This window comes from Pavona decussata, unplaced genomic scaffold (genome assembly GCF_977016875.1).
Source record: "Pavona decussata unplaced genomic scaffold, jaPavDecu1.1 SCAFFOLD_254, whole genome shotgun sequence".
NCBI classification, from domain to species: Eukaryota; Metazoa; Cnidaria; class Anthozoa; order Scleractinia; family Agariciidae; genus Pavona; species Pavona decussata.
In genome coordinates this window covers 4977159-5549345 of record NW_028145657.1, presented here as the reverse complement: position 1 = coordinate 5549345, position 572187 = coordinate 4977159, and the positions used below count along the sequence as shown (strand labels likewise).

Below are 572187 nucleotides of genomic sequence, written 5' to 3'. Positions count from 1 at the left end.
AGATGCTTTAAATGTTTAAGAAAGGGACATTTATCCAAAGACTGTACTGATCGTAGTGTAACATGTAAGCATTGTAATTGTAAACATCATTCGGCGATTTGCATCGCCTCCCAAGGGAATTTAAGAACGACAGAAATCGGAACCCAAGTGGCCCAGGGTGGTGCAGAACTAGTGGGAAATAGTATGCACGTCGGGACTGGGAACAGTGTAGCCTTACAAACGGCTCAGGCTCAACTAGCGGGGAAGGGTCGCGCTAGAATTAGAGTGCTTTTTGATTCGGCTAGTCATAAGTCCTTTGTCACTTCCCGCGCGGTAGAATCGTTCGGATTGCGATCTGTTAGAAGGGAATGGTTGACTGTTAACACCTTTGGCCAAAGGGCTACTGGATCAAACCTGCGGGATGTAGTTGAAATAGATTTGACCCCAGTGGGTGGGGGGAAGGTTATGCGCATCGAAGCTTTTGTTGTTCCCGAAATTTCGCGCGTGCAGAACGAACATCTGGAAATTGCGCGTAAGGACTACCCGCATTTGGCGCAAATATGGCTGTCCGACGTTTGCAAGGGAAGCGAACAGTTAGAGATAGATGTATTGATAGGGGCAGACTATTTGTGGAGTTTTCAGACAGGCAAGATAGTCCGGGGGGAGGTAGACGAGCCAGTCGCAGTAGAGACAGAGTTAGGATGGGTTCTCTCCGGACCCTTGACATTTAAACAGCCAGCAGATAGACCGCAGGAAGTTAACGTAAATTTTGTTGGCAGAGACAGTGTATCATTAGAGAGTTTAGAAGGGAATGTCCAAAGGTTGTGGGACTTAGAAACCCTAGGAATTAAAGAGAGTGATGGAGTGTATGAAGAGTTTGTAGACAGTATTGCCTTCAACGGTAATAGGTATTCAGTTAAGCTCCCCTGGAAGGAAGGTCAGGATAGTTTGCCAAGCAATTACGAGTTGAGTTTGTCGCGCATGAAGAGTCAGATTAGGAAGCTTAGAAAGGAACCAGACATTTTGCAGGAGTACGACTCAGTTATAAAGGAACAGTTAGATTCGGGAGTGATAGAGAAAGTCGCACAGTTAGAAGAGACAGATAGGGGTCACTATATTCCCCATTTAGCAGTCATACGCAGAGAGGCGAGCACCACGAAACTGAGAGTTGTGTATGACGCGTCCGCAAAGGCAGGAAAGGGGGGGACATCTCTGAACGATTGCCTACACAAGGGACCCTCCCTCAACCCTTTATTGTTTGACATCCTGCTTAGATTCAGAGAGAAGAGAGTGGCGTTGATAGGGGACATAGAAAAGGCGTTTCTTAACATTGAGATAGACAGTGCAGACAGGGATTATCTTAGATTTTTGTGGTTAGAAAACGTGCGCGATCCTTGTAGTCGAATTGCAGTGTACCGCTTTTGCCGTGTTGTGTTCGGTTTAAATGCGTCTCCGTTTCTGTTAAACGCCACGCTGAGACACCACATTTCGAAGTTTAAGGATGAAGACCCAGAATTTGTGCGAAAGATGATCGAAGGTTTCTACGTTGACGACTTGGTAACGGGCGATAGCAACACGAGCGACACGTACACATTGTACGAGAAATCCAAACAGAGGATGGCCAGTGGGGGCTTCAAATTGAGAAAGTGGATGACGAATGACAAAGTGTTGAGAGAACGCATTGCGCAGATTGAGAGTAACGCAACGGAAAGCGCGATCGTGACCAGCGAAGAAGAGAGCTACGCAAAGTTCATCTTAGGTTCGGGGCAGGCTAGCAAGAGTTGTCCAAAGGTCTTGGGGCTTCCGTGGGATTGTGAGAAAGATGTTATTCAGTTTAGTTTTGAGAAGCTTGCAAGCAAAGCCCTGGACATGCACCCGACCAAGCGAAGTTTGTTAAGTCTGCTAGCAAGCATTTTTGACCCCCTGGGAATCGTTAGCCCCATCATTGTGTGCATGAAAATATTGTTTCAAGAATTGTGTTGTGAAAATTTCGACTGGGATAGTAAACTCGAGGGGAAAGTAAAGAAGAAATGGGACGAATGGATTGAAGACTTATCCAAAATAAGGGGTATTACGATCAGTAGGTGTATTTGGGACCATCCAAAACAAGAGGTGCTTAATTGTTACTTGCATGGGTTCGGCGATGCCAGTAACAAAGCTTACTGCGCTGTTGTGTACTTGGTATACAACACACCAGTAGGGGTTTTCGTGAGAATGTTGACCTCAAGGTCACGGGTAGCACCTCTGAAAGCGTTAACTATTCCCCGTCTAGAACTCATGTCCGCTAGAATTTTGGCGCAATTAATGAACACCGTGATGAAAGCATTAGAAACGGAAGTGAAGCTCAGCGGAACCAGATACTGGTTGGATAGCAAAACTGCTCTCTGCTGGATTCGAAACGGGGGGGAGTGGAAACAATTTGTCCGTCACAGGGTAAACGAAATTCTGAAGCTCACAAAGAAAGAAGACTGGAGATATTGCCCTGGTGAGCAGAACCCGGCAGATGTTGGTTCCAGAGGAGCGCTTGGATCGAAACTAAAAGATGACGAGCTGTGGTGGAACGGACCGCAATGGTTGTCAGAAGGAGAAGACAGGTGGCCACGCGTAGAGAGTGTCGTCAGCACACCAGAAAGTGAAGAAGAAGCTAAGAAGACTGCCAACGTGATGGTAGTAGACGTTCAGAACCAACCCAGTGTTGCAAATCTTGTTGACATCAATCGCCATGGAAGGCTAGAGAAGCTACTCAGAGTGACAGCATGGGTGTTCCGTTTTATCCGAAATTCGAGACCGAACCGAACCGAGACAGCTAGACGGAAGGGAAGACTGACACGAGAAGAATTAGTCGGGGCCGAAAGTGAATGGGTGAAAGCGGCGCAAGCTGACCTGAGAAGTAAGGGTAACTTTCAACAGCTAAAGACCGAGCTCGGCCTAGAAGAGAGTGCAGGAATTCTGAGATGTACCGGAAGACTCGTCAATTCAGATTTGGAGTTTGATGCGCGAAGACCAGTCATTCTCCCAAGGGATCACGCGTTAAGCATTATGCTCATAGAAGAGTGTCACAAGAAGGTGTTGCACAGTGGTGTGAGAGCAACGCTTGCGGAGTTGAGGTCGAGGTATTGGATCCCGAAGGGCAGACAGTGCGTGAAAAAGGTTTTGAGCAAATGCGTAATCTGCAAGAAACAAGAAGGGAAGGCTTACAGCGCGCCGCAGACCGCCGCATTGCCAGATTTTAGAGTAAGAGAAGCGCCAGCGTTTTCGAAAGTAGGCGTAGATTTTGCGGGTCCGCTCTATGTTAAGGCACAAGCTGGGGGAATGAGAAAGGCGTACATTGCATTGTTTTCCTGCTGCGTAACTAGAGCGATACATTTAGAATTAGTTGAAGACCTATCTTCCGAGGCCTTCAGACGAGCGTTAAGAAGATTTTCAGCGAGACGAGGCACGCCGACATTGATCGTATCAGACAACGCGAAAACCTTCCAAGCGACCGAAAAAGCGCTTAACAATCTTTTTAGCCACCCAGAGGTAGCTAGTGAGCTAGACAGACAGCGAATTGAGTGGAGGTTTAATTTAGAGAGATCGCCCTGGTGGGGAGGATTTTTCGAGAGAATGGTTGGAAGTGTGAAAGCTTGTCTCAGGAAGGTGTTAGGAAATGCACGACTTACATTTGACGAGCTGCGAACGGTGTTAGTGGAGGTAGAAGGAACGTTAAATTCCCGTCCGCTTACGTACGAGTACAATGAGGTAGAACATGAAGCTTTAACACCTTCACATTTAATCCTTGGTAGAAGGATTAAGTCTATGCCAGACGAGATAGCGGAAGAGCCAGAAGCGAACGAGAGTAGTTGTTCAGAGAGGTTTAGATATTTGACAGTGAAGTTAGCGCATTTTTGGAAGAGATGGAGAAACGAGTACCTGGTGAATCTAAGGGAGTTTCACCGCCTGAAGGTAGATCGCAAAGACAGGCAGATTCAGACAGGAGACGTAGTAACTGTGTTTGAGGAAGACAAAAAGAGAGGAGAGTGGAAAATTGCAGTGGTTGAGAGTCTTATCAAGGGCACAGATAACGTTGTTAGGGGAGCAAACGTAAGAGTCATTGTCAAGGGTAGACCGATGCGTATTTCCCGACCAGTTCAAAAGTTGTACCCCTTAGAAGTAAAATGTGCCATACAAGGGAACGGCCAAATTGGTCAAACTGGGAACCGTAAATTTGAACGGGATCATACTACACCTCTTAGACGTAACCCTAGCAGATCTGCTGCTTTAGATGCTAGGTGGAAATCGAAACATATGCTTTGACTCGTAGACGAGTCAAGGGGGGGAGAGTGTCGGGAAAGAAGCACTGATGTGCGTGACGTAGAATATTAACTTGGAAATTTGATGAACAATGTCACGAAATAGTAACGCGAGCAATACTTTAAAATTAGTGAGCAAAGCAGATTGCACAATTGTACTCCGGGAAAGTCCGAAGTTAATACACTGCATGACAATGATGTAACTGCACGCGTAGACCCGCGTAGTATTAAGCTAAATAAGGAAGAGAAACGCGTGTAATTGTGTAATTGAAATCAAATTTAGTAGCATTACAATAGTGTAGGCTTGGGATTATACTGTGCTCGTGATTGTAGTAAAAATACTTGTTGCGCAAATAGAACCTAGAAAATCTTAGTACAATTGTAATGTAAGATCAGATCGATTAAGAACGAATTGTGAACGGAACTGTGCATCGCGAATATTGTAGCTTGGATCAGAGATTGTCAGATAGTGAATGTTAAATAAATCTTCAGAAAAGGAAAGAATTACAGTCCTCTTCAGTTTGTGAACCGGCAAGTGCGGAGTTCATGAAAGATTCCGCGACATTCTTCAACTTTGAAATACTTTGTAGACTACGGGCAACAGCTGTGACTTCCTTTTCACTCATCTGTGTTTTGATCAGGTGCAGTTCAGTCAGATGAGGCACGTTGAACAGGTGTTTGGCAAGCTCAGTGATCCCCTGACCCAGCGGGTTGTTTGATAAATTCAGCACTTGTAACCTCCGGACAAATTTAAGAGACGCGGCAAGTAGCCGACACTCTTTATCTCCCATATGAACATCTGACAAGTGGAGTTTGGTAAGTTGTGGTAAATGGTAAAGGTTCTTAGCCAAATCACTGACAGTGGCGTACAAATTAATAAGTGATAAGACGAGTTCATGCAAATTATGGGCCTGTTGAAGTTGCTTGAAAATGTCAATCGCGGACTTGGCTGTTAAATGAATACGGCTAAGACGTAATTTAAAAAGATTGTTAGTAAAGGGGATGCGGGAGACTAAACTTTCCATCAGCTGAACATCGCACGAATCCCGGAGAGTAGAAATTTCTATGACTCGAGGCCCATTTACAAAAGGCAATGCGTTATTTACAACCGTAAGTTCCTCACTTGTTGCATGGTTAAGGTTTATCTCTCTGACAAATGACAGAGAATGGCTCTGTGTCCGGCCAGACGTGCTCTCAGTCTCATTGCTATTCTTTCGATCCTGCGCGCGATCAACAGGCTTCTGATGAGGAGACTCTGGTGCTGATGTGAGTGCAAGGGGTAGTTCAATACACCGCAGATGTTCAGCACGATAATCTTTGTGAATGCGAGTTAAGTAGAGGATCATTTGTCCGCCTTCTTTTTTGAGAAAAAAATCATTTTCTACCAGATCATTGCACTTTTCTACTTCAACCGTGGTATCACCATGACAAGTCACAAGGACAGTTTCCAAATCGCGCAGTAAGGACAACACACCGTCATCTACCGGCTGTCGCCCGTAGGGTGGTGTGTTGAAAAATAAATTACTTGGTTCCAGTAAATCAGAAAACTTCAATGCGTGTTCTCTGGCAACAAGGGGCAGCTGGTCTTCATCTATCACTAAAACACTGTTCACACAATGAACAAATCCCGAGAACATATCTTGTCTGCCTGAGGCCGGACAACACAGTAGACAATCTAAACTGATCGTGCGAAACTCTCTTTGATCTTCAGACAGGTCTTCAACAGACGGTGTTTCAGTGAAGCTGCACTCTATCAGACCTTCCCTCTCTCCTATTACCCGCAGGTGACTCAACACAGCACTGGTAGCTTCTGATGACAACCGGCACACAAATTTCAAAACTTCAGACATCTTGTTGACTTTTTCAAAGGTATCAAGGTAGGTCATCAGGTGACTAAGAACAGCAAGACGAGCAGCATCTGACGACAACTCCAAGGCAAATTTCAGAACTTCAACCATCTTTTCGACTTTTGCAAAGGAATCAATTTGCGACAAGCAGGTGAGTTCTCCTTTTTTCGCACTCGTCACTCCCTGCACGATAAACCAGGCAGACAGAAATTCCTGAATACTCTTGTGAAGAAAGAAAATGCCTTGTTCAGGACGACGTGAGCTTGAAAGATTGGAGATTTGAAAGAAACCGACAGACATAAATTTCTCAATGAGAGCGCGAATATCCTCAGGCAGTTTGCTGAGCTTGAAGTAAAGGCAGTCCTCCATAAGAGCATAAAATGCTATCTTTCCTAACTTTGAGAGGTCTTCTTTGTATTTATCTACACTTGAAAATGTCTGCTCGGGATTTTTGGCTGCCGCGTGATCAAACAGGGTGTCAAAAAAACTTTTGTACAGGTCCGCCCGAGAGGTTAAGAGTTCTGGATTTTCTTTGTCCTTCCAAGCTAGACACAGCATCAACAGGAGAAGTGGTATTTTCGCCATATCCCAGAGGTCGCGTTCAGTCAAGAATTCAGTAAACTTCCCTACGTCATCTTGATGATGCAGGAACTTGAGAGCAAATTTTTTAATTTGCTTTTTACTGTCAAACCCATTCATCTCAAACTGAGCATGACTTGGTGCTCTTAGCTCTTCCTCTTTTGTCGGCCGGCTTGTCACCAGAACAGTACAATCTGGCAGTCGAACTCCCTTCCAAATCTCATAAATAGGTGATGATTTTTCACCGCTGAACTCGTCATAGCCATCCAAAACAAGCAGGACTTTCTGCTGGTTCTCAAGAATGTATTCATACAATTTATTAAATACCGTCGGGTCATCAACAGACAACAGTTCAGCTTCTTGTAACATGGAGGTGATGTCTTCAGTATTGCAGATGTCTCTCAGCTTAATTAAAAGTAAAACATCGAATTTCTTTAGGATTTGTTTCTTTCCCCTTGACCAGTCTACAGCAAGTTTTTTTGCAAAGGTGGACTTTCCTATGCCAGGCCTTCCGTACACAAGAATTCGTTTAGGGATGAGATGATGTCCGCGCCTCTCAAATATCTCAGTGTAATCTTTGAGCTTCTCCTTTTCTGTTCCAGCAAGTTTTCTGTCATCTCTCAGAAATGATAACTCTATGTACACCTCGTCAATATCCATGGTGTCGTCTGGGTTCCAAGGAGTAATCATCACCTGACTCATGGTACTCTTGTAAAATGACTTCAACTGCTTGCGGCTGTTCTTCAAAAATGTATCTGGAAGATGGGTTTAAAGAATAATAATAAAAAAACCCTTAATGTTATGCCTTTTCATTACCGCAAGAACACGATGAAATTTTGGGGGGAGAACATGCAGTGTATGTTTTGCACACTGAACCAGAGACAACAATACAGTCCAACCTCTCGACACCTCGATGATAAGCACTACCCAAGCCAAATGGAGTTTATTTCTGCATCATGTAAAACACTAACCTTGGCATCAGGCAAAGGACAATATTCAGACAAATATAAGATAAACAAGAAAGAAACCGCCCGAGCAGTTTTATGCAAGGATCACATAGCCACAATCACGGTGATGCAACAGCGATAACTATCTTCTCCAAACAGTGGAACGTTCAACATTGGTGGCGAATAAGTGGCAAGTCAGCACCACTGGTCACATGTGCCCATATCATGCCGGTGGTTTCATGCATGGTGGTTTCACTGTGACGTAGACGTCCTTAGCTATCTGGACGCTAGTTTCAAAAGCAATTACGGGGGTCTTGAAACCACCCAGAGTTTCTCAGCTCAAGCAAAATAAGAAAACCAGTTTCAGTATTAGCAATAATTTGTAAATTACCGTTGGTTGATGGCTTGAAAAACCTTTTCATCTTCGACCATCGACTTTGCTCCCTGGAAGGCGAATCTGTTGACAATATAAAACACTATAGTCACTCTCCAGCCAGTTTAATTGTTTCCATGCAACTATTGTACTGCAACGGGCTTCCTATTTTAGTATCATTTATTGCAAAACCTAACATTTGAAACTCTTTATAAGATCACTGGAGATGCTTAATACAGTCTAACTGAGAACTGACTCGAATTACTTGTACATTAAATAGAGAGGATGGTCGATACCCGAAGACTAGCTAACTGAATGAAGCCTGACTGCTCTCCTTTTGACTGATCGTTGTTTTAAACTATGAATTATGTCCCTGAATTATGTCTTAGATAAGCTATTGGTGCTCAGACACCACAAACAGTTTTAAATCAGAACACAGTGATGGCAGTGCACATAATCCTGGTGTCATAGATTATTTGGCTGGTGAATTGACCACATGCCTGAGAAGCAAAAAGACGTCTTGGACAACTACATAACATCTCTCTACAAAAGTCACCATCAGACAAAATTTCCTGTCCCTTGTAGGGAGACGAGTGTTCACAGGAGGTATTAGAAAAGTAACTGACTAAGTGAACTGGCGAATGCGACAAGAATCATGCATGGCTTCAAGTAACCATGACCGTGGTTTTCTAACAAAGCACAAGTCAAAGACAAACAGAAGAATAAAACACGTGTCATATTGTTATTGAGCCATCTGTTTGTCTTTTTGTGCATTATCATGCAACACTTGTTACTGCTTAAAAAGGCCAAGGAAATTAACGTAAAATTTTTAGTACTGGGCAAGTTTGTCCAAGGTTGCCATTCAACTGGATAAAAGATTACCAACTTTTAAGTGTCCACCCAAGATAAATACTTTGCCAATTAATTATCCAAAAATAAAATTCCCTCATTTTTAAGTGACGCTGCAGAATAATTTAGACTCTTCACTGAATTGACACAAACATCCCTGTTTTTTCTCTGAGTGAAACTTTGCCTGTCGCAAATACATGTAGCATGTTAGTGTTCTATGCTACGTTCGCTCCACGCCAAACATTCTTCACCTGAAGTCAACTTTACTTAACTCCTGCAGGTGACACGGACACTAAAGGCATCATGGGAAGGCTAAAATTCTTTATATCCCCGTAATTGATAAAGTGAACATAAATATCACCTAGCTCCTATGAACCAAGAGCACATAACCTACTCTACTGTAACTTGTAGGAATTAACTATAACCTGCATGTTCTGAAGCTGTAGAAAAACTTTGGTGAGAGGCCTGGGCACGAGAACAGGATGACACTGGTGCTTCGTTACTTGATGCCAAAAGAACATCTAAACAAACAAAATAAAACAGCTTTGTTATGATGTGGAATAAAAAGTGTGTATACTGGTAGGTTTGGCTGAGGTTTTGCTTGTACATCTACCTCAGAGATTAGAATAAGATTTGCCCCCACAACTGCCTATGGGTTGAAATCAAAGATCCATTTTTGTCTACCAGTTTTCAACATTAACCTCCAAGTTTCTTTCATCACTTCAGAATTTTGTGTCAATTTTCAACAAATGATTTTATACATGTTAAGGTTATCATTAACCATGATAATAATTTAGAAGGTCTCTGTCAAATTCGATTTAATTTGTGTTGTTGATTTGCTTTGTTTTATTTGTTACATTTTACAGACTTTCTAGCTTCTCATAAGATCGTTAAGTACACAGAGAAAACGAAAAACATAATGGAGTTTGAATGATCACAAATGCTTCGTTCACTGCCCTTGTTACCATCACCATTGACGGAGTGGGACTACACTGTACTTTTGAACTAACAATAAAAAATTATAAAGGGTCTTGATAGTAGCAGGCAAGTCAAAAGTTTAAATAAAACTACAAAACCTTTAAGTTTACAAAACATGTTTCGACAAAGACTTCTGTCATTTTTCGTTGATTAATTTATGTACAAACCATTGGAAGTTGAATTTATAATGAGTAGACAAAAATGCTAATTATGATAAATGGTGACAACAAAATGAACATGACATCCTATATGCAGGACTGTCAACCTCACACGTCTTCAAATATGGAGAACATGACTTCCCTGCAAAAGCGCCTTACAACGCGTTGCATCAAGGCCAAATTCCCGGGTTCAGTGGGGGGGAGGGGGACGTACATTACACTGTACCAGAAACAACGCGTAACATTTCAGATTTTCTCGTCACACAGTGGAGTATATGACAAATACCGGTAGCAAATTTCGTCAATTATCAGGGAGATTACAGACATAAATCTGGAGAACAGAAGATATGGCTCAAAATCTGGGGATTAGAAACATAAATCTGGAGCACGGAAGATATGGTTCAAAATCTTGAGACTCCCACATTATCCGGGAGAGTTGACAGCCCTCTATATGTATAATGTGTCTCTTGAATTATCTTCTGTTTTCAAATTTTGGTCATGACAGTCCTTTTTGTAGTCCTTTAAACCCTAAGAGTGATCAGCATCACATTTCTCCTTGTGACATCAATATTTATCAGAATCAGAGTGGTCTTGAAAGAAAATTAAGGACACGATCACACAAGATAACAAACAGCCAAAAAACACAGCAAAAAGGACAGCACAACTGCAGCTAAGCAATAGCAAAAAGCAAAATAATGACCTTTGAACGATCAGTGCTACAAAAACAACTGCATGTGAGCATCACAGAGTGTCTCTGCTAGAACTCCAAGGCGGCCCCTGTGTCTATCGCACAACAGGAAGTCCTGCTAGCAGCATTACCATGCTCAAGATTAAAGACAGTGCCTCCAGAACTATATTTTTCACAGTTTATGACTATGCAGCAAAAGCATACTACTGGAATCCAAAAAGAAAATTGGGGATATCAGGGCATTTTTTTTTAGATAATTAAGCCAGAATTATTCAATAAAGCAGTTAAATACAAAGCAATGTATGACATTTTTTTTTTTTCAATTTAAAACTTAATTATCTCAGAAAATGTATGGTTATACCCTAATTTTTGTTTTTGGATACCAAGAGCACTCACTTAAAGTTCTACTTTCACAGCATAGTTTTAAACCGCACACAAATATCCCTGTATTTATAGGCACCACCCATGGGAAACTCAAGTATCTCGAGATGCGCAGAGCATATGTGCAGTAACAAAAGTAGGCACTGTCCACAACCTTGCCTAAATTTCATTTAGCTACATTTAAATGTTGGTATTAGATGTTAAAGGGTTAATCAGTATAATCAGTACCTTGATAGTGGGGCCACTGCTTGAAAACATTATGATCACTTAAAATGTTGGTGACAACAGAAGCAGCCATAGCACTGGCAAAAGAACTCCACTTCTCTGTCATAGACTCATTGTCATCTGCATAGATTGATATCCCTTTCACCACAAGCCATTCAATCTGAACATCAAATGCTGCTGTGAAAAGACCTGCAAATGAAAAAAATGATTCACTTTGAAAATGCCAAGAAACACCTCTAAGTGAATGAGAAGAAACAGGCATACGCTGCAATGTCCGACATTTTTTCTAAGATTATTCAAATTCAAATGTATTCCTATTTTAAGACAGATCGGAATGATAATACAAAACCTAGACCATTAAGAGAATAAGAATCACACTCGTATCTTTTTGCATACAAGCATCTGAGCTACTGAGAGATTGACTCATGGCAGCAAGGGCCATTTACTAGGTTCACATGTGACACATATAGAGCTGTAGACATACAGACTGTACTCTTGTGATGAGTGACGTTGAAAGCACCTCACATGGTGATAAATACAGAAAGAGAGTGAACATTGAGCTAGGCGATCAAAAGACCAAGAAATGTGTAATATTCAACATGTCACAAACCTGACACACAAAAAAATCTAATCCATTTAACAGAAATGTAATGTATGAAGCAAGCAGTAGCCAAATTTATCGGGATAGTCAAAAAGTAAACAACCTAGCTAACCACAAGTGCCTGAATGAAGCCCAGTATACGGTTACAGCATTAGACTGGCAAATGGAAGTTAAGGTCATGGGTTTGATTCCTGTTGGACTGAAGTCTCAAGATTTTTTCTTTGTCCCATCAATGCTAATGATGACTTAATGAACCTTAACATCTTTGTCAATTCTTGAAACATGTTCTCACCTTCACCTTCCATCTCTATGGCAGTTGCATCAGGGTGGGAATCTGCCAGTTGTTTGCGCCGCCATTCAGAACAGACTTGCTCTGGGCCACTTAAGAATTCACCATCACAATGCACTCTGACTTCTCGAGCTTGTGGGTCCTTCAGAGGTGGCACCCAACCATCAGCTGCATGCTTGATGACATCAAGAAAGCGTCTGCTCACATAGCTTCTCATGCCAGTTGATTGTTCTCTTAACTTTGCAGAAACAACAACATCTCCCAAGTTTGTTTGCTCAGGATTCAGACCACTGCATATTCCAACTGAAATGACAGCTTTGGGTCGTAACACTGTGGTGGCGTTCTTTACAGTAATCAAAGAACTGCCAGGTCCACTGGAACCTTCAGAGCATCGCATTAATGCTATGGTCACTTTCTCCTTTTGTCTCTCGTCCACATCCTCAAAGAAAACATACCCAAGGCCATCAAAATACCATTTGAAAGGATTGTGCAACTGTTTGTAACATGCTAGGAACTCACAATCCTTCACAGTCAGTAAAAGTACATCAACAGGTAAATGCGTATCATTTGGGTATTTTTTTGTTGCTTGAACATCTTTCATTGAGGGTAAATCAGCAATCAGCTGAGGTGGGGAGCCATTTTGATCTTTTAAACTGCAGGTATCAGGGCTCTCGCTGGCTTCTGACATGTCTGTAAACTGAGGTAATAAAAAGAACACAAACCAATATTATAACATATAATTACAACTGCAGAAGAAGTATCTTTAACAAACTTAAGTATGGCTTAAGTGAAAGTATTGAGTGTATGACTTAATGTTGGTAAATTAGACGCTTTCCTGTGAAAAAAGTTAATTAGTGTAGATCAAGAAATGGACATAAAAACCAGGAAAAGAAGACAATGCATAACTTGATGGCAAAAATAAAGAACAATAATAAAAATATTATTATTATATGTATGGCAATGTGGTAATTTCCTCACAGGCTGAGGGGAGAACCACAACAATGATGATAATAATGATGACAATGTTGATGATGATGATGATGATGATGATAGCTACATGTAGCTGCATAACAATGACTTCAGATAAAACAGTACATACATGGCAGATAAAATTATTTTAAAATAATTGATTATACACCTGGCCTGGTAGCACTGTCAATATTGATCCTTGACTTTAGCGATTGCATGATAATTTACTATTAATATATTTTGAAACTCTTTTTTAGTAGTTTACTAGCTTACCTTATTCTTATAAATTTTCGCAATTTCAAAAATATCGCGAACTTTAATACTATTTGTCCTTGAAAAAAATCTTTTCGGTCTTGTTAACAACTAGGTAGCACTCTTTCTCCTATTTACTACTTTCTTTAGTTTGTAATTCGGCTAAAATCTCTTTAGTATGATCATTAAAGTTTCCATTTGTATAATAAGGCTCCTTGTAGTTAGATTGAACCAGACCTTTGTATCTTTCCAGTATTTCCATAATTATTCTTTGTGACAAGTGCCCTGATCAGCTCAGGCCACTAGGGTTGAGGAAAATAAAACACTGACAAAATCGTGACATTATTTTATTAAGGTTTTACTCTCATTTGCTTGCAAAAATCACGGAAATTAATACTCCCAATATTCGGCTCCTGGATTTTCACGAAATTAAGTACGCGCAAATAAAGTATCTATGTATAGCTACAATATGTGTAAGACTGTAACACAAGCAATGAATTCAACCCCTCTTTAGGATTGAATTTCTCTTAGGACTAAAAGGGAGTTGGAGCCAAAACTCAAATAACAGAAATAGGAGCTAATGGGCTGCTGTGAACAAAGAGAAAGGAGAAAATGGCAATCATCTCAGCCCAGAATGGAGCAGAATTAGCCCAACTTGAACACAAAATTAAGGGGCAAGAAGTCACAGAAAGAAACGCCAAAAAGGATCAAGCCAACAAGGTCAGGCAGTGAAATGATACCTGCTCTGAAATGTTATTTAGTTCCAACTCCTAATATGAACACTCAGATGTAGAAATTAATTAAGGATAATTTTTCAAACCTAATGTACTGACTTAAACACTAGAATGACATCGGGATGTCAAAATGTCAGTTCATACAGTCAGTCACCTCTGCAATATGCCAAACAATAATTGTTAAGTTGTCATCTCATATGTAAATATACTCCTGTGAATCCAATTGCCATGTGTTGACTGCCAAAGGTCTTAGAGTTGAATATGCACCTTGAAACAGTGGTGGGAGCACCACAGCTACAGTCAAGACACCAGTTAAAAAAGTCAGTGAATCCAACATGCTTATTTATAGTTCTACCCTAAAGCCACCTCAGTCAGACCCATTTAGCCAAGGAAGTGAATTTATGTCTCAGCCTATATTTATTTATTTATTTATTTATTTATCTATTTCTTAATTAATTAATTTATTTATTAATTAATTAATTTATTTATTTATACATTGGAGGACAAAACACATGGAGAATCAACAATAGGACACAAGGTATACCTGCCAACTCTCACGCCCTAGACGTGAGTCTCACGCCTGCGGGTTGAAAACTTCGATCTCACGCCAGCTCGCGCTTGAGGGCGAATTTCTTCTCCTTGAAAAATGTGAGTTGTTTCAGTCTTGCTTGACACAATTTCCAAAAAATTGTTAACTCGGACCCATGTAAGGAACGAAAACCATGTAATGACAATACCTTTCTCGTGATCTCTGATTTTTGAAGGTGAAAAGCACTGGGAGCGAGCTCGCGTTTATACGTGTTCTAAGTCTGGGACTGGGAAATGCGAGATCTGTTTCCGTTTTTGGACGTCTTCAGACAACTTCCGACTTCTTCAGGAATCTTCGGAAATGATCGTGTCACCTTTAAAAAATCCCAGCACTCCAAGGATAACAATCTCATGCCTATATCTCAGAAAACGTTGGCAGGTATACACAAGGTCCTTTTCAAGGGTCGACCTCCAACAGTCAGTGGACGTAACAGAAAATTGAGTAGGTACAAGCATACAAAATACAACGATCTACAGAAGCGAACAGCGTATTATTTATGTATAAGGAGAAGACAAAAATACAAACAGAAGCGAGTTAATTTGACAATAAAATAAATTAAACACAGTGGTAGGTAAATAATGAGTGCATACGCAGCGAAGGGGAAAGGTCTAATAAGAACAGACAGAGCGGGTGCTAGGGCAGTGGTACAGAGGGCAGATTATGAGCCATGTACGGATGTAATTAACATCGTAAATTTATGTTCTGCAGTTTATCAAAGAGGAGCGCTTTCAGCTGGAACTTGAAGACAGACGCAGATTAATGGTAGTTTTCCTTGTTGTGTATTTAGTTCATGATACAATTTTACCTACCCACATGGTTGAACTTTAAGACACTACATTACTATAAAAGCTGTGGAACACGATTCCAGATCATTATCCTGGCCATATTTGTATGAACACAAACATGAAGTAGGGGTCTAGCAACAATTTAAATGTAGTTTACCCAGCCACTCTCCCTTTCCCTTTGGAGGAGGATTTTTATGTAAGTTATTAAACTGGGGATCACTCTTTGTGGTTCAATTAAGCTCATGGCATTACTCGTATCTTGTCATCTTAATTATACCTTTGCCTTTATCAGGTCCAATCTAGCCTGTATGACGCTGGAGACATAAGAAAGGCTCTGCCAATACACTTTTCCCACTCCATGATATTGGGGAGGTAAATCACAGAGGCTTATAGTTTGTTTGGTGTGTATAACCCAAAGTCACATTAAACTACCATTGGGATGTGTGCCCTGCCCTGATTCTGCCATCTCATTGTCTGTTTACTTTGTCTTAAAATTATAAAGGACTGTTATCCAGCTGAAGGCTATTCCAAATTATATTTAGGATGTGTGGAATATTGACATTAATTCCCTTTACCGATTACTCACATGGTAGTTTTCAATTGCAAAGTTGGCCAATGTTTTCATAGAATTTATATAATCACTTCTAATTAAAATTTAGCATTCACAGCTAATAAAAATCGACTTCTGTTTGTTTTGAGCAACATTAATCACTTGAGACACTTTTCAGGACCAGTAAGTTCTGGACCTTTGAGAAACAGATCCCACATATAAAAAAGGAACTAGAAAATTAAATATTTTGGTCTTAAACTGGGTTCAAAAAGTACACCCCTCCCCCTCCCCCTTCGGGATTTACGGTAAGATTATAGATCCGCGGCTCAGAAACTTATGTTTAATTAAATAATAGCTAGATTTCGCCTACTTTGCAACCACTAACAGTCTCCCCTGGCAACGGGAATGCAGACAAGAAGAAAAAGAATTGAAGAGCACTGGTCTATTAACGTTTGAAATCGAAAGTAGATCGGCCGATGGAAGTTGAGTACTCGTGCATCTGGGATTTGGAGTCGACGGCTGGTTGAAATTATTACTTGTTGTAATTTTTACTGGTAAAAGCTCCCAGCTTACAGATTACTTTTTTCCTTAAAGTACCGATTATAACTTTTATTCTTTCCCTAGCAAGTGCGTTTAAATGATGAATGCATTATTAGCTTTCAGATAACTTAGCTTTTTCCAGCTTATTCATACCTCGCTTTGCAGTTAGAACATCGTTGGTTTCGAATTCACTGCTCGGAGATTCTGTCTTGTACAGCTGTCGACATAAACAAAGAAAGATGAGAGGTTTCTCTTACAGAACAGAGCAGAAGCTTTCAAACTTACATCAATGCAGAATAAAGGAATTGAAGCTCACAAACCGAAAATGCTTTGACTTCCTGCTTCTTCGATTCTTCCTGCTAAAGAATGCTTACTACGTCAGTTGTCTGACAACCAAATATGGTAAAACATTTGGTGTCTCTCAGGCGACTCATTTTGACAGCTTTGATGAGTTTTCCTTGATCTGCAAATTTGCATTGAACAACGTTTATATTGGATATCTGCGGCACCAACGGTTTAAAGCTGACCTGCATGGAAAATCTCTTACCAAAGAAAAGAGCTTGCTCACGTGTTATATCAAGCACATTGGTCACGAACATAATGGGACTGAAGTCACACAAAAGAAGATCACGCAATATTGATAGACTCCCTCTCAGATGCTCTTTTAGTTCGTCACGTAGCCTGCGTAGCAAGCGTTTCCGTGCTGTTTCCGAGGAAGGACCGCGCAAAAAATGGCGCGAGTAAGCGGGGAGGGGGTGGGGAAGAAAGGAAGGAACACTACATCCAGCTCTTCCGGCATGTATAATTCTGGCTCTCATCAGATCGGAACAAACCTTTGATCGACACATGTCAAGTAGCCGAGCCAATCAGGCGCTGCGTTTGCTGGCGAACGCAGGTTTTCAAAATCTAGGGGTTTGTCTGCAAGCGTTTCCTTCCTTCCCCTCCCCCTCCCCCCTCTTTCATTTTTTGGCTCTCGTTTCATTTCTCGCGCGGCCGAAACCGAGAATCTAGTTTAAAAATTTTTAAAACAAGAAAAATTTAAACCACAGCATATAAAAAGTTAGGAGATTTTACGGGCTGAAGTATAGAAAAGGACAACCTATCATTTGGGTGTTTCCAAAGGCCTTTACTATAAGTTAATTCCAAGGGCAAAGAAAAGGGCTGAAGTGTTTGATCTAGTCTACTGAAGGATGTAAGATGGGTATCATGAGGAGCCATAATTAGGGATGAAGACCGTAACGAGATGCCATTTTGACTTGTGGGCTTGTCCCCATGTGTTGTATCCAAAAAAAAAAATTAATTTTAGCTTGCTTGCAGGATTACTTCGGGCGAATCGTTAACAACTGGCCATTTGACATACGAGAATGCGTATTGAACTGTCAACGCCTGTATTGCGCCAGCTGCAGCTACAGCCATCAGCGATCTAATGGAATTTTAAAAGTAAATACAAGGTACTCCAGAGGCCATTATATGCGCGGAAAGGTGACTTGGGGCCTGGGGAGAGACTTGAGGACAAAACGAGATTTTCAGACCTTCAGTGGTCGCATGCTAATTAATCCTTCACAAAAGAAAAAGCAAGGGACAGATAAATATCTGGCGATCAACAAAAACGACATGGTACAATGTAAAGCTATCTATGAGGAGACAAAACCAGGTGGTTTTACTGTTTGTTGTATGAAGTAGCTATTCATTCAAGCCTCTTCTGACGGCCGCCTCGCCATTTTTGTTTGCCTCGGCCGACGCTCTATACGTGTGATCTTATTTTAATCCCCCTATAACGGCTGCCTCGCCATAACAGCCATTTTTTGTTTGCCCCGGCCGACGCTCTAAACATGTGCTCTTATTTTAATCCCTCTATAACGGCCGCCTCTCAATAACGACAACATCGGCCACTAATACGGGTCCCCAGCCCCAAAATAACCTCTACGCAGGGGCGTTGCTACCACATACTCATATACACACGTAAGTACACTTCAAATCCTGCAAACTGAAAATGATTTAAAGAAATCAAATAAAAAGTTAATTTGGGCTTTTACAAGATTTTCTTTTACTGCAGATCCTTGAATTTAGCTAGAGAAAGCAAGAGATTTCCCGTTTTCAATCAGGACAGAATTCATGGCTAACTAAAACCGCATCAAATCGTTAAAATCTTGGAAAAAAAATATTGCGGAAAAGGCCGCAAATAGCATTTTTGAACATCTTGTTTTCCAGATTTTCTGGGTGGTGGTGGTGGGTCAAAGGGTGTGGGGGGGGGGGGGGTGGGGGGGCGTCTGGAGATTAACCCCCGCATTCTTTTGCGGTGCTTGCCTTTGGCGCTCAATTTTTACCTGTCTGTACGTGCACTAAAAAAAAAAATAAGAAAAATAAGAATTGTATGTAACCAAAATACACCAGTGACGTTAATGCTGTTTAGAGGAGCAAAGGTCACAAAAAACCTCATTTTTAATAGCAGACCCGAGCAGACCTCATATCCATTTTCATAACAAAATGGCTCAAACGCCATGCATTTGTGGTAGCACATAAATGATCATAAATTCGTATATATACACCCATTATAAGGGAATGCAGGCCAGTTCATCAATGACGTTTGCTCACCTGGGCTGAGTTGCTCGAAGCATGGTTAGCGCTAACCATTGGTTAAGAGGTATTAAAACCTATAGGTTGTTATGGTATTTAACCCGGGTTAGCGCTAACCATGCTTCGAGCAACTGGGCCCTGGGCTGAGTTGCTCGAAGCATGGTTAGCGCTAACCATTGGTTAAGAGGTATTAAAACCTATAGGTTGTTATGGTATATATTTAACCCGGGTTAGCGCTAACCATGCTTCGAGCAACTGGGCCCTGGGCTGAGTTGCTCGAAGCATGGTTAGCGCTAACCATTGGTTAAGAGGTATTAAAACCTATAGGTTGTTATGGTATTTAACCCGGGTTAGCGCTAACCATGCTTCGAGCAACTGGGCCCTGGTAGTTACGTTAGGTATGCGAATTACAGTGCGGCGTAGCACGATCTGCGTTTGTCTAAACTGTGTTGTTGTTGTTGTTGTTGTTGTTGTTGTTGGTGTTGTTGGAGGAAGGGGGGATATGGTTTAAGCATGGGTTGAGAAAAAGCCTTTGACTCGTCCTGCTAAAAGAGTCAAAGATAGATCTACAATCATCGCCAAAACTCTTGGGAACATTGCTAAGTTTTGCCTTGCCTCACGTTCCTCCCCTCCCCTGTATCAATGTTGAGTTTCAACTGTAAATCTTAACGCATTATTGTTCGTGGAGAATTCAACATTGAACAGAGGAGGGGGGGGAGGAGGGGGGACAACAAACAAATGCTTAAACAAACGTAACTAATAAAATTTGCTATACCGGGCTTGTTGTCTAACCTTCCCAACAGAAATTGGTGATGATTCTAGATTCAATCAAATGACAGGGAATTGCAGCCGGAATGTTAAGGGACATTAAAGTAATTCTATCACTCCTGAATTTCAAGAAATAGTAGTAACGTGCTCTCCATAATGGAAAGGCGTTAAGGGGTAGTGTCACTAAAAGTGTTCAACTCGATCTCTGAGTCGTCGCATTTCCTCCACTGCTATGTCACTGCGTTCCGCCGCGGAGAAAACGTGTGAATTCTAATAAGCAGAAAAAACATCAGACAGTGATGAAGGAAGGACACGTTCTCGATGCCCTCTTTTTGCCGAAAAGCTTACTGTTGATCTTGTGATGGCTGTTAGCTTACTGCTTTCAAGAAGACAAGTATTACACGTAAGATGAGTTTTTTTCTTATTAAAATAAGTCACAGAATTCACAGAATGCCTCCGGCAGAACTTAAGAAATGAAAAGGTGAAAACGCAAAACTACTAGCAGACAAATGACAAGTTTTCATGCATTTCTGCGGGAGTGGAAACAAATATTAAGCTCAGGATTAAGCTTACTAAAAAGACAGAAGAGATTTTTTTTAACGTATCTTGACTAAAACCCTGAAACCAATCCAAATGTTTGAACTCGGTGTCGGTCACAGTCAAATGCATCCTCCACTGTAATAAGCTTTGTTTAAGCTTATAGCTAAAAATCGAGCTGCGGTTTTACGAATGTGAGTAGGTGTAAAGCTGAAATAATTTTTAGCGTAATTCGAAACTCCATCCATGTAGCCGTTTGTTGTTTTGCGGCACCCTTTGCATGGCCACGGAACTTGATTCCAGGCAGCAAAAAGCTCTTTTTCCGGTTCAACACGAGCAAGAAAATAGTGAAAGCTGACAGAGCTCAATATGGAGGTTGCGAAAACTGCGTAACAACTTTGCAGCATCACAACTTTCCACAACTGTTTAGCCTTTCTCCAACAACAAACAACTAAACTTTAGACATTTTTCGGCTATAGTTCAACCATATCATTCTGGCATAAGTGACGGAAGGCAGCTGACAAAAACTGACACTGTCCGTAGAGTGTAAGCTTTTTTCATTCATTCAACTGTAGTAACGCACGCAGTGCCACCGTTTTGGCGCCTTTTTTGACTTTACTGAGAGAGTCATGTGATCAGAATGCTTTTATTCCAACTTTTCGCGTCTTCTTTCAATTGTTATTGTTTCGTTGTGAGAGTCTAGTCCTTAAATGTGGGCATCGATGAGATCTCTTCCCTGGCAAAATATTAAAAATTGGAAGCCATTTTGAATGGGTGGAAAATTTTCAAATTCTTCATGCGCGATCCTGACCATTTTCACACGTGCTCGTCGCGCGCGTATGGCGCAATTTTTTCTCTGTATTAAGTGAGAACCCTTTTCCTGGCAATTTTGATGGTAAGTTACAGATGTCCGACTACAGCAAACTGGAATTAATTATTAGCCAATCAATGATGTTACTACAGACACGTGACCTTATGAACTTGATCAAAAAAGGGTGTGTTTCAAGAAGGAGCGCATTTTTAGGAGGCGGCGTGGCCCAGTGGTAAGGGCGCCGGACTTAAAATCGGGAGGTCCTGGGTTCAAGTCCCGCCTCGCCCGCGCTTGTAAATAGCCAGCTGGTTTGCCTCCTGCCAGTTGGGATTTTTAACATGTTATGTGCAATTTGATTGTTATTTGTATTGTTATTTGTTTCCCAATATTTCTGAGTGGAATTTAAGGCGGGGATAAACCTGAAAACCGTTTCCACGCCGCTTAAAATCGGCTTAATGGAAATATCTCGTTCACGTTTCAAGCAATCCAAAAACTCTCTGCTTATCCCGTGAGTCTATGTTGTTGGGTGTTTTGTGAATTTTTAGGTGAATTTTGGGTATATTTGAAAGGAGATAGTTTTTCTAGAAGGATTGGTAAAATTAAGAGAAATAAGAAATATTTAAGATTTAGTGAAGTTTTAAAATTAGAATTTATAGTTAATAATTAATAGACGGATACCAAGTTAGTCCACTAGCAACCTGGGGTGCTCTTGCGTGGTTATCGACTGTCTGTTGGTGTTTTAAAAATCATTTTCTCTCTTTTATCTCTTCTTCAAACCTCTAAAAATCCCATTCAAATTCACGTTTACCCCCACCTTAAGTAGCTAAGTGCATTTCCACTATAAACAACAGTTATGATTTTATTTTTATTTATTTTCTCGTATGGCGGCTATAACTGATACCGCCAGGTGTAACCGAAAAACAATTTTGTTCCTTCTCTCAATCATAGGAGTCTTTACGGGACTGTAATTCTTTAACAAATATCTGCTGCTATTATACCGTACTCAGTTCAACCAATAATTGCAGACCTTTGGATAATCTAACTCCCCTCTTGCACTTGCACTTGTTAGAAATACTTATGATTTATAATATCAGTAATCACCTTCCCCATGTATGTTCTTACATTTCATGTCACGAAACAACCTTATGTAAAAAGCAACCGATCAAATCAGCGAGCTCCTATAAAATCACTTTTAGCTTTGTTCAGTGAAGACATTAGCTCTTTAACCGACGCCTTCACGAAAACAACTGACACGAGGAAACTTACAACTTACAACACCACGACTACCACGACAAGGACATTGCAAGACGAACCGGCTGCAATAATTGTTTGTTGATGAAACCTAACCCGCAGTGTTGGGTAACGAGCAAGACTAGTCTACTTTTCCTACAGCTCTCAGTGAGAATTGACGTCGCGACAATATTAAGTTGCCAGATGCTGAGTATTAAAGCAGGTTGGTCGTTTTAATTGTGCGGCATACATTCTGTGACTTTGCCTTGCAAAATGCTCGTCAGCGTTTTGTTGCAAGAAAAATTGGTCCGTGTAAGGGAGTCTAAGGTTGTAAGAATCGCGTCAGATGCAAACATTTTAAACGATATTTCTCCGTAAGAGTAAATATTTATTGAAAGCTACTCTGCAAAACTTTAACTGAAGAATTAGCTAAAGATGGCTAAATGTTTGAGAAAAAGAAAGCTATGACGTAATATTTTGCTTTTGTAACGTGACTAATCAACAAGTAAACAAAATAGTCATCAATATTGATTTATTTGTAAACAATACAATGAAACTATACACTTGTATTCATGATTTATATCAAAGCAAAACATGCATGATTTACGTACAATAAATAATATCGCCGCACTGTCGGCTTCACTTCTAGCCTGAGATATTTTCACTACAAATCCCAACTTTTCGTCATTATTGGGTATCCTAATTATATACATAAAGTCTATTTATATTTTGTACTTTTGCTTCGGGATGCGAACTCACGGCATCCAATTATTCTAATGTGGGCCAACAATTCTGGCTCAGAATTGAAGAGGAAAATTCCCGTCTTGGGTTTACAAAACTTCGAATTTAATCATTACACATCAAAGATGTACAAAACAACACCGGAAAAAAGTACGAAAATGCATCACGCACGTACTGACCTATTATTTTGCTCATCAAAATTACTGTTTTCTAACGTTTTCGTTAACTTGCTCTGAATTCTGATCGCTACTCTTCATTTTAAAATGTTTATCGAAATCCTGTAAACTCGCAAACTATACAATATTTCGTAAAAATCTTTTCTGGTTCTACCTTGTCGAGTGCTGTACCCTAAACACTTTCACACACTCTGCTTTCCACGGTTAATTTCTGGTACAAATTTTTCTCGCACTATTCTTGCGCTTGAGCCGCAAACTAGCAGCGATTTCAGTGAAATTTGGGCTCGATTCCACTACAATGTTTCCCGCGATTCGCTACAATTTCCCCAAAATCGCCGCCAAGTTCTATGACGTTTCCAACTTTGCGATATCTCGGTGACAAATCGCGTTCAAATCGCACTGAGATCGCCGCTAGTTTACACTTCAAATCTTCATTGCAGCAACACTGTACAAAAAAATTGCACACAAAATCGGTAACTTCTTTATCAATTTGAACATGTATTCTGGGCTGGCTATTGCCTGGATCAGCAAAAACTAAGGATGACATTTCTTCGAGTGATTTCCAATTTCTTTTGAAGTAGAATTTCGATAACTACAACCGTCAGGTGAAAATCGATGAAGGTCGATTCCACTGTCGAGTAATTTTACATGCCTTAACGCGCGTAAATGAATGTGTGTAAACAAATCGAGAGAAAAAACATATGGGCAGCTACGTCTGTGGAAAATGTTAAACCTGGTTCAACTTTTTTACCAGGCGTAACTCGTCCATACGTTTTGTCAAGTTTGAATTACGCACAATCCACGCCCGTTTGAATGCACGTAAAATTCGGCATGGCGCGGAGAATTCGAGTTCGGGAGGTTCGACTAAACGATATTTTGCAGCAACTACTGTACACCAAGCTGAGATGTAAAAAGTAACCTTACTGACAATCTGTTTAAGCACAAAAGACACGACGGCAACGACAACGACAACGCCGTAAAACAAAAGGTTTAATGAGCAAAAACAATCGCTCTGCACGTGCGTTTTAAATTTTGGCACTTTTCTTGGCCATTCTCTGCAAAACAACAACGTGAAATGAACAAATTCAAGGTTTTGTGGAGAACGTGAACACACGACGGTGAATTTTTTATTCTCTTTCTTAACTTGAACGCCACTCCTACCAATTTGGTTCCTGGATGGTTCGCCGTTTCTAAAGAAGTTGAACGAGATGAAATAATAGTGAAGTAGCACAAATGAAATTAACTTATATTTTCAGGTGGCGTTTTCGTTGGCGTTGCCGTCGTCGCTGATAAAGCTCTCGGTAAAATTCAGGCCACGTGATACAAACAAAGCTTTCAGCTACATGACTGACCACACCATTAAGTGGGTTCCCTGTTGAATAATACAGGAATAATACAGGAACACTATTTGATCAGTAAGAAAAACTACAAATCAGTTATCAGCCAATTAGCTGAAATTTTCTGGAAGGACTAAAGATGTGCAATAAAACGCAAACAGTATTTTCACTAAGGTTTTATTTTCAACTACGAACAGAAAAAGAAATGTTAGTCTGAACATAGTGATGTAAATCCGCGTGGAGTTTGGGTGAGAAGAAGAGTGTCTTTTCAGACCACAGGCAGCCCAAGCTCACTATCGGAGAACCGTTGAATTATAAGGATTTGTATGGGAATACAACGGATTTGTGTAAAATGGTAGAAAATAACAGTGTTTTGTCAATAAAGTCAACTTACCCTGTTTCTTCCTGTATTCTTTGTCATTTACCAGCTGTTCAAGCCGATTCGGAGCGATTTCGGCGAGTTAGCGTCATTCGGGTTTCCACTGTTAAGTGTAACGAAAGGCCAAACAGTATTTCAGCCATGTCCGAAACACGAAACGGAATAAATCCGTTGAAATCATCTCTGGTGTCCCAATTCCTTCATAGAATCAACGTAGAGATGAATATCTATCCTTCCAGCGCATTTCCGACTCGATTGAAGCCGTATCACGTTTGCTAGAAAGATTTTCTTCCAAGTCGGCTCGCTTCTGAAATTTCGAAAGACCCGCGGCCAGAACGCCTTGGACACATTGAACGTTCGAACAGCACGCTGGGTAACAAAAGCTCCCTGGCACGGGGGGAACAGCGGCCAGTTGTCCACAGACAAACAGATTTGTTCGCGGGGTCTCCTCGTGCCTTTTTGTGAAGACCGTCAAGGGACCATTGTTTCCATCGACAAATCAAAATTACTACCGGACGTGTTTCCCAAATTTAAAGAGCGCGATCTATTCAACCTAAATTTCCGGTACAGAATCAAATATATCGACAACCTGTTGTCCCTTTCCCGGAAATTTGGAAATTCCGGGAATTTTCTGTTCCATTGGTCATACCATTCGCCAGATGCTCAGCCCAAGTTTCTTACGGGATTTAAAAATAGGCACTCAAAGGAGTGCATGTGGTTTCAGCTACCATAATGAAAAGTTGTTGCCTTTGTTCGAGTGACCCTCAAAAGTCATTAAGAAAAGTAAGAAAATGAAAAGGAATCTCTTCAAAGATCAATAAATTATGTGTGACTGTTAGATTTACTGTAGGTTTTTTGTCTGCTTAACTCCGTTTTGTGCATTTATGAAAAAGTTGCAAAGCTGGGGTGTTACTTCGGTAGCTGTACGTTATATGTTAGTGGGGTTGCAAATTTGTAGGGAGATTATTTTCCAAATGAAAAAGGGGAATTTTTAGACTGCCATTATAGGCATCTCTCTAGCAATCACAAGTTTTGTGTATAACTATGCAGGTTTCAAACTATGATCTGTAGCAAAGTCAGCGACCAAAGGAATTCTAAACATGCGGTCCATTTTAAATCAGCCAATCGATGCTTCGGGCCCGTGCAACGATTGTAGAATATTGCAGTAAGAAAACAATGTTGTATAAAATTCAGAGGGGTAAATGAACAGCTCTAGTCAGTGCCAAAATTGTGCAGCCTAATTTGATCGTGTTGTCATATGGGCGAATTTGGTATGCGCTGGAGGATTTCGGTTTGTTTACACTTTAACACACAGGGGACAGTAATAGATATGGTTTGGCTCTCCCATGGTTTGCATGGTGAAGAAGTTCCGTTAGGATCAAGACACACAGATATACAGACAATAAGCTTTCTTAATTGAAAAATTTATTCAGACAGACCCGTGTTCACCCTTGAAAAGCAAATACGTTCAATTTTCGCCTCGAATGAAGGCTACGTGATCCAAGCGTACCGCGAGTCACTAAAGCACAATTTCTCGATTCTATTAAACTGAGTACGTTTTTCGAAAATTTCGCCAAAGCTATTTGAAATATGACAAATCGATCAATTTAACATAAAGCATGATAAAATTCAAATTCAAACCTGTAGTATTTTGTGGATTGTCAGGAGCACACAAAAATTTCCGAGAACGTCTACAGCTCATGTGATGATTTGCAGATCTTGTTTGCGATCGCACGTGTTTCGCCTTGACACGATCTCGAACAGGAATTTCTCCGCTATGAACTCACTGGTTTCCTCTTTTTAAGCAGCTGAGTGTTCCTTAGAAGTTGCTCTTTTGATTTACGGTATTGAAAGCCTGTGTTTTCCTTCCAAGAACCACAAACGGCCACCTTGAAAATCCACGCAATAGAGATGCGGAAGCCATTTTGAATTGAACACGAGGATCTTCCGTACGAATAAAGCCGACTGAGACTCGTAAACCTGTCGGGGTGAACCTTCGGCATTCCGAACCTTTACGGAAAATGGACTTACTTACTTACTTTCTTACTTACTTACACTACACGATGACAATGTAGGTTTCAGCTTCTACAAAGCTGAAACCACAAAAATTACACTCGCGTTTTCTGAATAAATTTGCGATAATTTCTACTCATTTAGTTTGTGTAATGTGGCCGAACTATCCAGGAGCTAACGTCGTAGGAGCGACTTTAAAGTTCAGAAAGGGAAAGGAAAATAATCATCAAGTGTTCACGTTCTCCATAAAACCTTGAATAGTGATTACACGTCGTTGTTTTCATGTTGTAGAGGACGACAGAGAAGTGTACCAAACTTTATAGCGCACGTGCAGAGCCAGTGTTTGCTAATTAAAACTATTGTTTTCTGACGTTCTTGTTGTGGTCGTCGTCGTCTCTGCAGGTCCCAACGATAACGAAAAAGACACCAGAAAATATATCTTTATTTCATTTATGCTGCCTCACAATTATTTCAACCCGTTCAACGTCTACAGAAACGGCGGACTACGCAGAAATAAAAATGCCGCTCCTTCGACGTTAGCTCCTCGATAGTTCGGCCACATTACACAAACTAAACGAGTAGGAAATATCGCAAATTTATTCAGAAAACGCGAGTGTAATTTTTAAATCCCGTAAGAAACTTGGACTGAGCATCTGGCGAATGGTATGACCAATGGAACAGAAAATTCCCGGAATTTCCAGATTTCCGAGAAAAGGGACAACAGGTTGTCGATATATTTGATTCTGTACCGGAAATTTAGGTTGAATAGATCGCGCTCTTTAAATTTGGGAAACACGTCTGGTAGTAATTTTGATTTGTCGATGGAAACAATGGTCCCTTGACAGTCTTCACAAAAAGGACACAAGGAGACCCCGCGAACAAATCTGTTTGTCTGTGGACAACTGGCCGCTGTTCCCCCCGTGCCAGGGAGCTTTCGTCACCCAGCGTGCTGTTCGAACGTTCAGTGTGTCCAAGGCGTTCTGGCCGCGGGTCTTTCGAAATTTCAGAAGCGAGCCGACTTGAAAGAAAATCTTTCTAGCAAACGCGATACGTCTTCAATCGAGTCGGAAATGCGCTGGAAGGATAGATATTCATCTCTACTTTGATTCTATGAAGGAATTGGGACACCAGAGATGATTTCAACGGATTTATTCCGTTTCACGCTTTGGGCATGGCATCCTCGGAAACCCAGGGGCAGTCAGTCGGGGGCGGGCGAAATAGCACGAAGAAAGTTTTTAAGAACGGGCGAAGGAGCCCCTGGGTACCGAGTCTCACCGGACCATTTCCAAACGGCTTCGTGAATCCCGGCTCCCGATTGGGCAGAAAAATACCTTTGTATTATTCTGCCCAATCGACGAGCGGCAACTCTCGAGTCACCTTCGTGTGTTCCTACACGCAGTTTGTTGTCTTGTCATACTTCTCCGGTGTCCGTGCGAGGAAAATTTTATTAAACCAGAGACGAAAGAACTAAAATAACGACTCGGGAAGTCGTTTCGGATGCTAGCAGTAGGATCGTCGCAATTTCTACCGAGAAAATTCTGTCATTGACCGATCGCAAGGTACGAATGCGTAAAGTGACCGATGTAAAGCGTGTCGAGCTGAAAGTTTTCCTCGTTTCGTGCACGAGCCAGGTACATGTAGTACATGGATACCGGGCGGTCAATAATTTTTGCGCGCATCCATTCGCACAGGTAACTGAGGTTTAAAATCCTTTTACTTAGCCGTGTTAATTCTATTAAGTAGTAAGGTAGTTATTAAAGAGGGCTGTCATTATTCCAACTAACCGAAAAATGAGAGAAGCGATTGTTGAAACTCTGAAGGTTTTTCCTGTCGTTGATGATCTAAAGCCTAACAGGAAGTTAATTCTTGAGCATGTCGTTCGTAGAAAGGATGTATTTGCAGCACTACCCATTAGATTCGGTCAAAGCCTGGCATTTCAGATCTTGCCAAGCGTTTAAAAGTTTTGTATAGCCCGGGTTTTGATACACTGTAGAAGTGTATGGTGGTAATTGTGCCGGTACAGCTTGGCTTTGTTCAAAGCTGCCTTTGTTGGGGAAAGTAAAGAAACAAGATAAATTATTATAGTGGTTACACACACGACTGTCTGTATATAAAAAAAAAGATGATAATCGAATATATAATAATAAATTAATATTGAGTTATTAAAGGAGTGTGATTCTAAAGACCATGCATATGAGTTTGAGTTAATACGTAGTGAAACACCATGGACATGATTAAGGCAGGGTGATAATACAGTGTGTACATGCTTTGTTGACTATCTGTGGCACTGTAATATCTTTTATCCAAAATGTCTATTCTTTCACTTTACCATATTTCAGTGGAGACTGGTAATTTATATCCTAGCATTTTCTGACCATCTGACAGAATTTAAACTACATGCAATATCTGCAAGCACAGAAAACCTACTCTACTTGGCAGGAGTAACACTTAAGTTTGTGTCATGTACTAAACACCTGACATATCATCGATGAGAGGACAACAGTACAATGTATGTGTCCTCTATACAGTTTTAATTAACAATAAGCTTTAGAAATTATACAGCTTTTAAAAGACAAATTTTTGAGGGGGATGTAATTCAGTCCTTCATGTCTTAAGCTATCTTTTTTGTTGTACGGTTCTCACAAAACACTCTTTAAGCTTTATAATGTTTACTAGTGGACAACAGTGTGAAGTTCATCACAGACCACAGCAACAACATTCTGCCTCTAATGCAGCTGTGAAAATATTTATCTGCATTAGTTAATTGTCCCCAACAAATAATTCTGGAATTCTTAATTAAAATTGAGATTTAACCTTTTCCCTAATGATGTTATTTTTTTTTTGTTTACCCTGGGAGTACTGTTGATGGACTCCATGCCAGTATACATCAGTGTTGAAAAAAGCTTCACATCCATGACATGATTTGTGCACTTTGAATTAATTTTTTTACAACCATCTTTTCTCTCTCCTTGTCTTTAGCTGATGCAAGGTTGCCAGGCCTCCCACTTTAAAGATAGTCAAATAGCATCTGCAAATTTATGTTTTATGTTATATATGCTTTAGCTCTAGGATTATATCATGTTGGAAATAGCAAAATTTAAAACACCATTCATTTTACAGTGTTTCCAAAAGTGGTACACACAGTGGAACAGTTGGTGTCAGCCTCCAGGATGACAAATGATTTCAAGAGCAAAGTTTTAAATTAAATATAACTGCTGTATTTATCACCAGTAGAAAATTCATTTTGCATTGGAAATCTTCATGTTCTGAGACATACAATTGTAGGAATCTTTCAAAGGAAGTACCTGCATCTACAAGAGCGATTGCATTCTCATCAGTTGAATGGTCACCACCCAGATGTATGAAGAATTTTTGATTGACTTCCCTACAGTGGGAACATACTCCTCCCTCCCCCCCTAGTGCACATGTTCCTCTTACAGTGTTGTGAATTTCATCCCAGGAATCTTGTTGTTATTTTCTTCCAGGAGACTGGAAATTATGTACGTACGATTTCATTAAAGGGTTTAGCTAACATTATAATAAATTTGTCAGATCTTTATTACCCTCTAATAATCTATTTTCATTTGTTCTGAAAACAGTAATAATCAATCCCAAAATTTTATGTAGGTTTTGATTGTTAATTTTCAGGTAAAATTAAGAAGTTGAGCGAATCTGGGTTCTCTAAAAAATAAAATTATTGAACAGTGAAACAGCAATATCCTACAGAAAACAATTCAAACACTCCTAAAAATGTACATAACACTGGCAGGCTGGAGAACTTGCTCCCTTTTGGGTTATGTTATCTAAAGCCTTTCAGATAGTATTTTCCAAATTAGCATGATACCGCTATGGTGACGTATCATTAAGAATAACTTTGATGCAATCATAGGTATGCTGTTACTACATACAGCAGGGGATACTTCTAAAAAGTAAAAACAACAACAACAAAGTAGAATGTTTACAAATCACTTGATAAAAGTGGTATGTAATTGGACTCCGTTATATTATCCTTCAATCATTTCTGCTCAACAGCAACAGGAAACCTAGGGGACGTACAGCAAAAGTGGAACCAATTGTAAATCAAACCACACTGCCAGTTGTCATTTTCATATAATATGATGTTGATGAACTCACAAGATTTTATAGCAGAGATCACTTGCAGAAACAGAAGAATATAATTAAAATAACTTAAGTTGAAACTTACAAACCAAGACTGCTGGCTCATTCCCTTGCGGTACTGGTGAGTATTGTGCAGTTTCAGAAAATACCCATACTTCCCCCATGGAAGGTTTCGTTTTGTACTGCCCTCCCCCAAGGAAATCCCATTTTAACTTAATAGTTTGCTTCTAAACTTTTGACTTTTGGCTTGTTTTAATTTGTAAAAGATTTTGTGTGGTAGCCAGGGCTTGGTTGTTCATTGCAAGGTTAGGTTAACCCAGGGTTAATGCTAAAGTGAAAGCAAATTAGGATCATTTTTTTTTTAGTATACAATAATACCCTTTTTTGGTTGCTATAAAATGGCATGTAAAAACTGGATTGATATATATTCAAGTTAGAGTTAAGCAGGGCTCAGGCCTATGGGCCCTGCTGTTTGATATTCAATTCCTGAAAATGAAGCAGTAAATGTTTGAAATTATGTGATAAGATCAATTTTAAATAAGCTCTTGCTGACACTGTCTTGATATAATAAATTGGAACATTTATCATGTTGGTTGCTTACCTTTTTATTTGGCTGGCACTGAGAGAGATAAAGTTGACAGCACTCTACTGACACAACAGAAACAAGTGGTGGATTTGGTGTGGATAAATTGGGTACAGTAATATTTTACACATGAACGCTTTAATAATTATTTCTTTGGTTGTACATGTACCTCTTGTTACCAACAGTTCTTTTTTCAGGGCAGTTGGATTCGAACATAAGCCCACAGTCCTCCTTCTTGACTTGTATGTAAGTTATTGTTTGGTCACCGGGGTGTTATGCTTTTCCAAATTCATTTGACAAGTTCCGAACTGACAGGTGATCAACTTGTTTAGACTGTCACCATGCCTTTTTAATTTGGTATTTACAGCTAACACAAACTGCACGAGGAAGGGTTCATTTTCACTCACATTTTCTGATTTTCATTGAATACAACCTTAAAATAATATATATTTTTTTTTTATTTAAAACCTCAGAAATTTACAAAGGTGTTCATTTAATATGAGTTCAAAGCTCACTTATACATGCATATTCCTCCATAAATCGCATCATTGCTACATGACGCCGTGTACTTATCTGGCACGTGCAGCAAAATAAAGCAACAAACGAGGAAAAGTTTCAGTTTAAAAACCCCATCCGTTTAAAATACTATTTACTCAGAAAAGTGAAACGTTTGCCAGGCCAAAAAAATGTAAGTTCAAACACGAGCGTAAATTCAAGCTTTACATCGGTCACTTTACGCATTCGTACCTTGCGATCGGTCAGTGACAGAATTTTCTCGGTACAAATTGGGATGATCCTGCTGCTAGCATCCGAAACGACTTCCCGAGTCGTTATTTTAGTTCTTCCGTCTCTGGTTTAATAAAATTTTCCTCGCACGGACACCAGAGAAGTATGACAAGAAAACAAACTGCGTGTAAGAATACACGAAGTTGACTCGAGAGTTGCTGATCGCCGATTGGGCAGAATAATACAAAGGTATTTTTCTGCCCAATCGGGAGCCGGGATTCACGAAGCCGTTTGGAAATGGTCCGGTGAGACTCGGTACCCAGGGGCTCCTTCGCCCGTTCTTAAAAACTTTCTTCGTGCTATTTCGCCCGCCCCCGACTGACTGCCCCTGGGTTTCCGAGGATGGGCATGGCTGAAATAGAGTTCGGCCTTTCGTTACACTTAACAGTGGAAACCCGAATGACGCTAACTCGCCGAAATCGCTCCGAATCGGCTTGAAAAGCTGGTAAATGACAAAGAATACAAGAAGAAACAGGGTAAGTTGACTTTACTGTCAAAACACTGTTATTTTCTACCATTTTACACAAATCCGTTGTATTCCCATACAAATCCTTATAATTCAACGGTTCTCTGATATTGAGCTTGGGCCGCCTGTGATGAGTTGAGCGAATGTTGGAGCAAATGTTGAGGCCATTTAAACAGGCCTTCAGTGTATATAGGGTCATCTTTCGCACACTTCAGATTAGTTACCATGGACTGTTTTGTTGGTCATCCGGTCCCACCACTCTCTTCTTTATATAAACCTTATTTCAGGTCCCCAAGGCGTTCATAATTAGACGGGGACACAAGTTATAAATCTATGCTCGATGGGCGGACATGATTGAACAAGACTTTTCACAATAGCGAGAAGCCACTTAATATAGGTTTGACTTTTGACAAGGGTGTGGTCAGTAGTGTAGCTCAAATAACCTGCACTTAATGCACCAAGTATCGGCCCGCACGCAACTGGGTGAATCTTCATGGCAATAATTTCGCAACGTTTTCTTCACTGAGCACGTTTTACAAGTCCGGACGACATTTTTAATTTCTTCCATACTTTGTTCAACCTTACTTAACTTCAAGAGCTCCGTCGTCCTGTTTTAGTACGCCACACCTTTTAGTCAAACGTCAGAACACAACAGAAACGCCATGTTTATTTACTTTTCCACGAAATTAATGACGTTTGAGCGCATTTTGATTAATGTTTGCACTTTGAATATTTGTGGGGTTTTTTTTAAAGCAGATGCGTTAACCAAAACAAAACTTAGAGTTCAATTTTGCCATGATTTTTGATAGAGAAAAACAACTTTAGTCCGCCCAGTGCCTACGGGGTCTCAGTTACATTTGTACTGTAGTTTTGTGGCTTTAGAGAGTTCAGTGAGCTTCTGGTCTCTTGGTTACCTGTCCAAACTGTGCGGCTGATTCTCCTTGAGTTATGTTTCATCCAGTCTCTTCAGTGTCTTCAGCGTATTCACCACTAATGCCATACAACCTTTCCCGCTCTTTCAATTCAGCCTCTGTCCTCAGTCGGTATTCCTTAGTATCCCAATCCTCGGTCTGACAGAGAAAAAAAAAGCAACAAATGAGAGATCAAGAAAAGTTACTTGCACAATTGTTAAGCTGGGTCTATCAGGCTACGCCAATAAGAACAAATTGGAAATCAATAAAGGTCACAAGCCGAAAGGCGACTGCATAAATGGGACGATTACTATTTGGTAAATCTTTTCCAAGCTGTAAGATAACGGCAATGGCGAAAATAATATGTGCGAGGATTGGGGAGAAGGTAAGCTCTCATAATTAAGACAAAACCAAGAACAATGTTTTGGCCATTCTGTACGTAGAGGGTGCACTGTTGTCATCCATCTGTTAATGTTCAAAGGTATGATTTAATTAGAGAGGTACTTCTACATTCACTTCTCTCATCACCACTTTCGCCTTCGGAAAAAAACCCCATTTTTGTCGGAGAAAAAATAGTACATTTCAAAAGCAATATCACAATGAGCGTGGGTGACGTTTCCATGTTTCACGTAACATCATTTTCAAGACTAAATGTATTTAACATTGGAAGGTGAATTTCGATTAAAGATTTTCAAACATTCCTGCAGGGCGTGAATTTAATACGAAATACCTAATCTTGCACGTAATGAGTTGCCTTGTACATTAATTTCCTGAATGAAAAGTATTTCGTAAATTGGACAGTAAAATGTGTTTCTACACTTGCAGGGTACGCAAACCTTTTTGACAGGTCAGGTTTAATAAGTCCATGTTGATATGTACCGCGCCCGAAATGACCCCCTACCCCCAAATTGACCTCGAAATAATCTCCAACTTTTTGTACTCTAACCCGAAATGCTCCCCAATTTATTTTTGTAATGATGTTTCAATAGGCTGTTGTGGAGTGACCAAAAACGAACAAAATTGGCAAAATGTTCACGTATCTATACATTTAAGGAACGTGTATTAACAATTTCACTCAGTCGTCTTTTTTTAATCATACAAAAGAAACCGCTGCTTTAATTGTTAATAACAATGTACCAAAGAAAGAGATGCTAAGACAAGGCCATTATCATTTTTAACGCTTACAAAAGATCGAAAAATGTTTCTTGACAACTTGAAATAAAACATAACAAGCACAACAAACGTCAATTGTAATGATAAACGTTGGGAAAAAAAAAACAACTTGATCCGGCAAAGAAGCAAACTGGTATCTTTTTAAGTTTGAATTTTTCAGCAAAGATACAAAATGATAACGAGTTTGTGAAACCAATAGCGCTCAAAATCGACAATATGAATGCGTCGTACATTTTATCAAACGGCGTTCAGTTATTAAAACCCAGTTACGGTTTTAAATAGATTTTCCATTCAACAAAATAAAACGCTTGCCACTACATTCGGCAGCTTCATGGCCAGCCTCCTACTTCATACATCGCTTAGCTTGCAAAATATTTCATGTAGTAACCTTCGAACGTTTTTAAAACTAAAAGAAGTCTTGGCTCTGCTGCCTTGAAATCCCGTCATACAATCATTTCATCTCCACAAAACATATCTGCTGATACTATCGAAGGCCTTTTTGAAATCTATAAAGTTGTATACAAGGAGGATTAAGTAAGTAAGTAAGAATAAACGTCACGGACACATGTTTCATCGATATAAACGCACAATAATACATTAAAGCAACAGGACGATGATTAACCTTGTTAACTGTACTACAGAAAGAAACTTTACGCTCACTCAAACAGTCTTGCACTCACCGGCATACGGAAACATTTTTTTTTCAGAAGGAATGAAGTTAATTTGCCCGAATGAAACTTGTTGGTAGCTTGTGCAGAGAGAAGGCGGTGTCGGGGCTGCGCATTAAGCGAGTGATCGTAACAACGTGACAAGAAATGTTTATCTTGTAAAACAGTGTTCAAATGTCTACCGGTCTTAAAACGCGGCGTTGCCAAAATTATCAAGGAGAAAATTGTTTCCAATTCCGCAGTGAAGCATGCCATTCCGTTCTGAAACTGAATTACTTGGGAATCATTTCGGCTCGGCCAGCGTGAAAAAATTGGGGATCATTTCAGTTCCGAGGGCTATACAGATAATGAGCATGTGCTTTACAATTGAGGATCGTCTGGTTATTTGTCCTGCAATGCGCTGGCAAAAGTGCTGCTTTGTGTAACCAACATTTTATTCAAGAACTTAAGCCACCACTCAAAGTAAAAAGTAAACTTTTATTTATATTTAGCTTTCAATGTTAATTGTCTTTAGTCTTCATAAAGATCTTACGAAAACATCGAAACGATGATTCCCGCTATTTTGATGCTTCAACAAGCAACTTGATATTTGAGAATAAAAGAGGCAAAGAAGTATCTATATCTTTAAATTTTCTTGAAAAATAAAAAGAATATATAAAACAACAGGACTGTGACTGCGGTAAACCTTACCTTACAGATTGAGCGAGCAATGTTTCACATGAATGTACACAGAGACGAGCCCGTACAATAATCTCTAAAAATGTACAGAAATTCTTTTGCATTGAATTTGTTTCTTTCATCACGTTTTATCTTCCACCTTTTACTATCCACAATCGAGTCTCTATTTTGACTTCCCAAGAGCCAACGCACCCCACGAACATTTTATTTCGAGAACGGCTGAGAAAATGGTTTACACTTCAAAGCGATTTTTCTTAATTGAAATAGAGATAAAACATTTAATGGCGTCCTTCTCCGTTCACATCAGTGCTATATCAGTCTTAGGGAGCAAGAGCGCTTCACTGTTGTATGCTGAAGGGCAAAAATGTTTCCATTCAGCTAATTCGCAAATGGATCGGTCATCAATATCTTCACAGCCCTGTTGGTTTTGTATCCTATTTCTAATCCAAAATAGGAAAGAGTAAACAACCTTGTAACCTATTGCGTAGCACAAATCGAAAGTCGCATACTCGGCTTTTCGCAGCGTTGTTTACATGATGAGCGAAACTGGAAACCAGTAAAGTGCACAAGTTACACAGTGGTTTCCATCATCAAGTCGATCTTAATCGGTTCCTTAGTGATTATAGATCAAAATATTTTAATCATTTACTATTAACTCTGTCCGTAAGAAATTATGCTGACACAACAGAGACCGACTGCCTAAATACTCAATCTTTGTTTAAAATAACGACAATTTGAATAATAAATATTTCAGCACACATACAGGTTACTGTAGATTTTGGTGGTTTTCTTAGTTTTAAATGTTTTCCTAGATTAAGTGAGTACATTCAAAAACAAAACACAATAAAAGGGCAAACCTGTTCACAATACCCCACACAAAACTTTACCAAAACAATCACAGCGAAAGAAACCAAATTTCATAAAATAGTGATATTTCGCGCTGATATGTCACTATTTAATGTGCCAAAAAGAGGCCTATTGGCTGCTGAAACAAAGGGTTCTTTCATTTTGATGGTCGACTTGTTTCAATAACAAGGAGAACGTTTGTAAACGGCAAACAACGCTATAAGATGCATTGGTGATTCTAATCTTCCAATGGACAATTCAGTGAACTGAGGTACAACTATTTATAGACAACTATAGCCAATTTTACGTCGTGATTGGCACGATACTCAAAAAAGGCGAAAAATAAACTTCACAAAACATACTTCCATGGAATTTTGCGAAATTAAGCACAGAGGAAAACTGCTAAAACGACCACAGATAGCCGGTAAACTTTTTGGAGTGCAATGAAACCTGCGTTAAACGGACACTAGCGAGGGTTCTGAGGGTGTGAATGATTTAAACGAATAAAGAAAAGGAACCATAAAAAACATTTCCGTCTTTCACGATTTAGCACGAATGAGACTCAATCCTACGTAGTAATATTTCAAAGGATGAGATAATAATTGAACTTTTCTTTGCTTATGCAGTGCAAATAGTTCACTTTACCTCATTAAATTAAAGTTACACGGCTTTCTTAAACGAAACTAATTGAAAAAATTCCGTTTAGTGTATCCTTCCCTCGCAATTTCCTGAGACAGTTTTCAAAACATTTTGTAAAGTAATACATAGGTTAAAATCTTTCTAAAAATTCAACTAAAGTTTCTCCTGTGCGGTATTAATTTCTTGAAACAAGCTAACGGGGAGTTTTCCAATATTAAGAGGTAAAATAAACAAAGAGTAAATACAAAATACAATGAAAGTAAAAAACGTACATGGTAATCTGTCCACAAGCTTATCTCCTTTCCCTGCACTGCTGCACACAGTTCACTGGCTTCTTTCTTTGTCATCTTAACATCCTTCAGCCCCAGGTCCCTCAGCTGAGTAATACTACTGAGATGCTGGGTCAGTTCACTTACTCCTCGGCCCAGTGGGTTGTGGGATAGCTCAAGCCGCTCCAGCTCCGGCAGATCCTTTAGTGGACGGGCAACAGCTGTGACTTCCCTTTCACCCATCTGTGTATGCTCCAGGTTCAGCTTAGTCAGATGAGGCACGCTGGGCAAGTGTGTGGCAAGCTCGCAGATTCCCTGACCCAGAGGGTTGTTTGATAAATTCAGCAATTGTAACTTCCGGACAAATTTAAGAGACTCGGCAAGTAGCCGACACTCTTTATCTCCCATATCAACATCTGACAAGTCGAGTTTGGTAAGTTGTGGTAAATGGTGAAGGTTCTTAGCCAAATCACCGACAGCACTGTGCAAAATATTACCTGATAAGTCGAGTTCATACAAATTATGGGCCTGGTGAAGTTGCTTGAAAATGTCAGAAGCGGCCTTGGTTGTTAAATAAATATAGCTAAGAAATAATTGAGAAAGATTGTTAGTGAAGGGGATGCGTGAGACCAAACTTACTATCAGCTGAACATCGCAGGATTCCTGGTCAATAGAAATGTTTATGACTCGAGGTCCATTTACAAAAGGCATTGCGTTAGTTATAACCACAACCTCCTCACTTGTTGGTTTCCGAAGGCTTATCTCTCTGACAAATGACAGAGAATGGTTCTGTGTCCAGCCAGACGTGCTCTCAGCCACTGCACGTGAAAACTCAGCTCTCAGGTTGTGCACGTGATCAACAGGCTTCTGAGGAGCAGACTCTGGTGCGGATGTGAGTGCACGGAGTAGTTCAATACACCTCACATGTTTATCACCGAAAGACGGTTTCTCAATGAGGGTTAAGTAGAGGACCATTTGTCCGCCTTCTTTTTTGAGAAAAAAATCCTTTAGTGTCAGATCATTGTACTTTTCTACTTCAGCCGTGGTATCACCAAAACAGGTCACAAGGACAGTTTCCAAATCGCGCAGTAAGGACAACACATTGTGATCTACCTTTTCCTCGTAGCGTGTGTTGAAACATAAATAACTTGGTCCCGGTAAATCGCAAAATTTCAATGCGTGTTCTCTGGCAACAAGGGGCAGCTGGTATGAATCTAACACTAAAACACTGTTCACACAATGAACAAATCCCGAGAAGATATCTTGTCTGTCTAAGGCCGAACAACACAGTAGACAATCTAAACTGATAATACGAAACTCTCTTTGATCTTCAGACAGGTCTTCAACAGACGGTGTTTCAGTGAAGCTGCACTCTATCAGACCTTCCTTCTCTCCTATTTTACGCAAGTGACTAAGGACAGCACTGGCAGCTTCTGATGACAACTCACACACAAATCTCAGAACTTCAACCATCTTCCTGACTTTTTCAAAGGAATCGACTTGCGACAAGCAGGTGAGTTCTCCTTCTGTCGCACTCGTCAATTCCTGAACGATGAACCAGGCAGAAAAAAATTCCTGAATAGTCTTATGCAGGAAGAAAACGCCTTGTTCAGGACGAGCTGAGCTTGAAAGCTTGGAAATTTGAAAGAAACCGACAGACATAAATTTCTCAATGATGGTGCAAATATCCTCAGGCAGTTTGCTGAGTTTGAAGTAATGGCAGTCGTCCAAAAGAGCATTAAGTGCTAGTTTTCCTAACTTTGAGAGGTCTTCTTTGTACTCATCTACACTTGCAAATGCCGTATCTGGATTTTTGGCTGCCAAGTGATCAAAGAGGGTCTGAAAAAAACTTCCGTACAGGCCCGCCCGAGATACAAAGCCGGGTCCTTGATGAGCTTTCTCCTTCCAGGTAAGACACAGCATCAACAGGAGCAGTGGTATTTTCGCCATATCCCACAGGTCGCTTACACTCAAGAAATCAGTAAACGCGTCTACGTCTTCTTCGTGATGCAGGAATTTGAGTGCAAATTTTTTAATTTGCTCTCTACTGTCAAACCCATTGATCTCGAACTGAGCATTACTTGGTGCTCTTAGCTCTTCTTCTTTTGTCGGCCGGGTTGTTACTAGAACCGTACAATCTCTCAGTTGGCTGCCTTTCCAAATTCCATAAACAGCTGATGATTTTTCACTGCTATACTCGTCATAGCCATCCAAAACAAGCAGGACTTTCTGTTGGTTCTGAAGAATGTATTCATACAATTTATCAAATACCGTCGGGTCATCAGCAGACAACAGTTCAGCTTCTTGTAACATGGAAGTGATGTCTTGAGTATTGCATATGTCTCTCAGCTTAATTAAAAGTAAAACATCGAATTTCTTTAGGATTTGTTTCTCGCCCCTTGACCAGTCTACAGCAAGTTTCTTTGCAAAGGTGGACTTTCCTATGCCAGGCCTTCCGTACACAAGAATTCGTTTAGGGATGAGATGATGTCCGCGCCCCTCAAATATCTCAGTGTAATCTTCGAGCTTCTCCTTTTCTGTTCCAGTAAGTTTTCTGTCATCTCTCAGAAATGATAACTCCACATACACCTCGTCAATGTCCATGGTGTCGTCTGGGTTCCAAGGAGTAATCATCACCTGAGTCATGGTACTGTTGTATAATGAGCACAGCTGATTTTGAGTCCACTCCAAAAATGCAGCTGTAGAATCTGTTGAGAAATGAAATACATCTCTATTTTAACTCTTACACACGGATAGGGTACATTTCTTTAGGGGTGGGGGGGGGGGGGAGGAGGGATGTGGACTGGGAATTGTTAATTTTGCACAAACGACGTCAACAGATCAGTTATTAAGTTCTGATTTAATTACAGTGGAACTTCTCCATACAAACAAAAACAATACTAACAAAAAAAAATTCCCTTAAAAATAAAAGGTTTATTTTTAATGTTCTCTAATTAATATACCGTAAAATTTAATTCCGAAAATAAGCCCCGGACGTTTATTTTTCAAAGGCCCTTTTTGAGGGGCTTATTTACGGAGGGAAATTTGCGTGACAAAATCGGCTGGGCTCATACTTTGAGGGAAACCTGCGTCTCAAAATCGATTCGCTTAGCTTATTGTTATACGCTTTTACCAAGGTATAACCAAGTAAAAGAACTTTTCCGGCGCTACTTTTCAAATATTATTTCTTCACACTTTTATACTCTCAACAACTTTCAATGACAAGATCAAGTTGGAGGGCAAAGAAAGGTTTGGTCTGTTTGGGTGCAGGGTGGTGGAATAGAGCTTCCTTGAAAGAACTTTGTCTATGGACCGAAGAAATTCAAGGCAAGAGTGAAGAGTGAATTAAGAAAACAGCAATAAACAGTGACACTTTTTGACTGCAATCATTTGGCAAACAGAATGTTTCTTTTAATTAAAATAATTCATGTGTTATGGTACCGTTTTTGCTTTGGTTTATTTTGTATTTTGAGGCAATTTCCAAAATACAAGCCCCCGGAGGCTTATATTCGGAGGCGCTATTGAACGGAGGATTTTTTGCGTTTCGAGTTTGGGGGGGGGGGGCTTATATTCGGAGGGGCTTATACATGGAGGGGTTTATTTTCGGAATTTCACAGAAAAAAACTATATCCACACCACATCATAAAACAAGACACCTGGAGCGTTTACGCGGGATGTTTTGGTCGATGAAAGCATTAACTTTGAATGGCTGATCACCACAATTTGTCCTCGAAGCGTAATATCTTGGCCGTGAACCCTAGAACTTCCAATGTTCAAACTGTCTTGTACTTCTTAGAAGTTATTCTTTCGATAAGGTGTGTCTTCTTCTCTGAAAATGGCATATTGGAGTCTTGAAAATTTACGCGCTGAAATTTGATGACTTTACATTGGAGGTTAGGATACCTGACCAAAAACGTAAAGGCTCTGTTAGCAGGTCTTCGGTTGTCTAGTGGTAAGGTTCCCGATTAGACTACATTCCACTACAGGGGATTTTTCCGTATTCGTGGCGAATCCGGCACATTTTAGTAGCGGATTCGTTTTGCCGTTTGCACGCAGATGGGTTTATCCGAAATAAAAACGTCCCGGTTTGGTCGCGTCTCCGGAGATTTTGAATCCGAAATCTAGAGTGAATATATGTCCGATTACTGTTTAATCCGCAATGTTTTGTAGTGCAAACAGTTTCGGGTTCTACTCTTCTTTAGGTAACTTCTTTTTCTAACTTAAAAAAATCCTCTAAGTGTTTCTTTTACTTCGTGTATGAAAATTCAGAAACAAAATGAACATGATAGAAAGATCTGGGACTAAGGTACACATGCATGATGTACCTTCAAACTTTGAACAAAGTTTACTTGGTGAATATTAAATTTACAGGTTTTACAAGAAATTGTTAAATTCTCTTATTAATTCATCTGTTTCTAAAACTAAAAAGCTTACAGAAGTTAAGAGAAGTACCTCCAAGTCTGATGCGCTTGGGATCCTGGTTACTAGAAAATGATGACTCTCTCTTTGATTTCTTGCTTGAACTACTGTCTGATGAATCTGAGATAAAAAAAGAAATCTATTAACATCAAAGCAGCCTGAGAGATCAACATAGCAACCATATGAAGTGAATTTTTCGTAATTTCTTCACATTTGCTTGACATTAAAACTCGACAATACCATGTGGCACTGGTGATCATAAACTTAAAAACAATTTTTATATGACCTTTATAGATTTTTATATGAAAATTTTTATATGACATTCAAATCCTAGCAGTATGCAGGATGTTTGTCCCATGACCCTAGATTAATCTGATCAGCCTCCAATTAATTGGCATTTTTACAATATTCCTTTTAGCGGTTTACAGTGTCTCCAATTAGATATGCAGTGCTTAATACACGTTTTAGCAGGTAAATTGAACAATTAACTAATATCTGTTAAATATGGCAGAAAGACCTGAGATGACAATACAGGCGGTTCGCTTTTGAGCTCAGATGAAATCATTTAATTAAGGTCATGAAGCAAACACAAGGGGACAAGGCTCCAGGCACTAAGTCCCTGACACAAATTTCTTGTAGTGTTTATATGTGCACTGGCATTCCTTCAACCAGATTTTTTTTTGATAAAAATGGATAGAATAAATGATGTGTCCCCTCATCCATGAAAACCATTAAGCGACACCATGCGTGACTATCCTTACCTTCATAATGAGGCCACGAAGAGAAAACAGTAGGATCACTTAAGATGTGTGAAACTACAGAAGCTGCCATTACACTAGCAAAAGGTCTCCAACTCTCTGCAGTTAACTCAGCACCGTCTGCGTAATCAGCTATTCCTTTAACAATAAGCCATTCAATCTGATCATCAAATGCTGCTGTAAAAAGGCCTGTAATGAAAAAGAGAGTACTTAAGGTATGACATCAAGGTTTTTTGAGACAATGATGGCAGTGGCAAACAGCGCAAAGCTGACTCACATCCTCATCATTATCATTTATTTATTTATTTATTTATACATCTAATGACTAAGAGCTAATGGACATAGTAATAATTAGTTAATTCTTCTAACAATTATCAAGTCAGCACTCTTCTAGTTATATTAACCTTCTTTTTGTGAGTGTAAAAGGAAGTGAGTGGGGTGTCACCTAGCTTGCACATTTCATATTCTCCAGGTTGTTTATAAGCTTGAATTTGCTGATGATCCCAAGAGCTATGGCCAAGACAATAATTGCTTTCACAGGTAGGTTCAAATAAACCTAGCGGGAAATGCCCAGAGGCAGGAGCCTGATGAAAGAACGGTCCTGCCAACAGTTTCACCCAGTTCAATTTTCCCTGACTACTGAAATATTTACAGTGTGACAGCCAATGTACGATACCAGTTGTCAAAGCCATCAAATAAACTAAGCATTATTGAATCCATCAAAAAGCTCAGAGAGAGTAGACTGTGCAATTTAAGGGCAACAAGATGCCCGGCTAATGGCATTACACGGAATGCTTAATGTAGCCCCAATTATTCCCCATTGTATGTTTCACATATATTTAAAAACCATCCTCCCTTGGCAATTGAAATAATTGTCTGAATGGTTTTATTCAGATATATTGCGTGATACTTATCGTTGTGTTACTAGAAATCATACCAGAAATAACTCTGCAATAACGTCATGACCCCGCTGAACTGGTCTGGCCTCCTCTAGCTCTAATCCTTCGCTTTGATTATTCGATCTGTTTTTGAAAGCGGAGTTTCTTCCGGTGAACTCTCCCAATTTCCACCGTTTCAACTGTCAAGTACTACCTAGAAGTTATTATTTCAATTTACCGCTTGAAAAAGGTTTGTTTTCTCTCTGAAAACGGCAGAGTCTTAAATTCATACATGTGGCTACCATTCAACAAAAACAACTTTTCGAAATGATGACTTGCTTTGACGTCACACAGGTAGAGATAAGTAGGTCCCCTCCCTCGTGATATATGCGCCGATAATAGATTTTGATTGGGCTGTTTCTGTTCAAGACAATCAGAACAATAAATCCCCTCTGGGAGAGGGTAGGACAGGGGAGGACATATTTTAATGCATAAATTAATGTGCACATTAGTGTATACAATGAAGAAAAAAAAGATACCCGACCGAAACCTAGACACGGCCTGCCCTGCGGGCATTCCGTGTAATTAACACACTGAACACCTGTATCCTGGAAAGTTTGGGGCAGTTAATGTGTACAAAGACACTTAAACACCAAACAAGTAATTAACAGTGCCTTTTGTCCTAGCAATGAATATCTGAGACAAAATGGTGACTCTAGCCCCAACTGTATTCCCAGTTGTGATAACAATTTTCATAGGAAGGCCACATGGGAGGTGCTTTTGATTCTAGTTGTTTATATTTAATTGGAAACTTGCCACAACAGACAGCTATACAGACATCAAAGTTATCAACATTCAAACTCAAGAAGCTGCATATCAGAGGTTTTATCAACACAATAATTCAGTTTGCGATACATTCATGGCTGTCTCAGGCACTTATAAGGAAGATACAACACATTAATTAGGATACCAACTCACCTTCCCCTCCCAATTCAACAGCTGCTGCCTGTGGGTAGGATGCCATTAGTTGCTCACGTCGCCACTCAGCTCTGACCTGCTCTGGGCCACTCAAAAATTCACCGTCACAATGTATATTGATTTTGTGACCTTCTGAGTTTTTTAAGGGTGCACGCCAACCTTCCGCTGAATGCTTTATGATGTTAAGAAAGCGTCTGCTCACATAACTTCTCATGCCTGTTGACTGACCACTTAACTTTGCAGAAACAACAACATCTCCCAAGTTGGATTCATCAGGCTTAAGACCGCTGCATATTCCTGCAGAAATAACAGCCTTAGGTCTTAACTTAGTGACAGCATCCTTGATAGAAATCAACGAACCACCAGGACCACAAGAACCTTTACAGCATCTCATCAATGCCAGTTTTACTTTCTCCTCTTGATTTCCTGTTTCACCCACATCCTCAAAATAGACAAACCCAAGACCATCAAACCAGCATCTGTAAGGATTTTTCAACTGCATATAACAAGCTAGGAACTCGCAGTCCTTCACTGTCAGCAACAGAACATCAACAGGCAGATGAGCATCTTTGGGAGGTTTTGTTGTTATATCAATGTCGCTGATTGATAGGAGAGGAACACTAAGCTGTGGTAGGCCACTATTGTTTGTGCTCTTTAAAAGGAAAACATGCAGAATGATTATTAATATAACACATTATCAAATACTGCAAATAATTTTTAACAAGTCAGAGTTTCTTGCAGCTTCTGAATTTTTATCAACTAACTGTATAGCGCGCAATGCAACAACATATTTGATTATAAATACCCTGTAATTAAGGACTCCGGCATTGTGTGGTGGAATTGAAGGATTACATGTAAATTGATTTTCACTGATGATGCGCAATTCTAACTAAGAGGACATCTTAAAGATTACAACATAATATTTTGACATAACATCATAAAACATTTGTGAAAGGAACAGATTAAATCATGTTGTTCTTGATTGACAATGTTTCTTACCAAGTTTTCTGCACTGCAGGGTAGTTCAAATGTGGTTGTTCCTGTGTTGAGATTTATATGGTATGCTCTTTTCTCGCTGTCTTGATTCCTTTCCCTACGTACGTCATTAAAATGAAAATCTCACAAAAAAGTTTCATTTCATTTACAAATGTTACTTAAGTTTACTAGTAACTAAAATAATTAAAAATGGGATAAAATCTATAGCAGTTAAGGTATTTTTATTAACACAAATATATTGGTTTAAATAAGCATTACCTTCATCAAGGCTGAGTAAACAACTTATTATTTGAAGCCTGACTGTATAAACACTAATTTCTGTTCTTAATTACTGTATGGCCATGAGGTTGAGCACTGGTTTTTAAGTTAAGTGTATAACTTATGGCATTGATCCTGTAAAGCAATGAAATATAGTTTGTGGAAGCAGTCTCAGACCTATTAGCTTCTGAATCTAATTTTAATCAACCAACATCACATCACTGTTTGTTACAATGATTTTACAGTACATTAATTACACTCACTTATGCATTGCATAAGGCAAAAAAAATAAAATGAAATTGTTTAATACCATGGCATTTTTTTTCCATTCGTTGAATGTTTATTGTTAGCTGGGCAACCTCTAGTGGCTGCTTATATATGAGAACCATTCTAGAAAGCGGACAGCTCCAGTTAGGGTCACCTTTTATTATGCATCAGAGGGTATCTGCTTGCGAGAGTTTCCACTGTACTACATGTTTCCCTTAATGAGAGAGAAAATTTCTAACTTGAAGTTTCAAATTGGACTTCAAATTCCAACTAGGACCAACAGTGTTCTAATTTCACCATAAAGTGATTTTGTTTGGGATAACCAAACTTGGAGATTACAAATGAGTAAACACTGAACAACTTACCCTGGAGGTAAACGCTGATCAGGTCTATCCCGTGAATGAAGGAACCATGAGAAGACCCCTCCCATCTGAATCAAGCCAACAGATATAACTATTCATTAGTAAATAATTATATTGGAGAATGAAGGGACCATGAACACACTCCTCCCTTCTGAAACTTGTAAACCAACAGATATAACTATTTATTAGTATAATTTTGTATATTGGAGAATGAAGGAACCATGAACACACCCATCCCATCTGAAATAAAAAAAAAGATAATAACAACTATTTATTAAGTAAATATATTGGAGAATGAAGGGACTATGAACATACCCCTCCCATTTAAGGTTACGGGATACCTTCGAGAGTCGTTTTTTTGCCAAAAAAAATTTTGAGGCCAAATTAAACATTACTAGTCTTGCTTCATTTTCAAAAAAAATATATATTAAAAATCTTGAGGCGTGCACGAATTATCAACAAGAAAGTTTTTTAAAATGAAATTCAGAGTGCTATAAGCCAATTAAAATTTGTCAGCGTCAGGGCTTCCTGTGATGTTTTAAACATCCGGAGTCGTTTATTTCATGTCGTCTCTCTTCCTTTTGTTTACGTTTGCAGCTTGTGATTTATTCCCACCAAGTTTTCGCTTGTGTTCGTTTTGCATATCGTGTATGGCGAAATATATGAAAGAAAAGAGTTTGTGGTTGAAAACTAAGAAGAAAACTGGTCCTAAGACCGAAAAAGAAGAAGAAAGTTTCCGATGAAGGATGGCGAAAAAACTCTTGCCGGAACCGCAGCGCATAAGCCCAGGTACAATAATCGATATATCGAGTTCTTTGAGGCCCTTTCCCTCCCCACATATTGCGCTCAATGCTGGCCTCCAGGCTGCGGGTGAAAATATCTCCATCAAACCTGCAAAGCAGAAAAACTCGGATATTGAACTGCAAGCTTGCACAGCAATTTATTTGCATGGATAATGGTATATATAAATAGTCCTTCAATTCAACGTACACCACGTCAAGGCCACTGCAGCTTTCCTTTTCTTAGAAGAATTTTCTTCTGCCCGGCATTTTGCAAGGAAATCTGAGAAATTCTGACTAGTAATAGAACTGCAGTTACACACTCAACTATTTTCCGGCGTGACACCAGTAATCTCAGGGGACTCAGCAGGAGGTCTCCTGTAATTTTATTGGCTTTCGATGTCGGCAGCATCCACAGTGTTGAAATATGGCGCAGCAAAGGCGTGAAATGTTTGTAAACCTTTAGAAGTGGAAAAAACCTACTTCGTTTTTACGCAAGTGTGCTTTCTTTGAAGTAATTTATACGGTACAAGGATTTGATGGATTGCCTTGAAATTTAGCCCGAAGATTCCCAAGACACCAAGCAAGCGTTGCGTAAAATTCATCTCCCGCAATGGCCTTCATCGTAAAACGTATCAGTGAGTTTTTGATCATCAAAATTGACAGTAAAATTGCGAAGCAACTAATAGGAATATCGAAAAAGCCTCACACAGTTATGAAGATTAATGCCTTGTGATTGATATGATGCAGTAGTTTTGATTCAGCGGTCGAATTCCATACCCGATAAATTCGCTGAAAGAGACATCAGTCGTTTTGGGCTATTGGGACGCACTCTCCTTATGGCTAGAAAAAATCAAAGCGAAATAATTTTTACCGGCTAGTACGTTTCAATAGCTTTGTACTGATATATAGTTTATGGTTGTTGCATGCAAGACAGATTCAATTTGATTACATTAGATCAGTAAATTATCCTCTTTGCACAAATTGTACCGCCTGTGGCTCAGACCAGTGATTAAATACCATTATGGTAGCATTATATTACTGGTTAAAATATTCAATAAAAATTTCATGTTGCCCATGTTAGGTAAGGATTAGCTGGAAATCCTCCACATATAAATAATTTTGTTCTGTAACACACAGGACCTGTAAGTGATCAAGATAGTGTTGTGAAGTTACTTGGATGTGTGTACTCGTCTGTCTAATCATTTCTCACACAAATTTTGAAAAGGTTATAAGCTTTAAATGTTTGGCCACGTAATTATTTCACCTCTTGGACATCACTATGTCTGTTCTCAACATGAAAATTACTGTGTTTGGAAGAAGTAAAATCAATAAAAGTTTGCATGAACTTATGGGATTTATATTTCACATACATTTTACGCATCACTAGACTATCGGTCAAAAGTCTTGATAAGGTGATCAGGGACTCCCCATGAAGCAGCTGTCGTAGCCACGCCAATCCAGAAACAGTGACCCAAGCCTGCAGCGTGGATGATAACTGCTGCCGAGTTAAAGGACGACCATCTGCATAGCAAAAGGGGGCCAGGGGCCCTGGAGATGGGCCACGCAGTGCCAAAAAATTACCAAGGGCCACAACTGGGCAAATAAATGTCACTATCCACACAAAAAGGGTCTGCATGTCTTCGAGCACCTGATGTGAACTGAAAACATGCAGGGTCCAACAAATAATCCGCCTGCACGTCTTTAACTGTCAGATTGATACTAGGATCAAACAAAGAATTAGTGGTGAACTCACCAGTACACAAGAAACCGAAGAAACTGAGGCAACACGCTGCCCAGAGCATGACATGGTCCCAGGAATTTAGGTCTTAAAGGATGGCTGGATGACCTTTAAGAGGTCAACAGGGAGAGAAATGGAGATGAACCTTACACACACTTTACGCCCCTCAGTAGCTGCAGACAGTTCACCAGGTGATCAGGTAAGCCATTGGTAAGCGTGATATCTTAATGATTTTACTGACCCAATATATGTAAATGTAAATGTCAATGTGAAGGGACCACACTGCACTGAGGTACACCTTCAGTTGATGGACAAGTGGTGGATGTCGGCCAAAAAGGACGCAAAATGCATGAATGACTGTTCATCAACTGGCAAAAGGGCGCCATCTGGACTCAGAGGGCCATCCTGATGACAGAAATCGAAGTACTGATGCTGGGCTGACAAGTATACCTGACATGTAGATGGGGCAAGGCCCTAAGTAAGGAAAGATTCACATCTTTCTGTCACGTGACTTGCAACGCCGTTAGTAGAGCTTGGGGATTTGTCAATGGAGCTTACTCAGCTCGTGGGGCCAGATGCCTGAATTGCTGAAATTGGAAACGGGAAAGAGCATCCGCAACTAGGTTAGCTTTACCTCAAACTGAAGTAGCAGTAAAAGAAAATGAATGGTACATTGCCAACAATGCCAAGTAACACAACAAAACCATCAAGTCCAGGTCTTTGCAAGTACCTGAAGACAGAACAGCCACCACTGACATATTGTCGCATATAAACTCGACCCGCCATGACACCCACCAAGATCTTCATAAATATGCGGCCAGAACAATGGGGCCTTGTATGCAATAGATAGGGGTTGCTGTAAAATTCACCATGCGCCAAAGAATGACTGGTTGTTAAAGATAGCTCTTTAGCCCAGAGAGCCTGCAGCATCTGATGACACTTGGAAATCCAGAAGAGGAGCCCACATAGGAATCAGGAAAAACTCAGATCCTCCTAGCTTTAGAACAGTTCCTGCCACCAATGCAAGTCCCGAAGAAATGTCCTACCCTGAGGGGCTATCTTACATGCATGGTGGAGGTGGTCAATAAGGGACTCCAGCTCCCGCCGCCTACAGAACCGCTTAACAGACCAAGTACCCAGCAGGGCAACAATCCTCTCTCTCTTCTCTGCCGGAAGCCGGGCCTGTAGTGTGGTGTAGTCAAGCTCAATACCAAGGATGGACAGGCAGGTAGAGGAACCCTCAAGCTTGTCTGGGTGAATGGGGAGGCCTGGCTATCCTAGAGCCCAGCTGGATAACTTGTTCTAACACACCAGGGAAGCTGGTGAGCCTAAGGTCAGAACATCATCCAAGTACTGGCAAAGGAAGTCAAAACCATGGTTGCGAGTCAGCATCCACTGAACCAGGTCTGCAATAGCACTGAAGATGTAGGGTGCTGAACACAGACTAAATGGGAGACCGATGTCCACATAGTAGTTTCCACGCCAAACTATTCCCAAGAGCAGACAATCCTGGAGAGGGACAGCAACATTGCAATAAGTGCTCACCACATCAAAATTGGCCATAAGAGTTCGTCAGCCCAGAGCCATAATGCCTTCTATAAAGGAGTCAACCGTGACATACTGAACTGAAAAGGGGGCTTCAGAATGACGTCATTAACGCTGTGGCCTTCTGGCAAAGATAGATCCAAGATGAGATGCCATTTATGTGGTTGGTTGCTTTTCGGGATGACTTCATGCAAGTCGGGGAAAGGAGGAAAAGTAAAGAGGCCAGTAAGTGAATCCTCTGTCCCAAGGTATATTACGTAAGTGTCTATGACCGATGGGTGGACAAGGGCAGATCGCACAATGACACCTTAAAACCAATGTAGGCTGCTGCGTTGGATCAGGATAGTCATGCAACTCTGACTGAAACTGGGATAACTACAACAGGGAGACTAAATATACAGGAACTAATGGAAAGAATAAATGAACTGGAAGAGAACTGCTGGGTGAACCAGTTAAATACGAAGAAAATCTGGATAAACAGGAACAAGACTATTTACACTATGTACACAAGAAGCCGCAGGACATGTGATCAACTCAGTACCGCCCCCCTCCTTGGCAGGGGAAGGGGAGCATAAGCGTCTGACCCCAGGAGGGTGAAATGGGCAGCAAACCCTTGGGTGGTCACCATCAGACAAATTGCAAAATAATTAATATGGTGGTAGCGACATTCCCCAAAAGGCTAGCAACATTGCCCTTTGTTCCAGGAGATGCAGTAATTATAAGGAGGATGAGAGATGTAGCCCCAGCTTGCTGACACGGTAACGGGTGAGAAATTTGAAGACTGTTGATAGGTGAGGGGCACTGGCGACCACAAGTAAAAGTTGTACAAATCCAATTTCATCTTGGCCCAGTAAGATGCACCAGTTGCCGCCGCATCCTTGCGAAAGGCAAGATCGTATTCCAGCCAAGCTCTACCGTGTGATTGCCAAGCAGTTTGGATGATGAGCAATTTATATTTGGTGAGATCTAACCAATGATGAGCATGGGTTGAACACATCACCAACTGAAAAATGGTTAAGGCCTTGGTCCTGGTCAATATGTCCTGTATTTCAACCACCTGACGCTTTTTGGAGACCAACAACTTGCCATTCGCAGATTGGCTGGGTCTGCTAAGTCCAGTAAAACTGACCACTTGTAATCTTTGAAACTAGTTTGGCCCAATTGGAGCTTGTCCTGGACCAACAAGGAATGCTTGTCCATCGAAGGTGGGATAAGCGACCTACCCAAAATTGGATACATGCTGGTGACACAAGTGGCCATCATCAGTGATGCAAAAGACAGCAATTGGGATGAGCCGAGTTAGAGCCGGTGGTAGCTGACAGGGACGGGTAAGTAGACACAAATGCCAGCAACATGAACATACCTGAAGATGCCGCCAACAGGCCTCCAATGAACATAGCAGGACTGGAACAAATGTTGGTCATAACTACTGGAGGAGCAGTAGCCACCAAAACTGCCATGGTAGCAGCAGACGAAGAAGGTGAAGGTGTGCATGTAGTGGGGACTATGCCTGCCGTCAAGCTATTGTAACACACACTAAATATGCCTCCCAAATCCCCCCAAAAAAGTGAGGCAGCGCTTGTGGAAAATAACACTATTAATAATATTTCAAGAAAAATCCTTGAAGAAAACAGAACAAAAGCCCTACAAAACGTGATACACCAAGAATGCCAAAAATGGGTAGTAAAAAGAGAACAAATTAAGGAATGCAAGTCAGTCACTGTTGCAGATGGATATTAATTAACAGCTATGTTACAAATGGAGGGTGAGTGCCAGGAGCTAGGTAGAACACCCCATAAGCCTGCCCTACCTGCAACCCAGCCACGAGCCCCACCTCTAGCAGCTGTCACACTGAAACAAGAACTTAAAGGGACACTGTCACGGTGATTTTGCTATATTTTCGTCAAAATGACTAAAATATTGGACAAATAGAACCTTTTTTTCTAACATGAAATTGCTGTTAGAGCACCGAGAAGGAAATATGAAGGTATTTATCCGGGGAAGAACAAACTATAAGTAGTCTTTGATGACTTCTCTACAATACACAGGAGGAACTTGAAAAAACTGGCCAATTTTTTCAAGCTGCAATCCATTTCCATCCTAGCCATCCCCAGCAAAAGATAATTAATACTAGTTTCTGTGCATTATTAGGGTTATTGTTAACAAACCTGAACCATTATTTTGACAATTTCATCGATTCAAATATGTTTTTTGGCTATAATTTTTCAAGGTGACACAAAAAAATCGGTGACACTGGCCCTTTAAGAGGAAAAATAATAAGTAACTAAGACATAAAACTAAGCCTGAACCCTTATCCAATCCCTAATATTTCTAACCACAATTCCAACCCCAAACCATAACAAACTAACACTACCGGGAGGGAAGGGAGAGAAAGAAAAGCCCTTCAAAACGCAATAAATGAAGAATGCCACCAGAAACACTCAGTGAAAAATTACGAGCACATGCAAAGGTGCTTGCCTAAACCGCATGAGAATACCGTTTGGCCATGCAAGCACCTGTGGTCCTGGACCAGGCCCTAACAGCAAGGCAACAACAACAAGCGTACAAATGCTAACTCGCCACCACTCAACTTACAGGCCAGCATACTATTTTGGTCTTCTACTTAAAAGGCATTTTACCAAAATGCCGCAAATTAACTTACGCGACTATAAAGCTTTAAGCTGTAAAAATGTCGAATTGATGCGAGCTAATTTGCATACAGTTTTGAAAGACATCTCGGGCCAAGGTTATTCAAAGAGTGGAAAAGTTGGCAGGTATGTACTCCAACCAATGGATTTTATCTGCTGGATAGCGAATTATCCGCTGGATAAAATAATCTGCTCTTTGAACAACGGGGGCCTGATGACAGTATCTGATGCATGTATATTTCAGATATTTTTGTATTTCGATTTTTATACATTGTACTTATGTACTAGAAATACGTGACTCACAAAACCTCGCAAAGCTAGGGCTGGGTGAAAAGCCCTCTTTACTCGTATTGTAGCATCAAATGAGGAGATTAAAAGGTTTCTGAACATAGCAACGATTTTGATGAGCATGGTCTTTTCGTAGTTCCACAGGCTAGTTGAAATCTATTTCTGACACGATGAAATGTACAACGGGCATGCAGCGCTGTTGTGTTCGATGAATTTATTTCCCACGAAAAAATTATTTTACTGCGGCCACAAAACGTGTAATTTCTTCAAAGCAAACTTTCACAAAAAAGATTTCTGGAAGAAAGAGAAAAGATTCTGCAGAGATATTTCTATCCAGTGAATATTGATGAACATTAAAATATGCAGTTGAAATGTGATCCTGTACTGAACGGAAAACTTTCTCGAAGTATGCAAATTTTGCTCCAACAAACTGCGTCTGTCTTTCAACCTTAGTCTGCCGTCATTCATACTTTGTTTTTCCCTGTTGCCAGGCAACATTACGTTGTGATGTCATCTGCCCCTGCAAAAAAATCTGCGGAGGATGCCAGATCTTCGTCTCAAAATCCATTGACCCATCAATGACAAGTCCCAAATCCGTATTAGGAAGCATTCTTTCTATATGTCAAATGCAACTATGCCACGGAACGCCATGCCACAAGGGAGCAAACTTGTTCCAAGTCTTTAACTAAGTTAAATGACATTTAACCCTATCACTATTACTATTACTATTACTATCCAGTTAAACCTTCACACAGCTCCTGTATGTGGACACCTCTTGCAATTGCATACCAACACCCACTTTAAAGTATCCTTGGAATGACCTTTTTTAAAAATTTATAAATATGCAAAATATTGCATACCACGCATACTTCTGGTTTTCACTGGTCAAGAAACTTGGGAGTAGAAGGGATATTAATTTTTTTTGTCCTCTATCGTTGTCATGGTCTTTAACAAAACTGAACAGCCCAATCAGAATCCATTTTTTGCCCGTCTAATTTATAGGTTTTACTAGGGCTGAGAAAGAAGGCTTTTGTCATACCTGTAAACTGGATCTTTCCATGTTGATTTCACACTTAAGGACTCAAATAACTTGTGCCGTTTTTAGAAAGAAAACAAACTAAGGTTCCTTTTTGAAGCAGTAAATCAGAATAATAACTTCTACATATGTATGAAGTAATCAACTGTTAAAAATAGTGGAAATTGGTGAGCTCACAGAGAACAAATTATGCTTTGATTAGAACGACAGATTACCAGGAGAGATTGTGGTTCTCAAAGCAAACCCGAAAGGTTATGAGCTTAAATCATTAGAGCTCTGGCTACCACAGGTATAAATTTCATTTTCTATCATATATACTACATGTAGGCAGCCCAAGTTCACTATGCGATAACATGAACATGAAATGGATATAAAGACTTCGTAAGTTTCTATTTTGGTGAGAAAAGAGCAGTGACATTGAAAGCCTCGAATGGTATTAGTGGAAAGAGATTGTGGTTCAGGTTAGCAGAGATTTCGGGCAAAATGGAAAGAGGCTCAAAGAGACGATTAAAAATATAGAGAAACCAGGAGAGATTAACGTCTGAGGGTAAGAAATAAACGTCTGAGGGTGTTTTGAGCTAGTTCGCATTTTGACCGTGTGAATTAAGTCACTTGGCTGTAAATATCATTGCGCCATGGGCCCTGGATAGTTTGACACCATAGTATAGATTCAATAGTAAATGTGAGTCAGGTCTGTATCTGTGTGGCTTGGTCATTCTGTTATCATAATGCAATTCTGGAAAAATTTCATTAGTAGCGTAACGCAATAATTATGTTGCTATCTTTCTGACTATAGAACTATTCAATTAGCTCAAAATATAAAATGTTAAAATATCAGCGAGGTTTACAATGTCAATAAATGAGGCTTGTTATTAAGACTTGCTGGATTTCTTGTATTAAGCTTAAGCTGAAAATATAATTATTCCCTTGACTGTGGGTAACCATTCAAAATAATGCTTGGATTGGCAATGAACAAAACATCCCACGTGAAAGCCTTCATGTACAGTTTTTCAAAGAGTTGTATTAAAAATACTCAAAGTTGTCTTCTATTACTCATTTTTTACTCAGCATCCTCCATCCTGTTCTCCCAAATACTATTTCACACGACTCTTTCTACAGGGTTCCACTAAAATTAAACCACAAAACCACAGGATCAAACAAACTGTCAATTATCTTGCAGAGATATAGCTGGGTTCATATGTGGCATAATTCAAAACAACCAAGCATGAGAAACCACATCATACACACCAACATCATTGTCGCCAATGCCTTAGGATTGATTATTACTCTGTTAGTATGTTTCGAAACTGTGAGCAAACAGTCCTTTGGTATATTTTCAACTTGTCAAGAATACTAGCAGTTCTAACTTGGAGGCATCATTCTTTAGCAAAACAAGATTAACTGAAATATTTAATTTGAATAACTTCACACACATTTCCTTTAATAACTGGTATAAAATTTTAAGTTTTCATACGGAGTGCTTAGAATTTGCTCACTCAAGAAAAATCTTAACCTTGAGAAGCTGCAGGGCTGTCAACCTCACACGCCTTCAAATATGGAGAATATCACTTCCCCGGCCAGCAATAACAAAGCGTCTGACAGAGGCTTCTCATCAAGGCCAAATTCACGGGTTCAGTGAGGAGGGGGAAGGGGAGACGTACATTAAACAGTGAAAGTGAAAGTGAGAAGTGATCATCGCAGTGAATTTTCCAATTTATGCAATTGGAAATTGGAAGCCTGAAAAAAATTCAGGCTTCAACGGGATTCGAACCCGTGACCTCCGCGTTACCGGTGCGATGCTCTACCATCTGAGCTATGAAGCCACACATTGGGAGCAAGGTCAATTGTAGGTTCCCATTTTCCCGTGAGAGGAGTGAAACGATGTAAAGTATATGAAATAATTCATATATGAACTGCGGATATAGATGAAAGTGAAAGTGAGAAGTGATCATCGCAGTGAATTTTCCAATTTATGCAATTGGAAATTGGAAGCCTGAAAAAATTCAGGCTTCAACGGGATTCGAACCCGTGACCTCCGCGTTACCGGTGCGATGCTCTACCATCTGAGCTATGAAGCCACACATTGGGAGCAAGGTCAATTGTAGGTTCCCATTTTCCCGTGAGAGGAGTGAAACGATGTAAAGTATATGAAATAATTCATATATGATTTCATATATGATTCCAATTTCCAATTGCATAAATTGGAAAATTCACTGCGATGATCACTTCTCACTTTCACTTTCATCTATATCCGCAGTTCATATATGAATTATTTCATATACTTTACAACATTAAACAGTATCAGAAACAACGCTAAACATTTCAAAAGATCAGAGACAAAGGAGGAGAAATCAGGTATCCCATGAGTCTCCGCGAAAAATTATCGACTAGAAGGTGTAAAGTATCGATGCGAAGGCGAGCGCGCAGTCCGAAATCGACTGAATTTCAAGTGGCTATTTTTCCTTATTCAGGATCTGAGAATGTAAGGTAAATCGTTTTGTGTATTGCTTTGGCAATTAAGTTCAAGCTTTCATTACAATTTCGCAGCTAATTTGCCTAAGAATAAAGAAAAACATACAATTGTTTGGAGTGGTACATGTATGCATGATCGACTCGCTTTGTTCGTTCGCGGCTCTCAAATGCTTGACCCAAATTTGACCCTAGCGAGTTCAATCCTGGGTACATTAGCGTGAAATCTTGCCTGTTGATGCTCGAATAGTATCTCCTTTGAATTTTATTCAAGGTCCCCTTAAGTCCCCATGTTTTGAAGGAATTTGTGTTCGTTGAAGTTTGCCTAAATTGGCGCCAAACATGTAAACAACTGCATAATGCTTTTATAGTAACTGCTTTTGAACGATCACTCGTTTTCCCGGTCGAAATGAACAGTACTTTAAGCACGATTCTGTTCGGTTCTATTCGTGTAAGGACATTAAGTGGTGACATAAATGCTTCCTTTTAAGTCGATATTCAAGCAAACAGTAAATGCATGGAAGAAGTCGAAGAAGAGTCGAGTGGCAAGCGGCCGTTCAATGTTTCTGATCGCACAAACAAGCAAAGAAGCCGCTCTCGTAAGTCTTTTGGAAAACTAACGTGTCCCATGACCATTAGAAACCGACAACAGGCTAAGTTTGACGAATTGACATAACTCTGACTGTCTAAATCTAAGCAATTCACGTAAAGCAATGGCGACGGAGAGGGCAGCTCCGCGCTCACTCCGAGAAGTCCCATCGCAAATGCCAGATCACGTATCAACATCGAGTTGATAATATAGTTGGAAGCGAGGCATTGTGGGATACCTGAATTTTCCTCCTTTGATCAGAGACATAAATCTGGAGACCATAAAATACAGCTCAAAATCTGGAGACCAGGAGATACAGTTCAAAATCTGGAGACTTCCGGATTATCCAGGAGACTTGACAGCCCTGAAGCTGCCTAATAGTACCTGTAACATGCATTAAAATGATGACTATACAAAGGTACAGTATAAAGTATTGATATTTATAAGCATGTTTCATTTTGAGGCTAGAAGTCTGTAACTCACATAGCACACATACAATGCTAATAACAATGTGATGTCCAAGGACCATGGCAAAGTTGATACAACATTATAAAGAACAAACTTGTAAATAAAAATTTTTGGATGCCCAGACCAATGTCAGTCTTCAGGGGTAAAATAATGTCAATCACATGTCTCTCGGCAAAGACCATGAAAGCATTTCAAGCATAAGGAATAACAGAAAATGATGTAAAAAATGCAATGGGATCTAATTTAAGCATATCAAAAATTAAAGAGTAAATGAACTAGTCAAATTCCATCACGTTTCTTGGGTTGAAGTGGGTGGGGGGGGGGGGGGGGGAAGAGATTTCAACTGAGGTAGGTGTTACACACTGGATAATTTGAAAATTCACCTTGTGAACTAAGACATGTACATGTATTTAGTTTTCAATGTCTCAAAGTGCGGGCTAGCTACAACCACTTAACCACCCCCCCTCCCCAGCCCCTCCATGGGTCGCTGAGTAAAGCCAATATCCAATGAAAAGACAATGCATTGGTGTTCAACATGTTTAGTCGATTAGACTTTGGCTCTGATAATTTGCTTGGTGTTTTCTCTTGGAGTGAATACATTGGAAGTTGTTGAATAAAGCCAGATTTTATCCTTTTTAACAACATGCAACATGTGGACCTGCCTCAACATCACAATTGAAGGGTTGGATGCATAACTGCCTTATTTTGAATGTTAGGCTGTTTTTTTTCCTGGACTCGTCTCAATTTTTGCACGTGGGCTGTTTTAGAGAACAAACATTCTCCTGTATTTTTTTCCGCCGGTTTGCTCTTCGTTTGCGAAAAATAAGGTATGCAAAAATCTCAGTTTTCCTAGAGGCATCTTTTGGAGATCTTTTGTTGAACGAGAAACAAAAGAAACCTTTTGTTTTGTTGAACAATGAAGTCAGCGAATTTGAACTGTGTTCATCACTGGCTTAATTAAATATTACTCAATTCAGTTGGATTCTGGTGAGGGAATGTCATGGGATTAATGGACCATTCTGGTCTTGAAAACGGGTAAGCACACTCATAAATTGGTAGGTTTAAAATTAAAAAGGGTATGCTGTTCCACATAGGTTGAACTAAAGAGCTTACATAAAAAAAACTTGTCTCCTCAAAAACAAATTTTTGAGTTAACGAAAAAAAATCATTTCATTTTAAAAATATATCGGGATTTCTATACGTGGTATAGCGAAGATATTGACGATGGAACTCATGGAAGCAGGGATAAAAACTCAGCGTGCCACAAATGTAGACCTACAGTAGGTAGACCTGTGGACTTGCGGGCTTGTAGACATGCAGACTTGGAGGTTTGAAGGCTTGCCGACCTGCATACTTCTGGATTTTCGCGACTTTGGAATTTAGGGACCAATCGTTTATTACGTCCTAGGGGGGTGTATGAAATCGAGTGTATGAAAATTTTACTCCCCCCATTCCAATGGAGCTGGTTGCTGATTCACTGGCCCGTGGCTTTACAATATAATCCTCTGTGGAGGCACATGTTGTTTGAGAAATTTTACGACTACTTGAGCAACGCGGATCTACAAAATTTTTTGCTATTCCAACTTTGAACTCGGATATTTCGATAACCAATCAAAATATCGAAAACGCCTGATTAATGTACATGTCTTGTGAATAACGCCGTCTCACTATTTCGTTCTTGACAGGCGTTCCATATCCGATAAATTCAATCCAACTGAAGTCTCGGTCGTTGGCGAGTTTACCCGATCCTGATATTTAAGAATACAAAAAAACCGCTAAAATTGTATCTTTGTCAGAAACTACCCTTTACTTTGGTGTCCATTGCTCTATAGTTTGAAAACGTTTTCTCAAAACTGGCACACGAACGAGTTTTGTTCCTGAAGGACAACTGTGAAAGGAGGAAGACTAGGCAGTATATTTAAAGCGTACGAAGAGGACATGTTGTGGAATGGCAGAGGTTGCAAGCACGATGTTATTAAATAATATCGTGCTTGCAACCTCCGCCATTCCACAACATGTCATGTCATCATTGTCATGTTGGGAAAGGCCAGTATGTTGAGTCTGCAAGTCTGCAAGTCTGCGAGTCTGCGGGTCTGCAGTTTGCATTTGTCGCACATCGAGAAAAACTTCCCTGCTTACGATCAAACGACGGTTTGCAATGTAAGCGTATAACATGTTTACTCAACCATTGTTGTTAGTAGTAGTTATTAGGGGAAAATGTGACAAAATTAGCTTCTATCACGTACCTCGCCGTCGCAGTCGTGTTCTGTGCGGTCCAAGATTACCCGTATTTCCCTGCTCTTCAGAAGTCATACACGTTAGTAGCCCAAACAAGGTGCACAAAAGGGAAGCCTACATCAACACACAACAGAAGCTTACAGTTTTGCCATGCCAAGGAATGCACGCTGACTAAAAGCCAAATATGGTTGTTCGCCTAGCTCTTGATGACCCCACAGGCAACCCAAGCGCGAAATAAGAGGAATAAATGACACGTACGCGAACGCGAACGTGACTCTTGCCTTCGAGGGGTGTTGTGTTACAAAGATTCGATTTACAAAGGTTTGTATGGGAAATTTACGGGTTTGATTTAAATACCTAAAATTTAATGTTCTGTGAATAAAACTGCCTTACCTTGTATCCGTGTTGTACTCTTTGTTGTTTCCCTGCGTTGAGGCCTTTTTGAAGCGTTTTCAGCGAGTTAGCGCCGGTGGTGGTGCCGGTGGCGCCGGTGGTGGTGACCACTAGTGGATTGAAGAGATTGCTGTCCTCTAAATCCCAACTGTTCGGCACTGATTCTCTTAGAATTGAACCTCCAAACAACCACCCAAAATGACAGAGGTCGCTAGCCCAATGTGGAGCCGTACCCACCCCTCGAAGAAAAACGTTTTTCTTCGGGGGGTGGGTACGTACGGCTACACATAAGCTGAGGTCGCTCACAAGCATCCCCTCACAGCGTGGCCGGGCACTTATTTATTTATTTATTTATTTATTTAATTTTTTTTGTTTCAGGCGAGCGGAGGCAAGTCACGCGCGACGGGAGGGGAGGGGATAGAGGGGGGTGCCAGAGCAATCAACCACACGAGAGCAAAATGAAATTGTAATAGATTGGCACCTACTAAGGTTTTTGCATCTGAATCTTTTTCACCTGTATTTTGACTGTATGTTCTTCAAAAAAAATGCAGTTGTTATTTCAACAGAAAAATATCAATTCCCAACACGAAAAACCTGTCTTGTCCAATCGTGGGGATAGGGGGGAGGATTTGTAGTCCTAGCTGTAAATTCTGTCGCATGGTTGACTATGTTTGATCACGTGTTCATTTAAGTTTACGCATAGTGGTTCTGCAGCCTGACAAATTTCTTTGTTATATGTTTTTGTTAACATTTTTGGCCTTGATAGTGCACAGTCGACAATAGATTTTGAAACGTGTTGGAGCCGAACTGAACAGTAGAAACGTTCCTGTTTAAGACATTCAGCTGTAGCGTGAACATTCAAACAAAGGATTGTTCATCGTCATGGCCCTTCCAACATCAATTGCAGCACCATTGTTTTCATGCATGGCAAAGTTTCATAACCAGTCTCTCAATTAACTCTGGTTTACTGTATCATTTTATTCTCCGTTGAAATATACAAAAGGAATGCATATTTGTGTACGAGTAGGTAAAATACATATATTGGACTTAACATTTGGCTGTCTTTAACGTTTCTCGGGATACTTGAATTCGTGACGTGTACACATATAGGATTTGTTATGATTTTCCGCCGTTCCATCTTTTAGGATTTGTGGTAATTTTCCGTCGTTCCATCTTTAAGGATTTGTGGTGATTTTAAGCCATTCCTCCATTCCGTGTTTTAAGGTCCTCCTTCTATGATTATTTGCAGGCATCGGGGAGGAGAACCATTGGCCGCCCTCAGCCGCGACACTAGGATGTGTGTAAGAGAGAAATGAAGGTTCTCGACATTGACGCTGAGTCTTGGGAGGGCCTTGCAGCTGACCACGCGAAGAGGAGAAGCACCCTGCAGCACCAACACTTAGAGACAGAGAAGGAGAAGCTGATGAACGTAGCAGAGGACAAGCATGTCCACAGGAACGATAGCCTCCTACGCAGACGTTCTTAGGGGTTCGTCACGCGTTCCTGCCCCACGAACGTGGGGCAGGAACGCGTGACGAACCCCTAAAGAACGTCTGCGTGGGAGGCTACAGGAACGAGCGCTGCAATTACAACGGTTCAGAGCTCGAGACTACCTACAAATGCGACTTTTATAAACAGAGCAAATATTTTATTACTTTGTACATGGTCTGTTTATTTTGCATCAGTTTGTAAAAGGTTAACAATACAAATCTTTTTTACTCCCTTTTTGAAAACACTTTTAGAAAACGTAAACTTCAATTCTCGCCTTCTGCGTAGCTCTATCTTTATTATGCAATCGAAATTTTCAACTTGCGATTTCTGGGGCCAAAACTTTGGAATGCAATCCTGAGTTGTTTCAATAATTTGTAGCTCTATCAATTGGCCCACATCACCATTCCAGCGGGTCTACCGATACACATAAAAAAACTTGTGAAAAAAAAAAGCAACAACAACAACATCACCGTCCCTAGAGTGTCCCGGGATGTCCCGATGTGTTTTGCGCTGTTATGGACGTCAAATCGCGAACCCGAGGGATCCCAGGGTGACCTTATGTGTCTAAAAGATTGATGTTCACCGTGGACAAATGCCCGTGTAAGCTCAAAAGGAGAGCAACTAACGATCTAATAATGACAATCTGCTTTTCCAGCTTGGAATCTAAGTAAAAAGAAAATCACACAGTAAATCTACCCATGATGATATAATTTAATTACCAGCATTGACACAGCAGGTCGAATTGGATACTGGAAGGTTTACAGAGTCCTTTCTTTTTACATGTTACAGATCTTTTTCACCGTGAAAACCATTACATCATATATATTCCTGTAAGTGTTACAAACCATCTTTTTAGACCACATGCTGTCTTGCTTTGCGAAATTCAACTTCGCAAAGCATTTCAAAATTATTGAACGCAATTTAATTCGGAGAAACAAGTTCCACAGCTTTCTTTTTCGATTCTTGGTTAATGGTCTCACGTTTTGATGCATTCTGTTTCATGTTTAGTGAAACTCAGGCAGTCTCCAACAATGAATCATAGATTACAAGGCTATTACGAAGTGTATTTATCCTACTCGGTCGAGGTATAATGGCCACCAAGCGAGCTAGATATCTGCTATTGATTGAGTCTCGCGGATGAATAAAATGAACTGAAACCTTTTGAAACCAGTACTGAAAAAAGAGTACGGGAAAACAACAGACGCGCTAGGTGGTATTTCTATTGTTTGTTTGTTGTTTACGTTATTTATGTCCTGTCTCTAGTCAGTTTCCTGAAACGAAATAATACGTTTCCCTAATATTAGAAGCTATATAAAAACGCTCCCTCTTAAAAGGACTTCTTCACCTTAAGAATAAGCTTTTCGTTGCGTAAATTAATGCGCCATTTTTGCTGTGTTTAGTGAACGTCCTGAGATCTCGGCAAACCAAGCAAGCTCGGCTCATGTCATCGGCCCCATAGAAACAAATTATCTTGTTTGAGGTGAACATGAAATCCAAGAAATCCAGATCAGTATGATTGATTTTCCCAAACGAAAACACCCGCGACAACCTTAGAGTTTGACGGTAACTGGCGTAGCTCAAGGCTTCTCTTTGTTTGACGGTTACTGGCGTAGCTCAAGGCTTCACTTTGTTTAACGGTAACTGACGTAGCTCAAGGCTTCTCTTTGTTTAACGGTAACTGGCGTAGCTCAAGGCTTCTCTTTGTTCGACGGTTACTGGCGTAGCCTAAGGCTTCTCTTTGTTTGACGGTAACTGGCGTAGCTCAAGGCTTCTCTTTGTTCGACGGTTACTGGCGTAGCTCAAGGCTTCTCTTTGTTTGACGGTAACTGGCGTAGCTCAAGGCTTCTCTTTGTTTGACGGTAACTGGCGTAGCTCAAGGCTTCTCTTTGTTCGACGGTTACTGGCGTAGCTCAAGGCTTCTCTTTGTTTGACGGTAACTGGCGTAGCTCAAGGCTTCTCTTTGTTTGACGGTAACTGGCGTAGCTCAAGGCTTCTCTTTGTTTAACGGTTACTGGCGTAGCTCAAGGCTTCTCTTTGTTTGACGGTAACTGGCGTAGCTCAAGGCTTCTCTTTGTTTGACGGTAACTGGCGTAGCTCAAGGCTTCTCTTTGATCTCTTCATTTTTGCATGCAGCTATTACTAATCCGGGCCATTATTGCTAAGCTCTTCGACATATGACGCTGGGAATGCTCCTTCCACAGATCCTGTCCTACCGACGATCCAACCATTGCCTTCATTTCTGACTTGAACGACAATCTACAACAACAAGAGAAAACCATCTAAAGTTTGCCATAAAACTCTATCATTTCTTCAGTATTGTTTTGTTTTGTAATTTGAACTGCTTGTTGTCCTTCCAACAGCCACCTTTACTAAGAGTCTTTTTTACGGTGACAAGCTCGCAACAGCTTCTCTTTCATTCGGATACAAGCTTGCTGTTTCTTGTGTTCTTTTCCAGCACAGCCCGGTTATGGCAAATAACGCAAAGAGGAACTCAAAGAGCACTAGAGTGTTTTTTAAAACAGCAGCGAATAATCAAAAGAGAGAAACAAACTGATCGCTCGCTGAAAAGAAAAGTTGTCAGTCAATTTGCACTGTTACATTCGCATGAATTGAGCCTGTTCTAACGCAACCATCTGCTGACCTGATTCGCTTGAATCGTCAGCTCATCTCCTTCCTGACCATTGAAATCGAAAAGGCAACGGAGAATAACGTCATCTGGCGAAATGACCTACAGCAGAGAAAAAGGAACAAATGTGAGTCAGTGCCTTTGGTGTCATTATGCAGGCGTACAGAACAGAAGAATACACTGCTATTTGCATTTTGTCACGTCCGATGTTAACGTCCGATGCCAAGTAGTTAGGTTCCAGCTTTTTTGGTTTCTGTGCCACTTTTTCTGAGGCCTTCACGGTCATCCGATGATGTAGCCACGTGACTCGAGGCGGACTGGCCGCAGTGAATCCACTGTACGGAAAAAAAAGGCAACTGGTACATACCCCTCCCCTCCCCTCCCCCCAAAAAATTCGCACGAACTGGGCCTGTTCTCACGCCACAAACTTCTGACATGATTCGGTTGAATCGTCAGCTTCTGAAGGGGTTGGGTGGGTTGGTGGGTCGGGGTAGGAGGGGGCACGTAAAAGCGCATTCAAATGAATATAATTACACCGGCCTCTACCCCTACCCCCTCCCTGCATCTGTGCAAAATGCACAGAATACACTATCCTTGTTTACTATTGTTGTGTTACATTTTCGCTGTTTACGATTAAACACAACAAAGATTACCTGCACATACGATGCTGGAAAGAATCCTGTCTGGCTTTTACTTGTGCCCTTAAAACAAATAATAGTGTTAGTTTATGTGACCTCAACGATATCAATGGAGGTTGCTGGCTAATCATGATGGAGTTAAAACCTGATAAAAACAAATCAGTTAAACTGACCAGTTAATTGAATCCACACAAAATCAAAACGAACCTCAAATAACGATTTCAAACCATAGAAAGCCCTGGTGTCAGGAGCTTGAGTTAATTGAGAGCGCAATTTCGTTGGCGCTAATACGTGACGTGACTGACAGGCGCCGACGACATTGTGTGCTAGTATAACTCAAGCGCCTGACGAGACACCATGCTATAAAGCACAGCCTTACTGGGGACTCTTTAGGTTCGATTACCAGCCCCGAGGGATCCGAGGGACCCCCTCTCACGAATGTTAACGAAGCTGTTCAAAGCAGAAGACAATTCGCGCCACTGGTTTCTAGTTTTAGATTAGTTTCAAAGCTCTTAAAGCCGTCACTGAAATCTTTTACTCTGCCACTTTGACTCTCGAGACTGCTTAAACAGGAAAATTGTACATATGAATCAGAAATATGGAAAAAGATAAATCTTAGAGAAGAAATAATCTGCTGCAAGATTTAACGGGGAGGACAATTTTTAGAGACGATCAGGAAAACTGATAAAAATACAAATTAGTCTTACCTCCCACCAGTTTTCATCTGCGCTGTTAATAACTTTTATTTTATCACCAGCACTGCAACATGGAAAAAAAATACTTTGTTGTACAAGAAAACGCCAGCCACCTTCTGAAGACATATTTGTGAAAGTTTATAGAGCGTGATCTGTTCGGATGGTTGAGGTGAATATTTTGGTCGGAGAAAGCGTTAGGTAATAGAATTTTATTCCCCGAAGGAATTTACTAACTGTTGTTGGTTTTAAGAAAATGTTGGCTGACCTTTTTTCGTATTTTAATCACATATTTGCCACTTCGAAAACGAAAGGAATTAGTCTTCCAGAGTAACGAAATTTTTAGTGGATATCATCCAAAGAAAACTGTAGATTTTTTATACAACTAAATCCGAATTTACAATTGAACCGTTTGGTGCCCTGAAGGAGAACGATATCAATGTATTACTTAAATTACAGCTAGACTTGGGATTGAATATACAAATTGTGACTGAATTTCGAGTATGTGCAGCTTTAATTTACTACTGAAGAATTTGATTGGATTGTCGATGATTATCAATTGTCGATTATTATTAAAAATGGTAACACATCAGTGCTTTCTATAACCTGTTATCGGGCCTAATTCTTAGCAGTTCTCTTGTTTTCTCTTGCATGGATACTCAGTCGTTTCAGGTTTCCATGGGAATGGAGCGAATGGTTAACAAAGCGAAACGAAAATACGGCCTGGTGGCATGTTCCAAAGTCAACAGTTTTCACTGATTGTAGCGAAAACTTGAACAACAAAACAAAACCAAGGCAAGCAAAAAAGAAATGGAAATCCATTAACTCACCATAATTTAAGGTCACCATCATTCTCTCCTTCGAAATCGTAAAGCGCTACACAGCATTTCTGAAATAAAAACACCATTTTGCCGCTTAGTAAGCCACATTGAATTGAGGACAAGTGGCGGAGAGAAAACTGAATGAAAATTGGATGAAAATGTTTTTCCAGTAGACAGGAATATAATACAGTGCTCTGAAAATTAAACTTCAGAGCCCAGTTGTTCAAAGCCCGATTAAGCTAATCCTGGTTTTACGTGAAATTTGATTCAAGTTTAATTACTAATCAATATATATTTTTCCAAAATATTTTTGCCCTTCAGTTTTGACTTAGACTTTTCTTTACCTTTAGCTAAACATCAGTTTTGACTTAGACTTTTCTTTACCTTTAGCTAAACATCAGTTTTGACTTAAACTTTTCTTTACCTTCAGCTAAAAATCGGCTTTTAAAAACATTTTTAACGAGCGAGATACAAACCTCGGTTAATTTTTAATTGGAGATTAGCGTAAATCGCCTTTCGAACAACCGGGCTCAGGAATCTGGGTCCCCTAATATGGACGAATAAAACAAACAACTACCTATGTTAAGCAATCACAGTGGCAAAGTCGATGAAAATTACCTCTTACTAACCGAGTCCCACACTGTAAGTTACGGACCGAGGTTTTTCCTGTTAATTTAGGCGCTTGGGCCATAAATCAACGAGAAAAAAACGAGGATCCGTAACTTACAGTGCGGACAGAGAAAACGAGGTTACTAATAAATATCATCTCTACGGGTTAATCGGGCGCTCGGAAAAGGAAACTAGCTGAATTCAAGGGAAATTTAGCGGGCCGTACAGTGAAATACGGCCCGCAAAATTGACCAATCACCGCGCGTACTAACTTAGAGATAAAATAACGTGCCTTACCGAAGACCAATTTAACTTACGTTCTTTAAATAACGTAGTTCATGATTACTTAATTTTGTTAATTTGTTTCATCTGGCGAACGTTTTTTAGTTCGTTGGGGTACTTCAGTGAAAGCGAAATGAAGTTCATCTTCATATGTTTACCTTCGTAAATGAAGCTAGTAAGTAAACAGTTCCAGGCTACGCGCCATTAGTTCGAACCTTCGACAATCTCTCCACCCGCCCCCCCTCTCCACCCTCCCCAGTGAGGGGCTTCGTTGAAGTTTTGAATTGATCGGTGCATTATTTCACAATGTACATTCTTGAATATACTGTTTGCGGTTTGTAGAAGTCATTCCTAAACTTTTAGAGCTAAGCAAAAGCATGGCATCTGTCTGTAAGAGCAAGTTGTCCACAAGTTGAGACGGATAGTTATACATCTCCAAAATTCTTACCATTCCTGAGGAAGGAATCATTTCCTCTGCAGTATCAGAAGCCAGAAAGAGAAAAAAACGTCTGTGAGTTCTGTGTCAAAGAAAAAAAAAATTACGACATACTCAAACGGTTCGTTTCGGTGAAATATCCCCTGTTTGGAAGGACTGACATAACCCGGCTCAAAAATTCGGATCAAAATTGTAAAGAACGATAAACTGGCGACTAGCATTTTCTTCAGCGAAAGCTCAAACTTTGGCAAGGCTGAAAACTAGTTCCCTTTGTATTCGGAGGTGAAAATACCTAATCAAAAGCGCAAAAAGGCCAGCTAGCATCTTCGGGAAGCCAACAACAGCTCGTACATTCGGCAATAAGATTCCGCACCCAAATTTTTTTTACAATTTAGGTTTTCAGATCAAACTGTGTTAGCTCACACAAATTTGCCTCCTAAAAGGCTGTTAAATGACTGGGGAATGAAGAAAACAACGTTTTAACAATTTTGTTTTAATGCTCTCGTTGGGTGTCAATGGAAGATTTCCTGAGATCCGCATGGCGCACGTTTTCACCACTGTACTGATAAAACTCAAGCTACAGAAAACTGATAGTAATACTAAAACGAGAAGTTTCAAGCGAGGCAAGGAAATATGGAAGACAGGAAAAAGTACGGAAGCTTACCTGAAAAAGATCAATTTTTACTTTCAAGGACAAAGTTAAAGTATGCCGGCGCTTTTATCAGAGGAAACGCGATTATAACAACAAGGACACTCATTTGAATATTTCATCATCTTTCATTCCTCTCCTTTTTGTTACCGTAAAAACCGTCGTCTGCTCTGTACGCAGGTAAGGATGCTGTTGGACCCAAAGCCCTTCTGTGAGGGGGTGGGGTGGGAGCATCGTCCACATCACTGTACACAGGGCCATCAGAGTCATCTTCCTGGTTACGCTGTATACGCAGCGACTGTCCCTTTGTATTTGACTGTAAAAGAGAAACCACCAACGGAGTCAAGTCACACAGCCCCACGCTTACATACATTAGAGGCCTTTAGATTCTTGTATGAGTACGAATAAGAGATTTGAACAATGATAGCTAAGCCCTTTTGTTATTCTAAAAAGAAGAGATTTACGTACGTTCCAAAGACTTGTTTTTTCCACTTTGCCGTTCTCACAAAATCCTGTCATGACGACGGCCATCTCTTTTTCCCGCCAAAATGACCCTGGTTCACTCGCGCGCGCTAATTTCGTAGTCGTACTTGTACTCGCACTAGAACTTAGGTCTCTATCAGCTGGGATTCTACTCCAGTTTCTATTAAAGGAGTGCCACTACAATAACTTATCCCTGGATTCTCTTCACAGGAAGGGAAGCTAATCTGTTATAAGGTTGTGATCCCAAGGGGGTACCCTTTCAAATTTTTAGTAACGGAGCGGTACGGTGGGAGATGGGGATGAGCAACTCGCCTCTTGCAAACCAAATCCATTTTGTAAATTCTTGAAGAAATTCATCAGGCTAGTTAAGAAGATAAACAGTCGATTTAAATGTTCTTATATCAAAGCCAGCCATCTTTATCAAAACTTTGATAAAGATGGCCGACAGTCATCGAAACTGTCAGCATCAATACTGGCTATGATATAAGAACATTTAAATCGACTCCTAATCCACTTCAGATACGAATTTCCTTACCAAACTTTTCACCAAAACATATAATATATTCGCTACCCATTTTAGATATTATCCCTAACAAGACGCTTATTTTCAGATTGATAACATTTTCAGAATAAAACAGCTCAAAATCCACACTCTATACGCAATAAATTAATAATAATATGAGCTACAATCAGTATAAAGACAGGAAAAAATCTCTTTGGAATTTAAGTCTTGGGTCCATTCTTGCACAATGATAGCTTTAAGCCAGACCAAAACCAATTGTGACTTGTCCCATGCATTTTCCAGTGCTTGGCACTGGTTACACGCATTTGTTCTGATTTCTGATTGCTTCATTGTTCAACTTCTGTGGCATTTCCGTATGATAGGTTATCTGATGAGCTACGAACAAAAAACTCATATTTCACAACACATTGAATAATAAATTGTTCCATCTCATTCTGGGTACTGTAGATAGTTTAATGCTCTCTTGCAACAACTTTGACTATAATGTGTTTGCTAGACTTTTGTTTTTTTTCTTTTCGTCCGCTTCATTTTTTTCTTGGTTTCGGTTTACTTTGTTTTTAGCACATGACCATCCATGCTCTTTTGTAAAAGAGCAATTTTTGAAGGAGCCATCGCAAAACCAATGTAAGTGATGATATGGCCTTGGCATCCAAACTTCTCTGAATTTACTCTAATTTGGCATGCATACAGGCTGGTTCTTGTGTCAGAAACATAATTGGTAAGCACTGGAAGGGAAAGTTCAGAACGTCCTTGGACATTTACTTAGAATTACATGAGGTCAATTTCCGGTTAGCCTAAATAGCACTCGGGGGGGGGGGGGGGGGGATAGGATATGTAGCCAAAAAATGGTGAGTTCTGGCAGCGAGTCATCGATTGTTTAGTGGTTAAGATCACGGCCTGGTGATGGCACATGACAATCCCGCTATTTTTATAGACATAGAAAAATGATTTATACTTTGTGTATGAAGATTTGAAGAGGGAAAGGGCACTGATCTATGACAACAAGTACTTTCCAACATAGTTCCATGTTAACTTTTTAATTTGCAAACGAGGGCTTGAATTTGACTTAAGCCTAAAACTTGACAGAAGCTGGCAACTGTTAACTGATGTTCGAAATGACTCCCTTAGCCAAAGTAGAGCCTACAGACTTGCAATAATGTTTACTTAGAACTTTGTTTGGCTTTAAATGGAGAAGAAAAGAAATCATTTCAAATATCACTTGACAGTTCGTTTAGTTTTCAGGCTAAAGTCATGGGCTTGTTGGGTGAATTCAAGCCCTCCAATCACAACGAAAACATGGAACTATGTAAATTCTGACACAAGGACCAGTTTGTATGCATGCCAATTAGGGTAAACTCGAGAAATTTGGATGCCAAGGCCAAATCACCACCTACGATGGTTTGCAAAGGTTCCTTCAATTGAAATTTCTTACTATAATCCAGTTTATAACTTAAGAAAATTCACTTGTGAGATCTTGATTGTAAAGCAGTATAGTTATTAACAAAGATGAAAAAAATACATGTGAACAAAAAACACATTTAATAATTGAATTATTTTATTTAAAGCTAACTACAGTCGAACCTCCCTTTGCAACCACCTCTCGTAAGCGACCACCTCTCATTAGCGACCACTTTTCCAAAATACAAAAAGTTTTCAAGTCAAATCACTATAGATGGAACCTCTCGTAGGCGACCACCTCTCGTAAGCGACCACCTCTCGTAAACGACCACTTTTAGAGATGATCGTTTAATATATTCAATTGTTTTGAACCTCCCGTAAGCGACCACTTGAAACACAATCTGCTGTATCTCTCAATTGAAAAGAGTCTCGTTGTAACATATTGGCCACATCATTACAGCGGACGCCGTAAATCGCACAGTCGGAGCTACCGGAAGTGTCTCCTGATATAGCTTAGCAATGAAACAATTGATAAAATACCGTGCACTATACTGTACACTGAAATAAACTTTACATTGAATTCCTTGTAGGAGAGTCCAGCGCATTGAGCTGTCGCGCAATGTGTAATAATTTAATACTTTATGTCAGTGCACGTTTTAAGCCTTAACTAAACTGACACACGCGGCCTCCGAGAGAATAAAGTGCATTGAATTGTCCTACAGCAGTTTATTGTTAGCTCCAAACTTATCGACGCACAAGTGTGGGATTGTTTTGCAACCTACACGCCTGCTGGTGTTTTTAATGTGTGTAACCACGTACATCACAGGTTTTATAAAAGAGTTGTTAACTTTTTGCTTATGTTCCGTTCCCTGAAAAATTTAGACAGTACCACCTGGAGTAATAAAAGAGTCAAGTTTCTTCACAAGAATTGCCTCAATCGCTGTATTAAGTAATTTGTGAGATACAAACAATAATCACCATAGACCCTTACATTTTTTGCCTTGAATAATCATGGACCAGTCCTAGTATACTTGTAGCTAAGAAAAGTTATTACTATGGGTTTCGATAAGCACTGGCAGAAGGGTCAGGTCTCTGCAATTACCATATGTAAATTACCTGAAATTTAGACCCCCTGGGGTCTGACCTCTGGTAACCGACCACCTCCCGTAAGCTACCACGTATCCTTGACATTATGGGTGGTCGCTTACGGGAGGTTCGACTGTATGCATAAAACTATGAATTCAAAGCACTTCTTTAAATTATTGAATTTAGATCCACCTTTCTTTTAACTGTTTTAGGGACTACACAGCTTCTTAATCCTTTTTAATCGATGGCCGGATTACTTTGTACATACTTTATAAATTCCATTAGATCGCTGATGGCTGTAGCTACAGCTGGTGCAATAACGTTGACAGTTCAATACGCATTCTCGTATGTCAAATGGCCAGTTGATTACGATTAGCCCAAAGTTAGCCTACGAGCAGGCTCTGTATTAAATCAGCCTCGAGCAGCGAGCGAACCAAACCGTGACAGGATTGCTCCCGCCCTAATCCTCTCGCGGTTCGCTTGGCTTGCCGCTCCTCGCTCACCAAATTCATGTCTCGTGAGAAACCTTTTCCTGGCAGTTTGGATGGTAACTTACAGGTGCCCGACTGCAGCAAACTGGAATTAATTATGAGCCAATCAATGATGTTACTACACTGCACGTGACCTTATGAACTTAATCAAAGAAGGCTGTGTTTCATAAAGGAGCGCATTTTCTTGCATGCCGGCTATAACTGATACCGTCAGGTGTAACCGAAAAACAATTTTTTCCATCTGTCAATCATAGAAGTCTTCATCAAATTATTATTTCTTTTTGGGGTCGCGACGGGCCAAGAGATAAGACTTCGGGCCACGAGTTATTGTTCTCGCTCTCGTTTTTTGTACTTGGCTGGTACGAGTTACGTTTTCTGTTGCGTTATTAAATTCCTTAAATTCTCGGCCGCGTTCTTTGTTTTCGGGCCGTGAGGAGTGTTTACAATATGCGAGCCAGACGAGCGAGGCATGAACAAAACATGCGAGGCATGAACAACCCCAACATAAACTGCTAACCGTTTAGCTAACCGGGGAGTTATTTAAGCTAACCTAAGTGCTATTTAGGCTAACTGGAGTGCTCTTTAGGCTAACCGGAGTGTTTTTTAGGCAAACCTGAGTGCCTCAAGCTTAGTCTTGTTTAACCGAAAATTTGGCCACTAAATCAGTCTATGACCTCGCGGTTCAAGATAGATAAAGATGTCTCACGTTGACTATAGAAAAACAATCAATGTAGAAATGGTTTCTGTCTTCAAATAAAAGGTGAATAACAAATGCTTTCCCCTGAATTTCGTTTAAAAATATAAACAGCGAAACATTGAAAAACGTACAAGGATGTTAACGTACGCGTGATGCGTAACGTTACTCTAGATCCCGGGGCGGGGGGGGGGGGGGGGGGGCGGTACTCAACATATGCTTGGGTAGGGAGGTGGGGCACGGGCGTTCAAACCCTGACCGGAACCTGTTCTCCGATTTCCCTATCCCGTTTAAGACAGAATTCAAAATTGTCAGGCCCTTTCTAAGACATTTAACCCCAAATCACACCCTGATTAAGACTAGAATGAAATAAGAATACACTAGTTTCTTACTGTATTTTAATGCATTGGCAATCACAATCTGTTTAAGCCATTAGGTCATGTAGGGATACCCTGTTTAAGACAGAAAGTGATGAAATAGAGTAGATACCCCTTTCAAGACAAAAAGGGAGTACCCCCCCCCCCCCCGGGTCTAGATCATACCGAAAATTACGATCCGTCATTGACCCGGCGTCACATACATATTAGGACCGTACAAATGGTTTCTGTCTCTAAACGAAATGTGAAAACGTAAGGATTAAAGCCCGGGGATTATAAAAAGCATTCGTATGACAAATGTCTTTTTCCCCTGTATTTCACTCTGACTGCAAGAAATGCAATTCTATCTGGTGGTTACTTATTGCCTCACTATATCTCTGTATCTATCTATTTGGTAGCCTGCGAGCAAGCTCTCTTGGGGGTGGGGGGCGGAAGGGGGAAAGAGGAGAAAGCTTGCTCGCAGGCTATCTATTTGGGGGAATTGGCGATGCTGGAGGTTATCACTGTTAAAAGATTGTAGGCTTTACGCACCACACAGTCAAATATGGCCCGAGTATAAGCTGGAAACAGCTTCTTGTTCTTTAACAAATATCTGCTCTTATTATACCATACTCAGTTTAAGCAATAATAACGGGATTTCGGATGATCTAACTCCCCCTCCCCCCCCCCTCCCTCCCAATCCCACTTTTGCACTTGTTAGAAACACTAATGATTTATAATATCGGTAATCACCTTCCCCACGTATGTTCTTACATTTCATGTTAGTGGGGGGGGGCCCCCCCACATGTTACGATACAACCTTATGTAAAAAGCAACCGATCAAATCAGCGAGCTGCTATAAACTCACTTTTAGTTTTGTTCGGAAGAAATTCGCTGTTTAACCGACGCCCTCACGAAAACAACTGACGCAAGGAAACTTACAACTTACAACACCACGACCACAACGACAAGGGCATTGCAAGACGAACCGGCTGCAATAGTTGTTAGTTGATGAAACCTAACCCGCAGTGTTGGAAAACGACCAAAACTAGTCTACTTTTCCTACAGCTCTCAGTGAGAATTAGCGTCGCGACAATATTAAGGTGCGAGATGCCGAGTATTAAAACAGGTTGGTCGTTTCATAAACATAGCAAAATAAGTTGAATTGTTCGGCATACATTCTGTGAAAATGCTCGTCAGCGTTTTGTTGCAGGAAAAAATTGGTCCGTACAAGGGAGACTTAGGTTGTGAGAATCGGGTCAGATGCAAACATTTCAATCGATATTTCTGTAAGAGTAAACATTCATTGAAAGGTACACTGCAAAACTTAAAACTGAGGAATAAGCTAAAGATGGCTGAATGTTTGAGAAGAAAACTATCACGAAATATTGTGCTTTTGGAACGTAACTAATTAACAAATAAACAAAATAGTCATCAATATTGATTTATTTGTAAACAGTAAAATGAAACTATACACTTGTATTTATGATTTGTATCACAGCAAAACATGCATGATTTATGTACAATAAATAATATCGCTGCACTATCGGCTTCACTTCTAGCCTGAGATATTTTCACTACAAATCCCAACTTTTCGTCATTATTGGGTATGCTAATTATATACATAAAGTCTATTCACATTTTGTACTGTTGCTTCGGGATACGAAATCACGGCATCCAATTATTCTAATGTGGGCCAACAATTCTGGCTCAGAATTGAAGAGGAAAATTCCCGTCTTGTGTTTACGAAACCTCGAAATTAATCATTACACATCAAAGATGTACAAAACAACACTGGAAAAAAGTACGAAAATGCAACACGGACGAACTGACCTATTATTTTGCTCATCAAACTACTGTTTTCTAACGGTTTCGTTGAATTGTTCTGAATTCTGATCGCTACTGTTTATCTTAAAATGTTTATCGAAATCCTATAAACTCGCAAACTATACAATATTTCGTATAAATGTTTTCTGGTTCTACCTTGTTGATCGAGTGCTGTACCCTAAACACTTTCACACACTTTGTTCTACACGGTTGCTTTTTGGTGCAAATTTTTCTCGCACTATTGTTGCGCTTGAGCCATAAACTAGCGGCGATTTCAGTAAAATTTGGGCTCGATTCAACTGCGATGTTTCCTGCGATTCACTGCAATTTTCCTAAAATCGCCACCAAGTTCTATGAGGTTTCCAACTCTGCGATATCTCGGTGACAAATCGCGTCCAAATCGCACTGAGATCGCCGCTAGTTTACACTTCAAATCTTCATCGCGAGCTCGAGCGCAACAAAAACACTGTCCAAAAAATTGCACACAAAATCACTAACTTCTTTATCAATTTGAACATGTGTTCTGAGCTGGCTATTGCCTGGATCAGCAAAAACTAAGGATGACACAACCGCGAAGTGAAAATTAATGAAGGTCGATTCCCACTGTCGCGTTATTTTACATGCCTTACCGCGCGTGAATGTACGTGTGTAAACAAATCGAGAGAAAAAAAACATATGGGCAGCTTACGTCTGTGGAAAAAATTAAACCTGGTTCAATTTTTTTTAACAGAAGTAACTCGTCCATACGTTTTGTCAAGCTTGAATTACGCACAATTCACGCCCGTTTGAATGCGCGTAAAATTCGGCAACTACTGTACATCAAGCTGAGATGTAAAAAGCAACCTTATTGAAAATCTGTTTAAGCATAAAAGAGGGAACTTAAGCCGGCGACACACTAAGCGAATTCGTTCGCCAATCGCGGCGAATTTGATCGCAGGCGATTTTTGCCGGCTCCGATTGATGCAGATACACCGTAAAACAAAATATTTAATGAGCAAAAATAATCGCAATAGTCATGTCAAAAACTTCGTAACATTTTCGTCACTGAGCACGTTTCACAAGTCCGGACGACATTTTTAATTTCTTCCAAATTTTTTCCAACCTTACTTAACTCCAAAAGTTCCTGGTTCAGAACACAACAGAAACACCAGTGTTTATTTACCTCGGGGTTTCAATTGGCTTTTCCACTAAATTAAGGACGTTGAAGCGCATTTTGCTTGATGTTTCATTTGTACTTTGAATATTTGCGTTTTTGATGGCAGATGCAAAACAAAAATTATAACTCAATTTTGCTATGATTTGATTGTTGATATCGAAAAACTTTAGTCCGCCCAGTGCCTACGGGGTCTCAGTTACATTTGTACTGTAGTTTTGTGGCTTAAGGGAGGTCAGTGAGCTTCTGGTCTCTTGGTTACCTGTCCAAACTGTGCGGCTGATTCTCCTTGAGTTATGTTTTATCCAGTTTCTTCAGTGTCTTCTTCGTATTCAGTGCTCCTGCCAGGAAACCTTCCCCGCTCTTTCAATTCATCCTCTGTGCGCAGTCGAGATCTCCGAGTATCCACATCCCAGCACTGACAGTAGAAAAAAAGCAACATATGAGAGATCAAGAAAAGTTACTTGCACGATTGTTAAGCTGTGTCTATCAGATAACACCACTGAATAAGAACACATTGGAAATCAATAAAGGTCATAACACGAAAGGCGACTGCATAAATGGGACGATTAATATTTGGTAAATCTTTTCCAAGCTTCAAGATAATGGCTATGGCGAAATATTGAAATTAAAGCGAAAGAGAAAATAATATTTGCGAGGATTGGGGAGAAGGTAAGCTTCACGTCTTGCGAAATTCAAATTACGTATATTAACTATTTCATTCAGTCGTTTTTTTTTTTTTTGGATCATACAAAAGAAACCGCTGCTTTAATTATTAATAACAATTTGTACCCCAGCTAATAACATGTACCAAAGAAGAGATGCTAAGACAAGGCCATTATCATTTTTAACACTTACAAAAGATCGAAAAAACGTTTTTTGATAACTTTAAATAAAATATTACAAGCACAACAACCGTCAATTGTAATGATAAACGTTGGAAAAAAAACATAACTTCATCCGGCAAAGAAACCAACTGGTATCTTTTTAAGCTTGAATTTTTCAGCAAAGATACAAAATGATAACGAGTTTGTGAAACCATTTGCGCTCAAATTCGACAATATCAATGCGTCGTACATTTTATCGAAGGGTGTTATTAAAACCCAGTTACAGTTTTTAATAGATTTTCGGATTCCATTCAACAAAATAAAACGTTTGCCACCACATTCAGCAGCTTCATGGCCAGCCTCCTACTTCATACATCGCTTAGCTTGCAAAATATTTCATGTAGTGAACTTCAAACGTTTTTAAAACTAAAAGAATTGTTTGCTCTGTTGCCTTGAAATCCTGTCACATAATCATTTCATTGGGTTTTCTTTGACCAACTTTACCCGCCATGTTTGAAAACAGTGGGTTGTCTGTTCTCTGAGTTATAATAACCGCTATAAACTGAAGGCTGATAAATGTTGTACTAATTGTGCAAAATAAGTTAAAGTTCCAAAAACGCTCCACCTTTTCGGTTCTATTTTCTTTTCATGTACAAGATGAAATAAGAAAGTAATAGGTGCGGCGGAATCGGTTTTTACGGAAACTTTTGCATGTCCCTTGGCGTCCGTATCAACCTGTTTCTCAGAATAAACGTCACGGATACATGTTTCATCAATATAAACACTCAAGAACACATCAAAACAACAGGACGATGATTAACCTTGTTAACTGTACTACACAAAGAAACCTTACGCTCATTCAAACAGTCTTGCACTCACCGGCATACAAGAAACATTTTTTCAGGAGGGATGAATTAAGTTAATTTGCCCGAATGAAACTTGTTGGTAGCTTGTACAGAGAGAAGGTGGTGTCGGGGCTGCGCATTAAGCGAGTGATCGTAAAGCAGGGTTTCAATGTAATGTGACAAAAAAAATGTATATCTTGTAAAACAGTGTTCAAATCTCTACCGGTCTTAAAACGCAGCGTTGCCAAAATTATCAAGGAGAAAATTGTTTCCAATTCCGCAGTGAAGCATGCCATTCCGTTCCGAAACTGAATTAGTTGGGAATCATTTCGGCTCCGGCTAGCGTGAAAAAATTGGGGATCATTTCAGTTCCGAGGGCTATACAGATAATCAGCATGTGCTTTACAATTGAGGATCGTGTGGTTATTTGTTCTGCAATGCGCTGGCAAAAGTGCTGCTTTGTGTAACCAACATTTTATTCAAGAGCTTAAGCTATCACTCGAAGTAAAAAGTAAACTTTTATTTATATTCAGCTTTCAATGTTAATTGCCTTTAGTCTTCACAAAGATCTTACGAAAACATCGAAACGATGATTCCAGCTATTTTGATGCTTCAACAAGCAACTTGATATTTGAAAAAAAAAAAGAGGCAAAAAAGTATCTATATCGTTAAATTTTCTCGCAAAATAAAAAAATAAAAATAAAACAACAGGACTGTGACTGCGGTAACCCTTACCTCACAGATTGAGCGAGCAATGCTTTACATGTATGTACACAGAGACGAGCTCGAACAATAATCTCTAAGAATGTCCAGGTATTCTTTTCCATTAACTTTTTTTTTCACCACGTTTTACCATCCACCTTTTACTATCCACAATCGAGTCTCTATTTTTACTTCCCAAGAGCGAACGCACCCCACGAACATTTCATTTCAAAAACGGTTGAGAAAATGGTTTACACTTAAAAGCGATGTTTCTTAATTGAAATAGAGATAAAAGATTTAATTGCATCCTTCTCCGTTCACATCAGTGCTGTATCAGTTTGAGGAGCAAGAGCGCTTCATTGTTGTATGCCGAAGGGCAAAAATGTTTCCATTCAGGTAATTCGCAATGAATCGGTCATCAATATCTTCACAGCACGGTTGGTTTTGTATCCTATTTCTAATCCAAAATAGGAAAGAGTAAACAACCTTGTAACCTATTGCGTAGCAGAAATCGAAAGTCGCATACTCGGCTTTTCGCAGCGTTGTTTACATTATGAGCTAAACTGGAAACCAGTAAAATGCACAAGTTACACAGTAGTTTCCATCGTCAAGTCGAGCTTAATCGGTTCCTTAGTGATTATAGATGAAAATATTTTAATCATTTACTATTAATTCCGTCCGTCAGAAATTATGCTGACACAACAGAGACTGACTGCCTAAATACTCAATCTTTGTTTAAAATAACGACAACTTGAATAATAAATATTTCAGCACGCATAAAGGTCACTGTACATTTTGGTGGTTTTCTTAGTTTTGAATGTTTTCACAGCTTTTAAACTGAGCGGCTACCTGTAAGAATCGAGAATTCGCCGTCAACGACCAATTTGGCGAATCGCTCATATTTGGTCCAAAAATACCCTTTGGTGAACTACTTTCAAAAATCATATTTAAAAGTTTCAGCGACTTTTTAACTTTGAGAGATTCGCAAAAATTTGAAAATGCGGTCAAAGTGCGGTTTTTCGGCCAACTGAAGGTTCAAAATAAGGTGCGCAGAAGAAGCACTGCCAAATGCTTAAAATAACTTCAGTTGAAGTCAAACTTTACACAAACTATGAACAACTATTCTTGTTTATTGTCCACTACTAAACATTTTCAATCTATCCATTTTGTGATTCTAGCGAAATTTTCCTTCCTCTTTTACTGATTACAGTGAACTTAGTAATCGGGCAGTAAGAATCTGTCCTCAGGAGAATTTAAAATGAGAATTTAAAATGAAAAATATATATAAAAAATAGCGAGCTGGAATTATCGCGATGAAGTTTAAAAGAACGCGAATATTCTCTTTATAGATAATGTTTTCGCTACCACCACCGTCGTCTTATCTTTAACTCCCTACTAACAAATACATATCGGTCATAAGGATTTTGGTTCTTATTTCCGATTCACAAGGAAGGGATGCCTTTGTTGCTGTGTATAAAAACCAAACGTTAGCAGAGGAAACTGTCAGGTAATAAACAAATTATTAAAGGTTGTGAAAAGGCACTTGCAGCGTCAGAATAGTCCTGTTTCGAATTCACGAGGACGGCTGGATAACAAGACAAAAGACACATTTATACAGGGTTAGCCTCAACCTAAAGCAAAATATTCACAAATTTTAGAAAGAAAGTGCTGAATCCTAAAATAAAACAATACACAGAATTGTTAAGAGTTCATCTTCCCACTGGTATTTGTGAGTATTTTACTTCAGATTGTGGATAACCCTAGCGGTCTGGGTGAATTCGAAACTGGATTAGTCAAGATTAATTGTTGCACATTATCTTTTTTTTTAATTATTATTTTTTTTTTTGACATATATAGTTTTTTTTTCTTTAGACTTCCAAAATTCTGGGGGGTGAGGTAAGGGACTCAATCCCCCCCCCCCCCCCCTGCTACATGGATCTAGGCATGGGTATTATATTTTTTCAGAGTTTCGGGAGGATGGCAAATTTCTAAAAGAAAAGCGAAACCTCTTTAGCCGCAATTTATGCCAAGAAAAAAAAAATCCTACTTAGATTTAAAAGATTTCTACGTAGTTGTCAGTTTTGGAGAAAAATTCTTACACAAAAAATTATCTTCCTTCCTTCCCCACTCAGAAATATAAATTCCAGTCTCGTCAACACTAGTCGTTTCGGATAGTATTTTGCTTGATTTAGTTTAGATGTTATGTTGAAGTAATTAAATGTCAGTACCTAACCCGATGGTTTGGTGTTGCGTGACATAGAAAGATTGCAATCTCGATTGCGGCTAACATGACCGCGTGACTATATTTGCTACGTTTGTCGCTCAATGTCGCAGAAAAAAATGAGTTGTTTGCATTAGCATCAAAGGCCACAATTATTTTTGCACTATTTTCATCTATGTACTCATTTTTTTTTTCGAGAAAACATAAACGCGGAACCTCACGCTTTGTCGTTTGCCGCAAACGCGATTCTAAGCTCGAGCAACTATTTTCAACCCGAAGATTAGGAAAGCAGGTGATACTGACTATGAAGAAAAATGATGTGGATTCAATTGGCATCTGATGCTTATAATAGTTGTATGGTTTCGGTGGTATGGAATCAAAAGTGGATTCATGGTTTTGGGTATGTGCTTATTTTTTGTGAGGACTTAAAAACGATAATCTTAATTTAAGCGATAAATCTGCTACCATTAATTGTTGCAGATCGGACAAGTTCACCTCTTGTTTCTTACTTGTTTAATGGAATTTGTGTTCGCAACTGCTATTACAATGTAACTCTGTCATTTTGATTATTTGAAAAAGCATTAACAAATCTTTTTACATTTTTTTACATCTCTCAACTGAGAAGCAACGAATCGCATGTTTACATTGGCACTCAACGTAAGAATACCTTGAATATTAAAATGGTTCATGGTTGCAAGCGATTTCATGTCGATCTTACAGTTTTTAAAATGTTTGTTCTTATACAGTATCCCATTATTCCGCTTACCTAAAGAATTCAGCAAGTTTTTTTAGAAAACCAAGCGGCTAAGGATTCATGACATCTCTTAGATATAGATTTGATCTGTCAAAAGTGCTTGCGGACAACTCTTACAGTACAAGTAAACAAAAGGCAAATGCCGTCGAAGTAAAAGAGCACAGATTTTCATTTCAAATTTAGATTCTCGAGAGGCCATAACACCTCTGTGGCCGTTGCCTTGCATGATAGTAGACATATCTTCAGGGTCAAAGTACAAATTAACAAGACTTAAGTTTATGTTTTGGATTTTGGCCTAATTCGAGTTAATTGGCTTCCATTTTGTCGATAATCTTGTGTTATTTGAGCCGAACACATTGCAAAAGTTCTCCGAGTCCGAGCTTGAAACATGGCATGGTGAATGTTTAGTAACTATATCTTACAGTGCCCAAGAAGCGAAAATTGTCTTTGTGTAGTTATAAAATTTGCACTTTGAAATATATGATTCCGAAGTTTTAGAGCGCTGGGGTAAAAATTGCGGATTTTACGAACGCTTAAAGTTGGGCTATTTTGCTCTCAAACATGGTCAGAGGACTGGGTCGAGTTTTATGCTGAATTCCAAGTTGTTGTCACCTGGCATTTTGGCTGCGCGATTCGAATACCATTTTTGAGGGCAAAATAGCCTAACTTTGAGCGCTCACAATATCGGCAATTTTTACCCCAGCAATCTCAAACTTTGAAATCGCATGTTTGAAAGGGTAAATTTTATAACTATCTAAAGACAATTTTCGCTTCATAGGCACTTTAAGGCTGTAAAGTAAAATTATCGAAAACTGAGGTACCAGGAACACTTTTGTGCCGTTAAATATCACCTATATTTTCGCCGCTATTTTTAGCGCTCTACAAAGGTGGTTTTAAAGTGCTCGCTAGAATCACAAAAGGGATAGATTTGAAAATGTTTAGTAGTGGACAATAAACAAGAATAGTTTTTCATAGTTTGTGTAAAGTTTGACTTCAACTGAAGTTATTTTAGGCATTTGGCAGTGCTTCGTCCGCGCACCTTATTTTGAGCCTTCAGTTGGCCGAAAAAACGCACTTTGACCGCATTTTCAATTTTTTGCGAATCTCTCAAAGTTAAAAAGTCGCTGGAACTTTTAAATATGATTTTTGAAAGTAGTTCACCAAAGGGTATTTTTGGACCGAATATGAGCGATTCGCCAAATTGGTCGTTGACGGCGAATTCTCGATCCTTACAGGCAGCCGCTCTTGAGCAAGTAAATTCAAAAACAAAACACAATAAAAGGGCAAACCTGTTCACAATACCTCACACAAAACTTTATCAAAACAATCACAGCGAAAGAAATCCAAATTTCATAAAATAGTGATATTTCGCGCTGATAAGTCACTATTTAATGTGCCAAAAAGAGGCCTATTGGCTGCTGAAACAAAGGGTTCTTTCATTTTGATGGTGGACTTGTTTCAATAACAAGGAGAACGTTTGTAAACGGCAAACATCGCTATAAGATGCACTGGTGATTCTAATCTTCCAATGGACAATTCAGTGAACTGAGGTACAACTATAGCCAATTTTACGTCGTGGTTGGCACGATACTCAAAAAAGGCGAAAATAAACTTCACAAAATATACTTCCATGGAATTTTGCGAAATTAAGCACAGAGGAAACTTGCTAAAACGACCACAGCTAGCCGGTAAACGTTTTGGAGTGCAATGAAACCTGCGTTAAACGGACACTAGCGAGGGTTCTGAGGGTTTCAGCTTAATGCAGGTTTTTACTGTATTACAAATACACTGAAAGGACTAAACACTTTTAAAAGATACGTAATAAAAGTTATTATGTGACCGTCGCATGAAAATTAGTTTGAGTGACGGTATCGGCGCCATTTCCGGTAGAAATTTTGACAAAACAATAACATGAATGATTTAAACGAATAAAGAAAAGGAACCATAAACAACATTTCCGTCTTACACGATTTAGCATGAATGAGACCCAATCCTACGTAGTAATATTTCAAAGGATGAGAGAATAATTGAACTTGTCTTTGCATATGTAGTGTATCACGTACCACAGATGCAAGGCTCAAATAGTTCACATTACCTCGTTATTTTAAGTTACACGGCTTTCTTAAACGAAACTAATTGAAAGAAAATTCCGTTTAGTGTATCCTTCCCTCGGAATTTCCAGAGACAGTTTTCAAAACATTTTGTAAAGTAATACATAAGTTAAAATCTTTCTAAAAATTCAACTAAAGTTTCTCCTGTGCGATATTAATTTCTTGAAACAAGCTAACGGGGAGTTTTCCAACATTAAAAGGTAAAATATACAAAGAGTAAATACAAAATACAGTGAAAGTAAAAAACTTACATGGTAATCTGTCCACAAGCTGATCTCCGTTCCCTGCACTGCTGCACACAGCTCACTGGCTTCTTTCTTTGTCATCTTAACACCCATCAGCTCCAGGCTCCTCAGCTGAGGAATACTACTGAGATGCTGGGTCAGTTCACTTACTCCTCGGCCCAGTGGATTGCGGGATAGGTAAAGCAACCACAGCTCCGGCAGATCCCTTAGTGCACGGGCAACAGCTGTGACTTCCTTTTCACCCATCTGTGTATCATTCAGGTCCAGCTCAGTCAAATGAGGCACACTGGGCAAGTGTGTGGCAAGCTCAGTGATCCCCTGACCCAGCGGGTTGGATGATAAATCAAGTTTTTGCAACTTTGAAATACTTTGTAAACTACGGGCAACAGCTGTGACTTCCTTTTCACCCATCTGTGTATCCTTCAGGTGCAGCGTAGTCAGATGAGGCACGCTGGGCAGGTGTGTGGCAAGCTCAGTGATCCCCTGACCCAGCAGGTTGCATGATAAATCAAGATTCTTCAACTTTGAAATACTTTCTAAACTACGGGCAACAGCTGTGACTTCCCTTTCACCCATCTGTGTTTCCTTCAGGTCCAGCTCAGTCAGATGAGGCACGTTGAACAGGTGTTTAGCAAGCTCAATGATTCCCTGACCCAGCAGGTTGGCTGATAAGTTCAGCACTTGTAACTTCCGGACAAATTTAAGAGACTCGGCAAGTAGCCGACACTCTTTATCTCCCATTTTAACCAAAGACAAGTTGAGTTGGGTAAGTTGTGGTAAATGGTGAAGGTTCTCAGCCAAATCACTGACAGCAATGTGCAAATTATTCCAATGCAAGTCGAGTTCATGAATATTATGAGCTTGGTGAAGTTGCTTGAAAATGTCAATCGCGGACTTGGCTGTTAAATTAAAACAGCTAAGTTTTAATCGATAAAGACTGTTAGTGAAGGGAATGCATGAGAACAAACTTTCTTTCAGCTGATCATCGCAGGATTCCAGGTTAGTAGAAATGTCTATGACTCGAGGTCCATTTACATAAGGCAATGCGTTAGTTACAACCGTAAGCTCCTCACTTGTTGGTCTGTTTAGTTTTATCTCCCTGACAAATGACAGAGAATGGTTCTGTGTCCGGCCAGACGTGCTCACAGTCTCATTGCTATTCTTCCGATTCTGCACGTGATCAACAGGCTTCTGAGGAGGAGACTCTGGTGCTGATGTGAGTGCACGGAGTAGTTCAATACACCGCAGATGGTAATGACTAGAAACTTTCCGAATGCGAGTTAAGTAGAGGATCATTTGCCCGCGTTCTTGTTTGAGAAAAAAATCGTTTACTTGCAGGTCATTGTACTTTTCTACTTCAGCCGTGGTTTCACCATAACAGGTCACAAGGACAGTTTCCAAATCGCGCAGTAAGGACAACAAACTGTCATCTACCTTTTTCTCGTAGCGTGTGTTGAAAAATAAATAACATGGTCCAGGTAAATCGGAAAATTTCAATGCGTGTTTTCTGGCAACAAGAGGCAGCTGGTATGAATCTAACACTAAAACACTGTTCACACAATGAACAAATCCCAAGAAAATATCTTGCCTGTCTAAGGCCGAACAACACAGTAAACAATCTAAACTGATCCTACGAAACTTTCTTTGATCTTCAGACAGGTCTTCAACAGACGGTGTTTCAGTGAAACTGCACTCTATCAGACCTTCCTTCTCTCCTATTATCCGCAGGTGACTCAAGACAGCACTGGTAGCTTCTGATGACAACTCACACACAAATTTCAGAACTTCAACCGTCGTCTTGACTTTTTCAAATGAATCAATTTGCGACAAGCAGGTGAGTTCTCCTTCTTTCGCACTCGTCAGTTCCTGAACGATGAACCAGGCAGAGAGAAATTCCTGAATACTCTTGTGAAGAAAGAAAATGCCTTGTTCAGGACGACGTGATCTTGAAAGATAGGAAATTTGAAAGAAACCGACAGACATAAATTTCTCAATGAGAGCGCGAATATCCTCAGGCAGTTTGCTGAGCTTGAAGTAAAGGCAGTTCTCCATAAGAGCATCAAATGCTAGCTTTCCTAACTTTGAGAGGTCTTCTTCGTATTCATCTACACTTGTAAATGTCTGCTCAGGATTTTTGGCTGCCACGTGATCAAACAGGGTGTCAAAAAAACTTTTGTACAGGTCCGCCCGAGAGGTTAAGAGTTCTGGATTTTCTTTGTCCATCCAAGCTAGACACAGCATCAACAGGAGAAGTGGTATTTTTGCCATATCCCACAGGTGGCGTTCAGTCAAGAATTCAGTAAACTTCCTTACATCATCTTGGTGATGCAGGAACTTGAGTGCAAATTTTTTAATTTGCTCTTTACTGTCAAACCCATTCATCTCGAACTGAGCATGACTTGGTGCTCTTAGCTCTTGCTCTTTTGTCGGCCGGCTTGTCACCAGAACAGTACAATCTGGCAGTCGAACTCCCTTCCAAATCTCATAAACAGGTGATGATTTTTCACTGCTGTACTCATCATAGCCATCCAAAACAAGCAGGACTTTCTGCTGGTTCTGAAGAATGTATTCATACAAATGATTAAATACCTTCGGGTCGTCAACAGACAACAGTTCAGCTTCCTGTAACATGGAGGTGATGTCTTGAGTATTGCATACATTTCGCAGCTTAATTAAAAGGGAAACATCGAATTTCTTTAGGATTTGTTTCTCGCCCCTTGACCAGTCTACAGCAAGTTTCTTTGCAAAGGTCGACTTTCCTATGCCAGGCCTTCCGTACACAAGAATTCGTTTAGGGATGAGATGATGTCCGCGCCTCTCAAATATCTCAGTGTAATCTTCGAGATTCTCCTTTTCTGTTCCAGTAAGTTTTCTGTCATCTCTCAGAAATGATAACTCCACATACACCTCGTCAATATCCATGGTGTCGTCTGGGTTCCAAGGAGTAATCATCACCTGACTAATGGTACTGTTGTATAATGAGCACAGTTGGTTTTGACTCCACTCCAAAAATGCAGCTGTAGAATCTGTTGGCGAAAAGAAGTACATCTCTACTTTAACTTTAACACACAGATAGGGTACATTTCTTTAGAGGGGGATGGGGAAGGAGGGGGGAAGGAGGGATGTGGACTGGGAATTGGCAATTTTGCACAAACGACTTCAACAGATAAGTTATTTAGTTCTGATTTAATTACAGTGGACATCCTCCATACAAACAAAAAAAATTCAAAATAACAAAAAAAATTCCCTTAAAAATAAAAGATTTATTTTTTAACGATATAGGGGAACGCAACTTGGTCTCTTATTAATATACCGGAAAATTTAATTCCGAAAATAAGCCCCAGGCTTATATTTTTCAAAGCCCTTTTTGAGGGGCTTATTTTTGGACGGGCTCATATACGGAGGGAAATTTGCGTTACAAAATCGCCTGGGCTAGCTTATTGTTATACGCTTTTACCAAGGTATAACCAAGCAAAAGAACTTTTCCCGGCGCTATTTTTCAAATATTATTTTTCACACTTTTATACTCTCAACAACTTTCAATGACAAGATGAAGTTGGAAGGCAAAGAAAGGTTTGGTCTAAGTCCAGTTTGGGTGCAGGGTGGTGGAATAGAACTTCCTTGAAAGAACTTTGTCTATGGACCGAAGAAATTCAAGGCAAGAGTGAAGAGTGAACTAAGCAAACAGCAATAAACTGCAGTGACACTTTTTGACTGCACTCATTTGGCAAACAGAATGTTTCTTTTAATTAAAATAATTTATGTGTTATGATACCGTTTTTGTTTTGTTTATCAGTTTGTATTTTGAGGCAATTTCCAAAATACAAGCCCCCGGAGACTCATATTCGGAGGGGCTATTGAACGGAGGATTTTTTGCATTTCGAGATTGGGGAGGGGGGGGGAGGCCTATATTCGGAGGGGCTTATACATGGAGGGGTTTATTTTCGGAATTTCACAGTTTAAAAAAGTTCTCTATATCCACACATCATAAAACAAGACACCTGGAACGTTTACGCGAGATTTTTTGGTCGAAGAAGGCATTTTTTAACTTTGCATGGCTGATCACCATAATTTGTCCTCGAAGCGTTATATCTTGGTCGTGAACCCTAGAACTTCCAATGTTCAAACTGTCTAGTACTTCTTACAAGTTATCCTTTCGATTAGGTGTGTTCTCTTTCTGAAAATGGCATATTGGAGTCTTGAAATTTACGCACTGAAATTTGATGACTTTATATTGGAGGTTAGGATACCTGACCAAAAACTTAAAGACTCTGTTAGCAGGTTTTCGGTTATCTATCGGTAAGGTTCCCGCTACGATTACGTTACAGTAAAGAGGATTTTTCCGTATTCGAGACGAATCCGGAAAATTTTGGTAGCGGATTCGTTTTGCCGTTTACACGCAGATGGATTTATCCGAAATAAAAACGTCCCGGTTTGGTCGCGTCTCCGGAGATTTTGAATCCGAAATCTAGAGTGAATACTTTGTGTCCGATTACTATTAAATCCGCAATGTTTTGTAGTGCAAACATTTTCGGGTTCTACTCTTCTTTAGATAACTTCTTTTCCTAACTTAAAAAAAATCCTATAAGTGTTTCTTATTAACTTCGTGTATGAAAATTCAGAAACAAACAAGCGTTTGCCAAAAAGGTAAAAGAATGTCAAAATGAACATGATAGAATGATCTGGGACTAAGATACACACAATTTACCTTCAAACTTTGAACAAAGTTTAATTGGTGAATATTAAATTTACAGGTTTTACAAGAAATTGTTAAATTCTCTAAATTAATCTAAAAAGCTTAAGGTAAGTTAAGAAAAGTACCTCCAAGTCTGATGCGCTTGGGATCCTGGTTACTAGAAAATGATGACTCTCTCTTTGATTTCTTGCTTGAACTACTGTCTGATGAATCTGAGATAAAAAAAAGAAATCTATTAACATCAAAGCAGCCTGAGAGATCAAGATAGCAACCATATGACATGAATTTTTCGTAATTTCTGCACATTTGCTTGACATTAAAACTCGACAATACCATGTGGCACTGGTGATCATAAACTTAAAAACAATTTTTATATGACCTTTATAGATTTTTATATGAAAATTTTTATATGACATTCAAATCCTAGCAGTATGCAGGATTTTTGTCCCATGAACCTAGATTAATCTGATCAGCCTCCAAACAATTGGCATTTTTACAATATTCCTTTTAGCGGTTTACAGTGTCTCCAATTAGTTATGCAGTGCTTAATACACGTCTTAACAGGTAAATTAAACAATTTACTAAAATCTGTATAATATGGCAGAGAGACCTGAGATGACAATACAGGCTGTGCGCTTTTGAGCTCAGATGAAAACAGTTAATTAAGGTCATGAAGCAAACACAAGGGGACAAAGTTCCAGGCACTAAGTCCCTGACACAAATTTCTTGTAGTGTTTATATGTGGACTGGTGTCCCTTTAACTAGATTTTTTTTTTGGACAAAAATGGATAGAACACATGATGGAACAAGTCCCGAGGAAGTGTCCCCTCAGCCATGAAAACCATTAAGGAACATCTTAAGTGACTTTCCTTACCTTCATAATGAGGCCACGAAGAGAAAACAGTAGGATCACTTAAGATGTGTGAAACTACAGAAGCTGCCATCACACTAGCAAAAGGTCTCCAACTCTCTGCATTTAACTCAGCACCGTCTGCATAATCAGCTATTCCTTTAACAATAAGCCATTCAATCTGATCATCAAATGCTGCTGTAAAAAGGCCTGCAATGTAAAGGAGAGTACTTAAGGTATGACATCAAGGTTTTTTGAGACAATGATGACAGTGGCAAACAGCGCAAAGCTGACTCACATCCTCATCATTATCATTTATTTATTTATTTATTTATACACGTTTTGTCTAAGAGCTAATAGCCATATATGGATAAAGTAATAATTAGTTAATTTTTCTAACCATTATCAAGTCAGCACTCTTCAAGCCCGGGGGGGGGGGGGGGGGGGGTTACTTCCTTATAAGAGGCTAATGGGGATGTGCCGCTGGATGGGGTCACATTTTCACGACTGGATTGACTAGAATGGGGTTGCATTTCCAATAGAGTTACTAGAATGGGGTAGCACATTTTCGGATTTTGGGGGTAAGAAAATTCTAGGAAGATTAGGAATGCTTGTACTGTATGTCAAAAGGGAAGTGTTCTTCATTCAATTTAAAAAATGTGTCAATTCATTTTAAGATGACCTATTTAAAGTAGATGCATAAATAGAAAGTGACTTAGTTGGGATCGCAAAAATTAGATTTTCCCAAAAGTGACTAAGATGGGGTCTATAACTGGCCACAAAATAGACTACTATGGGGCAAGGGCTATGAGAGGCCAGCGGCACATACACAGCAAAATTGAACCCAAGTACCCCCCTCCCCCCCCCCAGGTCTTCAAGTTACATTAACCTTCATTTTATGAGTGTAAAAGGCAGTGAGTGAGGTGCCACCTTGCACATATCATATTTTCGAGGTTGTTTATAAGCTTGAATTTGCTGATGATCCCAAGAGCTATGGCCAAGACAATAATTGCTTTCACAGGTAGGTTCAACTAAACCTAGCGGGAAATGCCCAGAGACAGGAGCCTGATGAAAGAACAGTCTGGCCAACAGTTTCACCCAGTTCAATTTTCCCTGACTACTGAAATATTTACAGTGTGACAGCCAATGCATGATACCTGACTGTCAAAGCCATCATAAATAATCTAAGCATGTTTAAATACATCAAAGTGAGGCAGCATGGTCGAGTGGTTAGGGTGCCGGACTTGAAATCCGGAGGTCCCGGGTACAAGTCCCGTTCTGACCACTATCTGGAGTTGTTTCTCGGTAGCCCCAAGTTCAACTCCTCAGCCTCGTAAAAAAGCAGATGGCCTAGCTGCCTCCTGCCAGCTCAGGGATTCTTGACCGTATTATGTTGTATTTGAAATATTTATTTCTTCCTGTTTGTTTCATTGCCCCTGAAAAGCCCCTTGCTGGGAGAGGATAATTAAGTAATTATTTAATTATTTATTTATTTATCAAAACAGCCAAGATACAGTAGACTGTGCAATTTAAGGACAACACACCGAACATCTGTATGCTGGAAAGTTTGGGGCACTTTACGTGTACAAAGAAACTTAAAAACCAAACAAGTAATTAACCATGCCTTTTTTCCTAGAAATGAATATTTGATAGAATGGCAACTCTGCATTCCCAGTAGTAATAAATTTTCATAAGAAGCCACATTGAAGGTGCTTTTGATTCTAGTTGTTTATACTTAACTGGAAACTTGCCACAACAGACAGCTATACAGACATCAAAGTTATCAACATTCAAACTCAAGAAGCTGCATATCAGAGGTTTTATCAACACAATAATTAACAATTATTCCATGAGCGTGCGTTGGATATGAGATGGTAAATAGCCAACGAGGCGCAAAGTGCCGAGTTGTCTATAACCAGTCTCATATCCAACAAGCGCGAATGGAATAATTGTTTTATTTAATTCTCCCCGTTTGGATATTGATGTTAAAGTTAAAGAATTTTATTTTAAGTAAAAATTTCTTTGAAATTAAAATGACCGGATGTTGAGGCAACTTCCAATCAAAGCGCGCGAAACTTAATGATCACATGACACGCGCAGCTCATTGCAAACGGAGTTGAATGAAAAATCAAAAGCGAAGTAGATCAGACACAGCCGGACATCTCAAATTCAAGAAACGTTCAAGTGTACGAGTAACAACCTTTCTGAGACAAGCATTCAAGTGCTTTTGAAGTTCCAGCTGATCAAGAAGCGTAATAGTTGTGCACATTTGAGCAAATGTTTTGCTGGTGTGGTGTCGAGCGAAGGAAGGGATCAAGGATGGCTTTTTTTATGCTGAACTGAATTCCTCACAGACATTTTAAAACACTTAAGGCAAGCCGAGTCCAAGTGTACGAGGTACAACCTCACTGAGACAAGCATTCAGTGCAAGTTTTTAAACTTCGAGCTTATCGAGAAGCGTAAGAGCTGTGCACATTTGTGCAAATGTTTTGCTAAGTGGTGCCGAGTAACGGAAACGAACATTATGGCCGCCGCTCGTACGAATTTCATGGATGAACTTTTGTAACTGGAGTCCTCGTAAATGCGTAGAAACAGAAAGACTGGCATTAAGCTCTTCTTAAGAAATTTCTTCAATCCGTTTTAACCTCTTACCGCCAGGATTTGCAAGCCATCCTGAAATTTCTGAAGGTAACCGGTTGTTATTGTTGTTGTTGTTATGTGATCTAAATCGTAGAATCATGCAACTTTTCTGATTTTAAGGGAACCTTCGGAGATACGTACCATTAAATAGTGTCATTCCAAACTTTGTGGCTTTTACTGTTGTCAATGTGTGGTATTTCTTATCTTTTCTTTTTTTATTCCTCCATTTTTCTGAAGAAACTTTCGCTTCCCGCCGAAAAAAGTTTTTAGCTTAGCGACACCTGGGGCAATCGTTTTCCATAAAAGGTCAAACTACGGTATATGAGCTGATAACCAAGATTTAGTGAACCAATCACAACGCTAGAAATGCAATATCCGAGGCTGAGAATTTAATAATTCAGTTTGTGATACATTCATGACTGTCTCAGGCACTTATAAGGAAGATATAACTCATTAATTAGGATACCAACTCACCTTCCCCTTCCAATTCAACAGCTGCTGCTTGAGGGTGGGATGCAGTTAGTTGCTCACGTCGCCACTCAGCTCTGACCTGCTCTGGGCCACTCAAAAACTCAGCGTCACTATGTACATTGATTTCGCGAGCTTCTGAGTTTCTTAAGGGTGCACGCCAACCTTCCGCTGAATGCTTTATGATGTTAAGAAAGCGTCTGCTCACATAACTTCTCATGCCTGTTGACTGACCACTTAACTTTGCAGAAACAACAACATCTCCCAAGTTGGATTCATCAGGCTTAAGACCACTGCATATTCCTGCAGAAATAACAGCCTTTGGTCTTAACTTAGTGACAGCATCCTTGATAGAAATCAATGAACCACCAGGACCGCAAGAACCTTTACAGCATCTCATCAATGCCACTTTTACTTTCTCCTCTTGATTTCCTGTTTCACCCACATCCTCAAAATAGACAAACCCAAGACCATCAAACCAGCATCTGTAAGGATTTTTCAACTGCATATAACAAGCTAGGAACTCGCAGTCCTTCACTGTCAGCAACAGAACATCAACAGGCAGATGAGCATCTTTGGGAGGTTTTGTTGTTGTATCAATGTCGCTGATTGATGGGAGAGGAACACTAAGCTGTGGTGGGCCACTATTGTTTGTGTTCTTTAAAAGGAAAACATGCAGAATGATTATTAATATAACACATTATCACATACTGCAAGTAATTTTTAACAAGTCAGAGTTTCTTGCAGCTTTTGAATTTTTATCAACTAACTGTATGGCATGCAGTGCAACGACATATTTGATTAATACACTTTAATTAACGGCTCCGGCATTGTGCAGTGGAATTGAAGGATTACATGTAAATTGATTTTCACTGATCATGCGCAATTCTTAGTTAGAGGACGTTTTACGGATTATAACATTATTTTGTGAAAGGAACAGATTAAATGATGTCGTTCTTGATTGGCAATGTTTCTTACCAAGTCTTCTGCACTGCAGGGTAGTTCAAATGTGGTTATCCCTGGGTTGAGATTTATATGGTATGTTCTTCCCTCGCTGTCTTGATTCCTTTCCCTACATTAAAATAATGAAAATCTCACAAAAAAGTTTCATTTCATTTACAAATGTTACTTAAGTTTACTATTAACTTAAATAATTAAACTCATCGTTAGTGGATGAGCTTGGGGGTTGGTGCCTGAAAGACCGGTGGTGCCACAGGTGAAGTGAGCTAAGCGAGGTGCGAAACCATGGCAACCCTGTGAGCGGCAACCACCCGGCACCGTCACACTGAAAGATCAGTGGAGATAAAACAGAAAGAATACAAATAAAAATACTTACCACACCCACCACAAACCATGCTTACCAAAGGGTGGGAGGGACTGGGAGCAACAAACTTAAACAGCACAAGCTCCGGCAAGCGAACAGATGCGAAATGAATTGGCACAAACATGTGAGCTGTAAGAACCCAGGGGCCCCTGCAAAGTAGGGTGGCCGCCCCGCATGTCCCAGCCATGCGGGCACCGTTGACCAGCACTTGCCTCGATTTTAACTTTGCCTAAATTACATTTCGCCACATTTAAACTCATCGTTAGTGGATGAGCTTGGGGGTTGGTGCCTGAAAGACCGGTGGTGCCACAGGTGAAGTGAGCTAAGCGAGGTGCGAAACCATGGCAACCCTGTGAGCGGCAACCACCCAGACCTCGCACTCCAAGTGCTTGGAGGGCGAAGGACCCGCAAACAGGGAGAGGGGGGACCTGAACCCACCAATTCTTCCAAGCACCTGACCCCCCAAGCCAGACAAGCGTAACAGGCAGAGACAATAAGCCATACATACCCCTCCAGGAAACGGAAACGTAACTGTTGACTACTGACAGAACCCGCCAGGAAAACCATGACAAGCACCAAACGGTAGAGGAAAGGGATTTTCAGAAAACGACAACCTGTCACCAATAGGCCATGTGCTGCAGGTCCAGTTGATGGCAGCACTGAGCCACGAACCCCCCAAAGCAGGGCTGCTGAGAGCAGAAACGGCAGCTACAAGGAACGAAGGGTAAACGCAAGCGGGCCCGTCGAACCCCCACCACACGCCCTTGCTGGCAGAAGGGGGGTGGGGGCGTGGGGCGTAAAGAACCTGACCCGATGGCCAGGGGAACAACACCGGTGAAGCTTAACTTGCGAGCTGCTTAGACAGCGTAGCTAACGACTCTGTTGGAGTTCTGATGTACAATTGATAGGCATTGCTTGACCAACGGCCCAGAGCCTGAATGAGATGATCCGGGACCCCATTTCGTGCTGCGACCGTGGCAGCGCCGATGCGGAAACTGTGGCTGGAAAAGTTGCCTTGGACTCCCGAGGATGACAATATGCGGCGAAGCCAGTCGGTCAAAAGGACCCGGGACAAGGGACGACCATCGCAAAGTAAAAATAGAGGGCCCTGTGCACCTCCCCGGATAGCTAGGTACGCCACCAATGCTCGGATGGCACACAAAGGATAGGAGCCTCGACCAATGTGTAGAAAGCACCCCTTGCGGAATGGGTCGGTCTTGGACGCTTTTATCCTAACCCTCAGGCAGGTGGGAGCAACCACCGAGTCAAATGCGATATCGGGCACCCCCAGATGGGTGTCGAGGGAAAAACTGGAAAGGTTCGGAACTGTGAACTCTGCAGAACGGAGAAAGCCAAAATAGGCCAAATTGCAAGCGGCCCAAAACATGCAGTGGTCTGGAATGCTCAGGTCCAACGACTTAAAGATGACCAGCGTGATGTGATCTGTGATCGGTAACCGAGAAGTGGAGGGGCCACCTTGGGATCGCTTGATTCCCCGCAAAACCCGTTGGAGTCGCAAACAGTTGAGGAGAGGATCTGCAAAGCCTTGTTCGATGTGCAAGGACCGCACTGCAGATAGGTAAACCTTAATGGTGGTGTGCTGTACTGACCTGGCCAGGAACGTGGCAAACAAGCACAGGGTCCACTCATCAGCTGGGCAGGGAGAGCCAGATGAGTGAATCTTGCCCAACTGATAGCAGAAGTCGTAAAACTTTCTCTGTCCTGAAGTGTAGGAGTTTCGGGTAGATGAAGCCAGGCCCTTAATCAGGAACTCACGGCACTGGTCTTCTAGGCTGGAAGGGTCAATTCGTCCAGTAGGCTTTGCGGGATTGGAACTGGAGACGGCGAGGCCTGTGGAGCTAACCGTCTGAACTCCTGCCAACGAAAGCAAGAAAGGGCGTCAGCAATGTGGTTATGAATGCCGGGAACGTGTTGCGAGGTAAAGGTAAAATTGAAACGGGCCGCTGATGAAAGCAGCTTACGCAAAAGCCGCATAAGTGCGGGGATCTTAGAGGTCCTGGACTGGAGGATGAAAACCACTGCCTCATTGTCGGACCGAAACAGAACGTGTTTCCTGAACCATTGGTGGCCCCAGACGCACGATGAGACAACCACAGGAAACAGCTTTTTGTACGCAATGGACTCTGGGACCTGGGATGGGCCCCAAGCGCCACTGAACCACTCATTCCCAAGGTAAGCCCCATAACCGAGGGATCCAGCAGCGTCTGAGGTGACTTCCACGTCCGTAGCGGCTGAAAGCCCGGGGAAAAGCCAAAAGCGGACTCCATGCCAAGCGGAAAGGAATTCGTGCCACCAAAGGAGATCTAGATGGAATTCCGTGTTTAGCCTAATTGGGTGATCGCGTTTGCGGAAGCAGCAAAGAAGGTCAATCATGCGCCTCAAGAAGGTGCGGCCTGGCCAAACAACTTTGGCGGCATGGTGTAGATGGCCTATGAGGGACTCTAACTGGCGCCTGGTACACCATCTGCGGGACCGCCAGGCATGGATCAGCTCTCTTAGGGCCTCCAGCTTCTCTGCTGGTAGCCTAGCAGCCTGCTGTTCTGAATCGAGCTCAATACCCAACACCACCATGCGAGTGGCGGGACCCACGCATTTGCCTGGGTGAAGCGGCAAGCCAAGCGATCCACAGACGGATAAGGCCGTATGTAAGTTAAAGGCGCACTGCTGTGCCCCTGGGGGGCCGGCGGTAATAAAGTCATCCAGGTAATGCATTAGATCTGAAACGCCATGTGAATTCAGTAGGATCCATTCCACCATGTCCGCTACTGCGCTAAAGATGTAGGGAGCCGAGCGAAGGCCGAAAGGCAGGGTTAAGTCCACGTAATATTGCCCTCGCCACTTCAGGCCTAGTAGGTAACGATCAGCTGGGTGGATAGCAATGTTGCGATAAGCGGCCTCAACGTCAAATTTCGCCATCATGGCTCCCGGGCCGTACTTAGCCACCATTTGAATTATTTGATCCACTTTAACGTAATGCATAGCAAATTCCTCTGGGTCAATGCCATCGTTAACACTACTGCCGCTCGGAGACGATAGGTCCACAATTAAGCGCCATTTCCCAGGTTGACCCTTCTTGGGGATAACTCCAAAACTGCTTACATGCAAATTAGGGAAGGGGGGATGGGAAAAGGGGCCCGCTACCCTATGAAAGGCAACCTCATTGGCCAAGTAGTCATCTATAATTTTTGGGTGCTGGAACGCTGAAAGTTTGTTCTTTCGGGCAGAGGACAGCTTCCGAAGGGGCTGGAACCCGAGTCTAAAGCCGTTCCGGAGGCCATTGAGGACGTAAGACACCTGCTGTGGCTGGGGGTGAGCTGTCAACTCCCGAGCAAACTCTGAGGCATTCAAAGGACTTATAACCGTGATAGGCGGGAAGCACAAAGGCACTAGAAGGAAAAAATGCACATGCTTAGGAGACGCAACCCCAACGAGAAAAATATATGTATATACAGATAAAATAGCCAAAAATAAAAAACTTTTATTGGCAATCACCCTATACAATGAGGTACAGATGCCCAACAAAGGCCCTAAAGGCCAAAAGCACAGTTGCGAATGTTGGCTCTATCGAAATACAAGTAGGAGACACATGTAACTAGCGAGATGGTGAAAAATCAAGCAATACGAAGCAAGTAACCTAAAATCGAAGTGAACTGCCATGGTGGCATACAAAAAGGCCCCTGCCACTGGAGAAACAACATTAATAAAGCAGAGTGGCGCGGAAAAAAAACTGGGGCAAGAAAAAAAAAATTGCAAAGCTACAACAGTACATTAGGCACGCCGGGCCTTGCTTGAAGCATGGCTAGGGGTGGGCGAGCTGCCGCGACGCTTGGCATCCCCTCGATCAGCTTTCTCGGCGCTATCATGGCACGTGATAGCCCGGTGAGAACCTGAGCACAGACTGCAGCGATGCGCGTAGCGACAGGGGTTGACTGGAGCCGTGCACCGCCCCCTGTTCCATGACTTGCACAGCGTACTTGAAAATGAGGAACCGGAGGGCTCAGAAGCCTCAGCTGGTTGGGCATATGACGATCCGCGGGACGAAGAGCCAGCTGCGTGGAAGTTAAACAGCTGCATGTTCATGCAAGACCAATCGGTCAACTTTGTCGCGGCCGCATGTTCACGGAATGCTCGGTCATAGTTCAGCCACACCTTACCGCTAAAATGGCGATGTGTGCGCAAAATGAGGAGCTGGTATTGAGTTAAATCTTTCCAACGGTGGGGAAAGTGGGAAGATAGTACGAGTGAAAAGATGGAAAACGCTTCCATCCAGCTAGCAATGTCCTCGATGCGACGGCGCTGCCGTTTTGGTTGCGAGGTCAAAACGAGTCGGCCATCAAACATAAGTTGCGGTTCGGGCTCTCGTTGTTGCAGGTTGGGGGCCAGGAGATCACTTAAATCCACGTATTTGCCGCCCACGATCTGAGCCACTAGCTTCGCTGGAACAGGAGAAAAACCTGGCCCGACCACGAACGACTGATCCAGGAGCGAAGCGGGTTGAGTGGCGAGCGCCGGAGCCTGTTGAATTACATTGCTTGGCGGAGTAAACGAAGGAGCAAGCGACATGACGGGCGCAGCGAACGTTTGCACAAACGAAGGGACAACAACACAAGAAGATGGCCTACCTTGTAACGGCTGTCCAAGAGGAATTGCACCGCCCGATGCCAAGAAACTCGCAGCCGAAGCATCTAAGGAATTTGAGGCAGGAACGCCCCCAGCACTCGCGGTCGGTACAGCACTCGGTACCGCTTGCACTTGTTCAGATGCAGGAGGTTTTTCGGCCGCCATGGCCGCTCGAACCGTTTGCGTAATCAGATCAGTGAAATCATCTCGGGCGATAAAGTGGGCGCCGCTGAAGCCGCCAAAGTCGTACTAGCAGGCGTGGAAGGCCGAGACGTCTCAACAGCAGGCGAACTTTCACCTTGAATACTCGACGAACCATCCGCCGTAGATGACGCGTCGCCAGCGAAAAGCCGAGCCTGTAAACTATTGTGGGTGTTTCCGGACATAACGAAGACGTAAAAAGAGAAAAACTGGACGAAAAACAGCAACAAACTTAAACAGCACAAGCTCCGGCAAGCGAACAGATGCGAAATGAATTGGCACAAACATGTGAGCTGTAAGAACCCAGGGGCCCCTGCAAAGTAGGGTGGCCGCCCCGCATGTCCCAGCCATGCGGGCACCGCTGACCAGTACTTGCCTCGATTTTAACTTTGCCTAAATTACATTTAGCCACATTTAAAAATGGGATAAAATCTATAGCAGTTAAGGTATTTTTATTAACACAACCATGTTGGTTGAAATAAGCATTAACTTCATCAAGGCTGAGTAAACAACTTATTATTTGAAGCCTGACTATATAAACACTGATTTTTGTTCACGGGGTTGAGCACTGGTTTTTAAGTTAAGTGTATAACTTATGGCATTGATCCTGTAAAGCAATGAAATATAGTCTGTGGAAGCAGTATCTGCGACCTATTAGCCTCTGAATCTTATTTTAATCAACCAACATCACATCACTGTTTGTCACAATGATTTTACAGTACATTAATTACACTCACTTATGCATTGCATAAGGCAACAAAAAAAAATTATTTAATACCATATGGCATTTTTTTTTCCATTCCTTGAATGTTTATTGTTAGCTGGGCAACCTCTAGTGGCTGCTTATATATGAGAACCATTCTAGTAAGCAGACAGCTCCTGTTAGGGACACCTTTTATTATGCATCCGAGGGTGTCCGCTTACAAGAGCTTCCACTGTACTACATGTTTCCCTCAATGAGAGAGAAAACTTCTAACTTGAAGTTTTAAATTGGACTTCAAATTCCAACTAGGACTAACAGTGTTTTAATTTCACCATAAAGTGAACTTGTTTGGGATAACCAAACTTGGAGATTACAAATAAGTAAACACTGAACAACTTACCCTGGAGGTAAATGCTGATCAGGTCTATCCCGTGAATGAAGGAACCATGAACACACTCCTCCCATCTGAATCAAAACCAACAGATATAACTATTTATTTACTAAAAGTCGAGAATGAAGGGACTATGAACACACCCCTCCCATCTGAATCAAACCAACAGATATATAACGATTAATTTACTAGATATATTGGAGAATGGAGGGACCATGAACATACCCCTCCCATCTGAAACACACCAACAGATAAACGTTGAATCTGTGAGCCCTAAAATTAAACATCACGCATACTACATGGGATTTTAGTCATATCCTGCACATATTTCTTGGGGGTGTTTTGCTGTTCACACCCTTACAGGAACGTGATTTGTTCAGTCTGATTCAATTTCATTACATTAGATCAGTAAATTACCTTCTTTGCACAAATTGTACCACCTGTGGTTCACACCAGTGATTAAATACCATTGTGGTAGCATTATATTACTGGTTAAAATATTCAAATAAATTGTAAAAATTTCATGTTGCCCTTTATTAGGTGGGGAAGGATCAGCTGGAAATCCACATATTAATAATTTTGTTCTGTAACACACAGGACTTCTTAGTAATTAAGATAATTTTGTGAAGTTACTTTGATCTGTGTACTCGTCTGTCTAATTCTTTCTCACACAAATTTTGAAAAGGTTATAAGCTTTAAATGTTTGGCCACATAATTTGACTCTTTGGACATCACTATTTCTGTTCTCAACATGAATATTATTGTGTTTGGAAGAAGTAAAATCAATAAAAGTTTGCAGGAACTTAGGGGATTTATATTTCATACATTTTACGCATCACTAGACTATCGGCCAAAAGTCTTGATAAGGTGATCAGTGACTCCCCATGAAGCAGCTGTTGTAGCCACGCCAATCCAGAAGCAGTGACCCAAGCCTGCACAGTGGATGATAACTGCTGCCGAGATAAAGGACAACCATCTGCATAGCAAAACAAAGGCCCTGGAGTAGGGCCACGCAGTGCCAAAAAATTACCAAGGGCCACAACTGGGCAAATAAATGTCACTATCCACACAAAAAGGGTCTGTCTTCGAGCACCTGATGTGAACTGAAAACATATAGGGTCCACCAAATAATCCGCCTGCACGTCGCTAACTGCCAGATGGATACTGGGATCAAACAAAGAATTAGTGGTGAACTCACCAGTACACAAGAAACCGAAGAAACTGAGGCAACACGCCGCCCAGAGCATGACATGGTCCCAGGAATATAGGTCTAAGGATGGCTGGATGACCTTTAAGAGGTCAATAGGGAGAGAAATGGAGATGAACCTTACACACACTTTATGCCCCTCAGTAGCTGCAGACAGTTCACCAGGTGATCAGTAATAAGCCATTGGTTAGTGTGATATCTTAATGATTTTACTGACCCAATAATTTATATGTAAATGTGAAGGGACCACACTGCACTGAGGTTCGCCTTGATGGACAAGTGGTGGCTGTCGGCCAAAAAGGATGCAAAATGCATGAGTGACTGTTCATCAGCTGGCAAAAGAGACTGGACTCAGACGGCCATCCTGATGACAGAAATCGAAGTACTGACGCTGGGCTGACAAGTATACCTGACATGTAGATGGGGCAAGGCCCTAAGTACGGAAAGATTTGCATCTTTCTGTCACGTGACTTGCAGCGCCGTCAGTAGAGCTTGGGGATTTGTCAATGGAGCTTACTCAGCTTGTGGGGCCAAATGCCTGAATCGCTGAAATTGGAAACGGGAAAGAGCATCCGCAACTAGGTTAGCTTTACCTCAAACTGAAGTAGTAGTAAAAGAAAATGAATGGTACACTGCCAACAACGCTAAGTACCACAACAAAACCATTAAGTCCAGGTCTCAGCAAGTACCTGAAGACAGAACAGCCACCACTGACATATTGTTGCATATAAACTCGACCTGCCGTGACGCCCACCAAGATCTTCATAAATATGCGGCCACAACAATGGGGCCTTGTATGCAATAGATAGGGGTTGCTGTAAAATTCACCATGTGCCAAAGAATGACTGGTTGTTAAAGATAGCTCTTTAGCTCAGAGAGCCTGCAGCATCTGGTGACACTTGGAAAACCAGAAGAGGAGCCCACATAGGCATCAGGAAAAACTCAGATCCTCCTAGCTTTAGAACAGTTCCTGCCACCAATGCAAGTCCCGAAGAAATGTCCTACCCTGAGGGGCTATCTTACATGCATGGTGGAGGTGGTCAATAAGGGACTCCAGCTCCCACCGCCTACAGAACTGCTTGACAGACCAAGTACCTAGCAGGGCAACAATCCTCTCTCTCTTCTCTGCCGGAAGCCAGGCCTGTAGTGTGGTGTAGTCAAGCTCAACACCAAGGATGGACAGGCAGGTAGAGGGGCCCCCCAGCTTGTCTGGGTGAATGGGGAGGCCCGGCTCTCTTGAAAACAGCTGGATAAGTTGTTGTAACAGACCAGGGAAGCTGATGAGCCTAAGGTCAGAAAATCATCCAAGTAATGGCAAAGGAAGTCAACGCCATGGTTGCGAGTCAGCATCCACTGAACCAGGTCTGCAATAGCACTGAAGATGTAGGGTGCTGAACACAGACTAAATGGGAGGGCCATGTCGACATAGTAGTTTCCACGCCAAACTATTCCCAAGAGCGGACAATCCTGGAGAGGGACAGCCACATTGCAATAAGTGCTCACCACATCGAAATTGGCCATAAGAGTTCCTCGGCCCCGAGCCATAATGCCTTCTATAAAGGAGTCAACCGTGACATACTGAACTGAAAAGGGGGGCTTCAGAATGCCGTCATTAACGCTGTGGTTGGTTGCTTTTCGGGATGACTTCATGCAAAAAGTCGGGGAAAGGAGGAGAAGTAAAGAGGCCAGTAAGTGAAACCTCTGTCCCAAGGTATATTACGTAAGTGTCTATGACCGATGGGTGGACAAGGGCAGATCGCAGCGATGACACCTTAAAACCAATGGGCGATTCCAGAAAATATCCATACCATACCACGGACGGCTTTTAGGATTTCCGAAGGGGAGGGGGGGTTCACGATTATGGAATTCTGAGGGCATGGGGAGGGGGGGGGGGTATTTATGATTGGATATCCGAAGGCACTGGTGAATTTCACAGGTGGGATTTCTGGAGTAGAAAGTGTAGAGTGAGTTCCTTGAAAACGCTATTGTAGTGGACTGTTGTAGTTCGTAAATAAAATTATCCACGAACACATGACCACGGAAGCAGAAGACAAGCATCGATAGATCATGATACATTTCATGTACACTACATGAGGCATAGGCTTAAGAACACTTTTCGTGCACACTACATGACGTATAAAAGAACGCGACAAGACTTGACGGTATATTTGACTGCTGAAAGATTTTAACTCTCTGAATTTGAGCTATTCTGCTTTGTAAACGTCAAAACAGGACAAGAAAACAAAGAGGAGTAAAACTGCCGTAAATGGTGTTTATTATTATAGCCAAATTCAAACTTAAAAAGAAGTTTTCACAGCCTGGCCAGTAAGTTTTTTTTGTTGCTGAAGAGTAAAGCTTGTCGCCTAGCACCGCTAGATCACAGCCCTGAGGAGGCATTAATTGATGTTCGTTTGTTCATATAGGCGTTGCTAAAGTCGAAAATGTACTTCCCAGAAAAACCGGAAATTCTGAACGGGAGGGGGGGTTCACGATTATGGAATTCTGAGGGCATGGGGGGGTAACGCATTTTGGAATTTCCGAAGGCAAGGGGGGGTTAAAACATGGAAGCCGTCCGTTGTTGGGTATGGATATTTTCTGGAATTGCCCAATGTAGGCTGCTGCGTTGGATCAGGATAGCCATGCAACTCTGCCTGAAACTGGGATAACTACAATAGGGAGACTAAATATACAGGAACTGATGGAAAGAATGAATGAACTGGAACAGAACTGCTGGGTGAACCAGTTGAATACGAGAAAATCTGGATGAACGGGAACAAGACTATTTACACTATGTACACAAGAAGCAGCAGGGCATGTAATCAACTCGGTACCCCCCCCCCCCCCCCACCTCCTTGGCAGGGGAAGGGGAGCATAAGCGACTGACTCCAGGAGGGTGAAATGGGCAGCAAACCCTGGGGTGGTCACCATCAGACAAATTGCAAATATGGTGGTAGCAGCATTGCCCTTTGTTCCAAGAGATGCAGTAAGGAGGGTGAGAGATGTAGCCCCAGCTTGCTGACATGGTAACTGGTGAGGAATTTGAAGACTGTGGATTGGTGAGGGGCACTGGCGACCACAAGTAAAAGTTATACAAATCCAAATTCATCTTGGACCAGTCAGATGTACCAGTTGCCGCCGCATCCTCGCGAAAGGCAAGATCGTATTCCAGCCAAGCTCTACTGTGTGACTGCCGAGCAATTTATATTTGATGAGGGCTAACAAATGATGAGCATGGGTTGCACACATCACCAACTGAAAAATGGTTAAGGCCTTGGTCCAGGTCAATATGTCCTGTATTTCAACCACCTGACGCTTCTTGGAGACCAACAACTTGCCGTCCGCAGATTGGCTGGGTCTGCTAAGTCCAGTAAAACTGACCACTTGTAATCTTTGAAACTAGTTTGGCCAAATTGGAGCTTGTCTTGGACCAACAAGGAATGCTTGTCCATCGAAGGTGGGATAAGTGACCTACCCAAACTTGAAGACATGCTTGTAACACAAGTGGCCATCATCAGTGATGCAAAAGACAGCAATTGGGACAAGCCGAGTTAGAGCCGGTGGTAGCTGACAGGGACGGGTATGTATACACAAATGCCAGCAACATGAACATACCTGAGGAAGCCACCAACGGGCCTCCAATGAACATAGCAGGTCTGGAACAAACATTGGTCATAACTACTGGAGGAGCAGTAGCTGCCAAAACTGCCATAGTAGCAGCAGACGAAGAAGGTGAAGGTGTGCATGTAGTGGGGACTATGCCTGCCATCACGCTATTGTAACACACACTAATACAATATGCCTAAAAAATCCCCCCACAAAAGTGAGGCAGCGCTTGTGGAGAATAACACTATTCAAGAAAAATCCTGAAGAAAACAGAAGAAAAGCCCTACAAAACGTGGTAAACCAAGAACGCCAAAAATGCGTACTTAAAAGAGAACAAATTAAGGAATGCAAGTCAGTCACTGTTGCAGATGGATATTAATTAACACCTATGTTGCAAATGGAGGGTGAGTGCCAGGAGCCAGGTAGAACACCCCATAAGCCTGCCCTACCTGCAACCCAGCAACGAGCCCCACCCCTGGCAGCTGTCACACTGAGACAAGAACTTAAAGGGACACTGTCACAGTGATTTTGCTATATTTTGGTCAAAATGACTCAAATATTGGACAAGTAGAACCTTTTTTTCTAACATGAAATTACTGTTAGACCACCGAGAAGAAAATATGAAGGTATTTATCCGGGGAAGAACAAACTATAAGTAGTCTTTGATGACTTCTCTAAAATACACAGGAGGAACTTGAAAAAACTGGCCAATTTTTTCAAGTTGCAATCCATTTCCATCCTAGCCATCTCCAGTAAAAGATAATTAATACTAGTTTCTGTGCATCATTAGGGTTATTGTTAACAAACCTGAACCACACAAAAATTAAATCGGTGACACTGCCCCTTTAAGAGGAAAAATAATAAGTAACTAAGACATAGAACTTAGCCTAACCCTTATCCAATCCCTAATATTTCTAACCACAATTCCAACCCCAAACCATAACAAACTAACACTACCGGGAGGGAGGGGAGAGAAAGAAAAGCCCTTCAAAATGCAATAAATGAAAAATGCCACCAGAAACACTCAGTGAAAAATTACAAGCACGTGCAAAGGTGCATGCCTAATCCGCATGAGAATACCGTTTGGCCATGCAAGCACCTGTGGTCCTGGACATGGCCCTAACAGTAAGGCAACAACAACAAGCGTACAAATGCTAACTCGCCACCAGCAACCCGGCCAAACTATATGCCAATAAGAACTAGTAGTAATCAAAGATTATACAGTGAGTTCGACACCTTAAATTGAACAAATTTGGCAAAATCGTGCTAAGTTGTACGATTGTACGGGCTGTTGCGTGACACTTTTTCAGGTAGCTCTTTGGTCCTTAAATATATCTGTACCTAATGTGTAACTACCACGGTGAAATATTTCAAATAACCGAAGCTGAATTTAAAATTTCAGCCGCTACGTTGTTGAACTTAAAAATAAAAGAAAGTATCTTCCGTCCGCCTGTTGCGTGACACTGTCGCACTTTAAAATAATGCACATCATTTTCGGTAAAACGCTTTCAATCTTTGAGAAAAACGTAACTTACAGGCCAGCATACTATTTTGGTCTTCTACTCAAAAGGCATTGTACCAAAATGCCGCAAATTAACTTACGCGACTATAACGCTGTAAAAATGTCGAACCGAAGTGAGCTAATTTGCATGCAGTTTTGAAAGACATCTAAGGGCCAAGGTTATTCAAAGAGCGGAAAACTCTATCCATTGGATAAAATGTACTCCAACCAATGGATTTTATCTGCTGGATAGCGAGTTATCCGCTGGATAAAATAATCTGCTCTTTGAACAACCGGGGCCTGATGACAGTATCTGATGCGTGTATCTTTCAGATATTTTTGTATTTCGATTTTATACTAATGTACTAGAAATACATGACTCACAAAACCTCACAAAGCTAGGGCTGGGTGAAAAGCCCTCTTTACTCGTATTGTAGCATCAAATGAGGAGATTAAAAGGTTTCTGAATATAGCAACGATTTTGATGAGCATGGTCTTTTCGTAGTTCCACAGGCTAGTTTGCGGTTGAAATCTATTTCTGACACGATGAAATGGACAATGGGCATGCAGCGCTGCTGTGTTCGATGAATTTATTTCCCACGAAAAAATTATTTTACTGCGGCCACAAAACGTGTAATTTCTTGAAAGCAAACTTTCACAAAAAAGATTTCTGGAAGAAAGAGAAAAGATTCTGCAGAGATATTTCCATCCAGTGAATATTGATGAACATTGCAGTTGAAATGTGATCCTGTACTGAACGTAAAACTTTCCCGATGTATGCAAATTTTGCTCCAACAAACTGCATCTGTCTTTCAACCTTTGTCTGCCATCATTTATACTTTGTTTTTCCCTATTGCCAGGCAACATTACGTTGTGATGTCATCTGCCCCTGCAAAAAAATCTGCGGGGGATGCCAGATCTTCGTCTCAAGATCCATTGACCCATCAACGACAAGTCCCAAATCCGTATTAGGAGGCATTCTTTCTATGTCAAATGCAACGATGCCACGGAACGCCATGCCACAAGGGAGCAAACTTGTTCCAAGTCTTTAACTAAGTTAAATGACATTTAACCCCATTACTAGTACTATTTCTATTACTATTACTATTACTATTACTATCCAGTTAAACCTTCACACAGCTCCTGTTTGTGGACACCTCTTGCAATTGGATACCAATTCCCACTTTAAAGTACCCTTGGAATGACCTTTTTTTAAAAAATAATAAATAATTATGCAAAATATTGCATACCACGCATACTTCTGGTTTTCACTGCTCAAGAAACTTGGGAGTAGAAGGGATATTAATTTTTTGTCCTCTATCGTTGTCATTGTCTTTAACAAAAACAGCCCAATCAGAATCCATTTTTTGCCCGTCTAATTTATAGGTTTTACTAGGGCTGAGAAAGAAGGCTTTTGTCATACCTGTAAACTGGATCTTTCCATGTTGATTTCACACTTAAGGACTCAAATAACTTATGCTGTTTTTGAAAGAAAACAAACTAAGGTTCCTTTTTGAAGCAGTAAATCAGAAGAATAACTTCTACATATGTATGAAGTAATCACCTGTTAAAAATAGTGGAAATTGCTGAGCTCACAGAGAACAAATTACGCTTTGAATAGAGGGACAGCATTACCAGGAGAGATTGTGGTTCTCAAAGCGAACCCGAAAGGTTATGAGCTTAAATCATTAGAGCCCCGGCTACCACAGGTATAAATTTCTTTTTCTATCATAAATACTACACGTAGGCAGCCCAAGTTCACTATGCGATAACATGAACATGAAATGGATATAAAGACTTCGTAAGTTTCTATTTTGGTGAGAAAAGAGCAGTGACATTGAAAGCCTCGAATGGTATTATTGGAAAGAGATTGTGGTTCAGGTTAGCAGAGATTTCGGGCGAAATGGAAAGAGGCTCAAAGAGACGATTAAAAATATAGAAAAACCAGGAGAGATTAACGTCTGAGGGTTAGAAATAAACGTCTGAGGGTGTTTTGAGCTAGTTCGCATTTTGACCGTGTGAAGTCGTTTGGCTGTAAATATCATTGCGCCATGGGCCCTGGATAGTTTGACACCATAGTATAGATTCAAATTATCTATATTAGAGTTCCTTTGCCATAATTTATACTGCCTTCTTTATTTCTCATTTTTTACTCAGCATCCTCCATCCTGTTCTCCCAAATACTATTTCACACGACTCTTTCTACAGGGTTCCACTAAAATTTAACCACAAAACCACAGGATTAAACAAACTGTCAATTATCTTGCAGATATATAGCTGGGTAATCATATGTGGCATAATTCAAAACAACCAAGCGTGAGAAACCACATCATATACACAAACATCATTGTCGCCAATGCCTTAGGATTGATTATTACTCTTTTAGTATGTTTAGAAACTGTGAGCAAACACCCTTTGGTATATTTTCAACTTGTCAAGAATAGTAGCTCTTTTAACTTGGAGGCACCATTCTTTAGCAAAACAAGATTAACTGAAATATTCAATTTGAATAACTTCACACACATTTCCTTTAATAACTGGTATAAAATTTTAAGTTTTCATACAGAGTACTTAGAATTTGCTCACTCAAGAAAATCATAACCTTGAGAAGCTGCAGGGCTGTCAACCTCACACGTCTTCAAATATGGAGAATATCACTTCCCTGGCCAGCAATAACAAAGCGCCTAACAGAGGCATCTCATCAAGGCCAAATTCACGGCTTCAGTAAAGAGGGGGAAGGGGAGACGTACATTGAACAGTATTAGAAACAACGCTAAACATTTCAAAATGGCAAACTTCGTCAATTAGCCGAGAGATCAGAGACATAAATCTGGAGACCAGAAAATACGGCTCAAAATCTGGAGACCAAGAGATCCGGTTCAAAATCTGGATACCGGGAGAAACAGCTGTACGGTTCAAAATCTGGAGACTCCTGGATTATCCGGGAGACTTGACAGCCCTGAAGCTGCCTAATAGTACCTGTAACATGCATTAAAATGATGACTATACAAAGGTACAGTATAAAGTATTGATATATATAAGCATGTTTCATTTTACCTTGCACAAAAGCTTTCAAATCTTATGTAGTCCAAAGGTCATCTTCTACCTTTATTCTTATCTTTCAGCAGAGGTGCAACTTGCAGCTGAACAAACTCCGTAAATTATTGAAACAGAAGTTGCTCTTGAAGGAGAGATAAGAAGCCTATTACAATTAATTAAAACCTTTTGCATGTATTAACAGCAAAGAAGATGCACAAGACCTAAATACAAGAAATCGAAAATGTCTTGGATCCCTTTGTTCAAAGAGAGAAGTGGGCATGACGCCAGCCAAATATGGTAACAAACGCATTTTTAACTGTCAGTCTGTTTTGAGGACTGCTTTGTTGACCTTCAGGTCTACAGCTGTACATGGAGGCTAGAAGTCTGTAACTCACATAGCACACATACCATGCTAATAACAATGTGATGTCCATGGACCATGGCAAAGTTGATACAACGTTATAAAGAACAAACTTGTAAATAAAAATTTTTGGATGCCCAGACCAATGTCAGTCTTCAGGGGTAAAATAATGTCAATCACATTTCTCTCGGCAAAGACCATGAAAGCATTTCAAGCATAAGGAATAACAGGAAATGACGTAAAAAATGCAATGGGATCTAATTTAAGCATATCAAAATAAAAGAGTATATGAACTAATCAAATTCCATCATGTTTCTTGGGTTGAAGAGGTTGGGGGGGGGGGGGGGGAGAGATTTCAACTGAGGTACATAGCTATATACATGTAGGTGTACCACACTGGATAATTTGAAAATTCACATTGTGAACTAAGACATGTATTCAGTTTTCAATGTCTCAAAGTGCGGGCTAGCTACAACCACTTAACCACCCCAGCCCCGCCATGGGTCGCTGAGTAAAGCCAATATCCAGTGTAAAGACAATGCATTGGTGTTCAACATGTTTAGACTTTGGCTCTGATAAATTGCTTAATGTTTTCTCTTGGAGTGAATACATTGGAAGTTGTTGAATAAAGCCAGATTTTATCGTTTTTAACAACATGCAACATGTTGACCTGCCTCAATATCACAATTGAAGGGTTGGATGCATAACTGCCTTATTTTGAATGTTAGGCTGTTTTTTTTCCTGGACTTGTCTAAATTTTTGCATGTGGGCTGTTTTAGTGAACAAACATTCTCCTGTATTTTTTTCGGCCGGTTTGCTCTTCGTTTGCGAAAAATAAGGTATGCAAAAATCTCAGTTTCCCTAGAGGCATCTTTTGGAGATCTTTTGTTGAACAAGGAACAAAAGAAACCTTTTGTTTTGTTGAACAATGAAGTCAGTGAATTTGAACTGTGTTCATCACTGGCTTAATTAAATATTACTCAATTCAGTTGGATTCTGATGAGGGAATGTCATGGGATTAATGGACCATTCTGGTCTTGAAAACGGGTAAGTACACTCATAAATTGGTAGGTTTAAAATTAAAAAGGGTATGCTGTTCCACATAGGTTGAACTAAAGAGCTTACATAAAAAAAACTTGTCTCCTCAAAAACAAATTTTTGAGGTAACGAAAAAAATTATTTCATTTTAAAATTATATCGGGATTTCTATACGTGGTATACGAGGGCAACGAAGATATTGACCATGGAAGCAGGGATAAAAACTCAGCGTGCAACAAATGCAGACCTACAGTAGATAGACCTGCGGACTTGCGGGCTTGTAGACATGCAGACTGAGAGGTTTGAAGGCTTGCCGACCTGCATACTTCTGGATTTTGGCGACTTTGGAATTTAGGGACCGATCGTTTATTACGTCCTAGGGGGGTGTATGAAATCGAGTGTATGAAAATTTTACTCTCCCCATTCCAATGGAGCTGGTTGCTCATTCACTGGCCCGTGGCTTTACGATATAATCCTCTGTGGAGGCATGTGTTGTTTGAGAAATTTTACGACTACTTGAGCAACACGGATCTACAAAATTTTTTGCTATTCCAACTTTGAACTCGGATATCTCGATAACCAATCAAAATATCGGAAACGCCTGATTAATGTACATGTCTTGTGAATAACGCTGTCTCACTATTTTGTTCTTGCCAGGCGTTCCATACCCGATAAATTCAATCCAACTGAAGTAAGTAAGTAAGTAAGTGAACCTTATTTAGACAGGGTGGCCCAATCAGCTACGGGGCTGTTATCCTGAGGGGCCCTGTATACACCTAAAATAATTATTATTATGGTATGAGAAAAAAAAATTACAATATATATGGCTCAAACACTTTTGGGTTAAAGATATCACAGGATAGAAAAATAAATAAAAACATTTGCACACTAAGAAAAAAATCTATGCAAAATCGTGTTTCATCATTAGTCGCTTAAAAGCCTCCAAGGACGCTGCCCGTTTGTATGTTTCAGGTAACGAATTAAATAAAATCGCTCCGGAGTATCTAAAAGTTCTCTTCCCGAGGCTAAGTTTGGGTCTTGAAGGATGAATGTCTTCACGCCGACGTGTATTGTAACTATGGAAACTGTGGTTTCTATTGAAATAATCAGGAAGATACTGGTGCACTTAATCATTCAGACATTTGAAGACTAAGATAGATTTGTTCCTTTTCCTGATAGTTTCTAAGTTAGACCATACTAGTGTCTTGAGAGTTTTGCTCGTGCTATCTCGTCTGACAATTATACGTGCAGCTCGATTTTGTAGGCGCTGTAATCTACTCTTGCACTCAACAGACAATTCACCCCAGGCCGTGTCGGTGTCGCACAGGACTGGTAACACGAGACACTTGTATACGCATTTCGCTGCCTTAAGCGTTAAACATGATCGGATGCGGCCGAGTAGACCCAAGCGCTTGTTAACCTTGGTAAACACTTTACTAACATGCTCTTTCCATGAGAGGCATTCGTCAAGGGTGACCCCTAGGCCCTAGGTAGCAAAAATTTCTCACCCTTTCGATGTCACTGCCATGAAGTTAAGCTGGGTCTTAAAAGAGGCATTTGCAAGTTTCCGTTTAGTACCAAGGGCATACATTTGGTCTTCGTGAGATTTAGAGCAAGCTTGCTGTTTTTCATCCACTGTTCAAATCTTTGGAGGTCTTCTTGGATTTCCGTCATGATGCAGTCTGACTCCGAGCAAGTGGTATATATGACGGTATCATCTGCATACATGCTGATATTGGATCGCAGTAAGCACTGTGGGAGGTCGTTGATATAAAGCACAAAGAGTAAGGGGCCTAATAGTGAACCCTGAGATACACCATAATCCAGGGGAAGGCTAGATGATAGTTCTTTCCCAAATTTTACTCTCTGTCAGCAGGTGCTGAGATAATCCAGGAACCAGTTATAGCTTGGGCCTCCAACTCCATAATGTTTTTATTTATGGAGAAGGCACTTGTGATCGACGAGGTCGAAAGCCTTTTTTAGGTCAATAAATACAGCCCCCGTCATTTCCTGTTTGTCCATGCATTCCAGAATGAAGTCTGTAAGATACGTAACAGCAGTTTGTGTAGAATGTTGTTTTCTGAAGCCTGACTGATGTTCTGATAGGACATTGTTTGTAGTTAGGAAGGAGACCAGTTGCACTTGAACTGTACGTTCCATTATCTTTGAGATAAGTGGAAGCACGGAGATCGGGCGGTAGTTGTTTACATCATCTTTTTCCCCGGACTTGAAAATGGGCTTCACTTTGGCCTCCTTCCATTCCTGAGGGATAATACCCGTCAAGATTGTTTGATTTATGAGATACGCAATCGGTTTGGCTATTTCGGTTGCTGTGTCCTTTTAGAACCCTAGCAGGGATTCCATCGAGACCGGTGGCTTTTGATGATTTTAGCTTGCACAGTTCTTGTTTGGCAAACGTTGGGCTTACATTCTTTCGAGTAAAATCTCGGTCTACTCTAGGCGTAAATACTCTAGGTATGGGGGTGTGAGAAAAATGCCTACATAAACTACCAGCAATGGTTGTAAAGAACTTATTAAAGTTTGTTGCTGAGAGCTAGGTTCTCAGTTTCATTTGTAGTTTTTGATTTCCTTGGCAGGATCTGGCTGAGTGTTTTCCACATTTCTTTCGAGTCCTCTTCATCAGAGAGGCGAGTGGAGTAATATTTGTTTTTCTCTTTGCGGAGTTTCAGATTAACTGCATTACATAATCTTTTATATCTGCTCCAGTGAACCTCGTTGTTTGTTTTGATGGCCTTTTTGTGGTGGTATTCTCTCTCCCGCATCAGGTTCTTTATTTCAGGTGTTAGCCACGGCAATGGCTTCCTGCGCACCCGGCACGGTGCATGTTTGTCAACTACAGTTAAAAACATATCTTTGAAAGAATTCCACTCCTCATCAGGGGCCCCTGAGGAATTGGCTAGTTCTAATGTGTCCCATGGGACGTAATGTAAATCAGTTTTGAACAAAGTTGGATCGTAGTTTTTGTAATTTCTGACATCAACAAACCGAGGCGGTGGAAGTTTGATTCTGTGTAGTTTCCTAAAACCAGCGATTGCGCAGTGGTCGGAGAAACCGATCGGGTCTTGAGGTTAAAAATAGATCAATTAAAGACCTTGAATTCTCTGTTATTCTCGTAGGCTCTGTGATAAGTTGTTTCAGATGAAATAAATTTGTTAATCGCTTAAACTTCATTGTCGCGGTGTTTGGAGCGATATAATTGAAGTTAAGGTCTCCCAGCAAAATAGTTTCAGTTTCATTGGTTGTAAGTTTGTCAAGCATTTTCCCCAGGCTGTCAGTAAAGATAGTAGCATCAGAGTCCAGTGGTTTATAGATAGCAACGACTAAAATTTTCTTTGTTTTCGGTGGTAATAGTTCAAACCAAATTACCTCCAAGTCTCTATCTGTTGATTCATTTGGATCTTTCAGTCGATTGTAATTCAGGTGTTCGGGGATGTAGACTGCGAGTCTCGGTCGTTGGCAAGTTTAGCCGATCCTGATATTTTAGAATACAAAACAATCGCTAAAATTGTATCTTTGTCAGAAACTACCCTTTACTTTGGTGTCCATTGCTCTATAGTTTGAAAACGTTTTCTCAAAACTGGCGCACGTACGAGTTTTGTTCCTGAAGGACAACTGTGAAAGGAGGAAGACTAGGGAGTATATTTAAAGTGTGGAATGGCGGAGGTTGCAAGCACGATGTTATTAAATAATACCGTGCTTGCAAAATCCGCCATTCCACAACATGCCATGTCATGTCATTTTAAAAAGTTTTTAAAATGAGTTGGGAAAGGCCAGTATGTTGAGTCTGCAAGTCTGCAAGTCTGCGAGTCTGCGGGTCTGCAGTTTGCATTTGTCACACACCGAAAAAAAACTTCCCTGCTTACGATCAAACGACGGTTTGCAATGTAAGCGTATAACATGCTTACTCAACCATTGTTGTTAGTCGTAGTTATTAGGGGAAAATTAGCTTCCATCACGTACCTCGCCGTCGCAGTCGTGTTCTGTGCGGTCCAAGATTACTCGTATTTCTCTGCTCTTCAGAAGTCAGACACGTTAGTAGCCCAAACAAGGTGCACAAAAGGGAAGCCTACATCAACACACAACAGAAGCTTACAGTTTTGCAATGCCAAGGAATGCACGCTGACTAAAAGCCAAATATGGTTGTTCGCCTAGCTCTTGATAACTCTTTGATCTTGCGGTTAATCGATTGTACCTATGATTGGTCAAGAGATGCACTGAAATGCAACCTAGCGGATCTTCAGGCCAGGCGAACGCAGTCGTTTTTAGGGGACTCGTATTACCTTACGAGTCCCCTAAAAACGACTGCGTGGGAGGCTAGTCAGGCTACAGGCGAAAGGAAAAGGGAAAATATTTTCTCGTACCCCCCACCCCCCCCCCCCTCTCATGCTTATAATTAGCTGACTCTAAAGCGTAGGAATGGTGGAACGGCGGAACGGTGGAACGGCGGAAAATCCTAAAAAACAGAACAGCTGAAAATCACCCCAAATTCTAAAAGACGGAATATATAACACAAACAACAGTGAACTGTTGTTGTTGTTGTTGTTGCAAGAGAGATTGCTGTCTTCTAAATCCCAACTGTTCGGCACTGATTCAGAGGTCGCATTTATAGCCCAATGTGGAGCCGTACCCACCCCTCGAAGAAAAACGTTTTTCTTCGGGGGGTGGGTACGTACGGCTACACATAAGCTGAGGTCGCTCACAAGCATCCCCTCACAGCGTGGCATGGCACTTATTTATTTATTTATTTATTTATTTATTTATTTATTTATTTAATTTTTTTTGTTTCAGGTGAGCGGAGGCAAGTCACGCGCGACGGGAGGGGAGGGGAGAGAGGGGGGTGCCAGAGCAATCAACCACCCGAGAGCAAAATGAAATTGTAATAGATTGGCACCTACTAAGGTTTTTGCATCTGAATCTTTTTCACCTGTATTTTGACTGTATGTTCTTCAAAAAAAATGCAGTTGTTATTTCAACAGAAAAATATCAATTCCCAACACGAAAAACCTGTCTTGTCTAATCGTGGGGAGGGGGGGGGGGGGAGGATTTGTAGTCCTAGCCGTAAATTCTGTCGCATGGTTGACAATGTTTGATCACGTGTTCATTTAAGTTTACGCATAGTGGCTCTGAAGCCTGACAAATTTCTTTGTTGTATGTTTTTGTTAACATTTTTGGCCTTGATAGTGCACAGTCGACAATAGATTTTGAAATGTGTCGGAGCCGAACTGACCAGTAGAAACGTTCCTGTAAGACATTCAGCTGTAGCGTGAACATTCAAACAAAGGATTGTTCACTGTCATGGCCCTTCCAACATAAATTGCAGCACCATTGTTTTCATGGCAAAGTTTCATAACCAGTCTCTCAATTAACTCTGGTTTACTGTATCACTGTTTTATTCTCCGTTGAAATATATAGAAGGAATGCATATTTCTGTACGAGTAAGGTAAAATACATATATTGGACTTAACATTTGGCTGTCTTTAACGTTTGTCGGGACAGTTAAATTCGTGACGTGTACACATATAGGATTTAGGGTGATTTTCCGCCGTTCCATCTCTTAGGATTTGTTATGATTTTTCGCCGTTCGATCTTTAAGGATTTGTGATGATTTTCCGCCATTCCTCCACTCCGGATTTTAGGACCCCCCTCTATGATTAATTTGCCGGCATCGGGGAGGAGAACCATTGGCCGCCCTCAGCTGCGACACAAGGATGTGTGTAAGAGAGAAATGAAGGTTCTCGACATTGACGCTGAGTCTTGGGTGGGCCTTGCAGCTGACCACACGAAGAGGAGAAGCACCCTGCAGCGCAAACACTTAGAGACAGAGAAGAAGCTGATGAACGTAGCAGAGGACAAGCATGTCCACAGGAACGAGCGCTGCAATTACAACGGTTTAGAGCTCGAGACTACCTACAGATGCGACATTTATAAACAGAGCGAATATTTCATTACTTTGTACATGGTCTGTATATTTTGCATCAGTTTGTAACAGGTTAACAATGCAAATGGTTTTTACTCCCTTTTTGAAAACACTTTTAGAAAACATAAACTTCAATTCCCGCCTTCTGTGTAGCTCTATCTTTATCATGCAATCGAAATTTTCAACTTGCGATTTCTGGGGCCAAAACTTTGGAATGCAATCAGTTGTTCCAATAATTTGTAGCTCTATCAATTGGCCCACCCCACCATTCCAGCAGGTCTACCGATACACATCAAAAAACTTGTGAAAAAAAAAAAAAACAACAACAACAACAACATCACCGTCCCTTGAGTGTCCCGGGATGTCCCGATGTGTTTTGCGCTGTTATGGACGTCAAACCGCGAACCCGAGGGATCCCAGGGTGACCTTATGTGTCTAAACCGTGGACAAACGCCCGTGTAAGCTCAAAAGGAGAGCAACTAACGATCTGATAATGACAATCTCCTTTTCCAGCTTGGAATCTAAGTAAAAAGAAAATCACACAGTAAATCTACCCATGATGATATAATTTAATTACCAGCTTTGACACAGCAGGTCGAATTGGATACTGGAAGGTTTACAGAGTCCTTTCTTTTTACATGTTACAGATCTTTTTCACCGTGAAAACCATTACATCATATATATTCCTGTAAGTGTTACAAACCATCTTTTTAGACCACATGCTGTCTTGCTTTGCGAAATTCAACTTCGCAAAGCATTTCAAAATTATTGAACGCAATTTAAATCGGAGAAACAAGTTCCACAGCTTTCTTTTTCGATTCTTGGTTAATGGACTCACGTTTTGATGCACTCTGTTTCATGTTTAGTGAAACTCAGGCAGTCTTCAACAATGAATCATAGATTACAAGGCTATAACGAAGTGTATTTATTCTACTCGGTCGAGGTATAATGGCCACCAAGCGAGCTAGATATCTGCTACTGATTGAGTCTCGCGGATGAATAAAATGAACTGAAACCTTTTGAAACCAGTAAAAAAGAGTACGGGAAAACAACAGACGCGCTAGGTGGTATTTCTATTGTTTGTTTGTTGTTTACGTTATTTATGCCCTGTCTCTAGTCAGTTTCCTGAAACGAAATAATATGTTTCCCTAATATTAGAAGCTATATAAAAACGCTCCCTCTTAAAAGGACTTTTTCACCTTAAAAATAAGCTTTTTGTTGCGTAAATTAATGCGCCATTTTTGCCGTGTTTAATGAACGTCCTGAGATCTCGGCAAACCAAGCAAGCTCGGCTCATGTCATCGGCCCCATAGAAACAAATTATCTTGTTTGGGGTGAACATGAAATCCAAGAAATCCAGATCAGTATGATTGATTTTCCCAAACGAAAACACCCGCGACAACCTTACAGTTTGACGGTAACTGGCGTAGCTCAAGGCTTCTCTTTGTTTGACGGTTACTGGCGTAGCTCAAGGCTTCTCTTTGTTTAACGGTAACTGACGTAGCTTAAGGCTTCTCTTTGTTTGACGGTAACTGGCGTAGCTCAAGGCTTCTCTTTGTTTGACGGTAACTGGCGTAGCTCAAGGCTTCTCTTTGATCTCTTCATTTTTATATGCATCTATTACTAATCCAGGCCATTATTGCTAAGCTCTTCGACATATGACGCTGGGAATGCTCCTTCCACAGATCCTGTCCTACCAACGATCCAACCATTGCCTTCATTTCTGACTTGAACAATAATCTACAACAACAAGAGAAAACCAGCTAAAGTTTGCCATATAACTCTATTATTTCTTCAGTATTGTTTTGTTTTGTAATTTGAACTGCTTGTTGTCCTTCTAACAGCCACCTTTACTAAGAGTCTTTTTACGGTGACAAGCTCGCAACAGCTTCTCTTTCATTCGGATACAAGCTTGCTGTTTCTTGTGTTTCTTTTTAGGACACCTCTTTTCCAGCACAGCCCGGTTATGGCAAATAACGCAAAGAGGAACTCAAAGAGCACTAGAGTGTTTTTTTTAAAACAGCGGCGAATAATCAAAAGAAAGAAACAAACTGATCACTCGCTGAAAAGAAAAGTTGTCAGTCAATTTGCACTGTAGCATTCGCATGAATTGAGCCTGTTCTTACGCAACCATCTGCTGACCTGATTCGCTTGAATCGTCAGCTCATCTCCTTCCTGACCATTGAAATCGAAAAGGCAACGGAGAATAACATCATCTGGCGAAATGACCTACAGCAGAGAAAAGGAACAAATGTCAGTCAGTGCCTTTGGTGTCATTATGCAGGCGTACAGAACAGAAAAATACACTGCTATTTGCAATTTGTCACGTCCGATATTAACGTCCGATACCAAGTAGTTAGGTTCCAGCTTTTTTGGCTTCTGTGCCACTTTTTCTTAGGCCTTCATGGTCATCCGATGAAGTAATCACGTGACCCAAGGCGGACTGACCGCAGTGAATTCACTGTACAGAAAAAGATGGCAACTGGTACATATCCCTCCCCTCTCCTCCCCCTAAAAAATTCGAACGAACTGGGCCTGTTCTCACGCCACAAACTGCTGACATGATTCGGTTGAATCGTCAGCTTCTGAGGGGGGTTGGAAGGGTTGGTGGGTTGGGGGAGGAAGGAGGGGGGCAAGAAAAAGTGCATTCAAATGAATACATTTCAACCGGCCTCTACAACTTTACCCCCTCCCTGCATCTGTGCAAAATGCACAGAATACACTATCCTTGTTTACTATTGTTGTGTTACATTTTGACATTTTAGCATAAAATAAAGGTTAATGTTGGCAAGCAACAACTATTGAGCCCGCATTATTACTGCAGTCCTCCCTTAACATGTGACTTCCATATACGGCAGCCTGCTTTGCATCTTATTCTGTGCCAGTCTTTTCAATCGCCACTTTCTTGGAAGGCTGCAAGTTGAGCGGCAGCAAAGTTTTTCTCATGGATTTTTCGGGCGTGACAAACGAGGTCCTTCGCCTGTTACTCGCTCAAAACCAACTACCCATCGCCGGAACACGCGAACAAATGATCGAGCATCTTGGCACCATCAGCGTGGATACGCCACCATCGCGTACGCGAAGCGCTGATTCTGCCGATCCAGCAGCCAAAAGGCCTCGCGCGAGCAACGATCCTCCTCCTGCCGCTCCTAATCTTCCCGATCAGGTTGAGCAGCCCAACCAGGACGGCGATTTGACGAATGAACGGAACGATCGACGAGATCCGCCGCAGGCTGGTCCAAGTGAAGGACGTGACATCCGAGAAACCTCGTGCGAAGCACAAGATGGCGTCCACGAAAGGGGCGTTCCGCCTTCCCCTGTTCAAAATCCAGCCGCGCTAGCAGACCTCATCGCCACCATAGTCGATGAGAAACTTAAAAATTTTGCTCCAGCTAATCCATCACCCGTACCACAACAGCCTTTGCAGTCCGCTCCTCAACCTCCAGCTCGACATCAGCTATCTGACCCTGTTTTCGTCGCAAGCCTTCTTACGCAATCTGGTTCCTCGAACTACAGCCCATCTTGTCCCACATGCAGTCATCCATCGCTGCCCACGTTCCCCAGAAGACCCAGCAAGCAATCTTACGCGGTGAGTTTGTTGAATTCGATTCTTTGCTGCCAGAAAACTCCTGCCTAAACGAAAGCGAACTCCCCGGGGTTTCTATTTCGTTCGAAGGGAAACAAGTTAACATCCCCACCCCTGCCCGCAAGAAGAAAACCCACATTGACTCCATTGATAGGTGGCTCTCGGCCTTTGCTGTTTTTTGTACAGTCTTGCTGACTTCCTTCCCTCACAGGGCTGTCGAGATGTTTGCATACCAGGAGATTTTCCGATCGGCCTACCGTAAGTTCGCGGGTTTTGCGTGGCTTTCCTACGATATAGACTTTCGTAGGAAAGCTGCCTCCAATCATTCCCTTAATTGGGGGGAAAGGGATATCCAGTTGTATCTCTTGAAATTTACAGGGCAGGCAAAATCCTCTTGCACCATATGTGGTAGTGGGGATCATTTTTCTCATGGGTGTTCCCTCTCTGCCCTTAGGCCCAATTCTACCCAACGAGGAACATGCAACAATTACAACAGAGGTGCCAAATGCAGCCGGGAGCCCTGCCCCTTCAGCCACCGCTGTAGGCTCTGCAACGGAGAACACCCTGCCTATCGACACGATGACACCCCTTCAAAAACTAGAGGCCAGGGTGATAAAAAACACTCAAACCGCTAAAGGTGTCATATCATATAAGCCCCAAACTCCTGTAAACGTTTCCCTGCTACACAAACTTCTTAAGACCCACCCTGATCAAACCTTTGTAACTAGACTTTGTGATGGGTTAAGCCATGGTTTTCACTAAGGTTACAAAGGTGAACGTTTCCCCAGAGCTGCCAAGAATCTCCCATCTGCCATCCAACAACCCCAAGTTATTGAAAAAAACCTGCTCGAAGAGGTCCAGCTTGGTCGCCTGGCTGGCCCCTTTGAATCCACCCCTTTTCAAAATTTTCAAATTCATCCCCTTGGCCTGGTTCCCAAAAAGGGCAGCCAAAAGTGGCGCACTATTTTCCCTTTATCCTACCCCAAGGGGTCCCCGGATAGCTTAAATGCTAATATACCCATTGAAGATTACACCCTTCAGTATATTCGTATTGACGATGCCATTGCTCTGGTCCTAAAACATGGTCCTGGGTGCTTTATGACGAAAACTGACATACAGTCAGCTTTCAGAATTATCCCCGTTCACCCCGAGGATTGGGAACTCCTGGGGATGTCCTGGAAGGGTCGTTATTACTTCGACAAAGCGCTCCCCTTTGGCCTAAGGAGCGCCCCCTACCTTTTTAATCAACTCTCCGATGCCCTGGAATGGTTGGTGACAAACCACCTGAGCATCCCCTCCATCATTCACATCCTCGACGATTTTTGCATTGTTCAACCTGCCCCCTCATCCCTTTGTGCCACAGCCCTCTGCCGGGTTCTTACCCTCTTCGAGGAATTAAACATTCCCCTTGCCCCAAAGAAAACCTTTCGCCCTACCCAGGTCCTTGAATTCATGGGAATAACACTTGATTCCGTAAACATGCAAGCCCGTCTCCCGGAGGATAAGTTATGCAATGCCCGGTCCTTGCTATCCAACTGGTCTTCCAAACGGGTCTGTCGTCTTCAGGACCTGCAGTCCCTCATTGGGACTCTGCAGTTTGCCTGCCGGGTTATTTCACCGGGTCGCCCCTTCATGCAACGCATCATTCACCTTACCCGGGGTTGTGTTCGTCCCAAGCAGATTATTTTTCTCACCCAGGAGTTCAGAAAGGACATCCTCATGTGGCAATTTTTTCTTGATCACTGGAATGGGGTTAGCCTTTTTCTCCCCCCTTACACTGAATCATCCCCCCAAATCCATTTGTACACCGATGCAGCGGGTGCAGTCGGATACGGGGCCTTCTTCAACAATCAGTGGTTTCAGGGAAAATGGCTTCCCTCCCACCAGCTCAACCCCACTACAGGAATAAGTATTACCTGGCAGGAGCTTTATCCAATTTACCTTGCCTGCATGATTTGGGGGCCCTCTTGGGCTAACAGGAGAATTTGTTTTTATTGTGACAACCAGGCAGTCGTCGCAGTTTTGTCTGATAAAAGCTCCAAAATTCCCCGTATCATGAACCTTGTCCGTTTGATTACCCTTCAAACTTTGAAGTTTAATTTTACCTTTACTGCAAAGCATGTCCCTGGGGTAGACAATGGCATAGCTGATAGTTTATCTCGTTTTCAGATGTCTCGGTTCCGCCTACTCGCACCAGATGCATCGCCCGTTCCTTGTCCAATCCCTCCTTTCCTGACAACAGTCTAACTATACAGGCTGCTCACTATATTTTTCAGTCCATCGCCAGCTCTACTCGTCGAACCTATTCCTCTGGGGAGCGCCACTTTATTAGATTTTGCCTGTTTCATAAACTCATTTCACCCCAGACCCCCTTTCTCCCTACCCACGAATCAACCTTGATCCAATTTGTCACTCACTTATCCAACACCGTTTCGTATGGCACCATCAAAGTTTACCTGGCAGCAGTTAAGAATCTCCATATTGAGTTTGGCTGTCCCCTGGACTTCTCATCCATGCCCTTTTTACACAAGACCCTAAGAGGGATCAAATCATCCCTTGGTATTGCTAAACGGGCCCGGTTCCCTATCACTCTTTCGATCCTCCTCCAAATTTATGCCAAACTAAAACCTTTTCAGTCGTTGGACACGGATTCTTCAATGTTGTGGGCTGCTTTTACACTTGCATTTTTTGGTTTTTTGCGCAGTAGCGAATTTACTTGCAACGGCAAGTTTGATATCCAATCTCATCTGACAAAATCAGATGTCCGTTTTTACCCCAACATTGTCCAGCCTGTGTCCTTCGAGATTGTCATTAAGAAGTCCAAAACGGACCCTTTCCGTGAGACAGCCAAGCTCACTATTGCCAAATCAAACTCGACCGTATGTGCAGTCACCGCGTTAAGAGACTATCTTCTTCAAACTACTTCCAGTGGAGCTACCCAGCCTCTCTTTCAATTTTCGGATGGACGTCATCTTACTCGGTCTTCCCTCACAAATAACTTACGGGCTCTCCTCAAGATTTGCGGATTTGATAGTACCTGCTACGCGTCCCACAGTTTCCGCATTGGAGCAGCTACTACTGCGGGGGCTGCTGGCCTTCCAGACTGGCTCATTAAAGTTCTTGGCCGTTGGAAATCGGATGCGTATCAGTCTTACATAAGGACACCAAAAGAATCCATTCTTCAAGTCCCTCAAAATTTGGCCTCATGTCTATCTTGCTAATGCCCGACAAACATTTGGATGTCTTATTGCCATGATTATCGACGACACTTCCTGGGTATTGGGAACACTATGATGTCGCTTTGTACTGTTTATTGAGAACACTATCTATGATGTCGCTTTGTACTGTTTATTGAGAACACTAGGATGTCTCATGGTAACAATTTGGGAACACTATGATGTCCCTTTGTACTGTTTATTGTAAACACTATGATGTCTCATGGTAACAAATTGGCAACACTATGTCCTACTATAACATTTATTATGTAATGCTATCCAAGTTTTTAGATTGTTCAGTTAAGGGACCCTGGTCAACCTCCTTTGATGCCATCGACAATATCGATATTCATGGTGAAGCGAAATCTAAATTATCTACTGTAAGTTGTTCCTGAAAGTATGTTTCATCCCTTTTGCAGTTCCACAGTGATTTCGTTCATTTCACCATGCTCCGAATAAAATATAATAGCCAAACTCTCGCATATAACCAAAAACAAAGGTGTGGCTGACTAGGGCCCCTTTAAGGTTTTAAGTTAAGCGCATGCGATTATACCTGCTTGTCCACTCCTTAATCCCTTTTCTCCACCAATGGTCTTTGGTTCATTGCATTTCCCCGTGGAGCAGATAAGAGCTGTTTCCAGCCCTCGCGACCAGTTGGAGAAAAGGTCTTGGGGAATGGGCTTTGCACAGGGTACTTCTCGTATTACTCGGCGTTTTGGGCGGGGAATTGCTGCCTGCGGCACCCCTTCAGCCCTGTGCTGAAGCCCCGTCAGGGAGGGGGGGCTATAGGATTTGCTGGACTTGGTTAACTTGGCCCAAGGACATTATGCCGGCCATGCGTTTTCACGTGTGAACTATGCCCCCCCTTGCAGGACAGGCATGAGGCACCCCCTCGGTATGGCGCCATGTACCGAGGCCCCTCATTCGGTCATCATCCGGTCGGTGGGTTTTATCCGAGCCTTGCTGGTATATTCCCTGCCCAACTTTGCCCACAAAAGAATATTGTGTTTTCTTTGTGTCTGCGCGCCATAACATTAATTGACATTTTAGCATAAAATAAAGGTTAATGTTGGCAAGCAACAACTATTGAGCCCGCATTATTACTGCGGTCCTCCCTTAACATGTGACTTCCATATACAGCAGCCTGCTTTGCATCTTATTCTGTCCCAGTCTTTTCAATCGCCACTTTCTTGGAAGGCTGCAAGTTGAGCAGCAGCAAAGTTTTTCCCCTCCCACCCTCCCTTTTTCTCTTGTTGCTTGCCTCCCCTTATCCTGTCTATTTTGTTCACTGCATTTTGCTCTATCCTTTGTCAGTTATTCAGAGATGTTTAATAAAATTATTAAGGGCGGGGAATGGAATTGCTGCCTGCGGCACCCCTTCAGCCCTGTGCTGAAGCCCCGTCAGGGAGGGAAGGGCTATAGGATTTGCTGGACTTGGTTAACTTGGCCCAAGGACATTATGCCGGCCATGCGTTTTCACGTGTGAACTATGCCCCCCCCTTGCAGGACAGGCATGAGGCACCCCCTCGGTATGGCGCCATGTACCGAGGCCCCTCATTCGGTCATCATCCGGTCGGTGGGTTTTATCCGAGCCTTGCTGGTATATTCCCTGCCCAACCTTGCCCACAAAAGAATATTGTGTTTTCTTTGTGTCTGCGCGCCATAACATTAATTCGTTGTTTACGACTGAACACAACAAAGATTACCTGCACATACGATGCTGGAAAGAATCCTGTCTGGCTTTTACTTGTGCCCTTAATAACAACAAATAATAGTGTTAGTTTATGTGACCTCAACGATATCAATGGAGGTTGCTGGTTAATCATGATGGAGTTAAAACATGCTAAAAACAAACCAGTTAAACTGATCAATTAATTGAATCCACACAAAAACAAAACGAACCTCAAATAACGATTTCAAACCATAGAAAGCCCTGGTGTCAGGAGCTTGAGTTAATATTTCGTTGGCGCTGACATGGGGCGTGCCTAAGAGGCGTCGACGACATTGTGTGCTACTATAACTCAAGCGCCTGTCGAGACACCATGTTACAAAGCACAGCCTTACTGGGGACTCTTTAGGTTCGATTACTAGCCCCGAGGGACCCGAGGGAGGGGCGGAAATCGAGCCAAGAAATTCTTCACTCCTGATATTTGCAGGAGGGGAGGGGTAGGGGGATCCTTTTCATTATCCCACACTGAATTCTATCACCTTTTGCCTCTTGTTTCTCTCCTTTTCCAGTGTTTTCCTCCGTTTTTATCTATTTTCTCTGTCTCTATCTTCTTCCCTACATTTGTTTTTCAATTTCATTTACGTTTTTCTGCCCTTGATCAGTTCTTCTCTTTATTTGTCATATTCCGGAATCTCTGTGCATTCATCAAGTACCACCCCTCCCCCCTAGAATGTTAACGAAGCTGTTCAAAGCAGAAGACAATTCGTGCCACTTGTTTGTAGTTTGAGTTTAGTTTCAAAGCTCTTAAAGCCGTCAAATCATTTTCTCTGCCACTTTGACTGTCGAGACTGCTTTAACAGGAAAAGTCAATTGCACATATGAAGCAGAAATACGGAAAACGATAAATCTTAGAGAAGAAATAATCTGCTGCAGGATTTAACGGGGAGGACAATTTTTAGAGGCGATCAGGAAAAATAAAAATACAAATTAGTCTTACCTCCCACCAGTTGTCATCTGCGCTGTTAATAACTTTTATTTTATCACCAGCACTGCAAGATGAAAAAAAAAATACTTTGTTGTACAAGAAAACGCCAGCAACCTTTTAAAGACATATTTGAGTAAGTTTATAGAGTGTAATCTGTTCGTTCACGATAATTTTTAGTGGATATTATCCAAAGAAAACCGTAGATTTTTTTATACAACTAAATCCGAATTTACAAGTGAACCGTTTGGTGCCCTGAAGGAGAACGATATCAATGTATTACTTAAATTACAACTAGACTTGGGGTTGAATATACAAATTGTGACTGAACTTAAGCTGGGTCTTCCGAGTATGTGCAGATTTGATTTACTACTGAAGAATTTGATTGGATTTCGATTTCGATTATTATTAAAAATAGTAACACATCAGTGCTTTGTATAACCTGTTATCGGGCCTAATTCTTAGCAGTTCTCTTGTTTTCTCTTGCATGGATCCTCAGTCGTTTCAGGTTTCCACGGGAATGGAGCGAATGGTTAACAAAGCGAAACGAAAATACGGCCTGGTGGCATGTTACAAAGTCAACAGTTTTCACTGATTGTGGCGAAAACTAGAATAACAAAACAAAACAAAAAACGAAAAAGAAATGGAAATCCATGAGCTCACCATAATTTAAGGTCTCCATCATTCTCTCCTTCGAAATCGTAAAGCGCTACACAGCACTTCTGAAATAAAAACACCATTCTGCCGATTAGTAATCCACACTGAGGAGGACAAGCGGAGCTGAAAAAACTCAATGAACATTGAATGAAATTATTCCAGTAGACAGGAATAAAATACAGTGCTCTGAAAATTTTAATTTAAAAACTTCAGGAATCTGGGCCCCCTAATATGCGCAGTTTAAGAAACCTTAAGCAATCACAGTGGCAAAGTCGATGAAAATTACCTCTTACTAACCGAGTTCCACACTGTAAGTTACGGACCGAGGTTTTTCCTGTTGATTTAGGTGCTTGGGCCATAAATCAACGAGAAAAAAACGAGGATCCGTAACTTACAGCACGGACCGAGAAAACGAGGTTAGTATAATAAATAGCATTTCTAAGGTTAATCGAGCGCTCGGGAAAGAAAACTAGTTGAAGTCAAGGGAAATTTAGCGGGCCGTGTAGTGAAATAATAATAATAATAATAATAATAATAATAATAATAATAATAATAATAATAATAATAATAATAATAATAATAATAATAATAATAATAATAATAATAATAATAATAATAATAATAATAATAATAACACTTATATAGCGCTTATCCGCATGCGTTCTAAGCGCATATATTGACCAATCACCGCGCGTACTAACTTAGAGATTAAATAACGTACCTTAAGAAGACCAATTTAATTTGCGTTCTTTAAATTACGTCGTTCATGATTACTTGAGTTTGTTAACTTGTTTCATCTGACCGACTAGTTTTAGTTCGTCGGGATACTTCAGCGAAAGTGAAACGAAGTTCATCCTCATATGTTTAATTTACCTTCGTAAATCAAGCCGGTAAGTAAACGGTCCCAGGCTATGCGCCGATTAGTTCGAACCTTCGGCAATCTCTCCAGCCCCCCCCCCCCTCCCCCAACCCTCCCCAGTGAGGAGGTTTGTTGAAGTTTTGAATTGATCGGTGCATTATTTCACAATGTACATTCTTGAATATATTGTTTTGCGGTTTTTAGAAGTCATGCCTAAACTTTTAGAGCTAAGCAAAAAGCATGGCATCTATCCGTAAGAGCAAATTGTCCACAAGTTGAGACGGATAGTTATACATCATCAAAATTCTTACCATTCCTGAGGAAGGAATCATTTCCTCTGCAGTATCTGAAGCCAGAAAGAGAAACAAACTTCTGTGAGTTCTGTGTCAATGAGACAAATTTTACCACATACTCAAACGATTCGTTTCGGTGAAATATCCCCTGTTTGAAAAGACTGACATAACCCGGCTCAAAAATTCGGATTAAATTGTGAAGAATGAAAAACTGGCGACTAGCGTTTTCTTCAGCGATAGGTAAAACTTTGGCAAGGCTGAAAACTAGTTCCCTTTGTGTTCGGAGGGCCAACTAAGTCGCTAAAAGCGCAAAAAAGGCCAGCTAGCATCTTCGTGAAGCCAACAACATTTCGTAAATTCGGAAATAAGATTCCACAACCCAAATGTTTTGACAATTTAGGTTTTCAGATCAAATTGTGTTAGCTTCACACAAATTTTCCTCCTAAAAGGCTGTTAAATGACTGGGGAATGAAGACTATTTTGTTTTAATGCTCTCGTTGGGTGTCAATGGAAGATTTCCTTTCCTTTCCACTGTACTGATAAAACTTAAGGATTACATTATAAACCGAACTCCTCCAGCTACAGAAAACTGATAGTAATACTAAAACGAGAACTTTCAAGCGAGGAAAGGAAATATGAAAGATAGGAAAAAGTACGGAAGCTTACGTCAAAAAGCTTGATTTTTAGTTTCAAGGACAAAGTTAAAGTATGCCGGTGCTTATATCAGAGGAAACGCGATTATAACAACAAGGACACTCATTTGAATATTTCATCATCTTTCCTCTCCGTTTTCTTACCGTAAAAACCGTCGTCTGTCCTGTACGCAGGTAAAGATGCTGTTGGACCCAAAGCTCTTCTGTGAGGGGGTGGGGTGGGAGCATCGTCCACATCACTGTACACAGGGCCATCAGAATCATCTTCCTGGTTTCGTTGTATGCGAAGTGACTGTCCCTTTGTATTTGACTGTAAAAAGGAACCACACAACGGAGTCAAGTCACACTCAGCCCCACGCTTACATACATAAGGGGCCTTTGGATTCTTGTATGAGTACGAATAAGAGATTTGAACAATGATAACTGAGCCCTTTTGTTATTCCAAAAAGAAAAGATTTACCTACGTTCCGAGGACTTGATTTCGCCACTATGCCGTTCTCACAAAATCCTGTCAGTAGTAACATGACGACAGCCATCTCATTTTCCCGCCAAAATGACCCTGGTTCACTCGCGCGCACTAATTTCATAGTCGTACTTGTACTCGTACTAGAACTTAGGTCTCTATCAGCTGGGATTCTACTCCAGTTTCTATTAAAGGAGTGCCACTACAATAACTTATCCCTGGATTCTCTTCACAGGAAGGGAAGCTATTCTGTTATAAGGTTGTGGTCCCAGGGGGGTGCCCTTTCAAAGTTTTAGTAGCGGAGCGGTACGCTGGGAGAGGGGGATGAGCATCCCGCCTCTTGCAAACCTAATCCTTTTCGGATACGAATTTCCTGACCAAATTTTTTACCAAAACAAATAATGTATTCGCTGCCCATTTTAGATCTGATCCCTAACAAGACGCTCATTTTCAGATTGATCACATTTTCAAAATAAAACAGCTCAAAACCCACACGCGATGCGCAACATATTAATAATAATATAAGCTACAGTCAGTATAAAGAAAGAAAAAATCTCCTGGAATTTAGGTTTTGGGTCCATTCTTGCACAATGATAGCTTTAAGCCAGACCAAAACCAATTGTGACTTGTCCCATGCATTTTACAGCGCTTGGCACTGGTTATACGCATTTGCTGTGAATTCTGATTCAATTCAATTGTTTTCAATTTTTTTTTTACATCACAGCACTCACTCTATCTCCTGGGCAGTAAGGTACATTGTCCCGGCACTTGTGATGTACGCTCATTTTACAAGCCTTACAGCGAGCACCCTGTCGAATTAAACCTGTTATCAAGGAAAGGAAAAAAAAACAGACCAGGTTACAAAAAGGCAACGAATAGCACCACTCTTCCGGGCATTTTATACACACTTTTGCTTTACAAGGTATACCAACCGCACCAATTGCATCAGATGTGTTCCAAAAAAATATCAATGCCCACCCCTTAGAACTTAGAGGAAGTTCAATGAATGTTCTGAGGTTGGGAAGACAAAGAAAAAGACAAAAAAAGACAAATTGTTGTAATGGAAATATTAACATTTGAAGAGAGGTGGGTGTGAGGGCTCCAAATTAAAAAAAAGAAACTTCCACGTGGTACGGAAATTTCCTTGAATAACACAACAAATCCAAAATCACCCACTGGTGAAATGAAACTTGCCACTGATTGATGTTCTAAGCACATCTTGAGCCCGATCCATCTGATTCTCAGTTTCGCATCTTGTAAAGGCATGTGACAAAATTGGCTACAATATCAAGCAGAAATCTTAGTACCTTTTATAAGACCTTTGCAGTAGTAACAGAATTTAGGCTTCTTGAAAGTGTGTTCTTCAAACTGATGCTGTCCAGCTTTCCTTATTTTCTTCCCTTTAGTGCTGTGGACACTCTGTCTTTTGTCTACTGGACCTGTCACACTCTCATCATCGCTAATTGTTTCATCTTGAAGATCGTCCTCAGTAACTTGAAGCCTGTTAAGAACATCTCCTGTGAAAAGTTTAGTCTACAAAGAAAAAATATAGAGCGTAGTTATAATATACCCTGCGTAGCAAACGCATGAAAAATATAGGGCATTCAAGCCATGCGCGCGAGAGAGAGACACGCGAGGGTAAAAGGAGCCACTTCCACCCTCATGTGTTCCCTCCCTCGCGCTCCATCCTTTTTTTCGGGTCCTTTACATTTTTCACGTGCCTACCACGTAGGCTAAAAATAATAATATGATAACTTTCAGCTCAATACAGTACATTACAAATAACAGCCTAACCAGGCAGTAATACCCCAGTAGTTACAGTGCACTGCAACAAACTACTTCGAGAGATTTTATTTTACAAACTGGAGAACAGAAAATTCCATCAGGTTCTGAAATAACCGATTAGACAACTCATTAAGTTAAGAACAACTGTGTGACCTTTTTAAACCAGTCTCACCTGCTCTTTAGCAACACAGCAATACCATTCCTTCATTCTCAGTTCATTCCTTTGCTTTAATAAATCTTCTTCAACTTCTGTGGCATTTCCGTATGATGGGTTATCTGAGTAGCTACGAACAAAAAACTCATATTTCACAACACATGGAATAATAGATTGTTCCATCTGATTCTGATTACTGTATATACTTTAATGCTCTCTTGCAAAAACTTTAACTCTAATGTGTTTGCTAGACGCTTTTTTTTGTAGTCCTTTGCTTCATTTTTTTTTCTTCGTTTCTGTTTACTTTGTTTTTAACACACGACCATCAAGTTAAAACATGCTCTCTTGTAAAAAAGCATGTTCTGAAGGAGCCATCGCAAAACCAACGTAAGTCAAGATGTGGCCTTGGCATCCAAATTTCTATGAATTTACTCTAATCTAGACTCACCTTTCTTGTAACTGTTTTAAGGACTTCACAGCTTCTTGATCCTTTTTAATCGATGTGTCAAAGTTTCGTAACTGTAGTAACACAAAAATATTAAATGAATTACTGACCTGGTAATAATCTCGTATTGAGGGATTTTATGCAAAGCCATTGCACGTGACTCTTTCACCTTGCAACTGAAATTGTTACAAATTAGAAAATATGGGTGGTTTGCATTGCCACCATGTTGGTGTACTAAACAAAATAAAATTTGTTCACATAGTTTGCACAAAAATGGAAGTTAACTCCGAGAGGAGAAAAATCTTATTGTTCCTGTACACCAACATGGCCGCCATGCCGTTACATTTAAACTGTCAATAGCTCTATCTCTTTTTTATCAAAAGGCTTCAACACTAACAATTGGTTTATCACTTCTTGCTAAAAGCTGTTCAAACCAAACTAAGTAAAGCATAAATAAATAAATGAAAATAAAATAAATCAACTTTGTTTAACGAGGGTGACACTTAACAGTTAGACGACTGACAAACCTGTGGCCCTCGGATTCCAGATCGAATTGAATTTGGAAATGTTGGTTTTTGTGGAGGGAGGAAAACCGGAGAACCTGGAGAAAAAACCCTCAGAGCAAGGACGAGAACCAACAACAAACTCAACCCACATATGACATCGAGTCCAGGAATCGAACCCGTGCCACATTGGTGGGAGACAAGTGCTCTCACCACTGTGCCATCCTTGCTCCTCCGTAAAAATAATAAAAAAAAATTTGATGTAAACAAAAGACAGGGACACCCAATGAGAACATTTAAGCAGATTATGCTCAAAATGTTGTCTCTTGTGTTTCCACATCCTTTGTGGCCTTTTAAAGATGTATCTGTGTAAGCTAAAACAATTTGATCTTTTCCAATGCTTTAGCTGAAAATTAAAGTTGCAGAAAGTGTTAGGAAAGAGAATCTCATATTTACAATTTAGGACTGTTGCTTGCTTCACGGAAATGCTAGCTGACCTTTTCTCACATAATTTTTTATTATTTTGTTATGACATATTTGCCCATCGGAAAACAAAAGGAATTAGGTTTCCAGTATAAGGTTACAGTGTGTTTCTCAGACAATTTAGGCCAATAAACATATTCATAAAATGAACCATTGTGTCCCCCTGAAAAGTTAAAAGTCAAGCATCAGTTGCAGTGTTACAACTACTATTACTATTTCTATGTTGCTAATAGAGCGGTTTTCAGTTGAGTGTCGAAAGTAATTTCACATTTGCTTTGGTTTTGCATTGCTACGCTCTGTGATTGGTTAACAAAACTTGTGCCACTTTCTCAACGAATGGGAATCCAAACCAAAACCAATTGTGTTTTCGCTGCACACGTTTTCCCGCGCTTGGCGCCAGTTACATGTATTTGCTTTGAATTCTGATTGGCTCGTTGTGTTGTTTACATCTGTTGTGATTGGCCAGAGTAATTTCTTTGGTTTTGGACTTACGACACTCAATTGGAAAATGCTCTAACATCACAGTCAACAATAACGGGTATGTCATTGAATAATGTAATCACCTTTTTCTGAAGAGCAATGTACTTTCTCTTGAGAACAGGTTCTGTCACATCCACCAAATAGAGTTTGTTGTCGACTACATTCTAGAACAGGATTTGAAATAATTTTCATCCAATTTTTGGTTATTGTTTTATTCTGTGAATCACACTAGTCAAAATAAATGCACCAGTCAAGCTAACAAATAAAAAAATAATGGCCAATCCGACTTTTAACCATCTAACATTCATTGTTTTATTACTTTAAAATAACTTGAGGGGAAAAGTTTCCTCACCTAATTAATTATGGAAACCTAAAATTTACAGATTAAAGAACACCTAATAATTAAATAGTATTAATTATAAATAATAATTACAAATTCCTATCTATGACAACAACAATGAGCTTTATTAATCCCAGACAGGTAGCAAAAGCGTGTGCTGGCAGACCTGTGCAGTTTACTGGCAAAGATAATTAACAAGACAATACAATTTTTTTATCCTTAACGACCAACAAATTAATAATAAAAATAACAAATTGAATATGTAAGAAATACTTAATATTGTGTTAATTATAGAGATGCATTTTAACAAACGTTATTGAAGTGAAAAAGAATGTTGTGTCTTAGTGAGTTCCTTCCACAAGGAGGTGCCCCTATTTGCAATCAAGTTTTTCATGGTTGAAGAGTTAAATGGAGGTATGCTCAACTGTTGGCTATGACTAGTGTCGAAATAGTGGCTGACACGTCTCCAGGTTAGGGTGCTGTTACATATTTACGTTTCTTGTTTATACATCATGCACTGTTAATTTTTCTTGTAACAAGTTTATTTAGAACATTCTCTTTGCGATAGATTTCTTACTTCATAATTAGGCAAAGTCCGTTTAAATAGTTTGAATTTCTTGATTCTTGCTACTCACTAATGACTGACTAGTCTCCTCTGGTCTGTTAAAGCTCTTCACTGGTGACGTAAATGTCCCAGGGCTGTTAGCCTGTACAAAGGTTGAAATATCAGCCTTGCTGTTCATTAACTGGAACATACATTCTATGCTGTCCAATCTCTGCACACTTTCAACTATCTACAAAGTAAAGCACATTTACAAAAGTTACACATTTGATTTGTTTGCAGAAAGTTACGTTACATGTAGTTGCTGTATAGGAAAGTCAGAGTTCCTACCCATTTTTGTGCACAAAAATTTTTCCATGCTTTTTAATAACCCTCATTTTCTTCTCCAGACTCGACATTGAGTCAAACTACACTACTCTCTCAGGATAGAGTAGAGACAGTTCTCATGATTCTGCGATTGAACATTTTGGCTAAGATAAAATTTAACTCAAATTAACTCAGACATATTTTCTGAAAAAAAACAACAACAAAAAAACAGCCTTTAAAATTGGTTGCCATGGTAACATTAAGGTGAATCAACACTAACCAACCACATCAAATTTTTCTCATATGAATTTCTAAAAAAGTTCTGGGCCAATGGCCAGTTGTTCAAAGCCGGATTAAGCTAATCCTGGATTAACATGAACTTTGATTCGAGTTTAATTACTAATCAGTAAAGATTCTTCCAAAAGATTTTTGGCTCTCAGTTTTGACTTAGAGTTTTCTTTACCTTTAGCTTGAAAGTAGGGTTTAAAGCCACTTTAAAAGAGCAAGATGAAAAACCTTGATTACCTTTTAATCAAGGTTTAGCATAAATTTGCTTTGGAACAACCCAGCCCTGGAGTTTCAGGGCATTCATTCAAATATTACAACAGTTACTCAGGTTCAAAGTCACCATGGGCAGAATCCCACACCTACCACACCCCCCCCCCCTCCCCCCTTGTGCCTGCTACAAGTTATTGATTACATTGTCTTTTTCAATCCTGGAGCATTCTTTGAAGGCAACTTGCAGTGATTCTGAAACATCCTCTTGAACAAGCTGAAGGTCCTGTGAAACCAGACAGGATTATGTTTAGTTTTAGTGCCAGCTTGTCAGTACAGTTAGTCCAGTGAAATGTCAATAACGTTTTCATTAACAACCTAAAGAAGGTATGCCTCTGACATTACTGGAAAGAATAAAATGTTCAAGTTTTTAATACCCCTTAATATTAGTTTGTAAATAGTTTGGGAATAATACATATTCTAAGGAGTTGATACTGTTAATAATTTTATTAGCAAATTGAAAGGAATAGTCATGTAAGGGGCTGTAGACGAGTGGTCAACTAATGCTTCAAAGCTGCTACACAAATAATCAATAATAATTATTAGTAGTATGATCATCATCATCATCATTAATTACTATTATTAATAATTATATCATTCAAGTCAAGCACTAATTAAAAGTAATATCTGACAAACTTTGTAAATATCCACTGGGAGAGCATTTTAGAACCATGAAACTTAATTACGCTGTCTAAGAATGTTTAATTAACACACTACAATTCAAGATTAATTTGATGCCTAAGGGAAAGATGAAGACGGGTAAGAATACTCTTTAGAATTTTATGTAAGCTCAAACTAGCTTGGTGATACGTGATGAATTGATCATGACTGACTGGCTGACTAATAATTTTGACAAGCCATCTGACCAACTGACTGGCCTAACTGGCTGGGTGACTGGCTTCCTGGCACACTGCTGAATAACTAGCTTTCAGGATGACTGGCTGACTGACTAACTGACTGATTGACTGGTCATGGTATACTGACAAACTGACTGACCGTTTGCATGATGCCAACTGATTGACAGAACGACACTGTTAACACTTGACTTTGTGTATGCTGTCCGGAAGGCGAGTTGGTAATACGTATAATTATACGGGTGATAGCTGTTTCATGTAGATCTGGGGTAGATGCATCTCAAATACATTGTATTAGGATTATTAGGATTGGTGGTTATAAATCAGCTGGGTCTGATATTTCTTGATTGCCAATACTGGATAATAAATCTTGTTTAGTCTTTTTCTTTTATTCTACTTTATGATTCTCAAAGAATGATTTCTATGAGCCCTTTGGATTCTCCTACTTAAAGCTTCCTTGCCACTTTCACTGAAATCATTTTTTCCCTTCCACACAATATTTTTTTCGTAATGTGTGTGGTGAAAAAAGGCATCACATGACTTTAACTTACATCCAGCATTTCAGGAAGTGTTGTAGAGTAGAAAACAGTGTTCATGTTGTTCACAGTATTCAGCTGCAGTATGTAGGCATTGTGAGTATTATGGCAAAGTGTTTGGACGTGTTCTTGCTAAAAGATAGACATCAAAATAAAGTTAGAAACAATTTGACAAGGGTCACTGACCTTATAAAATAAGCAATGCACAAGTTTAATGGTGAGGCAAATTTTAAAAGAGACTTTGCTCATCCCACTTCTGAACAATAACACTGAGAGGACAACTAAACTTGAATTTGCTCATTTGCGAGAACTATTTATTAAAACATGTCCTCATCACTCTTTACACCCCAGCTGACTAATGGAGGAAAAGCTGTTAAATATTAGTATCTATGACTGCTGAGTTGGAAATAATGTGATGAAATATGTTTAGCCTGGTGAATAAATGAGAATGATGTATTAATCAGTAATTGTCACAGGCGTACTCGGAAAAAAATCTGAGTCCTCCTATCAGGAGTCGAACCTAAGACCTTTGAATTACTAGTTTGGATCCGCATCCAAATGAGCATCTGCCATCTAGTAATAGGAAGGTCTTACAATGTAGGTTCGACTCCTGATAGGAGCACTCAGATTTTTTTCCGAGTATGCCTGTATGATTTACTGATTAATACATCATTCTCAACTGCTAAGTTGTTCTTACATGCTACAAGCTTGCACAGCACAATATTTGTCCAAATATTTACAAGCTTTATTTCCCCCATTCGATCATGTTATGTTATTATGCTTAATTAATTATTTAAGAGAGACAGAGGTGGTGGGGAGGGCGGGGGGCCTGGCTGGCTGGATTTACAGCTGAAAGGGCCGTAGCCACTAGCCTGGTCACACTAGTAACCATGCATATTTGTTGTAATGTACAACAGGATTCTATGTATTCAAACAAGAAAAAAATCATGTCAATCAGAATTAAGTGTCCCTTCATGTAAATGCAGTATGAGATCACAAGTCATACGTATACAAGGTTAGGATGAAACCCCCACCAGTGCAAGTTTTCACTTGTAAACACCCCATTAGAAAGCAACACACCAGGGACAAACTAACAATAAAATAAAGGCATCATCAACAGTCACTCTTGATCCCGTTTCATCCCCACTGAATTATAAGATTATCGCGTCTTGTATTCTCTTGTAGTCTTCTGTATTTCAACAACAACGACAACAAAAAACCTATGCTCATGTAATGTTCATTATTTTTATTTGTAAATATTTATTTAAAAACAAAAAAGCCAATAAGTTGTTGTTACATGTATAATAAATTATTTGAGATTCAGTAGGCTAACAGTTTCATTTGGAATTGGTGAGAGCTTCCATTCACGTTAGAACCAAAAAAATCAAAAGTAATGAACATTACCCCGGGTTGTGTCACAAACAGTCCACCATATATATAGTATGCAGAACTGGATGCAATATTAGCTAGAAGCACCTCAGTGTACTGTGTGTATAAGGCTTTTTATTATTGTTACATGTTAGTAACATATAGTTGGACTATTTTATAATAAACTAAATAAATATTTATTTATTTAATTCTTGGTTTTCACATGACCTCATAAAAAACTGAAATTCATAACTAAACACAATTTTGGGTTTTTATCTTCATCACACATAAGAAAATCTAAATTTCCATCGGCTTGCTTGTTTTCAGCAGGATAGCATTCTTTGTTTTGAAAATAGTCTAAGAGCAGTTTGAATTTTCGATTTTTGCGCAGTGCGTGACAGAAGGATTGCTGCTCTAAACATGTCACGTGCATGAAAACATCGATTTGCCTCGTGTTTTTTTTAGGTCTGATCAGCTAACATGTAATAGAAGCGTTAATGTCAATGTGTGAAAGTTCAGCAGAGAGAAGAAAGGCTTTGAAATAGCCAAGGTAAACTCCAGATGTTTTTGCTGGTTTCCGGCCGCCATGTTGGTGCCCATCAGACGGGGCACCAACATGGCGTCCCATACTAAACTCTGTAATTTTCCGTGGTACATTTTCTCGAATAACTCGATTAGGAGATATCGCACAGCCCTGTGGCTTTCACACGTTGTTTATGCATCACTCTTCTACAACATATCAATTTCTTGACTTTATCTATTGAATGGTTGAGGATTTTATTTTTTCACTTGCGTGACGATGTGTGAGGTGAAAACCACCTATTTTTAATTAATAACATTCCTTTTATTTTATTTTTATTAAATAATATTCCTTGATTGTCATCTCACACTGGGGATTATCAACAAAAAGTGGATTGAAATAAACAAACGCTTACTTTACCTTGGCAGGTTCTGCTCCCGTGTTTTGTAATTTTGCCAGTCTAGTGCAGGCTTCTGAATATTCTTTGTGGCACTGAATTTAAGGTTCAAGCACTCAGTATATACTCACAAATTGATGAAATCAAAGATAAATGTTAAACATTATAATATAGTCAGGAGGTTGACAATAAGAGATTTCAACAAAAATGAAATATTATTGGCTGCTGGCATTACTTTTTTCCAGAAAATATTCACGAGGCGAAAAAATGTATACCTCACAATTTTCACACCTAAGATGTGTCTCATAGGTCAAGTTAGAATATTATTGCCAACTTGACGTGCCAGTCCAGCTGTGTTTTATGAAAGCAAAGTTTTAATTTCGTCAAGTTTTAAAGAACAAAAAACTTCCAACACCTTAGTGTTGGCTGAAATGGTACAAAACCCAACAAAAAAATCCTTGTCATGAATTGTTTGGTTACAAATTATGAATACCTACAAAATCTCTCAGATTAAGAAGTGTACTCCTTCACAAAACCTAATAAATACATCTACAATGTAACTTAAAAGTTTATGAAATAAGTGTTCAATTTATTTATTTGATAAAAACAAAAAAATCTGGCTTTAAAATGGACTAAGTACTGGGGGACATCTTTGACTAATAAACGATAGAATATGCATGGATAATTGCATTTACTGTACCTTTTGTAACACTTCATCTGCCTTGTCAATCTGAATTTCACTGCTCTCTCGGAATGAGAATATCTGCAAAGCAAACGTGAACCAGTCAGGTATCCATGGAGTGATTATTTTCAATCAGATTCAAAACAGATAACTTACAGTGACTCTCTGACCATCATCCCAGTGAGCCAGGTTGCATAACGTACAACACATTACAGCCTATACTGAATTTCAGATCACTTCTTGTTGTACACTTAGCTCAGATTCACTGGAGGTTTTGCTGAATTCCTTCAGGAAACATTGCTCCAATATTTAATCTGCTGCTTTGTGCTTCATTTTGTGATAAAACTAAAAATCTTTGCCATAATCCTACCTTTTCATTGCAAATGAAACACAAAGCAGCAGAAAACACATTGCAGCAACGTTCCCCCAAGGAATTCAAGGCCATATGCAAAAATTCTGGTAAATTAATAAATTAATATTATCATGACCTAAGTTTTTCTAACCTTTTTTGTGAGTGCTTTCTTCTTTACAGCTTCCTCAAAAACAGCATTGTTAACCTGCCTCATAAGACTGGATGATATCTTAAGCATATCCTTAATCAGAAAAAACAATAAAATCAACTTTATTAAAGCAAAGGTCATAAGCGCTCGAGGTCATGTGCTGAACCTGTGCATTAGGTGCAAGGAAATCTGCCACAATTATATTATTCTGTTTTTCACCATAACTGATACGAAACAGGCGCTTGAGCTTTCAACGCAACCACTTACAAAAACTGCATGGGGCAAACACGGTGCTTTGGATGATTACAACTTACAAAAACTGATTACTTTTTAGTTTGTGGTTTGTTCTAAGCAAGATCACCCAATTCTTAAGTGTCGCTTAGTTAATCTGAAAGTTATCATAACCATTTTAGGTTTTTTCAGTGAGTTAACGAAGTCAGACACAGACATAAACATAATGCAAACAGCACGATTCCAGGCAGAATTTATTGAGAAAACACAACAAAGAACTTACCACCAGATATTTGCAGCAGTAAATAGAAATATGATTTCAAACCCGAAGAAGAAAATTAAATCTCATTCTGTTAGCTGCTACTTGTTGGACTACTTCTGATTAACAGTGAAAATATTCCAGTGGCTTTATGCAAATAAAATGTTGAGTGTTTGTTTGTTGGCATGTTTGTTTTTCACTGATATACATCAGAGTGAATGCAAAAAATTGTGTTCAGCCACCAGAACTATGGACATCCATCAAATTCAATAAATAAAATTTTTAACTCAGTTTGGCTACAGCGACTACTCAAAGGTCTTTAAAATCAATGGCCTGACAGAAATACCTTTCTTTCTCCTAGCAATATTTCTTTAAGACTTAAATAAATAAATTATTTTCCTGCACATCAAAGAAGAATCTTTATAGTTATTAAGTTTTGTTACTGAAATTATATGATAACTTGCAATATTTTATTTCTCTTACCTGGGCCTGTTTTTCATATTCCCCAAGAAGAGTTTCCCAGCAGCTAAAAGCACTGCTCAACGCATTTCTGGAAAAAAAGTTGCGCACTGTAACTTACAGAACAGTTGCATATTAACTAACAACTGATTGCTACGTGGCACTTTGTTTGATAGCAATACAATTTTAATAAATTAACTACAGTCGAACCTCCCTTTGCGACCACCTCTCGTAAGCGACCACCTCTCATTAGCGACCACTTTTCCAAAATACCAAAAGTTTTCGATTCAAATCACTATAGATGGACCCTCTCATAGGCGACCACCTCTCGTAAGCGACCACTTTTAGAGATGATTGTTTATAATTTTCAATTGTTTTTAACCTCCGGTAGGCGACCACTTGACACACAATCTGCTGTATCTCTCACTGGTGGAAATCGAAAAATGTGTCGCTGTAACATATTGGCTACATCATTACAGCAGACGCCATAAATCTCACAGTCGGAGCTACCAGAAGTGTTTCCCAATATAGCTTAGCATTGAAACAATTGATAAAATACATGTGCACTATACTTCACACTGAAATAAACTTTAATCAGATCGATTCTCTTGTAGGAAAAAACTCTCTCATCTTTTATCGTTCTTATCTTTTTGCTTATGTTCCGTTCCCTGAAAAATTTAGACAGCGCCACCTAGAGTAAAAAAGAGTCATTAAGTTTCTTTCACAATAATTGTCTCAATCGCTGTATTAAGTAATTTGCGAGATACAAACAATAATCACCAAAGACCCTCAGACTTTTTGCCTAGAATAATTTTGGACCAGTCTTAATATACTTGTAGCTAAGAAAAGTTATTACTTTGGGTTTCGATAGGCACTGGCAAAAGGCTTAGGTCTCTGCAATTACCATATGTAAATTACCCGAAATTTAGACCCCCTGTGGTCTGACCTCTGGTAAGCGACCACATATCCTTGACATTATGGGTGGTCGCTTACGGGAGGTTCGACTGTACCACAATTTTAAAAATTAAAAGTGTTTTCAGTAGGTTATTGATCATGAATTTAAGTTCAAATGTTTTGGGTATAACACCTTTAAAAGTGGCAAATAGTGGTAAATTAACAGCCAATTGAGGCCACATGGGCATTTACATTTGTAAATGAACAATCCCCCTCATGAGCCAAGCACACTTTTTGCCGATTATAATGATTCCACCAGAGGCCTCACTCATGAACACTCTTATGAAGAGTCCTAGGTATTGCTTTAACATTACACTTAACAGTTATTCCACAAGTATATGAGATGATAAATACCCGTAGCCAACGGAGCACAAAATTCCGAGAGGGATATAATCATCCCAAATCCAAAAAGCAAGAGTGGAATAATTAATTTTTGTTACTAAAAACAATCACAAAAAACTGCTGGATCTTGATATCATACCAAAAGACAAATGGTTGCTATTTCTTAGGCATGGTATACAGTGTACAAGATTTGGCCGCCAAGCCAATAAAACGCTGGAATAGTGTTAATAATCCAATGGTGCAGTTTACATACATGTATGTCGACTGACTTAATTAGAATGTAAAGTACTAAGCTACACAGCAAGAGGGGCCGGATGAATCTTGCCCAGGCATAATACTAAACGAGTCACAGGGAATCAAACAGCTGGTCCGCAATTAAATCTGACAAAATTGTCCTGGGCATCTGCAACACATCAAGTTACAGAGCTCGCATAAATTCAAAAGAAGACAGGGAACCCTTACAAGCATGTCTAAGAGTTTTCATAAAACACATCTGCACATGTAAAGGAGTTAATCCAAAATAAACCCCTGGCCAGTGTTTGACATGCACATTCACCTCACTGTTAACTTTACATTTCGCACCAAACTAGTTGGGAGAATTTGTATAAACATCCAGGAATTTTAACTTTGGTGATCATATTCTTTATTCTCATGGCTGGTACACAGTATGTGTGATGGAGTAGTGACATTGTAAGGAGAAATTGGATGTGGAACAACATGGGGGCTAATGGTGTAAAAAATTGAGAACTGTGTCACTTGTTTCATTAAAACAGGTTTCATGTCAAATTAAAGTAGAGTAAATTATTTACATTTACATTTACTAGTTATTTGGTCCGACGGTAAAATCATTAGTCAAAGACATCACACCAACCGTAAAATAAATATAATTAGTAAATGAGTAAAATACAGATATATCAATATGATAAAATAATGATATAAAAGTCAAATAGAGAAAACTATATATTGTTATCATTCGACGCTTGATGGAAGTAAATATTGTCACCTATTTCAAAGCCTGTTTCACAAAGCCATCAAAATGACTTTTGTTTTGTTTTACTTCATTTCATTCACAAGGCAACAAATTTGGGTACAAATACATACATTGATCTTCTTGTTATCGAAATGGTACTGAGCTAAATGCAAGTCCCCCATTTAAGGATGGTGCCTACTAATACCGATTGGAAGTATTTTTGTGCAGTTTATGACTACGCGGGAAAAGCAGTTCTTGGCAAGGGCTATGGAAATCCAAAAAGAAAATTGGGGGTAATCGTGCATTTTTAAGAGATAATTAAGCAACAATAAGCAGAAAAAAGCAGTAAAATACAAAGCAATGTATGGCCTTTTTCCAAATTGAAGCTTTATAAATTAGCTCTGAAAAATGCATGGTTATCCCCAATTTTCTGTCTGGATACCAAAAGCACTTTGCTAAGTTCTGCTATCCCCAAATACATTTAACCCATGTAAAAATATTCCTAAAAATATCAGTAGCCACCACCCATAGGAAACCCGAGTATCATGAGATGCGAAGAACATGTGCACAGTAACAATAGTAGGCACCGTCCTTAAAAGACGTACAGCCAGGTGTGGGTCTACCATCTCAGACTCATGTTACAGACAGCTGACACTGAGTTGTAATCTGTACTCCTACTTTTAATAATATATTATTATGTTGAACGCACCTATCTTTCTTCATCTCAGAGTTTTTCTTTCTAAATGACTCCACAACAGACAGTAACTGGTTTCCCAACTGTTCCTTAAGAGTTGCAACTTTGTGGGCAAATTCACCAACTACAAAATGACAGAGGTACAAATAAAAATAAATAAAAATTTATTTATTATTTTTGACTACCTCACATAGTCACATAGTGCTTTTTTCCACTCACCCATTCAATCTTTTTTTACTAATTTATCACTCCACTGAATCGGTACTGGTACTTATCTATTAGATAAAAGTACTGGCTCCTTGATCAACTGGAGTATTTTATCACTGCTGAAATTGCTGAGAAATGACAAAAGCTTGTTGGAGGCATGAAGCATAGTAAATTATCGGATGAAATTTTCGCTTAATTTATTTTCTCTTTGGTTTTCAAAATGCTGGATTATTTTAAAGCCATTTGTACACCTTGTTCAACTTTTCTAAAACAGACATCTGTGCAGACCAGGCTGCAAAATTAATTCAAGGTGCTGGTAGTTGTATGTCTTGAGAACCTGTTGTTGTTGTTGTTGTTTTTTTTTTTTTTTTGTTTTCCTTAATTTTTCCAACTCTCTTACAATGAATTTCCTGAACATGTTCCCTTGATGTTGAACAGATTCCATACAACCTTCTAGTTACTTCCAAAATTTAACCGACAGAGGAAAAAATGTCGGCCAACCCCATCGAAACTTGATGTGCACTCAGCTGTAAATTGGGTGTAAATTGGAAACCCAATTGCAAGACACATTGAGATTCACATCAAGATTTTTAATTTGAACTCAACAAAATTCTAGCCTATGACTTAAACTTTCCTTAACTTCCAACCAAAGACGCAGCTAGCAGTGGCTGATATTAGCTGGGATGTTTGGTTACCACACTAACACAATACAAGTGATAGCTTGCATACACTGATATTTCAGCATAAGTTTCACTGTTCGTGAATGTTTTGCCATCAAGAGAGTGCACAATATACAATTCTTTAGCATTTAATCAGTGTAATTTACAGCCTGCTTTCCGCAACGAATGAAGACCTAAGGTGGTATAACGGTTAAGTTTCAATCTCCGGTTTATATTTAGATTTTACAGTTACAAATTTACATGAAACGTTTGAAGTATAATATCGTTTATTTTTTATTCCTCGGTGGCTTTAGTCGTGCTCGGCTCAGAAAATGTTAAAAGCAAAAAGGTGCAGAATTCTTGTCACAAAGACAAGTAAACAAAAAGTAGGCGCTAAAAAGACATGAAAATGACAAATAAACAGCGACGAGAGATGACAAGACACTTAATCAATTCAACAGCAGATATCTAGTATCTCACTGGCATTTCTGCACAAGCTTTAAGCTTACCTGTTTTAAGAAGTTTAATGGCGCTGTGCGTATTAGATTTGAGCACTTCGTTTAGATTTGGATGAGGCAAGTCCCTCAAACATCCCTCCCGAGCTGTGGACATTTTTTTCCACTTGCAAGCGGGCAGAATTTTCTCAAACGTGCATTAAACACTTCCTTACAACATTTCAGTGGCTTCCGAGTTCCGAGAGGAGATTCCTTCGATCGCTTGTTCATTTCCGCTCATGTTGGATCTATATTTGGAGATCATGACCAAATTTGGTGAGAAACGGGCTCGAAAACAGTCACGGGAAGAAAGTGTATATGGCAATCTTACATGAAGTACTGACCCGCCTGACTTCCTTCTTTACCGTGTGTGGTCAACTTTTCAATGACAGATTTTTCTTTCAAAACAAAACAACAACAACAAAACACAAGGGAACACAGAAAGGCACAATTTGACAGATTTTTACTATCATCAGCTTTACGGATGATCCATTGATCCACAAGATTTTGGAAAAGCAGTTTGAAAGCGAAAGACACCGAAAGACATCATGCATGATTTACGAAGTGTTCAGATACAGCTAAGCGAGAGAGGTTTTAAAACGGACACAAAAAGCCCTTTTCTTCTGGAATCGAAAACCGTAAAACTCTATGATTATCACGATACACCGTATTTTCTTCGAGGAAACCCGTATGTTACTTCTGGATACAGAGCATTCTTATCTTTTAGGCTTTGTGTAAAAAGGTAAGAGCCTTTGAAATCCCTTAGAATCTATGTAGCAAGCTGAAGCTTGATGGACAAGCGTGGGGTCTACATACAGAAATGTTAGTTGACTTCATTGCTATGTTCACTAGTTGAAGTTGACTTCCATATCTGAACAAAGAAAGAAAAGTCATGGCCATAGAGCTTTACAAGCTATCAGATGCAAGGCATGCGTACGTGTACTTGAATCAATGACTCTTAATCCTTCTAGAAAACAAGCTTACACTCTTGTGTGCCATGCTGTCACCACTGAATAACGTTATCTGTTAAAAACCCTTCTAGAGAAATTACTTAAAAGAGCTAAATATGCAGGTGCATATTTAAAGAAAGAGAAATAGACATGAACACTCCCTGCATGGTTGATGTTGTAGCTACATGTACATGCCAATACTAACAGCACAATGAATAATGTCCAAGAGTGTAGCATGGTCGAGTGGTTAGGGCACCTGACTTGAAATCCAAAGGTCCCGGGTTTTAGTCCTGTTCTGACCACTATCTGGCGTTGTTTCTCGGTAGCACCGGGTTCAACTCCTTGGCCTTGGTTCGGGGGGTTTCTGAGAAGGAAACCAATCAATTTCTGCCATTACTCCTGCAAGGCAGCGAACTTCCTGCTTCCCGAAAATAATTATGAAGGTAACAATACAAACTCGGTGTTAGAATGATAACACAATAATTATTAAATAATTATTATTATTGAACTCGGTTATCGCAAAATATTGTAATTTGTCAGTGTCTGGCAGATCAATTAGGCTTCAGCGAATAATTGATCTGCTCGCCACTGATAAATCACAATATTTTGCTCAACCTCATCCAATACAGGAAATTGTTAATTATTTTACCATTTAACATTAGACAGTGAAGGTCCCTTTTTTACATACTAACAGTACAAAGTTTTACATACTACTATCAAAAGTTCTTTCAACTGATCATGTCAAGGATAATTTTTTTAAACTACACTTTTTGTGATTGGTTTGCAAAATGTGTGCCACTTTCTCAACCAGTGAGAACAAGAACCAATCATCACCTGTTCAAGCATATTGAACCTGTGCATTATCGCAGTGACATGTATTTGCAGCTTACAATTCTGATTGGTTCCTGAGGCTCTGTTCGTCTGTTGTGATTGATCAGGGTGGTTTTAAAATGGAAGTTAACCCCCAGAGGAGAAAAATCTCATTGTTACTGTTCACCAACGTGGCCACCAATGACGTCACATGCAAACCATCAATTATTAGCTGGATTTCTTTTTAAGCAAAACGCTTCATAACTAATAATAATTGGTTCATCACTTCTTGCTAAAAGCTGTGCAAACCAAATTAAGTAAAGCATAAAATAATATTATTTGTCAGTATTAAAAACTTAGTAAGAAAAAATTAACCTTTATTTTTATTGTTTTAGTTTGTTTGTGCTATCCAATGAATCCATCAACATCTGGTCTCATTTAGTTGGATTCTTCTACTTCTTCTATCTCCTCCTCCTTAACAACTTCGTCAGAATTCCAGAAAACGGTGGGACATTCTCTGATCACGTTGTGCTGACCTCATTACTGATAGGCTACATGGTGAGAATGAAGACTCTACCTATAAAATATATTTCCAATTGAAATTGTTTTCTTTTTAAATTCACTTTTAATTTTGGTATAGTGACAACTTTGAAAAAAGTGTGCTAAGTATGAATATTTAATTCCTAAGAGATGTGTAGAAAAAGTTTTTTATGGTCGAATGTAACAGGGCTGTCATTTATCTTAAAGTTTGCATCTCTTTAAGCTGTCATCATGGGGAAAGTAGGCAGTCAGTTGGCTTTTAGATGTGTCATCCTATTATGGTGTATTGTTGATGGAATATGTTGTAGAGGCAACAAGGATGGGATACCAACCCATGCATGCAAAGCACATTTGGACAGGAAGTCTCTTACGATGTGTTAACGATGGAATACATGTATGTTACAACTGATAAAGATAGAAACAAGAGGAAGAAGTAGATGAAATTTCAGTACCAACAGACATTACTTCAGTATAAAATAAATTATATTTGCATGTATATAGTAGTTATAATAGATTTGAGAAATTAAGCATTTGCAATAATTTATTGTGAAGATGTTTAAACATGGATTTTCATCTTCACTAAATACCTCATCTGATGCTCTTGTCTTTCAGATTTCCATGTTCTTTTCAGCCTGTTATCACTTATTTTGTTGTCACTCTGAAAAAGTTTTTCACCTGTGGTTGTCGCTGGATCTGGCTGGTATATCACTTGGTCTTTGTGCCTGCTACATTCCCGCTGTATATTATGCATTTTACTGCCATGAGGTATGTTTAATGACTACACTGTACTGTGGGTACTGTATCATTCAGAGTTCTTGTTAAGATTTGTAAAAGGAGATAAAATAAATTTACAATAGGACACCATCTTAATGTCTCCCATGGCAGATGGCAGATTCCAAACGTTTGGAACTGAGGAAAAATTAGGATTTGAATGGAGTCATCGGGGCATAACAGAGCTAATATCTCGACCCCAAATCGCAATAAGATGCTGATTTTTGGCAAGTAGGCACTTTTCATCATGCTCTTTCCAATCGTATGAAAAAATCCCATGTCATAAATTTAGTTTTTATGACATCATCACTTTAGGACTCTATAGCATTAAATTATGATTCTGTGGGACTCTTAGCAAGTGCTGTATGTGGTGAACCAAGAAATCTTCAAATGGAGAGGCACCTCATCCCACACAAGATCATAAAAGCATGGTTGAATTGGCACTGGTAACTTAAAAAAATAATTACACTCTGTTCATGTTTTTTCCTTTAAAAACTAACAATGAAATTGTTATAATGGCATTGTTGTTTTCAGACTTGGCAAGGCCTGTACCTGGGTGGCGTGGCTCTCATAACTTTTATTTCACTAGCATTTCAATTTCACCCTTCATTCCTGACATCTCGTTGGGCTTCAAGGAGACTACTGTTGTTCTGTAGTTTGGTAGCGTATGGTGTTGGTCCGTCACTTCACTGGTTCCTGCTTCTTGGGGGTTGGACTGACTACAGTGTGAAGGTATGTGCCAGCTTATCATGAGCTGACCTCAAGAGCATCCAGGTTATTTTGACAAATGTGCTATCTGGAATATCCAAATTAAGTACATCCACATTTTTATTGCATAAAAATTATAAAGTTACTTGTTTGTCCCAAATAAATTACACATCCTATGGTTTTAAGTGTGTTTTTAAAATGTGCTAGGGTCATTAACTTTGGCAACTGCATCACGTAAAAGCTTATCTTATAGTCAGAACTGACTAAAATAAGGCCCTGTTCAAACTTTAAACTATACATGTGTGACAGAGCCTAATTTGCAAATTAGCGAAAACAAAATATTAAAGCCTTTCCTTGTTTACATTAGGTTCAGTACATGTAAAGTTCAACATTTGAACCAAGCCAAACTGATTTGTTGTATCTTAGCTTGAAGTTTGTTTCCTTTTTTTTCTATTTTCAGCTATTTATTCCAAAGGTGGTTGTGATGTATTTGCTTGGAATACTTGCATTAGGATTTTATGCGCTAAAAATACCTGAAAGATACTTTCCAGGTAACTTTCAGCAACAAACTTCAACTTTCCAATATTCAATAATAATATTTCTTTGGTATTGTGGCAACTCAAGGAATTCTTTATTTATCTGCTTGTTTTTGCTCAAGTAACTACAGTAGGTGTTTGCCTATCTTATATCCTTCCTCAATGGTGTTACCTTGAGCATAGTTTGCCAGTAATCTGCTGATCAATTCAAAACTTCAACACCCAGCAACCCCCCCTCCCACCCCAATGTTCCATGCAGATATAGTCCCAAAGTGTGATGTCACAAATATTTGAATTTTTGAACATTCGGAAAGAGCATGATGAAAGGTATTATGCCTCGATGACTCCACACAAATCCTTCTAATTTTTGTCTCAGTTCTTAACGTTCGGAACTGCGACAAAATGAGAAGGATTTGTATGGAGTCATCGGGGCATAACAGAGCTAATAAGATGCTGATTTTTGGCAAGTAGGCATCTTTCATCATGCTCGTTCCGAATATACTAGCAATTCCCATAATTTCATAAATTTAGTTTTTGTGATGTCATCACTTTAGGACTCTATTCCTCAGGAGTCCAGAAAATTAGAGACATTTGCTTTTGGGCATGGCTAGCGAGGAAAGGGTTACTGGCTAGTTAGTAGCTTGATAAAACAAACACCATCAGAAATGTTTCACCTATACATTTTTAGTGTTGCACGGAAATGAAACAACTGAGAGACAGTCAAAAGAAAGCATAATCACAAAAATGTAATAGAACCTTTATACATCCTATATTCATTATTTTAAATCTCTTGGCAGGTAAACTGAACTATGTGGGTTCCAGTCATCAGTGGTGGCATTTGTTTATTGTACTAGCGTACTACTGGTGGTACAGATCCAATGTCATCTACATGAAGTATAGACTCAAGTACAAGTGCTCACCCTACAGTGAACTGGATTCTTCTGAAATTCCCTCTGACTATTTATAGTGTCTGCTAAAGTAAATTAAAGCAACCTTGAAAAAAACACTTCCTAAGTTTTACGTGGCATCCCTTTCATAACTGTTATATTTTTGTTGGTTCTGAGGTTGTTGAAGTAACTGACATGTTCACCCATTTATACCTCAGCCCTACATTAAGCCACAGTTGGTTTTGAATTCAATCCCCTGCAATGTTGGCTTTGTTTCTTAATGGATCACTCTCTGAATTTTGATGTTTTGTTGTTGTTGTTTTTTTTTTACATAATTATTAAATAATTATTAATGCAGTACCTAGTGATGCACTCTATGTAATTTGTAAATCATTCGGTGAATCCAGTGAATTGACAAAGAAAGCATGAAATTCCTCATTGTGTGGAGTCAGAAGTCGTTCATAGAATTTGCTGAGCAAATGATTTTCTGAAGTCTTCTTTATTAGTTCAAGAGCTGCTACTTGCAACTTACTGCTGTTAGATCTTTTGCATTTTAATACTGGAGTTTAAACTACTCAGTTGCATTCAAATCACTATTAACCTGCTTATTGTCACAACACGAAACTGTATATTTTCACTCTACCAGAAGGTATACCATACTTTCACAAGTGCCCCAGGCACTGTAATAATTTTCAACTTTGATATATATATAATATAATTATATATTTTTTTCAACATCAATAAACTGGCTTGAATTTTGGACAGTGTTTATCCTTGTTTGGCAGAAAATTAAAATGGATTAAATATTTCTAACTTCTCCTTGATGGTCAGGCGTCGGTGGCTAACCCAAATTCAATGAAACCACAGCAGTATTGATTAAAAAAGCGCACTAGTTCAAGAAATTAATGGCACAAATTTAAGAATTAAACAGTACCCAGTTGTTTTGGAAACCTAGAATACTTGAAACTGTGCACTTAGATGTCATCTATTGTGGTAGATATTGAACGAAGACTAGCCAACCGGTGTTTTCCACTGAAATTCTTTCCAAGTCTTTTAAACAGTGGGGCAGGCATGTAATCATCAAAAGGGGAATTGACATTTTCTTTACAGGATTCTTGTTGCTGTAGAATTTCAGAACTCTCCACAGTGTGGACATCACTGGCACCCTCACACTGTGTCGTCTTTAGAGAACTGTTATCCGAATGTAGCACAGGGAACTTGCAGGGTTCTTTGCGGCGTGTTTTCCTACCTGGCTCCTTGCTGATGTTGCCGTCATCTTTGCATGAGAGGATTTTCAATTTTGTAGAGGAAACATTTGACAGACGGTTTTTAATCACATTTCTTCCACCATTTTCTTCAAGCTCTGAGGTTATGGAACAAGTGACGCCAGTGTCACAAGGCAAACTTTGGTTTACATCTATCATTAATTTCTCAGAGTAATTAGCCTTTGATTTACCCAAACATTTTGCTGTCTGTCTGGCAGTGTTAACTGTTGTTATCTTGGAGTGATTCATAATGAAAGATGTTTTTCCGTGATCATGCCCACCTTTTGCCTCTTCATCATCATTATCACTGGACCAAAGGTCACTAGATCCAAAGATTGCACTCATATCAACATCATTTAGTGAGGCTTTTGTATTTGGTGTTTTCAAACTCTGTTTCAAAACAGGCGCTTCTCCAAAACCATTACTTTCATTGTCATCATCGTCACTTGAATCTATAACAACAATTAGTTTCATTTCACGTGTCTGTGCTCCACATGATGTCAGTCGCTTATTGTTGTTAATGTTAAACCCCTTGTCATAACCTTCATAATCATCATCATCATCGTCACAACAGCCTAACATGACTTGATTAACTTTGGCGGTTTTCTCAGCATCCTCTTCATGAAATTCACATTGTTGGTTGTGATTCACAGTGGCTGCCGTAATATCCATCTTTAAAGGCATGAAATCAAAAGCAATGTCACTCCAGTTATCATCATCATTATCATTACCACAATCATGCTTATCACCATCATCATCATCATCATCGTTGCCGTTATCACTATCAATGCCTGGTAGTGCTGGACCAGCAGCTAAGAAATTGCCATAGGCATCATTCATTCTTGTACTTGGACTAAAACTGTCCTCCGAATTTGACTGGTGATCAATGGAGGATGGAAGTATTGAGTCAATGATGTCCTGGAGAGATTCATCCTCGCAGTTTTTGCCTGCTAGAGATTTTTCATTCTGTACTACAGGTAGATGGCAATGTTCAGAAGGCTGACACACACTTAAATCTTTCATCTGCTGTGACAGTACGTCCATTTCAGTTTCACTGCCATCAGACTTTGATTCCTTGTAAGCTTTTTTCTTCTCTGCAATAAATTACAATCAGACTGGTCAGATATCAAGGAATGAGTAAATTACTAATCAATATTTTGGGCCACATTCATTCAGCCAATGCGACATTATTTAGCCACATAATGAACAGAAATTTAAATAGTTCAAGTGCTAGCCTCTTCATTTTGTGCAGAGATTTAGTCATGTCATACACCTTTTCCCCTCAAAGATGTTTTGTTTAAGTCTGCTTTGCTGTTGGGTTCTGAAGCCAAAGGACACCTGCATATGTACTAGGAGGTTACTCCAGATGTCAGAAGACAACTGCTAGACTAGCAAAGTGATCATACATTCAGAACTGACAAATAGAATTGTACCAAATTTATGTTATTGTTAGTTTTAGATGACAGTTATCTAATAATGAGTGGCATGTCTTCTTAACAAAAAAACTAATAAATACCAAAATACATATTATCAAAAATATGGCAATATTTTTGTCCAGCTTTTGAGTCAGCCAAAGAATACATCACTACCACTGGTTTTTGTCACAGCCTTGCATTATTCACATTTTTGGAAGTCACAGCTATACAGCAAGTGAGGACTTTTAAAATCAATTATTGGACAGTGCAATCTTATCCAAGCTGATAAGAGTACCGTAGTTTAACCGCTATTAATAGTTATTGGACTTTCATTATTTTGCTGACAGAAATAATTTTTAATCCCTAGATGTAACTGTAATACAACATTCACATTGAAGAGCTGATAACATTGGGTTTGATCATTAGCTTTAGGCTTAAGCTGATCATATCACTTTGAAGTGGTCACTCATGATTGAAGCTACATATCAGCCACAGTTAAACTCATTCTCAGCATCGATATCTCCTGACCCTACTCTCCCTCCCTCACTCCAGGGGGGGGGGGGGTGGTGACAGCCACTGGGATTATTTTTGCATGAGGTTTGGTGTCAGTAACTGGTTAACATGCCATACTTCCTTCCTTTTCTGGAAGTACACATTCAACTAAGTTCCACTATGGTACATGAACACTGTAGTGTTAACAGAGTCTTCACACTCAGAGTAAATAATGACTGCACACGATCCTTTTGCTGGTCTTCATATTCACTTCTCGGTTTATGTTTTGGACTACCGTGTAGCATGAAAATTTTGCGGGTTCTTATATTTGCGAATTTTGCGGTTGGCCTCGATCCGCAAAAATTAGTTCCCGCCGAAAAAAACACCCGCAAAATAAAACGCCGCAAAAATTAACTCCCTTCAGTCAAATTTAAAACTCCGCTTTTAATAGACTTATGCCACTGTAGCGATATACATTGAACTTAAACAAGAACATTAACTTGATTTTTCCTTGGAAAACGCAACTAGAGCTGTCAAGAGTAAAGCAATTAAGTACATTAGATTGTCATGAATGGATCATCTGAATGAACGGACAGACTTGAATCGTGCAGCAGACCAACCGTGTTCTAGTGGCACATCCGTGGCGGCCTGCACAGAAGTGTAGAAGTTCACTAACTAAACAAGAATGTTATTATTATCGACTGAGTCTGTATCATTGCGTTACAATAGGGCACAGTTAGCAGGCCGCTCCCAGTTAGGTCTCAAAGTTGTATACTGGCTGAAAGCCCCTCTGAATGCCTAGAAAGGTTTCAGCTACGGTAATTCAAAAATTTATACTGCTTTCTTATAAAATTTTATACGGTAATACCGGTCGTGGTAAACCATATTAACGAAACAGTGTTTGGCTGTGCATGGTAGGGGTAGGCTTTTTGTTTTGTTGTTGTTCATTCCCTTTACGCAGTAAGGTATCACAGTGATATGTCTCCAATATGTAACTAGAACTGTGACTCAATTGACCGTCCAATAAAAGTTGAAAATATTCAGGTTTCTTCCACTTAAATAATTATTCTGCTGTTTGAGCCAGAGCATCGCAAAAATTAGTTCCCAGTAGAAATTTCAGTCTTCTCGAACCGCAAAAATTTGTTCCCGTAAAACCACAAAAAATCGCCAATCCGCAAAATAAAACTCCCGCAAAATTTTCGTGCTACACGGTATGCATTAATAAATCAAGCCAATTTCTCTTCATAGGCGTCATTTTCTTGATTGCCATTACCAGGTGACATGATAATGATTCCAATAATTTTAATTCATTACAAACACCAGAGAAAAAACACAGATACTGCCAGCTCAAAACAACCAACAATTGCGATGAGATTTAAGTACCCTTGATGACTATTACGTGGGTGGTGAACAAAAATTGATACAAATCTTAAAAAAAATCAACAGTAAATAAAATCTTTAAAAAGGAAGCTTTAAAAGATACATAGTTTGAAACTATTTTTTAAAGCTTCACAAGCTAGGCTTACTTGGCTTTTTAGACAGTTTTGCTTCCTCTGCATTGTTGAACTCTTCCACAAGATCAGGATAAACCTGATTGAAGATCTAGCAAGAACGTGAAGCAACATAATGTCAAACTGAAGATATTTGGTTAAAATGAATTCCCTTTTAGAAATATGTGACTCTTTTGGAATTAACCACTTCCAACAGCTTTTTATTACATGGTTGATTGTGAGGTTTGAGACAGGTCATAAAAATATTTGAGTATATTCTAATTTAAACTGGGTTAGATGCCAGTTGGTTAAAATTACTGCTATTCCCCTCTGGATTGCAAGTTAATTCGTCACAGAATTCAGTTGCGCCTTAACATGCTGACGTCCAATCTCACCCCACAGAAGAATAATAAACGGCCATGAGACTATGTGAAATGTGTTGTATATATAAATGCATTACCATTATTACCATTAATCCGAGGAACCAGGAGAATTACTACACCGTCCAGTAACCCCCCCCCCCCCTTAATGGATGGGATACTTTAAAGCCCATTATTAGATACCCAGCATGAAGTAATAAGGAGTAGAGATTCAGAACCAATATCAACTTAGTTTACAAAACCAAACATTCATTGCCACTCACCAACCAAAAACCACACTATTTTTAAACTTTGTCTAGTAATAATCATGGATTAGTATTAGTAAAGTGCATTTGATCTCATGGCATCCAGACCAAAGCAAGTCAATCCACAGGACTTTACTTAGCCAGTGGGATTCAAACCTCTCACATGAAATCAAGGCAAGTGGTCAGCCAGTCCAAGATGGCGCCCAAACCCTGAAATCGCACAGCATCCAGACACAGACGTCAAACGCATTTATTATTATTAATAATAATCTTTTATTTTGTTACTTAAAATGGCAAGAGATGATCACTTCTGCTTACCTCTCTGGTTTCAACAGTCACAAAACTGGCAGGACATGTTTCACCTAATTCAACATTTTGCCATTCAACTTCATAACATTCCACCTTCTGCTGGATGCGAGCTTTCACTATTCTATTAATTTAAGTAAAAATTTCATAATTATTTTGAATATTATTCATTTAGTGTACATGTATTTAACATTGCAGGTTCTATTCAAAACTTTTAAATAAAATTGGGGAAATCTTGGAGGCTCAGCTGCTAAGTAAACTAGTGAGCTGCTAAGAAAACATTAAGTTCTTTCTAATCACATTCTAGAAAAAAAACCCGCATCAATCTTGGCTTTATTCCATTTTGAAGCAAGTACAGTGGAATAGACGGCTGACCCCAAAATGTACATGGTCAGTAATACAATCAATCTTATTGAAGATATTGTTTCCATAGTACCTTACCCTGAAGAAATGGCTATTTTGGTTCAGATGAAATCTCACATGATCATGAATGCCAACTTTTAAGCTTGGAAGTGGTACAATGATATGAAACATGTAAATGGAGCAGACAATTGCATTCAGGACTTCCAAACCAGGAAAACTAGAATACCTCTTGACAGAATTCCATTCCCCCAGAAATTTTCAACAGACCGGGATCCTCCAGAATTATAGGCATTTTTCATAATTTTACAATCCAACCAGAATCTAGTTGCCTGTAATTGGTGGACATATTGAATAATTTATTTAAACGTTAACCAATTTAGAAATCTAACCTTTTAGGCTGAACAAGTGTTGTTGTACGATGTTGTAGCGATGATGTCATTTGCCAGTAAGTGATCAGTAGCAGAACCTTTAATGATAGATACGACTCATTAGCTGAGCATTATTAAAGCAAATGTACACAACAAAATAATGTGCTAGCAGTATCCCAGCTGCATTTTCATAAAACCATTAATTAAAAAAAATTACATGTAATTGATTTAGTTCATACCCAACTGGTTTACAACCAGAAAATAAGATTAGCTTGAAAGCAGGCTTAGTTTGAGGCAAGCTAATAGTTGTAGTTCACAGGCTAGGATGAGATATAGAGATACGTGAATAAAGTTAGGGACAGTATATATTATGTTACAACCAGCCTGTCGATCCACTCACATTGATTTTATACCCCATATACCCAACACACTGATCACATATCTGTTAACACCTATAAGTAAGTACTATTGCATACAATTTGATTTGATCATCTTTGACTGCACATGAACATTTTCTTGAAAGAATAATAAGCCATTCATTTGATATTTTTTGACCAAGAAATCCAAATGGGACCAGACTTGCCCTGTTTTTGCTTGCAGTATAAGTATTTCATAATTTATCAAAATTTGGATCCATATAATAATTAACAAATCATTATATTATTATTATCCTAAATTTTCTGACTTGTAGTGTGGATTTTCACCATACCACAAATTGAGCCCAGCCTGCAAATTATTATTTCATGGCATAATAACTTATTATACTTTTATTGTGATTCAAACCTTGTCTCTAGTATAGTCTTCTGGCCAATCCAAATTCTTCAAACAAAAATCCTTTGAATGAGTGAATCAGAAAAGAGTCACTCACAACTTTTAATATTTAAAAATGTTAATAAACAATCATTTAATATTGGATATGACTTTTTCCATGATATGGGGAATATCAAGGCCAATATTAATAAATTATATTATTACTGCAGATGACACCTAGTTATTGAGTGAAACTTAAGGCAAGCCCAAAAATTGTTCTTAGTAATTCATTCAAATTTATTAATACTAGATACATTAATCAAGAGCTTTTGATTAATTTCTGGTGTCTCATGTTTTTACTCAGCAGTGCCAGCTCACTCACTTTGTTTCTGTGTGTTATCTAGATTTTCTTTCAATTTAAATGTGGCTAAATGTAATTTAGGCAAAGTTAAAATCGAGGCAAGTGCTGGTCAGCGGTGCCCGCATGGCTGGGACATGCGGGGCGGCCACCCTACTTTGCAGGGGCCCCTGGGTTCTTACAGCTCACATGTTTGTGCCAATTCATTTCGCATCTGTTCACTTGCCGGAGCTTGTGCTGTTTAAGTTTGTTGCTTGTGACAACACTTTCAAACATTATTTCCATGTGTAAATTTTTGGCCTTACAGCAAGAATCCAGCATGGTTCAAACCAGTTTTTCCAAAGAGAGAGCCGTGTTAATGTTTTGACAGACTGTACCATTTTAATTACCTTACAAATCCCATGGCATAATATTATTATATTATTGCGTGCCTTCATAAATTTCACAGGTGTCACACTGCCATGATGCACAGAGACCTATTGTCTATACTAGCTTATGAAGTAAGAATGGTATGACACACTACATCTCACGTAATCTTTATACCTGCAGTCCCTGTAGATCTGGGTTCACAATCTTTAGAGACACTTGCTGAGGGACTACATTGCGAGCCAAAAACTCTTGAATCACCTGTGAATCATAAAAAAGCAGTAAAAATAAACTGTCTGATAACCATGAGCCTTGATCAATGATGATGTCTATGACCAGGCTGTCAATTTTTGACAGAAGCAGCTTGCTCAACGGATGTTTTCCTATTTATATATTATTACTGTATACAATTAAATTTACTAAAGACATCAAATGCTTTGTTGTTGTTTTTTTTGTCTAAGAAGCTGGGACACACACTCACAACAGTCTCCAGACCTCAATGAATATGATAATTCAAGGGATAAAGCAACCATTTTGTGTTGAATTTCCGGTTGATTTTTCCTTTTGCTCAAAAGGGTCTGAATGTTTGTGTGTGGTCTTTTAAAAATCCAGCGCACATCTGTCTGTACTTTTTAGTAACTTATGCTCAGTTTTTGAGAAAAACAAGGCCAAATTATTGAACCAGCGATCGAGAGGGGATGAACAGGCCCTATTGAGCATAAAAAGAAAAAACACTGACAGACCAATGTTCTTTTATTAATAAATTAAAGACCACATGAGAAATTCAGGCACTGACTTGAGCAAAACAAAAAATCAACCTAGAATTCAACACAAGATTTATGTGGACATGAGCAAGTGCAGGTGCTGTTATTGGTCCATAATACTGGTAGGTAACAGCTCATGTCCTATAGAGAAGGCTCTCTTTTTTGACGCCTTATTATCCATGCCTCCCCATGAGTCAATTTCCCTTTACTGTCTTACGCTTGTCCGACAGTATGTAGCACCGCAATATGATACACATTCCATTCATTCATACCTCTTATTAAAATAATATTGGAAATAAATGCTTGAATTTATTAAGTTATGCATACTGTATAAAACTCAGACTTACAATTTAAATAAGACTTACAAATTAAAAATTAACCTGAATATTAAATTACTATAATTATTAATAATTTATTGATACTTGAGGGCTCTACACATTTTACATGTTGCCCCTGATCATTCATTTTGTGATTATAATTATGCTAATTATCACATCGTTAGGCATTATTAAATTATTTTTTTAAGGAGAGTCTGACCTTATGATGTGGAAAGTTCTTGTCTTTTAGTGCTTTGCTGTAAGTTAAAAAAAAATTAAAATTAGGTGAATAAAAAATGCTAGTGAACAGAATTCTACCAGAAGAATGCGTAAATTGTCAAATTTTTGAAATGGGGTCAATCAGTGGAACAAAATCTTGAGTTGAAGGGATCAGGTTTGAAATATGGATGAATGGAGTGTCACTCTATGTTTCTCTCTTATCCAAAAAATTGAACAATTTGCTGCAAGAAAGGTGAACATGCAAGACACATTTTGCAAAATTGTTGTTGCTGCTGTTGTTGTTGTTGTTGTTGTTGTTTGTTTGTTTTTTTTTATTTTTTTGTTTTTCATCTAATCAAACAATTTTGGGGGATGTGGACTGGTTCTATAATCAAGATGGTGAATGTTATTCTGGGATTTTTTGCTGATTGTGACTACATGAAAAAGGAGAAAAATCTGAAAAAAAATCACCCAAAATCCAACATGATTTAGGGCCTGAATTACATGCCTTCAGTTTAAAAGACCATCAGGTATTATTTATAGGACAAGAAAAGACCAAATGTTATCATCTTTTACTGACTTTTCTTATGGAATGGGTTCTCTCAAATTGGTAGATGAGTAATATTTTACCATTTGATGGACTTCTCCACACTTGAAAGGTCTTCTTCTTGGCATGTCACCTTTGTCCATTCATAAAACCTTGATTTTACACAAAATTACAAGAGACAACTTTCAATACAAAAAGTAAAATAGACCTTTTTACACAAAGTTGGCTAACTATTTTATTAGCCATACTAACTTCATTTTAAGATAAAATTTTTCAGAATTTTTCACATGCTAAGGAGGCAAGTACTGGTCGCATAAATCATGAACATAAAAGGATAATTTATTGGCCATCATTTACATGATTGTATAAAAAAGGTCCACGATAAGCAAATAAGTTAATACAGTCAACTCCTGCCTTGTGGACGCGTTGCTACTACGGACACCCTGATAATAGGGACAGCAGCTAAATTCCCAGCAAAAATAGAGTACAGACGTTTGACTGAAAAAATCTTTCGCTATTAACGACTCTTGCTATTAAGGACACTAACTCGCGGTCCTGAGGGTGTCTGCAATAAAGGGAGTTGACTGTAAATGGTTCAAGAAGAATGCACCAAACGAATAATTAATATTGAAAGTTCCTGTTAGTGATTCAAACAATTATCAAACCAATACATAATAATAATTATTATTGTAATGTTCATGAATCACCTGTCAATTAAGTTGTCATGATTGACATTTCTGATAAGTTTCATGGCATTTTCTTTTCCCACTCCTAACACTCCTTGAGGAAGGTAATCACAGCCAAGGAGAATTGCAAGTGCCACTAGCTTTTGCCTGTTCAGATCTGCAAAATATTGCAAGATTGGAACATCAATATGAAACAATAAAAAGAAGCAGAGAATACGTGAACAGAAACAACCTTTCATCACATGTGTAAGCATGACTGTCCAGGTTGATGAAGGTCATTTAACACTAAATTCAGGGTGTTCTTTTCTTGAGCAGACTGGCACCTGATTCAGTTGTGTTGTTGTCACATGTTTTCAAATTACAGCCTGTATACAGCAATTTCAATTAATGTTGTTGGTTCAAAGCTTAAAGCTATAAGACATTTCTTTCATCCAAATGGCTCGCCATTGTGTATCTTCACTGAACGGACAAGGTATAGCTGATTTTGATGAACTTATACATACAAAAAATCCACAGAATCTTGAGGTCTTGTCTTATAGCTTTGATCCGACAACGTTAATTGAAATAGCTTTATATACAAATCTAACTGAATCTTGGCAAAGATAATAATTAAAATATATGATTATGCAACTTAAACATAATTAAATTAAACATACTTAGCTGAGACTCTATCTCCTCCATTTTGTAGCATTCTACTGATGCATCCTATTAAAAGGCATGAATCAGAAAGTAAAATTATGCTCAAAATATGCTCTGTCAACAAGTAGACCTTTAGTAGCTCAAACAGCAAAATGAGCATTGTGTTGAGATCAAAAAACCTTAAGTTAACACAGTGTAATAATGGATGGTGAATACTGCTCAAATTTAGTCCTTTTTGAGGATTCCACAGGACAAGAAAAGAGCTGCCTTTAAGCTTTGGAAAAGTTGCTGCTCCGTAAGAAAGGTAGCCGACTACAAAGCATGCAATGAGCATCTCACAATGTTGTTGAGTCTTAATCATCTCTATAAATCCAACTATCTTCACTGTTGTTGTATACAATTCATTTGTTGGCTATTAAAGTATACTTTGCTTTTCTTGCCTCGAAGTAATCAGTTATGGAACAAGAACTACTAACACCATTATCCTTGTTTATGACCTGACACACAAAACAAACCCACCTTTCCACTGATGCACAAATCTTTGTACACAGTCCTTGCTCCATATAAAAACGCATCACCATCATTTGTTATACAGCCATCCACAATCTAAAATTGATTTGTAATTTAGTACGACTAACCCAATATTTCTGAATGAAGCAAAAAATATTGTTTCTTGTTTCCATGGATGTTTCCAGTGACGTTCATGAAGCTCCAATCAGAAAATTGGAAAGAACTTATACATGTGTTCTTGAAAGGAGCTGAATTCAGATGTAAATAACCTTACCTGATGGAGATCAAGCCAGGCACAGAGTGCTTCTGCTTCTCCTGCACTCTCAACATATGGGATCCCCAACAACTTTAAGAGATTGCAGCACTGAAAAGAGCAAAGCTTGTAGTCACAAGGAGAAAGAATAAGCCATTTGTAATGTATCTGAAGGGTGTGTTGGTTTCATAGCCAGCCCTCTGAAGGGAGTATCCTCGGAGACCCCAGGGAGAGTCAGTTAAGGGGCAGGGGAAAATAATGCATCCTTGGAGACCCAGGGGCAGATAGTTGAGTCAGGGGGACTCAGTCAAAACGAAAGCTCATTCATGCTTGTTAACTTACCCATTTTGACTTCTTCGTGACTCAACTATTTGCCCCTGGGTCACCGAGGATGGGGAAAATGGCACGACAAAAGGGCAAAGGAGCCTTTTTGCCTATTCTTGAAAACATTCTTCACATGATTTCCCTCATCCCCTGGCTGACTGCCCACCCCTGGATCTCTGAGGATTGGAGGAAAGCAGCTACCACCTCTGTCTTCCAAAAGCCTCTAAGCTGAAGGGATGGACAATTTTGGAAAAAAATTTAACACCCCCTCCCCCCCCCCCCCTGTTTGGCCACAAGGATGCTAAGAAGTAAGCATCCCTGACTTTAGTGAATGACTGAATCTGCTAGCCCAAGTTCGTACTTGTAAACGTCTCACATTTTATTGACGTTTGAAACGTAAGCTTTAATTGAATTTTTTTTTGCTATAGCCCCAAGTCATATTAAACTCGTCGCGTCAAAAAAAAAAAAAATTAATAAAAAATGATCAATTAAAAAACAGATCGGATGTAAACTCAAACGTACCTCTCTGACCCAGACAGCAAAGTGTGATCTTCCAACCCTTGCTCCCGAACCATTTTTGTGGGAATTCTTCGATCTCCACTTTTGCCCGCCATTTCTGATTTGAATTCGCTTCGTTATTGCCTCCCATTTTAGCTCAGGTGGTTCACCATCCACAACAAATACCAGCTTGACTCCTAACCGAGTCAAATAAAGCAATCGAAAGAACAGATTTCTAAGATGTGGTTTGCTTACATTCTGTTTCAGCCCCTTCGCACACCGCGCCTCGCAAATCCAACAACTCAAATCAACACAAAGTGTCTTATTGCGTAGAGTAGAGAGGTTTTCCTTCTTTCTCACTGGTTCCAGTATATTCCAAAGTTGGTTTACGCCCATCTGGAACGCTTTCAGGCTGAGTACTACGTGAACTGCAGCATACACATCTTCTAACTTCACACTTCACACGTTCAAAGTTCGAAGCTCCGCGCCATTTGGTATAATCCATTAGAGTCCAGACTTCCCCAAACGCAAGAGCGAGGGGGGAGGCTGGAAAGACCCCGAACTAACTTAGACCGAGTTTCTGTTTCAGGCCGTTCTTCGATATCTTTTTCATGTTGATACAAATTGAACGATGACAACAATCGATGGCATGAATCTATTGGTAATTTTCACTGTTAATAAAAGAGAGGAGGCATTTATTCACGTCACGTTGAATAGGATAGACAGATCTAATAATAATAGACAGAATAATGATAATAATAATAATAATAATAATAATAATAATAATAATAATAATAATAATAATAATAATAATAATAATAATAATAGACAGATCTAGTTAAAAAACACGATATAAGTATTGAAATTAACTATTGTACAATGAAAAATTTTAAAATGTATAAAATGTTTAAATAAGAATTAACTATTGCACAAATAGGACCCCCGGCCAAACTTCAAGTCTCTTTTCCTTATCTGATCCAACGTTTACATGTTATTTGGTCGGTAAAATCATCAGACATCACACCAACCGTAAAAATAAATAAAATTAGCAAATGAATAAAATACAGATATATCAATATATAAAATAATGATATAAAAGTCAAATAAAGAAAACTATATATTTAACTATATACTAATATACTTAAGAAAAGCTAATAACCTATGTTTAAAAATTTCCAAAGAGGTTGACGAAACAATGGCCTAGCCTCTGGGAGGCAGTTCCAGTCTGCTATAGTTTTAGGGAAAAACGAAAATTTAAAAACGTCTTTATTTGTATCATTGGCACGCAAAATTTAAATTGATGGCTTCCCCTCGTGCGACTCTCGGAGTGTTGAATAAAATATTCTCGGCTATCTATATCAATAAGACCATGAGTTAGTTTATACATGAGTGTTAACCTAGACAGCCTTCTCTTCGTTTCCAGCGTGGCCCACCCCAGGTCTTTAATCATGTCCGTAACACTAGCATATCTATTATAAAATTCTGTGAGCAGAACCGTGCTGCTTTACGTTGAACCCTTTCCAGAGCACTGCAGCATCCTGAGACTATTCATACCACGTTTCTTCAGTTCTTTGTGAACTTGGACCACAAAAATGGTCCTAAATATGCCCGAGAATATTTCCCATTATTTGTAGTGTTCAAGCATGGCATGATAAAATCAGGGCTCCTTAGATTATATTGTTTTTGATTTCCCCTCCTCCTTGAAAATTGAACTAAAACGCCGGTCTTGTAGATACTTCGGTATTAGGTTGTTGTTAGCTTTAAACATGAGCCGGAATCGCTATATCTTGTAACCTTTTATTACAAAGAGTCGTCAGATTGGCCTGCCGAGGAAGATTCTCACATGGTTCCATCTGTTGTTGAATACTGTACGCAGAGCTCTCTCCTGTAGCTTCTCCCGTTTGCGCCCAGTGTCAGAAGTTCGACAAAAATGCCAGACCGTACCGCAATATGTTGAGTGGGGTAAAATACTAAGCGGTCTTCAGGAAAAGTTGCAATTTGGCAGAGGCAGGTATAAGATCAGTCCTTAGTCTCGTGAGGACTGACTTGTCCTTTAACATAAATCACTTAAGATTACTAAAGTTCATGTGATGCGAATATTTTGAACTGCGGATGAAAGATTAAATCAGAAAGATCCTCGCAGATATTACGCAATGTAAGCAATTGCGAAAAGAAAGCCTGAAAAAATAGTAATTTTTTTTCAGGCTTTCTTTTCGCAACTGCGTACATTTTTGACAAATGGTTAAGTTTAGATCTTCGCTTGAACGAAAGCGAATGCTGCTTAATTCGCAACTGACCCGATGAAAAGACTGACATATAACCAGCGCACTGATTCGAGACCACCGCGTTTCATCATCCCTGAATCGACATAAGTAGTTTTGGTTACCCTGTTTTTGTTGTTTAATGTTGAGTGAGTTCATACACACGTTGCCGAAGACTTTGCAAAGCGTTAACGTTGCAAGTGCACAAAGTAGAAGCAAACGACAGAATTGCATTGTTCGTGTGCCACTATTATATTAACAGCACTGACATCTTTTTTATTTCTTTTCAGCGAAGTGTCTGTGGGTGTCATCAACCAAAATTAAACCGAGCTGCGGGAGTAAATGTATTTACGACGTTTGCTGTCTCTGATCAGAAACTACATGGCGTGGAGTTGCTTCGACTTTGAACGATCTTCACCTCTGTAATATCGGGAGAACGTCATGATGGTTTTCTTTAAACAATAAAACATGCTAGAAATGTGCAGGCCATTGGCGGGGCGGCCTCAAGTCAGTCTTCATTTGGAATCGCAAAGAGCGAGGTGCACATTCGCAGGTTCAGCTTACTCAAAGTTTGAAAAAAGTTGGCTTGTTTTTGTGTACTCAAGTGGGCAACTTCTCCTTGATGATTTTAATGTGATGTTTTTTGTTTGTGTGAAGAGTTAATTTTCCTTAGTAATATACAAAAACAATGTAAACATCACAAAACCCAGAACTGACGAAGACAACGCCAAAAAATTGAAAGGTAAAACATGCTGATGTGGACCACGCTGAAAAGAAAGAAATGTATTACAATGAAGATGTCGGGGAAGAATGGCAACCTCGTACCTCAGGCTACACGGAGAAATGAGTGCAAACAACTTCTATCAAGAAAAAGTTGAAATAGCGCTGGCAAAAAAGGTCTCTAAGCTAAGCAAGCTCGCTCATTTGTGTATTAAAGGGGAAGACAACGAGTTTCTACTGTTGCACAAAATTTTATGTGCCAGCAGATGACAATTTAGCTGGCTTTACGTACAGAAATGAGACGTGTATGAAAGGCTTACGTAAACGTAAACGTTGAGTGTTGTTCGCTTTGTACAGCTGCGTGAGCCTCAAACCCTAAACCTGGCCTAACCCTAACCTTTACCCTAAACGAGAGCCTGATCAGGGGCACCCGTGCAACGGATCGTTTCGGTAAATTATCTGTTCGGAAGGCCCTTAATCCCCTACAATTTTCTAAAAATGATTTTCGCCTCGAACCTTCGTAATATGGGAAATTTAAGGCCTGGTGTTTTCGAATTGATAAAAATGTCGTTTCGGGTACCGAAAAAAGGTCAACTAAGATTTTCGGAAAGGAAATAAGACCTAAGTTTTTTGGGAAATGGACAAAAATGCCCTGGTAATTTCGAAAAGACTCAAGTTCCCCTAGAATTACCGAACAGATAAAAATATTATAGCGCAGCTTTAAATGAATCTACACCTAAATAGCGTTTCGAAGGATCTGAGAGAAAACTCCCATTGGGTGCCCCTGCCTGATGGCGACTGAAAAGGAACTGTGAATCCATCTTACATTCCCTGTCTACCTCCCATTGAGTGAGTTGCCTTGCGGCACTGAAACAGTTCACCGAATAATGGGCATAAGAATCAGAGAAGACTAGCTTCTCTGATACCAAATATCAGTAACTGAGGCACGGGTTCCTCTCATTAACACTGCTTAGCTGGAAAGCCTCAGTAGTCACGATTGATGCATTTTTCCCTATATTACGCATTACCTTAGTTAATTTCTCACCTTCATGAACTCTTTGAATGATTTTTTGCTTTCATTTCTATATTTTATTATTTATTCTTATTTTATACAGATCTCCATTTGAACCAGCTATGCTGAACTGGAATTTCTGTATAAGTAATGTATATAAATAAATAAATGAATAAGGAGCTAGCTTTCCGGGGCATTGTAAATACAAAGCAGTGGGCTGTGACTTAATTCGACTTAATACAACTGAAAAAATTGATCTGTGGACGAGACGGTGGTGGTGCAATGAGGATCGCGACCTCTGAGCCCAGCGCAACACGTGTAATAATCGTAATAAGTCGAGAAAACATGTCACACATAGCGGTAGGTTAGGTAGATTGCCTCTATTTATACACGATGTATATGAAAGCTGAAAGCTTGTGGGGTCGTGTACAGTACATTACTACTAAATTAAATACCATGTTAATGTCGTATCTTGGGATTTGCTGTAAATAACCAGGGGTACCATTTGATAATGGTGAATGGTTTGTAGGGCGCATGCATAACTCCTTGTGCTATCAAATGTCAGGGACTGTTATCAGTCTTTAAAAATCCCTGTAAAAGCCTGAAAAGCGCATTTGTGATTTTTAATGTTATCTATGACAAACACTACTGATCCCGATCCCACGGGTGGTGATCCCAGATCCCCGGGATGTTATCCCTGACCCCACCCCTATGGGGGCCTTTGATCCCTGATCCCATATACTTCGTTACGTACGACCAGAGAGTTTGAAGCGAAAGGCCTTTTAGTGGGCGGATTTGAACTGCACCTTGGTGGGGTGGGCAATTTGAACCTAGTTGTAAAGTGTTAAGTGCCATTAATACATGAGTTTCCGAGTTACTTAAAACCTCATTATGAAAGTGAGGCTAAGTGCAAAGTTTTTAATATGAAAATTAGTTTTCATTCATATCCAAACAATACTTACTCTCATAATGAGCTTAGCCTCGCTTTCATAATGAGGTTCAAAGTAACTCGGAAATGGCCTATTTTATGGAGTTCGAAACTTCAACATCCCCCCACCCTCCAAGGCACCAAAGGAGTCCTTTTCAATGACTGGGCAGAGGGCCCTGGAACAGACACCAAGTCCGAACCTGAGTTTATTTGCAATGACACCAGGTGATGTGTCATTGACGCATTTGAATTCTGATTAAAATGGTTTCTTACAATAATGCTATTCATTTAACGATGACTAGTTCTCAAATTCACTGGACAGAAAGGACCAAAGACAAATGATTGACAATACAAATTTACTTATCAAAGTTCCAAAAAATAATTGCCAGACAAGGTATTAATGCTTAGGCCTACAAAATCAAACTTACATGACTTAATGATAATTTTTTTGTAGGTAGATAATAGCACTAAGAAAGCAGTATTTTCACTTCTTCCAACACACACAACAAACAAAGGAATCAGCTACTAATTCTGGCAAATGTTTAACTTGTGTAAATATCAGTCAACTTAACATTGAATATTGAATAACAATATTATTGTAAGATCTCTCTTCATTAAATAAACACTAATGAAATACCAGGTGAGCTTTCACACAAAAACATGATATCTTCACATGTAAAAATGTCACCATTGCTATGGTTACATAAAAAATCCCACCTTTTATATAACAAGCAGATCATTACATGGCCACTTGAAGATACACAATTTATCTCCTCAAGTGTTTCAACACTCAAAGAGTTATTTTGTATTTCCGCACAGTCATGTAATGCCCTCTAAGTATCCTTCTTTGACAAGGGGAAAATTATTGAAGGTTCATTATCATTATATTTTGCACATTGCAGTGTACTTTGAGGTTACCTTTTTATGCTGCCAACCAGAAAAATTAAACATTTTCATCTTTAGTTGTTTAACTTCCCTCAATGTTTTTTTCATTAGTATATCTAGCTATTTATTTATTTATTTAATTATCTATCTTTTGGCTTCTTTTCCTCTATTAAGTGAATGTGTAATGTTGTAAACACTGTAAATATTATTAGTAAAGTGTGATATTGTAAGATATTGTAAGTATTGCAAAAACCGTAAGCATTGTAACTTTTAAGTACCATAAGTAGTGCATAGTACTGTAAATATTGTATTGTGTGTCTTAGGCTAATAATAATAATAATAATAATAATAATAATAATAATAATAATAATAATAATAATAATAATAATAATAATAATAATAATAAAGCATTTGATTTGACACCATTGTCTTAACCCTGTTAGAGCCAAAAGGAAAACATTCATCTTCTTCCCACTATTTGTCATATGATTCTTATGGTTCTTTGTGGGAGAATTTTGTGACACAATATCATGACATTTTAACTTTGCTGATCACTTATTTTATCCTGATGACCTGAATGCTTCATCAGTAGTGATTTTCACACTCTAGAAACCTGTGGAAGACTGGTACGAGTAAAGGACTGCATAATTGTTTGGGTAGATGGATGGACATTGCGCCAACATATAAGTGCATTTTTTTTTGGGGGGGGGGGGGTGGGGGGAAGGGGGTAGTAAAGCTCTTGTTAAATAGTTTTCACCTAAAAGAGTATTTTCTATACAACTGACTGCCAAGAAATGCACTTATTGATCAGTGTCTTTTTTGCATCTGTCCACCCAAATGATCTCAAAATCCCTCACTCATAGCAGTCCCCCTTTGTTTTCTGGTACAGCTCACTAGAGAAGAGCTGAAACGGTTTTTATTGTGCTAGCCAAAATCTTTCCCTTTTTCTCATGTTAACTAGCCTGTGAATGCAGATGAATTTCTGGCTGTCACGTCTCTCTACCAAATGCTAGCTCTGTGGCATTATTTTGTCCATCACATGGACCACTCGAGTTTCATTCTATCGTGCAATTCTAAATGGCCAACGAGAAAACAAGAGCTGCTACACCACGGAAATGGCTTTGCGGTTAGGGTATGCAGACGTTATTTTTCGGCAGAGAGAAACAACAGCCGGAAAAACATTTTCACTCGCAGGCTATACAGCTATTTCAATTAACATTGTCGGGTCAAAGCTTAAAGCTTAAAGACATCTTCAAGAGGCTGCCACCTTATCCATTTGATATCCTTACATTTCTTTCATCCAAATGGCTCGCCATCATATAACTTTACTGGACAGACGAGGCATAGCTGATTTTGATGAACTTTTTCACAAAAAAATCCACAGAATCTTGAGATCTTGTCTCGTAGCTTTAAACTTTGATCCGCCAACGTTAATTGAAATAGCTGCATGTTAACTAGCCCAACTAGAGAATCTGAGCCCCAACTGATTCTGGATAACTGAAGGACTGAATATTTAACACACTGTTTGCTGGCATTTAACCAGAAAGTGTACTGGACACCCAAGAGGTCTCCCATAATGTTCAAAGATTTGGTGAAATTTTACTGTATTTTCTCAAAAAAGGGTGGCCAAAGGATGCCTGAACACTCTTGAAATTCGTTAGTGTTGTGGCATAAAATAAAATAAAAAACTTTGTTTATGGAGGATTTTCCTCACAGCCATAAAACGGTAACAAAACAATAAAAAAATTCACCATTGAAAAATTAATTCTACTTTATGTGCCAAAAGCTTCAATAAAATTATTGTTTTATTATTGTTTTAAGGCTAATTTAGACAGTACGCTTTTGCTTACGACTGTAACATGAGACTTCTGTAGCAAGCAATGGTTGCATAATGTAAAAAACATGTACTCTCACTATTTGCCATAGGATTTCTAATAAAAAAAACTTTCAAAATCCTACGGCATATTGCATATCATGCACTACAAGTTGTAACTTAAATCAAAATATACATGAAACAAATTATTTGTGTCAAAGGGTTTGTCAACAGCATATCGTACACAAGGTTGCATTAGTGTGTCATCACTCATTAGTGTTGTGCCATAAAAATAAAAAAAACTGGTTATAGAGGACTTTCCTTGTAGCCATATAACAGTATCAAAACAATAAAACATTTCACCACTGGAAAATTACTTCTACTTCATATATCAATGGCTTCAATCAGCGTGTAAACCAAGCTGTTATCTCAGTGGCGTGATCTAAAACAGGAATGTACATATTTTCGTAACTGCAAATTTGTGTTTGCTGCAAAACTTTCCAGCCCAGTTTGATTTTTTTCCTGTGTTATAGATTATGATAGCAATAAGAGACATAAGAAAAAATTAATAAAAAAATTACCTGATTTGAATTTTAGCCAAAAGATAATTTTACCCACAAGATACACAAGGCACGGCAGAAGTGACACGCATACTGATAAGCATTGTTCTTGTCCAATCAGAAAAAATTCTAGACTTTGAACTTTTTTCTCAAGACCCAATGGAGGGAAGAGACAGCAAGAAATACGTCTGTGTTCACTGCCTAGGTCTGTGCCTTGTCTCTAAGATAACAAGAGAGATCTAATAATAAGGTACTCTTCTGCCTAAATAATAGCTCTTAAAATGAATCTAAATACCACAGAAATACATGAGCCTCTCATTTACAGCGCCTTTCAATAACATTCAGACTCTGAACGTCAAAACCCAACCCACAATTTGCTGACTTTTCTACTGTCAATCATAATTATTACGGTGACAACCAGCTGACTGCTAATGCTGAAACTGACAAAGTGGATCAAAATACACCAATCATAGCGTACAAGCGTGAACTTATGACCCCGCTGAGCCAAACATCTTTGTTTCCTAAGAGATTCACTGCACTGATTGGCAGCAGTTAAAAACAAAATCATTGGTTGCAATCTTGAACCTCAGACTCTGCATGTAATTGAGAGGCCCAGTAATTACCCCAAAAGGAATTAACTTCCCAGGTTTAAAAAAAAAGGAGCTGCAATTTTTCGGTGCGATTTCTGGTACAATATAAAACATAAAACAATATTTTCCTATGTTTCAAACTTTTTGTTTTTTAAAATGAAGTCCCTACACTTAATGTAATGGAGGCTGATTCAGTTTGCTATGAATCAGAATTTTTGTTTCTTTACTTTTTGTGCAAATTTCATTAGCTGACTTGTTTTCTTTATCAATTTGCAAATAACATTTAACAGCTGTGAATAGGCCATTACTGAGTTGCCTCGAACCTCATTATGAAAGCAATGCTAATTGCAAATTCAACTGATTTTCACATAAACAGAAAAGCTTTGCACTTAGCCTCACTTTCACAATGAGGTTCACAGCAACTCAGAAGTGGCATATTACAAAGCTCTCTTAGAATATTGTTTGATAAAACCTTTGACATAAAACCTTGCTCTAATCTCTTCAGCCTCTGAGATCTGACCTGAACGCTGGAGAGCTAACAGTGGCAATCCACCGAGCAACAGAAGTGCCAATCCTTGGAGTACAGTGCTGGCAGCTTTAAATTCAATCAGCGACATGACAAATAAGAATATCACCACAAGGTAGCTACCAAGAGCAATCACCTTCAACAGCTTTGCCAAGATTATGCGTTTGAAAGGCATCAGTTGATGGGAGGAGGCAAGAAATATATCCAATGGAATACTAGGGACACCATAATCATCCACAGTCACAAGAAAGTTAACTGACTTGGATCTAGGAAGGGAAGGCATTGATGGTGATCTCCGATCGGCAGAAACAGGACCACTGAATGTTTCTCGAATGCTAGCTTCTGTTTTGGTGCTGTTGTCATAGTTTTCACACTCCTCAAAAACGATGGACTTCATTCTTGTAAATTGTGCATAATACTTGTTTATTCCCCTCAAGGTGTACATAAGCACCCATGCACCAAGAACAATGTAAGGGAGATAAACGTCAATGTAAAATAGCAGTCCCATGATTGTGAAGCCAGTGACACTTCCCAGGAACATTATGTTGAATGTCAAGGTGACTCCTAGGACGAAATATGACCCCTCTACGCAAATGCAAAAGACGATAAACAGGATATACAAAATGGGAAACGACGTGATCTTGACAAATGAAGGAATGTTTTGGCAGCACTGTGATTCAATTTCAATTCGGAACAACATTTTCCAAATGCGGAAGGCCACATAGGTTACAGGAAAAACATACAAAACAAAAGCTGTTGTGATAAGAACTGCCCACAAAGGAAAGATTAACAGTAACAGCACTCCTTTGCATATCTTTGAGCACAGTTGAGATTTGTTCTTATCGTCATCTGATGAATCATTGTGAAAGCCAGAACCAGCCTCATCGTCAAATGCATCCATGCCGCACAGCTTCTGCAATGGATATGTAACAACTAAGAACACAAACTTCCAAAACTTCAGGATGAGAAGGCAGTTCAGATGAAAAACCATGTTTTCATATATGAGTTGGAATCCTCGTTGGTCTGAAGAGCAAACTATCTCTTCTGGTTTCCTAAATCCCAGGAATGTACGCTCATCTTTTCTCCCTGAAAGCCGTCTTGCAAAGTCAGATAGACTTCTTGGAATTGCAATTGCAATACAGATCAGCACAATGCAAAAGCAATATGCCACACTCAATGCAAACTGCCCATTTCTCTCAATCAAAGTGACAAATGCATCTCCAACGCCAAGCAATTTTCCTGTGGATATTCCAACTTCTGCTTTTTTCAAATAAGCGTAAATGAAGCCTTGAAGGAGCGGAAGGCAGGATAATAGGATGACAAAAACACAACGGCACAATCTTGAGACAAAAACGGACTCAGTCTGTGTTCTCAGGACATCCAGCATTCCACCATCTAAGGCAAACAGAACCTGGCGTGCACTTATTGAGATCAAGTCGAGTGATGACACCTCTGCCTCTGAGTTCTGAGATTCATTTCTAGCAAACACCGCCCTTGCTCTCACTCTGGGCCCTCGTTTGAACTCTCTGGGAAGGTACTTAAACAAAAGAGGTGCAAAAAGTCCAAAGCCAATTGACGCAGCCCAGAGAAACCTCAACGCAATATTAACCCATTGGTTTGTCCTAATAATATCGTCACAGCTGAACACAGAATTGTTCCTTAGTTCACAACACCGGTAACCCCCATCCCTTAAAGAATCTCCCTCTTTAACCTTCACCGCTCTAACGCAGACATTTCCAAGGGCTCCAGTCAATTCCTCCACAATAGTTTTTGCTATCAAACTGTATAAACATGTCTCGGATACGTTTGCATAGCAGCTCAGGGGTGTCGCAGTTATGTTAAGCTTCACACTGTAAGCATCTCTTTGCAAAGTTCTCAGCGAAAGGATGTCAAAATCGTAAGGTAGCGTTGCCAAAAATCTACCTCGTTTGTTGCGCAGCCAAGCCCACTTCTGTTTAACTTGAAGTTGATAGGACGAAATATTTTTCCTTCCCTCGTCTTCGTGGTATCTTACTGGGTCTGTTGTCTCTCCAACAGTGACCAACATAAAGATAGCAAGAGCATTCTTGTTAAATATTTGATTTCTAAACGTGACGGCCTCATTTGCGTTGATGGCAAGCGTGCAGTTTAACGTTGTGCATCTTTGTCCAGTTTCAAAATTCCGAGACGAACCTGCGGGCAACGGCTTGTTTTTCGCTTCGTTTACGAAACGACCGGTAACTGAGGAAACGAGGACAATGCCCAGAAAGAAAGAAGCTGCTAAGAAAAAGCTTACGGACGCCCAACCCTCAGCCATCACTTCACTTTCTTGAAGGTCAATACTTCGTGTAAGCCTACGTATAAAATTTCGCTCCTGGGTGTCCTGGGGCCCGTTTCTCGAAAGTCCCGGTAACTTACCGGACCCGATAAGTTTATTTTTAAATGTTTTTTCGCCGGTTAAACAATGACTAAAGGCATAGTACTTGGCCAATGTTTTCCCAGAATTATAAGATATTAAAATTTAGTATTCAAAGCTAACAAAACTTGACTTCTTTTAAGAAACATTTATCACCAAAATCACCGTTATTGGGCCCGGTAAGTTACCGGGACTTTCGAGAAATGGGCCCCTGGGGTAGAGCTTTACCCCGATAATGGGGTAATGTTGATAATGTTGTGGCCTCAAATGTAATAAATGTCCCTAGAAGTATTAAATTAAAGGTCCTAATTGTGATAACTTTTGGCACACAGGGACGATTTACTACAGCATACATACAGTAATAGTGAAACAAAATGGAAGGGCGTTCTTCCCCTAGCGTGAGGTCCATTCATTCAAAAATTGCGACGTCAGTTAGATTTATCAACCGCTCTGAGAGCCATGTTAAAGTCCTTTGGTTAAATTATCAGGGAGAACAAGTTCTTTATTCAACACTTGAACCTTCAAGCGGTTATTATGACGTGAATACTTTTGTGACCCATCCTTGGATTGCAGTTGAAGAGGAAACGAGTCATCGGATGCTTTTGAACTCTAGACACATGTACTTTCCTACACCCCCTGAAATTGGACATTCGGAAGCAGACGCTGAGAATCACATTAGTTCTTCTGTTATGACCCAAGTCATCATTACACCAAACGGTATGTGTTGGGATCACGCTTCTTTCACCCTCCAACCCCCCCCCCCCCGCCCTCCACGCAGACGTCCTTAGGGGTTCGTCACGCGCGTGGGGGAAGAAACGCGTGACGAACCCCTGAGGACGTCTGCGTGGGAGGCTACCCCCCCCCCCCCCCCCCGAACAATCCTAAAGTAAAATACCAGGGCCCAGTTGCTCGAAGCGTGGTTAGCGCTAACCCAGGTTAAATACCATGACAACCTATAGGTTTTAATAACTCTTAACCAATGGTTAGCGCTAACCATGCTTCGAGCAACTCAGCCCAGGATTGTTTTTGAAGCCGTTCAAAAAAACTCCCAGTACATGATTTATCAGGTCTAAAACCACTCGGCTGTGCCTCATCCTGGTTTTAAATCCGACAAAACACTGCTGCCTGTTTTTTAAACATTGCATAACAAACAAACAACATATTAATAGATTCATGTTGCCAGAAATATTAACCAAAAGAATAGCATCAGTTTAAATAGAATGGAGACACAAGGTGTTGTCTTTCTGTGAAAAGCACTGCATACACCCGTTATGCTCAGTAATAAAATAAACTTCAATAGAGATAATGCCCTTTTATAATTGAACCAACCCATGGCCCATGTCAAACCCCCAGTCTGCAGAATATGGTAGAACTTGACGAGATCTCGTGCATGGAGGCTTTTTCTGAAAGAAATAATAAGGGGTGAGACTGAGCGGATACCAGATTTTTCAAATTAATCTGATACAAGTAGTCCAATATTTAACAATATTTAATTTTTTTTTCTATAATGATATTTGGTACTAATATTGTGATGTCATCATTCAAAACTTTTCTGAAATGATATCAACTACACTCCAAAAGACTTTTAATGGATCGTAAATATTAAACTGAAAAAACACAGTCATAGCAAATTGTTTCATTTATTAGTGTTATGGAGTATTAATTTTGGCATGGATGTCAGGGCTGTCATTACTCTCCCGGATAGTCTGGGAGTCTCCAGATTTTGAACCTTATCTCCCGGTCACCAGATTTATGTCTGTAATCTCCAGATTTTGAGCCGTATCTTCTGGTCTCCAGATTTATGTCTGTAATCTCCCGGATAACAAACGAAGTTTGCTATTTGTCGTAGAGTCGACTTTCTAACAAAAAAATGTGAAATGTCTAGTGTTGTTTTTGGTACACAGCCCTGGGATGTCAGCCCACCCTTTATAAGGGGATTTTTTGAAAACTAGCACATGAACCTGCCATGCTCTGGAGATTGACTAAATCCCAATTTAATACACTGTTACTGTTTCACTGTCAAATAATAAATAGTTGCTTGGCATATTTAAACACACATTTGATAATAAACACGGCAGTTATTCTTAAGGGAGCCAATTACTTGAGAAATGTTTGAAGGATGAGGTTCATGTTAAAAAAAAAATAAAATAGTACATCAAATATTTGAGGGCAGCTATTAAGGAAAAAAATGTTAATAGGTGCAGTACTTTTGTGAGGTAAAAGGTTATTAAATGTTACAAACTATTTAACTCAGGGAGTTCATACATTTTGCATTTTACACTGAACTTCCACTTACTGGTAATTGCATGAAATGGAACAGCGGCATTGTAGCTTACTGAATTGACTATTTTGAATTGATTTTCTCTTGCAGTGCCTTGCACCCTTGAAGAGTGCTGCAAAACATTGTTAAAGAAGACTGTTTTGCCGCAGAATATTAATCAACTTCCCCTACCACAAACAATCATCAAGGACATTTCACAATGTGCCTAACGATTCTGTAAATATTTATTCTGCATGAAGGCATGTCATTATTTTGGGAATTTCTTGAAGAGAAAAAAGCTTTGAGATGAGTCATTTGTGTAAAAAGTGTTTTAAACTGGTGTGCATTCATATGCAGAAAAGCCTGTATGGTTTTAAAGAAACATGGTACTGTTATTCAATATTATTACGACCCTTTGTATCTCTTCAAACAGGGATAGTTTGATGTATAAATGTAAACCTTTTTTTCTTTTTTTGGATTTTCAAATGTGTTGTCTTCACTACTCCTTTAAATATATTAATACATTTTGTTGCCTACCATCACTGTTGGGGTGGCCCATTATTTAACATATTTTGACATTTTTTTTATTTAAACTCTCCACTCTTACTGTTACATAAGTGCAAAATACAAAAGTTGGAGGTATTAAAAAACATAGACCAACACGCAGCTCAAAAATACAATTCAATTAGGGGAGAGGAGAGTAGGGGCACCCCTAGTAAAACTAATACTGTGCCCCTTTAAAGGAAGTAAATTGATAAGAAAAGTCACTGAGAGAGATAGCAGAAGGAAAACAAAAAACAAAGAGAAACGAAAATAATTGGAATAAAGTATCATTAATAATGAGCAAGGAATGTATCATCAAAATTGAGCAAGGTAATATTTATAGAGTCCTTTTCTAAACATTCGTTTAGTAGCTTTGTCCATTAGGAGAGGCAATGGACATGAAAATTGCTTCCGTGAATTATCGTGGTAATTTGTTTGCTTTCCTATTTACCTGCAATAAGAACGGAAACAGCCAGGAGATCCTTCTATTACTATGGAAGTACGATTTTTAATAATCAATGCAAATGTACATAAATTTAGGCTCTGTATATTTTGTCTTTTTTTGTATATCTCCTTTTATTGTGTATTCTATGTTAGGTAATGACCTCAGGGCTCCTATTCATAGCAGAGATGCTTTGTAAGCTCCCTGAAGCGACTATCCTGAGGTCTTACCTATTTATCAATCAATCAATCGATCAAAGAAAGGAAGGGGACTTCTCAGAGTCTAATTTATTTCACAAGAGAAATATTATTTCAGTCACACAAAAAGACAAATTGATGGAACTTGCACAAAACCACAAAGGCCTTTATTTCAGTACTCTACTTAATTATTGATTTTCCTAAACCATAATTGCATTTTAATAAATATCTTCTTGGTTAACTACACTGTACAATGTTATAACTGTGTGTCATTGTAAGTTACGAAATTAATAATATTTTGTGTCTGCTAAACACTGGTACAAATAAAAGATAAGATAAACCCATTAACTTAAAATATTGAATACTGAAAAATATACAAATTTTAGGGGCACCAAATGGTTTATGCAAGTAGACATCTGTTCAGAAGGCTTTTATTGCCAGATTTAGTCGTTGAGAAAATCTCAAGTTTTCTTTAGCAAAATGACACCTTGAAATTTCATTACTGGACAACTAATTCCTTTTGTTTTCAGAGGGACAAATATTTTGTTCAAAATTGCTAAAGGTCAGCTAGCATTTTTGTGAAGCTTCCAGCAGCCAATAAATTCAGGGAATAAATTTCAGTTCCTTTAAACATTCTCCAACTTCTTCAGCTAAAGGATCCAAACTGTATTAGCTTATAGTATACACAAATTTGCCTTTTAAGGACAGAGCCTACGTTTGTTACTGTGCATCTCAAGATACTTGGGTTTCCTATGGTAGCCTGTGTACTTAACAGCTGCCCCCTCCCCTTAAGAAAAGCCGGGTTTTCCTGAGGGGAGGGGGCAGCTGTACACAGGCTCCCTATGGGTGTGCCTACTAATATAGGGATATTTTTGTACAGTTTAAAACTATGCAGAGAAAGCTGACCTTAGCAAGTGTTCTTGGTATCCATAAAGAAAATTGGGGCCAACCATGCATTTTTCAGAAATAATTAATCTTCAATTGGGAAAAAAATGCCATACATATGCTTTTTTGGGGCACTTTTTAGAATTATTGTTGCTTATAATTATCTCTAACTAATGAGTGGTTAAGCCAATTTTCTTTTTGGATTCCAATAGCCTATGCTTAGATCTGCTTTTCCTGCATAGCCATAACCTGCGCAAAAATAACTGTTTTAATTAGTAAGCACCACTCTAAAAGGTCACGAAATGTTTCGGGAACACAGAAGGCAACATTTTAAGTTTTTATGCTTGAACATTCTCGTTGGGTGCCCCTGAAATATGCATTTAAATTTCTTAGCTTTTCAGTCAGAATAAATTGAGAAAATAAGCATTAAAAGAATCAAAGCAAATTGCTATGCAATGGCTTTTTGGCACAATATTTCAATCAATCACCCAGTGAGACTAAACCCTTTAAAACAGCTGTATTCAATGGGGCACTAGTTGGAAGAATTTCTTCAAACATGATATTGAGTCTTTCTGATCATTTCAATCTAATGCCCTGACTGTAAACTTGAAAAATTTATGTACAACTGCAGCGTGTTGTGAGGAGAAATGAGACACTTTTCAGGATTAAGAATTAAAACCTTGGAACCCCAGGTTACCCATAAAAACTGATAAGAACCTAGAAAGCTAAATTAAACCTCTCCAGAAAATGTGTCTTGTATGTCTAATGATATCCACAAATTACTCATAAGCTGTTTAAGCCTGTTAGCCTTCATATGTGACAAAGATGATTCAACTTTATTTCAGTTAAGACACCGATCAAATACCATCTAAAAATTGAGGTTAAGAAAAAAAGAATACAATAATACTATATAGCTAAACTGGTCTGCACTGAAAACTGGCGCCTTCTTTATTTTTACATCAATCCTATCCGATAACATAGTATACATCTAGCCTAAGACCACCTGTTAACACTTTACGAACATACATATTCTCTACACCGTGTTCCATATATCTTTAAATTATTGCATTCAGCAGATTTCTGTCACAACATAATCTCTTTGGTGAATGATGCCTTTACTCTCACCACCGTCCTCTACGACCCAGGAGGAGATGGTCAGGGTAAGGCAAAGTGGAAATTGCAAGTGGAAAAAACAGCAAAGAAAAGTCAAGCAGAAAAATAAACCTGCTTACCGGCCCCTTGACCTGCTATGGTTTGGTGAAATAAGAAGCTGGTCACAATCCGCAGTACGGAAAAAGGTGGCAGCTGTACTTTTTACAAAAATACCTTGTGAACTATCACAGCCAGTAGGCACATAGAGAGCCATATGTTTGTGAAATTTGGCACTGTACTAACAACACTGTGTATGCTAGATTTGAAGTTTTAAGAACTTCTCTTTATGTTTTTATGAGTGTTTTTAGGGTTTTCTATGCTAAGAATCATGGGTGAAGATACCAGTTGCCATCTTTTTCAGCAGGGTCGATTGGGTCTTGAAGCTAGTTTGTTTAATAATTTTGGCCACTTTTTTTGTGAACCAAACAAATACTCAGCCATTTTCATATTTGAAAACCCCCTTGACATGACTACCTCAACACGGGTAACAACCATTTTTATGAAGGCAAAAAATATATCCCACTAAATACAACTACTTGAAATGTGTGATGGTTTAACTGACAAAAGAAGTCAAACTTGACAAACAAAAACTATCCACAGATCTATCTTCCTTAATTAAACAGTATTTGGAAACTGGTTAAAAGCTTCCTCAGTCTTTACTTTATAATCTATGCTGTCATTCTCTTCTGTGTTTCTGCGCACCTACACTGGGCTCGATTTCCGCCGCTCATTTTCCCGAAAACAGCAGCTAATAATCGAGCCTACACCTACTGACACCTCCTCTTGCTTTGTACATACACTCAACATTTTTATCTTCTAACACAAGCACCCCTTTATATAAATACCACCAAATTTTATGGCCTGTCTGATAGCATTTTAGCTGCCATCTTCTCCGTCGTTAAAAATTCTTTAATTTGCTTCCTTCATAAACTACCACAGTGACTGCTGTGTTTTATTCAAGCATAGGATTGCCCGTCAATTAAATTAAATCTTGTACTACAGTAGATCACAGTACAGCTCCACCAGTAATACCAGTAAACCTTGCCACCCACGGTTTGTCTACTAAAGATAAGGTTATTTATTGCTCCTTCCCTCCAGCAAGGTCGCGTCTTCAATCACATTACCATTGAAGGAATTCCAGTCAAAGCTGAAATAAAAAAGATAACATTTTCAAATTAAAAAACTTCTATAGACAGTCAAGTGTCTACCATCTGAATACTGAATGAAAGTTGCAAGGATATGAAAAAAATCTTCCTGGTACATTTCTAGACCCAAGTTTTTTCCTAAATTTAACCTTAGGGAATTTCCAGCTTATTGGGTGTCTTGCACTTTCATATCCTTGCCATTGCTGTGTTTGTGCTGTGAAATTAATACCAATGAAATTTGTATTCGTGGAAACATGATCTTTAAGAATATTAACTCAGACGTTGTATGCACAGACCAAAAGGGTGATTTGCCATGTCACATTTCTTTGGCTCGTGTGTCAACCATCCTGTGTATTACTAGAATCAGTAATACTGAAAGCATCAGGTACGGTTAAAGAGAGAAAAGTAGAACAAATTTGCAGCTACATAATAATTATTAATAAGGCATCTACCATATCAATACCATATCAGTTTTTCACAAGCATGAGATGGATAAAAAACATTGAGTTTCTTACTGAACCCACAAGTACACAGCAGACAGATGCGCCGACCACCAAGCCGTGTGTTATTTCAATGGTACTGCCTGCTGATATTTTAACAACCCAACAATTTGATTAAAAGCATCTCATAACAGGTAGTTACACTTTCCCAATCAGTTGACGACGATGTCATTTTTAAAGATTTCTTGCCCAATCTGGTAAATTGATTTGCTGAGTTTTTACGAGTGCTGAGGAAATCTTAGAATTCAGTAATTAAACAAATTTACTGAGGCAGACAAAAACCCTTTCAAATATCAACTGTTCTGCTTATCACGTACTGTCGTTCATACACCTTTTGGCTCTGGCCAGATGAGCAATCACTTGATCAGCACCTGTGTTCTTTAACTGAGCAACAGATGGTATCATGCCTCGCCAAGTTGTGGTCAGTACTTCTCTCGAGTGACGAGACAATGTCTGATCAGCATATTCTGAAATTGTACCAGTAATAAAATTATTACCTGTTAATAGGTAACAGTATTATAAAGTAAAGATAGACCACAAGTTTAATCAGGGCCTCATTTTTCAAGCCATCGGTAATAAGGTAATATAATTTAATGGTTATGCAGTTGCTTTGTTTGCTTATTTATAAAATATTCATTATTATGTACCAATGAAATACTAGGTGAGCTTTCGCACGAAAACATGATATCTTCACACGTGAAAAGACTACCACTGCTATGGTTACATATGAATCACGCCTTTTGCAATGATTTGGTATTTCATTGGGTGTTAATATAATAAAAAGAACATTACATGGCCACTTGGAGATACAAAATTTCTCCTCTCGTGTGTGAAAAATATTCCATGAGTGAGCAGAAATTTTGTATCTCCGCATGGTCATGAAAAATCCTCTATATCACAATAACTCTTTGATGTACACATCCTGACAAGCTTCTAGATGTAAATCTAACCATGTACAAATATTTGCTTTACCCTTAAATTAAGCATGGAAGAAGTTGAAAAAATAATACAAAAATTTTGTTTACAAAATCAACGGAAATATTTTATCTACTGTACATGTAAGTTTCAAGCAAAGGTTATTTAATAACCTTTGCTTGGTGTACAGAAAATTAAAGATTTTCCAGCAACACAAAAAAATGCAAGCCACTTATACTTGTATTATTAAATAATTTAATAATAACAAGGCATGTCTGGAATAGAAGCAACAAAATAAGCCATTTCTGAGTTGCGTTAAGCCTCACGATGAAAGTGACTTGGCTAAGTGCAAAGTTTGAATTATGAAAATTAGTTTTAATTCATATGCAAACAAAACCAATTATTTTTGTATGAAAAGCTTTGCAATTAGCCTCGCTTTCATAATGAGGTTCACAGCAACTCGGAAATGGCCTATTCAGTCTTATTTCCAGAGTATTCATGCACTGGCTACTGATTATTCCAAAGCATGAGCTCACTATGAGCATAACTACTCCCACGTCAGTGGATGGATTAAAGCCAATTTAGCAAGTTTAGTATCATAGTATTCCACAGGGTTGACCCCTAATAATTTACTGGACAGTTCACTACCTGGCAGATCAAATGTGTGCAACATTTTCCCAATAGTCCTATAGTTTATGAATAGAGTAGAAGCATTTGTCAAGTTTAAGAATGAGATTGTGTGGAAGACTTGCCAAAAGCATTGGTTGGAGTACATTTGCTCTGCTGGATAGCGGCTTATCCACTGGATAAAGTTATCCGCTCTTTGAACAACTGGGGCCAGATGTACATATATACACAGACAAGGCATTAAAGTAGCTGACCTTCATAAACACTGTGATAAGCAAAGTGCAGATATACCAAGAACAGCAAATGTACTGCTGCCACCACACAACCAGCGATCAGACCCTGACGGCGATTAAACGTACGACTCATAAAAACAGTGACCTGATGAAAGGAATTTGAGAAATCTTTTAGTACGTAAGATAATCAGGATCATATACAGTCGAACCTGTATATAACGGCCACCCTCGGGACTTGAGGAACTGGCCGCTTAATACAGGTGGCGGCTTAATACAGGATCACTAAAAATACTTACTGGGCGTGGTCTAATGTCAATTTTGATGGCGTATCATATAAAAATATTTCATGCAAGGAAACAATAGGACAATCAACACTCTTTTAAGAGATCAATAATTTAAACAAAGTCGTTAACTGTCGACACTGCCAGCGACAATTCCTGTTATCCATGGTACTGCGCAAACGCCCGTACAGTCGAACCTTGATTATCCGGACTTGTCCGGACCGCGGTAAATAGTCCGGATAATCGAGAGTCCGGATAATCGAAAATATGAATATTAATGAGATAGAAATGTAAACAAAAGGTTACAGCAAAGAAAACATGACTTTAAATATGAAATCGGTTTCCCAGTAGATCTTTGTTGAATAAACTAGGTGTACAGGGCTTTATCCAACTGCTCATCATCGGCCAGCTTCAGGGACTTTCGTTTTAATCCTTCGCTTGTCTCGATGCTGTCAGTAAATTTTAGGATTTTGTCTAAATTTGTTCCTTTTTCTCCTTTATCCAAACGTGAAATAATTATCTGCTTATCTTTAATTGATAGAATGGCTCACTTTCGCTTCGTAGACATGTTTTTGATTTGAGTTTTCGATTGATCGCTCGTGTGTTTACATAACCCACGCAGAAGGAACTAATCAAGCATGAAATTCCCTTGGTCACAAAACAATTGAGCCAATCAGATATCAGCAGAACGCATCAGAATATTTCTTTGTCTCGTCGCGCTTGCGAATTTTGAAAAGCGCACAGGATAATACGCTGTTTCAACAGTCTTTTGAAAGGATTATTGCCCTTTTTGCGACTTTGAGTGCAAAACATCTCAACTAATTAATATTCATGGAAAAATTGGGACCAGAGAAAGAAGTCCGGATAATCGAATAGTCCAGATAATCGAGGTCCGGATAATCGAGGTTCGACTGTAGTTGTTCTGCATGTTTTATAGCATCTGACAGTGATCTTTGAAGGCGATTCATTCTCCATCCCATGGCTGAGGAACAAGCTAATTAAAGAGGAATTTCTAGCTAAAGAGTGAAGCATATTCAAAACAAACTTTTTTTACCGTTTGTGATATGGTACTATACTCCAGCACATTGCGGCAGGGACATCTAAAAAGTGTTAACGATACTAAACGGCCGAGTATCAGCTTACAGTAGCTTTGTACATGTCACACAATAAAATACTGCATAAAATAACATATGGCTTAGTTCCCACTGAAGGCTGGCCGCTTAATACAGGTAAAAATAACAAAAAAAAAAAAACAAACATAGGACTGCTATAGGGTGGCCGTGACCGCTTAATAGAGGTGGCCGCCTAATACAGGTAACAAATACAGCGTTTGTATGAACGAAAAAATCGGGACTTTGAAAACTGGCCCTTTAATAGAGGGTGGCCGCTTAATACAGGGCCGTTATATACAGGTTCCACTGTAATAACATCTAAAAGTAATGTTTACATCTCCATTTACACTGTACTTTTCTGTGACATTAATCCAACACTAAGATTCCTAGGCGTGATTACCACTGTACCCTTGCACAGTCTGGGATTCTCCATTTAAGAAAGTGGATACTTGTTTCGCTATTAAATTACCGTGAGTAATTCATCCAAACAGCTACCCTGCTCACAGTATTTTGTTGGCCAGTGCCCTATTGTGTTAAGAATGAGTTTAAAAAGACCATTTTTCCTTCAATTGACTGCGTTTCCTATTGATTCCATTCCTTACCACATTTTGATGACATCTGAGTATTCTCATGTGAGCATGCAAATCTAAAATTATACTAAGTAAATATTACACTTCCCTTTGTGTATTTTCTGTGACTTTTTTTCGACAATGTTCCTTGATTGAGTACAGTCCCTAGTCTATATGAACAGTTTCCACTCAAAATGAAAACATTTCTACAGTTGCACAATGCCTGAAAGCAGTTTTATCTCTGATGCAATAATTGACAGCTAATAGCACCGGTAATGTAATAACATAAACAGCAAAAGGTAAACTTTGCACACAGCATCAGAAAACCAATGACACTTCTTGCATGAATGCTGGTCTGTCCTAGAGTGTAAATACGTACAAAGAAGATCTGGAATGTCAGATGAATCTCTTAAGACTACCTAAAAACTAATATGTTGGGCTTCACGCCACTGAAATCAAAATAGGCCTTCTCCATAATATTTAAATGGCCCACAATTATCCCATTGACAGTACAATTTAAATGAATGATAATTAATTAGTAACCGGTCGCATTGCTCACCAATTTAGCAGCTGACAGTCCTCCAAACAACAACCACAGAGCATAAAAGAATGAGTGAGAATGGTGATATCCAATGGTCGTTAGAAAAAGACACACAACATTTCCAAATAAAGCATAACCCTGAAGTAAGAGGAAAATAAAAAGTTGGGAGATTTTGATAAACAGTATTTTACATAACTTAAGACTTTATTTATTACTAACTTCATCATGTGAATGTTCTATATCACATTGCTTATAAAATAATATTTCTTTGTCTTGTGTTGCCTTTCATTATTTTGTCAGTTCTTATGGCTCAGTTCATAGAATATGGATTTAAAGGACTGGTTATGTGCTGATCCATAATATTAGTTATTACAAAATGCCACATACTGTTTTCAGAATGTGGCACTTAAAAAAATTTACAGAACCACCAAAAATGGTGTATTTCCATTCTTTTATAAACTGATAACTAAGAGCACTGTTTAAAAAGGCCAACCAAACCTATATGTAAGCCTTTAAATAGCATTTTAACCTTTTAAGCCCTAACAGTAATCAACATCAAATTTCTCCTTGGGTGTTCACACACTCAGGTACTTACTGACAAAGAGAGGATCTGTAGAAAGGTAAGATGAGTGCTACACATGAAAGCAATAGAATAGAAGAATGCTGAGCCACCGATCCAGTATCCAAAACAAACACCAAACGCTGTTCCCATCAGCGTCCCCTCTTGCTGAAAACAATGAAACATTACAAATTCAATGCAGCATGAACAAGAAGGACTCATTCACCAAGGTTCTAAATTGCAAGACTTATTTCCAGTCTAATGGCAATAGGGAGGTTCAAAGGACCTTGTCATGCTCAAATTTGAGTGATTGGTGTCTCGTGGGAGAGGGGGGTGTGGTTGAGAGATTTTTGGCAACTGTATCCAACTTAAATAATCTTTTTTTGAAAAGTATATAAAAGAAAAAAACATACAGACAAGGAGAGACACCATACAGCTGCATAATCTACTGTATACTATTTTGTTCACAGGCCTTTAGACCACAAAGCCCTCTTCATTGATCAGTTACAAACTACAGTGGCAGCGATTACACAAAGTTACATAATTATCTACCAATCTACACAGATTTGCAAATTGTCTACAATCTGCACAGGTCTCTGGGGTGAATGTATACAGAGCATGAATTTTACAGCAGTATTCGGCCACGTGGAGTACACAGGGATTTACTTTATGGAGACAGATTTCTACTGTTCAAATAACTGAGTATATTGTGGCATATATTGTGGAGTTGGTTCATTACTTACCACTGTGTGACCAGATGTTTTCATACTGAAGAGGAGAATGGCGATCAGTGTGAAGACTAGCATCATCGGACCATACAATTCACCGACAACAGTCTGCGTAGACAAAGAGGTAAACACTCACTCAATGCTGTCAGGCCAACTAACAAATGAATTAATTTCACAGAATAGATACTAATGTTTCAACTGGTGAATTATTATTTTATAACCTGGATTGATCAACAGCAATCTCATTGCCACAAATTACACACAATTATTTACTTGCAATAACTGTTACCTGTGGTGATGCTGTTGATGGAAATTTTGGGATCAATGAATGGAGTAACCTGCAAAAAAACACCAAGTTTACACAGCTACAAACAACCGGCATTACCAATTTAATGCAGTTATGTCCAGTGAAATACCACCTGTGGTTGGATGGCAACATTCCTGACAAAATTAGACCACCACAATTTTACTGGTAAATGGAAATCTTTAAGTATGTGCAACTTCTCATGCAATGAAGCAACCCAGTTACTTAGCTAGAATTGTCTTTTCAACACCACTGAACAGATATGATCTTGGCTGTCTCTGTGCCCCATTTCAATCATGTAGTACCACTTCTGAAGTAGCTCTTGCAGCATGAATGAGTAGGAATTACTGGTACACATTGCAGGTTTTGGATTGCTTCTCGATAGTTATTTAAACAGTGAGTGCAAAAAATTAATCCATGAGTTTGGTGATCCTCTGCTTTGCAAATTACAACCTGGCTACAACAACATTTTGAATCAAAATCCACGAGTCCAAAATTACATCGATATTGTATAGGAACCATTGGTTTGTCTATTTAGTAGGGAAAACATAATATTACCCTTGAGCAATTTTAAGGAGTAATTTCATAAATTAATACCAGTATACTTCCTGTTTACATTAACAAAATACTATTTTACACTGACTGTATACATCACCTCAAAGTGTGCTGTTTAATTACCTGTTGCGAACTTCAATAGGTTCCACATCAAAGTATGGCCTGAGTATATCGATGTTAGCATACAGATCAAATGCTCTTTTAGCTGACTGTTTCCCTGCTTGCCATACCTACAAGTTGTAAAGAAAAGATTTAAGCAACATGCATGCCTCTATGATTGCGTCAGTCTTCTATAACTAGATTTATTTTATAATCATCAAACACATAGAGACAAGAACTCAAACATCCTCCATATGTTTGTTTTGTTCCTCAGTAGTTGGTGTTTTTTGTGTGTATATTTTAAGTACGAGACTTCCAGCCTATATTTACCAAGTCTGAATAAGTGCAACAGGCAAATTATATTTTAAAAAATGCTAACATCAACCTTTAAGGTTCTTAGGAATAGGTAAATGCTTTTTCAAAGGACAGACAGGGCTTACTTTCTCTGACTAATTTATTAGGGACACTTTTAATTTAAAAATTGCATTTATATGTATAAACATTGCAAGTATAATTTCACAAAAAGAATAATATCATCTACTTACATAACCTCCGACTTCTTGTGCCATTCTTTCTCTGATTCTTTCCATGAACTCTGTCTCAGAAACTCCCTGTCTACTTGGACTGCCATCAGGACTGATTTATGAAAAAATATATAGCAACACATAAATGTACATGTACCAACAAGAACAACAAGAAATACATGTTAAGCCCCTTGTTCAAAGGACCTTGTATTGAGAGAGTTTTCCAACATTTTCTGGGGGTACATGTGTACACAAACATGTACTTGAAAAATACATTTTGAACATCTTTAGTACATGTTAAGTTAGCAAAGTATTTACATAATGCGTATTAGACTTAGATATTAACATTTTATACTTCTGTTCTTTTTTAGACCTGATGAATTTTTACCGTGTATAAGTAAAAGATCACTTACTTACTTACGTACTTAGGTCATTGGGAATAACCGGTATAATATTTTTTTTAAACTTTCTGCTAAAAATTAGCGAACAAATCTTTACTATAAAGATTATCTCAAAACCTCTCTGGGTATTTCACCTGAATATAAATTTGAAACTCAGCACTGTATACTGAAGATCTACTTCAATGCAGTGGTAGCTCGCGGTGATTGCTTAATTGAGAGAATATGGCTATAATAAAAGGTAGCTAACCTTTCCACGTTTCCAGGTTCTGACTGAAGATCATCAGTGTTAGCTATATCAATGACTGCAGAGGAGTTATCCTATAAAATTATGATAATAACAAAGACAATGCTATTCATTTTCTAATAACTGACAAGTCACTAAAAAATTAGTTGTTTTGCACAAAGCATTTTCTATATTTTATCAATCAACAAACACTCAAGGTTCAATTTCTCTCCGTTATCACATAATTTATGCTCCTGATCAATTGAATGCAGTTTACCTATAACATGTTTATATATTATTTTACCATCACTTTGCATGGCTATTTAAGCTCAGTTGTTTTTTCCTTTTTTTTTTCAGAGTCACCTTTTGTCTATCTTAGATATCAATAATTTATTTTTTATCACAATTATTAAAGGTATCACAATTACACATGTATAGTAGCATGTATTCTGTGATCTTCAAATCTCTGCTCTTCTAATCACCACCATTTTTCCCTCACCATGGAGACCACAACCGTCGCACCTTGCATCCCTGCCTTGTTAGTTAAATAACCAACACAGTAGCTGATTTAGACGGCACAACTTTTGCTTACCACTGTCACATGCAATTTCTAGAGCCCCGCTTCTCGTGTCATGCAAAAAAATCACACACAACTCTCGTCACTCAACATTTGTCTACACAGGGTTCTTATTAGAAGGCGGGACCCGGGCACCAGTACCAGGATACACACGAGTCAGTACCTGCCTACTTTCAAACTGAACATAAAGGAATTCACTTCAAGTGCAATTTTCTGCCCAGACACTCTCCTATAGGTGCCCCCTACTTCAAAACTTAATGAAACCCCTGACGTACTATTGTCGTAGGATATAAAAAACATGTTTCAACTCACTACAACATTTTTCGGCTCATGAAAATCTGTCGTGATGATGTCGTAGGTCTGATTTAACCAACAGGATTTGTATTGAAATGGTGGTGTAAGCTAGTTGCATGCGATAGTCGAAAGCAAAAATCGTACCATCTAAATCTGCCATTACAAGTATCATTAAATCAGACACTATTCCTACATATACCTTTATAAGGGGCACCATAATGAACTTAGGTAGTCACTGACCAGCGACAGGGTACACAGTAATTTCAAAGGTGCCAAACTTAGTAATTAAATGATTTTTTTAACACTCTTAAATTTGTTTACAGACAACAATTCAATAAACAGTATGACAAGGAAAAGGAATAAAAAGAAACAAAAATTTAAATACAGTAAAAATATACATATATACATAATATTTATAGCAACTTTGACGGTTCATTCATTTGAGTGGCAAATTTTAGAATAATATAATAAAAAATTAATACAGTATTCAGCTTCTCATATTTTCTTGTAATTAAATTATAATTATTATTCCTGACAAGCCTAATTAAACGAAAACAGAACTGAACAAGGAACTATACCGCTCAAGCCACCGTCAGATTAAGCTAAGTAAGCTAATTCTCAAAGGTAAACTACAAGTAGCTTTACTTAACAAAATATATAAGCTTAAGTTTACACGTACGTAAGCTTATTTAATTACATGTTTATTTTGTGACGTTTTTTATTTTCATCATAATTTTCGTAATCATACAAACTATTTCGCAACCATACTTCTCGTAAATTACAGTATAAGGCTTTATTGAGACGATCAACTTACTTGTACGAGATACCAACTCGATGAGCGGCTTTCACTGGAAGCAGAACTGCTTTTATCTTCGTCTCCTAGCGTCGCCATATTGGATTTAAAAGCATGCAAAAGTAGCGAAGGATTATGGGTTGATTAGTGAATTGCAAAGGATTGTCGGAAAAGCTGCTTCGGGATCCAATATGGCGGCACTTCCGCAGAAGAAGTATTATCGCCAGAGGGCCCATTCTAATCCAATGGCTGATCACACGCTTGAATAGTAAGTAAAATGTTGGAAAATCGTTTATTTTTCTTTTAGGGCCGAGTTAAAAATGTCCATGAAGTTTTTGTCTTCGTAATTTCATACCGGGATTTTTATTTTTCCAGTCCTGTATCTCCGGATGCCATGGATTGGAGGACGTTATTTCCTGCTTTCTTTCCAGAAAAAACGGACACAGAAGAAAATTTAGAAACAAAACGCTTGAAAGTAGAGTTTGCTGACATTGGTTGTGGATATGGTGGCCTGTTAGGTAAAAGAGCTTTATGATCATGAGCTTATTGCTGTTACCGGTATATGTAATTTATTATGCATTGACTTTATCAATGCTTATTTGAAAAAATGATTTTTTTTTTTGTGTTGTTTTATTTTGTAGTTGATTTATCTCCCATGTATCCAGACACTCTAATGGTTGGAATGGAAATAAGGTTAAAGGTGTGAAACAACATATAGAGAACAAATAACATTAAACATGTTTTGCAGAAAATAGCATTGTAGTGGAACCTCACCTTATGGCTTCCTTAATTAGACCACCTCGTTATTAAAACCATCTTTTTTGCCACATTGGTGGGTGCAACCCAGAAATGTCTCTGACCTTTTTTTTCTAAAGGGCAATTTACATGGTATGACTTTGTCGCATGCGACACACATTGTTTTGTGTAAATCAAACCCACAACTCACTTACGACTGTCGTGCACGTCACAAAAAATGTCGTAGGATTTTACAACAATCGCAGGTATAGTCAATGTTGAATGACGCAAGTTTTGTGCGATTTTTTGCATGACGCGAGCAAGGTGCATGCGACAATCGTAAGCAAAAGCTGTACCGTCTAAATCGGGCTTAACTGGCTGTCCACAGGATGACTGAAAACCTTACAGTCCAAAACATTGCTGTGGATTTTTTCTGGAACAACACAGTAGTGATCCCAGCTATGCGCAACTTAAGAAAAAAAAACCATTGTCGTTAATTTTTTTGTTCTGACTTAAAGTAAATAAAAAAATAAATGACTTTATTCAAGTGTTGAGGTATATAGCACTGTAGCGTTAATTGCGGACACTACAAATCCGTAAAACAAATATACAAACTGTGCACAACATATGTTAAAAGTTCTGACTGGTGGGAGGCAAATCAGTTGGCTATTTACAAAGCGTGGCCTTGGATTTGAAAACCAGGCTACCGTGAAACAAATCCAAGTGGTCAGAGCAGGACTTGAACCCGGGGCCTCCGGATTACGCGTTCGGCGCTCTTACAACTAGGCCGTGCCACCTCCTTTTTTTTGTATTATTTTTTTGTCAATAACATAGCTAATAGTGTCTTTTTTCCTTAGGTCAGTGATTATGTGAGTGATAGGGTGGTGGCATTAAGAGAGGCTCACCCAGGCCAGTATCAAAACATCCATGTGATCAGGACAAATGCCATGAAGTATCTACCAAACTACTTTCACAAGGGACAAGTAGGTTATTGTAATAACATTGAAGGGCTCAGGGCTTAATTGATCTATAGTGCTTTTTAGATCACTTTTTGTTGTTTTAGCTCGGATTCATAAGATTTTGTACATGATCTGGCCTTCAATTCCTACAGGAAATGTTACTCCGACCAATGTTTTACCTGTGTCTTTGCATTTCATTTGCAATAGAAACCTATGATTATGGACAAGAATTCTGTTTAGCAGCAAATGATGGACAAAGCAGCAGATAAAACCTTGGGGCAATGTTTCCTGGAGAAATTGAAGGCCACATGCAAAGCATCTGGCAAATCTGAGCAAAAACAACAAAACACAATCTGAAAAGTACTATAGGTAGGTAATGCCCTGAGGCCCTTCAATTGTACTAGTAATTTATTGGTTTATGAAAAAATTTGCAGTTGTAAAAATGACACTTTCAGGGTTTTTAAGCTAACAGCAGCCATGAAGGACAACAACAAGAATAGGATACTTCAGATTGACTAGTTACTCCCCCTGTGTCCAAGCTAGTCTTTTTAAAACTTGATGACTGAGCCCTATTTTAAAGTCTCAATAGTTGAAAACCAGAACTTAAGAAAGCTGTTTGGGCAATAAGCTGATAGAAAGTGAAAGATTTAGAGATCTCACACCAGTCATTTGTTTTGGTTTCATATTTTTTAAACTACTTTCATTGTTTGAGACTGGCTTCATTTTTGGGATACTGGTTTGTATTTTTTTCCAAATGCTCTACTTATAAATATAGCAGCATGTACATGTATAGAGTTCTCATTTTAGTAGTTAGGATTAAGCAAATGGTTAGGTGTCGTGTAATGTCAGGATCACTGCATGTCTTTAGCACTGATTTTAGTCTTCTTATCATTAAATTGAAAGTTATTAAATAAGCTAATCAACCATAAATTTGTTTGTGCAGCTCAAAAAGATGTTTTTCTTGTTTCCTGATCCCCATTTTAAACAAAAGAAGCATAAGTGGAGAATAATAAGGTAAAAAATTATTTATCGGTGGCTAGGTTATGCTAACACAGAATTTTTTCTTCTTGTTGTTGTTGTTGTTTGTTTTTTGTTTTTACAAGATAACTTTCCTGCGGCAAAGAGGTAAAAAGGGGGATGTTTTGAGTGGCAGAATTTCATTTGAACATATTTGTGAAGGGCAAGTACTCAAGTGCTGTGCTAAGTGGATAAAAAGCACCGCTAGCATTTAAAGTAGGGGTCAATTTACCTTATCAACCCAAGCCAGGTGATAAAACCCAAATTAATCTTTGTTTTCACTCCCTCACCGATGCAGCACAACTGTTTCCTTACAAAGTAACCTCCTTTATTGAAATACAGTGTGTGTTAACACAGTTGTAGACTTTCCCTGTCCAAAAAACCCTTCCAATTGAATTCTGTTGGGCAAGGATTCACTACTGGCAATCCCAATATTGCTTTCCTTTTTTTTTCCCTTGGAAGTCTATATCTTAGATGCAAATTAGCAAATTATATAGATAATCAGACTGACTCTTTTATTTTATTTTATTTTATTTTTTTTAATTTTTGCCTTTTTTGTGCCATAATTTTTATGAACTACTCTAGTGCATTATTCTAGATAAATTTTAATTCATTTTTTTTCCTTGTATGTTTTGGGTCTTATTTTCATTAAATGAATAAAGGCATTAATATGTTTGAGAATATTCTTGGCACACTTCATTTTGACAGCTTTTTAATTTAATTTATAATTATTATAAATTAAATAAATTATATAACTTGTCCCTTGTTTTTCCTTTCCTTTGCAGCCCCACCTTGCTGGCTGAATATGCTTATGTTTTAGCAGTTGGGGTGGGTATCAGTGTTTTTTCATTTTTTCCAACCTTCTTGTTCTTTTATTCTGTCAGTCACACCTCAAGCTTACTTACTGAGTTTTTGTGTAGTAAGCACAAGTGTTAGTTTTGTGCGAAACCAAGGATGTAATATCCAGGCAGTCCAGAGTCCATTTTCCTCTCCACTTCCATTGTCACAAACCATGATTATTTTCATGTCAGCTTTTTATTTTTAATGCTAATTATACATCAAGATCACGAACTAGGTAAATACAGTCAACTCCCTTTATTGCGGACACTCTTGGAGCCGCAAGTTAGTGTCTTAAATAGCAAGAGTCCGTAATAGCGGAAATTTATTTCAGTCAAATGTCTGTAATTTATTTTTGCTGGGGATCTAGTTCCTGTCCATATTTATTATTATCGGCCAGACGGGGTGACTGTAATAGCAAGGTGTCTGCAAGGTGAGAGTTGACTGTAGTAGTAATTACACTGATAAACATGAGGTGGAAAAACGTTGTAAGGAAAAAGGAATAAGCTATGAACAATAAGACCCAAGAACCAGGGAGCATTTGACATGTGAGCTTATAATATGTATTCTCTTTTAAGAAAATAAAAGTGTGTGCGATTTTTAGGACTTAAAATGTACATATTTCTCGCGGACAAAGAAAAAAAAGAACATGAAACATGTGCATGCATAATTAGATCAACCATAATTCCATCAGGTCACAATGTTTACGATTTGCACTTGGCATAGGGGCAATGTTTCTTTCTTTTCAATCCAGAGTGTGCAAATAGGCCATTTCTGAGTTGCTGTAAACCTCATTAAGAAAGTGAGGCTTGGTGCATTGCTTTGTTTTTATTATGAAATGTAGTTTTCATTCATACACAAACAAAACTAGTTTTCACATGAAATGCTTTGCACTTAGCCTCACTTGTGTAATGAGGTTCAAGGCAACTCAGAGTTGGCCTATTGCATGGTTAATAATAATTATTATAATTTGTAATGTGGCTGTAACATTTGGGTGCCCTGTGGGAGTGTAAATTGAAGTGATTTTGTGTTAGTTGCATTGAGACTGTTTATGGTTATGATTTGTAATCAGATTCCTTGTCTTGTGTTTTTTTATATTCAAAGGGTCTTGTGTACACGATAACTGATGTACCTGACCTGTGCGACTGGATGAAAAAGCATTTCACAGAGCATCCATTATTTGAAGCAGTTGGTGAAGAAGAATTGGTATGAAAAGATTTTTACAGTAAATTATCACCACCATTTTAAAATTTGGGGCCCGTGTGTAATTGAATAGTCCATTTTTCAGTTGCGTGCTTATTGACGTGGGTTCACAAACCCTTCTAAGTCAAGATGTTTCTTAAATATTGTGTCGTAACAAAAGCCTATTGCTTGAATGATAACACACTATTGTTCAGAAACAATGCCTATGATGTATCTTAACTTATGGGGGTATTGTGAATCGATTCCTTGTAAATGTAGAGGAAGTCAGGTCTGGAACAGCCTTCCAACGGCTGTTGAAACTGTCAAATCAATATATATTTTTGAGAAAAAAATCAAAAAATATCTTCTCTGTGAGTGACTTTCTAAAAAATGTTAAGTACTGTAAGAAAAAAAAAATAGAAACCTACATATAGGACATAGCCATGTAAATTCAGAGTAGTTAATCAACAAATGTATGTACCAGGGTCTCTCCTTGTAAGCCCAGTAGGGTTTGCTGAGAGCTCCTGCTCCTAAGCTATAAGAAAATAATACTGCTGTAAGAAAACAGTGAATGGGGCAAATAAACATTGATTGATCGATTGATTGATTGATTGATTGATTGATTGATTGATTGATTGATTGATTGATTGATTGATTGATTGATTGATTGATTGATTGATTGATTGATGGATGGATGGATTGATTGATTGGTCCCTGTCCTTTTTTGTGGAAGTGAGGCTGTACAATGCACAACAAGTTGCAAGGAAAATGTTGCCCCTATCACTTGACGTTGATAACTGTCTTAATTTATTTAACCGCATTCTCAACAGGCGCAAGATCCTGTGGTGGATAAACTTTATGGAAGCACAGAAGAGGGACAGAAAGTGACAAGGAACAAGGGGATTAAACTTGTGGCTGTCTTTCGTCGAATTCAGGATCCGCATGAGATGTAAACAGAAGTGGCACACCCTAAGTCAATTCATTGATTGAGGATGAGGCAGTATCCCCATCCAAAGAAACTGGATGCCTTTTTTTTGTGGTGTGATTCATCTCGTGAAGCACTGTGGTTATGAAAAGGGACACCTACAAGTTATCCAACGGGGTGAATGTTATCATCCAGAACTGAAAGAATGAAGGATTTGATTGGTCATTTCTGTATTGTTGAAAGCCACTGGAAGGCCTTTATCTTTGATAGCTGCTTCCATTATCTTGTGAAAATCGTGATACAGTTGCTGCCGAATTAATACTAAGATCCATCTCAAGTGCTTATGTCTGTACTTGACTTGATCCTTACAGAAACCATGGATTAATTATCATTAACACAGAAATGTTCTTGTAGGTAGTTATTTATTTATTAAAAATAAGAAAAAGCTTTATGTAGCCTAGTGTATAATTTACTCATTATTAATCCTAATTAATTTTGTTAAACATGATATGAATGATTGATTGTCACAGGTCATACCCCCTACACCCCACAATAAAAACGCCCAATTTTTGGCGTGTGTCTACTTTGTTTCCACAGTCTTCTCGGCTTTCAAATCCGACAGGCACTGGGATGAATGATTGTTTCTCCTTGCAAAGACCATAAAACCTTGAATTTTCCACCATTCTATTTATTGTATTGAAATGTCTTTCTAGCCGAATAACCCTCTTCCTTTCTCCTTCCCCCTTGGTACTGAAGGTTTCATTTTGTACCCCCAGTCTCCCCGGGTGGTTTGCTGAGAGAGCTTACAAACTCGGGGTAGTCGATGTATCCGTCATTATTGTGGTCTTGGTCTTCTAAAATAGTGTCCACGAAACTCGCTAATTCGGTCTCAAGGAATGGACTGGTGTGCTGTTCACCTGAGAATAAATGAGATATTAAAGTCGAGGAGTTATCTTTTTTAGCACAAACACCATCACACACCCAGTCCATTTTTTCTGATTTTTTACTGCACCCATTAGACTCACGTTTTTAGTTCCAAACTTGCAATCTTGTTGAAAGATGACAAAATTTAAGTAATGGCTTCACGAAGCCAACAAAGTGGAAGCGAAATTATGGCAGTTGGTGCAAAAGGGATCGCTAATTTCCGATCCAACCAAATAGTCTAATATGCAACCGGTCTTCAAAATGACCAAGATCTTTATACAATGCCATATTTTTGAACCGCATTGGTCTTATGGTCTCCCTCGCAGCCGTTCTGTCTTGTCACGCAACGCTCCTCCCCAGCCGTTTGTGGGGAGGAGCGTTGCGCGACAAGACAGAACGGCTGCGCGCGAAGGAGACTATATTGGTCTGAAATAGGGTATAGATTTTAATTATTTTTGTCTGACATTCTGAAAACGGGTATCGATTTTACAAAAACGGGTGGATTCTACAAACGAGGCCTGGATATAGATATGAATTTTAGAGGCCGGTTCAGTCCAAAACAAAGCTACCTAAAATTACATATTTTGGTCTGAAATAGGGTCAGGGTTTACCCTGCTAGCGGAGGTTTCTTTCAGGGAGTAAACAAGCCGCCTACGCGAAATACGCCAACGAGTTCGTACATGCTAAAAGACTTGCCAGAAAGAAACTAGTCGGTTTGTTTACTTCCAGACAGAAACCTCTGCTGGTAGTCAGGGTTCGGCACAGTGACACAAACTCCCCCCCCCCCCCCCCTCCCCGAATCTGAAAACGGCAAATGATACCAGCAGTTACTCCACGCAGAATTGATGACTTTACCTTCCTCCCGCGAATGTTCATGATGTGACAGACCTTGGAATATCTCAAGTCCGTCGAGCTTGCTGTTATTGTCGTAATCGTGCATCAAGAAAAACTGAGCTTCACTGCTGGTTTCCTACAAAAAAAAACCAATCTACGTGTTTGTTTTATAGAGTGGTTAAATTTGTAAACGTCAAATTTGTACTGTATTTTTTCCGGTGTGCTTGAAGAGCAGTAGCCATAATCAGGGTTGAGTCATGATAAGAGAAAGGAAAAGCTTGCCGTTAAGTATCCGATACTAGTCCGAACAGACTGTTAGCTTATTGTATGATGCGTAAGAAAATTAGCACCCTACACTGATCCTATACTTGTAAACCAAGGGCGCAAGCGCGGGAAAAAGCGCGAGCCAAAAACGCTCGCGCATGCTCTGATGTCTCGCCTTGACGGAGTTGACCCGGCTAGGCGAGCCATTAGGCCCGTTTACACGTTAAAAGAGAAGGAACGGCTCGGTTAGAAACAAGTACCGGTTCCAGACGAAATCTCCCGTTTACACGTACAAATTCTGTAATGTACCTAACAGAAAAAGGCATGGTACTTGAGAACCCCTTGGAACGGGTACTAGACCGTTTACACGTTGTTTTCCCGATAGAGCCCGCAATAATTAAACAAAACTGCTTCGATTAGTTGTTCATATGACAACTTTTCTCCATATAAACGGGGCCTAAAATTGAGTAGTTTTGCGTTGGCAACGAAGTCCAGAATTATTTTGACCTTTCCTCACCTGCAATCATTTGGCGATTACCGTAAACCGAAAACTAATCTCGTACCCTGATCTCAGTTGGTTCGGGAATGTCTCCGCCTGACCATGGGAGATCTGGGTACGAGATTAACCGAAAACGTGATTCTAGATCTCAGTTAAGTTATTTGTACTTACGTTAAGAAATTTAATTGCTGTTTCTTCGTCCATACCCAGTTGTTCCATGAGATGTTCTATTAGGTGGCTATTAAAATATAAAACAAAATCGTGCTGATCGTATCAACTAGTCTTTGAAAACATACAGGCAATAAACTTTATTTGCCGTGAAAATATGTACAGATATTTGTCTGAAGACACATTATCTCTTCCGTGGTAAGGAACAGTTTTCGACAACAAAACTCTACGGAAGAGCTGTGAGCTTCGAGGCCGAGCAGCAATGTTTGTTGTTGTTGTTGTTTTGTTTGTTTGTTTGTTTGTTTGTTTTAAAGCAATGCTAGAATTCTGCAGAAAAAGCAGCCATTGTGAAGATTCGTAATATGCTATAAACTGTTGCTTTGACGATATCGCATTGATTGCTGCGAATCTGAAGTTTATGTGTTTTGTACAGCCGCACCCACCCCCACCCCCTCCGCATCATTTAGACCATGTGGGCTTCTTATTCACGGCAAATTAAAATGGCATAATTTATGCGACAAGGGCGCCTTGGAAACGACTTGTCACTCGCCTCTCGGAAAAAATATTTAACTAAATAACATTCAATGTTTAGTGGCTGAATTTTAAACGGTTACGATTAATGGAACCGGCTTTCCGAAGAAAATCGCTTTTTGTCTTTGGAGTATCTCACGAAAGAGAATATGTAATGTCAAATTATTGAATAAAACAAGCTAAAACGATTTGTAAATCACACATTTTGAAAAGATCTATTTCACGAACTGAGAAACTCACGTCATTGTCGCTGATTTAAGTGAATATCAAAAACCAAGAGAGGATGAAAAAACGAAATTGAAGCGAGAATCTGTTTACATATCGCTCTGTTTAAAGAAGCGTAATGTTATATTGTTGTAATATCAAAGCGTAGCGAGTTCAACCAGCGGTCTGGTAACTTGAATATTTCTGGTATTAAACCACCAGGATTATATGAATTAAAAGGTACAAGGCTGTCAATATATACGGTATTTTTCTGTAACACTGACTCGACAATGTATACTTGGTATTTCATCCAAAGTAAGGTAAAGATTTCAGATACTTACTGGGAGTCTCTGGTTTGATTTTTTAGAACTTGTTGAGCTCTTTTCCGGTCCTGTGAACACTCGCTAAATCTTACCATAGATAAAAGAATGAGTCCACTGATGAACATGGAAGCTGTACACGAAGAATATGTTAACCGAGGAGGAAACATTGTTCTAGTTTGAAAGTTTTCAAAGCAGCTCTGTTCAAATGAGATGATCGCTGGATATTTCTAACAAGTTTCGTGTCATCAATATGATGAATCATATCTTAAAGAGTGAATTATATTTATCTGAGTATTTAAATTTTGAGGCTTGGCGGAAACTATTCGATGAAATGCAGTTTATTCAGGCTGACAGGTGCGATTCAAAATTAACCAATCAGCAACCGCCCGGTCACCATGTATATTCCTTTGATCGATTGATGCTAGATAGATGGCTTTATGACTGGTATTAAAATGTCTTGCAGTCGTAAAGCTGAACTAAACATTTCAGAAAACTTGAAATGATATTAATACTAAATAGACCTAAACGGAGTAAAAACAAAGCTTCAAAGCGTAGTGCAATATTATTTAGCAGAAAATTTCTATCACACAATGCTAGACTTGCCGGACTACTGAAAATCGATCCGATTGAAATTGCTGGCTTTCTTATTCAGAAATTCAAGTGACTATTGAAAGTAGGCCTACGTCAGATTATATGTATTAGCAACTTAGCATTTGCATGGCAAGGAGTTTTTAAATTTAGTAGACCTTTTTTAAAAACCCATTGAGACCGTCATAAGGCTGTAATATAAAGGTTTGTATCAGAAATCTATAATCCAATGCACATTGTAACTTTCTCTATTCCAAACCTTTTTATTTTACAAAGCAAAGATCTTCTTAGCTTTCAATTTTCATCCAACGTGTTGATCCTGTCGACGAATGGTCACGTGGGGAATGGCGGAAACTTTTCAGGGGCGGGGGGGGAGTACGGAGGAACGCTGCCACGGTAAATCTTTGACAGGACTGTTGTTCCTAACTGAGACATAGAAAGATCCTGGCACCATGTCAACTACCTTCGCTCGGAAGGTCCTAGTACTAGGGCAAAAAAAGAAACATGGCGGCGGCCGGGCGTTCAGCTGCCGTGGCCGACAATTTTCTTCTTCTCCACTTGGTAACCACCTCGACCGAAAATTTCTGCAAGTATTAAAACCAAACGAAAAGTTGTTTTGCCTTCTAGGATCTTCCTAGGGGATCCTAGTGCTGGGATCTTCCTCCATCCATGTAAACAGAACTCACCTTTCGCGGCCTTGATTGTAACTTGCTCACACACATTTTCCCACGCCCGCTTTGTGATATTCTTTTCGAGTTCTGGTTGGTTAATTGCGTTTTTGAGCTATCATTTCAAACCACGATAACTATGGGTGGACCTTGGTTTATTTCCTAAATTCTACTTATCTCACACTTGGCAGTCTTTAATAACTTAATGAGTCCCGCTCTTGAGTGAAGCGATCGCTCAAGGTTACCGTATACCTTTAGAGGTGGCTCGTGTCCAAGCGATGTAGCGCGTCCAGTTCAAACTGTAGGTACCTAAACCCCTATATCAAATTAAAGCTTATAGAGCGGGCTATTATTAACTTTGAAATAAATTGAATTGTCAAATTTCTAGCGCTGTTTTCTCGAATCATTTTTTTCACTTGAAGGGGACACTTTCAAGAGCTAAAACTCAAAGGGAATTTGTTCGTTTGCCTTCAAATTTGGACAGTAGCAAGTTTAACATATAAACAACAAAAATGTGTCTGCGAATTTTTTCTTTCGAAATATTTTTTCTCCGAGAGCGATTTTTGTACGATCACTCCACATTTTTTTAATCCTATTCCGAAAGTGTTCTGTAACTTCACTACAACTGAATATGGCAAAACGCAGACACGTTTTTTTAGCGCTTCGGGTGTGGAAACTGAGGAGGAAATTAAATTAGCGAAAAACAAAATTCGCCTTGACTTGTAGCTTTCAAAAGGTGATTTGGACGCTAGCATTTAGAGGTCGTGAAAAATTCGACAACTCGTTTTATTTCAAAATTCTTGGTATAGTTTGCTAGCTAGCTCTCTAAGCTTTAATTTGATATAGGGGTTTAGCTATCTACAGTTTAAACCGGACGCGCTACATCGCTTGGACGCGGGACACCTCTAAAGGCATACGGTAACCTTAAGAAGACGAAGAATCGATTTGTTTTACTTCGCCTAACTGAATAGCAAACTCTACAGATACAACCGGGAAAATTAAAAAAAACTCTGGAAACTGAGAAAAGCATTCAGTTTTTATTCTGTAACTTTAAGTTACTTTTCTACTCATCCCTGACTTATTACCCTAGAAACTATCCACTAATCTGCAACTGCAAACAAGCAATACATACCGTTATTACATGCACTATCCGCCTCGACTCTAGCTTTGCTACATGGCTGAGGTAAAGTATACCTATGCAATGGTCAAGTTAATAAGCGGCATCTAACGGTTCATTTCGGTGGATACCTGTTCGGAAGACCAAAATTTTGCAACACTTGAAAAAATAAGTCCTTTAATTTTGTTTTGGCGGAGTAAATACGTCTTTAAAAAATGCAAAAGAGGGTCGGTCAGCTGGCATTCTGGGCCGGTTCAGGTTTGAAAGCCGCTTAACGCTAATCCACGATTAAAAGTTAACCGAGGTTTTCATCTCGCTCATTAAACATTTTCAAGGCTCATTTCAATCTTATGGTAAAGAAAAGTCTAAGGCAAAACTGAGGGACAAAAACCTTTTGGACGAATCCTTAAGAATTAGTAAATATACTTGAATCAAAGTTCACATTAACCCAGGATTAGCATAATCGGGCTTTGAACAACTGGGCCCTGCTGGTCAACCCAACAACAGCTCGTAAATAGGTGGAATAAGAATTTTAATTAAGTCACAGGCGGCCCAAGCTCATGTTACGAAATAAACGTGACTGGTAACGATTAGTACCGGGCGTATTGTGTTACATTTGAATTTATATAGGTTTGTATGGGAAACCAACGGCTTTGTTTAAAACCGTAGAAATTTGAACGATTTCTCAATAAAATTGACTTACCTTAACTCCTTGTTGTATTCTTTGTTGCTTGTCTGTTTTTAAAGTCGATTGGAAACGATTTCGGGGAGTTATCGTTTCTGTTGACATCCACTCCTAAGAGAACCTTCTCTTAGGAGTGGATGTTCCCGTTAGGTGCCCCTGAGTTAAGTTATCAATCAATTAATCAATCAATCAATCAAATCAGAGGCGGGAACACTGACCACATCACTTTCTACCAACAAAGAGCCTAAATGTGAAACAGTAACTTATCAAAAGTCCTACATCATCAGATGCATACCCGTCTGGAATGTTGTCAATGTTGTTGCTGATGAACTGAACCTGCACACGAACGCCCTGAACGACTTTAAACAGGAAATGGTAGAGTATTACAAAACCGTTTTAAGTAATCACGACTGTAAAAATCCTCGCACTTTTAAGTCTGTCTGTCCTAAATGTAATAAGTGTCGTAGTCTTGCTCAGCCTGTCTCGTGTTGCTTTTAATTTTCTGATTATGTATTTTAACTATTTTGATATTTATTAATTTTCTGGGCCCGCAGTAACTGGCTCACGCTGTTGCGGAATCCCTACCACTTTTTCTTTGTTACTTTGTTTGATTACCTGAATGTATTAACATTACGTTGGCGAAGCTTATAAAATAAAAAATGAAATAACTAAAATTCAACTGTGGGCTCGATGGACTAAAAACGACTAAAAACATAGCAATAAAAAAAGGTTTATATAAAAAAAAGAGGTTTATATCGGGGAGACGGCAAGACCCTTTGGGGTCAGATTTAGAGAATATGTCAACAGTTCAAGATTGTCAACGACTGCAGTGGGTGACCACCTAGGCAACACGAGGCACGCGCTCGATCTTTCTTCCTCGTCAATTGTTGTAAAGGAGAACGACACCTTCAAAAGAAGAATTAGAGAGGCTATTGAAATTCATTGCCAGGCTCTGACATTGAATCGCGACGTTGGATATGAGCTCCCGGCGATCTACCGGGACATTTTGTCACGTGATATTTTATCAACTTAATCATGTGAGAAAACGTCCAACACCACTTGACAAAGATTCCAAGAGGGAATCGAGAGTTTTTATTTCAACATAAATTTTCGATCCTGAAAACGAAACCTTTTTGTTTGATATAATATGGCAGGATCAAGGAACAATTTTTTCTCTAACAATAAAAAAAGGTTTTAATCTGAAACTAGGATGTAATGTTAAGAAAGCTAGAAAGTTCTTTGTTCAGTGGTGGAGAACTAATCGTTTTACTTTATTTATTTATTTATTTATTTATTTATTTATTTATTTATTTATTTATTTAATTTTTTATAGTTTTACGCCGAAGTGCGTTTTCAAGAATTCATAAAATTTCGAACTAAATACGATTGTAATGTGCTCTAAGAGCTTTTAATTTTTGTCTTTTTAGATCAATCTTGTATTGCTAACATTTTATTAATAAATTCTCTTGTAGCTAACGAAAACATTTCATCGGAGAGGGGGGCCACTAATCTCGTACCCAGATCTTTCGACATTCCCGAACCGAGTGAGATCTGGGTACGAGAACTGAGGGCCACTCCCCCCTTTTTTATTCTAAGTTTTTCTCGCTCCCCAGCCTTATGACTGAGAGATATTTATTTAATAAAACTATCTATTTATCTAATCGACTGGAAGGGAGTAATACAAATCGCCCTGGACCGAGATCCGAGGAAGGAAGCGGTCTTCTGTTCCCCAGGGAACAAGCCATAATGATGATGATGATACAAGAGATTTACCTGATGTTATCAGTTAGAAAAAGCACGTGCTCGATTGGTGACTAAAACTTCGAGCGCTCGTTGGTGTTGGAAAAAGCGCTTTAATTTCGTCATACAGCGTCTCTTGTAAAATTTTATGGAAACATAATGAAATGTTTGTGGAGGTGGCGTGGTTCAGTGGTTACTGAGTTAGTTGGATGTCTGATCGGAATGTTGGTGGTTCGAAGTCTACTCTTTGCCACCTTGTCCCTCTTCACCCAGGTGTATGGGTGAATGGGTCATGCTACCATACTGCTGTGGGTAATCCGGCCCGCGCTAGACTAGCATCCAATCCACGGAAGAGGAGTAATACTACCGCTTACACTAAAAATTAAAAAGGACTAGAAAATATGAAAAAGAGCGTTCCACAAGTTTGGCGCTCCGCATGCAAGAGAATGATCATGAAGAAAACCTAAAGCTGGGATGAGTTAGCACGTATCTACCATCAGAAGTTTAGTCCATAATACATCCATAAAATAATCAATAATCATCCAATAAATCATCCAATAAATACGTCCATCATTAATACATGGACAAGTGCCATTTCTCCCATTTGATACTATCACCATAAAAAAACCCCTAAAAGCAATAACAATATTTTCGTATTAGAGGATACGATTTTCGAATGCAGTTGATCTGGGCATTGTAAGCATCCAGGCGACTGATGTCTCCTACAAGAGAAGGGCTACCTTTTTCCATTCGAACGGACGCCTCAAAAAACCCTTCATTGGGAGAGGTGACTAGCTGTAACTGGTACAAAGTGTCTCTGACTAAAGTATTTTCCGATTTCGCTCCATATTCAAGTCCACAGGAGTCGCAAACCTCGTCACGTTTACTCTTCTTAAAAAACTGCATTGTTTCACTCGGCATATCACGGTACGCACTTTTGACCTCCTTCAAAACCAGCTTGTGGCACAGTTTTGTAACCTTAGGGTTCTGCGAAAGCAAGTTATTTATATGGTTCACTATATATTCCGCTAACTGTTCAACCACGGGCTCATCGACTGGAATTTCCTCCAAGTTTAGACACGGGCACCAGTGATCCTCAACGCCTGCATCAGCGCAAGTGCGATTTCCTTCATCAATCCGGTTGAACAAGCTTTGACCAGTTATGATGCCGCTTGGATACTTGGGATATGTGATGATATGGCGTATGGTAGCATACACATCAAACGGCGTTGTTAGCACGCGAGAATTGTGAACGAGGTTCTTGTAAAGGTCTGGGTACCGTTCGGAAAACCATTTAGGCGTTGTGATTGACAGAAATGGAAGCCGCTCCTCAAGCTTCCCTTGGATTGTTTTCCTGGCTTCGGAAAAGCGTGGTCCGTGGTCACTAAAAACGATTAGAAACGTACTGTTAAGGAAAGATTCTTTTTTCATGCGCTGTAGGAAGAATTTGAAATCATCATCTGCGTAGCCGATAGTATTTGAATCGTCGTGGGATATGGCATCATGAGAAACAAAAGTAAATTTGGGTGTGGTCTTGTACGCGCGAAAATAACTCAGTATATACTCTAACGAAACGTTATGAGAAGCTCGACTGTTAATGCAGTAGTCGTGCAGCACATCCCCCGCTGCCATCCAAAATGGTCGAGAATAATGATCCGTGGGTGGATCGCTAAATCCCGTTAAACGATAATTGAACACGGCGTGCTGGGGTGAATCCTCGGAAAACATGGTCGCGTAACCCGTCTGTTTGTAGTCCCGAAATATCCAACGCCAATTGTCCACAGGGCTGGCTGCGGACCCCATGTCTCTTCTCGCCTCAGGTTGTTTATCCTCTGCTATTCCCGTCAGTATTGCGGCCAGTTGAGCTGTGGTGCCATCTCCTACAATGGTCTCACCTGAAAACATATGAAACCAGAAACCGGCTTACGTCACAATATTTCACACAGACAAACATGCACAGGACTAGCAATCCGTGGTCTTTTTTGTTTATAGTGCATTCATTACATTCGCTCTGACGAAGGGCTAACGCTCGAAAAGTCAGCACTCGAATCTCTTTTCGGTGGCTAAATTACCTGATCAACTCTGTTGATGAAACCAAATACCTTTTTCTACTCCCCCACGGGCGCAGCACCCGCACAGGTCCTTGAGAAACCAACCTCCTTATCATAGCAAGCGAAAAAGCCAGATAAGTCAGTATTCGCACTGCAGTTATTTTTTGTATTTACTTATCACTTTATACTGAGACAATATACGTGGTTCTACTTGAAATTAACTGCGAGCGATCTATAATGTTAATAATGATAATTGTAATGATGATAACGGCGATGACGTTGACGATGACAACAACAATTGCGATGGCAGCTGTAAATAAAAGCAACGTGGTTGCAAGACTGGCGTTACACTAAAGCGGCGATCTTGATCAGGGAAATGTTTTCACTTAATTAGTCTCCATGGCTAGAGCTGCAAGAAGACTATTAGAAGACTAGCTGTACTAATTGAAATAAAATTACTCTCGTCTTGCATTTAGTTTGGTTTATTTGTATCATGTTAAATGACGTCTGTCATTCGGAAGCAAAAAGCACCATGAAATGCGGTTTGTTTGGTCGTTGCTTGGTCCTTTGCGTTCGAACTTCTTGTAATGGCATAAGTAATGAGTAGAGATAATTTTTTAGCACTGTATATTATGTTACATGTTACATGATGTATTTGAACCTTGAATCTATTGGTGTGTGAACACTAGTGATAAAGACAGCCTCACCTTGCATTAAGATTGACTTGAGATCATTTGTCAAATATTCCAAGCTGTTCGGCATTTTTCTTTTAAAGTTCGCCGCCGATACTGAGTCAAACATAATCAGTGCGACATTCAACGGAATCCCACCAGGTTTCAGTTGTCTCTCGAGAACTTCCTTTTTTGGAAACACGTGCATGTGTACGTCACTCTTTGTCTTTTTCCCTGACGTCACCACGTCGACTTGAATGAAGTCGTGTTCCACCTTAACATTACCCACAAATTTACCTGCAAATGACAGGATACGTTATTTCCTAGATTCTTGTATTATCTCGTGCTTTTTGAGTAAGATTTTATCAAAATATTTGATCGTTAAACAGTCTTGCTGTACATGAAAATGTATTGTAACGATTAGCTTATTACTAGTTCTGACCGTGTGAGTCGATACCCGTCTCTTGGTCCGATATAAAATGTGGTTCAGATCGATACTGTTTTTTTTTATTTCGATATGATGGTCTTCAAACCAGGAACCAGGTTGAGTAAGAGACCATGTCCGCATGCGTAAGATTATATTATCACCACTCGCACCAGTCTTGCTCCTAGTATCAGCCAGCCTTGTGCCTAGTCCATCTTCGCGCGCTATCGAATGTGAAGACACCTCGAAGACACGCTCTAAGCTTATCGGAAAGACCCACTATTAAATTTGATTTCAAGCCTCTAATATCAACCTTGGCTCGCTGATGATGACTACGAGGCCTGGTAACGAGGCTGAGAGTAAGTTTCTCCACCGGGTCAGTGAACAAAAGAAGTGGGAGATCTAAGATCGTGATTTGTTTTAAACTGGAAGGATGCGCTCCCGGGCAATCTCCTAGAGTTGCCCACAAGACGAGCTTGAGCATCTTTTCTCGGGAAGTATATATGGGTTCAAGATGCATGGTGATGAGTGTGCGCGCGCATGGACTTCCAAGGCTCCTGATAACCTTTATTTAAACATTAAGATTTAAAGCATAGCAAAGCTTGAGGGGTTATGTGTAGACTAACTAAAAATAGAATATAAGGTAAATTCTAATAAAATTTATAAAACCTGACTCGTTCTTACAGATGTCTGATGAAACGAACTACTCAACGTTTGTAGATCTCTCACCTCGTCCCAGCGTCTTGCCACCAATCTCCTACCTAGAGTCTTCTTGGTCGCCTGGAAGGACTCCGGGGTACTGGAGGGGGGGGGGGGCGGTGGGAGGCTAAGGCCCCTACTACCGACCAATACCGGCTACTTTTATTCGATTTCGATACAGAGGATCTAACCATACTGAAAATGAAGGTGTGCATGTGGATGCTGGATTCTCCGTTATCAGTTAGCCCCTTGCAGACCCTCGCAAATATATTAACAGCACTAACCAGAAAATAAAATACCAACCTTTAGGGCGAGTACTAAAATAGTTCCTGATTCTTGCGAGTACACCTAAAATATTACAAAAAAAAAACTTGTTAAATCATTGTTCTCGCAGTATCACTGAAGCCTTGAAACTCTGCTTTAGTTAATGTTTTGTCCTTTCTCAAAGATGAATTAGTCTTGGAGACCAAACACAAATAAAGACAGTTCTGAGTTTACAAAAGCCGCGAAATAGAAATTTCACAATTAGACTGAAATTCCTTTGTTTACTTTTGACTATTTATGGTGATGATGTTATATTTTGTTTCACACGTTTTGTAAAACCGCTCTGCTAGAGGGGTTTTCAATTAATTCTCGTTTTACTTTACTGCGGTCTTTGATTGGTTGAAAAAACTCGCGCCACCTTCTTAACCAATCAGAACGAAGCCAATCCAAACTCCATCGTGACTTGCTCTCACGTGTTTTCCCGCGCTTTGCGGCGTTTACGTTGATTACATGTATTCCCCCCGAGTTCTGATTGGTTCATTGTGCTGTTTATGTCAGTTGTGATTGGCCATATAATAGCAATTACTTTGGTTTTGATCTTAGAGCGGTTTTCAATCGAGTGTCGTAAAACCAAAACCAAGGTTATTACTCTGGCCAATCACAACAGGCGCAAACAGCACAATGAACCAATCAGAATTCAAAGCAAATACGTGTAACCGGCACCAAGCGCGGGAAAACGCTTGCGAGCGAGGCACGATTGGTTTTGGTTTTACATCTCATTGGTTGAGAGAGTGACGCGAGTTTTGTGAACCAATCACAGAGTGTAGTCATGCAAAACCAAAGCAAATCAATTACTTTTGACGCTCAATTGAAAACTGCTCTAAAACACTCATACCGCTTTTAACTAATCCGATACATTGCAAAATGGTGCGGTTTTCGATTGAGTTTCGTAAGGCAAAGTAACAACTCTGACCAATTACAGCAGACTTAAACAGTGCAATGAACCAATCAGAATTCGAAGCAAAGACATATAACTGGTGGCAAGCACGCCGATTGATTGATTATTATTTTTTCATTTTTTTAATTCCCCCCCCCCCCCCCCCCTTTTTTTTGTAGTTGTTACGAGGAAATTCGGGTCAAGCTGTTGCCGGAGGCAGACACGTGGTTGTAAGCTCCACCAGCGGGAGAGGCAAATTAGAAAATTAAAATTAAAATTAGAAAAAAACAATTCCGAATTAAACAGTCTAACTGAGGCCGCGGCTTAACACAATCAGTGGGCCTCCAAATCTGTGTATAAGTGGTTTATTTTAAGTAGACAAATAGCCGGCTTTCTAGTCTGGAATGCAAACCTTCCTGTAACCATCAGCAGCAGACAGAGTTTCGATATGACTGTTGGCAAAACTGAAAATGGCTTAGAACGTGGTTTTCTTAAACACCGTCTAAACTGTCTTTTAATAACTGACCCATTGAGCTTTCTTGCCTGCAGACAACGAATGAAAGTGTTGCCAATTTCGAAAACGTTTGGAGAGCTGGAACGCTGCTCAAAATACCGTAGTATTCCTCCAAAACCCAAGAAAAAAGGGAAGATATAAACTTCCGCTACACAGTGTGAAGAGGTTGCGTGACAAGACTACAAAAATGTGTATTCTAGTTCAAACATTTACTCATGCTTATCCTGGCGTGCAAATGTTTCATAAATTCAATCTTGTGGAGAAGCAAAATATATTTTTTTTCCTGTACAGATTTGTTTGCCAATGTTTCCTCAAAAGCGTAAATTTTTCAATTGGGATCTCAGTCTCATCAAGGGCAGTGCTGTTTGACCACTTTCCTATCCTGAATTCACATCACATTTATTTAGAGTCCATTTACCTTTATTTAAGAGAAGCTTATGCAGCTAATATCTCCGAGCATTTACCCACCCAACCATGAGAGTTGAGAATTATTTCGTTTTTATTAGGTATTATCTTGCAGATTTTCTTTCAAATCCAGCAATCAATTAGGTTGTCCTTTTAGATACAAGTTTGACCGTAATAAGTGCTAATAATACAGATTCGACGAAATTCATCGTAGCATCACTATCCTTTAGATGTCGTAATCCTAAGGAACCACACGACACTTTTTAAATTTAAATTAAAAACATGTTTCGACAGAAACTTCTGTCATTTAAAAAGCGTCGTGTGGTTCCTTAGGATAACGACATATCTGCTACTATCCAGACCTTTAGATGTCCTAGTTTAGCAGAATATTGGCAACAAGCGCACATTTACATTTACATGTTATTTGGTCGGTAAAATCAATTTAGATATCACACCAACCGTACTGCCTCGCGGAAGCAAACTAACCCGAACCTGAAGTGGCTTTTTCTAACCGCGCGTTTATGAAAAAGGAAACAAAATCAATATGGAACCAAACCAAATTGACGTTCCTTCGTGTCTGAAGGTAAATTGAAAAGTCGACTAACGTTACGCCAAACTTTGGTAGATCTGAACTGACCTACACAGTCAACCATTACGTAAATCCGTTTCACACATAACTGATTACGAGACCGACAATTTATGTGATTATATTGTGGTTCAATTTTTATTTTCCTTTCTTTTGTATTTGGTAATGTATGATATTGGGTATAAAACGAAGAAATTTAAATATAAATTGAACCAAGGATAAAATTGGACCTATACATGGTACAGGCAACTGACTGAATACTCCCTTTATTGCGGACAACCTCGGGACCACTAGTTAATGTCCTTACTTGCGAGAATCCGTAAGAGCGGGAATTTATTTAAGTCAAATGTCTGTAATTTATTTCTGCCGGGGTTTTAACTGCTGTCCGTATTTATGTCGGTGTCCGTAATGTATAAAGCGAGGCGTCCACAAGGCGAGAGTTGACCCATCGAGTGCTACATAAAAATAAAAACCCAAGTACTTAATTATCATTGCATGCATCATTGATTGGCAACTACACATCAGATAACAACAGCAGAGGCGAAACGGATCGAAATATACTTAAAAGTCACGAATAAATTAAACCGTCCACACATTGGATAACCAATACCGAAACCCTTGTGTGTCCTGATTATCAACAAACACGGACATTTATATATTGACAATTGCCAAAAGTTAGTCAACAGGCCTTTTATAGCATGTATAGAAACCTTTGTACAACGACGTTTACCTACGGTACACGCCAAGTTCAGTGACAGTCGAGTGAACAGGTTTCCGTTTTCAAATACTTGAGTGCCAAAATGGCCACCAATTTCTCAATAAAACTGTACCGCCAGATATTTCCAATTTTCATGGTAACGAGAACATGACTTCAGCGACTTTTTCAAGAACACACCAAAAGGTGTAAACCACCAAACACAAGCGCTGAACGAAACAACAAATTCATTGTACCTGGTGACAGTCACCCGATCACGGACATGTTGTACTATGACTAGAGACGATTAAAATTAAACTTCCCACTTTTATCTTCGCGCAAGTCAGACGACATACCTTTTGATTGCTCTTCATCGGCAGTCCTTTCGACCAAGTTTGAAATAGGGACTGGATCTGAACGCGTCACCCTAAAATCATCACCAGATGGTCTGCCAATCTTCCTGTAATGAGCAGAGACAATATCTTCGCCTTCCACCCGAAGCACGTTGTTTTCAAAGTTCGAAAAGCTCTCTCCCTCACACTGAAGCTTGCCAAGATTTTTTACAAACTTGATTATGCTGTCGTGAAACGGATTTAAGTTCGGAAGCCTACACGCGACGGAGATGTTGCCGACCTGTTTGACGTACTTAACGCGAAGCGATTTTTTAAATGTAGTTGTCTGAACTGTTCGCGATTTTTGAAACAACATCGATGCCACTAAAATGATTCCAACTGCACACAGAATGGCCCATACAACGCGTAAACGGTGGAATCGAAATTTGAAAGGAAGGTTGAGGCACATCATTTTTTCTATGGCGGCCACTCGTAACAGGAAGAGAATCCCTAATTATGTGTTTCGTTTGTTCAGCGGTCGCCTGTCCACCCCCCTTGCCAAAAAAAAAAAAACACACCTGCAAAGTTCATAGCGTGACCGGCAAATATATTGAATTAAAAAAACAATACATTCATAAAAAGATTCTTGGCAGGAAAAATTTCGAGCGGAAAAAAAGTTGCCCACACTCCAAGCTAGTCAATATAAAATGAATGCCATTAAAATCTGAAAGATCACAGCTCAGCGACAAACCGATATGCCGGAATTCTTGTGGACCTATATCAACAAATTATTTCAAATGCATGAAAATGTACTGAATGAATGTAGACGGCAGACTAATCCTAACGGCGGAGGTGGCAAACTTGATCAAAAGTAAATTAATAGAAAGGCTAGAATAACTGAAACATACCCGACATTTCGGTTTGTAATACAAACCTTCCTCGTTTGTATTGCAAACCGAAATATCGGGTATATTTCAGTTACTGTTCTAGCCTTTTTGCTTATTCAATCAAGTTCGCTACCTCCGCCGTTATATAGGATCAGTCTACCGTCTATATTTCGCAATATAAAATGGTCCGTCGCTAACACCCAACTGAAATAAAAGAATCCATACACATACACTAAAAAAACCCTTCTTTGTCAAATGACAGGTAAAATCCTCTTTATTGTTGTCACGTTGCCAGGCACTCTTTAGTTATTAATTTGCATTTTTTTTTTATTAGCAATTCAAACTAGGTCTAACTGTCTGGAGCTTCAGACAGTTGGTTAGCACCTTCGCACTTTGAGTACATATTCTGATAATAGCCTTCGCGTGCCAATAGACTACGAGCATTCCCTTATTTTTCTTAGTAAAATAGTAAAGCGAGTGAACCTCGCGAGCAAGCGCGCGTGCGCGCGCGAAAATTGCTTCTCTTCGCGCGTCGAGAATGCAGAAAACCATCATGCGTAGCGAGTGTAATAAAATGTTCTTAACCGACTCTCAACCTGGGAAATGTTCTTAAAAGGAAAGTATCATTGGGATTTTGACCTCTTTTGTTAAAAATGGTGAAATAAGACCTTCACTTAGCTACAAAATAATTCTAGAACAACGAAAGGAGAGAAATCAACTCAATTGTTGACAGGAACAACTCGTACTCTGCTTTAGCGCATTTTGGAAACAAAAATACGAAAACTTGAAAAACATTAGCCTAACATTTTTCAAGTTTCAATCCATTCCGACCTACTCTGTCTCTGGCCAGGGGCACTGATCGACAATTTTATTGCACTGGGGTGATAATTTATAACAACACTAGACAATTATTTTTTGTTTCTGTTGTCAGACAAACATTTTCGGGTTTTGAAATGACATCAAATTTTCGTAATACTTCCCCTTTAAATGTTCTTAAATTTTAGTTAATCTCAGCCTCAACGTTCTCATAAAAAAGGTTCTTATAAAAAAGGAGTGTAGTACCACTAGTCTTCTTCTCGGCAAGAGTTACAAGAGTTTATAATCCATCAAATATTTTCGCTCGCGCGCGATTGGTCTAAACGCCTCACGTGACCGAACATACCCCAGCTAGAACTCGGGAGTATCCGATGATATTCCCCAAGTGATATTCCCCAATTTCAAAAACTTTAAGGTGCGTCTTGTTTACAATTAAAATTAATGTCAAGATGGGGGAACGGTTTGCTTTTGTGACAGAAGGAGAGATAAACCTGCTGGTCGATAAAGCAGTATCAGAAAACAACATACGCTCTAAACGTTTTTGACGGTAAACTGTATCCTGATGTTCAAATACTCAAGCTCGTTGCTACATGTCGCGAAAAATATTTGAAGGATAATAACCACAATAGCCTCCATTTGGCTTTAAAAATATGCACAGATATTTGTCCTTGGACATTATCTGCTCCTCGAAGCTCACAGTTTTCCTCGAGCTTCGCTCTCGGAAAACTGTTCGCTTCTCGGAACAGATAATGTCCGCGGAAAAATATCTGAGCATATTTTCGCGCCAAATGGAGGCTATTGTTTATATATTTACATTTGCTCGAGAAATACCTTAATGACAGTTACCTAAATGCCCAATTGACAGTTTTCTCTGCTCTTATCTACTTCAACACGAGAAATCTTTTACCTCCAGCCTGAAAAGGGTACCCCTTTGAGCGGAGGCTGCACCTATTCTCCATTATAGAGGGTATCCCGTCACCCCGTGGCAAGTTTCTTCCAGCGGGTACGGTGTTTTTGCAAAATTCCATGTCTCAATCCATCTCATATTCATCCTTTTCTTGAGTCCGCAAAACGTGGTATTGTCTAGTGCTTATACTCTAATCAGTAAAAATCATCAATTAACTGTGTTTGCAAGGGCCACCGCGACAAAATAAAAGTACCGAATCCTGTAGCGAAGGATCTAATCAGCGAAAAAATTGTAAAACAAATAATCTAATAAAAGAGCAAGGCTGATTTCACGGTCAGGGAAGTATATTTAACCAATATTTCGAAAGGCACGGCCTTTCTTTTTCAGGGTATGTTTGAGACTGACCCTGTGGCAAGAGACGTTACAATTTATAACAGTTACAACAGACAACTGAAAAAACATAGGCTAAAGTTACATAAAGAAAAACGTTATTGACCAATTGTATTTTCAATTTCAAATTGTAACGTTTTTGTTTACGTTTTTTCCCCTTAATTTCGCGTTTTTCACGATTAAAGACCCGCGCGAATAAAAATCCTCGCGATTTAGAAAATTCAAATCACAGAAAAAAAAATGATTTACATGTAATAACAACAACACATACAGGATATGTATCGACAAATACACAAATCATTAACTGGTTTTACTGGTAAGTTCCATTTTGTATCTTCTGTTGAGAAATAACGTTAATTTGCAAAGACTTCGAAAATTAATGCCCTTTTTTCAGATTTGCCTATTGAAATCGCGAAAATAAAACCCCGCGAAATACTGTCTCGTCAAAATCGCGAAATTGGTAGTCAGTCAAGCCGCCGTTACAGGTTGAAACTTTTAACTGAAACTTGTGTGCAACGGCGAACGAGTTTTACGAAGTGGTGTTGCAGGGTGAAACTCTTGTTTTTTCACCACTTCGACCGTTGCGAGCCGTTGCAGAAGTAGAAACTAAAAGCGGTTCTACTTTTCGTGAAACTTGTCTCGCAACGGAAGTTCGAAAAAGTTTTACGAAACCGACCATGTTGCACGGTGCAACGCCTGCTGAAATTTGTTTCGCAAGCGCCGTTGCACATAAGTTTCAGCTAAAGTCGGCGGCTTCAGACTCATGCAATTGGACTCTGTTCTCACAAAACTTTGTACGATCGGATGTCACCGTCTGTCACATCTTCTAAAGAAAAGAGAATAAAAGTTACATGACTTGCTCTTTGTGCTCAGGCTTAATTGGACTCTGTACCCACAAGACATCATACGATCGCAAGCCACCATCGCGTCACATGTTCTTAAGTAAAGAGTATAAAAGCAATGCGCAGCCTTGTCTTGTTTCTTTCTTCGTCTTTTCTAGAAACAGTGTGTTGGTCGTTGAGTGCCTTATGAACAATTTGGGAAATAAAAGGCGGTAATTCGTCTTAAATCGTTCAAAGCACCTAAAAGCAGTACAGAAACAAAAGCAAGCGACCGTGTATGATGTGCTCCGCGTTCGCGACTGAAGCAGTTCGTCTTTCTCGCAGCGATTATGCTATTATGCAATTCATTCTGCGGTTGACAAGGCTGGTGACAAATGCAGAAGGAGATTTTACAATTAAACTAGAAGCCTAAAGTGTTGTCGAGGCCGTTTTCTGCATCCTAGCAGATTTGTTTCGAATTCTGTGATATTTTGAAATATATTAAAAGATTGATATCAACATGATCTGCCCAAACTGAAAAAGCCGGTAATTCTCATTTCTTTGCTGGAGCAGACAAGAGTTGGCAACGGCTTTACAGAATTTAGATGTTTTACCTACTTCAAAATAAATCGAAATTTTACTTACCCACACCACACAGCAAAACTTTTTAGTAGACCTTTGTTGAGTAGTCGTTTATACCGCGCTTGTCTTTGGTCAAGCAAAAAAATCAAAACAATGGCGTGATTATTCGGCCGGGCGGATCGGATCAGAACACTCGTAGTATTTTGAAACGTGTGATGCATCAGTCAATTCCAGCTGTGCCCATGCCCCCCGGGCAATAGAAGGGCATTTTTCCACAATGTCCATCCCGGGGTCGGGCATTAGCCTTGCACCCAATTACCCCAGGGCATTTGACCATCTCACTTTTTTTCACCCTACAGCATTGTCGCTTCCTTAATGACAAATTCATTGGCAAATACTGTAAGTTTCTTATTGAATACCTTTAGATAGGACATAAAATGGGACGGTAGAGCTGTAGAATGACCTATTTTTGCACTAACTACGGGAAACAAGACCCAGCTAGGACTTAATTTGGCTTGAATTAGCTTAGATTTTTCTGAAAGTAAGACGAGAAACGAAGAAAATAAAACATTTTTGACATGTTTGAGCTACCACCCCGGGGCATTTGAACAACTATTTTGTCCCGGCGGTGGGGCATTTGCCAGTTTATATTCAAAAAATCCTAGTTCCCGGGGGTCGGCCCGTGGGGGGGGGGGGGGATGGGCACTGTTGCGAGGCTAACACGGCCAAAAGTACGAAAGCCAAAATGCTGCAAAAAGACAGCCATACATTTTTTAGGGCTGTGAGTTCAAGAAATCTAAAATATGCCTAATATTATCTTCTCAGTTTTTCCGGCACAGGGAGCAAAATTACTGTATATGCCGCAAATTTTGCAGAGGCTTTCCCGATCAATCTTCAATCGCCAAAATCTAACCCAAAACATAAACTGAAAATTTTAGCTGGCATGTGGTTGCCCCGGGGTGGTTGCATCCAATCAAAGCTGTAAGCTTTTCTTCGGTTCGAATATTAACCGCAGATGCCAAAGTGTTTAAGGTTAGAAAAACAGATGGGGGCGATAACAGCTTCCGTGATAACACCTTTACCATGTTGGAAGAGTAAATCGTATGTGGGAGAAAAGAGTTTTCATTAATTTCATTTTGAATATTTAAAGAGTCCTTCCGCAGATCGTATTGCATCTCGTGGCTTAAAACACAACTTTGAAGGAGTTAAGGTGGGGCTCTACCTGAATTTGAGTGAAATTTGAAGAGGTTTTAAGAATGGATGGAAGAAAAAAAATGATTTTTGGAACACTAACAGACAGTCGATAACCACGCAAGAGCACCCCAGGTTGCTAGTGGACTAACTTAGTATCCGTCTATTAATTATTAACTACAAATTCTAATTTTAAAACTTCATCAAATCTTCAACATTTCTCAGTATTTCTTTTAATTTTACCAATCCTTCAAGAAAAATTATTTCCTTCCAAATATACCTAAAAATCACCCGAAAATTTATAAAACACCCTAAATCATTGATTTGTGTTATGAATGGAGGGTTTTTGTATTGCTTGAAATGCAAACAAGGTATTTCCATATGACCGATTTTAAGCGGCGTGAAAACGGCTTTCAGGTGAACCCCCACCTTAAGGCGAACATTTTCAAGAAAATCCTTGATGTAATCGACATCAACCCAAAAGATTTCAAGACATCCACGCGTTCAAGACTTCTGTCAGAGTTGTGAACGAAAAAAGTGATGTTATGACGCTATAGGACGAAAACAAGCTTCGCACCAAAACGAGGCCGTGCCTCGTGCACGTCTAAGAAAATGTGTCCCACATGGGAGGGAAAGACGCTGTCGCGTCCTATATATAATGTTTTCAGCATCATCAGGTTTTCGGAGCTCCCTCGGCGGGTGGACCGGTGAGGGTGAGACTTTGCAGAGACTCTGCGCCCAGATGGATGTATCTGCGACTGTAAATTCGATTTAAATGTTAAGAAAGCTATGTTCTTGTCCCCCTTTAAACCAACCAGTTAGAACCGACAATTTTCGCTTGAAATATAGGCGTAAAGTAATCTCGTACCCTGATCTCAGTCGATTCGGGAATGTGCATGCATGGCGGAGAACGGAGAACTTAGTTGCATCGAAGGGAGATACGCCTACAAAGCCAGTTAAAGGAAGAAAAAGCCAAGAGGAAAACGCTAACGACTTTTGTAGGTTGGGTGGTGTCAATCTGGAGATAAAATTTGGTAATTTTCAGAAAAGTACCAAATACACTTCCACGGATAAATTTATTTAAACCTTTAGGTCGCGAGGCAAATCGTGATGGCCTACAGTGGACCCTCACAACCCGTCTGGAAGATCTGGACTTCGCCGATGACATTGCCCTCCTCTCCCATAACCATCAGGGCATGCAAGCCAAGGTAACGCGGCTTGCAAAGATCTCAGCGAAGACGGGCCTTAGGATCAGCAAATCCAAGACAAAGGTGATGAGGGTTAAGACCAGGAACGTAGATAACATCAAGCTGGATGGGGAAGCAATCGATGAAGTGGAGGACTTCACATACCTTGGTAGCAGCATCAGCAAGGATGGTGGGTCTGATCGGGACATAGTGGCAAGGATTGGGAAGGCAAGAACTGCTTTTGCAATACTGAGGCCTGTATGGAGATCAAAGGAAGGGATATCCAGAAAGACCAAGTTAAGGATATTCAACACCAACGTGAAGTCTGTCCTGCTGTATGGTTCAGAGACATGGCGGGCAACCAAAGAAACCTCCAGAAAACTGCAGTCCTTTGTCAGCAGATGCCTGAGGTCCATCATGGGCATCCACTGTCCAGAGGTCATAAGGAACGAAGAACCCAGATAAGTAGGCGCAAGTGGGGTTGGATCGGGCACACGCTCAGAAAACCTACAAGCAATATAACCGACCAGGCATGCACTGAGATGGAACCCACAGGGTAAGAGAAGTCGAGGTCGCCCCAGGAACAGCTGGAGGAGAACAGTAGACGATGAGGTGGGCAAGGCAGGCTATACTTGGAGGGAGCTTAAAAAGCTAGCCCAAAACAGATCGAGATGGCGGGCTGCAGTTTCCATGGACCTATGCTCCACTGGGAGTAGCAGGGAATAAGTCAAGTTTAGGTCGCGCGAACCGTGAAGCTATTAGCATCTATTAGCAGAACTTTGCTCAGAAATTGGCCTGAACATTGTGGAGTCTAGTGTTTTATCGAGTCGAGTTTGTCAGTCTCGTAGTAGGAAAATATTCAACGCAGTTGAACTTGTCTGGTTCATTCGCTCGCGCCTAGAAAGAAATGTGGAGGTTGTAAAATGCATTTGTTGCAAAATTCGCCGTTGTCTTAACTCCGGTTTCACACTTCTCTGCAGAGTTGAATGAAGAAAACTTGTGTGGTAAACAGACCACTCACTTCTTTCTGCTCACGTTAAAATGATCTAACGCTACAACAATACTGTCTTCGATGGAAGCTGCCATTATTTTTACTAATAGTTTGCCATAAGCAAAGCAAAGTGTCCCTTGGGAAATATATGAGGGATCGTCTAACATTTGATTGACGTGTGTACTTCTCTCGACCAATCCGTTTTTCCCGCACACTGGTGCGACCCGTGGTTTTCGTGCAGGCGGTATTTCAAAGTCCCCCTCCCCATTCTCCTCGCGGCTCCATCGCCAAAACTAAAAGGGAACTTAAGCACCAGACGTTTTCTACGGGGCGACGGCGACCGGAAGTCAAATTTACTTCCGATCCACGTTTCCCGCCGACATGGTCAGCCGTCGCGACTCGGCGCCGACTTTGTTTTGCTTATTTTGACGTCGCGTGTAAAACGTGAGTTTCGCCTTCATGATTTTCGTTCCTTTATATCATTTTGCCCTCAATGTTTTGTACTTATCGATGCTTAAAATATTATTCTATCGTGTTGGCGCTTGTACGAGTAATTGTCAAGTATTTACAGTCATTTTTTGAACTTTTAAGCCTCTAGCGTGAAGATGGCTATCTAAAAACCACCTGTAATGGAACTGACAGATGACCACGACATTCTCCTGTTGCGTTAAATGGTTTCAGTTCAAGAAGGGCAGTCCAGACCGTGGCAAAATCTGGGAGTCAATCCAGGAAAGATTGAACAAGCTCGATAATCGACTCTGAACTCTGCCAAACATTCGGCTTCGTTGATGTCTTCAAGATCAAATCTTGCATACGAACTGTGCGGAAAATCTGGGTTCTTGGAACGGCAGCTCTCCCACAAGACCAAGAATTCTTCATCAGAAATTATTTTACCATCATATGCTAGCCGAACAACATCTCTATTGTTTCACGAAAAGACATTTTTCACAGAGGTCTTCTCAAGCTTTCCATGCAGTTTTCGAAAGGGTTGCCGTCGCAAAAACACCTCTTTGCATAAGTTTGGATTTTGGCGGGAACGACGGCGCCTTCTTACCCAGGCTGGCTCGTTTGTAGACGTCGCCGTCGCCCCAAAAACGTCCGGTGCTTAAGTTCCCTTTTATTTCACGCGCGCCACAGGGTCCAGAGTAGCCTGCGAAAGCAAACGCATTTCCGGCTGTCGCTTCACTTCGCCGGCGTAAAGCGACAGCCGGAAATACGTCTGCGTTTCCAGGCTAGGTCCAGAGGAGTTCAATTCGAGTCATATGAAACACGCTAATCCGTTCGTTTTACACTGCGTTACGATTGCGTTGCACAAAATATTTACCGCCAGCCAAATTACTGTGGGCTTGGAAGTTTGCTTAGCTCGAACGAACAACACTCAAGAGTACGAGTTGTTCCTGTCAAGAATTGAGTTGATTTCTCTCCTCTCGTTGCTCTAGAATTATTTTGTAGCTAAGTGAAGGTCAAGAAGTTCACTCGCTTTACTATTTTACTCAGAAAAATAAGGGAATGCCCGTAGTCTATTGGCACGCGAAGGCTATTATCACTGAGAATGTAATCAAAGTGCGAAGGTGCTAACCAACTGCCTCAGAGGAAAGCTCCAGATAGTTAGACCTAGTTTGAATTACTAATGAAAAAAAAAATGCAAATTAATAACTAAAGAGTACCTGGCAACGTGACAACAAAGAGAATTTTACCTGTCATTTGACAAAGAAGGGTTTTTTTAGTGTATGTGTATGGATTCTTTTATTTCAGTTAGGACCATTTTATATTGCAAAATATAGACGGTGGACTGATCCTATATAACGGCGGAGGTAGCGGACTTGATTGAATAAACAAAAAGGCTAGAACAGTAACTGAAATATACCCGATATTTCGGTTTGCAATACAAACGAGGAAGGTTTGTATTGCAAACCGAAATGTCGGGTATGTTTCAGTCATTCTAGCCTTTCTATTAATTTAATTTTGATCTAGTTTGCCACCTCCGCAGTTAGGATTAATCTGCCGTCTACATTCATTCAGTACATTTTCATGCATTTGAAATAATTTGTTGATCCAGGTCCACAAGAACCCGGGGGCCCCCCGGGCACAAGAATTCCGGCACATCGGTTTGTCGCTGAGCTGTGATCTTTCATTTTATATTGACTAGCTTGGAGTGTGGGCAACTTCTTTTTCCGCTCGAAATTTTTCCTGCCGGGAATCTTTTTATGAATGTGTTGTTTTTTGAGTCAATATATAGTTTAATTCTTTGCTGGTCACGCTATGAACTTTGCAGGTGTGTTTTTTTTTTTTGGCACGGGGGGTGGACAGGCGACCGCTGAGCAAACGAAACACATACTGCCGATTCCCTAGGGATTCTCTTCCTGTTACGGGTTAGTGGCCGCCATAGAAAAATGACATACTTCAACATTCCGTTCAAATTCCGATTCCACCGTTTACGCGTTGTATGGACCATCCTGTGTGCAGTTGGAATCACTTACTGTGTCAATCAATAAAAGAGGATTTCGTCGTGTCATGACTTTTTCTCCACTTCTCTCTCCATTTTCCTAATCCCATTTTCTTTATTTCTCTACCCCAGCCTCCAAACGCTTTTCTTTTTTTTTCGGTCTACCTACCATACCGTGCCTTGAACTGAAGCCTTACTGTTAGCGTTGGATTCCCTGTCCATCTGCTTTAACACTAGACTACGAGGAATTTGTTGGAAATTACCCCTCAATAATTATATTTTGTTTTTTGTAAGCCATTAAAAATCTACATAATAATACAAAGGCAATTTTTTCCTGTGCGTTGCACTTGCCTTGCAATTCCCTCGGAAAAATTCGTCATTTTCGCCCCTTGATTGGCCGGTCTCGGTTTGGGTCTTTGTGCTAGTCATAGCCCCATGCAACCATGTTATAGTGAGTTGTAGAGCGTTAACGAGTCTTCGCCGACGTCACTTTTTTTAGTTATTGCTTGTGCTCCAAATTGTCGTCTTATTATTTTTGTGTCCTTTGCTGTTTCGTCCATCGCTTCCCCTACGTCAATGCCATGCTACTGCGTCTGTTATTTGACTGACCTTCACCCATCGTTCCAAGCCTTTAATCACCTTTTAAAGTCGCCTAATATCCTTGCGGATTACGAATGGTGAACAGAATAGTACAAGGAACACAATCTAAACGCGTCGTCCGTGAAATGTCCGCCAGTTGGGTGCAAGAATTCTCTAAAGACGAGCAATATTGGCATATATTGTAAGATGCCAACCTTTACGAAGTTCACCAGGACTGACAAAGCATTGCAGCGCCCTACGCGCCCTTCGAGATTCGCCAGAAGAAGACGAAATATACCGTAACACATGAAGCCCGCATGTCTATGCAAGCGAGAACCTCTGGCTTTATTTTAGGAACGACAGCAGCAAAAAAAAGGACGTAAAACAAAAAGAAAGGTAAAGAAATACTTTATTTTTGATAGTTTACGGCAGTCGAAATTAAAAAAACCACTGGTTAATCTGCCGTTCTTTTTACGGCCCATGCGAAAACATGTCACTCAATCCTGAACACTTTTAAAACGTAGACATTTTGAAATGCGTAAAAATTGTTAAGATTGTCAAATTTTGTTTAGATTTTCCGTATTTTTTCCCTAAAATTTGAAGATTTTGGCAAAGTCTACATAGACTTAGAAAGAAAATACAAAAACTAAGAGGAACAAAGCGAAGTAATCCCAACGGCGCACTATTGCTTCCTTTGAACAAAGACTGTATGCATAATAAATGTATGGGGCTGTGCGGAAATCTTGCCTTGGCATCGATGTTGTTTCAAAAATCGCGAACAGTTCAGACAACTACATTAAAAAAATCGCTTCGTGTTAAGTACGTCAAACAGGTCGGCTAACCCTTTGTTTCCAAGGTCGAGATGGTCCCGCCTTAAAGGACAAGTTGGTCAAGTTTATTCAAAATAAACTGGGAACGGAAGCAGCTGATACGCCTGTCTCGGATGCTCCAACAACCGAGCAAGAAATTCCGCCTTCGCAAGAAGCCAATGGCATCTGCAGTAATCGACTAGCTTCGACCGCCGACGCGGGACTTGAGAACAGTATTCAAGAGCGATCGAACTCTGATATCAATGCCGATATTGAGGGCTTAAAACTGGATTTACTAATCCTTCAGAAAAAGGTTGAAGCAAATACAAGCCTTCTGTCGACGAAATGCCAATTACAAGAAACCGCTTTCAGCGCCGAGCTCCTCGATTACAAAGAGAGGTATGAGAAGGTGCTATCGGCATTATCTAAAAAAGGATTTGTAACTTGATTGATCTTTATTTATTTTTTATTATTACATATTCTCGTTGAATTGCAAGCTAATTAAATCTAGAAGCATTGCTTCTATTTACAGTCCTTGAAATTGAGGTGTTGGAGGAAAAGTGTTTTTCCTATGAGAGCCAACTTTTGTCCTTGCAACAAGAAAATGATTCACTTAAGCTGGCAATGAAGATCATTATGCAAGAAAGAAGCGAGGGCGAATGCCACCAACAAAAGATATGTGATTGTTGGTCCCAAGTGGGCACACTTGGGAAAAGTTGGCCGCCTGCAACATAGAAACTCAGAACAGATTTGAGCCCTTAGAAGTGAGGTACAATTACAAGTGCAAAATGAGGACAACTATACTGTAAATAACGAAGATAGACGCCAACAACAGCAACAGCAACAATCACATGTTGATTCATCTGAAGCGAACCGGGCATTTGACTCAATTCCAACCAGTCATAACCGCTATCAGGCCTTACATGTTTCTTCTCCTTCGAGTCAAGTATCCTCTGAGAGGCCACTGCATCAGTCTGGAGCTCACGCAAATACCTCTAGAGTTAGTGTAAATAACTCCAAAAGCGGTGAAGTCGGAAAGACAAGACCCATAGTACTAATTGGTGATTCAGTGATAAAACACATTGATCCAAAAAAGCTTTCGCAAAGACATGTACATAAATTCTCATATCCCGGGAAAACCACTGCTGAAATAGCTGAAGCTGTTGACAACATCGCCGTTGCATCCGATCCTTCTCACGTCATAATCCATACTGGCACCAACAATCTTCCATCGGAGTCTGTCGATTTATGTGTCGCCGATATCAAGAGCCTTGTATTTAAGGTGAAGAGCAAGTTTCCTAACTCAAGCATTGGTCTCTCGGGTATAGTCTACAGAGAAGATATCAACGTCGATGCTAAACGCATCGAAGTTAACGAGAGGGTCAAGCTCATAGCAGAAAATCATAACATTACTTATATTGATAATTCAGTTAGTGACGCCTCAGCATTAAATTGTAGTAGACTTCATTTGAATGCCAAAGGTTCGTCATTGCTGGCCGTGCAATTTATTTATTTTTTAAGATCTGGTTCTGGCAAGTATAATCCATCTCTTAAGGGTTTTCGGTCCTCAGCTATCCAACAACTGGTAAAGCTTCTGATGGAACTGGGAAACCTTCCCTCTCCAGCTCGCAACAGGAGACGCCCACGCTAGCTTCTCAACCGAGTGACGTATCATCAGGTATTCCTTATCAAAACATTGATTCAGTTGAAGGTACTAATCTCTCTGATTTTCTTCCTTCTGGACGTGGCTTTAAAATTGCCGCTTTAAACATTAATAGTCTTACAAAGCATATTGATGAACTAAGAATTCTCCTTGCCGATCGCTCCATTGATATTCTCTCAATTAATGAAACTAAACTTGACGACTCTATCAAAAGTTGTGAGGTCCAAATACCAGGCTATGAATTTATTCGTCGTGATAGAAACAGACAAGGAGGAGGAGTAGGTTTTTATATAATAACCTCGATTAATTTTGGAGTTCGCTCTGACTTGAATGTACCCAATCTTGAAAATTTATGTAGAGAGATTCGGAAACCAAACTCCAGGCCATTTCTGATAGCCACTTGGTACAGACCTCCTTGTTCCTCAATTGATTCATTTTTATATTACGAACCATTTCTTGAGAAATTAGATTCCCTCGGCGTAGAATATTATCTGCTAGGTGATTTAAACTGTAACCTGGCCTCTGCACAATATGATTCAAATACTCGACGCTTATGTGACATTTCTGATTTATTTGGGCTTCAACAGCTTATAACTGAACCTACTCGCATAACTGAATCATCTTCAACATTAAATGATTTAATTTATACAAACTATACTGACGGGGTAGTCTGTTCCGGAGTCTCTCATATTGGTATCAGCGATCATAGCCTTATTTACGTTTATAGGAAATTATCTCTCGCTTTTCCTTCAAAAGGGCATTCAACCATTTCTTAGAGAAATTTCCAAAATTTTAATCGAGAGAGTTTTCGTAACGATATCGCTCAACAAGACAGCTGGTCCTGTAATGTTTCTGAAGATCCAAATGTTTTGTGGACTGACTGGAAAACGAAAATTTTGGATATTGTTTATATTCATGCGCCACTCCGAACTAGACGTACTAGAACAAATAAAGCACCCTGGATCAATTCAGAATTAAAGAAAGGCATGCGTGATCGTGTGATGCTGCCAAAAGAAAAGCAGTTACATCGAATGATCCACACGATTGGGAAAAGTACAAAAATTACAAAATATAATAAACAATGACATCAAAACTTCTAAAGCATCTTATTATTCTAATGCATTTATTCAATCTAAGGGTAATCCTCGAAAAACGTGGCAAACCTTTAATGAGCTTACATTCCGTCGTGTGAATAATACAACGGTGAAAGAATTGAAATTGAATGTATACTGTAACATCAGGTCAGCGGTTATGTTTAGCGCATGCCTACTGAATAAAGTGTGTTAATGTCCATCCGCCATCTTGAGTGAACATTGTGTCTTCTCGGAGAACACTTCATGGTGTCAGAAGTGGGATGGAGCACCTGAAACCGCCTGAAGCTCTGATATTGTCTGCAGCGACGAATAAAGCCGAAGCATGGTGGCGTTGGAAAATGTCATGGGACCTGTACAAAGTTGCGGGAGGACTTGATAAAAAGGATGAGAAGATTCAAGTCGCTACGTTGCTCCACGTGCTTGGCAAGGAATGTGTGGAAATTTTTTCAAATTTTGTGTGGGATTCCGAGGACGATCGGGATAAAATTGCGGCCGTCATGGGAAAGTTCAAAGGTCATTGTGCACCATTGACCTCGAGGCACTTCAATCGTTATTTGTTTATCGAACGGAAACAGCAAGACGGAGAGACAGTCGATGAATTTTGTAGCGTATTGAAAACGCTAGCTAAGAACAGCGACCTCGGCGATAAAGAAGAATCTTGGATTACATCCATATTAGTCCTGGGGCTTAAGGATCCGCATTCCAAAGAAAGATTGATGGAGAGAGAACAGAGTTTAGAGAAAACATTACAAGCAGCTCGCATCGCCGAAACAAGCAAGCAGCACATGAAGAACATAAAAGAAGAGGGTAGCAAAGTTGAGAAAGTGGATGTAGTAGACGGCAAAGGACAGAAGCCTCAATGGGGGATGCCCTGTAGGAGTTGTGGTATTCGACATGCCCGAGATTCGTGTCCTGCTGCTGGGCGACGCTGCCACGAGTGCCAGAAAATGAACCATTTTTCAAGGATGTGTCGTACCCCAGATGGACAAAAGAAACAGGTAAACGCTCTTGATGATTGTGACTATGACTCTGATGTTATGTTTATTGGTGCAGTCAATGCAGGAGATAAAGACTGGGTTGAAACTGTCAATTTTGGTACTGTTCAAGTAGTCTTTAAACTAGATACTGGGGCCCAGTGCAATGTCTTGCCCAAAGCCGTATATGACAAAATTACAACAAACCCTTTGCAACCTTCGTCGGCAAGATTAGAAAGTTACTCCAAAACTTGTATTAGACCTGTTGGAAAGTGTGAGTTGCCTTGTTGGGTGCGTGGGGAAAGGTATCAAGTATGTTTTCAAGTGGTTGATGGAAATTACATACCCCTTCTGGGTAGATCATCCTTTGAGAATATGGGCCTAATCCAGCGCGTGAATACTATTGAAAGTGCCAGTATTCTTGATGAGTTCCCTGAAGTGTTCCAAGGACTTGGGTGCCTCCCAGGGAAATATCACATTAGTGTTGACCCTTCTATTCCCCCTGTGGTCCACCCACCCAGACGAGTTCCTCATTCCAAGCGAGATCCACTGAAGAAAGAGTTAGATCGGATGGAGAATGTTGGCATTATAGAGAAAGTTCCCTTGAATGAACCTGCTGATTGGGTAAGCAGCCTTGTTTGTGTTGATAAACCAGATGGGTCTATTCGTGTATGCTTAGATCCTAAAGATCTTAATGTTGCCATTAAAAGAGAACACTACCCTCTGCCAGTGGTAGATGACATCACAGCTAGTTGTTCAGGAGCCACACTATTTTCTACTTTGGATGCAGAAAAAGCATTCTACCAGATCCAGTTAGACGAGGAGAGCAGCAAGCTCCTGACATTTAATACCCCCTTCGGGAGGTATAGATACCTGAGGATGCCGATAGGGATTAAGTCTACCCCAGAAGTTTACCAACAAAGAATGGAGCAAGTCTTTGAAGGACTGCCGGGTGTGAAAGTCATCATGGATGACATAATCATACTTGGTCGAACTGGGCCGGAACATGATACACAGTTGAGTAGTCTCCTTGCAGCTCTAGCCATGGAGAGGAAAACGCCTCGTTATACTAATTTAGTGAAAACATTTCCTTGATCAAGATCTTGCCAGTCTTGCAACCACGTTGGTGTTATTTACAACTGCCATCGCAATTGTTGTTGTCATCGTCAACGTCATCGCCGTTATCATCATTACAATTATTATTATTAACACTATAGATCGCTCGCAGTTAATTTTAAGAAGAAACAAGTGTCTTGCCTCAGTATAAAGTGATAAGTAAAAACAAAAAATAACTGCATTGCGAATTCTGACTTATCTGGCTTTTTTGCTTGCTATGATAAGGAGGTTGGTTTCTCAAGGACCTGTTCGGGTGCTGCGTCCGTGGGGGAGTAGCAAAGGGCATTTGGTTTCATCAACAGAGGTGATCAGGTAATTTCGCCACCGTAAAGAGATTCGAGTGCTGACTTTTCGAGCGTTAGCCCTTCGTCAGAGCGAATGTAATGAATGCACTACAAACAAAAATGAACACGGATTGCCAGTCCTGTGCATGTTTGTCTGTGTGAAATATTGTGACGTAAGCCGGTTTCTGGTTTCATATGTTTTCAGGTGAGACCATTGTAGGAGATGGCACCACAGCTCAACTGGCCGCAATTCTGACGGGAATAGCAGAGCAAAAACAACCTGAGGCGAAAAGAGACATGGGGTCCGCAGCCAGCCCTGTGGACAATTGGCGTTGGATATTTCGGGACTACAAACAGAAGGGTTACGCGACCATGTTTTCCGAGGATTCACCCCAGTACGCCTCGTTCAATTATCGTTTAACGGGATTTAGCGATCCACCCACGGATCATTATTCTCGACCATTTTGGATGGCAGCGGGGGATGTATTGCACAGCCACTGCATTAACAGTCGAGCTTCTCATAACGTTTCGTTTGAGTATATACTGAGTTATTTTCGCGCGTACAAGACCACACCCAAATTTACTTTTGTTTGTCATTGTGCCATATCCCACGACGATTCAAATACTATCGGCTACGCAGATAATGATTTCAAATTCTTCCTACAGCGCATGAAAAAAGAATCGTTCCTTAACAGTACGTTTCTAATCGTTTTTGGTGACCACGGAACACGCTTTTCCGAAGCCAGGAAAACAATTCAAGGGAAGCTTGAGGAGCGGCTTCCATTTCTGTCAATCACAACGCCCAAATGGTTTTCCGAACAGTACCCAGACCTTTACAAGAACCTCGTTCACAATTCTCGCGTGCTAACAACGCCGTTTGATGTGTATGCTACCATACGCCATATAATCACATATCCCGAGTATCCAAGCGGCATTATAAATGGTCAAAGCTTGTTTAACCGAATTGATGAAGGAAATCGCACTTGCGCTAATGCAGGAGTTGAAGATCACTGGTGCCCGTGTCTAAACTTGGAGAAAGTTCCAGTCGATGAGCCCGTGGTTCAACAGTTAGCAGAATTTATAGTGAACCATATAAATAACTTGCTTTCGCAGATCCCTAAGGTTACAGAACTGTGCCACAAGCTGGTTTTGAAGGAGGTCAAAAGTGCGTTCCGTGATATGCCAAGTGAAACAATGCAAATTTTTAAAGAGAGCAAACGAGACGAGGTTTGCGACTCCTGTGGACTTGTGTATGGAGCGAAATCGGAAAATACTTTAGTCAGAGACACTTTGTACCAGTTACAGCTAGTCACCTCTCCCAATGAGGGGTTTTTTGAGGCGTCTGTTCGAATGGAAAAAGGTAGCCCTTCTCTTGTAGGAGACATCAGTCGCCTGGATGCTTACAATGCCCAGATCAACTGCATTCGAAAATCGTATCCTCTAATACAAAAATATTGTTATTGCTCATAGGATTTTTTTTTTATGGTGATAGTATTAAGTGGGAGAATTGGCACTTGTCCATGTATTATGGACTAAAATTCTGACGGTAGATACGTGCTTACTCATCCCAACTTTAGGTTTTCTTTATTATAATTCTCTTGCATGTGGAGCACAAAACTTGTGGAACGCTCTTCTTTATAATTTTTAGTCCTTTTTAATTTTTAGTGTAAGCAGTAGTATTACTCCTCTTCCGTGGATTGGATGCTAGTCTAGCGCGGGTCGGATTACCCACAGCAGTATGGTAGCATGACCCATTCACCCATACACCTGGGTGAAGAGGGACAAGGTGGAAAAGGGTACACTTCGAACCACCGACATTCAGATCAGACATCCAACGAACTCAGTAACCACCGAACCACGCCACGTCCACAAACATTTCATTATGTTTCCATAAAATTTTGCAGGAGACGCTGTATGACCAAATTAAAGCGCTTTTTCCAACACCAACGAACGCTCGAAGCATTAGTCACTAATCTAGCACGTGGTTTTTCTAACTGATAACATCAGGTAAATCGACTGTATCATCATCATCATTATCATCATCATCGTCACCATCGTCATCATAGCTTCTTCCCTGGGGAACAGAAGACCGCTTCCTTCCTCAAATCTCGGTCCAGGGCACATTTTACAAGTCGAACCAGTTGGAATAATCGTAGGGTAGTCCTGAAGTAATTCAAATAATGTATTATTTTTATTTTCAAGTAATATTTTCGATGGCATTCTCTTGGTAGCTGCTTTTAAAAGTTCCCTTGTAAAGTTGTGCTTCCCGTGCCTTTGACATTTCGTATTATTAAAAGCTGGTTCATTGGATAACACAATTCTGAAGTGTTGATTGGCTATTGCATCAGGGCGACCGCTGAATATTTAACAATTATCCCACAAGAATCTTCACTCCATAATGTGTTTTTGCAAACAGTTTTTTAAATGGTACCAGGATACTTTGCAAAACAAAAAAAATAGGTTTCTTCGTGGGACTGCTCGATATTCACTTTACAACTTAAAGCTACCGCAGTTGTAAGATTTTCGGTGAATGAAGATCTTTTCGATTAAATGTAAACCACCTTAATTTTAATCGATCTCTTAAAGGGCGTATACATTTGATTTATGCGTGGCAGGGATCAAGAAAATAGAGAATTTACAATTTAGAATTAAGGGAATATTAAAACGACCCCCTTAGAAAACAAGCATCACAGTATCTCAGTTGTTCTAAAAAAGAATAGACAGGTTGGCGTGATTACGAGACAGATTTTTATCACTGTTAGAACTAGTTGATAATTTGGGTAATGCTTCCGTTGCACTACACGTGTTTTTTTTTTTTTTTTTTAATTCTGGGCGCGATCAATATTTAGTTTCTGTTTTTAATAATTATGAAAATGTGCGTTGTCATTAAGTGAACTAGTGAACTTTGGAATTAAAGTAACTCAAGTAGTGCTATAATCAGCTAAGGAGGATGCACGGTGTTAAAGTAAAGTTTTCCGTGTTCAGTTCTAATTGTGGGGGTAAGGGTGCGTTGGACGAACAATCTTTTTCCTCAGAGGGGAGGAGTAGGTAGTGAGGTTACGGCGTGATGTGAGAACCTCGATACTTAATTATTCTCGGTTTTCACGTGACGTCACCAAATTCTAGAATTCAAAACTGGGAGGCCTACAAAATTTTTACCTTCATTCAAGGAAAGATTACTTAAAAATATGTCTGTTCACAATTTCTTAGCTCGATGTCGTGCTTCCTTTTGAAAATAGAACAGTTTCAATTTCCGAGTTTCCGTCGTGCGTGACATCACGAGGACGGCTGTGACAGAGCTTTTCCGTATCTTAAAAATGACTCTTCGGGTGATTTTCAGCATTCTAAACAATTTAAGTTTGAGGAGAAATATTAATCTAAACATTGGAAAATTCACAAGGGCAAACAAACCTCTTTTCTGGCAAAAATGAACTCCAGATGTTTTTTCGTATTTCCGGCCGCCATGTTTGTGCCCCTCAGAGGGACACAAACATGGCGTCTCCATACTAAGCTCTATAAATTTATGTGGAACATTTTGTCAAATAACTCGAGTACGGAATGCCGCACAGACCTGACACTTGGACAGATGCCTTATTTATTTATCTTCTATACCATGTCAATTTCTTGACTTCATTCATGGAATGGTTTCGCTTTTTTTTTTCAATGGCGTGACAGTGAAAACCGAGAATAACACCTTTTTTTTCTCTTACCCTATAACAACGAAGAGGCTTTATATTTTGGGATCATTCCGCTTAGCTTTTGGTAAACACAAAATTAACTCCATGTGTCTGGTAAACTATCTTACACTCGTCTGAAAGTTGCATTGGAGAAATTTGTTCGAATTATTAATTCAGTGTTGGACTAATTAAAGCTCTGTTCGTTTCTAAATATACATGCCATTTGTAGGCTGCAATTTTAGCAATATACTATTAAAGGTTGCTACAAAATTTGTGAGTTTCTGGTAACAATAACATTTTGCTGTTGCGACGATAAATAAATAAAGAAAAGCTATGAAGCAAACGTGAAACTCTGGCGAAGTTGAATACTGCTGTCATGTCAAAATAAACATTGCTGCGACCAGCTTGCGTCTTATGGCATTGGCCGGGAAAAAGGTGAAAAATCTGTGAAATCTGAATTGGGATTTGAGCTTGATAGGCTTACAATATTTGCATGCATGTGCTTGTAGAGAGCGGTCAAACAAAATGGCAAATTTACGTCGACTTGCGTTTACATATGGCAAGGGGCTTAAAAGAATATATGTCATATGTTAGGGTAAGGATTGCGGGCAATTTCATTTTGGGTTCTCAAACTTATTAATAATTCATCAACAGAAAACAAAGAAGATCACTACTGTGACCGTGGTTTAGATATGTGTTCCTAATTACCATAATTTAGCCTTGAATTTCTCCAAGAATTATTGATCATTTGAGAAGTAATATATCAAACACTCGAAAGTGTGTTTCATCAGATATCCAAACATCTCGAAGTCGTTTAAAAAACTTGGCTGCGCCTCGTTTTTTCAACCTACTTGTCAGTGTTTGGATATCTGATAAAACACACCTTCTCGTCTTTGATATATTACTTAAACCACTGCTGGTACATCTAACACCAGCGTGCTGAAAGTGATGGCTTCGACACATATTGTTTATCTTTGCCTTAAGTTCTGGACAAGCTGAATACTCGTTCTTTCAAAAGTAGAAGGGCTCTTTGAAGACATGGTTTTGATCGATATTCTATCATCGTCATGTATGGTGACTGTGACGTTGGCATAAATCTACCGTAAAAAATCATTGTTACTGAATCCATTGAAACGTGTCTTGAAAATTAAAGTGAGAGTGGTTCTGTCTTCAAAACTTTTTCTTTAAGAATTGTATCTAAGTTCCACTCAAATTTTGGGTTATTTTCTGAATCCTTTGTGTCTTCAGACTCGAGGCCATATTTCATAAACCTTTTCGACAATTTTCATCTTTCAAAGGATAAAAAAAATGTTCAGCGGTGTCTTTCGTTTAGGGAGAAAAGCACAAGATTGATATAATTGTAGTTATTCATTGCTGTATTATGACTTTCAGCTGCAAGTTCATTTTTGTTTCTTGCGCCGGATTTTAGCACGATTTAGAAAAGCGGCGAAATTTAGACATGTTTGTTTTTCAGTCCTCTAATCGTTTATCATTCGTGCGTCACAATTGTGTTTTAATACAATGAGGGGCTTTATTTCAACCATTGTAATGACGTTTTCTGCCTTCGCATTCGTTTTAGAAACAAAACTTTTGTGCTATTTTGATTTTCCTATTTTTCCTCGCAACGTTTGCCAGTGTTCTTAAAAATAAATCACATGCCTACTAACAATAGCACCTCGTCTTACAAAATAACCTCTCATTGGTCGATTTCAGGTCCTGATATCTGCCTTATACAAAGCGTTGATGAACAAGTGCCAGCTTCACTCGAGATAAACATAGTGGGATATTTGTGACTCCCTGTCGAGTTCTCATTACAAATTAAGGAAAACTTCGAGCCCTCAATATGTAGTTTATTGTTCTCTACAGTAAGATTCTGCAAACTAAAGGGCAATAAATTTATTTTTTGAATTACGGGAAATACGCAATACTGACGTGATTAGCGGGCGAAATTGCAAAACTTTCGTTTTCAATTTAAATATTCGTTTGAGCTTGGATTAACTTTCAATTGAAAGAAGTGATTTTCTGGAAAAGAAACTGCGTTTTAACAAAAAGTGTCAGTTCTAGTTCAAATTTAAGGGAGCAATTACTTTGTAAATGAATTCTTTAATTTCTTCATCTTCACTTTAATTAATTTCTAAATTAAATAAAAATATCGCATGCTGAGCAATAAATACGAACTTCAAGAGAGATTCTCGTAACAGCACGAAAGTTCACGAGGAACGTTTTTGCTAGGAAGATTTATGACCTAATTAAATTAAAGTGCTGCGTTAATTTGAGGAAAATGCACGTTTTCAAAATACCTTACTTTTCAACGGAGTTGTTTTCTTTGGGTCGAAATTTTTTTGTTGAAATTTGCTTTTTCATTAAGCCTTTGAAAGAAGAAAAAATAAGTCATCACTAGAGGAAAAACGCCCTGATATCAATTATCTTAATTAAGTTAGCGTTAGGTCTGAGATATTGTTGTTTACACGAAAGCGGTTGTACGCGAATTGATCATGACCACGCATACACTAATTACAAATTAACTTGGAAATGTTTCCTTAGAAAACATCACATGGAAATTTTTTGGCGATGAAACAGCACTTTTTGAAGGTATTTTTCTCGATGTGAACACACATTGAAACTCAAGGCCAATGAAACAAAAGTTGAGTCATGATGAGTTATGAAGCAAACAAAAGTTGAGTCATGATCTAAAATTGCAACTAACGCCTTTCGAATGTAAAATCACTGTTACCTCTTCCGCTCCAGACTGCCTTGAAGGCAATGTGACTAATTACCGGCTGTATAATCAACAACCCTATCAGATCGATTGAAATGTTGATTGTGTCTGGCACTAATTATGTTTTGCAGCTTTTCGCAGTCCACTGTCTTCCTTCCTAGAGGCTAACATAAAAGAAACAATATGGTGGGACGGAAAACCCGGGCGTTTATTGAAAGGCCGTGGCGTTTTCCGGTGTCGATTACATGACTCCCAGTGTAATTTACATCAGAACAAAAAACAATTGGCGAGCTTGGACTTAATCATCACGTAATAAACGATATGATCGCTGGAAGGCAATAATTATCGTATTTCCCATCTGAGGGTTATTTAAGAGGCTGCGCTGTAGTCAGTTTTGAGATTTCTTGGGTTCGACTGCAAGTGAGTTAGTAACTGTCACCGTCTGGGAAAGGTAAGATGTATTGTCGCTTGTATGAAAAACGTCTTAAGAAAAACAATTTACTTTTTTTGTTATTATTATCTTCGTCAGTTCTAGTTGAGCTGCAATTTACATGTATACATATAACATATCACGTTCGTGAGTTTTCCCATGCTTGATCTCCAAGTTCCATGCTCAAAGCATGACAGTATAAATGTGGTTCGGCCTTTTTGTTTAGCTGTGAATGTTGTCCCAAAGTTTGGTATTTGATGAAAACGTTTGTCTGAACTGTACTTTTCCGTGATTTTCTAGGATTTAATAGGCTGTGGATAAAATCCTTAAGTATAATGTTACAGTTAAGTTGTATTTATTTATTTTTTTGCTGTACTGTTCATTACACCAAACAAGGTGGTTCTTCAGTACTTTTAAGTTTGTAAGTGAAATTTTCCTGTGAAAATTTGCTGTTGTTGCTTTTTTTTTACGTTTAGATTACCATTTGGTCTAAACATTTCCAAAATTTACTTCGGAGCTCTAGAAAATTAGAATGCAAAGGGTGCAAAGGGCCATAAAATGAAATAATCCTCAAAAAAAGGTGAGCCGAAAAAATAATTTTCAAATGTGGATTAAAAACTATATTAGTATATTCGCCTATTTAGAACGGAATAGAACGTTTCAGTTGTTCAGTAATATGCCTTGTCGCCGATCCATAGTGTTATCAGTAATCTCAGTTAGGTCAGCTTAGTTTTGCTAATTGTTGAAGTTAACTGTGCATGTTTTCAATATTTCACGCTGAATTAAAAAAAAAAAAAACGAGTTAATAAGTAGCCGAACAGCTAGTAATGGTTTCTAGTATATTTGCAGTCTTACAAAGTTTGAGAAAAGTTTTGGAAAGAAACCGAAGTCTTAATTTCCATATATGTTTCTTTGTTTATAGCCTACATCTAAATAAAAAAGATGCTCTTCGAATTGACTTTTTTTCTTTATTTTTGAATCTTGTACGCCTTAAAAAAATTGATCTCTTCTCTATAAAATAGGTTTATAGTTTATCCTAAAGAACACGATACTACTTTGAAACTACTGAAAGCCGTACGCAACAATTCACATTTCTGAACAAAAGGGTACTATCCAGAAATTGCGTTTTTGCATGCTGAACACTAGAATTATATATTTTGGAATCATCCCAGTTGTCAAAACATTTATTTGGAAACACCGGAAAAAGAAAAAAAAATCAAGAACTGAGATAAGTTCATATGGAACTTAGAAAGTTTTACCTTAATGCCCGGTGAGGTGGACAACTCATTTGGGTTCAATTCGGCCTGATTCACTTTTAAAAGGTTAATTGAAACACTTGAAATCTCTTTTTATCCATTTTGGTGCGATCCGATTTGATCTAAGGAGATATGTTCAATTAAGATGTCAAATGGCTTGCAAATATTTACACTGGTGGACATGAACCAAAACATAACTATTGCAAAGTTAATATCATTCCCTCGGTCACTTTGCGAATTAGATTCTATTCCATTAACTCAGTAATGGGCCAGTAAATACGTCTTTTTCCATTTCCTTATTTTATCTATCAGATGCAGAGGTAACTGCGATAACTCTTTCTAAAAGCTACTAGTATCTCAGGAAAAACTTTTATATTTGCTTTTGTCCAAACCCAGCACTTTGCAAATATGGGCCCGTGTTAAAGACCAAAATCATATTGATAGCAGTGATATAACTATTGCTTTCTCAAAAAGACAATCCATCGGGATAATATATTGACTTTGAGAAGTAAGACACCTTAGTATAAAATTTAAAATACTCCCTAGAACACAAATAAGTCTGAATTTGCTATGTCAGGTTATCGGATTTTTTTTCTATGATATTTAAGGTATGATTCTAGCTTTATCAGACTAAATCGTATTTTCGCGGTAGTGATGTTAGCTTTTGCTGCCAATTAAGATTTTAAAAATAATTGCTTTGTTTGTTTAGTACTACATGGAAATGATTTTTTCCCAGTTAGTGTGGGATGATGTTAAATTAGTTAGTCGTTAGCTCAACTTCAATTAGTTCTTTTTTTTTCTAGGTCACCTGCCGAATTTTACTGATAGCTGTGCTAGACTTGCCACAATAAAAAAAACCCCTGAAATTGCAAAAAATTTGATCTAGTTACCTTTTAGTGTATAAGAATAGTTCATTATTTACCTTATTTTAGGTTTTAATAGCTCAAACAAAATTCAAAGACAAAGCAACGGACTTTGCTAACACTTGAGAATTGCAGCCTCAGGAGCAAAAACGCACAAAGTTAATTAAACTTTGTTGAATGAATGGGTAATGTACACCTTAATTTTGATGTTTGAAACCTGACTTAAAATCTGAATCAAACACTGAACGATATTGGGAATCATAAATTACAGAAAATTTAAAACCGTACAACATCCAATTTGTAGTCTGTTTTACAACATCATCTCCCATTGCCAATTCAGTGTGAAACTTACTCATAATTCTCCTCTGGCGATTTTTAGCGACTTATTCAGTATATCGACAATACATAAACGAATCTGATTTGAATAAAACCTGTTTTGGGCGATTTTGCAAAAAGGCAAAAATTGAACGCATAAGTCAAAAAATTGATCCCAATTCCTGACTTCAGTGAATAATTGTTTGTTAGCTTAAGTGGAAAGCTGTTGTTGTATTTTTCTATAAGTGTTCCACACGAGGCGCTCGCGATTTTTTGTTCAAGGTAGTCTGCGGCGGGAATGGTTGATGCAAAACATAGGATGATAACACGTTATTCTATTGCAGCGACAGTCGCCCCACTGAGTTAACTCCATTCCCAAAATCTAGCAGTGTTCTCTAACGTCTTAATTATATTTTGGCAACCGACCATCCGGAAAATTTAAATTTTCTCTCGTGAAACTAGATAAAATAGTATTGCGGTATCTAGGATGTAAGCAGGATCAAAACTCATTTTTAGCAGTAGGCCTTGATATGCCTAAGCAGTGTTTTAGGTTTTAACATTGTGCAATACCAAGAACAATACCTCAAAGTACACGAAAAAAAATGTTAATGATTTCTCATCACATATTGGATAAATTGAACTTATGAAAAGTCTTTGTTTGCCCAGGGGAACTTTAAATACACTAACAGATAATATTTTAGTATAAACCCTCGGTATTCCGTGTGAAATTTCAAACTGTCGTATACAAAAACATTCCACCCGTTTAGGTGTTTGCTGTTTGAAGAGATTCTCAGTGTACGTTTTCAATTTAAACATTTCAAAGAAACTTCACACTCAACTAATTTTAAAGTGACAAATTTAGTAATTACCAGACTTCTTGTCCGTTCAATTATCTTAATTAACCCTTATCTATTGTGAAAGGTTCAGTTAAAGTTGAGACGAAGCTTAACTTGTGTACTTTCAGGACATTCTACATGATGCGTGGCTTTGTAGTGATCTTCATCGTCGGAAGTTTAGCAGTTTTAGCAACCTGCGGTAAGTTTGACGTCTGCTTGTAACAAAAAAAAAAACGAATTTCCTTTCGTCCAAATAATACGAAACTAGGAGTCACCTCACTGATACTCCTAACATCTGTTCATTGAAATGAAATATTTAAATTGGACTTTTCTTTTGACTCTGTTTTTTTTTTTTTTTTTTTTTTTTTTTTGCAAGGTCGATGTAATTCCGTATAAGGTTTGAAGCAACCTTAAATATTAATGAAAGTTTTTAAGCAGCTCTTCTCTGTGGTACTGTTTGCTGTACTCTAAAAGATGGCTCTAACTAAAACTGTGAATAAAAAATTAGCCTTCGTCCACAATCGTGAACTTAAAAAGTATTTGTTGTGGATATCAGACTAGCGCGAGGTCCGCATTGGAAAAATATTGGTCAAGTGTTTCTTTTTTTTGTTTTTTTTTTTTTTTTGCAACTCTATGGACCGAGCCTTCGGCTCGGTGCATAAACTTGCAAAAACAAAAGGACGAGACCAAAAGTTTTTGCATTGTTGCTTTCAAGTCTGCGTGAAAATTGTTTATGTTCTTAGTCTGGATGATAAAATTCGTCGTTCTCGTAATAACACCCCGACATGATGTAAGCTCAATTTTAAAACATTTTGCTTTTTGTTTTCTTTTTTTCTTTTTCAAAATTGAAACACTTTGCTTCTTTCAAAGCCCGTTGCAACGCGAGCGGTCCATCTTGGCGGCTTCTTGGCGGTCCATATAGGTAAGTTCGGACCGTTCAGGGAGCCAATCAGATCGCTCCTTTTCAGCGCAGACCAGTTCAGCTATATAATAGATCAAGCTTCTCTCACAAGTTTGAAAGGTTTCAGTATTTTGTACTGAAACTTTGTCCGACCCTCGGCGTTTTAAACAGTGCTATATTCTTTGGTCTGTATTCTCAGGAATGAAAATTGTCAACATTCACTTTCTTGTTAAAATTGTTACTTATGTGCTAAACTCGTTTTGAGACAACGTTATTCCGGCTTTATAAAAAGTACTAGTGTTTACTATAGGAGAAATAAATTCCGTCAGAAATGCGGATTGCCGGAACTATGGAGAAAAACTAGCCTTTTCTTTGGTGTGATGTCACTTAAAATTTTATGTAAAGTAGGAAAATTAAAATGCCTTTTGTTTCGACGGTATAAAAAAAATGACTTTACGAGAAAAATTTAAACCAAGAAGCCGACAACAGTTTGTAAATTAGGAGGATGTAGTTTTTCTGAATTTTTTTTTTTTTTGGCGGGCTTAAAAGTTTAGCTTATGAATTCGAAGAGATCAAACTTTATTTAGCAACAGAATATTCCTTTTCAAGAAAAAATCTATCTTGGAAAAGAGGAAACAATATTTAAAGTATTTTTTTTCAAATATTCTCATTGCGTGTCGTGCTGAAGACAAAAGATATTTTTTCCCAACGCCCTCATTATCAAGGCTTAATGGCTTCTCAAAATCGAGTTTAGTTTTCAATTGTTACTCATCAGTGACTTTTTAGAAAGGCGTAGGTTTTATTCACACGTGTGACACAAAAACAATGACAAAAGGACACCTGTGGATTACTATTTCACAAACGCAAATGCCTGACGCAAGTAATGAGAAATTTCCATTTCCTTGCGCGTACGTGCCTATGTATTTCACACTTGTGAACCGCGCAAGACCAACCAAGGGAAATACGAACGCCACGTGAAAAAATACCACAGCTCTTACTATGTCCTTCCATTGTGCAGTTAAACTAAGATGGCATCCTCCATGATTATATATAAAGTGAGGAATTGCGGTGCAACAAACTGTTCGTGTGCGTTTTCGGAAAGCCAACAACAGCTGGGAAATTTGGAGAATGAATGCGTTTTCTAAAATTTCCAGCTAAATCGGGAGAATGCAAACAGATTACACTGTATTAAGTCAGTTTACAAATATTTGCCGTCATTTTAATTTTTTGCTCAAATGTTTTTTCTCGTTTGGCTCTGCCGCCTGGGAATTAGATAAAATTCAAGAGGAATGGTGTAATCTACGGTAAACTGAGCTCAAGCTTCAAAGACAAGTAAATAAACTATTATAAACTACCAGTAATGTCCCGTCAAAATCAAACTTTACACCCATGCAAAGTAATTGACGTTTCTTCCTATACCGGCGGATGAAAAGTGATAAAAAGATTAAACTTATTTTCACTGTATATTGACTGTTTGCAGAATCTGTGAAACGGGATCCTCAACGCCATAAGTGGAGACCAGGAAAAAGGGGTTAGATATTTAATTAACCGAATTCTTCCACTAGTCTAGTGCGCGTTGGATATGAGATGATCGAGGGTATGGATGGATGAGGGTATACAAACGTCAGTTGTCAGTTAAAAATCTGGCCAAATGTCAGTTGTCCGTTTTTATTTTGTGCCATATGTCAGTTATCATTTAATTGGCTGTTAATAATTAACTGCAAAGCTTAGTTATAAATTTGGGATCATGTTATTGATGTTAGGGTCAAATTTTAATGATTAACTTGAGGTATTAGTAGAATTTATCAATTAACGTCATATAACACTCTAGTGTGCAGTTGTTAATCACGTGCCAGAGGATTATGAAGGAAAACACATAATTTATTAGCCGAAAAAGGTCGAGAAAGGTTCACCAAGCCTTTTATCAATTGTCAGTAAAACCGTGTACAAATGTCAGTTGTCAGCAAAAATTTTGGCCATTTGTCGGTTTTCAGTTAACCCCATCCAGACCCTCATGATAGAGAACCAACGAGATGCGTAGCGACGGGTTGGCTGTTTTATTCTGAAGAAATACCGAAATGTTGCAAGATCTTACTGATTTTATTTTTGCAAGAGCGACCAAAAGACAAGGTAAAGGGGCAATTTCAGCTGGGACACATGCACAGTGGAGTCCGGTTGAGACTAAATTTGTATACGTGGCGTCGCGGGATTTTTGCTTTTCCGCAATTACAAAAGCTTTCAAAAATATCGCAACAAACAGCTATTGTAATTACTAAAGAACATTTGTAAATAAAAAAAGTCAGCTAACTTTCAGAAGATGAACGCGATGCAAACAGATTAAAAACGGCTTCCTGAACTCTCCGACGGTATTTGAAAAAGTTGGGCCAACGATTTCGTATTTGGGGTGGATTCTCATCTTGCCATGCATGATTGGGTTTTTTTGTTCAAGGATTGTAACTACCGTCAGCCATTGCTTTGTTTTCTATATTATTTTATACTGTATTATTGTTAGATATTTAAAGGGTTTTGAAATAATTTACTCCGCAGATGACATAACTTCGTTACAAAATGATCATGAACCGCAAGGTGCGTATTGTTTTATGATGTAATAAAAATTCAGATCTCCTGTAATTAAAGTGAATATATACATCTTTCTATTTGCAAACTGACATAGACACCATGATAAAAATATCATGTTCTAAAAATATTACAACGAACCTACGATTTATTTATACAGACAATTTACAATTTAGTGACATAACGAGAATTTTGCGTGAGGTGGAGGCGCGATTACCCCTCCCCTACATATACGTCACCGCAAAATTGTGGTAAATATTTTTTAACAAGAAAATAAACTATCTGTTTGTGTTTCATATTTCCATTTTTATATGTTTCGTTTCGCTTTACGTTTCCACTGCTTATTGATAGATTTTGTCGTTTAAAATTCCAACAATTTTGTGTTTCACGATAGCTTCTGAGAAAATTCAAAATGACATTCACTGTGACACTTATTTAGTATCTCAACGTATTCTTATGTCTCTTATAGCTAATTCAGATGAGGGATTAAGCAACTGGTAAGTTTTTGTTGGTTGGTCTTTCTCTCATAAAGTTTAGGCTCTTCACCTTCGTCAATTGTCTGCTAGGTCACGTGACCACATTCTATAGAAACGGGCGTAGTGTCGTCGAAGCGCGAATCTTTCATTACAGGTCTTCAAAAACAATCAAAAGAGACAAAAAGCTAATGAAGTTAATGAATGCCCGTATTCATTTCTTTTAGGAATGCACTTGAAACTGTTTCAACAGGTGAGTCACTACCGCTTTTTCAAAGGTTCATAAAATCGAAATCTTTTGTGACAAGATGACACCCTTATATAGAAAATTCAAACGATTAAGGTATTAAAGTAACGTTTAAAACACGAGCAGGGGTGTTTTATCGGGATTTACAACCACGAGGCGCAGCCGAGTGGTTTTATACCCAATAAAACACGTGCTGGGAGTTTTTGAACAGCCTCAAAATCATTCCTGGAAAAGCGTGTGTCAAGAGTGTGTCAATGATGCTTTTGTGAACATTGGAAATTAGCATACGAGAAAAACATCAAACACCGCGTACTAATAAGGAGGAGGTTTAATCTGGTGTTAAAACCACTGCACGTGATGTGATGTATTTTTGATCGTTTGATAGGTCAATGGGCTTATGAATTATGAATGAGTTTTTGAACAGCATTTTGTATCAGTTGATATTTTTTCTTAGCTTAATATCAGCCGAGGGGGTGTATAGTTATTTCACCCATAGACTGTTGATTACTAAAACGGAGATAAGTAAGTGACGTAACTTCGTCACGAAACACTGACCGCTGAAACTTAAAGAAAGTTCCCGTTTCTTGCAGTCGATAAAAATCCAGGGAACATTTTTGACTCTTTACCAAGACCTGGAAGAAAAAGGTACGAACTTGTTTTCTTAAAGTCATTGACATTTCAACCTGCAAAACAGCCGAGCGCATGAGCTAAGCTTAGCGCATGCGTGGACACCCGGACAAATGCTTCGTGATGAAAGCTATCACCGTGAGATTGCAGGGAAATCGGTAGTAACATACAGACCTAAACTACAACTAAAATCTGCAATACCACTGTGACAAACCGAGGAGTGGTGTGTCACTTGTAACGATCCTTTTATGGTGCTCACATTTTTCCGTTCAGCCCTCGAGGAAAGTTGGTGCCGAAAACCGAAATCTCGCGAAAATTTGTCATATCTCGGTTTTTCTAGTCCGTTTTGTTCAATTATTTTTCGCCACCTTCTGCGTTAGGAGTAGTCTACCTTACATATTTTTCATTTAACATTAAACTGCAAATAAAATCGCTTGGTTAAACGGTCCTTTAACCTGTTTATTTACCTTGTTAAAACCAATGATGAATTTACATTCTATAAATCAGTTCTTAAACTGAAAAGAATAATTGATGAAGAATCATTATATCTAATCATTAAAGTTTCAAAAGAGAAGCAAGGTATTTAGTAAATCTTTGAAATAAATTTCCATTCAGTATCCTGAAGTCGGTTGAGTTGTAAACTGATCACGCAGTTTTATTTCCTAATTTATGACAGGACCTTCTCAGATGGCAATGGCCAGTTGATCAGACCTGGCAAGAAAAGGTCAGATTAGCTGAAGCAATTTGCTTTCTTTTTACCCACTGACTTTGTTTTAATAGTTGTTGTCACGTTTGACGTTTATAAACTTTCCTTAGATATGAATTACGGGCGTGATGAAAGAGCGGCACTAGACAAAACCGGCGTGATGAACTGATTGTAATCTCCTTATTCTTTTTCAATTTATTATGCGTCATCTCTGCCCCCTTTATACACTTGTGTATTGCTACATTTTCCATTTATGTTACATTGTAATTCCATATCTTATAGTTAAGTAAAATCTCAAACCTGAAGAATTTTAAAGGCTGGCATGGCCAGCCGAAAAATTGTTTTGAAGTATCAGCTTTGCAGTAGTCCTTGGACTTCTCGTATTTTATCATTATGAGATTGCAGCGAAATTGTTGGTAACTTACAAACCTAAAATTAAACCATATAAAATCGATTTTTTAAATGAGCCTGTAACCTATTTATTCACCTTGTTTCCACCAATGATAAATTTACATTCTAAGGATTCCTTAACTGATAAGAATAATTGATGAAGTAACCTATCATTAAAGTTTTTTTTCGTTCTAAAACGGACACGAGGTATGCAGTAAATCCGTGACTGAATAAATTTCCATTCAGTACCCTTGAGTCGGTTGAGTCGCAAACTGATCACGCAGTTTTATTTTTTAATTTATGATAGGACCTTCTCAGATGGCAATGGTCAGTTTGTCAGACCTGGCAAGAAAAGGTCAGATTTTAGAAGCAATTTTGCTTTCTTTTTACCCACTGACTTTGTTTTAATAGTCGTTGTCACCGCGTTTGTCGTTTAAAACTTTCCTTAGATATGAATTACGCGCGTGATGAAAGAGCGACACCAAGACAAAACCAGCGTGATGAATTGTAATCTCCTTGTTCTTTTTCAATTTATTATACGTCATCTCTGCTCCCTTTATACAATTGTGTATTGCTACATTTTCCATTTATGCAATATTGTAATTCCATATCTTATAATTAAGTAAAATCTCAAACATGAAGAATTTTAAAGGCTGACATGGCCAGCCGAAATATTGTTTTGAAGTATCAGCTTTGCCGCAGTAGTCCTTAGACTTCTCGTAATTTATCACTGTGAAATTGTTGGTAACTTACAAACCTAAAATTAAACCATATAAAATCGCATTTTTAAATGAGCCTGTAACCTATTTATTCACCTTATTGTTTCCACCAATGATAAATTTACATTCTAAGGATTCCTTAAATGATAAGAATAATTGATGAACTAACCTATCATTTAAGTTTTTTTCGTTCTAAAACAGACACGAGGTATTTAGTTAATCCGGAAAATAAATTTCCATTCAGTATCCTGAAGTCGGTTGAGTCGCAAACTGATCACGCAGTTTTATTTTTTAATTTATGATAGGACCTTCTCAGATGGCAATGGTCAGTTTGTCAGACCTGGCAAGAAAAGGTCAGATTTTAGAAGCAATTTTGCTTTCTTTTTACCCACTGAGTTTGTTTTAATCGTCGTTGTCACGTTTGTCGTTTAAAACTTTCCTTACTGGATATAAACCAAGGGAGTGATGAAAGAGTGCCGCTGCTTGCCTCGCTTAGAAAGTGACAACAATCGGGTTGCCTCGTAATTTGTCAATCTCGTCGAGTTAGAAAAGGAAAAAAAAGTATTATGATCTGAAATAGGGTAGGAATTTGGAGAACTCAGGGTCGTTGTATTCCTCACACCCCACCCCCACCCCCCCTACCCCTTAAAAAAGTAACAATTGCAAGGAGAAGCCACTTTGTTCTCGAATTAAGAGCGACTCTCTCTAAGATCCTCATATTTCATTTTCACGAAAATTAAATTTTGCTCATAACACTTCCATCAACTTTCTTGGCAAGTAGGTAACAAATATGAACTATGATTGGAGAAATTTTAACTTTCTTAAAAAATCTTCTGATTCGAATATTTTGCACCCCCGTGCTGTGCTCGAAACTTAGTGACGAGATCGTGAATTTTGCAAGACTTGCAGCTGTTAGTTCTGGAGAATACGGATCATTCAAACTGCGTATAAAATCACTTTTTTAAACGTTTCTGTAACCTATTTATTCACTTTGTTTGCACCAATGATAAACTTACATTCTAAGGATTCTTTAACTGACAAGAATAAAAGATGAAGAACCTATCATTAAAGTTTTATCGTTCCGTAAAACGACACGAGGTATTTATTACATCGATGAAAATTAGTTTTAGATTCAATATCCAGAAGTCGGATGAGTTACAAACTGATTACGCAGTTTTATTTTCTAAATTATGACAGGACCTTCTCAGATGAGTCCAGTTTCATGAATCCTCCACATGGCAGTGAATTTGTCAGACCTGGCAAGAAAAGGTCAGATTAGCTGAAGCAGTTTTGTTTCCTTTTTGCCCACTGACTTTGCGTTAATCGTTGTTTTCACGTTTAACGTTTAAACTTTCCTTAGATATAAATTAAGGGTGTGATGAAGGAGCGACGCCACTTGCCTCGCTTAGAAAGTGAAAATCGGGTTGCTTCGCGTTTTTCTTCGTGTTTTCTCATCGAGATAGGAAAGGAAAATAGCACATTATGATTTAAAAATAGGGTAGGGATTTCAAGGACTGTTCGTTGTATTCCTCACACCCTCATCTAAAAAAAGAAACAATTGAAAGGAGAAGTCTTCTGTTCTTTAATTAAGAGCGACTCTCTCTAAGATACTCCTATTCAATTTTCAAGTGAAAATAGATTTCGCTGATAACACTTCCATCAACTTCTCTTGACAATTAGGTAATAAATTTGAAATCAGATTAAAGAAATGTAACTTAATTTTCTGATTCGAACTTTTCTCACGCCTTGCTGTGCTCGAAAAGCAGTGGCGAGATCGTGAGTTTTGCAAAAATTACAGCTGTTAGTTCTGAAAAATGCGAATCATTAAACCTTATAAGCTAGATGTAAACGATGACCCCTCACGTTAATAATATGATAAATTGCAACCACAAGCTTGAATAACTGTAATAAATCCAACGGCTAAAGTTTAGCTACTTCGGGCATTTATCGCAACATGCGATCTAGCTCGAGTTCGGTGGAATAAATTGCAAAAGTGACTCGTACTCACAGGCTCTTCTACATATCAGTGGAAAGTTCTATCCATCATCTGTGAAAATCTGTTGTTAAAACATGTGTGATACCATTTTAATTTGGACAAGAGCTTGTTCAGTTTCGTCTATTTTTAAATTTCGCAAAGATTAAATTATTGATTGTTTTCATTCTGAGAATTAACCAAATCATTTCATCTCTTTTGTAGGAGGTCGGTTGACGCTTAAAAATTAGAGGCTCAAAAAATCAAGGTAGGATTGTTCAAATTACAGCTACACAAAGTGTGTTCCCTTCTAGTTAACGTGCATGTTACTTTCAAAAGTATGTCTGAGAATTCAAGGAAACCAAAAAGGAAGAACAAACATGACCTTAATCTGGCTTTTTGGAGGCGTTCTTTAATTTGGCACTCGATGAATAATACATGAAAATAATTAATTAACCCAATCGTAGAAAACGAAAAAGTGAAATTTCAACGGAAGTTGTCAATACCGGAGTTCCCTTTGAAATAGGAGACTCCCAAGGGCAGGCTCTCCCGGGAGAACAAGATTTCCTTCGATTTTGTGAGAAAAAGTTAAAGGTTAATTGCCTATATACGCATTTCTAACCTAATTTATTCTATCAAGTCCATTAAGGCATTCTTTGTTACCAAAACGATCTTTTGGCGGTAAAAGTAATGACGTCAGAACTGGTACAAGAACCACTTGACTCTTGAAGGGGCCAAATAAATCTCTGACTGTTTTAATTTCTAACGAAATTATTTTGTTTTTAATTCAGGTTAACTACAGACGGATAGGGAATAAAGCTGTAAACGAAATAATTATTGCTTAAATAACACACAACTAAAGAGTGAAAGCCGTTGTTTTACTGCGCGGGTTGTTTAGGTGATAACGGAGAAGGTGGATTTATTGGAACGTTTCTGTGCACCAGCGTTAAGAGGGCGATGATGGTTGTTAAATGTCTTCACGAAGTGTGTAAATAAAGTAAAACTTTACGCTGTAATGGAGTTTCATTCGTCACTGAGATCCTCAATGAACTGAACTCTAAGGGTCTGTTTACCTTGAAAAAGGGTGATTCTCGTAGGCAGATAAAACTAGCGTCATGTCTTCTACTTTTTGTTTACACGAGGAGGATTACATTTGACCATCTTACTACGATGATCCTACCAGGTGGATCATTACATGTGATGTTGTAACAGGAGGGTCTAGCAGGGGGTCACCTTTTTGTCACTAGCCCAGGAAAAATGGAGCACTAACTTGGCTAGGTCATTTTAGTTGGGAGCGAAGACTTGATATGCAAAAGGTGATCATTAACGTGATTACTTCACAATTATCCTGCGAAATCGCGTGGAATATCGCCTGATACTTAGCCGAGGAGACCATAGGCAGAGATGGATAGCTGTCAGGGGATACTCCGCAAGTTTGAGCTGGATAATTTTTTTTATTATTCACCACATTGATAATAAAGTACAGTTTATTGTCAGTTTTTTTTCCCAAACACACGAAATTACGTATATCGCAGGAGATCTGTTATTTATGGACGACGAATATTCAGTGCTCCATGACCATATTTTGGCAGTGTCACAAAGTGTTGAATCATAAACTCGTATGTTCGCTTTGTGACGTTTGCGCCCACATTCACCCAGCCTCTTTCCCAGTTGTCCTTGGCACACAGTTGAACGTGACGTCACCGGGTTGACTGATCTGGAGTTAATCGCAATCAAATGCAAATAACTAAGAATAGTCGGTTGAAGAGTATCAAAGCTGATGAGTCTGTGAGTTTACTGACTCATTTTAATACAATTTGCCTAAAACGTTTTTAAAGAGAAGTAAGTGGAGACTGGTCGACGGTGTGTGTCTTTGTTACTGTTTTGATGTTTTTTATCCAATAAACCGATTCACTGGCCTAGTGGTTCCTCATACTTATACGATTTGAGTTCTAAAGGTAAAAACCTTAACTTTAACGATTTTTTCCTATTTGTTACATTTGAGCGCGACTAAATCTGCAAGATGCGCCATCGAGTTCAGTCTCAAGCACCGCACAGGGGGTTCGGCTCCCTCGATAAGCGCGACTAGGCTTAGGAAAGAGGCTGGCAATTACCTGAATTCAATCTCGTCGCAAGGATCTTTGCGCTGTTCAAAATGACGGTACGAAGATGTCTGTGGAATTGAGGCCGGGCACCCATCTGCCTGACTCAGTTTGACCAGCAGCTGATCAACAGGACTGCCCATAACGGTTCCACTTTTGCTTGCATTTCTTTACCTTAGAACTGCCTGTACCCAGAGTCCTCAGGCTCTTTTGTCGGCGGTTGGTTTCCTAGCGACTAACTACTGGCCATAGAACCTGAGGATTCTGGGTATGAGTCCCTTCAGGCGACTAACCGCTGGGCAAAGAGCTTGAGGAAGATCAGAATATCATTGAATGCAAGAATGTCGCAAAGGCTACCTATGATGTCAAATTGGGCACATACCGCTGAGAATGCTAAAACCTCTGGAAACAAGGGAAGTTTGATGCAGAAGTATTTCTGTGGAAATTTTGTTTCCTGGATGTTAATCCCGCCGTTTGTATACACACGAAACGGTTGTTGCGGAAAACGTTTTCTCTCTCAAGGCCGTAATCAAGAAAATATTCCTGATTCTTGTCTGATCGTTTTGTATTTTTGCAGCAAATTTTTCCGCCGTTTAATCAATTGAGTTTATACATATCGCATAAACGAATCGACCTTAATACGGAACGTACGGAAGACAAGGGAAGTTTGCTTTCTGAAAGGGAATGAAATAACGTCAGTGAACAGTAAGAAGGCCTTTGAGAAATCCAACTGACAATAAACTCAACCCCGGCGCTTGGCGCCGGTTACCGATGATGTATTTGCTTGGAGTTCTGATTGGCTCGTTCTGTTGTTTACATCTGTTTTGATTGGCCAAAGTAATTACGTTGGTTTTGGTTTTACGACACTCAATTGGAAACCGCTCTAAAAAATACATCAGTGTTAAGTGTGGTGTGTAGTACACGTATTTCTTTTAACGAACTCCCACACGCCATTAAATTTAAGCTGATTGTGATAGTCATCTTTGAGGCGAAATCTAGAAATCCAGGACCAATGAAAATATTTAATCAAGAGAAATCATGCAAATTTTAATTACTGGATAAGGAAAATGCTGGTTAAATATTCAGAAGAATTTGGTGAAAGAAATATATCTTAGAATTAATTCATAACAACAGGGTTATAAATGTCAAAGGCGGATATGTTTATCACAGAAATTGCAAATTAGCTTTATTACCCTTTAGCACCGAGCTTGATCGAAACTATTCTTCTCAAGTAAAACCACATTTAATTTTATCAACTAATAATCAAGAAAAAGTGTTAAAATTTTTAGCATTGTCAAACCTACGCAAACAGCAGCACTCAGTTCCCAAAGCGTTCGGAACAGTCTTGGATCTAAAAACTATTAACAGCGGACCACTATAAATAGCTGAAATATGTTTTACATTTATCTATTCAAATACCTTTTTATTTTGTTGTAAGCTTTACGGATGATATAAGTTGCTTACACTTATCTCAATACAGTTAGCCGTGGATATGCCAGGTCAGTTTTCGGCCTGATGGGGAAGTAGCCGATTTACTGAAGTGGGAAAAATGTGTTTAGTTCGTGTAAACGATTTTACGCTACGTTTATGAGAACATTAAAATATCCCTTGACATATAAATCCCAGAGATTTAGATTGTGGGGTCGATCGGTTTGTTCCATCCTGATGAAGTTTGTGCTTTATATATCCCAAGCAAGCGAGTAATACCGAAGGTTAAAACGACGCAAAACAGTATATATATTTTCATTCGTTTAAGTTCAATTTGCATGGTCGCGTTAATTTTACCTGCACACGGACGCAAATTTAACTGCCTTTATGTAAATAACATAAGAAAAGAGAGCTTGCGTAAACGTATAATGTTGAGCCAGACGTTTTCAATGTTCAATCGTAACACAAGCGGTCGGCACATCGTCTCTTATCTTATTACGTACATCAATTAAATAGCCAGTTAAATTTACGACAGTATACACGTACACTGGATTTTCTGAGCAAAAAGAAAGCGAGCAACAAAGAATTACTTTTTTCAGCAGTAAAAAAGCGGGAAAGTTTTGAAATTTGTCCTAAGTAAAACGCTTAACACGTGTGACCGACTTTTCCCGTTTTCAATGAAAACCATGCAAAAATGACTGAGAGCCAGCTGAGAGCAAAGTGTATTGAAGAAGTCTATTTTACCTGTAGAAAAGGGCTTGTTTTGACCCGAGATCTAATATAGTTTACACTACTATTGTTCAGATTTATGCTCTCGCCTCAAACAATGCTTTGAAACGTTCAGTTCTTCCACAATGGCCTAGCTGACAATTCGCGTGTATCATTGAAAACTTTTATGTGAAGGAAACGAATCGAACCATTTAACCTGTAAATGAAAAGTGACTGAGAGGCGATAATTTCAAACTTTCGAACAGTGAGACGTTTTACAACTGAAAATCCTTTGCAGTTAGCAGGTGCTGAAAGATACAAATTCGAAACTTTTCGCCGAACTGATAAGGCCAACGTTTCATCAATAAAGTGGCAAATTTAAGAGGCGATTACTCGACTGATCAAAACAGTGGCACAAAATAATACTCAATGATACCCAAAATGTTTGTAAAGAACTGGAAGTATGACTTAAGTTTTTTCCGTGCCGTTGTGGGTTCCGACACGTAACTTGACAAACAATTCTCGCAAAATATCACAGTAAAATCTAACAGCCAATTTATGGAAAACGTAAAGTAGGATTTGAAGCTAGGTCAGAGAAGTTTGTCATTGTTTTTTACTACTCTGGCACAATTATGATGTTCCGTCTGTTTAAGTGCTGCCTGCCAAATTTGTGCTAAAAGTGCATGGCAAAAACATGTGACAATTTAGATCTTACTTTGCTCACGAATAACTTTTTTTTCTTATCTTATTTTCCCAAGCAACAGGCGTCCTAGTTTTAAGAACATCTTCATTTTAATGAAAGGCGTTTAGCTGTTGTTGTATTCCTTCATTATGATTTCATGTGCTTTTGTTGACACGCTTTTTGATACCTGCTTTGACGCCATTATCTTATCTGGAATAATTGGTATTTCCTTCAATTTAATGCTTTATAAATTATACATTATTACAGTAATGGTTTCCTTCGTTAACACTAATTCTACAACGACAAAGCCAATTTTCAGGTCATAAATATTAGCAATCGAGTCCGGTAGAAGTTGTAATATTGAGAATCCAAAATGTACTGATATTTTCCCTGTTTCTATTTTGCTCGACGCAGGAAAGAAATTTTGAAAATACTTTCCTTTCCCCATTGCAACATATAATTTTCTAAAAATACCGTTTCTTCGAGTTCGTCTTTAAGATTTAAATTGCCATAATTCTTAAACAAGAGGTGGAGTACTCAAATGGCTCTCTTTTCATTGGTTTTTAAAAGGCAGGAAAATTGGCGTATAAAATTGACTGAAATATTTTTTAGTACAATTTTCATGATATAATTTTAATGATAATTTTCAAAAATATGTGGTGGTAATAACAAACAGCAAGTCTATCAAATGTTGCATTTTGTCTTAACAACCCACACTACTGGTATCAGTTGATCGTATCAAGAGATGACGGAATCAGCCTTTGGGAAGTGTTGTTTCCCAGATCTTCAACGTTAGGCGAAAATTATAATGAAAACCATAGGCGATAATAATGACCAGTCTTCCCAAGAGAAAGTGTAACTTTCTGAACTTTAAAGTTGAAAAGTTTTTCAATAAGCCACAAAATCAGTGTATTCTACTCATTTCTTTAGTTTTTCTCGGCGAATAACGTTAGAAATAATTTTCTGAATTTTCTGTGTTATTGACAGTGCATAAGCGAGAAATTACCTTGCGTTAATTGGGCATTTTATGAGTTGACAAGCTACAACGAAGGAAACAAAGCGAAGATTACAAACTTCATCTTGTTAAAGGAAGTACAGCACGCTGCGATAGATTGAGATTACGTTTTAATTTTATCACCATCTTTAGTTTTCTCATGTGAAAACGGAAATCAGGAAAAAGGCAAGCTCGAGGCGGGTGTTGATCTCACGTCACGTGGTTGACTCGTGCACTGCAGCGCGTGCATAAAAGCGCGGGAAATAGCGTCTATTTCACTTCATTAACTGACTTCCAGACGAATCGGTTACACCACGGGAAAAGCTTAAAGGTTAGAAACATAGCTGATTTGAATCTGTTAAATTACCTTTAAGGTAGCAGGTCAGCTGCAACTTAAGTTGTAAAAATATACAAGATTCTTCTGTAAGCAAAGCCAAATTGTGTTTTTGTGCGCGGGATTAAATCATATCAAACAGAAAAGTTTCTTTATTCATTTTCGATAGATAGACTATTTGACACCTTTCCATAAAATTTCAGTTTAACGTAGAGAGAATTTTAGCTAAAACGCAAACAAAGAAAATAAAATATTTTTGAGATAACCTGACGAAAAACATTTTGGCTATGCTTACATTTTACACCATCATTTGAAAATCGAAGTCTTATCCTCATGCAGAAGTGTGTTTTAACTTGTGGTTTTTCAGTTGAACATTTAAAAACGTTAAAAAATATTCAAGTAATGGTTTCCAGTTTTCCTTTTCATCTGTTCGTTTATTATACGTCTTCTGAGTTAATTAAACTAAATTATCTTCAGTTAAAAGAAATGGGAATATTTCTTACCTTTTGTTTCTGTAATTTGAAATCACTCGGGTAAAACAAACTCAATTTAGGGAGTTTCCATTCACTGAGTTTCAGTCCATCTTTTTGAGCGCATTTGAATACAGCTGTGTTAAAAATCAATGAGTTACCTATTTGCTTCTAAAAAAGCCGTGTTCTCAAATATATCAAAAAATTTTCGAATAAATCTAGTGTCCTAGTATTTGATGAAGTATGAAGATCTATGAAGTATAAAAATCATGAAAAACGAAAACAGGATTACTCTGTGTTGGCGACTCCGGCTTTACTTTAGTTTTCTTAACGTATCAAAGCTCGAGCGCGCCTGTCACTACCACACATGCGTAGATCCCACGAGGGAGAGCGTCCGATCTTTTTGCCATCACGCGCTCAGTTCTGTATTTTTTCTTATTGTGAAGTGCTGAGCCTCGCTAAATCAATTTTTCTTGTGTATACAAGTGCTGTGCTGTTGGTTTTGACTTGTTTTGTGTTGTGTGTGTGTGTGTGCTGTTTTATCGCTGTGTTGTGTTGTGTTGTTCTGTTGTTGTACTGTGTTACGATCGATGTGTTGTTTCGCATTTTGCGGTTTAATGTTTTGTGCTGCCGTTTTGCTGTAAACATGTCTTGTCGTGCCCCATGTTTTTTTAGTGTTGTTGGGTTGTACTGTTTTCAATAAAATTATTTTTTCGACAGGTTGTTCCCCTAGCATTCTCTCGTTTGAAGGTATAGAATTGACGACGATCATGTAAAATTAGCCGGTTAAATGTTCGCGACTTCCAGTGATTTGCGTACAAAAACTAAAAAAAGTGTATATGGTCCATGGTCCCTCCATACCGCTGAAAAAGTTAACTTCAATCAGTTTTAAATGAGAAAATCACAGACGTGTCTCTTTATAATTGTTTAAAAGGTAGAAAATAAAAGGGCATTATATTCACATTTTTTAGAATTGCGGATTAATTTTCGCAAACGCTTAACGGTGTCTAAAAATAGAGAAAATATACACTTGCGATAAAAAAGCAACCGAAATATGTTAACGTTTCTTAGAAATTCTTGTTTAAGAAATTATCTTCTTTGTTTTGAAGGCTTAAAGAAGGTTTTAGATTCATTCACAATGGTTTCCAAAACAGTATGTTTCTCACTGGCCATTCTAGCTGTTATTTTAATGACGGCGACCGCGAAACCAACAAGCGACGATGAAATAGGTAGGTAACTAAATAATAAAACAATCTCAGTACAAAGAAAAGTTTCATCGTAGAAAAAATTTTTGAGATGCGTGTGGTTGTTAAAATGAATTATTCGTCCACTGGTTCCGTGTGTACTGCTCAAGGGGTTTACAAATTCACTGTTGTGTGCTCCCGTTCTCCGTAAACTTCGAATATGGCCATTTGATGTTGTTGTTTTACGAAAGACGGCAACAAAATGTACAAAATTCATAACGCACGTTCAGAGTGATTTTTTTATTTCGTTAAATCTTGTTTTGTGGCGTTTACGTTGACATCGCCGCCTTAGATGGAGGGAGATTTAGCAACGACGACAGCGAAGACAGTTAAAACGTCACTAGTAAAACGAATTCGCGTTTTCTCAAACGTCGTCGCGATAATTCCAACTCCCTTTAAATGTCAAATATAGGTGAAAGAGAAAGAAAAATTCGTTGTCGTGTATTCACGTCCTTCCATAAAACGTGCCATCAGGAAATTTCACGTCCTAGTCGTGCAGTGACGGCAAATAAACGTACCAAAAAGTGTAATGCACGTGCAGGGTTATTGTTTTGGTAATTAAGCCTACGTAAGCCTATTGTGTTTTTGACGTTCTCGTTGCCCTAGCCGTTGTCGTTGCTAAAGCTTCCTCTTGACTGAAGAGGAGAAAGAGGAGGAAATCGAAAGAAGCAGTTTTGTTCCCGCATTTTCCGTCTTGGCACACACACGGAGTCGTCATTACAATCTTGCTACAATACGGACAAATATGAAATCCACAAAATTTACAGAAGTCCTGAAAAACGTAAGCTTTTCGTTTATTTTTTTCCAGAGTACAGCGCCCATTACCCAGATGATACTATAGCAGCTGATAGTAAGTGACGACCGTTTTCTATTTGCTTTACCATTTTGCTCTCTCAGTGACTAAAGGACCCAACACACCCACGAGACATTCAGTAAAAACCGTTGAGTTATGAATTCTAAAGCTAGAAATCCTAAATCTTGAATTTGATCGCCAGCGAAAATCGCAAGCGATTTTCCACCGACACCGATTGATGCGGACACACTTGGCGATTTTTTTCGCCGATCGCGGCGATGTGGCAGTTTTGAATGTCATGTGATAAAATCGCCCAACCTGATGGGTTGGCTTTACTGACGATTCGCAGCAATAAACGTAGAAAATCGCGGGAACGAGCACGCTTGGCGGATGCCGGCGAATTTAATCGCCGATATCTGACATGCCAGATATCGGCGATTTTATACCCGAAATCGGCGAAAATCGCAATCGCTGCACCGGGCACACCTGGCGGTTTTCGCCGATCGCGGCTATCGGCTTATAAAATCGCCAGGTACATGTGTCGCTAGCTTTATGAACTGTTGATACAACCAAACATTTGTTTCTACTCCTCAAGTGTGGCAGCACCACGGTTTCGTTAGAATCTTACTCTCTATAGATGTATGATTCAAATGAAATTTACCAGCATTGACTGCGGGGTAGTTGCTGTTGCTGTTGTTGGTTGTTAAAATGTTGTTTAGCTTTGTCATACAACGTTGGAAAAAATTGGACTTAAATATGTTAGAGCGGTTTTCAAGTGAGTGTCGTAAAACCAAAACCAAAGTAATGACAAACAGATGTAAACAACGCAACAAGCCAATCAGAATTCGAAGCAAATACATGTGACTGGAGCCAAGGGCGGGAAAACGCGTGCGGCGAAAACACGATTGGTTTTGGTTTGGATTCCCATTGGTTCAGAAAGTAGCGCGAGTTTTGTTAACCTATCACAGAGCGTAGTAATGCAAAACCATAGCAAACGCGAAATTACTTTCGACACTCATTTGAAAACCGCTCTAATAGACCTAATACTATACTAATTCTGAAGTTATTCATGTTTCTTAACAGATCCAAAAATTCCACCAAAGCTAAGAATGAACCGACATGGCAAGCGAGGGTGAGTCAGGAAATAATCTTATTATTTACACTTCTCAGATTCATTAACAACTCATGAACAAAGTCAAAGAACTCGCTACCGCGGGCGAAGGAGGTTTGGGAATGTAATCTTTTAAAATTTGGTGAACCGTTTTACTTTCAATTTTACCAAGAATTATTATTGTTTTGAGAAGTAATATTTCAAATACGAGAAACACTATTCTAAGAATGTTTCACCCGATTTCCAAACACCTCGAAGTTAGTCTAAAAAAAAAAATGCGCCTTGTTTTCTTCCCCGTGTTTGGAAAACGGATGAAACACTATGGCTATTTTCAAGGAATGTGGCAAAAACGATGCACATTAAAGAAAATGCCGGAAAGTGGCGATCGTAGAGGGATTTGATTTAAACTCACGCTCCATAAGAAGAGCCGCTAAAACAGGTGCCCGAAACCAATAAAAATAGAAAAGTACCAAACCCCAAAAGTTTCCAGTAGTATATTTCGAACAAACGCCCGGCTCTAAAACGTTTATTCTCAGCTTTCAAATTCTCTATCTCACGGTAATCGCCCAATTAGAAGGTTAAAAATAATTTAATTCAGAACTGAATCATTTCCGATTGTCTGACTTCCTCCAGCGCGGTTATAGCCTCTATTCTTTCGCGGCTGATCTAAAAGAGAGTTTTCGCGCAGGTTAGCGCGATTATCGAAATTCAACAACGACAACAACTACAATAATCTTTGCTTCCTTAAATGGGTTGTATCATGGGGCGTTTGGTATTTCTTTTGTTAAAAATGATGAACTAAGACCTTCAATCAGCTGCCAAATAATTCTAGAATGACGAGAAAAAAGAGTTAACTCAATTCTTGAAAGGAACAACTGTGATCTGTTCTAGTGCATTTTGGAAACAAAAATCCGAGAATTTGAAAAAACATTAGCCTAACGTTTAAACAAATTTCAATCCATACCAGCCTACTCTGTCTCTGGTCAGAGGCACTAATCGACAGTTTTATTGCACTGGGGTGATAATTCATAACAAACTTGACAATTACTTAGTTGTTTCTACTGACAGACAAACATTTTTCGGTTTTGAAATGACAGCAAATTTGCGTGATACTCCCCCTTTGATTTTTACCTATTTACAATTGGACTGGCTCGCAGATAGCTAGTGCTAGTCTTGGCGGCCGGGCCTGTCAATATGTTCATTCAGTGACGCGGAAGGCGGGATAAAATTGTCTTGCCAACCCTTGCATGTATGTCTCTTTATCTTCAATAGAGACGTGCAAGCATGGCAAAGCATGCAGTTATCAAGAAGGGATGGAACCATGAAAGTACTACATGCAGTATATTTCGTTAACTCATATGAACAAATGTAAACCAATACTTGTGTCCTTTTAGATTTGTGAATGGACAAGACAACTATGAAGAACCAGGTATGAACAATAAAGTGGAACCAGATGAGTATGCTTGTGCATGGCTCAGATCTTTTACTCAAACAAAAAAGGAGCTCTTAAAATGATTGGTTTGTTGTGCACCTATAACTGTTAACCCTTTTCCGCCGAGTTTTTAAGCCACTGGAGGGTAAGGCTGGGAATAAGCGGAGCATTCAAACATAGCTGAAATATTAATTTGGGCAAATGTGTCACTTTGTTTAAAGAGTCCATTAAAATGGTCAAAAGGCCCCATTGCGAGCAAGTGATTTCTGTAAATCCACCCGCTCCTCTCCCCCCATCGGCGAAACATTGATAAGTGCATGGGATATTTCAACAAGAAAGGCAAGAAGACAAAATGGGAAGTAAGCGTAAAACATCAGTAATCCTTGGGCGAATGTTTCTTTCTTTTTCTCCCTACGTTAAAGTCGTTTGTCTCTAGCTTGTTTCAATCTTTCATTTCATTTTCGGCCTCTCATGTCAAGTACGAAGTCCACTAGTTACCCAGAACGTTTAAGAAAGTTATGGCCTACATCTGGGTGGAGTCATAGCTTCCCGAAGCATGAACCGGGATTCCAAAGATCAGGGAAACTTGAAACAGCTCAATATTTCCAGTAGGATGGCAATTCAAGGATACAACGAAATAGCTAGCTGTATGGAGTACGCTTGCACGAGCGAGGATGATCCTCTCTTGGCTTGCAATATACAGGAAAGCAGGCATCGCTTTATTGTTGTATCTCATTAAATTTATTAGTTTTATCGTGTTTCTTGGAACCGAATTGGCCCCTGATATTTCATGTCTTTGAATGGTTTCAGAGTACGTCATGTATGACACGAGAGGCAAGCTCCTGGAGGATCGTAAGTTACTCTGATATAAAAATAAAAATATAAGTATTTTGTAATCTAGTTTAAACTTGGAACACTACAAACGGCTGAGAGATTTATCATGAATCTGAACTTAAACTAACTGATTTGCCCAAGGTTAAGTCTTTGCGTAAAGGAATCACGTGTAAGAAATTTAACAACTGTAGCGGTAAAACAGCAAAAGGTTCATAAAATGGTTGCAATACCACTCTTTTCTTGCTTAAGGAGTGGGGATGGTACAGTGGTATCAACAGAACAGTGGTTTACAGGTGTTGAGAGCGCTTGATATATCACTGGCCAAGAATATTGGGCATTAGTAACTAGAAGCCCTGTCTTTTCCACGCGGCTCTACTAGTAAACCTGGGTCCCCTGTTTGTTTCTCTCCTGTGGGTTCAGGCCGTTTATGCCTCAAAATTGTTATTTTCATTTTAGTAAAAATGATGCGCTGTCAGTTGAAATTTTAACACGAAGAAAAGCAAACACGACTTACAGTTGCTATTTGTTCTTTTTCCTAATTAGTCACTTCTAATATAGTGCACCTTTTCACAAACACATAAAATCCCCTCCCGCCCAAATGCACTATCAATATATTGTTTTTTCTTATTTAGATCCTCAACGACTGCGTATGAATCGTCACGGGAAATAAGCAAAAGAGTGAGAAGTAAGTTGACAAACCATTTTCAGAGATCCACTCCAATTTTGACAAAATTTTAGGGGGGTGGAGAGGTGGAGGACGAGGGGGGGGGGGAGGGCAGTTGAAAACAGCGAAAAGCGGTTTGGCACACGAAATAGAAAAACTCTCAAAGAAAACCTCCGATTTGAAGTAAATGTTGAGAGGAAATAATCGTCTAATATTGCAGACATAGAGAACTTTAAATAGGCCTGGATCATTGTTTCACTCTGCGCTTGTTTGGACAGAATGTAATTGCTGTTGACGAGGCAAAATTCTCGCAGTACGATTGATTTCATTGCCATATATATCTACAGATCAACTGTGGAACCTCCCTTCATTTAATTCTTTTTTAAGTAAAAAAGTGTTGCAAGTGGCGGAGAAACCCCTCAATCAAAACCACCCGCATAAATAACATAAAATCTTGGTGAGAATCAACTTACAGTGTTGCTACGTTTATTTTCTTGAAGGATTTCCGGTTTGACTGAGGCTATTGAAGATCTAGTCCAACACATACGGAAAATGGACACTTCAAGTATATATATATAAAAAGATTTATTGCAATATTACAAAGAAATTTGATACAAAAGAAATGTAGATAATAATCACTTTAGGTTTCAGAAATTAAAGTTTCGGTTATATGCTCTAGAATAAAGTCATTTAATTACCTGTAAGAGTCAGCTCTCGTATTTATTCTTATTAAAAAACTATCGATCACACCCTACATCAGAGAAGGTAACTCGTCCACTCCATTATATGCGCGTATTAAGAGTTTAGGAGAAAACTGAACTTTCCGCAATTTCAATTGTCTTCAGATTTTATCATCTCTGAAATGTTACTATTTTACATTCAATGATTTTATTCTGGTTGAATGTCTAGACACCTAAATTTCATTCGAATAGAAACCAAGTCAATCAAACAAAGTTGAAGGAAAGAAGAAATTCGGAAACCTCTAAATCTATTAAAAGCAGTTTAGTTGCTTTTGCTGTTTGAAGGAAATTGCCCTTTTTTTGCTCATAAGTGACAAGAGAGGTGATCCTCTCTGTCCTATTGCTGTTCGTTGCCTACCCACACAATTGTGCGAGCACCTTTAATTCCCTTCACTTTTCCACTCATTTCCCGACGCTCTGCGTCCACAATGACAACCGTGTCCTCGCCTGTCGCAGGCGTTGCTAGGTAACGAGCGTCAGGGCCGCAGCCAATCACGATAGGACGCTGAGTGTGGACCCAGTCTTCCTCTAGCGGTTTGCCGACAGTCGAGATAAACTTCAGTGTCTTAATACCTCCTTGATCCACATGAAGAACAATGATTGCCGAGCGGTCTTTAGACGTCACGTATACGTCATAGCCTGCGTCACGTGGGTAAAAAGTGAGTTGGCTAAGTAGCAGGTTTGACTCGATATCTTGGAACGAGAAAATCTGGCCTGTCGGGTCGATGTACTGGGTTAAAATAGCGTAATAATTCAATGTTATGACGAAACGACCGTCGGGGGACGCAAATGAAGAACCAAAGTTAAGTTCACTCATTGCTTCAATTTGGTTTCTCTTTAAATCTACCACCAACTGCCCTCTAGTATCACGATCTTCGTTTGTATAGCACTGTACAAACGCGAGGCTGTAAGCTTGAGACAGAGCTAAGCCAAACGTTCCATAACACTGGTGCTCACTGAAGTTATAAAATTTGGAGTACTGCTTTGTAGCCAGGTCTACCTCGTGGAGGCCAGGCTGCATAATATGAGTGACGTAACCATACTTCGGTTGGAGTTCGCAATTCTCCGCTGCGAAGAAGCCGTGCACGGGCCGTGGATTGTCATCCTTCATTTGCGCTTTGATTGAAGTGTGCGGGATCATTTTACTGGCTTCGTTTATGACGGACAGCGTTCCATTGTCGTCTTCATCCTCAGTAAGAATTTCGAGGGAACTATCTTCCCAACACAGGACCCACACGGCATCCAAGGACCTTTGAAATAAGTGGAGAGTAATATTATGACTACAATAAGGCTTGATTTGAAACAACTGCGGACTTATAATGTTTGGCTTTTATGACGCTATCACTAGTCCAAGGGACTACTCGCTATAGTTTAGCCAGATTCCGACAGTGTTCGATCACATTAAGTTACTCTTTCCCCAGATCCTGCGGAGATCTACTTTCCCCCATAGTCATAGATTGCGCAAAAATACTTCTTTATTAGGAGGCGCCATCCTAAATAAATCATACGCGGATTTATGCCTTTGCCTCTGTTTACGTTAGCGCTTTTTTTCTTGTAATAAAAGACCACGCGAAAGATTACTCGGCCCAGTTTCTAAATAAGCGTTACGTTGACAACATGCCATATATTATGTCGTAAACTGTTTCTTTAAACATAAGCTTTCTTCAAATGTCTCACTCACACTTTCGATGAAGAACTGTTTAAGAGATTAGAATTTCTCACCTGAAATATTTCAGCTGGTAGGGGTAATCATCCGTTGCTACTTCTTGGACAAACGTTTGTGCCGCAATATCCAACACTAATACTCTTTGACCCAAGAAGTCTGCCACGTATATGTATTTGAAATTGACACTGACAGCCCCACCCCAGTTACAAGCTCTCTGTCGACCGCTTGTGCAAATGGCCGATGCGGTACCATTTATGACATCATTAGCTTGGATATGATTAACAGTAGATGAAGTTTCAGGATTGATGACGTACAAACCATCGTTTCCAAACACGTAAAACATGTTACCTCCTCGAACAGCTATAAAAAAGAGACAAATAAGGTTTGCTACGCAAATAGTTTGCTATGAATTTAACAGCGTACAGCGTTTTTGTCTATTGTACAATACAATACAATACAATACAACACAATACAATGCATTCTCTTTAAACACGATAAAAGTTAAAGATGTTGCTTGTGGGAGTAGTTAGATATTTGGGTGTATCAGCCCACTTTTCAAAAAATGATAAAAAATCCCATACAAATCCTTATAAATCCAATATTTTTTCTAAACCCCATAAACCACACATTATCTCACCCCAATAACTACATAAAATACTATTTCAACAATGAACTCAAAAAACATAAATCCTCGGTTTTCAAAACTCCTGCAACGGAGACGCTAAATTTTTATCCTCGGTTTTTCAAAACTCCTGCAACGGAGACGCTAAATTTTTATCCTCGGTTTTTCAAAACTCCTGCAACGGAGACGCTAAATTTTTATCCTCGGTTTTTCAAAACTCCTGCAACGGAGACGCTAAATTTAGGTTTTTCATAAATGACACCAAACTCACAAACAATCATCGATTAAATCCAACCAACTCATCAATCGCTGATTTGAATGATGAAGAAAAAAACCGGTCATAACCGGTTTCGAAAAATTATGTAATCTAATTTATATGAACAACCAATTTGATCACAATGATAAAACATATTTTATTCATCCAACATTTGAAAATTACGGAGCCTCAGTTGATGGTTATATAATCAATCGAAAAAGATTAGAACCTAGAAAAGGATATTTGTCTGAGAATGGCTATTATATAATTTCTCCGGGACGTAACAATACATGCCCCGCTCATCGATTCGTCTATGAGGCCGTAAATCAGACACATATTTCTCCTGGATTGCAAATAAATCACATTGATTCCAATCGCCAGAACAATTCAATTGTAAATTTGCAATTGGTTACAGCCTCTGAAAATATGAAACACATGCACAAAGCCAGAAAAGAATTTTTGAACAGCTCATACTCTGAAGAAGAATTGCAAACAGTCAATAGATTAATGGAATTTCCACCAATGGAAGACAATGATTGCGAGTTTACACGCACAGAAAATAAAATAATCGATAAGATGTATTACAGAATGTGTAACGATTTGGATGACATTAATTTTCCACTTTACAATGATTAATCATCAATGAATACAAGGGTTGTTTGGCTATGTTTTTAACTCGATGATGGTTGATGTATTTTTGGAGGGTAATTTGGACATGAATTTGAAAACCAAAATGGCTTAAAGACAAAACGAGTACCGAAGGGTGTCCGAAATGAGTGGAACAAAAAAATTAGACAACGCAAACATGAATTTTTCAGCTGGTGAAAATTCATCAACACAAATTCCAGCAACAAAGACTTTTATTCATAATGAAAAAACATATCATATTCATCCAATTTACACAAACTATTGTACCTCAGAAGATGGATACATCATTAATCGCAAGAGATTGAATCCAAGAAAGGGAAGATTACGATTTGATGGTTATTTGGAAACAACTGTTTACAATCAAAATGGTAAAAAAATATACCAAGCCCACCGGTTCATCTGGGAAGCTGTTAACCAAAAAATAATTTCAGAAGATTATCAAATACACCATATCAATAATGATAAACAAGACAATTCGATTGAAAATTTGGCGCTTGTGACTAGACAACAAAACATGATATACAAAGGAAATGAATGCAAAGGAATGAAATACAAATCAACACAAAATGTTGAAATAAAATGTGATGTATTTTATTATCATCCAGTTTATACGAACTATGGAGCCAACAAATTTGGTCAAATATTTAATAAAAAAACCAAAAGATGTTCAATTGGATGTATACATACTTCTGGTTATATGGCAACCAGATTATCACAAATTGGATTACCTTGTAAACAATATTTTATTCATCGACTTGTCTTTGAATGCATCAAAGGTGAAATTCCTGATGGAATGCAAATAAACCATATCGACTCAAATAGACAAAATAATTTAATAGAAAATCTTGAATTAATGACTCGTTCAGAAAATGCTAAACACGCTCATGAAGCCAAGAAATACAAAACAAAGATTGAAATCACATCTGATAAGCCCATTGAATCAATCAAAATGGAAATTAAATTGGAGAAATCAGACGACGAGTTTACAGAAGATGAGAAACAAAAAATTGATAAAAAATACAATGCAATAATCAATAAAATCAAAAATGGTAACTTTCCATTTAAAAAACAACTTCAAGAACATTTACCAAACATTGAATTTTGGTAAATATTGTGTAAACATTTCCTGAGTATGCTCAAATGAGTGTATTCAGGGCATGTCCCACAATAAAGTAACACGAAAATGGATCCGTCCAGGTGGTCCACAAACTGCTAATCCTGGAATGACTGGTCAATTGGGTGGCCAGACATTAAGCAAAACCCCAAACGCACCTTTTGAAAACAATATGACATATATATATAATATGGATAAAAATAATCTATCCAAATTAACGAAAAATCAATTAATTGAATTATTAATCGCTAAACAAAAACCGGTTCCAATGCCGAGAACCAAAAAAGTGAAACCAATACCCTATCCACGAAAATCTGTCAAACAAATGGTAAAAGAGTACGAGAATACAATCATCAAGCCGCCAATGCAATTTAGAGATGGACCTCAACCTATGCCGAGAAACAACATAATTCCACCTCCAATTCAATTTGCTGATAAACCCAAAGCAGCACCAAGAATGAAGAAAATGGCTCCAGTTCCAACACAAAGAACTCAAATCACAGAAGTTGCAAGAGCATTCAAGGGATATAACAAATCTTATGAAGTTGGAATTAAAAATGAAACAGATCCTTTGATTCAAATGAGTTCAACCAGATTAGCGATAGCTCATTTTATGAAACAATTATTAACTCAAATGAAAGGAATTAAATTTATTGAAACTTTGACAATTTATTTTGAACAACAAAAAGGAAACCAAACTGTCTCCAGAATTGGATATTTTAATAGTAAACCAAAAACAATAACTAATGCCAATGATTTTCAAGAATCTTTGGATGTTAATGTTGAACAAATTATGAATGATATTCACAAATGGATTAGTGAAGGTTCAGCTTGGATAATTAAATCAATCAATGGACATTACATTAATATTATCAAATATGAGCCTCTTACTGGAAGTTCTTACATCAAACTTCCAACTGAATTACAAAATAGTAAACATGGATTAATCAATCTACAGAATATAGACAATGAATGCTTTCGTTGGTGTCACGTTAGACATTTGAATCCACGAGAAAATAATCCACAACGAATCAAAAAAACTGACAAAGCATTTGTCAAAAAATTGGATTATCAAGGAATTGAATTCCCTGTTTCAGTCAAACATTATAACAAAGTTGAAACACAAAACAATATTAACATCAACGTATTCGGTTATGAAAACAAACAAACTTATCCAATTTATGTATCCAAAGAAAAGTTTGAGAATGTGATGAATCTATTGCTAATCTCAGAAGATGAAAATAAACATTACTGTCTTATCAAAGATTTTAATCGATTTATGCACCACAAAACCAAATCACATCAAAGAAAACATTTTTGTATGCATTGTTTGCAATGTTTTTCATCAGAACGAGTTTTAACAAAGCACAAGGAAGTATGTATTGAAATCAATGGTGTACAATCAATCAAAATGCCCGAAGTTGGTTCCAAAATAGAATTCAAAAATTTTAATAAACAAATGCAAGCGCCATTCGTGATATACGCAGATTTTGAAGCAATCACTGAACCAATTCATGGTTGTAATCAATCTAACCAACAATCTTTTACTGAAGCTTATCAAAAACACACTGATTGTGGTTATGGATACAAAGTTGTTTGCTGCTATGATGACAAATATTCCAAACCAATAAAATATTATCGTGGAGAAAAAGCTGTTTACAAATTTATGCAAGCAATGCTTGATGAAGTCAAATATTGCAGACAAACTATTAAATACAAATTCAATAAACCATTAGTTATGTCTCCAGAAGATGAATCCAATTTTCGGAAAGCAACATCTTGCCACATTTGTTGCAAACAATTCACAAAAAATGATAGACGTGTCAGAGACCATTGCCATATTACTGGAAAATTCCGTGGCTCAGCCCATAATCAATGTAACAGGGATTTTACAATAACTAACAAAATCCCTGTAATATTTCATAATTTGAAAGGATATGATAGTCATTTTATAATGCAAGAAATTGGTAAAATTATTGAGACCAATACTTATGTGGATAGAAAAGGTGAAACCAGACAACACAAAATTAATGTAATCCCAAATAACATGGAGAAATACATGGCCTTCATGTTGGGTTATAATTTAGTATTTATCGACAGTCTTCAGTTTATGAATCAATCATTGGCAAATCTTGTAAAGAATCTACCAGAAGATGCCTTCAAATATACCAGTGAAGTTTTCAAAGGTCGTAAATTACAATTAATGAAACAAAAAGGAGTTTATCCGTATGATTATATGAGTAATTTTGATAAATTCAATGATACTCAATTACCAACCAAAGATGAATTTTACAGTCAAATGAATAATACACATATTACTGATGAAGAATACAGTCATGCACAAAATGTTTGGAATACATTTCAATTGAAAACCATGGGCGAATACCATGATTTATATCTCAAATCTGATGTATTATTGCTGGCTGATGTTTTTGAAAATTTCAGGAAAACATGTTTGGAATACTATAGATTGGATCCTTGTCATTATTTCACATCTCCAGGATTGAGTTGGGATGCAATGTTGAAAATGACTGAAGTCAAACTTGAATTAATCACGGATATTGATATGTATCAATTTGTTGAAAAGGGCATGCGTGGAGGAATCAGTTACATAGCCAATAGATACGGCAAAGCTAACAACAAATACATGCAAAATTGGAATCCAAATGAACCCAGTAAACATATCATGTATTTGGATGCAAACAATCTATATGGATGGGCTATGTCACAACATCTTCCAACTGGGAATTTCAAATGGTTGAATAAACAGCAAATAAAAAACATTAATTGGAAAACGATTCCCAAAGATAATAAGACTGGATATTTATTGGAAGTTGATTTGGAATATCCTCATGAATTACATGACCTGCATAATGATTATCCATGTGGCGCTGAACAAATCAAAGTGGCACCAAATATGCTGTCAGATTATTGCCAAAGAATTGCAGAAAAATTTGGAATAACAAGTGGACAAGTCAAAAAACTGATTCCAACATTGGCAAACAAATCAAAATATGTATTACATTATCGTAATCTGCAATTGTATCGTGAATTGGGTTTGAAATTGAAGAAAATCTATCGTGTTCTATCATTTGACCAATCACCTTGGTTGAAAACATACATTGATTTCAATACACATCAAAGAACTAATGCAAAGAACGCTTTTGAGAAAGATTTCTTCAAACTGATGAACAATAGTGTCTTTGGGAAAACAATGGAGAATATCAGAAAACGGGAAGACATTAAACTGGTGACTAATGAGAAACAATTATTGAAAATGACTTCCAAACCAACATTCATCAATAGCAAAATCTTTAATGAAAACTTGGTTGCAGTCCATAAAATAAAGGAATCGTTGACACTCAACAGACCAGCCTATGTTGGTATGTGTATCCTTGATTTGAGCAAAACATTGATGTACGATTTCCATTACAATTTCATTAAAAAGAAGTATGGTTCAAAAGCTAAGTTACTGTTTACGGATACAGACAGTTTGACATATGAAATTGAAGCCGAAGATGTGTATCAAGATTTTTGGAATAAAAAAGAAATGTTTGATAACTCGGATTATCCATCAAATCATCAATTTTATGACTCCACAAACAAGAAAGTTATTGGAAAATTCAAAGATGAAGCCGCTGGTGTACCCATTACTGAATTTGTGGGATTGAGATCCAAAATGTATTCATATATCAAAGATAACAACAATGGTGGAAAAACAGCCAAAGGAATCAAAAAGAATGTCATCAAAAATGATATTCAACATTTTGATTACAAAGATGTGTTGTTCAATGAGAAACAATTATTTCACCAAATGAAAACAATCAGAAGTAACCATCATGAACTTGGTAGTTACACCATCAACAAGACATCGTTGTCATGTTTTGATGATAAACGATACTTGTATCCTGATGGAATACACTCATTGGCCTATGGTCATTATGCTATCCAATGATAGTATCAACTTGTGATCAAAACATTGCGACAAAAACTTGTGACAAAACTTGGTTTTTATTTGTTTTTTGATAAATATTTGATTTGAACACTTTGTCTCATCTTTTGTGATGAGATATTTAATTTTAATGTTTTTGGAGAAAATTTGGTTTCAATATCTTTACAATTATTTGGTTTGTTTTTTGTCAAATATTTGATTTCGAGACTTTGTATCATCTTTTGTGGTTTCAATATTTTGGAAAACATTTTTGTGTAATTATATTATATACTATATTTATACAAAAATGAAATCCATTTTGAAAAAACCAAAAGATGTTTCCAAGCAGGTGGAATCATCTCTGTGCCAATTCCTGCATTGCAAAGATGAATGTGAATTTTGTGGATATCATGATGAATCCAAAGTTGAGAAACAACCATCAATGCCTGATTGTTGTGGATCACAGAATTTGAAAAACATGGAATGTCAATTAACGTGTGTTGCTTGTGGACAGGTTGTTGGTGAAGATTACAAAACAGAATATATCAATTTTCATGCCAATTTGTTCAAAATATACAAGAAAACAGTGTATAATAGAAAATACCATTTGTCGCATACATTAGATCGAATTATTTTGAAAAACAAAATTGAAATCAGTTGTTCAACCAATTTCAAAATTCATAAAATATTCGTTGAAATAAACAAAATACTGCCACAAATCAATGGTAAAAGAAAGAGAATAATCAGTTTGAAATATCTTTTGCATAGAATATTGCAATTTATGAAAATTGATTCTTTCCAAATTGAGTTGACAAAATCCAAAAAAACAATGAAATTATACAATGTTTATTGGGATAAAATTATGGACATTATTGGCCCCCAAATCATGCACATTATTAATCAAACATAAGTGAATATCTGATATTTTTTATCATATTTGTCACCCCATTTATCGACAATCGGCGAATTATCCAAAATGAAATCATCATTTTGAGTAAGCTTGTTTGTCAAATCATCTCTATCAAAATGTCCATTTCTCATTATTTCTTTTATTTCATTTAATAAATGTCCGTAAGTTTGAAAAGCATATTGGCATTGATAAAGTTTGATTTCAACTTTTTTATGCTTCATATAAGCTTGAATTATGACAGACACCGATGATATTGCCAATAATGAAGCTCCACTGGTTGCAACCGATGATGCAATACCACCAGTTGCAAATACAATGGATGAAATATTACCAGCGAATTCCCATTTCTTGAATCTTTTGTATGCACTTTTGTACATCCACATCTTTTTGTGATATGACATGTAATAAGCTTTCAATTCATCTATTTCTTCTGTTGATAATCGATTTGAAATATGATTGAAATCAATTATTAATTTCTTCTTTTGCATATATTATATGGTTATCTTATTTTTGATGCAATAATAGAGACCAGTTATTTGACCCAAAAACATGCATTTTTTCATCCAAGGATATGTTTTTTTCTCATTAATGGTGTACATGTATCCTTTGTCACGATGATATCTGTTGTAAAATTGGCCATAAGCATCATGTAATATTCCATGTGATCTGATATATGGTTGCCAACCAAATAATCGATGGAGAATAGCTGTTAACCATCCATCTCCAGGCCCAATTAATCCGATTCCATCATGAATTAACTCTTTGTAAACTTCATCAGGTAAACCTGTGTTGTAATGTTTTTCATACAAATATGTGAATATTACGATACTTTTTATCATGCATTCCTGTCTGGGTAATATTGGAAGACTCAATTTACGGTGAAAATCTATCATCGATGTTCGAATGTGTTCTTGCAATTCTGACAATTCTTTCATTATACAATTTGATTACAATATTTTTATAAAATAAAGTAACGGAGTCCACGACCTAGTGGACATTATTGTCAGGTAATTGTATCCTAATATATTCAACAAAATACTTCATTGTCCAATCAGATGGATGATTGTTGAAGTAGCAATAATAGTTTTCAAATGACACATCAAAGAAGAATTCCAATTGATCAAATGATGATGACACCAAATCGGATTTGGAATGATGATATCTGTCATTTCTCCTGATATATGTGTTTGTCACAATAATCTCTTGCAATGTATTGATTCCTTTAATGTCATCTTTACTCAATAATTTTATCCATTTGTAATTTGTTTTTGGTATTGTACCACTTTTTCTTCCTATTCTCATTGCAACTTGATTGTTGAGAAACGTTACAGCTTCCTGAGCTTGTTGAGCTTTAAACTGAGCCAGAGCTTGTTGTATTTGTGTTTCAATATATGGTTTGATGATGTCTTCATTGTTGTTAATTAATTGTTGGAGTGAAATTGCATGATTTGAATTAACTCCATCTTTTATCACCAAATGTCTGTTTTCTGTATCCAAATGACCATCATCATTCAGATGTATTGGTTCTCTATATTTGAATCCATCTGGTAAGTTGTCATAAGTTACTGTGTATTCTATTTTATCTCCATTTTCATCAAGAATATGGTTTCCATTTTCATCTTCAACGTATGGCATATCTATTATATATATAATGTTGATAATTCAAATTGATATTTACCTTGAAAATTACTCACTACACGTCGTCCATCATTTTTATCAATAATGACAGCCATTTCTATACTATGTAATTTTGCATTAGTTGTCATACTATTAATTCCTGATTTGATTGACATTGAAAAAGTATGATGTGCACCCCCTTGTCGCGTCACAATGGATACTGCAGCATTTGTTACTGTTGAAGTTGTTGAAATAACAATTCTTTTTAATCTTATTTGTTTATAAACAATCATATTTGTCCCCACAAAATTTTTAAAAAAACCAAATTTTATTTCACCTTCAATTGTATAATGACATTCAGAATTAACCAACACACGTCTATTAATTGCATCTTGATCAAGTAATGCATCACCAACATTTATGATACGATTATTGTTTACATTAACTATTTTATTAAAATTTGTATGATATCTTTCAAAATAATCAGAGTATAATATTTTCAATTCAAAAGTTCCATTAACAGCAGTTCCTGCTCCAATTTTATCCAATATTGACATAGAATCAATACTGACAAATTTTCTTGATTTAGGCAAAGCGAATGTATTGCTTCCACTTATTATGTTTTCAATTCTGTGGTATGTGTCAGTGTTGGTTGTTTCACCTTGTTTTTTCCCATTTATCAAAATTTGTGCATTTGCAACTTGTTGATTGCTTTGGAAAACAACGGAGTATAGATTGAAAAAGTTATTTCCATCAGCAGTGATTTGAAAATTATTTGTTGGATTTGTTCTTTGGAAAACACCACTGGCAATAGTTCCAGTGTATTTCGTTTTGAATAAGTTGGTAAAATAACCCAAATTCATTGCTTCAGAATCAAATATCGGATTTAATAAACCAGAAATAATCTTATTATTCATATCCATATTGACTTTCATCTCCATATCTCCATTTTTATATTCAAACATGACATTGTCCAAGCCATCATACACTCCTGGATAAACGCTATCTGACCAATCTTTGACACCGTAAACAACCAGATGACATTGTACTGGAGTCGCTGTAGCTGTTCCATGCATCGTCAAATAGATGTAATTTGGAGTTTGTTTGCTGTTGTTATTGAATTGAACCAATAGCTTGCTATAAGCAGTGAAATCACGCTGTACAGCTTTGTGGATGTATGCTTCAGAAGCAGTACATGATAATTGAATATTAGTCATTTCTGGTGGGTAGAATTCAAACACAATTGTGTATGTTCCAATAGCAAGAGTATAAATATTGAAACCTATCCTTGATCTGTAATCATTACTTCCACTGTCTTTAATCAATGTGATATCATAAGCTTTTTTATTCTGATGTGGGGATTGATTGAAAGCAGCTATTCCATACACTGTGATATTATATTCTGAACTGCTTTCATCGGTATCTGTAAGATATTTGAATTCATTTGTTTTATGGCTGCTGACAAGATGACTTTGCTCCAATTTGTCATCAAAATATTTTTTGGTAGTAGCATCATTATCATCAGTTGGTTGAGCCATATCTTTGATTTGTTTATTATTCATATCAAGGTTTCCAGTCATTGCAACACTTCCATCTTTTTTCAAATATACACTCAAATCACTTCCAACAGATGGTATTTTACTGATTTCATTATCCACATATGCTTTAGTGGAAGCATCATTGGGATCGGAAGGATTTCCAAGAACGATTATTTTATGACCTCTCATATCTAATTCACCACCAAGAGCATTGGGTGTTAACCTGTTGAGAAAGTTATGATCAACGTAGTGTTTATTAACAGCATCGTTATCATCAGTTGGTTGAGCCATATCTTTGATTTTATGATTGTCCATATCGAGGTCACTATTGGAGACTTTTTGTAAATATTTAGTATCACAGAAACCTAAATTAACAACATCATATGTATTTTGTATATTGGCTCCAAGATTAGTAATTTGTTGATTACCCATATCCAGATTTCCAGTCATTTCAACAGTGCCATCTTTTTTCAAATATGTAGACAAATCAGGTGATGGTATTTTTTTAATCTCATCATCGACATATTTTTTATTCGCCGCTTGATCGTTATTATCGGGTTTTAAAACACTAATATCAAAAAATGTTTTCCGTCCAGTAATATGTTGTTCTGTTGATGTAACCATTATTTCACTTTTAGCTCGTCCTCCATGGCCATCAAAGTTTTTCAAATCTGGTATATTAAGATGAATGTTTTCATAAGACTGATGCTCAGTCAATAATCGAACATCATTGGAGCTGCCAGCACCGTCTGGCGTGTCTTGTAGATAAATACTATTGGTATGAACACTTCCACTGTTGCTGTAAATTACTGCTTTATTAGCTCGCACATCACCAGGAGCATTATCCAACAATTGTATTTGGCTCTTTGTGACAACATCATTGGGATCAGCTCCTTGTTTAACATTAACAAGTTTTTTGTTTTGTATATCATAATTTCCATTTGGGGTTAATTTAAACCCTATTCCTTGAGGCCCAGCGGCTCCTTGAAGAGGAACCGTTGTGAAAGAAGACGATGAACTATGTTCGTTGAATATTCCCATTTATATCATTTGGTTATATTGTTCCATAAAAATTCCTGTTAATTCTCTTCATGGGCTTATCAACATATAGAAATGAAAATGGCTCTTTGGTTGCTTTAATGTATTTATCCTTTTCGACACCCAACTCACGGGATATCAGACCTCTTTCATTGCTGCTAGGAAAGTCATAGACACAGAAATGAGAGCAATTGAGTCGAATATCTTTTGGTGTTTTGTAGAACGATTGGCTCAGATAAATAACAGAGCAGTTTTTGTGTCTGCCACGAATGAAATAATCAATCAATGGTTTCTGGTTTTTTTCACAAATAAAGTCATCAAATATTACTATCTTCTGGGCATCTTCATCCTTCAATTTCTCTACTGGAATTATATCATCATTGCTACAAACAAGGACATTATACCCGACACTATTTGATATATCAGTCAATGTTTGTAGCATATCCTTGTATTTTTGTTGCTCCAAATTTTTGGCATACAAATGTATTCTATCATAATACAAAAGTGGTTTCATCAGCATATGGTACAATAAATTTGTCTTTCCAGATCCTGAATTACCACATATTAACATCCGAAACGTGTCACTTGGCATGTAACCATACAATCTTTTGAAATTAGTGTTTTTATCATGTCTGTCATAGTTTGGGATTTCCATGTATATCAATACATTATATAAGTTAAAAAAAGTTAATATAAGTTAATAATATAATGGATCTACAAAGATTAAAACAACTATCTGAAGCCAAGATTAAGGCTGGAACAATAACTAAACAAGTTAGAGATACATTGAAGGAGTACAAGCATGATAAACAAGATTTACAACAAGGTTTATCAGAAACGTTCAAACCAATTATTAAAGCTCAAGAGGAAACAAAACAAACAATTGATGAAAAACAAGACAAACTGATTGAACAATTGGAGAAAAACCAAAAAGCGTTGACTTCAGGTTTGGAAGACATTGCTATGTTAACTTATCAACCAGAAACAAAACCACCAGAAGCAAAGCTACCAATTGGCTATAAACCATTAATGATGTCACCTGATGTTGAATCAAATTTGGATGCTGGTTTTGATATTGATGAAATCCAAAAATTGATGCAATACGATCTTGCACCTCCGAGTTCTGTTCTCCAAGCTTCTATGCAAGGAGATATTGACATCAAGGATTACGATGCTAATATTAGCAAAATGTTGAACATTACGAAATCGCGCCCATTGAAACACGTCGCTCGTAAAATGCAAATGAGCTTCCTTTTGGACGTCAATCACAGCAGTCTTTTGTGTATGGTATTGTTAAAGTGACAATTCGCGGAACGCGTCTATTCATTGAAACACAATAGAAAAATAACGCAACACAAAAGAACGAAAGGCGAAGTTTATCAGCAGAAGTTGCGTGACTAAACTAAACTAAATAAAAAATTGCCCTGCGCTATCAAGGAAGCGATGATTTTTAGGTTATTCGATGACAAACGACAGTTCCCAATAAGAATGGGCATTATGTATGCTATCATTGCGATAAAAAGGGAGGAAAACAGATAAACACTGTCTCCAGTGAATTGAAAGTAATTTGCATAATCGAGCGGCACGGCGGAATCAAGCAAATGTAATTTTTAATCAACGAAGCGTGTTTTTACGGCACTATACTGCGATTCCAAGCAAAAATTTTGATTTAAAGGATACCAAATCAACCACAGTCGATGTTAGAACTTTATACGTTCCTTTCAAAGGGCGCTGCTACCGTTTCCTTACGTAAACTCCTTCTTCTTGTGCAAACAAATAAACGAACACTCTTGAGGATTCATGCTGCGAGACAAAAAATACCGCTACCAGCGGCACGCTTTGTAATGCTCGCAAAGCATCATGGTACCCCACTTTTATCGGGCGACGTGTTTCAATGGGCGCGATTTCGTAATGAAAACTTGGAACAAAGAAGGGTCCTTTATCCAAGGGCCAAGGAAAGACCAAGAATAAAGACAAAATTGATAAAATAGATGAAGATATAAAATTATTGCAAAAATACAGAGGGCGCATTAAAATAATCCCAGAAGGAATGAAAACCATCAAAAAAGGTTCTGGTTATACTCAACCAAAGAGAAATGCATACAAAATATCATCTTCTGGGAAATATGGTGGACTGATGATTGATATTCCAAAATTAATGGGACAACTCAGACTTGTGGCAACAAAAGATAAACGCAAAGTTATGGACAAAAAGGTTGATTTCGATACAATCGATTTATTGACCAAGAGATTTAATTCAAAGAAGAAATACAGTGATATTGCCAAAATGGTATTTGATGAATTGAACCAACTCAGTGAGATTCCAATCCATAAATCCAGCAAAAAATTCAAGAAATTGGGCTCTGGTGTTGTTTATTTCAATGATGCTAATGATTTGATTGACAGAATGGAATTGCTTGGTGGATCCATTTTGGCTGGCAATAATGGAGTCAAAGAGGAATTTTCACAAATAGCCCATAAATTGAATCAACTTGGCTTGATAAACAACAAACAACTCATTGATTTATTGCAACAATATATAATTCGCTAGGTCGCATAATCAGTTACATAATTAATTATATAACTGAAGTATATATGCAAGAAAGGGCGATACATATTTCATCTGTTAACCGACAAAAAATAGGTCGAAGTCGGCCTGAAGACTTTATTATCAAATTTGATCCCCCATTGAAGCTTGACACAACAATGAGACATGAGCTAGCTGTTGATCGAGTTTCAATGACATATTCATGGCATAATGTCAATGCAGGATACAACAATAATACAATAAAATACAGCCCAGATAATGGTACAAAATGGAAGACAATCACATTTGTTGATGGAATGTATTCATATGATGACCTTGATGATTATATCACTCAATCAATAACTCAAAATGGAGATAAACCATCTTCCAGCAAGGGCATCAATCTATATTTTGTGCTTTCATCATATAGAGTTGTCATTGAGCTGGACAACCAATGGAATCTTGATATTAGAAACTCTAATTTTGGGGCGGTTATTGGATTTGAACCAAAGTTAATTAGCCAAACTGAACACGGGACAAAATTGCCAAATATTACCAATGATATTGACGTTTTGGACATTAATTGTGATATAATAACTGATAGCCTCAGTGATGGACGATTCACAAATACACTGATAATGATACCCACTGACAATTTAACAAGGAGTTATCCATTTACTTTTGAGCCAAAAAGAGCATTATTCAGTCCAGTTTCCAAGTCAATTATTTCAGAAATGGGGATAACAGTGACTGACGCTTTGGGTCGGCCAATTGACTTGAATGGCATTGACTGGTTCATGAGCTAGTTTAATATAATATATCAATATATGGTACGACAAAGTGAATTTAAGCCACGTTTTGACCCAGAATTGGGTCGTTATGCGATGAAACATATCCATGGTGAAGGAATTATGGATGTTTTCAGATCAGTTGGATCAAAACTTTTCGGAAAAACAGCAAAAGAATTAGCTAAGAAAGGAGCCAAAACTGCAGCTGAAAAAGCAGTCACCAAAACTGGTGAGTTTGCTGGTAATAAAGCAGGTGATAAAATAATTCAATTATTGAGTAAAAAACAACCTTCCAAAACAAAATCAGTGACAATGAGCCAACCAAAAATGGAGCAGCCACTGACTGATTTTCAAATAGCTGAGAGAGTTAATAGGATGATATCTGGTGGAAAACTCAAAAGAAGGAGGAAATGAAAATAATGTAACATATCTGTATAAATGAAATCATTCAGAAATCCAAAATACATTGAGAGATACGAAGATGTCTTCTTCCAATTGGAGACACCATTGAATACTGGTAATCCAGGAAATAATAGGTCACAAAAGAAAGATGGTTATCGTTTTGTTGTTGACAACACAGGAGAAGTGACCCCATTTGATTGGTATAATGCAAGAATATCAGTTGGTTTTAAAGTCCAAACAATGCAGAATGCAAATATAGCAGCTGAAGACCATAATGGTATTGTTAATGGTTCACACAGTCTTATACATGATTTCGATGTAAGATTGAATGGTAAAATGGTATATGATTGTAATGATGCAAATCATTGTGTTAATATCAAGAATCTATTGGAATATAGTCCAGGATATGCTCAATCGACAGCAACAAATGAGTTTTTCTATCTGGATACAAACCGACACGCTGAAGAACGATCGGCTGAAGATAACTACAATAAAGGATTTGCTGTAAGAAAAGCACTTTTGGGTCTATCAGTGGTTGTCAATACAGAAATACCATTGAATCGATACTCATTCTTTGAAGCATTGATGGATGAGTTATTGCCATCAACAAGATTGGAATTAAATTTGCAGATTGAATCTGATACTATTCTAATATGGCAAGCTGGGGCTGATTGTCGTGTAATTATTACCAGAATGGAGCTTATTGTGCCACGAATCACTTTCAATTCAGAAGGACAATCACTGTATATGAGTCAGTTTTTGAAGCCACATAAATGGGTTTATTTGCGAGAAAATATTGAGAGAAGTAATTCTTCAACACAAAGAAGTGGTAATTTTCAGATAACAAGTGGGATTTCAAAACCAAGGCATGTATTTGTTTTCATTATCAATGATGCAAATCTTGCTGCACAAACAGTAAATCCATTTTTGTACAATACATTTAGTGTATCAACAGATCCCAGAACATTGCTAAATTGTCATTTATCTGTGGCTAATGGCAATGAATATCCTGATGTACATTACACTCCAGAGGCTGATTTGACTCGAGTTTACAGAGATATTCTCAAATATGTGCATGCAAACAATGAGTACAGTCAAGGAACTTTATTGAATGTCAACAATTTCAAAACACTATTCCCATTCTTGTATTTCGATTTAACAAAACAAAAAATGGATATCAAAGATGGTACCACAAAGCTGACATTCCACTATGAATTATCTGGCACAACTGCAACTGCATATTCAGTTTATGCATTGACATTATATGAACAAGAAGCTGAACTCATCCAGAAGGATGGCAAACTATTGTTTCGATAAATGGAATAAATTTTTAATGTAACGTTAGTTATATAAAAGATATGACAACTTATCATTCACATGGAGTAACACTATCAATTGGGCAAAAAGATAAACTAGCAAAAGCATTAAAAAACAATTCAGCAATAACAATAAGATTATCCAGTTCTGAATTAACTGGTCCGGATCAGCTGATGTTAACCAAAACACAAATAAATAGGCTGAAAAAGGCAATGCAAAACAAAACTGGAGCAGATATTAAAATAAGCAAAACACAGATACGAAAAGCTGTACAACAAGGAGGCAGTCTTTGGTCATCATTATTCAAAATTGGCACAACATTACTACCAATGGCAGCAAAAGCAGTTGGACCATTAGCTACTGGAGCACTTTCTGGGCTTGCAAATGTTGGAGTCAATAAAATATTTGGTAGAGGACAAGCTGGTGGTTTCCTCATTCCTCAAAATAAAATTGATCAATTAATAAAATACAAAGATTGGCTCACTGAAGCACAAAAGAAGCAAATTGTCAATGCAATACATACTGGTGGACAGATTGTAATTAAACCAACTAAGACACAATCAGGAGGTTTTTTGGGTACTTTACTGGCTTCAATTGGCATTCCAATGGTTTTGAATGCATTAATGGGTAAAGGCTTGCAGGTGGATAGAAGTAGATCCAGAAGATCGGTCCCAGTTTTTGTTCCAAACACAACCAAAAAAGATGGTGGTTTGGTCCTACCAGTTAATTATCGACCGCCTCCATTTTTCGGTACATGGGATCAGTATGGTAAAGGGAAAAAAAAAACCAAAAAAGGAAAAGGTCTGTTGTTAGGCAAGAACAGTCCATTCAAGGGGATTCCATTAATCGGAGACATTCTGTGAAATTCATAAATAAACCACTCAGTAACTTTGAACTCATTGACTGGGTCAAAAAACTCAAAATAAAACACTTCAGAGGCATTTACAGCAGAGATAATCTACCACAAAAGATGAAAAAAGATGAAGTTGGTATCATTAACCTGGATTCACAGATTGGACCAGGTACACATTGGGTTGCGTATCGAAACGGAGACAAATATGTAGAATATTTTGATAGTTTTGGGTTAATTATGCCAAAAGAAATTATGCAATTCATGTCAACAAGTGGCAAACGATTAATGTGTTCAGGTGATGAAATCCAGGAAAGAGATTCAGTATTGTGTGGCTATTGGTGTTTGTATTATTTATTTGAGAGACAAAAGGGTACAAGTATATTGAAAACAATCCACAATGCACATTTTGACATGAACAATCAAAGTGTCAATCATAATTTTATAATCCAATATTTTAAAAAATTATCTAATTAGTTTGTATAATGGTTGATATAAGATATTGTGAAGAGTGTGATGAATACACAGAATTTTCAGGAAAATTATGTTTATGGTGTACATTGGTAACAGATTCTGAGTCTGACTCTGATGATAATTAATCTAATATAGTGATATAAAATGGTCAAATCATATTGTGTTAAACAAAAGAAAGAAACTGAATGTGTTCAGCCTTCAGGTTACAAGCAAGCCAAAAATGGTCGGCTCATGTTCTTCTGTACATGTGCTGAATGTGGGATAACTAAAACCAAATTTGTTAAAAAACAGGGAAACTAAATAGCCCCTCTGAAGGGGGGGGCATAATGGATACTTTAGCATCAACTGGTGCTGATATGTTAATTCAACATGGATTACCATGGTTGGGAAAGAAAGCGGTTGAAATGGGTCGATATTATGGGTCTGAAGCACTTAGAAACCCTAAATTGCAAAAAAAAGCTATTGATTATGCTATCTCTAAAGCAACTCCTTTTGTTCAAAAGACTGGATCAGAGATGTTTGATAAATTATCAACCAAAGTAAGGCCAAAAAAAAGGTACAAAACTGACCGAAAAGAACTTGATGGTGGTAATTTAGATACAATTTTAGAACAATTTGGCACACCAGGTAAGGTTGCATCGAAGTCGATGGATGTTGTTGGAACATTAATTCCATCAACAAAGGAAGTCTTTGATAGATACAAATCTGGTGACATTGCCAAAAGTGCATTTAGCACAGATACTGGTATATTGTCGAGTCAATTTTGGTCTGGCAAGGCTGGAAAAAAGACATTAGAAAAATACAAAAATTATCCATGTGAAAGCATGATAAAAATTGGGAGCAAATTTCACAACACACCGAAATGCTCAAGTTATGATGCAATTGGTTGGCACCCACCAAATTGGGATGAATATGAAAGAGGCATGAAGGGTCGTCCCAAAAGTGGTGGATCAATTGATATACACAAAATGATAGGTAAATTACCACGTCCAAAATCTGGATGGGTATTACCTGGACACAAATACACTGGTCCATACAATGATTTGGAAAATCAAGTCAAATATAACCCCAAAACTGGACAAATATTGGAAATATATGATAAACCAACAGGCAAAACAGATGCAATAGCCATGCAACATGATGTTGATTATTCAGTCTGCAAAGATGATAAAAAATGTAAATTAAAAGCTGACAAAAAGATGGTAAAGTCATTGGATGCTGTTCCATATTCCGAACGACAATGGGGACATTGGTTGGCAAGAAATGCAATAAATACAAAATCAAAATTGGGACTTGGGGTTCCAAAAAACGTCAAAAGCCGTCGGGTAAAGAGGAAAACTGGCAAGAAGAATTAGCTAATGAGCTGCATAAACCCATAAGACGTAACTTTACTCGGCGGCGTGTTATTGTAAATAATATTGATGAAATATGGGCTGCTGATCTTGTTGAAATGCAACAATTCAGTAAATGGAATAAAGGTAATAGGTATCTTCTCACGACTATAGACGTTTTCAGCAAATACGGCTGGATTGTTCCATTAAAAGATAAAAAAGGTGAAACTATAACTAAAGCATTTCAAAGCATATTCAAAGAGGGTCGAAAACCAAAGTATCTGTGGACTGATAAAGGCTCAGAGTTCTACAACAAACATTTCAAAGACTTGCTCAATAAACATAACATTACACTGTATTCGACTGAAAATGAAGAGAAGTCATCAGTTGTTGAGCGATGGAACCGAACGATTAAAAATAAAATGTGGAAACGATTCACTGCTCAAGGCAATACAATGTATCTGGATATTTTGCCTAAAATATTGAAGCAGTATAATAACACTAAACACAGTTCAATAAAAATGACACCGACAGAAGCATCTAAGAAAAAGAATGTAGGAACTGTTTACTTCAATCTATTTGGCAATTTGAAGCAATTATCATCTTTGCCAAAATTTAAAGTTGGTGAAAAGGTTAGAATATCAAAGTATAAAAGAAAGTTGTTTGATCGAGGTTATACAGAAAACTGGTCAGAAGAGGTCTTCATTATCGATAAAATACAATACACGAATCCGATCACATATAAACTGAAAGATCTCAATAATGAAGAAATTACAGGGAGTTTTTATGAACCAGAATTATTGAAAGCTAATCAGGAGATATTCAGAATCGATAAAGTTATCAGGAGAGATTACAAGAAGAAACAAGCTTTGGTAAAGTGGAAAGGATACAGTGATGAATTCAATTCTTGGATCCCAATCAAGGATTTGGTCGATGTGTAAAATCATTTCACGGTTTCACGAGTATTCGATAGCGAGTCGATTCAATAAAAAAATCTATTGTTGTGTGCAAGATAAATGATATTCTTACCTCAAAAAGCGTCTACAAACATCAGAACGATGAAAGTGGAGAAATAAATGTTCAAAAATCCCAAAACAGGAGCCATAAACATGACTTCGCAAAATGGCAACAAAATGGCCGACACGTGTGTTAACAAACTAGTGTCCAGTCCGCTTTGGGTTGTGTGCATGAAAGCGCATGCGTGTTAATCCAAATCAAGCAATATTACGCAATATACAGAAAAATAGCACCACAAGTGTAAAAATTTCAGAACTGAGTGTAATATATAAGTAATCGGGCCATTGTTATATTAGTTCACAAACTCTGGTGAAGCTTTAGGGTGGTGTCAGCTGGCCCCTGACTGAAACCTGTTTAACGGCTTGTGCAGATGGTGAATTACTCAGTAGTGTGGGATGTCTTCCAGTAGACGGTACCTCCAGGGTGAGCCCGCTCAGGCCCTACTGGTTTACAGCGGGGTGCTCAAAGTTCGTCCCAGGACTCAACCTCGGTCCCAGAGGTAAACTGGGAAAGGGACAGCCGCCTTGTCAGCGGCGGGAAAAAGACCTGGCTGGGGCCAGGCAAGTAAACAGCCAACCGAGCACCCCACGTTCAGGGTTTTGTCCATTTTCGTGACAAGTCACACAACGTCACGCGTGACAGTAACGGCATCCAGTCACACAACAACCATAATGATTATTTTTTTATCCAAATTGGTGTTCAAAAATATTGTATTCATCATTCAAATCAGCGATTGATGAGTTGGTTGGATTTAATCGATGATTGTTTGTGAGTTTGGTGTCATTTATGAAAAACCTAAATTTAGCGTCTCCGTTGCAGGAGTTTTGAAAAACCGAGGATAAAAATTTAGCGTCTCCGTTGCAGGAGTTTTGAAAAACCGAGGATAAAAATTTAGCGTCTCCGTTGCAGGAGTTTTGAGAAACCGAGGATAAAAATTTAGCGTCTCCGTTGCAGGAGTTTTGAAAACCGAGGATTTATGTTTTTTGAGTTCATTGTTGAAATAGTATTTTATGTAGTTATTGGGGTGAGATAATGTGTGGTTTATGGGGTTTAGAAAAAATATTGGATTTATAAGGATTTGTATGGGATTTTTTATCATTTTTTGAAAAGTGGGCTGATACACCCAAATATCTAACTACTTGTGGGGTCGTGTCATAAAATTAAAAAAGACAAAAACGCTAATTTACATTCGCTAATTCAGTTCAGACTAATCGCTTGTGATCGTCTGGGTTGAAGTATTCCCAAACCAGCCTCGTTCCCAGGGTGAGAAGAGAGAGGTCCCTGGGAACGAAGTTGTTCCTGAAAAGGATCATTGTCCGCAGACTGACGTTTCAATAAGCGGCAAAGTAGTTGCTATGTCGTCAGTTCATGATTTTTTTTTGGTCATTAATCTGAGCTCACTTCTTACTGAATTATGCTATAGTAAACTTGGCAGTAAAGACTCAGGACAATGATTGGGTTTTTGTGAGTATATATCCGCCTATTTGTAGTCTGTTTATACATATATTTCACAAATGAGAGGGGAGGGGGGGGGGGGGCTGGTTGAGCAGCCTACCTTGGCCCTCGACCATCAGCAATGGCGAAGGAAATTAAACCACAGCCAAAGGTTATCTACAATTTGAATCTCTATTGTTAACCAAGCTGTAAATGAATTTCTTGTTTGTCTGTTCTGCCTTCGGCATGGTAAGTCGTTTAACATGATACAGATCACATGATCTTAAAGTTATTACCTGTTACTGATGCGTCGGTGACCGGTTCTTTGACCTTTATCGCAACTTGCTTCCGATCCACTCCCAAGTCATTTAAGGCCTCGCATGTGTACACTCCATTGTCCTCCCACCCCACAACCTTTATGGAAAGTTCCCCGTCAGGAGTCGTTGAAATGTGGTCATTAGGGCTTACTTTCATTTGATCCTTAAACCACGTGATCACAGGAACTGGATAACCACGCACTCGGCATCGGAGAGTGAGATTGGCACCAGATAGCGGCTGTTCCTTATTTTGCAAAATGGTAACTTCCGGTTTGCTAGCTGTAAGAGCAGTTGTTAAGAAAACAAATTATTTCAAAAAAAATGATCATGATTCTCAACCTCGTTCCCAGGGCTTGAAGGGAAAAGCCCTGGGAACGAGGTTGCATGATTCTTGCTTGTTGGGGTGGGGGTGGGGTGGGGGCTGGGGGAGGGGGGAATGAAAAGAAATAATTTGCTTAATCTATGATACTGGACACTCAAACAACACCAGTCACCCATTCACATTCGTTTCTTTGTTCGAGGTCGCCCTCGGTAATTACTCGTTACTTAACAGTAGGCAAAAGAAAGTAGATAAACGTTATCACAGTGGAACGCTTCAATTGACTTCAACTTTTCTCTGTCGTTTGTTAACGTGCAACAAACCTCATCTTACAACTTTATCTTACCAAAGCTTCGCACAAATTCGTCTTTGGAGAGAAACCCATTTTTATCTTTATCTTCCGCTTTTAACCATTGTCTTGGATGGCAGATTTCTGCGAGTTCTTTGATGTTTGGATACATGACGTAGTCAGTAACCAGATTTTTCAATTCACGACTGCTGACACTGTGATCACCGTCCCTGTTATACCGGAAATACAACTCGTCAATCAGGATTTTTGACGTCACGTCCGTGTGTTGCTCCGTTTGGAAGGTTGTCAATATCAGCTGCCTCATTTTGGATAACTTAGCTTCATGGCAATCTGCTGATAAAATTAACAAATAAAATTTACCTAAGTTAACTTGAAGATGGTTCAAACAAATAACAAATTCTCCCCAGAATATGGTAAGATTTGAAAGGCGGGAAAAGAGTTTTTGCCATTTATTGCACTGCAAAGAAGCCAATTGCCCTTCTTTAAACATGAGTTGACAATGCAGCAAAACGATAATCGTTTTAAGAAGATTAAAAAAGCATACTTTACTTTAACAGCTTTAAGTCGAACGTTTTATTGAAAGGCTTTGAGTAGGGTCCTCTTACCCTATTTTGTGTTTTTGTTTATGGTACGTTTACGCGCATGTGAATTTTGAGAGATGTCCAATCACTTCCCAATTGCCTGAATTAGCTTAAAACCAGCATGCGTTTCTGGGAGGTGAAAAATGGCATCTGAGAAGTTCTTAGATGGAGCGTTCAAACACTAAACTGGCATACCTTGTTTGCTTTCTTGTTTCTTCAAACAGGTGAGATCCAAATCAAGTCTAATCTTTTTGCCAGTTACACAGGCAGTCCTATGTAGTTCACAGTGATTGTTGTACAACTGTCCGTCTGTGCCACACACTGGTTTATGTCTCTTCTTACACCGGGACACACAGACACACTGTGCACTGCCGTCTGACTGAACTTGACATTCACGTCCAGGGGCACAAAACAGCCAACATTCTGCAAAACGGAAATATTTAGTGGAAAAATTACAGTCAAACTTCCATTAAACAGTCACCCTCGGGAAATAGCCTACTGACCGCTTAATAGAGGTTGACCGTTCAAAAGAGGTTTTCCAAACCGTAGTACACTACTGAATGTAACATGGTAAAAATGGAACTAGGCTAAGCATGTTTAAGCTGTTTAATGTTTGTAATTCTACCTTATGATGTTATGTAATGTGCAGTCAAGTTTCAAAGTGTACTTGCATTTCAGTTTGCTTCGAATTCTTTTATAGCAAATCGTAACTGAGGAGAACTTGAGACGCTTTATCCCCGGTTTGATTCTTTTATTTTGAAATCATCACCCGCGTTTAAATCAACCAACCAGTTCATTAATTAATTTTGTTACTAACTAAAATAGATAGGCGAGACTCAGATTGTAAGATCGAAATTAATGAATGATACCCCCTCCACTTTGAAGTCATTGATACGGAGAGTTATAAAACGTAATGATATTGCAGAAATTCTTAGATACTCACAACCCTATAAATCAAACAATCATTCAGTCAGTCAATCAATCAATCAATCAATCAATCAATCAATCAATCAATCAGTCAGTCAGTCAGTCAGTCAGTCAGTCAATCAATCAATTAATCAATCAATCAATCAATCAATCAATCACGAATTAAATTCGCTCTGACGAAGGGCTCGAAACGTCACCTTATTGATAAAACCAAACATTCGTTTCCACTCCCCCACCGACGCTGCACCACAATTTATCAATCAATCAATCAATCAATCAATCAATCAATGTCATCTGCAGAACAACATACGTTTGCTGAGGTTGCAAGAAAACTGTGCAAGAAATTACGCATTTCTCTTGACAGACAGTCCCTAAGGCATTATTTTGGTAACAATAGCTACTTCAATTTGATGGAAACGGATAATTAAGCATCCATAACTCATTAATAATGTTTTTACTTACCTTTCTTCTTTGTTAAATTGATTTTTCTCCCTTTCTTACCACCGTGGACCTATTTTAGGTAAAGAGAAAGAAAACTAAACAAAAACGTTTCTATCAAGAATGCAAACACTGATAGTCAATTTTCCGTTAAAACTAAGAGAAACCTTAAAAAGAATTCATAGAATTACATAAATTCTAATGACATGATCCAGGCCCCTGCCTCACAATTAGTTAACCAGTTTTCGCCTGTTTTGCATGGTTTCGTAGCATATGAAAATCCGATGCATTCTTCGATGCTTTTGCTTTTGACACAAAACGTTGTTTCCGAGAGTCTTCTCGTCTTTTCATTCCAAAAACAACCGCCATTTTGTATGTGACAGCTCGTTTCAAGAACTGCGAAACAAACTGAGAGCGAAAACAAAAGACTTCCCTCCCCCCAGTTCCAGTGCGTTTTTCTTTCGAGTTAGAGCTCTTAATATTTCGCTGTTCCCACGATCCAGGGAATCAAAAAGTCTAGGATGTAAAATCTCGTTCCCATTGGCTTTCCTTTTCCCCACCCCTGGAGCGAGAGAGAGGACGGGAAGAGGTGAGCCTGGGAACGAGTTTGCGACGAGGCACTAAGGAAGAATGCTTCATCGGTCTTCAAGTTGTCTCCCGTTTGAACAAGATTTTCCCGATTTTTTTTGTGGGCGAGAGCAGATTGGGCTCTGGAGAAAATTAAACGTGGGGTGTCATAAGAAATAGCTATTTTGCTTTGTCCTTTCCTGTAGCAACCCACGTGCCTCAGTTTACTCTAGTATTCAATCACCTCTCACCCGAACGGGCTAACAAAAAGATAGCGACTAGATACAAGTCTGGTTTTTAGTTGGATATTTCCGAATCTGAAGAAATTGTCATCGTATTCCTTTGGAATCCAGAAAAGGAACAATGTTCACTTCATTTTTCTACTGATAACAGAATGGACGAAATGAACGGAAGACCGATTTATCATAATAGGCAGTATTGATGTTTTTCTTTTCTCCAGAATCGCGTTATATTCTGTGAATATTCTTACAGTGCTTCTGAAGCGGAAAAAAAAAGCAAGAATAAACACAAAAGAAGTCATTACGTGCTCAATATTGGGTCAATTTGTTGTATAAAATTTGGACACCAAATAGATCTTGGATGGATCTGTACACTGAAAGAATAAAATAATCCCCTCCTATCTGAGACATGATTAACCACCCCTCCATTATTTTTTGCAGAGTTTTCCTCTTAACTTTTAAGACTAAGTCGAAATTTGACAAGAAACCATGTACTGAGATCTGCAATGAAGCTATAGTTTAGGGGTATGCCCAATATCATATATATAAGAAATTCTCATTTAGTTCAAGTCGAAACCGGTGTCTAATTTTAAACTAAAAAGTGTTGTGCTTTTTATTAGAATAATTTCTTGCCTCCGGCTACCAAGCCCTTTTGGTGATATCATTAAGAACACTCTCCAATCTAATATGCTATTTGTTATGTCTTTGTTGGAATAATTTATGCGATACCCCAGACAAAACCTTTCAATTGGTATATAACATTTGGTATAGGAGTTCACAGCTGGCCTTTCACAGAAATTTGGGCGACATGGATGAAAAACTCAGCCTTGTCTGTGGGAGTGAAAGGATTGAAAGATGGGAGTCAAGGGAAACATTTTGATTTAGTTTGTCTTAAATCCGGCGGACTGTGCGCCTGACAAGGGAGCAACTGAGATTGATGTTGGAGATGTCTGTTAATACAGGAACTCCGGAGTAAATACAGACTCCGAAAGAGCGGGCCAAACTGAACCGATATTTTTTTTTTTTTTGCGCGTAACATTTTGTCTTAAAATGCAAAATACCATGTGACAAAACTCTGGAACGAAAAGTAATTTTGAGAGATGAAAATAAATAATTGCGGTGTCAGCCTGCGGTCATGCAATTAAGTGCACAATAAAAGACTTTTGTCTATAATTTGGAAAGAACCTCAAGAAAGGAATTGTAGCGTTACCACAATTTCGAACATAACTGCTTGTGAAAATTAAGTCTTAAAAAGAGTTACTGTCGGTTAAGGACTCCATATTCATATATTTTTCATTTCACTTTTATATCTGATGTTGGCTGTGCAAAGACAAAACACCCTACATCATCACAAACATAACCTATATATATGATTCCGATTTCTTTACATGTGAAAGTTTACTCCTGTCATATAAGAGTATCTGTAGTAAGAATTGAACGGCTTTTAAATAATCTTAAATTTTCTTAGCATTTCAAAACTTTTCCAGAATGTCTTTTTGAAAGTTAATGGTTCTATAAATAATTTATAACAACAAAAAAGTAATAAATTACTCATGCAAATTCTCGCAACTTACTTATGACAAACCCTTATGTTTTCTAGCAACATTCAAACGAAAATCTCCTCATTGCCAAACGATATTTCCTTGTCTTTTGTTTATATTTGGTTTCCAGCGAAAAAATTGTCGTTTTTTGGTTTCAACTGTTTTTTTCGTTCCAACAAAGCAGGTAACAATTGAGAAATCAAACAAACAAATTCTTTAACCCCTGTTGTGAATTTGATTCACGACCGTTGCCGATTATTGCAAACAATTTACTCTGAAAATCATAAACAATTAATGCGTATTTTACACAGTAAACGTTAGACATACAAGATGCTGTCCTTTAGCAAGCAACTTGTCAGTGCTTTTAACATAAAAAATCTGCATTCTTCTGATTTTAGATGCACTAGGATCGAAAGTTTGTTTAAACTTCCGAGTACTGAGTTTATTGAGAAATTGACACCTTGACTTGCATAACAATGGCAGTTCAGCGCTGGCCACAAATCGACAGCAGCTCAGCTGTTTTCAACTTTTCCTTGTAGCGGCAGAAAGAAACTATCGATAGGTTTAAAACGGGAGCGAAACCAACCTTGTAAACCGAACAGACCCTGAATTCAAATTTCGAGGTAATAAAAATCAGAATATGCGGCGGATGTATTGCGCGCGCGTCAGGCGGAGTACTTTTAGGAAATTTCCTCTAGGAATTAAGATCACGTACTGTTAAAAAAACTTACCACTGAACTCAGAAGAAACGATGCAATGATCATCAGAGCTACTGCAGTGCACTTCATCGTGAATGGAGTTTATAACTTGAGCAGCCTGGGCGTAAAACTCCCGACGAATTTCGCGAACTGCACGCGACGCTTGTTTCTTAAAAACGCCGGAATGTAACCTTAAATGGACGAAGCGGACTTCAGATGGCGTGGATGGCACACGGATAACAATATACTTGATTGCACTAGTTGAATATTTGTTTCATTTGCCAGTAGAGACAAAATATCGCTCGAGTTTGAACAACAGATTTCAGATTCGAAAAAGCTAAGTCAAGCACAATGACTACAAGTTGCGAATTGTTGAATTTCCACTGAGGCTGTTTTGCATAATGCTTTGTTAATTAAACGGGAGGTGGTTCGACATCCATCAATGCCGTGAAAACACTGAAGACAAAACAAATATAATTAACTTCCCTTATCAGACTTTTCATCCAATAAGGAAAGAGGCATAATTTTAATGTCGCACTGCTTATGAACTCAGTGAAGTGGTGCTCTTGTTAAAGGTTTTTACTAATAAACCGTGACCGAAATTTTGTTTGAAAAGAGATTTATCGACTGAGGACTTCAGTTTTTCCCTCGTCACTCGTACTGTGAAACCATAAATAATTCGGACAAACTTTCGGACGTTTTATTTATTTATTTATTTATTTATTTATTTATTTATTTATTTATTTATTTATTTATTTATTAGTTATTCATTCATTCGTTCGTTCGTTCGTTCGTTCGTTCATTCATTCATTACAATTCATGGCATCATGAATCGGTTAACAAAAAGGAATTAATATCTAAAATAGTCTGAGACAGATCACCGATGACCTAACCTAAAAATGTAGGGACAATAAATGACACTAAAACTATCCATAAAGTTAGTACGCTTATACAATTGAAAGTTGACTAGTGTTGCAATAAAAGTTCACCACACTAGGCCATCAAAATCCTAGCGTTATAAGTGCCGAACGAGCCTTCAAAGGGAGAGAATTCCACTGATGTCAACAATTCTATTAAAGAAACTAAATTTAAATACATTTGTCCGAGCAAAGTCCTTTTGAGGAAAAACTCGTCCGTATGCCTCGGAGTATAACGATCATACTTCGAATAGAAACTGGTGTATTTTCTTACATAAAAATCAATATAACCATTCAAAGCTTTATACAGTGTATATACATATATATAAAAAAAATCACATCAAATAGAAATTCTAGGGAGAAAAGATTGAACTACTTTAGGCGGTCTTCCTAAAAAGTTTTGTCTAACCAAATATTGGGCAATAAAATTACTCTTTTCAGCTGTCCGATTAGCCTTGCATTTGGTAGTTTTTTGTAAAAAGCATCCCGAGTTTCAAAGTAAATTTGGTGGCCCTGTGTTGATCTTATTCCAGCCTTGGAATGTAACGTTCTTGGAAAGAAGATAAATAAAGGTTGTAAATCGAAATTGGGGTGAATCCTCTCGCTTAAACTGGTAAAAGATGCTCTGGAGTCATGAATCGCTACTTTAGAGCATTCGAGAGACGCGCGAGACGTGTCGCGTGTGTTGGTTTGATTGCCAGGCTTACATGAAGTACTAACCGCATTCCTTGTGTCGAAGGAACTATGCAGGAAAATATTTTTATTTCGTTATTCGCCATTTCTTTGGTCTTCTTCCTGAGCAGTGCTCGGACGGACGATAAAGAGGACCCATTTCGAATGAGGAAGCTCAACAGGATTTGGCAAAAAGCCCAAAACAAGATGTCGGAGCGAAAATTGAACGACTTTCGTCGTTTACTTGAGCTGCAAGACCGCGCGGAAATCAGATGGAAGGAATTGAAAGCTTCCGGCGGAGATGAAGACGGCGAAATGGAGGCGAAACTAAGAAGAAAGTTTACCCGTTTGCTTGAGCAGTTTGGCTTGGATAAACATGGCACTGGGGAGAACAACGAAATTAAAGACAACACCGCCGGACGAGGAATTTATGCTGATAAACACTTGGATGAACTGTGGGAATCAGTCCGGAAACAAGGTACGTGTTTGGGCAAGATTTCCGCACAGCCACAAACATTAATCCGACTCAACTATTTATGCATGCTCGTTCGTTTTGTGAGGGTTAGTATGACAGTGATGTTATGTATACAGTATGGGGCCATGCGGAAATCTTTGGTAACCCCTACCTCCCCCAGGGGTGGTGATGATAGTTTGGGGGTGGGGTAGGGGTTACTCTATAAAGGTTTACAAGTGCAGGCTCTGCCAGAGAATTGAAACCTTTCCTGTTGCATTCCAAAAGTCCCCATTTTTCTTACAAAAAGCAATAAATTGTACGATAAAATCTGCAATTCCACAGTGACAAACCAATGAGTGGTGTCAGATCACTTGTAGACATGCATCAGCAAATCATTTCAAAATTATACAAAATACTGACAGCAGTATTTAGGATCAGTCTGCCATCAGTGTTTTGTACAATAAATTGTATCCCGTTTGTATAGCTCAAAGATAAGCTAAGGCAGGAATTTCAAGAATGTACCTAACACACAGTCAATTTTATTGGACCCTTTAAGGACGGTGCCTACTTTTGTTATTGTGCATACATTCTGTGCATGTTGAGATACTCAGATTTCTCCGGAGTGGTGCCTACTAATGCAGGGATATTTTTGTGCGGTTTAAAACTATACGGAGAAAGCAGAACTTAGCAAGTGCTCTTGGTATCCAAAAAAGAAAATTTGGGGTAACAATGCATTTTTCAGAGATAATAGAGGTTCAATTTGGAAAAAAATGCCATACACTGCTTTCTATTTTACTGTTTTTTGAATAATAATTGTTGCTTAATTAACTCTGAAAAATGTGTGGTTACCCCCAATTTTCTTTTTAGATTTCAATAGCCCATACTAAGATCTACTTTCCCTGCATAGTCATAAACCACACAAAAATACTTCAGTATTATACTTTACTATTAGTAGGCACCATCCTTAAAATACTTAATTACTACCCATTGTGCCTAGTGCCACATAGGGCAGCACCCTTTAAAGTAAGAACATTTTCAGTTTTGCTACCCTTCCCAATACTACAAAGGTGCGACAACGTACTCTTAGTTAGCACCTTGACGTATTTCACCCTGGGCTGAAAACCAAAATTTGGATATAATCAGTATGTTAATCAATAATGATATTTGACAAATTGTTATTGATTGGTGTAATTAAAGGGCTCGGGGCATAAGTGACCTATGTGCATTTCAGATATTCACAGGATTTTTTGCGTGTGGCCTTGAATTCCTTCAGGAAACATTGTTCCAATGTTCTATCCTTTGCTTTTTTATCTGAAAATTAGGGGATAAGACATTGGAGCAATGTTGATCCTGAAGGAATTCAAGTCCACATGCAAAACCTTCGGCAAATCTGAATTAAAACAACAAAAAGCTGTCTGAAGTGCACATAGCTCGGTTATGCTCTGAGTCCTTCAATTCAAGTACTTACAAATCTTATTGATTTATGGCTTTTTGTTGTTTTGATTGACAAGCAGATAATGGTTACCTACCAAATTATACGTTATTTGAAAGAGTTTGATGCCACCCAGATGGCCCTTGTCTGTGTATAGTGATCACCGAAAGACTGATTTACGGTTTGGTTTTCATAAATTTTCGATGTTATATAACATTATGTAGGGCTATCACAAGAATTAAATAGTTATGGTCATTTACAGAATATCAATGTATTGTAGGTGTAAATATGTGATTGAGATCCTTAAAAACATGAAATGAAGGGTTAAGTTCCACAAGAAATGGTCTCGACAGTCTCAACAATAAAAATATATTTTCTGCCATTCAATGTTTGGTTGCTGAATCTTTTGTTCATGAGGCAAACATTTTCAAGCAGGATCACACAAGGCAACCGATTACTAGTTGAGAAGTTGTACAGTACAGACAGGAAATGAATCTAAAATTTAATGTTTGGATCTTTCCTCATTTTCTTTGGATTGCTATCATTTTTGGGATATGGCCTAAGATAGTTCATTTGAGAAAAACTTGGGCCCATTATTTTCCTTGACTTAAGTCATACATGTACCTTTCATAAACACCAAAATTCAATTCAAATTGGACTGAAGCCCTGCATGTATATGCTGCTAGCATTTAGATTGTCAGATCTCTTTTGCTTCCATAGTGAAAAAGTTTTTCATTCAGTGTCATTGGTTTTCTCTAAGCAGGCACAAAATCTTTTAGGTCATACCTTTGATAAACACCAAAATTGAATTAAAATTGGACTTAAGCCCTATAGCTGCTAGCCCTTAGTGATCTCTGTTGCCTCCATGCTAAAAATGTTTTCCATTCAGCATTATTGCTTTCCTTCAAGGAGGCATGCCATGAACTTTGAGAAGTCTGTCCCTGGTAATTTGAAAAGTCTAAGGAATCCAGAAAAGTATATTTTTATAATGTAAATCTTCTTCCAGAATATAATGACATCAAAGTTACTCTCATCTACAGGAAAATTCAGTCCTGAGGAGATGAATGATCTTGAAACTGAATTTAACCACCACAAAGAGAAGCTCAAAGAGTACAAACATCTTGTAGATGTTTTAAAGGACCAGGATGGCATCTCAGAAAACTCAGTTTTCTCACATAAAAAGATCAAGGATCAGGAACTTGAGAAATTACATGAAAAACTTCAGAAAACTCATGAAACTTTGACTAAAAGCTTTTCTAGACTGAAAGAGAGAGTGACAGAAGAAAAGGAAGACAAATTATTCCAAGATCCTCGTGTCAATGAACTGTGGGAGCGAGCTAAAGATGGCAAGTTTAGTGAAGAGGAACTAGAATCTATTAAGGTATGAGTTTGAACTCATGATTCTTAATTCCCCTGATCCAGAGAGTGGGAAAAAAGAGTTAAAAATTTTGTAATGCTACTCAATAATTATAGTGAAATCCTATTGTTACAGCCATTCTTAGGGCCAGAAGAAATGTCGTCATTGACAAGGTCAGTATTATTAAATGAGTTCATCTTTTAAAAACTATATGATTCAGCACCAAGAAAACTGTCGATACGATAGGCTCAATTTCTGTCGCTCCTTCGGGACCAGGACTTCTTCTCCGAAAGAGAGGAGAGGCTGTTCTGGGAGGAGAGCAGGCTCATTTCCTGAACAGCAACTGCTAATTGGGACTATTGATAATAACAAGGTGAGGTGTGTGCATTAAGTAGATGTTTGTAATCAGATTCTATTTGAAATCATACAATAACAAAGATTCTGCATGGGTTTCAATTGGGGTTTGCCCATTTACAGTATCTCTTAAAGGAGAGTCACATAAAAAAAAAATTAATGATGGCAATTTAGTAGACAAGTAAGTGTGACTGGTGCGTGTTCACGTGAGCAACACTCAAAGTCAAAATGCCAAAGTTTTGCCAATGTTTTTTCTCGCTCATGGAAAAAAAAGTGGAACTGACTTTGGCTTTGTCAAACAATGTTAGAATTTTCTTTGTAAGGCATAAAGAATGTTTGTCAAAGTTTGTTATAGGAGAAATCTAAGAATCAACAGTAATTGGTCATGATTGACTGAGAAACAACTTAATGGCTATTCAGTTATTGTTTTGGATCAGACATGTACAAATGGAATAAAGTTTAGTTTTTAGATACTTAGATATCTTATATTGCTGTGGCGATATTATGAAATTTTGAGGCGTATTTGTTCAGACGACACTTGAGTCAACAACTTGCTACAACTGAATGGCATCTAAATTTGCATCTCACACCCACAAAGGTGTGAAATGAAAGAGGGCTTGCCCTTAATCACGCGCTCTCAATAATCACACAACGAGAGGTTTGGGCAACAAGTTTATTGAGTCAGATTTGACTGCTGTACACTGAGTAGCGAATGGCATCGTAGCTGAATCAATAGACTCCTGTGGGAGGGAGGGTTGGGTTGACATGCTTGCCCTATGAAACAAGCTTATGACTGACCGATCAACGAAGCTCACGTTCTGATAAGCTTAGTGACGTCAAATGATACGCACCTAATTATAACAAAAATCACTAAACATAATTTAATATGCTCTTACAACAGAACTTCTTGTTTAAGTCCCATCGTTGGGTGTCTGACAAGTTTGCTTGTTAAATTTGATATAATTATAGCACTTTTATACTGAAGCAAGCTTGATTGCCTTAACTCCTTTTAGAATGAGCTTCATCACTTTGATCATAAAATAATGAAACACAAGCATTTTGTGGAGGAAGTCCAGGATTCTGAGCGTCTTCTCAAGGATGGTCACCATCATCTAAAGGACAAACATGAATCACTGGTGAAGAAAGTCAGGGAACATGGGAAATGGGTGAGAAGTTAAAGTTTTCTTGTTTAAGGATGGTGCCTACTAATACCAAAGTATTTTTGCGTGGTTTTATGACTTTGCTAGAAAAGCAGATCTTAGCAAGGGCTATTGGAATCCAAAAAGAAAATTGGGGGTAACCACACATTTTTTAGAGTTAATTAAGCAACAATAATTCTACTGAAGCACTAAAATACAAAACAACGTTTGGAATTTTTTCCCAAATTGAAGCTTAATTATCTTTGAAAAATGCATGGTTACCCCTAATTTTCTTTTTGGATTCCAATAGCCCCTGCCAAGATCTGCTTTCCTTGCATAGTTATAAACCGCACAAAAGTATCTCTGTTTTAGCAGGCACAACTTTCTTGGACCATTGCAAGATGTGCAGAACATGTGCACAGTAGAAAAAGTAGGCACCATCCTTAAAATCAATCAATCAATCAATCAATCAATCAATCAATCAATCAATCAATCAATCAGTTTTCTCTACAGTGATGCTGTTCTCCAGAATCTCCCAATAAAACCGCGAGCATCAGTAAATGATTGCTTTATCAACAATTATAGGCATGGCATTCATGAAAAACAAGTTTAAGTGTAATGTAATATAAGTGGCTTGGATTTTAGCTTATGGTATGTTAACTCCATTTTCTTGTGATCTTTATTATAATTAATTATTATTATTACTATTATTATTATTATTATTATTATTATTATTATTATTATTATTATTATTATTGAATTGTTACCATGGATAACTAAAGATTTCTCACTTAATCAACCAATCAATACTGTAAAATTCTGAAAAATATACTAGGTCTCCCAGTAAAAGCACATCCCTAGTCCCAGGCTCTTCAAATCTTAGGTGCTAGGCCTTCCAGTAACAAGTCTGCAAATGGTCCATTTAGAAGAAGTGACAACTTATAGGTGAAATTATGGTATTTTTAATTTATTTATTTAAGTTCGCTAGCCATACAATACAATAATATTTTAATATTTTATGGTAAAATCATTGTGCCCAGCTCAATTGTTCCTAGCCACACTCAACAATGATACAGTGGAATCTCTCCTTATGGACACCTCTCTATAACGGACAGTTCACTTGGTCCCTAAGAGACCGAAATCCATATAAAGCCTACCTCTGTAAAACAGACACCTCTATAATACGGACACTTATTCCTGTCCCCTTGGTGTCCGTAATAAAGAGGTTTGACTGTATTCAATTCAATAAGCAGACAAGTAACCGGGCAGGAGGGTGAGGTGTAAGCATTGACTTGTTATCACATTCACTTTCAATTGCGTTCAAGAGAACCTTTTGCTTGGCACTGTCTCTTTGGTTATTGGTGTAGTGTATTTTGACCTTTACTTGTCTAATTCTGTTTTCTCTTGTTTAACAGGTGAAGAAAATGCATTCAACTTTGATGGACAAAGTGACAAGGGAGGAGTTGTAGCTGCAGTGTTTAAGTGATGCAAGACCCCCTCCAACCAAGTCCTAATTTTGCATATCAGGGGTGGGGGAAGGGGTGGGGAGAGTTAGGTCTTCTTAGTTGTTGAGACTGGGGATAAGGGTGTTAGGTTTTTAATATACATTTCTAAGGTTTTGAGACGACCTTTAAAATTATGAAGTTTTGTACACAATGCAACTTGGCACACAGATTGCATAGTTCAATTGTTTTGTCAGTGAAAAGGTGGACTTGCTCCAGTGTTGCTAATGATCTTACATGTTGTGGATTTATTGAACTCCCAAAGGTTACAAGTTGGTTACAATGTGTTTAGAGCTCTCAGTGCAAAATGTGCAGTTCCAGAAAATATCCATAGTGATACTCCATTTACGGAAGGTTTTTGTTTTGCACCCCACTCTCACCTGGAATTCCAGTTTAGCTTCATACTTAGTTAGCTTCTAAAATTTTAGGTTTTAAGACCCCCCTCCCCCTAGGAATTTCCAGTGACCTTCCATGGGGTGGGTATGGATTTTTTCTGGAACTGCCCAATGTTGAGTCATTACTTAATGACAGGTAAAGACTTTTGCTGGATGTGTGGGACAGATAGTAGGGATCTTTGTGAACAGAATTCCTAATGAGTGCCAAAAAAAAAAAAAACATGAAGGATCCAGCCTGGTCCAGAATTTTGTAAAAATGGTGTTATAAATGTGCGGTCATGTTGAAAAGGTTCCATTCAAGTTTTTGGTGGACATGCATGGGCTGGCCCTAATTTTGTGTGTGAAATCCCAAAGTTTCCTAATACTGTTTGTATATTTTTCTTTCAATTCAACTAAAGGAGGAATTAAATTAAATTAAGCTACTGTTAGGTGTTAAAGTATTTTTACTATCAGTGAACTGGTTGGATTCACAAGGTATTTACAATTAGATTAGATCATAGCAAAAGATGAGACACTGGCTGTTAAAATTAGGTAGCTGTATTGGAAAGTAATTTTTTTTGTTATCTGAGCTAACCGGCATTTTGTAGGCTTCTAGCCATGCTACATGTAGTACACAAAATGTATAACTTTTAAATGTTAATGTCAAGTGCTGGGTAAAAAATGTTAGTACTTTGCTCTGTAGCTTTCAGTGTTGTATTTATAAGGAATTGAAAACCAGCAGCTCTAAGCTGGCAGGAATATTTATTTTTTCCTTTGACTGGGTGGCAAAGGGACTTCCTGTGTAGCATATTGTTCAAGGTGCTTTAGTTCAATGTAAGGAAGAAAGAGATGATTCGCAAAGTAAAAATATCTGATGTTTTGAAGGACCTGGGCTGCAAATAGCGTTCCCTCTTTTTCCAACTTGGTGTTTTTCACTTGCATTGATTGTAAATTATAGTTGTTCCTTGGAAGAAAATTTTCTCAAGGCAAGCTTACGTTGTAGACTTGTTGAATGTAGTTTAGTTGGAGTGTTCAGTGTTTCAAAATAATTATTTGACAATGATTACTCTGTAAGCTCCTGAAAATTAATACGTACTTTTAAAGTATGGACTCACTTTTTTATACAAGAAGGTTAGTTATTGTAAAAGGATATCATACGTGATGCAGAAATTCTTACAATGAAATTTAAAGCTTTGCACATTCCAGAAACGTTTTGCGTTTGTCTTGTTATACCAGGGTCTGGAAGGGTATTCTTGGGATCCGGGATTTGGCCCAAAAACGGTGCGGGATTCGAGAAAACGCAAAATATTTTGACGGGATTCGGGATTTGACTTCTACCCGGGAAGCGCGATTCACCAAAATTTAGGTACGGGATGCGGGATGTTTTTGCCTGTCTGTCTTTTTCGTGAAAACCGAGAAGCTAATAGTGGCCCATATATCAATTAACTTTTTACAAAAGTTACTTTCCGCATGTTTCCGGTAATAGACTGGTGTTACGTCTGTCAACGGACTCATTGATTAACGATTTTCACAGTATTTTACAATAAAACATTTCACAATTGGCTAATCGTTAACTCAGTGCACGTACCTCAAACTCGCATGGTTCAACCATCATTGAAAGCAATGGCAGCGAACAGCGCGAACCCCGTTAAGACAGTTCGAGTTTTGGTGTCCTTTTATCTCACAACAGAGTCTGAACAAACTTCTGGCCAGCCGATTTATAAAGATAAATTTAAAGTGCCAATCTCAACAGAGAACCATACTGAGAATTAAACATTTTCAAGCGCCACCTTCATGATTTTACTGGCCTCGTGGATATTGCGCTGAGCAAAGGCTTGGGGAGAAGCCTCGACATTTCAATAGCGCGAGTGCATAAAGCTGTCGGTGGCGATATTGAGACGTTTCCAGTGTACAAGAGTCAGTGACAGGCCTGCAGGACTTCCTAGTGTGTGTTTTAGCCTTTTTTATAATTTGGCTGGGCACGAGTGTATCTTTGATCGATCGCCCTCTTTTGTAAGATATTGGGCGGGTCTTTGTAGATTTCTTTGAGCAGTGGTTGTTGCTCGTTCAAGAAGATTTGTTTTAAGTTTGGCACTGCTGGGTGGTATTGTGTAACGAAAGGCAAAATTCGTTTGTTCTCCTTTGGTTTTTGAAGGAGTGCCAGTTTCCTGTTTTCAAATTGCACTTCTGAGTGTCTCAGAGCCTCGCCTTTAATGAAGCCAATTTTGACCCCTGGTAGATGTCACGAAGAGAAGTGCGTATATTGAAATGTTTCAATAGGGATGAAGTGCGTACGCACATCAAGAACTGAATAGCTTCTGAATCTTTCACCTTTACAAATGTTTGTATCTAGAAATGTCGTTTCTGTTTCTGAAATTTCAGCCGTAAATTTAATTGTCGGGTGGTGTTTGTTTGCTTGCTCAGTGAACTACAGTATCTCCTCTCTGTTTAGAGTCCAGATCGAGGGAAAATATGTCGTCTACATATCGTTTCCAAATGAGCGGTTTTAAATATACTTTTAAAATCTCCGTTCCAACCTTAGCCATGAAGATATTGGCAAAGGCGACTGCCATTTTTGTGCCCATGGCTGTACCATGGGTTTGTAGGTATTGACAGAACTGGAATGAATTATCTTGGAGAATTAAACTTAGCGCTCTTTCAAGTAGCCGTATAGGGATAGGATAGGAGGTTCGTTGTCGTAGAATTTTTCGTATGCTCTGCATACGGTGAGTAAAGGCTCGTTACGTCCATTGAAACAAGTATAGCGTATTTGACCTTCTTTTATTTTATCTTGCGTGTTGATGACTTTAGTTGTAGTTCCTTTGTCTGTCTTTTTTAAATTTATTGTAGTGTCAAGCCTCAAGGCATTGATTGCCTCGCGTTCGGCGGGTGGCAGATTGTTTTTAGGATTTGCTATTTCTATTTCTTTTTTGCGGTAACCTTAAAACAGGCTTAAATTCAAAATATCAATCGAAAGGGCCAATCTACATGTGATCTTAAATTTATTAGCTTTTGCGGCAATGTTTTTTTAATGTATTTTTGGGGAAAGAAAAAACGGGATTCGGGATAGCGGTGGAAAAAAGTGCGGGATTCGGGATTCTCGTGAAAAAGGAGCGGGACTGCAGGACCAGGCCCCCCCCCCCCCCCCCCCCTTCCCCCTCCCTTCCAAACCCTGTTATATGGCATTTTAGTACATTTTTTTTAGGTTGGAGTCTCGGGGTCGGGGGGGGGGGGGGGGGTGGGCTACTTCTGATATATAAGCTTTATGGGGTATGTGAATTGATGTGAAGGGTATGGTTTTTAAGCAATTTAGTGTGGGATAGGGTATAGAAATCAGAGAGTTTTGTTCTAGAATAGGGCATGATTTTCCAGGAAACTGATCAAATGCTTGAAGGAGGGGGGTGAATAGGGGTATGTAAATCCGCCGATCCGCTAAAATTAATGGCTGAATCCGTCGATCCGCTCAAAAAATCAACTAAATCCGAATCCACAAATTGTTTGCCGCGTTGGATGATACGCGAGATACAAAGCGACTTCAGTTGTTGGAATTGCCTTGCGTGATATTGTGTTTTAGCGTTGAGGATGACTACCCCTTGATCCTCTCTTGCTATCAACGAAATAGTTATGTAACCAACCTCTGTATCGAAACAAAATCTTGCAGATACGAGAAAAAAGAGCAAACTTGAACTTCCTAACAACCAAAATCCAAAATCCGAGCCCCAAAACTGGATAAAACCGCGATCCGCTGTGATCATTGAATCCGCAGATCCGTTAAAATTTTGCTCTGAATCCAGAATCCGGGCTAAAATATTTACCAAATCCGCCGATCCGTATATAGACCTATTCACCCCCCTCTTGAAGAGTTTTGTTTTGACTAGGTTTCCCGGGAATTGACATTTAAAAGTGTTTTAGTTGTTGTTGTACACGTAGATTTTGTTTTGGCTGGACTGTGATAGTGACCGAGTTTCTGGAAAATAGCGAGTCTGGGATAGGGGAGGGAGTTTTGGTCTTTAGGGCCTCTTCATATGAACCTGTAAGCGGGACGAATTTTGTCTTCTGTTCATACGGAAAATTTAATCCTAGTTACCGAGATGAAAAATGTCCAAATGGCCCCCAAAATACCCGTGGAACCGTGTTCCGACTCGTTAGCGACCTTGCAAGCCATGCGCAATTGAAAATGTTTCGTCCCAGACAGTCCCAGTATCCGGGCTGGAGTGTTGATATGGGAAAATTTCCAGCTCGGTTACCGAGATCTCGGTAAGCGGGCCAGCCCGCCTTGTTATATGAACACATCGAAATTTTGGTAGAGAAAAGAGTGGCAAGGCGAGATCTCGGAAACCCCGGTCGACCGGGCTCATATGAAGAGGCCCTTAAAGGCAGCTGCACGTGATCTGCTTTAGGGTAAGGGTTTTAGAGTCCCAGCGGTTTTGGACGACAAGAAAACTGTCCTCGATAACAAAAGGCACCTCCATCTTTCACCAAATATTAGTTTATTTTTGTAATCATACAATCGGTATAATCATAAACTGTTTCCTCTAAAAATATGCTATACATTTGGTATCCTAAATAAATAAAATTTATCCTTAATAAGTAATTACCCCTCCCCGTTTTTGATGCTATGTACAGAATAAAATACCAGTAAAAAAGTTGATACATTTTCACTAAACTTTAGGTGTGTTGCCGCCTTCCTTGTTATGCTGCTTTGTTGAACAGATAAAGTATGTTTGTTATATGTTGTTTATTTTAAACCGCAGCTAAAGCGGACAAATTTTGCTAGATACCAGTAGATAAAACTCGGACGCCACCACTCTTGCATGGAAGGCGCGACAAGCCCGCACTTTGTCGCAAAAGTTCAACTTCTTAAAATTCCTCGCAACTTCCTCTAGTATATATATTTTTTTAACGGTCGCGTCGTCTGTGCAAACTGCCCTACGTACGATTTTTTGCCTCGTGTTGGATACGACACTTGTTCGAAAAAGAGCGTCGACCGTGTTGTATAAAATTGTTCCTGTCGCAACAGACGTACACATTCACCAGACCGAGATGGCTTACATGAGAGAACTGTTCATGGAATATGCGAGCGAGGAATGACCGCTTCACACAATGACTGATACTACACATCATGAACAAATCAAAGCGTAGAGCATGCATCTGGTAAAAAGCGCACGAAAACGCATACAGGCAAGTATGGAGAAATTTGCGTGAACTTTCTTACGAGTAAAACAACATTGAAATGGAAAACACAAATAAAGCGCGAATTACTTCCGCTCTCCGTTTAAAATTGCGCTATTATAGCAAAGTATTGCTAAATAGCTTTCATTTGAAAAAGCATAACAAGAGCTTCATTATTAATTGTCATAACAGGTAACTTCATATCTCATAACATCCCTTGTCTTTCTTGTAGAAAATAGAACTATGTATCCCACAAAACTATACTATATTTCATTTCCTTTGTTGAAAATTCAAGATTACTGAATTCTCAGTAAAAAATATTCTTATTTCATTTGATCTGTCGTAAATCGTGCGTATATTCCCTGAAAAAATGTGCCAGTACGTACAAACGTATGGCTTTTTGCGACTTAGAGAAGCAAGGAATTACTTGTATCTCTAACATAAATACAGCAAAATACTTAATTAAATGCTTGTAAACCAATCTTGAAGTAAGTTTAAAACCAAGTAAAAGAAAAACTTTACAGTCGCTATTAGATTACGTAAGATAGACCCATCAGTCCCTCGTTTTTCTTAGGGAAGTAAAGCAAGCGAACCGCGCGCACGCGAAAACTGCCCATGATCCCGCGAGGAGACGCGACGCGAAGGGAAACAAGAAACTCGCGAGGTTCCCTCGCTTTGCTTTATATCCCTAAAAAATTAGGGACTGCTCGCAGTCTAATATAATTGCACAAGGAATGTATTTTTAAATGATCTGCTTTTTAAATTATCAAGGCTACTGATCCAAACCCGGCAATCACGGCAATCACGCAGCCATGTTGGCCTGGGAATAGCCCGAGTTTTTTTTTTTTTTTTTTTTTTTTGTCTACTTGGCTTTCTTGATGTTAAAAACAAAAATCCCACTCAGTACAAAGTAAACGGAGGTGACGAGAAACAGGATGATGTAGCCGAGGCCAATGTCACACCTCACTTTTTCAAAAATATCCAGAATTATCCCTCCTGTGGGCGTGGCTATAGCTTGGGGCAGGACAAGAGCCTGGAAAACAAAGTGACAATTATTAAGGATAGTGTCTACTTATACCGAAGCATTTTTGTGCGGTTTATGACTATGCGGTAAAAGCAGATCTTAGCAAGGGCTACTGAAATCTAAAAAGAAAGTTGGGGGAATATTTCATACAACAATTGTGAAGTATGAAGTTTTTAACTTCGTTTTTTAACGCTGTATTTTAATATTAGACCTGAACTAGTATTTTCACCTTACCATGAGGTAATGTTTTGCTTAAACTGATGATACCGTCAATCACCAATGATGGTCCATATCGGTGCGACACTACTCGACATGGACGTGACCACTCAAAGAAAAGCTACCGTACAGTACTTTCCTGTGGAGTTGTTAATTAAGATGTACAAGGAGGTCTTGTCTTTTGAGTTTGTAAATGAGAGGGCTAAAAGATAGTCATTGCACAAGACGACCTCACGCAAATCCCATTTAATTACGCAATCCACCGGGAAAACAGTGTAAGAATTTAGATGCTTAAAAACTGAATGAGTAACCTGGTGCCAGACGGCCAAATCCTTGGCTTTTTCCCTGTCATCTGGTAGCACGTCCATTACAAGAGCAAAATCCACAGCACAATAAGCTCCAAACCCCACCCCTGAGAAAACAAAGCATACCATTAACCCCCAAATCATAACTTTGATTTTTCCACTAAGTAGCAGCGGGAAGTCTGTACATTTTATGAAGGAATTCATGGTTTCAAAAGTATTTTGGTCAGGAATGTATTGGCATCTTGTTATTTTTCGTTCACACAAAACTATTAATCAGCAGTATAGGCAGGTTAAACTACGGTGAAAATATGTCTAATGACCTATCTATTAACATGACCACCTTGATGCTACAGCCAAACGTTTTTAGTCAGAGGAAAAGGTGATACAGTAATTTTGTTACTTCTGTTTATCCGACAACTTTGGAGTTGACAATAGCCATTTCCAGTTCCCAACGAACCTATTTATGAAAGCGAGGCTTCGTGCATAGTTTCTGTTATGAAAATTAGTTTTCATATGCAAGCAAAACTAATGGACATAATACAATCCTAAACGTCTCGGACTCTCACTTCAGAAAAAAAAAAACGTTAAAACACAACATTTATCAAAACTAACAAAAGACGTTTCGGCCGAAACCAGTTTTCACAAGAAAAGCTTTACACTTCGCGACGTTTTCGTGACGAGACTCAAAGCAACTTGGAAATGGCCTATTAGTGGAGTTTTCTCGTTTTATTTCTATGCAATCATTTTAAAAAATTCTGATAAAATTTACCAGTGTTACCTTGCATGCTGTAGCGCTGCAATTGGTTTGATTTATTGATATTTTTCTAAGGTTTGAGATTGACTTATTGGGGCTTTTCAGAAGTTTGATAAACTAAGAGCTGGCAAGGATTAATTTGACATCCAGCAAGTGTACTTACCAAAAGTCAAGGCCACAGGCATCGCAGCGTAAAAAGCATATTTTCCCTGCAAGCCAGCCAAGATGACTGCACAGATGCTCATTAATATTGCTTGGAAACAAAGAAAAACACTGTTAATTCCATCCAGTTACAAACATAAATATTACATTAATTAATTTGTTTCATGTAGTGTCGTAAAACCAAAACCAAAGTAATTACTCTGGCCAATCGCAACAGATGTAAACAACGCAACGAGCCAATCAGAATTCGAAGTCAATACATGTAACTGGCGCCAAGCGCGGGAAAACGCGTGCGGCCAAACCACGATTGGTTTTGGTTTGGATTCCCATTGGTTGAGAAAGTGGCGCGAGATTTGTTAACCAATCACAGAGCGCAGTAATGCAAAACCAAAGAAAGCGCGAAATTACTTTCGACACTCAATTGAAAACCGCTCTATTAGTGGTCAGAATTAAAATTAATTGAAGAGCTTGTGGCATAGCCAATACATAGTGCATTTTAGATTTTGCTTTTCGTTGCGATCTGAACTGCACTGTAGGTCGGTTGTGCCCAGAGCCCTTCAATTGGTAGAAGAAAAAGAAAATAACATAGTCACCTGATCCTATAACAAGAGGCTTTCTTCTTCCTAGCCTATCAGAAAGAAATCCTCCTATAACAGAACTAACAAAAAATGGATGGATTATTGGGTGATTTCATAATGATGGCATACTCTTGGAGTATGGCAGGCTGTTGAACAAACCAAGTTGCTTATCTGGGCCAGCAATGACATGTGACTGCAATTTCTACAGCTTCAAACCATCAACATCTGACAAATAACGGTGGCAGGGTGGATGTGGAAAATATTTCGTGGAAAATACACAGGACACCGATGTTTGATCTGGCTTTACCTTAGCTGACCATTGTGTAGCCTGCGAGAGCAGACGCCTTTCCCGCCTCGTGTTTTACCCACTGCAAAACAGCTCTTAAGAAAAGTTGGAAAAAGCGTCTGCTCCTGCAAGCTCACCAATCTGTGAAGTATTGCAAAGAAGCTGTTAACAGGGTCAACTCCTGGTGAAGACTGGTAATAAGATGCTTTAAGGAACACTGTCACGGAGATTTTGCTATACGTTTTGCAAAACTGCTCATATATTTGACAAAAGCATTTCTCTATTAACGGATTTCCACAAGAAAGAACAAATTATAATAAGTTTTATAGTCAGTTTCTCTATAATACACAGGAAAAACTTGAAAAAGTTGGCCAATCTTTTCAAGTTGCAAACCATTTTCATCCTAGCCATCCGCAGCCAAACATAATAAATACTAGTTTCCATGCACTAGCAGGGCTATTGTTAACAAACTGAACCATCACAGTCACTACATCCTCCCATCCACAAACACATGATTCAGCACTATCTTGTTATGGATTGTTGCTAATACAGAATACTCACAATAATGCAGCAGAAAACAACATTGGAAGTAGAAGCATTGCCACACTTCTCTCAGGTGACCAGCAGTTAGGCAAAGTCACCATATCTCCCAGCCAAAACTCCAAAAATCTGTTCAACAAAACAACAGCAAAAAATGTTAGCTAAACATAGGATTAAGATATGGCACTAAGTGTGAAGTGGCAGGCAGTAATGCTACAAACTCGACTGTATAACTGCAATTTCTTGTCAGCTACCATGGTCCAGAATTTATTATTCAACATTCAAATCCCTACGACATGTTGTCAAAAAAGACGAGCTCTCCTATAAAGACCCTGTAGGTTGTCACTTGTAAAAGGATATAGTAAATAATAATATATCAGCAACGCTCAGTACATCTGAATGACATAGAGCTTGTACTTCAACAAGGCAGCTGGCAGTGACAATAACAAGGCACTCCACTAAGGCCCATGTCATGCTACCTGGCTAGTGTACTGAAAACATCATCAGCACTGATCCTAAGTTGTCATTTTATTATTAGTGTGGACACAAGGGTTTTAATAAAGCACTCTGGCCATTCTTACCCAGTCACTGTGGCAACACCTTGCTGCATGAGAAACCTGGTGAGGAACACCCATCTGAAATCTCTCTCTGTTAAACGACAACAAATTAGTTTAACACAACAAGGGTCTTTGAGCGTACAGAACAGTGTAGTTCAGATGAAATGATACATTTAGTTCATTTGAGACTACATTTCAATAGACCTGCACTGACAATTGTATTTTACTCAATTTTGAAAAGAATACTAATCATTGCTGTTATTTTTTTAAATTAATTACATCCATTTTGAAATCCCTGGTGATCCTTGGAATCTGATAGGTCCAAAATGGTGCAATTTATTCCCAAATTGCACCATTTTTTGCTCTAAATGGCATCCTTTCTTTAGCCCATCAAAATGGAAATGAAGTAACACAAATAGAATATTAATATTGACAATGATACTCTGTAATTTCAAAATGGATGTAATTAAATGGTAATTGAACTTTGTGTCGTGCAATTTTGGTCTGAAATCATACTAGTCTTGTGATTTCAAATCAAACTTGCGCTGCGCGCTCGTTTCATTTTGAAATCACGCGTATGATTTCAGACCAAATTGCACTCCACTCAGTTCAATTACCAATATTTATTGTTACTTACTTACTTATTTAATTAATTTTTCCTTGCAGACAGCTTTGGTATAATATTTGCAATATATGCTAATATATGATTGTGCACTCACCTTTCAGTGGCTCCCAGTAAGCTTGAAATACAACCCTCAAAGCTACGTACCAAAAAACAAAACAGTGTTATGGATCTGTCTTTACCTTACTATTCATCAAATAAGTGTAACAATGGAAATTGAAGCAATGCACACAAAATTTCCTCCTCGTTTACTTGTTTATAATTTGTACCAATAGCAGGCTCATTCCAATACATTATGGATTTTCCTGAATAAATATCCCAAGTCTGAGACAAACTGAGTTAAATTTTCTTTTGGGAGGCATTGTTCAAAATTTAAAATCACAAGTCTGAAAAAACATCCATCTCTATTCATCCTTGGGCATCAACTTTTTTTTGCAACAGAGATAAAATAAAAGACTATTAATATTACTATCATCATTATCATCATCATCATCATCATTTGAGTTCATAGGCAAAATGTCACTGTAGTGTAATTTGCATGTGATATTTACCTGTTGCTGAATGAACTGTTTAAACAAATATGTGTTTTCCAGATCCGATTTTAAAGATATAAAACAGCGATTCCTATCATGCATTTGCTATCAAACTAACATCAAAGCTAATACAGAACTCACATATAGGCTTGTGGGTCACTTTAACAGGGGGCTCAGGACAGGAGAACACTGTAAGGACCACACAGATGAAGTACAGGACAGCCACCAATGAATATGTGCCAACTACTCCAATTTTCTACACAAATGAGAAATAGAAAGATACAGGTCCCAATCAATGTTAAAATACTTAGTCAAACAGTTGAATTTCTCTTGACAACGAGCTCTCTCAAGTGGCTTGGCAGATGAGAAGGAATCCAGTGACAATGCTCTGTATTAAAGTGGCAATCTTGATGCATTTATTTCCGGTTCAAAAAATCATTAATAATTCATAAGCCCGTTGACCTATCAAATGGTCGATAAAACATCACGTGCAGTGGTTTTAAAACCCGATAAAACCTCCTCCTTAGTAGTATGCGGTGTTTAATGTTTTTCTTGTATGCTTATTTCCAATGTTCACAAAAGCATCATTGTTATGAATTCTCTGGACACATGCTTCTCCAGGAATGTTTTTGAAGCCAATCAAAAAACTCGCAGGACATGCTTTATTGGGTCTAAGCCGATAAAACACTGCTGCTCGTGTTTTAAACATTACGACAGGCTGAACACTCTTAACTTTACAGTGCATAATTTCCATAAATTATCAGTGTGCAATGTTGAATTTACAGTTTGCATGTTCAACGGATAATTTTACAAACAATAATTTATTGATTTTATTTTGAGTTGACAGTTTAGTTTGTTATCCATTTTATGGTCAATTTATCATTGTTGGTTGACAGCATAACTGTTTATGATATCACCTTATTTATACTCACCGGAAAGAAAAATCCTATGAGAGCTCCGGTGACATTTCCAACTAACGTCATGGCACCCATTACACCAGAGCTGAAGCCTATTATTAATCAGGTTATAATTTTACATTTTATGAATTTTCAAACCTTTCATATTTTAACTTTTATTATTATAATATTATAATATATTATAATAAGATCAAATTTTGATCTTATTTCTTGGTGAATTAAGTTGTAGACTTTAGTTTTCCTTTTGTGCAGGAGACAGGCAATCAGATTTTCAATGTTTCTAAACAACACAATCACCTGCAACTACGATTTCAACCACAAAAGGACATGCGAGGTATTTATAAAATAACGAATTTGAGGTGATTTCTCTTTCAATTAATATCAATAATTCGTCCACACAAACTTGAAAAAGGAAACCATTGCAATTAATAGAGCAATTTAGAATTACATTTACAGCAAACGAAAAATGGCAGAAATGAACATGCAATCATGTTTATCCTTCATTTTGCTGTTCACTGTTTACAGTTTCTCAGTAAAATTTAGTAGTTTTGTATTTGTATCAAAGGCCAGAATTATTTGTAACTGCACTTTTTCTCATCTATGCATTTGTTTTTTGAAGGGAACATAATGTGAATCTCACACTTGCCATTTGCCATGGACGTGATTCAAAACCTCCCTAATATCCTTAAAATGAAACAACAATAGCACAATAAAATAATGTTTAACTGTGGATTTAAGAGACAAGGAAAGTTTTTAATCATTTGACTACGTATAATGTTTAGACTGTAGATTGTATTTCACTCAATAAGGATTCCATGAAGGCATTGAAAATAATAACCTTATTGCTAATGTTTGTTCTTATATGATTTAAGGTGGCACAGGCACTGGTTTACGACATTCTCTGGCACTTGCATTTTAATAGATCAGTCCTTCCACACTTTATCAATTGAAACAACAATTATTTTTTTATATAATCATATGGCACATGTATCAAAGAAATGCTTAATCATTGGTTATTATCAATTGTCAAGATAACAGGTTACCATAGCAACAACATAACCTGTTAAAAAGATTCTTAATTTTAGCTTTAAGTGGACTCCCATTTTTTTAATATTACTTATAAAACTCAGTGTTTTTCAGCATTTTCAGATACAACATTTTGCAAAGTTTCAAAAAATTGTAGGATGGCGTTCAGGGCCACCTTAAATGTTCAAAAATTGAAGGTGGCTCTTAACCTCCAAAAAAGTTGTATTCTGTTTTATTTGCTATTGTTATAATTCGTTAAATAAATACTACCAAAAGATTTTCACTGTTGATGATTTATTTACGGTGCATTAGGTCATAAGAGCAAAGTAATGTTGAGGAGAACAGGAATCACTTGTTGTCAAAATTGCACCAAGCATGATGAACCCTGCTAAAGGAGTCCACGGAACTCTGAGAAGTCAAAGTAATGAAAAACTTTGTAAACTGAAATGAACAGAGTTGTGCAAAGACTTACCTCTTTGAAAAGGTGGTGTCAAATCAGCTATTAAGCCATTGTACGGCACACTCATGATAGAATAACATGCCATAACACACAGATAAAATGCTATGTAAAGACCTGCAGAACAGTAAGTTATTAACTTAAAATAAATATTGTGCAGTTCCAGAAAATACCCATACTCCCCCCACAGAAGGTTTTTTTGTTTTGAAACCCCCCTTCCCCCAGGAAATTCCAGTTTGGCTTCATACTCTGCTTCTAAAATTTTGCCTTCTAGGATCCCCCTCCCCTCCCCCTCCTCCTAGGAATTTCCAATGACCTTCCATGGGGGAGATATGTCCAGAAATGCACACTAATGAGATTCATGAACTGTATGATAGGCATCACAAGGTGTTCCCTAACCTTAATTCTGTCTGGTGTCCCTCAACAGACAATGGTAATTCATTTTGAAGGTTACTTCAAAAATAATTATTAAAAATGATAACAAATTCCCTGTAGATTACAAACAAAAAATACATAGCACCTGGGAAAGTTAAGAAGACTTTTGAGAAAATTATGGGTCCCAGATTATTGATGTTTTCCAATGGTAGTTTTTGATTCTATGAACAATGATTATTATTCCCAGCAAAATTGTCTTATACAGATCTGCCCAGCCTCCTATCTATATGAAATGGTTGACCACCCCTACAGTGTTTCAATTACTTTTTAAAAACAAATGTGTCACGTAAGACATATATCCCATTAAGACCAAGAGCTGCAAAATAAGGTGTAGTTTAGGAGGTATCCCTAATTACGTTACACAATAATTATTTGAAAGTTTTTGAAATATTTTGTTTCTTGTAAAACTGCCCATGATGATAGATGCTAATTTCTGAATAAACACTAGTTTATAGCATTCAAATGGTAGATATTATACACAGGCATATACAGGTTTTATCTACTAATTTGAAAAAAAAAAACTGTTTGTAAGCAAAAAACAATGCTGGCCAACAGTCCTTGGAAAAGCTTTCAAACAATGGTCAATCCAAATACACAGTCAGCGAAGGAAGAAGAAATTATCCAATTATCCAATCAAACTAGGCCAGACGGAGTAAAGAATCTTTGCTTCTATATGTAATCTTTCATCCGCAGTGCATACACATGTTTTGTGGAGTAAATGTTTCTTTAACAAAAACATGGCAACTGGCAAGGTTCTACTTTTGTCATTTTAAGGTTCTTCATTTTGTTACCACTGAGAATACCAACCTATATTCCCCCGTGAATCTTCCTTCTGCATAAGAATACTAAGCAAGAAGCTTTCATCAGATGCACTCGTCAAGTTGTCTTGCGACTGCTCCAACAATGACAGGTTGAAATATGGCAGGCATCGCCGCAACTTTAGATCCATGGAGCACTAAATGAAGAAGTGCAAATCAGAAGAACAAAATTAATGCACATTTAACTTGGAAATTTAATTAAAGCACACTGTAAGAATCCTTGAGGATGTTTGAATTTTGACCAGAAAAAATAATGTTAAATATGGGGAGTGATAGAATAGAAATTTGAAAGGAAATATTTCAGAAATTCTAAACAAAGTTTCACCACTGAAATGTGACACGTCAACCCATTCAATTTGAGGTTAGTTTTCTGATCAAATGAACAGGGCCCTAAGGAAACAGAATTAGACAATTTGTAGGCTCATTATGTCCCATTGCAAACGAATGCGTGAGGAAAAACTAGAGACATTTTGCACAGATGCTGTCATGGGTAACTCAACTTCCTCCAGTAGATTAATTCTTTTAACAAAATATTGCACTTACTGTTACATTTGAAATGTCACTGCAAGAAATAAAAAGAAAATATCCCAGGTTAACAAATGTAAAAAATTTTAAAGAAGCATTGACTATTGTATAACTAAATTATGCATTTAATGCAATAATTTATTACTGCTAATCAAAATGTCGACAAATTTTCAAGTGAGAAAACCCCTCCCTTAATCACCAACTTCAACATGTTAGTTCAAGTCTCTCATTGTAATCTGCTTGCTTTTTTCTATTATCTGTATATTATATATGTATTCATTAGCATTTACTAGTTAATTATACTCCAATTTGCATCTTCCGTAACATTTGCACTTAACAAGGCAGAAGTTTCTGCCAAAACACGTCTGTTAAGTATTGAAATTTATTTGACCAGTCCTTTGTCTTTTTTAAGTACTACTATGATCAAATTTTTACCTCTTGAATTTTAAGGTTTATCACATAGAATTCTAGGAAAGATTAAAAACGCTGTTTACCATTTCTAAATATCTGCATTAAAAAGAAAAAAATTGACTAAAGGCCTATTAAAAATTATGCAACATTTTACCTTTCAATATCTGGAGCACTGAATGCCATACCAAACAGAGCTATACTGCAAGGGAGAAACAACATTTGTATGATATAACATGATATGGTTTGTGACCACATATAAAATTAACAACAAATGCAACCATGCAACATTGCAACTAAAAACAACTAAAATGAATATTAATGAAAGACCAGCCCACCACTGATGCTCAAAGAGTAATATTGACATTCCACAATTATGTTTCACTCCCAGGATTGAAACCTCTGCTCACCACTGTCACTAAACAATGGTTCAAGGATACAAACCTCTGCTCACCACCTTCAGTAAACAAAGGTCTTCATACAAGGTATAACAACTAATTTATTGCATAAAACCTTCAGCTTGGCATGACTTCCCATGGTGCATGAGAAAATGCTTGAAAAGTTTATTTCTCTAATAAGGAAGCTAATCTCCCCTTACAACTTTAAGATTAAAATTCTCCTCACAAAGCTATATCAACATAATATGTATGAGTGCCATGATATTGTAATGAGAACTAAGATTCTGATCAGTCAGACTCCACATACCAAAGTAACACAGTACCACCAAGCATAAGAGGTCTTCGTTTGCCATACTGGGAAACAAGGCGATCACTGAAATTTAACAAAGAACAACAGAGGACTGATACATATTTAATGCTCATGCTATATAAGGAAAACTCCTTTTAATAAAAATACAAATTATGAGAGCTCATTTAAGGTGATTCCGCTGAAAAAGAAGGAGTATTTAAAATTGTCTAAGACTTGGTCCAGTTCATGACTATGTTATGAGCATCACAAAAATGCAATAAAAAATGGGGGTCACCATGCTCGTTTTTGTGCAACCTGGATGGCTATTATAGTAAATAGATGACCCACGAGGTTTATATTAGGAACGCTAGTAATCAGAAAAGGGAACTCCCCTTTCTAGAAAAATTAATTTCTTGCATTAAAATATTGAAGCAGTTCAACAAAATTTACTTTTATTAATCTTACACAAAAAACTATTTTAATTGAACTGGAATAAAGATTATGAAAGAAATTAAAGATTTTGCTGCGTGTGCACGTAAGCAGCACTACCTAAATACGTGCTTTTTAAAGCATTAAAATAAAAATATCTCAAAGTAGAGTATTAAACTTTTCTTTAAATCGCGATATATAGTGGTCAACCGTATGACATTTAAATTGATGCATTAAAAAATGGGGGTCACCGTGCTCGTTTAGAAGAAAAAGACCATTTATTTTCCTGCAGAGCTTAGCCTCAAGGAAATCCCGTAATGTTGTGCGTGCGCGCGCTCGTGCGCGCGCTAAATGACGCGAAAAATTATGCGCAGCAAGGATGCGCAATGCAATTCGATGGAATCACCTTAAAGGTAAACATTGCTGCTCAAATTTTCTTTAATATGTTCTTCTTAATAAAAAGATAATTATATTAAAATAAGGCCCCAAATTCATCATAATGTATAATCAGTCTTCTTATATCCATGGCATTTTCAAAATCTTAGCATGCTTTGAAGACAACAGCACTTATGTAAGGAGTTTATTTCTGTAGGGAGGCCATAAAACCTCAATCAGAACTTTTCACTTTTTGAATCCCACCAAATGAGAAGGGTTTTTCAAAGAAAGGCTAATAAATTAAGAAAGAAAAAAACTAAATAAAGTCAATCTTCTGCATTTTGTTCAAGGAAGTTTAGCTTTTGATTTAGCACTGGAAGTGAGAGGGTTTAGCTGTTCATTAATATGTACATGCATACAAATTATTATTTTTTAACTGACCTTTTCATTCCAACAAGCGGACTTAAGAAAAATGTCACAACTGCGGAGAAATAATAAAAATGACTTTAAGGTCATGTGTAAGATTCAAATGTGCTTTTAATTCCAATTCCATTCCTTCATGGAAGGCAATTCATCACTGATTGCATTGTTGCTACATGCAATAAGAGTCCATTTGAACCTAGCTCTCTCCTGTTTCCTATCATCTCATTGTTTTTCACCCACCTTCTAAAGTTACTGTTGATTTCTTGAACCTAACCCCAACTCAACCCCACCCTACCCCTTTAGGGTTATTTTTGCCTCTGTATAAATACAAAAGTGTGAAATCACACAACTGTGAAATCACGGCAAATGAGAACCTGCTCTTGTCACATTATCTCATCTCGATCAACTTCATACAAGTCACTGCCATTTTAGTAAAAAAACAGGCTTTTATAGGTGCTTAACAATAAATTATTATTAACAAAACCAGCCCAACCTTTTTTCAGGGAACACCTCCATTAAGGAGCACTTCCCTTTGTCCCCACAGTGGACAGTGGACATCCTCTTAATGGAGGTTCCACTGTATCATAGACCACAGTCCTTAACAAAGCAAAGAAGATTTAGCTGTTGACTCACCTGCACCAGCAGCCACCATACCACCCAACACTTGGCCTTTCTTTTCAGAACCAACAAGTGCATACACTTGAGATGGCACCACTGGAAACAAAAACAACAACAACAACAAGAAATTAATTATTATTAGACCAGGCTTTTGACATAATCTAGTAACAAATCACTTTTGATGCATTTATTGGCCAAATTCGGGAATAAAACATGATCAAGTCAACGTTGCTCACAAGCAACAGCTGGCCAGCATGGCTAGAGCTTAACTGAGTCTCTGTGGCATGATGTAGCGACTAAACAAAAAGAACTGCGACCTCCCCCTAGATAGGATGCTAAACCATCACATGGTTACCCCCATCAGTATGTTGTTGGTACCCATTTATACACCAGGGTGAAGAGAGACAATGCAGAGCAAAGTTTTTTGTCTAAGGAAACAATATAATGGCTAAGACCTAAAGCCACCAACATTCAGATCTAATGTTTACACTGCCACACCTCCTCCAGATGGATTAATGAATTGATCTTCACAATCAACTAGCTTTGTAAAATAGTCTCGCTCTAGCAACAAGCTGCCTTCTGGGCAATCACACAACTGATGCTTAACTCTAGTTCCCCAAAGACCATTGAAGTAGCTAGGAGTATTACTACTCTCCCAGGATGTGATTATAATCCTGCTGCAGGGTTACCAGCCCTAGAACACTGTTTTAATTCCCCAATGGTTAATAATTGAACACAACCATGCAGGGACCAAGTTTTAAGCACTGAACTTCAGATTAAAAGTGAAAATCTTACCACACAAACACCATGTCCCTGCTAGTGACGGTGTCAAGTTGCAGGTCATTGCTTTTATTATTCCTGCACTCATTTTAAAGGATTTTGTTTTTCATGGGTTATATATCTTGTCAGAGCTTAGTATTAAACAACATGTTGATACTAATCCTGGTCCATATTGTTTTTCAAAACAGGGATCGTCATTTCACTGTGGTTACAGCTGTATTTCTCACCTTCAACAGACAGAATAAGGTACATCACATTCATGCCAAACCAGGAGATGTTGAGGAAGAACACTGTAGACTTTGAAAGTGGGACTTGACAAGATGTATCCAGTCTAAAAACAGAGTAAAACATTCTTAAAATTAATTGCATATTACATTCATGAGAGAAATGAGCACTGCTTGACACGAGGCTTCTCCGTAAGTCCATCGATTCTTCCAGAGAATATCCCAACCCCCTCATTGACGCTGTTTTGACCAGTTGGAATCACCCACCCCACCCCTCTTGATTTTCCATTTAGTAATACACACATGTACATAGGCTTTATGTGTTCCTTTGAAATTATTGACCACTCACTGATGAAATGTCTGAATTTTCTACAACATTCTCAGTGGCTGATGGAAACTGCTACTTCTTTGGAACTTTCCTATGCTTGTTGCCCTTTAGTTTCAAACTTTACATACCCCCAGTTACCTTCACTGCAGTGGCTGGCTACTCATAACAGTGCTGGTAGTATTTTGTCATGTCTTTCATCCAGTGAGAGAGCACAGAAATTGATTGGGGTGTTATCCAGTTTTACTCAAAATAATGTATCACATCTGGTGTTTACTATTTCAGTAGATTTGTTAGCTTTGTTATAATTTTAAATCCTGGTGAGTTTAATGTTCACTTTTAGAGTCAAGAATATATCACTTTACATTTCCTGCTGTGTTGCATTTTAATGTGGCTAAATAAATAGTTAAGGTAAAGTTAACCTCAAACCAAAGCGCTAGCGGTCAGCCGTTTTTCACCTTGGTGTACATGACCTGTGGGGGCACCCTGACCTGCGGGGGCACCCTGACCTGTGGGGTGATAGAAGGGGATGAACAGCATTTCTCACCATTTGCATTTGCTTTGCTTGAACTGATCTTGGCAGATCATTCAATGCAAATCTTTATGAATTCTGAATCCGTCTCCTCCCTCCCTCTTGGTATGAGGGTGTAGGTGAGAACATTTCAGTACGAAAGTACGATTTTCACTGAATTCCTTTCAGTGCACATGACGGTGCCCATTGGCTGGCTTCTGCAAGGGTGGTTCCTGCTTGCAGGGTTGTCAGGGATACCTTCGTGAACCACGTCAGGCCCCTAAATAACACCTCAGGTACCAGTTTCCAAGCTCATCTATTGATGATGGGTTTAATACAAAAAAATCATGAAAACAACTCAGGCCTACAACTCACTGTTTGTCATTATGGTCATGTTCTTCAGCTCTTCCTTGGTCATCAATTTCCCTGGGATCTGCCCCTGACCCTGCAGAAAGAAAGAATAAAGCTTTAACTGAGTATGTACCCAAAATGAATCAGGATAAATGTTTAACAGCGTTCAGAATTAAAGGAAAACAAACAAAATGCAACAGCATAAGAAACCAGCCAACAGTACTAACTTAAACCTTTGATCATGAGCTCCCCCCCCCCCCCCCCCGCCAATCCCTTTGGATCCTATGTCAATGGTGTGGGTAGTTTGTCCCTGGGGGGTGGGGAAACTCCTGTATTCCTGTACATGAGTACTCATCAGATATTTTGAGACAAACCCCTATTAGATAGTTACCAGAATTTAATTTTGTCAGAGTGGCTGGGGGTTATTTTATATCTCTCTTGACGTGCCACTTTTAACAAGCAGTTATTGTGTTTCTGGTCATATTTCTTTCAGGATTCCTCTGTACTTCTCTTCTCCCTTGTCTTTGCAACCATACAGAGCTGACTCCATTATACTACATTGTTTCAGCACAGCAGCTTTTAGAACGCATAGACATACTTTTTGCATACAGCTAAGTGCTTTTTGGATCCATTTATAGTTGTCGTTCTGACCCATTCCCTCCCCTCCCCCATCTTTTACTGCTAACTCAGTGTGAAGTGCCTGAAGGATTTTATACTTAAGAATTGGTTGATGCTTAGCATGCGTATATCGAGTTATGCATGTACGCGGGAAGTTTGGCGAGCACAAGAGAAACATAAGAGTTGCTTGAGGCATAGCCGAGAGCAACTCTAGCTTCTTGAGTGCTCTCCAAACTTCCCAAGTGCATCCATAACTCGATATATGCACAGCTAAAAGCATGAACCATTATTCTTTTATAACATAGTGAAAATAAAGTAATTAAGCCCTGGAAAACAGGTTTTGTTCCTGATTAATTACAAACGTCTCTCAACGTGCCGTACAAAAACACAAAGGTGAAAGTGGTTTCTCATATCTGTTAATCTTTAAGTTTCATTAAACTACGACAAGCTCTTATAAATGTACATTCTTTTTAGTGTTGTCTCTCTGTAAAGAGTTTCTTATAACATAGAGTGCAGATGCTTTCCCATCTAACTTGCACACATCATCTGATGGAAGTATGTTGAGAAATGCACCATGATGATGCCAGTAGGAATTAGGTAGGAAAGCATGCGTGCAATATTATAAAAGCGGCTTGGGTTGCATGGATTGCTGCTATGGAAGTGGGTGACTGTCTAAGGGCCGACTGGTCACAGTGGAGACCCTGTCATATCCCAGATACCCACCCTCCATACAGCGTGATGCAGTCGTTAACTTTGTAAAACAAATCAAACACAACCATTGTGTACATAAAATTATATATGCACAACTGTTACACTTTACCTCTTCCACAAAATGGTGAGCATGAATAGAGTTTGATTTGCAAAGTGTACACATAATTTATGTATGGGGCTGTGCAGAAATCTTCACATGTCATCCTTGTAATTTTGAAGTTAACAAATCTTTTGCTCAATTAGCTCCTTGAACCAGGTCAGCTTGTGCAAACAGCCACTCTTGATAAAAGAGAGGGAGTCTGATTCTACCGTCCAAACCACGATGACACAAACATTAATCTTTCATCGATTAGAATCGATTGCAAGCATCGAGTTGCTGAGAATGACAACTACTGCCGTTTAAGCAATATGCAATACGGTAGCAAGAACGCAGTGTATGTGTTTTCGACAGTATGATCAGGAAATTATCTACCGTAGGCGTAGTTGAATAAGCTAACTTCAGACTTTCAGAAGCGCAAAACCCATTCGCGCCATTGCCTGAGGCTGGTTAAACAAACTATAGGTAAATTATTTCTTAAGAGTTCTTCATTCGTTCAAGTAAATCACCTTTTTCTTGGGCTGTTTCCTCCATCTCTAGGTCATTCCCCGAGCTGAGAAGGGACAGAACTCAAAAGTCATGACAACAATACTATTGATCAAACAATTCGATTCGGCCTATTCATAAACAACTCAAAATTGGACAATCGACGGAAGTATACAAATCGCAACTGAATAGCAGCCTACCTTGATGCCATTCTGGTTAAATATCGCTATGAATGCATCCTATCACTTATATTAGAAGAATACAAAGAATAAGCAATTATTCAGGGCATTTTCCACGCCTAAAAGGACACTTTCCTACTCTCCTTGCCACATCAGATCATCGCCATGTTGACAAACTGACATCACGACGTCATCCCCAGTCCTTTAACGCCATTGTAGGCACGCAGTTCGTGCATGAGGAGAGAAATGACAGGCTAAAGTTTCCCGCCCTAGGAAGAAACTAAGCAATCTTAAGACAGTCAGCTGTCCGGCCACTTACACGGCAAAGAGGCGGCTTTTATCCCGGGTAAGCCACTGTAATTAGACAAAACACCATGGGTTTGTCCACATATTCCTGCCAAAATTATTGTTAAACGAAACCAGAAAGTCTCCTTGCAGATATTCAAAATTTCGTTGCAAGTAATCTAGAAGAGAGCGTGACTCTTTTCTTTTTTAATTTTCAAATGCATTTGCACTGCACTATTCATAGCACCTCAGACAAGAGGAATGTGACAAAACTTATACATTGTTAACTAAGGGATTCTTTATTTTTGTTCACGGCAATTTGAATTGGAGGTTGGATCGGTCGTGGCAGGGGACTGGGAATCTTCAGACCTCTCGCAGCTATCTCCCCTTTTCTTTCTAATTCATCGTACAAGCCAGGAAATATAAAAACGGTTTTCCAGTGAGTGGCACTACTCCGTGATTAAGTTAATCCGAAAAATACATCTTGAAACAAACAGGAAGTAGCTTTTGCCTCAATCCGTTCAACTGAGAAAGACGAAACGGATTCACAACTGACCCGAAGTATGTTTGCATTCACTGCGAAATATATATGCGATATGAAGTCATTTTCTGTTCCTCGTATTGGTAGTTCGTGATGTTTTATAGCTCAAAAAAAAAAAAAAAAGAAAGCATTGTGCAAATGGAAGCCACGAAGGAAGCAGTTAGTGGTGCAATCAAACTGATCCAGCGATCAATGTACATTTGATTAACCAACTGTCTACAGAGCTGATGGTCTCAGTTGCTTGGACCGTGGCCCTGAGAGCCAATAGAGCTGCGTCCAACAAGATTGGAGATTCTAATGAGCTGCATGTTATTTGCTTGAACCAAACCATTGCTTTTTTCCTGCGTTCCTGTTCTAGTTGTTCTTCGTTTCCCTCAACTGAGCACGCGTCTATAAACCTACTGATAAGCCTTATGTTGAGATTACTAGACGGCAGAGAATCCCACTCTTGTGACTTTTTTATTACCGCCGTTCTCGGTAAATAAGTTCATCAACAGGATGATCATACAATTTTCTACCGGTGCTTCTCAGAGGATCCAATCCACAATACTCTACAATGAAGTCGGTGTTCAAAGCCCGATTAAGCTAATCCTGCATTAATGTGAAGTTTGATTCGAGTTTAAATAATTATCAATAAACGTTTTTTCAAGACTTTTGCCCTTTAGTTTTGACTTAAACTTATCTTTACCTCTATATTAAGAATACGCATGGACAAACATTTTTAACGAGCAAGATGAAAACCTCCGCTTTCGCCCAGGGGCCCGTTTCTACTTTCCGGGCCCGATGAGTATCTTTGGTGATAAATGTTTCTTAACAGAAGTCAATTTTGTTAGCTTTGAATACTCAATTTTAAAATCTTACAATTCTATGAAAACATTGGCCAAGAACCATGTCTGTAATCACTGTGTGATCTGCGAAAAAACATTTAAAAATATACTTATCGGGCCTGGTAAGTTACCGGGACTTTTGAGAAACGGGCCCTTGGTTACCCATGACACCGATTAATTTCCGCGCGTTCTCATTGGACAAAACACGTCACGTGGTACAAAATCGGACGGCGGTTATCAAACGATAATAGTCGCCCCATTTTTTTTCGACGAGAAAAACAAAGAAAGAACGTCACAGGTTTAGGTCTTAGTTGTCGTAATCGAATCATAGTTTAATAAAAACTAATTAACTTGCATTTATTTTGTCCACAACCGCGTCTACAATCACACCGTGGCCACCAATGGCTGTAAGTGTTTTGTCTTTTCCACAGTAAGCGCGCGCGCGTTTAAAAAACTAATGGCAAGGATAAGAACCAAATAAACCCCTCTTCGAATTGCTGGTGCTTCGAATAGTAATGCGCTCGGCCAAAGATTGTTCTCAAAATTTGACAGTTTCCCTCGAGGTTTTGCTTGTCGGCCAACTGTTCATTTGTTGAACAATCTTTCAGCCTTAGGTATTACCCTCCCTCAATACCTTTGAATTCGTAGAAGAAATCATAGTTTCTCGAACCATCCTGACATGCGCAGAACGTACGCGCTGTAAAAAAGGAGGCAACCGCCCTCTAGTGACGAGTGCGAGGTAAAAACAGACATCACAATCATATAAGTAATGGGCCTTTTGCACTGACTGGTCTCATGGTACAAAATCCACCATACTGGATGGCAAAAGAATGTAGTAGATTCGAACACAAAGGAATTCCAACCTGTCAAGCTTGACTTTCCTTTGTTCCTTTGCTCTTTGTTCCCAGTGGAGGATGCCACGCTTTTTTGCCATCCAGTATGGCGGATTTCTACCATGTGACCAGTTAGTGCAAAAAGCCCATCCAGTGGTCCTGCACGGGAACAATAGTTTTGACCAATTTCCTCATCTTGTAGCTGTCACAGTATTGCTCGGGCGAAAAATGTCGCGGGAGGACTGAGGGCTAAATTTCGGTTACCGTCTGGAGACGAACACAGAACACAGACAACAAGTTGTGCAATGTTTTTAAGTTTTCATACAAAAATGAAAATATAGCTTCGACAGTCTTTTATACTTCAGACTGATCGACAAGATTCCATGCTTACTTGGAATTCAGTAAAATTTACAATGATTTTAAAAATCGGTATTTCTCATGTACTATCTCATTCGACTCGCCACTCACGGCACTCGCAATCAATGGGTGACAATTTACTTTTTAAAAAATCTATTCCTAACGTTTGTAGAAAGCTCTGAAATTTAATGCCCTAGCGTCTTAATCGTCATTGAAATATTCAACTGCAATCGAGAATTACTCTGCTTCTGTAGTCATGGAACATGGAATGTCAAGCGACTAGTTTCTAGTCAAACTGGGCCCAGTTGCTCGAAGCTTGGTTAAATACCATAACAACCTATAGGTTTTAATACCTCTTAACCAATGGTTAGCACTAACCATGCTTCGAGCAACTCAGCCCTGACTGTTTCAAAGAGAATGCATTCATTCAAATTCTTTTGATGACCTCTTGACATCTCTTTGTTGGTTGCCCCAATGTTCGGCCAATCAAAAGCGTCCTCGTCAAAAAGTGCGCGCGTACCAAAACCTCGCACGTGCGGTCGCGCCCGTGCCAACAGCTTGCCCGTGCGGTTGTTTGTACATCACTGGCTGCAAAGTTTGGAAACCAACACAAAGTAAGTCAACAGTATTAATCAAAAGCAGCAACAGTTCGACGTCGCTTCAAACCCAAGAGTCGGTTTGTGGACCTTCAGTTCCTTGCAATTGATACTTTTTCTTTTTGCTTTTATCTACTTGAGCGTATTGTGGTTCTTCTTGTGGCGGTTTACCGTCGTACGCCGGTGGTAAAACTTGAATACCGCCGCTACGCTCGAGATCAGGACGACGATCAATCTCCCGATAACCTCCCATATCTTCCATTTCCACCTCTTCCCGTTCATCTCTCGGCGCCCATCGTCGTCGAGCGTCATCGTCGGCTTCGTACCCATCTACGGCAAACCTCTGGGGAGGAACGCTCGGTTCAGGTTCGTATCGTCGAGGTGCGGGAATCGAAGTTTCGTCGGATTGTATCGGTCGAGGCTCTCGGTTGGAAGCCGGAGGAGGTTGTTGTCTCCCACGTGGTATCGTTATATCTTCGTAAGGGCGCGGCGTTGGAGGCACATGGCCAAACTCGTCGCCCATTTCTTTGGTAAATTCCCATCCTTCTTTCTTGAGCGAGGTTCGAAGAGGCGCTAAATTCCACATTGTTATTAAAACCTGTCAAAACACAAACAAAAAAGCACTGTTAGATGGGAGCATTCCCGTAAAAAAAAAAACAACAACAAGAACAAGGTGAATACAAGTTAAATATTGGTGTAATTGCTCACTAATGTATTGTGTAAAATTCCTAATATTTCACGTGGGCTTGCATTCATTAAAAGGGATTTTTGGAAGGCTTGTTTGCGGGGGAAGAGCCGGCGGGTTGAGACTGAATTTTAACGTTCAAAATTAGTTGGGTTCGACACTATAATCACTCCATAGGCTTAGATTCGCAAGGGATTATAATCCAAAGGATATAATCGTCTGAGATTTAGTGGATCATATTTGGGAGGAGAAAGGGAGATGCCTCTCCAATTTTGCGGCACTCACAATTTGCCCTCTAAACCACGCGCTGTTGAGTCCCTTCGTTTCGTAAAATGATTAACGGAAATAAATAAAAATAGAACATTTTCCGTTCTTGAGCTTTCAGCTAGTTTTCCAAGTGCTTTCCGCCAATCAAAAAGCCAACAACCCGTAGGAAAACAAAAACAAAAAAGATGTTCTCTATATCGACACTGGACCATCTAAATAACGGTTAATTGCGCGAAACAATTATTCGCAAACAAAAATTCGCCGCGATCGGCGTATAAAATCGCCAGGTGTGTCTCTGGCTTAAGCTAGCAGCAAAGTATGTTGCCAGCCTTGTGGTTGGTATTTTTCAGAGTCATTACCTGATTAGCTGTCTTAACAATCTTGGGAGAGTACCTATCTCTGGACTTTGCTATCGGAATAATCTTTTTAACTCCACCAACATTACGGACGTGTCTAGGAGAGAAGTTAAAAGAAAAAACGTTTTAACCTAGCGTTTACGTCGCTGCTGACTGACAATTCTAACGGAAAATCAAGAACTACAACGTTTTACATAAGATGGCGCACATGGTGTCAGCTTGAAACACATAAAACTTGCACTACGCGCAATTAGCTAAAAACCATTTACTGATAAGTAATAGAACGAAAGTTAAACCGAATAAGTGCATTTAGACTAATATTTAGGCAATAAATGCAAGGAAACGGTGGTTTGTTTCAGTAATATTTCGATATAATTCTATATCATCGTCAGACTAGGTGACAATGCGGTAGCTAAAGTTTAAATACTAAAAGGGTGGTAAATTAGCATCAAAAGGCACGTGAGAATGAAATAAGTACAAAACAAAAAGAGAAAAACTGTCATGAAAATAAGCAGAGTTCTCTGCTGGCCTTCGAGCCATTGTTCTCATGACAGTTCAGGAAAACCCGCATCAGGCGAGAAAAGCGACCCGAATGGCCATGTTTCCACATATATATTTTTGTTTTCAAAACTTTCACTTGCGTAACCGTTTCACTTTAAACGGGGAACATTCTTTACTATTTCGAGCCATTAATCTACTGCCTGTGAAAGCTTTAACAACCTTAAACTAGCCTGTATCAATCTAAAATACTCTTATTTAATCACCACTAACTTGAACGGCCTGCACTAACGTATGATCAACCTAACCTAACAATTTGTAACGACCTTAACACAAACGCGCAGGGCTTACGTTGCATTCTCAACTCTGCTGTACCCCACCCAATGAATGGTGCACAATCACCCACTCTTCTCAAACCTGTTTTAACTTGCCTAACCTGTTCTAATCGATGCAGATCTCACCTTGCATTTTCAATACTCTTATTCACCACATGATGAATGGTGCACAATCACTCAATCACTCCCGGTTTTCAAAACTGTTTTTACTTGTACCTAACCTGTTTTAACTTGTACTTAACCTGTTTTAACTTGCGCTAACCTGTTCTAACCTGTTCTAATCAATACACGTCTCACCTTGCATTTTCAATACTCTTATTCACCACCTGATAAATGGCGCACAATCACTCAATCATCCGCAGTTTTCAAAACTGTTTTAACTTGTACTAAACCTGTTTTAACTTGCGCTCACCTGTTCTAACCTGTTCTCATTGATGCACGTCTCACCTTCCATTTTGCAATACTCTTATTCGGCGCCTAACCTGTTTTAACTTGTACTAAACCTGTTTTAACTTGCGCTAACCTGTTCTAATTGATGCACGTCTCACCTTGCATTCTCAATGCTCTTATTCACCACCTGATGAATGGCGCACAGTATGGCGCCAACAGTGTTCTCCTCTACTCTGGCATTCGGGGTCAGAGGATCGGGAAGACGATGAACAAGATCCTTCATGGCGTATTTACCTGCATAAAAACAAACAAAATAGCACCTCCTCAAACGCGTCAGCCTATGCTACAAGCAAGCAAGCAAGCATCCTTTTCTATTCAGGGGTTCGTCTCTCAAAACGCCCAAAAAGTGTTCCTTCTCCCACGGAGAAGGGTAAAGCGACTTCCCTAAAAACGACTGCATGGGAGGCTAGTGAATAAGCATCATAAAAATCATTGATAATCGAGGGTTACAAACCTATAAGATCCTTGTTCCTAGGATCAATGGCAAGATTCCTAAGCGCTGTGGCCACAGCTCTAACCACAGGATCATAGTTCATTCGTAAAAGTTCCACTAAGATGGGAAGGCCTTTCTCTTTCCGCACTGCGGAACGGACCACCATAGACCACTAAAACAGGAATAAAAAAACATCATTATTGCATCTACTTGTAAGAATCTTGTCACCCGTTTATCGTGAGTCATGTCTGGTTCTACAATCGTGGACAAACCTCGTGAAGAAAACTGCGAATTTTGCGGATATATTTCAATCTACCTTAAAGAAAACACCGCCTGGAAAGTACCAAAAGTACCAAACCTTCACTCCCGCCTCCCCCTAACTCAATGTTGCTTTCAAAGCCGGACGATGACCCAGCCTTTTTTTCAGCGGCAGAACAACACTGATGACGGGGAGAGGAGGCTGTGTTGTTGACGTATCATTGTAGCGCTTGAATTTGGAGATTGACTGAGCGTTTTTTAACCCTTTCGTCCACGATTGTAGCAAAGAAGAGGCGCGAAGAAGGAGGCCAAGAGAATCCATTTTCACGTGACCTTAATTTATTGGATAGGTAAAAACGATACGAGAACTCTAGCCTTAACAAAAACAAATGGATAACGGTATTATTTTCTTAAGAAACTGCGGTGCTGTGTCGGTGGGGAGTGGAAACGAATGTTTGATTGTTTTGGCCTCTGTGAAGAGATTCGAGTGCTGACAATTCGAGTGTTAGCCTTTCGTCAGAGTGAATCAAGGAAATGGGGGTTGTATATGTTTATATAGTGAGAAGTGGAGCTACGCTATTGGTGGGAGCATGGTTACGTGGAAATTTAGTCCAATGAAAAGCGTTCGTTGATTCCGTGGGGGTTAAGAGTACCGATTTGGAAGATGAATTTTTGTTCTACATTGCGGTTTTCTGCGTTACCGTGATGTAGAGAAATTGCACAGACTACAACGTATTTGTAGGATTGGTTCGCCGAAAAACACTTTGTAACATTTGCGACCAATTAAACAAAGGAGACGTTAGAAAACGGATGAAAGTTTCTGAGAGATGAGAATAGCCCATACTTACCCGCCAGCCGCAGGCTGTCAGATTGTGTAGAGCACCCGCTGACCCTTCTAACGTCTCCGGATTGGAAGCTTCCGCCATTATTGACAAGTACGACTTGACTATATCCGGTTGCCATAGTAACTCTACACCCTCTACTGGTTCCTTCCTTATTTGGGGCTGGTCCGTTTCTCGGACAATTCCTTTCTTTTTCTTCTTCGATCCCGTCCCGCAACCCGCCATGCAACCAGGATCGGGTTTCTCGGGTTCTTTACGGGTTAATTCGGTTGTAGGAGCGTCCACGTATCTTTCTCTGTCAACTTCGTTTTCAAGGCGATATGATAAATTGCGAAGGATACAAATGGAGTTTTCTACAGACTGGAAAGAGCATGTAACATTAGTCTTCGTTGATTAATTTTTGCAGCCTTGGGAGTATTTTCCCCACGACAATCTGAGATTGCTTTCCCCTCAAGAAAACACTGAACAAAATCTGAGTATTCGTAAATGAAAAGTACTGTTTGACAAAACTTGCCCTTTAAAAAGTCATTTGGAGAAACGGTTTTGGACGATAATCGGGACAAAACTGTATAGCTGTATAGTGACACCACCACCACTTGTTCTCCAACCAGAACGAATGTATTTTCCACTGGTATTTCGAGCTCTTCGTTTTTTGTTCTTGTTCACACCCTGATTCTATCCTTGATTAATTATAGTTTGCTGCGCCCCTTATTGCTGATCGAGCCTATTTAGACTATCGCTTCGTCATTCTCGTCCTCATTGTCTTTAAAATATACCTTATTATCGATATCATTCTTGCCAATGGGCGCTTTTATGATCCAAACAAAAGAGTCCACAAGTCCCTCGCAGTCCCTCATGACTCGTCTCGCCTCGGGTCCCGCAGAGGACACGTTTCTAAGGACACCGCTGGCATTGCGGAACACGGTCGACCATTTGATTGATGGGATAGGCGCGTTGCTCTGGGCAGCGGTTTTCGTCCAACCGGAGTACGGTATAATGATAATAGTAATTAGAACTATTAAGCAGATTTCGATGATACGGAGTTTTAAATCCTGTGAAATAAAAATCAAGGACAAAGTTGCTTATTAGAGAGCCGTGCACTGTCTAAAATTCAGAAGTCTAAACTGGGGAGGTGATCAATGTAGGGAAGTATAGCTTTTGACTCACACTCATTCCTCCTCCGTCCTAACTGGTACACGACGTCTTCACAGGAAAACACGATCGTCGACAAATAAAGCGGCTGATAACACACATTCATTAAATGTCTAGTAAGGTGGTTTTCCTCTTTTCTAAACACAAGGGCCCGAGGGCCTGTAGTTCGAATCCACTACCATAGCGAGCTTCCAAAGAGTTCTAACCCTTATCAATTTTTTTTGCCACTGTCCTTCTTCTTTCGCCCTGGCTTTGCTACTTCAAGGATATCTCGATCTAATTTTGCCAGTTCTTTAATTTGAGATAAAACGCGACTTGAAAGTACTTACTTCACAAGAGGAAAGGTTCCATAAAACTCCAAGCACCACTTCTTTGACCTGAGATAAATAATAAGTCAAGCAATTAGCAAAACAGGCATTTTGACTAATGAAACGTTTTATACCAGTAGTACACCATCAAAGATAACCTTTGATTTCGATAATAAACTTATACTTATTTTTATACATATTTTTTTAGATATCAGCAGGGTTCACTCTAGAGTACGGCTTTGCGGGATTTCCGCAATTCAAAAATAAACGCCGCATAAGATTTACGTTGGCGCGGCAAATGAGGCGCACAAAAGTGTGTCCAAGGATAAGTCCTTATTTCCGAAATGAAGCATTGGAAAACATCACCGACGATACGATTGATATTACCGCCGCTCTATACTCTGAAATTTATACCCTCTTACTGTCTCAATTGCCTTTCTCTTCTTCGTTTGTTTCTGAGTTCGTATTCTGCACTTTCTTCAGTTGCTTCCGAATAGATTGCACAAAGAAGTTCAAATATCTTTTTTGTCTCCCTTCTTGAAAAGGTCCCCCTAAAATTACAGAACGGTGCACACTCTACCCTCATTGGCCAATTTCTAGAATAAACCCTGTATCAGGTGACATATGTATCCTCACCTCATCCTTTCTAGTTCTTTTTAACAGTCTAATCAAAGCTTCAATACCATAACACTCGGCAATTGCAAGCTGAAAAAGAGAAAGTAGTAAGTTAGTCAGTAGTTAGTGCATGATGTAATACTTTTTATTTAAATTGTCATTTATCACTATATTCCTTTTTGCTCATATTATTTACTTTAGGGGACCTACTCGATTAGTTTTTTTTTAGCTATTTGGGTGTCCCAAAATTCACACAACTAACATGTATTCAATTTTTTTCTTGTTTTCTTTCTTGAAAACAGCCTGTTGATGGGCTCCATTTTTCAAACATTTATACTACTTCTACGTGTCCCAAGCTAGGGCCCATACAGGGGAGAGGGGTTTTTGATCCACAAAAAATATCCATGTTGATACTGGGGTTGACTGGGTTTGTTGCACAAAACTACTTGCCTTGTTCTCGTCCCTTGATTTGCTGAATGATAAATTCCTCAAGCAAGCCGCAGCTGATCGATGAACTTCTTCTAATTCATGATCGAGCAGTCGAACTAAAATGGCAATCCCACCAAGCTCACTGTATAAAACAACAACAATCAGAGATATAAATAATAAGTGAAAGACCTGTAATAACAATTACACGACTGGCATGTGAACCGCCGACTAAGAAGCTTAATTACAGCTACACTAGTGAAACAGAACAACGAGATTAACGAGTGCTCTCAACACAAACTGACACTCTCTTGGCTTTGCAGCCACATCGAGCTAATTTTGCACAGCCCTTTTGATTGAAAATAAATAAAGAAATAACGAGCAAACGAAAATTAAACTACTATGTTGTTTTCATGTTTTGTGTGGTGATAAGCAGAACTCTGGACATAAGATAAAAACATTTCATGTTTCAACTTCTGCCAAAGCACTGTTTCCGAAACATTATTTGTTGCAGGCACAATGTTATTTCTATCGAAATTCGCACAACCTACTCAAACAATATAGATACGAGTTATGATTCTTGGTGCTCACGCGCCGTTGCCATGGAAACAAAATAGGTACTCCTACGGTGTACAATAGGCCATTTCCGATACAGCTGTTTCGACAAAGGTTGTCCACAAAAAGCGTAAAAGCGTACGCGATAATGTCGAAAGGTAGTCTGGGAAGTACCCAATAAATTTCAATAAAAGCTCAGAATCGATATTGCCCGCTATCTCAAGTCTTCGCTGTACGGTCGAGGCATTATGGATTCTGTGTTTTTATTAAATTGAGATTTATTGGGTGTTTCTCAGACTATCTTTCGGCATTGTCGCGTATGCTTTTACGCTTTTTTTGGACAACCTTTGTCGAAACAGCTGTATATTAACATTCTAGTTTGGCTACGCGGCTTAGTGGAATAAAACAAAAGAAATTAATTATTCATCTCTGAACCTCAATGTAATTTCTGTTGTTTTATTTCCCCTAGCCTTAGCCAAGCTAGAATTTTAATAAATCAGAAATCGTCTATTCGGTTGCACTGCTCTCGAGAAAATAGAATTGTATAGTTTGTAGAGTGTATTAAAAAAAAAAAGAACTCAGCGCACGATTCTGCAGGATCGAACGCAGCAATCTCAGAAGCTGTAACACATGAACAGGTGCTATATATTCCTTCATTTTTTCTCTCTCCTGCTACGAGTGTTTTTTAGTCCAGCGATCATCTGCAGCCCAGAGAAACAGTTATGCACACCACTACCTTCTTAACGGGTGCATGGATGAGTATTGCTAACGCATAACTTACCGCACTTTTATTTTCACTTGTTCATCACTGTAAGAGAGATGCTGCAGATAATTGGCCGCATTCACAATAAGCGTCACGTCATCAGTTTGTAAGTATTCTATCAAATCCTGCAGGTCAGGCTCGTGCGCATAGGTCTTCCTCTCTGCAAATAACGAATCATCATAACATTATTTAGCGTTATGTGTGCAAGCTAACGCTAGTGTCGTTTGACGTTGTCACGCAATCTAAACTCGCAGCAAATGTTAATGATTTTACTGGGAAAGAAAAACTCCAAATACGTGTTTTCCGGTCACTTCTTTTTCATTTATGTTAGTTCCATTTTTTTCCAAGGGAGTTTGAACAAAACAAAAGTAAAAATGTGAAATATGACACTTTCAGTTTGTTAAAACCATGGAACTAAAAGATGAATCTGATTCCCGACCGGTGTAGATTCCATGACCTCACGCGTACAAAATGGACGCCCTACAAGCTAAGCCATAATGAAACTTAAGCTGGCAAGCCAGGCCATTGACAAGGCTGGCATGTGACAGATGTGTAGAGAATACTGCTACAAGAAGAGAACATGGAATGGATAAAATTAACGACAGTCAAAAGTAATATTACAAGATATGTGAATTTCACTCGATTCCCAAATGTTTCATTTCGTTATTAACGTGGATGATGTTTTGGTGTCCTGGTGTCCTTTTGGTGTCCTAATGTTTTTAATTAAGATATAAAACACGGCACCTGCAAACAGATCCCTCTCTGTTTTTCCGTCATCCTCATAATCAGCCAGCCAGCGGTTACAAGGGAAGATCCAGCATTCATCATGGATAATTATCACTACTTCTTCAAGGTACCAACCCGTCCCCAGACCACGGCCATCATGGCCGATACGAATTTTCTCCAGCTGAATTGGGAAGAGAGAATGAAACAATAAGATGGAACAACGGTTTATTGCGGTGAGTATGTATGGTTTCACATTCACTTCACCTAATGTTTTTATTTATCTTGATGTCTATGGTAAAACAAACCATTACAGAACTTAAAATTGCTTATGAGTTTTGAAGTAATATATCAAACACGAGGAAGAGTGTTTCATCAGATATCCAAACACTGAGAAGTAGGTTGAAGAAACGAGGCGTAGCCGACTTCGAGGTGTTTGGATATCTGATGAAACACACTTTCGAGTGTTTGATATGGCTTCTCAAATGATCAATAATTCTTGGAGAAATTCAAGGCTAAAGTTGGCAAAATTTTATGGTAATTAGGATCACATATCCAAACCACGGTCACGGTAGTGATTTTCTTTGTTTTCACTTGATAAATTATTGATGAGTTTGAGAAGTGAGGAGAAAGTCTGAACTGAGACTAACGATCCAATCAAGATGTAACAGACATTGCGTGACCCAGAATTTTACCAACAGTATAACCAATCTGTGAAACATTTCATTTATTGCAAAACAATTTCAAAAGAAAACGAGGAAAAAGCTTTTTCCGAGCGAGGACCTTCGCCTTGGATGATACACCTCATGCCTACTAAGCCTCAACAGTTTATGATGACGAACACCGCTGGAGAGACACAATAACGCGTGTATTTATGAACTAACATACATTTGTTCAATCTAAAGTTGAATTGCAAAGCATTGCAACAGTAACTCAATAAAACATTACAGCTTATCACTGATATTTGATCAAATATGCTCAGGATACAACTCAACTTGACACTGAACAAGTTTATGTGCAAAGACAAATGGGCAAATGGTAGTCATTATATTGTCCATACATACACTCAGCACTAGAGTTACCCCGGGTGCCAACACCTTTTCTTCCTACCCCACACGCTTAAGGAAAAAAAACCCTCTGGTACCAGGCTTATTGGTACTAAGCCCGCTGCTCGTAACATTGCGTATCTTACAATAGCAAGAAAATTCAAGGTACGGGAGAAAAACACTCAAATTCTGACTCACATTTCCGACATCCACGGTTTGTAAGTTAATCTTGGTGTTTGCTCCGCGCAAAAACTTGTCTTTGGTGTCGCAAATTTGTTTTAACTCGATGACTCCAGTGTCACCTTTATCGCCAAACACTTGTAAGTAAATGTTGGAGTCTGTGGCAGCATTCTTGACAGTCCCAGTCTTAATCCTCACACTATAATCAGCCACTGAAAGGAGAGTACTGAACATGAACACGCTGCGTACCTTACTTTTATGATTTGACAAAACACCTAGGCCAAGTTGCTCAAAGGCTGATTAAATTAAGCTAACCCTGCGTTAATGTGAACTCAAGTTTTTTTTCCAGTTTAACTACTAATCAATTAAGATTCTTCAAAAAGATTTTTGTCCTTCAGTTTTAACTTAGCCTTTTCCTTACCGTTGGTTTAAAAATTGTAGCCTTGAAAAACATTTTTAACAATCGGGATAAAATCCTCGGTTAAATTTTAATCGTGGATTAGCGTTAATCGACATTTGAACAACCCGACCTAGGGCTTTAATTTTATTTTGAGAGCTCAAGAGGGGGTGCGTATTCAAAAAGACATTTTTTCCGGTCATGGCAGCTAAACGCTTTCAAACAAGAACTGAAGAAGAAATTCAACACCTTCTTCGGGACAAAAAGCCTGAAATTTACTGACAAGCTAAGCGACCCACAATGCCGTGAAAACGTTTCAAAGAGACTTCTTCAAAGAGCAAACTTTGGACAAAAGCTTTCAAGATTTTTAAAAACAAAAGTCTTAAGGTGACACCCGTATATAATTTGTTCTTTTTTTGAGTTGAGAGGTATAACAAAACACTTAATGACTGGCCCCACGGGAAACAGTGAGTTTTGTTTCCCCTCGCCCCTCAAGGTTGAGGCTCTCGGGGAAACAAAACTCACTGTTTCCCGTGGGGCCCAGTCATTAAGAGCTCAGTGCCTACTAGGGGCATACGTTTTAGTTCTATTTTGACATTCACATAGTGACGAAGTGACTAATGGCTCACGTGCACGCGTTCTTTGTCTATTGAAAAAAACTCGTAGTAGAATGGCGACAGCCAATCTCGTTCCCAAAGGCTGCGTTCCTTTTGGTCAGCACCAAGGAAGGCGTGGGGACGAGAATGGGCGACGGCTATCTCGTTTTCCCGCCAAATGACCCTGGTTCACTCACGCGCGCTGTTTGTCTACTGACAAAACTCGTAGTCGGACGTGTACTCGTGTAGAATCTAAAAGGTCTTTATTGTTGCAGCTCATACATTGCCGCCATTTGCAGCCATGAACTCACCCGGTTGTTTAGGATAAAGTTCTTTGTCAGCGGACGCCATGCCCTGTTCCTCTGCCACCCAGGCGTGGCACGGGAAGATAAGGTGCTCCCCCCGGACAGCACTGTTCAGTATCACCTCCTCCACATACCAGTCACATGCAGCACCATGCCCATCATGGCCGACACGCAGCTTCTCTATCTGCAAGAAAGTTCACAATTAAAATGCTCTGAAGTCAGAGAAATGCTGCAAAAAGAGAACTGAGAATACTGTGATAACCTCTATTCAATCATAAAGGCCGGTATTATTAGTTTCTGATTTCAATCCAGGACATTTTTGGGAAGCACTGTGAACAGGGGTGTGATTGGACATGAAAAGACATTAAAAAACGTTACCAAATTACGTCATTAAACAACTCGCAAGAGTGAAAAACACGACTAAAACGTCAGATAAAAATAAGATGCGCTGTTCCCAAATTACTCACATTTTCCTATTCAGATCATAGTTTCAAGTTGCCACTTTGGTGGGGGAGGGGAGGGAAAGCAAAATACTACACTTGCTGAAGAATGTTGATTTCATAACTACCACTTCCCCACTCAACAAAGATTTTCCTGTCAGGGCTGAGGACCTTAGTAGGGTGAGGTAAGGAAGAAATGGTTCCAAAGCTGTTTCTAAACAGTCAGGCTACTTCAGATAATTTGCAAAAACTACCCTTCTCTCCGGTTGGACCGAATCAACAACCTCTAGATTTAATCTGTTTGATTTACTTGTTCTCCGATTCATTGTTTCTTCTTCAAAAACAGTTACTTGCAAAATCAACCGAGAGGTTTGTCCAAACATACCTTGCCGACATCACCAGCCTCTAAAGTGAAATAATCCGTCTGACCGCGCTCAAACAGGTTTTCCATGATCCCTGATTTCTTAAGTTGCACCTGCCCTGTGTCACCCTTGTCACCGTACACTTGAACCCAAACATTAGCATCCGTTCCCGAGTTCTTCTCGTCTCCTGTCTTGATGGCCAAGTGGTAGAGACCTGCAATTAAAACAGAAGATACAACACAGGCTATCTTATGGACGATACAGGAAGCAATGTGGCGAGCCTGGAGTGTCCAAAGCTTGATAGGGAATAGGCCATTTTCACGATGGCAACACTTAGTACATCGACCAGAATCCTTCACAGTTTGTTGTTTTCTCTTGCAGATTAGGGATACTGTTATCTAAACCTCACTGGGATTGCAAAATTGAGATATTTAAGAAAGGAAAAACGAAGAGGATTTTGGCAGTTGTAGTAAAATAATGCCATCGCGAAAATCGCCTATAGCGGAGGTAACCGGTCCTTTCGCCTACCAGCTGTTTCGCCAACAGCCAGTTCGCTAATGTCTTAGGTCAGTTAGCTAACTCTAAAGAAAGTACCTTTCTCGTTCTTTAAACACTAACCATGACTAGTGAGACGCCGAATTACTAAAACAAAAACCTTCCTCGTTCTTATAACTATCATAGCGACTAGTGAATCACATAACTCATTAGCAAACTGACTTACGACGTTGGCGAATTGTCCGTTAGCGAAACATTTCGTAGGCAAAACGACCGCAATTCAGAGCGGAAGGCATTCATCGCCAGCTGATTAAGACTGACCTGGCTTCCTCACTGATTAATGAAAATAAGAACAAATACAAAGAAATGCTGACAAGTGAAATAGACTGCCAGCAGTCTTTTTTTTCTTTCGATCGAGAAGTAAGTCGAGGAACGTGAGCCGTGAGAAGCGCGTCAATTTGTTAAGCTATTATTTCAGCTCGCGCGTAGGATCCGGTGAAACCAAGTATTACAAATTCAGTCAGTGAGATCAAACACTTGCCACTCAGCATCGGGCATAAGACGTAACATTTTCATAACCAAGCAACTTAATTTGTGTGAGTAAGGTCTGAAAACGGCATTCTAAACACAAAGGTTTCTTTGTTTTTGGTTCTTTGAGTTTAGACATTGTTTGACAGCTGTCAAGCCCTGTAAACAGTGTGAGCAGAACTTAAAACCAGAGAATGCAACCACAGCCAGCCAATGAAAAGACCAGAAAGGTGATCCAGTTACTGACCAAACAAGGTTTACTTATGGCGAGACCGTTAACTACATTAAACTTGATATAACCACGGTCAGAATTCTCAAGGTTAGCCTGCCCAGCAAGTGTTTCCGTTTGCGCGTTTTACGTTGTTTCACCGCGCGGAAATTGGGACCCCATTTCGCGCGCATCTGTAATACGGAAGTTGGCCTGCGTAGCAGTCGTTTCCGTTTCCTTCAAGCGAAGCGGGGCAAGCGCGCGAGGGCATTGGGCAAAACTTTTTGCCCAATGCCCTCGCGCGCTTGCCCAGCTTGGCTTGAAGCAAACGGAAACGACTGCTACGCAGGCTATACGGAAGTAGGCTTTTTAGTGCAGAAAACTTCACAGAAATGCTTGCTTTGCAGGCTATCTCAAGGTTCTGGTTGGTTTTCGTACAAAATCAATGTTACTTACATGGTTTTGAGACAAAGTCTCTGACAATTTTGCCATCACCTTTCCCTGAAGCCAACCAACAGTGTGAGGGAAATACGGTGTGGTCCCCACGTGATGGCACATCAACACTGACCTCCTCCAAGTACCACCCTGTGGTGGGCTGCCGGCTGTCATGACTGACACTTACCTTTTCAATCTAAAACAAAGGAGAAATGTGAGTGACCCAACTACAGATCCACAGAACTCAAACAGTTTTAAATTGTTGAAATCGTACTTTTCCAATATCGATTGTTTCAACAGTGAACTTGTAGGTTCTTCCTTTCTCAAAGCGTATCTTGGAATTTCCAGCTTGTCGTAGCTGTATTTGCTCTGTCATGCCCTTGTCGCCAATGAGCTGAATGAACACATTTCCTTCTGTTCCTTCACCAAGCACATCTCCCATTTTAAGGCACAGCTGATACGCAACAACTGCAAGAAAAAATACAGATCGTTAGAAGTTATCTAGATAAACCGAACAATGAACAACAAATCCACAAACAACGAGGGCTGTATAAGCTCACAAAGTTTTCAGTTTTGTTTTGTAAGAGTAAAAGAATACATTAAAAATTCAACAAAACAACAGACAAACAAATGTAATTTTGACAAAGGGAGAGAAACTAGCTTGCATCCTTCCTCGATTTTTTTTCAATATAATCAGGAGTAAAACAAATTATCACCAGTTACACATCTCTTTTCTTTCACATGTACGTTATGACTTTTTATAATTGATATAAAGTATTACATTTACAACGGTTGTCATAGTTCCTATATTCAGATGTTATTTTTTTTTTTTTCGTATTCCAGTACAACAGCCCTTGGAAAAGCACTCTGCAAACATGGCGACCTTTTCAGCTTTTTTACAACACTACAGCAAAACAACTAAAAGAGAACACAAAACATTGCACAAGTTAGGGAAACCGGCATTTAGAAGACATCAGTGCTCTGAGAAGAGACAGATCACCCCACCAGTGTTCCATACAAGAGATGCGTCTCAGATCAAAAACCCAAGAAAGCTGGCTTCCTGACCCAACAAAATGAATGGACTGGTAAACTGAAGAAGATTTGGAGAGAACCAAATGGTTGACCCTTCAAAATTCTTCCTTGACTCCCTGACTTTGACAGTTACCTGGAACACTGCCCCACCCTGATTTTGTCTACAACCGAACCTGGACACTGTTGCTTTTATAGCAATTCTATTAGCCTGCATAGCAAGCTTTTCCGTGGGCTTTTGCGGGTTTTTCGCGCAGTAAAAAACTGAAAAAGACACAAAACCCTAATAGAAACGCTTGCTACACAGGATATAATTCTATAAACTCACTTTTTCTGCTGTCCATGGCCTCTGGAGCAGGTGCAGATATCTCCGTCCTCTTCTCCTCAAAATGATATTCATCAGGCGGTGGAAGCATTTCCTCATGGTACTGATACTCATTTGCAGGAGGTGGTGTAGAGTAGTCCTGTCTGCGTACTTCTTCAACCGTCAGTTCTTCCTGTGTGATGCGCTGTTTGGGTTCTGCTGGCCTCATGGGTGGGGCTCCCTGCACAGGCGGGGGAGTCTCTTTCATCACCATCCTTTCTTCAATGATTTTTCTCTGGGGAGGTGTGGGGGCTGGCTCTTTTCTTTGGGTAGAGTATCTGAAATTAAAAAACACAGAACATAAATTTCCAAAATAATGCCTGAAAAGGTATGCAATTTTCACAGTGAGACAGTTCTGTGCCAAGTGTGGAAACCCTGCAAGTAAGCAATTGCTGCATAGAAGCATTTTGTACGCTGTAAAACAAAAACCCTTGGATTAGGCAGGCTACTAACCTATATTCTTCCTCAATGACAGTTCTTTTGGCAGGGGGTGTGGTGTAACGCATCTCCTCAATGACTGTTTTCTGAGGCGGTGGCACTGTAGTGTATCTTAGTTCTTCAGTAATGACCTTCTTTGTGGGGGTACCATATCGTTCATCAGGTTTCTTAGCAACAGGAGGTGGGACTTTCTGACTCTCTGTTCTGGTTGTTTGCTCTGTGGTTGTCGTAATCGTAGTCCTGCTTGGAGAAGTTGCACCAGAACTGACAGGGGAACCTGATATCACAGAATATTAATAAAAAACTCAACATGGAATAAAAAATAGCAACATTTGAGCAAGTCATAGGATTTGTTCACAGGCAGAGAAAATCATCAAGTTTTGGGAAGTTAACAGCTGGTAGGTTTAGCTGAGTGACATTTCTTGGCAAGCTTCAAAGACCAAGAGAAAATTTGTGACTGGCTGCCTGGAGACCACAGCCTTTTAAGTGCTATGTTCTTTTTAATTCTCCTCTTTCAAGAAAGCTTGACTGCCTGACTGGATTGATTGATTGATTGATTGATTGATTGATTGATTGATTGATTGATTGATTGATTGATTGATTGATTGATTGATTGATTGATCCATCAATCGATCGATCTTAATCAGCTAATTTCCTCTATCTTAAATAAGCTTACAACTTACAGAGACAAGGAAAAAGAAACAAATTGAATTGAACAACATTTTATCTTCTGACACTTATGGCCAAGCAAACATTGAATACCTGGCACTAGATCTCTCTCTATTTTGCCATCATCTTCATTTTTGGCAAGCCATCGATGGCAAGGGAAGATGAAATGTTCATTATGGGCAGGCACATCAACAGCGACTTCTTCGAGATACCATCCAGGAGCTGATCCATTGTTGTCATGTCCAATGCGCAACTTTTGAACCTGTTAGAACAGCGAACAAGTGTTCATTTTCCAACCAGCTTAACTCTTTAATCCCTAAGAGTGCCAATTGGCACAGAATACTATAACTCTGTCAAGATTTGACAGATTTCTATGCATTTTTGACACCAAGATGGTCTTGTGAAGATCTACTCATCTCTCATAGGATGAGAACGTAACCCCTTCCCATATGTGATACGGTTGACCACCCCCATAACTTTTCAACTTTTTCCCCCTAGCAGTTGTGGGTCTTAAGACAGCTCTCACATTAATGAACATGTGGAGAAATGCAAAATAACCTATATAGTTTAGCGGTATACCTAATATACACGAGGATTGGGACATTTTTGAACTTTTAAAGTTTTACGTTTTAAGCCCATTTACCTCAAAGCCATTAGTTTTCTCATTTATAATTATATCAGTTATTAAATACACTCACAAGTCATACATGGACATTGAGTTTGTAGTCCTGGATCTGGACAAAATGTCATTTTGCCTCAAGGGTTTTAAAAAGGGCTAAGAGTGTGTAGAAGGTCCTTGTTACCAGGGTCTCTCTAGTTGCCAGCAGGAACTGGTTTTGTTAATAAAAAGAGGGAACCTTATACATATGTCAATAAGAGAGAGTAAATCTTCACTTGTCTTGTAAGGTCTGACTTGTAATGGTCATATTAAAAAATTAAGTTGATCACATAACAAGAACCATAGTTTCTTTTCTTGTTTTGTTTCACTCTGACATAAGCAACTGCTGCCTCTTCAGATACATAACAACAAAACATGTCAGCATAAAAAGACCTTAGATCTGTGAACAAATAAATTAAGAACTAACATACCGTTCCAACATCCACAGTTTCCACGATAAACTTATCAACTCTCCCCTTCTCAAATCTCTTTTCTGCTTTACCACCTTGGCGTAGCTGGATTTTCTCGGTTTCTCCTTCATCACCAAGCAACTGGAAATACACGTTAGCGTCTGTACCAGCTGTCAGCATATCTCCAGTTTTCACTGCTAAATGATATGAGGTATCTGTCGAGAAATAAAGTCCCTATCAGTAAAAGGTAATGTTACATCTGCTGGAGTTAAGCAATGCTACAACTTCAATGCAAAGTTTGCACACTTCTGGACCACTGTGTACTCTACACACATCCTTGGCATGAAAATACTCCAAAATAAATGTTGATAGTTAGAGAAAACATTTATTTTCACAACAAAATGAAGGTTATAGATCTCTCCTAAAAAATGTCAGTTTAACACTCACTTGGTCGTGGTGGTCTTGGTTGACCTGGCAGTATGTCTCGCTCCATTTTCTTGTCACCTTTGCCCTCAGCCAGCCAGCAGTAGCAAGGAAAGATAGCACGCTCTCCTTCAGCTGGAGCTACCTCTACCTCTTCCACAAATATGCCCTTCCCATCTCCTTTGCTGTCATGGCCAATCCGCAGTCTGTCAATCTTAAAGTGAAATATTTGCAGAAAATTAAATAGACATCCTGACTGACTGACTGATTGACTGACTGCCTGACCAAATGACTGCCTGACTGACTGGCTGGCTGATAGACCAACTGACCACATGACAGACCGACCGACTGACTGACTGACTGACAGACAGTCTGACTGACCAAAACTAACTGACTGACTGAATCCTGATTGACTGACTGGCTGACTGCCTGCAGCTGCCTGATATACTGGCTGTCTGACCGACCGACTGACTGACTGACTGACTGACTGACTGACTGACTGACTGGCTGGCTGATAGACCAACTGACCACATGACAGACCGACTGACTGACTGACTGACTGACTGACTGACAGACAGACAGTCTGACTGACTGACTGAATCCTGATTGACTGACTGGCTGACTGCCTGCAGCTGCCTGATATACTGGCTGTCTGACCGACCGACCGACTGACTGACTGACTACCTGCCTGCCTGCCTGACTGAATGAATGACTGACTGACTGACTGACTGACTGACTGACTGACTAACAAAACAAGTGACTGAATGGACTGATCAACTTAATGACTCACCCGTCCGATATTCACAGTCTCAACAGTAAACTTGTACGTTCTGCCTTTCTCAAACTTGTTAAGTGAGGAACCAACAGGTCGCAGCATTATTTTGCTTGTTTCCCCTTTTTCTCCAAACAGCTGAACGTAAAGATTGGTATCTGGACTAAGAACATCGCCAAGTTTGACTGACATTGTGTAGGAGGTGTCTGAAATAAGAATTTAAGCAAAAAAAATGATAAAAATAGTCTTCATGCTGCCTGAGCCTCCAAAAGGGTTCAAGACACAAGGTTCCCACACTGAATGACAAGTGAGACCATACTTTCATGCTAGGTTATGACATCCAGTTTTTGTCTTCTTCCCAATCAGACAAAAGCTTTCCCACCCACCGACACCCAGCTAGTCTGTGAGATTATGGTGCTTTTAAGTAACAAAATTTTCTGTTTCATTTCAGTTGCAATTAAATGTACATGTACTTGTTCTTGTTGTCAGAACATGTGTTGTGCGTGTCCTTTATTTGCTGTACCATAGTTGTGTGGCTGAGAAATAACATTCAGCATGTACAAATATATGTTCAATTGAAGTAAACATAATTTGGGACAAACTTTGACCAAAACGCATCACATGGAACATAAATGATCTCTTCATACTTCAAACAATTCAACCAAATTTATCTCTATTTTTTAAATTTCCTTTTTATTTTCTTTGGCCACAAAAAAACTATGACAGCATTTTAAATGTCAGTAATTGCACCAACCCAAATAAAGGCATTACAGTGTTTTACTACTTATTTAAAGGGAAAGTATCATGGGATTTTTGACCTCTTTTGTTAAAAATGGTGAAATAAGACCTTCACTTTGCTACAAAATAATTCTATAGAACAACGAAAGGAGAGCAATCAACTAAATTCTTGACAGGAACAACTCATACTCTGTTCTAGCACATTTTGGAAACAAAAAAACGAAAACTTGAAAAACATTAGCTTTACATTTTTCAAGATTCAATCCATTCCTACCTACTCTGTCTCTGGCCAGAGGCACTAATGGGGTGATAATTTATAACAAAACTTGACAATTATTTTTTTTGTTTCTGTTTCTGTTGTTGACAAACATTTTTGGGTTTTGAGATGACATCAAATTTCCGTGATACTTCCCCTTTAACAAAGAAGCAAACAAGAAACCATTTTGTTGACTTACTTGGTAAAGGGGTTATTGCGAACATCTCCCTCTCAATTTTACCATCGTCAACATCCTGCGCCAGCCAACAGCGACACGGAAACTTGACTCTATCCTGACGAGCAGGAACCTCCACTTCAACTTCCTCCACAAAGAAACCGGATCCATAACCTGTATGGTCATGACTTAACTTGATTCTATCAACCTGCAAACCATGCCAAAACAAGAAATCTTAAGTTGCATCAAATTATTTTGAACAGTTAACAGCCGTTTGGCAAGCTTCAGCTTCAGAAAATCTCTTTTGAATAATATAATCACAGTGACTATAACTTTAAATTTAGTCTTTTTATGACTACCTATAACTATACTAATAGGAAGAAACTCGCAGTACCTACTGACATTACAAACTTCCAAAATTGAAATTTATTGCCTTTGACGCAGAAAGAACGCACTTGTAATACAGATTGGAGTCAAGATTGAAAGGAACAATCAACAAATTAATGGATCTTAGGACACATATCTGGCATCCTCCACAGATTTTGCATGGGCAGATGACATCATCACCAACATGGCAAAAGAGAGAGAGCCTTGGGAACTTCCCAATCCACACCTATGCTACAGAACCGTGAGAAAAATGATCAAGTTTGAGCAACCTTGGAAACATTATTTATTTGTTACTTTTACAATTTTCACTACCTTGCCAATATCAACAGTGTCCACTGTAAACTTGTACGTCCGCCCTTTCTCAAACTTATTCCTAGTGTCTCCAGCTTGCCTAAGCTGAATCTTTGCCGTATTTCCACGTTCACCAAACAGCTGAATGTAAACATTACCATCAGTGCCTGAGCCTTTGACGTCGCCAACTTTTATACTGAGGTTGTACGTGGCTGGAAAAAAATGAGAAATGCATTAACTTGAATTAATTTCTGGTCCCTTTAAAGGGTTTGTTTCTCAACTATTCAGCAATTGATCACTCCTACCAGTGCTTGGTCCTCAAATATTGTCTGACCACATTAATTTCCAAAATACCTGTTCATTCTAAAATTTGTTCAGACAGGTGTTTATGCTGAAAAAGGTTAGGATTTAAGTCACACTATGAGCCTAAGTGGCCCACAGGGCTGGAGATTAGCCCAGTTTCTGTAGCAGGAAGCTACTAGGAGTAATAATAATAATAATAATAGTAATAAATAATAATAACAATCTTTATACAGGGAGCCCACATCACGAAAGTGATATTCAGTGGGGCCCTGTAGATTGAGAAATGATTTAAAACTTACAATTATTTTAAAAATTACAATTATTTAAAAGTAGAAAATACAAAGTCGGCGGTAAGAAATAAAAATAAGAAATAAGAATTAAAAACTAGCTAAAAACGCGCTCTTTGATACGTTGCTTAAAAATTAAAAACGATTTTATGTCTTTGTAAGACTGTTCTAAAAGGTTCCATTCCTTAATACCCTGGTAAAGGAGTGTCTTCTTTCCGTAGTTAGTTCGTACTCGTGGAAGACGGAAATCATTCTTTCTCCGGGTATTATAGGAATGGATGTCGCTGTTCTTAAGAATATTAAAATTATAATCTACAAGTCCATGAATATACTTTAAAGTGATCATATATCTATGTACAAGGCGACGTTGGGACAAGGTTGGCCAGCCAAGTGACTTGAGTGCATCGGTGGATGAGACATAGCCAGGCAAATCAAGGATAACTTTTGCTGCCTTATTTTGCAGAATCTGCAAATCGCCCATAAGTGTAGTGTTATCCTTGTCACCCCAGATAACATCAGCATAGTAGAAAAGGGGACTAATCAAAGTGTTATACAGTGTAATCCGTGCATCTACTGGTAACAGAGGCTTGACACGTCTCAATGGGCCAATCCTTTGATTCACTTTGGTAATTAATGAATCGATTTGCTCATTCCAAGTCATGTTCTTGTGAATTTTCACGCCAAGGTACTTGATTGAATCTGAATTCTCGAGGCAAACATTATGCATAACAAGCTTGACATCATGGCAACTTTGCAATTTGCGATTGCTGCCAAACAGTACGAACTTAGATTTAGACGTGTTTAAAGTTAGGTAATTGTTATCAAACCAATGTCCTAACTTGCCAAGGTCGGCATTTAGATGCGATTCAATTTCGTGGCAGCTCTTCCCACTATAGTATAACACAGTGTCGTCTGCATACATGACAACTTTGCAGTACTCCAAGCAGTGTGGGAGGTCGTTTACGTAGATAAGAAATAGAAGTGGACCAAGGATGCTCCCTTGCGGTTAACGCCAACGCGAACTTTGTGAGAAGGGGAGTATTGCTACTCCCACCTGGATGAGATGCTAGTCCATCACAGGATTACCCCCAGCAATGTGTCGCCAGTACCCATTTATACACTTGGGTCAAGAGAGACAATGTGGAGCAAACGTAGAATTTATGTTCAAAAACCTTGTTTACTGGCCACATTTGGTATAAAAAGCATTTAATTTAAATACAAAGTCACAGTACTATCCCATCATTAATATATCTGCAGACCACTCTGTGTTGGATTTACCCACAATGCATTGCAGTAACCATTAATATGTCATGTATGCCAATGGATAATGTCCAACCCAAATATAGGGCTATAAAAATGCATACCACAAAGAAAGTAAAAAAAAATAATTTCCAAAAAAGCAATCCTGTCCATGCTATATAGAACCCCTCTGTAGCCTCTACATTAGTAGCTGACTCAACATTTATATTTACCCAGCAGAAATAATAAACAGTTCCACAGGAAGGTCCCTAACCTAATCTTGATTAAAATTAAACCATAATTCTTCTTACATTACGTGTTTGTCCCTGAAACTAAAAAATCTTAACTCCATTTTGCACCTGTTATTTGCAAGTTTTACTTTTAATCAATTGAATTAGCAGCTTCAAATTTCCATACATAAAATCTGACACAGTCATCATAGCAATGTATTATAAGTTCAACAGTTTTTCCAAAAATGTCAAGCTACACGTGTACACAAGAAAATAGGGCATAAAATATATGGACTTTCTGAAGAATCTAAAGAGAAAATGACTTTACTACCATGCCATGTTTATTATGAAATTGCCACACAGTGAAGTTCAATACATGGTAAAAGAAGTACTTATTATAAATAACAAGTACAGCACTTAAGTTCTCATAGCTTTAGAATAAATTCTAAGTGTATATTACACTGGAAGAAACATAAATTTCAAGTAAGACTTTAATGCTAAAAAACAAAACTCAACAAAGCTGCATTGTATGTATGTCATACATCAAATATTTCATGCATCTGTAAAATCTACTGAATGAATCCAAACTCTTAAGAGAGTTTCGATGAAAAATAACAAACCAACACAGTGAAATACCTTTGGGTTTTTCATCTGGCAATACCAAAGGAAAAAACCTCATAAACAACGACTGCGTATTCCACATATCCATGTCCCTTCAAATTTGAATCCCAACGCGATTTCCTACTGTCGTTAATAATTTACAAAAGTCACAGATGAGATAAAAAAAATAAACACCTTTGATTAAGAAACACACCTGGATTAACAAGGAATTGCTAATCAAGGCAATGAATATCAGAGACACATTTTAACCCAACCACTAGCATTTCTTTTTAGTTATTATTTTATCTTCCTTTCTCTATCACCAAGCAGACAGAGATTTTCAAAATGTTTAAGGTCTTAATATTATTGTCTTTAGTCCAATGACATTCAAACCACACTTTGACAGAAATGGGTGTGTAAAACTACATGTATGTGCTCAAAAAAATCTTTAACAATGTTTTTGTTTAACAAAACACAGCTCTTCATTGTAGAGTAAATATTGTTTGTACATTAAAAAAGAAAACAAAAAAATAATTGTATTCATTGTGCCAATAGTCTGAAATTTGTTAAAGTGTAGCTGGATAATTGAATTGTATTTTAATTTTGAACACAATCATTTTGACTACATGTACATACTGAAAGCACTTTACCAAGATCGTGAACGCAAGCTTTTGTTTTAAAATAAACATCAAAATTCCACACAATTGGTACCAATAACTTTTGTATATCAAATGGCTTAATGCAAAGGATTGAATCATTGATCTGCTCATCGCTTGAGCCTGTTTGAAAAGGTTATTGAAAGAGAAGCAAATAATATTTAATAACGTTACACTGCTGGAGACAAATTCACCCAAGGTTGGATTTCTCTTCTGAAGTAAAAAAAAAATGAATCATGTACTTAGATTGTAAATTAAAGTGTTTTACAGTTCAAGTTGGAGTATGGAATAAAAAAACAAAAGCGATTGCAACTAGTGGACTCTCTTGTGGTAGTGTTTTTTTGTGTTGTTCAAGGAACATGTAAATCAACCATATATGCAAAGTGAAGAGTATACAGCTGTACTAGATAAGATTCTAAAGTGTGACCAATTAAATTAAAGCACTTGCATGTAGCAGCTGTCAGTTGAACTCTCTTGTGGTGCTATTTATTAAGCTGCAGAAGGTGACTACAAGGTGTCATCCTGAAGCTTTTGGTTGTGTGGTAAGTCCTTTAACTTACATTTGTTTTTAGAGAACTAACAGTTTAACTGTAACTGATTTTTTAAATGTTATCAAATTATAACTTACTGCTTAATCGTCCAGAACTGCTTGATGATCGTGGGATTGTTGTTGAAGACGATGGTGTTCCACCACCAGGTGTTGACAATGAAGTGCGAGGTAGCGATTGAGTTTTGTTACGATATGGATTAGCGCTGACAGAACTAGACTGAGAAGAATGCCTTGAACCTAAAAAGAAGACATGATTAATACGAATTTTTACAGTGAGGGGGAGAAATGAATTGGAAGCATGTTAAATTAATTGATTGCATGGCCTCATAATACAAATGGATACTTGTAACTGCCCAATTCAGTGGATTTTTGTGAAGAAGGAGGTTTTCTGACTGATAATTGGCATATCAATAAAGAAGTAAGGTTAGAGATATATATCTTGTCAACAAATTTAATTATTTTGGAACAAAAGTAACTATCCAGAAGCCAACTGAGTATTACTAATAATCTGATAATAAAAATGCTTTTAACTAAGGATAAGAGAAACATGTTATACACTTATTTAATCTTTTGTTACAAGAGTGTTTGAAATATCATCATTAATGTCTTGAGTGTTTTGCTTTAAACCAAATCTAAGAAATACAGTTAGGGTAGTAAACAGAAAAAACACACAGAACCTAAAGATTTGGCACTAGTCACAAGCCGGACATTTTATTGAGGTTTAAGAGGTTTTCCAGCACTCAGCAAATTCATATAATTTGACTTCTCGCTGTTGTACAGAGTTGTGACCTGACATTCACTCAGAGGTTTTTTTTAAATCGCATCTTTTAGTTTGTGGTCTAAACTGTCCATGAACAAGCTCAACAATTTGCAGCCTAAAGTTCTTTTTATGGGCAACAAAACACCGGTCCTTTACATGTAGCTCTATTTTCTAGTATAAGACCTGTCATACACTGAAATAGTAATCGGGTAGTAATAGCCTGCCGTCAATGCATTTCGTTTAAAAAATAACAAAAGTGAAACTTCTATTAATAGTTCTTGAGTTTGAGAAGGATCTAAGTTAAAAACTTTTCATTTTTGCTGAATCCATCAAGATCTAACTATGATTCCATTCATGAACTCTGCTTTTTATTTAATTCTGTGTTTAAAAATGAATGCCATGGCAATGGTGAATTACGTTATTGTCGGGTAACTGCACACTTAGAGGGCGCCAGAACAGTGAACACCACAATGAAGAGTGGGATAAAATGAAGAGCATTACAACAATGTACCTGTTGGTGTCTGGTAGCCATCTGATGTGTGTCCAGACAGGTTGTTAGCAGTGGGTGTCCGACGACCCTCTGAACCAGGACCACTCTGGCTTCCAGGACTGTAGGGTCTTCGGTAATCCTCAACAGAAGACTGCGATCCAGGTCCACGGCGCCCAGGTGACCGGTATTCATCGCCTGGCACATACTGCTTTGTTAAAGCTCTTGGTGTATTTCCATTGACGGCTCTGTTATCTAGTGTGTATCGTTCAACCGTTGTTTGAGTGCTGCCAGGATCATATGTATCTTGAATCACTTTGCCATCGACTGTTCTTAATGTGCGAACTTCTGTTCTCGTCACAACTTTCTTGACTGTTTGCCCAGGGGTAAGCTCTGCATAAAAAAAACAATCAATTGAAATGTTTTTAAGCACCAATGAAAGTCTCAAGTTTCAAGTTCAAGTTTATTCAAAAACTCAAAAATTTAGCAAAAAAGAGAGACTGGCCTGCAGGTGGTGAGAGCTAATCTAGGTATTTTTACTAACAGTTATTACAATCATGAAAGACAGGACAAATAGAATTTAGGGGAGGTAGAGAAATCACTAGTAACACACACACAAAAAAAGTCGAAAAATTAATGAAAAACAAAACTTAACGTGTTGCAACTAATTGACGAGACCTATTTTCCGTACTGTGATAGGCATTTCAATATAGTCATTTTCATTTACCAAAATAAAGATACTCTGCTTTTTTATGCTATGCTTGGGACAAAGATTCTCATCAATAATTAACACTGTAAACTTCTACTGATGTCACGTCTTAGAATTTGATGATAAGTCAAAATGGCAACATCTCTCAGTTAAAGCAGGAGAGTGCTGTTCTGCAGATATCAAGTTGAATTTGAGTACAGAATGCCAAATGGATTAAGCTCCCTCTGATTCCAGTGAACTACAGGGAAAATATGGGGGAGAGGTTGATGTTAAATGTTGTCTAAAATTTGAATTTTGACTGCTTGTTTTTTACAATCTAGTAGATTAGGTAAGATGCAATAGTGTGCCCAGAGCTGTCAGTTTACAAGGGCTGTAGCCCTTAACACCTGTTACAGCCGAATACCCTTGAAAAATTTCTTGGGCCAATCTTGACAGTTGTAGGGTCATTTAACTCACAAAGAAGCAAGATTGTTATGGATGTGAAGCTTTAAGAAACATGTGGCTTAAAACGTAAGACTATCTTACCCACCACTGTTTCCTTTTACTATGTACTACGTATTTATCCATGTTATCCTTTTTGAATTTCGTACCTAACATATTGTATTTATACGTCAAGTTTTTATTATATATGTATCTAGTAGTCAGAGTAGATTTTAACTATTGTAATTAAATCTCTATTGGTTGGTAATTTTTATATACAGGGCCTCTCTGAAAACCACCATGCAGTGAGAGAGCACCCTGTAAAACACTGTTATAAATATTAAATAAATAAATAAATAAATAAATAAATAAATAAATAAATAAATAAACAGCCCTATACCCACCTGCTTCCATAAGATCCTTTTCCCAGTCCTGACTCATTAGTGCATTTGAGCGTGGTACTGTTATGGCACTCTTACCGTCAATTAAACTCCTGTTGCAAAGAGGGTCTTGCTCATCCCTGAAACCAATCCCAACAAACAATGAGGTTTATTACTTATAAGTACCTCCTATTACAAAGAGACATGCATTTTAGCGCACTTTATGACTATGCAGTAAAACCAGATCTTAGCCAGGGCTATTGGAATCCAAAAAGAAAATTGGGCATAACCATACATGTTTTCAAAGATAATTATTTATAAGCAACTTAAAAATTATTCCAAAAAATGTTAAAATACGAATTTGGCATTTGGCATTTTCCCTCAAATTTAAGCTTAATAATTTTATGTCTGAAAAATGCAAGGTTACCTCTTGTGTCATTTCTGGATTCCAATAACCTTTACCAAGATCTGCTTTCCCCACACAGTTATAAACCACGCAAAAATATTTATATTTACATGTAATGTTGTATGTTACTCTTCTGATAATGTCTCATATAAATCTGTCAAATTATACTGCTTATCAGTGTGCTGTCTACCAGTTGCATATCATTTCGTTGTGACTCAAGTGTAAGACTCAATGAAGCAGCTATTTTGGAATACATTGAGCTTACCTTATGGAATCTTTATTGACAAAATATTCACTTCATTCTTAGTTTTGTTTGCTGAATTCCTATAATATTTATTTCATAATTTTTCTAAGCTGTTTGACATTCCAAAGGTAACCTTGGCCTCCTTTTAGAATAATTAACTCACGCCATGAAGAAAATTGTCCAAGGAAAGGGCAAATAGAGCATTTCCTGCTGAGCTGAGCACAACAAAATCTTATCATGGTCATCGGAAAATGGTGAAAACAGACGTTGAACAATACGAAGAAAAGCAAACAATATAGTGACTTATCATTATTTTAAAACCTCACGTCTTTGTCCTTCCTCCTGAGAGTTTATTCACAATAATTGTGTGAACATACAGAATGGTGTTTTTAGTCTGAAACCGATTCAGGGATATTCAAAGGACAGCAGCAGATGAGAAGCCAGAGAAAACACAATACAGTGAAGTACACCCTGCAGCTTATACAGTACATCACATTGACATAAGTAGCATATGACTACCTGAGACAATTTTCGCACCTGTTTCAACTTTGAGCTGCGCTAGACTGTCTGCCATTTGTGTTTTTGATGTCAGTATTAATAATTCTTAACCTTTTCACCCCGAGACGGTTAAATATTATATCAATTCATATACTCCATTTTAACTTTTAACTCTTCATATAAAATTCTTATTAAGTGCTAGTTGCTTTGAATTTATAGTATAATTACAGAGTTTATAAAACCTGATATTTCATTTTTTATACATCATTCTAGGAGTAAGAGTTAATATCATGAAATCCTACTGATTTCTTGTACTACCAAAAGTTGCCTTTCATAATTTATATCTACAGTCTAGAGAGGAATGAATTTTTATACTGTCAATGTTTACAGCAGCAAAAAAGAATATGTTCCTAAAAAAAAAACCCTACCAGTTCAATAGCTTTCAAACTTAAAGTATTTGTTTTTATTGAGAACAAATACCATTAAATCATTAAGTACCTTGAGTCAGACAAGCCTCGCTCTTGAAGTACTTTCCTGAAAACAAAAATACAAAGGGTCAGAATAGTCCTAAAAAAGAACAAAATTATAATATATGCCTCACAAGATAAACCATGACAACACTGGCCCGTGTGAACATGTAAAATATGAATTTAACTTCTGACAATGGACAAAATGGCACAAATATGTATTTGACACAAAATCATTGCCTTATGAATAAGATAACTGTGTCAACTCTCCTTATGGCAGTGTGGCAAATGAAACATGTCTTCAGTATAGGATGCAAATATCCACATGTTTTTTAAACTTTACATACATTAAATTTATAGGTATTTTCACTAACCATCAAAGATCTGTGCAGTGAGAGTAAATGTAACAACAGAGAAAATAAAACAAAACTAGCAATTAAAGTTTCTGAAAGGAAACATAACATATTATTGATGTGCAGTTCATATTGCAGTTAATTTCTTCAACATTCATGATTACACAAAAATACATGTAGTTTCAATTGATCATATGTCAACTAGATGACATTGTATAACCCACAAGTATACAATGTCAGATGCTTGAGTTACATGTCAAATCTGATATCGCAAAACATTTATCATCATAATTTATTATTAATAATAACTTTAATCAAAAGCTGTTGGGAGATTTTGATCCTGCAGATTGAAATTACTGCAAATGAATTTTTCCTTTTGTTTTTATCCCCAAAAATACAATCATGGCAAAATTGATGTTAAACCATAGCCACTCATCAAATATAAATGTTTCCATGGACAATTCATGTTTTCACAAGAATGTACAGTAATAACATACAAAATGTGCAGAATTTTAACTGTTAGTTTATACCTTCCCAGAACAATAATTGAAGGCCTTGGTTCAAGGGGAGAATTTTGATTTTTGGAATAGAAATCATTGACAATAAATTGCTCTAAATCAACTCTATCCAGTCTGTATGCCAAAAAGCCTTGAGCTGCTGAAGCAAAAGAAATTTTCAAGGCCAAAATGCACATAGTATACCCCTCTTGAACCAAGAGCTTGAATAATAAATAAATATTCTGGCCACTTAAGGCAACTTTAATCAAATAATCAATTCCATCATAAATTTTGAAAGGGAATTTTACATGAACAACCTGGAGATTATTCTAACTTACCACCTAACAAAGAAAAAAAAAAGAATATGGTATATAGCTCAATATTTTTTTATAACAACTCTGACAATATTAGTTATACTAAAACAGTCAACGACAAAATGTGATATTTTATCCTTTTTACAAATCAACAGTTGAATGTCCATTATCTGCTCAATATGTCAATTTTCTGACATACGAGCAGATAATGGATTCTGATTGGGACATTTTTGTTGAAGACAATAAGAATAATAGAAGACAAAAATATCCCCTCTAGGAGAGAACAGAATTTAATCCAGGTTCAATTAATTTATTTATTGGAATTTGTGACTATGAGGAAGGAAAAAAAAGGAAGGTGACTAAAATTTTGACACGGTCTGCCCTGAGGGCATCGGACGTAATCATTCATGGATCATTCTTGAACACACAGGTTGCCACCATGTGTCCTTGATATCATATTCTAATCCTCTGCATGCATTGTCTTAACACACATACATATTATGTGTTACTCTGGATGAAAACCTTCTCACTAGGAAAAGCTTTTCATTGTTAACTTTTTTGTTTCAGTTTAAAGCACAAAATACAACAACGAAATCGCTGTCTGTAGCATTCAAAAATGAATTCTAACAGACGAATAGTACAAAATACGAACAAATTATAAAAGGAAAATAAAATTTCTGTTAATCCAAACCCAAAGTTGAAGTTACATTTGAGTGTAATGCTACATGGGGTTCATTTTATTCATTTGAAATTTACCAGAAATTTCTTTTTATTAATATAATTTGTGAAACGCATGTGAGTATGTTTGGGTTTTTCAACTGAATTATTGCATAAACATTTAACCACAGCTTAAGACTTCAACAAATTTAGTGGATGTTTAGATAGCATGAGAAAAGATAAAATCATTTGTGCACCATGCAAAATTATACCATACGATTTATTGAAATAAATGTATACTGAAGATAACATTTACAACAAAATTCAATATATTTTTACACAGTTTAATAAAACATGAAAGCAAGCTTCAATGACAGCATCAGTAGCTTCAAAGGTTTGCCAAAGAAATGTCCTATATGCTCCATAACTCAGAAGGTAGGGGCTTGAGCTGTTAAATCCTTGTTGAATGACAACTAAACTGTTCATACCACTTTCTCCCATGATAGTTAAGATAGGAAGATTTCACAGGTCAAAAACTCAAAAGAACAGATAAAGTTACCCTTTATAATGAGCCAAACAATGAGCCTGAGCCAATTACATTAAATTATTATGTGCTTCTCGGAAATATCCCACAGCCACCCCAAGGAATGTCATTTTAAATTCTGAAGGGGGAGGGGGACGGGGGGATGATTGGTCTCAAAAGCCAAAAATTTCGCAGAAAGTAAGGAGATGGATAGTTCCCCAAAGAACACATTTTCATTAATTCTATGCCTTTTGAAATGATTGGGAACATTTGGGTTGTCTATCTGTTCATGTTTACTTAATACATGCATACATTTCTGAATACTGGGATTTTAGTCTTGGCATGTTAACACGGGATCACAACACTGGGATTTGATCAATACTGTGCCCCATTTTTCATTGCTATTACATGTAGCTATTTATAATGCTGTTTTGAGAAAGGTACAAATTATATAAGTACTAAGTCCCTGTAAGTAAGTGATACAAATTTTCTCCAAACCTCTTGGGAATATTCTTCAAGGTTGTCCATAAATCATTTTGAAACATATTTACATAACTTGGAGGGAACTACATGCATGTTCATTATGCCAATATTTAAGAAAAAAATTATACTCAGTTGCAAAGAAAAGATTATAAAAAACAACACTTGTTAACTTCATCATAATATGATGATGTACAAGAATTTTGCCAGTGCACATTACTGTTTACAGACTCTTGTTTGTGTTAGTATCCAAATCCAATGTATCCCACCAAAATGGTGAGTTCCATGGAATACAGTAACAAATGTCTGTTATCCATAGAGAAATAAACAAAGATATTGACATTTTAAAATTGCAAAGGTTTGCCCTGACAAACCATTGCCTTTCAAAGTTAGTTGGTCTTCACTTGATAATTAGTGGCAGTGCAACGGTTAAGATGTGCTTTTCAGTGCACTTAAGGTAATTCCAACTCACAGGCAGGAATCGACAAGCGCTGATCCACTCAGCTGGCTCTCGTTGTCTGAGAAATCTTGTTCATCACCAATACTTCCTGGTCCGTTATTCCCGCGCCATACAAAGGAATCATCAGTAGAGCTGTTGACAAAAAATACATGTCACCATTACGAAGCTAAGGCCAAAAGTTTGCATATAATTTACCTAAAGATAAGGAAAGGTTAATGTTTAGACACGCAAGATGTGGTTTATTTGTTGGGAAAAGATCAAAATAAGAATTTACAAATTAATGCAGTAGTTATCCATGATATGGGAAATTGGTGTTTTCAATGCTTCTTGTTAACTTTGATTTGGTCAAAATCTCTGAAAAAATACATGTTGTACAATTGCAAATTTGTTTCAAATGAAGCAACAGATTTACTGCTGTAGAGAGGAAGGTTAATTAATGCTTGGTGATAATTGATGTCATAAATTCATGGCCACTGATGACCTTGATAAGCTCATCAAGAATACACAGTTTGTCAGAACCCTGATATGGTGCACAAATCCTTTTAAAAATATGTTATTTGAATCATATACATTTTGAACATTAATGTTTGGTGTCTAGCCTGGGAAGATGAAGTCCTTTTTCCTCCCATATTCATGCATGTCCTAGTTTTTTTCATGAATTAGGTAAAAATGCAAAACTAAGGCAATACTTTGCTACCATTTAAACCCTAAGAGGCCTTGCTTTTCTTGAAATCATGAAAAGACTACACTGTCAACCATAGGTCCATCAAATTCCAAAAATGACTCAGAACACAAAAATTATGAAAAAAAATTAAGAAACTCTTATATTTTGAATGAACTGAGGATAGAACGTGAAAACAGATCGGGTAGTTTTCATCAGTTACATGGGATTGTGCACCTTTACTACAGGTTCCATAAGGACTGGAAAACAACTGTCCAGATGCATGCATACAGCAGAGCAAAAGAGCCATCAGTAATAGCAAGGTGTTCAGAGCTGTTAGCAAGTTTTGAGCCATAATCGGTCATGAGCTTCATACTCAAAATTGTTGCTTTTTGGGTAAGATGCAGCTTCAACTGTCAATTTCACCCAGAACATCTGGTTACCGGTATTTACATTTAGGTGAGTAGTCACGCCATGGGTATTCAGCCGTAACAGGTGTAATACGTTATGACCCCCTCCCCCCCCCACCCTTAACGACAGGTGTCCATACGAAGGGGGAGAGGAAACGGGTATGGACAGTCAAGCCATGGACAGAAACCAGACTCTAAATAAACCCCTTGTCATGTTTTCATGCCATAATGGTATGGTACAGACACCAAAACAAGAATTTCTCATAACTTGGTGATCAGTAACAAGAATCCCACAGAGGGAACATTTTAAAATCATTCTGCTTGCATCTGTTTCCTGTAACCTCTGTCAGGTCAACTGATCACAGCAGGCAATTTGATCCCTGTTGACTATTGTAGTGTTGTGTGTATGTCAGCTAGCAAAACCCGCAAAAAAAATCACTTGCAATTGTTCTTTCATCATATAAACCCCTGTACTGAAAAAAGGAGGTTCGTTTATTCCATTTATAAAGTTCAATTTACCACTGATAGCATTTATTAAATTCAACTTAAAACAGTTAACGCTGTAGACACAATGATCGCTGGAAAAGAACTTGTGATCGTATGGAAAGTCATGATCAGTTTGGCCATTGACCTGTCAACAATTTGACACCTAATCAAATTACATGTATTTAACATTTTGGGAACATTCCAGAAGTAGCAACCGCAAACAAATGCTATTCACAAGAGCCTGATCAATTCAAGTTACGTAAATTTTTCAAGAACTGGACTCAAGGTACATGCAAATAGCCATCCTAGAACAATGCACGCATGTAAACAGACGTTTTAATGAAGAATGCACTGCAAAAAAACCAGCAACTACAGATGTATTTAAATACGTCTTTCGAGGTTTTACCCCCGGATAAAATATAAATACAAATTCATTGATGAGATTTCCATAAATTGTAATGCACAAATTATTTCAAAAAGAACGCCACTGAATGTGGCACGTGAGAAAAGTGCCGTTCAGGAAATTAAGATATGAAAACATTCGGAATCGAAACGTTTGTCAGTGTACTCAAAATACGCTCAACACTCTTTCTAATCCAACTCGATACATTTTAAGCTACATCAGATAAGGACTGTAATTTTATAGATACGCCAAGCTTTACAAAATGGAACCATTAAGGATTATTTTCATAACAAATAATTCTTTAAAAAAGCCCGGAGCAATGGTTTACATTTACCACGGCAATCAAATAAAGCTTACTTCTTCTTTTGATTCCATAAGATTTTACATTTAAATACATATATTAGGCACTTGTAGCACAAGTCGTAATTCACTGGAAGCATGAAATCGAAGAAACACTTAACATTAAAACAAACGGTGTGAAAATTACACATCGGTCGTAAACTCGAATTTTGAAGCCCAAGACCTTAAAGAGAATTTCAAGCTGAAATTCATTCTACATAAAATACAAATTATACAATCCTACCTTCCCATCGAACTGACACTCGCCGTTTCTGAGCCATATTTACACTACAATTCAAAATAAAATGACGTTAAATAATTTAGTGATTGATGCGTTTGTCAGAGATAGTTAAGCTAACCTTCCCTCATGAACTGCGTAGCTTATGGATCAACCGCTGCTACATGGATCAGTGGTAATCAAAACACACATAAAATGCTTTCTTTCGGCTTACCTTTTCCAGCTGTTGGGCAACATTTCTTCTCTCTTGTTCCAGTTCTCGAGAAAGCATTTCAAAATGAGCTTCCTGTTAAATAAGACCAAAAAAACTTAGCATGTTTACAAGCTTTATCTTTAATATTTGTAATCGCTTACATGAACGCTCTGGTAGTAGAAAGGAAATAGAACTCGCAAGCCACTTTCAAGGAGTAAAGCAGCTAACAGCAACCAGTCTTGACCTCAAAATTTAATGCAATGGATACGACACATGCAGAAATAACTACTATGGTAAATGGTGATTCTAATAACATCAACATTATGTAGAAATGATAAACTAATTTCTCACCTGTTGTCTGACAGAACGAAGAAGGTTTGCGGCGGAATCGTCGTTATACAAGTCCCGTCCGCGGTACGCCATTGTGAAACGAGTTTACTCTAAAATCAGACGCGGGTACGAGCAAAATAAAGCCCGCTTTTCGAGGACGGTGTTTTAAGGCAGGTGATTTTCAAAAGTGCAATTGAAATATCGGATTAAAGTACCGAAAAACTCGAAAGGTTAGGTCCGCCGTTCGAGATATTCGACGCGATGCAAACACTCGTCTGTCCGACCCTCCCACGGGTTTACGGGTTCTCGAACTTGTCAGTCAAGCTGAAGTTGCCATGACACTGTTTCCCGCGTCGTCCACATACCGGAAGAAGACGGCTTTTGCAACAAAAGAAAAGAATTTCTCACTTCTCGTCTTCCGAAATAATCAGCTAGATTTAGTTTAAAAATGTTGCTTGAACGCACGAGACTGTGTTCAGTTTCCCCACAAATTTTTATAATGAGAATGCTTGAATGATACGTCAACTTTTGGACGGTTTGGCCGTTTGAACGCCGGCTTCACGCTTCCGCCCATGCAGTGAAAACCCCACTGTCCATTTTTGAGGGATAAATGTTTCTGATCAAAAATACGGCAGTCAAGGATGGAATTCCTAAGCAGGAATAACGCAAGCAACGGTGTTAAAATGGTCTTGTTGTACCTTTGGAGATAAAATTGAATACTCAACATAGTCTCGCTAATTGAAGCAATTTACTCGACCGTACAATAACAAAATTTACTCTTGCGTGAATTGGGCAAAACGTAGAAAACAAGATTTAACCATTTATGAAAAGAAATAATCATTTGTAATTTGTGTTTACCAAAAAAAATTAATGCTGACCAATCAAAAAAAACGAGAGACTTGACAAAATTATAAAGCAATGCGTAAGGCAACAAAAGAAATTAAAATAGTTTTGTTTTATCTCGAAGCCCTAATTGACGAAAAAATTCTTAAGGACAAATGTTTTGTTTGGGTGCGGCCAGTAACGCAATTAAACGCTTTGGCGCTTTCTTCCCTGACACGTTGATATTAATGTTTTTTATCTGTTTTGTTCGCTCAAACAACTACAGATTCCGTTATTAAAATCGTCAATTTTGCCAACCAACCACTGACTTGTAACAACTAAAAAACTCCCCCGCAGAAGGGCTCTTTGACTCGCAAAAAATTCCTCGATTGGATTTCACTCAGATTGTTGTAATTGCTGTTTTACTAGGCTGTGAGTAATATAAACGGAAAGCAGCTTTAGAATGATATCTCAGCATATTTTAGATCAGAATAGACTATGATTTACAGATTTAGTACAATCGATGTGGGCCGATACTGGCTTGCGGTATTGTTAGGCATTCAAAACATCAAGGACGAAGAATATTTACATATGTAATGTTCTTGTCTTAAATATCAATATCACAAGTAGTACACTATATGTATTTCGACTGAAGGATTAACCGAGAAACCCCCCTGAACGTGAAAACCAGCTAAATCCAACAAAAGTAAACAAAAAAACAAGGCGTTTATTATACCTTGGTCATTCGACGGGAAAACCGAAAATTTGTAACCTTTACGGCAAAATTATATATTTTGCGAGCGACATAATGAAAATCAATCGATGAAGGCAAAATTGAACGGCTTCTATTGACGAAAGCTGTCGGTCTATTAAAGGAAGAATTGACATTGTGTGTGTTGGCGTGCTCTTAGCTCAATAATAGTTTCCACTTGTCGGCCGTGATGGAAAAGCACAACATCTTCACTAGTACAGTTCTAAAAGAAATATTTCGTATAATAAATCGTTCAAACACAAACTCAATGGCAAGGTTCCAGTTGTTTAACTTTGGGATACTTGAAATATTTGCATTTGAAGTCCATCGATTAAAAGAAATGGAACACAACTTGTTTACAATAAAACAGGAATTGTAGATTTCAAAACAACTGCAGGCTTTCAAACCTTCCGAATGTTACGATTTCTGTTCACAATTATCAACATATTCTATCAACGTAGCTTAGCGAGGCGTTATTAAAGAATTTATCGACATTGAAGGTGTGCAAAGGACATGAAATTGCCATGACAGCTTACCTTGGAAATCTTTAAGCTGGCTTGAATATGAAATCCCGAGATTGTGATCACATTCGCTCCGAGTTTCGTCGCTTGTCACACCATCACGCAATGGCCCCAACAAATGTGTCACTTTCGCGCGAAAAATTCCCGCGAGAATACCAAATCCCAGAGACGTCGAGAAAATTATCAGATTGATGCAACATTAAAACGAACCGAGGATTAAGGGTTTCCGCTAACCACACAAAGCGGCCAGACGTGGTATATTATCAAAACGAGGGCAAATGACAACAACTCGAAATATGCAAATACAGGAAAATTAGATGCAGAGGCGTCATAATAAAGTTTTAACTAACAGTTGGCACGCTGGCCAATGAGTGGTCGTGTTTCAGAGAACGTTGGTATATTGTCTTGCTTTCTTATATTTGACAAGCCATATCGGCGATAGTACAGCCTATCGAAAGAGCGTCACGTAAAGGAATGTATTTCAGCTGACTGATACTGAGACCAATGAAATAATACAGTTAAGATACAATCATGATGATGAAGGCATAGCGAGGATCCTTCCGTTACGAACGTTTTGGCGTAGACAATGTTCGTGGATCGCTTAGCACTCAGGCATTTTATGTTTGTGTGCTCAACACTTGTACATAAAATATTATATTTTTTATAGACCATGCATGTTCTGGCAAAATGAAAATGGCTTTTAGGTTTGTTGCTCTTTCGTGAGACATTGTTGATATGTTTTCAACGAGCCGGAAGGAATTGGTGACGTCACATCGGTTTTTCAGTTCTTTGGGGCGGGGCTTAAAAAATCTGATAAAATATTGCCAAATTCAACAATTGCTACAACGTTAGTATAGGACAGAAGTCCCACAGGGCCGGTTTCTGCACAGGGAGAAAACACTTGACTTTTCGCTTAGAGAGGAAAACCCAGGAAGCGATAGCTCGCCAAAATGGCCTTAATCCAGTACAGGAGCCCATTAAGCAACAATGCAACCTTTTATTCGTTTTTGTCCTTGTTCTGGGGGAAAATACTCACTAAAATGTTCGATGAACTCTCAACATTGAAAGAGAATGGAATCATTCTGATGCAGTGAAATTTTTGTTTCAGCTATTAGAAAAGTATCAAAGTCGACCAGGCACCCACTCACGTGTCAAATTGTCTTGAAGACTTGTCATAAGCCAAAATATACAATGCGTTTTTAACCGTTTAGTATTTAAATACGAAAGAGCTTTGTAATGTAATATAGATACTTAGAGGAACGCTGTACTATATGTAATTGTTTTACCTACTTGTAACAGAAGATATGTATTAGTTCAGTATCTTTTGAAGAATAAAAGACCCATTATTATTATTATTGTTATTTATAATGAATGTGACGTCGAATAGGTGAGTTGCTCTGTGTGTGGTATCTTAGCTAGATTGATATTGTAAAACTAAATTGATTAGTTCCGTCTAGGTTTGCAAGTTTAGAGCAGGTCAGAAAAGTATTTTACTCAAGCCAGTCGCTGAAGAAGCTCACAGTTCTAGAATAATTACCCGCTCTATTTTTCCATTTATGTTTGCACTGATATTTTCAAATTGTATTGTTTCATTCAAGGGCCGAAAACTGTGCAAAAATGTTTATTATTTACGCCACCGCGCGATCGGCTGAAAATGGCGAGTTTGCCGGATCCTATTAAAATCTTCCCGCACTTGCGAAAATCTAAATATTTCGTACTCAATAATTGTATACTCCCTTTAAGCCATTACACTGAATCTTGGACAATTTAAATGGAAAATTAAGACCACCCCTCCCCTCCATTTCAAAGATGGAAAAATGGCGCGTTTTGCTTTGCGCGCGAATTCATCACTGATTTTGGGGGGTGGGGGGTTTAATTTCTTATTTTATTCCGTCCAAGATTGTAGTTCCCTAAGATAATTTAGGATTTCCGGTTTCCATGATTACATGCTAATCCAAAAATGCACTGCAGAAAATAAAATCAGTCTTAACCTGGCCTGCTGTGAAGAATTTCTGTCCGAGCAGAACAGTTTCATGTTTTTTTTTTTTTTTGTTTTCGTAGTTTTAACTTGAAGGTAAAGCCATATAATAAATCCTTTATTGACCAAGCTTGTGTGGTCAAGATAGCTGGATATCAGCCTCGTTCTTTTTTTGCGTTTTTATGGACTTCGAATTCGTCTCGGTCCATAAAGAGTCAAAAAAAGAACTTGGCCAATATCCAGCCATCTTGACCTCACGCTTGGTCAATAATGCATATATATCCTTGCCAAGACAGTTCACAAGTTTCAAGGTCATTGTGTAACAGTTCTAGTAAAAAGAGACCAGACATTTAATAGCCTAAATGCCGGAAAATTCCGAAAGTAACGGCCGCCGTTTCCTTGGGATTTAGCAAGCCAAAGGGGCCGCTACGTTCGGATAGCCGCTTTCGGATGGTTAAAAAACGTTTATTTGTAACTTATTAAAGAGTCCTTCCGTTTGTTATACCTGCCATTCACAAACTTCCTTTGCAAACTGTCGCCGAATTATCGTGTGATTATTTTGTTCGCATCAATTGTTCATTGTTAACGAATTCCAACAAAAAACAGAAATTAGGCTGGCTGCTGGGAATGTATACTAATACAGGAATATTTTTGCGCAGTTTAAAACTTTACGGAGAAGGCAGAACTTAGCAAATGCTTTTGGTATCTAAAAAGAAAATTGGGGGTAACCATGCATTTTTTAGAGATAATTAAGCTTCAATTTAGGAAAAAATCCCATACATTGCTTTATATTTTGGCGCTTATTTTGGATATTATTGCTCTATTATCTCTGACAAATGCGTGGTTACCCCCAATTTTCTTTTGGGGTTCCAATAGGCCTTGCTAAGGTCTGCTTTTCCCGCATAGTCATAAACCGCACAAAAATACTTCGGTAAATATCTTGTTTGCATTTCTAGCAATACAAAAACCCTCCATTCATGACACAAATCAATGATTTGGGGTGTTTTATGAATTTTTGGGTGATTTTTAGGTATATTTGGAAGGAAATAATTTTTCTTGAAGGATTGGTAAAATTAAAAGAAATAAGAAATGTTAAGATTTAGTGAAGTTTTAAAATTAGAATTTGTAGTTAATAATTAATAGACGGATACCAAGTTAGTCCACTGACTAGCAACCTGGGGTGCTCTTGCATGGGTATCAACTGTCTGTTACTGTTCCAAAAATCATTTCCTTTCTTCCATCCCTTCTTAAAACCTCTTCAAATTTCACTCAAATTCAGGTAGAGCCCCACCTTAAGTAAACAAAGAATGACAGTGAGCTTTATTGGGATATTAGAAAATGTAGGAAATGTTTGTAGAGCCTAGGATAATGTTTGTAGAACCTATCAGAGCACGATAAGTAGTTTTTGTTACCCTGTTTTTGTTGTTTAAAGTTGAGTGAGTTTGTATACGCACTGGGGAAGATTTTGCGAAGCGTCAACGTTGCAAGGGCACAAAGTAGAAGCAAATGACATTGTGCGCCGGAAGCAATGAATGAACACCAACACGGCTTTAGAATTACCGATGATACGTGCGCCACTTTTAACGGCAGCACTTATATCTTTTCACTTATATCTTGTTATTTGAATTGTTTTCAGCGAAGTGTCATCAACCAAAACTAAACCTAGCGGCGGGAGTACATGTATTTGCGACGTTTGCCGACTCTGTTCAGAAACTGTACATGGATGGCGTGGAGTTGCTGCGATCTTCACTTCAGTAATATAGAGAACATCAGGATGGTTTTCTAAATAATAAAACAAGCTGGAAATGTGCAGCCCATGGGCTGCCTCAGGTCTCTTCATTTGTAAATCTCTACAGGAATCACCAAGAGCGTTGTGCACATTCGCAGGTTCAGCTTCCTTTTAAAAAAGTTGGTTTATTTTTGTGTACTCAAGTTCTCGTTGATGATTTTAATGTGACGTTTTTATGTTTGTGTGAAGAGTTAAAAGTTTTCCTCGTTATTCATCACACAAAAACAAGATAAACATAACAAAACCCAGAATGGACACAACACAAAAATAGAAAGGTAAAACATGCAGATGTGCACCACGCCGGAAAAGAGAGAAGATATCGGGGAGAATGGCAACCCCGTACTGGAACGGAGAAATAAGTGCAAACAACTTCAGTTCTATCAAGAAATAGCTGAAATAGCGCTGGGAAAAATGTCTTTAAGCAAGCTCGCTCATTTGTGTATTATAGGCGAAGGCAACGAGTTTTTCCTGTTGCAGACGATAATTTAGCTGGTTTCAGTACAGAAATAAAAGAGGAAGAGATGTGTGAAAAGCTTGCGTAAACGTAAAACGTTGAGCGCTGTTCGATTTTTTACGTGTGTGTGAGCCCTAAAACCTAACCCTAACCACTTACTTAATTTTTGTTTTCCATTATGTTCTCGTGCTCGTCTTGTCCCGCCCTCGACTAGCTTTGTAGCTATTTGCGGGACAAGCAACTTATATCATCAGAATTTGTAAATAAATTGTTGTTGTTGTTGTTGTTGTACTTACCCTGACCCTAACCCTGACTTTAAACCCTAAATCCTAACCCAATATGGGTCCACGGTGACTTACATTGGCCAATATGGGTCCAAGGGGACCTATATTTTGTCAACATTGGTCCATTATAACCTACATTGGCAAAAACAAAACAAAACAAAAATCCGAAAAGCGCGCCAAAATGTTAACAGGCCGGCAAAAAGTTCTCGGGACTCTTTGTTTCCTCCTCCTTTCCTTCAAACGACCCTAAACCCTCCCAAAACGTCACACTAATGTAGTCCGAAAATGCTTCTAGGCTACAAATCTTCAATTTAGTCAAACGTGAGCTCGAGAAAAGCGGAAATATGACCAAAAAAGCCACTTTCAAGCCACTCTTCAAATGCGTCAATTTCTGGGGATGTTGAACCTTCGAATTGACTAGCGTAGGTAGCCGAAAAACTACTTAGTTACCTGTACAAAGCGACGGATAGCCAAAAATTGCCGTACATGGCTGTGGAAGACTGTACATTTTTGTACGAGGTTGTCAATAAAAGGAAGCAGCTTTTGTCATTTTTTCTTCTGGATTTCTAAATCCTTATTTGTTCCGCTATGAAACTTTATTTGATAATTGGAACGTTAAAGTGGGTTTTATATTTAAGGAGCAACTTTGATAAATCATATGTTTACCTATAATTATATGATTAATTAAATAATAGTTTTCTTTACTTATAAGTGCAAATGTTATGTCAAGTGTATTCAGATGATTGACACCAAAACTATACTCTTTTAACCACTCTATCGCCGATCGAAAACCAGAAATTCTTGATATATCACAATAAATGAATAAGTGCTCGAGAGACTCTTCTATAATACTAGCTGTTGTTGGTTTTACGAAGAGATGCTAGCTGGCCTTTTCGCATTTTTAAGGACATACCGTTATTTGCCCTTCGAGTGTTATGAAATTTTGAGCTGATAATTTTCTTTCGAAGAAAACCGGCCTTAGATTTTCTTCCCGACTAAATCCGAATTTCTGAGGCGATCAAGGCCATACGAACATATTTCACTGCAATAAACCATTCAGGGATGGCCCTCAAATCTGAACTGCGTCTTTCTTTCCAAAGTGTATGACGTGGGAGAGGCTGTTGGAATGCACTGAATGAAGATGATTTTTTTCTTAGAAGAAGAAATGGAGCGAGACATGTCTTCTGTAAAGCATGAATTTTATTCAACTGAAAAATATTCTGACAGGTTTCAATTGAAAAACAAAATGATATCTCAGAAATAAAAACAGAGGATTCGTCTCTTATTATTATGTTATTACAAAACATGAATAAACAACGAAAACAGTGAAATATTGGAAACTATATTTGTGAAAAAAGGCCAAAAAAAAAATCGAAAATTCAGGTAGTTATTATGTAATGAATTGCATCATGTCGGAGAAGATTGCCCTTCGAGGACAAATAAAATTAATTAATGAAAACATTCAAGCAAAAGTCATGATGTAACCTTTCCCACAATATCTGTTTCCATGGAAACTCTATCCAAAGAGTGCCGGATCGAAAGCCGTCCAGAGGAGCGTTTGTGCAGCGAAGGAGTTGGGCTCGAGGACGGCCTCTTGGGAGACTGGGACCTAACAGAGGCATCCCCTCCGCCAACGGTGACTTCATCAAGCCATGCGCCGGAGATTTTAGGTTTGAGGTCAGCGGCTTTGTTGCTGGATAAACTGACTATACTGGAATCGGACTGTGTAGCACGGACAACCAGAGAGTCTCGGGAAGAAGTGGTTTTGAGTCGGGAACGCTTTGGAGATAGAAGTTTGTTGGGAGGAGAGGGGTTCATTCCGTACACACAGGAGATGCTCTGAGTGGATGGAGTACTCCTACAAAACCTCTCCATGGAAGAAGCTGTTCTTGGAACTTCTGTTGAAGTCAGAAATTAAAACATTTTAATCTGGTGCAATGGTGGATTCAATATTGTGTAGGTCAGGTAGAGCCGCGGCAAACCTGATTGGTTAACAGCACAATAAAAAGCCTTTTCTTATTAAAATTGCTAAACCAACGTGTGACACGTGGCGTCGAGTAATGTTTCTATTTTAAAATCCTTCGATTTAACGACAAAATTTCATCGTGGGAAACATATCTAAGTTACCGGTCTGGATTCAGACTCAAGACACAGTATGAATGCATTGTTTATGTATATAAAAGGAAGTTATAGGGAAGGATGGGTTACCACAGAAAATGATCCGTAAGACTGGCAACTGCTGACATAACCCATTTCATTTGCTTCCTCGGTAAAAACAAAGGAAATAGGAGAGATCTGTGCGCATGCGCAGGCTACTTGTTACAAAGCAGCAAATGGAAATGAATTAAGCAGCAAAAAGTATCTATTTGACCATTTTTGCTAGTTTTGCGATATGTCCAGGATTGAAAGCTGTGGTAAAACAAAAATTTGCCAACAAATTTCGGTAGCAATTCTAGCAAAAATTCGTTACAAGAATCTTTAGAAAAGTAGCAATAATACCAAAACTGACAAAAACAGCACAGAAAACCAAACCAACAGCCTGTAATGCTACTCACCATAACCAGCTTGGACATCTGATCCACTAAACCTTCTTCCTGAACTGTGACGAGGTTTCCTGTCATCCGAAGATGAAACAGTTTGAAGCATGAAATCCACAGTCTCTACCACAGTCTTAGACACCTTGTTGGCCGGAAGCCTTCTTTCTCGACCGAACCTTCTTGGTGCATCGAAGTTCGTTTCGCTGCCCTGTTTCACTTTTTGGCGTGAGCTCCGACTTAGCGAAGGGGAAGACTCGACTGCACTCGGCTCGTCAGCTGTGTTCAACATTTTCTGCACAATGTCATTGACGACGTCGTGGACGGATCGTGAAATGCTGACCTTTCTGTAAGCTGGGTAGCTTTCGACTTTGTCAACATATCTGTCTTTCTTCACGGGCTGTTGCTTGGTGTCAAGTACTTCTTTAATTTGGTGAGTTGATGCATCAGACATCTTCCTGACTAATTCCTTCTTTTCTCCTCTTTTCTCTGACGAAACACTCCCAACAACAAATGGAAGGTTCTGCGCCTCGCTCCTGTCCTCACCTTCTGGTTTCGTTCTTGGAGCAACAAATTCATCTCCATAACTTGCCTTTGACACTGTAATCTCTTGAGAAGTTCCGGAGGATACTTGTTCAGTTGTCTTTCCTCCTGCTTTTAAATCTGCAGAGGAAAGAGATTTTGACAGGGACGTTTCCAAATTCTCGCCTTCTTTCACATTCTTACTTGTGTCCGACTGGAAGGGAATGATGTTTTGAAGACTCTGTGGACCAGTGCACTTTCTCAATGCTAAGACGTCAGCGCTAGACGCTGGCCGTGATTCCGCTTCGGCTCCCTCTGGAGTCAAACGTTTGTCCTGGATGATTCTTTCCAGACTCGGGTTCACCAAATTCATGTTTTTCTCAACTTCTTTTAGCTCGTTGGAGGTCCCACCAGTTTCGCTTTTTTCCACACCGGAGTGATCTAGCTCTGCGCCAACCCCTTGTGTTTGAGAAGTGCTTGATCCTAGAGGTGCGCCTTGCGTCAAAGCAAAACTCTTCTCAGCAACTTTCTCAACCTGAGATGACGTTTTGGTGTGGTCAACTCTTTTCTCGAGTTTTGAAGTAGAAGACGCCAAACTGCTTTCCACTGTTTCCTCAGCACGGCTTGATTCTTTTTGAGTTTTCACACTCAGTTCTGTTGTCTTCATTGCACTTTCTTTTGATCCTAAGGTGTTTGCCGACTGGATTGGCACCGTTTTATCCTCGATTTTTAATGATTTGTGCAGGATTACAGCTGCGTCCTCAGATGATAGAGTCTTTTCCATTGCTACACTAAGCGGAGATGTCTTACTGCCATTTAACGCACTCTTTTTCAATGACACCTTTTCTGCCGAATGAGAAGAAGACGCCGGGGTCTTTTCTGCTGAGGCACGAGGAGATACGGATGCCTTTTCTTTGGAAGAATGAGAAGAAACTGCTATCTTCTCTATTGACACTCGAGGAGATTGCCGTACTTTTCCCTTAGAAGCACTTTGACACAATGCAGCGTTGTCAGTTGAAGAATGTTGAGATTGCGTGAGTTTTGCCTTGGAAATACCAGTCTCACTAGATACAAGTGGAGGCTGCGTGGCGTTTTCTTTGTGGACACTTGGAGACAATGCTACATTCTCAGTAGAAGCACGTGAAGATTTCGTTATGTTTCTCTTAGATACGTTTGCAGATTGCGTGACTTTTCCCTTTGAAACACTTGGTGACAATGCTGCCTTTTCGGTAGATCCGCGAGGACACTGTGTGACGTTTCCTTTGGAGACATGTGGAGACAATGCTGCATTCTCAGTAGAGGCACGAGGGGACTGAGAGACCTTTCCCTTAGAAACACTTGGAGACAATGCTACGTTCTGGGTAGATGTACGTTGAGACGGCGCCAGCTTTCCTTTGGAGGCACGCAAAGACAATGCTGCCCTCTCGGTAGAGTCTCCTAAGGACTGTGTGACTTTTTCTATCGACATCTTGGTGGAGAGGACCACTTTTTCTCTCGATACACGTGGTGAAGGTGTCACCTTTACTTTTGAAGCACGCGAGGACACGTTTACCCTCTCAGTTGATACACGTGAAGTCAACGCTATCTTATTCAACGAGCTTTGAGATGAGGTTGCCGTTTTATCCTCGGATGTAGCCAACGTGGTTACCGCTTTCTCCGTAGAGGGACGTCCAAATAGAATAGAGCTTGCTGGAGATGGTTTTGAAGGCAACGACGTTCTTGTTAATGAGCTTTCTGGGGAAAGAATTTTCTTCGCGGCTAAGGCATTCTGCGAAAGACGTACGTCTTTAACAGCATTTTTTGGAGAAGCCACGGATATGCTTTTTGAAGATCTTACACGAGGTTGCTCTCGTGCACGTAAAGATGTATGCGATGACGCTGTTACTTTGCCAACGGGACCATGAAGCCTTTTTTCTGTAGAAGATTTAGATTGCAACTTTACAGACTCCTTTGACGTCCTCGGGGTTAGTTTAGGAGATGTTTTCTTCCACGGTAACGAAGAAGTCCGCCTTGGATGCTCAGCTAATTGTTTCAGAGAACTTGCACTCAACGATCCCTTGGTGTTTTTGGATTTAGAGCAAGAGATTTCTGGGAGGCGAGACGAAGACGGCACTGAACGATTCTGTGGTTCTTTACCTTGACAATGTTCTTCAACAACTGCGCGTCCGATAAAAGATCCCTTGGGTGACAAGGAAGGCAAGCTTGTTACTGAGGAAGTTGTTTTCTTTTGGTTCCACAAGCTTTCGTAGCTCTCCACTCGGGCGGCGATCAATGAACATTCCGATGGGTTTAAATGCGGAAGGACAACATATGACCCACAAGGAGAAATACCACAGCTCGCTGTCCCTTCGCGTTTCTTTATAATATCGTAAAGGGATCTTTTTTCGGTAAGAGAGCTCGGATCTTCAACTTTAATCTTAGAATCGGACGCCGATCGCCCTGGGCTAGAATGTGAGGCGTGATCAGGGCTGGTACCCGGTCCAGGATCAGAAGAGCGTCGCGGAATAAAGACATTGGTTACTGATAATTCACCATCCGATGGAATGACCAGTTCTTTCTCGACCTCTTGAATTTCTTGAGAAACAACCGACCCGGCACGGCTTTTTCTGAAGCGAGGTGTAGGAGGCCTGTTGACAGCACTCAGGAAGTCAGTTTCGCAAGGAACATAACTGGCCTTGCGAGAATGGGAAATTGATCCTTCATTGAAGTGCACGGAGCTGCTTCTTCGGCGAGTGAATTTGGCATTGCCTGGTCTGGCGTCACCTGTGGGATGGAATGCAATGTTTGCCCTTCGCGCTTTTACAACGTCCATGGCGTTTTCCAGCAAATCATTGACTATTCTTGAAGCTTTCAACGCAAGAATTTCTCGCTTATAAAGATCTTCCTCATTTGGACTGTATTCCCCATCAGCTATGCGGGCCTGGTCGTGTGTTATGACTTCATATTGTTCAGGGTCATCACTTATGTCGTCGCTGAATCCTGTAGTTCGAAGACGCCTCAAGGCTCCGTTAACAAGACTTTCAACGAACGTTGCAACTTTCCAGAACAGCGTCCCATGGTCAGAACTACGCTCATTCTTGCTTGGTTGGTGTGATTGCACCAAGCGTGCAACAGAGTCCTCGGCCGACACTATCGCCTGTGACGCGAGCTCTGTGGCAGCTTTGCAAACCTCTAAGTCAAGATCGACTGTGCTGCTCCTCTTTTGCACTTCGTCTAGCATTGTTTCAGCAGAGATCAGTGCATGAGACGCTAAATAGCCCGTAGCTTCTTCGAGCTCCGAACCACCAATGAAGCCACGATCAAAGAGCTCCCCTAAAGATACTCGAGCGGAAATTGTGGATACTTTGGCTGCTGCGTGCAAAAGGCGAGAGTCGCTTCCAACAATGTTCTGCAGTGACATTTCGTCCTCGTAAAGTTTCGAGATAGACTTAGCTGCCGCTTCAATGGCATTACACGCGAGATCTCGAGAAGCAATTCCGAGTCCGTCCTCTTCGAGTTGTTGCAAAAGGTTTCTGGAAGAATTCACAAGGCTTTTGGATATTTCCAAAGCGGTGCCCTTGATATTAGCCTCCATTTCGTTCACAATGCTATGCAATCGCTCTAGTGAAAAGCTTACCGATTTTACAGCATGCAAGGAAAGGTTTTGCGCTGCTACTTTAAACTCTTTCTCGAGTACCTCAAGACTCAAACTATCTTCCAAGGAGCCTGTAGAAGAAGAAATGGTGGAAGTTTCTTGAGAAGGTGTCAGCTGTTCCTCAGGTTCAATCTCAATCCCATAAAGTCTCTCTAAGGAGGCCTTTGCAGAAGCTAGTACATTGTTTATAAGTTCTCGTGTTGTTGATGCTAAATTCCATTCGCTCTTCATGGCAACGCTCTCAAGGGATTGTGTAGCTTGATCAATTGCAACCTGTGCGATATGTTTTGCAGCCCCCTCCAATATTTTTTGGGCGTCTTGGTTGGTTTCTGCCACAACATTTTTGGTGTAAAGCCAATCCATCGATGTCTTTGCAGAATCTATTGCACTGCTGGCTAATCCTCTGGCTGCTACTGTCAGATCAACCTCAGGCCTTTCCAAATCTTTTTCGAAGGATCCAGCAGCTGAAATAATGGCAGCGGCGGCTATTTGCTTGACATTTTTCTCACTTTTCTCTTCAGAATCGATCTTCATGCCGAGGAGGTTTTCCAGAGAAGCAATCGCTTCTTTAGTGGCGTCACTTGCAAGCGATTGCGCTGTCCTATTTATAAGTTTTTCTTTTCCAGTGGATGTTTCAAGTATCCGAGCAGATGAGAAAACGATGGCTTCGGCAACATCTTTGGCAGATTTCACCAGACACTTGGAGGTATCAATGGGAGAATGTGCTTCCTCGTCTTCTATCTCAACTACCACACCATGCAACTTCTCAAGAGAGGCTTTTGCTGCTGCAACAGCATTAAGCGCCAAAGATCGCGCTGCTATTCTGTAGCCATTATCTTTTGTAATCACCCTTTCCAATGACCGCGTGGCTGAAATAATAGCTGCAGCTGCAACATCTTTAGCGCATTTATCCAGACTTTCCGAAGTTTCCTGATTTTCCATTTCCTTACTCTCGATGACCTCAAACTTCACGCCATACAACCTTTCTAGCGAAGCTTTCGCTGCTTGCACAGCTTCAATAGCTAGACATCTCGCTGCAACTACCTCTCGATCGTCCTTCCTACGGCGAAGTGAAGATACAATAGCGACAGTAACAACATCCTTCGCGCACTTAGAGAGGTTTTCGGAGATATCTTTTGCAGCTAAAGCCATGTCGTCCTTCTCTTTATTACCGACGAGTATGCCGTATGAAAGCGCTTTTTGAGAAGCAGAGTTAATGGCGTTGGCTACAATTTCTCTAGCAGTGTCATGGAGTGATGCCCTGCGCTGCATCTTTTCCTTGGCTTGAGTAACAACGTTGGTAACTATCTCTTTTGCGGCTCGCCGAGTTTGATCATCGCATGAGTCTTCAACCGTGGAAACTGCATTATCAATCAAGCGTTCGATGTACTTTCTCACTTGAGTTGTTGTTCCTTCATCACCTCTACCTGACAAAATTCTCTGAGCAGCGTTCAAGATGCCTTGGACGTAACTGGGAACTTCTCTGGAGATTTTAAGTCTCTCCTCTAAATCCAAAACGTCCTGTGCGTTTGAAATTATACCGAAAACGACGTAATGGACTCTCTCGCGCAAGGCGAACTCTGCCTCCAGCCTTAACAAAAGCTTTTCAAAATGATCTGCTTCTTCAACTTGTCTGGAAGTTTCCTCCTCTGCAAGCTAACATTTGCAAAAAGAAAATTACGATCAATTAACACGAAGTCAAACAAGAAGGAAGTGAAAAGCACATAAGGAAGAAAGAGAGTAATACAATTGAAAGCCTATTGGTGGTCACTTAACACCGAGAGGATCTAAATGTTGATTCAGGAGCTCATGGTAATTTCAGAGACGTAATCCATCTAGAAATGTTTTCATAGCTCCAAATGCAGTATGATAGCAGTTTGGAATTTGAAAAAAATACTTCATAGCTCCAAATGCAGTATGATAGCAGTTTGGAATTTGAAAAAAATACTTAAAATTTCCAACATTATACAACCACAAACATTTCTTGATGACTGCCGGCCGAGGAGATACTGTTTGCCTCATGGATTACCTAATAAGGCCCGTGGACTGATATGCACAAATTAACTATTATTCTGTCTTCTAGCCAGCTAAGAGTCTCTTTCTTTTTCTCCTTTCAAAATACCGTAGCTCAGTGCATAGTTTCGCATCGTTCAATTTGCGCCCTTGTCGAGGTCCAGTCATATTGCAGAGGTAAAGGTTCAAACCAGCAGCTTTATACTTCCGAGGGATAGTAGCTTGCGGGAGGTGGTCGCAAAGCGAAGATTAACTTTATTTGTCTTGGAGGGTGAGAAGTCAACAATACAGATTACATTTATACCGATAAAATAAATCTTACCGCCTCCAGCTGTGCACTTAGTCTCGCTTCTTTCCTGGGCTTCCTTCCCGCAAAAACAACGCCGCTAAAAACAAACAAAACCGGGGAAGTACGACTCAGAAAACCGAGCAGTGCAGTTTTTCCTAGTAGATTAAACTCTTCAATACACGTTTTGCTTTGGTTTGCGATCAACGATGTAACTATTTGTGTGAAAAAAATTGTTCATTTTTTTTTTTGGAAGATCCTTTCTCCAATCAGAATCGCTGACGCCACTACTTAGCTCTGCGCTGAGGTTGCATGTCTGAGGTACTCGTACTCTGGCTGTTTACTGCTCTTTTTCCAGTCTTGGAGTAACAGAATACGACAGACACCACTTTTCAAAAGAACACATTACTTTGAGAAATGATTTTCTGATATTTTTTAACCCTGACTAGCCTACTACGTGTCTGCGCCCAAGCTAACCTATTGCACCTAAAGGCAAAAGGGAACTATTTGTGCGTGCCTGGGAAAAAAAATGATAACTGCTTTGTTTCTACGACAGTTGCTAAGAATTGCTTAAACTTGTACCTGTAAACCACATTGTCTTCGATTCCAAATTCTCTTTTCAAGGAAGACTGTAAATCCCAGACGCTTGACAAACGAGACCTTCGTCTGTCTGTAGGGCCAGGGTCACTTGATTTGTATTGCAACGAAGCTCTGCCCACCTAAGACAAAGAATACACATATCCAAAGTCAAATAAGTGAAAGAGTATATCTACAAGCGATCTGGTAAGGATTAAGCTTTGTTAGCATCGCACCATCGCAAGCGGTTGAGGAAGGTGGGCATCACACGCCCTTCTGTGATTTTAGGGCCAGGAAACAGAAAGACACTGAATGTGAATGAAGCAACAACAGTTTTGTCACTTTCAGGGCCCACGATATTGTGGATAGCGTTGATTGCCCCCTGACTTTCAGTCCCCAAACAGCCTCATTCCCAGGCCTAATCGCGAGGGCGTCCTGTGATCGTCTTCCCGATCATCTTAACGGGTGACGTCATGTTGCACCTCGCGTCATGGACGACTGAAGGCGAGGCTGCCCCAAAAGGACTACTGTCTCCCAAGAGAGATTCTTGTCAGCTTACCTGTTGTAAGTGCCTCTCACGCATGCGCGCATGCTTCAGTTTCCAAATCTCCAAGTCCTTTAGTTTCTTCTCTTTTATTTTTTCCAGGAAATGTTCAGCCTCTTGATGCTGTTTCTCCAGGTTATTTCGTCTTCTTTGCAGGCACCTGTCATGGTACACTAGAAACAGGAATGAAAATCGGTCGAAATCCTAATAATTTCGGTCCAAAAGGTTCAGACGTCAAAGAAGGGGTTTGGTTTATGAAGTTTTGGAAGATCATACTGTTGACTTGAAGCCTCGAGTCATTTTGTATTCCATCGTGCTGTGGCAACAACAAAGACAACAAAATTCGCTCTGCAATGTCTCTCTCCACCCGGGGTCCGCTGGTCGAACACGCTGATGCCATAAATCCTGAATTAAACTTTTATCAATAAGGTTGCTGAAGCAAATCCAACCACAAGGAACGAAAAGTACTTCAGAACGATTGGCGTAATCGACGTTCATCTTAAAAGACTGCAAAACGGTCGTTTCTTTTCTTGACTAACCCATTTTACAGATGTGCGCTTGGCGACCTGGCCTTGGAGTGGAAGCGAGGCTGTAGCTGACTACATTTTGATACAGACCTCGCTGATTTTTTTGTAAAGATCATGTTGTTCTTATGCTGGTTGGTTTGGATTTACATATGAACAGGACTGAGGCTTGCATCAAGGCAATACCAACTCCATCTTCGCTCCACCAAAAGGGCCAGTTCACTTTGGAGGCAACTGAAGAATGGGCTATTTACGGAGGGCCACGCGAATCACAGAAAGTGGAACATCGCGCAAGCCTGGATTCTCGCGAAGCGTGTGAGTCGAGTGTATCTCCTAAGTCTCACTTTTAACTTCATTGCTCGCTACAGACTTTTGGTTAGAAGACCGCGCAATGTCGTTGCTCTATCATTCTATTATTTACACTGGAAATCAGTCGGAATTTTCTTTTTGCCTTGAACTGCTCAGTGATTATGCATTTGTAAGGAAATGAGAAGATAAAAGAGCGAGCCCATCCGGGGAAGATGGAGGTGAATTGATGAGGGGGTGGGGACGGGGTCCGGGGACAGTAGAGCGAAACATGAAGTGACAAACACAGAGACGGAAAGATGACAATGAGGCTGTCATAATCACAGGAAAATTGTGCTATCTATTACCTTGGCTCTTGCGTCGCTGTTGCTCCACAACAGAGGTTCTTCGCGCCACATTTCTGATGTGCTCCTCTCTTTCCGCTTCCTCTTGCTTGCGTTTTTCCTCTTGGCGAGTCAGCGATAAAGAGCAGCGGCGCTTCCAGCTCTCTCTCAGCTAACAACGAAGTTGGTAAATAAACATTTTCTCTTTACGCAACCAACTAAAGTCTACCTTTCATTCTTAGATGACCAGGGATTACTCGCTCTTGTGAGAGGAGGGAGTGAGAAACAGCGACTTCGGAGTTTGGAAATATATTAGGTGAAAAAAAGAACCATGAATACTTTCTAGCGATTTTGTCCAAGGCACAAAGGACTGAAGAAATCGAAAGAATTAGGACTGCACATTTCCATCCAAGCCATCCGCTACTAGTGAGGTAATTTTGGACAAAACTGGACTATTTTTGAGGGCTTTCCTTTGCTTTCAATATACCGTAAGTCAAGTAACATAGCCTCTTTAAGTTCCTTGAACATTTTTTGTTTGACACATGATGATTTTATGACCCGATGAATCCTGGGTTCAGGCCAACTCCTCAACAATTTAATACTTTCTTTTGCTGTTTTCACGTTTCGTTGTTTGTCGTGCTGGGAGTCATTTCATTGTAAGTAACGGGTAACTTTAGCGTAAGATCACCGGCAAGAAATCCCAAATGGCTGAATACGAGGCGGTAATTGACGCTCTACTGCAAGGGTAGGGGTGCGAGTACACTCCCCACTCCACTGAGAAACTGCGAGGACACTACTACCTATGAGGGATTGTGGGAGTGTGGGATCGTTTGGGGAAAAGACGAAAACCATCACAGTGCATTCTTTGTCAATAGGGAGCTTTAGCAACGACGACGGCGACGGCAACGAGAACGTCAGAAAAAGTACTAGGCTTAATAAGAAAAACAACAACTCTGTATGTGCATTACATTTTATGGTACATTTCTTTGCCATCACTGCACGACTACGACGTGAAATTTCCTGATGGGACGTTTTATGGAGGACGTAAACACATGACGACGCATTTTTCTTTCTCTTTTTAAACTTGGGTGTGGTCTCCAAGAATTTAACTCCAGGAAATTTCACCTACATTTGACATTTAAAGCAAGATGGAATAATCGCGACCACGTTTAAAAAGACGCGAATTCATTTTAATAGTGACGTTTTCGCTGCCGTAGCCGTCGTCTTTGCTTAAGCTCCCTATTTTCTCTAGAAAGCAGAATCGAGGGATACAAGGAGAGAGAACGCGAAAAGACTGAAACAGTGGGAAAACAGAAGCCGGGAAGAGGGAAGTCCCTGGCACAGGACACGGAACGAGAGAACAAGCTAAGAGTAAAAAAAAATGATGTACCTTCTTTTCTTTTTCCTCGAGTAGTGATTGTCTTCTCTTCTGTAACTGGGCCTCCCGATGTTTGTCCTGTGAACCTCGTTTGACAAGGAGACGGATTTTAATTTTCTTTACCTGCAAAAAAATCAGCATACAGTAGTTAGTGGTATGGATGTTTTTTACGAGGCTCTTTTAAAAAAAATAAATTTTCTTCCTTCCTATTAGACAACGTTGACGGTAAAGAACTGCGCCATATTTATCAGTGCATTTAGCAGCCTTCAATCGAGCGTTACGGTTTTCCAAGAAAATTAGAGACCATTTCAGTTTTAGTTGGCACAAATAAAGTAACTCAATTACTTGATGTAACTTAAGTGTAAGCCAGGCTTCTGTCTTCTTCTTTATCTTTTAAGAAAGAGAAGTTATCCAAAAAAAAACGTTCTGGGGAGATAGCGTTAAAATGCCCATGGATATGAAACCAACCAGTCCCTTATAGAAAAATGGGGCGGGTTAGGAATTCGAAGGAATTATAACATTTTTAATTAAGAAAATGGCTACCTTCTCCAATGGTTTTATAACTTCCACGTGAATGAAACTTCATCGTCAGCATTAGTCAGTGGTAACGCTAACCTAAAACGTTTTTTTTTTTTAACTTACATCTAATGGGAATTGTTTCCGCATTTGACCGTGCAAAGACCTTACCTTAAAACTTTAAAAAAAATGAGAAAACAAGATGTCCTTCGCCCAGGTAAAAGCATCAGCTACACGCGTATACTTCAAACTGGTTCACCCTACATTACAGATCTATTACAAACCGTTTCGTCCTCTTCAATTTTTTGCGCCTGTTTCTTCGCAAGATCCTTCTCCCTTTTGCTCTCGTTCATGTCCTTTTGCCTTTTCATATTCTGTTGATGTTTCTCCCGTCTTTTTCTGTCAGTCTCTTCTAGTTTGATATATTTTCGTCGATCTGCTTCCCTCCGCTTCTTCCCACGTTCTATCAATTCCCTTGCTTTCTGCTCTCTTTCGCGCACGATACTGTAAAGCTCCTCGTCTCGTAACAGTTGTTCACGGGCCAGCCTTTCCTTCCATTGTTGTTTCTCGATCTGGCGTTGTCTCCGCCCCTCCTGGTGTATGCGATCAAGCTTTAGTTTCCTTATCCATTGCCGAAACATGTTGAATTCGAGAAGCGTACATTTGACAAAGCCAGAAGGTGTGATAAAACCTTTAAATAACAACATTGGCGGGCTAACGTCAGTATACAGGTTCTGGCATGAAAACGCTTCGGTCTTGTTCTGTTGGCATCTTCCATTTTCAGTTGATTTGTTTTCTCTCTTGCTATCCCAGAGAAAACCTGTTTCTTTTCGCTTTAACATTGATGGCGCTTATAAGTGCGGTGCCGGCCAACAAGGCCATGAGCAAATTAAACTGCTGCGAAAACATCAACTACATTTCACTGCATTTCAAAACGTTTCTCCGATAGCGCACACAATGCATATGCATTTAACAACGAGGGGAAATTTGTTCCTGCGTGAAAACACGCCATTCATCCAAACGACCAACAAGTTTTCACCCATTCATAACCAGCAAATTGTCTGAAAGAAAGGTAAGTCACGACTTCTGAGCGGTTTTCAAGTGAGTGTCGAAAGTAAAGTAATAAAGACATTTTCGCCTTTATTTTAGTTGTTCTGTGATTTCGGGCTCGGGACAGTGCAGTGGTGGGAGTACTCGCCTCTCACCAATGTGGCCCGGGTTCAATTCCCTGACTCGACGTCATATGTGAGTTGACTTTGTTGGTTGTTGTTCCGAACAACAGGTTGGCTAAGCATTCAACAATGAGGCTCGTCCTTACTCCGAGCACTCCGGTTTTTTTCCCCTCTCCTCAAAAACCAACATTTCCAAATTTCAATTCGATCTGGTTAGTGCTCTGCGCTAAATAAAGTTTACCAAAAGCTAAAGTTAGCTTTCAAAACCATTTTTGACGAGCGAGTTGCAAACCTCGGTTAATTTTTAATTGCGGATTAGCGTTAATCTGCTTTCGAAGGAACAACCGCGCCTAGCTAATTTTGCTCATTGCGTGATTTAGCCAATCTGTTGTAACTGGTCAACGCAATAAAATACTTTGGTGTTGGTTTTAAGACGCTCGAATGCAAACCGCTCTTCAATTTTGGTATAAATGGCCCTGTTTCCTTTATACGCGGACATTTTGAAGAACAGCCGAATGCTCTAAATGACTTTTAATAAATCGTCCCAGTAACCCACCTTTTTCAACAAGTCTTCTTCTCATGGCCGAATTCTGAAAGTATTCCTTCAAGTGGGGGTCATGTAGCACGTTGTACCGCGGTGGAGCGCTGTAAGGATCCGTCAGATCAAAATCAGCATCCGGAGGCATCTCCCGCAACTGGAATAAAAACGAAAATTTTTTGAATTAAATTAATACAGTGAGAAGTTCTTCGGCTTATTTTACCCTTGAAAATAAATCTCCGACGCCTAAAAATCTTTTAAAAAAAAACCGTTCGCAATATAAGTCATGCGCTATTAGATTATTACGAGTAAGATATAACTTGTTTCGAAACTTATGGGGGCATTTTTAAGCAGGTCTGTTCATAAAACAGCATTTGACGTTTATTTAAGATTTCTGGTAAAAAAAATTATGTTGAGATATTTTCAGCCGAACGTAAGCTTAAATTTACTGAACTGCGGGAAATCGAGTTTCATGTCATCTACAAACTTGGCAACCCGTGAAGAAATTACAGAAAAAAATATTTAAAATAACGTCAGGCCGGACTGAATGACTTCCTAACGCTGATATAGTGCTAAAATTTGATAGTTTGGGCACACAGAGTTGAAATTTAGATTTAAGAAATTAATTGAACATTTTTCGTAAATTTCACATTTTAAAATTGTATTTTCCAATTCAACGTGGATGGCTATTTCGCGCCAAAATGGCTTTTCTTACTAACCTTTTGCGAGAGTGGTGTTGTGCAGAAAGTAATCGATCGTTGTGAACCAGGAATGAGTGGGAACTTGCTGCTTAAACTCATCAAATCTTCCTTCATGATACATTCTGGTTTAAATTCCAACACGTTTGAACTGTCTTCCCTTGCAAGGGAAAACATGAATTCCATTGCGTCCATCTTGAAAGCAGCGCCAAAACGGTTTTCTTCACCTCGCTACATTTTCCTTTTACAATATTAGAATCATTGGGAATGAAGTTTATCCTTGAAACTATTTTCCAAACTAAGATTTGCGAGTAACGTCATAATGAAGAATTAGTGACGAATTGAAAGATTTGCGCGCGGATAGCCGACTGAAGACAAAACAGTTTTCATTTTATTCTAGAATGCACGGCGTCGGCGAAATTCAACGAAAGAAAGAGAAAAATACGGCTTTAATCTTGCTACGTTACACAAAAAATCCCGGATTGATCAAATTGCTGCTGTCATTTAAAACCAAGAACCGAGAAATTATTTTAGGCAGAATATCATATATTGCGTTGTCGCGCTTGAAATTCACATTTACAGAATTCATATTACAGATAAACAGCTTAGACGGGAAATTTGTCTGGTCTCAAGGAGAAAGTATCGCAAAAATATGCCAAAAGCGGAGAATTTTAGTGAGGTAAAAGCCGCATCATTCGAGAATTTTAGTAGCATTTTTCTAGGAAAATTTGTTTTTTTCCAAAACAAAAACCCGCGCCAAGCAGCCACGCGTGCCCCAATAACCGAGTGAAGACTGGGGAGAGGTAACAGAATTACAAGACGAATTGACAGTAATGGTAGGAAAGGCTCTTTTTAAATTAATACCAGAGTTAAGACCCTGATGAAAACGTTTAAACACATGAAATAAATATGAGTATAATGATGATACCGGAAATTATTTTGGACTATTATTAGGTAGACCTGGCTTCACAATGTAATCCGAATTTCTGAGTTGGGTTATGTCCCCGGGCGGGGGGGTACTCCCTTATATGGGCTATATAGGTATGTGCGGCGCCAAAGGGTATGGTTTTTCGGCTGTTTTGGTCATAAATAGGGTATCGCTTTTAGCCATTTTGCCGCCATTTGGGTAATAAATAGGGTATAGATTTTTGCACTCTAGTCCTGGGTTAGATTTTTTTTAGCAGAAGCTACCTCAGGTCATAAATAGGGTAGGGAAAATCGTAGATTTTGGTCATAAATAGGGTAAGGGTTTTGGGAAGAGGGCCGCACAACCCTACCCAATTTTTTTTGTAATACCGCCCCCCCCCCCCCCCCCCGGGTTATGTCTTAACGAACGGATATTTCACCGAATCGTTGGGCTGGACGAAAAACTAGGGCTCCTGCACACAAATCCGTTTCGATCGTTTTTATTTGAAAACAGAGACATTTTTACCCCGTTGGGCCTTCCGTTGACACGTCTACGGACCAAAACACTCCTAAAACAGAGATTTTAAAAAAGCACCGCACTATCCCCAAAGTAGAGATTGATCAATGATTTATCGTTTGCGTGTGGATGGAAGAAACTAATGGAAAACAATGACACACCATCGTCGACGGAAATCAATAAAAACTATCGTTAGCTACGGTTTTTAATCGTTTTCGTGGACAGCAAAACAAATGAAAACAGATGCGCGTGGACAAAAAAATCGTTTTTTTAAATCTTCATTTTCGAATAAACGCGATCGAAAAAGCAAAATAGGTTTCTCGTCATTTTAAAATAAAAATTGTTATCTACTCGTCCTTGCGTGACATTGTATGTGTCACAAGCTGCTATGCTACAAGATCGTAAATAGTATTTTCACTGCATTACGAAGTGAAAGGTCAAGAGGTAATGTTTGTACTATATACACAACGCTCATTGGAAGCGCCATTCAGAAACTGATGACACAGCCGTTAGGTAAGTAAATACTCCACACGCTGAACTGAAGGAAGAGTATTATGACACGAAAGAGTCACGCAACGACAAAAATCAGTCGTTTGGTCACGCAGTCTTGGAGCCAGTGTTATCTTTGGAAAGTGAAGATAGCATGGGCATCTTTCTCTCCATCCGTCTGCAACAGAAAAAAAAAAAGGCACGCAATGCGTGCAGAGGGTTTTTGTACATACAAATCTTCAGAGTTTTCGCGTAACATGTGCAGCTGGTACCTTCCCTGATCTTACAATCACATTGGATCAGAGTTTCGTTCAGGAACATGACATTTTATCGTTCTTGTCTCAGTCAGGTAGAAGCAGGACTCCAGTGGCTTTTATAATTCAAACTATCTCAAGGTCAACTGTTATATATGGGTTGCCGCCTTAAGCACTTAAACAAGTGAATACTTTTTTGCAATTGAAGCTTACAGCGCGGTTTTCAATTAAGTGCCGTTAAACTAAAACCAGAGGAATCCTTCTAACCTATCACAAGAACATGAAGGACACAGAATGAAAATGGTGTATTATTCAGTGAGTGACACAGGCAACCTCGGAAAAAGGAAATCCGAGTGCCCCTATCAGGAGTCGAACCTAAGACCTTCTGATTACTAGTTCAGGTGCTCTACCACTGAGCTACAGGAAACTCGTGGGAGCTAAGGCCATTAAACTAGGACACACAGAGCCAATCAGAAATCAAGGCAAATATAAGTAAATAAAGTCAAGTGGAGAAATGAGTCTGTGAATTAAGAAACAGTGCTGATAGTTTTTCTGCTCCAATGTAAACAAACCTTGCAGTCTGCACTCTGAGCCATAGAAATTATCTTTTTCAGATATTCTTGCATTTGTTCAGGTCTGAGATCCAACATGAACCTGAAAAAAACAAAGTATAGTACACAAAATTACACAACAGTCGTGCCGGATTTGGTTCAAAAACAGAATTCTATAACTTGACTCGCGTATTTTTCGACCATTAGCTTAATGAAAAGCGAGTAACCTGGCATAAGTTTTAGGAATAAGAATAAGCGGAATAGCTGTTAGATTTCTCTTTTTTAAGTAATTTGGGAAGACATTTCTACAAACGTTCACTGACGCAAGATCATTTAAGAGCCGTCTTATACTCCAGTAATTCCTGAAACCTCATATGAGGGATTTCTTGTCATCGTTATATGTATTCCTATTCCGGAATAGGGTCAATCGAACGCACCCATTAAATCAGAAAAATTGGTAAAGGGCAGAGACCTAAAAATTCAAACAGTCAACAACGACGGGAGAATCTCTGAAACAGTGTTTATATTTTGTCAGAACCTTGCAGTAGTGATAAACGTTCCGACTGTTGAAATCCAGCCAGAATGGGCGAGGCTGAGGCCTTTTGCTATGAGAAAGTGCTTGTTCGTATGCAGACCTAACTCGCACGAAACTACAGTGTCTAGTTATTTTAATCATAGAACACAATTCGTCTGTATAACAGGCGTTTATTTAGCCAAGCTTGAAACGCGAGACATCAAGATTGAAGCGCGAGAGGAAGTGAGGAGCGCCAGGCGAGAGGAAAATATTATTTCTTTCCCTCTCGCCTGGCGTTCGTGTCTCCCGCTTCGTGATCGGGCGCGATGTCTCGCGTTTCACGTTCGTGTCTCCCGCGATGTCTCGTGGTTCGTGCTCGGCTAAAGATATACCAGTTAAGGAGGCTGAATATAATCTTACTTCGTTGTTTCAGCAATCACGATGGCTTCATCAGCAAAGATCTCCTTCACCTCAGGAGTCAATAAATGAACCATACTGAAAAACGCAAGCAGAGAGCATAATAAAACAGTTCATTAAATTAATCATATCGAAAAAGTATGAGTTCGCTTTTGGCAATTTCGATTCAATAAAATACAGAACTAATTATTGAGAAGTGGTCTCTGAAATGCACACGCGCCATTTTGAATTAAGAGATTTTGCAGTTATCACTTTATGATTCCGTTTTTTTAGCCTTATAAGCATCCCTCAAAAAAAAAACATTCCGCCATGCCCCATCACTATGACAACACACGTGATCACATACCTGTTTGAAAAGTAAATTACATCAAAGAGTTTGTTGTATTTGCTTTTCTTGGAAAGATCAGGAACACAATTTATAGGAAGAAAATGAACTTTGATGCCCTCACACTTCATATAACCTGCAAAATAAAACAAGTTCATGTCTTACTGACCAGGCCTTCTGCAGAAAGTGCTTTGGACGCGGTTACTCTATAATGATTTCCACCGGCGCAGCGTACCCGTCCACCAACCCCCCCGCCCCCCCTCCCCAGTCGTTTTTGTCTGGTATAAAATCCCATCATTCTCTCTGACAGAAGGGAGGATCTCGACCTGTTGCATAGTCGCGATAAAAAGAGTTGAAAGAGAGGAATGCGCAAGTGAAAGAATTTAAGAGTGGATTAAAGTGAAAAAAATTTTGCCTTTCAGATTACATCGTAAAAACATACAGTTGAACCTCTCCACAACGGCCACCTTGGGGACAGAAGAAAGTGGCCGTTGTGGAGAGGTGGCCGTTATGGGGAGGTAGGGGTGTAATATGACACATTTTTATTTTCGGGAAGTACAACATGTTTATTGTGCCAAGTTCGTGCTTACTGTGGCCTATAATAATACGAATCCAATCTTAAATAATGTAATAGATAAAATACACAATAAAACGTAAATAATGTTTTGAAACAAAATGTTAACAAGACGAAACGAGCGAGGTTCGCAACATTCGCTATATTATTGTAGACAATTTATGCTTACTGCAGCATATAAATGGAACACAGTCAAAATACGTATATCATTAAAACGGATACAGAAACGTAATGTTCCGAAGACAAATGTCGATTACTGCATCAGTTTATAAAAAAAAAAGTTTTTACAAAAAAGTACTACATACTGGCCGTTATCGAGAGGTTATTTTGGCAGTTGGCGGCGCACTTTAGTGGCCGTTGCCGTTGTAGAGAGGTGGCCGTTGTAGAGAGGTTTAAACAAGAGCTAATGTATGGAGTGTCCGCCGGGAGAAAAAAATGTGGCCGTTATAGAGAGGTGGCCGTTGTGGAGAGGTGGCCGTTAGTGGAGGTTCGACTGTAGTTGCTCTGTTGCTGTGTTTGTTTGTTTGTTTTGGTTGGTTGGTCGTTTTTAACGATCTTGTTTCTCATTTTGTCTTTACCTGTGCATCCTTATGGATACAATTAATTTAGGTTCTCTATTTCCGCTACATTTTGAATACAAAAAATTTAAAAAACAAAACAATAACAGTTGCAAAAACCCACAAAAACAACAAACAGCTTTCAATGGGCTTTTTCAAAAAAGTGAGTTTACTGTGCAGTGAAAGTCTCAATTCGTTTGTGTTACCTTGCGTTTGTGGCCCAGAATCTTTAGCTATATTTTCCTTTTTCTTCTTTTCTTTTTCCTCTGTCTCTTTCTCGTCTTCTTCCTTGACTTCTCGCAAAGTCGCCTTCTCTTTCTTAGCTGCTTTTTTCTCGTCAATCTTTGGCAGGACGTATTTTTCTCCCGTCATTAATTCATGCATGAGCGCAGTGACATTGTATTCCGACACATGGGTTGATGTCTAAAAATATGAAAGAAAAAACTCTTGAAAGAACGAAACTAGAGAACCTTGACTTGAGAGAAGAAAACACGTAATTACAATCAACATCTGCTCAATTACAACAGATACAAATTATTAACACAATATTTGCAAAGATTTAGAGTTATGCTTACGGCAAACGGCAGAAATCATGTGACCACGTCACCATGTTTATCCTTCATTTGCCGCTCGCTTTTTTCGGTTTCTCAGCAAAATTGAGTAGCTTTGTGTTAGCATGAAATACCAGAATTGTTTTGCTCTATTCTCGTCTTTGTATTCATATTTTCAAGAAAACATAAACGCGAATCTTACTTTTGCCGTTTGCCGTAAACATAATTCTACACACTCTAATAAAACAATCCCTGGTTGAAAAACAAAATGTAACTAAAGGGTTCTCTGCAAAAGGGGCGTGGCCAAAAAGTCAGACTGAAAACGCTCCAAACCAGGTTTAGTATGCATTGCATTGCAGAATGTGGATCCATATTTGCCTTTGCCTAAAGGCTGAATTGCAAAGGATTTGATCACATGAAACTCCACACATTACAGCAACGGCAGAGGAAAAATTCCCTGTAAATTAGCCTTGGTACAAACAATTTATTTATAATATCTTCTAAGGCTTAGTGCAAATGATCAAATGATGATTATTCTCCCAAGTGTTGGTGAATAGTGGCTCTTTACGAAATATCCATCACCAACCACCTCCATCTTGAGAAGTACTACACCTGTGCTCAGTCGTAGACTGCTAGCAATCCCTTTCTGGTTAGTCGAGAGGGTGCGCTCACAGCATGGCGAGACTGGAGCTATTTCGGCTATTTCGCGCGACCTCTCAACAATCCAGAAAGGGACTGCTTGCAGTCTAGTGCTCACGTTGTGAGGCCAAAACAACTCAGAATTGGCCTATAAAGAAGGACTTCCTTTTGAAAAACGGTAAAGCAACCAGAGCCACTCTAAAAATAGTAAAATATTCTACAAACTCACTCTGACATGTTGCCCATTTGACATTTTAAAAAGTGATTCTTCTTCACTTTCTGTGCCAAATGCTAGGTATGGACTGTTGATAATGTCACCCCAGTAACCGCGCCTTGCAAACCGCTCGCCATCCTAAAAAAATAAAATGTGCAGTTCCAGAAAAATTCCATACCCACCCAATGGAAGGTCCTTGGGAATTCCTAGGGGGAGGGGGGTCTTAAAACTCAAAATATTAGAAGCAAACGTGAAGCTAAACTGAAATTTCCTACGGGGGGGGGGGGGGGGGTGGGCATGCATAACAAAACAAAAAAAAAAATCCGTGTAAGGAGCATGAATATTTTCTGGAACTGCACAATACAGCACCAACATTCAGAAGAACTCATTTAACTGTTCATATTACCATTAGCTGGGAATGATAGCACGATAATTTACCAAAACTGAAAAAAAGTAAGTTGATTTCTTTTAAAATCCACAGAGGAGACATGAAGCATTGGAAGTACGAACTTGCGAAGTGCAAGTCCAGGAAAGCCTAGGAATTTAATAATGTTAGTCAAAAACAACCTGGCAGTATGCCTGCACCGTTCTTAGCTCTATCTTCACTGGACCCTGATAACCTAGAGCTTCATTGTTTTTTGCATCTAAGCGGACTGTTTTGTTGTTCATTGAGCTGTTGCAAACAGTGCTGGTCTCTTCCATCCTGAACTACAGTGTATGGACAGTCTTATTTTTCTCAGACATGGTAAAGTGAGCCCTGGAAATTGCCTCTAGCGAGAAGACGATTTAATATGTGTTTCGCTCACTACTTTACTATTGTTGAGAAAAATAAGAGACCCAAAATCTACTAAATCCTTTTTAGTGAAAACCCACTTCACGGGATGCCTTGTGTTTTACGGGGAAATGAGATATTATAAAGCAATGATTTTGTGTGATCAAGTGATCTCAGTCTGTTACCCTTTTGATGATGAGACCCGAGGCCAGAGTTCTGTTAGCTACTTCGTATGTGGAGTCACTGCGCAGTTCAAAGGCCACGCCTTGCTCCCGCCAGCTTTTGTACTCTTGACTATTGATAATTGATGCCTGCAAAAAAAAAAAAAAGAGGTTCCCAATAAGTCCCAGATGAACAAACAATTTTTTCTTATTGTTTACATAGTTTTCAAATTCTTTAATAGTTTGTAACTTTCAAATTAAATTAGAAACTTTGGCTCTAGGTATTTAGTTCTCTGTCAATGAGTTAATAAAACTTAAGATATTGCACAATTTTTAGTGAAAATACAAAAAAATTGAGTTGCTATGTACTTTTTTTGTTTGTTTTGTTGTTGTTGTTTTGTTTTTTTTTAATTGTACATAATACTGAAGTTCTCAGATGAGGATCAATAAATAAATTGCAGTTTCTGATCGGAGGTGTTGAATTTTACACAACAAGTGAGCCTTGGGAGGTGTCAATAATGTATTGTTTTCTCAGCACTATTTTAAACTCATTCAAATGGGAATGCCTTTAGTTATGAGATGCAATTAATCTGGTGATGAGAATCATTGACTTCACTGTGGTTTTGCTGCTTACCTAGTCAAATGCCTGCCCAAACAGATTACATGTATCTATTATGCATGTTTTAATAAGGATTTGCCACTCTTCTACCTGAATTTATTTTACTACAGTTCATAGAATTGCATTTCCAATAATATACTCAATAACAGGTGTCAGAGTTATACAGAAAATACAGTCAAGGGCCCACAGTAATCTGGAGCAGGCTGTTGTAGCATGGCTACGCCACATGAAGTAAAAATTTAAACTAAACAAAAGACAGAACATTTAACCTTTTTTGAAAGTTTCATATTGTAGTCCCAGTCAAATATATTTTGCCGTGAGTCGTAACGAACAGCAAAGTACTGCCTCAACCTCTCCTCCCTGAGAAAAATCAATAAGTTTATGCTTTAGAATAATGCTTATAAAATCATTTTACAGCAGAGAACATTGTATGATTCTTATACAAAAGCTATGTTATTACAACAGAATTCAGAATAATTTCATTGTCTATGGTGGCGCCTCTGTCAGTAATTACTGTTTTCCTTACCAATGCTGGCAGATGTCAAACATTTTAGGGTCTGTATTCCTCCAAAATTTAAAGATGCTTTCCAGTTGGTCTCTTTCCTTAAACTGCAGAGATAATGTACATGTAGGTCAACACTTCATGTCGATACTTAAATGTAGCCCGGGGGCAGTGCTGTATTCTTTACAAGAGGACACATCTTGCCGTTCCTGATTATTTTATAGATTAAATTAATCTTGATAGCTCAGGATAAACATGGAATACCAGATTTCCAAACTACAATATTTTATTTGTCCTCATTATAATAGGGCAACAGAAGGTGGGAGAACTTTTTTAGTTCAAGCGGTACGAACATGGAACAGTTTGCCAGCTTTTTTTAAAGAAACAAGCATCACTTAAATCTTTTAAACGTGCCATTAGGGGTAATATTTTTTTAAAGAACAATTAGATTTTTTGGATTTTTACATGTACGTTTTAATTAATATTATTTCTAGAATATTGTAGTTTTTAACTTTGTATTTTCTTATAGTTTTAGATAGAAGGCCACAGGTTTGTTAGTGTTTCCATAATATTTAGTGTTACCCTCTTGAAATAGAGAGCTCACTATGTAATATTGCTAATGTCAGATGTCTATCCAAAACAACGTCACTAATTTAATATACAGTGTGAATACTTTAAAAAAACCCAACTTTACAGACCTTTAGATGCTACTGAGTGTACAAGTTTTCCAGTAGAGAAAGAGCACACAAGTTTGAACCAGTGTCATTTTGGTGGGAAAATGAGGTAGCCATTGTCATTTTACTAATGCATTTTTGTGAGAACAGAGTAATGGCAATTAAAGAAACCAAGGACTGAAGGGCAAAAAGATGGATACAAATTGGTAATGAATGAAACAGAATTCTTTTAATTAATTACTTTACAACACTGCTAAATTAGAGCGATGACATCATTTACCTTTAGCTGTGAAAGGTTAAACACAGGCAAGCAAGCTTCAAGATAATCTGAATCTGTTATCATTCTGAGACAAGCAACAAAAAAAAAAAAAACAAGTAGTTTGATATGAGAGCCTTAATTTTTAGCAGGAACCTTGATTCGTTTTGGTGCAATGATTACTCATTTATGTCAACAACAGGTAAGATGGTAAACTTACTAACATTTTATTAGAATAATAAAATATTGTTTAAAAACGGTTTACATATTTCAGTTTTGGATACAAGTTGTAAGTAAACTTAAAAATACTACCTGATAAACTCATTTGCTTTCTGTTGTAAATATTCACTGGCTTGTGGCCTCACAAGGCTGTTACCAAACAATTCAAGAAACATTTCTGTCTTTTCTAAAACAACAAAAATAACAAAAAGGATTTTTTTATGACTTTTTACCCTCAGTTTGACCTACAGAAATATTAAATAACAAACCCTTGTGTACACCTGCCAAATTTTCTTGAGTCAAATACAGGAGATCTTTGTCTTTAGATAATTTCTTGGATTTTCAAATATGTTGCAATGGTTCCAGAATATTACCGAGCTATCTGAAGTTGTTCCAATGGTTTGTCTGAATGTAACTTCAAAGATTCCCTTCAGGAATACAAAGATGTATTCTGACATGGTAATGAAGGAATCAAACATTACAGGTACATGTAGCTTCATTCAAATGACTAGAGTTCTGTTCAAAATAGAATCAAATATAAAAGATGTTTTGCTAAGAAAATTACAGTGCAGCTTTGACAGTATGGCACAAGAAACTGGGCTGTATGTATGACATCAAATGAATGTCTTTAATACGCATGCATGAAACTCACACATAATCAAATGCATGAACATTGGCAGGTATAATAAATAAATTTATTTGATTATTCCATATTACTGGACACATTCATTAAGAAGACACCTTCACAAAGTTTAACAAAATCATTTCCAAACTCACCTTGCAGTCCCAGCCTGTCTTTGGGCTCAAGCGCAATGGAAAGAAAAAGAAGGTCTCTTCCATAGATCTCAAGATTATTCTCAACAACATAGATCTAAAAGGAATCAATAACAAACTGCATTTCATAAAATATAGTCAATCCAAGAACGTAACCGGCGACATTACCGTCAATAATGGACAAAGAATGTAAAGTATTAAATATGTTCAATTTTGTAGGTGTTGTTTAGCTAAAAAATAAAAATAAAGTAACTCTGTCAATTTCTGTGGGAACACATTTAGCTGTCCATTGTCTCATGTATTTGTGACCACCTAAACCAAATAGATCCCTGGAGTAATTTTCAAACATAAATATTTGATTTTTCAAACACTATTTAAACCACTGAATATATCTTGCAGAAAATGTTATAATTATTCCTTTAAGCAATGACTGATAATATTTCGATATTAATAACAAAAGACATGTTTATTTATAACAGACAACTTACATTTAAATCCCTCTTTGTATGCCTGCAAGCATGTGCAATAGTCTTCAAAATGTGTCTGCAGTCTCCAGCCCCAATAATAAGTAAGTTACACTTTCCTGACACAACAATGGAAATATAGAAGACAACTTGAAAGAAAATTACAATTTGAAAGCTACAAATAGAATCAAAGCTGTAATAGCTTAAGGAGAGCAGACTGCAGAAGAAGAAAAGCTGTCATTGTGTGGTCACGGTTTGTAACAGTTACAATAAACTTCTTTTATATGGTCTCATATTAATTTCCATACCTTGATCTGTGGCAACATCTTCAGAGACCTTCAAATCTTCCACTTTTGAGATAAGTGCTACAAATTGTGAAAACAGACAGTCAACTAAAACAAAAGACCCACACAGTCTACAAACACAATACGGATATAGCTTATTTAGACTGGAGTTAGAGTACTGACCTATCTGCTGTTTTTGACAGACTTTACCAGGCATTGCCTGGCTTGTTTAATTGACAGAGCAGAGCAACAAATTATAGACAGTTAATTAACATAGTCATGTCCTTTAGTTTGAAGCCCTGCACACCAATAATTGGTCATAAATGGGATGATGATGATGATGATGATGATGATGATGATGATGATGATGATGATGATGATGATGATGATGATAGCGATGATGATGATGATGATGATATATCTTCTTGACAAATTCTTAAACTTCTGGGTTATGTTTCGGAAAACTCAAAAGAGTTTCTGGGCCTGTAAAATTTTCTTTTAAATCTATGTTCAACTGATGGATGGTAGTTTTTTTTGTGAAAACAAACCCTGCCTCTATACCTTGTAAAATTTTCAAAAATGTGCGAGGAAAATAGCTTTTGGGTCTGATATCTTTTTGGAAGTTTTGAGAAACACATGCCTGGGCCTTTCTCTTGTTTGCTAGACTCATTGGGACTTATACCTTGACCAGCTTACCAAATAACATCAAGTACACACAAATTAATTAACTATGGCTTCTAACTGAACAACAAGTCATTTCCCTGGAAACCAGCTAATTGAGCTAAACTGTAGCTGGTTCACTAACTTACACTGGTAATTATCTCGCAGATCAAGAGCTGGACTAAATCCCCACCACGTTATGGCTCCAAATCCGTCTACCATGACGGCATCAAACGGCGAGAAATATTGAAACTATTTTCAGAGAAATCGAGCCCTGCAGTCCGCCATTTTATTTTCCCGCTCAAAGGACTGGATCCGAAAATACTGGAAGGCATGCGTATTGGCACCTGGAACCAAACGAGAGAGGTTTTCAAGATGGCGGCAGTAATGAGAGTGAATTCGGGAAATGCACGTTTCTTGGCCGTGGTAAGGATTTGTTATCTGCAACAGTTCTTTCGTCTTGCCTTTTGAACTTTTCTTTTCTTATTGCAGGATATCACACAACCCTTTAACTGGCTTTTATTCTTTGGGACATGGTTTAGAGGACTCAAATATTTAAATGTGGCAAAATTTACAAATTTGATAACTTGCAGTGATTTATCTCATTTTTTTTTAATTCACAGCGAGTACCGTCTGTAATATGCAGGTTTATGTCCAATGCCTCCACAGTTGGTGGTAGTGATGCAAAGACACCCCAACCTCCGAGTTCATCACTAGGTAAAACCGGTATAAATGCAATTGTAAAGCCCCTTCCAAAAGTAAGACTACCCTTAAATTAACATGTTAACATCATGAGTGTCAGATGCAGACATGCTTGTAATAGTGAGCTGTCGCAAATAGTTTGATTACATTGCTGCCATGTTGGTGCCATTACCCTGGTGAAAATCTTTGGAGGATCTTCAAAGATCTTCAAAGATCCTCCAAGATCTGCAAAGATCTGCAAAGGTCTTCTAAAGATCCTTGAAGACAAGGATCTTTTAAAGATCCTCACAGATCCTAGAGGAGTTCTTGAGGATCCTATAAAGATCTCTTGAAGATGCTGATGAGGATCCTTTCAAAGATCTTCTAAAAGATCCTGCAGGATCCTCAGAGATTTCATTAGGATCCTACAGGATCTTGAAAAAGATCCTTTAAAGGATCCTTTCAAAGATCTTTGTCAGGATCCTTAAGGATCCGCAAGGATATGATGAGGATCTTACAAGGGTCTTGTAAGAACTGTCCAAGGATCCTCCAAAGATCTTTATTAGGATCCTTAAGGATCCTCAATGGTCTTACAAGGTTCTTAAAAAGATCTTAGAAGGATCCTATAAAAGATCTTTGTCAGGATCCTTAAGGATCCTCAAGGATATGATGAAGATCTTACAAGGTTCTTGGTAAGAACTGTTCAAGGATCTTCCAAAGATCTTTGTCAGGATCCTTAAGGATCCTCAAGGGTCTTACAAGGTTCTTAAAAAGATCTTAGAAGGATCCTATAAAAGATCTTTGTCAGGATCCTTAAGGACCCTCAAGGATATGATGAGGATCTTACAAGGTTCTTGGTAAGAACTGTTCAAGGATCTTCCAAAGATCTTTGTCAGGATCCTTAAGGATCCTCAAGGGTCTTACAAGGTTCTTAAAAAGATCTTAGAAGGATCCTATAAAAGATCTTTGTCAGGATCCTTAAGGATCCTCAAGGGTCTTACAAGGTTCTTAAAAAGATCTTAGAAGGATCCTATAAAAGATCTTTGTCAGGATCCTTAAGGATCCTCAAGGATATGATGAGGATCTTACAAGGTTCTTGGTAAGAACTGTTCAAGGATCTTCCAAAGACCTTTGTCAGGATCCTTTAGGATCCTCAAGGGACTTATGAGGTTCTTAAAAAGATCTTTAGGTTATCCTATAAAAGATCTTTGTCAGGATCCTTAAGGATCCTCAAAGATCTGATGAGGATCTTACAAGGTTCTTGTTAAGAACTGTTCAAGGATCTTTCAAAGATCTTTTTCAGGATCCTCAAGGGTCTTAAGAGGTTCTTTAAAAGATCTTTAGAGGATCCTATAAAAGATTTTTGTCAGGATCCTTAAGGATCCTCAAGGATCTGATGAGGATCTTACAATGATCTTCAAAGGATCCTATCAGGGGTCCTTGAAAAATCTTTGTCAGGATCCTTAGGAATCTTCGAAGGTTTGATGAGGATCTTACAAGGATCTTAAAGGGATCCTATTTTATCTCTTTCAAAGAACTTTCCCAAAATCCTTAACAGTCATCATGGATCTGATGAGAATCTTAGAAGGATTTAAAGAAGATCCTTTCAAGGAGACAAAGAGGATCTTAGAAAGATTTTTGAGGATCCTTTCAATGATTTTTGTCAGGATCCTTAAGGCTATAATTATTATAATGATCTTACAAGGATCTTTAGACAAACTTGTAATGAGAATCTTATCAGTTTGTTAGAGAGAACTTTGCAAATCATGGTCTTGTGATTAACCAAAATATAGAATAATAAACAATTCATTAAAAAATAATTGGGGTTGCTTTGGAACCAAACAGGCTAATTGTACCAATTTTGCAGTCGTGGATGAAATCACCTTTCAATCATGCATAAACCATACACCGTCACAGGGCAATGCAGTTATAAACCTCACCTCAAAGGCAACAGAAGTAAATATTTTTTTCTTGCAATTAAGAAAGTGATCAGCCACATAAAATCTCAACAAAACAAGATTTCCTGGGTCTACAAATATTTTCACAAAATGTGAAGACAAGCAATGACTGAAAATCTCTTTCTTCGACTTTGACAACACAAGAAGCTAAAGGACGAAACTTTACAACATTAGATTGTGATCAGTCGATTCAATATTAATTTTTGGAGCTGCAATGGGCCAATATTGTGGAATTTTCAGGTAACAACTGATGTTAGCCATATCCATGCATGAGTTATATTTTATTCCTATTTCACCTGATAGGGAAAAAAATAGAGAATCTATTTTATTTGTGTTTTATTTTTAATTTTAAGCCTATTTTAAAGCAAGATAGAACAAGGTGTTCTATTTTATTACTATTTTCTCATAACAAACTGAAAAATAGCCAGTAAAACAGCCTGTAATCCTATATCACTATTGCTCAATAACATAGTAACACACTGTTTTATTTATATTTTTTCTACAAATAGGATAGGCAATGGCCAGTTAGATTGTCTGTATCACATGTTGTATGTACAAATTTTGTATACACCAAGGGAAACTTCATCTTCCTAATCTAAGGTGAAGTTACTATTTTGTATTCATCATTGTTGATGTATACACCGTCAATGTTGAGCCATATAAAAAAGACAAATGCATGATGTATACTTATTGCATGTACACTTTTTTGCTCAATCTAACAATTACGTATACCAGGTACTTCTTTGCAATAAACTTATAAACTTTAAGCTTATGTATGCAATAATAACAAATGGTTTAGAAGAAAGAGCAAGGATGTACTTATTTTCTATACCACAAGATTGAGCTGTATTTTTGTTATTTTAATTGGGCAAATAAACACATAAAACCAAGATGAGCACCTGATATTAGTATTTGTAACTGGCCTGCTTTCCAGGAAAAGCTTTAATTAAAAAAAATGAAGCTTATATTAAACTTGACTTACATGTAGTACATGTCACTGAAACGCATTTGTGAAAACAATATTACATTCAGACCTTCTTCGATGGATCTCGACTCCATTTGATGCCAAAAAGAACAACAATGCTTTCAATCATAATTCCTACAACTTTCATGCACAGTGCTAGCTTTTAAAATGAGCAAGAAAACGTGGGGTCACAGCAACACTGGCAGCCATCTTGGATTTCATTCAGACTGGGTAGACTGGGCACGAACAAGGCCATTTTGGTCAGCAGATATGCCACTGCAGGCTCGCGGAAAAGACCGTTTCATTTTCGATTTAGGCGGAATATTCAAGAAAACAGGAGACATTTCCCGTGGATTTTTACCTCTGTGAAGCTTCAAAATGTTGGGTTCAAGCAAAAAAAATGTGGATAACTACTTTTAGCAAGAGGTAAGCTTTGAAATCAATAATTTTGATGAAAAAGACTGCATGAAAATGTGTGATTTTATAGATCGTCGATATATGGGAATTTCGAATGCATGTGCTTCTTGAATCTTATTTGAGCTTAACTGCAAATTCGAGATTGTTAAGGTAAACATTCCCTATTTATTTTTGTTATACATGTAAAGCCTTTGCAAACGTTTTAACAGAGTAATTTGTAGCCAGGTTGTTATCATGTCTTGGTATAAGCTGAAGACATAGTGATTCGATCTTGGTTTGATTGACGTTGCATGAAGATCTGGAGTTCATGATCAACTTCATGGAGTGTATAAGCTTATATTTTCTGTAGCACCATGAATTAAAGGTCGGATACCCTTGTTTTGCTCAGAAATCAACAAGATTGTTACAGATGAGAAGCTCACTGAAACATGTGTCTAAAAGCGTATGCTTGGCACTGCCCAGATCACTGTCACAGTGATCACTGAGTGACCACTGGTCACTCAGAAGAACTGACTTAAATGCACTTTTTTCTGTTGTACTGCAGATTTTCAGCTCAATAATGTTGTCAAGACTGATACTTAATCGTGCAGCTTCAGAGTCAAGTCAGCAAATCCTGCTCAATAAGCTAAGTCACTTATGACCGTTGGACTCTATTTTAACTGATTTGATTTTGTTGCAAATCGTGACTTCTGCTACTCCTACTGAGAAACAATAATTATTACCAAATAAACTTTTGTAACTTGCATAATGGAGTATTGGTCATTACTTGATATCATATACATGTACATGAAGTTGAAAACAGCAAGGGTACAATCTTTTCTTTTTTTTTTTTTACGAAATATCCAATCATTTTTCTTTTTTTATTTAGCACTCCCCCTGAACCTTTACATAATTCAAGACAAAGCCATTTTCTGAATGTTTCTTTCCTGAGAAGTTTACTGTGAAATTGTTTTTCGCTGTTACTTGTTTGTAGCTGTGGCTGTGGAATACGGTCTGTGAATGACAAATTTAGATTGTGTGTAATGCATGTAATTAACCATCCAGATATAGTTAGGTGCAGGAATATATGAAGTATTGACCATGAAATCATTTGCAGTGGCAAATGCTACAACTAATTAAAACACATGAACTATGATAATTCTAGGCTTAGAACAAGGATTTAAACCATCACCTATTTTCAACCTACATGTATTTTATAGCTATTTTATTTCTGGATCTACAGTGTATAAACCAGCAGAGTGCTATTTTAACCCTATTTTAACCTGCATGACATACATTTAATGCCCTATTTTAAACCTGTTTTAAAGGTATTGTTGTACCATTTTCCCTTTTTTCCCCATTAAATTATCCCTGTTTTATGTTTATTTTAAGCCTATTTAAGCCAGGCTAAATAGGTTCTTATATATTTAGGTATTAAAATGCCCAATTTCAGCCTGTAGGTTCTTAAATCACTAGGTTCTTATACGTGGGTTTTTACCGTATTTTCAATTTTGTCAAAATTCATATTCATTAGAGTGAATGATTTCTTTTAATTTTCAATGTAACATAAATGCATAACTGTTACAAATTTATTGAAGGGTATTATTTTGATAGCTGACATTGTACTAGGCACTGTAGGCAACATTTTCTTTTAACTTGTCATCCAACCATGTAAAAGTGTTGTTGTGGATGTTACCACCCTGTTGCAAGTTGTGATAACATTGTACATTGAAGCAGACATTAGTTCAACTTTGTACAGCACGTTTCTGCAGCTTGCAACACCGGTTGCAATACATGTAGGTATAACAATGTCTTTCAACTTTCAAGTCATAACAATGTTGTGCTACAGCTTGAAAGAAAAATAATTAATGCTGTCTGTATTTCTCATCCTTTATTCGTAGTAATTTTTTTCATGTCTTTCTGCATGTAAGTGGCCTCATTTTCATGACAACAAAGGGCTCACACAAAAGGAAGAAATAAGAAGAAAAAGAACAAGTTTGCTTTATGAGACATTTTTACCCTTTTTTCAGATTTTTACATTTTGCATTAACTGTTGCGTTTCATGGTAAGGGATTGATGATTTTAAACCATGAGATTTTTACAAGTGTAAAACATCAAAGATCTATTTGTAAAAAGATGAGAAGAATCTGAGAAATAAAATACATTTGGCATAAAATTTACTGCTTGTTAAATAGGATACTTAATTTGTGTATGAAAATTAAGAGTATTGTGAGAGATGCACAAAAGGATCTTTCTACCATTTTTTCGGAAAATCCCTGAGTAGTTACGATCCTTGAGAATTTGTGCAGAAACCTTGAGAAGATCCTTCACGTCCCTTCCTTGCAAAAATCCTCAAACATCCTTCAGGATCTTTGCAAATTTTTTACTATCCTTGCAAGAACCTGAAGGATCTTTAATAGCAGAACCCTATAACGATCCATCAGGTCCCAGCAAGGCTCCTACAAGGACCATGAAGAATCCTGCAAAGCCCCTGTCGAGATCCATAAGGTCCCTGCAAAGAACCTTCAAGATCCTTCAGGATCTTTTTAGGTTTTTTCATGATCCTAAGAGAACCTGAACCTGAAGGATCTTAGCAGGACCCTGTAAGGATCCATCAGGTCCCTTTAAGGATCCTACAGTACAAGGACCATAAAGAATCCTGCTAATGCCCTGTTAAGATCCTTCAGTTCCCAGAAAGATCCTTCAGGTCCTTGCAAAGATCCATTAAGATCCTTAAGGATCTTTAAAGATCTACTTAAGGATCTTTTGTGGATCTTTTTGAGGATCTTTAAGGATCTTGATTTGATATCCTCAAAGATCTTGTAGGATCTTGTAAGAACCTTGAAGTCCCTGCAAAGATCCCTCAGGTCCCTGCAAAGATCCGTTAAGATCCTTCAGGATCTTTGCAGATTTTTATAAAGATCCTTACAAGAACCTTAAGGATCTTGGCAGGGTCCTGTGAGGATCCTTAAGGTTCCTCCTACAGGATCCTGCAAGATCTTGCAGGATCTTGTAAGAACCTTGAAGTCCCTGCAAAGATCCTTCAGGTCCCTGCAAAGATCCGTTAAGATCCTTCAGGATCTTTGTAGATTTTTATAAAGATCCTTACAAGAACCTTATGGATCTTGGCAGGGTCCTGTGAGGATCCTTAAGGTTCCTCCTACAGGATCCTGCAAGATCTTGCAGGATCTTGTAAGAACCTTGAAGTCCCTGCAAAGATCCTTCAGGTCCCTGCAAAGATCCTTGAGGATCCTGCAGGATCTTTGCAGATTAAGCAAGATCCTTGCTGGATCTTGCAGGATCTAAACAGGATCCTGAAGGATCTTTGCAGGGCCCTGTGAGGATCCTAAAGGTTCCTGCTAAGTTCCTACCGGATCCTGTTAAGATCCAGCGAGGATCTTGCATAATCTGCAAAGATCTTGCAGGATCCTCAAGGATCTTTGCAGGGACCTGAAGGATCTTTGCAGGGACTTCAAGGTTCTTACAAGATCCTGCAAGATCTTTGAGGACATGAATCAAGATCCTTAAAGATCCTCAAAAAGATCCACAAAAGATCCTCATGTGGATCTTTAAAGATCCTCAAGGATCTTAAAAAGATTTTCACCAGGGAAAACAAAAGAAAATTTGCTCACATAGTTTGCATAAAAAAGGAAGGTAACTACCAGAAGAGAAAAATCTTATTGTTTCTAACCACCAACATGACCACCATGACGTAACGTGTAATCAACTTATAGAAGCCCAAGAAGCAAAGCTTTGAGGTCTTCAAATTCCCAAGAGGCATCAGACCAATAGAAAAGTAATAAGCCATTTCTGCTTATTTAGCATTTTGTTCAAAAATTAAACATGCAATAAAGTTTCTTCCATGATATCCAGTCTATGTGCCAAATATTGCTTAACTGGAGCGACTTCAATTTTAAGGCAAAAAATGCATCTATGATAGACCCTATATATGCAAAAATGGCTGACATTTTGTATTCAAATTTGTCATTCTAACCTTGTTCTTGAGTTCAAAGTGCATGCCTTTTCATTTTGTAAATTTGTAATACCTTTACGGAAGAGGTGAAGAGTTGGAAGTGAAAATGATTTGTAAAAACAGTCACATGATGATACCACATTTCCCTGTCTGCAGTGTGGCTGAAATCTTAGATTACAAACAGTCTGTTTCTTCTGGGTGTTTGAAAACGAAGACCTCTAAAACGAAGACCCTAAGACCCCAACAACTCGAAAACGAAGACCCCCAACATTTCCATGTAGAAGTACAAAAAAAATTAAATAGTGAAATTTAATTCCTTTCTGTGGTCCTACCATGGTCATCCGCCATCTTGAGCTGAGTAACCGCGTTCCCATGGAATACTGACCGGAAGTGCGTTTCCCGCTCCACTGGACCGGAAGCACGTTAGGGTCTTAGGGTCTTAGGGTCTTCGTTTTAGAGGTCTTCGTTATTGAGACACCCGTTTATTCTCCTAAGTTCTGTAGCATGCAATGGATATAGTGAGCGGCAAAGCTATTTTAATTTGCGTAATTTTACTGTTACTTTGCATGATCTGAGGAAAGAAGTACGACTGCTTGCAGTCTAAAATCTCATCTGTGTTTTCCACAACACTGTTGAAAGTTCCTTCATCCAGGTTCATTTTTTTTTATTTTTACAGCAAACAAGCAGGATGCAGCAGATAACAGCACTTACAAGGTTCAAGAATACTATTCATACAACGAGTATTCATTCTATGATTTGGAAAATGTGATTGATTCTTCAGGACGAAGACAAATTCAGCCCGATCCAAAAGTGAAATACCACCATACAGATCCTTGGTCAACACAGGAAAAGAGTGCTACATAGACCGGTGAAGACAGCCATTGTGATAATGTATATGTTGTAGTTCAATTTAATCCTTGGCATAAATTTATTTTCCATTGTTTCAAACTTATTATCACACATTGCCATACCCAAAACAACAGATAAAATTTAAACCAAGGATAAATTTGAACCACAAGTTATACATAAAGACATCCAGCTGATTTATAGAGCCAGGCATCCTTTAAAATGGTACTGTTGGTGCTGAATTATGAAAGAGTTGATTATTTGGAAGATAAACTAATGTTTAGGCTTTCATTTATTCTAAACAGTCTTTTCATTGGCATGGGAACCAGTTGAATGTATTTTCCGACACAGAACTTCTCAGTGGAAGCGACAAATTTATTGATGAATAATGTGGCTATTTTTCAAGCCGTTTATTTTTTTCTTGTTTCCACCGTTTTGTAACTGGCAATAAATGGATAAATTTAATTGCTTAAAATTGAGCATGTTGCCTTTTATCATGATTGCATTTTTTTTTTAGTTGAATCATGATAAAGCGATTAGTTGTAAATATTCACAGGAATGTTTTAAAGAAATTGTGGCTGTTTATACCTGTCTTGCAAATTAGTAATAAATTGAGAATAAAAAAGTCTTGTGATGTTTAGCAAGTTGAAGCGGTGATTTCGCAGTCAAACTAAGTCACCTTGTCGTTGTTTCATCAGCAACTGACCGACTCTTTGTGGAAAACTGCCTTCAGTTTGCTGCTTGTTGTCACGAACATGGAAATTCCAAAAAGAAAACAGAACGTTTATCTTCAGCACATAGTTTGGTCTTCTTTAATAAAGATCACACTTCTATACAACTTTACTTGTTCATAAAGGAGAGATTGCGGTACATAAAGAGAATGCGAAAAAAATATATTGAGGGCATAAAAGGAGGGAAGAGTAGGCGCACACTTCCGCATTCAGTTTAAGGTGTTTTTAGTGGGGGATAGGAGAGAGCTTTCCTTCGCTTCTTGCATTCTGAAGCCTTACCTTGATAACCAAGAACAGCGGATGGACAAGACATGTCTTGTGATATTCAGTCCGATTGGCCTACTTCAGCATTACCTTATTTTATTTACCTCTTAGGTCACACACTCAATACTGAGTATTTGCACCGCATTGAAAACTAACAATAACAAAAATACATACAGTAGCCTTAAAATTTCCCACGATTCAGTCCAAGAGCGCGTCTATGAGTCCAGCAGGAACTCCCCTTGAAGGGTATTTTCATTGTATCCTTCACATTCACATTGCCTCGACTACCATCATAATCACCCACGGTTTCCCACAGTCTGGACTTAAAATAAAGGACGATCAAACTCAGAGGTCGTGGGTTCAATTTTTTTCTTTGCGGCGTGCGGTCTCCAATTTGCTTACCACTGCTAACCTTAACGCTCAATGGAAAATTCATGCTTTCACTAATAGACCCTTCTCCAAAATGGCGGCCAAAAATTCAAAGAAGTTAAATGGAAAATTTACAGACGTTTGTATGACTGGGGTATGACGTATGCCCCCAGTCATACAAACGTCTGTAAATTTGTCAAATTTCATCTTACATTTCCTAAGCTGATATAACACCTAATATGCTGAAACTTTGCAAGGTTACTAAAGTAATGATGCTCTTTCCAGTGCTAGTGTCAGTTTTTCCTTCAGTTCAATTTTAACTCATTTAAATCTGTTGCCGCCATTCTGGAGAAGGGTCTATTCTCTGATCCATCGTTCAGATCATTTGTCAGCGGTGCAACATTCATTGTACACTGTGCAATGCACCGATTGTTAACGAAAATCAGGTGGAAAAAAGTACCGGTAAGTAAAAAAGATTTATTCAGTTGAGTATTACCATCAGTAATATAACAATTATAATGAACCTTTTTAACAACAGTAAGATTTCAATTTCTAATTACAAGTAATTAACGTTTTCCGAAGGCTTGGCGATAAAAATTTGAAACTTCAAATTCAAGTTCTAAAATCTTGCAAAATGGCCCAGAACAATTATCGAAGATATAAATCAAGTTTGATTTGAAACTGACGCTATCCGAAGCTTCCAAAGAACTTCCATAAATTTAAGCGGCCGGAAGCCTCTTTATTTGCTTGCCATATCCATTAGGATCTGGGCAGCCGCGTGCAGCCCAAAGTACGGCAACTCAGGTCTCCAAAGGGTTGGTGCGAGCGTCACTATAGGCGCCGAGAGGTACTGGCTACCAAGAGTGGTAGTATGGCTAAATAACAAAAGAGAGTAAATAACAGTTAATAGACGGTTATGCGGACAACTGTTGGCCAAGGCCCTGAGAGACTTGGGCGCGTTTCACCTTAAACTGTGGTAACAAACAGGCTGCGAATCTTTAAGTAACCGACCTATCAGGCACGTGCACCTCGTCTTAGTTAGACGTCTTGCGTGATGGCACCCCCTTGCAGGACTAAAAAATTTTTAAATAAAGGTTGAATAAAGATATGATTCTCAGCTGAGTGACGAAAGTCATTCGCATTTACTACTCTCTGATATATAAATTATGCTCACGCGCACTTTTTTGTTTTCTTCTGCCTACTTTTGTTACTGCGCAGACGTTCTGCGCATCTCGAGACTCTCGGGTTTCCTATGGGTAGTGCCTACGAACACAGGGATATTTTTGCGCGGTTTAAAACTATGCAAAGAAAGCAGAACTTAGCACTGAGTGCTTTTGGTATCCAGAAAGAAAATTGGGGTTTACCATGCATTTTTCAGAGATAATAAAGCGCCATACATTGCTTTGTATTTTACTGTTTTTAGAATAATTGTTGTTTCAGTGAAAAATGCGTGGTTACCCCCAATTTTCTTTTTGGATTTCAATAGCCCTTGTTAAGATCTGTTTTCCCCGCATAGTAATAAACCGCGCAAAAATATTTCCTTATTAGTAGGCACCGTACGCGTGTTCGACGCCTTATTCAAATGCTGTGATAACTGCATCAGTACCTTCTCATTACATCTTCCGTGCGGTCACATTTTTTTTAAAGTGCCTAGGGAAGCCGGTTCATGTAGCTTTAAAAATTACAAATTGGGCCAATTTGGCCAATTTGGCCCAATTTAACAAAGAAAATGAATGAACGTGGAAGTGCTACAGAATTTTTTTTTAATTTATTTTTTTTTATCATGCTGATTGTCTTCTCGCGCTACCGTGCGTCAACATAAAATAAATCGGCCGAGAAAATGTAACGTGTAAACTGAACCATGCGATTGAATTTACTGGTCAGGCCGATGATTTGATGCGTGTAAATTAACCTAACTATGCATACCTTGTTGGCCACTCGGCCAAAAATGTCCTTGTAGTGTTGTCCGGCAATGGTTCAGGCCACAATCTCGGTAGAGTTGAACCTGTGAGAACCATTCACCACAATGTCAAATCTAGACATCCAAAACAACTTGCTATTTAACAATTACATAGACGGCGAGCTCGAGGTTTCTATCGGCTGATAGTCGGCGAGGGGCGAAGCCCCGAGCCAACTATCAAAGGCGATAGAAACCGAGAGCGAGCCGTCTAATTGTTTTAGCATACCTCAGTGATCGATCTATGAAGCAAAAAATCTTTTTATTTCATAAATTTTAATATATTTTTGCAATGATGCATGCTAAATTGCGCGCGTTCTGACAAACTGCCGTCTATTGATCGATAGACGGCACCTATGTAGCCAATCAGATTGTGCGTTACGCGATAGTCGGTCACTGAGGTATGCTAACAGATGTTATTTCACCCGGATGATCATAATTGACGTACTTATGACATGACTCCCGGGTTCAAACCATTTTCCGAAAAACGTTTCAAGTGAATTTAAAACAGTCAAGAAATCCCTTTGGTAAATTTCCTTTACTTAAGTTAATTTAATTGCTACAATCTTAAAACATTGTTTCAAAGTGCCTGGCCGTGGCGAAAAGAGCCAAACCTACCCAAAGATGTCGCCGGTGCAAGGAGTTGGGGAAGCGAAGCCGATGGGCATGCGCAAAGGCCAGAGCAGGGAGCGAAAGCTGATGCTGACGTCATGACAGGAGGACTGATCACTTGCCACGGCTGAGGACTAATAAAAAGCAAGACCTCTCTTGTAAAAGTAAAAAGTAATTCAGTTACAAAATGCTGTCATTCGAGTCTAAGGTTATTTATTATATCTCATATTATGGTTGAAAGTGGGTTATTTTTTTATCTACAGGGGCGCGAGGATTTGAGACCGGCACTGTTAAATTTAAGGTAACAACAACATTCTCAGCAGCTCCTAAAACTGGTGTTTGTTCGATATCACCTGACAATGATCATGCACCGAAAGAAGACAATAAACAGTAAAAGGGAAAGAAGGAACGACGAAAGTATGAAGTCTGTGAGGAGCGAGAATACGAATGGGAGATTTAATAAATTCAATAATGACTGTGTTACTATAGAGCGGTTTCCAATTGAGTGGCGTAAAACCAAAACCAAAGTATTTACTCTGGCCAATCGCAACAGATGTAAACAACACAACGAGCCAATCAGAATTCGAAGCAAATACATGTAACTGACGCCAAGCAGCGAAAACACGATTGGTTTTGGTTTTGCTTCTCATTGGTTGAGAAAGTGGCGCGAGTTTTGTTAACCAATCACATAGCTTAGTAATGCAAAACCAAAGCAAACGCGAAATTACTTTCGACAGTCAATTGAAAACCGCTCTAAAACTAAGTGGGGCAACTAATTGAGAATGCTAGTGAGGAGATAAACAAGAAAGTAACTCTTGCAGGATTTGCCTCCCCACTCAGCACTAATGATGGAGTACAACCATTACCTTGACCATTTACAAAGCTGCTGCTTGCATTTGTTGCTTTCCTTTTTGGTCTTTGAGCGTTTGCCGTTCATTCTTCGTCTGGTGTTTGCAAACCATGTATTGACCTGTATAAATTTGGTCAAAAGATAAACAAATAACATACAGGGCCCATAAAGATTTTAAGAATTGTAAAATAATATTAGATCTGGCCCAAGTTGTTCAAAGAGCGGATAACTTTATCCAGCGGATAAAAGGTATTGGTTGGTGTACATTTTATCCGCTGTGTAATGATTTATCCACTGGATAGAGTTATCCCCTGTTTGAACAACCGAGGCCAGAAGGTCACGCTAACTTACTTTTAAAAGTAACGTAAAAATCCGCGCTTCCTATTAAACAGCCTCCCTCGCTCATAAATCCCCGTTTGAAGATCTCCTATCTATTTACCCCCCTCACCCCCCCCCGTCATGTAAGAAAACATGAAACAAATGCTTCAAAATTCAGGTGTAGCAATGACCAAAGCATCATCAGTCAGTTTGTCGATAAGAAAAAGCTTGGTGTTCAATGTACAAGAGTATTAGAGCGGTGTCTAATTGAGTGTCGTAAAACCAAAACCAAAGTAATTATTCTGGCCAATCGCAACAGATGTGAACAACATAACGAGCCAATCAGAATTCGAAGCAAACACATGTAACTGGCGCCAAGCGCGTGAAAACGCCTGCGGCGAAAAAAAGATTGGTTTGGATTCCCATTGGTTGAGAAAGTGGCACGAGTTTTGTTAACCAATCACAGAGCATAGTAATGAAAACCAAAGCAAAGGCGAACAACATTGTTACAAACTCTCCATTTCTGCTAAGTCAGTGTACAATTTATAATTAATACAAAATAGAAATACAAATAAATGATACACTCAGGAATTCAGCGAATGTAATCTAAATAGTGACCATCCTCAAACGTAAAATAGCTGTATTTCGCCGCAAAAAAATGTGAATAACGAAGCAATAATTCTTTACTGATCACTGTAGTTAAGTCGTCAGTAACTTTTTTGATTAACTTTAGTTGTCTGATTGTTAAATCTTACCTGCATGACTGTTAGTCCAGTTTGTCTAGCGAGGGATTCTTTATTTTCCTTGGTAGGATAAGGACTTGAGTTGCTTTCCAGCCAGCTGCGTAGCACCTGAGTCGCTTCTTTAGGCAGTGTGGCCTTTGGTCGCCCGTTTGGACAAATGCTTTTTGGCGGAACGTTCCTGAAGAACATGGTACAGAGATTTTACATACTGAGATAAGTGGCACCCAACGAGAATCTGTTCCTAAGACCAATTATTAAGTATTTTTTCTGAACAATAGACTATTGTTGGGAAACAATGGTCTATTGTTAAAGAACAATACTTAGGAAACATCGTAACTTTATAGGAGTGCTTCGTCTATCTGCTAGGCTTACGATTAACGACATTTTTGTCCCTTCGAAAACAAAAGTAATTAATTTTCCCATGTTACCCAAGAAGAAAGGTAAGCCCAAAGCTGTCCTGGAGACGAAGCACTCTAGAGAAATTACGAAGGAATAACCTGTATTGGACGTGAAGTCCAGAGAATGACAAAGAATAGAGTTAGGTGGAGAGCTACGGTTAACGCCCTATGCACCCCTAAGGTGTAAAATTGGTTCGAGCAAGCGTGACATTACACCAAAGAAAACGCTAATTTTTCTCGACTTTTCAAACGACATTTCTGAGGCGATTTAGGTCAAGTTTCGAATTGATGTTTACCGAAATTAGCCGTTGGGTGCCCGTGTGATATGCAAACGCAGGTGACACGAAGACAGCTTTTGTAATTGCCGTGCGTAATCCTGTGTAGATCCCTGAATAAGTACCTTCGGCTGCAATGAAAATCTTTGTTTGATTATAAATAAAATTACAATGTTTTTACAAAAAGAAAATTTCTCATCAAAACTAGTACGCGTGAAAAGTTTCCGAACACGTCTTTCAATATGTGAGTATTGTAATTAATGTTTGTAGGTATTGTGTAATTAATGTTTGGACCTTATTCTTTCGAAGAAGGCACACTTGAAACTTCAGGTATAAAACTGACGAATTTCGAGGCATTACACAGAAGTAAACGAGGTATATTATATGATTGTTGAGCAATCGATTAAGGTCCTCAAAACATTAATAGGGCACCTCTCGCTCAACCACGGAGCTAAATTCCCCCAAACCCCCCGTTTCTTTGGACATAAAAGAACTGAATTGATTGTTTGACATTTTTGAACGTCCAAAAGTTTTCAAATTAATTAAAAAAAGCAAAAAGTGTTTCTGTCGTTGCCTTTGCCAGCTCTTACCAGATTTGAGGCTCGGTTGAAGAGCGTTGGAGTTGAAGGACTTGAAGAAAAGTGACTTCCCCGCTCGATTTTGTGACGACAATTGTGAATTTTTCTCTCAGTCAAACGATACGCTCAAAATCCTTTCCGATACATTCTTTCAGAAATGACATCATCCGAATCCTCTAGGAATGCTTAATTTTAGGGGGGCAGGCACACTGAACGACGAACTGAACCTCAGGAAAATTACCGACATATTTTCTTTCAAGCGAAATTTGTTGAATGCTGGAGTGCCAGACTATATAAAAGAAGCTAGCAATAAGTATTGCATTTTATTCCGCTAAATAGAGTTACAAATTTAGTTGTGCAGATTTGCCGAAACGTGCATGACAGGCAACGCACGAGATTGCTCTTCCGCGCCATATACATGTATTAAAATACCTGAATACAACTGCGAATTGCGTAATGATGACTCCGCCAGTTCGCTACGAAGCCTTCAAAGTTGAATCGCCACGACCTTCTTACCGGCAAATTAATGGCTTTAATGTTAAATTTAGCCAACTGTCAACATTTCGAAACGCTGAAACGCTTCGAGTGTGTGTTGACTGCAGCCCAAACGAAATAGTTTCCCTTCTGTCGATATAGTCAGCCAAAAAGAAATGTCTGGTATGTTTAATTTCAATCTGCTTGTACGTTACCGAAAAGAAAACGACGATGGAAGAAGTCGAAAGTCAAGTAGGTAGCTGGAAATATAAACAACACGGATGGATTCTTTTCAGGGCCAATCATAAGCAGCTTTGTACGCATTTGGCGCCACGCTGTCTGCAGTTCAGACGATTTTGATCAATTTCTTAATTCAAAACTAGCAAGGAGAAACGGGTGAAATTGAACTTAATTTCCGCCATTTTGAGAATTTTAATTCAACGGGACTGAAACAACCAAGAACCGCTGTAGCGTGTAAAAGCTGGATACTCATTGAACGTTGGCCCATTGAGACATATCTCACAACACAGAGGTTATTGCAACATATCAACACACGTTTGTAAATGTTTTAACGAGTTTACTCTTGGAAATTACTGTTTTAAAGATCATTTCAGTAACTCACCTTTCCCTTATGCGAAACCGTGCCAAGGGAGTAAGCCGCTTTCCAGTTTTACACTCCACCTTGTAATAATGCCCTGCATCCCAGAGTTTCATTACATTTTTCTTTGTCAAATCAGAAAATTCGTTCTCCTATAGCAAAACAATGAATTGTAAGTACCATGATCAGATGATAGAGTTACATACAAAAATGTTGGTAACAATCGTATAAAAAACGTTTTTCTCGCTCGTTATAAAATATATTCTACCACTTGGCATTTCTTGCTTACTTCAATAAGCCTGAACATAGTGTCCACGTCCTTTATTCTCCATGCCTCGTCAATCTGTTGTAAAATAAATTGCTCGTCCTCTATGATTTTGTTAGGGAACATCTCAAAACATATATTTAACTCATAGTTTGAAGAAGGATTCTCTTGTCGTTTTTTGCTTCTGGTTGCTGCGGAAGGTGAAGCAATTCCTTGCGCTGAGGCAGCCAAAGGCATCTTCATAGAGTTCCTGTGTCTACTGCGTTTTCCTGTCCTGGAGCTTAAAATATGTGCCATTTTTTTCTGCAACATTAGAAAACGCAACAGAAATTAAGTGTCCTTCTGAGTATACACAAACTAGGAAGGTAAATCGTTGTGACATTTTATGGTCACTTTTGAAAGAAACACACCATTTCAATTTCCCGAGGTTGTTGGTAAATTTCACGCTTGATAATTCAAACAATTAACAACCTTAGCAATTCAAACACGCAACAAGCAAAAAAAAAAAATTCAAATTGAATTGCAAAACTTTAGAAACCAAGCCGCAAAGAACCTCGAGGCGTGGTATAAATATTCAAACCTACTGTGAAAGATACACGTGCACTTGCAACTTGAGGCGCGTCAATCAAACGTCAAAAATTGCATTTGATGACATGAAAACGGTTTTGCTTTAGTAATTTTTATCATTGTCCTTTTTTTTTCTGCTTCTTGATCTTCTTGGTCCTCTCTTTCTCTTTTCTCTTTATTTAGTTTTTTTTTGTTGGAATTTCGCGTGCACAGCCACTGTATACCAGGCAGTATTTTCAGTATTTTGGGAGAGGTAACACGTTTAAATCAATTTTTTTTGGACAGATTTCAGTAAGTCGAGGCAAAATTAAAAGGTAAGGAACCATGCAGAGTACAAAATTAGGTACAGCGCATGATGAGAAGGCGGAAGCCATTTGATTTTGGTCTAGGGTATCGGATGTCACTGTATGATACATCTTCTTGCTGATTTGAAAAAACATACACCCAATTTGCGTACAACAGGGGAGAGTGCACAGTGAACAAGGAACAGCTGTGTCAATTTTTCCCCATACAGTAGATGGTGCACGCCCCGCTAATTAGGGTTACCCATGCATGGTAAACGCCCGAATTCGTGTGCGTGCGAGAGGTAAAAAGTAATTAATGTTGATTGCAAATAAAAAATTCTGATTTTTTGTTACAAATAAATTACAACCTTAGACCTTCCGATTACAACTAGTAATCGGAAGGTCTTAGGTAAGTGCACTCGGATTTCCTTTTTCTGAGTTTGCCTGTGTCACTTTGAATAATACATCGTTCTCATTCATTCACGAGGCTTTAAATATACCACCACATTTATTCCATTGCACATATGCCACACATTGACTTTCAAATCCTAGCAGTATGCAGGACGTTTGTCGCATGAATCTAGTTTAATGGCCTTAGCTCCAACAAGTCTCCTGTAGCTCAGTGGTAGAGAATCCGAACTAGTATTCGGAAGGTCTTAGGTTCGACTCCTGATAGAAACACTCGGATTTTCTTTTCCCAAAGTTGCCTGCGTCACTTTGAATAATACATCATTCTCAAAAAATTACATGAAGGTCATGTTTAAAATTGTACGGTCTTGTGGAACTGTTCATATGAATTTTTCATTAAAATTTTATCTGAATTTCTGAGGTCTCTAAAAGCAATTTACACGTGCCGATTAAATCAATCCGAATCGCATGGGCCAGTTTACGCGTTCAATTTTGTCGGCCGATTTCTTTTTTCTGTTTGTACAGCGCGGTATTAACCCTACTAGCAGAGCCTTTCTTTTGCTTGCTCGGTAAAGAAAAAGATAAAAGGAGGGTCTGCTCGCAGGGTGCGCGGTATTAAAATCAGCTAGTTCAAACTGTCCAGACAAAAATGAGTCAAGTAAGGTAAGAACTAATAAATGAGAGACAATCACAGTTATATACGCAACTTAAGCAGCTGTGAAAAGAAAGACTGAAAGAAAAATGCAGGCTTCAATTTCCAATATTTATTAGTTCAGGTCTTACTGAGGACCCTTCTGTCAACCATTTGTGGTGATTTAGCCTTCCTCATTGAAGATTTATTATATGTCATATTTGTATGGTTTCAATTTTATATTGCCATATATCAAGGGAACTTCAGAGCCCGGATCAGACGGATTTTAAGCAACTATGACATCAAAGTTGCCTTCAAACTCTTCCAGACTATCGGGAGTTTAATTCATAAACCAGAAGACCCTGTTCCAAAAGACCAGACTCGTGGCGCGATTTATTTAATTACCTGCCAAGATTGCGACGAAAGCTGCATTGGCGAGATGAAACGCAAATGTGCCTCTTGACTAAAAGAACAACAGAAATCAGTTGAACATAGTCTGCATTAGCTGAACATTCACGTTTAGGACACTCCATCTCTTGGGAATCTTTCAAGATCCTTCGCACAAGTGCAAATATTGGCGTAACAGACGCCTTCAAGAGACATGGGAAATTAAAGGCGCTGTTACACTAGGCAATTTTTCTTGCAACTTGTCTCGAAATTTGGTTGCGCCGCTGCGACACAAGTTGCACGAATCGTTGCCTAGTATTCCAGTGTAACATACCCTTTGTAAAATTCTTATCATTTTCCCCTGATGTAGGCTGAAGTTTCAGGTCGAAACGTTGGGTTTTTTAAACATTTGATTTTTTATACATGTACATACACATACACATACACATACACATACACATACACCAGAGGAACGTTTTAACTATCATAATGTCATATTTGTTAGCTAAAAGTCATAATCGTCCAATTCTGATAAGGTTTATAGGCAGTAAAAATTAACGATAATAATTTATAAAGTTGCTCAGAAGTTGCTCATGTGCTGAAAGTTAGTTGATAAATTTACTTTTTTCCTCTTTTTCATTTCCTTTCACTTTTTTTTTTTTCAGGTCTTTCTTTCATTTTGTTAAGGCTGGGCACCTCAGCCGCTTAGTAGCCACGCTTCTTCCGGGTAATGGCGGGCAATGTGCTTTGAGATGACAGTATATGAGGAGGGAAAGGAGGTATAAATCTTACAGATCAATATGTTTGGCCAGCAAAACCAACAGCAAACAACAGCAGGCGTATTTGGCGCAGCACCCCAACTTGGTCAGAGTACAGGAGGCTTTTCGTTTGGTGCGGGATCGGGCACTGGAGCTGCCAGTTCGGCGCCCACAAGTGGATTTAGTTTTTCTGCACCCACACAACAACCATGTAAGGTTAACATCGAAGAGGAGTTTTTACTGAAAATATCTCCACCTGTTACAGACTTTGTTGTTACAGACTGCTTTATGGGTAGCTTAACTCGGTCCTGAAGCGAAAACCCGATACAATGAAGTGCCAAGGGTCGGAAGGACTTGGTTTTTAACTCGTTTATATGACGAATTTGTGTGGGAAACGATAGCCTGCGAAAACAGACGTTTGTCCTCGCTCATCGCTGCTGTCCCCCAGCGGAGATGAGCGAGGAGAAAAGTCTGTTTTCGCAGCCTAGGGAAACGACTAAAATCTTCGTATTAATTGGGTTTAGCTAAAAGTTAAGCGATGCTTTAAAATGGAACAGTGTTAATACGTTGGACGACCCAGTGAAAAGTTGATTGAACTTATTAGAAACCTAGAGAATAGAACGGAGTAGATCCTCTGACAGCATATACAGGGTGGTTCCGAATCACAAGTCTATTTTTCCGCAAATCACAATTCGTGTGTTTATTTTATGGCATTTCATGAAACACATTATGCAATTCAGTAGAACCACCTTTAACTGCGTTTAAGCTTACATCTTGTTCCTTTTTTCAGCATCTACAAGGTTTTCATTTGGTACAACCACTTCAGCAGCCACAGCAACACCAGGCACTACAGGAGGCTTTTCTCTTGGTGCGACGCCAGCCACTCAAACTGGAGGATTCAGCTTTGGTGCTGCTTCTAGTGGGGGTTTTAATTTTAGTACGCCAGCAGCAACGGTGACATCTACGACTACTCCGCAAACTGGGGGATTTGCATTTGGTTCTGGTGGTACTTCAACTGGTATTGCATTTGGGACTCCTTCCACCCAACAAGCCAGTAGTGGGTTAAAATTAGGAACTACTGGTATGTAATAAATTAATGTCGTTTGATAACCAGGTTTTATTCTTATGAATGACTGTGGCTATTTCCATTTTTATCAACTATTTACAACAATTGATTGCTAGAAATGTTTTATTGTGAATAGCTATATTGAAAGTGTAGGTTTTTGATTTGATTAAGGACGGTGCCTACTTTTGTTACTGCGCATACGTTATGCGCATCTCGAGATACTCGGGTTTCCTATGGGTGGTGCCTACTAGTACAGGGATATTTTTGTGCGGTTTAAAACTATATGGAGAAAGTAGAACTTAGCAAATGCTTTTGGTATCTCAAAAGAAAATTGGGGGTAACCATGCATTTTTCAGAGATAATTAAGCTTCAATTTAGGAAAAAATTCCATACATTGCTTTATATTTTGGCGCTTTTTAGAGATATTATTGCTTAGTTATCTCTGACAAATGCATGGTTACCCCCAATTTTCTTTTTGGATTCCAATAGCCCTTGCTAAGATCTGCTTTTCCCGCATAGTCATAAACCGCACAAAAATACTTCGGTATTAGGAGGCACCGTCCTTGATTTGTATTTTTGCTTTTCAGGGGACCACAAGTTTGTATGTAATTTTAGTTACTATTATGTGTTACCCTCTTAAAGTTAAGTCTTACCTTACCTTACCTTGTCAATTCTCGACAAAAAGCATCAAAGCCATGGCCATCAAACCAGCCTTGAGAGTGAAGAAATTCATTAATTAGAGGAGACTCTCTGTGTATCACATCAGTCTCAGAGGAGTATTTGCAGGGGACCTCAATTGAATTTCTCACTGGTACATTTTATTCTTCATTCCTTTCTTTTGGTCATCACAGAGAGTGTAAATTTTAACCTGAAAGACAAACAACTTAATAAAGACCTAGATGTGCACAAATGCGATGTATGTACATGTAGTAGTCTTGAGAGCTCCTTCTCTTTTGTTGCTTTTTTTTTATGTTTGCATACATTTTATGGTATTGTGCAGTTCCAGAAAAAAAATCCATACCCACCCCATGGAAGGTCATCAGAAATTCCTAGGGGGAGGGGGGTCTTAAAAGTCAAAAATTTAGAAGCAAAGAATGAAACTAAACTGAATTTCCTAGGGGGAGCGGGGGTGCAAAACAAAAGACCTTCCGTGGGGGGAGTATGGATATTTTCTGGAACTGTACAATTTCATCACTACTAGATTAGTCTTACTCCACCTGAATTTCATGTAGCTGTAATGTTATTATTATTGCTGTTGTTGCAGGAGGATCAGGGTTTGCACTTGGCAGCTCGGCACCTTCAGCTGCACCTGCCACAGGAGGCCTCACACTTGGTGCTACCAGCACTGCTGCTGGGACTTCTCCGTTCACATTCGGCAAAACCTCAGCTGCAACTGGCCCAACAAGTACAGGCTTTACTTTAGGCGGGGCAACTGCACAACCTGCAGGGCTTTTAGGCTTGGCACAAACTCCAAAGTCTGCAACCGGTGGTCTAACAGCATCTGTACCATCACAGGGCTTTGCATTTGGAGTAAATAAAACAACAGCTCCTGCCACAGTCACACCAACCCCAGGGTTACCCTTTGGAGGTGGCACTATTCCTGCTTCAACAGCTCCAACTGGACTTACCCTCGGTGGCAGCAATGGCGCAGCTGCCACCAGCTCTGGATTTACCCTGGGGGCTCCCCAAGCAACAACTGCAGCCGGGAGATTGATTCTTGGAGGGGGTATCCAGTCAGCTGGCACCACTACTGCTGCTAGCACTGCTGGTGCGGGGCTTTCTGTTGGTTTTGTAGCACCACCAAGGAGCACAGCTACTCCATTGTTAAGCTCATTGTCAGGATTACCAAACACTACAGTGGCTCCTGTTGCTAGCGCTGCATCCACACAGTTTACTCTTGGATCAAAATTACCAGCGACAAGCACCACAGCCACAACAGCGGGAGCTGGGTTTTCTTTGCCTGGAACAGGGGGCCTTAAATTTGGCCCAACATCAGCAGCATCACTGACTACGGCTGCAACAACAACAACAACAGCAGCAGCAACAACATCAGCAGGTTAGTTGTGGATAACAGAGCTCTCATTATGGGTTGTTTCCAATCAGCAGCAGTTGATTTCCCTTGAAAGATCTCTGATGTTGCTAGATGTATTTTCAGTCAGTGACACAGGCATACTTGGAAAAAGAAAAATCCAAGTCCTCCCAACAGGAGTTGAACTTGTGATCTTCTGATACCAGTTTGGGTGCTCTACCACTGAGTTATAGGAGACTCATGGGAGCTGGGCTATTAAACAAGGTTCATTTTTTTCATTTACCCTTGTACAGTGTATCTGAAGTCTGAAACAATTTCATGAACTGGATTTGAACTCATGTCCTCTGTGAAGCCAGTTCAGTGCTCTATCAACTGAGCTATCAAGCCAACTGGGAGCTGGTGGTTATTTTGTGAATCCACTTTATACCCATAGAGGTGAAGAGATTAAAGTGAAATGTATGAACCCTTAAATGCTTATTGAGATGTGACAAACTGGAAACATCAGTTGTATTTCTCAAAACATGAGTATACAGTTATAGGAAAAGTGACAGAAAATGTTTACACACTTCTTCATTATAGATTATTGTACAGCTTGCTGACTGTTTTTTTTTTCTCGTTATTTCCTTTCTTCAGTTGCTGCAGGAATTGGAACGGTAGCAAGCACAACAAGGTGAAGGGTTGAAATTTTTTATTATCATCTTTTAAACCTTTTCAGTTTGTTTCTGTACATGAAATCCTAAAGTACATGTATAGTGTGATCTTTCAAATGAAGCTACTGAGTTGTTCTCTGTTATTTATTATGCTATTCAAGAAGATTAAGTTTGTTTTCCTTTTTGTTTACATGTTAAGTTTATGTATATGTATTGCATTCTGCTAAAGTTATAAATAGTAAATTATTACAATAGGGAGCGTAATGAATATCATAAATTACCACGATTTCTTTTCTGTTGAAAACTTGCTTATTGCCAGGTTGTCAAATAAAATTCTAAGAGTGAATGTTGGCAGAAACATAAGCATGCTACAAAATATTATTCAATCAACTGTGCTTTGCATTATTTAATGCATTAAATAATCCCAGAGGCTGTTACTAGATGAAAATCGTGACTCAGTGAGATTTATTTTGAAAATGTATAACTTTCCATCAGCACAACCAGTTCCTCGACTTCATCTGCAGCTTCAAGCAGTGTGCCACAGTTAACCTACAAACAACTTGAAGAGCTCATCAACAAGGTACAACTTTATTTCTGTGTGTAGTTTCAAAGGTAACTATCCAGTCCTGGCAAGAGTTTCTCAAAGCTCCCCCCAAACTATTTTCTGTATACAATATACGGAAATAGATTTTTAATTCTTCACAGAAGTTCAGGTTTCAGGAGTTTTCATCGTTTATTGCAACAATACTGTTTCATATGGTCCGAAGCTATCAGACCACACTCATCAGGCAATTTGTATCGAATTTTTAATAGATTTTTAACAATTTGACAGTGGTGGAAATTGAGCTAGATGAAGAGTTCTTTCTACCACCCCTAAAAAGAAAATTGCGCCACTGGGGCTTTGTAACCTTGGGGATCTGAGGTGGAGAAATTCCACATTTTGTAACTTAAATCAAAGCAGTTTCAGGAGGTCTCCACTCTTTTGCCTGAAAAAAAAATGTTTCTATTTCAGTGGGCTGTAGAGCTAGCAGACTATGAAAAAACCTTCCTTGATCAAGCGACACAAGTAAATGCATGGGACAGACTTCTGATGGAGAATGGAGAAAAGGTGGGCGTGGTAGGGTGCAGATGACCCTGTTTTGACTTCTCTTATAAGTATTGCACCTGTCAATATCAAGCTGCCAGGGGGAGGGGGTCGGGAAAGCTAACCAAAGGCAGAGGATGTGGCAGCAATTGTTTGCCTGTAATGGAGATTTTGAACGTTACTTTTTGGTGGACTTTCTAGTAATAAATTTTTAAAGACATTCAGGAAGGTGCCTACTCTTGTTACTGCAAATGCATTCTGCATATCTCAAGATACTGGGGTTTCCTATGGGTGGTGCCTACTAATACAAAGATATTTTGCGCGGTTTAAAACTATGCAGAGAAAGAAGAACTTAGCAAGTGCTCTTGGTATTTGAAAAGAAAATTGGCAGTGACCATGCACTTTTCATATATAATAAAGCTTCAATTTGATAAAAAATGACATACATTGCTTTAGCAATTTTTAGAATTGTCATTTCTTAATTATCTCTTAAAGAATGCATGGTTACCCCCAATTTCCTTTTTGGATTCCAATAGCCCTTGCAAAGAACTGCTTTTCCTGTATAGTAATAAACTGTGCAAAAATACCTCTGTAATAGTAGGCACCATTTTTAAGTGATGAATATTTTTACCATCCACAAATGTCCTGCCTCTCCCTTCTCCCCAGCAGCTTAACATTGTTAGTCCTGGTTTTGGGGTCCAAAATTAATGTAGAGGTCATAAGATCTTTGATCAGGGGTCCATTGGTTCGGACTTCATTGTGCTGTTCCCTTAGACTAGCACAAGCTTGACTCCACATTGTCCTCCTCTGTCCAGGTGTAAAAATGGATATGAATGACCTGTTAGAGAAAACAAAAGCAAAACGCTTTGAATCATAATTTGCATCAAATTTTGTTGGTCTTGCCATCCTGGGCCGGGTTATTCGAAAACCGATTAATGCTAATCTATGATTAAAAGTTAATCAAAGTTTTCATCTCGCTTGTTTAAAATGGTTTTAAAGCTTTATTGCAAGCTAAAGGTAAAGAAAAGTCTAAGTCAAAACTGAGGGGCAAAAACGTTTGGAAGAATCTTTACCAATTGGTCATTAAACTTGAATCAAAGTTCACGTTAATCCAGGATTAGCTTAATCATGCTTTGAACAACTGGGCCCTGATGTTTTGTGCAAAACTGTTTCAGGGTCTCTGTTTCTAAGAATTTCTAAGAACATCTTGGGCTTGCCAAAAAAAATTTTCTTTCCGTGTTACAAAGTCTAAAACTTTCCATTTGTCAGTCTTTACATTATCTTTCTATTTAGTCTAGAGATTTCCTCTCTGTTTAGTTAGTATCAATTCATTTAACTTGTTCGCTGGGGTGATATTCAGGTCTGGGCACTGGGTAAATTGACCGTCTGAACATGTCTCAGGGCTGCTGCTTAAGGAAAATTTGAAGGAGCCCAGAAGGCCAAAAACTGTGAAGTTAGGAGCCCAACATGTAAAATATTCTATTGTGCTACAGTAAAAACTCACACTACTAGGCAACAGCTTTACAACTTTGCCTGGCTGCTTTTAAAATCTTTACCAACTTTTTCAATAATAGAAGTTATATCCAAGTGAATTACTATCCTGTCCAGATGCACTAACCAGTTGCCTAGCTGTTCAATATCTATATGAAATCCCTGTGTTGTGTTTAATTGTATAAAAATTTATTTGTTCAGATTACTGAGTTGAATGTTAATGTTGAAAATGTGAAGGCTGAACAGAAAAGGTAAATATTTTATTGTTGTTTCAAATCTTTTTAATGTCAGGAAAGGGAATATCTAACCCTATCTAGACTGGGAGGGGGGGGGGGTGCATTCTACCTGCTGTGAGTTTGAACATAACTGCTTTAGTACATGTACAGTGTATTAGAGCAAATGCCATGAAACTTCATGACTTTTTCAGAAATTCTTCTCAAAATAAGTTGATGTGGTTGGTTAGTTTTCATTGACTTTGATGCTATGATGGTAACCAATTTTTTAGCAGGTTGTTTTTCAGAAAATGGAAAATCCCATTTTTAAATGAAGAACAATAATTTTTCTTTTCTTTTCTTATGTAACTAACTTTTATTGTTCCAGCTCATATTAGTGTTGTTTTAGTGATTACCTTACTGTAAATTTTGGTGCTTTCCTGCAATTTTGGGGAAATCCAGAAATAAAAGATGGCTTTTTTTTCAATCATGATGTAACTACCTAGTAGTTTTGATGTCATCACTTCTATGTGCAGAGCTCAAAGGAAACATCTTTGGATGTACATGTACAGTACACTTGGAGTATAAATAAAGTTTTTATTTATACTCCAAGTGTCATTATCTTAGCTTTAATGGTCATGGAGTTTTGGAGGACCTTTGTTTCAGAACTGTGTTTCCCTTGGCCACTTAATTGCTTTTAATATGGTTGGTAACAAAACACTGGCCTTACAGCTCAAACAACTGCTCCACAAGAGGAGAAACTGGACTTAAAGTGACCAACCAAATTGGCATACCCAGGGTCCGAAATTGCGCTTTCCTGGTCGCCAATGCGACTAAAAATTTTGCACTGGCGGCCAGAATTTCACAACTGGTCGCCAAGGGTGATTAACTATTTCATGCCACGATCATTATACAAACAATAACTTTGATTTTCAGCCAAATCGATTAAAATAAAATTCAAAGCTGCCTGCCAATTGGTGACTTACTTTTTACCTTTCCGCTGATTTTGAAGTATAAAACCGATTTTTCTGTTAATTAAATCTACCACAACGTTTCACAGCTACGATCAGCGTGTTTGTATTTAATCTTATTCGTTAGCAGAAAAATCGCCATTGCGGCCCCAAATGTGTTCTCTTCGTTCTGATTCTTAAAAGAAAAGTTGGCAACCAAAAAGTTTGGTTTGTGTTTTACTGCAAAGGAAAAATGTTATTGACACTTTTTGGCAATCACATTTTTCTATATGGCGACTGAAAAAAAATATTCAGTTGCCAGTTGGTGCCTGCCTAAAAAAGTTAATTTCAGATCCTGATACCAACATTTGGAGTTCATGAGTAAAGTACAAAAAAATATTGAAAAAGGTGGAAAGCAAGACATCTGAGATGAAGGACATTTCAACTATCAAGTGTAACAGTTGCGCCAATGAATCTCCAAGACTAAAACTAGCTATGCTAAACTGGAAGCTCATGAGTAAATATTGATTTAAATGAAAATATTATTACCAAACAGTAGTTCTACCTCTTACTGGAGAAATTCATTGAAGCTTCATTTTTCTTTTTTCTTTTTTTAGACTTGACCAAGAGTTGGATTTCATAATGGCACAACAACAAGAATTAGAAGAAATGTTGAAGCCCTTGGAAGATGCTGTAAGGACGGGAACCTCAGGCAGCAGACAGCTCCAGCAAGCTGACAAGGAGAGAGATGTAACGTAAGTGTTTATTGGCTGAGTCTGTATTGAATGTGAGCCCTGGATACTTTTGGCTATACACAGATAATTTAACACATACTACGCAATATCTTGTGTAACACGTTCAAGTGTTTTCCCACTAGTGACTTGATTTGTCTGTGTACATGTTGTAGTTAATTTTTTTAGCTAATTTCATTTGTTTATTAAACTAGGTAACATTTTTTTAACTAGTTAATTTTTTTAATCAACAGTCTATAAAAGGGATTCAATTTATGGGGTGTGGTTAAAAAAACAACAACAACATAAGAATAGCAAATAATATTATTCAAAAAAATGTCTCGCTCCCCTCCCCAGTTTCTCCTGGCACCACCCTCCTTTTTTCACTTTTTGCACCCCCCTGACCACATTTCCTCTTCCACACCTCCCCTATCATGCTACCATTATCCTAACCCCTATACATCACCTAACTCTATATTTATTTCCTTTTTTAATTAAAGTTTATACCGAGGTTTGAACCAGCAATGAGGCAGTGGGTTCTTATACAAGCCGCCATGACAAGTTCCTGTTTATCACAAATTGCTCTGGGCTCAGACCTTTGTACAAAACCTGCCTGTTGTCACCTTTTACAGCTCGCCAAAGTTGATCCCTAATCTTGATTCTTTTTCTCATTTAACAGGTATAAGTTGGCCAAAGACATTGATGGCCAGCTGAAACAGATGGTTCAAGATTTGAAGTCGATCATTGATCACCTAAACACTGCTAACACACAAAAACAGGACAGCGATGATCCGGTATGAACTTGAAAATCTTGCTTAGCTGTTCTAGTTATGCTGGATGATTGAGAGGGCTGTAAATTTGCATGTCATAATAATTTTTTTATGTGATTGCATTTCTTTAAAAAATTTAATATTAGTAATTTACATGTACATGGTATTTGAATTAATGACATTGCATGATATGTTAAAACAGGGTGTTAAGAAAGGCTATAGAGCATTCAGTCTTTCAGCGCATCTGCCCCCACATGTTCAAAGAGTGGATAACTCCATCTAAAGGATAAATTGTTATCCAGTGGATAAAGTGTACTCCAACCATTCCATTTAATCTGCTGGATAAAGGTATCTGCTCTTTGAACAACTGTTGCCAGCTGTTTAGATTTTCTTGCTATTGCTTGCAAAGACAGTTAAGGATGCTCCAGCCGTCCTTGTTGGTTAAGTTACGACCCGCAACAATTTTGTAGCAGATTGATCACTTTTTAATGTTTAGGCCTATTCTTGCATTCTCCATTTACATTCAGGATTGAAAGCTGTTGCAAAAATTTGCAGTTTTGATTAACAATATATATATGTATTTTTCTATTTATTTGCCATTAGAGGCAAAATCCTTGTGACTTTTGCTTAATTTTTGATTACAAAAGTGACAAAAATAGCACTTAAATTAAAATATAACAAAGGTAATGAGGAGTTTGCCCTCAGCGGCACATAAATAGATACTGTTAACCAAAATCGCAAATGCAGGGTTGTCATTAGAAGGCGGGACCCGGGTACCAGTACTAGGATACACAAGAGTCAGTACCTGCCTACTTTCAAACTGAACATAAAGAAACTCACTTCAAGTGTAATTTTCTTCCCAGCTACTCTCCTATAGGCGCCCCCCTACTTCAAAACTTAGTGAAACCCCTGAAATGTAGCAAATTTTTTAAACATCTTTCAATCCTGGACACAAGTGGAGATCCCACAATGGAAATATAGGGCCACATAATTAAGGAAGAAATTGTGTGCATAGTTGTTGTCTAGTGATAGGATAATAATACAGCCTTTTGTAATATGACCTTTTGTCTTCAGGTCGAGAAAAGTTACCGGTAACAATACTTTTTGTTTTTTCTGTGGTGTTTTTCTTGTAGATTACACAGATTGCTAAGATATTGAATGCTCACATGAACTCTTTACAATGGATTGATCAAAATTCTGGTAAGTTGGTAGTGTGGATTAAAAGTGTTCAAAACAAAAATGATTAATTTTTTTGACGGAGGAAAAAAAGGTCATTTTCGTTTGAACTGATGCTGACTACTTCAGTGTAAATGCTGCGAAATGTTGTTGTCTGTAGTCAGTGTTGGACAGAATTTAGTCAGTTATCAGACATTGGCTCATCATATTAATTTTCCAAAATATCTGTCAAATTCTAAGACTTCTTTCAGACAAGTCATCCATGCAGAAGGTCGACTCAGAATTTTTTTAAAAAAGACTTTTTCTTAGCAAGCACATGTTAACTAGAAATCTTCTAACAGTCTTACAAGCAGAATAAATTGCTACTCCATGGGAAAAGGCAACAGAGGAGCTTTGAATTGACTGGGATCGTTATTTGCTTTTTTAAGTGATGGTTTGTGAAAACAAAGTACATCCTGCTTCCCGTCATGGTATTTTTATTTACCCCAGGGCCAGGTTAAGCCGATTAAGCTAGTCCTGGGTTAACATGAATTTTCATTTGAGTAATTTAATTATTACGGTAACTAATAAAGATTATTTCAAACTATTTTCATCACTTAGTTTTCTCTTACTACTTTTCGTTACCATTAGCTTAAAATTAGCTTTTAAAAACATTAATTTTTTGATAAGCGTGATGAAAATGACGGTTAATTTTTTTATCAGGGATCAGCGTTAATCGGGTTTTGAACAATCGGGCCATACTATCCCTCAGTTATATTTTCTTGTATCTTTCTGCCTGTAACTCTTGTATCCTCTTGTAACGTATCTTGCCACAGGGTCAATCTCAAACATACCCTGAAGAAGAAAGGCCGTGCCTTTCGAAATATTGGAAAATATACTTCCCTGACCGTGAAATCAGCCTTGCTCTTTTTTTTAGATTATTTGCTCTTGTATCCTACCCTGTTCATTCTAGTCAGTTTGAAGTTTGATTCTTTTTGTGTAATTTTGAAGACCACTTTAGGAAGTTCACTGGGAACAAGTAGTTGAGTGCAATTTGTTTTCCTGTCAGGAATCCTTCAGAGAAAGGTTGACGAGATTGCGCGACTCAGTGAGACAAGGAGGAAGGAACAAGAACGAAACTTCCGACTGGTGAGTTCAGGAGTTCGTGTTCGGAAAAAGAGTAGGGGACGTACTCCTCGGTGTGGTGGCCTTTATCTATCTCTGATTTCATCTGTCTTTCACATTCTTTTGTGGGTTGGGTGGGTGGATGAGATCAAAAATGTGGACCGATAGCGGCTGCCAGAAGAATTGCAAACCGCCATAAGACTGTGATATGTGAGGTATATAAATGATCATGACACATTACATGTACCATTACCGTGAGTGGTTTTTCTTCATATCACAAGAGAGATCAATGATTACCGTTCCTTGTTGATGTGGCATGTAGATCCTGTTTCTTTCATTTTTTTTTAATGTTTTTGTTTTAATTTTTTATTTTTGCAGGCCTTTGACTGAGCAACTCATCATCAACCATGACAAACAACACATTTATGAGCCTTGCCTTGTACAGTATAGCCTGCAACATTAAATATGTTATGCCAGCGAGTTTTTCATGAACTGGCCTGCTTTGTAATGTTCTTTTAAAGAATTAAACTTTTGTTAAGTTGCTAAAAGTTTGACGCTTTAACTTTTTACACGAGCCGTAGATAAAAGGGCGATTGAATATTCAGTGGTATCCATCCAAAGTTACTCGGCGTAAAATCAGAAGTAGACGAGGTTGATTTTGATTCGATACGTTTTACACAAAGTTGAGTTCACTCGATAAGCCGGCGGCGAGGCCTGGGAACGAGGCTGGATAACCTTAACCCCTCCCCACCCCTTATGAAAAAGAACAAGCCAGGCCAAGTGATGGAATATCTTAGGACGGTGCCTACTAATACAGAAGTATCTTTGCGCAGAATGGAATTTTATTCCTTATTAAAGCTTGATCATCTCTGAAAAATGCGTGGTTACCCCCAATTATTTTCGTTTTTGAATTTTAATAGCCCCGGCTAAGATGTTTTTCCCGCATAATCATAAACCGCGTAAATAAATTGGGTATACTAGACACAAGTAGAGTGTTTAGCGACGAGCGATGGAGTCGACTCCATCAAAACAGACTTTGAAAAAGTTTGTAAACAGGGCTATTTTGCGGATACCTCGCTATTACGGACACTCCGATCGTGCGGACACTCCAGGAAGGAAACAGAAAATCTCATGAGACAAAGGAAGCAATTTCTTAGACCTCGATGGGAATCGAACCCACGACTTCCACATTAGATCAACTGTTGCTACGGGGTCAGACGGGAACAAGTACAGCACCAAGGCCTAAGAATTTTTACTTTGCCCCGTGAGGTTTCCCCGCATTTCCTTCTAGGGTTAACGTAGCCTGAGTCTCAGGCTAGGGCTAACGCTCAGCTGCAGATTCATGGGTTCACTGCAGGGTTAATTAATCAGTGTGTCTCACTCTCTTCAGTATTCACGCCTATTAATGTTTGGTTTTATCAAAACAGTTCATACAGTGAGTTGAAAACGTACTTTTGTTACTGCGCACACGTTCTGCGCATCTCGAGATACTTGCTATGGGTGGTGCCTACTAATACAGGAATATTTTTGCGCGGCTTAAAACAATGCGGAGAAAGCAGAACTTTAATAGCATGTCCTCTTGGTATCCAAAACGAAAGTTTGGGGTAACCATGCATTTTTCAGAGATAATAAAGCTTCAATTAGCGAAAAAAAAAAAAAGCCATACATTGCTTTATATTTTACTGTTTTTGTAGAACAATTGTTGCTTAATTACGTCTAAAAAATGCGTGGTTAACCCCAATTTTCTTCTTCGATTTCAATAGCCCCTACTAAGATCTGCTTTTCCACGCATAGTCATAAAGCAAACAAAAATACTTCTTTATTAGTAGGCACCGTACGTCCTTAACACAGACTCACTTCGTTTTGCAGACCCTGAAATTGCTGTTTATTTTGGTTTCACCAGCCTTCAACCACCAATTGAAAATAAAAAGGTAAAATTTTTGGATGCAAAAAACAGTATTCGATACGCTATTGACTGAGCCCGCTTCGCCCGCGTCCCGAAACTGGCCCGCGAGGAGATTGAAAACGACCATTCATTCCCGTGGAAAACTGGGTCGGAGTTAATGTTGTTGTTAGCGGAAAAATTGTGGTCATCATGGACGAAGATTCTAGCCCACCTAAGAGAGGGATTTTGAGAAACAAATCAGAAGAAAAGCACCAGTAAGAATCAATAACAATTAACTATTTTTCTTGTAGTATTTTACGAAAGGTAGTGTTTCCTTTCAATCAAGGAGAACTAAAAGCACGCTTAAAAAGCCAATACCTGATTTTGTGCACGCGCACAGTTTATTATAATTCTTGATCTCAAACAATCTCTGCTTGTTCCTCGTATATCAGCAGCGTTGTTCTTTTACCCTAATCTTTTATTTTTTCTGAGTTATAGTTGCAATAATGCGACAAAAGCTCCATGTATTTTTTGCAGTGTTCAAGATCGACTTTAACACATTTGAGATTGAAGACATGTTTATTAGCCGGTTTTTAGCAGATCATGAATCGTCATCTTCTCAGACAACTTTACAACACCTTACAATAACAATTTAAATTCAGGCAGCACATTTTTAGACTAAAGTTTTACATCCATAAGATAGTTAAGCATTCGTACTTCTTCCGCAGTTGACCTAATGTAGATAAGCTTATTTACGGGAACAGATACTAAATGATAATGATAAATAGTGTTCCTAGTCTATTCGTTTAGGTGTAAAAAAAATTAAATCTGAGGTTTAGTTTTAATGTTACGGTCCCGGTCTGGATTATTCTGATGGTTCAAGAAGGTGGCGCAGAGAAAATGATTTTTACATTTCCAGGAATGCAGTTTACAAGTTCAAAAAACGTTTTTCAGTCCCTTGAAAAACTATGAATTTTATTTGCATATTTATAATCATTTTCAGTTTTCTCTTTTGTTCTGTGCTATTTGAATTTCTGATTCTCAAAGTGGTCATTGATCTATGTCAGTTCATTTTGAATTAAATTTCAAAGTACACTGTATAAAGATAATTTGGCCAGAGCTTTGAAATTTAAAGGCTAAATGTATTCACTCTGAAATTATGTTAAAATTTGGGGTCTGTGCATAAAATATCAGCCACAGGCTAGGTTTAATGAACAAGATAAGCCAGCATTACCTCCTATGGGGGAAATATAATACCATGAAAATATGGAAGCCACAAATTAATCTGTTAGTGTTTGATCTATTTCTGTCAGATTGAAAATTTATTTGACAGGGAAAGATAAATTTGCTCCTGATTTCTCTGCAGGAATTATTTTAAATTCCATTTCAAAGCTTGATGAATTTTTTATATTGCTCATTCTTCCTTCAGTCTGGGAACCTTTGGGAGACAAATTTACATCTTGATTATATATTGTATTCGCTGAAAATCACAAGAAATTATTTTCTTTTCGTTGGCAACATATCTGCCTTTCAGTAGTTCTTGTCAATGTCTTTTTTTTCTGTTCTGTAATTTTGCATTATTTTTAGGATCTTTGATTCTTAGTTGCCAGACTTCTTTTCTTTATCTTTTTTTGCATTTTTGTCATATTTTAGGTTATTATTGACAGTTATTCTTATTATTACAAGGCAAAATTTTTTGGAATAACTGAAAGGTCATGAAAGGGTACCCCCTGCATTCTCTTTCTTCACCCAAGAGCATAAATCATGGGTACCAGCGATGTACTGCTGAGGGTAACCCTGTGATGGACTAGCATCCCAATTAGAATAAAAAAGTAATTATTCTTCCAGTCATTTCATATTGGGTGTCCTGTGATAGACTAGCATCCCATCCTGGGCCCAGTTGCTCGAAGCATGGTTAGCGCTAACCCGGGTTAAATACCATGACAACCTATAGGTTTTAATACCTCTTAGCCAATGGTTAACGCTTACCATGCTTTGAGCAACTCAGCCCAGGGGAGGAGAAGGGTTAAGCTCTCTGCCATCTCATGGGTCATTTGTGGTTTGTATGCAAGTTTGCATACTTCCTTAGTCGTGAAATAGTGAAGTGCAACAACTTTGGTAAGTAGCATTTTATAAAGTATTTCTCAGGGACTAAAGTTCTTCAATACATTGAATTCCAGTTCAGGTATCCATTGGGATGAAATGAACATCTTGATGACACACCACCCCCCAGACAAAGATTATGGACACATGAAGATCAATGAGCCACCAACACCTTACAACAAATGGAAAGATCCTGATGGTGAAGAAGGGGAAGGGACAGTGGAGCCATTCTCAGATGATGAGGCTGATCCTGGAAAGTTAGATGAAGACAATCTGCATGATAGGTAACATTTGCCTTGGGAATAAATTTGTAATGCGCTAAGCTTTTTTTAGTACTCTCGGTGAGAGCGAAAAGAAAAGATATGAATGAAAGCTTTCATCACTTTGCAAAAATTTGTCCCCATTGCAGACATTGTGTGAAATAATTAACAATAATTATTATTCCACTCATGCTTGTTGGATATAAGATGATATAGTTTGCTATCTATCATCTCATATCGAACAAGCATGAGTGGAATAATTGGTTTATTAAAAACAATTGAGAAATGTTGCTAGATCTTACTGATTTTGCTTTGCAAAAACAACCAGAAGACAATTTAATAGTCGCTATTTCTTGGGCATGGTATAATGGCTCATATACCATGGCCACTTAGCCTATCAAATCCCTGGAATTGCATTATACAATGATCCAGTTTTTAATAATATATTATAGCATGCTATTACTCACACCATGAATTAGGGAGAAGTAAAAAAAAGGAAAAACAATCAAGTCTTAAACTATTTTATGGCGATAATCAAACCTAGAATTAAAGAGGCTCCAAAAAGACGCTCCTGGGAAGAACCTGAAAGTAATGATGACGAAGATGACGAGTTAACAGAATCGCAGCAAGGTAGGCTTTCCTTCAGCTGCTCTGAGTAACCTCTTTAGTTACACGCAGCAGAATGTACTGTATTAAATGCTTATGTTAAGACTGTGTCCAGTCCATTGAGTAACACGGTTCAAGTTTATTGCTGCTTTTGCTTATATTTGAAGAACTTATGGTGCATTTTAGGTTGCTTTTTGTTGTTTTTAGCTCAGATTAAACAGTTTTTTTTATTCTGACTCTCAATTCCTTCAGGGAACATCTCCCCAATTAGTGTTGTATCTGTTGCTTTATGCTTTCAAGAGATATTTCTGTTTTTATCACAAAACCAATTTGTGGCTAATTTTTCTACCCACTAGCGTGTGTGACAAACCTTTCTTGAGAACCATTTTTGGTTGTGTTTGGGTTTTAGAAGTGGAGAAAGAGTTCAAAGAAAAGAGAAAGAAGCATTATAATGAATACTCCAAAGTCAAACTTGCGCGCAAACTAATAGAGCAGGAGTTAAAAGATTTGGAAGATGATAATGACACCACAGATGGCAAAATAGAAGAACCAAGCTCCTCAGAGGCTGCTTCTGCTGACACTCAGGTAATATAAGAGTACAGCGTAACAACCTTTAGTTACTGAACCAAAACAAAGTATGTTGCACAAGGTGGTTCTAACCTCAGAGTGTTAGGAAGAAATCCTAAAGTGTGACCATTCAGAACAAAGCTACTGAGCAGTACTTCCCTTTGGTGATGTTTATTATGCTGAACGAGGTGGTTCTAACTTTGAGTCTGTGGACAAAATCCTAAGGTGTGACCATTCAAATGAAATCTACCGAGCAGATAATTCCAAACTTTCCTGTGGTGCAGTTTATTATGTTGTACAAGGTGGTTCTAACCTCAGAGTGTTCGGATGAAATCCTAAAGTGTGGCCATTCAAATGAAAGCTGCTGAGCAGTACTTTCAGTGATGCCTTGCGAGGTGATTCTAAATATTTAGTCTGTGAATAAAATCATTCAAAATGCTAAAAGCTGTGAAGCAGTACTTTTCATGTACTTCTGTTTGTGATGCAGTATGTGGTGGTTCTGACCAATGTTTTTTGTCTGTGGGTAAAATGAAACAATCCCAAGTCTGATAGCTTAAAATAAATAATAATTATTATAACAATTATTGTTTGTGAGTTTCCCTCTTTTTCAAGGTGGTGGTGGGGTTGGTTATTTCAAAGGTCTTTTTTTCTAAGAAGCCAGAAACATTGTCTTCCAGGACGATTTTTTACTCACTATGTAGAATGCCTAGTTCTGAGATATCTTGGAAAATTTGTTTTGAATTCTTTTTTCTTTTGCTTCCAGATGGATGAGACGTAAGGAAGAAAAGGTCAAAAAGTTGTTTGTCTGTTTGTTTTTTTGTCAGTGGACAATGTGATCTTTTTGTACATTGGTCAGAAAATGTTATCTGATTGGATGATGCAAATGTATGTAAAGACAGATTAACATAAGCAAATTATATATTGAAAAAATATATCTAAGATAGCTAGTGGTACATTGCCCAGAATACTAATAATTATAATAATAATATTGATAATCAACCATGATTAAGCCTGCAAGAAACCACAGTGACTGTAATACCTATGCACGTTAAAGACTCTGAGTGACTCAACTTCCTTGTACATTGAACCCATCCAATCTAGATATCTTCAAAACCAAAAGCAAAGTTGGAAAATCATGCCTACCCAGACTTTGAAAAACAGGGCAAGAATTTCTGTGGGTCTTATAAATGTTTGGTGATCTGCAAATGATGCTATACAAATAGTGTTTCGTTTTCAGGGGTTCCACTACTGAATACATGCTAGTTAGTTAGAAAAACTTCAAAGTGATGACCCTAAAACAGTGTTCCAGATAAGTTTCAAAGTCAGAGAGTCAATGAAGAATTTTGAGGGGTCAATAGCTCTAGTTCTCTCTAAATCTTCTTAAGTGTACCATTCATTTTGTCGGGCCAGGAAGCCAGGTTTCTCAGGTTTTTGACCTGAGACCCCTCTCTTACCTGGAACACTGCTAGAAAAACTACCAATTGAGTTTTCATCTTCAAAGTTTACTGAAAAGGATACTTTGTCTTGTAACTTTTGTGTTAACATAAAGCTTTTAATATTTTCTGTGGAATCAGCTGAGTCCTTACTAGCATAATAAAAATTGAACTTATTTTTCCATGAGTTTTGTATTTCATTTTGACTGTTTTTCTTTTTTTTACTGTCATGACAAATTTAACTGAGTGTTTAAAATGCTGTAGCCACATTAATACAGGTAATATTTATTTTGGAGACATTTCAAACTACTAAAAATAAACACAGCAAAACACTGAAAATCACCAATCCTGAGAATTAAAAACATGCAAAGAATAATTGTTGTCATCCTATGAGGTGACTCAATATTTAAGAACAACCAAAAAATCGTGTTTACTATTTCATGCAAGTTCTACTCTTAAAAAGAAATTTTTGATTTATACATTTTATGTTTTTAATTGTGATAGTTAGTTGTAGGTACAATAAACCTCACATAGAACACATTGTCTTTGCACACAGTGTGTTTGTAATATTAATAGTGCTTTTGGGCTCTATACTATAGAGTGCCTATTCCAGGTTCAACTTTTGTTGTTTGAAAACAAATGAATGAATTAAAGTTCTTTTGTTTGCTCTAAGTTGTCATTCATAATTGTTTAATTTGTGGGGAATGAAGGTCAAAGGCTGACTCATCACCAGTCGTCTCTCATGGTCGAGAGGAGGTGCGTTGCCATCCTAGTCTCCTCTCGACCGTACCATATCATAAAAGATGACTGGGGACGAGTCAGGGTCTAAGGGCGCTTATTGGCATGATCCTTTGCTCATTTCGTTGTTACCACATGGCTTATGATCACTCTTGTTCTTTCTTAACTCCTTTAAAAATAAATTTTATTAAATTTAACACCAGTTCAAGGTTTTCACTAGATTTGATACAACTCTTTTAAGGCCAGGTTGTCTGATTTTTTTTTAATATTGCGAGTACAAATGCACACTTATGCCATGCCATGCATACCATGTCTTGTTTGACTGTCTGCTTTACTTGAGTCAGTAATGTTGTTAATAATACTGGTAATATTTTTATTTATAATTATTATAAACTTGTTCTTTGGGCAAAATGAGAGTCACAAATAACACAGAGACACTGACAACGAAAAATTGTGATAGCAAGTGAACAAGGTAGTTTTTTTTATTAGAAAAAGAATTATTAAAATTAAACATGTCCTTCTCTCTCCATTAGCTAGTTGCACATTCCATACAAACCTTTGGTTATAAACATTTCATTCGGTTCTTATTAAAATTACTTTATTCAGCTTGGCTAGGGCCCTCCCCTTGAAGAAGTTCTACTTACATATGGTAAATAAAAATGATAAATAAATATAACTCCTAAGGCTAATTTCCATAATTATAGTGACATCAACTGTGCCCTGCCATTTCCTAAAAAGCATTATTTTGTGTACGACCATTTGGATACATGAACAAGTGGAGAATTTGAGGACTTATCTGGGTCGACAAATTCTCTCAGACTCTCTGTGCAGAAGTGTGTGTGGGTGGGAGGGGTTGAGATTCTTGCACACACATTTAAGACAACTGTGAGAATATTATTTAAAAATAAATAAAGATGTAAATTGCAATAACTTGCAGATGCATATATCCTGGCTGTGTTGATTGCCCAAGAACATTTTCGTATTTTAAGAACTTAAATTTAGTGTCCCCAATAAGCAGTTATGCTAGAATCTCTTAACACTTTATAAAGTTGCTATCAATACCCTGTCTTTATCGGTTATGACTCGGTAACACAAGAACATGCAAGTTGATTCTTTTGCACCAAACTGTGCCATGGAAACAAAATTCTTCTGAAAAATCAAGATGCATTGTTTGCTTTTCAGAAACAATTCTGTTTCCATGGCAAAAAAATGTATTATTCTGCAGTGTGTTTCCTTGTTTGCTTGGCATTCTGATGTAACCAACAGTGTTTATTGCATTGATTCTATCAATTATTATTTTACTGCTTAAAAATGAATAACTATATCACTCCTTTCTTTTTCCCAACTTCAACAAAAGCTTCAACGCAGCGTTCAATCTCCTCTGTGCTGTGGGCAGCTGAGATCTGCACACGTATCCTAGCCTTGCCTACAGAGAGAAAAATGTCAAAATATTAAGTTAAAACAAGCTTATAATATTTTATATACTTGACCAAATAATATAAACTGGGAGGCAATTTCAGGTATCCATGCATTAGTTTCACTTTTCATATTATTTCACATTTAACGCAAAACATACCTTTCGGAACAACAGGGAAGGTGAAACCTATCACATATATTCCACGATCTGCAGGAAACATGAAAATATGCAAATTAATACTGTCAAGTATTTCGCAGAATTGATAATTATTTAACAATTTGCAACCATGCACCTTTCAAATCCTTGATGTGAAAACCAGCGTTTGTTGCATTCTTTAGTTTTTTGTGATGATCAGTTCTGTCAGTTTATTTTCTGGTAACTGACAGTTGTAAAGCAAATGCCTTAAGAAAGACACAAATTGAAGCTAATTCTATTTTGGGGGACTGAAAGCTTCAACTGCACTTTTCCTATGTTTCAAACCTAAAAAATTTATATCCCATGTTCCAATCTTCACACTTTGTGCAAACAAAAGCAATATTTACAGGAAATCTGGTGATCTCTTGCAAGGCAGTAGTCTTTGTGGAAGGTCTAATAGGGAGAAAAAAAAGTGCATAATAATTGCAACTTTACTCTCTATTTGGCCAGCTGTGAGAGGATTGAGGCGGGGACCCCTACCCCAATTGTCTCGTGGCTGACCAAAGAGAGAACTTAATCGGAACTCACTTCCCTTGCTGCTCCTGACTGACCAACTAGAAGGCTTTCTCGCAGCTCTCTTCCCTTACTGCTTGTTTTGTGGGAGTCTGCAATGTTAATCACACTTACCTAACATTTCATCAGCAAACTCTACAGCAAGACGTGCATCTCCTAACATGACTGGTGCTATAGGATGGTCATCCCCCTGCAGAGATTCAGATATAGCAGAAACTCGTCACCAAAGGGATAACTCAGTGAGCAGTGCCTTGGTTGGTTTTCCATTCCTCATTTGTGCATTCCTTGGCCTGTGAACAAGCTCTCTTTTCAAAGAGATCTTGCTCAAAGCTAAGTATTCCCAGTCCCAAAATTCAGATCACTTGAGCTCAGAGTAGTTTGGTACAGCGACACCTGGGCAATAATGCTGATGAATGCATTTTAGTTCCTTGCAAATCTGGGGGGACTCGGTGGATGTTTGGAAAAGTAATACAGCTGAGAGGGATAAGAGAGACATGTGGATAATGCAACTTCAAATTTAATGGTTTCCTTTTTGACAAGCTCAGAGTAGTGTTGCACGACCATTTAGTAATTTCACACAAAACTGTGCGTGCAGTGCTGCAGATATCATTAACTCACAATTATGTTAAATCCTGCAGCTGTCATGCGTGTCCTGAATAAACTGGTGTTTTCAGTCACTTTCTTAATCAAATCGGAACCATTCATCAACAGATCAAAGACCTGATGGAATAAAACAGCGTCATTCATTAGCAACGACACAAACATTTTTATTTAATAAAAGACCATACTCTGCAGGCACTTTCATTTTTAACCATACGCTGACAATCGTCTAGAGCATCTAAGTACACTGTATATTGTAGACAAAATTTAATGTACTACACAATACACTTAATTACCCGATACTGCAGTGTAAGTATATATAATTGAATTTTTATTGGAATTTCAAAGTAATCTATTGTTATAAATTCAATTTTTATTATTCATTTTCATTTTTTATTTTTCATCTAGATGCATTAAAGAATATATACCCCAAGGTTTTTTTTAAATACTTTTTTTTCAGTTGACCATCAAAGCAAATGCAAGGTTTTATAAAGAACAATTGACGCAAAAAAAGGGAAAGGGGGTTAAAAGAGAACTACTTATTTACCCTTCACAATGGATAATGAAGATTAATAATGGAAGAAGCTAAATATATTTGAGATAATTGTCTTAATTAAGAAAGCGCATTGTAAGTGAAAAATTTATTCTTATAAAAGTCAAGTTAATGGGAGAAATTTATTACAGGCATTAAATGCAGTTAAGTTCTGCAAAACTGATGGTCACTGGAGCAAGGCTATAAAATAATGAGGTTGGTACAAATGGCGCAGCGGGAGATTAGAGATTTTAAAACATTGAAAATAACTAAGTAAACCTTATTTTAAACCATGACAGGGCATGATTGTACTGGCATAAAAATGCAAAAACTAAATTGGGTTACATTAATTTGATGATCTAATTATCACATAATCAGTCTAGCTCACCTTACTGGCTCCAGCCACCACAGGAGGAGGCAGCGTATTGGAGAACAGATAGGGGCGTGACTTCTGACGAAGGATTTGGATCACCTGCTTGGGTCCAGTGGTGTAACCACCTACAAAGCAAAACAGTCATCAAAATGTCACACTGACCTTAAAAATGGATTGAAGACTTGTTTTGTTAAGGTTAATTACTGACTAGGAAGAAGTTGGTTTTCATAATCATGGTTATTATGTCATTGTGGGGTTCTCATTAAGTGCTGATTGCTCATTATTGAGCTGCCTACTTTCAGTGAAAATGTGTTTAATAAGCCTGTATAAACACTCATTACTAAGCTGTACAGTGTATTAAGTTCTAGATCAGATCCTAACTGCCTACTCTTAAAAAGGCTTGGTGATCGAGAACCCTGTTATAATTATGTTCAAACAGTTGAAAGTGTCCAGGCTCAGAGGTAAATTATTTTTTTATTAGTAGCTGAGAAAGTACACTAGCTAGTGGTACATGCTAAATTAATTTCAAAATGTCAAAATGTGACTGGTCTAGCAATATTTATTGTTACCTGCTGCACCTCCCAAGGCCTTTCCAAGAGTAGAGTTGATGATATCAACACGGCCCTTGCAGTTCAAATATTCTTCTGTTCCCCTACATTTGAAAATTAAGAAACAACATTGATCACTACACAATCCTTGTATGAAACCAGCTTTGACACGAAAATTATAATAGCAGTGGAGAATAGCGCATGCTCATATAATAGTCGAGAACACGCTTATAGATACTGACAAGCAAGTGTCCTTTATCTTAAGACAAAAATAACTTTTTTATTTTGTATTTTGTACCCGAAACAAGATATCATTTAATTTTTTTATGGCCATACTCAAAATTCAAGTATCAAATTAAGTGAACTAGAATTAGAATTTTTGGCTCTTAAGGAGGATTTTTAAGCTGCATTAAGCTTAGAAATTTTAATCTTGGACAACGTAATTTTAATTATTATACCAGGTCCCATCATGACAACAATCTTTGTGAAAAGTTAAATAATAAATGAATAAATATTAAATGAATAAATAAATAAATAAAAACATTGCTGATTAGGACTGATCTTCTTAGTACATGTAGCTGATATTAAAGCAGATGACAGGAGCACATTGCTGGCCAATGTTAAAGCTTGTAGTGATTCAAATTTTTTCTGACCTGCCAAATCAATACTCTTCGTAGTTGGTGGGTTACTTGTCAATTGTACTGCTAATAATTAAAGTGAGGTTTTAAAATGATCACCCAAGTGAAGTCAGCTGTTACGCCAATTGCTGAGTGGTTTGCCTTATTTTAAGTCCTTCAGGGTTTATTAATAATTCCAATGGATTTGCCAAAAAGTCAATACAGCATACCATGATAGTTAACGATCGATTATGCAGAACAGTTCACATTAACACAGTGTTCATTATTGTCCTAAACTTGACAAAAAATAAACAGCAGTAACAACAACCATCATTTTTAATAAATCAAAAAGTTGAAACTTAAGAAAGTTTAGGACTGGACAGGTATACCTTCCTGTTGCACCTAAAAATCCTGTGGCGTGACACTCGTCAATAAATGTCAGTGCACCATACTCTTCTGCTAAGTCACACATTTCACTGAAAAAGAATCATCAACAGATGAAATTTTGTGAGTTATATCATTTATTAATTAGCTATGATATACATGAAGAAGTTGTTTGGTACTTTGTTTTGCATGATTCTGGCAAAGTAGACTGGCATAAGACAGTATTATTTAACAGACATATAATGAATACATATAAATAATAAATGATATAAATTGTTTTTTATTTGCAATATATATGGTGATTGACATCATTCTGGGATTTAAGCTTCATTTCATACTTTTGTTTTAAATATTTGGATTTTGATACTCCTTCCCTCTTGGAATTTCTAATGATCCTCCTTGGGGTTGGTTTGGAAATTTTCAGAAGCCACACAATAGACTAGTAATACACAGACATAGATCCATGTAAGGTAAAGAAGGTAAAATTATATGAAATAAAATTAAAATGCCACATTTATACATTACAAAGCCAATCCCGCAGAGTGAATGAGGATGATAGTTTCAAGGCATTTCAGGGTCACAAATTCTCAGCGACTATAAGCCCGGCTCACATTGAAGTGGTTCCATTATTACTTTCAATCTATTCCAATTTAATTTTGGACAATTACACCTGTAATATGGCAACAAATATTCTTTGCCCTTACTTCAGAGGTGCAACTTTTCCATCCATGCTAAAAACACCATCTGTGACAATTAACTTCAGACGTGCTCCATCTGCTGCTTTCAGCTTCTCTTCAAGATCTGAAAACAAAACAAAACTGATGGCAGAGAAACTTTGTTTGCGACCTACAAATTGCACCACTGCATTCATACATCATCTCTGCCCCTTCCCCCCCCCCCCCCCCCCATTTCCTGGTCAGTGTTACAATTGGCCAGCTGCTGAACAAAAGACTGGGTAATCATCTGACCATTCATAGTAACATTGAGTGAGGGGGAGTGGGAAGGGAAGTAAAGGTTTGCAGTTCTCTGAACTAGTCTTCTCTAAGATTACAACTCTGGTAATTCTCATGTTATTCATTATCATGAATGGCAAAGGAAAAATGAAAAAACCTTATAATGACCCTTCTATACACACTGTATGTTCCAACAAAAAAATTGTTTGCATGTATACAGGACAGAATTGTAGGATATTAAAACATTCATGCACTTCTAGTAGAGCAGAAAAACGTGCGACCTGCACATCCTACGTGTATTTTGACATTTTGACGGTGTTGGGGATGTTGGCATGACTTGATAAAAGTGGTTGCTCATTACTGCCAACAGTTAAAACCCTTCAATTTTTTTCTCCCCATTCAATACCTGCCATATCCTTATTCTTGTACTTGAACTTCTTGGCTTTGCAGAGCCGTATGCCATCAATAATTGAAGCATGATTCAGTTCATCACTTATCACAGCATCGTCTGGACTTAAAAGAGTCTCGAACAAACCAGCATTTGCATCAAAACAACAAGCGTACAGAATTGCATCCTCACGCTCATGAAATTTTGATATCTTCTCTTCAAGTTCCTTGTGAATGTCCTGTTGTGAAAATAAATTTTTATAACTAATAAATTAATAACTGGTTGACATGATATAAAGCACAGTTCCTGGTACATTGGCTTCATCATGAATGTCAGCATCAGATTGAAGATGACATTGTTGATGCTTAACCTTAGTAACAAAATGTCCTCTTGCTGTGTCACTAAAACTTTGCTGCACACTTGCTTTTTCCACTCTGGCATATAATGGTATAACAGTGGAGAATACAGGGGGTCTGAACTTCCAGGTTACAATGTCCTGTTGCTGACTCTTTCTAGGCATCCTCCATTTCTTTTTACCATTGCAAACGGCTATGCAATGTTGCCAAGAAGATGTATAATTATATATTTCTCCTGCCTCTCAACATTTTTCAAACACCACTGCCTCTGGTCTCTCACTCTTCTGACCTGGTCCCGACCTCTTCTCTTTCTGGGTCCCTCCCTCCTCTCTCTTAGGTCCCACCCTTCCCTCTTCTGAGTCCTTCCTGCTTTTCTCCTTGTACTTCCTACTTGCCCCCTGGGTCCTACCCCCTTCTCTGTTAGGTCCCTTCCCCCTTCCTCCTGAGTCCAATGCCCTTTCTCTCAGAAACTGGGTCCCTCCTGCTTCTCTCTCGGGTCCCACCCTCTTCTCTCCTGAGCCCTGCCTCTCCTCTCCTGGGTCCTTCCTCCTCTATTATGTAACTGCATTGCATTATTGCTGAATGGACCATCCAGCCCAAATAAAGTTTACCTTACCTTACTCTTTTCTAGTCTGGGCCCACCCTCTTCTCTGCTCTCTTGGGCCTGGCCATGTTTTCTTCTGGCATCCTACCCTCTTCTTTTGGGGCCCCCTCCCTGTTCTCTCTTGGGTCTCATCCTCTTGGCTCCTGGGTCCCAGCCTCTTCTCTCCTGGCTCCTACCTTCCTCTCTACATGGTCCTACCCTCTTCATTAATGGGCCCCAACCTGTTCTCTCCTGGGACCCACCATCATCTCTCCTGGGTCCCAGCCTCTTCTATCCTGGCTCCTGCCTTCCTCTCTACATGGTTCCACCCTTTTCATTTATGGGCCCCAACCGGTCTCTCCTCTACATGATCCCAGCCTCTTCTCTCCAGGAACTTGCCTTTTTGTTCTACAAGATCCCACCTGCTTCTCCCCTGATCTGTCCTCTTCTCTCATGGCTTTTTTCTCCTGGGTCCCGCCCTTTTCTCCCCTAGGTCCCACTTTCCTTTCTCCTTTCTTGGACCCAACCCTCTTCTCCCCTGGGTTCTGTCCTCTTCTCTCCTTTGTCTTACCCTCTTCACTCCTGGGTCGTTCCTTCTTCTGTACATGGTCCCTAGGTCCTCCCCTCTCTTTTCTTGGACCCTACCCTCTTCTCCCCTCTGTCCCACCCTCTTCTCCCCTGGGTCCTTCCTTCTTCTGCACATGGTCCTTAGGTCCTGCCCTCTCCTTTCTTGGACCCCACCCTCTTCTCTCCTGCCTCTTCTCTGCTCTGTCCTATCCTTTTCTCTCCTGGGTCCTTCCTCTTTCTGTACATGGTCCCTAGCTCCTGCCCTCTACTTTTGTGACCCTAGCCTCCTCTCTCCTCCGCCCCACCCTCTTCTCTCCTGGGTCCTTCCTTCTTCTGTACATGATCCCTAGGTCCTGCTCTCTCCTTTCCTGGACCCCACCCTCCTCTCTCCTCTGCCCCACCCTCTTCTCTCCTGGGTCCTTCCTTCTCCTGTACATGGTCCCTAGGTCCTACCCTCTCCTTTCTTGGACCCTACTCTCTTCTCTCCTCTGTCCCACCCTCTTCTCTCCTGGGTTCTGTCCTCTTCTCTCCTGCCTCTTCTCTCCTCTGTCCTACCATCTTCTCTCCTGGGTCCTTCCTTCTTCTCTACATGGTCCCTGAGTCCTACCCTCTCCTTTCTTGGACCCTACCCTCTTTTCTCCTCTGTCCCACCCTCTTCTCTCCTGGGTCCTTCCTAATTCTCTACATGGTTCCTAGGTCCTGCCCTCTCCTTTCCTGAACCCCACCCTCCTATCTCCTCTGCCCCACCCTCTTCTCTCCTGGGTCCTTTCTTCTTCTGTACATGGTCCCTAGGTCCTGCCCTCTCCTTTCCTGGACCCCACCCTCTTCTCTCCTCTGTCCCACCCTCTTCTCGCCTGCCTCTTCTCTCCTCTGTCCTACCCTCTTCTCTCCTGGGTCCTTCCTTCTTCTGTACATGGTCCCTGGGTCCTACCCTCTCCTTTCTTGGACCCTACCCTCTTCTCTCCTATGTCCCACCCTCTTCTCTCCTGCCTCTTATCTCTCTGTCCCACCCTCTTCTCTCCTGGGTCCTTCCTTCTTCTGTACATGGTCCCTAGGTCCTACCCTCTCCTTTCTTGGACCCTACTCTCTTCTCTCCTCTGTCCCACCCTCTTCTCTCCTGGGTCCTTCCTTTTTCTCTACATGGTCCCTAGGTCCTACCCTCTCCTTTCTTGGGCCCTACCTTCTTCTCTACTGAGTCCTTCCTTTTTCTTTATATGGTCCCTGGGTCCTGCCCTCTCCTTTCTTGGACCCTACCCTCTTCTCTCCTGGGTCCTTCCTCTTTCTGTAAATGGTCCCTAGGTCCTGCCCTCTCCTTTTGTGACCCTACCCTGCTCTCCTCTGCCTCATCCTCTTCTCTCCTGGGTCCTTCCTTCTTCTGGGTATGGTCCCTAGGTCCTACCCTCTCTTTTCCTGGACTCCATCCTCTTCTCTCCTCTGTCCCATCCTCTTCTCTCCTGGGTCCTCCCCTCTTTTCTACAAGATCCCACCTACTTTTCTCCTGGGTTCTGTGCTCTTTTCTTTTGCCTTTTTGTCTCCTGGGTCCCACCCTTTTCTCCCCTAGGTCCCACCCCCTTCTCCCCTGGGTTCTGTCCTCTTCTCTCCTCTGTCCTACTCTCTCATCTCCTCTCTTGGGTCCTTCCTTCTTCTCTACATGGTCCCTGGATCCTGCCCTCTCCTTTCTTGGACCCTACACTCTTCTCTCCCGGGTCCCTTCCTCTTCTCTTGTGGAATCTGCTCTGTACTCTCTGGGGCCTCACTTTCGTATTCTGAAGCACTTGGCATGCATCTACCCCAAGCTGAACTAACTTCAACAATCATGCTTTCCTGTACACAACAGACTGATTCTTCAATCTCAAACGAGCAAGACAAACTCTACATTATACAAACTGTTGGTAAATGGTATCCAAATCAGTAAGGTCTTGAAGTACTGTTTGGCAAGAGTAGAACAGGGATGTTTTGGGGTGCAATATGCTATGGTTTTACTACACACTTAGACAAGTGATAAAACTCGGGATGCATACATTTATATCTACTTGGGTTATGAATGTAATGAGGTACATGTACTTACTTTATTAATAAAATCTTCATTTTACCTGTGTTCCACAAATAAACCTCACTGAGCTGAGCCCATTGCCATAATTGTCCAAGGCATCTTTTGCTGCTTGAATAACTTCTGGATGGGACTGGAGAAAATTCAAAGGAGGAAGTCAGTTTATAACCACTTAGCTAGTAGGTTTATTTGTACCAGGCAAATGTAAGTTGACTGTCAACTCAAAAGAGACTATATTAAAAGACCAGTAAGCTAGCAGGCCCCTCTAGCAGTGAAATACAAGGTAATTATTCTTTTGATAGCACAACAATGTAATCAAACAATGAAACTTGTGAAATCACAGGGCAATTCAAGAATATGCAAACTTACACTGAGATGCCTAGAAACCAGTTGCAATCATTATTTTGATTACATGAGAATATATTTTTCAAACAATAACAATGGGAGCCACCATGCCACCAATAATTTCTTCATGCATCCTGGTCTCAAAACAAACCTGCAATATTCTGAATTTACACCACATGATGCAAGAAATCATGTGCTGCAAATAAATGCTTGTGCAACACACTACGAAATGTGATTTACAACTGAGGATGACAGAAGACCTGTCGAAACGTGTCTTTAAAAATAAAAGCTATTGTTGTTTTTCTTAAACTTTTAACATGCCTGCTTCAATCTCAGGCTGTTAGCAGTTATACTTTTTTCCTCAGATCACGCATGCAAAGTGAGGGTACAATTATGCAAATGAGGAAAGTAGATCCATCGCACACTCCAGAAATTAGGAGAAGAAGAAGACTGCTCGCAGTCCACTACTATCCAGAGCTCATGACAAAGGATTCACCTTGAACTGTTTAACTACATTACAGATGACTTTCACTTGTCTTTTGGTATCTAAATTTCTTACTTCAAGTTAATTGAATGCTTAACTTGTTAAAAGTTAAAATTTCATTGAACTCACAGACAGTCCCAGGTAGTTGTTTGCACAAAAGTTGAGCAGTTTATCACTTCTTCCTTGCACTCCAATCTCCGAGGCTTGTTTGGTATTTATAACTCTTTCATCTTTCCATGTTCCAGCTTGTTTAATGTCGCTAATTTGAGCATCTAACATGTCGCAAAGAACAGCTTGTGCCCCACTTGCATTGCGAACAGGAATTTGTAGTCCAGAGCAGTTAGTTATACGTAGTGTCTTTAGAACTAACAGAACAAATATTACAATGAAATTAAGGGAAAATTAAAGAAAATAAAAGAATGCTGTTTTGTCATAACCACCGGACTGACTGAAATGAAAACCTTTTTTCCTTAATTAGATATAACAGGGTTCCTATAGGGTTTTACTAAAAGAAGGCCTGTGGCCTGGCATCACTAAGGCCCAAGGCCCACTAGTGACTTCTCAACCAGCTACCAATAGTATTGGTAGGGGTAAGGGTAAGGGGCAAGGTAAGGGTAAAGGGGGTTGGGGTAAGGGTAAGGGTTTTGGGAAGCGAGCCGAACACCCCTATCCATTTTTTTTGGGAGTACCCCCCCCCCCCCCTGGGCCCAAAACCACAGCCCATGGCCCATTATTCAGTTTGTAGCCTGTGGTCCAAATATTGTCCTGCCCTTGCTCTGATGTGGTCATCTTGCATGACAACCAGTGAAGTGGTGAGATGAGCGAGCGAATCATGAGGCGACAATGGAGTCAGATGAGCAGTTGACAATGCCTTACATGAGCCAATCATCAACTGCTATGTATAGTTTATGCAAAACATAGACACCGCCCCGTACACACCCCCGGCCCACCAGTGGAAAAATGAAATGTCCCCGCTATCAATTACACACACAAATGAAGATTACAAAAGTAGAAAAATAGTTCCAAAAGACTTCGATTTCACTGGGAAATGATAACTTAGTAATTCTTAAAGTACAGATATGAATTTCTACGAGAGAATTTCGAAAACAATTCAATAAGAATTCAGGATCAATGACTGTACCCTGTCTGCCCTTTGTGTTCACACACACGATCAGATGGGATTATGAAACTTAATCAATCTGCCAATGATTTCATACCTGACGGGCAAAAAGCGCGTAGCGACGTTTTCAATGCAGCCATTTTGCATCAACGAAGAACAAATTTAATTAAGCGTTTCCCACTCGCTTACCAGACGGTTTAGCAATGAATTGAATACCGTAGGGATTTTTAGCCTCGCTTCCACTCTCTTCGGAAATTTCACGAGTTGGCTTGTCAGCGGTGTACTTCACAAATTGTAAAAGGGGAAAATTCGCCGAAAAAGTGACACGTCTTTCAAAAATACATCAAGAAATTTTACACTGTTCAACACCATTTTGCCGTTTTTGTCGCTATGAGACGATCCCATGGTAAAATAACAATTCTTCGATACTTTCGATACTTAAAACGGTATTTTTTATCGAGCGTTTTATGACCTTTTATGGCAATTTGTTGATGTTTGTCTTCGAATTTTTTGTCAGCTTCTGATTTCCAAGGCAATATGGCTCAGCGAACAGATCACCAAATGTTGGAAGAAGAAAACGATAGAATGGTCGATCATCTATCCAGCAAAGTTCAGGCACTGAAATCGGTACTGTGTTTAATATTCTTCTCATGTAGCAGTATCTCACTATGTACCTTACATCACTCAATTCCAGAAGTACCTATCCCCTCTTGAACAAGAAGGGGTGCTTGGTACCATTTACATGGAAAACCCGAAAATTCCAGTTGGAAAATCAAATGGTACGCATCATTCCATTTGGAGTACTTCTGAAATTATGGGCTTGTGGTCAAAGTGATGCATTTGTATTACTCCTTTTCGAGTAATACAAATGTATTTAACTCCACAGCTGATGTTCATACATTTTGTATGTTATCCACCTTCTGTTGAGACAAGCTAAATCATTTCGTATTTATGCAAAAATTTTCCATCCAGGTGGTTTGCATAAATGGTAAGCACCCAAGGTCTCCCTTTCTCTCCTGGGCATTAGTGGGGCATTTTCCACATCGATCATGCTAAGTGTCGGGTGTTAGTTTGACAGCCTTGTTATTTTTACCTCATACCACTCTCACTTCCTTTCAATGATCAGTTCATGGTAGACAACAAATGTGCGATTAGCTACATGTATCTATGTCTGAGGAGGACAAAATTAACATGGAAGATGCGCAGAACAAACGGTCAGACTGCAAATATGATAACGAGAAGACAAATGAGTGGTGCTCGTCTATTCACCATTAATTAGGAACCCTCTGACCACAAAAACCTAATGAAAACCCTTATTTTGATGCTTGTAGACTAGACTAAATAAATCAAGCTTGTTGTTTGATAAAGTTAATAAGTGCAACTATCATATCTTGCATAAACCAAAACTTGGTTCTGCGATGATTTCTATTCTTGGACTCGCCTTTTTGCCTTATTTATAATTTCAAAACTGTCGGCTGGATCTGGATTTTCAACAATCATATTTAATCATGATAATGTAACACTGTCAAACTCTTGATTGATGGCATGTATTTCATATGTGACCTTGTGTGCCAGGGTGCATTCCGTGGCTGTCCCACGCGTGTCCCAAGCAGCCGCCGAAGTGTTTATGCCAGAAAAATGTTATGCCAACCCCCTGTACACTCTAATACTCTACCAAGAGTATGTACTGAGCGAGTTGGAAACCCATGCTGAAGATCGTTGACATTAGTACATAAAATGCAGCCTGGCTTGTGTGTTTGTATGTCATTCAGTTCACTCCCTTCATGTATATTTTGTAATCTTCCCATCCCCCCCCCCCTCTCCTTGAAAGTTGTTTTTGCCCCAAATGGGAAATATATGTAGCTTCCCAACATAGCTCAGAACGAAATTCTCATAATCTTTATTCTGTTACATTAAATAAATTAAATTTTTGTTCTCTGGATTAGATAAAATTGTCAATTTAGTTTCATTATTTTATTGAATGATTTGCTCAGAATATTAGATACCCAAGGAAAAAATTTCGTAATTTCTTGTGATGAGTTTCAAATCCTCTTTTCTATAACTATTTTGTTTTTGTTCTTATAGCTTACAATAGACATTGGGCAAGAAGTGAAATATCAGAATAAAATGCTCAATGAAATGGTAGGTTTTAGTATATTACAATAACAGCAATGTCTCTCTCAGATTCACTGTATTTTTTTGCATGTGTTCTTCAGGAAATATTACCCCCCTATATTTTATCCACTGCTTTAGGGTTGGTTTTGTGAAAAAAAAAATGGAAATGTTGTTCATAATCCTAGGTTTTTATTGCAAACAAAGTATAGAGCAGCAGTGGAAACATGGAGGCAATTGTTTCCTGAAGGAATTGAAGGCCACAAACTGTCAAAGTCATGCCAAAACATCCAGTGAATATGAGCGAAAAAAACAAATTGTGATCTAAAAAACACTATAGTTCAGTTATGCCACAAGCCCTTCAACAAATAATTATTTATCCAAGGCCTTTCTGAACTAAAATACTGGACAGGTATTCAGTGAGTGATGGTTTATTGATGAGCCACAGTTACTTACCTTTATCTCCTTGTGCATTGATAGCTATTGTTGCTGTTCCATTTGACCCAGCATAAGACTTTTGTGAATAAGTAATAACTGGCTCTTTTGTCTATCAACTAAAATGACCAGGGCAAGTTAGAATTTCAAAAACAATTAGGATCATAAGACAGAGGCTATGGGAGCTGTCAGTAGTTCCTTTTTTGGGACAGTCTTGCTGTATGGCTAAACTCCCTCAGGTTAGAGGTATAACAGTAAACGTTGCAATAAGCTAAGTCACAAGTAGGATTAGGGACTGTCCTATTTCCTCCTTAGAACTCAGTCAGTCACAAGTCAGGATATTGTGGTGGGCCCATAAACACTGTGGTTGGGGTGGTGCTGTTCAGAATCTGAAATCTGTCCTTTGCTGTTTGTGTTCCTGTTTTTTGTCCTTTGTGGGCTGGACTGTATGGAGCTCCCCAACCTGGACAAGCAGAGCAGATTCTGTCCTCCTATCCTCTTCCACGAATGCAAGAGCATTAAAGCTATGACAATGAAACCCAGAGGACAGGATATATTGTATGTCCAAAACTGAACTTTGAGGTCTGCAATCTGACAGAATTGTGATGTCATATGATGTGAGAATTACGTTTTCACTTCAGAACAGCGACCATGTTGGATTCACCATTTTACATTTCTCCATTTCCCCAAACCCCAGGAAACCACAAAAATTAACTGGAAATGATCAAACCATGAAAGAAAGGCTAAAATGATAATATAAGTGTTAATATGATTGCAGTAAAAGTGGAAAAAAAAACTTCATCAGAATTTTTTTTCCATGGAAATAATTGAGTCAAGTGAACAAAGATATGTCATACCAAATTGTTGCCAGGAAAAGTCATGCTGTTTGGTAACTTTTACTTTTTTTACATTCAATATTAGCACAGGCACTTTCTGCCCCTGCCCTCCCCACCCTCAGCCTGAATAGGGTTAATTCTCTTTGGTAATCATCATTTGAAACATGGGGCTGATGACATGAGGCCGATTTATCGCGCCGTGAAGTCGAACTTGGAAAAATACCTGTCGAACAAAGGAAGGTCACCACTTTTGCCATCGGTTGCGCTGCTTTTGTCCTGGATAATAATCATTTTTCCGCGGTGGCGACTGAAAATTCGTGTCCACTTCACGATTTTTTCTTGATTTTTACCCTCTGCATCCTCGGAGACCCAGGGGCAGTTAGTCGGGTAGAAGGGATCTTCGTGGAAAAACTTTTCTGGCCAATCAAAAGCGGGGAATTCAAATGCTTCTGGAACTGGTTCGGTAAGAGTAATTGCCCGGGGGCTCTCCCGTTCCTATAATAAACTTTCGCCCACGAAAATCCCTTCTACCCGACTAACTGCCCCTGGGTCTCCGAGGGTGTACCCTCTGTAGAAATTATTCATATGGACATCCCCTAACCCCTCGGAAATTTCCGTCTATTAACCCCCCTCCCCCTCGGAACTTCCATTGACCTTCCGTGCGAGGTGGGGGGGGGGGGGGGATGGATATTTTCTGGAGCTACACATTCCTCGTGTATGTTTTACCGGCCGCTATAGACCTTTTTCATAAATGGCGGCCGATAAATAATTCTTTTGTTTTCATGAAAATTAGCCTTACTAGCCTCGTTAGCATGTGCAAAATTCAATAGAATTTTTACTCTAAAATGAGGTCATTAGGGTTAATTAACATAATTTTATATTGAAAAGAATAATAAATTGGCGGCCATTTATGAAAAGGGTCTATGAAGTAGCGATAGCAAAAGGCGTTGAAACCTGAAAGTAACGGGTCTTCTTACATTTGAAACTCCATGATAGTTTTTAGTTTCAATGGAATAGAACTTCAGCCAGTTTATTATCTTTCAGGACACTGACTTTGACTCTGGAGGTTCACTGTTATCATCAACTATGGAACGATTGACAGCGCTGACCAAGAAAGGACACCACAGAATCATGCTCTATTTAATATTGTTTTGCCTATTTGTTTTCTTTGTTGCCTGGTACATTATCAAGAGAAGATAGCTAAACTTCAAATAACATTATAATATATATTTAGTAAATAAAAGTGTAAATAAATTTTATCTATTCTTGCAAGTGGAAGTGTGTGTCGTCGAGCATATGAAAGGTTATTATTGAACCTATTGTCACACTGCCCAAATGTGAACATAGTGCACTCATATTCGTCGTCCGGCGATATACGTAATTGCGTGTGTCGAGGAGAAAGGGTTAAGTGCTTTAAACATGGAACGACCTCGGAAGATCATCTCCAGCTTTTCTACAATAAAACTGTCCTTTGTTATCAACGTGTTGAATAATAAACAATTATCCCGCTCAAATTTTGCGGAATATCCCCAGATTTTAGCCGACGAGGTCGTATTAAGTATCAGGTGATATTCCGCGCGATTTCGCAGGTTAATTATTTTTGGACATCATTGCACGTCTTTGAAGCTAACATGAAATGAAGAAAGCCTGCCGACGGTCTGAAGTTTGCGGCTTAAACAACGTAAGTAACTGATTACTTCGATTACTACGACTTCGACAGCAACAGTGACACCAGGAGAGTAAACGGCGATGTGAGCAATCTGGACATTGAATGACCACAATCAAAGTTTCATCGAGAGCACGAGCACGCGATGATGAATTTTGGTCAAAGCCGTTCCGCCCAATTCACTTCCTGGATAATTCGGCTACGTTGTACGCGATGAACGAATTGGAACAATCGTGAAAATGTCCTCCGAATTCAATTGATGGAAGTAAGAAAAGTGGCAAAAATAAATAAAGTGAAGTGAACTGAAGCGAATATAAAGTGCACTTATATTTTCAAGTGATGTTTTTGTTGGCGCTGCCGTCGTGATTCTACTAAAACATCTATTCCATTTAGCTTAGCTCTTCGCATCCGCCGTATCTGTTCTACTAACGCTACATTTCAAATCCGCATTAATGAATTAAAAGCTTATCTCCTCGCACGAGGATATCATAACACCTTCCTTGACTCACAATTCCTACAAGCTGCTAATATTTCTCGCACTGACGCTCTGCAAACTAACCGTAACGACTCTATTAACCGCATACCTTTTGTCGTTACATATAACCCAGCACTTCCTCACCTCTCTAATATATTACGCAAACATTTTAACATATTACTTTCCTCCGACCGTTGCAGGGACGTTTTTAAACACCCACCTATCGTCGCTTACAGACGCGCTTCCAACCTTCGCGACATTTTAGTTAAAGCACAGCTACCGACTGTCACCGCTCCTAACAGCACTAATTCACCACCAGGATCTTTCCGCTGTGGACAAAATTGCGCCACTTGTCCTTACATTACTAACGGTCTTAAACATTACACATTTTCTTCCACAGGCGAAACCCGTAACATCACTTCACACATAACCTGTAACACCAAAAATTTAATCTACATGGTACAATGTAACCGCTGCCATTTACAATACATAGGTGAAACTAAGCGACGTCTCAAAGACAGATTCAACGAACATAGACGCCCAGTTGACAAAACTAACATTACATCCAAACCAACCACTGTTTCTGAACATTTTCTTTCTCAACCTAACCACTGCCACACTGACATGCAACTAATACCACTTGAAGTTATCCACTCCTCACGTGATTCAATCAGAAAAGCCAGAGAGTCTTTTCTTATAGATTTAGCGGGGACCTTGGAACCCCACGGTTTGAATAGACGTGATGAATTGTAATTTTTTTATTTTATTTTACTTATTTCCTCATCCTTTGGTACCACCTTGTAAACGTCATTTCCGCCGCTCCCATGTATTGCAACATCCTCCATAATATAATATTGTAATTTCATTTATATAATTTAGTAACATCTAAACCTGAAGAAGGCTGGTTTGGCCAGCCGAAATATTGTTTTAAAATATATTACGTTGTGTCAGCTTTGCAGTAGTCTTTGGACTTCTCATCGTCTATTTTTCAAGTTTGGCTGATTAGATCTCCTGTGAGATCCAACGTACAAGCAAGCAGGATCTTCGTTCACGGCTTTTGCAGTTTTTAAAATTTTCATTCTTTTAGGGCACTTTCTTATCTCTTCCAGAGTTTCCTTCAGTAACTGAGCTTGTTATCAGATCATGTCTCTGTCGGTTGCAGTCTTCTCCCTGTTCAAAGCTGTTAAAATTATGAAGTACTAACGGCAGACTGATCCCACGAGCTTGATAGAATAAGCAACAGAGGCTAGAATAACTGAAATATATTTGTTGGGATCAGTCTGCCCTGAGTATTTTGTATTTGAAATGATTTGCTACAAGTCATCCGGCACCACTCATCGGTTTGTCGCTGTGGAATTGCAGATTTTATTGAATTTGTGAAAAATATGCCCTTCTGGGGGGGGGGGGGGGGTAGCTTCTCGGGTTGCAAACAAAAAAAGAGGTCGTCAAATTAATTGAAACCCAACAAACGCTCATACGACGTCGCTCCGTGTCATCCAGTTTGCAGAAAGCACAAGAGTACAAGCGCGCGTTTTCAGAATGGGCTTTCTTCACGCGCGAGATCTCCTGCTTGGCGGGAAAAAACAATGGGAAGGCGCGCGAGAGTTCCGGGAAAAGCGCGCGAAAAGACAAGCTGGCCACAAAGCGGCACCATCTACAACAAACTCGACTATGGTTTACTTTTTCTTTAAGTCCTCGTTGAAATATTGTCTTACATTGTAAAGGGGAAACGCAGTCTTAAGCTGAATGTTCTTTGCCCCTCATTTATTGTCAAGAAAAATGGAACTTTTTACACGTCGGAGATCAAACCGAACGCAGAGTATTTGGTCAATATGCGTATGAAACGGCGAAATGGTAAGCCCGTTTGGGCTTAAATTTTATAAGCCTTTATAACCTTAAACTTAATACGATTAGAGAATTTAAACTTCGTGTGCATTGCTAAATATTTTTCTTTTGTCTGTTCTATTCATTCTGTTTTCAAAATTCGTGAAGAAAAGGGAGAAATTTTCCGAAAATCGCTTTGCTGTGTTCCGTGCTCTGACAGCGAAGATGATGGAGTAGGCAGTGACGCTGAGAACCACAAGACTGTTAAACAAGGGAAAATTGAAAGGAATTCTGATAATGAGTCCTCCAGAAGAAGGAAGAAAGAATCCCATAAAAAGGTACTTAAATCATAGCAATTCCCTCCTATAAAAGTAATAACTGACCTAAATAACCAAAAAAGCTTATCTGAAACAATCTTCAATCATAGCATAAAAGTAAGCTTAATAACTTGCCTAAATAACCAAAAAAGCTTATCTGAAACAATCTTACAGGTCAACTTTCTCTTTCAACTTTTGTCTATCTATTAAAGCAGGACCACTACATCCACGAGGAATAGCTGTTTGTAATATACACCTAAATTTAGATGATACAATGGTAACTTTGGAAATGTAGCCGATATTACTACATTTTACTAAATTAAAATGTATTTGATCAAACCAAACACTCCTTCAACCTGCTCTTCTATCCATTACCCACTTCCACTTTTTTTCCCTGTTTAATAAAAATTCAGTCCTTTACAGTAGGCCATTCTTGCAATGGTGTTATTTTACTACAACCACCAGAACTCAATTTGTTTTTCCTTTCTTACTCAAATCTTGTGATCCCAGTCAGGTATATAACAATAATTCTGGTAATTGTAGTAAAATGGCCATCATGAAAATTGCCTATTATTTTTATGCTCTTGTTATTTTAATATTTCCACAGCAAATGGCAAGTGGCCATCATACAAAAAGATCAGCTACCAAAGCTGGTACAAGTTCAACAGCAAGTACCCAAACACATGACAGATCTAAGCAAGAACACTGCAGTAAAGAGGTATAAATACAACATTCTGTGAACAGTAATATAAATTAAGACTAAGACGTTAAGTAATAAATAAATTCATATAATGCTAATCCTGTACTAACTGTAATAAGCAATCATATCAAAGGGGTACATTCATGATATAATGAGAGTGCTTATGAGACAGGTTTTGGTACAGCGTAAGATGTTAAAATCCAAAATGACTTCCATTAGAGCTATCTAAGCACCTTCATCATTGTAATAATCTAAAAGAGGCAAAATGGACTGCAAACTTTCCTTTTTGATTGGCAAATCTTTAGTGTCTAGGATTGAAGGTTCACCAAAGGTCTGTCCTATGTTATAATTATAACACTTCAGCTCACTTCTTGTCACAAGTTTACAAGCAAACAAATAAATGTCAAAGCATGACCCATATTGCATATAGAATGTACATGTTTTTTTTTTTTTTTTTGGTGATATAACTGTTAGGAACACAGCAGAAGAAAGCAGCAACAAAAGGATTCAAGAATTGCTATTATTTCCAAGAGCAGAATAACTGTAAGTGAAGCTGTCATGATTGAACACCTCAAGTAATGCCTTAAGGGGGTACTTAACCTAAACGCCATTTTTCCGCTACTTGACATGGCTTTAATGAAAATATCTCTTTTACGTTTCAAGCAATCCAAAAACTCTATGCTCATAACGTGAATCTATGTTGTGGAGTGTTTTGTGAATTTTTGGGGATATTTGGGAGGAGATAGTTTTTCTTGAAGGATTGGTAAAATTAAAAGAACTAAGAAATATTGAAGATTTAGTGAAGTTTTAAAACTGGAATTTGTATTTAATAATTAATAGACAGACACCAAGTTAGTCCACTGACTAGCAACCTGGGGTGCTCTTGCGTGGGTATCAACTGTCTGTTGGTGTTCCAAAAATCATTTCCTTTCTTCCATCCCTTCTTAAAACCTCTCCAAATTTCATTCAAATTTAGGTTAAGTCCTTGCTCAGGGGAAGTGGAACTCCAAGGAAGATTTTAAAGGAGCAGAATTTATAACTTTATCCAAAAAGGGAGAGGAGGGGGTGATTGTATGTCTTGGGGGAATTATTCCACGGACAGCTACTATTATTAAAGGACATCTGTAACTTATTACATATACATGCTCTATTCAGTGCCCCTTTTTAACCGAAATCCAATCAAAGGCTCCTGTGAGCCAACTCGTGAATGCAGATGACACATAGTAATTGAAATTTAGACGGCTACGGAAACTTCCTCAAAAGCTAAAAGAAATTATATCTTTGCCCGATTATGTAACGAAAAATGACCATTCTTGTACTATTAAAATGAATGTCAAATTATTCTGTACAGATTGAATAAGCCGATTATTCTGATGCGCCGATTAAAAAAAATCACGTGTTTTTTTTATTCAAAGTTCATAGGAGCACGCCATGTACAGCTACGTCATGCAAATTCGTGTCCCCGATAGTCCGGGGCTACTGGATTTCGCGATCGGGCTAGTGGATTCTAACCATCACTTGCCCGATGGGCAAGTGAAGTTTTTTTGGGAATTAAAATTACAAAATTACTGTAGGGCAAGCCGATCTCACAAAGGGAAATATGTTCAACAAAGTATCGCATTACATTTCATGCCCGACATAAATGCGTGAAATTTTTCCTTTGGAGTTCAGTCCACGCAATCCTCAAGTAAAAATAATGAACTATGACAAGCTCTTGCTAAATAAGAATTATTTATCGACCGCGTCCTTTTGCTTTCCCATAAATTACCAGTTGTAAATTTCGAAAATGAAACATTTTTCCCCTGTGAAACCTCTATGAAAGCAAGATCTTAAAGTGTTCATTTCACCAGAAATTTGCATAATTTTGTTTACGACGTCAATGATGCGTGACATGGCACGTTCCGTTTCGCGTGAAAACTGACAAATTAAATTATTTTTAATTAAATTATTTCTAAATTAAATTATTTTTAATTCTTAAAAGAAACCGCACTTTGTAGAAAAAAACGAAAAAAACCTATAACTTTGCTCAGATTCAACGAAAAATCTCCATTCTTACACTGAAATGATTGACAAATTATTCTCTACAGAATGAATGAGAGAATTCTGACGCGTCGTGAAAAAAAATTTTCACGTTTTTTTTTTCACTAATTGAGTTTACGACCCCGGACTTTCTGAAAAACTGAAAAAACTTGTAACTTTGCTCAGATTGAACGAAAAATCTCCATTCTTGCACTAAATGATCTTCAAATTATTCTCTACATATTGAATAAGAATTTCCTGATGCGCCGTGAACAATAAATGTTCGCGTGTTTTTCCCACTAATTGAATTTGAAACTCACTCACTGCGCACGCCCGAAAGTTAACGACAAAACCGACCGACTGATCGACCAAGCTATCGCTTTCACTGGCGAAAAATGTCTGCGCAGGCGCTGTGCAAATTATCACGTGACGTGATTCCGTGAATCTTATTGGCTCTTTGATGAAAACCGCTCACAAGCAAGGAAGGAAAAATGGCTGCCGTAGGACAGTCGAATACCTGTTGTTTTTGCCAGTTCTGTGAGAGATCGGGGGCAGTTTTATCGCCGATTTCAAGTGGAACGTATTGTCTGAAAAATTTTACGTTACGGTAACGTTTGGCTCAGAGATTCCAACATGTGATCGAATAGAAATCGGTGATGTAAAACGATGTTCTCGCTGGAAAGAGCTGCGAAAAAGGTATGTTTTTGTCACATTTTATGATAATGCAAGTGTCTTGCCACCTGGTACAAAAAGTTATTATATAGAGTCAGAAGCGCAACTCTTGGGCTTTAGGTAGATACAGGAATTAGCTTGTACCAGGTGGCAGGGAAGGTGCAGTGTTATATAATATGTTGCCCATTTTTTGCACCATTACAGTAATTTTTGGCATACGGTTGAGCAGAATGTAGATGGTTCGATTTAGGGAAAAACCAGTACAGACTGTAATTGTATGATGGCGCCGATCTTGAAGCCTTTTGGTATTTTGAATACGTAATTAAGCTCTCTATGCATCTAACGATTCCTAACTATTTCCAGATCAGATATATATGTTATATAATTTTCACCAATCTGGGCTGGAAACCTCTGGAAATAGAGTTCCCAGATACCTTTTTAATTATTATAATGTGAAAAACCATGACATCCACCACTACAATACTAGAAATAATGATTATTTTGGAAAAAAGTTAACTTAGAATACAAGAAGCGCTTTTTTCTACAAAGGTGCAAAATTTTTTAATAATTCTTAGAATTTATGACTGTTTGAAACTTCCTTTTAATGTGTAATGTTCCCAGAATATTGTGATCTCCTTTTATTTTATTTTTTTCTTACCCAGGACCTGCATTGATAGCAGTTTTCTTCTTAAAACTGATACAGCAATCCTGTATAAATATGTTTGAATTATAATTATTATTATTAATTACATAAACAGTTATACATGTATGCTCATATTTAACTGAACAATTGCTAGTCTATTGAATTTCTCATCTTGTGCAACACTGTAATAAGTCAAAGGAAAAGCAAGAAGAGTGTACAATACATGTAGGTTGATTTCCTTACTAGTAATATTCAGTCGTAAATATAAAGTCACTGAGCAGTCGCGACCCATGGGCTTGTAATATTTTCATGAATATTTTGCTCAGAGAAAAGAGGAGACACTTACAGTTTTTAACAAAGGTTGTTCCCTGCATATGTCTTCATTTTAAACTACATGTATGCAAATTACTGCTTGGAATTTTTGTATTATTGAGCAGATATAATTTCTAAATAAGTAAAGTTTTCAACTTTTCTGTCGGGATGATTATTCATTAGACAACCTAAAAACAATGCTGTTTGTAGATGATGTACAGTTAAAATATCAAATAAGAGTTTCAATTTAAAACAGTTTTGAAAGAATTTGATGGGGTGGTTGCATGATCGATTAGTCAGTATATGATGTCAACTGCAGTCGTAACATTTATTTTTATTTCTTTTTATTGTCCCTCTGTGTTAATGTTTTCTCAATTTATTTTATTTTCAAGATAGATGTCGTACTTAAATGGCATGTGCAACTGAGTAAAGCAAATTAATCTAATATTTCTCTATTCACATAGATTCAAATCCAATAAGGATTTCTTGTTACCTTAATGCTAAGCAATAACTTTTTCACTCTTTTATTATTTTTTTATACCACATCCATGTTGCACAACATCATCATTGTTTTTGACGGGGTCTTAGTTTTCAAGGGACCTTATTTTTTTCACCATGGTTGTTTATTTTAAATTTCATTTTTTTAAATGGATAGAAAAATAAGATGAAGTAAATGGTAAAACATAAAAACATTTACATATTACATTTACACTAGTAATTATTACTAGTGCCAGCAGACTTAAAAATACTAAAAATACACTGTAAATAAAGGAAAGAAAGAATTTATGCAAAGGATCTTGAATTACTTGCATTTATTAATGTTGGCTTAATTATTTATTCTTTCTTTAGGGTTGGCAGCATTGAAAGAGGCCTTGAAACCAGAGAACTGTTCAAGTATAGGACATCTTTTGTTCACTTTTAGTGCCATCTAACATTTCTTGCCACCAGGAAGATGAATTATAAATGTTATTGCAGTTTGAGAGTTTTGTTATTGGGCAGAAGAAAAGGGGGCCTTCTCTTGAATAAATTTTTTAATGATCATTTGTTTAGTTTCTGTAGTTCTTGCTTGAAAGTGTTTCACAGCAAAACCAAAAAAGGTGGATTAGATTTTCAGGCTTGGTTCAAGGCAGAATATTGTTACAGACCTACAGTTTGTATTTGATAAACAGTTGTTCAAATATACCCCACTCCATGCTCATGTGATGCTTACATAGTAGAAAATTATGAATTCCAAATGAATTGAAAATGGACTTTGAGAAACTCTAGCATATCCATGGAGATAAGCAAACTAAAAGTTATTTGTACACCTTTTTCTTTAAAACATTGGTATTATTACCCATATTTTCCCTTAATTTCTGAGTACAGAAATACTGCAGCCTGGTTAGCAAAGTTGGTTGTGTACCAGACTGTGCAGCAGTTGGCCTGGGTTCGATTTATGACCAGACAAACACTCAGGGTCTTTAAATAAATGAGGAGAAAGTGCTGCCTTTGCACTATCACCTGTCACCTGCAAATGGTTAGACTTTCTAGTCTTCTCTGATAAGGACAAAAAACCATAGGCTACATCTCATTGTACTTTCACTTAAATCTGACTCTGTGGGACATAAAAGAACTTCCGGGGACATAAATCTCAGCTCTGTCAGTGACCACCCCTAGTGTCTATCACAAATCCAAATTCACTGTACAGGGTTATTTCTAACTCATTACTTCAGGCTGCTTAACCGCAGATTACAATAATTTATTATATTATTCTGCAGCTTAAGCAGTCTGGCAAAGTGCCCAAAACAGTGTTGCAAATTATCCCTGAAAAGCCCCATGAGGAGTGAATGAGATAAACAAAATGAAATAAAAACCAACTTTTTTTTCCTCAAAATTCTCTCTTTTTGAAGGTAATAGCGAGTGATTGAAGCTGAGAATTTGTCTTCAATGAGAGGCCTTAAGGGTTGTGCATTTGAATGGCTTTTTGGCCCTTGGGGGCACAAATTTGAACAATTAACCTATCACCCTAAGTTTACAAAGTTCAAATACCTGGAGGGTTGCTTGGGGATGGGGGATGTTGAAGTTTTCACTTGATCAGTGCATTTTGTCAAAAATCAAAATTAACAAGCTATCACTGAAATTGTACAATTAATTTGCTTATTTACAAAGTGAAGCTGCATTTTTGTAAGCTCTCTTGTTTGAAATTGAATATGAATGGATATAAATGGAGAAATTTACAAGCAGTGGTCAGTGGCTGCCCATTATTTGCTTTTAAATCTTGTTTTAATCTTTTTGATACCAGAGTAAACAATGCAATATTTAGAAATAAATTCTACTTCCCATGTTTGAGAGAGGATTGCCTTTTAATATGTCACCGTCTGTGTAACAAACAAATGTAAAAAATTCAACATTGTGTTACCATGGAAATTCATTACCATTAAAGATATTGGATGATAACATTGTACCTCACTGTTAGTGATAACATGTCATGTTGTTAAGCATCAATGGACACTTTCTGTCTGGAATAATACCGTGTACATGACATTCCTTCCATTCATGTGTGCATGTGCTTTGTGGTTATTTACATGCATATTATTTCTGAAAGTACACACAAGTAAAACACAAGTCACAAATTTCAGTGTAACGTACCATTTTTTAATCACGTTTATATTGTGGCTCAAATTTCACTTTTATTCACTTTTATTTTTATTTTCCTTCCTTTTTGTGTTTGGTAATTTATGGTTATGGGGATAAACTAAAGGAAAATTTTACTTAACCAAACAAAAATTTCAACCACAACATCTACATTAACGGCAATAACATAGCTACTTCAGGTCTGTTGTTAGACCTCATTGGAATAACAATCACTCACTGAAACACACATCAGTTGTTTTGTAGAGACAGAGTTTGTAGCCTGTCTTTGAAATAAAAAGAACAGATAGTCAAGTATAGTGTTTGTTCGTAGAATTTTCTCTTAACTTAAGGTCGCAATGAAATGTCCGAAAGATAGTAGCTTTGGAGTGGAAATGTGGGCCGGTAAGTGGGGACATTTTCCCCTATCCTATCACATAAAAGGTGCAAAATCTTGAGACATTTCTTGTGAAATTAGACATCAGCATTACCAGTATTCATTTGCTTCTCGAGAGGCTCTCATCCAGTGACAAAGGTAAACCGCGCAATTAAATATTTACTTACGTTTCTACTCGAAAATCGAGTCGTAGACTCATCGGATTCTCTTAAATTACCATGGTACTCTTCACCTGCTCTGGTTTTTCTTCCTAAACCGGCAGATGAGCATTACTTCACAAGTACAGTTCTTGGCCGAGACCAAGAAATCTCACGTACACCCTTCTGATCTCGCGATAAACGTTTGTGTTTGTCTCCTTTCTTCCTTCCTTGTACAAACTTTAATTCCTCGGCACAAAAAAACTACGGTACAGAGATTTCTCGACAAAGACACTTTGAAAATTTTACGCTTATGTTTTCAGGCTGGTCGTAAAATTTTGAAAACTCCGCCATCATGCAGATCATCGGCCGCCATTTTGATTGGGATTGTTGTTCCTGTCCAGGCTCCGCGCGCAAGCTGAGCTACTAAGTCACGTGGTTGAATTTCAACCAATCAGACATTTTTCGCCAGTGAAGCTATCGCTATAACTCGTTCATTGCGCATGCGCGCATTCACGAGTTAAAAAGGGAGAGGACGGGGTGATTGTATGTCTTGGGGGAATTATTCCAAGGACAGCTACTATTATTAAAGGACATCTGTAACTTACTATATATACATGCTCTATTCAGTGCCCCTTTTTAACCGAAAACTCTTCCATTGGATGTCAGATTTTGTAGAAATAGGGGAGCAAAACATGATCAATGTAAGCCAAGTTTCAGTCAAGTATTTAGAAAAACTTTCTCATTTATATTCACAAATATTGTTATAAGTGAGTAGTGTTTGATTATAAAGGACATCATATTTGGGATACTCAAGTCATTGTTATGTTACTGTTTATGGTATACTGGAATTTGTAGGAAAGGTTTCTAAATTCTAAATGATTATTATTTTGGGGGAAGGAGTTTTTGCATCGTTGGTGATTATAAGGGGGAATAAATTATTGATGGATATCAAAGAATGTGACAAAGAAGTATAATGTCACAGAAATATTACAAAATTGTCATTTTGTTGACAGAGACGTTTAGGTATCTACAACAAGGCAAAGAGATCAGACACAATATTACGAGGTAAGAATTGACACTAAGCAGAGAACATTTCTTCAACATCTTAAAACCCTCTAAAATCTGTTTTTTTTTTTTTCTTTAATAATTATTATTGTAGAGAATTTAAAGGAAAAGTTATGTAAAAAGGTGAGTGAATAACAAAAATAATTCCCATTTTGGATTACAGGAGGAAATATTTTCAGGGTATACTTGCAGTCATGCTAGAGAAACCATAATTATTATTATTTTTTTTTTGTGTGTGTGTGGGTGACTTCTACTTTTCAGAAATTTGAAGATATCAAAACTAAAACTGCAAAAGATATGGCCAGAGTTCTGGACTGTTCCTCATTCAAAATACAGCTGTCATCATGCAGTGCTGGCTTACCCAGTGGCCAAGGTACAAGAAAACCTGATCCTTTCCAATTTTGACACTCTTTTGTAATTTATTTTTGTTTGGGATTGTCATGAACTATTTGCTCATTCATGAATTGCATGTGAAACCCAAAAAATATCCCTGCCTACAGCAATTCTCACAATTTCTGAATCTGAATCACTTTTGATTTGTCAGCATGTTAGACTTTTTCCACTGACTTGCACTTCATATTTGTAGGTTCTAAAAGACTCATCAGCAACTTGCACAAATTAAAAATGACTGCATTTTTTCTTGATTCCCAGATTCTCCACTTGATCACAATTCTGGAGGCATGGACTACTTGTAAGTTTACTGATTGCAGGATTTTAAATAAACTGGACAACTTTATCAAATACTTTGAACATGCCAAGGTCAATTATCGTGTACTTCGTTTCTTTCACCTTCAGAATACAAAGCCCTGCAGCTAGCAATAAATCTCGCAGGTAATGGCAACTGAAAACGTGCTATAAATACTGTAGAATTGGTGTTGAGATAAAGTGGACTACAGTGCAGCACTCTGTTCAGAAAACCTAAATTAAAGTAAAGTGACTTTTTGGGTATAATTAATTTTCCAGTCGATATGTACATTATTGTGACACTAAATGTATGGAAAAACTCAACAAAACTTGGACAGTGATTTGGCCCTTTTTATCAATTATTTTAAAATCAACTGACGTAGTACAGATTGCAAAACTTTGAACTGTGACAGCAGTCTGCACTCTTTTTGTGCAATTATTTATAAGAGAGCAATCATTTAACAATACTGTTTTATTTTGCCACAAAAAATATCCATGTTTTTACAGTTCTTGTAGTTCAAGTGGAAGATACAGCAACCCTGATAAAAACAAAGTGACACCCCTTCAGAGGAGTACTCCACGAAAAATTACACCTCAGAATGAAGCAGTACTTGCATTCAAGGCATGTGCATGTATGTTTTTCTATAACTGAATCAATAGCCCATAACAAACAAGGGCTTGGAGAGAATGCCAGGCAAAAGGCCTCATATTAAACATTGTTCTGGGCTTCAAAATTAATAACTGGTAGATCAAAAATAAGATATTTCTTTGACCCCTTAAATATGATTAGTAAGTAAAATTTTAGTATTCGTTAGTGCATTGAATTATTTTGATGTTACATTGATCAATTATTTTAAACTATATTGCATTTGATGGTATAAACCCTTTTAGACACCACTACAAGAGATATCACAAACTTTAACAGAAGCATTGAGGCCCTCAGAGACTTTTCATGGAAGAAGTGAGTTCACCTACTATTTCCATAATCAACTGGACAGTGTAATTTCAGAGAGCATGCATACTGCAGGCAGAAGCTAAATATAAAAACTAAACTAAACTTAATTCTTTTTTATCAGGTTATACTGTTGCTACGGTAAAAAATAATTATTAGGTATTTGTTTGATGCTATTATTCTTGTGTCAACGATAAAGGGTGGTTGTATTGATCTGTCAAAGTATATGATGGAAATAGGTGCCAGCCACCTTAATCCACTGACTTATTTCATATCATACAGCAAGTTCTTATCCCCATACTTAGGCCTGCAGAAGTTACTACATTAAAGCTGACTGAGGTAACTTCCCAGTAAATTACCATTCAGGTACAAACAAAAAAATATTCTAGGCTTAAACGTACACGTAATAATCTGTAGCTCAGGGCAACTTTGCTGCTTTTTCTGACTTTCTGGTAAAAAAAAAGGGATATATTACACCCTTTTTTCATTGATGTTGACAAATTACACACGTTCAAGCTTATTTCAACTGTTTACAGTATATTAATTTAATATAATTTGTGTTTTTAGACTACTTCGCTGAAATACAAGGACAGCTGAGAAAAATGTACAAACAAAGGTAAATTCTCATTTTCTCAACAGTCACAAAAAACAATGATGATCGATGAATAATAAATTCATTTAGTTATATAAATAATAACAGTACAGTTTGGGAGGAGGGTAGGGAGTGGAAAGTCAGAGGAACAGACCAGGAAAACAATTATTATAATTCTGCAGAAAACAGGGCAGTAACCCTGAGAACAACGAAAAGACACTGAGCTAGTGTACTTTTGTTTGTTTGAAGTTCTGTCAACAGTCAAGCGCAAAGGATAGAAGGCAGTGGTGGTGTTGCCTCTGAAGTTCAAAAGAGATGTCTGAAAAGAAAATCTGTTGGTATGTAAAAACTATATATTAAATTTATTTGTTATACTATGCTGTTGATGGGAATAGCTAGTAACTTTATTAGCTCAAAATGGTAGCAGAGCTACTACAAGATTGTTTACCTTTCAAGGTTTCTCTAGAACATCACTGGTTTAGCTTATTACAAGTCACTCTGGAAATACATATCTTGTCATCTTTTTTTCTCTTAGAGGAAAACATGGATGTGATGAAAACTACAGACAATGAAAGGAAGGTTCAAACAGTGGAAAACTGCTCTTCTAATAGCTTTTTGGTTGGAAGTGATAAACAAAGAACATCAGACATACCCGTTTATCAAAGTACATCAAGTGAAAATGTCAAACAGCAGGACAGACTACTACAAAATGTTGCTTCTAGGGAGTCAAAAAATAGCAGGGGAACCACACAATCAAACACATATTTTGAATTCCAGGTAATGAAACGAATCAGAGGTCTTGATCAATGCAAGAAGGGCATACTTTAGTCATGCTTTTGGAAGTAAATGATAGAAAATGTTCCAAAGTTTCCAGTTTATGTATGCACTGCATTGCAATTTTTCCAAATCCATTCAGATGACAGTTAGATTTCTTATGTATCACAGCAAACTATAAGTGCAGTCATAAGCTATTGTCATAGCTTTGATAATCAATTTTTTAGCACAAACCTATAAAACAAGGCCTTATGTGCCATGTCCCAAAAGCACGATAGCCCGAATGCCCACCTTAATTCTCTCACACGTCAATAATTATTATAGCAACTGTAGCTTAGTCTTATTTTAATGTAATGCAGTTCAAAATGCTTTTTATTGCAATGTTTGAAAAAAGTATTATCTTGTTTGCAGGATAAATGTCCTCATGGAGTAAACAATACAGAGACAAGACTTGTTGATGGAAGTGAAAATGATTTTTCACATGGTAGGGAAGTTCAAAGGTGTTTATTTGGACAGAGAGATTCTTATTTTTCTCACAGAGATGGGCAACCTCAGCAGACGTCTTCTCACAACAACTCCTCATTTGATATTCTTGACTTTCTTGATGGAGTTGATCATGCATCAAAGTATGAGGAGACTCAGGGACATAGAGATTATATGACCCCTGACCCAAGGCTTGTTTCACCACCAAAGAAGCCAACACTGGACTCTCCAACTCCAGAAAAAAAGTTTTACCCCCACAAGCTGTACTAAAGATGTGCAAAACCAGACTTCCTACAGCAGCATGTTTAACCAGGCCACTATGTTAAGATGCAAATGGAGATGAGAGTGTGGGAAAGGAAAGTGGGCACCTGGGCCAAAGCGGGCTAAAAAGGTGTGGTAGAACAGAGGTATGGAAAAGGGCATCCTCAGTTGTTGGGACATCCCACAACTGGGTGATAGCCAAGCTGCAGTGAAGAGAGTCAGTGATTGAACAGAATTCCAGGATGTCTTCTCTGGTATTTCTTGGATTATTAAGCTAGAGATTCTGGTAGTTTCTTTTTATATCTGCTCCAAAAAGGGCCAAGTACGTAGTCATGGGAGAAGATCTTTGCAGTCTGATTTGCAGGGAAATGACAAATTTGTAAAAAAGGGACACATCTATATAAGGGCTGAGGGGTAACTATTATGCAAGGAAACAATATCTTTTATGCTATTACACACTTTATTGTTACATCCCAGTGGGGTGTGACTGAAAATCTATTTTGTTGAAGCTATGCTAGTGATTACTGAGTCAGGGTTTGAATGACATTTTTGCTAGTGGGGAAAACAGCAGCACTGGAAAACATCAAAATTAGTTTTTTTCAGAGTACCATGTTACAATGTGCTGTGAAATGAAAAAAGGCATCACGAAAGTGCCAAAGTCCTGATGAAAAGGAGGTTTGTTTTACACTGGTTGTATTTCAAGGTATATATTTTTAAAATTTTACAGTGACCTTGGATGGTCAGTGCAAGTAAATTGTGTGGTGAACAACAGTTTGTAAAATTTCAAAGAGTACATATGAATTTTTCACATGGGTGCTGTGCACCTGTAACTAAACTATTTAAAATAAAAGCAAAAAAATGCATGCAACACTTTAATAATATTTATTATTGATTTACTGTGTGTGAAATCAAATAAGATACCTGATACTTGTTTGTGTTTAGTTCTGTGCCTACTGGTCATTAATTTATTGTCACAGATTAGCAAATGACTCTCTCGTCAGGTTGTGCGGATAGTTTGAACAAATTAAGCAGACTTGTTTGAAAGTAAGGTACAATACTACAGTTTTTTACTTATGATATAATATATCACAAAGATGGCAAAACATTGTCAGTATCAAGTGTCCCTTATTAATGTATTATTATCATAGTAGAAACCAGCTCTTTTTATTCAACAATGTTATTTTTAATTATGTTTTATTCAACAACATTTAAGTATTTCAACATTTGCTCTAAGAGCTGATCAAGTACTGTACAGGCCCCAAAAATAATGATCCCTGAACTGATCACCAGTACAGTACTTATTGAGAAACCATATACCATATTTACATTTTAGTTTTCCATTTACATTTCACTTCTGTCAGTGACTTTAGCAGTGTCTTGTTGACTGTGGATACCTCATCTTAAGTTCCTTTTTAAATGTCCTAAAAATTTCTCTATTTCGAGAGTTTTCTTCGTCCTTTGCTGAGTGGAATCCTTCCTTCACTTTAAATCCATGATGAATAAGAAAGGCATTGTTGAGGACCACAAAGTCAAAGCCAGCAATGTGAGTCTCACAGACTTGGCTGATTCGATTAAAACCATACTGAAACAAAAGTGCAGTCAATTTTAGCTGCAAGTTAACATCATGATGTAATGCCAATCTCTATAACCAGTTATTGGTTCTATAATGTCCTGTTAGCTACTGATAAAGTATGAGAATATGTAGCTGAGAAGGCCCACACTTTTATTATACAAAGTAACACATCAGCATTACTGAAGCAAGGTGAAAGCACGGCCAGCATGATATGACCCTGCATGCTTAAGACACTGATTGGTCCAGCTTGTATTTGAACTTGTCTTCAGGAGTTTGGTTACGATTTTGAACAGGGAGGCAAGAGATTAGTGCACTCGGGAAGATAGTTAACTTGGATATGTTATTTTATGGAAAAAGTTGATTGAGATGTTAAAAGCAAATGGGCAAAGTTGTGCTCAAAGGCAGTCAATTTTCACGTTGCCCCGCCCTTAAAAACCCCTGGAACTTGTCAAATTCCATAACCAGGTGGGAGCTTTCCTACCTAACCCTTCAACACCAAAACAATAGAAATATGGTAAAGCAATAAAATTTTACCAGGTCATAAAATACTTAAATAATTGGCATATTTTATGAGCTTGTAATATTTTATTAATTTGTTATACTCAATTGAAGAACAAGCAGCAAGATCTCTGTAGGATTTTGACAATCACTTGATCATCATAACATCATAATCTCACTAAAAATTGCTAATAATTATTGCTAATAAGGCTGAGTGGTGCTCAATTTTACATTTAATCTACAAGAAACATGAAGTCCTGATATAACTTTTTGTTGAGATTCAGGAGAGCAGGAACCCATGTATGTACATGTAACTCCTGTAGCTATCACATCTGCCACCATGATATGTAAGCTACCCTAACCCAGTCACTCAAACATGGTGAATACACTGTCTTTTTGTTACATGGATTAGGGCAGAAAATAAAGTATTTTGTTGTAGTTTAAAAAGCAATTTTCAATTGAGTGTCAATATGAGTAATTTGTGTTACAGTACTATGCTCTTTGATTGCTTGACAAGAGTTGTGGCCACTTTCTAAACCAATGTGGAACAAAACCAAAACCAATCATGGCTTGCGTGCAATTGCATAGTTTGTGATTAGCCAGAGTAATAATTGACTTTGATTTGGTTTTACAACACTGAATTGAAACTTGCTCTATTATTTGTGTCACACACCTGTTTGAACCTTTCATCATACAAAGGAATGTGATTAGGTGCAATATAAAATGGTTCCCAAGGGTCCTTCCACTCAACAGTGTAAGCAATCTGTAAGTCACTTACAGCAGAACGATAACTGAAAAAAGAGAGAAATGCTGTAAATACAGCTCTTTCTATATTGAAAATGTGATCAATCAATGAATCAATCAGAAAATACATGATAAAAATTAAAATGATCAAGAGATGCAAAAGTTGTGTATGTTTACTTACAGTCCTTATAGTGCCACCAGCTATCACATGAAACTAAACCAACTCAGGCAAAGCATTCAAGGTCATAAACAAAAGAAATCACTCAAGTATAGGCTCCTCTTTTGTTTTACAGAGACGTAATAAGCTAATTTCTTGGTTTTGTTCAGCCTTTATTCAAAGACTTATTACAGAACTATGTTTCTTATGTCAAAACTAGTCTCGAAAAAGTAAAATGCTGCTTATTTAGTTAAAGAGCAACTTTTATTTCAAGGCAAAATTATGCAATAAAATTGGCAATCTTGCAAAAAACCCTTCAATTGGTCATTTCCAAGTTGCTTTGAACTTCACTATGAAAGGGAAGCTTTGTGCATAGTTTTTATTAGGAAATTTAGTTTTCATTCAAAGACAAAAGTAGACTAAGAGGAAACTAATTTTCACATAAAAAGCTTTGCGCTTAGCCTCACTTTTGTTATGAGGTTAAAAACAACTCGCCAATGGTTCATTACAAAGAGACTAGGTCATCAACATAACACACCATACCTTTTCCAGGCCTCAAAGTCTAAATGACGCTGGCACTTCCAGCAAGCTTGATAATAAAATGGCTGAACGTTTCCAGCATTCCAAAGATCAAGCAGTTCTTTTTTTGTCAACGATGGTGAAAGCTTTTTTGCACTTTCAAATGCTGCCACGACAAAAACTCTTTTACCTGAAAATATCATAAGACAGTGAGTGTTATTTAAGAAATACTGACAATAATACCATACAAGTAAGTGAACAAAAATATTGTGCCTATATGAAATCTTTTATAAAATTGATATAATAATTACACATCTTTTAGTAAGCAACCCTTCTCAAATGCACAGGTAGAAATTCTGAAAGGATATAAATGAGAATAAGGAGGGTGGATGTAGCCCCCAAGGTCTCCTTAAAACTCATCTAATGTCTTCAGATTGCCACTGTTAACCTTATGAGTCCTAACAGGTATCTTAAGTTCACCAGTAAATATTCTGGTATAAAGTGATCATGTGATCTTATAGACAGTGTTTATCAGTGATAAGGTCCAAAATACCTTCAGGAATAGATAGTAGTCATTCACAGAAAACTCTTGCTACTATTTTTTAAACTTGCAAACATTTTGTATCATTATTTGTCTTGTTTATTTCAACCATTCATCTAGACAGTAAATGGTCAAATTAGTGGGCTGTGAAAGCCAGTTTCAGTTTCCAAAAAAAATTATTGGTGAGCAAAGATAGCAATAGAGTGTGTCTGTCTTGAGAGCATCCATTTTAATAATTACCCTTGGATAAATAATGTTCTTAAAACTGGCACACCGGTTATAATTTATCCCTAAGAGATTTGTTCTAAGAATATAAAATTTCTATTGGTAACTAGCTATCAGCCAATCAATATGCCCTAGAAAGAAACTATTGTTTACTTAGCAAGTTAAATTAGGACAACAAATATACAACTGTTAATAAAAGGTAATTTACCATTCCTGTTGGCAAAGAGGCTGAGTCGGCCTGCTAATTTTAGGAAGTTTTGGTACAGATTTCCATTACACATCATATCCACATCAACCACAAATACGTAGTGCTCAGGGAGAATGCTAGAACGACCAACATTTCTCAAAAGGTTGTTTGGGTAAGGCACCTGAAAGGCAGTATTCAGTACTCACTGTTGATTACGAAAATGATGGAGTAGCAAAAGCAAGATAATGCTCTAAAAAGAGGAACAAAACATTTTGTAAAGAAAACATGTGTTGGGTTGTCAGTTGCTAAAAGAAGACCAGCTTGAATGCGACAAGTAGAAATGCGCTCACGAATTAGGAAATCTCCGCATAATGGAGACTGAAGATTGGAAGGTTTCTTGTTATTCAGTGCAGTCTATTTTTGGACAGTTCATTCAAATGCCTCTTTGTTGACTTAGTATTTGCTTAGTCAGTTGACCGATGCATTTAAATAAGTAAGTAAAACAATAAATATTATTTTTTAAAACACTGTTCCTTACCATTATGCAGTATTTTAAACATTTTCCTGCTCATGATTCTGTACATTTAGTGGGTTGAATTAAAATTTTCTAACAGGCAAATGATTTCAATTTTGGTTTGCTCTGAATAAAGGTAATGAACACAACACAAAAGAAAATGAAAATGAAACTGGTTTGAAGCTATTTAAGTCAAAAACAAATTTAAACCACAAAATATTTTAAAATTTCTCATACTTTGTCATTTGCATAATTCAGGCTGTGTTTCCCTTGTAAGTCATTGCTTTTGAGGCTTGTCATAAATTCACCACAGTTTCTGTAGTGTCTCAATGCTTGTTCCAAATAATGGCCTAATGTGTTTTCTGCAGGTGGGTGTGATAATGGGTACACTAAATGCACTGTCACACGATCCCTAAACCTCTGATCACATTGATGGAGACCAAGAAGAGAGGTGTAACTTGTGATGATATCATAACCAGGAACAAACACAGCTATAAAGAAAAATAAGATCAAAGAAAAGAACAAACCAATAAAAAGACAATACATGAAGTAAAATTCTGAGGGTAGTTAATTTTAAAAGTGTTTCACTCAACGCCTTGCTCATACATGACACACAATGCTGCTAGTCATTTCTTGGCCCCAAGTCCTTTGGTGACCTCAGTGATTTTTTTGTCTGTCTGAGTATCTCTGTTATTATCATCCACATTATGGGTGGAAACATTTTGATCAATTCTAGATAGCCTAATATTTAAATATTACGTTTTTCATATATTTGTTTGTTTTTGACAACAATATCATGATGTTACAGTAATAATCTACCAAATATGTAAATACAAAAGTTAAGTTTTTCTGAAAATGTGCCCCCTTTTCTTGTGGAACATAACATCCATTTAATTATCTGCGAGTAAGTAAGTATTAAGTAATTTATTTATCCACAAAGAGCTTACAACATATTGCACATGCTTAAACTTTAATATATTACATTACATACATTTTAACAAAAAATTATATAATAAATAATAAATATTATACATATTTGCATGATATGCTCTTTCCATAAATTTTTCTGCAAATATTCCTGGAAATTTCCACAGTTTCCAACTTTAATAGGCAATTTGTTGCACACTTTAAGGGTAATAAAAGGAAATGACTTGAATGGGATAGGGCCATTGTTACAGTTATTTTCCAATATTATTTGTTACTCTCTCCTTAGGTATTTTGTCAATTAAAGAGGGCAAATATTTCCTTCTTAAATGCAAAAGATACAAAGATATTAATTAAATGCCCCATGAAAGGAAACTCTTCCACCCCCATGCCAGGGGAATGTGAGGTTTTAAACCTGGGTTACTGGGTATTATAAAGAAAACGTCTCACTATTCAGTACAATGAAACAACTGTGGTGTAACAAGTAATTAAGCTGTTTCACTTCACAGAAAATGATTGGAAGTGATTTTATTTTCTGACTCTCAAGGATTTGGGCTACAGAAACTGGATAATCCCTTATCGTCATGGAGATTATTCAGTTTTCTATTTATTTGTTTCTCCACTCCTTAAACCCAAGGATTAAATAGTTTTAAGGGGGAGCCATTCTTTCTCTTCCAAGGTTACTTTTCACAACTGCTGGTTTACGCTGTCTAGTTTTGTATTATGCTATTATTAAAGCCTTTTAAGCCCCACTGTATTTATGCCCTTCTCCTAATAAACTTTCCCCCAAAACTGGAAGGCAGATTTTTTAAAATAAGCTTCCCTCTTTATAAAGCTCCCTTTTTTATATATTTTTTCATTTCTAATTTCTATGATTAGGTTTTTATTTGTTCTTGGTAATTTTCTAGAGGACCCTTCTGTAAACCATTTTTGTGATGTTGGCATCCTCAATAACTAGAAAGTAGAAACAGGCATAGCAATGGTAAACACCCCAGTTAGTTCGTCTATAGGAAAACTTGCCCTTCAAAATGCAGAAGGATCATTGTGTTCAGGTAAAATTTTTGGAAAAGCTACATTTTGATTTTTCCTTTTTTCAAAACAAATTATCTGAATTAACACCTCTCTCAAACATCCCCCCTCCCCCCTCCCCAAGGGGCTTAATAGTCAGAGCTTTTGTGGTACATCTGCTTGTTCTGGGGTTTATGCAACCTCATTCCCAGGGTGACAAGGGGAAAACCCTGGGATTCATTTGGTCTGCAAGAACTCTAAAGGATTGCTCATTTTTCTTTACTTGCATAAACCCTCTCCGAAAAAAGATATGATCCATCGCTGGGAGGAATAAGATTACATCAGTTAATATCATTTTCAGAACTAAAAAGATAAATATAACATGCACGCACCTAAAGATACTGGTCCTTTCCAATGAAGGGTGAGATCCAGCAGATAATGAAGATGATTGGAGGTACAATGAGTAACTAAAGTTACATCATGTTGACCTTCCCTTGGTCGGATCTTTGAAAGAAGAAAGTTTGCCTCAATTTTGTACTGCCCAGATGAATCCGTGGGGAGATTTTTGAATTTCAACTGCTTTGGAATCAGATCCTGTAACCAAGTCCAATTTTTTGTTGTGAGAATTCATTGTAAATTTTTCAAATGCTGTTTAACAAACAAGTGACTGTTATCATAAGGCTGATCAATTAATTACATTTTCATGGAAAGATTTCCAAAGCAGCCCCATACCTTGATTAAACATGCATCACTGACATACTAATCCTCTTACACAAAGAACAAGCATGAATAGTGTTGTATTGGGTTGTGCTTAAATCTTGCCTTTACCACTTACACAGCATTAAACACTATCAAATATAAATTTATTGAAACCTTTATTTGTCTTGAGTAGTCAGTGGAGACACTCCATTCTTTAGCCGCACCCCACCCCACTAAGGCTGGCAAGTTTTTGCTGAGGGCTATAGGATTGTTCAAAGGAGGCGCCATAACTTGGAGCCTCCGAATTAATTTTTCAAAGGCACCGGCCAGAAATCAACCTCTCGGATTTTTCTTCAAACTGTGCTGACAAAAATTTGAAGGATTGGATTCCTACCGTCCTTAGCGCAGGGGGTGGGGGAGGAAGTGCAGATAACAAAAAGAGGTCGCATAATCCGTCAGAGTTGATAGGGCTTTATGCATCAGTCAATTTCAGCTGTGCCCATCCCCCCCCCCCCCCCTGGGCAATAGTGGGACATTTTTCCACACTGTCCATCCCGGGGGTCGGGCATTAGCCTTCCACCCAATTACCCCAGGGCATTTGACCATCTCACTTATTTTTCACCCTATACAGCATTGTCATTCCTTAATAACAAATTCATAGGCAAATACTGTAAGTTTCTTATTGAATATGTTTAGATAGGACATAAAATGGGACGCTAGAGCTGTAGAATGACCTATGGTTGCACTAACTACGGAAAACAAGACCCAGCTAGGACTTAATTTGGCCTGAATTAGCTTAGATTTTACTGACAGTAAGACGAGAAACGAAGAAAATAAAACATTTTTGACATGTTTGAGCTACCACCCCAGGGCATTTGAACAACTATTTTGTCCCGGCGGTGGGGCATTTGCCAGTTTATATTCAAAAACTCTCCTAATCCCCGGGGGTCGGCCCGGGGGGGGGGGGGGGTGTGGGCACTGTTGGAATTGACCTCGGGGAATTGACTGATGCATTACCTCGGTGTAAGAATTTGTAAAACAAAGGAAATAAAAAATACAAAGCACTACAGGAAAATTATCGCCAGTAAACATAGAGACACTTGAAAAATTCCAAACTTCTTACCTTTAGTTCGATTAGCTTCACATTGTCACTGAATGTCTCCTTATATTGCAGCTTTGTGTACAAAATGACGTTGACAGAAACCAACACCACCACGAGAAAACCCAAAAACAAAATCACTGAGACCTTGTCTAACCGCATGAGAAGTCATGGCCCTATAATTTGCCAAATCAAGTAAAATTCGCTTCCAGTGACTATAAAATGTTGGCTAAAAGGTCGGCTGATCATGAGAACAACGCTATAAGTTTACCGCCATCTTGATGTACTGAAATTTGACCGTGGGTAATCTGGGTACTAGATTATTGTAAATTTTAAAACAATCCACTGGCAGACGTTTTGTGGGCTCAAGAAGTATCACGTGTCTGGATCGGTTCGATCGGTTCGTGACTGGATACTTTGGGCGAAAATATTCAGTCTGTGGTCAGCGAGTGGAGAGTGGACATATCAATTTATTTTCATTACAGGGAAAATTTTGTGATCCAATATCACAAGAAGGTGAAAGGTTGTGCAGTGGTGCATAAATTGCTCCTCAGTCTTTCCCGCTCGCCCGGATATTTATCGTGTGGCGAATAAATTTAAGGACATGCTTGGTTGGTTGACGCGGAATTTTCGAGAGGAAAATTATCTGTCATGCTTCGTAATTGATAGCCAGAGCTGGACCTGAACATCTAAAAGAAGATTGTTTTATTGTGATATCTGGAAGAAACTAAAAGAACAGCTTGATCAAGGTGAGCTTTAAATCGTTAGTTTGTATACAAACCTTGATGTTGTTGAGGTTGCAGTGCGAGAATGCTAGTAAAGGTGGCCTCCATATGCTATACTACGACGGAGTTGTTGTTCTATCCGTCGTTGCATGTTGTTTTCATAAGACTAAAAAACAACACATTGGTACTAAAGGAATAGTTAAAAGATTGTTATTTTCTGTGTCTTTTGTAAGACTTTAAAAAAAAAACATGGCTCAGGCTGTTCTTTCGAAAGTCTGGGGTTCGAACTGCTTTGGCTAGCTAGCAGGTAATTGGCAAAGTTTCACAGGCCCGTGTGGTTTTCGGACATTTTTCTTCCGATATCGTCATAGAATGTTTCAACTTACAGCAAAATGTTTTTCTTGAGGCCTTTTCCTCAACATCGATTATTTGTGCTGGTGGTTTGTCCGGCCAGCACCAGCGATGTTTATATCTGCAACTTTCCGGGAGGAAATATGTTCACTGGAGTGGATGTACGTATTGCGCTGTTTGTATGATAAGGGTTTAGTTTATTTCCCTCTGCTAATATTGATCCCGTTCTCTAAACCGCATTTAGAATTCTAACACAGATATAATTGTGATTAGCATTATTTCTAATCATAAGGTGACACTCGTCACATCATCACAACGCACAGGATTGTCGAGCCCAGTTATTTGCATTTGGCCTTCGTTTGTTTTCTTGCGTTTTCAATATTGTACGTTCCCTGACTATAAGCGTGCTATAATTCTCAAACTGATTGTTAGATAATTCCCAATTCTTTTTGTATCTATCAATAATGGAATGAAAGTTCTGTATCATGCAGATGAGATCAATGAATTTGATGTTAATTTTTCATGAAGTAAATATTGAAGAATTCGATATTTGTACAATCAGAAAACGGCGGACAAAAATATTCCAATCTCGCTAATCAACACCTTTCTTGTATTTTCTTTAGCTTTCGTTGTCTACTAACCCGTCATTGCTTACGCAGATAGGTGTGTTGGATATGTTTCAATTAACTTTGTTGGCTAGATGCAAGGTTTTTGCATATCAAATCTTTTGTTTCGTGTTGAAAATCCGTGTAATGTTTGCATTCCTGCCATTCATTTCCAATTGTGTGATTGTTTGAGTGTTGCTAGGGTCATGCCATATATTCTGATAAGTGGCAATCATGCTGACAACGTCATTTGTTTATTTATGAATGACCAACAAGAAATTTCTTTGAGAAATGAGAATCATTCAAAGTATTTTTAGTGAGAAAATTTGCCATGTTAAATAAAGAAAGTTTATGATTTAATGAAACCTGATGGTTAGAACACCAGAAATGCACATTTACATGTTCTTCACAGTAATTCAGAGAGTAACTATTTAAAGGCAGATATTTTAAGAAAACTAATAGAGGCCAATATAACATTCTTCTAATAATTTATTACACTACAAAACTGTAAGTTGCTTAGTACTCTAAATGGATTACAGCTTACATTGCAGTACAACTTCCTTTAGATTTTTGTTAGTATATTTTGGTTTGATTAAAAATATTTAAACCAACTTAACTTTTCTATTTTTCCCCTGTCTCTGATTAATTACCATAAGGAAAATAAGAATAAAACTGTTTTAAAAACTCTAAACCAGGAGCAAATTTGAAACACAACATACTGCAAAACTCCAAATGTAAGCCCCTCCCCCAATGCTACAAATATAAATGTCCTGAATGTCCAGAATCTCAGATACTGAAATCCATCGCATAATAACCCATTCTGCAGAGCATGACACGTGACGCATGTTGTTTGTGCAGATGAGTATTTCTATGTTACACGCCAATATTAGTCTACTGAATTAACTTGCTGAAAATTGACTGTTCTAAAGCTGAATATAATAGAAATTCAACATTTTGACAACTACAACATGGAAGAGGGGGTGTGATTCAGACAAGTTTTTAATTAATATTTCTTTAGGATTTGTGAACATAAAGATTGCAGATAAAGACCTCCAACCTCTAGGCCTGGGAATAAGAATTTCCAGGTGAGGTTTTATACTGAAGTACAGCAACCTGCATGCGTCAGTGCACGCTGTGTAACTTCAAGATCATACTGCACACGATACACACCAGTAAAATGCCTTTGCACGTGCAAGATCTGTTGAGTTCTGTCATATTTTGGAGATTAGATAATGACCCTTTATATAAGCCTATTAACTGTTAGGATAAGCGCCTGTTTTAAGCTCTTAGTTTAGTAGTTCGTTTCAGGCAGTTCTTAGTTATCAGACATGACAATAATTATTTTGAAATGCAAAATTCTATCCGATAATAAGCCTCCCCCCTCACCTCCCCCAAAATAAACCCTTCTCAAAAATAAGCTCCTTAAAGACTGTGCCCCCTTTTGCTGCTGTTTATACATACTGCATATCCCGGGACAGTCCGAGAAACTAGCTTATTTCTTTATGAAGATGCCTACTAATTCAAAGGCATTTTTACACAGTTTAATTATGACTATGTGGAAAAACAAAATCTTGGCAAGGCCTATTGTAATCCAAAAAGAAAATTTTTCAGAGAGCCTAATTATATTGTTTTGTCTCAGCATACTGTCATTATTCATTTGAACTTGTGAACTTGAATATTAAACTTGTCTATCGTAATCTAAATTGAATGCAAAGTATATACCACACATATTTTGCAGTGTGATAAAAAGGGCCACCTTGTTAGTACTCACAAGCCTGTCTTTATACAGGATTATCAACTCTTAGATGAGTAGCGACACTAGACACAGGGGTGATTCAAGTCCAACAGACAGTGGTATAGACACTCTTGACTGGGAAGAACATCAGGGAGGTATACAAAATTAATATAAAAAATGAAATCAATACAATAAAACAAAATAGCAAGTATTTGCCAATTGAAACAAATTTCAAATAGAACAAAGATCCTCACAGTTAGTATGCAACTTAAGCAGTTGCGAAGAGAAAGCCTGAAAAAACTTCAGGCTTGAACGGGAATCGAACCCATGACCTCTGCGATGCCGGTGCAGTGCTCTACCAACTGAGCTATCAAGCCAACTGGGTGCTGGTCATATTGTGAGTTTGTAATAAACCCGTAAAGGATGAATAAACGAATTTAAATATGTGAAACATATATTTTGAACTGCAGATAAAAGATCAAATAGAAGAAAGATCCTCGCAGTTAGTTTTTTTTCGCAACTGCTTAAGTTGTGTACTAACTGCGAGGATCTTTGTTCTATTTGATCTTTTGTCCGCAGTTTGAAATATGTTTTATATGTTTACATTCATTGACACAAATTTATTGAAAAGTTGTTCACTTGGAAATTGTTTATATATATTTTTAGACTTTATGTGACCAATACTAACTCTTTTCTTTCTCTGTCTCTCTTATTCATTAGGACCAAGAATGGTATGTATGCCACTTAATAATAATTTCATGTTCTATGTTAACCCTTTGCCCGCAAAGTCAACGAAAATCAACATGTGAATTCTCCCAAATAGTACTGGTTGGAGAGGTTGTGTTAGCAAATCAAGACATGAATTGTTTTTTGGAAATCAATTCCTTTATTTTCCTGAACAGCATGTTTTGATCAAGAAGTGACTTTGTGAGAGGAAATGAGACGTCAGTTGCTTTTGGGGCTTAAAGTTAAATAATGCTGAAAATTTTTCAAGTAAATAGATCAAACACGAGGAAGAGTGTTTCCTTCGATTTCCAAGCACCAAGAAGTAGGTTGGAAAAACGAGGGGCAGCCGAGTTTTTTTAACCAACTTCGAGGTGTTTGGAAACATGAGGAAACACTCTTTGATATAGCTTCTCAAACAATTAATAATTCTTGGAGAAATTCAAAGCAAAAGTTCACAAAATTTTATGATAATTAAGATCACATTTCTAAACCTCCTTCACGGTAGTGATTTGCTTTGTTTTGGCTTGATGAATTATTAATGAGTTTGAGAAATCAATAGAAAGTCTCCTGAATGAGAAAAATATTATTTTCTCCTTTGGACTTAGCTGTTTCTGTCTGCTGCATCTGTTATGACGTTGCCATTGCTTCTACTACAAAACATTAGGAGAGAGATGCTCTCATTATTAACTCCTCTTCCCCCTCCTCCCACCCCCAGGAAACTTAATTGTGCCTTAGACTTCCCTAGAATAGTCACCACCCTTGAAATCTTTCTTCCTTGGCTTATGGAAAAGATGAATAATAGAAATCTGTCCAGCTACATGTATTGTAGTTTGGGGAAACAATAAAATAGTCTACTTGTTCATAATTTGCACTTTTGTCCATGGCTTTAGTCCTTAGATCCATACAACTATGGAAATGATAATTCCTGGGCACATCAAAATGGAGTAGATTCTAAGAAAAGGTAAGAATTATTTGATGTGTCCCACTTGTACAAATTTTGAAAATATCAAGGTGCATATATTTCTTCATATTAAGTACATATATGTAAATCATGATTATCTGGGTGAGTGTAGTCCTGAGAGCGACTGTTTGAGGTGACATTGACTAGCCAATGTCACCTCAAACATTGACTATTCAATGTCACCCTGATGATCGTAATTTATGTACTGATGTCATGAATCCTGGTTTCAAACCATTTACAGTAAGTTATAACATTTTTGCTCGCTTAATTTAAATGGTTGCATCCTTCTAAAGGTAGGGATTTTTTGTTTTTAGCCCCCATTTAATATTATTAGACATTATAGCTTTTATTATTGTTTGAGTCATGTTTATTGTATGTCTAAGACACAAGCTATTGCTCTTGTGTTAGCAAATCCCTGCCTTAGATTATCTTAAGCATGCTGCATACAAATAATATTGGCCAAAAGGTGAACTAAAAGGAACTACAGCAACGAATGTCAGTCGCTTGCTAATAATGAAACAAAGAAAGGATGCTTTTCCCTAGCTGTTCACAACCTTCAATAGGATGCATAGTCAGTAATAAACAATTTAATTAGCTTACCAAAAGTCCTGCCGAAGCTCAGTGGTCAGAGCACCCGACCTGTGTGCAGGTTGTGAGCTCAGCTCTTGTTGGGGATCCAGATTTTTTTCTATGAAAGATCCAGATTTTTTTCTATGATATCCCACACTTATGTCGTACTTTGCTGTTATACAATCCTGCTTTTGAAAAGAGCAAGGCACAACATCCCAAGTGTTTAATAGTGTGTTGATGTCACCAATATTATTTTTACAAAAGAACAAAGGTCAATAGGTCATTTGGCTGTCCAGCAACATGACTTACTGGTCTTTTGAATGGAGGCAGTGTATGGAATATTTCAGAGTTAGGTTTTTGCATCAGGGAGTAATTAAGTACCCTTTTCAAAGAAAAAACCTTCCTCATGCACAATCAGTTGGATGCATCTTGCTTTTGGCAACTTGGTGCCTCTGATTTTCTCAATCTCAGCAGAAAACCCGCCCGTGCACATACAAAATTTATGAATCTAATCAGCTGTAATGATTGTTAAGTGAGATTAATTTTCAATTTAACTAATCTTAGAATGTGAATTCCAGAAACAAGAAGAAAGTGGCAAATAGAGCAAGGAAATCTGTCACTTTTGATTTAACATCCATTAATCTGTAAGACAAAATGGAGTTTAAAAATTAATACTAATCAAGATAATTTTAATAAACAAGTAATTATAACAGTGGGAGTATAAACAAGGTTATTGGTTGATGATAATAATTATATATTGTATACAGCTGCAGTTATACATAAAGTTTAACTGCTGATACTTAATTCTGAAAAAATTGTAATCCCAGGGTTTAAAATAAACAAAGTAATAAATTAATTAATTCAGCTGATTTATTTGCCTTAGCTCTTCCATGTACATGCACAGGTTATGTGTGCACACAGCTACAAACCCTTTCAAGCATCCTTAAGGCAGTGCTTGATGACATGGAAGTCAAAAATTATTTGAAAACCATTGTCAGCAAAAGAATGGTCAACGTTTTGTTACAGTGCAATCTTTTGTTCAATTGTTGATTTTTTCAATAACATTTTATAATATGTAGCTATGGCTTCCATGGACACATTTCACTGTAGTTATCTCAAACTTATGATCTCATGTTAACATGGCTTCCATATCTCTGCCAGTTAAACAAAATCTGTTGTAGAGTTGGCAAAATTCTTAGAGACAATAGCTGCATGTTATCTGTAGAAAAATTGAAATGTCTGATCTGGAAGTAAATAATGTACAGATGACGTTACTTCAACTGCATGTTAATAAAGTGCATTTGTATCATCTTATTCGTAGTGGTTCGTACAAGGGAAAGCCACCAAATGTGGTAGGTGTTGATAGCTAATCCTTCAATATTTTGAGCAGTTAAATTTTAAGATAAAAAGTTTACTAAAGTATTATTTATTTAAATTATTTTACCTTGAAACTGAGTTATACATGTTATATTCGTAGCTAAGCGGTAGAGTCTCCGTAATATCCATGAGAATTGTTATTTCATTAACTTGCTATCTCCTCTATCTGACTTCTCTACTTGCATGATATAATTTAATAGCATTCTAGCAAGGAACCAATCTGTGTGCATGCTTATTGGTATCCAAGAGCATCTATCATAAGACAAGTAATTCATTTAGTAATTAATTAATTAGTATTTTTAGCAGCAGCAAAGTTTCAGATTTGTTTAATTTTACATAGTCATTTATTGCTCTTTTTGTACATCATGCTTCAGGCCAATGGTGCTGGACCAAGAAGATCACCAAAGAACTCACCTAATTTAGGACCACACACAGGTAATGAAAGCTGAATAATATTTAATTATGCTTTATGGGTGGGGCTGACCCCTTATCTTAGAGAAGGGGAGGTGGGGGGACCATTTGCAGGTTGAAATTAATCCGACCTGGAACTTCCAAACCTATAGATTGATCTGAGATCATACATTGAATTGGAAATTATAAATTTAAAGGAATGCTGCTTTTGTAGAGGAGGAAAACTCCAGAAACTCCAGAAAATCCCTCAAAGCGAAGAAAACCAACAGTCTGGTCACCAACATTTGGTCTGTTCTACTATCCCTTCTCCCTTTAATCTTGCAATTAAATTTGGTAGACTTTTGTTTCATGCTTGTGTAGTGGTGAGAGCACTCGCCTCCCACCAATGTGGCCCAGGTTCGATTCCCGATCTCGGCGTCATATGTTGGTTGAGTTTGTTGTTGGTTCTCGTCCCCGCTCGGAGGGTTTTTCTCCGGGTACTCCGGTTTTCCTCCCTCCACAAAAACCAGCATTTCCAAATTCCAATTCGACCTGGAAACAGTGGAGAGAAGAGCCACCCCGTAGATTCCACTGAAATTCCTATTTATAAAAAAAAAAAAAAAAAGACTTTTGTTTCATGCTTGGTTGTTAAACGTTCTCTCTCAAAGTGTGACTTCCAAGGCAACTCATCCCTGGCTATCTACTCAGTGTTGCAGGGTAATGTCGGGTTAATAGTGGAGAAATTTTAAGGATGAATAAATTTGAGAGCCTCTAGAAGTCCTCTTCAAGTTTGTATTAATTGAAAAAAGTATTATGTAATTTTAATTAACAAACGTGACCAGATGACCAGATTTTGGGTGTTACATCAGACTGGCCCCTGTCTTCTTTGGAACACTTTTCTCTTCCTGTGTTGTAGCTTACCACCTCCAAACATTTTGGGAAGCCTGTTGTAAGTTAAATATTTTTTTACCTTGTTTGTTGTTATCAGAAATAAAGCAACAGTCTGCAAGCCAGTATGCTGCAAGAACAAATTTTCTTCTTGAGGTATGCATAAAATTAAGCCTGTGTTCATCTGGTGATTCTTTTTAACAGGTTTTAAAGTTTTGCTTTATTTAGTCTTTCTAGCTCACATTTAGCACACTAATATTGAGTTACTGGTTCAAGATCATTTTAATTGGTAATTTTGTTAACCTCACTTACGCCTTGGTCAGATATAAAAAAGAACAAACCAGATCAGTATTCTCCAATACTTACTTTTCCTGAGAAGCTTATTCAGGAAAATAATCTAATAGGGACTGCTTTTTTGTAATAATATCAAAAGTTAAATTCATCGCTAATAAATGAGGTTTGGAACCATGGTGCCTTAAAGGTTACCAAGGGGTTATGCATTAAGGTGCAGAACAGATTTGTCCATGGCAGCCAGTCAACAGGCACTGTCGCACAGAAGGAAATCAACAGAAGATACTCATGCAAGGATGTAGCAAAGAAAAACCTCAGCAGGCTCATCAATAAACCCAGCCAGCTCTTTTTGGACTGTTTACCTTTAAACTTAGCCTCAAGTATTTGTGTTCTGTATAAATTTCAGCTGGTGTTGTGATAAATTCGCCGGTAGCCGGCTGTTGGTGATATCCCTGCTCATGTGACCTGATACTTATCTAAACTCTCAAGAGGGTGGGAGGGCTGCTGGAACCAGAATCTGCAAAGATGTCCTTTCAAAATGCTTGTCTGAGCAAGTGACCTGCAAAGATCAGACCAAAACATTTACAAACTATTATAAGGAATTGTAACACTTGTCAGAACACACGGACTTAGCCCCTGACTTCACTGTGTTTGTCATAATGCAAAGACTGATGATCATGCTAACTTGAGCTGTATGAATAATCTACTGTAGGTACATTGAACAAAAAGAAAATATAATGCACTCCACCATTTACAAGTATATGGACTCGAATATAATAAAAATTTGCTTTTCTCTACAGCATTTATCCTCCTTCACTTTAAAAACGTTTCAAGAGTCTCAAGTCCCTCCACAAGAAAGACTTAGGCAAACCAAGGTACAACAATCAGCATTTATGAGTACATTTATGACTCAGCTTTATGCCACAGTCAAGTGTAGCTATAAGGCTATAAGACTTAGCCAGGACTGAAGATGATGCTTTATTGACTTGAAAGCAGTCTGCTCCAATCATTGCATCGACATTCAAGGCTGTTACCTAAGGAAACTGGCAAGGAGCCCACAAGTCCAAAAGCCGAGAAGTTAGGAGCCCAACATGTGAAGTGTTAGTTGCTGCTGCAAAAAATTAGGTGACCAGAGCATTTTCTTGGGCAACCCACGCTACCTGGCTCATGTTAGGTGACAGCCTTGAATCATGTGGTTCTAGATACAGCGTCTTTATGAACTGTAGACTGATCTGGATGTGTCGTTTGTTTAAACAGGAATTGCTAGCCAGAGGAAATCAGTGGACGAAGGAGATGGAGATGAGATTGACAGATACTGATGTTGTACTTTTAGATGGAGAAACACAGGTTCAGATAAAAAGAAAATGATATTGTACTAGCTAACCTCCACTCGATCAAACATAAAAGTTATGAGAATAAAGAACATGTCCATCAAAGATGAAATGTCTTGATATTTAAACAAATTTCAGCTACAATCTTGGATGGAAAACAGGAATAAAATAACAAATTAAGCCCCCCTCCCCCCAAAATCAATGATGAATTCATGCACAAAGCAAACAGCCATTTTTCTATCATTGAAATGGGAGGGTGGCGTGGTGCGGGGGTGGTCTTAATTTTTCGTTTGAATTATCCGAGATTGTTGCACCATGTGAGAAATATACTAAGGAGAACAGTTCAGAGAATATACATGTTGATACCGAGCTTTCATGAAGCCGACGTGAGTTTTAACTGATCAGAGTTGAAACTGGAAACTGTTTGATTGTCCACTAACTGCATGTCCTCCCAAAGAGTTTGATCTTTGGAGATAGATGGTAAAGTTGAACTTTTAGTAAGTCTCTCTTTCCTTTATCTAACAAGCTCCTAACAAGAAATTAGATGCTTGCCACAATTTTTAGGTGTCAGGCACCAGCCATACACAAAAAAAGCTTTATTCCTTTATTGGCAAATGATTTCCTGGTCTTTCTCATGGTCTGTTAATTTTTCTTGTAACAGGATGTTGTTGAAGTATTCCCCTTAAGTTCAATTGGACATGTACATCACTTCAACGATGATCCTGATTTAAACAGCGTGCTCGTGTTCAACACACTGCAGACAGAGGACAAGTTTGCTGCCATGCATCTATTCCAGTCTGACAGGGTTCCTGTATGTACATTATTAAAATTTGCGTAACTATACATAGTTTTTCCCGAACAGACTCGGGGTACTTCATCTGATTTTACTAGTCTTAGCTTTGTGGACTGGGAATTGCTTCCTGTGGTGCTCCTTCCACCCAATGCTAAAGCTCTAAGGTTATTATTTGGGAGTACATCAGAAGGCATAGCTTGAAGAATCTGGCTCATTCAAGGTTGAAATGTTTTTACAATAACTGCTGTTTAGTGCAATACAAAGAGGTTATTCAGCAGAAAGAGTGTAAAATTAATATTCACTAAACTGAATGCAAAATCTGAGTGTCTTGTGTTTTACTATTCAAGTACATGTGTATGTACATGTTCTGAACACCTTTAAAGCCTTGTTTTGAAGAAATGAAAAATAATGTTTGTATGATGAACAATTGAAGGGGTGCGTGGAAAAAAGCCTTAAGTGACATCTGATTGAGTGCTGAATTCTCCTAGAAAATTGCCTTGTTCTTCCTTGTATTAGCAAAGGAGAATTTGACATAAGATCAGATGTCACTTAGGGCATTTTTCCACTCACCCCTTCAATTTATGGAGCAGAAAATAGTGCAATGCTACTGGTCATTTTTATAGGTCAGTTTTGATTTTTTCATCATCAGTGGGGTGACAAAATAATGCGTGACGTGACAAAACTGTGTTACACACTTTAGGATAGAATACTTATCCATGTTTTTGTATGTGATTAGTATTACATGTTAGGGATAGCACTTGACTGTGCAGTTGTGATTTTATTGTATTTTGTATTGATTTCACAGTCAGCAGTTGTGGCCACAGAAATTATGAAAGCTTCCAGCAGTAGAACGGTACATAGCCTACTTTTTTTGTAAAAAGCTAGCCGTAAGGTTGACAGATGTGCTTACTTTTACAGCACTTGGTGTTATTATTTTTGTGGAAAAGTGCAGTACAAACGATCTGCCTATGAGTCATATGTTTTGAGTCGTAAGTTTTACACATGGTCATTACTTTCATACATACTACTGTATGCCACATGCATGATGTAGTGAAATGAAGCAACGAAGGGAAAAAACTGGTTTGTGTCAAGTGAACAATAATAATTGTTATACGGGCAAAAAGTGGCAGTCTGCTGATTGTAAAATAACTTTTATTAATAAAAATAGTGAACATCAGGCAGAGTGAATTATTTCTGTGAAATACACTGTAACAAACAATCCTCAACAGAGAAATTTATGTATTAAAATGCATTTGTAACATGATACTCAGAGTGAACTCTGCTGCTCAGGTACCTAAATTGAGTTGGTTAGAAGCTGATTAGTCTAGTTGCCAGATATTCATGGCCTTAATTTCATTTACTTGGGACATACACAGACCTTTTGTGACTCATTTTTCATCTTGTTTGTACAGGCTATGCCTCACAAATTTGCTGCAAGAGGTGGTGTCATCCTACCCCCACCCCCTACTCATCCAGCACCTCCACCCCCTAAGGTACATACAGTTGATATGGTGAATTATTTTAAAATGCAAAATGTTTTTATTACTTCTGTTGTTGAAATGTGCAGTTGAAATAGTTTAAGAGAAACTCACAAAGCAAATTATGTAGAGCATAATTTTACAACATGAAATTTTGAGTTTTTAGCACAAAAATCATCATTTACAGTTTCTATATTTATTTTGTAATTTATTATGAATCATAGATATCAATTTGAGTCCTTATAATTTCAATCCTTGCAATGCTTCTATACTGTAAACTCTGGACTGGACTGCACTGCACTGAATGCGCAGGGAAAACCCTGTGACAGACAAACTATAACTCATCCAAGAGGAAGTAGTAGTGCTTCACCCCCTCTGGAATTATAAATATAAGCCCCATTCAGTTAATGGCTCATTCATTTACCGTCTTGATCACTCGGGACTTCCTCAGGTTTCCAACTGAGGTTTACAAATTTTCTCTTTGCCTTTTCTGGTCTCCTTTTTCCTTCCTAAGATCAACACTCAGATGAAAACTCATGGGTTTACTCAGTCTGTTATTTTGTCTTGGTGCTGCATGGCATAACATTGAATACTTGAAAAATTCACAACTATTCATAACCACCCACCCCCTCCCACAAGGAAAGAATAATTGCTCGCTAAAAATAATGACTTCTGGAAGTTAAGAAATGCCTGTTTAGCTCCCAACTGTACTCTTCCAAAACTGAAAGGTGAGAGATTCTTTAAGGCCTCTAACTGGTAGATGGTGTTCTTTAGACAAACTGCTCAATATCATTACTGATCAATAATGTTCTTGTTGTAGGAGGTTGATCAAGAAAGGTTAGATCTCTATGAGAAATCACTGGTGGCCCAAACCATTGCAGCATTTTCTGCGGTGTCGGAAAACAGTGCAAAGAAACCTGAAAAACCACAACTTTCCTCTAAATACCAGGCATCAGAATCATCATCTGATATTCCTGATGAATCACTGTCAGCTGAAATCTTGGAGGGACGAACTAACAGAGACGTGGTAAGACATTCACACCCTTACCCTTCAAATGTGAGGGTGATTAAAGATTTTGCATTCAATTAACTTGTCTGTGTTTAGTTTGCCTTTCCAATGTGAATCAAAATTGCAGATTGAAATTTAGATTTTGAAATAAGTATTATGTTTGAATACTCCATAAATATGTTCTACTCAGGCTTCAAAGGAATCAAATTAATAGTTCAAACACGAAGAAGAGTGTTTCCTCCAATTTCCAATCACCGAGAAGTAGGTTGGAAAAACGAGGCACAGCCAAGTTTTTTTTTAACCAACTTCGAGGTGTTTGGAAATAGGAGGAAACACTCTTTCGAGTGTTTGATATAGCTTCTCAAACTATAGATAATTCTTGGAGAAATTTGAAGCAAAAGTTCACAAATTTTATGATAATTAAGATCACATTTCGAAACCTCCTTCACTGTAGTGATTTCCTTTGTTCTCTCTTCATGAATTATTAATGCCTTTGAGAAGTTCTGTTACAGGACTTACAGCTAACAAGATCATCCATTCATGTGAATTTCTTATAATCTTGAAATGATTTGTTTTGTTTTTTGTTTTTTAGCAAATTTTGAACCACTGTATTGATGACATTGAAAACTTAGTCATAAGAACTAAAAAGTCTGCAGAAGCATGGAAAAAGTTGCAGAAAAAGAAAGGAAAGGCTAAACGTAAGTTGACAACTCGCATTCATGGAAGTACAAGACTGAATTCTTAAGGTGTTTCTTCTTTGGTGTGAGGTGAAGCTATTGTGTTTCTGTTGCATCAACAGACTCAATGGAAGCCCGACCACCTCCAGAGGCAGATTTCTACGATGCTTTTCAAAAATTTAAACATGCATTTAACTTGCTGGTAAGAGTTCTCATCTTTAATCAGAACCAGTAACCTTTTTTTTTTTTTTTTTCATACTTTTAAAGTCTGGTGTGAGCAGGTTTGGATTTTTGTTCTTCTGATTGAAGTAAAATAAAATTCGTCATAATTTATCACATTACATGTGATGCCCTGGGGGCAGACCACGTTAAGGTTTCGGTCAAGTTTCTTTTTCGTTGTAGTCACAAATGTGCATATTAATTATATTTTTTTATCTGTCCACAGTCCAGGTTAAGGCAGCACATTCACAATCCAAATGCCGCTGAACTAGTTCATTACTTGTTTGTGCCTCTCACTTTGTTAATTCGCTGTACTGGAGGGTAAGTTTTTTCTTCCATTTCCTTGTATGACAATGTTGATCTTGTTTGGCTCGTTAATTAAATAAATGTGTCTTGTTTCTGTCACAGTCCTGAAAAGGCCAGAGCAGTCGTGGTACCTTTGCTTTCCACTCAAACTGTGGAATTCCTGCAGAACTGTTTGTCATCTAAAGAAATTGAACTTTGGAATTCTCTAGGACCAAACTGGACCCTGCCAAAGTATGTGAAATTTTAGCACTTTAACTATGTATATTTGTCAGTTACCTTCTACAGTTAAGATTTTTCTGAAATAATGAGGGTTGTAAGTTAATTGGTGGTTTATTCCTTTGATCTCTTCCCATCATCACTTTGGTGGAGAACACCATCATCAACTGTTAATTCTTGTAAATTATGACAAAGCAAGAAACATCAACTGTTGCGCTGTTCTCACATACTCACACAACTTTGCGAAGATTTGTTCTCAGAAAGGGATTTATCCTCTAAAATAATACAACTTGTTTGTATCCTGCAAAAATTAAATTAACAATTTTACTTCCTCACTACTCTTAATGTGGTTTCTAGTTGCCTCTTGAAAGGTTTGAGGTGCAATTTGTTTTTACACCTTTCGACTTCAAGATGCAGCAAATATTGTCCCTGTTAAAATGCAAATTACTTACAGAATCAATGATAAGCTCCCTAATATACTTTGAAAAAATATCTGCATTGTGATCATTCTGACATAAAACAAGCCCAGAATGTTTCTTTTTCTGTGACATGCTTGGTAATATTTCGTCAGGTCAAGCACAAACTTCAAGGATCAGTTCATTCCACCATACACACCAGTGTTTAAAGATGGCTGGGTGCCTCCACAGGTTATTGCTGGTAAAGATGTGTCTAACCTTAGTGCCGCCATTGCTGCTAATGCCGCAGCTGTGGCTCAGCTCAATGATGAACACAGAAAGGTTTGTGAAGCCTTCTGCCTTTGCTTCTTCTAACCATTGTTCATGTTTGTGCTGTCACTTATGTTTGAAGGGGGTGAGGAATTTTAAAAAGTACTTGTTAATTGGCATGAAATTGTTGGAAATAAGTCTACTTTTGAATCTCATAGGAAAATGTGGAAGTGTTGTTTGAGTTTTTAGAATTTCACAATAAGACTTGTAGTCCACTTTATAAAAAGAAGGTCTGCTTTCAGATAGTAGCAAAAAACAAAAATTGTTGATTCTCAAATCCAATGTTGTGCTTCCACTGGTTAAGAATTAATTGCAATTTGGTTTTTGTCTCTAACACTTAAGTATCAATTTCAGAAAATCCTTGATCAGTTTTCAATAGTGACCTTTACAGAGATTAAGTGTAATAATTTTAACTTCTCAACATTTGACCATGATATGCCCAGCCTCATTTAATACTTGGTACCTTGTGGAATCAGAGGCTTTAGGAATGAGGTTGCTGAATCGGTGCATATTATAGATTTCAAAAGCCATATTCATCCTAACGAGAGTTCACATTTAGGGAAGGAAAGAAATAATAGATGACTTGGAACTATTATTGAAATAAATTACATAATAATGGTAAAGTAATAATAATAATAATTATAATGAGCTTTATTCACCCATCTTAAAATAAATATACAATGGACTAATATTTACAGAACTGTATTATAATATTGGAGGGGTACAGTGATCACTTTTTCAGAAAGAAATAGGCACACATCAATAATGTTAAGAAAAAGAAATAAGGGAAGTCGCGCCTGTTGATACATTTCAGGGTGAAGATCCTTCTATTGTAGCAAATCTGGCAAATGCAGCAGTTCTTTCAGCAGCAGCCAAGTTCAGACGTCTGACAAGTGTGAAAAAACCAGAAGAGCCTACACCAACCAGGTATCCAACCCAGTGAGGGTATACAGGGTTCTTGTTAAGATTTGTAAAAGGAGGGAGATATGTCCAGAAATGCACGCTAATGAGATGCATGAACTATATGATAGACATCACAAAGTGTCCCCTACCCTAAATTCTTACTAAAACACAAATAATTCTGTCAAACATGAGGTCATATGAAAATGACAAAAAGGTCTGTCTTATATAAAGTACCCAAAATCAAGGTTAGGTGCATTTCTGGACATAAGTGAAAGGAGGTCATGAAGTTGCAACAACAGGTGGATGCACTGTTGTGAATTTCTCCCAGGGAATGATGGGAGCAAGATTGCCGCAGAAAGAATGGGAACCAAACATGGTGGAGCTTGAAGTCAGGGTTGCTTTTGATGAAAGACAACGTTCAAACCAAGGTGGATGTTTCAACGTGATACCCCTTGTATCATCTGCTGGATGTTTTTACATCATTTATGGAAAGGAAATTCCCAAACAAGAAATAGAATGAATTATGGTAGTGGTTTCAATAATAAATTTCAGAAACATTTTTTTCACAATAGCCCGTAACATCTAGTTGAATAGAGGGTAAAAATAACCGGTTACCAGTTCCTAACAAGAAGCGTGGGTATAATAATAAATTGCTAGCTTGTTTGTAGCCGTGTTCTTCATACATGTGCAACAGTCCTCTTTGGCTTGTTTTGTCTTGAAAACTTAGCATAAACCTGAGGGGAAAAAAGACAAAACAATAATAAACACATAGAAAGATTCTGACAATTTGAGCAAAACAAAAATTTGACATCAGACCATTGTGCTCTCAGCCCATCATTTTAAGTTGGTTTACATAATGCAACCTATACATGTACATGGACAAGAAGTAGACAAAGTGCTTCTGTACTAAATAGGGGATTACTTTAATTTTGAATTTAAGTTTTTGTATTTGACCTGATAAAACTTTAAAGCCCTTCTAAAATGTAAACTCTAAAATCCTTCAATCTCTGACAAAGTTATTGGCAGAAGTCACTCAAATTGATCCACTTTCCTTGAATACTGGTCTTCATCTATTAAAATGATTATGTTGAGTCTTACCTTAAGTTCACAATTAATTTTGCACATCTTAATATTGTGCAGTTTCAGAAAAATGCCATACCCACCCCATGAAAGGTCATAATTTGGAAATTCCTATTGGGACAGGGGGTGCAAAACAAAAAAACCTTCCGTGGCGGGATATTTTGGATATTTTCTGGAACTGCACATTGCAAATTGTAAGATTTTACTACATTGATTTGATTGTTCTATTCTAACATTAACATTGTCACTGCTTCTGCTTGTTTTAGTCCAACCAAAAAGGGTTTGAGGAGAGTTCGTGTTCTTTATGACTTCCAAGCTAGAAACAGCAAAGAGCTGTCAGTTCATCAGGGAGAGGAAGTTGCAGTAAGGAGATCATTTGAATTGCAGTTTGATTGGTTGTCACTCTGTGAAGTACATTGTAGTCAGTAGCTTTTTTGAAGTGCACTGAAAACAAATTTTGATCAATATTTTGTTATTTATGCAAATAGACATGGTGGATTTCCACTCTGTAAGTTACGTTTTGGAGAAAAAGTAAACCAAAAAACTCCAAACTTTTCTCAATTTTACCTGCACTGTGAATTTTGTTTTTTGACTATAAATCCTTGTTTTTGTGGCCTAAAGTCATTTGCTAAAGATTTTACTGCAGAAGCACGTTTCCAGTTATCTTTTGTAACACTTGAGAGGGATAGTTCCTAAAGAAACCCAGTTAGTGCTGCAGTAGGGAAGTAGGGGAAAATGTTTGGTTTTAACCATTAATCCTTGTTTTTTGTGGCATAATTTAAGATAAGGTAATTTGGCCACAGTAAAGAAAAATGTCTTTTGAGTGCTGATGTTTCAGGCGTTAGCCCTTCGTCAGAACAAATCTCTGGAGTTAGTTTGTGTTATCAACAAGAATAGTATTTAAATTATGTAGCGACAAACTGATTCTTACTGGACTCCTGAATGACAGAGTTTACATAATATTAAAACACCATGATGGTTGGTGAGGAGTGATCATTCTCTCTATTCTCATCACCTGTTAAGGCTTGATCATTTGTCAATGTAACAGGAAGGGATTAGATGCTGATGACTGTGTAACTGCCTTTTCATTGTGTTAGGTTCTGTTGGATTCTCGTCAGTGGTGGTGCGTTAGAAACTCAGAAGGAGCCATTGGTTTTGTACCAAATACAATCATTGAAGAAACAGGTGTGGTGTGACAGCTAATTTTGGTAGTTTCTATCAATTAAGCGTTTAATTAATTAAATTAATTTATTTAAGAATTCTTCAAGGAAATTTTTGTGCTGTTAAAAGTAAAAATTTTTGTGCTGCAAGTAAAAATTCCTTTGCCTACACAGCAAAATTGAGACTGCCCAGAAACCAACCAGAATTTTCTTTTTATTGTGGACCAGTAAAACCATATAATAAAATTCTGTATGTGTGTAAAATCACGTCAAACAGGATTCTAATGCCAGTTCACAGCTGCATGTTTTTCTTGTCATGCACAAAATTTTTGTTTGATGCTATTTCATGGCAGAACTGTGAAATAAAATGTATTACTAACGTTAACTACAATGCATAACTGACAAGTACTTTTAGAATATTGTTGCTATGGTAATCAATATTGTTTTATATTCTAGTGGTCCTTCCCAATCCTCCAACAACAGCACCTCCCCCTGTGCCGACATCACAGTTGACGTCATCTCAAACAGTGGTGAGTTTCTCTGGCTTTGTTCTGTTTCCCAAAAGATAATGTTGATACAAATACAGTCCTATAATTGGACACATTTTAGGGACATTTTCCACAAAATTGTGTAAACATGCTTGCAACCACAGTTACTGTTAACAGTGTGCGCATGATATTTTGTAAGCTGTTTTGGCTGCTTTCCGACCTCCAGTGTTAGAAATCAGCAACATAAAGTTCTTTCCTCGATTATCCAGAAGTTAACAGAAACGAGAAAAGCTTAGAAATGACATAAACTAGTCTCAGATTCAGGCAACAATCATGCAGGGTTGTCTTTGTCTGTGATGTTATATGAAACACCAGAACTTTGAAGTTTGACAGTCAACCAACTTTTTTTTTTTTTCACTGCAAAATTTTAAAAAGTTTTAACTGAGAACAATTTGTAACTTAAAGTAAGATAAGGAAGCCCGAGACTAGGAATTTTCAAATGCTAAATATTCCTTTGTATAAGACTAGTGCAGGACAAAGACGTTTTGCTATAGAACCATTGATCTTTGGAATTGATAGAACAATCTTTGAAGTTATATAAGAACATTGGCACCTTTAGGCGTAAATTAAGAACGACCCTGTTATACAAATTATTTAATAAATTCATACTTAGCATTATATATTATATATTGTAGATTCTGCACGACCACATCATTTCATTACATCATGTCATTTTTTAAGTTTTTCATTTTTGTAATTGACACTGAAAAGCTCTCATGGGGATGTGCTCATTAAAGTTATATTATTGTTTCGATTGTAATTTAAGGTGCAGAAAACAGAGACTTCGACTCATGTGTCGTCAGCACCACGACCTCCAGCAGCTGAAAGTCCTAAGGTTCCTCATGTGGAGCTGCGCCCTGTTGGACTGGCCAAACCAAATCGCCCTGTCTCTGCACCCCCTTCTCAGTTGCTGATACCCCCTCCGCCACCCTCCAACCCTCCCCCTGACACTCCCCCTCCACCTACCACACCCCCTCCCCCTGTAATTACAACTATCAATGTCACTACTCAAAAGGAGAAAGGTTTGTAAAAAGTTACTCAATATAAAACTATTCTATTTCCAAAGTTTATGCGGTAAATTTTGTTGTTAGCTCTAAGAAAACCTACTTTTCATGTCATGCATGGATAGACATCACAGTGCCAATGTGCCCTTTGAAAAGTTAATTTCAGAGAGTATTCCTTTTTCATGGAATAGATTTAAACATACATTGTAAATGTCACAATCAGCTTCACAAATGTCCATGTTTCTTAATGCTGTTGTAAACAAAAGAACGTCACCTATTTTTGTTGTTTTCATTTTCAAACTCATAAGTTGGACTGGCCAAACCAAATCGCCCTGTCTCTGCACCCCCTTCACAGGTTCTGATACCTCCTCCCCCACCACTATTGTTGCCGGCCGTGATAGCTTGCTGCCGGCTGCCTGATCTTAAAAGCACTAGGGTGAGAAACAGGGAAAGTGGGAAGTCCAGATACCCTAGTTTCCACCCACACCCTCTAATTTTTAAATTTTGAACCATTTATATTGCTTATCTTATCCGCTATGACTGGTGTGTTGTGATAAAATGCGCACTGAGTCCAAACAGAAGATACTTACACCTTGATGAATGGTCCCTCGCTGTTTGCAATGTAAGAATATTTTGTTTTTCTGTTTCTAGAAACCACTCTCGCCGAAACGGCAGACTTTGCCAAGGCTATCCAAGCAAAGAATCTTAAGAAAGTTGATGTAGAGGCCGAAAGGATACGACGAGAACAGGCTCAGCAAAACAGAAGTATTAATTTGTTTGTGTTTCTCTTAACATTTAGCTTTTTGTCTGTTGTATGTTTACCTTTTGGTGAACTGCAAATGGTGCCCAACAGTTCACTATCTATTTACACTTCCTTTAATCTGTCTTAGATGTAAATTATCGACTGTCACGTCCAAATAAGTGGGCGTTATAGGCCCGTGTGTCCCTCCCCAAGTCTTTTATTTTCTTCTTTTGTTGTACCGTACGCCATGGCCTCCTACACGGGGGAGGGGTGGGGGATAATACGACTTCCCTAAAAACGACTGCGTGGGAGGCTACGTTACATTACATTACATTCAAGACGTTTTATTTCGTTTTTTTTCACTCTCTTCTCTGCAGTGAGTTCGGCAGATATGTTAAATGATGAACTGAAACGAAGGATGACCTCAAGCCAAGGTGGTCTGACACCAAGGGTCCAGCGGAAAGGTAAGTTGTGCTGTATGAACACTTGGTTATGAAGCCAACTCTGAAGGTAGAGGGTGATATTTGACAGTGCAGTGGGTGTGGTGAATCCAGTGCTTTATTTTTCCATTGCCAGATTCAGCCCCAAGTAAAGTTTGTCTTTTTTTCCCGATAAGTTAAAAGGCATTTATACCAGTTTAACTTAAACTTACCGTGGTAGGTGTTGGCACGTTCTAATTGGGGTTTGCTATTTTGTTAATATAACAAGTAACGTACCAGCAAGCACTCGAGTCAGTTACGATCCTGTGCTTTCATCTCAGTGTTGGGCAATTGGTTCCAGCCATCTCATCCCCAGATTTGGTCACCTCGTCCTCAAATATTGAGTACGCTATGCCACTTGATTGTAATTCTTGGTATTTTGTCCATTCATTTGACAGAATCACAGCCAGTTGTCAACTTGACTGCGGACTCGAGTGCCAGTGAAGTCCAGGATTGGCTCAAGAGCAAAGGCTTCAGTGACAGGTTTGCTACTGTTTTACGGTTTTCACTTTATGTAAGCTCATTAAAGGTGCTCTCTGTAAGGCCTTCCCCTGCAGTAAAGGTTAGCCTGCGAAGCTGGCGGGATGATTGGCGAAAGCAAAAGTTGGGCGAACGAGCAGCGAATCCACGAGGAGAATGGAAATAAGCGATTTAAAATGTGGCGACTTACGTCGCTCGTGGCGGTTCCGCCACCAAAGCTTATATTCGCGCGTGGACAATACCGCCAGCGACGCAGCCTACGTAAAAATTTGCCATTATGAAGCACACCGTATTTATTCGATTAACCACCCTGGGCGCTTATTTAATTTTGGTTCCATCAGAGTGGGCGCTTATTATTTTCCCAACATTTTCAGCAAGCGTGGACATTTTTAGTGAATAACAAAACAAGGGATAACAAGTTTATTTCACTCCAACAAGGCAAAACAAGGTGCAAAATCTAACATGAACAAGCCATAAATAGTATAAAAGTTCATCGACTACCGTATCTAAAACCAAACAACTGACGCCGCTGCTCTCACTTCACGCTGGGCTAGTACAGAACTATTATGTCTTGGGAGGGGGTGGGTTGGGTGCTTATTAAGTATTTGGCCAGTGGGATTTCACTATCATTTTAGGGTGGGCGCTTATTCGAAGGTTGGTGGTTAATCGAATAAATACTATACCATATGGTTACAGACTTCAGCTATTAACTGTTAGTGCTTCTTATTAAGCATTTGTAGTGTTTTACTGTGCTAAGCCTTAGCTTGTTCCCTTGTGTTCTATCGTTGTAGTTGTGTGACGGCTTTGTCTAATAAGTCTGCTAAAGACATGGAGCTCCTTACAAAGGACCAGCTGAAGCAAGTTTGTGGCGACTCTGAAGGATCCAGGGTGTTTAGTCAGTTTGCGGTGCAGAAGGCTAACTGGAAGGTATTAAAACCTGACAAATTTGTAAAGCTTCGCCATGTAGGTAGATTGATAGTTATTAGTAACTAAGTGACTGTTTTTGTTTTCGTTTTCCTCTAGGTGGCTGACAAGGGATCTGAATTGGCGGTAAGTAGATTTTTGAATATCATTCCATAAGAGCTCGCAGGATTTTAAGAAGATTTTCAAGAAATCAGTTTACCTGTGCTTACATGTTATACGTTTGCAAAACATTGTCGAGGGATTTAGGTATTCTGGAGAAAATTGACTCTCCTCCAAAATGTCTCTGTATTGAGACAAACATAGGTAAATTACTTTTCTAAAACACTTTTTTATCTGTTGAGGCGTCTGCAGATTGACCTAGCAAATAAAGAAGACGTGGATTTTTGAGTCCCTTGTTAATGGTTTTGGCCTTACATCTTGCTATGTGGGACCTTCTCTCGTTCATCAAATGGCCCTGTTTGTTAAAAAATAGAGCATGGATTTCACATTGTCATGTTCTGGCGTGCGTTCCTCGAACTCCCGAAAAACGATTTTACATACACAACTGAAATTTATCACAATTTAAGAAACACATTGAGTTAGTTTGTTCGCATAATTACTGGCAATTTTTTGACAAGGGATAAGAAAAATACTGTTGCAGAGGTATTTTTGCGCCTTTCATGACTATACGAGAAAAACAGATCTTAGCAAGGGCTATTTGAACCCGAAGGAAAATTGGGGGTAACCACGCATTTTTCGGAGATAATTGAGTAACCATAATTCTAAATTCTACATAACAGTGTATGCAATTTTTTTTTTCCAAATTGAAACTTAATTATCTCTGAAAGATGCTTGGTCACTCCCAATTTCCTTTTTGGATTTCAGCAGCCCTCACTAAGATCTTCTTTTCCCACATAGTCATAAGCCGCGCAAAAACACCTTTGAATTAGTAGGCATCATCCTTGAAAAGTTAGAGACTCTCAGACCATCCCGAGATGCGCAGTAACAAAAGGAGGTCCCGACCTTAATCTCACTTCAACTGCGGATTACCATGATGTAAAAAAATAAAACAGAGATTGTAGGTTCAACTTCCCTAAGAGTAAACAATTTCTATTGCAGTTCATAATGAAAAAACGCAAGGAACGCTCAGAGGAACCAGGGGAAAAAGAACCGGAAAACGCTGGCGAGCTGAGAAGCATTGTTGCAGGCGCCAAGGCTGCCGCGGCCGAAGAAGAGACACAAGTTAGACTCAGGACATCAAGCACTGGTAACAGAACAGGACAACTTGTTGCACCTGCCGTTAAACCACGCCCTAAGAGCATTGCGGCACCTGATGCTAGGCCTCGGTCTGATAGCAAGACAGAGCGCAAGTTATCCAGTGGAGAATCGTTTGAAAGCGAGTTCATTCCCCCGCCACCCGTGTTGGATACTGAGGAAGAATCGAGAAGCGGAGAAGAGAGCCCAAGGGTGAGCGATGCGCTTGTGTGTGGAGGTTTAGACAAGAGGCAGTAAAACAATTTTTTTTTATTTTTAGTTTTTGTCAGGGCAACGTTGATTATTTAAAGGGAGGGCGGGTTGGTGGAAATTTTGCAGTCATGTCCAATATAGACACGAATTTGATTGGTTTTAATTGATCATGTGACGTAGCAGTGTTTACTGCCAGGACCTCCTTCCCCCTACATTCCGCTATTTTAGTCGTTAGTTTATTCGCAGTACAAAGGAAATTATGAAACTGGTAGTCTTTTTCTACTGAGACAGCTGATGTTTCTGTTGGTCGCCCTCGTTATCACCACTCTCCACTGTTTGCTGCTGGAACGAATTGAAGTTCTGACCACCCTTCAATATCCAGGTCTAACAAGTATAAGAAATGAAATTGCTGAAAGAACTATGAGGGCACCTTTATTCTCTTAGGGACCGTTCATTTTTTATGAGCATGGGGGGGCTGGTGGGATTTGGTTATTTACCACTACGAAACTGTATGACCCCCCCCTAGCATGCAATTTTTTTCCACATGCCCCCCCCCCCCCAGCAGAAACAATTTTTTTCTGATGACCCCCCCCCCCCCCCCTCCCGCCCAACCAGAAACAAATCATACTCCTTACTTTAACAAAACGCTTATGTACTGTTTATATCAAAGATAAACGTAATTGTTACTGTGATTTCTTTACAGTACTATTAAAAAGTTACCGTTCTCAGCTTAGGTAAAGATTTCTCTTGTTTAAAAAAACGTTTTATAGATAACAACGCGTTTACGACAACGGCAAACCCTAAATTTTCATTTAGATTCTCAAATGAACTAGAAAAATTAATCAAGCAAATGGTTAACGTGAAATAACTCCCCTTCGAGTAGAAACAATTAATACACGTACAGATCTGACTAACAAAATACGGATCGAAGCATACCAATCAACGATTACGAGTCATATTAAACAGAAAAAAACAGCGGACACACAGATATCAGGCGCGTAGGTAAGGGTTAGATAGGGGTGTTCGTTGAGCCCCAAATCTTGCTGAGCGCTGGAGGCGCTCTTACTAGGGGGGTCCGGGGGCATGCTCCCCCGGAAATTTTTGAAAATCTAGGTTCCCAGAAACCTCATTTCCTGCATTTTTAGACCCATTTTAGGCGAATCACAAATTTGTTTTACAGCAGCTTTTTAAGCTATATACATCATTTCTGTTGCATAATTGTTTGAACTTAAACAAGAAAGTTCAATGTACATTCCGCGCCCTGCCAAGTTCTGATAGCTATTCGATCTGCTGATAGTCATACACCAAGCTGGTAAACTGCATCATTCTCGGGTGTAGGCCTTCGAACAAATTCACTATCTCGTCAAGATTGACAGGCATATCATATTTGATATGCATTTAGAACCAGGGCGGAGATTCTACTCTCTCGCATGGTACACCTCATGCAGTTGTTCAACCTCCTCATTGTGCTTTTTCTTCCGCCAGTTTTGATCTTCAAAGGGGGTTCGTTTAAACCCCTTTGAACCCCCCTCCTACGCGCCTCGATATTAAAGTACTGCTATTAAAAATGACAGTTACAAGCTTTTCTGAAGATGGCCTCTGCTCAGATTTACCGTCAACTGAAGTCACCAACAACAGTTCTATTATTAAAAACTTATCTGGATGTTCACACTAGGCATACTACTGAGTCTACTGATACTCCTGGGTTCAAATAATTTACCAATCAACAGTCTTTATAAAAGTGAGTACTATTAAACAGAACATTAAACAATCTATTGATATAGTTCTGAGTACAACCACTTAATAGAAAACTACTCCCCCACGGATGATTCAATAGAGAGACTGTTACGTTTTTATATTGATTTGAACTTGTACAAACATAGGTGTCTACTTCAGTTTATATTCATTATTGCTTTTCCAACAGATATGCTTCATTTCCTCAGTTGTTGTTAATATGAAATGCACATTTCGACCTCAGAATGTAAAACAAATTAAAAGTGGTTAGGAAATTGAAATAATATTCAATTTCTTCATCTGTTTCTGTGTTGAGCCACTTTCAATTTCCCCTACTAGCCAATTATTGCTGGTGACCCCCCCCCCCCCCCTCTTTCACTCAATTTTTTTTGGTAGCCCCCCCCTTTAGTGCCATTTTTTTTCTCATGGCCCCCCCCCAAATCCCACCAGCCCCCCCCCCCCCCCCCCCCATGCTCATAAAAAATGAACGGTCCCTTATGTTTTTGGCAAGACGATGAAACCCAGAGGACCGAAATGTCATTCTGAAACAATTTTATGCCAGGTCCCTTCCTCGCACAATTTGGCACTAATATGTCGGATTTTCTTAGGAGAGAAAGATTTCTGTGGATGAAGTTGACAAAATTGTCCGCGAGCAGAGAAAACAACAGGAACTACTTTTGGTAAGTACATAGTTCTCTCGCAAGGTTCTACATGTATCTTGATACGGATATTTGACGTTGTCAACTGAGTCGATATGATAAGGGTAATTTGGCCACCATAGAAACATTCGAGAGCTGATGTTTCGAGCGGCAGCCCTTCGTCAGGGCGATTCCGTCTGATTCGTTTCCACCCTCCCACCGACGCAGTACCACAGTGTCTTTTGAAGCGAACCCCCTTTTCTATGTAAATAATCAGCTATCATTTGTTTGAGTTTTACGCGAATGCCTTGTTCATAACTCGCGGGTTACCCCAGCGTGGGGCGATCGCATAAACCCTAGATAAGCGAACCTCAATAACTACCATCCAAAGGGTTCTTTGCTCCCCATCCTCTCTCTTCTCACTCCGCAGTCATTTACCTTCTTTCACGAGTTCCACGATCTTCTTAAATAAATAGACGATCTAGCGGTTGTTTGCGGAGAAATAGCTTTTCACCAATGTGCTTTTGCTTCTTATCACTTTTTTTTTCTCAGCCTAGGCTGCGTGGCCGGTGTAATCGCTCGTAATCCCTCGCTTCCCCTCCCCTTCCCCGATTACGCCGGCAATGCAGACTATCTCAGCACGTTCAAGAAAGGTGGAAATCATGCGACATTTCTGTAACGTTTGATTACGCTTCTTAACTAGGAACACGATAAGCAGCTATTCCTGCTTGACCAGCTTCAAAGACAAAAGTTGGAGCTGGAACAGCAGAAACGCGAGTTTGAAGAACAACAAAAGAGACAGAAACAGGCAGAGTTACAGGTGGGTTGCGTGACGTAATGCTGTCACGTAAGGTTGTACTGTCACGTTAGGCTGACAAGACAACGTTTATTTGTACTATAACTTCAATGGAAGAATAAATACATATAATATAAAATTTATAAATACACACAGTAACTGGACACCCAAAATGACTACAAAGTTAAATTAGTTGGGTGGCTAAACTGTTTTGCTGCAAACCATTTTGGTATTTTATGTGGTGCAAGGTGAAAAACAAAAGAAACCAAAGTATCTACGGCCATGTTTTTTGTTCTTTGCCTGTCCACAAATATTGCACTGATCATGTGTGTATTTTTATGTTTCCTTAATAAAAATTTAATTTATCACAGTTTAAAATGAGATGTGAATTAGCAACTTTTATGGGGGATGATACCAGAATAAAAATTGCACTTTACCTGTGGAACAAAGAGTTAGATGTAGTTGGTGCTTGCTAAATGCAAATACAGAAGGGAGGGAGGGAGGGATAAACAACTCGGCACGTAGAAATTGGAAAACCAGGATGAGTTTTATTTGTTGATTGTGATGTTAAAATTCTTTTATGAAGGACCAGCAGAAGGAACTTCAACGTCAAATTCAAGCGCAGCAAGATCAGCTCAAACTAAACGAAGACAAGCTATTCCAGCAGCAACGACTTCTTACAGGCTACGAGAACATCGCCCCTCCGATCTCCTATGCCCCGATGCCCCCTGTAATGCCGCAGCTCCCAATGATGCCCCTAGGGAGTATACCAGCCACGGCTCCTACGTACCTTCCTATGGGGGGCACGCAACCCATGTACACACCATATACTACTACAATGGCTTCGACCGGGGTACCTCATGTTATCCCTACCATCGGTCTACCCACAGTAACTACTACACAGCCCCCAACATAGAGCTTTGAAAGCTGAAAATCAGTGCAATCACAACGTAATCACGCGCGTTTTGTAGCAAAATCTTGGGTAATTTGTAAATCAAAAAAGTGATATGTAAATTGGTTTTTGTATACCATTGCGTTCTTAAAATGCAAGAGAATATATTTGCAGCGCAGCGCAAAGAAGTTGCCTGGCTTTGTGGAAATATTTGATACTAATGTTCCCATTCTGGGGTTTGGATTCGTGTTTTCTCAATCAAATTGGAAGGCGAGTTCAATCCGATAATCTCCAAGTCACAAGTGCCTTGGATCATTCTTAGTGTCCCAGACACTGTTGAGTTTGTGAGTCGCTAAAATTAAGGGCTTGCTTTTGTGGTTTATTGCACTCTTCTCTCTTCTGTTTAACAGTAGGACAAGGCCTCTTGTCTGTAAACTCGTCCCAGGATTCCAGAGTTTTTGGGAGGAGAGTGAAGGGATGGCTGTATATAAGGACCTGGGACAGAGTAACTTTATACTTTCCAGTAGTAACCGCGGGCTCGTTACTCCTCATATCAGGCCTCTGTAATAGGCCAGCTGTATTCCTCTTTTTCTAAATTTTTCGACATTCATTTCATTTTCATAACGAAACATGTACGCACGACGGCTTAAGTTGAAGAAGAGTCGGATTTTGCGCATTTAAGAGCAAGAAACGACAGTTTGCCATCGAAGAAGGTGACTCCTCAGAGACCATGTCCAAACCGCTGCTCGGTTCTCTCTATTTTCTCCTTATAACATTCAGACCAACAGAACGAAGTTTCTGTTTGTCAGCCATCAAATAAACCAACTCACCTTTTCTACCCTTTATTTCATGGAATCTGGACACATGCAACATAAATTCGTTCATATCATATCCAACCACAAACGTGTTCCTCAAATTTGGTTCTTCAATCTTCTGTTATTTCACGTACTTCCATTCCGTGGTTTACCAAGTCTTCCTAAGCTGCCGTGCGACCTGTTCCGTTGTGATTATAATTGAATGGAATTCAACTGAAGTTAATTTGCGTCCCAGTTGAATACAGTTTGGTTGGATTTGATCAAGAAACCTATTTTGGTCTTTGCGTAACCGAGCCACGAATTTGAAAAAGAGGTCCGCGCCCGATGTTAGGAACGGGTTGGTTACGAGAGAATTTAGCTTTATATTTTTGTATGGTTCATTGTAGTCACTAGATTAGACTTTTGTAAAGGAGTATTAGGCGTTTATTCAGCCGTTTTGCATGTAGAGTTTATATATTTAGCTCTGGGCTGATAAGTAAAATAATTGTTAAGTAATGTATATAACTTTACAAGCAGAGTAGTTCTCAACATCATCAACTCCTCTGAATATCCATTCACTCGTATGATAGGCGTTGAAATGGTTTTCCTTTGTATAGGACATTAAAAGGTTCCCCGGCTGCTGTCAGCGTCTTCGAACCTAAAATATGCGCAGACTTTCCTTTTGTGCTGGACGCAGTAAGGAAATTAACATCTGTATCCCGTATATCGTAGATCTTTTAAAATGGCGCTTATGGTTGGTAAAGAAGAAAGTGTTGATGTTTAAATTGATCGTTTCCATATATTTGTATGTGAAAAAAGCGAGTGATTAATAGTTATTTTGATTACGTGGAATTTGAATATAAGCACGATTTATTAAAGGGACTGTGAAAACTGGGGAACCATCCTTGAAAACACAGGGGCCTTTTTTACCGGGGGTACAACTTTGATCAGTCCAGGTAGGACCTGGGGCCCCATATTTATGAACTGTTGAAACGATGCCCTTTCAGTGTGACTGACATACTTTGTTCAACTAGTTGATTGTTTTCTTGGATATAGTAATTGTACTGGCATCTATTTAATTGCATAGTGATCATGGAATGCGTATTGTATTAAAACGTTTTGTATACCGCAATCAACTCGGTGACTATTGAGTAGGACATAATTGCATTGGCATTTATTTACTTACGCGATCTCTAACGTAGAATGCTTACTGTAGTAAACGTTTAGCCCTCTGCGATTCACTTGGTGATTGATAATAACCCTATTAACATTTATTTAATTACGCGATCTATTGAATATAGAATGCTCATTGTAATGAATATTTAGTCCGCTGTGATCCACTTGATGATTGTTGAGCAGGAAATCAAATTATTGTATTGGCATGTATAAACATAGAATACTTACAGAACAGTCAATAAACGTTGAGCCATTTGAGAATGACGTCTTTTTCTATTTCTTTCTGTGTTATGCTAAAAAAAAACAACAACGAGGGAAGCAGGTATTTCGCAGTGATGAGAGCACTCGTCTCCCACCAATGTGGCTAGGGTGGATTCCACTCGGCGTCACCAAGACACAAAAGAAGGAATGGAAAACAAAATGGGGAATAAAATGAAGGCCTAATTGTGAATTGGAGAGTCATTTCTGGCGGCAATGTTTACATTTCGCCTTATTTACACGTATCAAAGGCACTTTTTGGAAAAAAAAAAAAAGCAAAAAAAAAACAGCAAAATAAAAAGACATGTTTTTAGTTCATAATCTATCTTCAATATGTGCTTGGTCAATAAAGTTCCGTCCAATTAGGCGGTAAAACAGTCAAAATGAGCTGAAGTAAGCAACAACATTCGGGATTTCGTCGATCGATAAAAACAACCAAATCCATCGAAAATGTTCCGTAGTTTGCTTCAAAATCTCTCTCAAGTTGTATATCTGCTTTCTGTACGTCTGCTCCACAATTGATACGTGAATATGGTTCGGAGTACATTTCGACAACAAACTCTAGTAAAAATGTCATAAAAACGTCCCAAATCGTTTCTATAAGTGAAAGCCGAAAGAAATAGACCATTTCCGAGTTTCTTTGAACCTCAGTATGAAAGCGAGGTTAAGTGCAAAGATTAGTTGCCATTCATATGCAAACAAAACTAATTTTCAAATGAAAAGTTTTGCACTTAGCCTCGCTTTCATAGTGAGGTTCACATCAACACGGAGACCACAATATGAGCCTACACGCGTTCAGCACTTGTAAGCGGTAATTTACCACATAACTGTGTCATGTTTCGATGAATCGAAAAAGGGTTTACCTGAAGTTCTATTCTAAAAATTATAAAAGTATGGGGGCAAAAAGTTGAAATGACCACCTACAACGGATTTCAGTTTTTTTGTTTGAACGGTGCGCTCTCCTCGGAACCTGAAGCCATTCTTATGTTGTCTTGCAATATTCTCCATTCAGTAATAATGGACCATGAGGACAAAGGTGGTGATAATAAAGGCATGGCGTACGAGGACAAACAAAACAGATTGGGAAACTCGGTTGGCGCTGCTGACTCAAAAGGATTGAATCTGGTAATAACATGATAACCTGTTTTTTAGCTGTTTGTTTGTTATCAATCTGAAGGTACCAGTTGATAATTGGCATTATCCCATGCCACCAGCTGACTCATTTACATTTGCGGTATATGTCAGTGACGAAATGGCGGAGGTATTTGCGCATACATAAAACAAGAACGCGAAGCTTCTTCGCTGCTTTAATAATATCATGGGGTGGCTTGATTAGAAATGAAGCTTGCATTGAAATCGGGTGAAAATTGTTGTTGTTGGAGACAAAAAGGTTTGGGCAATGTTCTGAGGAAGACGTATCAAACTATAGATAATATAAAAGATTATCATTAATGGGAAACTGTCTAACAAAGGACGACGGCGATGCACACAACTCGGCTCCCGAGATCAGAACTTCCCAAATAGACTTATCATGGCCAGATGATTTTAGGAACACAACACTTTCCAACATCCCTGATGTCGTAGTCGAAGATGGTAAACTGACGCTAGATTTGAGTTTCCTGAAGCTGAAGTTTTTGCCAGAGAAAGTGTGTCGAACAAGAAATATCGAAGTTCTTAATCTGAATTGCAACAAGATCTCAAATTTTCCCTACAATTTCGCTGCACTTCGCGATCTAAAGGAACTTTATCTCAGAAACAACTATCTGGAGTTTCTTCCAGCTCAGGTATGTACCTCAATCAAGTTAGAAGTTTTGGAACTGAATCGAAATCTGATTGAGACGTTGCCGTATTGTGTTAGTCATCTGTGTCATCTACGAAAGCTTAGTCTCGCTTTCAACAACATCAAGACCCTCCCACCAAGCGTCCGATACCTAACAGAACTACAGTATTTGAACGTGGAGGGGAATGACCTTAAAAGCATTCCTGAAGTTGTTTTTTCGCTTTCAAGCCTAGAGGTGCTGGTTTTGAGCGACAATGAAATCGCGTTCCTTCCACACAACTTGGAGAGCCTGGTCCATTTGAAAGAACTGTACTTGGATGACAACAAATTGAACGAGCTACCTGGTCCACTGCTTCCATTTCTTTCGGAGCTTGACATCATAAACGTGAGCAACAACGCAAAATCGTTGAGTCTAAGTAACGGTGCAAAGCCCAAGAAGCAGATTCAGAAATCAAAGCTTAATCATGTCATCCCAAAGGACACCACTGAAGAACCGACTCATTCCAGTGCTTCTCAGCATTCGAACAGCGAGCCTGCTAAAGATAGCTCAATGGTTTTTTCAGAAATAAATCTCAACCACCCTGAAGAAACGAGGGATATATTTAAAGGAGAACCGCTTGGTTTCATCGATTTGAAATCCGTGGATGCAAAGCCTAATATGGCTGAGCGTGTTAGACGGAAAGCTCGTAACGCTAAAACGACGGTTGGTGAGGCCATGCGCCCATCGCCAAAGTGGGGAATACTCGTCCGCGAGCTAAAGAAAGCAGGGTTTCTGCCAACGATTAATGTGCAACTCCCGAAACGTTCAAGGGAACCAGAAAAGCGAGTAAAGGTAGTGAGTCAAGGATCGCGCTACACTTGGAGAGGCTGGCGTGTGGACGCCAACCCTGAATTGGAGACGCAGAGGAGAGCATCTTCAACGTCCGAATTTGATGACAGATTGGACGAGTTTGGGCATCCTGAGAGTATTAGCCAAATACTCCCCGGAGTCAAAATGGAGGGAGGAAGGCTGACTCTCGACCTGAGCTGGCAGGAGCTTACATACGTCTCGGGAACCATCTGTGAACTGGTGAATCTCAACACGCTCATCTTGGATTACAACCAACTCCTTGATCTGCCTCGTAGTGTGGGCAATCTCTCCAGGCTACGTATTTTGAGGCTCAATTATAACAAAATGCCCTGCATTCCGGAGAATTTGCGATATCTTGACCACCTCAGGCGCCTGTACTTAGATGGAAATCATATCATAGCATTTCCAGACTGGATGGAAAGCTTCCAGCAGTTAACGTATCTTTCTGTGGAAAACAACGATATGCCGTTCTTTCCGGGGGAGTTGTGTTCCTTGGTAAAACTGGAATACCTTCTCCTCGCAGGAAACAAGATTAGGGTGTTGCCTGAAAAGATTAAACAATTGAAACACTTGAAAGAATTGTTCTTAGGCCGAAATCTTATTCGTATTGTTCCTTTTTCCATCGTCGAGATGAATTCATTGAGAGTACTGTATCTAGACAACAATGGTCTTGAGGAGATACCATTTTCCCTCTTAAGTCTTGTGGAATTGGAAATATTAAATCTCAACTTCAATGCTTTGACTGTCGTGCCGGACAACATCACAAATCTACGAAACCTGGAAGAACTTGATCTGGGAAAGAATAACATTCAACGATTGCCTTTCTGGTTTAATCGCCTTGCAAATCTGAGAGTATTGAATTTAAATTGCAACGGAATGTCCACGTTCCCTGAAGTTGTTTGCAAGTTACCAAGCCTTCACTCTCTTGGCTTCAGCCAAAACAAGGTCACAGAACTTCCAGACTTTCTGCGCAGTAGTATTGGTGAAATGACCAGTTTGGAAGAGCTCGATTTGTCTCACAATCATCTCGGAAACCTGCCAGACAGTTTAGGAAACCTGCAAAACTTAGAAATTCTTCATCTGGAGGGAAATCCTCAGGTTGAGTTGCCAGAAAGAATGAACGAGCTAAACAATTTACGAAAGCTTTACGTGGATAAAACCGTTCAGATACCACAAGACATTTTTCAGCTCCCTAAACTGGAGATTTTCTGATTTCCGGTTATTTTAAAACCCCCACTCGGTGTCATTATTGGTTGGCACGGTGGTAGCTAACAGTTGTTGTGAAGAGCCGTGGATTCATGAATAGAGTATCGGTAGTCTCTTATTTTGTTTTGAAACTGATAGTAAAGGCGAACGAAACACGCGACCACGCACGCGAAAATTCTCCAGGGGTCTCCTAGAAGTCTAATTCATAAATGCACAGAATTCACCAGGGTACATCTTCTCAAACATTTTCCGAATTGTTTGTAGCAAATTAATGGATTAATGACCTCAATTAAAACTTTGTTCGAACAACTGTTTATGTTATTAAAGTCGTGTTCCATGTTATGCTATTTAACATATCGACGGCAGTTTTCTTTGGTCTATACTCTTATAGACCATAAAATGACATCAAAAATGTTCAAAACTCAAGTGGAACCACGAGCCGCAGGCGAGTGGTTTCACTGCCAAGTTTTGGACATTTTTATAGTCTATAAGAGTATAGACCATAGAAAACTGCCGTCGATTTGTTTTTTACAATAACATGGAAAAAGTACGAGCGGAATTGGCAATTTTTTTCGTTGAGAAAGCGCGCGCGTTACATCTGACGTCATTTTAATTGTCTGTACTCTTATAGACAATAGCTACGAGCCAATCAGCGCGCGGGAATTTGGACAGTTATTGTAAAATCGCCTGTGGTGTCACTCGCAAATGAACGTGAACATTCTTGATTCCAAGGTGGTTTGACAACTTATTTCACATTCGCCAATTTTCGTCGCTTATCAACTCGCGCCGTAGTATAGCCAAATTGTCGTCACAAAAACTGGCAAATATGGCGGTAAAACAGGCCAATAGCCACAAAGACAGCAAATAATACATTTACTTCAAGTTTCGTCCACACTTAGCCGGGTCACGCAATTTGGACGCGGCGTCCTTTTCCCGAAGGCGAATCAAATGTTACCCTTCCACACTGTCTTTTTCCTATCTTTAATTTGTCCGCAACAAAACGCTCCCTGTCCCTTCCCCCTCCCCCAGAAACATTTAAATACACCCACGGTGGAGCATGTGCACATTACCGTTGTGATGTTTACGTTTTTTTTTAAAAAATGTCCTTTTTTGTAGTCCACAAAACCAGAATCAGATTAGTGGTCGAAAACGGAAGGCCTAAACGGAGAGAAACACATTTATCCGGATTAGTGTAGTCTGAAGGTCGAGTAGCCGATGTTGAAAAGCAGGCCCAAATTTAATTTTCACTAATGCAAATCTCCTTGATGTTTAGCGGAATATTATGGTATAATGGCCCATATACCATGGCCGCTAAGCCATTCATTGAGAATTCCTGGAATTGCATGATCCAGTTTCGAATAATTTTAAGAAGACAGCGATAAGTATTGTATAAATGTACTATTTCATGAGTGTCCTCGATTATTAAGCCGGCATTGTAGGCAATTGCAAGCTAGAACTACTAGAAGATAGATTGGTTGAATGCTCTGTTTGTCCATGCTATGTGCGTTTATTGTTGAATCGTTTAAGTATCTACACTACAATGTAGATAGTGTCGAGTATCATCCAAAGATCGAACTTTTGACTGGATTCCAAACTCTTTCCAGACTTTATGACCTCACGACTTCTGCAAACAACTTGTGAGGCGCTCCGAGCCATCTTTATTAATAACTGATTCTCTAGGCATTAAATGCACAGTCATTTACAAGTTATTTGTAGGTAAAATTCACACTATACTCAGGTAAACTTTAGCCATCTCAGTAAACACTCTTTTCAGCTACACCTCTAAGCTACAAGTTAACCCGATGCATACCTTAACTGATTTTTATTACGGCCTATTTTCGGACACAAGCATGATCCGGCAAAGTGGAAAACAGTTGCTGGAAAGTGATTTGAAATCGAAAGGCCAACGAAATTTTAGTGAAATCGGAGAGGGATCTTGAACGAGATTGGACAAAAAAAGTTTGCGGTCGGGCCAGGCCTTAATACAGGGATCCCAGGCTGACTCGTCGCCAGTCGTCTCTCATGGTCGAGAGGAGAAGCGCGAGAGAGATGCGCGGGATGCGCGCGGGGGAAGATGGTTGTTGAAGTGTTGAGGGATTGTTGAAGATGGTTGCGTTGCCGTCCTAGTCTCCTCTCGACCGTACGATATCATAAAAGACGACTGGAGACGAGTCAGGATTCCAGGTTCACGAATAACCGACTACTCACTTAGTGCGAAATTTAAGGATTTGTATGTAAGTTAAATAACAATAAACAATCAATGAAGTTATAATGGTGACACACCACATGTGTATCAAAACTTTGTCGATGTTCAATTGAAAACTGACTGGAATGCGGCTGTTTATTGCCATTTTTGTTCCGACACCTAAATCCGCTTATGACGACACTAAGAATCCTGGGTGATCGTGACCTGTGATCCCTAATATCCTATACTAATTTTGCAGTTGACCGGTTTAGTGGGGGCTGAGCCTTTTACAGTTCTTACTTTTGCAATAGCTTAAATTTAGAAACTAGGCAAAGCTTACAAAAATCTTTGTTGTCACGGTAGTCATCTGCCCTGACACGTTTGTGTGTTTGTTAAAAATGGCTCGTTCAAGTTGTACGACAAGCAGCCACTCGTTAGCAAAGAGGCAGAGAGGGTATACTTCATCAAATTGAGAAGGGACCGGCTGGGTTTAATAATAATAACTGAGACTAGAAGAAAATGTTTGTAAACTGGCTCTTTTTAGGGCTCCACCAGAATAAGAACTAGTAAGATCATGTACTGTATATCATATTTCACGTCAGAAAGTGAAAAAAGCAAAACAAAACAAAACAAAACAAAAAAAAAACATGAGAACCTTGTCGTTTCTCTGAAACTGAAATAGGTGAAAACAATCTCCAGAAGGCGAGAACTACAAAAATGCAAAATTTTTTGCAGCTGGATACTGTTATCTGTTTATTTATCATTTCGTCTTTTGTTTTGGAAACTGCGGCGCATAGCGCAATAGCTGCAGGCAACAACAGTTTGTGTGACGTCCGTAAAAAAATTCAGGATGTCATTGATTGAATTGCAAATGTACGGCCCCTTTAATGTGATATAGGACCATTAGGTCAACTGTTTAATTTCGCCTTTATGTCAGTCTCTCTCGCACAAAAGTATTTATTTTTTTTTCTCTGTACACAATAGCAAATAAAGAATACTCAAACATAAACAATGGTTTATGGAAATTTACTGTCTCGGCAAAGTGGTTCAGCTCAGGAATTTAATAGTTGACGGCTGTGCTGTATAAACACTATTGACCTCATGCGACTCGCAAGAAACTGAAACCACAGCTTTTTCAAACGCATCTGGAGTTGACAGCAGTTCGCCAGAATTTAATTTCACTTTGTTTTACTCATGCAATGAAAAGAAAAATAATTTCGCAAACAGAACTTGCAAAAAATTAAAGGAAAGAGTCATTTGATCTTTGCATTGTGGTTACTGAGGAATGTGAGCGTTTTTTGTCGCTCGCAAAGAAAACCTCAGAAAGTCGTATCTCCCGAAAATAAATACTAGCTCAGAGGGAGAGTATAAAAATAAACTCTTCATTTCCAATTTAGGCAAGGTACGTTTGAAGAAGTTAATATTTAATGTACCTTCTTCAAAGTTCAATATCTCTGAGCCGGAACGGGAAATAGAAAGCAATAAAGCTCCTCTGGGAGACCACAGGGTGCATATTTCAGTGACCAAATTTGGTCAAAGACAATACTTGTTGACCAATAGGAAGCGCTGTTTATGAGAAGGGAAGTGGTCTTACCTCCAAACTCGGCACGGCCCACTCTTGGGACAAATATTCTCCGTCTTCCATGACTTGGGTTGCCTCAATCTCTTCTTCCTTTTTCACAAGAAACGCGCTCTTAGATTTATTCTCTGCAACATGGCGGATTCTCACATCTCAGCGGAAGAACTGGCCGAAATCCGCGAGACTTTTAGTCAGGTAAGGTAAATAATGGTTCGCCTTATGAGGTTAATTCGAGTCGCTTTTCGCTCGTTCTTTTTGTGGGTTGTGATTAGTATCGCTACCCAGGTAAAATGACTTCCAGTTTGTGTCAGTCGCTGAATCATACAGTCTGACTTTGCTGCGACGAACAGGAACATTTTTTCATTCCGGGGGCTTTCGTGGCTGAAAATTTCCTTGAGATATTTCTTTAGCAGGGCAAGTAACACTTTTAAAAGTGCAAATAGCTTCAATTAGCTTTTGTTTTTAATTTGTTACTGTGTAGTTTGACTTGGACAGCAATGGTCACATTACTTCCAGCGAAATTGGAACGGTAATGAAGCACCTTGGAGAAGAAATACCCGGCTATAAATTGCGGGATATAATGAAGGAAGTAGACGTGAATCAGAACGGGACGGTCGAGTTCGATGAGTTTTTAGAGGTAAGTGGTAAAGTTTTGAAAATCGTGCATAATCGGGAAGTGGAAGGGTTCATCGAACGTCCGGGTGTGTTTATGTAATCGCATGACCAGTGTGCTAGGAACCGTGTGCTAATGTACTGACGAACGCCTTTAAACGAAGTAATTAGCACTCTGGCGGTGTTATGTTTTTATGTCTGGGATTTAGCAGGTAATAAGATAATAGAGCTTGGCAAATTGCATTCCCCGGCCTAAAAAGAATGGTTTCTACAGCGCAAGGGTTGCTTCGTTCTTTTCGGTAGCATAGACATGTAGTCATAATCATAAGAAAATGTTCGATCATTTTCTTATGTCTTTCTGATTATGTTTTTCGGCGTTCCCACGACATAAGCGACATAACGGCCCTTATGATAATCATTATGTCGTTTGTGGGAACCAAACCTTCGCTAGCAGTTGTTTTACGTGTTCTCGTCAGGCGTTTCGAAACCGTAGCTGAAATGTTTCAGCGGCAAATTGGAATGAACTGTATAAAATCTGCTCTTGGTGTTTGGCAGATGCAAATTCAAGATCAAAGTGCTAAATTAGTCTTAAAATATGAAATTTAAAATCGTCCGTGATATTTCTACTTTTCAGCTCTCATAACTAAAGTGCAGGTGGATTTGTTTTGTTTGATGTAAAGGTTAACACACAAGTTCAAAATGTTAATTCTCATTACTGATTGCTATAGTTTTGAATCCAGTTTTGGCAACCAAGGGCTTGGATTGGAGGCTAAAGCCTACATGTATGTTACCATAAGCAAATTTTTGCAACCTGTTTTAAAATCTGTTGGAACATGCCCTGTAATGAATATGTCTGACTTTTTTTTGTGGCTGAAAAGTGTTGCATGAAGAAGAACTCGATTCTACTACAGTGATGCATGAATATGCATGTACTGTACTGTTGCCAAAGATTCTGATAGACTACAAAAACACTTGCACACATTTTTGACAACTGTCTTATGGCTTCTGTGACAACTGGCCAATCAGATTTTGTAATTTTTGTTGGGAGGTATTGCAGTGTCAGTCCACAACCTGGCAGCTCCATCACCATGAGTTGTTATATTTTGATTGGCCCACGAGAGCAGGAGCTTTCACCATCTGTCAAAAAGTTGTCACCTTTATGCAGAGTTAACTGTATACCACATGACACTGCACTGAGATGTGTACTTCAGTACTTTAATTTTCTTTTAAAGTTAGCTTGTTGCTTTTGTTATGAGGTAACTTAACGTGCTGTTTACATGGCAGGCAAAAAATGGTATAGACCTGTTAAAAGGTGGTATGGTACCCATAATTTTTGTAGAGAAATACCTGCCTGCTTACATGAATTATGGGTGCCATATACCACTTTTTAATGGTCCACACAATTTTTTGCCAGTTGTGTTAAGGGGCCCTTAAATGATCTTTGCTAGAAAATGTGACCTACCTCCTTCTGGCATAAATTTGCAATTACCAGACCTCATAGCACTTGGGATCAGTGATACAATTTTTTTCTTTTCAGATCTATAAGAAAAACAGCAAAAAGTTTTCAGCAGGAACAGAGTTCAAGAAGCTGATTAAGAAAAAAGAACAGCTTGATGTGTCAGGGGGGACATCAGAAAGTTCAGCTGAAGGCACAAAGCATTCTTACTCAGAGGCTGAGAAGGTTGCATTTGTTGACTGGATTAACACTGCGCTGAAAGATGATGCCGAGGCCCAGGCTTATTTAACTATTAACCCTGCAACAACAGATGTGTTTGAAAAGATCAAAGATGGCATAATTTTATGGTGAGGTTACTTTTTTATTCAGGTGCCCCCTTACCACCTTCTTTAAGAAAGGATGAACCTGAGTAGATAGACGTGACATTGGACTATTGAATACTTTAAAAGCAATACATTGTGAATTTGTCTTCAGTAGAGCAAAGGATATAAATATCAAATTTTTGGGTGATTGAATTTCCTTTTTTTTCTCTCTAAAATTTAAACTCGAGATGTAGCTTGTCTTTATGTATGGTGTAATTATTGTGCTAGTTCTAACTTGGACAGTTAAACTGGTTTACAAAACGATTTTGCTTTAATATGTTGTCATTTTTCAGCAAAATGATTAACCTGTCTGTGCCGGACACCGTTGATGAACGTGCCGTGAACAAACCACAGGCTGGAAAGGCCTTGAACATCTACAAAATTCATGAGAACATGACATTGGCCCTAAATTCTGCAAGGTCTATTGGTTGTAATATTGTCAACATTGGAGCTGAGGATCTTGAGCAGGGAAAACCTCACTTGGTGCTTGGATTGCTGTGGCAGATCATTAGAGTGAGTTTTCTGATGCTTATTCTCATAACTTTTAGACGCGACTATAAACACCATACTAAATGCTTCATTTTCCTCACAATTTGGACTGCAATCTTCATTTGCCTTCAGCTCCTTTAACTTTTCATTAATATTTGCAAAAAGGAAAAAATGATAATAATAATAATAATAATAATAATAATAATAATAATAATAATAATAATAATAATAATAATAATAAAAGAAGATTTATACCACGCAGGTTCTGTAAAAATATTTGATAAATAGTGAGTGGTTTAATTTTTTGTAGATGCTCTTGGAGATTAGCTGCAGCCGCAATTTTGAGCAATAATTTTTGGGTAAAAGGTGCAACTTATTGGCTATTTTTTTATGGTACTTTTCTGTCACTCCTAGCCTGTACCGTGTTAGTATAAAGCTGGTTTATGGACATTTTCTTCTTGCCTAGTCATTTTCATTAAAGTGATCAAGCTCAACTTGTTTTCATCGAGTAGTAGAAGCATATGTGGACATTTTTGAGAACAAGAAATCATTGTCAAGGAAACATGAGCCTTAGACGAGTGCTTTTAATTAGTCAACTTTACTCAACTTTTATTGAAACATTTGGGTTACAAAAAGATAATTTCAGGACTGACCTGCAAATAGTTCTTACTAGTCTAGGTAGGTCAGTCGAAAATGGGTAAAAAATTAGATAAATAAACAAACAAATAAACTAATTAAGTTAAATGAAAACGTCAGTGGTGTAAAAGAGAGAAAGAAAAGCACTTCAAGGATTTCACGCTATCTCCTATTTGTTATTTCTAATCCTTGTTGGTATTGACTTAAAGTGGTTAGTAAGTTAAACTCAAAATTGGACGTGAACTAAAGCGCAGATCAACACACGTCCGCATGTCCCCATCTCTCTGCACACCAAAGAATAATTAAAAGAAGAGCAACCATACTTTGCTTCAAATTGAAAACTTAGATTCTGAGGAGAATATAATTTTAGTTGGAGATTTTAACTGCCCTTTAAACCCAAACCTAGATAAACGAGGTGGAATAATGATACCAAGGAAATCGGTTGTGAATAGCATAGAATGTGTGCAAAATGAATTGGATTTGGTTGATATCTGGAGAGTCAAAAATCCTGAAACAAGAAGCTATACTTGGAGTCAAAAATCACCTACTATATTATGTCGTCTGGATTTTTGGCTTATTTCTAATAATCTGTGTGATTTCGTCAATTCTATGGACATTATCTCTGCGATAAGAACGGACCATGCAGCAATTAGTTTAATCCTCGGTGAAATTGGAGAGGCAAAAGGACCTGGCATGTGGAAAATGAACGTTTCTCTCTTGGATGATGAGGAATATTTAAATTATCTGAGTGTTAATATTTCTAAATGGAAATTGGAGGGGGAAAAAGAGTTATCGGACAAACGCGCAGTTTGGGATTGGATTAAATACAATATCAGAAAGCATGCTATTAAGTACTCTAAAGAAAAAACTAAACAGAGAAATGATGGAATAATCAAGAAATACGAATAAACAATAAACCAGTTTTCTATAAAAGGTACTTCAATAATGGGATTCGAACTGTGGGCGACTTACGCTTTGATCTTAATAATATCGACTCTTATGAATTACAGGCAAAATACATAGAGAAGACGAATTTTCTGGAATGGACTGGTCTACGCCACTCCATACCGCTCAATTTAAGAAATGCTAATTATAAACCGGATCCCATAGTCCTAAATCGATCCTTCAAAACTGACAGTGGTCTTTTCGATGTAACTAAAAAGAAATCTAAAGATTACTATTCCCTTTTTGTCCGTAAAAAGGCACGCTTCCCTAATCATGCGCAAAAACTAAAGTGTGAATTTAATTTATCTGATGAGGCGTTGAAAAAAGCTTTCTGTCTTCCCCATTCAGTTGCTTTTGAGCCATACGTTCAGGCCTTTCAGTTTAAGGTATTAAACTCTATACTTTACACTAATTCAAAATTACATAAAATCGGCTATATTTCAGACAATCTGTGCTCTTTTTGCAAACGGGAATCAGAAACTATACAGCATCTCTTTTATAATTGTTCTTACTCAGTTACTTTTGGGAAAGACTTTGAATTATATTACTTATCCCTGACAAAACAACAAATACATCTTGAGTTGAGAGATATTTTAATCGGTGTTCTAACACCAGAATGCCCCTTACTAAATTACCTGTTACTTATAGGAAAAATTTATTTATGGGGGTGTAGAAGAAATAACGAACTTCCGAATATAGGTGGTTACAAATTTAAAGTATCGTTAAAGTATGACACAGAGAAATTTATTTGTACGAAAAATAATACATTAGACATATTTAAAAAGAAATGGACAATATTTAGACCTATTTAATATATATGACTTGTACGGGTGTGACTTTGAATTTTTTGTGAGTGAGTGCATGAGAGCATGAGATGAGTGAGTGAGTGTTGTTAGCGGGCCAGCGAGTGAGTAAGTCAATTGTAATATTGTACAAAGTGTAAGTGCGTAAGTACTGTCTAGTTTATTATTGTATATAACTGTGTGTTTTCTTGCAAATAAAAATTAAAAAAAAAAAATAAAAATAAATAAAAAAATAAAATAAAAGAAGAGCAACCAAATTTCTCCTTGCATTGTCGAACCAACATGTACAAGTCGTTAGAAGAAAGGAAATGATCGCAAAAGAATTGTTGTCACTTGTACCATAGGAAATTTATGAGCACTGTGTAGAGAGAATGGTTGTGTGTGTTGATATTGGGTTAATGAAGGGTTAATTCTACAGCAATGTGGACAGAATGTTTTCTGCATTACCTGTATATTGACTATTTCCTTGATAGATGTCAAATAATCTTTGCTGAGTTCTAGAAACACAGCGTTTGATATGTAATATTAGAACATTCTTTTACTTACCAACCCATTTCTCTCCCCCCCCCTCCCCCCCCCTGGTCACAAGGTGAAAAGTCATTCTCTTGCTAAAGGTTATTTTGGATTTTTTTTTTTTTTTTTTTTAATTTAGATTGGCTTGTTTGCCAAGATTTCATTAATCAATGTACCTGGTTTGGCTCGTCTGTTGAGGGAGGGTGAGACAATCAATGACTTCATGGCTCTTTCTCCTGAAGAAATTCTTCTACGATGGTTCAACTACCATCTTGAACAAGCTGGGCATCATCGCAGGGTGCACAACTTCAGTGAGGACATCAAGGTAATGTGAGGTGATCTTTTATCATAAATTATCAAAATTAGCAGGATCAGTATTGTTGGACAAAACACTGTAATTACTGGTGTTGTTGTCAAGTCATAGTGATATCTTATTATGTTTCCTTACAAATTACATTTATCTCATTTCATATTTAGGATTCTGAGAACTACTCTGTCCTTCTCAAACGCATTAGTCCTCCTGAAGTGTTTGTGGACAGCCGGCCTATGCAAGTAAGTCACCCTTTGATAACTGAGGGTGCGTTTCTTTGGGAAAATCCAAATCCGAATTTTTGATCCAAGATCACTCGTATCATGGTGCATCAAAGGAACTGATGAATCCTTACCCAGAGTGGATTTGTCAGTTCGTTTGATACACCATGATCTGAGTGATCTTGGATCAAAAATCCAGATTCGGATTTTCCCAAAGAAATGCACCCCAAATAAATGGTAGCTGCAGTTACATACATGTAAATTGTGAGAATATTCAAGAATCTAATTCTGCCATTGGTTACTTATGTGCTTTAGTTGTACATGGGGTTCCTGTGGAAAAACCCTTTTTGATGAGCTTATAACGATTCATGTGAGATCCGTCAAGATCATCTTTGACTTAGACTGTGCACACCGGCCAAGTGATGAGGTCCTAGGGTATAATGCTAATTGCATTGGTTCCCTATAAAACATCTGTATTGAGCAAAGGCTTAACCCCTGTTAGCTCATCAGACAGAGTGCTTTTCACTGCACGAAAAAACGCCTTTGTGCACATCAAAGGTGTGGTCAAAGACTGTCAAAGGCCGCCTTTGATTACCTTTGATTCGAATCACAGGTGGCAAAGGCCGCATTTGATTCATGGTGGAGTCAAATTTTTTTCGAATCAAAGATATCATATATTAGATCCACCTTTGATGCGCGTCATAGGCGGAGTCAAAGTTGTTTGATTTCAATTTGACGCGCGTCAAAGGTAGGGTCAAAGTTGTTAATACATTTTAACTCACTTTTGATTCGAGTCAAAGGTGTATGCAAAGGCGTCACATATTTGATGCGCATCAAATGTGTTGTCAAAAACGTTATTATATTTCACCTCATCTTTGATACGGATCAAAAAAAGAGCAAATCCAGTTTTTCGTGCAGTGTTTATGGTGTTGCCTCTTATCCTTTTGAACAAATTTTTTTAAAAGTATAACTTTTAATACAATCTTTGAAGAAAATACCTCTTAAGTGTACCAATTAAAACCTAATGCTGACTTTGTTTGTAAATCAACAAGTTATAAGGCAACATCTCTTGGAACTCCATAGATGATTAAACTAGAGCCATACTGGATGCCAGGTGTTTCAAAAATACAGTAGATTTAAGTGCTAGGTTTCTGGAAAGAGAAGTTAATGTCAGTATTCATTTGGCAACTGATTCAGATATGGGTTCTCGTTTCTGTTATAAGCTGAATATTTGCCTTGTCTTTATTGTAGGAAAAAGACCTCACCAAGAGGGCTGAGCGAATGCTACAAATGGCAGAGAGAATTAATTGCAGAAAGTTTGTACGCCCCAAGGTATGGTATTTGCATGTCTTGAATAACACATACCAATTTATAATTGTAATCAAAGAAAATAAAAGCAAAAGTTACATCTTGATGGTAAAGTAAATTTTCTTGACTACTACCACAAAATATTATAACTAAATATATATGGAGAGCAATGAGGGAAATTGAGGAAATTGTGTTTGTTGCTGTCAGGTCTTGAAAGGTAATCCAGGGGGCGCAATTCCTTGAATGCTATCCTTGCTGTCAGTTTGTATAGAACATACACAGAATATTAATTCCCAACTGAAAGTTGATGTGGTGGCTGTCACTGTTGGAGCTTTGGGGGTGGTGTCCAACAATTTGTGAAGATGGGTGGACAATTTATTGGCATGTTGACGTCCATGTTGGCTTGTTGCAGAAAGGTTCTTTTTTTGAAACTGCCCATGTTTTGAGAAGGTTCCTGTTAAGGATCAGCTGTTGCAGGCTGTAAATTCATCTTGGGACAGCTAGAAGAACCATCGTTGATGTCAGATGATGGTAATAATTAATAACAATGACAGCTGAATGATCCATGGGGAGATTTTCAGCAATAATGACCCCCTCCCTCCCCCCCCCCCCCAAAAAAAAACACCGTTTTTAATAGTATCGGCAAGGAGTCAAACTCAAGATCTTTTTTTAATAAATGCAGCTTTGACAGTTGGTGTGGACCTGCTAAACACAAAGAGAAACTAAATAAATTAGCAGATATGTAGATATATGTTTGCAATGCCTCCTATCATTCTTAGCTATAAGGGGTGGCTGTCAATTGGGTTTCTGTCCTGTTCAACTTCCTATCCCCTGCCATGTCCTATCTCTTCTTTTGTTGTATCTTTTTTCGCTCTACCCTCTGCAGCAATTCAATAAAATAAAAACTAAAAAAAAGATAAAACAATTTACAATAGATAGATTACACTATATGTACAGTAATAAAAACAGAAACAGCATATTTGAAAGATATTAAAAGTTCAGTAATAAACATAGTTGTCTAGGTCCTTGTTATCATTTTCACATGTTCCTTTAATAAACAAGATTTGCTGTACATGTAATGCAGCTTTGTTACTAGAAGTTTTCAATTTTCCTTTAGAATCGTTAATGTTGTCATACTCCCACGGTAATAGGACTTGTACTTCTATTTCTTCTTTGATACCACAATCGACTTTCCTTTGCATCTTTCTCTGAAACAACTCCATTTAGTGGTCAGAGTGAAAGGGCTATTTATTCCCACTATGTTTTCCGTGAATTTTCAGAATGCAGTAGATTGAAAAGTCTGTTTTCCTAACTTGAAGAAAACTGAGCGAATGTTATGGCATTTTCCAATAACTGTTGTAAACTGATCATGAGTTACTGTTTTTAATATTGCTAAGAGATTCATTCAAGTTTTACTGAACATCACAGATAGTGTCAACTGACACTTATGAAATGTTAATATTTTTGTAGGATGTGGTGGCTGGAAATTCCAAACTGAATATGGCTTTTGTAGCAAACTTGTTTAACTGTTACCCTGGATTACCCCCTATGGATGCTGAAGAAGTAGATCTTGAAGAAGCACGTGAAGAGACACGGGAGGAACGAAGTTAGTGAATGCTCAAACAACAATGTATTATTTTTAAACCATGGACTGTTAATGCTTTGCTATAAGTTGCCGTTACAAAACAGGGTCTTTGTAATATTTCCTCGCAACACTCTGCAAAATAACAACTTGAACTGACCAAATTCTGTGGGTTTGGATACACAATATTATCAAAATTGTGGTTTTCAATTTAAACCAGAAGTTGCATAGTGTCACATAATTTTTAGATCATTAATAAACATTTCAATAGAATGATACATGCACACGGGCTAAAGTCAATACTGACAAAGATGTGATTTGTACATCTATAATGCTTGATTATTGTTCTTACTAATAGTACTATTATTTGTCGTTCATCTTTTATTTTAAACCAGTAATCAACAAGATGAAAACCCTTTGTTCATGGGGCGTGCTGATAGTGTTTCAATATCCATTATAAATGAACATTTCCTTTTGCAGCTTTCCGCAACTGGATGAACAGTATTGGAGTCAATCCCTATGTAAACAATCTTTACCGAGATCTTTGCAGTGGCTTGGTCTTGCTGCAGGTATAAATGTTCTGTCAATTACCAGTAGTGTAGAATGTAATATATCAAACACGAGAAAGCATGTTTCATCAGACATCCAAGCACCGAGCAGTGGGTTGAAAAGACCAGGCACAGCCAAGTTTTTTAAACCACTTTGAGGTGTTTAGATATCTGATGAAACACACTTTCGAGTGTTGGATATGGCTTCTTAAATGATCAACAATTCTTGGAGAAATTCAAGGCTATAAGAGTTGGCAAAATTTTATGGTAATTAAGAACACATATCCAAACCATGGTCACGGTAGTGATTTTCTTTGTTTTCTCTTGATGAATTATTAATGAGTTGGAGAAGGTTGTTTTCTGACTTTTTGAGAGTTGGCTGGCTTTCACAAGTTTCCATCACTTTCCAGTACTTAAACTTTGACAGATTAATACTACCACTCTTTATCAGTTGATACAACAATACTTTTCCGTAATGACCTTGGACTGGTAGATTCAATTATTTATGTACCAGTTAGAAGAGAAATGTTATCCATTTTTATTTTATATTCCCTGTTGCAGCTTTATGATATCGTGCAGCCAGGGATAGTTGATTGGGAAAAAGTCAACAGACCTCCCTTCAAGCAAATGGGTGGAAAGATGAAAAAAATAGAAAACTGCAACTATGCGGTTGAGATTGGGAAGAAAATGAAATTTTCATTGGTTGGCGTTGGTGGACAAGACATCCATGATTGCAATGAGACCTTGACTCTAGGTAAGGGCCCAATTAAATCTAAGAGAGTATTCAATCAGTGTTCTGCTATGTAAATATCTGTAGTACAGACTGCTTAAGGTAGACCACTCTCAGGTTTCTTACTTCTCATTACTTACTTTCTTACTACTTAAGTTTTACTTCTTTTTCTTCAAAAGAAGTAAAACTTTTTGTGCCAAGAAGGAACCAATTTTTGGTGTTTTTAGTTAAATTGCATGTTGTCGACACCTGCCTGTTAGGTTGCGTGACCACCTGCTATAGAAACAAGTCTAAGGTTTGGCCATGTGTGAAATTCCTTGTTTTTATTTTCAAATCCGAGTTCAACTGTAAATAAACCAGTTTTGACTTAATTAGGCTTATGCTAGTACCATGCATGTACCATTGAAATTGGCTGTAAGTTTTTAAATGCAAGTTAATGCCTAAGTTGGAAATGGAGGGTTGGTGCCCAAGAGCCTGGGGGCTGAAATCGCAAACCCAACCCCAGTGTGGTAGAACAGCCAATAACCTGCCCTACCTGCAACCCAGCCACGAGCCCCGCCCGCCCACGCCCAACTAGGCACTGTAACACTGAAGCCACTAAGCTCAGGTGGAGATAGAAAGGAAAAAAAACTTCCCCAGGGAGTGGGTGGGAGGGAAAAATTCTAGACAACCACGCCCTGCACAACAAACACGCCAGCACAAACGCAGACGTGAAAACTGCAAAGGACCGCGAACGATAATGCTGCTAGTTGACGTAGGATCTACAAGAGATCAACTCTTTCACGTAGTATCAGCCTTGCAGTTTGTGTTACAAACGCAGAGGTGAATGCGTGTGCATACACTGCCGCCGGTAACTGCTGACCACAAACTTGCCTGCAATACAATCAGCCAGGCTTGCGGCATACCGACAGTGATATGCTAATTAAACGCCAACGCTGATACACGCCAATGCATAAAGGAACGCTTACATACCAAGAACACCAAATCCCCGAGAAAACTACTATGCTAACGCTAACATGCGCTAATAACGCCACTGATACTGGTGTCCACACAGTCAACAAAAACGCTTGCTCCTAGTTGTTAACTAAGTTATCGGTAACTCCATTGAACCACTGACCAGACCTCTTGTTTTACAGCTGTTGTCTGGCAGCAGATGAGAGCGTACACACTTGCTTTACTTTCAAAGCTGACAGCAGACGGAAAAACTATGGAGGACAAGGATATTGTCGATTGGGTCAATGAAAAGGTACAGTTCTTTGAGTTGGCTCTCATTTCAGAAGAGAGCAAAATCGATAATAAAGCCGCTGTTACACTGGGCAATTTTTCTTGCAACTTGTCTCGCAATTTCGTTGTGCCGTTGCGACACAAGTTGCATGGATCGTTGCCTTGTGTAACATGCCCTGAAATGAACATGCCTCGCAACGTTTTTGTTGCAGTCACTGTTTCAGGAAGTAGAACTGACTTCTACTTCTCGCAACAATCGCGGCAACAGAAAAATTGCAAGACAAGTTTATTTCATTCAGGGCATGTTACACTAGGCAACGATCCGTGCAACTTGTGTTGCAACAAAACTGCGAGACAAGTCTCAAGAAAAATTGCCTAGTGTAACAGCGCCTAAAGGCAATAATTTTGATGTTCCAGTGCCTCTGGTATGAAACTGAAGGAATAGAGCAAAGACAGAAGTCTCTCTGCAATAACATGGGATCTGTCAGACAGGAGTTAATTCAGTGTCTTAGTTTGCACTATAACTTTCCATGGCAAAGCGGTAATTTTAGCAGTTTTTCATACCAAAGTTGTTGTATTCCTTGGTTTACAGTTAAAGTCTGCAAATAAATCCAGCACTATCAAAAGCTTCAAGGATCCAGCCATTGCCACCAGCCAGCCAGTGTTGGATTTGGTTGACGCCATTAAACCTGGTATAGTGGACTATACCCTGGTCTCAAGTGGTGCAACTGATGAGGTAGGACCTTACACCATGTGTACACCTATTTACTATTCGACAAAAAAAGTTACTGTCTACAGTCCCCTATTTTTGAACTCCAGCCATCTTGGTTCGGCGAGCGCAACCTGGGGAGAGTGCCTAAACTACCGAGTGGGACCCTAGTCAGTAGTTTAGACACTGTCCCCAGGTTGCGCTCGTCTTAACAAACCAAGATGGTGGGAGTTTGTTTGAAGCCCCGGGGGGGGGGGGGGGGGTACTCCCCTCTATAAGGTATATAGGTATGTGCCGCCCCAAAGGGTATGGTTTTTGAGCCGTTTTGGTCTGAAAACGGGTATAGATTTTGACAATTACGGTCTGAAATCGGGTCGGGTTTTTGGGGATGGGAACATTTACGACAGCTTACAAACATATTGTTCTTCTCAGTACGTAACTGGAACGGCTAACCGATAGCGAGAAAAAGAAATAGATAAACTATGTCATTCCAGCTTACTTTAACTCCTTGCGTCAACTTCCGTTTGGCACTGATGCATAGTAATTATCAGGTCTGAAAACGGGTGTGGAAAATGGCATGTTTAGGTCTGAAACAGGGTCGGGATTTAAAGACCGGGGCGGCACACCCCCATCAAGAATTCCGAGGAGTACCCCCCCCCCCCCGGGGGGGGGGGGGGTTTGAAGGGGCGTACGAGTCTCGAAAATCATACAGTAAAAATAAGGGGACGGTGAACATGCTACAAAAAAATTCAGTTGCATTAGGGAAAGCAAGAAGGGAATTCCCCTACCCATCAAGCGAGAGTGGGAGTCTCAAAATGGGTGTAGTTTCTGGGGATGGGCCGTGTCTAATAACTATTTCACAAACTTTCATGGTAAAGGAGGATTTTGTTTTGTTGTTCAATTGCTCTTTCCCTCTTGGGCTGTCAAACAGATGTGACCCGGACGCGGCCACGCAATAACTTATGGGCAAAAGCAATCTTTTATTCTTTTTTTATATATTTGTTTGCCCATAACTCCCTGATATATTGATGATCCATTGAAGTCATTAAGGGCAAATAAAAAATATATATCTACGGTCCGGATTTTTGAAAACGGGCGTTGCCATGCCTTTTTGATAGTACGGTGCGAATGTTTTTTTTTTCTTTGTCGTTCTCTAAAGTGCCAATGTAATAAACAAAAGGCTGTATAATCCTTTTTCTGTCTCCTCTCTCTTTCTTGCCTTTCCTTTATTTTCTGTATCATTCTGCTTCTTCTCGAAGTCATAAAGATTTGGTTTCTTTTCACGAAAAGCGCTCAAGTTTTCGTCGGCTACCTTTTCAAAAATTCGGGTAGATATATACCTTCACAATTATTCCATTGAGCATATGCCACACATCGACATTCAAATCCTAGCAGTATGCGAGATGTTTGTCCCATGAACCTAGTTTAATGGCCTTAGCTCCCACGAGTCTCCTATAGCTCAGCGGTAAAGTATCCGAAGTAATATATCAAACACGAGAAAGCGTGTTTCATTAGATATCCAAACACTGAGAAGTAGGTTGAAAAAACACTGCTGCGCCTCGTTTTTTTAAACGACTTCAAGGTATTTGGATGTCTGGCGGATGAAACACACTTTCGAGTGTTTGATATGGCTTCTCAAATGATCAATAATTCTTGGAGAAATTCAAGGCTAAAGTTGCAAAATTTTATGGTAATTAGGATCACAAACCACGGTCACAGTAGTGATTTTCTTTTTTCTTTTGATGAATTATTAATGAGTTTGAGAACTAGTAATCGGAAGGTCTTAGGTTCGACTCCTGATAGGAACATTTTCCCTGCCAGCAGAGGTCTCTGCAGGGAAGGAGCACTCGGATTTACTTTTTCCAAGAATGTGTGTCATAAGCCTCCCACGCAGTCGTTTTTAGGGGACTCGTATTACCTCCTCCTGTGTCACTCACTGAATAATACATCATTCTCAATACTGGTGTTTTTCTTTATTTTTTAGGAGAAACAAGAAAATGCCAAGTACGCTCTGAGTGTTGCTCGGAAGATTGGAGCTATGACCTACGCATTGCCGGATGACTTGGTTGAGGTGAAGCCCAAGATGGTACTGACAGTGTTCGCCTGTCTAATGGCTACTGCTCTTGCAATGAAAGACAGGTCCTAGAAACCTCAAATACCACAAGCCCTTAAGCTGAAATGTGAGCTCGTTCTTGGCGCTAATCTCCTTGGGTGCAAAGGGATTATAGCGCAGAGCGGTGGCGGGCATTTCAGACTGCAAGCTTTACTTTCGTTAAAAAGAAGAAAGAATATTGAAACTTTAGGGATTAATAACTACTTTGTTTTGCTGGTAAGATTTGTTTTGTTTCTTGGTGCGGAGAAGGCATTATTTACTGGTTTAATCAAATGCTATTCAGTTTTAAAAAATTAGCAAATTTCCCCGTCAGTGCAGCCCTGATAAAGCGCTAGTTGGTTGCAAAGTCCACTGTATTCGCCTCTTATCCAATAGTAATAGACAAAAGTTGATATTAATACGGCACAAAATTAAAACTTTGATAGAAAAATACTTTCCTTGAAATTCACATCATTGCTCAAAGGAGCCAAAACATCCAATGTTTCTTGCGAGTTTCAGGGGAACCCAAGTATCGATGATCTTGAAGAGCAGGTATCGATTCCAGTCCACCCCGGCCACAAGTGTCGTCCGTTTCTTTGTTTACTCGCAAAAAAATGGCAACAAAAAGTTTGATGGTTATGGTGATCTTTGCTTCTGAGTACGTTGTATCTGGGTTGCACTGCAATTTTTGAATACCCTAATTTATTTAAAAGTTATAATGAATTTGTCTAGCGGGAATGCGGACCGAAATCTCTTTGTCATAAGATAAAATAAACATTTTATAAATTGCACCTTTGTAATAAGCAAGTTCAATATTGTCCCTTTTATACTTAGTTAATCAAAGTAGATAATCAGTAAACTAGGAAGCAAATTCTTATCAGTTAGGACGGAAAGAAATATGTAGTACCAATTAATTGTCATATTATTCTAAACGCACAAAACCGTTTATATTACAGGATATACGAGCGAGTGGACTTTTTTTAGTGAAAAAGGTTTGGTAAACTCTCCTTTTGAGATGTAATAAATATTTTTCATCTGTAGTTTTTTGTTTATGGTGATGTTTGTTAGACTACTAGCAGTCCCTGATTTTACTTGGGATAGCAAAGTGAGCGAATCGAGAAACAAAAGGCGTCCCGCAAAGTTTGCCGATCAGCACGCCTAGTATTCACGAGCGAGAGGAACAGTCTGAAATTGTTGTGGTTGTTGTTTTTTCTTGCGTGTCTCCCTAACTCCAGTTGAGAGAAAACTCTGCTTCGTTCATCCTTCGCTGATTTCCCAGTTTTACATTTTTTTTTTTTTTTTTTTTCACAATCTCCCTCCCCCGTTTTTTCGCCGAAGGAACCTTGTTTGGTACCCGGGTACCCGCGACATTGGTTGGCGCAGTGGAGCAGAGCGGTCAGTATTCCATGTATGACCCCATGAAGTGTCCTGAGAATTTTCATATGTCAGATTACTGTATGCCCCTGAAAACTCACGTATGCCCATGTTACCTATGCTTGGGCTTATCTCGCACCGGTTAACACGTACGGCAAAAGGTTGGTGCTGAAAGTCAGTACTGATTCTTGAAAAGCTCGCGGTGTACGCTCTTTAATTTGCTCCAAAAATGGCTCACAAGAATTACCGGTGACATCACGGTTTCACAATTCGATTGGCTCACTGTTTGTTGCTGTTCTTCTGCGATTGGTCAGATGCGATGACTTTCGTCTTGTTTTCGCACCAGCCAATCCGCTCGTCGGAATATCACTGCGTTCTGTCTACGTGAATCCCATGCGGAGTATTTGCTTGATATTTTTCGATGCTGCCTGCCTGAGCGCCCTCAACCTCCAGCAATATAGAACTGGATTCACAGCTGCATTTGTAAGAACAACAGTTGTGGTGACATTATAGGCACCTTCCACGCGCTCATTAAAACCTGACAACAAGTACGCCATAAGAACGCACACAAAAGGAGCGAAAAAAAGCCAGTAAAAACAGACTATGTGAAGAACGGCCGAGGTTATCTTCTTGTACTTTTCAATGTCGAACGAGCGTGCTTGTTGATCCTTTATTGATGAACATGGTTCAATGATTCTTTGTCCCTTTATGCAATAATAAATTCTGCAATAACTCACAGTAAGAATGAGCAGGCTGAGGAACATGAACGGTAAATGAATCGAAACGTATGTCTTGTTGCTGAGCGTTTGGAAGCGAAGTATCCCCAGAATAATTAGCGAAAGCCAGAACATGACAACTATTAGTAGTAGACGCTTTACAGTCACAACTGTGCTATAGCGGAGGCCCAAATGCAAGACCAGATAACGTTCAACGCTCAAAAGAGCAAGAATACTCACAGAAATCCCTCCAAAAATCCAACCTAAACACTCTTTTATAACGTCCAACAAACAAGCGTGCGGAAATTGTCTTCGAAGTTTAGCCACAAATGATGCAATCGCTACTGGTTGTACAAGAAATCCTGTGAGCGAGTCCGCGAACGCTGCACAGCTCAACAGTACAAACGAAGGCTTCTGAAGCGACGGAGTCTTAAAGATTGTTATTGTTATAACACCATTGCCAATTGCCGCGGGGAGAAAGCTTATAACATGAAGAGCAACACAGAAGATGTTCAATGAATCTTGTTGTTCCGAAGGTTGCCTGATTGCCGTTTCGATAAAGAAACATTTAGTCGTTGAAGTGTTATTCGAAGTATGAAACATGGTGTTTCCAGCTATCGCAGCGAAACGTGACTTCCAATCGTTCCGTAATCATGTGTTTCTTCAAACAGGAGACGTAAAAAGATATAAAATCAATTAGGCGATATTTATAGCGTACTAATCGGAGAAGGAACCTAAGTGCTTGGCAATCGATGTTAGTACCATCAGTAAGCTCCTGAAATTGCTTAATTGATCCATGAGTAAATGTTCTTTGAAGAAGGCAGTATTTATTTCAAATTTATTTAATACAAGCTGTAAGTATCAACATCTTGGTTATTCAATATTCTTCAGTAACTGCTTTCACAGCCAAAGTATAGTTTTATAGCGTCAATATTTTTTAGTGTTATATTGTTTTATCATTTCAGAGAGACAACACGAAAGCTCATTGCGTGTTACGAGGTCATTTCAACAGGAACTGAGCAATTTTCAAGAGTGCCTAACAGTGTCTTTAGGGAAATTAATTTTGGACATTTGCATTCAAATGATTCAATGATTCAATTGTTGTCGCTTTAGTCACTCAGTCTTACAAAGAACTGAAAATGCATACAAAAATTTTGACAAGTATAAGAGTTGAGAAAACATCATATAAGTAGATTAGAGTCACAAAAAGTCGACAAATAAAAACAAAGATTCGTTTAAGAGTAAGAAAACCTTTTTCCTGTCAATTATATTTTTAAGAGTTTAAGAGTAAGAAAACCTTTTTCCTGTCAATTATATTTTTGACAGAAAACCTTCTTCCTTTTCCTTTTGGCAGTAAACCTTTTCATATCTACAATTTTATTCTGTGACAAAACGCCCCGAAATATCGGAAGACTTTGAATGATATTTTTTTTTTGAAATTTTCCAAAAAGGTTTTATTGAATACTTAAATTTATCTTAAATTAAAATTCCTTTCCCGACGTTACCGATACGATGTTGTACTGAAAGGTTTTTTTTTTTTTTTTAAATAAGGGTTACTTCCAATTAAGACGATTCGCAATTCCTATCGTTTTGTTTTACGGTTTGTACACTTTTGACATATTTTGGACTCCCCATCCTTTCAAAGAAAGTAAACAAGCTCAGATGACTGTCAAAGATCGATTAAATTTGACAGCGATTGTGGCGTTGAGGGAAAGAGGATTGGTTTCTTTTTGCGGCTGAGCAAAGGATGAACTTTACATGCATATCGCTGATGCACGTGTTAGTACACTTGATCAAGGTCCATAGTTCACTAGCTGTAAAAAGGGACCTTAAGCAGCGACGACGACGACGTCAACGAGAACGTCAGAAAACAATAGTTTTAATCAACAAAACACTGGCTCTGCACGTGCATTACACACTCTAGTACATTTCTTGCCGTCTGCAAAACAACAACGTGGAATGACCAAATTTAAGGTTTTACGGAGAACGAGAACGCATGATGATTAATTTTCCTTTCTCTTTCGCGCCCCTACGACGTTAGCTCCTCGATAGTTCGGCCACATTGCACAAACTGAGAGAGTATAAATCATCGCGAATTTATTCAGAAGACGCAAAGGTAATTTTTTAAGTTCTGTTTCCATTGGCGTCGTCGTCGTCTCTGCTTAAGGTCCCTAAAATCTATCGGTGACCGTGACTACCGTGGAAACTACTGACATCGTTTTTTTTAGGATCATGCCTACTTTTGTTACTGCGCACATGTTCTGCGCATCTCGAGATACTCGGGTTTCCTATGGCTAGTGCCCACTAATACAAGGATATTTTAGCGCGGTTTCAAAAAACTATGCGGAGAAAGCAGAACTTAGCAAGTGCTCTTGGTTTCCAAAAAGAAAATTGGGGGTAACCATGAATTTTTCAGATATAATAAAGCTTCAATTTGGTAAGAAAACGCCATACATTGCTTTGTATTTTACTGTTTTTTTGAATAATTGTTGCTTAAATATCTCTAAAAAAAAATGCCCCACCACCCCCAATTTTCTTTCTGGATTTCAGTAGCCCATATTAAGATCTGCTTTTGCAACATTGTCATAAATTGTGCAAAAATACTTATGTTTTAGTAGGCATCGTCCAAATTTAAAAACGTGTTTTACGTTTTGACTATCAAGGCGCAGAATTCTTTTACTAAAAGTGACTTACTTCTTGAGGGATCCGTGGGTCTAGCTCAAAAACTTCTGACAGTAAAAACGTCAATCTTAGTAACGTGACATTTCACGGTCCAGCCGTATTTCTGGGAAATTGCGCGTTCCAGACTTCAAATGGAGACTGGGGACGAGTTTCTTAAATTTTCGTTCAATCAGAAATTGAAGTCCATCACAAGATAGACTAGTTAAAGTTACTCAGTTTACCAAGTTTGAGGTTCTCTCGTTAGATTGCAACCATGTAGCAGTACATGATATTTCGGTTGAACTGTTCATTGTTCGTAGTCACGCGCTATGACGCGGACAGATGTCTGAATTTGGGCCCATCCGAAATCACTACCACGTGCATTTGGTAGACCACTCGACTAGCACTCGCGTTGGTTGTTCTACTTTTTTGCAGTGCTACACTGCGCTGACGAGAGCCAATCAGCTCGAAACAGCTGTCCACGGTTGCCGCATATTGTTGATTCTCGGTTTGGTCTCTATCCAACCTCGTTCCCAGGGCTTTTCCCTTCTCGTGGGGGGCGGGCGGGGGGCCCGCCCCCCACGAGAAGGGAAAAGCCCTGGGAACGAGGTTGGTCTCTATCATGTCGATGTCGCTGTCGTGTTAAGTTTTCTACGCAGTCCAATCAGCCTTGCAGAAATTCGAGTCGAAAAAATAGAGACTTACGGTATGGATTTGGGGTACGCCATCTCAGAATTAAAGGTAGTTGTATGGAATTTGGAGCGACCTTTAACAGCCTGGTTACTAATTTTTATGTGATTTTTCTGGCGATATGGTTTATTTCTTCAGGGCCTAGTCCCTTAATGAACTTCGGCACGGGCAATTGATAGCCGACGACCTCGATTTTACGCCTTTTCAGGGGCGGATAAATATTTCCAATCCACCGGTCGTCCTTTGCGCGTGGCCGAAACATGTCGAACGTGACGTCACACGTTGAGCTGTACCCTGGGAACGTGGCTGTAATTAGCCCATGACCTTTGGAACGTCCGTCTCCTTTGAAAAAAATTAATTAGAAAAAATTTATTATGAAAGGTATCTCCAAAGTAAGCATAGAGAATCTCTTGTTAAACAGACGCTGCTGATGTCAATTGATTTCCATTGTAATGGAAAACTTAGCTATTACTCCTGGGGCGGATCCAGGATTTGACGAAGGGGGGTTCGGATAAACGCCCGCCGAAGGCGGTAGCCCCTAGGGGGGTCCGAGGGCATGCTCCCCCGGAAAATTTTTAATTCTACGGCCTCTGAAATGCGATTTCCAGCGTTTATAGGGGCAATTTGAAGTGGTTTAATTGCTCTAAAGTCACCTCCATTTTTGTGCTAACTACAGTAGTTTAAAAAATGGATTTTCTTAACACTGACAATAATCGAGACGGATAAACATTTTAAATTCATTCAAATTAAAAATTCATGATTCCTCAAAAATGGGATCAGCCAGCCACATTCTCCGGGGTTGCTGTTCTGAAAATTTCTGGACAACAGCATATTAATCCACGGGTTTCTTGTGGTGAATATTCATGAGCGCCAAGCCAGACAATCTTTCTGTCGTCATGGTGGTCCGCAGGTAGCCATTAACCAGCTTAAAATCAGCTGTTTGCCCGCTCGTTGTCAGCTGAAGTCACTGGAATAGTGCATGCAATGCGCAGCAAACAGTGGATGTTGGGGAAAATGTCTGCATCATTTTCAAAAGATATATTTATTAGCGCACGCGTTTCGCGAGACCAAAGGACAAACCTTCTGCTTTGCAGTGCCGAGGTGTTGTTTACAAGGTCGGTTGCGCTGATTGCAACTTCGTGTATTATGGACAGACTGACCGAGCCTTGGAAACAAGGTTAAAAAAACATAAACGGGCAGTTCGGGTTGGAGATAATAACTCCAAAATTGCGCAACACGCGAACCAGTTTGTCCGTAATATAGACTTCGACCATGCGACAATTGTAGACAAGGCTCGTAATTTTCACGAGACTTTTTTTTTCTCGAGGCTTGGTATTCGCAAAGTGACAACCACGCGGGAAACGAACATATTGCTATCCCGGGTGTCCACAAAACCCTCATGTAAACACGCGCGGCTGCCGTTCGTTGCGTTTTGCTGGCGTAGCACACGCAGAACTGTGAACCATTGCAAAGCCGTGATTCAGTTGGCTTTTCAAAATAACCGATGAAGGCCGAAGTTGTTTGGCCGAAACGTCTTTGATGCTTCATTAACGTTGTTTCTAGTGTTGACAATAGTCAGTGCCAAACAAAACATTTTTAGTTCTAATGTCTATCCCTGACTGCAATTTTAGTATTTTTTTTTTTGATTTATTAGCTGAGTTGGTTCACTTTTTTTTAACCACGCGTTTTTTATACGTTTTTACGTTCAGTTTAGGGGGTTCGACCGAACCACCCGAACCACCCCTAGATCCGCCCCAGTTACTCCAATCTAGTAAAAATGTTCGAAGATTATAATCTGCCAGACTCAAATCACGCCTTATTAGATGGGTATGGCATGATCAAGCCCCATATAGATATCATAAAAGCGAAACATGTCTTTGTATAATCGCTTTTAAATATGCTGAAAAATTCTAGTTTTTGTGAATACAGAAGGATATGTCTCCAGTGCAATTCTGTTCTGATCTGGATTTGACCAGAAAAATCCTTGAGAGAAGCTCTTTGGTGAAACTAAGAAAAGGCAACCATGAACTCAAGATAGAGCAGGTAGATATCAAGGTGCGAACGACTTTGCTCTCTGAACTCACCTGGTCACGTGACGAGTGTCATTCACAGCCAATGACGGAGGGGAATCGCCCCCCACCCCCTTTCGTCGTTTAGTATCAGCTAAACTCGAACTCCCTAAACTTGAATTAATTTACTTTCTGTTGGCTCAAATTTACCCCGCTAACTCGAACTCTATAATAAAAACGGCGGTCGGTATACCGCTCAATCTTTGGTTTGTTCTTAATTTTGGACAAAATTCCCACGACCGTGAAAAGGCTTTCAAGAATTCAACACCAATCCTGCTAAAAAAAAAAAAAGAATAAAATAAGCAAATCATAAAAAAGCTTACAAAGGTGCAACAACTGGTAAATCACAATCTTGTCTTTGTTATTTTATTCAATATTACACTTACTAAGCTACTTATGCAGAGCCACATTTTAAACTTATAAACGATGACTCACCGTTTCTATTGCCATACCGTCCTCTTGGAGCCATTTTTGTTTTTATTTGAATCAAATTTACTGTTAGAATGCATTTTTGTTTTACTGTTAGATGTTAAAGAGCCTAAAAATTAACTGTTTGATGCTACTGAGCCAAGTGTTTTTTTGAGAGTAGTCCTTTCAGACCGCTCCCTAAGGTACCTTGCCACCCGCGCGTTGGAAGAGCTCAAAAATACTTAAGTGCGCACGAAACTGAAGGGTGAAGTTCTTTGTCCATTCAGACAATTTAGGTTAATTGAACAGTATTGGACGCAGAGACGCTGGGATATTAGCCTGCAGAACAGGCGTTGTTATTATTATTATTATTTTTTTTTTTGCGTTTTTCCGGCGAGCGCCGCGAGGCAAGCACGATTCGAGGCGAGCGCTCGCCTGAAAAACACACACACACACAAAAAAAATAATAACGCCTGTTCTGCAGACTTCTGAGATATATGCGGCAAACAGTAGATGACTAATTCATTACGTTCTATCATGCTTTTGAATTTACTCAATTCATTAGTTACTATACAGATTGTACGCTCCTTTTGTTTGCATTAATCACCTCTTTCACTGTAAACGTGCGAATCAGGAATGCTATAACTTCCCGGCCAATTTACCGTAACGATAAATCGATTGAAAACTACACGAACCCCACAAAGTTCATTTGATTTACCCCTACGGTCAGAATCCCCTCCCCTTCCCCGTTTTGAATTTCACTTTCACAGTGTCGTTGGCTACCATCTTGATCGTATAAATTACTAGGCTTGGATCACAGCTCACTTGAAAGAGAAGACATGTTTTATTGGAGAATTCGCTTAACGAAATTTACACTTTCCCCCCTTGTGGCATGTGACAAACATAAACATAATTAAGAATATTGATAAAATAATTTTATTTATTACTTTTAAATTTTGTCTATCAACTAGTCATTCTTATTGTTGTTGTTGTTATTATTACTATTTTTTGTGCTAATGGTTCATTCTTATTGCGACCGTCTCAGTGTGAGTTTTGGCGAAAATGCAAAAATGAAAATATCGCTTTACATGTAAGGGCTTATAGGTTTAATTTCTTCCTTCATTTTTATTATATTCTAAGTCGTGCGAATATTAAAATTTTGTGGTTTGTGTAGATAGAAGCGTTATAAATTATAAAGGGGATATCGCCAATGTTACTTAATTTAATCAGACGATTTTTCTGTTTGAGCCTAATCTCATCTGAGAAATGATAGAAATAATTAATTTTTTTTTACAATATCAAGACGGCACTTTATAATTATTTTGGTAGGAAGCTCGAAAATGTAATGATTTCTCACGTGGAAATCAATGATAATATGATAATTTTTGATGCAAGGAACTCTGCTATTGTGCACTTTTTATTTCCACTTCTGTCAACCTGTTCTGTTAAAAGGAATAACCGTCGTTAATGCAAATATAACCTAATTTAATTGACATTCATTTGCTCTATTGTTTATTTAAGATTTGATTGGACTCCGCCGGCTTGTGATCATCCTGCTACAAAAGGAACTCGACAAATAAGTTTGAAGGGCTGCTGTATTTTTCCGGCCGGTTAATAATTCTGTTATTTGAACGTTGTTCCAGGGTGCTCGTGCCCAGTCTACGGCGGGCTGATTCCGTTCACTGCTCCCGCGGAGTTTGCCGAGATCAAAATAGATTCGCGGGCAGATACTGAGGAAAGAAGTATGATTTTTTGTCGTGTTTTGTATTAATATGGCCGATTCTTCGTCAGTCGCGCCAATTGAAGTGCAGACTTCAGTTGCTAATGGAGATGAAGCGGTTCTAGAAGAGAAAGAAAGCACTTCCGAAGATATTCCTGGCCGCATCATTCCAAGAAAATCGAGCGTTCTAAAAAAAGATGGTAAAAGTTCGAAACGAGCGCTGCAGAAGTCAGTCTCGTTCATCGCCCGACCTGAGGATAAACGAATCATCAATGGTGAGAGTGAACGAAGTATCTTCTTGTATTTATCATGTTTTCTCAGAGTGGTAAATGAATATATTTTCGTATTTTTTACCAGCTGCGGACTGCCTGACTTTCATGCAGAATGGTTCAGAACTTATGAAAATTCGCTCGAATTCGCGTCAGTACCAAAGGTTCTTTTATCTGGATGAAGACCTTTCCAGTCTTCGATGGCGGCCCTCTTCCAAGAAACCTGACAAAGCGAGAAGTGAGTGCTGTTTTGTAGTCTTAATACGAATTATTGACCTTTCTAACACAGTGTATATTTTGTGTTTTCCTACGATTTGTCGAGCTGTCATGTTTTGTATTAAACTTCTAATGAATCTTGTCCTTGGGTTTGAGTTTGGGGGAAGTCCATGGCCAAAGTTATTCTCTGCTAGCAGTAGGCGATGTGGTAATTTTTGTGGTATTTACAAAACAGTCCTCTGCATCTGTTATACAACACGAAATATAAATAGCTATAAATACGAAGATTAGGGTTTCCTTGAGGAAATATCTGTTGATCCGTTTGTCGATAGGCAGTGCGTTGTTATGAAACTTGTTCAGCCCATACAGACGTCAGTTTGGATAAGGAAATGGGTGTTGAGTTAGTTAGCAAATGCTTGTGTTGCTACACATGATGAATCGTGAGGAGGGTCAAATTCTATATGCTTGCCCTTGCAAATTTTATGGACTATATTTGACAGCTTGTATGAGAACTGTGTTACAAAGATACTCTATAAGCTTCTAACGTGCTTTTTCACGTCCAGAAAAACCGAATTGCGTACAGAGTTCGTAATGGGAGCCTCTTCCATAGAAGAATGAATAAAGTAAACACAGATAAGAATATTCTATTTCGATTAGTGTTTCTTTATTAGTTTTTGTATGCATGAAACTTTTCCTCCGATTTTAGCCGCCGGCGCTCGTCTCGAACAAGGGATATTTCCGCTAGGGCGATAAAAATTATTATCATCCAATGTCGAGAGCTTGGCTCTTGAAATTCAAAGATTGCTTCTTCCGGATCGAAATCGGTGATAGCAGAAACAAGTCGGGAGGCAACAATTCAGAAGAAAGAGTTAATATTTAAACCATATGTAGCCCTCAAGGGTAATTTTTTTGTGCGCATGTTTTTATGAAATGCAAATTTATTATATGAGAGTTTTTGTGGTGCTTTACAAAAAAATAATCTTACTTCCTGTTAATCTTGTTTTGTGTGTAAGGATTAGTGGACTATGTTCCTACATCTTGATAATTTCCCCTTTCCAATAAAACTGGGACTGTGCTAATTTGTATTTTTGTGGACTTGTTATTTCTGATGAAGCAGTTAAAAGTAAATTTTGGAGTTAAATTCTTGTGATTAACTTTTATTGCTTGGTATAGTTCAATCAGTTGTCTGATATGATGTAAAGGTCTATAAGGTGTGTTCATAGGTGTTGTAGTGTTGTGGTCGCTAAACAGCATGCTGATATAAATTAATAACAAAATGATTGGTGTATTCAGTTTGTAGGTCAAATTACCCTCAAAGGTCAAAATTATGCAAAGTCAGTCTATCCCTTGCTGATTTTATTCCAGAAGAGTTTAACAACTAGTTAACAATTTTTCGTCACTCTTGCAGTCTAGTTAGTGAAATGAAAGTGTAAATGGACCGTTCTCTATTTTCCCTTACAAGATTTGTTTAAGACATTGGCAGCGAGTGAGGCAGACAGGTGATTTTAATGGATCAAATCATCAACTAGTACATTTGTTTTTCTCCTACGAGAGTATTACTGCATGTTAGTAACCAAGAGGTGAAGGGCCTTTTTTGGCTTTGAAATTACTGGTTTAGGGACAAGCCCAAGTCAAGTTTGAGTCACAAGCAAATTTCAAGTCACGGCATGCAGTTTTTTTCACTATTTTATGCCACCTCCAATTTTTTTTTATGTTTTCTTTGTTTGTATTTTTTTGCCAGTGATTGATGGTCAACAGTTCCAGCTGTGTATAGGATTAAGAGTCAGTAGTTTTATAGGTATACTGCTGGTCCGCTGCTTGCAGCAGTTCCATGATTTAAATCCTGACTGAGCTGTTACTGATTTAGGCATATCATAAACAACAACAACAACAAAAGAGCAGTACTAAAACTGTAAGAAATGTTCTCTATAAAATCACCAAGACAACCGTGTAAGAAATCAAGCATATTCAGCATATATAGTGTTGTACAACAATGCAGTCCAGCCCATTTCCCCACTTGGGGTCAAGAAAATAAGTCAACTAAGTCACAACAACAGAGTCTTCCACTTTTACTTATAAAATATAGGGTATGTCAGGAAAATTTGACCTGTAATTTGTGCCTCTGTCTAGTAAAAGTGAACCTGGGATCCTTCTGAAATTAATGCATATTGGGAAATATTTTTCTAGACGCTTAACTTATCAGTAAGCCAGCAGTATTAAAAATATAATAAAAATATTGTTCGGAAAGTTCATATCTGGCAGGACAGTATATCATTGAGATAACTTCAAAGATCGAAGTCAAATCAACTTTATTAACAACTGGCAAGACTGACAAAATTTGTCTGAACAACAACAACAACAACAACAACAATAATAAAAATAATAATAATAATAATAATAATAATAATAATAATAATAATAATATTATTATTATCATCATCATTATTATTAAGTATGTAAATTATGATCATCCGGGTGAGTGTAGTCCTGAGAAGGACTGTTTGTGGTGACTTTGACTGACGTTTTGACAACCTGAGCAGAAGTCATCTTCAGAGTCAAGTGAATTGTGGAACGTCAGTAGGTGGTATATACGTCTCTGGTAGTTAACCTGATTGGTCAACGAAGTCCAGATGTTACTGGTCGTTGGTCAGTGAGCCGTGATGTTATTGGCTGTGAAGACTGAAAAAAGTGATTGGTGCGTTTCGATCCGTCTTTTGTTAGTCAGAAAGTCTGTGGGTCTATTGTTAGTAAAATGTCTATTGTTTGTTTGTTTCGTTGTTGTTGTCAATAAGTCGTTTGTATGGTGCAGGTAGTTGTAGGCAACGGTTGAGTGGCGTTTGTTCTAAGTTAGTAAACCAGCTTTCCAGAGTGAGTCGTTGATAGTAATTTGTACAGTAGGTAATGCACTTGGCAGAGTCCCAGTCGATTCTGTGTTTCGTTTGTAGATGGTGCTCAGCAATGTGATTGTTGATATTACCATTTCTAGTTGCTCGTTTGTGGTCAGTCAGTCGTACGTTTAAGTTTCTGCCGGTCTCACCAATATAAGTGGCCTGGCAGTCGCAGCATTTGATCTTGTAAACTGTTCCCTGTCTGCGGTTAGGTTCGTCTTTGTCCTTTACTTTCGTCAGTAGTTGTTGCAAAGTGGTTATAGGTTTGTGAGCCACACGGATATTGTAGGGTTGTAGAATCCATGCGATAGTCTCAGAAGTGCCCCTTACGTAAGGTATAGTTACAGTAGTTACGGGAGTCGTGTCGTTGTTTGTGATGTTAGGTTCAGTGTTCTTGTAAGTGTTACGTCTAACAAAGTCCTTGTTGTAATTGTTCTTGTTGACGTTGTCTAAGTAGTTGTTTTCGTCTGCGAGTCTGTCAGGTGAGTCGCAAACCAGTTGAGCTCGCCTTGTCAAGGTCTGTATAGGTTCAAACCATTTACAATATTATTATTATTATTATTATTATTATTATTGTTTAGACCTGACTCAAACTTGACTTGTATTACAATTTAAATTTTATATGTTCAAGTGGGTTGTTTTTCAGTAGCAAGATTTAGGGCCAGGAATTTTTAGGATCTGTGAAATATGTATCCAAGCATTCTTGTTTTTACATCAGAAAATATTTGTAATGATTTCATTTACCATCTTGAACTGCACTCAGATCTCTTTTTTCCAAGTATGCCTGTGTCACTTTGAATAATACATCATTCTCATTCATTCACCAGGCTTAAAATATAGCATCACATTTATTTCATTGTGCATATGCCTCACACTGACATTCAAATCCTAGCAGTATGCAGGATGTTTGTCCCATGAACCTAGTTTAATGGCCTTAGCTCCCACGAGTCTCCTGTAGCTCAGTGGTAGAGCATCCAAACTAGTAATTGGAAGGTCTTAGGTTTGACTCCTGATAAGAGCACTCAGATTTCCTTTTTCCGAGTATGCCTGTGTCACTTTGAATAACACATAATTCTCATTGAACTGTACTGTATGCAAATGACCACGATTCTTCCTCATATAGTGGTTTTATTATTACAAGAGTTCATGTTGCACTAGTTGCACCATGAGTGTATCCCTGAATGACAACAGGCTGCCTAAATTACCTTATTAAACATTGCGACAGATGCATGACGGACAAACAGAGGTGGATTCATGAACTATATCACACTCTTTTGATGTTTTTTGCCCTAAAACGTTTTAGACTTTAAAATAAATTATCTATTTTTTTTAATTTTGTAACTGGAGAAAAATCATAGAATGGGAATTAAGATTTCCCTTGTTACTTCTCCTACCATGTACGTTTTCTTCTTTTCTTTTTTTTCTCTTTCGTATTCTTTTTGTGTACGACAAAGCATCCTAAAACTTTTTGAAAAATCTTATGGTCAATTTTAAGAGCATTTTGATGAAAATACCCCTGGTATTGTTGCTTTCAGCTCTTTAAAGCTTTGGTGTCTTTTGTCAGGGCTTTTGTTGTTTTGATTCTTCCACAACACCTGCTTTTGTACTTAGTGCAGTTTGGTTATCAAAATGATGGCCTTAATAGTCACATGTGTCCTTGTTCACTAAAAGCCAACATTTTTGTTTAATTAATTTTTTCCTTTATATACTTTGAAACCAGTTAAAGATAGTACGTTAGGTAAAGTAAGTCACAGCAGAGTAAGTCAAATTCAGGTTCCATTGCATCTTGGCAGGATATTGAATTTCCTTCTCAAAGAATACAGAGCTGTTGACTTTGGCCCCACTTACGATGTCTTTATTAGTGGTTATGTTTGTGCCAGTATTATTAAAACCTATGCTAAAAATAAACAAGTCACACACTTACCATTCCCAGTGTGTGTGTTGCATTTTATTTATCTGTTGGGTGTTGAATTTAATGTTTACCAGCAAAGGCTAGATTTGACAAGTTTTATTTGGCAGCTTTTTTTTGCCTTATGTGGATAACACAGTTTTGTCAGTTCTTTGACAAGAAGTGTATGGTAAAATGCCAACATGTTGTGAAGTTGTTTTAAAAGGACAGTGTCAGTTTGTGACCAGAGGGAAAAGAATATCTTAAGTAGCAAGGGCTATTGAAATCCAAAAAGAAGATTTGGGGGTAACCACTCACTTTTCAGAGATGATTAAGCAATGACAAAACAATAAATATGATTGTATGACGTTTTTTCCAAATAATTTGAAGCTATGTTAACTCTGAAAAATGTGTGATTACTTCTCATTTTGGATTTCAACAGCTCTTGCTAAGATTTTCCTTTTCCACATAGTCATAAACTGTGCAAATATACCTTTGAATTAGGAGGTACCGTCCTTAGAAAACAGAGTTTTTCAAGCTTTCCCAAGATTTGCAGAACGTATGTGCAGTAGCAAGAGGATCACTATCGACCTTATGTGTGAGCCAGGGGTTTGCTTCTGTATAAAATAATTATTATAATAATTTCATCGGGCATTGCGGCGTATTTTGCGGGCTAAAATGAAGAATTCAGCGGGCTAAAATATATTTTAGCCCGCTGCTCTGAGCCAATAAGAAAGAAGAAAAAAACGTAGCCAGCCAATCAGAATTGGAAGCCATTCAACTGGTCGCGCCGTTTTCTTGTTTGTTTGACTGGAAGCGCTGCCATCTGCAAAGAGATTGTTTTGAGCTACAAAATCGATGGAAAACCTAACGAAGAAGCAAATTCTCAGTCGTCTGAGCTAGATGAAGAGGACTTTAATACAGAAACTCGTGGGCGATGGGTGGAAATAATGCCTGTAGTAGCTCCACGGCCGGAGGCGAGGTGAATGTAACTTGTCTTCTTTGAGCGAAACCAGCTCAGTTAACTTGCACAATTAATTTTAACAGTCGTAAGAGACTATTTCTTTGCAGTTTACAAAATTCTGTTATTTTCCTTTCGAAAACTTAGAAGCAAAGATTCTTATGATAAAATTTGCGGTGTTCTACCAAAGTTTTAACTTTTTGTGACAACGAAAGCTTTTGTACAATAAAATAAACGCCGACGTGATTCCGGCAGCGTTCACAGAAGATATCGCGATCGCTTACTGTACTGTCTTTGATTCCTTTTGTGAATTCCCTCTCAAATTATTATAATAGTAATAGAGTTGATGTTCTTGGGTGTAAATATGTTTTTGGCCCTTCTCAGAACTCATTTTAGCCCTCGCCTGCGGCTCGGGCTAAAATGAGCCTGAGTCAGGCCAAAAACATATTTACGCCCGCGAACATCAACTCTATTGTTATATTATTGTGAGGCTTGTAAAAAACAAAATTTGATATTGAGTATTGAGACCTGTACACCACTTTGGATTAAAATGTTTTGTTAAAACATCCTGTGCGAAGGATTGTATAACAGAATTTGTGCTGATAGGATCATACGTCAGAAGCTGAGTAAAGTTGGCATTAGTCGTATTGCAATAATTGGTCAAGTTAGTGGTTCTTGTGGCTGCATCAGTTGGGGATTTTAGGGGTGTGGTTTGATTCACATCTTAGTGTAATGAGTCATAAGCAAGGCATGCCAATCGGGCTTTTTACTATTTACATAACATTTTGCTTTTTCACCTATAATAATATAAATAATACTAATATCCTGGAACCAAAAATTTCTCTTAAAAAAAGATACACAATAAAAATTTTCATTAGTAATAATTATCATCTGATCAGTAAAAGATGAAATTGTCATTGCATTGTTATTGACTAATGTAGCTGTTTACGTTTTGGTGTCCCAACTGTGCTTTTGTGTAAGTTGCAATGACTGCAGAATGCGTCTGCTAAACTGCTTTGTTGTACCCTGTGGTACGGTCATGTTACGCCCATCCTGTTTAACATACATTGGTTGCCTGTTAAGTTTAGATTAATTATAAATGTATTGCAAAGTTGCTGTACTTGCTTTTAAAGGGACACAGTCACCTGGTGCACATGCGCATTAGATACCACTTCTTAGCTGATTTGCATATCACACTTCATCACAAGTCTTGCGCTGAGAAGCGCATCCTTTGAAAAATCTAAACAAACCTTGTCGAGTCGAAGTATTTGCCAGTCAAAATTATTATAGTGATTATAGACCTAGTGTCATTTTAGAACACTCACTTTCTTGATACCATGGAGAATTTACTGATGGACTTGTTCAGGGAAAGTCAAATGTCAACGAATACCTCTGAAATCGAAGAATCATTTAATCGTTTATCTCGGTATCTGGTCGTGTGAAAAATTATGTTGGCTGTTTCTACGTTTCACAGTGTTTGCATGAGAAGCAAATTGAGTTCAAATATTAGAGAATATGTCAATTTTAAAACGCAGCGAATCGACTGAGCTGCAGTGTAGCAAAACGACTTTGTAGCGAAACTACGGTAAGCTTTATTTCTGCTTTCAATCATATATTTTGCTTTTATAATTTCGTTTCTACAACTTCTCCATTATCTAAATTAACCAAACCCATGTCGTTGCAAGAACGCTTGCTTGACCCGTAGAAAACAAGGTTCTACTGGAGGTTTTCCTTGTCGAGGAGATAATCGACTGTGTACGGAAGCTTGTCTTCGTCTGAGCTCCAAACCAAGCAGCCATGACGCATAGTTCGAATCGTTTACGAAGATTCCCACCGCACGAACCTTTCGCCAGGTTGAGAAAATGTAATTTTCCAAATATATATAATGGTGATTTGTTCTCCAATGTTTTTGATTGATTTCTCTCGTTATTTTAGTCAACGCAGGCGATTTCTTCCGCCCGGCGCCTTCACGTTTCCCACCTCTTCTTTTCATGTTCCGTTGGAGACGCGATCCATACTGTTTTTAACCAAATATGATAAAATAATATCAATTAGGATGAGCAAAAGCATACTCAGAAACAGGTTGCCAGTAAAAGATTGAAAATCCAATAAAACACTGGGAAGATTGAAGCGGATTTCTAGATGCCGACGCGTACTTTTGATTTCGGGTTGAGGTGGACGCTTTTCAAAATTGACAAAAACTAGCGTCCAGGTCAGCGCGGTCACAAAGGTGACTGTGTCCCTTTAAAGCCATATACATGTATGGTCCGTAACTTAGTTACTGTTAAAGAAATGATCATGTTACAGTCTTCAATCTAATGATGGAATACTGTTATCACTGCCTAGAGGCAAAGTGAAAAACAGAAACAAGGGGTTTGTGCATTCACCGTGGCTGCGCCAAAGGTCTGGAACGATCTGCCGCTAGACATTTGTGATGAACTCAGTTTTACCTCATTTAAGTGTCTTTTGAAAACATATCATTTCAAAGTAGCTTTTAATTTACTCAGTTTGATGTTTTAATCCTGTTATCTGTAATTTTAAGGTTTGTAGATTGTAATCTTACGAACATTTTACATTTTAAGGCTTTTAGATTTTTCTTGTATATATTTTATAGTTTGTAGTCTGTGATGCGCATCCGATTATATCCCATATGGAGGATAGTACAATTTTAATGTTCTATTATTATTTTACCATTAATTATTATGTATGACTCATTTATAAAAGATAATTAAAAACTTTTTTTTTTTCTACCTGATCCTGTTAACAGTGTAGCGAAACAGAGTGTTACGCTTATGAGAGTCAAAGTTAAGCACAAAAACACGAGCTTTCAGTATAATTTAAGTGTCTCGGACTGTTAAGTGACGGATGGTAGCTAGATGTCTGTCTTGTGATGAATGATGGTCATGTGCTAGGCTTTGATCTTGATATGTTATCTATACTTTGTTTCATTTAATCCAAATTATACAGAACTGAATGCACTGTCTGTGCTTGGGATTGCTTTTAGTCTACTTAATATTAATTATTGCTGTCTGTAGTTCTCTTTTTTGTAAAATGGAACATGTAAAGGCAAAACTACTTTGTGAGGTCTTATATAATCTGTTCCTAGTTAGAGGAATTCAAAGTTGAAAAAAAAAAATCAGCCTAGGATGCAAGGATCTGTCCCTTTATTGTCAATATAAAATGTTTTTAGATACTCAATATATACATGAAAGAGAAATTTGTGAATGCCTTATCTTCCTGTATTTAATAGATTAACAGCACTAAGCAGGTGTTTTGATGTGAGCCCCCAAATAACCTTGTCATGGAAAAAATTTTCATGAATATTGTAATCTTTGCTGCATGATAAAACTTCCAATCAAGATTTGAGGTTTGATAAAATTAATTTTAGTTGGAAATGTTTTGGCTGATTTCTTGTTTCTTTTAAGCAGCTGATAACTGTGTAAGTGGCATTGTCTTAATAACGATGCCAGTCTGTTTTTTAAGGCTGCCTTTTATTTTAATGTGATAACCAGTAATTGAAAAGTGTTGTATTTGTTGATGGTCTCCTCCTGCCATCTACCATCCATTGTGGTGAAGTTTTTTTTTTTTTTTTGAAGTCATGTATAATTTATTACATGCACAAACTTTTTAATTTTCTCTTTCTAAAATTGGCCAAAAGGTAGAATTTCATTTTAGTGTAAACAGCATTTCACAGAGTTAACCAACATGAGGCTGGCATAAAAACAAGAAATATTCTATCTTTGTAAATTTCATATATCGATTTGTTTTTTTGCCTTGTCAGTTGATTTTATCAGAAAAATATGCCAAACTAATAATTATTACTTTTGGTGTTTACAATATTTTATTAAAGTCTGGCTGGGTTGAAAATTTTTATCATGACGAGAAAGAAACTGATCCTGAAATGGGAGAAAATGTGAAATGAGCTAAAGCTTTTAATAACAGAAAAAAGGGAGAATTTTATAAAAGTTTATTTTTCTGCCTTTTAATAAGCAAACCTTTAAGGTTTTGTAAAGATCAAAGATTAATTAATGATGCTGTAAAATTGCAGGAGGTGCACAATCTATTTCTTTATAGTGTACGATAATTGTAGAACTGGCCATGTACATGTACAAGAAGGACAAAAAATATCTAATAATTTTTTTCTTTTTAACATTAAATTTTGAATATGTGCACCCACTAACTTCCTGTCAGCTAGTGGCCATCTTGGATTTTAAATTATGGAAATTATGAAATGTCACACTACAGTGTTCAAAATTTATTCTTAACCTTTTAGTCTCTATCACTGCTAATTAAAATCAAAGGCTCCTGTGAGCCAACTCGTGAATGCAGATGACACATAGTAATTGCAATTTAGACGGCTACGGAAACTTCCTCAAAAGCTAAAAGAAATTATATCTTTGCCCGATTATGTAACGAAAAATGACCATTCTTGTACTATTAAAATGATTGTCAAATTATTCTGTACAGATTGAATAAGCCGATTATTCTGATGCGCCGATTAAAAAATATCACGTGTTTTTTTTATTCAAAGTTTATAGGAGCACGCCATGTGCAGCTACGTCATGCAAATTCGTGTGATAGTCCGCGGCTACTGGATTTCGCGATCGGGCTAGTGGATTCTAACCATCACTTGCCCGATGGGCAAGCGAAGTTTTTTTGGGAATTAAAATTACAAAATTACTGTAGGGCAAGCCGATCTCACAAAGGGAAATATGTTCAACAAAGTATCGCATTACGATTCATGCCCGACATAAATGCGTGAAATTTTTCCTTTGGAGTTCAGTCCACGCAATCCTCAAGTAAAAATAATGAACTATGACAAGCTCTTGCTAAATAAGAATTATTTATCGACCGCGTCCTTTTGCTTTCCCATAAATTACCAGTTGTAAATTTCGAAAAAGAAACATTTTTTCCCTTTGAAACCTCTATGAAAGCTGACAAGATCTTAAAAGTGTTCATTTCACCAGAAATTTGCATAATTTTGTTTACGACGTCAATGATGCGTGACATGGCACGTTCCGCTTTCGCGTGAAAACTGACAAATTAAATCATTTTTTAATTAAATTATTTTTAAATTAAATTATTTTTAATTCTTGAAAGAAACCGCACTTCGTAGAAAAAAACGAAAAAATCCTATAACTGCTCAGATTCAACGAAAAATCCCCATTCTTACACTAAAATGATTGTCAAATTATTCTCTACAGAATGAATGAGAGAATTCTGACGCGTCGTGAAACAAATTTTCACGTTTTTTTTTTTTTCCACTAATTGAGTTTACGACCCCGGACTTTCTGAAAAACTGAAAAAACTTGAAACTTTGCTCAGATTGAACGAAAAATCGCCATTCTTGCACTAAATGATCGTCAAATTATTCTCTACATATTGAATAAGAATTTCCTGATGCGCCATGAACAACAAATGTTCGCGTGTTTTTTTCCACTAATTGAATTTAAAACTCATTCACTGCGCACGCCCGAAAGTTAACGACAAAACCGACTGATCGACCGACCAAGTCGAGAGTCAGCTATCGCTATAACTCGTTCATTGCGCATGCGCGCATTCACGAGTTAAAAAGTGTTAATGTCACTATTCCACATTTCCTTTTAATATTGTTTTAGAAAGCATGCAGCTAGAAAAAAGTTTTTAAAAGACAACTGAAATAACATCCCACTCAAGTACATGCATCTGTACCTACACAACTGCTTTTCAATGTTCCTTGTCAAGATTCTCACAACACTAGTTTAATTTTTTCTTCGTAGATCTTATCTTTTTTCTTGATCCATTTTGACCTCATCCCCATCCTCCACAAGAATTGCTACTGAAATTTCTCAAGATGTTCATGAATTCAAAATGTACTTTCTTATAATCATTCAAATCTTAGGTTACCAAGCTTATTAAATAAGCTGCCATCATGGATTTCACAAAAAAACAATAAAATTTAAATTTGATGATGATGATGACAACATTTTCGTCATGTGTTGTTCCATCCGTACCCCTACTGTGAAAAGTTTTTTCAGTTCCCCGCCTCCCCCTACTTCTCTGACAATTCCAATTTAATTTTTACTTTTCTTAAGTTACTAATTTTGAATTTTGAGCCCCCCTCCCCCTTGGAATGACCTCCTGTTGGGTGAGTTGGTTGGGTTGATGGGTAAAAGTGAACCACATAATTTAATTATTGTCCAGTGGATTATACAGAAGGAATGGTTTATTCCAACTGTTTTTGACATGCATGATAAAACAACTTCTGTTACTAGGGTAGGTTTTTGATCCTTACTTAGGTGGCATGTTACAGATGATCATTGGAATTTTGTTTAATATATTTCTAAAAAAATAAGGCCAAAAATGTGTGTAGTAAGAGGTTAGGTTAGGTAACAACTGCATGGCCTTCAAAAAAAACAGTTTTGATACTCGTCACCAATAGATGAGTGTGGAGATGGTGCCTGCAAGGTCTCTGGGGAGCCGCAAGAACATGTGAAGGGTAACCATGACAACCCTGTGAGCAGCAACCACTCAGGCACTGTCACACTGAATACTCAGTGGAATACTCGATACTTACCACTACTTACCTAGAAGGAGGGGAGGGACGGGAGCAAAGCTTTTTTCTGCAACTGTACACACAGCACAACACGAGCAAAATGGTTGACATCAACAGGGGAGCTGTAAATTTACTGAGGCCCTGCAAAACCCTTGGACCGCCCTGCCTAAATTAAAAGAGTAGACCACTAGACCACTGGCCAGCATTGTCTTGAGTTTAACCTTGCCTAAATTATATTTAGCCCCATAAAAAGACATCCATCGTGTTTTAAGCAAACATGGTTGGTAGATACTGGTCTTATTAGTGTATTATTCTTTTCAGTTTCTATTGACATGGTAAAAGAGATCCGTTGTGGCAAGAACACTGATGTCTTCCGTGAGATGGACAGAGATGATTTCCAAGAAGACTGCGCATTTTCTATCATTTACAGTGACAGTTTTGAGACATTAAATCTTGTCGCCTACTCACCAGATGAGGCAAATATTTGGGTTACAGGGCTGAGGTGTCTCCTAGACTCAGAGAAAGGTGATGTGATAATTTAGACTTAAATTTGTTATGATCCAAGTCTTGTCCATTCAGAAAACTTGGATCATGTATAGAGTAGAACAACTACTAACAGTTCTATCAACTCTAGGGGAACTTGTTTTCCTTTGGTACTGTTTATGGTACCACAGATCCTCAAAGAAGGGCGTGAAGTGCCTATGTCAAATTAGGATAAGGCAGGGGGGTGCTTATCCTAGGTTGGTTGGGGGGGCACCTATTTAATTTTCCCCTGTGTTATGATGATGTAGTCAAGAGCATTTCAACTTTGATTCTGAATTACTAACGATTGTACAAAGTTACGACATATGAAAATTATAGCAGATTAATAATTGTAATATTCCTGAACTGATAAGAGCTTTATATTTGCTATAGTTTTCTTTCACTTGCATTCCTTCAGTAATCATTCAATATTAATGTTCCTGTTTTTTTTACTATTGTAAATGAACAGCAAGCAGTCCTGTGGAAAATAGACAACAGATGCGGGACAGATATCCTTTGAAGCTGGATTCTTTGTAGAGGCTTATAGTTAAAAGTAATCAATAATAACATTGAATGTTGTTGTTCTATGAATCACCATTTAATTTCCATTTTGTACAGTTTTGTCTCACAATTCCATGTTTCTCAGTTATGTTGAAGTTAATCTAAATAAAAGGCTTTTTATGATATAATTTGAGTATTGGTATTCCACATTACAATGTTCCTTTCTGTTGAGGATTCTTACCGAAGAATCGTAGATCTTGCCCAACTCATAACCTAAGTGGTTACGTCATTGGGTACCACCATCTCTTCTGGGTTGATAAAAGTACCTATAATATATGGTTGTACAAGGTAACAATTAATTGTATTACTAGCCCTGTGTTCAAGGTTGTCTGGTTTATACAGGTTTGTCATTAAAAGGTTCTGTATTCCTTAATGTTGATCACATGGCTGAAGGAACAGTTCATTTTAGCTGACAATGGAGGAAAAGGAAGGTTGAATGAAAAGGAAGTATTGTCAGTGGTGCGGCAACTCAATGAGCAAATACCAGAAAGTGTCATTAAACAGAGATTTAAGGTTGGTGACAATTTATTTTTCTATACTTTTATTAAAAATCATTCCATTCAATAAGAATTATTCTTTCCTGTTCAGGAGGAGTTCATGTAGTTATTGTGCTGTTTGTTGAGCTTTATATAACACAGATTGCTGTTAATCTTCTTTTGTAGCAAAAACAACTTGTTTTTGCTTGCATTAATTGAGTGCACTAACCATACAGAAACCCTGTTGGTATTTGTTGTCTTCATTTTTCAACTTAACATGTACCTGTAGCTTTTCTCTTGTGTACAATTATTGTCATTCATTTGGTGAAAATTGAAACTTGTTCCTATTTCTTGTAGGAAGCAGTTGCAGTGAGTCCAAACTCACAAAAGAATAGTTTATCTAGGGAGGAGTTTCTTTCCTTTTACAAGGAACTCACCACAAGACCTGAAGTCTACTTTCTCTTAGCAAGGTGAGTTGGTATTGATGGCAGTTTAAAAGACGGTATATAATTATTGTTGTTCAAGTTGGGGGTGGAAGGGGGGAGTGTAGTTGTGCCAAGGTTCGAGAGAGGTGGTGGAGGAATAATCTAAGATGTTGATCATTTATTTAAGGTTAAAATATGTTCATAGAATCATCATCTTATAGTTTTTTGTTGTTGTTACAACTGAGTGTTGGTCATATTGTGAATTTGTAACATACCTGTGAAGGATGAATAAATGATTATGAAATCATATGCAAAACCATAAATATTTGACGGCAGATGAAAAGGCTTTCTTACTGTGAGGGTCTTTCTTCTAATTAAAAATGTTGTGTTTACCTTTCAGCAATATCTCTTTAGCCTGTACTGATTTGTAAAAGTAACCAAGCATTTATTTGCCAAATGAGATTTACGTGTTTTGTCTCTGCTTTAGGTACTCAAGCACTAGTGATTATTTAACAACTGATGATCTACTGCTTTTTCTGGAAGCTGAACAAGGGGTATGAAATGTGCAGAAGTTGTATTACTATGAATATTATAATGCGTACTCTGTACTACGTAATAGTACTTACACACCTGTAATTTCTGTTGGCATAACTTAGAGTCTTCAGAAAATGATTATTTGTAATAGTGAATGTCATCAAACATTTGTTTTGTCTCCGTGTTTTAAAAACAATATTACATTCAGATTCTCTTCTTCTTTTCTTACTCCTGTAGCTCTCTAGAGTTGGCAAAGAGCATTGTCTGGAAATAATCAAAAGATGCGAGCCCACAGAAGAGGGCAGAAAATTAAAATGTTTAGGAATAGATGGTAAGTAATAAGTAGATGGGACTTCAGTATATTTCCTAAATTCATAATTTTTATTATTTTATAAACTTGCATTGGAATGCCAGTCTTTGCTACTGACTGTCACTGATGCCATATCAAAGGGCTGTACTGTTAAAAAAAAACTATATTAGGACTGCTGAAGCTACAACAGGGAGGTGTATCATTTGTGAAAATAGTATTGATAATCTCATCAAGGTAAATACCTTCAGTTGCAAAAAGATATCTTTCAGAAGTGGTTGTCAACATCCTGTCATATCGTGTGAATGTCTTATGTCTAGTTTAACTTAGTAGTTTTGCGTAGCATTAGACCACCAGTCATCTTACTTCACAAAGACACTCTGCTCATGACGAAACCCCAGCCAGACCAACACTCAGGGTCTTTAAATAACTGAGGAGAAAGTGCCGCCTTCGTAATGACATCTGCAAATGGTTAGACTTTCTAGTCTTCTCAGATAAGGAAGATAAACTGTAGGCTCCGTCTCACAACACTTCAATGTTCATAACCCTGTGGGACGTTAAAGAACCCAGACAATAATCAGAAGAATAGGGCATGGAGTTCCCAGTGTGCTGGTCTGGTCTTTGTGCTGTTTCATGATTTCATGGGTTGGGTGGGTAGGATGAGGTCGCTAATGGACATATGCTGATGTAAACCGTATTTGAATATATATATATATATGAATAGAAAATGCGGTATATAAATGCATTACCATTACCGTTGCCTTAAGTTTGATCCTGAAACTATCTTTGGTCAACTTATAGGTCTAACTTATCAGCATTGTGTTACAGACACCATTTGAACTGCGGTTTCTAGGGTTCCTATTATAATGGAAACTAGCTGTTTCATGCAATGTGCCTTTGGGTAGAAAACATGTAAACATAATAAATTTTAAATAATTGTAACAAATTAGATTGCTTTTTATTTTTGTCTGTTTGCAGGATTCACTCAATATTTATTAGAAGATGATTGTCATATCTTTGACAGTGAGCATGAAACTGTCTGTCAAGACATGACACATCCGCTTTCTCATTACTTCATTGCGTCTTCACATAACACGTGAGTTCATTTTTTCTACAGTTTATCCTCAGGATTAACAAGTTGTGTTCATTTGTTGTAGATTTATTGAATGAGAGTGGATGGGTCAATCAAGTCATCAACTGGATATTTTTTTTTTGATTGGCTATCAACTGAAGGCCATCTGATTGATTGATTGATTGATTGATTGTGGATTGGTTGATGGTTTGATTGGTTGGTTGGTTGATTGATTGAATGATTGATTGGTTGATTGACCTACTTACTTACTGACTAATTGATTATTTAATAATTGATTGATTGGTTGGTTGGTTGATTGAATGACCTACTGACTGATTGATTGGGTGATTGACTGACTAACTGAATGATTGATTTGTTGATTGGTTGATTTATTGATTGACCATTTAATAATTTAATTGGTTGTTTGATTGATTGGTTGATTGACTGACTGACTGACTGTCTTACATGATTGATTGACTGACTGATTGATTGGTTGATTGACTGACTGACTGATTGATTGGTTGATTGATTTATTGATTGAATGATTGATTGGGTAATCATTCAAACTGATTTGTTTGCAGGTACTTATTAGAAAATCAACTCAGTGGACCTTCAAGTGTCTCAGCTTATATAGATGTGCTTAAAAAAGGCTGTAAATGTGTAGAATGTAAGTACATTTTGGATTTGCAATGTGAAAGTTAGGTAACCTTTTCTTTTTGTCAAGACTTACCCCAAATTAATGAGTATGAGAGTATTTTGTTGAGGGCAATGCACTGGTAACTGCTTCTCTATGCTGTCAACACTGCTTCTCTCCACTTGGATGAATGATAAAATGGTGAATATGTCTGGTGAGTTTGGGAGGGGAGGGAGAGGCTGGTACCCTCTTCTTCCCCCCTCTCCCCAATCTCATCACCACCACTTGTGAGTTTGGAAGGAAATCCCCAGATGCTGGGAGTAATCTGGGACTGAAGCCTTATCTGTTAGCCCCATCACTGCTACAAGGACATACTTTGTATGTCTGGTGTTGCAGTAACTTTATGTGTAGTTTATGTACTCAGCAAATTATTGAAAATGCATATAATAATTTTTGGAGAACCCAAAAGGATTGGTAAAGAGGTTTGTGAGCCAACACAGTGGTGAAACTAACTTTGTCTTTCTTGTGTGAACTGCCATATTGATTGTATCAAATGTGCTTTCTCGTCTGAAAACTATGTGAAATATTTTGCACATTTTGCTGTAAACAGCCTAGTCACAAGTAATTAATTGTCACTGTTGTTCTGGAGAGAATATGGGCACATTCTGGGGTCAAAGATTTGTTTTCTGACTCAGATTTTCCATTTATGTTTCAGTGGATTGTTGGGATGGTAGTGGCGATGAACCAATCATATATCATGGACACACCCTCACATCCAAAATTTACTTTCGTGATGTTTTAGAAGCAATAGAAGAGCATGCATTTGACAAATCACCGTAAGTAGAGTACAAAGTACTGATCAAAAGTTCTATCATGACAACAGGTCTCTAGGACAAAGTAGAGCCTACAGACTTGCTATCACATTAGAACTTTTGTTTAGCCTTAAACAGAGAAGAAAGAAAAAAATTTAATCATCTCTAATAGCAGCTGGTTCAGTTTTTAGGCTAAAGTCATAAGCTTGTGGGGCCCTGAAATCATGATGTAAATATGAAACTACTTTTAATTAATTTCTGGCACAAGAACCAGTCTGTCTGCATGCCAAATTAAAATGAGTGTAGAGAAATTTGAATTCCAAGGCCATTAAGGACGGTGCCTACTAATAATGAAGTATTTTTCTGTGGTTTATGACTATGCGGGGAAAGCAGATCTCAGCAAGGGTTATTGAAATCCAGAATGAAAATTGGGGGTAACCACGCATTTTTTAGAGATAATTAAGCAACAATTATTCTAAAAAACTGTAAAACATAAAGCAATGTATGGCATTTTTTTCCAAATTGAAGCTTTATTATCTCTGAAAAATGCATGGTTACCCCAAATTTTCTTTTTGGATACCAAGAGCACTTGCTAAGTTCTGCTTTCTCCGCATAGTTTTAAGCCGCACAAAAATATCCCTGTATAAGTAGGCACCTGACCTATAGGAAACCCGACTATCTTGAGATACACAGAACGTATGCACAGTAACAAAAGTAGGCACCATCCTTCACTCATCACTTATGCCCCCTTTTCAATGGGTACTTTAATTACTAGTTGCCAGTGCCCTGGTACAGTAATCCAATTCTCTTTTTTATGAATGTAGGTTAGCTTACAAGTTAAAAATACTTGGGAAGTTTTTGTTCCATCTTTAGCTTGGGCACAATTAAATGAGAAATACCATCAATGGCTTTGTCTTTAATTCCTTTATTTTTCATTTTTGAAATGCAATGTTTTTCAGGTATCCACTTGTATTATCCATAGAAAATCATTGTAGCGTTAAACAACAGCAAGTTATGGCAAAATATCTGAAGGACATTTTTCAAGGTATGTTCTCAAAAACAGTGCAATATTAATAGCAGATATTAGCTTTTATGCAAAATTGTTAGCTAGAAAACATCTTTCTGAGTAATTTCTTAGAAACAGATTTTGTGATAAAAATAAATGCTAAAAAGTCACGACGTTTCGACCCCTCCAAGGCCATTTTCAAGTGCAAGTAAAAAATAAAAACTTAGCATAAATATATTACAAACAGTTAAAAATCGGTAAGAATGTCATGAACCCGAAATGCAGTAAAACATGTCAATGGTAAGTATTTATAAAGTTAAAAAAGGACGTAAAACAATGAAACATTTTCAGTGTAGCCTGTGCGATGCAGGTTATGTCGGTTACATGTAACAACCCCTTCACCAGTGAATTGAGGAACATAAGGGATTGGCAATCAGAAACCACTTGAGGGAGCAGCACAACATGTCCCCAAATGACATTAAAAAGGAGCCTACTGAAATACATCAATTGCCATCAGTCCACGCATGTGACAATGATGAGAGTAATAATATATTTTGAGCTATCAACTTTTTTCTTGTTCTTTATCCTCACTGTCATGTCCAGCATTCTCACATGTTTGATGAGGCGGTGTGGCCCAATGGTAAGGGCGCCAGACTTGAAATCCGAAGGTCCCGGGTTGGAGTCTCGCCTCGGCCACACTTGTAAATAGCCAGTTGGTTTGCCTCCTGCCAGTTGGGATTTGTCACATGTTATGTTTGATTTGATTATTATTTGTTTCCTGTTATTTCTGGGTGGAATGCCTGTAAAGTAGCTTTGGGTAGCTAAGTGCATTTCCACTATAAACAAAGCATTTATTTATTTATTTTTATTTTTTATGTTCACTTTTCTCTTACACTTGACTGTGTTAATTAATATGGTCGTAGAGAGGCTTTAATAATGTGTTGGAATAAATGGGTTGCTTGTTAACTGGGTGGTTGTGGGGTAAGATGTGACTGTTTGTATATATATTTTTATTTTTTCTGCTTAGTTTGTGAATCTCATTTCTTTGTAGATAAACTTTACACAATTCAGCCCGGTGAAAATGAGTCTTACCTTCCATCTCCAGAAGCACTGAGGGAAAAAATTCTTGTGAAAGTAAGTGCATTCAACTATTGTAGTTGCTGCTGTGCCGTGAAGTTGAATGGTTTACAATTAGTTTGTCTCAAAATCCAAAACCAAACCAAGAACAAATTTAATTGTATTTAAAATACTGATGCCTTCATGCTTCAATAATTATGGCTGTGAGATAGGGTCATGGCCTGCCATCATCATGACAAAAAAGGTACAGATTATGAGAGTTACTGACATAGTATATACACCGCAATGTTGTACTGAATGTGGGAATTGTATCTGGTGGTTCACAACAGAGTATTCACAGGAGTTCTGGCAGGTGATGGGTCTGTTTGCATCTTTCCTTGTTGTGCATTTCTGCAGATGAGGCTGGCATCAAAGAATGCCACTAGTACCACAGGTAGCCCAAGCTCGAAATAGGAGTGCCAGTTATGCAACGATTGAAAAATATAAGGATTTGTATGGGAGAAAAACGGTTTTTTTTAGAGGCTAAAAATATGAATGAATTTTTAAATAAAAATCACCCACCTGGCTTCTCTTGTGTATTTCTTGCCTCCTATGTGGTGTTTAGGGCGATTTAGCGTGATTCCAGTGAGTTTTAGTGCCATCGCTCTCTCTATATATATCTACTTACGGCAGTTTTCCTTCAGTGGATCCACTCGGCGCTCGAGCAACGCTGCCTAACCTTGGGAAAGGATATATAGAGAGAGAGCGATGGAACTAAAACTCACTGGAATCACGCTAAATTGCCCTAAAAACCACATAGGAGGCAAGAAATACACAAGAGAAGTAAGGTGGGTGATTTTTATTTAAAAATTTGTTCATATTTTAAGCCTCTAAAATAAACCGTTTTTCTCCCATACAAATCCTTATACGGTCAACTCTCTCAAAGCGACCACTTCTTGTAAGCGACCACCTCCCGTAAGCGACTACTTCATAAACAACCGTTTTGTTTCTCAGTTAAATACTGTTTCAAGAGCTCTCTCGTAAGCGACCACCACTCAAATTTCTAAGGGGCCGCGACCACTTTTTATGCCAGAAATTTGACATATTCTTTTGTTTTCTGTTTCCGGTAAGGGACCACCCAACATATTCGCGTATGATCTGAGTAAATAATTACTCAGAAGTAACAAAAGTTCAATTTTTAATGACATTACCCCGGACAACTGACAGTTTACAGACAGAGAAGATTACTATAGGTAAATGGGAATTGTTACAGTGATCTGTTCCAAAATGTTACACAAAGTTTCGTCAGAAGAATGAATAGATGTGAAAAAATCAAATAAATTAGTTTCTATTTGCCTAACTTTAGCTGCTAGAGTAATATTTTTAGGTAATTAATTTATCAGTCCAGCATTAGGCTTATTTTGTTGATCTTTCCCGTAAGCGACCACCTCCCGTAAGCGACTACTTTGTCGTGCACCAAGGGTGGTCGCTTACGAGAGAGTTGACTGTATTTTTCAACTGTTGCGTAACTAGCGCTCATATTTCGAGCTTCGGCTACCTGTGCTAGTACCTGTCTTTTGCTATCTGAAATACTTGTATCTAGCTCCAACCCTATTCTTTAATCTCTCACTCCACCACATGTCCTTACCTAGAAAGTACTGTTTGCACTCCTTTGAATTGGAAATTATCACAGATAGAACAACATAAAAAAATCTAACAGTGAAATGCCGACTGCTTGGAATACCCACAAACCTGGGCTAGTGGTGCAGGTGTACAATATGTTACCCTAATGGTGATCAGCATCAAATTTCTCCTTGTAATATCAATACTTATTCAACCCCTGAGGTCATGAGAATTAACGATTTGATCACCCGAGGTGAATTTTCTTGATATTTTAATAACTCCTCTCAGTACGTTTATAAGAAAAGTATGGGGACAAGATATGAGAATTTGTTCTTTGATAATAGGGGTTAAAGGGTTAAAATAGATATTTTACTTCATTTCAGAACAAGAAGCTTCCTGCAGATGTGCAAACAGATGCTGGTGACGTCAGCGATGATGAGGAGGAGCAAGAAGATACAATTGTAATGAACGGCGATTGCAAACTAGAGAGACAGAACAGTAATAAACAGGGCAGTCTTAAAAGACAAATAGTAAAGGTGAGTTTACTGCAGCTGCCCTGGTTTGATGATTTATTTGAGAGATAGCCAGAAGACATGGTGTTTGGTCAGTGTTATAGACGCACTTATCTATAAGCTGCTAAATAGTCCATCATGCACCATGGGTGAAATTGGAGGTGAAATGTATCTGCCAGAATTTTTGAAAGGTGGCCGTCGGAAACTTGAGCGCTTTTCGTGAAAAGTCACTGAATGTTTATGGCCCTGAGAAGCTGGTTCAGAATGGTGTAAAAGAGAGAAGAGGGGGAAAAGGACTATGCAACGTTTTGTTTATTACATTGGCACTTTTGAGGTAGTTTTTGGAATGACAAATAAACATTCGCACTGTACTGTCAAAAAGGCATGGCTTGAGAAGGCCCGTTTTCAACAATTCGGACCGTAGATATAAATCATTTTTAGTATATTTGAACTGCTGGTGAATTAATTTGTAATTAAATAATTAATGTTTTTCAGGCTTTCTTTTTGCACTGCTTACATTACATACATAACTGTGATGGTTTCTCATGTATTGTTTTAAAAAAAGAAATTGTTGCTTGTAAATAATTCTTATTTGCAGGTACATTAGGATAACAAAACTACATGAGAATCTAAATATCTTTTTTCAGGATCCTAACAAAAAGCCAAAGAAGACGATAAAGCTCGCCCGGGAATTATCAGATCTGGTCACTTATTGTAAATCTGTGGCATTCCAGGACTTTCAGCATTCCTCTGAAAATCGTAAGTACACAATGGTGATGATGATGACGATGATGGCGATGAAAACATTTATTTATACATGATATAAACCTAAGCAGGGCGGATGGGTCGTTTAAATACAACTGTGTGTTTTGATGCCTAAAAGCTTACTTGAACTAAAGTTTAGCATATAGTGTACGCTAAACTGCATGCTGGTATTATAGCGATGGTAACCACTACTGCAAGAATAGTAGTTTCTGAGTAGTACTTGACGTTAACTCTCTGTATATGTTTTTTTTTTTTTTCTTTATGCAAAGAAGATCATTTTTGGATACCCAAAAGGGATTTTTTTCTTTTGTTTTTCCTAGCTCTCGACAAGTTGTATAGACGTAATTTTAATTTAAGTCTTATCAAACTGTTACCATGTTGACTAAGGATGTTCTATATTCTCTCTTTTCTTTAGAAAAATGCTGGGAGATGTGTTCTTTCAGTGAAAACGTTGCTAGAAGGTTAACACAAACCTACCCCGAAGAGTTTGTGAATTATAACAAGTGCTTTTTAAGTCGAGTGTACCCGGCCGGCAAGCGAGTGGACTCAAGTAACTACAATCCTCAAGAAATGTGGAACTGTGGCTGCCAAATGGGTGAGTTACAACAGAGCTGTTTATCGGGAGTTCAATCTTATGGTGCTTATTGCTGCCATGCATGCATTTCCCCCCCAGTTTTGCGCCTTTATTGTCGAGTAATAGCATGCTTCACTATGGGTATGTGGATACGGGTCTGAAACAGTCCGCTTCCATTCGCCGTTGTAGCAGACGCATCCATAATCTGATAATTTGGGGGCTCACTGTCGTTCTTTTGCGTACAGGAGTCCAACGCGAGGGGTCCGCAAGGGGGAGGGGTGGGGACAGGAGACCTCGTACCTCTCCCCTCGATTACGATCCCCATAATTCTTCAAGCACGTGGTAGCTATGTTACACTTTCGCACCCTTATTGCTCCGCTCTGCGGTTTTAATTTGTTTTGCAAAATATTTTCCTTCGTAGAACACAGCCCCCTCTCTTGTCAATCTCGTTTTTCTCCAATCCTTTCCGGTTTTTTCCCGTTTCTTGCTACCCTCACCGTGCCGCTGCAAGTTGCGACCGTTTACTGCGAAAATTAGCAGCGAGTGTCTCCGAGGCCTTGTAAGAATTCTGCGTTTTCATTTGTGCTCTTTTTCTCTGTTTCAGTGGCATTAAATTACCAGACGCCTGGTTTGATGATGAACTTAAACGATGGAAAATTTCTAGAAAATGGCGGATGTGGATATGTCCTGAAACCTGCTGTAATGAGAGAAGGTATTTTCAAGCATCTTCTTCTTCTTCTTCTTCTTCTTCTTTTTTTGCTTTTGTACTGCTCTTTTTATGTTCAGAATTTGTTTAAGTTTCAAATCTCCACGCGGATCTAGTATAAGTAGCGTATGCGGCTCAGTAAATTGAAATTTGGTCATAAAAAGTCAAGTCACGTTACAAGGAACCGTCTAAAACATAGCGCTTGTTTTGCCAGCGTACAAGAGAAGCAACATGTTTCCGCGACAAAATGTTTCGACGACGATTAAGAAATTTATACAGCAACATTCATCCGTAACCTTTTAACTTTTCTTTTACAGAAATAGCCTACTTTAATCCCAATACAAAGGACGTCATTCCCGGAGTCTCACCACAAATACTGCAAATCAAGGTACGGATACAATTTGTGTTTGTAAAACAATATCAAATCATACCCGCTGTTGCTTAATTTTTTCACTTTCTTTTACTTTGAAGGTGATCAGTGGCCAGCAGTTTCCCAAACCAAAAGGGTCCACAGCAAAGGGCGATGTGAGTTTCTGACTTTTTATTTCTGCGACAATATGAAATAAGCAATTTTTTCTGGCGTCAAAATTAATTACTATTAACATTTCAAAACAATGACACAACGTTTGAGTTTAGAAGACATGTTTCGGATGCTTCAGTATCCATTGTCACCTGAAAACTAGCGAAAGTTAGATGTGTTTTCACGTTAAATAAAGTATGTATGTAATAGTCCAGTTTTGGATTCATCAAGACCGCTGGATAAAAAGACAAAAGACGCATTTATTCAGAGCTAGCCTCAATCTGAAGTTAAATGTTCACAAATACCAGCGAGAAGATGAACTTTTCACAACTTTGTGTATTGTTTTATTTTCGTTTGTCTTTTTATCCAGCGGTCTTAGTGAATTCGAAACTGGACTATTTCAAGGATGTTTACAAATTTGCGTCGTTCTTTTGAAATGTTTAATCTCTATTCTACTGCTACGAAAAGTCGATAACCGTTATTGAACATTTGACGTTGCAGGTTATTGATCCTTTTGTGACAGTGGAAATGTTTGGTATCGCAGCTGATGCCGCGCAGGAGAGGACCAGAACAGTTCCCCATAATGGTGCGTGTTCTTGGGGTTTGTCGATCATATTCGACTGCAAAAACAAGGGACTGAACGAGAAATTCAATCTGTTAACAATGCATCAGAAGCGCCGTGCGACCGGCTCGTATCGTCCTTCGGTCATTGTTCCTATTGTTCTGGAGTAGTACTGGGGTTTATTCTAGAAAATGGTCCCTGAGGGCCCATTAGGCCCCTTTAGGGCCATTATTTACGATCGAAAGCGGACCCACGATACATCGGTGGTGTAAAATTAATTTGTTGATATGGTCAATAGCTGATTAAATTGGTATAGATGTGTAGTTCAGAACGATTTTCAAAATGATAGAACCATGTTCAAAAAAGGTATTTAAGTTTCAAGTGAGCCTTCCTTGGGGAAATCAGTGCTCCACATTTGACGCATGCGCAAGTGCTAATTTTTTTGCGCCAATAAATTCAGTTTGTTTTCGGAAATTCCATAATGCAGCACGCTAGGAATAACCCTGGAGTACATTAAGAATGCCCGCTGTTTCACGCTAAAGAGGAATCAGCCTTCTGGACAGATGACTTGTCTGACAAGTTATCCGTCCAAGTGTGAAAACGAAAAAAAAAATCAAATTAAAACGAACACGAAAGGGCGCACCAAATAACGGAATTTGTACAATTTCTAAACGGACTCCAGTAATATTAAATGAAAATTTTTTTTTTCTGTGTCTTGACAGGTTTTAACCCGGTATTCGACGAAACCTTTGAGTTTCACGTCAACCTTCCTGACTTGGCTCTGGTGCGGTTTGTAGTACAAGATGATGACTTCATAGGTGATGGGTTTATCGGCCAATACACCATTCCGCTTAACTGTATTCAACCAGGTGAGACTGCTACACTAACCATTCATCTTGTACAAAATCATTTCATTAATAAGAAGTTCAAACAACGAGAACGCTAACAGCGTGATCGCTTGGACAACAGGTTTAATAAACCAGCTGGTATACATTCGACTTGGATATTAAAAAATGTTGATGCGGTTGGAAGTAGCACTTAAAAAATTACAAACACATAATCGAATTTATATTGTGGCGAAGATGTTTCAAGATGGCGTCGATTTTTTACGTTCTAAAAAGAAACTGAGACGCCGTGGTACTCTTTTATATAAGTATTTAGAATTGCGCGAATCCAACAGGCGGTAGGGTTCTTGAGCCGTTTGTTGTAAAACGGGTATCGCGAGTAAGGGTTCTGGTTGGAAAAGGGAATTGTCGTTTTTAAATGGATGGGGAAAATCATAAATTTCCGTCTAAAATGGGTAAGGTTTTAGTGCCACCATCATCAACTAAAATTTTGAGTAATACTGAGCCTCCTCTCCGTGGGGAAATGAGAGGGAACTGATATTTGCCGCACGTTGGTGCAGATCATTCCAGGGGAATGAGACTAGACGTATCTGCTGGCAACGCTTAGGGCCTTGGGGGGGTGGGGGGGGCGGAGGATTAGGGTAAATCTTCGGTTATTGCTTTATGTTAAGCTGGGGGTTCCAAAGGTTTTCATTTTATATTTTCTTCGTTCTTTTCTTTTTAGGATATCGTCACGTGAGACTTTTGTCATCGCAAGGAGAAGTCCTGGAATCTGCTACTTTGTTTGTTCACGTGACCCTCACAAATCTTAACGACGCTGCAGCTGTGAGTGTCTAAATGACCAGAATGTAAATTTTCCCTACTGATTCCCCTGTATTTCTGTTGATCTTGTCTCTGGTAATTTACGTCCACATCAAGGATTCCCTATTCGTGAGAGTCTCAAATATTTTTTGTTTTTGTTTTTTTGCAGCAAAGACCAAGGAAAGCATCATTGAGGAAGTCGAAGAAAGCTCGCGAGGTAACAGTGTTTGCGGTCGTACAAAAACGAGGTTATGTAAAACAACTGTGTAGGTTTACGAGTTGGGTCGGGGAAAAAACTTATTCGCAAAACTACCCAGTCCCGTTGCGCCGCTTTTAGCTGAATAAATTGTTCATTTCACGTCGTCAGTCTTCTCTTTTTAAGTAATGGTAATGGTAATGCATTTATATACCGAATTTTCTATTCATATATATATTCAAATGCGGTTTACATCAGCATATGTCCATTAGCGACCTCATCCTACCCACCCAACCCATGAAATCATGAAACAACACAGAGACCAGACCAGCACACCGGGAACTCCATGCCCTACTCTTTGCGATTAGTGTCTGGGTTCTTTAACGTCCCACAGGGTTATGAACATTGAAGTGTTGTGGGACGGGGTCTACGGTTTATCGTTCTTATCCGAGAAGACTAGAAAGTCTAACCATTTGCAGATGTCATTACAAAGGCAGCACTTTCTCCTCAGTTATTTAAAGACCCTGAGTGTTGGTCCGGCCGGGGTTTGAACCCACGACCTCCCGTAGGGTAGTCCGATGCTCAATCAACTGAGCTAGCCGGTCGGCGGTCAGCTTTTAATGGTAATTTTATCACATACAGTGTGAAAGTATATTACGGCCTTATGGTTTGTAGTCGTTTGCGTGCCTATTTGTACTCCTAAATGCATGCTATGCTATGTAATAGAATGGAAAAAAATAGTTGTCATTGAACTTCGCAAAAATACTGACAGGATTCTCTATGGCTCCGCATTACCTGTTTGCAGTGGTTTTGCTGTAGTCGACGCTAAACAGTGCAACCAGGTGGAAAATTGTAGATTAACTTAAAAAGTAAAGACCTTACAGGTTCTCTGATGGGTAACCTCAACAAATGTTTCCTTCTATGTTTTAAATTTTATGTCCAGTCGAAGTCTTAACAGTGTTGTATGTAGTTAGGATAATGTCATCAGTTAGCGAAGATGCTAAATACACAGACACTGAAAACAGGTTTTATCATCGTCATCATCATCATCATCATCATCATCATCGTCGTCTTATGGTAAAGTCGCTCACGAGCCACAGGCTGCCCATCTGGCCTGTGGCAAAACTGAAGCCTGAAAACAATCAGGGTAAACATGGTTTTTGGTGAACCAATGTCCATTATCATGATTGAGCCGTAAAAGGATGTGGTTAAGTTTCCCCACACGCGTGTGGTACCAGTTGCATTTTTCCTTGGTCTCTGATTAGTTATCATGTGCTATTTGTTTCAACAATTGACCAAAGTGATGTCTTCTTTTTTTCTTCTAGTATACGAGTATGAAGTCAGTGGGTGTTAAAGCAGTAGACGACACGTTTAAGGTGAGCCCGAATTTTCCCACCTCTATATACAAACGAAACCTGCTTTTCGTTCGGTGATCATAACGACCATTCATGGTAAAGTAACCGAGCTGGGTCGCTGGCTCATCAGCGAATGTTTGCATTTGACCAGCCAATTAGGGCGCTTTTAAATTGAGTGTCGAAAGTAATTTCGCGTTTGTTTTGGTTTTACGTTACTGTGCTCTGTAATTGGTTAGTAAAGTTCGCGCCATTTCCGCAACCAATGGGAAGCCAATCCAAGACCAATCGTGTTTTGGTCGCTTGCGTTTTCCCGCTCTTGACGCAGGTTACATGTATTTGCTTCGAATTCTGACTGGTTCATTCTGCTGTGAATGGTCAAGGTAATTACCTTGGTTTTGGTTTTACGGCCTTCAATCGAAAACCGCTCTAAAAGGCACTGCAAACATTAGCCCTACACTTTGTGACTGCGACAAGTAGAAAAATCGCACATGCACGTGTTCAAAATAGTTAGCGAGTCGAGTTCTATTTGTTGCACTGAATATACGAATTTTGTCATGGTATTTGTGTACGTCCTTCTTTGCGGTTTACTCTTTGAAGCGGAGACAGCATACGGCTCGCATGGCTTTAATTCGAACATTATTTTGTTTCTTTCCTTAATAGGTGGCCATTCAGCCTCTCAGAGATGGTACCGACCTTAGAGAAAACGTACAAGCTTCTCTTGGGAATTTCAGGGTAACGTTTCTTAATCACAGTGCATCATTCGTGGAAAAGGATGCCCGTGGGCGCTTTCTAATCGACCAAAAATTGCGAATTCTGGTGAAGACTCGAACGGCTTTCGCGGAGAAAAAAATTTGGGTGTACCTCGCGAGGGTGTCCTAACGTCCCAGAAAATGGAAACAAATAGAAAAGGCCGTTTCTCTCGTCCATTCCTGCTGGGATCCGGTTTCTCCGACGTACGTTGGTGGTTTGTAGTCGTGCCGGATGATTCAAACCAGAATGTTTGGCCGAATAGAAAGCGGCCCGTGTTTAATTAATTCGCATACTTCACACTGCATAGAGATCTCCTGTCCAATCAGCATTTAAGGACAGCTATCAGCTTAACTCAAGGCTTTGAGCTGGTTTACTGGAAGGCAGTTTTGATTGGATGGGCTAATATCGATACCAGATAATCGATGTCATCGATACTCTCGACGAAGAGTATCGATACTCGCGATAAGTATCGCTTGGTTGAATACCTTTCTAAACTGTGCACTTGACCACTTGAAATAAGAAGTGGATTGTGTATTCCACATTGTATTCGAGGAAATTCCCTTCTTTTTTTGTCAACAATGCTTGTTTTTGTAATCCCAGGTATTTTACTATTTTCTTATAAATGTATGGGCCGTCGATACTTCACTCGAACGAAGTATTGTAGTCAAGTAGCTTACGCCTTTTGTACTCGATTATGGTCTGGGGCCAGATTCACAAATCCCTTACTTACCCTTCTAAGTTAAGATATATCCTAAGTATAACGGAAGACTATTGTTGAGAAACAATACTTAGCAGACTTTGTGAATCTGGTCCCTGGTCACTACCTTGAGTAATAACGTCACAATGCAAGTATGGTTTATGGTTCCTATCATTTTGGTATTCTTTAACGCTATTAAGTTCGGTTTATGTTCACCGACGTTTCGGCAATGCTGCCTTCTTCAGGGTGGCATGTTGAAAGCCATCCCACCCTGAAGAAGGCAGCACTGCCGAAACGTCGGTGAACATAAATCGAACTTAATAGCGTTAAAGAATACCAAAACCTTTTGTATCACGTGAACAAGACGCTACGCAGTTTTAACAATACTATGGTTCATAACGTTGATATCGGTAAATATCGAAGTCATGTCGGATCGATTTGGAAAACTGGTATCGGTCCATCTTTAATCCTTGAATTCTGACTGGGTAGTCGTTATCACGAAATTATGCAAATAAGTTATTATACATGGCGATGGTTTTTTTTTTTTTTGCATCTTACACATAAAGTGTTCTCCATTTGTCACTGCTGACCGGTCAGTTTGTTGAATGATGGTTCTACAAATTTCCGAGATAAAGAACGTGGTATGCGCCATTTTGACGGAATTTGGGTTCTTCTGACTCGCCATTTTCGTAAAGCGCCTTGCAAACTGCTACGGAAGACTTTCAACTTGCAAACAATTCGTTTCTTTATATACTTCATTGATTGAGGAACACAAGTTTGTTTTGTTATTTGCAGGAGATCTGTGGCGTGGCTCCACGGTCCAATCTTAAACAGTGCATTAGATTATTGGCATCCAGATTGGACAGCACCTCTGAACTTATAGCTTTGAACCTTGTTATGAAAGACGAGGTACGTACGACGGAGACGAAAGTCTCCTCCTTATCTCCATACTCAAAGTTATTCCACACCTTAAATCAGACATGCTTAATTTACCGAGTTCAAATAGCGTGAAATTCCGATTGTAAGACCAGTGATTGACTTGCGTTCTCCGACGCGTGCGCCTCGATGAGGTCTTTAACCTCTTGAAGCAGAGAAATGCATCTAGCGGGAAGACCATGATCAGTACCGCCACACTGAGCAGCCATTTTGAAAATGGAATGAATTTTCTTTGAGCGTGAAAAGTATTCATAAATTATAATCATGATGCACAACTGGTTCATACTCAGGTTCCTCTCGGTTCGTTGTACAACAGAACGGAATGTAGAACAGCGTCAATTTCTGTTCTATTGCTTCAATTTCTGTCCCGTTGTGCTTTCGATGTTTAAATTCCGTTTTGTTTATTCAATTTCGGTTCTGGTTTCCTAAATTCTATTCTGTTTGCTCAATTTCTATTCTATTGTCTTGAGAAAAGAAATTGATAAAACGTAATAAAATTGGAAGGTTCTCCATAACAGAATTTGAAACAGGATTTTGGCGGAGATGACCTCATATGCTAGATCTTGCTAAATTCATTTGGCAAGGAAGACAAGAAGACGATTTAATGGCCGCAGTTTCTAGGGCATGGTATGAATGGCTCTTTAATCAATCGCAACTGACGCAAACAAGGCAATGAGCCAATCAGAAGTCGAAGCAAATAAATGTAACCCAAATAAATGTGTGCTATCATAGTTTGTCCAGACTATGGAAACGAGTAATCATTTTTGAGCAGCTATTTGTACTTACTCTGGATTTTTATTGTTCATTTGTGATTCCTTACCACCTTATCTTTTGGCTTTCACACTCTCTATGTTTGAGGGTACTAATTAATGTACATAATCTCCATAACATTGTTATGTGTATTGATGTTGGTATTAAAAGGCCTTATTTTCTTTTAAATATATAATTAAAGAGGGAGCATGCACCCAGGGCCCCTCACCTTGATCCAATACACTGTCTTTCCATACAAAGTAAGGGTCTGCCCAGTAAAGGAAGGTAGAGTATTTGGCATTGTTTACAAGGTTTTTTGACTTATTTCATTCGAGATCAATTTGATGTTTTCATTTCCATTTTACAACATGTGATGTAACAAAACAATTTATTATTGAAGAACTTGTTATATCAAACATATATAGTACTGTAGTACTCCTCTGTGGCTAAAATCTATGACTCTTGCAAGCTGAACTTGTGTGAGAGCTTTTTTCCATGTCCCAGTCTCATTGGCAACCAGTATACAGAATGGTTAAACGAAATTCCTATCCAGTAAGGCCGTGAAAATCTTCATTTCCCTACAATCTTTGTTTACTTCATTTCGTATTATAATATTCCGCTATTTCCACCCGAATTGGATTCCAGTAGCTATGAACTCTGAATATTTCAATGCCAGATTTTCGAGCCCGTGATCCTACATTATAATTCAAAAGGTACGATTTCATAGAAGGACGACAGGATTGGTTTTGCAATTGTATGGAAGTGGTAATTAAACTGATTACATAGGGCAGTTTCGGCTGTACCGGCTTTCGATCGATCGATCGCTAGCATCGCCGTTTTGAGCGTTAAATTAGTCAGTCGATGTGCGCTTACAGTAACCGGAGAAAACTTATCGAATAAATTACCGAATTAACCGATTTTCTGCCTTTTTGAAGCGAAAATTTGTCATAATAATGACCTTGAGATCCGCACAGCACGAAGGTTTGTTACAACTGACCACGAACCGACAACTCACCCCAGCATGCTTTGCGGACCGTGTCCAACCACCACTGAATGTAACCGGCGTAAAGCGCGGGAAAACGCGTGCGAGCGAGACACGACTGAGGTTTGGTTTTGATTCTGATTGGTTGAGAAAATGGCGCGAGGTTTGTGAACCAATCGTAGAAGCAAACGTATAGCAAAACCAAAGCAGACGGGAAATTACTTTCGACAATCAACTGAAAACCGCTCTATACTAGGCAAAACGAAAATCATCCCACCTTGTAAACGTACCTTTCTTTTGTCATAGTACCCATACTTCGAGGCTCATGGAAGTTTACCTGAGATGCTGAAGAAAGCCTTGACAGCTATAGAGCAGGTAAGAAATTCTCCTTACCTGGCGTCCTATGTTTCATACAGTGCCAGAGAGGAGAATTTGACTTTATATCAGATCTATCTGCTATTGAATCGCGTTCCTTCTTGATTTTCATTCGGGAGGGAAAAGTTTAGTTTAATTGTTGGCAAATACCAGCCGTAAGCTTATTTCATCTCATTTAAAATCTAGTTTTAAAAGTTTTTTTGTGATGATTAGTTGTTGTTGTTTTTTTTCTCAGGTTGTCCAAGACTCCAAAGCGTTGATTGAAACGTGCGATTCCGTTCATGAAAGAGTAAGGCGTGCTAAACCTCTTGCCTTTTCTGTGCCTAGGAAATTGTTTATCCGTTAAAAAAATCTTTCTGATGAAACTATGAAATAAATACTGTCTTGGAGAAAACACTGTCATTCGGCCAAAATGGTTACCTAAGATTGTACTTTTTATTTCAGCTTGTTCAGTGCGAGAGAGCTGGGCTCGAGTGGCATGTAAGTTACACATTCCTATTGTGTTGCCATGTTTTTTTGAAAAAAGGTTTCCTCTATAGAGTGTTTTCATTCACGGGACTACCGGCCATATTGGTTTACTGAAACAAAAGAAAGTATTTGCATAAAAATAGAGTTCAATTCCCAGAGGTTTAGTTTGGGACACCAACATGGCCGCCATTTCTTTGTTTTGGGACACCAACATGGCCGCCGTGACGTCATGTGAAAACACTCTATACAGCTTACCTTTGCGCATAAGGATTTTCCCACGTTCTCCTGAGGTCTCGTCTCGTATTATTCCGCGGCTTTGTAATTTATTCTTTGTTTATGGCTGACAGCTACGTATTACATGGGAAAACCTTCCAGTATTTAGGGTTTAACAGGGTTTTGTCATTGAAAGTGGGGTTCGTGAGTTCGTGTCTTCACCACTGGGTAATTTATTTTTCATGTTAACTTTACTGGGGCACTGTCACGGCGATTTTGCTGCATTTTGGTCGAAACTGCTCAAATATTTCAGAAAGAACTTGTTTTTTAACATGAAATTGCTCTTACAACACCGGGAAGAAAATATTAACGTTTTTCTCTTACGAAGGACAAACCAAAATCAATTTGTAGCGACTTCTCTAAAATACACAGGAAGAACTTGAAAAAATTGGCCAACTTTTCAAGTTAAAATCCATTTCCATCCTAGCCATCCGCAGCCAAACATAATTAATAGTAGTTTCTGTGCACTAGTAGGGTTATTGTTAACGAAACTGAAACATTACTTTAACTACTCCATTGAAATTAATACGCTAAATCGGTGACAATGCCTCTCTAACATTACAAGTTCATGATCAAGAGAAAGAATAAAACGCGTTTCCTATTCAACATGTACGACGGTAAAAAAGGAATGCGAAAAGCAATGGTAAGATAATATTTAACGGGATAAAGATTTTGGGATAGGCTTGCGTTAAAACGTTACGGTCTTGCCTCGCAGGAAGAACTGCACAATGCTTGTGCCAAAGAAGGAATAAAAGGGAAGCGACTCACTAAGGTAAGGAAGTCAACATCCTGCGACCTCAGTATCCATTTTACTCGCGCTTTCAACAAAAACATTATTAGGAGAATAAACACAACCTTTATTGGACTTTGTAAATTTGCCCTAATATCCATGGAGATTATCAGTCTTCTAATCTCACACTTCAAGTCTCCCGTACAGCTTTGCTCTCAGGAAACTGTTTCCTTCTCAAACAGATAATGTCCGCGATGAAGTATCCCTGCAAATTTCGCGCCGATTAAAGTTGATTGTCAAAATATTTCACTTTGCTATATTTTCTAGGTCTCATCCCCCTCCCCCACCCCCTTTCCCTGGCAAAAAGCCGGATTTGTTGCAGTTCCCTTCGCACTACACAACTTCGCCCCTGACAATTTCCTTTCTTTTTTCAGGCAGTTGAAAGTTACGCGTGGAACATACGGGTCTTGAAGGGTCAGGCAGAATTACTGTTGAACGCAAAAAGTGAATGCCAGGAATATCTCCGGCAGGTGAGGATTATGGAGCTTGATGTTGAGTGGTTTACACTCTACAGCTTGAACTGTGTGAACCCGAAATTTCTTTTTCTATGCCTGGTAAACATCTATCATTTATTGATCAGACTGAAGACACTGATAACATCACATTTCTTTCAATGCTCATATGCCCTTAATCGACATTCAAAGC

At 38.6% G+C, this 572187-nt stretch overlaps 34 protein-coding genes, 4 long non-coding RNA genes, 1 other non-coding gene and 2 pseudogenes across 53 annotated transcripts in view; 23 read left to right on the top strand and 18 right to left on the bottom strand.

Moving 5' to 3' along the window:
- The window catches only part of LOC146456775 (uncharacterized), a 5952-nt gene extending 1241 nt beyond the window's left edge, over positions 1 to 4711 (top strand). The window contains exons 1-2 of one of the 2 annotated variants that reach the window (XM_085092757.1): positions 1 to 3720; positions 3925 to 4711. The exon at positions 1 to 3720 is cut by the window's left edge and continues 1241 nt beyond it. In XM_085092757.1, coding sequence (XP_084948883.1) covers positions 1 to 3720; positions 3925 to 4275 — 4071 coding nt within the window. In that variant the 3' untranslated portion in view covers positions 4276 to 4711. The other variant, XM_085092756.1, reaches the window with a different exon arrangement.
- The window catches only part of LOC146456769 (NLR family CARD domain-containing protein 4-like), a 151169-nt gene extending 34944 nt beyond the window's left edge, over positions 1 to 116225 (bottom strand). Inside the window, exons 1-10 of one of the 3 annotated variants that reach the window (XM_085092762.1) lie at positions 116027 to 116225; positions 110665 to 110788; positions 101306 to 101370; positions 95015 to 95108; positions 94043 to 94694; positions 90953 to 91138; positions 90204 to 90290; positions 85389 to 88408; positions 77940 to 78095; positions 77130 to 77214 (exon numbers count right to left, since the gene is read on the bottom strand). In XM_085092762.1, the coding sequence (XP_084948888.1) occupies positions 77979 to 78095; positions 85389 to 88408; positions 90204 to 90290; positions 90953 to 91138; positions 94043 to 94694; positions 95015 to 95108; positions 101306 to 101370 (4221 nt within the window). In that variant the 5' untranslated portion in view covers positions 110665 to 110788; positions 116027 to 116225 and the 3' untranslated portion in view covers positions 77130 to 77214; positions 77940 to 77978. Of the gene's footprint in view, positions 1 to 77129; positions 77215 to 77772; positions 78096 to 85388; positions 88409 to 90203; positions 90291 to 90952; positions 91139 to 94042; positions 94695 to 95014; positions 95109 to 101305; positions 101371 to 110664; positions 110789 to 116026 lie in introns of those variants that run through there. The other 2 variants (XM_085092761.1, XM_085092760.1) reach the window with 2 other exon arrangements.
- On the bottom strand, positions 4760 to 16993 carry LOC146456774 (uncharacterized). Its single transcript, XM_085092731.1, has 7 exons — positions 16922 to 16993; positions 16759 to 16813; positions 12190 to 12883; positions 11300 to 11485; positions 9292 to 9387; positions 8036 to 8101; positions 4760 to 7452 (listed from the first exon to the last, which is right to left on the bottom strand). The coding sequence occupies exons 3-7, from the start codon at positions 12872 to 12874 to the stop codon at positions 4760 to 4762; spliced, it is 3726 nt and encodes a 1241-aa protein (XP_084948857.1). The 5' UTR covers positions 12875 to 12883; positions 16759 to 16813; positions 16922 to 16993.
- On the top strand, positions 21513 to 21586 carry Trnal-uaa (transfer RNA leucine (anticodon UAA)). Its single transcript has one exon. It is a non-coding gene; the product is annotated as a tRNA-Leu (tRNA).
- Positions 64580 to 67581, bottom strand: LOC146456772 (SH3 and cysteine-rich domain-containing protein-like). Its single transcript, XM_085092791.1, has 5 exons — positions 67476 to 67581; positions 66885 to 66936; positions 66193 to 66240; positions 65555 to 65641; positions 64580 to 65169 (listed from the first exon to the last, which is right to left on the bottom strand). Exons 1-5 carry the CDS (start codon positions 67520 to 67522, stop codon positions 65053 to 65055), a joined length of 351 nt encoding a protein of 116 aa, XP_084948917.1. The 5' UTR covers positions 67523 to 67581; the 3' UTR covers positions 64580 to 65052.
- Positions 83884 to 85370, top strand: LOC146456771 (uncharacterized). Its single transcript, XR_014858733.1, has 3 exons — positions 83884 to 83913; positions 84002 to 84011; positions 84140 to 85370. It is a non-coding gene; the product is annotated as an uncharacterized LOC146456771 (long non-coding RNA).
- LOC146456770 (uncharacterized) lies at positions 96202 to 100234 on the bottom strand. The gene is made up of 3 exons (XM_085092730.1): positions 100004 to 100234; positions 97225 to 98767; positions 96202 to 97153 (listed from the first exon to the last, which is right to left on the bottom strand). The coding sequence occupies exons 1-3, from the start codon at positions 100164 to 100166 to the stop codon at positions 96202 to 96204; spliced, it is 2658 nt and encodes an 885-aa protein (XP_084948856.1). The 5' UTR covers positions 100167 to 100234.
- A 2307-nt stretch (positions 116226 to 118532) lies between the features above and the next one.
- LOC146456766 (uncharacterized) lies at positions 118533 to 146335 on the bottom strand. Its single transcript, XM_085092775.1, has 21 exons — positions 146115 to 146335; positions 144755 to 144863; positions 141804 to 141870; positions 140834 to 140923; positions 140349 to 140411; positions 139672 to 139743; positions 137379 to 137495; positions 136119 to 136199; positions 135186 to 135344; positions 134294 to 134374; positions 132748 to 132818; positions 132318 to 132429; positions 131668 to 131893; positions 131092 to 131183; positions 130042 to 130207; positions 129263 to 129297; positions 128099 to 128157; positions 127451 to 127502; positions 126491 to 126538; positions 120126 to 120212; positions 118533 to 119723 (listed from the first exon to the last, which is right to left on the bottom strand). Exons 1-21 carry the CDS (start codon positions 146215 to 146217, stop codon positions 119607 to 119609), a joined length of 2007 nt encoding a protein of 668 aa, XP_084948901.1. The 5' UTR covers positions 146218 to 146335; the 3' UTR covers positions 118533 to 119606.
- Positions 120928 to 126484, top strand: LOC146456767 (uncharacterized; annotated as a pseudogene). Its single transcript, XR_014858727.1, has 3 exons — positions 120928 to 121572; positions 123739 to 125988; positions 126130 to 126484. The product of XR_014858727.1 is annotated as an uncharacterized LOC146456767 (transcript).
- On the top strand, positions 121999 to 122570 carry LOC146456768 (uncharacterized; annotated as a pseudogene).
- A 112-nt stretch (positions 146336 to 146447) lies between the features above and the next one.
- On the top strand, positions 146448 to 151629 carry LOC146456765 (progestin and adipoQ receptor family member 3-like). The gene is made up of 6 exons (XM_085092781.1): positions 146448 to 146841; positions 148255 to 148417; positions 149012 to 149164; positions 149705 to 149902; positions 150339 to 150429; positions 151212 to 151629. Exons 1-6 carry the CDS (start codon positions 146648 to 146650, stop codon positions 151379 to 151381), a joined length of 969 nt encoding a protein of 322 aa, XP_084948907.1. The 5' UTR covers positions 146448 to 146647; the 3' UTR covers positions 151382 to 151629.
- Positions 151630 to 151811: 182 nt separating this feature from the next.
- Positions 151812 to 164383, bottom strand: LOC146456764 (uncharacterized). Its single transcript, XM_085092773.1, has 13 exons — positions 163881 to 164383; positions 163056 to 163145; positions 162791 to 162877; positions 162289 to 162337; positions 161654 to 161789; positions 161030 to 161098; positions 160401 to 160437; positions 159277 to 159360; positions 158409 to 158459; positions 157647 to 157723; positions 156907 to 157018; positions 156000 to 156075; positions 151812 to 153660 (listed from the first exon to the last, which is right to left on the bottom strand). Exons 1-13 carry the CDS (start codon positions 164250 to 164252, stop codon positions 152276 to 152278), a joined length of 2625 nt encoding a protein of 874 aa, XP_084948899.1. The 5' UTR covers positions 164253 to 164383; the 3' UTR covers positions 151812 to 152275.
- Positions 164384 to 169116: 4733 nt separating this feature from the next.
- On the bottom strand, positions 169117 to 175456 carry LOC146456763 (uncharacterized). Its single transcript, XM_085092811.1, has one exon. The coding sequence runs from the start codon at positions 175445 to 175447 to the stop codon at positions 173063 to 173065; it is 2385 nt and encodes a 794-aa protein (XP_084948937.1). The 5' UTR covers positions 175448 to 175456; the 3' UTR covers positions 169117 to 173062.
- Positions 175457 to 175920: 464 nt separating this feature from the next.
- On the top strand, positions 175921 to 179234 carry LOC146456762 (von Hippel-Lindau disease tumor suppressor-like). The gene is made up of 2 exons (XM_085092795.1): positions 175921 to 176263; positions 177918 to 179234. The coding sequence occupies exons 1-2, from the start codon at positions 175921 to 175923 to the stop codon at positions 178034 to 178036; spliced, it is 462 nt and encodes a 153-aa protein (XP_084948921.1). The 3' UTR covers positions 178037 to 179234.
- On the bottom strand, positions 179130 to 192154 carry LOC146456761 (protein YIPF3-like). Its single transcript, XM_085093116.1, has 11 exons — positions 192027 to 192154; positions 190366 to 190436; positions 189739 to 189829; positions 189218 to 189324; positions 188525 to 188573; positions 188251 to 188343; positions 187544 to 187675; positions 186967 to 187086; positions 184467 to 184590; positions 182988 to 183137; positions 179130 to 182172 (listed from the first exon to the last, which is right to left on the bottom strand). Exons 1-11 carry the CDS (start codon positions 192102 to 192104, stop codon positions 182141 to 182143), a joined length of 1047 nt encoding a protein of 348 aa, XP_084949242.1. The 5' UTR covers positions 192105 to 192154; the 3' UTR covers positions 179130 to 182140.
- A 12-nt stretch (positions 192155 to 192166) lies between these two features.
- On the top strand, positions 192167 to 198111 carry LOC146456760 (tRNA (guanine-N(7)-)-methyltransferase-like). Its single transcript, XM_085093117.1, has 8 exons — positions 192167 to 192273; positions 192381 to 192523; positions 192647 to 192705; positions 193598 to 193723; positions 194643 to 194713; positions 195502 to 195544; positions 196658 to 196759; positions 197566 to 198111. Exons 1-8 carry the CDS (start codon positions 192197 to 192199, stop codon positions 197686 to 197688), a joined length of 744 nt encoding a protein of 247 aa, XP_084949243.1. The 5' UTR covers positions 192167 to 192196; the 3' UTR covers positions 197689 to 198111.
- Positions 198066 to 202982, bottom strand: LOC146456759 (multiple coagulation factor deficiency protein 2 homolog). The gene is made up of 5 exons (XM_085093118.1): positions 202459 to 202982; positions 201426 to 202421; positions 200353 to 200419; positions 199440 to 199554; positions 198066 to 198577 (listed from the first exon to the last, which is right to left on the bottom strand). The coding sequence occupies exons 2-5, from the start codon at positions 201572 to 201574 to the stop codon at positions 198420 to 198422; spliced, it is 489 nt and encodes a 162-aa protein (XP_084949244.1). The 5' UTR covers positions 201575 to 202421; positions 202459 to 202982; the 3' UTR covers positions 198066 to 198419.
- A 2511-nt stretch (positions 202983 to 205493) lies between these two features.
- On the bottom strand, positions 205494 to 214315 carry LOC146456758 (uncharacterized). Its single transcript, XM_085093115.1, has 4 exons — positions 213807 to 214315; positions 210354 to 210398; positions 208964 to 209224; positions 205494 to 208100 (listed from the first exon to the last, which is right to left on the bottom strand). Exons 1-4 carry the CDS (start codon positions 214252 to 214254, stop codon positions 206836 to 206838), a joined length of 2019 nt encoding a protein of 672 aa, XP_084949241.1. The 5' UTR covers positions 214255 to 214315; the 3' UTR covers positions 205494 to 206835.
- A 16384-nt stretch (positions 214316 to 230699) lies between these two features.
- On the top strand, positions 230700 to 233568 carry LOC146456757 (uncharacterized). Its single transcript, XM_085092630.1, has one exon. It carries the CDS (start codon positions 230715 to 230717, stop codon positions 231987 to 231989), a length of 1275 nt encoding a protein of 424 aa, XP_084948756.1. The 5' UTR covers positions 230700 to 230714; the 3' UTR covers positions 231990 to 233568.
- Positions 233569 to 237292: 3724 nt separating this feature from the next.
- Positions 237293 to 250243, top strand: LOC146456756 (uncharacterized). Of its 4 annotated transcripts, XM_085092925.1 has the most exons (13): positions 237293 to 237366; positions 240744 to 240814; positions 242997 to 243047; positions 244064 to 244102; positions 244563 to 244590; positions 244794 to 244819; positions 245404 to 245458; positions 246117 to 246164; positions 246844 to 246891; positions 247561 to 247608; positions 248453 to 248524; positions 249453 to 249495; positions 250019 to 250243. In XM_085092925.1, exons 2-12 carry the CDS (start codon positions 240754 to 240756, stop codon positions 249469 to 249471), a joined length of 495 nt encoding a protein of 164 aa, XP_084949051.1. In that variant the 5' UTR covers positions 237293 to 237366; positions 240744 to 240753; the 3' UTR covers positions 249472 to 249495; positions 250019 to 250243. The 4 variants fall into 4 exon arrangements, with proteins under 4 accessions (XP_084949051.1, XP_084949054.1, XP_084949053.1 ...); XM_085092928.1 differs by lacking the exon at positions 246844 to 246891; XM_085092927.1 differs by lacking the exon at positions 247561 to 247608.
- A 5106-nt stretch (positions 250244 to 255349) lies between these two features.
- LOC146456755 (uncharacterized) lies at positions 255350 to 262727 on the top strand. 2 transcript variants are annotated; one of them, XR_014858823.1, is made up of 8 exons: positions 255350 to 255472; positions 257055 to 257174; positions 257998 to 258039; positions 259066 to 259114; positions 260488 to 260522; positions 261336 to 261377; positions 261992 to 262044; positions 262524 to 262727. It is a non-coding gene; the product is annotated as an uncharacterized LOC146456755 (long non-coding RNA). The 2 variants fall into 2 exon arrangements; XR_014858824.1 differs by lacking the exon at positions 257998 to 258039.
- LOC146456754 (follistatin-related protein 5-like) lies at positions 262590 to 292541 on the bottom strand. Of its 2 annotated transcripts, none has more exons than XM_085093166.1 (7): positions 292214 to 292541; positions 289160 to 289208; positions 287966 to 288193; positions 287226 to 287522; positions 286540 to 286839; positions 264486 to 264789; positions 262590 to 264013 (listed from the first exon to the last, which is right to left on the bottom strand). In XM_085093166.1, the coding sequence occupies exons 1-7, from the start codon at positions 292268 to 292270 to the stop codon at positions 263101 to 263103; spliced, it is 2148 nt and encodes a 715-aa protein (XP_084949292.1). In that variant the 5' UTR covers positions 292271 to 292541; the 3' UTR covers positions 262590 to 263100. The 2 variants fall into 2 exon arrangements, with proteins under 2 accessions (XP_084949292.1, XP_084949293.1); XM_085093167.1 differs by having other exon boundaries at positions 287226 to 287519.
- Positions 292542 to 293807: 1266 nt separating this feature from the next.
- LOC146456753 (alpha-2-macroglobulin receptor-associated protein-like) lies at positions 293808 to 301512 on the top strand. The gene is made up of 4 exons (XM_085092825.1): positions 293808 to 294247; positions 296696 to 297036; positions 298380 to 298532; positions 299921 to 301512. Exons 1-4 carry the CDS (start codon positions 293842 to 293844, stop codon positions 299972 to 299974), a joined length of 954 nt encoding a protein of 317 aa, XP_084948951.1. The 5' UTR covers positions 293808 to 293841; the 3' UTR covers positions 299975 to 301512.
- A 3342-nt stretch (positions 301513 to 304854) lies between these two features.
- Positions 304855 to 322702, bottom strand: LOC146456752 (uncharacterized). 2 transcript variants are annotated; one of them, XM_085093169.1, is made up of 21 exons: positions 322552 to 322702; positions 322375 to 322418; positions 320464 to 320533; positions 319256 to 319359; positions 318264 to 318344; positions 317649 to 317688; positions 316422 to 316487; positions 315874 to 315918; positions 315327 to 315345; positions 314773 to 314920; positions 313546 to 313647; positions 312063 to 312139; positions 311272 to 311386; positions 310695 to 310736; positions 310000 to 310066; positions 309440 to 309547; positions 308608 to 308672; positions 308016 to 308105; positions 307105 to 307205; positions 306415 to 306586; positions 306355 to 306372 (listed from the first exon to the last, which is right to left on the bottom strand). In XM_085093169.1, exons 1-20 carry the CDS (start codon positions 322560 to 322562, stop codon positions 306416 to 306418), a joined length of 1566 nt encoding a protein of 521 aa, XP_084949295.1. In that variant the 5' UTR covers positions 322563 to 322702; the 3' UTR covers positions 306355 to 306372; position 306415. The 2 variants fall into 2 exon arrangements, with proteins under 2 accessions (XP_084949294.1, XP_084949295.1); XM_085093168.1 differs by having other exon boundaries at positions 304855 to 306586.
- Positions 322703 to 325686: 2984 nt separating this feature from the next.
- LOC146456751 (uncharacterized) lies at positions 325687 to 363171 on the bottom strand. Of its 3 annotated transcripts, none has more exons than XM_085092587.1 (32): positions 362927 to 363171; positions 360509 to 360580; positions 360301 to 360344; positions 357770 to 357889; positions 354505 to 354540; positions 352883 to 352998; positions 351374 to 351742; positions 350181 to 350339; positions 346259 to 346449; positions 345584 to 345767; positions 344409 to 344596; positions 343643 to 343832; positions 343217 to 343410; positions 342221 to 342389; positions 341474 to 341735; positions 340985 to 341298; positions 339902 to 340095; positions 339649 to 339823; positions 337985 to 338175; positions 337166 to 337343; positions 335880 to 336073; positions 334657 to 334819; positions 333931 to 334072; positions 332619 to 332739; positions 332190 to 332258; positions 331575 to 331622; positions 330870 to 331145; positions 330100 to 330453; positions 329015 to 329165; positions 328659 to 328794; positions 327281 to 327374; positions 325687 to 326567 (listed from the first exon to the last, which is right to left on the bottom strand). In XM_085092587.1, exons 2-32 carry the CDS (start codon positions 360563 to 360565, stop codon positions 326034 to 326036), a joined length of 5613 nt encoding a protein of 1870 aa, XP_084948713.1. In that variant the 5' UTR covers positions 360566 to 360580; positions 362927 to 363171; the 3' UTR covers positions 325687 to 326033. The 3 variants fall into 3 exon arrangements, with proteins under 3 accessions (XP_084948713.1, XP_084948712.1, XP_084948714.1); XM_085092586.1 differs by lacking the exon at positions 362927 to 363171 and adding an exon at positions 360839 to 361983; XM_085092588.1 differs by lacking the exons at positions 357770 to 357889; positions 360301 to 360344; positions 360509 to 360580 and having other exon boundaries at positions 362927 to 363170.
- Positions 363172 to 368600: 5429 nt separating this feature from the next.
- Positions 368601 to 383963, bottom strand: LOC146456750 (uncharacterized). The gene is made up of 10 exons (XM_085093162.1): positions 383002 to 383963; positions 382301 to 382439; positions 380857 to 381263; positions 380069 to 380179; positions 378703 to 378850; positions 377541 to 377698; positions 376988 to 377124; positions 376442 to 376505; positions 369972 to 375762; positions 368601 to 369314 (listed from the first exon to the last, which is right to left on the bottom strand). The coding sequence occupies exons 1-10, from the start codon at positions 383173 to 383175 to the stop codon at positions 368890 to 368892; spliced, it is 7554 nt and encodes a 2517-aa protein (XP_084949288.1). The 5' UTR covers positions 383176 to 383963; the 3' UTR covers positions 368601 to 368889.
- A 407-nt stretch (positions 383964 to 384370) lies between these two features.
- On the bottom strand, positions 384371 to 395194 carry LOC146456749 (dynein axonemal assembly factor 3-like). Its single transcript, XM_085093163.1, has 14 exons — positions 395023 to 395194; positions 394238 to 394294; positions 393954 to 394048; positions 393469 to 393562; positions 392785 to 392878; positions 392497 to 392560; positions 391567 to 391649; positions 391310 to 391400; positions 390446 to 390571; positions 389504 to 389626; positions 388291 to 388507; positions 386975 to 387089; positions 386632 to 386706; positions 384371 to 385800 (listed from the first exon to the last, which is right to left on the bottom strand). The coding sequence occupies exons 1-14, from the start codon at positions 395093 to 395095 to the stop codon at positions 385674 to 385676; spliced, it is 1434 nt and encodes a 477-aa protein (XP_084949289.1). The 5' UTR covers positions 395096 to 395194; the 3' UTR covers positions 384371 to 385673.
- Positions 395178 to 404348, top strand: LOC146456748 (uncharacterized). The gene is made up of 3 exons (XM_085093164.1): positions 395178 to 395299; positions 395497 to 395590; positions 403522 to 404348. Exons 1-3 carry the CDS (start codon positions 395207 to 395209, stop codon positions 403707 to 403709), a joined length of 375 nt encoding a protein of 124 aa, XP_084949290.1. The 5' UTR covers positions 395178 to 395206; the 3' UTR covers positions 403710 to 404348.
- Positions 404349 to 405475: 1127 nt separating this feature from the next.
- On the bottom strand, positions 405476 to 412689 carry LOC146456747 (uncharacterized). Its single transcript, XM_085093043.1, has 8 exons — positions 412534 to 412689; positions 412148 to 412426; positions 411883 to 412010; positions 409548 to 409713; positions 408491 to 408594; positions 407631 to 407758; positions 406982 to 407060; positions 405476 to 405930 (listed from the first exon to the last, which is right to left on the bottom strand). The coding sequence occupies exons 1-8, from the start codon at positions 412534 to 412536 to the stop codon at positions 405795 to 405797; spliced, it is 1023 nt and encodes a 340-aa protein (XP_084949169.1). The 5' UTR covers positions 412537 to 412689; the 3' UTR covers positions 405476 to 405794.
- Positions 412690 to 415114: 2425 nt separating this feature from the next.
- On the top strand, positions 415115 to 426969 carry LOC146456746 (uncharacterized). 2 transcript variants are annotated; one of them, XM_085092813.1, is made up of 12 exons: positions 415115 to 415369; positions 415949 to 416239; positions 417489 to 418280; positions 418896 to 418923; positions 419399 to 419483; positions 419916 to 420011; positions 421680 to 421729; positions 423258 to 423395; positions 424051 to 424165; positions 425275 to 425341; positions 426366 to 426445; positions 426800 to 426969. In XM_085092813.1, exons 1-12 carry the CDS (start codon positions 415201 to 415203, stop codon positions 426809 to 426811), a joined length of 1923 nt encoding a protein of 640 aa, XP_084948939.1. In that variant the 5' UTR covers positions 415115 to 415200; the 3' UTR covers positions 426812 to 426969. The 2 variants fall into 2 exon arrangements, with proteins under 2 accessions (XP_084948939.1, XP_084948938.1); XM_085092812.1 differs by having other exon boundaries at positions 418887 to 418923.
- A 1472-nt stretch (positions 426970 to 428441) lies between these two features.
- Positions 428442 to 433457, top strand: LOC146456745 (protein phosphatase inhibitor 2-like). The gene is made up of 5 exons (XM_085092599.1): positions 428442 to 428581; positions 430487 to 430693; positions 431214 to 431299; positions 431685 to 431860; positions 432606 to 433457. Exons 1-5 carry the CDS (start codon positions 428517 to 428519, stop codon positions 432618 to 432620), a joined length of 549 nt encoding a protein of 182 aa, XP_084948725.1. The 5' UTR covers positions 428442 to 428516; the 3' UTR covers positions 432621 to 433457.
- Positions 433458 to 434464: 1007 nt separating this feature from the next.
- On the bottom strand, positions 434465 to 446280 carry LOC146456744 (2-amino-3-ketobutyrate coenzyme A ligase, mitochondrial-like). Its single transcript, XM_085092598.1, has 12 exons — positions 446136 to 446280; positions 445048 to 445283; positions 444133 to 444222; positions 440552 to 440771; positions 439897 to 439993; positions 439198 to 439284; positions 438213 to 438295; positions 437659 to 437768; positions 436757 to 436858; positions 436253 to 436328; positions 435590 to 435637; positions 434465 to 435439 (listed from the first exon to the last, which is right to left on the bottom strand). The coding sequence occupies exons 1-12, from the start codon at positions 446176 to 446178 to the stop codon at positions 435333 to 435335; spliced, it is 1299 nt and encodes a 432-aa protein (XP_084948724.1). The 5' UTR covers positions 446179 to 446280; the 3' UTR covers positions 434465 to 435332.
- A 20-nt stretch (positions 446281 to 446300) lies between these two features.
- LOC146456743 (BET1 homolog) lies at positions 446301 to 450693 on the top strand. The gene is made up of 4 exons (XM_085092600.1): positions 446301 to 446444; positions 446556 to 446665; positions 448124 to 448180; positions 450466 to 450693. The coding sequence occupies exons 1-4, from the start codon at positions 446429 to 446431 to the stop codon at positions 450619 to 450621; spliced, it is 339 nt and encodes a 112-aa protein (XP_084948726.1). The 5' UTR covers positions 446301 to 446428; the 3' UTR covers positions 450622 to 450693.
- Positions 450694 to 453179: 2486 nt separating this feature from the next.
- LOC146456741 (uncharacterized) lies at positions 453180 to 466886 on the top strand. Its single transcript, XM_085093029.1, has 15 exons — positions 453180 to 453416; positions 453555 to 453724; positions 454311 to 454421; positions 454878 to 454946; positions 462210 to 462261; positions 462356 to 462384; positions 462523 to 462634; positions 462913 to 462952; positions 463057 to 463092; positions 463453 to 463567; positions 463837 to 463906; positions 464465 to 464513; positions 464739 to 464827; positions 465025 to 465266; positions 465675 to 466886. The coding sequence occupies exons 1-15, from the start codon at positions 453395 to 453397 to the stop codon at positions 466014 to 466016; spliced, it is 1548 nt and encodes a 515-aa protein (XP_084949155.1). The 5' UTR covers positions 453180 to 453394; the 3' UTR covers positions 466017 to 466886.
- On the top strand, positions 456819 to 459090 carry LOC146456742 (uncharacterized). The gene is made up of 2 exons (XR_014858706.1): positions 456819 to 457118; positions 458899 to 459090. It is a non-coding gene; the product is annotated as an uncharacterized LOC146456742 (long non-coding RNA).
- Positions 466874 to 474990, bottom strand: LOC146456740 (beta-1,4-glucuronyltransferase 1-like). Of its 2 annotated transcripts, none has more exons than XM_085093031.1 (7): positions 474720 to 474990; positions 473290 to 473491; positions 471203 to 471456; positions 470473 to 470632; positions 469523 to 469688; positions 468752 to 468869; positions 466874 to 467589 (listed from the first exon to the last, which is right to left on the bottom strand). In XM_085093031.1, the coding sequence occupies exons 1-7, from the start codon at positions 474855 to 474857 to the stop codon at positions 467374 to 467376; spliced, it is 1254 nt and encodes a 417-aa protein (XP_084949157.1). In that variant the 5' UTR covers positions 474858 to 474990; the 3' UTR covers positions 466874 to 467373. The 2 variants fall into 2 exon arrangements, with proteins under 2 accessions (XP_084949157.1, XP_084949158.1); XM_085093032.1 differs by having other exon boundaries at positions 473290 to 473401.
- A 100-nt stretch (positions 474991 to 475090) lies between these two features.
- LOC146456739 (uncharacterized) lies at positions 475091 to 478351 on the top strand. Its single transcript, XR_014858801.1, has 3 exons — positions 475091 to 475444; positions 477395 to 477461; positions 478166 to 478351. It is a non-coding gene; the product is annotated as an uncharacterized LOC146456739 (long non-coding RNA).
- Positions 478352 to 478814: 463 nt separating this feature from the next.
- LOC146456738 (epidermal growth factor receptor kinase substrate 8-like) lies at positions 478815 to 505128 on the top strand. Its single transcript, XM_085093013.1, has 30 exons — positions 478815 to 478842; positions 479728 to 479798; positions 481690 to 481720; positions 482120 to 482180; positions 483124 to 483179; positions 484115 to 484189; positions 484572 to 484661; positions 485307 to 485456; positions 486244 to 486291; positions 486851 to 486931; positions 487737 to 487943; positions 488518 to 488623; positions 488725 to 488804; positions 489048 to 489142; positions 489230 to 489358; positions 489915 to 490080; positions 490883 to 490995; positions 492318 to 492414; positions 493149 to 493236; positions 493668 to 493741; positions 494526 to 494781; positions 495415 to 495528; positions 495883 to 495969; positions 496383 to 496467; positions 497256 to 497391; positions 497488 to 497514; positions 498487 to 498834; positions 501177 to 501248; positions 501910 to 502026; positions 502589 to 505128. The coding sequence occupies exons 1-30, from the start codon at positions 478840 to 478842 to the stop codon at positions 502916 to 502918; spliced, it is 3393 nt and encodes a 1130-aa protein (XP_084949139.1). The 5' UTR covers positions 478815 to 478839; the 3' UTR covers positions 502919 to 505128.
- A 1110-nt stretch (positions 505129 to 506238) lies between these two features.
- LOC146456737 (uncharacterized) lies at positions 506239 to 509305 on the top strand. The gene has a single exon (XM_085092742.1). The coding sequence runs from the start codon at positions 506574 to 506576 to the stop codon at positions 508962 to 508964; it is 2391 nt and encodes a 796-aa protein (XP_084948868.1). The 5' UTR covers positions 506239 to 506573; the 3' UTR covers positions 508965 to 509305.
- Positions 509306 to 512742: 3437 nt separating this feature from the next.
- LOC146456736 (plastin-2-like) lies at positions 512743 to 528302 on the top strand. Its single transcript, XM_085093026.1, has 13 exons — positions 512743 to 512917; positions 513204 to 513359; positions 514872 to 515137; positions 515446 to 515665; positions 518678 to 518863; positions 519016 to 519090; positions 520321 to 520401; positions 521848 to 521983; positions 522440 to 522528; positions 523069 to 523261; positions 524374 to 524483; positions 525054 to 525197; positions 527155 to 528302. The coding sequence occupies exons 1-13, from the start codon at positions 512858 to 512860 to the stop codon at positions 527314 to 527316; spliced, it is 1878 nt and encodes a 625-aa protein (XP_084949152.1). The 5' UTR covers positions 512743 to 512857; the 3' UTR covers positions 527317 to 528302.
- Positions 528303 to 536845: 8543 nt separating this feature from the next.
- The window catches only part of LOC146456735 (inactive phospholipase C-like protein 1), a 37763-nt gene continuing 2421 nt past the window's right edge, over positions 536846 to 572187 (top strand). Inside the window, exons 1-31 of the mRNA XM_085093015.1 lie at positions 536846 to 537175; positions 537258 to 537407; positions 549979 to 550182; positions 550649 to 550690; positions 551126 to 551253; positions 551574 to 551686; positions 552129 to 552195; positions 552413 to 552506; positions 553461 to 553578; positions 554136 to 554221; positions 554904 to 555024; positions 555960 to 556045; positions 557058 to 557140; positions 559069 to 559221; positions 559845 to 559956; positions 560378 to 560557; positions 561141 to 561248; positions 561560 to 561630; positions 561714 to 561767; positions 562264 to 562348; positions 563047 to 563193; positions 563894 to 563994; positions 564140 to 564187; positions 565492 to 565542; positions 566182 to 566253; positions 567764 to 567877; positions 569943 to 570011; positions 570247 to 570300; positions 570456 to 570491; positions 571468 to 571524; positions 571917 to 572012. Of these exons, the coding sequence (XP_084949141.1) occupies positions 536953 to 537175; positions 537258 to 537407; positions 549979 to 550182; positions 550649 to 550690; positions 551126 to 551253; positions 551574 to 551686; positions 552129 to 552195; positions 552413 to 552506; positions 553461 to 553578; positions 554136 to 554221; positions 554904 to 555024; positions 555960 to 556045; positions 557058 to 557140; positions 559069 to 559221; positions 559845 to 559956; positions 560378 to 560557; positions 561141 to 561248; positions 561560 to 561630; positions 561714 to 561767; positions 562264 to 562348; positions 563047 to 563193; positions 563894 to 563994; positions 564140 to 564187; positions 565492 to 565542; positions 566182 to 566253; positions 567764 to 567877; positions 569943 to 570011; positions 570247 to 570300; positions 570456 to 570491; positions 571468 to 571524; positions 571917 to 572012 (3123 nt within the window). The 5' untranslated portion in view covers positions 536846 to 536952. The remainder of the gene's footprint in view (positions 537176 to 537257; positions 537408 to 549978; positions 550183 to 550648; positions 550691 to 551125; positions 551254 to 551573; positions 551687 to 552128; positions 552196 to 552412; positions 552507 to 553460; positions 553579 to 554135; positions 554222 to 554903; positions 555025 to 555959; positions 556046 to 557057; positions 557141 to 559068; positions 559222 to 559844; positions 559957 to 560377; positions 560558 to 561140; positions 561249 to 561559; positions 561631 to 561713; positions 561768 to 562263; positions 562349 to 563046; positions 563194 to 563893; positions 563995 to 564139; positions 564188 to 565491; positions 565543 to 566181; positions 566254 to 567763; positions 567878 to 569942; positions 570012 to 570246; positions 570301 to 570455; positions 570492 to 571467; positions 571525 to 571916; positions 572013 to 572187) is intronic.

What these genes read in the sequence shown, in the direction of transcription:
- LOC146456751 (XM_085092586.1), bottom strand. Translation starts at nt 360,910, where the DNA reads ATGGCGTACCGCGGACGGGACTTGTATAACGACGATTCCGCCGCAAAC. An exon ending in GTCATTGAGGAAGAATATAG is followed by an intron (nt 341,299 to 341,473) that starts GTTAGTAGCCTG and finishes TTTTAATTTCAG; the next exon opens with ATACTCTACCCAAAGAAAAG. An exon ending in TTGTTAAGACAGCTAATCAG is followed by an intron (nt 326,568 to 327,280) that starts GTAATGACTCTG and finishes GTGTTTTGACAG; the next exon opens with GTTTTAATAACAATGTGGAA.
- LOC146456757 (XM_085092630.1), top strand. Translation starts at nt 230,715, where the DNA reads ATGTTTTCAGGTGAGACCATTGTAGGAGATGGCACCACAGCTCAACTG.
- LOC146456774 (XM_085092731.1), bottom strand. Translation starts at nt 12,874, where the DNA reads ATGTCAGAAGCCAGCGAGAGCCCTGATACCTGCAGTTTAAAAGATCAA. An exon ending in GCAGTGGCCCCACTATCAAG is followed by an intron (nt 9,388 to 11,299) that starts GTACTGATTATA and finishes TTGTTTGTTTAG; the next exon opens with ATGTTCTTTTGGCATCAAGT. An exon ending in TACAGCTTCAGAACATGCAG is followed by an intron (nt 8,102 to 9,291) that starts GTTATAGTTAAT and finishes TATTGTCAACAG; the next exon opens with ATTCGCCTTCCAGGGAGCAA.
- LOC146456750 (XM_085093162.1), bottom strand. Translation starts at nt 383,175, where the DNA reads ATGGACGCAATGGAATTCATGTTTTCCCTTGCAAGGGAAGACAGTTCA. An exon ending in AAATTGAAGAGGACGAAACG is followed by an intron (nt 380,180 to 380,856) that starts GTTTGTAATAGA and finishes ATTTTTTTGCAG; the next exon opens with GTAAAGAAAATTAAAATCCG. An exon ending in ACAGCGACGCAAGAGCCAAG is followed by an intron (nt 377,699 to 378,702) that starts GTAATAGATAGC and finishes TCCTGTTTCTAG; the next exon opens with TGTACCATGACAGGTGCCTG.
- LOC146456766 (XM_085092775.1), bottom strand. Translation starts at nt 146,217, where the DNA reads ATGTCCACAGCTCGGGAGGGATGTTTGAGGGACTTGCCTCATCCAAAT. An exon ending in AGAAAGCACTCACAAAAAAG is followed by an intron (nt 140,412 to 140,833) that starts GTTAGAAAAACT and finishes TTTGCTTTGCAG; the next exon opens with ATATTCTCATTCCGAGAGAG. An exon ending in TTAAAACAGTTACAAGAAAG is followed by an intron (nt 132,430 to 132,747) that starts GTGAGTCTAGAT and finishes TTTTGTTCGTAG; the next exon opens with CTACTCAGATAACCCATCAT.
- LOC146456756 (XM_085092925.1), top strand. Translation starts at nt 240,754, where the DNA reads ATGATGCGTGGCTTTGTAGTGATCTTCATCGTCGGAAGTTTAGCAGTT. An exon ending in AGCAGTTTTAGCAACCTGCG is followed by an intron (nt 240,815 to 242,996) that starts GTAAGTTTGACG and finishes GACTGTTTGCAG; the next exon opens with AATCTGTGAAACGGGATCCT. An exon ending in GTCAGACCTGGCAAGAAAAG is followed by an intron (nt 246,892 to 247,560) that starts GTCAGATTTTAG and finishes AATTTATGATAG; the next exon opens with GACCTTCTCAGATGGCAATG.
- LOC146456764 (XM_085092773.1), bottom strand. Translation starts at nt 164,252, where the DNA reads ATGGGCGTAAACCAACTTTGGAATATACTGGAACCAGTGAGAAAGAAG. An exon ending in GTGGAGAAGTCCATCAAATG is followed by an intron (nt 160,438 to 161,029) that starts GTAAAATATTAC and finishes TTTAACTTACAG; the next exon opens with CAAAGCACTAAAAGACAAGA. An exon ending in ACACTTGTTCAGCCTAAAAG is followed by an intron (nt 157,019 to 157,646) that starts GTTAGATTTCTA and finishes TTAAATTAATAG; the next exon opens with AATAGTGAAAGCTCGCATCC.
- LOC146456740 (XM_085093031.1), bottom strand. Translation starts at nt 474,857, where the DNA reads ATGCGGTTAGACAAGGTCTCAGTGATTTTGTTTTTGGGTTTTCTCGTG. An exon ending in GACTTTGAGGCCTGGAAAAG is followed by an intron (nt 468,870 to 469,522) that starts GTATGGTGTGTT and finishes CTCTTTTTTCAG; the next exon opens with TTATCGTTCTGCTGTAAGTG. An exon ending in ATGATGAAAGGTTCAAACAG is followed by an intron (nt 467,590 to 468,751) that starts GTGTGTGACACA and finishes CTTTTGTTTCAG; the next exon opens with TATGGTTTTAATCGAATCAG.
- LOC146456749 (XM_085093163.1), bottom strand. Translation starts at nt 395,095, where the DNA reads ATGGTAGACGGATTTGGAGCCATAACGTGGTGGGGATTTAGTCCAGCT. An exon ending in AAAGCAAATGAGTTTATCAG is followed by an intron (nt 392,561 to 392,784) that starts GTAGTATTTTTA and finishes TGCTTGTCTCAG; the next exon opens with AATGATAACAGATTCAGATT. An exon ending in ATATGAAACTTTCAAAAAAG is followed by an intron (nt 390,572 to 391,309) that starts GTTAAATGTTCT and finishes TTTTTTTTGCAG; the next exon opens with GCATCAATTATCAATAGTCA.
- LOC146456737 (XM_085092742.1), top strand. Translation starts at nt 506,574, where the DNA reads ATGGGAAACTGTCTAACAAAGGACGACGGCGATGCACACAACTCGGCT.
- LOC146456743 (XM_085092600.1), top strand. An exon ending in AAGTTCAGGCACTGAAATCG is followed by an intron (nt 446,666 to 448,123) that starts GTACTGTGTTTA and finishes TTGTTCTTATAG; the next exon opens with CTTACAATAGACATTGGGCA. An exon ending in ATAAAATGCTCAATGAAATG is followed by an intron (nt 448,181 to 450,465) that starts GTAGGTTTTAGT and finishes ATTATCTTTCAG; the next exon opens with GACACTGACTTTGACTCTGG.
- LOC146456748 (XM_085093164.1), top strand. Translation starts at nt 395,207, where the DNA reads ATGCGTATTGGCACCTGGAACCAAACGAGAGAGGTTTTCAAGATGGCG. An exon ending in ATGCACGTTTCTTGGCCGTG is followed by an intron (nt 395,300 to 395,496) that starts GTAAGGATTTGT and finishes TTTAATTCACAG; the next exon opens with CGAGTACCGTCTGTAATATG. An exon ending in ACCTCCGAGTTCATCACTAG is followed by an intron (nt 395,591 to 403,521) that starts GTAAAACCGGTA and finishes TTATTTTTACAG; the next exon opens with CAAACAAGCAGGATGCAGCA.
- LOC146456746 (XM_085092812.1), top strand. Translation starts at nt 415,201, where the DNA reads ATGTTTGGCCAGCAAAACCAACAGCAAACAACAGCAGGCGTATTTGGC. An exon ending in GTTAAAATTAGGAACTACTG is followed by an intron (nt 416,240 to 417,488) that starts GTATGTAATAAA and finishes CTGTTGTTGCAG; the next exon opens with GAGGATCAGGGTTTGCACTT. An exon ending in AGCAGCAACAACATCAGCAG is followed by an intron (nt 418,281 to 418,886) that starts GTTAGTTGTGGA and finishes TCCTTTCTTCAG; the next exon opens with TTGCTGCAGGAATTGGAACG.
- LOC146456763 (XM_085092811.1), bottom strand. Translation starts at nt 175,447, where the DNA reads ATGGCTGAGGGTTGGGCGTCCGTAAGCTTTTTCTTAGCAGCTTCTTTC.
- LOC146456760 (XM_085093117.1), top strand. Translation starts at nt 192,197, where the DNA reads ATGGCGGCACTTCCGCAGAAGAAGTATTATCGCCAGAGGGCCCATTCT. An exon ending in GAATGGAAATAAGGTTAAAG is followed by an intron (nt 192,706 to 193,597) that starts GTGTGAAACAAC and finishes TTTTTTCCTTAG; the next exon opens with GTCAGTGATTATGTGAGTGA. An exon ending in CTTATGTTTTAGCAGTTGGG is followed by an intron (nt 195,545 to 196,657) that starts GTGGGTATCAGT and finishes TTATATTCAAAG; the next exon opens with GGTCTTGTGTACACGATAAC.
- LOC146456765 (XM_085092781.1), top strand. Translation starts at nt 146,648, where the DNA reads ATGCATGATTTACGAAGTGTTCAGATACAGCTAAGCGAGAGAGGTTTT. An exon ending in TTTAGGCTTTGTGTAAAAAG is followed by an intron (nt 146,842 to 148,254) that starts GTAAGAGCCTTT and finishes TTATTGTTTTAG; the next exon opens with TTTGTTTGTGCTATCCAATG. An exon ending in ACCTGAAAGATACTTTCCAG is followed by an intron (nt 150,430 to 151,211) that starts GTAACTTTCAGC and finishes ATCTCTTGGCAG; the next exon opens with GTAAACTGAACTATGTGGGT.
- LOC146456758 (XM_085093115.1), bottom strand. Translation starts at nt 214,254, where the DNA reads ATGATGTGCCTCAACCTTCCTTTCAAATTTCGATTCCACCGTTTACGC. An exon ending in TTTTAGTACTCGCCCTAAAG is followed by an intron (nt 209,225 to 210,353) that starts GTTGGTATTTTA and finishes TGTCATTTGCAG; the next exon opens with GTAAATTTGTGGGTAATGTT. An exon ending in CAAGTCAATCTTAATGCAAG is followed by an intron (nt 208,101 to 208,963) that starts GTGAGGCTGTCT and finishes ATATGTTTTCAG; the next exon opens with GTGAGACCATTGTAGGAGAT.
- LOC146456744 (XM_085092598.1), bottom strand. Translation starts at nt 446,178, where the DNA reads ATGGCTGCATTGAAAACGTCGCTACGCGCTTTTTGCCCGTCAG. An exon ending in GGTTTATTTGTGGAACACAG is followed by an intron (nt 440,772 to 444,132) that starts GTAAAATGAAGA and finishes TTTTCACAACAG; the next exon opens with GACATTCACAAGGAACTTGA. An exon ending in GGAAAAGTTGCACCTCTGAA is followed by an intron (nt 439,285 to 439,896) that starts GTAAGGGCAAAG and finishes ATTCTTTTTCAG; the next exon opens with TGAAATGTGTGACTTAGCAG.
- LOC146456770 (XM_085092730.1), bottom strand. Translation starts at nt 100,166, where the DNA reads ATGGCGGCCGAAAAACCTCCTGCATCTGAACAAGTGCAAGCGGTACCG. An exon ending in TCTTGGACAGCCGTTACAAG is followed by an intron (nt 98,768 to 100,003) that starts GTAGGCCATCTT and finishes TTTTCCTTCTAG; the next exon opens with TGCCTTTGTGCTTCCCGCCT. An exon ending in CGTTGGCAGGAGTTCAGACG is followed by an intron (nt 97,154 to 97,224) that starts GTTAGCTCCACA and finishes TGACCCTTCCAG; the next exon opens with CCTAGAAGACCAGTGCCGTG.
- LOC146456754 (XM_085093166.1), bottom strand. Translation starts at nt 292,270, where the DNA reads ATGAAGTGCACTGCAGTAGCTCTGATGATCATTGCATCGTTTCTTCTG. An exon ending in CGTTTCTTCTGAGTTCAGTG is followed by an intron (nt 289,209 to 292,213) that starts GTAAGTTTTTTT and finishes TACCTAAAATAG; the next exon opens with GTCCACGGTGGTAAGAAAGG. An exon ending in TACCAGCTGAAATATTTCAG is followed by an intron (nt 264,014 to 264,485) that starts GTGAGAAATTCT and finishes CTTATTTCAAAG; the next exon opens with GTCCTTGGATGCCGTGTGGG.
- LOC146456752 (XM_085093168.1), bottom strand. An exon ending in GGTGTTGCCACAGTGACTGG is followed by an intron (nt 309,548 to 309,999) that starts GTAAGAATGGCC and finishes TTTGTTGAACAG; the next exon opens with ATTTTTGGAGTTTTGGCTGG. An exon ending in ATTTGGCCGTCTGGCACCAG is followed by an intron (nt 306,587 to 307,104) that starts GTTACTCATTCA and finishes TTTGTTTTCCAG; the next exon opens with GCTCTTGTCCTGCCCCAAGC.
- LOC146456738 (XM_085093013.1), top strand. An exon ending in GACGAACTAACAGAGACGTG is followed by an intron (nt 487,944 to 488,517) that starts GTAAGACATTCA and finishes TTTGTTTTTTAG; the next exon opens with CAAATTTTGAACCACTGTAT. An exon ending in AACATGCATTTAACTTGCTG is followed by an intron (nt 488,805 to 489,047) that starts GTAAGAGTTCTC and finishes ATCTGTCCACAG; the next exon opens with TCCAGGTTAAGGCAGCACAT.
- LOC146456761 (XM_085093116.1), bottom strand. Translation starts at nt 192,104, where the DNA reads ATGGCGACGCTAGGAGACGAAGATAAAAGCAGTTCTGCTTCCAGTGAA. An exon ending in CACAAGAAGTCGGAGGTTAT is followed by an intron (nt 189,325 to 189,738) that starts GTAAGTAGATGA and finishes TACAACTTGTAG; the next exon opens with GTATGGCAAGCAGGGAAACA. An exon ending in TACAGATCCTCTCTTTGTCA is followed by an intron (nt 187,087 to 187,543) that starts GTAAGTACCTGA and finishes CTCTTACTTCAG; the next exon opens with GGTTATGCTTTATTTGGAAA.
- LOC146456759 (XM_085093118.1), bottom strand. Translation starts at nt 201,574, where the DNA reads ATGTTTCCTCCTCGGTTAACATATTCTTCGTGTACAGCTTCCATGTTC. An exon ending in AATCAAACCAGAGACTCCCA is followed by an intron (nt 200,420 to 201,425) that starts GTAAGTATCTGA and finishes ATATTTTAATAG; the next exon opens with CCACCTAATAGAACATCTCA. An exon ending in CAGCAATTAAATTTCTTAAC is followed by an intron (nt 199,555 to 200,352) that starts GTAAGTACAAAT and finishes TTTTTTTTGTAG; the next exon opens with GAAACCAGCAGTGAAGCTCA.
- LOC146456747 (XM_085093043.1), bottom strand. An exon ending in CTGGACTAACAGTCATGCAG is followed by an intron (nt 408,595 to 409,547) that starts GTAAGATTTAAC and finishes AAATTTATACAG; the next exon opens with GTCAATACATGGTTTGCAAA. An exon ending in TTGGCCGAGTGGCCAACAAG is followed by an intron (nt 405,931 to 406,981) that starts GTATGCATAGTT and finishes TTTGTTATTTAG; the next exon opens with CCATACTACCACTCTTGGTA.
- LOC146456741 (XM_085093029.1), top strand. Translation starts at nt 453,395, where the DNA reads ATGCGTATGAAACGGCGAAATG. An exon ending in GCTAGCAATAAATCTCGCAG is followed by an intron (nt 463,093 to 463,452) that starts GTAATGGCAACT and finishes ATGTTTTTACAG; the next exon opens with TTCTTGTAGTTCAAGTGGAA. An exon ending in AAGCAGTACTTGCATTCAAG is followed by an intron (nt 463,568 to 463,836) that starts GCATGTGCATGT and finishes AAACCCTTTTAG; the next exon opens with ACACCACTACAAGAGATATC.
- LOC146456736 (XM_085093026.1), top strand. Translation starts at nt 512,858, where the DNA reads ATGGCGGATTCTCACATCTCAGCGGAAGAACTGGCCGAAATCCGCGAG. An exon ending in TCCGCGAGACTTTTAGTCAG is followed by an intron (nt 512,918 to 513,203) that starts GTAAGGTAAATA and finishes GTTACTGTGTAG; the next exon opens with TTTGACTTGGACAGCAATGG. An exon ending in AGTTCGATGAGTTTTTAGAG is followed by an intron (nt 513,360 to 514,871) that starts GTAAGTGGTAAA and finishes TTTTCTTTTCAG; the next exon opens with ATCTATAAGAAAAACAGCAA.
- LOC146456745 (XM_085092599.1), top strand. Translation starts at nt 428,517, where the DNA reads ATGGACGAAGATTCTAGCCCACCTAAGAGAGGGATTTTGAGAAACAAA. An exon ending in GAAGACAATCTGCATGATAG is followed by an intron (nt 430,694 to 431,213) that starts GTAACATTTGCC and finishes AATCAAACCTAG; the next exon opens with AATTAAAGAGGCTCCAAAAA. An exon ending in GTTAACAGAATCGCAGCAAG is followed by an intron (nt 431,300 to 431,684) that starts GTAGGCTTTCCT and finishes TTTGGGTTTTAG; the next exon opens with AAGTGGAGAAAGAGTTCAAA.
- LOC146456772 (XM_085092791.1), bottom strand. Translation starts at nt 67,522, where the DNA reads ATGCAAGAGAAAACAAGAGAACTGCTAAGAATTAGGCCCGATAACAG. An exon ending in AGAATTAGGCCCGATAACAG is followed by an intron (nt 66,937 to 67,475) that starts GTTATAGAAAGC and finishes TCCATGTTGCAG; the next exon opens with TGCTGGTGATAAAATAAAAG. An exon ending in TGACGATTCAAGCGAATCAG is followed by an intron (nt 65,170 to 65,554) that starts GTCAGCAGATGG and finishes TTGTTGTTGTAG; the next exon opens with ATTGTCGTTCAAGTCAGAAA.
- LOC146456762 (XM_085092795.1), top strand. Translation starts at nt 175,921, where the DNA reads ATGGAAGGGCGTTCTTCCCCTAGCGTGAGGTCCATTCATTCAAAAATT. An exon ending in AGTCATCATTACACCAAACG is followed by an intron (nt 176,264 to 177,917) that starts GTATGTGTTGGG and finishes TTTCTCTTGCAG; the next exon opens with TGCCTTGCACCCTTGAAGAG.
- LOC146456753 (XM_085092825.1), top strand. Translation starts at nt 293,842, where the DNA reads ATGCAGGAAAATATTTTTATTTCGTTATTCGCCATTTCTTTGGTCTTC. An exon ending in AGGAACTAGAATCTATTAAG is followed by an intron (nt 297,037 to 298,379) that starts GTATGAGTTTGA and finishes AACTCCTTTTAG; the next exon opens with AATGAGCTTCATCACTTTGA. An exon ending in TCAGGGAACATGGGAAATGG is followed by an intron (nt 298,533 to 299,920) that starts GTGAGAAGTTAA and finishes CTTGTTTAACAG; the next exon opens with GTGAAGAAAATGCATTCAAC.